The sequence below is a fragment of the Macaca nemestrina genome, chromosome 3 (genome assembly GCF_043159975.1).
Source record: "Macaca nemestrina isolate mMacNem1 chromosome 3, mMacNem.hap1, whole genome shotgun sequence".
NCBI classification, from domain to species: Eukaryota; Metazoa; Chordata; class Mammalia; order Primates; family Cercopithecidae; genus Macaca; species Macaca nemestrina.
In genome coordinates this window covers 67,156,020-67,615,635 of record NC_092127.1, presented here as the reverse complement: position 1 = coordinate 67,615,635, position 459,616 = coordinate 67,156,020, and the positions used below count along the sequence as shown (strand labels likewise).

At 36.5% G+C, this 459,616-nt stretch overlaps 3 protein-coding genes and 2 long non-coding RNA genes across 16 annotated transcripts; 4 read left to right on the top strand and 1 right to left on the bottom strand.

Annotated features, from left to right (window-relative positions):
• Nucleotides 1-9,749: 9,749 nt before the first annotated feature.
• Nucleotides 9,750-90,753, top strand: LOC139362331 (uncharacterized). Its single transcript, XR_011621004.1, has 3 exons — nucleotides 9,750-13,526; nucleotides 82,032-82,157; nucleotides 82,840-90,753. It is a non-coding gene; the product is annotated as an uncharacterized lncRNA (long non-coding RNA).
• A 5,120-nt stretch (nucleotides 90,754-95,873) lies between these two features.
• LOC105486143 (signal peptidase complex subunit 2-like) lies at nucleotides 95,874-97,279 on the top strand. Its single transcript, XM_011748847.3, is given in 2 exon segments — nucleotides 95,874-96,298; nucleotides 96,301-97,279. Coding segments are annotated over 2 exon segments (678 nt in total). The 5' UTR covers nucleotides 95,874-95,898; the 3' UTR covers nucleotides 96,579-97,279.
• A 52,267-nt stretch (nucleotides 97,280-149,546) lies between these two features.
• Nucleotides 149,547-361,304, top strand: BLTP1 (bridge-like lipid transfer protein family member 1). 9 transcript variants are annotated; one of them, XM_011748835.3, is made up of 88 exons: nucleotides 149,547-149,785; nucleotides 151,228-151,314; nucleotides 166,889-167,010; nucleotides 169,629-169,745; nucleotides 171,166-171,244; nucleotides 172,424-172,488; nucleotides 182,511-182,697; nucleotides 183,896-183,977; nucleotides 184,369-184,562; nucleotides 186,454-186,533; nucleotides 188,685-188,835; nucleotides 192,711-192,867; nucleotides 193,272-193,350; nucleotides 195,430-195,521; nucleotides 197,094-197,211; nucleotides 205,513-205,668; nucleotides 205,940-206,037; nucleotides 207,547-207,725; nucleotides 208,211-208,317; nucleotides 209,271-209,479; nucleotides 218,898-219,125; nucleotides 219,884-220,021; nucleotides 224,077-224,253; nucleotides 226,266-226,394; nucleotides 228,921-229,040; nucleotides 229,745-230,025; nucleotides 234,708-234,958; nucleotides 237,524-237,782; nucleotides 238,936-239,773; nucleotides 242,726-242,796; nucleotides 243,570-243,743; nucleotides 244,721-244,841; nucleotides 245,850-245,996; nucleotides 246,382-246,509; nucleotides 246,857-247,056; nucleotides 249,505-249,702; nucleotides 250,379-250,590; nucleotides 254,181-254,332; nucleotides 254,790-254,940; nucleotides 255,111-255,263; nucleotides 257,253-257,493; nucleotides 258,703-258,845; nucleotides 263,424-263,643; nucleotides 264,050-264,208; nucleotides 264,853-265,028; nucleotides 267,073-267,248; nucleotides 270,977-271,683; nucleotides 272,119-272,364; nucleotides 274,338-274,431; nucleotides 275,971-276,021; nucleotides 280,076-280,282; nucleotides 281,816-282,054; nucleotides 286,780-287,024; nucleotides 289,254-289,359; nucleotides 301,367-301,464; nucleotides 304,840-305,025; nucleotides 305,908-306,076; nucleotides 307,977-308,188; nucleotides 309,288-309,486; nucleotides 313,616-313,675; nucleotides 315,588-315,814; nucleotides 316,470-316,670; nucleotides 316,854-316,984; nucleotides 318,254-318,377; nucleotides 324,515-324,624; nucleotides 325,316-325,406; nucleotides 325,942-326,004; nucleotides 328,156-328,409; nucleotides 331,355-331,570; nucleotides 332,717-332,897; nucleotides 333,425-333,626; nucleotides 335,168-335,329; nucleotides 335,858-335,997; nucleotides 338,305-338,506; nucleotides 342,467-342,667; nucleotides 343,744-343,923; nucleotides 345,996-346,133; nucleotides 346,886-347,143; nucleotides 347,920-348,070; nucleotides 348,500-348,657; nucleotides 348,830-349,022; nucleotides 349,237-349,454; nucleotides 351,853-352,104; nucleotides 352,724-352,927; nucleotides 354,652-354,846; nucleotides 355,476-355,610; nucleotides 358,238-358,403; nucleotides 360,581-361,304. In XM_011748835.3, exons 3-88 carry the CDS (start codon nucleotides 166,914-166,916, stop codon nucleotides 360,795-360,797), a joined length of 15,279 nt encoding a protein of 5,092 aa, XP_011747137.2. In that variant the 5' UTR covers nucleotides 149,547-149,785; nucleotides 151,228-151,314; nucleotides 166,889-166,913; the 3' UTR covers nucleotides 360,798-361,304. The 9 variants fall into 9 exon arrangements, with proteins under 9 accessions (XP_011747137.2, XP_011747136.2, XP_011747140.2 ...); XM_011748834.3 differs by having other exon boundaries at nucleotides 224,074-224,253; XM_011748838.3 differs by having other exon boundaries at nucleotides 224,053-224,253; nucleotides 333,425-333,521.
• Nucleotides 349,292-386,636, bottom strand: LOC105486141 (uncharacterized). Its single transcript, XR_011620998.1, has 4 exons — nucleotides 386,527-386,636; nucleotides 385,130-385,251; nucleotides 355,463-355,591; nucleotides 349,292-349,429 (listed from the first exon to the last, which is right to left on the bottom strand). It is a non-coding gene; the product is annotated as an uncharacterized lncRNA (long non-coding RNA).
• LOC105486142 (adenosine deaminase domain containing 1) lies at nucleotides 386,539-437,747 on the top strand. Of its 4 annotated transcripts, none has more exons than XM_011748843.3 (12): nucleotides 386,539-386,713; nucleotides 387,332-387,511; nucleotides 388,253-388,441; nucleotides 391,061-391,228; nucleotides 401,602-401,670; nucleotides 404,313-404,438; nucleotides 415,910-416,033; nucleotides 419,250-419,387; nucleotides 420,562-420,791; nucleotides 423,405-423,642; nucleotides 428,888-429,017; nucleotides 437,558-437,747. In XM_011748843.3, the coding sequence occupies exons 1-12, from the start codon at nucleotides 386,572-386,574 to the stop codon at nucleotides 437,669-437,671; spliced, it is 1,848 nt and encodes a 615-aa protein (XP_011747145.2). In that variant the 5' UTR covers nucleotides 386,539-386,571; the 3' UTR covers nucleotides 437,672-437,747. The 4 variants fall into 4 exon arrangements, with proteins under 4 accessions (XP_011747145.2, XP_011747144.2, XP_011747147.1 ...); XM_011748842.2 differs by having other exon boundaries at nucleotides 386,540-386,713; nucleotides 419,217-419,387; XM_011748845.3 differs by lacking the exon at nucleotides 386,539-386,713 and adding an exon at nucleotides 386,754-386,952 and having other exon boundaries at nucleotides 419,217-419,387.
• Nucleotides 437,748-459,616: the final 21,869 nt, after the last annotated feature.

Below are 459,616 nucleotides of genomic sequence, written 5' to 3'. Positions count from 1 at the left end.
AAAATCCTCTAGTCACCAGATACTGAACATTCTGACTTACTGGCAAAATTCCAAATAGGAGTTCTGGTGAAATGGAAAGCATACTTCCAATTTCTAACTGCACCTTGTTTTTTGAGATAGAGTCTCACTCTGTCACCCAGGCTGGAGTGCAGTGGCACGATCTCGGCTCACTGCAACCTCCACCTCCTGGGTTCAAGCGATTCTCCTGCTTCAGCCTCCTGAGTAGCTGTGATTACAGGCGCGCGCAACGAGGCCCGGCTAATTTTTTAATGTATTTTTAGTAGAGATGGGGTTTCACCATGTTGGCCAGGCTGATCTCGAACTCCTGACTTAAGGTGATCCACCCGCCTTGGCCTCCCAAAATGTTGAGATTACAGGCATGAGTCACCATGCCTCGCCTGCTTTTTATTTAATATTGTTTTAGGGAGCCACCTTTTTAAGAACCAGATCTTCAATCTGTCTGAATTTGAGATCACCTCATTTTCATTGGCACAAGGACAAAGACATTTGTTTCTTTTCCCAAAATAACGAGACATCCTTTATTTGAAATAGAGGTAACTAGAAAACATTGCAGTAATTTATAGATACCATGTAATTGTAAGACACCATGTTATTCCAAAGGCTGAAGAAAAATTAGCTATTTAAGAAGTAGTTTATCTGAATCAAAATTATGGCATTGCTTTGCAAGGAGTTTTCTTGCATCTTATACAAACCAAACTCCTTTTTAAGTTATCACCTGATGAATTGCGTGACGTTAGTCAGTGCTGATGGGAAGCCACGGGATGGGAGTGAAGACCTTGACCAAATGAAGAGATATCTTAAAAAAAAAAAAACCCAGTTCACTCAATATCATCTTTTTATATCTTATTAAGCAAGCAGCACCCATCATCACAATATACAATAATAATATGTTACTAAGAGAAAAAAACGTATCTGAAACTAAAATGGACTGTGGACAGTTTTTCCTTAGAAGGAAGGGGTGTCATAATTCATTTCAGTGGGGAAATAAATCTTTATACTGCTCCTTTCTTCTCACAGAGATTATAAAGGAGAGGAGAGAAGAGTGAGACCTGGAGCAGGGGCCTGCCATTCACAGTCTTCCATCATTCAAGAGGGAGGTTGATACTGAGCTGGGAGACAGAAGTTAGAGCAGCAGTGTTCTCTCTAACCCCATCAATGGTAGGAAGAATCGTAGTTATTGTTGTTTTAGATGTTGTGGCAATAAAGGAGGGAGGCAAAGCAAGAGCTAAGCAACTTGGTGGGAAGTGAGAGCTGGTGAAATAGCCAAGGGTCTCCAGAAGAAGAAAGTTAAGCATTATATTTCAAGTTGTCTGCCCTAGAAATCTGTGATGCAACCTTTTTGCCATTCCTCTGAATTATTAGTAAAAATTTGCTATACATTGTAATGCATTGTGTAATTTTTTTGAGGATCAGGATATGGTTGGAATTCAAGGCAAGCAGCTTGAGTTCCACATAGAAGGTAGTCTGAATCAGAGAAATAGAGATAAGACATTGGTGAGCAAGAGTTCCGTAGAGCAGGAACAGAGTCACAAACATAGCCAAAATTGACACAGAAATTCTGGGCAGGAAATAGGATGGGGGCTTCAGTTGATATCTGGGTTGCCAGCATATATTGAAAGGTTTACTGTGTAGCAGGCTCTGGACTAGGAGTTTACATGTACTCTCTTGTTCCTTCCTCTCAACAATTCCATGTGGTTGTATTACTTTTCCTCCTTGACATGAAGAAATTGAGGCATAGAGATATTAAATAACTTGCCAATGATCATAAATGCTGGCGCTATTATAAATGGAGCACAGAGATCTGCATGACACAAAAGCCCATGTCTGTAAGTGTTAGTTTATACATACTCCCTTTCCAGGACCCTTATGGGCTTTGCAGTACCGGTTGACACTCTTTGATCCATACTCCTTTTCCTTGGTATAAATAATTAAGTGCTGACTTTAAATGCTGCCCCAAATTTGCAGTTATGTTCAGTTTTAAAAGAAATCTCTACTATTAATAATAGTTATTGATTATCTAGTTAGTATATATGAAAGAAAAAAGAGGTATAATACCCAATTCCTAACCTTATGAAATTTATAATTCAGTTGGGTAGATATGGTAAGTATTAACATAGAAATAAAAAGCCTTGTGGACATTCCAAGCCAAAAACCAAAAGGCTCAGCTAATGTTGGGTAATGTAAAGTTTGGAGTGAGAAAGATACTATGGGATTCCTAGGTCAGTTTCTCAGAAGCTGTGTGGGTTTGAGCAAGTGACTTGACCTCTCAGTCACAACTGCCTCACTGGCAGTATGAGACGGGGAGACCCCCTGCCTTACCCATCATAGCATTGCTGTGAGTCTTAAGTGAGGTGACAAATGGAAAAACGGCTTTGTAAACTGGAAAGACTTATATGAATTCCAGTTATTTATTCTAGAATTCTCCTATAAACATGACTGTGTTCCAGATATTTGTTAATGGCCCATCCTACATCAATCGGCAAATGCCAGAAGGTAAGACTATAATGAGTACATCTGAACAAAGCATCTGTTGCTCTGAAGCACTACTTTCACCTATCGCTTATCTGCTCATGTTAAGAGAATGATTAGCAGGAGAGCAGGCAGCGATTGTAGTGAAGAGTATTGGTGCTGACAAGGCCAAAAAAAAAAAAAAAAACAGTCAACCAAAAACCCTATCCTCTTCCACGCACTATCCCCTCATCTGTTGGTTATGGAAACAGTTTTATACCCTGTTTCTCAAGTACACCTTTTTCTTCTCTGTATCAGCACTGCCTGACTTCAGGCCCTGGTTTCCTCTTGACTGGGCATTGCAACAGCCTATCAACCCATTTCCCATGCCACCACCAAGGGTTTCTTTCTAAAATGCAAATGTAATCATGTTGCTCTCCAACTTAAAAATCCCCAGACTATCTTTCCAATGCCTGAATAAAGTTTAAACTCACCAAAACCTTTCATAATCAACTTTTTCTCTCTAAGGTGATTGTCCAGTGATACCTTATAGGCCAGCTTGACTCTGTCTTGCAGCAGTTAAATAAGCTATGATCAACTACACTGCCACACTTTTGGACTTGCCCTTCCCTTCCTTGTTCTACTGATGATTTTTCTTCCATCCCTCAAGACTCAGCCCTGGATCAACCTCCTCTTCACAGCCTTCTTCCCCATCTGCTCCCATCCCACACCTAGAAGTAGAGTTAGGGGTTCTCTTTGATTCATTAACACATGAGGAATGCTCCTCTTACAGTATCTTCCACAGGTAGTATCATTATTTATTTTTCTGTCTAGTACACTAGACTATAAAATCTCGAGGATGGTGACTTCCTTGAATTTGAATCTCTGGCACCTAGTATACAATAGCTCCTTAATAAATGTTGAAAGAGTAGATGTATTAACACTGACTTAAAAGTTCCCCATATTAGTTTTCAAAATGACTACATTAGCAATATATTATAGAAGCACAGCTTGCTTGTAATTTTCTGTCTTATGTACTCAGCATGGAAATTTTTTCAATCAGAATAACTGAAGTTGTAATCACTTAAAAGAGGTATCACTAGCTAAATGGATTCTCGTGCTTAGAAAAATGTAAGAGAGTGCAGTGAAGAACAGAAAAATTCCGCCAAGATATTTCTTTATCCTCATTTTCAGGTCAAATTCCTTTCTCTTGGAACTGGCAGTCAAGTTGTGACTTTATTAATTATGGCATTACTGGCTGTGGCTATCAGCATATCGACACTGTCAAAAATAAATAACTGTGAAAACCAGTAGGAATAAATGGAGCATGAAAAATGGAATGTTTCAGTATGAGAAACTCTCTAAAGGAAGAATTCCAGTGTCCAGAGACCATTATCTGGTCAAAATAGTTGCCTGACTATGGGTATAAGCCAAAAACATTTCATTTATAGTGGGTAGGGTAGAGAGGTCAGTGTGGGACATAGCTATTTTAGCTGCTTTTTTTCTGTGTAATGGCAAATATCCCAGGGTTCTATAGAAAAAAAATTGAAGTGCATTAATCAGAGACTCACTCTCTGGGAAACCTCAATTTACTCTAGACTAAGTGATAACACAGAGGGGTCATTACATCAAAATTAGTCTGACTTTCTGTATCAGTGGCATTTTTTAAAAAAGGAAATTGGTAGGCTTTCCCCTTTTCTCCTATTTTTTTTTTTTTAGAGGCTTCCTTAAGTAGTATATCTCCTTAAAATCCATGAGTAAAATTTTGCTTTCTTGTAAAGGCTGGGATTATTGCTCCTTCTAAAAGGACAGAGGAGACCTGCAGATGAAAGGTCAGGACAGCATGATGTCTTTTCCTTTTCATTGACTCTTTGAGTTCCCTAGCTTGTGCCCTCATCATCCTATGACTGGATCATTGCAACTGTCTCAGGCACCTCCCATCAGCTCAGCCTGCCTTTTGCTCCAGTCTTTGCTGGGTCACCCAGCTCTGCACAGGTTAACCTTGCAGCACCTGGCACATGGTGCTCCAACCGTGAGCCTCACACTTGCGGCCTCAGAGTGTGTATGCAAGGGGGCAGGGTAACAAAATGCTCCCCTTTTCCATCCCTGAGGTGGATCTGAGGCTCTTTCTACATGACCTACAGATAGAGCCATCGGCATCAAGCCCCAGTTACCAACTGGATAGTACACCATTGTATTTCCTGTCCTCCCCTCTTGTTTCATGCTCTACCAAGTTCTCCACTCTTTTCATTGAGACCACTTCTTCAAATGAACCACCTGCATGCAAACCTTGTCTCAGAGCTCTGCCTTTGGGGACACCCAAGGTAAGCCAGCCTCCAAACTGGTCTGTAACAGACACACATTTTTCATTACTAAATGCAATGGGTAGAAGTATTTTTTTTTATTTGTAATAATAAAGCTCAAAGTTTCACTCCTATTTTGTAATGGGGGGGTGGAAGGAAATAATTATTTAGTTCATTCAAGTAACTCAGATTATTTTGGCTAAGAGTCTCTTATGATAGTCCATTCCTTCAGTATTTAAGCTTCACTATTCTGGATTCTCTCTCTCCCCTTCTCCTACACTTCTCTCCCAAGGCCATGTAAATTCTCAGATACGTAATATCATTCTGACATCTTTCTCTCCCTTCAGTGTTACTTGCTTTCTTGTTCCCTAGGGCAATAATCCAGACTCTCCTCGTCTAGTAATAATAAGAGGTTGTAGGGGAAAAATATTTAAAAAGACAAATATGGTTAAAAATAATACAAAGACATTATTATTATTCCTCTTCAAGTCTCTCCCCTTTTTCCAATCAGTCTTCTACTATTATTGACTAGTACCAGCGTTACCATGTCAGTTATCTACTAAGGAATTGACAATGGCTTCTAATAACCTATGACAGCTAGCCTGCTCCGAACTCCTCTGCTTCCAGTTGTACTTAAAGGCAGTGTCAATATCCTTTGAAGTGAAGGAGGTACTTGGGGTACAAAATTTACGGTAATGTTAGGAGGGAAAAATGGGAACTGGGGAGGTGACCAGCAATTGCCATTAAAGTTTGCCTCTTCTTACTGTCCCTCATATGATCCCCTGCAACAAAAACAACACTTGGTTCAGCAATGTAAGTTTGCTCTCAGGCACACAGATAAAATATATTTCTCAGGTTCCTTGCTGTTAGGTTGGGGCTGGCTGACTGCATTCTGGACAGTGGACAGCAGAAGCAATTTACACCATTGTTGGGGCTGTCCCGTAAGAACCTCCCATGCACAATCCTCCGTTCACTCATTTTCTTCTGTGGTAAACTTGGAAGTCATATGCAGAAGATGACCATGTTAAAGGATGAAATGAACCTCGGGCCCTGAATAATTGGGTAGACCTGGATGGAGATGAACTCCTTATTCTCTCCTGATGCTCACCCCCACCATATCGAATTGGGATGTGAATAGCTCTATTAATTATGACATTATTGTCTGTTGCTATTAGCATATCAATAATGTCAAAAATGTGTAACTGAAGACCAGAAGGAGTAAAAAGAGCATGGGAAATGGAATGTTTCCATATGAGAAACTCTCTAAAGAAAGAATTCCAGTGCCTTTAAATTATTATTTAAAGTTGTAAAGATTTATTGTGTTAAGCTATTGAGATTTGGAGATTATTTGTTTTAGCAGCTAGTATTATTTACTCTTATATACCCCTCAGTATTGTGCATGGAAGTCCCTCTTGCCCCAAATGGATATTCTCGTCCCTTACTTTTTTTTTCTAATCAAAATCCTACCAACTTTCAAAGACCCAGCTAAAGTCCTATCTGACCCACAAACTTTTCAATGATCTCTACAGCTCACGGTGACACCTCTCTTCTCCCAACTCCTATAGTACTTGTTGTATATCCTAATCAGACCTTAAGTGTGTACTGCTTTGGTTTGCTATTTCATATTTTAAAATGTATATGTGTCTACTTGTCCACTAGATTATAAATTCCCAACTGGAAAAGACTATTATTGATATTATTATTAAACCCCCAAAGCAATTATCACCCATCTGTGTAGATGGCACACCAGGAATGAAAAGTCAGAAGTCACAGAAGGCTTCTAAATGTCCTATAAATATCATAGTATGATTTTAGCATCAGCTAAATATAAGAATTCAAACAGTAATGCCAGCTCACAGGTACAACAATAAATTCTCTGAGGATAAAATTAGTGTCTATATATAAATAAGTAGTTCAGAAATACATTCAGTTTGCTTTTTTCCTCAAGGGCTAATTAATGTTAGCATTTACTCTTCCTCTCTTCTAAATGAATATTAAACAATATCCCAAATTGTGAAAGGCAGGATTAGAATGTGAGATCTTTTTGAAATTCCCCACACCACTGATTTTCTCTCACCTATATTTAACTCCTCATTTGGAATGGAAGTCAGCAGGTTTAGCACAATGTTTGCAGGACTTTAGGAGTCTACTTTTTTGATAATAACAACAATAAAAATAATAATAATACATAATTCTTTACATTCCTGAATCTCCTCTTTCTGACCCTAAGTGTTACAAACTAATATCCACCTATTTATTTTCTTTCTCTAATCCTGATAAAAGGACAAGTTGCCAATGTTTATCATTTAGGGAATCTCTAGATAACTATGATTTATTTGGCAATTAAGCAAAAGAGTTTGGGAAGAACTGTTTTAAATTAAAGATGAGAAAAGGTCTTGAAAAAAGTTCACATTCTAATATTTTTATATAAATTGGTGTTTGAAGATGCTGGAAATCATTTTAAATTGAAAAAAAAGTTGACTGTAAATTTTGATGCAGTTGCAATGTGCTGGCTTGAATAGTGCAGATATCATTGAACTCTTCTATTCATTCAGGAAGGCTTAGTGCTAGCAATTTGCTTTTCTGTCCAGTCAATGCACTTTCGTTTTGAGCTGGAGAAAATACCTCTGTAATTGTAGAGTTCATGCCCTCTAGTCTTTAGTTTCTTCTCCATTGAAGCTACTTGTATAGAGATCAGTCTCTGCTGGTTTTAACAGTGGTTCTAACAATCACAGAGCATTCAGTCTCATCCTTTTCAAGTTCCAAGAACAACATATTAATAATAAAGAGTAAATTTTCTAGTCTTTCAGGACTAACTTGAAATGATAAAGCAACATGGAACAAATATCCGAAAAGCAAAGAAACATTTTATGGACAGTCTATTATTCTTGCATTTTTATTTTACACAGCCATAATTTAACCTCTGGTTGACAGCAAGGAAGACCAAGAACTACAATTTAAATACACTGGTGCATATATTTTCCCCTACAAACTCTAATGTGAGAATTGCCTTTCAATATGTGCTTGAAGTTTATAAAAAATAGCCACCATTAAGGACTTTCAGCTGAGGTTTTCAAATTGTGTTTCTCAAAGTCTGAGGTTCTACGTGGTGGGACCTCAGGGCTGCCAAAAGTAGCCTGAATGTGGGGTCTTTTCTCCCCTTCCAACCCAGAAGTTTTGCTTTTTATCTGTTTACATTTGGATTTCTATATAAAATTTAGAATTACAAAATGGATTCTGTTAAAAAAAATAAAAAATCCTTGTATGATATAATCTATCTATGGAGATGTTTATTTTCCTCTAATCGATGCAACTCATTTTTCTGTATTAAAATAACAAAAATGTCATGCCGTGGGAACTGTGCAGAGGACATTTGCTGTTTTGTTGGCTGCCTGGGGTTTATTCCATTTCCTAGCAGTACCCTAATTTCCTTTTGGGGAACTACCTCTCTCTCACTGTGTGTGATGCCGGTGGGTGGTAGATCTGGGGACCGCCCTTCAAAGGAGCTGAAGTGACTTGCTCTGTCCTCTCAAAGCCCCAGGCCAACAAAGGTGTGAGTTACTAACCTGTACTCTGTCAGTCAGATGCCCTCTCTTGGGTCTCTGAATCTGGAGTGAGTGACACAACAAAAGGAACACCGGGGTTTAGAGATTTTATCAGTGGTACCCTGCCCTGTCAGGAGACCATGCTAAAGTTCCTCCTTTCCCATCTTCCAGAGCTGCATTGGTGCCTGCCCATTTTCAAGTCTGAATCTCAAGCCTTTCAGCAATTAAGTGAATCCCTACTAATCCTTCCACCTGCACATGCTTTTTTGCACTGTGTATCTTCATTTTTCTTGCCTTGCTCTTCCTTTCTCCTCGTGGACCAGACTGCAGACTACCTTATGGCAGCCTCCCACAAGAGTTTAGCTACTCGCTGCCCACTGTCCCTTGGGATGCATACTTTTCTTCTTCTAAGAGCGTTGGTGACTCTCTATCCCTTTCTACTTCAGTATCTGCACTCACTTCTCCCTGTTTTGGTTCTGCTCTCCTGTGTCAGTGCTGATATCCAATGCATTCCTGCCTTCCTGCACAGCAAGTTACTCCAGTGACAGTATGAAACATGCAGGCTTCACTTGTCTGGAGAGTCAGGAACTCCTGCCAGAAAGATGCAGGCAGAGAAGGTTAGGAACAATAAGAATATCGGGAATGTAGTGTGTCAAGACACAGACTGAGAAACAAGCAAGTATGAGAGAATGGGCAGGAAGGGGCACAAAATTAGAAACACAGAAATTTAGGACAGGGTGCCACTATAATGAGAAAATTATTCTGAGGTAAAGTCTGGTTTGTACAGGGGCTTTTTCACAGCAGCAGCTGCTCTGGTGAGGGTGCATCCAAATAAAACAATGTGGACTTTTACCCAAATTCTACGTGGTCTTCACAAGACATGCCACTATCTTATTAACACAACAGTGACAATAAGACTTACTTGATATATTTTGTAATAATAATAGTAGCTGTCATTTATGGAGTGCTTACTGCATGTCAGGCTCTTTGGCAAAGTGCTTTGAATATAAGGGGAACTGAGTTTGAGGGAGGTTAAACAACTCATTCAAGATCACTCACCAAGTAAATGGTAAAGTTGAGATTTGAACTTAGGTCTTCCAAGTCAGAGCACAAGTTCTTAATCATTCAGCATTTTGCCCCTAAATGATATTCAACTGGACTGTGCTCTGGAATATACAGACAACCATGTCTTCCCATCCCAACCTTCTTACCTAGTTCAAAAAACTGGTGCTGAATAAACAAGTACAAAGGAGGCTGTTAACTCTCACCTGGTGTAAGAATGGGCATAGTGGTCATTGTCCACAACTGTACGGCCTTCTTTCGGGAAATGCTCCTTCCCCTAGTCTACCCATAAGCAAATACAAGTTGCCCTTCACTTACAGAGCACACTCACCGGCCTGCTCTGATTGGCCCAGGTGGTGATAGTAAACCGTGTCCCACTTACAGCTGATTGGAACAGGTTCCGGCCCAGCTGGGATGAACACAAGGAAGGCCAATCAGAGGGAGCCTCCCCTGTGATGGTTAAACTGTGATCAGAGGCTAGTCTCAGTCTCCCTCTGGTGGTGAAACTTGGAGGTATTCGGCATAATAGCGGCTGGTGGTCATATTTCCATGAGGAGATGCGTCTGAAAATATACAGCTGACCTATAGACAGAAACTGAGAGGTCGAGAGATGGAAACCAGAAGGAGAGATTAGGAGAAAGTGAGAGCAATAAGTTTTGAGACCTGGTATGAATTTCTTCTCAAGTCCCAGCTCCACAGTTGCCTTCGCATCATCTTAACCAATCCAAGTTGGGTTTAGTCACTTCCAACCAAAATAGTTCTGACCAAGACCATGAATTTTTAAAAACTCGCATTAACACATTAGGTCTATGCTTACCCTGAGAGAAAGGAGAAAATACTTTGTCTTCTACCTGCACACGGCATGCGTTTCACCTCTAAACTTAGACTGTGCAGCCCTAGAAGGGAGGGTAGTGGTGAGAATTGACAGCAGGGAAACCAATTTTAGGAATAATTTCTTGATAGCAGTCCTGTTTTCTTGTCTCCTTTGCCAACTTTCAATACTTATTTTGGAGGAGTCTTCCCGAACCATTAGGTAGCAAGAAATAAATTTGTTATGGTACCACATATTCCTTCAGAATAGTTGATAATAAAGTTTTTATCCTGAAGAACTCAGGAGCACATAGATAGAGGTTTTTTTCCACCCTGGACATGAACTCAACTGAGTTTAACTTAATTCATTAAACTATTCTAGAATAATTCAATAATTACTATGATGTTAAATATTAATTTATAGAACAGATCAACTAGGAGATAATTCTTCACCTTACACCCCCACCCACCCCCTCAAAAAAAAAACCATCATGGAATTGCTACAAGTATTTGGTTTCAGAGTGTAAGATACTGTCCTGACAATTTATAAAACCTCCCCTTATGGAGAAGCCAAAGGTCATAGTGAGTCCGCATATATTTAATTAACACACAACTTCTTCAGACACAATGTTTATTATATGAAGCCAGGCTACTAAGGACAGGTGGGCAGTCTGCTCACTGTTCAATGACACCTTGATTGGGGCACAAATGGGAGCTGAAATCCAGCCCTCACTTCACATCCTAAGCCACGCACCCACGAGCCTGCCTCCACCCACACATGGACACCATCTAGGTCAGTGGTGGCCCTACCATAAGTAAAGCAGACCTGCCTGCTACCTAAAACTCTTTAGAAGGAAAAGGCTTTCTTCTGAAACGCAAAATAGAAAAACAACAGAAGTAACCTTTTCCCTAGAAAAATTAAACACATAAGTGCCTAATAAGTACTTACTGAACTAAATGAATACACTATAGAATAAGTAGGGTAATAATTTTCTTGATAATCTGCCTGAAGGAAAATGTTAGCAAATGCTCCTATTTCTATGCATGGCTTATTTCTTCCTGATCATTGCTTTTTGTCCACTCCACCCAACAGCATTAGAATCGATGACACCTTTATTGTATCTTTTCTGTTTTTAAATAAGGACACCAGAAGATCAAGAAACTTCTTTTAATTTTTAAAAAGTTTCTTATTTACTACCAGCTTCCCTCCCCCATCTCTATCCTCACAGTGCCCTGAACTGCCTCATAGCACCCAAGAGTGGTGGGGAAACAGCTCCAGTGAGTCAAACAGAATTACATCCCCATCACTGGGGTTTCAGTTTACCAACATTGACAATGAATTCCTTTCCATGGTTCACCACAGTTTGCTTTTTTATACCACAGAAAGGTTCTGGACACGCATATGCTGCTTTCTATAAATATCAGCTACACATTCCAGCTTTCGAAGGAGCACATTCTGCTAAACATAGACTGTGGAGACAAGTAATCCCTGTTTTTCTTGCTGTATATCATGGCTGCTAATTCAGGCTAAGTTTTCCTTATTCCATCTCAGTTTGGCCTTGGTTATTTTGGGCCTTTGCATAAAGGTCACTGTATTGCTTCTAGTGTCTCGTAGTTAATGCCCCGACTAGCAGTATCTGCAGTCACAGGCTTCTGGAGCCACAGCTGCAATTCCCATTAACTAGAAGAACCACAGTGTTGCTAAATAGCCTCACAGAAATTCTAGTCCCAAAACAAGAGGTTTGGGAGTCTGTTGGTAATCGCAAGAGCCATAAGCCATTCGAAAGTTCAGATCTAGATATTACTGACCTACAACTTCCCCAGATGGTGCAGGAAGACTGACAATTTGGCATGAATAGCTACAGCTAGGGCAAGAGCTCTGTGGAATATGTGATTAATACCAAAGGCTTAAAGCGTGATTGTTCAGTCCTCCCAGGCAATGCCAACCTATGGGATAACCTGGGTATTATGGGTTCATAATACCTACGGTCCAGATGTGACTTGATCACATCTTCTCTTGCTTTCTGCTTGTTCGTTTTTGTTTTAACTTTTTTTTTTCAAACTTCAATACAAATTTGGTCTTATATGCAATTTTAATGTCAGAGTATGCCATTCACCACAAGAAATAGAAGTCTGTTAGAGCTACTTGTTACTGGCTCTTTCATTTTGAATAAATTATTTCTTTATGACCTTTGTCTCTTCCTGTTTATAACCTGCCATTAAGCTGTAAAATGCCCACAGGCCCATCAGTCACACCAGATCTCCACTGGAGTATTTGTCATCTGTGCAGTGCTTTTCAGTTTACAAAATATAACATCACATCCTTTCCGTCATAGATTCCCAGAAAAACCTTGTGAGGTAGAACTTGTTATTTTCATTTTAGAACTGAGGAAAATGAAACCAAACCGATTCCGTGACAGGTCCACAGAGGAGATCCAGAACTCAAATTATAGGCTAGTGTTCTTTCCATTTTAACCAGAGTATCTTTTGCCTTTAGAACTGTTGCAACTAGATGTGGTGGAGGGGGCACTGGATCTGAGCTCCAAGATTTCCTGTAAGTCATTCCTTACCAGCTAGGGGAAGTAGCAGTGGTTGCTTATTGGCTCTGAGCCTCAGTTTACTTTTCTGTAAAATAAAATCCTTTTTAGCTCTCATGCTGTATGATCCAGTGATAAGCAAACAGGGCCATCAGGAGTTTTTTTCCTCCAAGTGTGATGTACACATTTAGCAGCAGAGGAAAACAGAAAAGCTGAATATTTTTTTCTTTTTCTCTCTCCTCCTTTATCTTCATTTCTTTCTTTTACCATTCCCTTAGTCTGCTGCCTTTCAGTAATTATTTATACCATTCAAGTCCTTATTTTGTCAGCTGCTAAATGAAGAAAATAGTGCTGTTCTCACACAATTTTATGGAGGTTTACAACTTCTGTCTCCATCAAGTAAGTCTTAAAACAGCAGGTCCAGGTAGCACACCAAAATCTATGGAAACTTATATTGAATTGGTTTTTGGATTTGTTTTTGTTTTTAGCTTTGATGTTATGTTCTTCTTACAGCATTTTGTTGACATCTTTGTTTGTATCAAGAATGGAGAGGCCAAGATTTTTTTTTTTTTTTAATTTTTAAACCTCAATTCTAACCTTGTCATGCATGTGAAACTGGTACTTGCTGAAAACACAAATAGAGAAAAAGACTTTCCTGGGGGATTCTACAACAGATGGGCAACAGATCTACTCATGCAGTTAGATCAGAAGCACCCGAAATGTTTTCCGTGGACCAATAGCATCAGCATCAACTGAAAATATGTTAGAGATGAAAATTCTCCAGCCCCTCTGAAGACCTGGTGAGTCAGAAACTCTCAAACTGGAGACCCTAAATCTGTGTTTGAATAAGCCCTCCAGATGCTTTCGCTACGCTCTAACGTTTAATAACTACTTAGTTAGATTATTGTCTTATTATGGTATTTTTTCAGTTTTAGCTACTCAGCATGGCTCTGGAAGGGAAACCACTGAGAATATCTGTTATTGGAATGGAAGAAACTTTACATGGGGCCAGTAAGGCACAGCTGTAACTACAGAATAACAATTAGCTCTGTTGTAACACTCCATTACCTTTTCAATTTTCTTATTGCTACCTTGGACATATATTATTAATGTCCTTCATATATTTTAAAGATATATTAAACCTTAATTATAAATTAGCATCAATACATAATATGAAATGAATAAACATAAATCATAAGATACTTGTGATAAAAAACTTTTTTTTGTTTTTTGAGACAGAGTCTTGCTCTCGCTCAGGCTGGAGTGCAGTGGAGTGGCATGATCTCGGCTCACTACAACCTCTGCCTTCCAGGTTCAAGCGATCCTCCCACCTCAGCCTTCCAAGTGGCTAGTATTACAGGCGTGTGCCAACACGCCTGGCTGATTTTTGTGTTTTTAGTAGAGACGGGGTTTCACCATGTTGGCCAGGCTGGTCTTGAATTTCTGAGCTCAAGTGATCTGCACAAGTGATCTGCACACCTCGGCCTCCCTAAGTACTGGGATTACAGGTATGAGCCACCGCACTGGCCTACAGGCGATGTTTGAACCCTAGTTCAGTTCCACTGGGACTGGTCATTTTTCTGTAATGACCCCATTTGACTGTTCCTACACGGTAAATTCAATTTTGTCTCTTAGTTTTTGAGTAATCCTGGCCTTACAGGATCTGTCCTGCTAAATATTTCTTTCACACTGCCAATTCCTTATTCGATAAAATTTTGTAAGAGGCTAAGCTTGTTTACCCTGAGGAAAAAGTACCCTCCCTGAGGCATTGGATCTAGTTTGTGAAATCAGTTAGTAGCAGTACATTTCTGGAAAAGACAGTTTCTGTTTTGATTAGCACTTTAATTTTCAAGGTTAATACTCATAAGCTTTCCAAATGTAGAGGACCAGCTTTTACTCATTACAAACATATATTCATCTTTGGATAGCAAGACTTTGGGTTATGCTACCTAATAGCTGTGTGATTTTGAGCAAATTACTTAACCTCCAAGAGCCTTGGTTTCCTCATCTGCCACATAGGGGCATTGCTTCTGCCATGGACTCAGGGTCAGAATTCAGAATCTGGGGGGAAATTCCATTTGTTTTAAATGCAACTCAGCTTTTCCTTACACCCAGGTTTTTCAGCCTGTGAGAGGAGATGCAAAGGTTTTCCCTTCCCATTTGTAATGGGAAGACAATGGCACTTTGATGTTTATATTGTAGACTTTGGTGTGACTCCTAAACTTTAACATTTACTAGCCATATGACTTTGGGTAATTTACTTGACCTCTTCAAGGTTTACCTTTATATCTACGAAATGGTATAATAATATTACCTATGTTGTAGGGTTGAAGAGATAAATGTGCAAAATGCTTAGTCCGGCACATAATACTATTATTGCAATTATTTTACTACTTCTCTCACTGGACCAGAATAATCATTTATTTATTTTTTTACCATAATGCAACAAATTATAAGTCACAATTTCCTTCACTCTTTTTTCTTTATTAAATTCAGTGCAAAGCCATATCTAGCTATTGCCTGTATTGTTTGAAGCACACTTTTTGGCCATGAAGATGGGTTTTCTCAATTGATTATTGGTTCTGAGTTCTGAATGTAGATGTTTCATTTATGGGCAAATGACCAAAGGCTTTTTCTTATGGCCTGTAGCTTGTAGCCAAGCCTATGGAGACAATTTGGTAACTTTTCCCAGAACAGAAATTATGGGCCATGGTCCAGCCAACCACAAAATTCTTTCACCTTACATTGCTGTACATCGAAACATAAATTCCCCTCCCCTCTATTTTTTGTGGAAATAAAAGCAAACAAGAATGGTTTCTAAACAAAGGAATTTTAAAGAGGGGCTCTGCTGAATGCAGAAATTCTCTCTTGTTGCAGTCTGTCTCTGGAAACAGCACACATATCTCGCTTAAGAACAATAGGCAATACCTGTGATGTTTGAATCCCATCAATTACCACTAAAAGAAAAAAACCTTTACATGTCAGTATCAGAGGGTCTTAGTTCCTTTGTAGAAGATTTTCCTGAGGGCCTCTCATTATAATTCTCACAAGCTTGTTCTGAAAATCGTAATGTACATATACATACGAATGTAAAATTTAGGAAGTGCTAGTTTCTTTCTTTATATAATTAAGAGTACTCAAATAAGACAATTGAAGAGGGCTTGTGAAAGGACTATTTACAAAAGCATAAGCTGGATAAAGGAGGAGGTACAGGGAATGAAGAATTACCCTGGTGCTAGCAATAGCAGGACCCATCACCATCCCTGGGACTAAGAGGCAGGAGGAGGGGGCAGTTAAAGGGCCTGGAGAGAGAGCTGGCCTTTGGTAGAAAAATGCAGCAGCTGCCTGCATAGTCGGGCTCTTTCATCCTCTCTGATCTATGGTACCTCCTACAGCTACTTCCTGGCCCACTGATTCCATCTATAAAGGTCAGTGGATTCATTTCTTAGGCTGCTGTACCACAAACTGGGTGACTCAAAACAACAGAAATGTGTTGTCTCACAATTCTGGAGGATGGAAGTTCAAAATCAAGGTGTCATTAAGGCCACTGCCCCTCTTAAAACTGTAGCATAATCCTTCCCCACCTCTTCCTAGATTCTAATGGTTTGCTGGAAATCTTCGGCATTCTTTGCCTTGTAGAAGCATCACTTCAAGCTTTCATCTTGCCATGCTGTTTACTCTCCCCTGTCTCTGTCTTCACATGGCTGTCCTCTTATGAGGACACCAGTCATGCTGGATTCGGGGCCCACCCTACTCCAGTACACCTTCATCTTAACTAGTTACATCTGCAATGACTCTATTTCCAAATAAGGTCACATTCTGAGGTCCTGGAGATTAGGGACTTGAACATATCTTTTTTGAAGAAACACAACTGAGCCCATAGCAGTCATCCTCCAGAGCACAGGCAGATGGAGAAGGGTGAAAAATAGTGGATGGAGAGGAACAGGCAGAGGAGAATTAGTGTACTCTCTTTTCATCATGTCCTCCTTGGTTCACACTCCACAGTGTCCCAAACTTTGACATCTCTTCTTAAGCTTCATTTCATTTTTTATTAAAGTATAAGGTGTATACAGAAGTATACAAACAGTAAGTGTATAGCTCGAGGAATTTCTCGAAACTCAACATACCCATGTAAACAGCATCTGGATCAAGACACAGTATTAACACTACAGAAGCCCCCTCCTACTCCCTTCCAGTCTTTATCCCTCCATCCCCAAAAGAACAACCATCACTGCGGCTTCTAACACCATAGATACATGTTGCCTGCTTTTCAACTTCACATAAGAGGAATTTTACATCTGCACTCCTTTGTGTCTGTCTTTTCACGCAACATTATGTTTCTATGAGTCATCTATGCTGTTGTGTGTAGCTGTAGGTCATTCATTCTCATTCCATTGTGTGCATATACCACAATTTATTTACCTTTCTACTGTTACAGGTTCTTGGATAGATTCCAGTTGGGGGATCTGATGAAGTATGTTGCTGTAAACATGCTTGTACATATCTTTTGGTGAAAAGTTTTTATGTTTATGACTTTTTGACAAACGTTCTCTAGGAAGTCCTGCTCATTCCCTAGTCAGAATTATGTGTCCTCCTTGTTGTTCTCAAAATGAGCACTTACTGGAGCGTCAAGCATGAGTTATCGACATCTGTCTCCTCCCTACCCGCTAACACCTCTGTGAGTCTGTGAGCTTTCTGGGGGGAAAGATTCTGCTTTATATCTCTTCACATCTTAGCATGTGCCTGCTACATAGTAGGTCCCTAATCAGTTTGTTAAGTGAATGAATGGATGAATAAATGAATAAATGGGTAGCGTACAGACAACATGAATCAGGATTGGAGGATGGAATAGGGTCTGATGACAGTCGACTCACCTTCAAGAGTCTGGCGCACTGGCATCTTGTGATGTTATCTCCTGGCTTCCACCTGCCTTCCTTCAGAGTCCTCTCACTTTAGGATTAGGTGTCTCTGCAGATCACATTTTCTTTTCAGTGCATTATCACTAACATGAATTCTTCTGACCAGGGCCTTTGTGTATATTGAGAATTCTTCCCTATTCTCTAATATTTTACATATTTTTTCCTTTATTTCTCCCTTTGATATTTAGACATGACTCAAGTTTTCTTTACCATGAAATACTGTTTTATTTTCTGAATCTATGATTTACATCTTTTGCTCCCATTCTGTCTGCTCTCCAAATCTGCAGCTCTTTCAAAATTCTCTATGAATGCCAAGGCCTCCACATTCTCCTGGGACTCTAGGTTTCCAACCTTGGAGTTCATCTTAGTCACTGCTTCTGTGACCTGTTCTTATCTTTCCTTCTTACTTAATCTGCTGCCTCACCTCATTCATACTTCCCCTTCCCCTTTAACGTCTTTCTTACTAATTCCAGAGTTACTACATCAGTCAATGTCCTACTCACCTCTCACTTATGTTCATAATAGCCTCTTAGCTGGTCTTCCTATCTCCTTTATTTCAATTTGTCCTTCACATACAGAATAATTTTCATCACTCACTCATGAAATGAGAGACTTCCAATTGCCAACCAGATCCACCTCAATTCTCTCCAATCTTATGACTCCTTACTTAGTGTCATAACTATACCTGCCTTTGTAGAACCAGTTCCCCACATTTTTCCAGCTGTCATCATCATGTCTTTGGTCATTGCTCATTTAACAAGAGCTCTGAACTTCTGGTATGAAACAGAAATGAATTCTAAACTGGCTTTCCAATGACAAGGTAGAGAAAATATCAAAACACAAGGCAGAAAGGGTGTTTCGATAACATTTTCCCTTTTGAAAGCATTTGTTATTTTCATAGCATTATTATCCTTAATTTACAAAAATTCTAAAATTTGGAATTCAGCTGGTCAAGCTGATATTTTGCAGCCTTAACAAGTATGTCCTAACACTGCAGCCTGTGCTTCACACAAGCATATTCCCACAGTTAGATAACAAGCTAAGTTTTAATAACATCAATCATTTATAAATTATATGGGCTAAAGTGTGACTAATAGCTTCATTACTAAGTGAAGAAGTATATTGGAAATTAAGTCATTTAATAGTGCCCAAAGTAGGTAATCATTTGGTAGTAAACTCAAGGCTAGTTTAACTGCTACGTATAATAAGATATTTATATTTTTGTAAAATGACTTCAATATTAAGAATCAAAGGTTAGAACTCAGTGGTCTTCTCTTTTGTCATGAACACATTTTAATTTTTATAGCAGAAACAAGAGACTATTTTTATTATACTATTTATGGTAGCCAATTATCTCTTTGTAAAAAGAGATTTCATATAACCTATTTTAGGGAAAAGAGTTAAGAATCTATTTTGGTTTTCAGTGTCCAGATATTTTGCTCCTTCATTTTATATCATAGTTATATATTATAATCAGAGTGGGGTTTTTGTGCATGGTTTGATTTGGACGAAGTTACTGTAATTCAGAGAGGATATTAATCTCTGCCAGTCACCAGTGTGAATATAGCTCAAGATTGCTCAATTCTTATACTGTTTCCAGGAATAGATGAGAATAGAGCCTAGTGGGGGCAGGGCTGGCTGAGCCATCCTGGGGGAAGTAGCTTTATTTCATGAATACTAGAAGAAAAATTTGGTATATGCACATTTGCGATTACTTGGTTTTGTAGCCAAACATTACTCTCTTTTTATGGTTTCTTCTCAATGAAGCCAAACATGCTCCAGTGTTTATTGGTGGTGTCAGTTTGATCCCTGACTTTATCAAAATGTCATTCCAATACTCTTCATTGTGGTTTTAGTCTCAGCTAGGTAAATTCTTCCTGAATTTGCTGTTGTCTGTCTTAAGAGAGGCCACATTTGAGTTGGAGCATAGTGATGATAGAGGCATAGGTACCTGCTGAGCCAGCTTTGGGGAAAGGGAACTTGGCTTTCTGAGTATTACATTTATTTTTCACAGAATTTTGACTCAACTGAAATTTCTACGTGTGAATGTGTAACAAGTTGAAATTTTAGGTGAAGAATTGAAGTATTCTTCTATACTACTGTATAAAATTATACCTCATTATAAAGAAAATCTGCTGTAGTGTAACTAGTTCATTGCCTTATTAAGAGAGATAATGGTTCACAGTATTTTTGTAAGTAATATATTACCATATAAACAATGATAATTATTATAACCTTAACAAGTAGGAACCCTATGGCTGAAGCAGTAAGATGAAAGTTCTTTTTTTTTTTTTTTTTTTTTTTAAGACAGGGTTTCACTCTGTCACCCAGGCTGGTGTGTAGTGGTATGATCTCAGCTCACCGGAGCCTCGACTTCCTGAGTTCAAGTGATCCTTCCACCTCAAGCCCCCAAGCAGCTGGGACTACAGGCATGTGCCACCATGCCTGGCTAATTTTTGTATTTTTTGTAGAGACAGGGTTTTTCCATGTTGCCCAGGCTGGTGTTGAACTCCTGAACTCAAGCAATCTGCCCACCTTGGCCTCTCGAAGTGCTGGGATTACAGGTGTGAGCCACTGCCCCTGGCCCCCCAAAGTTCTTATAGGGCATCATAGGTAAGTAAGCACATGAAAGACCCAGCAGTGTACAACAATGTTCCTAGATGAAAGACACAACATAATATCTATAAACAGAATCCTGGGCCTTCTTGGTTATTTATAAACACTGTATGGAATTCTTGTTGAAGACACTTCTCCTTTGCTTGAGTCTAAATTCCTCAAGGGCTTGTCCCTTTATTAGTGGTTGACATCACAGATAATGTGTTCTAATGTGTGTTCTTTCTATTGAGGGCACTATTATAGCCAAAATGTTTCAAAAATGTCAATGTATATTTATATTTTATAGAAGTTGTTCAGTGTAAGCATGGAAATATTCACAGCCTGCAGCCCTCATAGATCAATGCACCAAAGATCATTTTGTCTTTTGAAAGTTAAAATTCAATTTACTGAATTGCCAATTTACCAAAGTTTAGTGATTTAGCAAAAATGGTTTTAATATTTGAACAGGAATTTTAGTTACTGATGATAAAACATACAAAATTAATGCTGATATGCCATTTGAAGAATTTGCCAAAAAAAAAAACCCTGAAAATGTTTCAAGTTTGAATAAATAAAAAACATCACCCAAGAAGTAGTCAAAACAATCCTAGCACATATGGAATGCTAAAGGTTTGGTTTCCAACAAGGGGCAATGGTAATGTGTAGACTTGGTGGCAATTTGTTAAAAGACTTGCTATGAAAATCTTACTAAAGCATTAGGAGTGCCAAAAGGGAACTCAGAGAACGCTCTGTAAATGGGCCATGTGATTAGTGTGAACAGAGAAATAAATCAGCTAGAACAGGATAGGAGAAACCACACCAACTCCAACATTGGCTACCAGTGGTTAAAAATGAGTTGAAGGTTGATGTGCTACCTGAGAAACTGGAAACATATCTTTAAAATGCTGTGTAATTGGGAAAATGTAAATGGCATTAAATGAAATTTCTAGTTACCTTGTTAATTTTCCCAATTTGAAGAGTTTTGCTCTGTGTCGTAAACTATACAGTTGTTTTTGTTTTGTTTTCCTGAATATTCCTGCAGAGTTAGTGTAACCCAATCACAAAGACATTTCATCGTTTGGCATCTATGTTGTGAGCGGCCATACTCAGTGAATAATGGAACTGATATTTGCATTCCAATGTGGGTACTCCTCGCAGTGGTGGCTGTCCCAGAACCTCATTGTCCAATTCTGGCTTCTTGGTGCTGTCAATAAATTACCAAAGGCCCAGATGATTTGATGATATCAGCTACCAGAATTGCCAATGCCACTTTTCTTAGTTTTTATTAGTAACATTTATTATTGCTATATAATATTGTTGGTAGAAGTTTCTCATGTGTTAGGCCAACAATGGTGGAAACTCACTGGTAGCAATCTAGAAGCCCAATACACTTACCCTAGAAATAGTTCAGGGCAGATTGGGCTTCCCCTAGTATGATATGATTGTCCTAGAAAGCAGTGAAAGTTTACTCCAATCTAAGCAACTGGGACAAACGCCAAGACTAGAAGCATGGATGGCAGCCTGAGGACATAGGGCTACAAACATTTTCAGATGGAGGGTAGTGAGAAGTGGTGAGTGGTTTTAAGTTTTTGTTTTCACACTGGTGTCCCAGAATCTAAGTTTCTTTGATACACTGAATTATGACTATGGAGTTATTTTCATTTTTTATACCCAGAATCTTATAAAGAAAAATTCCTCTCTTCTGCCAGTTTGTTTCATCAAGGATTATGACATTACAGCAATGAATGAGGTTCACTATATGCGAGGCATTTATGTTGAATTCCTTATGTGGTTGCATATTTGTCATGCCAGAAAATTTTCAGTATCAAATATATGTGCTCCCAATGCCACATAGTGGAATGTCAAGCTATTTAGGAAAGGTTATCTAGATTTTTGATAAATTCCATTATATTTTTTCACTTAATATGTGTAGTAGAGCGTGAGTGGTTTTTGCTTACGACTGCTCTTACAACTTTGCCTTCTGGAACCACATGTGTCTGTTGATGTCAAGTGGAGTGTATCTAAACTCTCCTGTACCTCTTTTCCATCCTATACTTGTTTCTAAGGATGGTCAAATTTTGAGTCAGGTAAAAGCTGAAGACTTGTATGTCTCCCCTTTCCTTCACACCCACCAGTGTTTTCATTACAAGTTCTGGGTAGTCAGTATGGTCAGAGACTGTTTGGGGAATAGAAAGATAAGATCAAAGTGCCAGCATGATTATACATACCACATGAATGTGGAATTATATAGAACATTATGATTTCATTAATGCATTCTGGAATTCAGTCACATCTATGCAAATATCTCACCAGAAGAAAAGCAGAGTAAAGGCAATCAACTTGCTTTCCCATTTTGTGTGTCAAATGCTTTCAAAATCCTCACTTTGAAAAGAAAAGGCTTTGCAGAGGTGAATTCTTTCTCACTGTTTCAATGACAGGTAAGGAAAATGTGCCCCACCAACCACCTCACCTAGTGTGGCCCCCAGGTGCTTCAGCAGCCTGTAGGCCACCCATTACTTTCTAACCCAGTCTTTGTGAAGAAGCAAACAGCTCACTTCAGGCTTTCCTAAGATTGTATTTCTGTACTGGTCTCTTGACTCTTCAAAAATCACAGTCCTTAGCGCTGTCAGGAACCATGCCAAATGGATTGCCAAAAAGTTTTTTAAATAATAGCATCTCATATGAAAATTATTATGTTACACTGATAATTTCTCTTTTGAAATTTTTTAAATGTTTTTGGATTCTTATTCCAATATCCCAGGTAGTATTAGTTAATATGCAAAGAGTAACCCTAATTGAACATCAATAATTGCCAAAATTAATCATTTCTCTAAAGGTGCTAAGGCTATTAAAACCATGACTGTAAAACTGTCCTGTTTCCAAATGTGTCAGTATTCTTATTTTTCGTATCCACAGATGACAAAATATGCAGAATTAAGGTTGATACTTAGCGCAGGGTCTGGCATACAGTAGGGCATCCAGTGAACATTTATTGAAATAAACGTTGCTTGGGTGCTGTTGACCGGTCAGGCTTATTTCGCAAATCTCCCTCACTGGGAGTTTTCTCTAGGGAGCCCTCGTCATTCTCAGAGCTATTATTTTGGTTTCCCTTGCCTTTCATCTGTCATATAAGTCTGAACACAAACCATAGAGAGCATTTGGTGTTTTCTTCCTGTTCAGTGTTTTTTCTTCCGTCCCTGTGTGAATCAATGGTTCAAAAAGATGGATATTGCCTGCTTCTTCTGTGTCAGCCCAAGCAAGAAAACTCGCTACAGATGTACCAGTGGGATAGTGACAACATTCAGTTACTATTAATAATAACTGGTAAGGCAAGTTTAAGGCCTGCTAAGGATTTGATTCATGAAGAGTCAGGAGACCAGTAAAGAAACATGATCCTAGTAAAGCCTAATGTGAGCTATTGGCTGTCTTCACAAAGGCTGGGACAGATAATGATGGGTGGCCTACAGGCTGGTGAAGCACCCCAGGGGCCACATAGGTGAGGTGATTGGAGGGACACATTTTCCTTATCTGTCATTAACACAATGAGAAAGAAGTCACTTCTGCAAAGCCTTTTCTTTTCAAAGTGAGGACTTTGAAACCCCTTGAAAATGGAAAAGTGAGTTGATTGCCTTTACTTCCTCCCCTAGGATTTAGAATTTATTAAAGTCCACTGGAAAGGAACAGAGAGCAGGAGATTGTACTTGATAGAATGTCTTCAGAGTTCTGAAAGTGGCCCAAATGGTCTGAATGTTGGGAATTCTGGCAAGACAGAGGAAGGAAGTTGAAGCTGTTTCACTTACTAACGTAGCAAAACCAAAGAAAATAGTTATATCACAAAGCAGAAAGCACCCTCTACTCCCTACGTCCTCCAATATGGTTAATGGAAAATGAAGTCCATGAATACTTTTCTTTAAAAAAAATCTCTGGATACAAGATATGATCATGATCTATTCTCTATTTTTATTTTGCTAGTATAAATGAGATAAAACCTTTTTTAAAATTTAAAAATGGACAAATTGATTGAACACTAGAATGGTTTACTGAAAAAAGAAGGCAAACAGGAGAAAAATTCACTTATGTTTGGTCTCCTAAAGGACTCCTAAGGCACAACAGCCTCTCTGCAGATATATTCCAGATCTGCGAGAATCTCTGTCCTTGCATAAGAATTGTAAGGAGTACTGATCGAGGTCTGCAAATACAAGATTTGCAGAGCATCAGTCTCTCCAATGAGCTTTACTGTCCAATTAGAGGAATGAGAAAATGATGACATAAAAAGACCGGGACTCTGGAGAAACTTGTACATGATAGTTATTGATAGCATCACGCTCCATTCCACTCTGATAGACCTTGTAGTCCTTGCTATGGAACCTTTGCTGACCCAGAAGTTCATGCCTCCCTCCTTTCTCAAGTAACTGAATAGCATCAAGCTAGGCCTCCAAATGGGACCTGCTAGATGATGCAGAGTGTGCAAAGACAGTGCAACTGAGAAATACACTGAGCAGGCAGCTTGTGTCATAGAGCTTGGCATTGCCAGGGTATGCATAAGACCAGAGAGACTATCATTTACCAGGATGTATCTTTCTGGGCTGCAAGTACTTCATATTTTGATGCTTATGAAATTACCTCACAGGGAGAGGGAAAGCAATTATCTATCAGAGTAATTTCAAAAAACAGCATTTTAAAATTCAGGATAACAAAAACACAGGGTAAAGTGGATTCCATTAATGAATCACTATGGTAGGAAGAGAAATCAACGTTCTCTTTTAAAGTGCTTAGAAAGTATTAAAGAAATGCCTACTATATGCCCAACACTTTGGAAACTGAGGAAATCACACAAGACCTGGTTCTATCACTAATGGAGATTGTAGGATTTACATTTAAGACTTATCTATAAAAGCATTTTAAGTATACATAATAGCTGTTTATGAGTGAGTATGTTTATATGCAGTGGTATGCTGGTAAATCAGTTCTCCTACAAAAACAAAAACCAAACTGACCTTGATTTGTAGTGTTTGCCAATTTCTGTGGTTTAACTACTTCCACCATGATTGAATGCAGAGTTGAGAAAAGATATGCAGGGTTGATGCTCACAAGCCAGTACAAGGCAGCTTCAGTACAGAGGTTATAGCTGTACTAGATGTCTGGGGAAGGGAGGCCAGCCAGTCAGACTACTATTAGGAAAGCTTTAATGGGGGAAGGCAGGATTTAAGAAGGGGAAGATCATTGTGTGGTGAACTCTGAAAAAATAAGGCTGCTTGGTTTATTCTCCACTCCCACCCCTCTACATCCTAATACAGCCTGTGAATATAGTAGATACTCAGTAAAGAAGTTTGTTGGAAACTATGCATTGAAGAAACACACCTCAAAATAATAAAAGCCATGTATGACAAACCCACAGCCAATATCATACTGAATGGGGAAACATTGAAAGCATTTTCCCTAAGAACAGGAACAAGAGGAGGATGTCTACTCTCATCACTCCTGTTCAACATGCTAGTGGAAGTACTGGCCAGAGCAATCAGGCAAGAGAAAGAAATAAGGGGTATACAAATTGGAAAAGAGGAAGTTATATTATCTCTGTATGCAGATGACATGATTGTATACCTAGAAAACCCAACAACTCCTCCAGAAGACTCCTACACTTCACACTGAAGTCAGAGGTGACTTCAGTAAAATTTCAGTATACAAAATCAATGTACAAAATCAGTTGCATTTGTATATACCAATAACATTCAAGCTAAGAACAAAATCAAGAACTTCATTTCATTTACAATTGCCATAAAAATTAAAATACCTAGGAATATATTTAATCAAGGAGGTGAAAGATCTCTACAAAGAGAACTGCAAAACATGGCTGAAAGAAATTGTAGACAATAGAAACAAATGGAAAAACATCCCATACTCATGGACTGGAAGAATCAATGTCATTAAAATGACCATACTCCCCAAAATAATCTACAGATTCAATGCAATTTCTAATTCCTAGTTCAAATTACTGGTGTCATTCTTCATAGAATTAGAAAGAACATTCCAAAAGTTCATATGGAACCAAAAAATGGACTGAATAGCCAAAACACTCCTAAGTAAAAGCAAATACTGAGGTGTCACAGTCACATTGTCTGACTTCAAATTATACTACAACACTATATTAACTAAAACAACGTGTTACTAATACATAAATATACACATAGATCAATGGAACAGAATAGAGAATCAAGAAATAAAGCCACATAACTACAACCAACTGATTTTTTAAAAGGTCAACAGAAATAAACAATGAAGAAATGACACTCTATTCAATAAATGATGCTGGGAAAACTGACTAGACACATGCAACAGAATAAAACTAGAATCTATCTCTCACCATATACAAAAATTAATTCAAGATATAAGACCTGAAACTATAAAAATCCTAGAAGAAAACCTAGGAAAACCTCTTCTGGACATCAGCCTATGCAAAGAGTTTATAATGAAGACCCCAAAAGCAATCGCAACAAAAGCAAAAATAGAAAAATGAGCCTTAATTAAACTAAAAAGCTTCCATACAGCAAAATAAATAATCAACAGAATAAACAACCTATAGAATGTGATAAAATATTTGCAAATTATGCCTCTGACAAAGGACTAACATCCAGAATCTACAAGAAACTCAAATAACTCAAGAAGAAAAAAACAAACAACCTTATTAAAAACTGGGCAAAGGATATGAACAGAAATTTCTCAAAAGAAGGTACACAAGTGGCTAAAAAACACATGAAAAAATCCTCAACATCACTAATCATTACAGAAATGCAAATTAAAACCACAATGACATATCATTTTACACCAATTAGAATGGCTATTACTAAAAAGTCAGAAAACAACAGATGTCGGTATGCATGTGGAGAAAAGGGAATGCTTATACACTGTTGATAGGAGTGAAAATTAGTTCAACCTCCATGGAAAACAGTATGGCGATATATCAGATAACTAAAAATAGAACTATCATTCAGTTCAGCAATCCTACTCCTGGGTATTTACCCAAAGGGAAAGAAATCATTGCATAAAAAAGATACCAGCACTCGGGGCAGGGCGCGGTGGCTCATGCCTGTAATCCTAGCACTTTGGGAGGCTGAGGCGGGCGGATCACAAAGTCAGGAGATTGAGACTCATCCTGGCTAACACGGTGAAACCCCGTCCCCACTAAAAATACAAAATAATTAGCCGGCCGTGGTGGCGGGCCCATGTAGTTCCAGCTACTTTGGAGGCTGAGGCAGGAGAATGGCGCGAACTCGGGAGGCGGAGCTTGCAGTGAGCCGAGATTGCGCCACTGCACTCCAGCCTGGGCGACAGAGGGAGACTCCATCTCAAAAAAAAAAAAAAAGAAGATACCAATACTCATGTTTATCGCAGCACTATTCACAATAGCAAAGTAATGGAACCAACCTAAGTGTCCACCAATGGTTGATTGGATAAAGAAAATGTCATATATATACACACACCATAGAATATTATGCAGCCATAAAAAAGAATGAAATCATGTCCTTTGTAACAACATCCTTGGAGCTTGAGGCCATTATCCTGAATGAATTAACTTAGAATCAGAAAATCACATATTGCATGTTCTCCTTATAAGTGGGAGCTAAACAATGGGTACACATGGACATAAACATGGAAACAACAGACACTAGGGACTCTAAAAGTGGGAAGGATGAAAGGAGGGTCAGGGTTGAAAAATTAACTATTGGGTACAGTGTTCAATATTTGGGTGATGGGTACCCTAGAAGTCTAATCCCCACCATTATGCAATATACCCATGTAACAAACAAGCACATGCATCCTCTGAATCTAAAATTTTTTACAAAGCCAACCAAACAAAAAAATTCAAAAATCCAGCTTACAAAAAGAGATAAATCAAAGCATGGTTGTGACCACTGTGTCTATTAAAAGAAAGAACTGACCAGAACATTAGGATAAATTCAATTAACAAGTTCTCCTGGTGCTTTTTATATCACTTGACTTATTAAAAGTGGATCTATCCACATACACAAAAGAATAACAAAAATAACGGTTAGGCTGAAAAGAATGGAAAGGTTTTTCTAAACAACACTTTTTTCTTTGAGTTAAGTCCCTTTGGTGCCTAGTTTGTTGAGTGTTTTTTTTTTTTTTTTTAAATCATAAAGGGATGCTAGATTTTATAGAAGGCTTTTTCTGCATCTATGGAAATGATCATATGGTTTCTGTTTTTAATTCTGTTTATGTGATATATCACATTTATTGACTTGCATATGTTAAATCATCCCTGCATTTTTTGGATAAAACTTCAAAATAGGCCGGGCGCGGTCACTCATGCCTGTAATCCCAGCACTTTGGGAGGCCGAGGTGGGCGGATCACGAGGTCGAGATCGAGACCATCCTGGCTAACACGGTGAAACCCCGTCTCTACCAAACATACAAAAAATTAGCCTGGTGTGGTGGCGGGCGCCTGTAGTCCCAGCTACCTGGGAGGCTGAGGCAGGAGAATGGCGTGAACCCGGGAGGCAGAGCTTGCAGTGAGCCGAGATTGCACCACTGCACTCCAGCCTGGGTGACAGAGCAAGACTCTGTCTCAAAAAACAAACAAACAAACAAACAAACAAAAAACCTTCAAAATAATAAAAGGCATAAATGACAAACCCAGTCAACATCATACTGAATGGGGAACAGTTGAAAGCATTTCCCCTGAAAACTGGAACAAGACAAGGATGTCAGCTTTCACCACTTCTATTCAACATAGTACTGGAAGTCCTAGCCAGAGCAGTCAGTCAAGAGAAAGAAATAAAGGGCATCCAAATTGGAAAAAAAAGAAGTTAAACTATCAGTGTTCACTGATGATATGATTGTATACCTGGAAAACCCTAAAGCCTCCTGCAGAAGACTCCTAGATTTGATAAGCAAACTCAGAAAAGTCTCAGGTTACAAAATCACTGTGCACAAATCAGTAGCACTGCTATACACCAACACGAACCAAGCTGAGAATCAAAATACTCAATCCCTTTCACAACAGCTACAAAAATAACAAAACACTTACGAATATACTTAACCAAGGAGGTGAAAGATCTCTACAAAGAGAACTACAAAACACTGCTGAAAGAAATCATAGATGACACAAACATGGAAACATATCCCATGCTCATGGATTGAAATAATCAATACAATGAAAATGACCATATTGCCTGAAGTAATCTACAGATTCAATGCAATTCCTATCAAACTACCAGCATAATTTTTCACAGAATTAGAAAAAAAAATCCTAAAATTAATAGGGAACTAAAAAAGAGCCCTAATAGTCAAAGCAATCCTAAGCAAAAAGAACAAATCTGGAGGCATTCCTTTACCAGACTTCAAATTATACTACAAGGCTATAGTTACTAAAACAGCATGGTACAGGTATAAAAGTAGATACATAGGCCAATGGAACAGAATAGAGCACCCAGAAATAAAGCCAAATACAACAAACTGATCTTTCACAAAGCATACTAAAACATAAATTGGGGAAAGGACAACCTATTTAATAAATGGAGCTAGGAAAAGTGGCTAGCTACATGTAGAAGAATGAAACTAGATCCTTATCTCTCACCTTATACAAAAGTCAACTTGAGATACATCAAAGACTTAAATCTAAGACCTGAAACCATAAAGATTCTAGGAAAACCTACAATTAGATAGAATTTCCTAGATTTTAGATAATCTAGGAAAAATTTTTCTAGACATTGGTCTAGGCAAAGAATTCATGACTAGGAACCCAAAAGCAAATGCAACTAAAACAAAGATAGATAAATGGGACTTAATTAAACTAAAAGGCTTTTGCACAGCAAAAGAAATAATCAAAGTAAAAGGAGAAAATATCTGTATGAGAAAATATCTGTAAACTATGTATCTGACAAAGGATTTATGTCCAGCATCTACAAGGAACTCAAACAAATCAGCAAGAAAAAAACAAAGAATCCCATCAAAAAATAGGCAATGACATGAATAGATATTTCTCAAAAGAAGATAGATGTAGGCCGGGTGCAGTAGCATTTTGGGAGGCTGAGGTGGGTGGATCGCTGAGCCCAGGAGTTTGAAGCTAGCCTGAGCAACATGGCAAAACCCCATTTCTACAAAAACTGTAAAAATTAGTCAGGTGTGGTGGTGCACACCTGTAGTCCCAGGTACTCAGGAGGCTAAGGTGAGAAGATTGCTTGAGCTCGGGAGATGGAGGTTGCAGTAAGCCATGATGGTGCCACTGCACTCCAGCCTGGGTGACAGAGTGAGATTCTCTCTCAATAAATAAATAAATAAATAAGATGCATACATACTAATAATCCCATCAAAAATGGGCAAATGACATGAACAAACATTTCTCAAAAGAAGATCGATGCATACATATGGTTATGGTTATGTATTTAAGTTTCTACTTTCTTCTGTACATTGGAAATGTCATAAAAATTATTTAAAATTTTTAAAAGCTGTGAGGAAAAGGGAATTATGCAAACAAAGGTGCAGAAGTAGAAATAAATGCAATCTGATGGCTTTGATCTGACTTGATCTCACCAAAGTGTGTCAGGGAACAGCAAATGGCCAAGAAACATATGAAAAAATGTGCAACATCACTAATCCTCAGGGAATGCAAATTGAAACCACAATTAGATGCCACCTTAGTACTGCAAGAATGGCCATAATTAAAAAGTCAGAAAACAATAGATGTTGGCATGGATGTGGTAAAAATGGAATGCTTATACATTACTGGTAGGAATGTAAATTAGTACAACCTCTATGGAAGCAGTATGGAGATTCCTTAAAAAACTAAAAGCAGATCCATAGTTCAATCCAGCAATCTCACTACTGGGTATCCACCCAAAGGAAAAGAAGTCATTATTAGAGCACAATTCACAATTGCAAAGATATGGAACCAACCTAAGTGCCCACTGATCAATTAGTGAGTAAAGAAAATGTGGTACATACACATGATGGAAAACTACTTGGCTATAAAAAAGAATGAAATATTGTCTTTTGCAGCAACTTGGATGAAGCTGGAGGTCATTATGCTAAGTGAAGTAACTCAGGAATGGAAAACCAAATACTGCATGTTCTCACTTATAAGTGGGAGTTCAGTTATGGGAATACAAATGCATACAAAGTGATATAATAGACTGTGGAGACTCAGAAGGTGGAGGTTAGGCAGGGAGGTGAGGGTTAAAAAAATACATGTCGTGTACAACATACACTACGTGGGTGATGGGTGCACTAAAATCTCAGACTTCACCACTATGCAAGTCATCCTTGTAACCAAAAGGTATTGAAATAAAAATATATATTTTAAGAAAAAAATATGCAAAATAAAATAAATATGATTCTTATGAAAAAATTAAATAAAGACATTAATATTCTTCTGTTAAAAAATAACAAAACTTAAAAAAAAAAAACAGGCCAGGTGCAGTGGGTCATGCCTGTAATCCCAGCCCTTTGGGAGGCCAAGGCAGGTGGATCACCTGAGGTCAGGAGTTTGACACCAGCCTGGTCAACATGGCGAAACCCTATCTCTACTAAAACTACAAAAATTAGCCGTGCATGGTGGCTCATGCCTGTAGTCCCAGCTACTTGGGAGGCTGAGACACGCGAACTGCTTGAACCCGGGAGGTGGAGGTTGCAGTGAGCTGACATTGCACCATTGCACTCCAGCCTGGGTGACAGAGTGAGACTCTGTCTCAGAAAAAAACAAAAAACAAATAACAAAAGCAAAAACAAAGGTGGAGAGATCAAAGTATAGTCATTGGTCACTTAATAGGGACACATTCCGATAAATACGTTGTTAGGCAATTGCATCATTGTGCAAACGTCTTAGAGTGGACTAATACAAACCGAGATGATACAGCCTACTACACACCCAGGCTATATGGGATAGCTTATTGCTCCTAGGGTACAAACCTAAACAGCAACTGTAAGGAATTGCCTACTAAATACTGTAGGCAATTATAACACAATGGTATGTGTGTGTCTAAACATATCTAAACATTGAAAAAGTAACGGAAAGATATGATGTTATAGTCTTACAGGACTACCATCATATATGTGGTCTGTCATTGATCAAATCTTCATTATGTGACACATCACTGTGTGACCAAATGTTAATGTCTATTAAAGTTGGTGGTAGATGCATACATACAGTTATTATGTATTTTATTTTCTGCTTTCTTCTGTACATTGGAAATATGTCATAATAAAAATTATTTGAGTTTTTTAAGAACTGAGAAGAAAAGGGAATTATGCGAACAAAGGTGCAGAAGTAGAAATGAATGCAATCTGGTAGCTTTGATCTGATTTGATTTCATCAAAGTGAGTGTGGCAGTGAACAGCAAAAAATGAGGTTGAGTGCAAGGATGTAGATGAATGGGAATCACATGTCAGTTAACTGCTGCCTTTCAAACTTCTTAAGTGGTGCCAAAGAACTTAATCAATTCTTCCTCCTTAGAATTTTGAATTTCTGTATTTGTGGAGAAAAATTGTTCACATCCATTAAGTTAGAATTAGGTGGGGGAGAGAAACATTTAATCTTATTTCATAGGGAAATAGCCTAAATAAAAACATTTGCTATTGTGAAAAAAAACAATGGTATTAAGTAGTGTTTATTAATGCAGAATGCTTCTATATTCAATACACTCCAGTTATCCAGTCCCCATTCCCTCCCCTAAAGGTATACATATTGTGAAGCAGCCTAAAATAGTGTCTAGTTGGACAAATGTATAGAATGGCAGAGGGTCCCCTGGATTTTATAGTTCATGTAAATTTACACTGTGTTGAAAGTCTATTGTTGATAAAAGGAAACAGGACAAAATGTTATTATCACAGCAAGCTGGCATTCAAGACACTGGAAAGGATATAGAGAAAGGCATTCTCCACTTTGCTATGTACATTTCTCATTACTGTATTAGCATCTTATAATCACAAATAACACCTTAGAAAATAACCCAGAGCACAAAAGCTCTCAAAAACATTCACTGTGTCATCAATGCACTCTACGTAATGCATTCAGCACCCCACAGGCATGCCATTAAATCACAGTAATAGGAAAACAACAACAAATTCTTGCCTGAAACACAGGATTTTTGCAACTGAGGACTGGGATTACTTTATTCTTTCAAGCCTTTTTTGTATAAAGCTTGGATAGATTAGCTGTATTAGAACCTATGTTAAAATAGAAGCTACAGTGATGGCTGTCTATTAAGCAAATGGGGTCACAAACCTATCCTCAAAAAGTTTTCAAAAGGGGGGATTTATTTAATAAGTGTACCCAATATCACACAATTGTTTTGCATCTGGTACACATTTTACTATGTTTAATAGTGATTTGGGAAACACTTTATCATTCCCCTGAATTTTCCTTATAGACACCTAAGTCAGAGGTGAAACTTGTAAACACTCTCTCTCACTATATCTTCATATACAGTCATTTCCCCAACCATTAAGTGTTCTGAGTTTACCTTTATGAAATTTTCAGAATATCTTAAGGAATAAAACTTCTGCCAGTTATCATGGAATTTCTCCATTCAGATAATCTTCCTCCTGCCCAAAATTAAATAATAAAAATTTTAAAAGGAGAATCTTTTCTTATTCTATGCTACTTTGCTTACCAAGTTCTGATGTTTTCCAGCCACCATTTATTTTCCTTCTTCCTTGTATTTGTAACCGTCAGAGTTGCATGTGAATGAGTCCCTAATAAGTTTCTGCCAGCTAATGTGTTTAGTTCCTTTCTTTTCATTACGTGATTTAAACCTGACATCCATTATACTATTCTTGTGTTTTTTGCTAAACTTTTCCCTTTGTCTTCAACTTTCTGGAACTTGTTTTTAGCACTATGATAGAAAAATAATAGAATATGTTTTTAGAAACAACTTTGGGCTGCATGTTTAAATGTAGCTTTCAGATATATAGATTTAAGTGCAGTATTCCAGACGTGGTCTACTAAGTCATATTACATTACATGAGTGTTTTCCTGATAAAATGGATGTTGTCCACTCAGGGGAGCAGGTTACTCAGATCTTCCTTAGTATATCTCCTTCAATCTCAGGCTCTCTTCAATCTGTTCTATGACTGTGTATCCTTATTTTAAATAAGTCCTTGACCATATAATCTACATATTCAATGCTTGACTTTTGCTTATGCTTTTTTAGTATTTATGCCTATTATCTTAATATTTATTAGGTTTCTTTTTTATTTTTTAATTTATTAGGTTTGTAAACCCTCCTGTGTAGAAAGAAAAAGTAAACCTTTTTTTTTTCTCATGAACTTTTTTTTTTATTATACTTTAAGTTCCGGGATACATGTGCAGAACGTGCAGGTTTGTTACACAGGTATAAACGGGCCATGGTGGTTTGCTGCACCCATCAACCCATTATCTACATTCAGTATTTCTCCTAATGCTATCCCTCCCCCAACCCCCAACCCCTGACAGGCCCTGGCGTGTGATGTTCCCTTCCCTATGTCCACGTGTTCTCATTGTTCAACTCCCACTTATGAGTGAGAACATGCAATGTTTGCTTTTCTGTTCCTGTGTTAGTTTGCTGAGTGATGGTTTCCAGCTTCATCCATGTCCCTGCAAAGGACATGAACTCATCCTTCTTTATGGCTGTAGAGTATTCCATGTTGTATATGTGCCACATTTTCTTTATCCAGTCTATCATTGATGGGCATTTGGGTTGGTTCCAAGTCTTTGCTATTGTGAATAGTGCTGCAATAAACATATATGTGCATGTGTCTTTATAATAGAATCATGTATAATCCTTTGGGTATATACCCAGTAATGGGATTGCTGGGTCAAATGGTGTTTCTAGTTCTAGATCCTTGAGGAATCACCACACTGTCTTCCACAATGGTTGAACTAATTCACAGTCCCACCAACAGTGTAAAAGTGTTCCTGTTTGTCCATATCCTCTCCAGCATCTGTTGTTTCATGACTTTTTAATGATCACCATTCTAACTGGTGTGAGATGGTATCTCATTGTGGATTTGATTTGCTTTACACTAATGACCAGTGATGATGAGCTTTTTTTCATGTTTGTTGGCCACATAAATATCTTCTTTCAAGAAGTGTCTGTTCATATCCTTTGCCCACTTTTTTTTTTTTTTTTTTTTTTTTTTTTGAGACGGAGTCTCACGCTGTTGCCCAGGCTGGAGTGCAGTGGCGCGATCTCCGCTCACTGCAAGCTCCGCCTCCCGGGTTCCCGCCATTCTCCTGCCTCAGCCTCCTGAGTAGCTGGGACTACAGGCGCCCGCTACCGCGCCCGGCTAATTTTTTTTGTATTTTTTTTTTAGTAGAGACGGGGTTTCACTGTGGTCTCGATCTCCTGACCTTGTGATCCGCCCGCCTCGGCCTCCCAAAGTGCTGGGATTACAGGCTTGAGCCACCGCGCCCGGCCATTTGCCCACTTTTTGATGGGGTTGTTTGCTTTTATCCTGTAAATTTGTTTAAGTTCCTATAGATTCTGGATATTAGCCCTTTGTCAGATGGATAGATTGCAAAAATTTTCTCCCATTCTGTAGGTTGCCTGTTCACTCTGCTGATAGTTTCTTTTGCTGTACAGAAGCTCTTTAATTAGATCCTGTTTGTCAATTTTGGCATTTGTTGCCATTGTTTTTGGTGTCTGAAGCCTTTGCCCATGCCTATGTCCTGAATGGTATTGCCTAAGTTTTCTTCTAGGGTTTTTATGGTTTTAGGTCTTACATTTAAGTCTTCAATCCATCTTGAGTTAATTTTTGTATAAGGTCTAAGGAAAAGGTCCAGTTTCAGTTTTCTGCATATGGCTAGTCTGTTTTCCCAATACCATTTATTAAATAGGGAATCCTTTCTCCATTGCTTGTTTTTGTCAGGTTTGTCAAAGATCAGATGGTTGTAGATGTGTAGTGTTATTTCTGAGGCATCTGTTCTGTTCCATTGGTCTGTATATCTGTTTTAGTACCAGTACCATGTTCTTTTGGTTACTGTAGCCTTGTAGTATAATTTGAAGTCAGGTAGTGTGATGCCTCCAGCTTTGTTCTTTTTGCTTAGGATTGTCTTGGCTATGCAGGCCCTTTTTTGATTCCATATGAAATTTAAACTAGTTTTTTCTAATTTTGTGAAGAAAGTCAGTGGTAGCTTGATCAGGATAGTATTGAATCTATAAATTACTTTGGGGCAGTATGGCCATTTTCATGATATTGATTCTTGCTATCCATGAGCATGGAATGTTTTTCCATTTGTTTGTGTCCTCTCTTATTTCCTTGAGCAGTGGTTTGTAGTTCTCCTTGAAGAGGTCCTTCACATCCCTTTTAAGTTGTATTCCTAGGTATTTTATTATCTTGGTAGTAGTTGTGAACGGGAGTTCACTCCTGATTTGGCGCTCTGTTTATCTATTATTGGTGTAAAGGAATGCTTGTGATTTTTGCACATTGCTTTTGTATTCTGAGACTTTTCTGAAGTTGCTTATCAGCTTAAGGAGGTTTTGGGCTGAGACGACTGGGTTTTCTAAATATACAGTCATGTCATCTGCAAACAGAGACAATTTGACTTCCTCTCTTCCTATTTGAATACCCTTTATTTCTTTCTCTTGCCTGATTGCCTTGGCAAAAACTTCCAATACTATGTTGAATAGGAGTGGTGAGAGAGGGCATTTTTTTGTGTGCTGATTTTCAAAGGCAATGCTTCCAGCTTTTGCCCATTCAGTATGATATTGGCTGTGGGTTTGTCATAAGTAGCTCTTATTATTTTGAGATATGTTCCATCAATACCTAGTTTATTGAGAGTGTTTAGCATGAAGGGCCGTTGAATTTTGTCTAAGGCCTTTTCTGCATCTATTGAGATAATCATGTGGTTTCTGTCATTGGTTCTGTTTATGTGATGGATTACATTTATTGATTTGCATATTTTGAACCAGCCTTGCATTCCAGGGATGAAGGCAACTTGATCGTGGTGGATAAGCTTTTTGATGCACTGCTGGATTCAGCTTGCCAGTATTTTATTGAGGATTTTGCATCGATGTTCATCAGGGATATTTCCTGAAATTTTCTTTTGTTGTGTCTTTGCCAAGTTTTGGTATCAGGATGATGCCGGCCTCAAAAAATGAGTTAGGGAGGACTCCCTCTTTTTCTGTTGTTTGGAATATTTTCAGAAGGAATGGTACCAGCAACTCTTTGTACCTCTGGTAGAATTTGACTGAATCTCTCTGATCCTGGGCTTTCTATTGTATTTCTGTGGAGTTGGTGGTGATCTCCCCTTTATCATTTTTTACTGTGTTTATTTGATTCTTCTCTTTTTTCTTCATTAGCCTGACTAGCAGTCTATCTATTTTGTTAATCTTTTCAAAAACACAGCTCTTGGATTCACTGATTTTTTTAAAGGATTTTTTTGTGTCTCTATCTCCTTCAGTTCTGTTCTCATCTTAGTTATTTCTTGTCTTCTGCTAGCTTTTGAATTTGTTTGCTCTTGCTCCTCTAGTTCTTTTAATTGCGATGGTAGGGTGTCGATTTTAGATCTTTCATGTTTTCTTCTGTGGGGATTTAGTGCTACAAATTTCCGTCTAAACACTGCTTTAGCTGTGTCCCAGAGATTCTGGTACATTGTGTCTTTGTTCTCATTGGTTTCAAAGAACTTATTTATTTCTGCCTTCATTTTGTTATTTACCCAGTAGTCATTCAGGAGCAGGTTGTTCAGTTTCTATGTAGTTGTGTGGTTTTCAGTGAATTTCTTAATCCTGAGTTCTAATTTGATTGCACTGTGGTCTGAGAAAATGTTTGTTATGATTTCTGTTCTTTTCCATTTGTGAGGAGTGTTTTACTTCCAGTTATGTGGCTAATTTTAGAATAAGTGCAATGTGGTGCTAAGAAGAATGTATATTCTGTTGATTTGGGGTGGAGAGTTCCGTAGATGATGCCTATTAGGTCCGCTTGGTCCAGAACTGAGTTCAAGTCCTTAATATCCTTATTGATTTTCTGTCTCATTGATCTGTCTAATATTGACTGTGGGGTGTTAAAGTCTCCCACTATTATTGCATGGGAGTCTATGTCTCTTTGTAGGTCTCTAAGAAGTTGCTTTATAAATCTGGGTGCTCCTATATTGGGTGCACATATATTTAGGATAGTTAGCTTTTCTAGTTGCATTTATCCCTTTACCATTATTTAATGCCCTTCTTTGTCTTTTTTGATCTTTGCTGGTTTAAAGTCTGTTTTATCAGAGACTAGGATTGCAACCCCTGCTTCTGTTTTGCTTTCCATTTGCTTAGTAAATATTCCTCCATCCCTTTGTTTTGAGCCTATGTGTGTCTTTGCACATGAGATGGGTCTTCTGAATACAGCACAGCAATGGGTCTTGACTCTTTATCCAATTTGCAGTGTGTCTTTTAATTGGGGCATTTAGCTCATTTACATTTAAGGTTAATATTGTTATGTGTGAATTTGATTCTGTCATTATGATGCTAGCTGGTTATTTTGCCCATTAGTTGATACAGTTTCTTCATAGTGTCACTGGTTGTTATATTTTAGTGTGTTTTAGCAGTGGCTGGTACCAGTTTTTCCTTTCCATATTTAGTGCTTCCTTCAGGAGCTCTTGTAAGGCAGGCCTAGTGCTGACAAAATCTGTCAGCATTTGCTTGTCTGTAAAGGATTTTATTTATCCTTCGCTTATGAAGCTTAGTTTGGCTGGATATGAAATTCGGGGTTGAAAATTCTTTTCTTTAAGAATGTTGAATATTGGCCTCCACTCTCTTCTGGCTGGTAGAGTTTCTGCAGAGAGACTGCTGTTAGTCTGGGCTTCCTTTGTGGGTAACTCGATCTTTCTCTCTGGCTGTCCTTATCATCTTTTCCTTCATTTCAACCTTGGTGAATCTGACGATTATGTGTCTTGGGGTTGCTTTTCTTGAGGAGTATCTTTGTGGTGTTCTCTGTATTTCCTGAATTTGAATGTTGGCCTGTCTTGCTAGGTTGGGAAAGTTCTCCTGGATAATATCTTGAAGGGTGTTTTCCAGCTTGGTTCCATTCTCCCTATCGCTTTTAGGTACACCAATCAAATGTAGGTTTGGTCTTTTCACACAGTCCCACATTTCTTGGCAGCTTTGTTTGTTCCTTTTCATTCTTTTTTTCTCTAATCTTGTCTTCATGCTTTATTTCATGAAGTTGATCTTCAATCTCTGATATGCTTTATTCTGCTTGATCAATATAGCTATTGATGCTTGTGTATGCTTCATGAAGTTCTTGTGCTGTGTTTTTCAGCTCTGTCAGGTCATTTATATTTTTCTCTAAACTGGTTATTCTAGTTAGCAATTTGTCTAACCTTTTTTCAAGGTTCTTAGCTTCCTTGCATCTAGATAGAACATGCTCCTTTAGCTCGGAGGAGTTTGTTATTACCCACCTTCTGAAGCTTACTTCTGTCAATTTGTCAAACTCATTCTCCGTCCACTTTTTTCCCCTTGCTGGTGAGGAGTTGTGATCCTTTGGAGGGCAAGAAGCATTCTGATTTTTGGAATTTTCAGCCTTTTTGTGCTGGTTTTTCCTCATCTTTGTGGATTTATCTACCTTTAGTCTTTGATGCTGGTGACCTTCAGATGGGGTTTTTGTGTGAATGTCCTTTTTGTTGATGTTGATGTTATTCATTTCTGTTTGCTAGTTTTCCTTCTAAAAGCCCCAACCTTTTCTTTACAGCTCTATATTTGTTAAGATTTAGTGAGATGTTTAATTAATCTTGACCTTTCCTTAGATTTAGATTTTGATGCATTCTTTGAGATTTGTATAGGAGATAATCCAGAAATTACATGCATTTAAGTGAAAATAACATACCTAAATTAAGATGTAGATGTTGGGATTTCATCCTAGGACAATGTTTTCCATGTCTTTGTATCTTTGTTTCTCGATATATCCATCTTTCAGTAAAAGGCAAAAGATTTATGTGATTTGAAGAGAAACTAGAGTATGATATATCCATCTTTCAAACAAAGGTGTGCTACCTGAGTTTTGAGATTTCTAGATGCTTTCGATTTCAGGCTCCTTAGACATCTGACATATTTATCACTCAGTTTTTAAAGATATGTTTTCTCTAAATGGTGCTGAAATAAATGTATTTTTACTTAAGGTAGGTGGTAATCATTCATTAATCCACCTAATTATTGAATTAATGAACCACATTGGAAATTCTAGAAGAAGTTTGAGATGGTACATATTTGGAATCAAAAGTCATGTTAGGATATTAAGGAATCAAAAGTCACTTTAAAATTGCCATACAAAGTGGTATTTTAATGATAAAATTCAATTTTTGTTCTTATATTAAAGTAGTATGACATACATTATGAAAATTACAGAGGAAATCACTTGGAAAAGCCAATTAAGAAACTTCCATTACAGTTAGTGTCATTACAAGAATCTTATTCAGATCCACATTCTTAATAACCTTCACAAGTATTTGCCTGTGTTCCCTGATTTGTATTTCTAACCCAGAACTGTCCTTTAGGCCCCAGGCTATATATATATTTGATAGCATCATTTAGATGTCTCAAAGAAACCTCACATTCTACACATTCTAAGCTGAACTCAAGGGAATCCTCCCAGAACTGGTCCTCTTCCAGTGTTCTCCATCTCAGTGGACAGCACCACCATGTAATCAGTTGTGCAGGCCAGAGCTAGGAGTTGTTCCTGGCATTGTCTCACTTCTCCCCATAGCCATCTCACGCATTACTCAATTCTGTTGATTTGTATTTCCTAAATAACTTCTGAATCTGTCTACTTCTCTCCATCTCATTGTCATCCACTAAAGTCAAAACCACCATTATGTCTTCTCATTCATAGGGTGGCTAACTCTCCAGGTTTCCCCAGAACTACAGGATTCCCAGAATGTGGGACTTTTCAGTATTAAATTGGGATAGTCCCTGCCAAACCAAGATGAGTTAGTCACCTTAAGTTGTGATCCCCCTGCTTCCAATTTTGCCTCCCTCCAATTCCTTTCCACACTGAAGCCAAAGTGATTTATTCAAAATGAAAATATGAAACATGAGATATCACTTCAAACCTGTTAGAATGTCTAAAATTAAAAAGACTGGCCAGACCAAGTCGGAGTGAGGACTGGAGGAACTGAGACTGTCACACACTGATTACAGAAACACAGAATGCACTTTGGAATAAAAAAACCACTTTGAAGACTTGTTTGGCAGTTTCTTTCAAAGGTAAAGTACACTTACCATTCAGTTTATGTTTATGCAAGAAAACATATATCCACAAAAACAAATGTTCATAGTAGCTTTATTCAAACATAAAGCTTTATTCATGATACCCAAAAAGTGGTAACAATACAAATGTCCATCAATAGGTTATTGGATAAGCAAATTGAGATATATCCAAAAAATGGAATACTACCCAGTAAAATAAGCATGACTGATGCATGTGACAACATGTATGAATCTCGAAAACATGCTGAATGAAAGGAGCCAGATATAAGAGTACATACTGCAATACTCCATTTACGTGAAATTGTAGAATAAAGAAAAATAATATATGCAGTGACAAGAAGCAGCTCAGTGGCTTCCTGAGGCTGGGGAGGTATCACTGGGACTGAAAAAAGGCATGAGAACACTTTCTGGGATAATAGAGATTAATAGAGATATTTATATCTTGATTTTCATGGTGGTTATGAGCACAAAGTTCATTAAACTGTATACTTAAAATAAATACATTTTATTGCATGTAAATACTTTGACTTTTAAAATGTAAAATAAATAATATTTTAAAACCCAAAGAACAAAACCCCACAAATTTGACCATATCACTCTCCAGTTTAAAATACTTAAAAGGCTTCCTATTGCTTTTAGAATAAACTCGTGTTTATTCCATGTTAACGTGTGGCCCTGCCTCTTTCTCTAAACCTATTGCATACCACTTTCCCCACACTTTTTGTGATCCAAATCCAAACCCACAGGCTTTTTTTTTTTTCTCCTTCATTGCCTCTCCTGCCTGAGGGCCTGTACACTCTTCTCCTTCTGCCTGGAATGTTCCTCTCACCTGGTTCTTCACAGTGAGTTAATACTTCCTGATCCCTCAGATAGAATCAAAACTGCCACTTCCTCAGGAAAGCTTTCATTGACCTTCCAGTTAGCATCAGGTCTGCCTATGACATCTCCTATGCAGCAGAAGTGCCTTTGTAGCACTTTATGCAATTTGTAGCTATATATATTTGTGGGATATTTTGACTATCTACCTTCCCATTAGATGTTAAGCACCCTGAGGTTAAGGCTATGTCTGTTTTGCTCACTGTTGTGACCTCAGCACTTTACACAATGCTGGGCTTAGAATAAGATTCAAATATTTGCCATTTGAATGAATGCTCAGTAACAAGTAATAACCTTGCTCCTACATTACTATGGTATGGTATCCCAATCAATATATCTGTACCATCTTCTTATTTAAATTTAAATTTATTTGTGAGGAATTCCAATTTTTAAACACCTTACATCTATGCAAACCTGTCATTAACATTTTTTTTCCACCAAAACCAAGCAAGTCATTTAGCTATATAATTTTTCTATAGGTCTCAAGAACATTAAAAATTTATAAAAGTCAGCATAGAATTCACAAAATCGCATTATTGTTATATTATTAATCATTTATAGAACTGGATTTGTTAAATAAAACCTCTATTTCTACTATAATAGACTAAGGTTTGTCTTTGCCAATATAATCTCATATGGGGCTTATTTGATAAGAATTTAAATACATTCTTAAAAATACATAGCACACTCTTTTAGTAAAAAGAAATATCGGAGTCATGATATGACTACCCCAACAGAATCATTATGCCCTGTTAGGAAATCATCTGATAAAAGATTTTAATATCACCAAACCTAGGTAACCTTTTGAACACATTACAGTTAATAGTTTTAAAACATTTCCTAGTGGTTCTTTCTTTATGTTTTACTGTTAGTTATTCTCAGAAAAGCGAAACACTTTTCTTTAAAGATTTTTAAACTACCAGAATAATGAAAAGTAAGATATTGCGAACTAATAATAAAAAGATGTCATTTCAAATCTTTAGGATCTGTAAATGACCTAGCTACTTAGTCTATAAAACAGAATGAAAATCACTGCCTCTGTTATGTATAATGATGGCTGACAATAATATCTTGTCAAAATACTTGATACTGCACAAACCAATTCATCCTGTGTTGGTAAAGGTGAAACCAGTCTTTGTTGAATTAATGTTGGCCATTAAGTTACTCATGATTAGGAGCATTTCCTTTCAGGAAAAATGTTGCTACTGCAGATGAACAAAAATGTCTCCTTTTTCTCAGGAAAAGCAACAATAGTAAAAATAACAAGAAATAACCTATTTTCATTTTTCATCTTAGCTGCCAGAAAACTAGAGCAAAATTCAAGTCCCCAGTTTTCAGTTCTTTTCAGGTACCAAGGTGCATTTGTTCTTATGGGTCACTTTTATTCTCTTATACCCAGTGTTGAAATCTATTTTCAATTCTTAGAGACAATGAATTTCTGTAAAAGATTTAATTCTCTATTGACTTAGCAAAAAAAAATAATAAACAGCAAAGTTAGTATACTTTTGAATATTTGCAAATCATCAGTGAACTGATCTCTTAAGATCATCTGGAGGGTAGGGGCTGCCTTCCTTGCTTTTGCACTTGTACGCACAAGGTCAACCAAGTACATTGCTTGACTTCTGGAGGGGCTCAATCATTATTAACCAAAATGAGTGAACTTGCACAAAACAATTTCTGAGGTGATTTTATAATCCCTCTCTCTTCCAGTTGGAGCCAAAAATAAGCCACCATCTGTACTATATTCATGCTTTCTGATTTACCTAGCAGGTTCTGATGGGAGATAAATTTTTAAAATGAGAAGGCAAATTACTTCAACAGGAGAAAAACAAAAATAATTTTTAGAACTTCAAATTGAATTTAAGATTAGCCACTATACCATAATTGAGTTTGAAATCAGGGCCCGAAAAAGACCTGTTGTAGTGAATGGAAATACGTTATGCATTTTGAAAACTAGACTACATTATCCCTTACTTGCTGAACTTCAAAATCAAGCAGCCACATTAGAGTGACAATATTTCTCTGATTTTTATTCAGTGAACTATTTGAAGTGCTTTTAATAAAACTTGTAGAAATCACACAAGTATCAGAATACAGCATGTTCATATGGTTGGTCTTGAAATTCGGCAACTTGGGCCCATATTAATGTAGATTCTATTTTCACTGGTAGGACTTACAACTGTTTTTCCTTGCAATTGTCAATAATTGCCTACTTTTACTAATTTTTTGTCTTATAATTAATTGTTTAGTTTTAATGTGACTTTAAGGAATCATTGAAAAATATTCTTAACTCATCAACTAGCCATAGATTCCCACTAACTTCCAACCCCATTTTTCATTCTGACCTGAGAACCAAGCCTTTTGTCCGAATACACACAAAGTATAAAATCATTTCCATCAGATCTGGAAAATCTTTTAACCTCGATACTTAATACAATTCACTCCTAGGAATTAGCCATCACAGTCAGGGATGAGTTAACAGAGAGCGAGAACCTGTTCTCCCATTTTTCAAACATTTCTGGGGAAAGATGAATTTTCATATTCCAAATTTATATGACAGTGAATCAGGATGATCTCTCTCTCTCTCTCTCTCTCTCTCCCCCCCACCCCACCTTTCTCTGGGTGTTAATTATTCATTGAAAAGCTTTTAAAAGACACAGTTCAATATTTTTTTTACTGACTCACTGTTAATAAAATTTCAGGTAGTAATTACAGTCCTTGATTTCGTATGATAGCACTACTTTATTTCTAAATCATTTCAAAGTGATATAATCAATTTTCTGAAAGTGTGAAAAATGCACTATTTCTTGTACATTAAGGTACTATCACTGCCAACCATCAGCAGGACTTGCTTAGTCATTAGTCCTGTACTTCTGCCAAATTGATGTTGAGCCATCTACTTTCTCACCTCAACATCTGCCTAAGTTTAATCAGGGATAGTACACAGAATTATAAAGAAAGCAGGAATATTTGGTCCAGAATCCAAAGCTAAAATATGTCCTTTACTGTCCTGGCTTTCCCATGTATTTAATTGTACATCTGAGAGAAACTGTATAGAAACAGCCGAGTTTGATCACAGGGGAGTCCTCACATATAGCAAGTCTAAAATTTCATTAAGTGTTGTTTGGGATGCTATTAATGTTATTACTGTAATACAAACATCAAAGGAAATCAGATCACACACTCAGGGAAATCATTCCCTGCTGGAAATCCTGTTAGCTGACTTCAATTACGCTGTGCTTTTCCTCATTCAGAAGGCTGTGTCAGCCTCATTATCTGATCTCTACATTGCCTGCTTAATGAAAGCACACACATTTGAAACTCATCAAATTAAATAAAACAAAATTTGAATCTTGTGCTTGTTTGGGTTCAGATCACAGTAATACCAAAATTATTCTGATTGCTAGAAGGGTGTCTATGGACAGTAGTTAAGGAGATAAGTAGGATTGAATCAGAATTAGAATGAGAGCCTTTCTGAAGGGAAGGAAGGCTTATGGGAAACCAAAGCAGATGTTTCTTTCAGGATTAGCAGCAATTTTGTAAAGTACAATTAAAGATTTGTTAACTTCCCTCTATCCTATTCCCTGAAAGGAAAACACAAGCATACAATATATGTATCCTTCTTTTGTCTTCACTTTTATTATGAAAAATGTTAAACATATAGAAAAGAAGAGAGACTAGCATAATAAATACATACATATCACCTTTAAAAAATAATTGTTGGTCAAGTGTAGTGACTCACACCTATAATCCCAACACTTTGGGAGGCCAAGGTGGGAGGATTGCTTGAGCCCAGGAGTTCAAGACCAGCCTGAGCACCATGGCAAGACTGTGTCTCTATGAAAGTTAAAAATTAGCTAGATGTGGTGGCATATACCTGAGCTACTTGTGAGGCTGAAGTGGAAGGATCACTTGAACCTGGGAGGTTGAGGCTGCAGCGAAACATGTTCGCCCCGCTGTACTGCAGTCTGGGCAACATAGTGAGACCCTGTCTCGTAAAAAATTATTATTGTGGCATATTCGTTTCATAAATCTAAAGTATTTTAAAACATTATGGAAACCATGATATTTTACCCCTAAATATTTCAAAATGCATCCCTGAAAAACCAGGATATTTTACTAAAACCCACAATTTTATTATCATACCTTATGAAAGTAACAAGTATTCCTTATTAGCATTTAATTTTTAGATAATATTTAACATTCCTCTACTGTCCTAAAGAAGCCCTTTATAGTTGGTTTATTTGAACCAGGAAATGCATTTACTCTTAAATATCACAAGTCTGACTTTAAGTTAAATGTATTCTTGGGTGTATTAATCCGTTTTCACACAGCTGTAAAGAGCTACTTGAGACTGGGTAATTTATGAAGAAAAGATGTTTAACTCACAGTTCTGCAGGCTGTACAGGAGGCATGGCTGGGGGGCCTCAGGAAACTTACAATCATGGCAGACCGTGAAGGGGAAGCAAGCATGTCTCACAGGGAGAGAGTGAAGGGGGAAGTGCCACACACTTTTAAACCATCAGATCTCATGAGAACTCACTCACTATCACGAGAATTAAAAGGGGAAAATCTGCCCCCGTAATCCAATCACAGCCCACCAGGTCCCTCCCCAACATTAGGGATTACAATTCAACATGAGATTTAGGTGGAGAAACAGAGTCAAACCATATCAGTGGATATCTTGATAAATTTTAACTATGCATGTATGACTTTCAATCGTACATAAAATGTGGCCAAAGAAAGTAATTCACCTCCAATTTTTCAGGCATTGAGTGAACTGTATCCAACATTTCCTAGCATTTAGTTCAAACTGTTTTTGCTCTCTTTGTTTTAATTTCTACAAAACTATTATAAGAAGCCAAAGAGGGGTGGAAATGTTTTCCGCTGCTAAACAAGTAGAGAAACTTTCTCACTATCTCAAAAGTGATGACACATGTGTAGAAACAAAAGTCAAGGGTAAAACACCTTGAATATTCTGTATCACTCTGATATATTTTAGTCCAAAACATTGATTATGAAAATAACTTGATTCACTCAATATATCTTGCGTAGGTCCTAGTACTTTCATTGGCAGCTATAGAAAGGAGCTGTTGAGAACATTCAGCCTCTGTGAGAACTTGTTGAAGAGGCCCAGCTGCTAGCTGGTACCTCAGATCTGTGGGACACATGTGTCTCCACCTTGCCAGCCAGGATTGGTTGGGGAGAAACTGAATGTGTCACCCAACAGGCTCTTCCTAGTGGCCTCACAACATGAGAATGTGGATAGCTTATTTGGGAGAGGAATCCAGAACACATTTTGCCCTCCACTTCACTGCAGCATGCCAGTCACTGTATGGAACACTGGATCAAGGCAAGGCTGGGAACATGCTGTGCAAGTGAAAGTTTATCATCCCCAGTAACTAATTCTTCATCATTGACCCACCAATTGTGTCAATAGTTTTGGATCCTCCAACGACATATGTAACCAAAGTTTGCAAATGACACTAACATGACTATCCAAATTGTGGATTTAGCTAGTGAGATCTGTTATCTACTTGTGATAATGCACTAACAGTACTGGCTATAATTCAGAAAACAAAGAATTTCCTGTTAATTTGTGCAAAATAAGTATTTCCTCAAGAAAAGTCATTTAAGTTTTAAAGTGCTCTTAAATAAGAAAAGCCTGCTGTGTTATTGTCCTGTGAGATGGCAGAGCAATGATTTCCAAGCATGAGTTCCTGATATTTTCTTAAGATGCCCCCCTCCAGCACCACCAAAATGAGAAAAATAAGAGCAATATTGTGAGTTGCTTTTCTGTTTTGTTTTGTATCATTATGTTTTGTTTTGTTTTGTTTTGTTTTGAGACATCTCACTCTGTCGCCCAGGCTGGAGTGCAGTGGTGTGATCTTGGCTCACTACAACCTCTGTCTCCCGGGTTTAAGCAATTCTCATGCCCCAGCCTCCCCAGCAGCTGGGACTATAGGTGCATGCCACCATGCCTGGCTAATATTTTGTATTTTAATAGAGATGAGGTTTCACCATGTTGCCCAGCCTGGTCTTGAACTCCTGAGCTCAGGCAATCTGCCCACCTTGGCCTCTCAAAGTGCTAGGATTACAGGCATGAGCTACCGTGCCCAGCTTGTGAGTTTAAGTTAAATTTATTAAATTTAAATAACTAATCTCTGGTCTGAGATTATCTTTTTTGTGTGTGTGTGTCTTTTTTAATGTTAACATTTTTCTTCTTTTATGAGATGATGATAGTTGATAATAGCATGTTAGTGGCCTTGATGAAATTTAAAGTTCAAAACCCTATATAATTTTCATATTTAAAAAGTATAAGTTTGTGTTTTTGTTATTTATTGTTGTATGACAAACAACCTCAAATATTAGAGTCCTTGAACAATAATCATTTATTTGTTCATGATTTTGCAATTTGGGGTAGGACCTGATGGTGTCTCTGTTCCATATGGCAGCCGAGTGGCTCACCTGGGGCTGAAACACCCACTCCTAAGACTCCAATGATTAGTGCTGGCTGTCAACTGGGATCGCAGTGGGCTGTGAGACTGCCACTCTTATAGACAGATTGGTTAATGTGAATGTGTGACAGATTTCAAGCCAAGGAGATATAAGGGAAAACAGTGAAGTGTGGAAAAATCTTTTAGGAAGTTTATTCACTCTAAAAGTGATACACAGGAAAATTATCTTTTAGTTGATATTATTCTGCTGGATGTTGCCACATCTGCAGAGGATGCCTGCAACTAGGACAGCCATCATAAAACCATGATGGAAATAGACCGAAACTAAAGCCAGCACACTGAGGCTGGCAGCACATAAAGATAGAAGGAACCTGAGTCTCTTATGTTATGAGTTGAATTAACCATCCTCAGAGCCACCCTACTTATGAAGCAACTATGTGAAATAATGTTCTTTACTCTTTCAATCTGTAGAGTCACGGTTATGTTTTCTTTCCTTTTACTTACAGCCAAAAACATCACCTTAACTAATTCATGTCTTGTTGCTTAAGTAAACATTTGCATAAAGAACGAATTAAGAAACTAAAGGAAACAAACAAGTGTCTAGAATGAGGATAACTTTGCAATACTGAGTAACAGAGCAAACTAACGCATGAGAAGTTCATTCCAAAGAAGGTATTATTTTTTTGAAAAAGATAGTCCCTGTCAACCACACCAAATAGTGTTGGATCATATTCCTTTTCAGGTTCTTTCAATCTTTCTGTATGGTCTAGAAAAAATTCTCGGTCTAATGCTAGACTGTCTTTAACCTCTAATATTTTCTAGCCTAAATTTTTAGCAAAAAGAGAACAACGCTCAAGCTCAAATCCCCAAGTAGAAATCGTATTTAACTAGAAATTAGTGATACCATTTTGCTTTAGTTGAACTTAATTACTTTTATAGTTAATCTATTAATGGCAAATTATATTGTTTTTCTGTTTATGGTAATAATATAAAGTAATTGTTTTTAAAGTAAGAAGTATTTAATTTAAATATAAGTGTTGGCTGGGGGCATTGACTCATGCCTGTAATCCCAGAACTTTGGCAGGCTGAGGTGGGTATATCACCTGAGGTCAGGAGTTCAAGACCACTCTGACTAGGAGAGTGAAACCCATCTCTAATAAAAATACAAAATTAATTAGCCAGGTATGGTGTTCCATGCCTGTAATCCCAGCTACTTGGGAAGCTGAGGCAAGAGAATCGCTTGAACCCAGGAGGTGGAGGTTGCATTGAGCCAAGATCGCACCATTGCACTCCAACCTGGGCAACAAGAGCGAAACGCCATCTCAAAAAATAAAAATAAAAATGAAAATAAATGTTCAGTAAATATTAGTGCAGCTTGGGCATAGATACGACAAAAATTATGAAGTGTCCCAGGGATGTCTGAAGTTTGGAGACTACCAGCCTAGGGTGTTTGATAAACTACTGGAGTAGAGAGGGTGCAAAAGTACTACATACAGCATGGCCATCTGGCTGGAACATTACTTTCCAATGAGACTATTTGCAAGGATCTCTTTTATATTTCATCTCAGATGAATTTTCCAAGATGAATTAGCTCTGAATATGGCATTCCCACCATCTACACTGCACTTTCACTGCTGCATCCTTATCTTGGCCTTAATGGATCAATATCTCGGGTTTTGATGCCTCCATGAAAGAATTAAAGTGTATTGCTCTTACTTGAATCTTCTTTTTGTTATTATTGCCACCTTCCCTTGCCTGTACTTCCATTCTCCACTCAGTTCAAACATGTATTAATTTCAGATCTTTATTAATTCTGATTTCTTTGAAGGAAATGTGTCTCTCTACTCCAACTCTGCTTGTCAAAATCCTGTCCGTCTTTCAAGGACCAGCTCAGAAGCCACTCTGTGGAGCTTTCTCACATCTCACTGCAGTAGGAATGAGTCTCTTCTCCCATAGATGCCTTCCAAAGCTCTGATGAAAACATGTTTCACAACCTGCCTGTGAATTGAGTAGATAAGGAACTCCTGGAGAATGAGGAATTTATTTCAATTATCTTTATATTATTACCAGAAGCCTAAAAGTTGTTAAATTGCATTGATCTAGAATTAAATCATAGTTTTAAGTTAGTTTGGAATGATTTGGTGATAATTTTTATTTTAAAATGTCCTTATGTCATTTTTGCAATAGTTTATATCCATTTTTCTTTATGCTTTGTTTTCTCAAAAAATGGCTCTCCAGTAATGAAAGGGATTTTGAGTCAGTATATCACAACAAAAGGATATTATTTTAACTATCCAAGAGCAATTTTATTTCATTTTGGAAGACATCCAGAAAATGTTGAGTTATCTTCTTTAGATACCCATTTCAAATTTTTACATCTTGTATTTACAGGAAGTTTTTCCTCATATTGAACCTAGATCATTCAAAGCTTCAGTTTAACTTGTTTCTTATTATTCTAGTCTCATAGTCACCATAAGAAACATCTGGTCACCATCCACTTAATCTGTTCCTATCACAATAAAAATCCAGCATATCTAAATGTCCTATGAAAAGCACACACGATTTTACTTTTTAGACAAAAGTCAGTAGATACTTAGTATCAAGAGGGTAAGATATTGATTACGTTTTTGTTTTTAGTATGAGCATGTATCTCTTCTTTGAACAGAGAGATCCTAAGATTATCACCGAGAAGGCAGTTTTTATCAGAGAAGTTCAGAGAGACAATCTTGTATAATGTATTCGAGGATGGAAATGGATTAAAGTTAGTTTGTAGAAAAATAATGTCAAATTAATGAATTCAAAAGAAAGTTCACAGGTCACCAATATGATATGTGAAAAAACAGATGATTAGAGAGAAACTGCACAAAGTTTACATTCTTGCAATCCTTGAAGTACCCAAGTGCCCAGTTGGAATCTGGCCAAAAGAAAAGAGGTTTCCACTAAAGCTTAACAGGGCATGCATCATTTCTGGGCACCCTGCCAGTAAGACTGACTCCCCACAGTGATGACATTATAATGAGACAAAGTACATGCAAATAAAGTAAATTCTATTTAGAAGTGGAGCCATACATAGTCTGCTATGGAGAATGACTTGGGAAGATTGGGAAGGAGATAAAGAATGAAGTCAGTAGAGAAGGAATAGTGAGTTGTATACAAGACAGTTAAATTACGATGCACTCTCCAGAGAACTTGGGGAAAGTGTTTACCTGTGATTGCTCCCAATGACTGGTTGAAACCACTGTGGATAGATAATAAAGGATACAATTGCCTATTTGTATTCTCCTTTTTAGCCATTGACATGGCTGACTAGAATAAACTTCTAACAGAAAAGTGGGGAAGCTCAGCCTCCTGGTGACCACTATAATTTTATTTGGGTTTAATGTAATTGAAACAGCTTAAAGCTTAGATGACTTTACCTGTCCAAGAAAGTTGTAGCCTTTCAGAGAAAGGGCAGAAGGAGCAGAAATGAGAATCAAAATATATCAGAAATTTAAAAGTGTACTGATAAAAAGAAATAAGAAAGTGATATATCATTTGTTGCTTATTAAAGTTATAGAGTTGAACAGACTTCGAAAAATCCACTGAATTGATTTTTCTAACTTGCTTCAGATTTACCTAAACATTTTAGGTAAACAATTACATGCTTATATTTGATATCCTAAAATATTTATTGAGAGCCTCTTATTAAAACAGTTACCAGATATAAAGCTCTTAGAACAATGCCTGGCACATAAAAGGACCCAGATAAGATTAGACATTAGTCTTACTAGCTCTCACTAAATGTAAAGTGTTGAGCTAAATACTGTGTGATATAGCCAGAGGACAAAGACATAGGCCTAAGCTCTCAGAGATTTAAATCTAAGGGCTCCATGGAAGGCAATTCTGTAACTTCTCTGATCATACAGTCTCCTATAGGAGTCCCCAAAACGTCGAGCTTGACATCTATCCATTTTCTCCCTGTCATCCTCCACTCAGTTCAGAGGTTTCCCCAAGAGAGAGGAGATCATGGGGCACAACCATTCCCATCCTCCTCTTCAACAATATGTTCAACCCATCCTTCTTGCAACACACACGCGCGCGCGCGCACACACACACACACACACGCACAAACACAGTCCTCCACAAAATTGTTAATCATGAGACTTTGGAACGATAAAAATATTTTTGTCTTGTATAGTGTTTAGTTTTTTGTACAATATTGAATGATGTAAATATAACCGTTAGGGAGAAATATTTAAATGTGTTAGGCCATGCCTCAAAGACAGACTGATTTTCACATATATTTTTAATTCTCAAGGGATAGCATGGAATCGCATTCCTCATTAGATCATAATTTTTCCAGAATGGCTGAGTTAATAATCTGAGAAGCAATTTCCAGTCATCTGCCTTGATATAAAATGTTAAAAATCTTAAGGTCTCTTGGCTAAAGGATTTAGGAATACAGTTTGGAAGCCTATTTAATACAAATACATCTTTTTAAATGTATAGCACACCCAGACAGAAATATATTTTGTTAGCCACAATCTTGACTAATACAGGAGGCAGCCATCCAGAGTACTGATTGATGGCAGTATCGGAAGGGGTTCTTTAACTCAGGCCTATGTGGGGATAACAAAATGGCTAATGAGAATGAATGAATTCAGACTCTGGGATGTGAACCAGATGCATTTTACCATATAGTTAATTTGGATTCAAATGTTTACGACTATGAATGCCATACAGTAGGGTTCTATAGGTTGGTTTCCTCTGAAAGCAGAGCCTGAGACAAGAACTCTGGCCAGGTGGTTTATTTGGGAGATGATCAGGAGTAAGGAGCAAGAGAATGAGATGGGAAAAGGGAAAAAGCCCTATCTGTGGCATGTTACAGAGATCACTGCTATGAGCAGTAAGATACTTGATTCCACTGGGAAATCTGCGTAATGTCTTCCAGAACTGTCCACCTGAAAACAGGGGACTGGAACATTTATTCATGAGCTGTGTCATCTATTGTTTGAGGGTTAACTCCAAGGTCATTAATGCCCCCACTCTCTGGGGCTTATGCTTGCATAAGCATAAAGGAAGCCACCTCCTACAGACAAGATCTGGTGTAAAGATCTTGTCTTTACAACATCTGCCCACTTGAGAATGAGTTGTCCACTGCTGCAGCTCAACATCAGAGGCAGGCCGAGGGCACCAAGAAGGTCAGCTGCAGGGGTCCTGCCAGCCATTGGTGCACCTCCTTACTAAGCAATGCATGATGGTGACGGTGGAGCCTCGCTCCGCTGCATCTGGTGTGTGCTCCTTTTTTTTTTTTTTTTTTTTGGACAGCCCACAGTATTTCAGGCCTCTGATCTCAACCTCTGCTTATGCCCTTGCACAAAATGAAGCCTTTGGGCCTCTTCTGACTTCCTGTTAACTGATGTCCACAAAAGTCTTTAGTTTCTTTCAAAATGCTCTGTGAAATTTTAATTTTGTACATCAGTAATGGCTAAATAATGCACAGGACTCCATATCTAGCTCTCTCATCTGAGAATATCCTTTGACAGTGTGTCAGCTGCATTTCTTTTAATGCTGCAAACAGCACAGTCCATGCCCTGGACTATGCAGGTGTATAGGGGTGTGCGGGTGTATAGGGGTGGAGTTTTTAATCCCTTTTGGCAAGAAAGTTCACTTTCTTGTGGGATCCAAGCTGAGATGGCTTTTCCTCTCTTGAAAGCACCAGAACAATGGTTATGTCCTAATAAGATGCAGTGCAAGGGTGTTACTATTTAACTATTTCATGCCTATCATGGTGTGAGCTACAGTTGCATAAAAGCTAATGTGAACAATTTCCAGTAGCAAAGACTTCTGTGAATCGCATATGATTTATATTAATACCATCATTAGCCTCTCAAGTTATCTTGGAATAAGGCCCAGAACTTTGCTTTTTAGATAATGTCAAGTCCAGTGGCTCTCAGCAGATAGCAGTTTTGTTCTCCTCTCTGAGGGGCATTTGACAATGTCTGCAGACATTTTTATTGTCATGACTTTGCAGGGAGGCTACTGGCATCTAGTGAACAGAGACCAGGGATGCTGCTAAACATTCTACCATGCACAGGACCATCTCTCTCACCCCTCAAAAAAGAATTATCAGATCTAAAATGTCAGTATTGCCCATGTTGAGAAACTCTGGTCTAGAAACATTGACGTTTTACTTCTATTGACTTTTTTGGAAGATTGACACAGACCTTCTTTGTGACTTTTTGAAATCATTGCACCTTTCCTGGCTTTTTTGTGTGTTTGTTTTTTCATTTTTTGGTGTTTGTTTCTTTTGAGACAGGGTCTTGTCCTGTCACCCAGTCTGGAGTGCAGTGGTGCAATCATGGCTCACTGCAGCATCTACTTCCTGAGCTTAAGCAGTCCTCCCACCTCAGCCTCCCAAGTAACTAGGACCACAGGTGTGTGCCACCATGCTTGGCTAATTTTTTATATTTTTTGTAGAGATGGGGTCTCACTATGTTGCCCAGGCTGGTCTCAAACTCCTGGGCTCAAGCAATCCTTTCTCCTCGGCCTCCCAAAGTGTTGGAATTATAGACATGAGCCACCACACCTGGCCTGTTTTTTTCTTTGTTGGGGAGAACATTGTACCAGAAAATCTCTAAGGTCTCTTCCAACTCCGACATTTTGTGATTCTACGATTGTGCTCCTTCCATTACTACATTATTCTCCTTAAGTTTTTGGCATCATAAGGCTAATCTGTTATTGGAAAAGTTAAATGTAAATAAGAATTGATTCTTTAACATGTACCCTCAGAAGTAGAAAATTAATTATTGAGTTGCTGTTGAGAGAGCAGGATTACTGATTTAACTCTGCTGCATGATGAATTTTAATATATATATAAAAGATTAAAGTCACAGCACATTTAAGACGAGTAAGAGACAATTTTTTCTTTCCTGAACCTCATTACCCTTTGGCTATGAGTATCAGTGAGCTCTGTGGGTAGTCCCAAGACCGATTCAGAAGGTGCCAGCATGGAGCAGAAACAGGGTTGGGAGAGCGTTGCTTTTGGAGTCTCGGGACCAGTGTCCTGATTGTCTATGTGCATGTATAGTGGTATAATTAGTGAGGGATCCTGGAAACATTGAACAGATCCTTTTCCTTCTACTTCAAGAAATGCATGTTTCTCAAAAAGAAAAAGAAACCTGTCTCAGAAAGTGCCATTACATTATTGTAACTATCTAGCAATATAAATACAGAGATTATTTCCTTCCGTTAGGCAATACTGAAGTTGAAAAGATTACCTAGGAAGGTGTCCTTGTAGTTATTATTGCTAAGATCTAGAATATAGAAGACATAGAAACAAGCATCTCTAAGACTGTGAGTCCAAAATAAGGAATAATTAAGAAATACGGCAAACGGCAAGTTGCAATTGTATATTCTGGGATTGCTTCTTTTAACAGCCAAATGCTTCATCATTGCACTTACCACGATGTTTGGAAACAAACAAACAAAAACACTATGCTCTGAAGTGCCTTTCCATTCTCCAAGTCACCATTTTGCCAGCTCCTATTAAGGCTCTTGGAAATGATGAATGCTCTCACGTTATTCCTGGTTTCAATGTTGACTCTTCTCAAGAGTCCTAGCAATGCACCAGTACATAAGAAAATACCGCTCTGGGATTGACTCTGTCTCTGGAGGGGCTTTTTCACCAGTGCTGCACCCCTCCCCAATTCATTTTGGTTTCAAAAGGCCCATGGATAAATGTTAAATGCCCAACGCTGCAGTGTCACAAAATTCTGTGAAATTCTAAGATTCAAAAAACTTTCGACAGAGCCTAATGCCAGCCAAAACTATGAAAATAGACTTTAACAAGGTTAAAGGTAACATCCTGCATTTGGGAGTAAAATGAAAAACCTGACTACACACAGAATAGAGATCAATTTTCATCGCAATTCACATGAAAAAGCCCTGAAGATGTTAGTGGACTTAAATCTTAGTGTGACCAAGAAATATAATATTGATTAAAATCTATGCATTAGGCCACATAAATAGAAAAACAGCACCCAGCTGAATGGACATCATCGTCCTCCTGGTCAAATTCACATCCTGTTCAAGAATTCTCATTTTAAGAGGGAGACTGAACAATGGCAAAAGGTCTTAATATAATGTAAAAAGAAGAACTATCAAGAAACTGAGGATGTTTATCCTATAAAGTAGGTGACCACAGAGAGATGTGACAACTATCCCCAACAGTAGGCCCTTCCAGGTTGACTTGTGGGAGGGGAGGAATCAATCCAGTTTTGCTCCAGGAACAGAACAAAGGTCATTTGAGGCTATACGGAAGTAGAAGACTTTTGTCTTAAATGTAGTTTTCTAACAATTAAAAATTTCCGGGTATGTAATTAACTACTTCCTGTAGTGGAAATTTCCTGTCATTATAACAGAATAAGCAGGGAATGTTTAGCCACAAGTTAGGATAATAAACACAGGGCATCTATAGACTAGGTAGTTCTAAAGTCCATTCCAACCCAGAGAAATGCAATTATTATTAATACTTATTTGTATTTATGACTGCCCGACTTAGAGAGTTAGTAAGAGGAGAGGTTAGCACAGACTCTGGAGACAGATTATGTAGGCGCAACTTCCACAAGCCTTCTGCCATCTTAATGATTGGGTGACCTTGAGCAAAGTTACTTTACCTCTCTGCACTTCAGTTGCAGAAACTGAGTAACTTTGTTCAAGGTGGATACTCAACCTATGCATCTCAGGTGGTCTGAAGATTGATTTAGTTAATCAATATGGAGCCCAAAGAGCAACGCTGGGCACATAGTAATGCTAATGCTACATAAGACTAATTATTAGAACGTGTGACTATAGTCTCAAAGACAAGGAGGTAATTTGTTCAACCACTTTTTTTTTCTTTTTTTGTGAAGACAGAGTCTCACTCTGTCCCCCAGACTATACTGCAATGGCGTGATCTTGGCTCACTGCAACCTCTGCCTGCCAGGTTCAAGCGATTCTCCTGCCTCAGTCTCCAGAGTAGCTGGGATTACAGCCGCCCACCACCACGCCTCGGTAATTTTTGTACTTTTAGTAGAGACAGAGTTTTGCCATGTTGGCCAGGCTGGTCTTAAACTCCTAACCTCAGATGATCCGCCCGCATTGGCCTCTCAAAGTGTTGGGATTACAGGCGTGAGCCACCGTGCCTGGCTTGTTCAACTACTTTTTTTTTTTTTTTTTTAATATGTTAAGTTCTAGGGTACGTGTGCACAATGTGCAGGTTTGTTACATATGTATACATGTGCCATGTTGGTGTGCTGCACCCGTTAACTCGTCATTTACATTAGGTATATCTCCTAATGCTATCCCTCCCCTCTTCCCCCACCCCATGACAGGCCCTGGTGTGGGATGTTCCCCTTCCTGTGTCCAAGTGATCTCATTGTTCAATTCCCACCTATGAGTGAGAACATGTGGTGTTTGGTTTTTTTGTCCCTGCAATAGTTTGCTGAAAATGATGGTTTCCAGCTTCATCCATGTCCCTACAAAGGATATGAACTCATCCTTTTTTATCACTGCATAGTATTCCATGGTGTATATGTGCCACATTTTCTTAATCCAGTCTATCATCGATGGACATTTGGGTTGGTTCCAAGTCTTTGCTATTGTGAATAGTGCTGCAATAAACATACGTGTGCATGTGTCTTTACAGCAGCATGATTTAAAATCCTTTGGGTACATACCCAGTAATGGGATGGCTGAGTCAAATGGTATTTCTAGCTCTAGATCCTTGAGGAATTGCCACACTGTCTTCCACAATGGTTTGTTCAACCACTTCTATGAGGAGTACGGCTCACCCATTTTCAGACTGACTTTAGAACCTCAACCTGCATCGTCATCTGTTTTTCAGGGGATGACGAAATTCAATTTTCTCTGAGCCAAATTATGAAACGTGCAGCAAACGTTTTCTTGTCCAACTAAGTTAAACACAAACTTACTGCCTTCTTGACAATGAAATTCTTGAGGGATAAGAGAGTTACTTGAAGTCATGCATGCTTTTCTTTTTTAAAATTTTTATTTAAAAATCTTTTTAAGAGATGAGGGTCTCACTGTGTTGCCCAGGCTGGAGTGCAGTGGCTATTCACAGCTGTGATAATAACTCACTACAGTCTCAAACTCCTGGCCTCAAGATATCCTCCTGCCTCAGCCTCCCAAGTAGCTGAGATTACAGGCCTGTGCCACCACACTTGGCTCATGCATTGAGACCTGGTCCTGATGACCATGTCTCAGGACCATTGAGCAGTGTCCACCAGTTCTGTCTGTTGTGAAGGCTAGCCCTGTTTAGAATACATGATCCTCGAATTTGTATATCTAGATGTTCTTTCAAAAATGGCTAAAATTTATAAAACAGCACAGGCTAAGGATAAAGCCCTCGTTTTGCTGTTAGTTGATTAAAAGTGATTGAGATTATAAAATAGTAATGGACTTAAAATGGCTAATGATAATGATCTGTTCAGCAAACTGTGAACCAATTCTTGTAAGAGCCAGTTAAGGCATATGTTCAACTTTTAGGGACCCTACCAACATTTCCTATTCACTTAAGTCTTCTTTCTCTTTCTTGGATCAGCTGTTCTCCTGGTACAGATTTTCTTATGAATTATTCTACTCCATTATTTAAACTAAATCAGTAATATTTAAAAACTGTGTATGTCCCACAATATCAACTTCCTCTGTCCTGAGATATCAAAGCACAGAAACTTTTAGGCAACTCTCTGTCATCTCGCCAGATGAGGTGGCACTACTGACACTTTCTTTGAACCTTGTTAGGAAATGCCCCCGTGTACATGATGAATGAATAGGAGATGCTGAATCAAGAGGCTGCTAAAGACCAAGCTGCCAAAAGTGTCAGCACTTGCCAGCAGCTAGCACTAAATATAGTAAGGGTGGAGGAGGTGGAGGTGAATGGGATCCTGCAAAAGCTTTCTAAGCTATTTGTGAACAAACAAGTCAGTGTTATCTCCTTAATTTCTTTGAAATCTTTGTGAGTTAAAAGTATTCCTGAAACAAAAACAAACAAACAAACAAAAAGCCGGTATCTATAACCTGGCACCAATATTTTGTCACTGTTCATCACTTGTAATTTCAGGATAATTTTGGTAAAAGAAGAATACATATTAAATCAGGACAAAAGTAAAGATAAGTCCAGTGGTGTGCTGGTAAATGTTTAACAATCAGCTCTCTGAAAAAAAAAAAAAAAAAAAATTTTCTTGAGAAGCCCCAATTTTTAGCACTTGCTGATTTCTGTGATAGGTACTCCCACCATGGCTGACTTCAGGCCACCGCTATGACCTTACTGAACATGCCGGTGGAAAGAGAACCGCACAGTCTGCTCTGGTGAGCAAGTCAGTGACTCACCCTCTCATTGGTGCTAATAACAGTACTTACTCTAATGACCATAACAGGCTTAGTACAATACATAAGGAAGTGATTGGTAGTAGTAGGAGAACCAATATGTGACTATATCATCTTATACTGTGAATCATTCTCAATGTGAGATTAGTTTACAAAATTCATCTTGAAAATGTGGACAATTCTAGGCTCTGCTGTCCCCTCATTCTTTTCTTCCTCTGTTCTAGAGTCCTTTCTTGGAAATATTCCCCCAAACAATCTACCCTACTCTAACTCTGAGCCTTTCTCTGACATAATCAAGTCAAAAACTTTCCAAAGTATAAATTTTAAAATTCCAAAAATGCATGTATCGGAAGTTTTTGTGCTACTTGTACTGTTGTATCGTTGTATTTACATTGCAGTCATAATAGCAATAATGTATCTCTGTGACTGTTTTTCATGTATCTTCTCCCAGTTTATGGTATTGCCCTAAATTACTCATTGTTATATTTAAAAATGAAGCACTTTTACTTAGGCATGCACCTCTTCAAGAAAACTCAATGCAGAAAATCAAAATTAAACAAAGTTGGCAGTGATTATTTTCTTCACAAAATGTATTCAACAAATAAAACTGGTTCTTAAATATCTAGCTTATTAATTTAAAACTATTGAGCACTGTTATGTGTCAGACACTATTCTTGTGCTAGAAAAAGTGTAGAATGAGGAAAAAAGGTTTTTGCCTTTTTTTTGTATATGGAACAAACTGTCTAACCTTTATGTATATTTAAAATAGAACTCATTTAAAGGAAAATTTTTTTCAAGAACATATTTATTGGAAAAAAAATCAAGGCATAAATAGTGGGTATAAACCACAGGCCACAAATTCAGTTGTGTGAGATTTATATTTTGCTTCGATTTTTCAGCTTTACCTCTAATTCCACTTGGATAGCAGCACTTTATCCTTGTCAATTCATTGCTCCCCACCCCTCCCCAAACATCTCAGCATTGTGCCTCAGAGTGGGAGCTTTCAGAATGCCCGGGCATGGGAGAAATGCAATCTAGTCCATGCAGTCACTACTGAGATGCTTTCTTTGTATCTGAATGGCCCTTTCGGAACCACCAGAAGCCAGACCATGATAGATCAGGTTGAGGATGTAGAAATATTTCTACCACTGTCTTGTCACATGAGGCACAGATATTTCTGTAAAGCTGCCTGTGGCCCTTCTACCTAAAAGCCCATGCACTCTTTTCCTATCTTGGCCTTTCTACTTCTACCCTGGGACTCTGCCCAAAAGGAGAAGGAAAAATATTGTATATGTATTTTTTCTTTTGGGCCAGGTTTCTCTTCTGTGGTACTTTTCTTCCTCCTCTTCATCTGCCAAACACACACACATTTATACACTTGGCAATGAAAATAGGATCTACCTGAAATGAAGAGAATATCTTGAAAGGGAAAAATTCAACTAATATTACAAAACTGTTTCATATATATTGTCTATACATGTATAAGGCCTATGATCAAATTTTTGTGAAGCAAAATGTTTCTATGACCTCAAAAATTGAGTGTATAGCCTGAAACATAAAAAGAAATGTGTAAGAAATAAACATCTCTGTAACTCTTCTTCACTTCTCCTCTATTTTAAAATAATATTCAGCAAATTTTATCATGAAGAACTACAAACATTCCTGAATAACTAGGATAAAGAACATCTCAAAAAAAGCAAGAGATCAAAATGAAAAATACCCTCTTCCCAAATATGAATCTGAAAAAAAAATCAGAAAGCAAAGTTAAAAAATGTAAATAGTAAAAACAAAACACAAAAACAAAACAAACCAAAACAACAACCCAGAAGACAAAACTCTTTCAAAATGCCCCTCTCTGTGAGTGGGAGTTATTGGTGCCACCTCTTCCCATGGGCTGCCACCAGTGATTTTTTTTTTTCATGCAACTGCAGGGTCTATGTAAGGCCTTTATGTGATTCTAAATATATTCAAAACCCAGAAGTAAAGCCTTTCTAAAAATGGTTTCAATCCCAGAAAAAAAGTTACAGCAGATTCTTTTTAAGCTATCCAGTCGTATTGCTATAATAGACTGTGATCCTGACCAATGCTAGGCTGAGGACCGCAAGACTTCTCCCGGGTCACTGGTAGCTCTCAGAGGCCTCTCAAGTGCTGTGTGTAAAATCAGAATCTGATCTACTTTATCTTGGACTCTGAGGTCTCAGTCACTGCCTTTTATATTCCTCCAAGTTCACCCTGTCAGCATCAATCCACTCCAATCCAGCAAAATGCAACTAACTGCACATTCTGTCCAGAGCCACATTTAATAAGTGAAGAATGAACAAAGCAGTATTACTATAGCTGCACTAGGAGAATGTTATGAAATAGGAAGGCCAAAGGGGGAACAATCCCCCCATGAAATGGTAAGTGTTGTGGTGCACAGACTCAGGGGTTTCCTGAGACTAAGCGAACCCTGACCACCACAGATGCCAGGCATCCGACTGGACATTTTAGCTTTTTGTTCAGTGAAATGAAAAATTTGGGATGAGAGATAAATATACATTTGTAATCACTAAGAAATTCCTAATGATTTTAAAGGTCTGTTCCTTGCAATTTTGACCTCTTGGTAAATGGAAGCTGGGACAAAATGGCTCCTTTAAAATGGACTGAAGCTTCCTCCTCCAGTTCCCCAGGATTAGAGCAGAATCTGTGTCTGATGTGTCTCCAGGACAGACCCCTTCGTTTTAGGAGGTAGCCCTTGGGTCTGGGATTGATCCTGCTGATGTGAGTCCAGTGATCCTCCAGCTTGACCTGGGGTCATCCTGACAGGACACTCCATGCGCAATACCTCACAGCGGGCTCCAGGTATCTGTTTAATCACATGAAATGCTGTGGAGGGGAGGTGAGGCATGTGTCCACAGAAAGGTTTTCAGTTGCTTTCCCTCTGTTGGCACCTATGTGACTAATCCCCTCACTGGTAGGTAGGTACTTCTGGAGGGACTTTGGCATCTCTAACCAAAACCTGAGGCACACACAGAATTAACATCAACATTTATATCATGTCTCACTAAAAATAATTTAACATACTTTTACTTCATTTTGCTCCCTCTCCCTTCCATCCATTATATTGATCTCATCTGAAGAGTCTGCCCTCCATATCTGCAGGTTCCACACTCGAAGATTCAATCAATCATCGATCCAAAATATTTGAAAAAATAAGAATAAAATAACACAACAATAGAAATAATACAAATAAAAATACAGTATAACAATGATTTACATACCATTTACATTGAATTAGGTATTATAAATAAAATAGGGATGATTTAAAGTATACAGGAGGATGGTGTAGGTTATATGCTAATACAGTACTACACTATTTTATATCAGAGATTTGAGCATCTGTGGATTTTGGTATTTGTGGGGGTTTCTGGAACCAGTCCCACTGGGGGCACTGAGGGATGACTACATGTCATTCCAGATAATTAATTTTCCAAATCCCCACTTATTTGCACTTCACAATAGACATCTACTAATGTGTTTGCTCACATTGCTTCTTACATTCCAACATTCTTCCTTCTCTTCTTGTTTTTCTTTTTCCTGGAGAACATATACCAGTAATTCTCTCAGGAAGGTTCTGTGGATGATACATTTTCTGAGTCATTACATGTCTGAAAATGTCATTATTCCCACTTTGTTTGGGTATGGCATTCTGTGGTCAATGTCATTTTCCTTCAGAACTACTTAAAAATATTTTTATTTATGTGCTATTTTGTATATATTTTTCTTTTGTACATATATGTGCATATATATACCTACAAAAGGCAGTATGTGTGATATTGAATTTGGAGTAAAATGTAAAATAATGAAAACTATAAATAATAAATACTAAATTACTAATAAAGCAATACTCGTAAAGCAAGATCCAACTTAAAAAACTGAAATATAACCAATAATACTGAAACGGTTCATATGTTCCTGCCCAGGCCTCACCCCTGATCTCTTTCTCTTCCCACTGTCACTACTCCCAAAAATAGTCTGGGAATTTGTGTTTACTGTTCCCTTGCATTTTCCCCACAGTGTTATCGTAGATGTATACATCTCTAAACATCATATTTAATTTTATTTGTTTTTGGACTTTATAAAAATGGGGCCATGCCATAAATAGTTTTCTGTACTTACTGTTTTATTTTACCTTATGCCATTTTAAAATCCTATAGCAATGTATAAAATTTCCACTATTCCACATTTCCTCCAACCTTGGTATTATCAGACTACTTAATTTCTCTCAGTCTATGAGATTGAAAATACATCTTAGGGTATAAATTCTCATTTTGGTTTGATGGCATTTACTTACTATATTTTTTGGCATCTATGTTAATAAATGTAACTGGCCTATATTTTTTCCTTTTTCATGCTGTCCTTGTCTGGTTTTTGTATCAAGATCATACTAGTTTTATAAAATATTTCCTTGTCATCTTCCATCTAATGTTGCTGATGAGAAATCTATCCGTCTTCTAGTCTGTCTTTCAGATTTCCTCCCTGGAGGTTGTTGGGATTTTCTCTTATTTCTTGATGCTCTAAAGTTTTGTTATAGTGTATCTAGATATAAAGATTTTGTTCTTGGTTGTGGTGTTTTGTGTCATTTTGGGCACTCAGTGGGTTCCTTTAACCAGGGAACAAAAGTCTTCTTTCATTCTAAAATTTTTCTTCTACTGTTTCTGTGACTATTGCCTCCCTCCTTCTGGAATTCCAACTATACCAAAGTTGGTACGTTTGGAGATTGACCAGAATATAGGAGGCACCCTTTCCCTGTATAAAAAATTATATTGGAAATTGTTCTTAACATTTTTGTTTTTCTTCAGATTTAACATCTTTTTATCCCTTTGCTGCACTCTAGGATGTTTTCTGGTCTTGATCTTAAGCTCATTCATTTGTCCTCCAGCTTTGTTTATTCTGCTATTCAAGCCACCTATTATTATTTTGTATTCTAATAATCAGGCTTTTAAAAATATGTGATGTCTAATTAATTATTTTTATAAATGTGATCTAGTCTCAGGTCTTTCTGGCAATTTCAAACCCATGGAACAAAAAGTTGGATTAAAGAAAACTAAAATAATGCAATAAGAGGCAAGAAATTGGATGGGGGAGAAGGAGTAAAAGAACCAGCTAGAAACTGCGATAAGTAGAAAGCAAACAGGATAAAATTGGAGGAATGATCCTCAATGTAATTGGTAAATGTACAATCTAAATGTAACCAGCTTATGAAAAGAAAGAGATTCTAAGACTGTGTAAGTCCAGCCACAAGCTATTTACAGGAGATATATTTGTTAAAAATAGTTCAAAAAGTTTTAAAATCAAAGTATAAAATAGATACCACAAGCTGTGGAAATATAAAATTATAATTACCATTTATTGCTATTTTATCCTTGATTAAAATTAAGCTGACACCAGAGGCCACAAGTCTCAAATGGCAATTTAGTGAAGAACCTTGAAAATAAGGGAGACTATTAATATAGATGCTTTGAAAATGAATGCAAAGTGATGAACTAGCCATTACCTCCTATAATATGAATAAATGCAAAACCCAAAAATATTTACAAAACATCTAACTTAAGGACACTAAGAAAATAAACATTAGTCAAGGTAAGTTGAAGATTCTTTCTTGTCAGGTTTATGCTCAATTGTATATCATGCCAACATAAATTGAGTTTCTGAGTCTATTTAAAACAAAGGGAAATGAGCTTTCTGACAATGTTGAACAGTATAATTATCCCAAAGATGGTTGACCTGTGACCTTGACCTTGAGACCACGAGACCTAATATAGTTTGCTATAGGAACAGATTTTTTAGAATGTTGTCATAGAAAACCATGCTCACTCATCATGATACTGTAAATTTTGGTTTAGAAATAAATTTTAGTCACCAATCCTGTGATAAATAATCTGCTAGTATCTCATTATTAGGACTAACCCAACCATTATGCCTATTATGATAAAGATTGTACTGATTTACTTAGGACTGAGAATATAGATTAAGGCAGTCCTTTTTTTTCTTGCTAGTAAATAAGTAACTGTGCTTTAAACAAGTAAAAGCGTATGTTTATAAGTAAATAAGTGAAGCAAGTTAACTTTAAAAATATTTTAGTATTTAAAAAATTATTAATAAATAATACATACATAAGGTTCCACTTTTATTAGTTTTATATAATGATGCACCAAGGTTTGTCTTGGGCCTCAGAATTTAGCTAACGTATGTGTTTCAGTTTTCACATGGCCTTCAGTATTGTGGAGACTGAGAAATCAAATACCTACTTCAATGTCATGTATTATTTTCCCCTAGAGAAGTTTCTGAAATTGTGCACAAAGCAAAGCTGAAATAAAATAGAAATTCACAGGCAATTTATTGTCTTAAAAGCCAATTTTGTTGTTCTAATGCTACATTTTAAGTCCAATGTTTAACAATACATGTTTTCTCAAGTGAGTGTTTTAAGAATACAAAATACAACTGAAGATAATAACCTGAAGTCTGTATATAGATTCCGTGGGATCATGTTATTTAAAGTGCACCAAATCTTCAAATCCAGGAGTTAAGTCTCTCTCTCTTTTTTTTTTTTTTACTCTTAGAGAAGACAACAAAATTAATAGTACACTGGCAACAGCACTAACAGCGGGAACTTACACTGCCAGACCTGGTTAAAAAAAAGCCTCTTGTTCCTATACTAACTTTGGTCGGAAGAATAAAACTATTTGGTATTTAACATGTCCAGTATATGTTCCCAGAACAGCTGACAGTGTTAAAAAAAAAGAGAGAGAGAGAGAGACTTATTATTGAATTATTGTCTCTGGATTATAATGTCATACTTTTAAAATATGACATACATTTTAATAATAAAATTGTAATTATAACTAAATAATATAGATATTATTTATATATAAATTATATATAATTATAATGTATACATAAACTAAACACATGTATGTTTACATATGTTTTCTTGAATCCCAGAGGATTCCTTTATGATGTCGATTGTTTGCTTCAGCCTTCAGCTTAGCTATCTATTAATTTTTAACATTCAGCCATCAGCATCGGGACAAAATATGTAGTTAAGTACAAACTTTGTTTTTGTGTACCTTCTAGTATTTTTTAATGTAAATACAAGCAAATTCTAGTATATAGTCTTATTTTTTTCTCTTTCTAACATAAAAGATAACATACGCACTCTTCTGTACTTTAATATACCAAGTTTAAAATACAATCCGGAATCTCAATTTTCCATGACAAACACAAATACTGACTAAAGTAGCTGCAGAATATTCCTATCACATATAGTAGAATTCAATGTAAACAAGCCTTAGAAGGCACAAAAATTTTCATACTGGTAAAATAAATAGTTAACCACAAAAATAAAATGGCCACAAACTTTTATGCCTCTCTAACAACATGGCTTCAAAATATGTTAAGTAAAAATTGACAAAGCTACAAGGAATAATAGACAAATCCGCAGTTCTACTAAGAGGCTTTAACATAAGTCTCTCAGAAAAGAACATATGATGTAAACAAAATATAAATAAGAATATAGAGAATTTGGATGACCTGCTTTCAAGCATGCTCTAGCAGTAAGCATGGAGAAAACACTGTACCCAACAAAGGACACACATTCTTTCCAAACATACTTGAAGCATTTTTCAAAATTGCCCATGTATTAACAAAGGAAATCTCAAGAAATCCCAAAGATTTATACTATATAGGCCACATTTACTGAGCACAATGCGATACATTTAGAAATTGGTGACAAAACTTAATCCAGAAAGTTAGAAAATCTACATCTGTAAATTCAAAAAATAAAAACACTTCTAAACAAGTATTAGCTGAAAAAAGTAATCCAAATAAAAAGTTCAAATGATTCAGGAGAGAAGTAACCCCAAAGTTCTAAATACCAAAAAAAATTTTTAAATAAATGAAGTAGGTGCAGCAAACCACCATGGCACGCATATAGCTATGTAACAAACTTAGGCGCTATGCACTTGTATCCTGGAACTTAAAGTAAAATAAAAAATAAAAATAAAATAAAATAAATGAACTAACCTTTTGATTCCAGAAGATAATACTGTTGACCCTTGGACAATACAAATTTGAAGTGCGTGAGTCCACTTACATAGATTTTTTTCTGCCTCTGCCAGTCCTGAGACAACAAAACCAACCCCTCTTCTTTCTCCTTCTCAGCCTAATCAATGTGAAGATGATGAGGATGAAGACCTTTATGATGATCCACTTCAACTTAATGAATAGTAAACATATTTAACTTCCTTATGTTTTTTTGTTTGTTTTTTTGTTTGTTTTTGTTTTGTTTTGTTTTGTTTTTTGAGACGGAGTCTGGCTCTGTTGCCCAGGCTAGAGTGCAGTGGCGCGATCTCGGCTCACTGCAAGCTCCGGATTCACGCCATTCTCCTGTTTCAGCCTCCCTAGCAGCTGGGACTACAGGCACCCGCGACCACACCCAGCTAGTTTTTTGTCATTTTAGTAGAGACGGGGTTTCACCGTGTTAGCCAGGATCGTCTCGATCTCCTGACCTCGTGATCCACCCGCCTAGGCCTCCCAACGTGCTGGGATTACAGGCGTGAGCCACTGCGCCCGGCCTATGATTTTCTTAATAATATTTTATTTTCTCTATTTCTTTATCTTAAGAATAGAGTATATAATACATATATAGCATATAAAATATGTGTTATTCAACTATTCATATTATAAATAAGGCTTCCTGTCAACAGTAGACCATTAGTAACTAAGTTTTTGGGAAGTCAAAAGTTACACAAAGATTTTCGACTGAACAGGGGATGGGTGCCCCAACCCTCCCATTGTTCAGGAGTAAACTGTATATGCCAAAAGTAGAAGAAATTAATGAAAGAAAATTGAAAGTTAATCAGTAAACTAAAAGGGAAAAGTAACATCAAGAACAAAAAATGCAAAGTGACTAGGGAGACAGGGAAATTTTACATTGTAAGAGAAAAATAGATTCACCTTTATACCAATACATTTGAAAGCCTAAATAGAAAATGACAATTTTGTAGGAAAATACGAATTTTTAAAATTAGCTCAAGAAGATATGGATAACCTGAGTAATAGAAATTGAAATTATAGCCTCCCTCCCCACCACCCTCCCAATGGCACCGTGCCTGGGCAATTTTATAGGTCATTTCTACCAAACCTCTATGGAACAGATAGTTCTTTCTTTTACAACTGTTTTAGAGCATAGATAAATTTGGGAAGCCATATAATTTATTTTATGGGATATAATCCTGATAAAAACAACTATCAAAGAAATAATAAGCAATATCATATACGGATATACATGTAAAAATATTAATTGAATTCTGTAAAGTATTAAAAATGGGATTAGTGCCTCTTAAAACAGGGCAAGTAAAATTTGTCCCAAGAATACAAATCAGGCTTGGTGGTTGAGAAGAGATGAACAATGGGACTCTGTCAGAAAAGATTAAAGGAGAATTCATGTAAACTTCTCAAGAGAAGCCCAAAAAAGTTTTTATTAAATTTGACACCCATTTATGAAATAAACTCTTATAAAACTAGGAAACACCTTTAACTTGATAAAGGCTAGCTGCCAAAACCAAGAGTAAACACCATATTTAATTCTGAAACTAGGCTAAGATTAGAGTCAAGCAAGCAAGGCACTCGCCTCAGATGCAGAATTTAAGTGGGGGCACCACAAACCTAGGTAATCAAGATAAATAATATTGTAATGCAATATTTTAAAAAATCAATGTTAATCACAAGATCCATGAAGACTTTTGAAGTATCAAAATTTTAAACGAAAACTCATGCCATGTGGAGCCCTATGGGAGCCATATACATAATCTTGACTGGTTTTATTTTTAATGGTTACTTTTTTCCAGAACATTTAAAGTAGTTGAAAAACTATTGAAAATGAAACATAGGTATATTTAAAATCACATGATTTTAAGTTTAAACTTTTATTTATATCCCAATCAGAATTTATTATGCTTTTACTTTCCTGGCTTTAAATGAACTCCAACTCATCAGTAGTATTTTCAAACTCTTTCTTGGCTTCTCAATTGAGAACATAGCCACGTTTGACAGTTTCTCCTGACCGAGTGACTGTATTAAATAACACTAATAGGTCAAAAAAAAAAAAATAGGATACAGAATTTCTAAATTAATAGAAGGAAAAAAATATCCAGGGAAAAATGGAATCATTATAATAAAGTCAGAAAAGGTAGAATAAAAGGAAAATACCAAAAAAATCAAATAAGATAACAAGAATCAAATCAAACATATTGATTACATAGTAAATGTAAAATGATAGATTTCTCAATTAACAAAGATTATCATATAGAGTGAAAAAGACATTCTGTATATACTGTTTGCAAGAGATATGCTTATAACTAAAAGACCCTGAAACATTGTCAATTAAATAACAAGGAATATTAGATAAATGAATACAAAAAAAGGAGCAGGATGGTAATATTAATATAAAAAAGTAGAGTTCAAAGAAAAATGCATTAAATGGGACAAAAGTATAAAGTCTAAATGAAAACTATAGAGGCAGCGAAACAAAGTAATAGCAGTGAAACATAAGCAAAAACATTTTCGAAAGAACAAAATAAAATTTTATGTAAATCATAATTAAAGTGGGAGACTTTCACACATTCTTCTACAGTTTGATCAAATAAACCAAAAAATTTTTAAATGTATAATTATTAAATAATGCCATTAAGAAGCTTGATTTGATTAATATATTTAAACTCTACAGAGAATATTCTACTCAAATGTCCATCAGACATGTACAATAAACAGCCACAAAGAAAAGTTAAATAAATTCTCAGACCAACAGGCCACATTCTCCTATAGAGATATAATAAAATGAGAAATTTACAATAAAAAATGCACACAGGACTGGAAATTTACCAATATTGTACTCTCCGAAATGACTCCTGGATTAGAGAAAAGAAATCAAAATTAAAATCCTAAGCTAGTATCCATACATGTGCGTACTATGTGCCAAGCACTCTTTTGGCTGCTAGAAATACAATAGTGAATAAATTGAGTTGCCGGGTTGGGGCGGGGTTCATATACTCACAAACAATGAACAAATAAACCAATAAGTGTTTGCACGTGAAATCTCACAACAATCTTATGAGGTATTTTATTAGCTCAGTATGATAGATAAGGAAATTGAAACAAGAAGAGGTTGAGTAATTAGCCCAAGATCACCTATCTAGTAAGTGAGAAGGCTGGGATTCAAATCCAGCAGCCTGGCTTAAGTCCACACTACAGTGTACAGCCTCTTACAGGAAGCCTATGCTAACAAATATAAAATGTAGATTTTTTTTTCAAAAAATACGACTACTGAAACCAGTTAAAGAAAAGGTAGAAAATCCAAACAGACCAATAAACATGGAAGAAATTGAAAAGTTAATCAAAGACATAATGTCTGTAAAAGCTCCAGGGTTAAATGGCTAATTAGTAATTAGCCAGGTAACTCTTATGTTATTTTAAATATTTCCGATCCTTGATATTAATAGCTTCATATTAAAGCTCTTATGAAGCTAGCATGACCTTAACACCAAACTTGACAGAGGTAACACACACATATACACACACACACACACGCACACACACACACACACACACAAAATTTTGGCTCATTCTCATCTAAAAATAGAAATAACAGCTAAACTGTACATAGTGCTAAGTGCCAGGCTATTTTTACATAGTGCCAGGCTGTTCTTACATAGTGCCAGGCTATTCTGACCAGCTTACATGCGTTAACTCATTTATTCTTCATAACAATGCTGTTTGCATCTTATAAAAGAGAAACACACAGAAGGTTATGAGACTTGCCCAATATTACACTGCAAGTTAGTGGTAGGCAGTTAATGGCAAAGCTGGAATATCAACCCAGGCTGGAGACTTGGTTCAGAATTAGGAAATGTACTAATTCTACTCATTATGTAAACAAAATAAAGGAGAATAACTGTATTATCATATCCATAAAAGCTGAAAAGGTCCTTGATAAAGTTCAGTTTCCAATTAACAAACAAACTCCTGGTGAATTAGAAACTTTCTTAATACATTAGAGCAGTGGTCCCCAATCTTTTTGGCACCAGGAACCCGTTTTGTGGAAGACAATTTTTCCACGGACCAGTGGGGTGGTTTCAGAATGATTGAAACGCATTATGTTTATTGTGCACTTTATTTCTATTATTATTACATTGTAATATAGAACTCACAATAATGTAGAATTAGTGGGAACCCTGAGCTTGTTTTCCTGCAACTAGATGGTCCCATCTAGGGGTGATAGGAAACAGTGCCAGATCATCAGGCATTAGATTCTCACAAGGAGCACATAACCTAGGTCTTGCAGGTGCAGTTCACCATAGGGTTCGTGCTCCTATGAGAATCTAATGCCCCCACTGTCCTGACAGAAGGCGGGACTCAGGAGGTAATGTGTGCAATGGGGAGCTGCTATAAATACAGATGAAGCTTTGCTTCCTTGCCTCCTACTGTGTGGCCTGGTTCCTAACAGGCCACACAGACCATTGGGGACCCCTGTGCTAGAGAATACAACATAAAACAAAAGTAACAGTAAAACACCAGATGCCTTTTCACTAAAATAGTTACATTAATAATCAATATTTTAAAATATATAAAATGGCAAGCTATACATTTATTGAGGGATAAAAAGGACTTGACATATTTATAGACAAAGGAATACCTGTATTTGTAATCAATTACACATAGTCCCAATCTATGTTTTAAAAATAAATAGAATCCGGAGTTATTAATCTCTTTATTTAGTGGGACCATAGTTTGGATGGTAATATATATAACTCCTACTTCTTTGTGGATGTTTCTGATATTTCTGAGGACTTTTGTCTATTCAGGTAAAGGAAGCAACAATAGAAAAGCAATCTTCCAAATTAAAGTTTTTAGGATTTTGTGATTCATTCCTCATACTAATCAACCCACAACTTCCCCTACCCTCTCCCTCCGTCTGAGCTCCTAATTCAGTCATCAGTGGTTGATGAGCTGATTAGGGTTTCCAGACTTAGCAAGTAAAAATAAAGAATGAATACTCAATTAAAAAATTTGAAACAGTAATAGCTTTTATTAAGCATTTATTAAGACTTTATAATAACCAGGTACTTTGATGAGTACTCTGCAGACATTATTTCACATTGAATTCTAGCAACACCTATGAGGTAGATATTACTGTTACTATCTCCATTTTACACAGGAGAGAAAAATGGAATCTCAGAGGTTGAATCATTTGCCAAAGACCACAGCTAATAATGGTAGGGCCCAACTTCAATCCCACAATCCTGTCTTAAATCTTCTGCTCCGGAGCCTACCAGCTGTGCAGATTCCGAGGGATGGGAAAGGTGCAGCACCTAGAGCAGCACCTGACACACTGCAGATGCTCAGTGGTGGGATATCCTCTTCTGTTGTGCAATCCAAAGGTGTGATCGGCTGCACCTGCCACCTTCACTGTCTCTCGATGAGCAGCACATCTGCCCTCAGGCACCCTGCTTGCCCCATCCCCACTTCAAACGCCAGGAACATCACGTTTGCTAAAGAGGCTGCTCCCTTAGAGCAGAAAGGCAGTATGCTAGAGGGTGGGCTGACAAACTGGGTCCCTGCCACACTGCCACACTAGCTTTTACATTTTTTTTTTTTCTAAACAGAGTCTCACTCTGTTGCCCAGGCTGGAGTGCAGTGGTGCAATCTAGGCTCCCAGGCTCCCAGGTTCAAGCTATTCTTGCAACATCCGCCTCCCAGGCTCCCAGGCTCCCAGGCTCCCAGGCTCAAGTGATTCTTGTGTCTCATTATCCCGAGTAGCTGGGATTACAAGCGCTCGCCACTATGCCCGGCTAATTTACTTTTATATTTAAAAAATTAAAATTGAAATTGTATATATATAAGATGTATGGTGTGGTGTTTTGATACACATATACATAGCAAACTGCTCAGTGCAGTTAAACTAATACACTCAACTTTTTACTTAGTTACCTTGTTTTTTGTTTGGTAAGAACACTTAAGATCTACGTGTTAGCAAATTTTAAGTATACGTGCAGTATTATTAACTAGAGCCCTCATGCTGTACGTTAGATCTCTGGTACTAATCCATCCTGCATAACTGAAACTTTGTTCCCTGTGATCGACATCTCTCTCTGCTTCCCTAAATTTGTATTTCAGATATGCAGTGAATAATTTTTTTAGAACATGCAATATTTAGGACATACTTATACTAAAAATGTATTAATTAACAGGAATTCCAATTAAACTGGGCAACCTGAATTATTTTACCTGGTAGCCCTAAGGCTGATGCCAGGTTTTAAATTTTGCACTGTGTCTCTCTCAAGGCGTGGCTAGCCACTAGACTGAAGACTTTTCAGTACAAAGTTGTCCTGTCTTGTGTAAGTTTCAGCTGTAAGTTCCGTTTACAGTGAATCTGAGATATCTGCTTTTTAGCAGACTTATATATGGATATAAGTTCTTACATATGAATAGTGTATAATTAAACTTTATTTGATTCCTATCTACCAGCCAAAAAAAATACAAATCTGTAAATGTTTAGCTAGAACAAGTAGACAAATGGGTGTTTTCTAGAGGCATTCCTTACTAAAAAAGAATTGCAGCGGAAGCATTTATGTATACCAAAAACAGGGCCCCAAAGAGCAAGACATGCTGTTTTTCATGATACCCATTGAAAATAAAATTAGAAAATGTACCCTCAGGTAGTACAAAGTGTTTATGTCCTAATCATCAAATTTTAAAGGTTTGAGTTTCCTAGGGCTCATATTTAGAAATTTTAATAACACTGATTTGAAAATAAGTGCTTTTTTAGTACATGAACTAGTTTTGCAAATATATACTGTGAGATTTGAGTGAAACATGAGTTTTCACTATATTAAAACCTAAATAACATTATTTACTAGCAGTATGATTTTTAAATATGTATCACACACATTTTTTATTTTGAAATGTTTTAAACTCATAGAAAAGTTGAAAGAAAAAACTCATATACTCGTCCTCCAGGTTCACAAAGTATCATCATCTTGACACATGCACACATACGAACACACACTGCCCTTTTGCCAAATCACTTTATTGTAGACCACAGACATCAGATATTTCATCTCTAGGTACCACAGTATGCATCTCCCAAGAACAAGAACATTCTTATAACCAATCACAATACTATTATTGCACCTAAGAAAATTAACATGAATTCAATGATGTCATTCAACATATGAATCATACTTGAATTTCTCTAATTATCTAAAAAAATGTCCATTATAGCCCCCTAATCCCAGCCCCACCCAATATCAACCAAGAATCATGCATTAAATTTGGCCCTTTTTTGAGGAGTGTCTCATTATGCTCCCTCAATCCAGAACTGTTCTCCACCTTCCTTTTTTTCACAACATTGGATTGATTGAAGAGTCCAGGCCAGTTGTCTTGGGAGATGGTACCACATTCTGGATTTTTCTGATTCTTTCTTTATGAAAATTTTCCATCATGAGCAGCACCACGGCAATGTCTTACATCTCCCACAATATCACATCAGGAGGCACAGAATGCTATGACGTCATGCTGTTCCACTACTGGCACTTCTCATTATAGAGACATACTTTCCCTTTGGTAATTACTAAGTAATTTGTGGAGTGATCATTTGAGGTCAGGTAAACATTCTGTGCTTCAATACATCCTCACCTCATGGCTTAACCATTCATTAATAATTTATGCCTGTATCTGTTACTACATTGCATGTTACAAAATGGGGATTTTCCAATCTTACCATTTCTTTGTACATTTATTACCTGTCATTATACTATAAAGAAGAGTCTTCTTTCTCTGTCCTCCCTCTCTCTTCTGATATCACCGTAAGTTTGTGATTCATTTTTAAAAATTCAATGTGTTATAATTCATTACCATCATTTTTCTTTTTGATGCTGAAATTGTCCCAAATTTGGTCAGCGGGTAGCACTTCATGCTGGCTCCTGGGACCTTTTGACACGCCTCATTAATCTTTCAGTACATCGTTGTTCATGGCACAAGATGTTCCAAGCTCACTTTGTACTTGTACTTTCCTTGCCTTAGACCTAGAATCTTCCATTTCTCCAAGGATTCCTGGTTCCTTTTAATGGGAAATAATTTTTGGATATTAAGATTTGGATTCCAGATACAATTCCTACACAGTGTAATGTCTTCTCTCTCTCTTTCTGTCTGTCTCTCTCTCTCTCCCTCATATATATGTATCTTAAAATCATGAGTTAATATGAATAGGCACAATTGAAATCCAACACTATAGGATTCTTTCTCATCATCTCCTTCTCTTCAGTGAAGTGAAATCAACTGAGATTTCCAATAACTTTAAAATATTTACTCACCAATTTTATCTTAATAAACAAAAAATAGTCCCAGAATTACAACAGCAATACTACCAGCAGTGGCAAATCTAGTAAGTAAAACTGTAAAATTACCTGCAACATCCTTATATTTTATACCAAAGTATACAGTCTACAGAGTGTGCTTAAAAGCCACTTGAATTAATTCTTTTCTGTGTGGATAGGTTATTAATTTCACATACTGCTAAAATCATTTATTTCTATTTAAATTCCATTTTAGTGCTTGATTTGTCATACTTTTTATTTACTTTTATTTTTTGTATATTATATTTATATATAACATTGAAATATTTCACAAGTCGAAACTATATAAAAGGGTATACTCAGTGAAGTCTCATTCAAACCCCTCTACTTTTTTCCCACCATAGATAAGATTATGTGTCTATCTGTTGATATATATCCTCATCTATCTTTGTCTATCTATCGAAATATATGCTAGTTTACCTTCTTTCTTGCACAAAAGGTAGCATAATAGATACATATTCTTTTGTGTCTTGTGTTTTTTCACTTAACAATATATTCCAGATATGACACCATATCAATTCACAGGGATCTGTAGATCTGTTGTTTATTCAACCACTCAATCCTTTAGGTAAGGGCACTTAGGTTGTTACAATATTTTGCCATTACAAATAGTGCCATAATAAATAAACTTGTGCATATATTGTTTTGAATTTTTGGAGCTGTATATCAAGGGTAAATTCTTAGGCTTGGAACGTCTGAATAATAAAGCAAACACCTATACAGTTTTGTTAGATATTGCCAAATTCTCCTTCACAGGGGCTATAACATTTTGCATTCCCACCAGCAGTGGATGAAAATTTCTTTTTCCTTAGCATCTGATCAATGAAGCACGTGGTCAAGTTGCCAAGCTTATAGATAAGAAATGATAAATTTTAAAATATTTTAAATTTAGAAGTGTAATCACGGGCAAGTTACTGAATCTGTCTGAGCCTTAGCTTTCCAATTAAGATAAAAATGCCCATCTTAATTGTTCAGATGACCAAATCTGAAACATATAGATTTATGGATATATAAAGATCGATGACTTGACACATAATAAATATTCAATATGTGGTATTTTAGAATTAATATTATTATATATTTAGTAGGTAATAAATTTCTATTGTATTTTAATAAATAAGCCTTGCTAACATGGAAAGCTATCATACCTATAATTGTAGAGAGTAACAATCAGAGACCTTAAAGACCATTAAAGGCAAAATGTTTTTATCTCATATTCCATTTCTAATTATTTGGTAATAACTTCCAGGGTGCTATGTTAATAATGATTCGAATGACAAATCTTTGATTAGCAGTTAGAGATTGACAAGTTATACCTACTACAGGCATGAATATGAATTTTACATACATATTTCCTATCAGTGATTTGGTTCAATCCATTGTTTTTATAGTTAAGGAACTGAGGGCAAATAGATTGTAATATTCTCTAAATGATACAGCAAATTAATATCAAAGTCAAGGTTATAAATTAAAATTTCTAACAGTGTCATGTTTTTTCTATTATACCATAGCACATACAATCTTTCTTTAACACACTCTCTCATAGCACACTTTCTAACCTGGTCACTCGTTTACTTGCATACACACACACACACACACACACACACACACACACACACAGATGTACTCTTGCTTTTTCTCTTGGTTAATTGTAACACAATTTAGCCCTCTCTTTCTGGAGGAAACACTACCCTAATAATGCATATGGATTTTACATCTGTAAAATTTATCCACAATATGAATTAAGGTAGGGATTTATTTATGGTATTTAAGTTGCAAAAGATGACATTTGCACAGGGGAGATTCTTTTATGCAGAGCATGATCACTTGCCAATTAAGTTCCTTTTCATGGAAGAATGGTAAGCATCAAAGAAATGGAAAGGATCTTCAAATTTAGGTCTGGCTGATTTAATGTGAATGAAAAGCTGAAGGGTAAACACCTTTTCAAGTGGATAAAAAAATTGATCATTACAGGCATCATATCATTGATTCGGATGTTCATTTTTACTTTTCCAAAGTGTGAGATAGGCAGAAGCAATAAGCCATCATTGATGGTGTGAGAGCCATTTGGTGGGGAATTAAAGGGTTACTTGAAGAACAGTCTGGTTGCAGAGGCAGAAAGTGAAAAACAAAATGACAAGCATTCCTACAAAGCAATACATCAAGTACAAATTAATACACAGTTACACCTTGTCAAGCCACCACTTATCTAACCATCTCAACTCTGAAACACAGCCTTAAATCCTGAATATGCAAAACAGCTTCTGAACAATACAATAACTTGTATAAAAATACAAGTTAAAAAATATATGCAATTTACCAGAAACATGTAATTTAATACCAATATTGAATATTCTAAGGACTTTGGCTTTTATTCTTTAGAAAGAAAAGAAGGCATTGCAGGGTTTTGAGCAGAGGAGTAGCATGAACTAACTCCTTTTGGCCGGGATCATTTTCTCCACCATGTTGTGAACAGACTGGTCAGGGAGCTGGGGGGCAACGGTAGAAGCAGGGAGACCAGTTGGGAGGTTATTGCAACAATCCAGGCGGGAGATGACAGAGGACTGTCCTGAATGCAAAGAGTATAGTCTGTAAAAACTGGTCAGATTCTAGGTATATGTTAGCGGTAGATCCAACAGGATTCACTCTTGGAATAGATTTGGTGATTGAGAGATACAGAGGAGAGAAGTATGACTCCACATATTTTGCTGGGCAATGATAAGTATGGTATTGCTGATAAACGAAATGGGAAAGACTGTGGGAGGAGCAGTTCGGACAGTTTGAGCATCAAGAAAAAAATATATTCAATAGACTTGGCAAGTAGGTGACATATCATTACAGAAAATTTACCTTTAAAAATAGGTGACTAATGATTAACAATTAAGAAATAAACTTAAGCCTTTAAAATTTTCTCTCCTGTAGAATAGATTATTCCTTCAAAAAACCCTGAAAAATGAGGCATTATACTTCCATTACTAAGGATTTAGGGGACACAAAGTACAGGAAAAATGAGATTTAATTGGGCTAATTTGGAGAAAGTCTTCAGAAGTAAGGTTTAATTAGGTTAAGTTTAAGGTTTAATCCAGAAGAAAGATTTCCCAGAAGACAGACAGAAAGATCAGGCACCTGTAGGATCTTGTCAGGAATATTAGAGATGGAGTGGCTCTCCTACTTGGAGAATTCAATAAGCCGCCAGCTAGAATCCAAGTCTATTGATTTAGAGACATGGGAGAGAAAATTGATCTGTGAGAAGCTCTGAGAGAAAGAAGAGGTTGAGTCAAGGAGTCACAAAGCAAGAAAAAGAATAAATGGTTAGGCACTGGAAGTTTTGAGGCCCTACTAACTTGATGGGCAAGTGTTCATTTCGTCTCCAGAGGGATTGGCCAAATTGTGCCAACGGCACCTTTACACCCCAATTAAAATTCTCTGATTTTAAATGAGACTTCCTCTTTAAGCCTGGGAAGGGGTTATTATTCAGAAGGTATTAACCAACTGTTCATCACCTCCAATAAGTACCGGATGTGAGGAAAAAAGATAGGTTAATTCTAACAGAATTTATTACTTGTTATTAAATCCCAGAATGAGGTCCTGAGAACAATCTGCCACCAGATTAATCTTAAGTACCACTTTGATTGTGTCATTGGCCTTTGCCAAACCCCCATGGCTTTTTGTTGCTACCAACTCACGTCTCACTTGCTCAGATTTCTGTGGTCTGGCCCCACTGTGTCTGGGCAGACTCATCACCCACCCTCCCTGTCCCCATGCCTAAAGTCACATGATAACCCATAAATCCATTAACCCCTTAATCCATGAATGGATTAACCCATTTATGCATGTAGAGCTCCCATGAACTAATCATCTCTTAAAGGTCGCACCTTTCGATACTGCCACACTGGGTATTAAGTTTCAGTATGAGTTTCAGAGGAGACAAACATTTAAACCATAGCACCTAGTAATGCCTAGATAACCCCAGGCAAAGTTTGGCAAAGGTCAATGTCACAATCAAAGGGGTACATAAGATTAATCTGGTGGCAGATTGCCAAAGTGTCAATTTATTTTACTATTTATCTAGCACTTACATCCTGCCTTGTGGCTTCATTATGTGTGCACATTCATTGATCATCTCTGGTATGCTTAACATATCCCTCACAGTATCTTAGTACAGCTTAGTGAGCTATAAACAAGGGAATAGGTATTCCATTGATCCTTTTAGAAAATAAGACAAAATGGTTTCCTATCAGTCTTGGGTAACATAAAGTTCTGATTAAGAAGCAGGCAAAAGATTAAGAATGCGCAAATTTCCAGTTTGATATGCATATTCACTCTTCTTGTTGGGTATCCAACAAGACCGGTATTATGCTGTGATATGTGCTGGTTAATTCCAGATACTGACTGATGAAGTGTATTTTTGTTTATAGTACAGAAAATCAGCAACAATTTAAGAAAACTGGAAGCACAAAAGCGTGTTATTTTAGGCTATACATTTTTAATATATCCAACAAGTGAGAATCATACGTATTTGTACATTAGCTAAAATTAGGAATTGAGAGTAAGGAGGACAAAAGGAGACAGTTGGGAAGGGATGAAGAGAGAGGCAAAAGCAATATGAAGCTTCCTGAAAGATCGAAGAATAAACGATTTAGTGCCGATGATGAACTGAATTGGAAGTTTACTCCTTTAAAAACCATGATTTAAAGTATGAATATGTTCCTCAAACTTTTGATTAAATTTTGAGAAAGTACTCTTATTTCACTCCGGGAAGTAAAAACAAACAAAAACAAAAACAAACAAAAAACATGAAAGAAAGATGGAGACCTTTGTAGTGAGGGCAAGGAAGCCGTATTTCATTGGTGAATAGTGGCAAAACATGGAGACAGAATTTCAAATCTGTCCTGTAGGTAAAGTGATTGGATTTATTGATTGTGCCAATATATGCCTAATTCTGCGTGGCAGTACGTATATTAAATTAAATTCCATTGGCCTGCAGCTGAGGATCCCTGCACCAAAACACGTCCAATCCCTGGAACATTTTGCATTTCCCCAGTGTTAGATGTTTTATAGATCTCTGTGTTCCTGTGGTCATTTACGTTTATGTTTCATTTACGATAATTCCCTCAGGATGGATGGTCACTCGGTAAAATCATCATTTTGGAAAAAACACTGATATTAATAACCTGATTTGATGTAGGGGAAAATAATGCCATCATAACATAAATCAGCATTCCTTTCATCTCAAGTTTTGAATTCCTAACTCTATGTATGGCTCAGACCTTAGATTTTAAAAGGAAAAAATAAAAAAAGAGGAGAAAGCACTCACATATGACAGTTGTTCTAAAAACTGTGAATTTCCAGCATTTCTCTCTTGAAACTAGTCCAAAATAGTCTCATAACTTTTAGGAAGCTCTAAATCCCTAATTAAGTAAAAAGTTCCTTTTACCTTCTTTTTATTTCCAGAAAGAAAAGTCTCGATTGCTCAGACTTCTGTGGTCTGGCCCCACTGTGTCTGGGCAGACTCATCGCCCACTCTTCCTGTTCTCGTCCCTAAAGATCCAGTCAATCTGGCTGCCCACCAGTCTTCAGGTATTTCTTCCAGAAAAAGAAGAAGGCAGAGAATGTTTTTAGTTTAATAAACTTTATTCTTGTTGGTGGAAGAGGGAGGGGAAATAAAAGCCACCTACTCAACTCCTCTCAATAAATTAAATAACACATAGCCAATTCCCAGGCCCTAAGCAAACTTTGGGCACTTGAGCCAGTCCCGCTGTTTCTTTATGGCCCAGTCTGCTTCCCCTTCACAGAAGGGAATTTTTCCTACTGCTGCCAGGTTATGTCATGACCATGGGCCACGTCCCCTCTGTGGAGAGGGTCCCAGGCACTGAGAGGATGTTAGGGGCAGCCACAGTGGCCAGGGAAAGGAAGAAGGGGATGCTCTTTCTCAAAGATTGGGGCAGAGAGGACAGTCCTGGAGGAGCGCTGTGACTGATTGTTCCTCCCTCCTCAGCTTCCCCCAGCTGTGGGTACAGGAAGAGCAGGAGAGAAATGGATCCTTCCTTCAGGGAGTATCAAGAGCCCAAAGGGACCCCTAGAGCTAACGAGGCCACTGAGAAAAATTCCTTAAATTAACTAATTGACAAAATGCCATGTTTTGTGGAAAAACAGTAACATCAGTTATGGAATGAGGAAAGAACCTAAAATATTCTATTGCAAATAACCAAATCTACCTTCTTTAGGTTGTTTTCTGTTTTGTTTTGTTTTGCTTTTGTAGAGACGGGGTTTTGCCATGTTGCCCAGGCTGGTCTAGAACTCCTGACTCAAGTTATCCACTCCACCTGCCTCAGCCTCCCAAAGTGCTAGAATTCCTGGTGCGAGCTACCACACCCAGCCTAGGTTGTTATGAGGATTTTTTTTTTTTTTTTTTTTTTTTGTCCTTGTGAGATATCATGTGTGTGTATGTGTGTGTTTAAATTGATTTTTTGAGTTTTTGTTGGTGGTGGTGTTTAATCTGCAGCCTGGATGTGTTTCCTTGTTATCTGATGGGATAATGATAGAAATGTTAGACGACTATGATATAGATACTGGACCATAAATGTTATGCTAATCTCATAAGAGTAGTTACATGTGAGTAACATGCACAACTAAGTACACACAGTGCTCGTATTAGATTTTACATGAATTAAAATGGGTTAGTGTCAGATCTCCCCATCAGAATTAACTTGTCCCTCAAGTAAATTCCTGTGACACTGAGTGTCTGATATGGTTTGGCTCTATGTCCCCACCCAAATCTCATGTGCAACTGTAATCCCCACGTGTTGAAAGTGGGGCCTGGTGGGAGGTGACTGGATCATGGGGGTGGTTTCTAATGGTTTGGCACCATTCCCCTAGTGCTGTCTTGTTGACAGAGTTCTCACAAGATCTGGTTGTTTAAAAGTGTGTGGCACTTCCTCCTTCACTGTGTCTCTCTCCTGCTCCACCATTGTGAAGATGTGCATGCTTCCCCTTCACCTTCCGCCATGATTGTAAGTTCCCTGAGGCCTCCCAGTCATGCTTCCTGTTAAGCCTGAGAAAACGTGAGTAAATTAAACCTCTTTTCTTTATAAGTTACCCAGTCTCAGGTAGTTCTTTATAGCAGTGTGAGAATGGACTAATATAGTGCCCATCCAGTTTATATTACAGATTGCCTCATTTTCCAGTAATTTGTAAAGGCAGGGGAAATGTGGGAAGCCCCACTGGTAAGTAAACCAACTCAACAGCTACTCAACCCAGAAACGCTAAGCTGGGTTGGGAGTTTGATGCAACCTAGGTCAATGTTTTCCTCATGAAAAAAGGAAGAAGAAGAAATGATAAATACAAATTTTCACTCAGCCACAGCAGCTGACAGGGGTCATGCCTACTAAGAGGTGCCAGTAAAATTACCTTTGTAAAGGGGAAAGAAGAAAGAGGAGGGAGGGCAATGCTTAGAGGAAAGTTCGGCAAAGATTTTAAGAGAAAAGGGATGGGGATCAATGAGAAGAGGGCCTAGAGAAAGGTGTTATTTTCATGCATGTTTAAGGGGCATGCATTAACTAGGTCAATGCAAGTCAAATTAGATATGTATTCATTAACGTTAATTCTATAAATAAGATAAAGTGATCAAAGAATGCAAGAAAAATTCTGGCCAATGATGACTACTTTGTAATTTAGATAATTTTACTTTTATATGATTCAAGACTACCCCTTAGACAAATAGTTATAGTTTCAGAAGAACCAAATTGGAATGTTCTGTGTTCCACCCATTTAAAAGCCTGATATTTGTGGTTCTGGCTCAGCTCAGCCCTTAATTCGTAAGCTTGAATATTTGGTTCCCTCAGTGGAGTGTGTCACTTTTACCTATTGATCCTAACTTTGAAGCTGGAATACCAGAGCCTGGGGATCTGCCTGGGATGGATCAGGGCTTTCAATCTTCTAAATTATTATGACTGGGCCCTACTGACTTAGTCTACTTAGGGAGATTCCTATAGGTGCCTTGTTACTGATATTTGCTCTCTCCACCTACATTTTAATGAATAGAGTGAACACCTTCTGCTGAGTAAGAACAGTCCTTCTCACAGTAAAACCTAATTCTACTTCTCCTAATGAAAGTTTAATGTATATTCCATTACATCATGTGACCTAGCAGGGACAGAAAAATTAAGAGTAGCAGGACGAGATAGAACGTGAAACACTGCAATATGGAAATCAAGGAGTCAAGCTGCAGCTAGGGACTCAGATCCAACTCCAAATGGCAGGAAATTCAGCCAAGTGATGGTGCACTGTATCCAGAGAGAATAGTTCTGGCAGGCAGTGGTTATCATCAGAAAAAAAGAAGAAATAGGAAGAGGAGAGTAGGGCAATCATTTGTGTCATATCATTTCATTTCTTGCAAAAGAAAAAAGATCTAGTGCAAATACAGCAAAATATGAAGATCTGTTAAATCTGGGTAGTGGGTGCATATACATATGGAATAAACTGGTGGTCCTCAAGATGTGGGCCCCAGATCAGCAGCATCAGCATCACCTGGAAACTTGTTAGAAATGCAAATCTCAGGCCTCACTCCAGACCTACTGAATCAGAAGTTCTGGGGATAAAACCCAACAACTTGTGTTTTAACAAGCCCTCCAGGTGATTATGATACACACTAAAATTCAAGAACCACTGTAATAGAGTATTCTTTGTACTTTTCTATATGTTTGTTTAGAAAAAAATTCACAGTAGTGATGGGAGAGTCCTGACAAGGGGAGTTGGTGGAGGGCAGCTATGAAGAGGGGTTCAATTGGTCTGGCCATCGGTAGTTTCAGAAATAGGACCTTGGTGCCCTCCAGAGTGAGAGATGGGGTGGGCAAGGGCTGGGTTAGAGCAAATCAGTGGAAGGCATGACTGTTGTCTAAAAGGAATGGTGCTGGAAAGGATAACCACGACAAAGTCTCAAGTACAGGATATTAAGGCAAGGACCTTGTTAGCAAAGGACGTGCTGGTGTTACCAAGCAGGGTCTCGCTTCAGCACCGGACTAACAGCATAGCAAGGCTGACTTGGTGCTGAAATGCTTGGGCCGCAGAGCTCCCTTTCTTTTCTCACTCTTTCACTTCCTACTCATGGAACTCCCTTCCTTCTCTTTCTCCCTCCTTCCCTTCCCACCCAGGGTAAACCAAAGGCAAAACTGTAGGTGGGGGTAAAGGGGCTTTGCAGCAATTGGAGGGTCAGACTAGCCGAGAGTAAGACAAGCTAATGCCTTTAGACAACACTTCTTCCTATAACAAAGGTGTCCCTATACTTGTCTATTTCAGACCTGAGCAACAAGAAGACAGCTAATATTTAACATAATTTCAACTGTACAAAACATAGTATATGGTTTTAAATGCACAGAATCAGTTTTCCAACAATCATAACCATGAATTATGTTTCACGAAACCTCCAAGTCTTCAGATTTGGCCTGAATTAACCCAGATGTTTTTCTCATATTTTGAGTTTCTCTTATGTTGCTATTCTCTGATGTACACCCTCTTACATCCCCGAAAGTTCTTAAAGCTCCTGGAGGTTTAATGTGCTGACCTAGAGCTCCCTGCCAAGACATTAGTACTAATGGCCCAGGCTGAAGAGGTTGTTGTATTAAGACATCAATGCCTGATGCTTGAGTCACATTTACCTTGCTCAAGGATCCCTTATTATTTTGCCTCAACAGTGGATGCTGAGAAGGAAAAAAAAATGCAGAAATGCAGAAAGCCAGAACTCTAACTTTTTAACATTGCTTTTGAATTGGGTACAAATGGTACATCATAAACAACACACTATTTCAACACACTGAAGTTTATAGAAACTAGTTGAATTAAGTGTTTTATGTCCTCAAAGAGTTACTTAGCACACCCTGGAAATGTTTATATTGCAATTCTGTCATTTACAAAAATGTAGGAAAAACACCAAATCACCTCACAGGGATGTCTAAAATCTCTAAGTTCTACTAAAAGGCAAACTAATATCATTATACTGTGCTTAAATGATAATCGAGGTACTCATTTCAGTTTCTTTCCTCCAATGCAGCAGTAAAATTTCCCAGGAAGCATGCCATGTGGAATTAGAGGATCTAGGGAAAGTGAAAACATTCCAAAATGAAAATTCCAATTTTGTAATAATAAAAATTATTCTGGACACATACATAATGATAGTAGGTGTGGTAAGCAGAATTAATGCTCCTGGGAAGATGGCCACATCCAGATCCTCAGAACCTATGAATATGTTAGGTCACCCGAAGAGAGGCATGAAGGTTGTTAATAGTGAGACTTTAAAATGGGGAGAGTATCGTAGATTACCCAGGTAGGTCCAATGTAATCACAAGGGTTCTTAAAGGGGAAGTTGTGGGAGGGCAGAAGAGTGAGAGCCAGTAAGATGGCAGCAGGAAAACTCAGCCTGAGGCTGCTGGCTTTGAAGGTGGGAAAGGGCCATGAGCCAAGGATAGTGGGTAGCCTTTAAAAGCCAGAAAAGGTAAGGAAATGGATTTACCCCTAGAACCTGCGGAAGGAATGCAGTCTTGCCAACACCTTGGTTTTCAACCAAATGAGACACATTTTAGACTTCCAACCTTCAGAACTGTAAGATAATAAATTTGTGTTGTCTTAAGTCACTAAGTTTGTGGTAATTCATTATAGGCAATAGAAAACTAATAGAGTTGGTTTCTGTGAGACAGAGTAGAAAAGTCAGAATCTCTGCTTTCTAAGACCTACTTTGGAAACTCATGTATTTTGAACACTGCTAAGAGGGAGGGGGCACAGGCAGGTTTCCTGAAGTCATGCAGGGCAGGTTCTTCTCTCAATTTCTCTGGTCGTGAATCTTCCCCTATAAGAGAGAATTCTGGAGGAGAGTAGAGATAGGTTATGGGGGTAAAATCTGAACCCTGATTTCTTAATTTATAAATGAGACATTTCGGTCACATCATTTCAAGAGAAAAACCAGTTCTATCTCTGAAGTGCCAGGTGGTATAATAAGAACTATATTTGGTCTTTGTCCCTGGTTCCTGGCACAGAGTCCCTAAAACCTTTAGAAGTTCCTGAGTGATAGGAGTGTCTTTTGTTATTCATAATGCGTTCCTTTGGATCACATGTGAATTTATGCTAATGAGATGACTTAGGGTGAGGCCTCTAGTTACCCTCAACATGAAAATGGTCACCAGAAAGACCAAACAATTAGAGAGCTGGAATTTTCAGCCCTATCCACCAACCTCCAAGAAGAGCACTGGAGATCAAGCTCTATAAAAACTCTTGAACAAGGGGGTTTGATGAGTTTCCACGTTGGTGAACACATCAAGGTGCTGGGAGGATGGCATGCCTGGGGAGGGCAGGGAAGCTCCATGTCCCTTCCCCATACCTTATACCATGTACCTGTTCATCTGGCTGTGTTCATTTGTATCCATTGTCATATCATTTATGACTGGTAAATATAAAGAAAGTGTCTCCCTGAGTTCTGTGAGCTGTTATATCAAGTTATTGAACAGGCAGGGTTGTGGGAACCCAAAATTCATAGCCAAGTCAGTCAGGAGTGTAGGTAACCTAGGGATGCACTGCTTGTAATTGTCATCTGAAGCGGCAAGAAGTCTGTGGGAGGGAGCCCTGAATAACCTGTGGGGTCTGTACAAACTTGGGGTAGTCAGTGTCCAAATTAAGTTAAATTCTAGGACAGCCAGTTGGTGTCCAAAGAGAAATGGAGAATTTCTCAGTGTGGAAAACCTACACATTTGGTGGGTGTCAGAAGTGTGAGTAGAAAAACAAAGTTTTCCTTTTATACCTTAATTCTATCAATGAGATATGGTTATCCACAGCATGTGTAGACTCAATTACATTAATCACTTCAGGTTTTTAAAAGTTTCAAAAATGTAAATCTGTGTGTTGGTTAAAGAGTGAGGATTTTGGATATTCTACACCATTTCATTGTTTGAAAGGCCTATATTTTCCACATGAGAAAACACCTGAACTCGATTCATAAGTCCTCAAACATGGGGCTAAATTACAACCAAGAGGAATTTAGGTGGTCAGTATATGGGTGTTTACTATAAAATCAGGAAATTTGTATAATAAAACATTGAAAAAAGTATAACCAAGGAAGTTACTGTAGTCTGCCTGGTTTTCTGAATATGAAGTGACTGGAAGAACAATAACTGCTAAGGTAGAAAAGGAGAAGCTAAGATTGTATGTCAAGGTGAAGCTCAACAGGATGGGACAGTGTGATGTGTGCAAGAGTGGGATATCTTCCTACGGTGGAGCACTAGTCTCTAGCTGCCCCTCATGTGATTCTGCTTCTGAAGAATCCACAATGTTCTAGCTACTGTACTTATTGAAGAATGAATGAATAAATGAGTGAGTGGATTTATACGCCAGCTTTTGACTGCTTGTATTTATTTATTCCACTCTCTACACAACCCAGCAGGGAAGTGGGAAAATACAGTGGCTGCCAATGCCGGATACATACTTGATTTGCATTACTCCATCCATGTTTGTCCTATCATATAGAGAAGAGAAAGTTGTCTTTATGGAAAAACTGAAAAGGTTGCTCTGACAAACATTCTCATACTAATGAGACGAAGTAGAAAGAATTCCTTCAGCATCTAACAACTAAAATCCATTAACATTCCTAAGGAATAATAAAGATTTTTAAAAGTCAACCTGATAAAAGTGAGTTTCTGACTTAGACTCAGTTGTAACAATGTGAAATATTGACTCAAATGACCTGCACATGTCATCCTTGCATTTTTCTCTCTCTTCTCTCATTAACTCATTTTCCACTTAATTTTCTATTTGTGCAATTACCCAAGTTCTGATATCAACTCATGAGTCATGAGTTTCTCCCAGTGGTCTTATGTTTGAATGAATTGGGATTGGCTATCTAAAATACATCGACTAATTCTCTAAACCATGAATAAGTTAATCTTGCAATGTATATTCCCCCACCATCTAAAACTAATATTACAGCAGAGATCGGCCTGATGGAGTATTAGAAATAACAATGAGAGAAGAATACAGAGAACTGGTTTCCAGATAATAACTACTAACGTGTTTTTTCCCAAAGTACTAAGAAATTTTAAGTAATAGGTGAAATATTTCTTAAGTAGAATAAGTTATTCATGGAATGTGCCTAACAACATATAGTATTTAAAAGTACCTATTAGATTAGCGTAAGATCACTTAATTGTCTTGCCAAAATAAAAGCCTTGGTAAGAATTCATCCTTTCTTTTATTTTCCTGTCCTGAAAGTTTTGGCCAAGTTGAGTGAAATAATATATTTCCTACTTTCCATTTCCCATGATGCTGGAATATTACCCAGGAAATAAACATGATTGAGTCTGTTTGTTTCCTAAAGCCATGAGAAAAATGTGGACTGCTTGGAAAGTTTCACCCAAGGGAAAAGGCTCATGCTGAGATCACTGATGTTGCAAACGTGTTTGGTTACTTTTCTCAGGAGTCCACTTCTGATCACTGGATTAGGAAGCCTGCAGCCCATAGAGAAACAGCCTCTTGTCCAAGGTCAACAGAGTTGGGAAAAAGGACTAAGCTTAATGGATTTTCTCAGTGTCCAAGGATGTTGACAGTAGCAGAAATATTGCACCCAGCCTTCTACCTGTGTCAGCTCCTTTGCGAGGCATGAATTTGATTTTGAAGTATAATTTACTTGATGCCTTCAACCTAATAAAAAATTCACATTAAATATCTTTCTCCTACTCCCCAAGCTGCCTTTGTTTACAGTTGTGGCCTCAGCTCTCATAGAGTTAATTCTTTGTTTAGCTTGCTTGCAGTCAGTCAAATTTATAAATAAAGTGGCAGGCCATAAAGGATTTTTTTGGACAACCGCCATCATGAGAATAGGGAGTAGTAGGCAGAGCCAGAAAATAATGGCGGAGAGAAACAGGAGGAGGAGAAAGGAAAGGGGAGACTCAGTGACAAAGGTGTCACGAGGAGCACAAGCGCATGAAAAACCCAAGATGGGTTAGGGGAATCAACAAGCGAAACAGTCAGGATATGGATCTTTTGCAAGGCGCAGCAGAAGAGACAGGGTATTGAGTTTGATTATTTTCTAAAAATAGCTCCCATGGCCAAAAGGTCAGGAAACTGGCTGAGAAGTTAACTGGCTGAGAAGGCAGAACCTATAGAGGATAGTGAAAAATTCAAATGAGATGTGTGCATTATATCTTAGTATAGATGCTATAAACTTTGAATTAAAAAACTAGTGATGATAGAGTTAAAATGAATACTTACAATTCTCTCTTGAAAAAGAAAGCTCTAGAATCTTCTTCCTTTTTTGAGAAAGCTGTGCTAGCTCCTTCGTTAGTTTCCTTGCTCCTCATGACACTGCTGTCTGAGTTTAGCTTTGCTTATTTGGAGCTTTTCACCTAGCTAGGACTGCATTTGCTCTCTGGGGTCTAGGATCTTTCTTTTTTAAAAATTTTTGGGGAACATGAGATCTTGCTATGTTGCCCAGGCCAAAGTGCAGTGGCTATTCACTGACAAGATCCCACTGCTGATCAGCATGGGAGTTTTGACCCACTATTTCTGACCTGGGCCAGTCCACTCCTCCTTAGGCAAACTGGTAGTCCTGGGAGGTCACCATATTGATGCTGAACTTAGTATGGACATCCCATCGGCATAGTGTACTACAGCCCAGAATGCCTGGGTTCAGACGGTCCTCTCTCTCAGCCTCCTGAATAGCTGGAACTACAGGTGTGTGCCACCATACCCAGCAAGGCTCTTTCTATTGGACATTTCACACTTCATGTCATATCTCCCTGTCTTCTTGATCAGGTACTCTCTGCCTGCTACAGGCGTTTTCACCATAAAAAATTTCAAAGAACAAAGGCAAAATCATGGCAAGTCGTGTTCTCTTAGCAGCTCATAATGTTGCAATAGCCCTAGAACTCAATTTAAAGGTCATTATTATTCCTAAGAGCCATTTGTTTTCCCATAGGTGCCCTTTCTGCCCCTCCCCTTCAGCTATTAAAAAGCCCCTAAGTCTATAGGCCTCCTTGAGTTACACTTTTCTGTGAATTCCTGCATGTATTGAAATCAAATTTTGTCTCTTCTCTTGATAACCTGTCAGTTTAACTCACATGCCCCCAGACACGAAACCCATGAGGGTAAAGTTTCTCCTCTTTAACACAAGGCATTCAGTATGAGCTTTTTGGATGTCCTACCACCACACAGCCTCAATATAGCTGTGTGTCTGTTCATCCACTGCTCATCCTACACTGGTCCTGGCCCTCCTCCTTACCACTTCTCATGGGACTCCCTGTCTGCTTGTCACCCTCTTTTTAGGAAATATTTAAGATTTAGTCCTGGATTCTCTTTATTTTTCCTTCATGGATTAGCAAATTCTAACAGTGGCAATAGTTAACATCTCACTGAACACTTAAACTTACCATACCAGACAGTGTTCCTAGTACCTTCCATAGAGCTTAAATAACTTGCTAGAGTATGAAACCTCCAGAGGGTGAAGGGCAAGTTTTCCCTTTGTCCTATAGTAGAAATTAATAAAGTCTGAAAATAAATGTGTGCAAATAATCCAGAAAATACTACACAAGAAAAGCACATTAGAAACTGAGGTCAAAGCAGCTCTGAGACCCAGCTGGTCTCTTCCATGCTTCTTTCTCCCCTGGCTTCTCTGCTTCTCTCCATGCATCAGTCGCCTCATCCCACTGCCCTCCAACAGCTTGTTCTGTTTGCTTATTCATAGTTTGAGCCTATATCATGCCAGGACCACCTCTACATGACCTCCCAGGTTCAGGGGTCACCACCACCTGGAATAGTGTTTCCTTCCCACAATTTGAAAGTCCCTGAAAAGCAAGCTGACTCACCTGTTCATCATTTCTCAACCAGCTTTTAGGAGAAAACCTATATTTGTTCTTACGTTGCTTTGAAATAGTTTGCTATGTGTCCCTCTGAGGTGGAAAAGTACAGGAGTGAACATTTCCAGCTTTTTACTATCCTTTAAATGTCCATTGTCGTGGGAGGTCTAATGTCTTATCTCATTGGTGAAATTATAAAGGACCTGGCTTCCTTGGGCTATCTGATTAATAAGAGGGTGCTGTGCCCCACAAACTACCAGCACTCTGACTCTTTCATTCCCTTTCTTTCTCCTTCCCCCTCATACAACTGCCTTTTCTTCTCTTTTCTTTTCCCTCCCCCATCATTCTCTTTTTCCCTCCCTATTTTCCTCTCACTCTCTCCCCCTCTTTCTTCCTCCCTCTCTTCTCCTTCTTCCCCTAAGGAGCACTTAGGGAGGTAGACTCTCCTTGTATATCCAGTCTCATGGACTAGGCACACCAACACACCTAGCTAGAGCTCCACTTTCTGGTTCCACTTTTCTGCCTACACCTGAGTCTATTAGGTCTACCCTTTCTTAGGATCTGATAATCTGGAAGGCTTCATTTTGGTTTCAGACCCAAGTTCTCTAATCCAGCTTTCCCAGGAAGCCTGTACTTTGAGAATTGCTGAATCTATACAATAAAACTTGATCTCCATGGTATTTATTCTTAATTTGTTAGAATACAGAGCAGAGAAAGAGTATGATATTTCTCCCTTTGGAATCCAACACAGACCACAGACTAGCTTATAGTTGGGATGGCCAGGAGTCAGGTATAGCCAGGAGTCTGGGTCATGTTGTCTTATTGCTGGGTAACTCCACTTCCTGGTTTGCCAGGGACAACCCCAGTTTATAGCTCAACACCCTACATCCTTATTATTATAGCCTTCTTTCTCTTAAAATAGTGTGCTAGTAAGGTCAATAAGTCATGCAGTCACACTATCTTTTGCTCCCCTAACAAGAGCTGTTCATCAGTCAAGTTCTTTCAGAGGGGAGCATATATGCAGCTATCACTGTAAAATATGTCATGTACAAGCTATAGATTTCTCAATTTGGCATTTAAGACCCTTCACAATCCTTTTCCTGATTACAGTTTTCCATGCTTCTTACCCTTCAGCTAGACTAACGTGCCTGGTATTTTTTATGATTACAAAATATAAAAATTGTGGCATACTCATACAATACTATATTATTCAGCAATATAAAAAACTACTAGTATATACAACATCATAGATTTATTTATATATTTAGATTGCACTTATATGAAGTTCCCCAACTGGTAAGTCTATTCCTTGGTGATCAAAATCAGAACAGCGTTTGTGTGTGTGGGATATAGATTGACTGGATGGGGGCACAATAACACCTTTGGGGAAAAGGGCAGTAATTAGTATCCTGATTTGGTTGATTTTATTTGGGTGTATATGTTTCTCTACACCCAATGAATTGCACATTCAAGATATGTGCATTTCACTCTATGTAACTTTTATCTAAATTTTAAAATAGGGGAAAAGTTGGGCATTTTAAAAAGACAAAATATTTTCTTTTAAAACTTAAATCACGTGATTACTTTCAGTCAAAAATACATCAAGTCTTAAATGAACGTTTTCTCTTTCTGCCACACTGTCAAACTGAGAAAGTATGATTTTTTTTAAAAAAATTTTTGTTTCCATAGGTTATTGGGGAACAGGTGGTGTCTGGTTACATGAGTAAGTCCTTTAGTGGTGATTTGCGAGATTTTGGTGCACGCATCACCCAAGCAGTGAATACTGCACCCAATTTGTAGTCTTTTATCCCTCGCCCCCTTCCCACCCCTTCACCCTGAGTTCCCAAAGTCCATTGTGTCATTCTTATGCCTTTGCATTCTCATAACTTAGCTCCCACTTTTCAGTGAGAACATACAATGTTTGTTTTTCCATTCCTGGGTTACTTGCTGCTTTCACACTATACCAGCATAGTTGAGTAGTTGCAACAGAGATTCTATGTCCTTTAAAGCTGAAAGTGTTTATCAACTGGCCCTTTACAGAAAAAGTTTACTGACCCCTGCTCTAAGAGACTGGCTTGTCCAAAATTATACAGCTTGTAGGACAAGGTTCTGCAACTTGAATCCAGATCCACTGATTATCTCAATGAACAGGCTTACTATATACATACATATGTGTGTGTGTATATATATATATATACACACACACACATATATCAGCAATGTTTTAATGCTTTTGAATCATTTTGGGGACAGCCAAGGTTCTTAACTTCAACTTCAGTCGTAAAAAGCTTTAATTATGGAGGCACGGTAAATGCAAAATCCACAGATGCAGCCTCTTGAGTGCAGCTGACATGAGTACCTCCTTCTCACAACGAATCAAACAGATCCACTCTTTTGTCTCAAGCTACACTCAAGCTGAAGTGTATCACCTGCAGGATACTTATCTCTCCCAACAGTGCCATGATGAGACGTATTCTCAGCCTGACCCCAGCCATAATACTTGTGAAGAGTATTATACCCCTTGGTGCTCTTGTGACTAAGGAAAATCAATATAATATATGATCAGATGAAGAAAAGAAGTATCACCCTCACATTACACCTTATTAGTGGCTTCTCAAGAAATTTTGTTAACATCTACTGACAATATCTGCTCTGCATACTGTATACACAAGGAATGCATTTGAAGCTCAAATATTTACCTCTTTTACTTCAAAACAGCTTTGTCAGATGGCAAGCTTACAATAACTTGGTAGATAGCCATCTGTTCTCAATAGGAAGTAAGTTGCTCAAAGGATTTGAATAGGAGCAAGATGGCCAATTTGGGCAGTTTCCCAATTATTACTGTGTTGGTTCGTGGTACCTATAATTTTTCTTTTTCTATATAAATTCCCAGAAAATTAATCACATCCATATCTAAAATTAAATATACACACATATTTCAAAATCCAGCTAATTTTTGAAACACTCTAAGTTTTGGAATAAGGCCCATTCTCCCTTTCCTGGGTGAGGGCTGATAGCCTAGAATTGAACAAACGGTTTCTTAAATGTCAGAAAATATATGCATTTCACTCTATGTAATTTCTTTCCCAAATATTACATGGAATTCTAAGACCAGTGATCTATTAGGCCTTCGTGTGCTAATAGCGCATGTTGATTACAGTTATTAATGAACTTGCCAAGAAAGAAGGCAAAACACGTATATACTACAATAAGAAAATCTCTATGAGATACAGTTGTAAGGCAGTTTACTTCATCATTATCATCGTTATTGTTAATAAAAGCGTATTGGTCTTCCACTGGTTGAGGATTGAGAAATAAAAAAATAAAAAATAAAAGCCAATAGGAATTATACTGGGCTTGACTCTCTACTGAGCTGTCAGGGAAACCTCTAGCAATATGATAATCTAGAGTAGAGAGAATGGGTATGGCATAAAATACTTTACCTGCCTTAGTTAAAATGTGCATCAGGGGGAGACGCAGAGGCGCACAACATGGCAGCGGCAGCTACACAGGGCGGGAGAAGAGGTGGTCTCGGAGGCAATAGTGGGGCTGGCGGTGGTTCCAACTGCGGGACAGGCAGTGGCCGTAGCGGCTTGTTGGATAAGTGGAAGATAGATGATAAGCCTGTAAAAATTGACAAGTGGGATGGATCAGCTGTGAAAACCTCTTTGGATGATTCTGCCAAAAAGGTACTTCTGGAAAAATACAAATACGTGGAGAATTTTGGTCTAATTGATGGTCGCCTCACCATCTGTACAATCTCCTGTTTCTTTGCCATAGTGGCTTTGATTTGGGATTATATGCACCCCTTTCCAGAGTCGAAACCCGTTTTGGCTTTGTGCGTCATATCCTATTTTGTGATGATGGGGATTCTGACCATTTATACCTCATATAAGAGAAGAGCATCTTTCTCGTGGCCCACAGGAAAGATCCTACAGGAATGGATCCTGATGATATTTGGCAGCTGTCCTCCAGCCTTAAAAGGTTTGATGACAAATACACCTTGAAGCTGACCTTCATCAGTGGGAGAACAAAGCAGCAGCGGGAAGCCGAGTTCACCAAGTCCATTGCTAAGTTTTTTGACCACAGTGGGACACTGGTCATGGATGCATATGAGCCTGAAATATCCAGGCTCCATGACAGTCTCGCCATAGAAAGAAAAATAAAATAGCCAATTCTAAAAGTAGCCCTCTTTCTGCTGGATCTTGCTGAATTACTGGCTTGGGGGGTGGGGGAGATAAAAAGAACTTAAAATGGGTAAAGTAAGAAATGTTTAAAAGTCCCTGTTTTGTCCTGAAATTTTAGTCTATTCTGGATAAATAGGATTTTCTGACACAGATATGAGAAGTTGTAGCTCTGATGTCTAGCTGTAGTCTCCTTGATCTGCTGATTACATTATTTTAATTTGCTTTTCTGGGAAAGTAGTTTTGCTAAAAGCTGTACAGATGTTTTCTTTTGTACCTAGCATACTTTATATAGTATAGCTTTGGGCCATGTAGCATTTTAAGACTGAATTTTAAAAAATTATTAATCTGTTGCTGACTCTGTTAATTCCTATTTCAATATGTGTTTCCTTGAAGAATTCAGGATACAACGTCTTGTGTATGACAGCTTTCCTTCACACACTATTTTTGTGGGTGTGTATATATCTGATTTGGGGAGAATTTTAAAAAAACATAGCTTTTTAATTTGTTTGAAACAGACTTTCTCCCTGTTACATTTTGTGCTTTTAACCAGTTAAAGAAGCCAATGGCATTTTAGTTTTATATTGTGTTTTCCACTAGTATATCCCTGTTGATTTGTTTGTGCCTTTTATTAACTGCCATTTTCTAAAATTTTTTTCAATAAAAGGAAGGAAGATGTGAAAAAAAATAAAAAAATAAATAAAATGTGCATCAGGTCATGGAACCCTCCTAATGCTATACAAAACAGTTTGCAATGTATCCTTCCACTGCAGGTTTTGTTTCTTAAGTTTTATTTTGACATGCAGAAAAGTTGCAAAAATTTTTACCCTTCACCCAGATACCCAAAGTTAATATTTTATATTTGCTTTATCATTGTTGTATAATATAGAGATAGATGGATGGATAGACGTAATGATGATTTTGCATCACTTGAGAGTAAGTTGAACACACAATGCTCCTTTATCACTAAATACTTCAGTGTGCATTTCCTGAAACTGAGGACATTCTCTTATATAATCACAATACAGTTATCAAAATCAGGAAATTAACTTTGATACAATTAAATCAGGAGACTAACTTTGATCTACAGATCTCTTTCAGATTTTGCTAATTGTCTCACAAATATCCTTTATAGAAAAAGCAAAACATTCTGTTCCAAGATTTCATCTAGGAGCAAAAATTGCATTTAGTTTTCTTCTTTCTTTAGTCTCCTTTAATCTAGACTCTCCAGTCTGATGACCTTGATGCTTTTGAAGAATCCAGACCATTTATTTTAAAGAATATCTCTCAATGTGTAGGTTCTGATATTTCTTCATGGTTAGATTCACAGTACATGTTTTGGGCAGGAACACAGAGAGATGTTTGGCTCTTTCTCAGTGCATCATATCAGAGGTACATGATATCTATCTGTCCAATCACAGGTGATATTAACCTTGTACCTTGGTTAAGGTAGTCTCTGCTGGGTTTCTTCATTGTAAGTTATCTATATTTCTCCTTTGTCATTAAAAAATATCTTGTGTGAGGTTACATTGAGACTATGTAATATCCTCTTTCTCATCAAACTTGCAGCCACTAATTGTATCATCCACTGGTGGTTCTTGCATGAAATAATTATTACTATGAAGTATTACTATGGAGGTTACCAAATGTGATTTTTAAAATGTAAATGTTTTTTCTACACTGATTACTATATGGAGGGGCTTTGTCCTTCTTGCCCATTTATTTGTGTTCATTTATGTCAGAATTGATTCACTAATTCTTATTTGATTCAATACATTTTAAACTAGTACTATCCTTGTTTATTTTGATGCACAAATGGTTCCAGTTTTGACTAGTGGAAGCCCTGCTGCAAATCTCTGAGGTGGGCGGTAAGGTAACCTGAACTGTATCTTATGGTGATATTGCTGGCAGCACTGTAAAGGGTGCTTTAGAAACACAAGAGATAAGAGGTGGAGGAAACCATTGGCAACGAGGATAGCACTAGGTACAGAAAGGACAAAATGGATTTTAGTGATCTGGGGAAGCAGAATCAATAGGATTTGGAATCTGCATGTAGACGTAAAGGAGAAAGGGTTTTTGGCCTGAGTACGTGGGAGTTAGTGATGCCACAGGTAAAAGCAGAGGAAAAAGAAGCAGAGGCAAGGGTGCAAAGGAAGACAAAGAGTTTTGTTTTAGGCTTGTGAGTTAAAGTCTCCAAGTATACATCCATATGGAAATGCCCAGCACAAGTAGAGGCCTGGAACTCAGAAAAGAAATACAGTAGTTCTCCCTTTATCCACAGGGGAGATGTTCAACGATCCACTAGTGGATGCCTGAAATTCTGTATATACTATGTTCTTTTTATCTGATAACCAAGCTGACGATGAAGTGACTAGCAGGTAGGTAGTGTACTGAGTGTAGATATGCTGGACAAATGGATGATTCACATCTGGAAAAGAATGGAGCTAGATGGTGTGAGGTTTCATCATGCTACTCAAAAGAGTGCACAATTTATAACTTACGAATTGTTTATTTCTGGAATTTTTCATTCAATATTTTTGGACCATGGTTGACCATGGATGAGTGAAACTGTGCAAATTGAAACCCCGGATAAGGGGAGACTACTTTAATGGTAAAGAAGTAGGTTGATTTAGGAATTGTCAAAAACTGAAGCTTTGGAAGTAGATGAGCTCACTTAGCAGAAGTGTGAGGCCAAAATAGAAGAAAAGAGGACCTTCATTCTATTCCAATTTGACTCCAGTTACTACTCCTTCCCTTTCAAAATTGTCTTTTATCTGGATTTTGATAATATATCAAAAAGGTGTTTTTGATATTCTTACTTTCTGTAGTGTCTTCCCCTTACTCCACCACTGACATTTTAATTGTAGGCATTCCCTAAGACTAACCCTCTTTTCTCGTATTTTTCCTTCACGATCCTGTTAAATGAGCTCATTTACTTCCAAAACCTTAGTCTTGGGCAATTCCCAAATTTGCTTCTCTACTATTACAATAGTCCCCCCTTATCTGTGGTTTCACTTTGCAGTTTCAGTCACCCATGGTCAACAACAGTCCAAAAATATTAAATAGAAAATTCCAGAAATGAAAGATCAGATGAGGCCATGAACTTGACAATTAGGAAGCCAGTGTTATCTTTGAGAGAACTATCTTCATAGAACAGTGTGAACAGAAACCAATATATAGGTTAGTATAGTGAGGTGAGGAAGTGAAAATAGTGAATATGATCCACACTTTGGGAAAGTTTGGCAGTGTGAGGAAGATAGAGCATGCCTTTGGATGAGGCAGGAGCAAGAGGATTTTTCTTTGATTGGAGGATCTAACCATTGCTTTATGCTAAGGGATGGCCAAACTGTATCAGCCTGTGAAAGATACAAGATAAAAAAGTAGGAGTCACAGGCAGTATGGTGATGTGGATCTGACCCCTGTGAAGGAGAAAGGCAGTCACTGGCTGGAAGCAGCCTGTGGGAAGCACAGAGTGAGCCTGGGGCTTGATCCAAAGGGAAGCAGGACAATTTTGCTCTGCAGCAGAGGATTTGAGTGTCACATTTCCATGACTGTACAGTGGGCATGTAATAAATATATATTTTACAAGAAATAGATATGTCTTTCTGGAAGACAGAAAATTACCTGAAAGAGTGTCCAATGGAAGCTCCAAAGATGGGCCAAGCTGAAAACCTTAGCCTGGGAGGACATGTTAATGTCTAATCAGTTGTGACATAGGGCTAAAAATTGGACCATCCAAGTGCATAGATGAACTCAGGGGGTTGTGGAAGGTTTGACACGCTGGATCAAAGTGGAGAAGTATAATCTAGACAACATCTGGTACACTGACTTGTAGAGGCTCTGAGGACCTTACTTAGCCGAATTTAAATAGGCAGGCAGGGAGTTGGAAAGGAAGCAAGCAAAAGTGCCTGAACAGTTGTACTCATTAAACAGGGGTAAGAGTGCTGCTACACTGCGATGAAGAAATTGGGTTTCTGTAAAGGTCTTTGCTGTTTCCCTGGAAAGTTTAACATTTAAAAAATCTGTCATTTGCAAAGGCATTTCTAGGGTTTCCAACTGCTGAAATTAGGGTTAGGTGAGTAAGGCAGGGTTGTCAGAATGAAGGGTTGGATCCTGTCTTTAAGGTTTTGATACTTTGTGCATCATAGATTTTGCAACACTTTTTTTTTTTAGTATTGCATAAAAATGTTTATCTAGATTACTGAGGTTTTGGCACCCCCTTAAATATTACACCTAAGGTGAATACCTCACCCATGTGCCAACCGTGTTTCAATTTTGTAATAATTTTTTCTGTTTTTAATGCTGGACCATCTATCTCATGTGACGGCAAAGGGCATTAAAAAGAGATAACACCACGGGAGGTGCAAGCATTTGGGGGAAGAAACAAGGATCGATCTCTCTCTCTCTGTCTCTCTCTCTCTCTCTCTCTCTCTCTCTCTCAATAGACTTTGCTTTTTAGAGCAGTTTTAGGTTCACAGCAAAATTGGGAGGAAGGTACAGAGATTTTCCATATACCCACTGCTTTTATACATGCATGGACTCCCCCATTGTCAACATCCTCCACCAGAGTAGTACCTTTGTTACAGGTGATGAACCTATTGTCAAAACATTATCCCCCAAACACCACGGTTTACATTAGGGTTCACTGTTGGTGTTGTACATTCTATGGGTTTGAACAGATATATAATGACATGTATTTGCCATTATGGCTTCGTGCAGAGTAGTTTCACTGCCCTAAAAATCCTCTGTGCTGTACATCATTTAAAAAATTCTTCCTCATTTTGTAATGTTTCCTGATCAAATTTTGGATCATTTTGTGCTCTACTTTAATAAGAGAAGTCATTTCCTGAGAGATGAATGAAAAGATTGACTAGAACATTCAGGGCCTAGCTGGGGTTGGATAAATTTTATCTTTAATAGTACCAGATAACATAATTATAGAAACATTGTCAGAAAGCTAAGGATTAGCAAAGGCTATGTAGAAGAAGCGGGGAGGAGGCAACCTAGGATGTTGGTCATAGCCTCCATCCATCACTCCTCCTTTCATTCTTCCAGAAAGCCCTTGCTAATCCTTAACTTACGGTTAACCTAAACTAAATTATTTTATTATTTATATGCTCCTGAACAATTATGGCCAAGATGCAAACTACTGTGTAGAACATTGCCTGGAATGTACTAGACACTCCGTAAGTATTTGTTGCATAAATGAAAATATGTTCACTGAGATTTCATGAGACATCAAAGGTCATTTTGGAGGACAAACAAGAAAACAAAGGAATGAAAATCTTTTTATTTTTTTTGTGAATATTCCAACTAAAGAAAGCATCAGGTCGTTTTCATTAATGTATCACCTCTATTACGTATCTTTGTTACCTCCACATGTCCTGTTGCTGTTATTACTGTTAGTATCTATTATAGATAACAAATGTCTCTACTTTGAAAGTTGCTAATTGAAAATATAAGAAAATAAAGTTCGATGAATAAAATAATTAAATAAGTGACACTTGCTTAAGCTATTCCTATAAAGATAATTTCCTCTTGGGTGGCTTCAGTGTAGACAGAAATAAAAATCAAACCTTGTTAATTTCCAGGTTTTCAGAATTACAAGGTTGCCTAAATGAGAACATTAATAAAGGTAAGACTGTTAAAAAGACACTACTCCCATTTTAATACAAAAGACACAAAGAGTTCAGTGGCAGACTGCAGCCTCCTAGGTCAGAACAATCTCAGCTCCGGTGATGTATCATCATCTTCCAAGATAGGAGCAAGGAGGCAGAGCCAGAAGACTTCCAATTTAAACTAATGGGTTATGTCATTTTGGAATAAGGTCAGTTGTTTTTCTAACTCAGTGTTGGACTTCATGAAGCATTGCTTTGAATTCAGTTGTTCTGTTGTACAATTTGTATGTACCCAACTTTTGAGCAGCAAACAAGCAGAACCCATGGAACTGCTATCGGTATGGCCTTGAGCACACTTTGTACAGGGTCACGTTCAAAGAAACGCTCTCCTACCAGTGCCTCCTCTGATCACTCCCCAGATGTTAAATTTCTGTTTTCAACAAGTGGGTACAAAACTCATTCAAAACTCATTTGTCAGCTTGAGTAAATATGATTAAAAAGAAAAAACCAGAAACTCTTCATTTGGGAAATATCTAATCTTCATTTAGAAAATTCTGTTTCCAAGTTTTTTAAGCAGACAGTTACAATATTTTTTAGTGAGGGTAACAGTTACATCATTTTTGGTTGTAAAAATAATATAACAGTGGCACATTTCTTTATATCTGTTATCAAAATCCTTTGTCTTTCAAAAAGGAGATTTTTTTTCTCATTCATTTTTTCAAACATCATCCTTGCTTTAATGGCATAGATGAATCTTTTAAAAGATTTTGAAAAATAAATGCTTGTCAGGTACAATTAGACATAATAGCTTTAATCTCTTCAAGTGACCCAAAAGCCTTGTAGTGCAAGTAAAAGATTTGTCTCTGCCATATCCTTTCATTTACCTGTGCTTGGTGTATGATTTCTATCTTTGATCTGAGATATCTTAGCAGGAATATTTTTGAGGTCACTTGTTTATTTTCTGAAAACTAGTTTTGTTAAAGCTAGATGATACAATCTACAAAGCCATTCATTGGGACACATGTAAACTGAACTTTGCCTGTGCTAAAAGCAAGCAAGTATGTGAGACTGTCATGTTAACCACTCCCAACGAATCCTACCCTCTCTTCAGGATATATCCTGTGCCAGAACTAATGTGACCATCTGACAGGCAGATGACATTAGAGTACCAGAGTCAATTTTCCTATTAAATAGTGGTATATCTTATTTTTTTCACCCTCCCCCTGGGGATCTAGTTTCATCTTGGAGTCATTTGTGGATCCGTTCCCTGTGAGGCCAAGGAAATTCCAAATATGAGTCACTGCAGAAACATTTAGGTCCTTCTAATTCTTCAACATGAAGAATTATCAAGACAAATAAGCCTTTGTCTTTCTAATACAAATACGCTCTCATAGTATAACTTTGTTTATTACTTTGCTAATGGAACTGCTACGTCTTCATTCTGTCTTGCTGTGAGTACTCTGCCTGTGTAGGAATGAGTGGTAGGAAAAAATAAGGACTCATTTTTTTCTGTGATTCCGTTGGATGTCAGGTCCCACTTAGTCTGTGGCATGCATGGAACCAAACTCAGCCTGGAAGGTCCCCTGCAACACTGGCATTCCATTAATCTGGTCCTTGGTGAAAGCCACCTATATTGACTGGCAGTGCCATTCCTGGGTGATGTGCACATTTTCCAAGTCCTCGCTTGCCCCCATGTGAACATGTCCCACTCTATATTGGTGAAACACAACGATAGCTTCAAAAGATGCGACTGAAAAAGGATATTCATGAGAATTAGAAACAAATCACTGCAGGGAGCTAACAACATAGAAATGCTTCAAACTGTGAGGAATTGCAGCAACAGTTCCTGTTGTGATGTACACAATGGACACAGCATGTGGGAAGCTATAAAAAAACACTGGAAGAAAAAGTGTGTCTATGAAAAACAACTTAAAAGAAAAAAAAACCTACAGAGAGCTCAAATTCCTCATGTGCAGAGTTTAACTACCACAGAAAAGTCTCTGGGGCCAAGAGGGTAAATCTCTAGGCTAAGTTTAGAGTTTGAATCCCAAAGTCTTTACCAGGCCTCATCTATCTCGTGGTGCCTACAACTGCCCTCTCAGTGCAACCAAAGGTCCTCCTGCTTCTATCAGCCCCCAGGAGCTATGTTTACAAGCAAGATGAACAAAGTTACCATGCCCATTCCAAAAATCACTTAATTACATAAAACTATATGAGGAAGATTACTCCAGATTCAGTCCTCAATCTACAACAAAGTGTTATTTCTAAATGAGTGTTTTAACACAGCTCAAAGTAGCTTGTGACTTGTTATGCATATATGTGATTAATAAATCAAATTAAATCATCACCATATTATTTTTAAATATAAACCTATCCTAGCATCTCATGGCAAAATTACTCTGAATTGAACAAAGAGTAAAACTAAAAGTGTAAGCCCCTAAAATCATCATGCAATATTATGTATGACAAAATAAATTATTTTAACATAAGGATGGTATTCTCTTGAAAAATAAAAATAAAAGAATTTTTAGAAAATCTTACTTAACAGATAGAGAGCTATATCTGATGGTGACCCAGAAATCCTCTTCGATATTGAAAGAATAGCTTTTCCTTATTGGGTAACTAATGGGAACTTTATTATACTCAACCTCTTTTTATAATCATTATCTCTAGATTGTAAAGTCCAAAGGGCAATGACTGCACATTTTGTTCAGTGATTTAAAGACCTTTCCCAGCTGGTATAGTATTAAATAAGCAAGGAAATTTTGTATCACTTAGGATACTGTCAGCTGGAATTAACAGAAATACACATCTCAAGCATTTGAGATATGTATTATTTTACATGACAAGTAGTCTAGAGTTAGGGGAAGTTATCAAGTGGCTCAGTCACATTGTCAAAGACCCAAGTTCTTTCCATCTTTCCATTATCCTACCCTGAGAATGTCAACTTTCGCTTAGAGGCCAGCTCCCCTCATGATTGTGACATGGCCTTCAGTTCCCGGCATCACAGGCAGAAATGTCAAAGTTTGATGGATAAAGTGGCCATCTCTTCTCATGTATCTCTTTCAAAAAAAAAGAAACATTTTCCAGGAGCTCCCTACATTCTTTTCTTTAGGAACTGGGTCACATGACTACTATTAAACCATCACCGGTAAGACAAATATAACCCAATGATTAACACAGAATAATAAAAATTTAATTCTGAGACTCATGAGGGAAAGATGGACAATGATATCAGGTAAGAATAAGTTTGGTTGTATGTAACCGAGATCCAAAATAATTGAGGCTTAAATAAGAAAGAATATTACCTACATGAAAATATAAGTTATAGGCCGGGCATGGTGGCTCACACCTGTAATCCCAGCACTTCAGGAGGCTGAGGCAGGTGGATCACTTGAGGTCAGTAGTTCAAGACCAGCCTGGCCAACATGGTGAAACCCTGTCTCTACTAAGAATCAGCTGGGTGTGGTGACACGTGCCTATAATCCCAGCTACTCAGGAGGCTGAGGCGGGAGAATCCCTTAAACCTGAGAGGCAGAGGTTGCAGTGAGCTCAGATCATGCCACTGCACTCCAGCCTGGGTGACAGAGCAAGACTCTGTCTTTCTGTTTCAAAAAAAAAAAAAAAAAGAAAAGAAAAGAAAGAAAGAAAATGTAAGTTATCTATCACCACCCAATGCCTTAACATAATAAAACTAAATTTAACTTATGAAACTGAGGGTCAACCAAGTGGTTCTTCTGACCTTGGCTGGATTTCCTCTGTGCATCGCCATCAGTGGCTGAGACAGTCACAGGTTAGACCTATCGGTGGTGGATGGGTTTCCTCATATGTCAACTGAGAGAAGTAGGCTGACTCCACTCTATTCCACTTTGTCTCTAAACCTGAAGTAGACTAGTTTATTCCTACGGCAGAGGCAAGTGTCCAGGAGAACAGCCAGAAATATGCAAAGCTTTCTATTATGACATAACAAATCTCCCCAAAACGTACGGTCTAAAACAACAACTGCTTACTTAGCATGTAAGTTTGCAAGTTGATAACTTATGTTGGTCTCTTCTGGGCTCCTCTATCTGTTTTTGTGTAGCTATGTTATGACAAGGTAGCTGTGCAATCAGGCCTGGCTGGCTGTCAGCTGGGACTCCTCTGCTCTCATTCACATGGTCTCCTGTTCACCAGCAAGCTAGCCAGAGCTTGTGCTAATGGTGGGAGCAGGAGTCCAAGAGAGAAAGTAGAAGCATGCAGGGGTGCTTGAGATAAAGGCGTGAAACTGGCACATGGTCACTTCTGCTGCATCCTCTTGGCCAGATGCAAGGTGTGAGGAAACAGACTTCACATCCTGATGAGCATAGCAGCAAAGTCAAGTTGCAGGGATCATGGATTCAGGGAGGGAAATAGCTGGGGTCATTTTTGCAAACCCATCTACCACAGCAGTAGCTCTGCTCCTCTCAGCTCACCACTCTGCTATGTTGAGGTCCAACATATCTTGAACCTTTTGATCCAAGATAGCAGCCACTGCATCCACAACCCAGGCTGCAGATTGAGAAAAGGAATAAAGAAAAGGGATGAATGGCATACCAGCTGCCTTTTAAAGAACATTCTTAAAGGCTACAAAGTCACTCTTTAGTTTACATCCCATTGGCCAGAACTTAGTCACATGGCCACACATGGGAGTGTGGGAAAAGCAGTCTTCATTCTGAGTGTCCAAAGTTGTTGAAAAGAAAATCCTATTCATACGAAGGAAGAGGATAAGCATTATTGTAGGAAATCTATCAATCTGCCACAACACCCAAAGTATGTCAAGCAAGGAAGGGGAAGGGGGTTAGATATAGGTAGCCTCTGTCTCTGACACACTTTCCCATAAATGTTTTCAATTTATAAAAACAAAACCCCTTGAATAAGATGTTTTTCTTTTTAACAAACTACCAACATGATTAGAAAAGAAAATCCACATTAATTTTATGACTGCCATTTTTCTTTCTCTATAGAGGTGAAAACTGCTCTGAGCTAAACTAGGAACGATAAAGAATCCCTTTCCACTCTGCTGCCAGCTCAGCTTGCACCTGGATGAATGATGAATCTCCCAAACACCACCTGTAGCCACCCTGGAGAAGCATGTTGTTACATTACTTCTAAGCCAGGATGATACAATTTGTCAAGAATCACTTTGAGAATTTGTTCCTGCACTCTCTTATTCATCTAGATTATTGACCCACATAGTCTTTGTGGGATAGAGAGAAGCTCTGAAATTAGAGGATGTACTTGTCACAATTTTCCATTGCATCAGCAATCAACTTCGGTTACACAGTAAAGGAATTTCCTGAAAGGGATAAGACATGTTCAGAGAATTGGTGAGAAGCCTGGAGAACAAGGACCGGGCAGGACTCAAAGGTGATAAGGCAAAGCTGAAATCAGCCTCAGTTATGTCTGCTTAGGAGTTGGCCTCTGGGCTAGTGCCTCTGGACACTCCACCAGAGCACTGGCTTCTAGACTTCACAGCAACCACCTGAAAACTCTGTGACTCACCCTGCTCCTCCAACTCAGTTGTTTAAGATCAAGAGTGCCAGGCAGAAGCATCTGATTGGCCACTTTGAGGTCAGATGCCATGCTCTGGTTGCCAGGGCAATGAAGAGAGAAATTTCTCTCCCTCCTTCAGTTTTTATAAAAAGAATTTAAGCTGGTTCTTCCCACCTGCCTTTAGATTTTCCACAAATAAGAATGATGTTTGGAAGCCAGTCAGCCCAAACAATACCCACTACAGAGGCTACAGGTTGGTGCTAGAGAGGGAAGGATAGCTTCACTCAGCTGTGCAGAACATTGGGATGATGGAGTGGAGACACAATGAGCTAACATGGGGAAAATGAAATTAATTTTATGTGTATTTGAATATATGCTGATTATCAGAATTCCATGGCGAGGGAGATATGTGAATCAGCTCAAATGATTTAAATACTTTGTCTTTCAATATTGGAAACAAACATTCAGTTAAATGAATAGTGCAAATACAATAACATATTCTCATGGAATCTTTACATCTTTACATTTGGACATCATAGGAATGTTAAAGTGGGGTGGGAAAGAAGTGAAATTGAGGGCCACTCACCAATAGAAAAGGTGAAGTAGTAGATTAAAATGAAAATTTTCAGACATGCAAGATCTCAAAATATGTTCATTTTTATACCATTTATAGGGAACTGCTAGGGCATGTATGACACTCAAACAAGGAAATAAACCAATAAATAGAAAGACATGAGAACCAAGTATTAAAGTGCCCAGTGTAAACAGCACTGAAGAACTCCTAGGATGAGGGAAAGAAGACCCCGGGTCACAGCTCTGCAACAGGCCTAGCCAGCTACCAGCTCCTAGTGAGGAGAAGGATAGAGGACTGCAGGACTGAGGGCTCCAAAGAGTGGGGGAAATAGATACACATGGATAAATGTATACAGATATTTGAGGGATACACTGGTAATAGATACATACAATACAAAGCAAGTAGAAAGTGAGTTAATTATTAACTCCAGGGGAGATATAAAATTATATGAGAAAGGAAATATAATCATAATCTACTAGATAGCTCAGCTCTAAACAATTCACAGGGATGATAATACCAACATTGAGTATGGTTCTAATAAGAAAATATGATAAAAACCAGATGTCTTGGACTTGCTTTGAATTAGCATGAGATGGTGGGGAAAGTGGGTGGGGTGTGGATAGGGCAGGATTAACCATAGGTTAATGGTTATCGGGGCTGGGTGATAAGTATATGAGGGTTCATTATATAATATCCTTCTGTGAGTATACTCAAAATTCCCCATAATAAAATGGGGAATTTAAAAATTCTCAATTTTATTTTACTTGATTTCTGCATCATGGCTGGGGTCCCTGCATTTAAAAATTTTAAATATAGCCATATTGGAAGATACAGGAAGAAAAGGAGCAGGAGTATGAGTGAGATAGAGTTAATCTTCATTTTTCACAGTAGGAAATCCACAGATAGTGTCTGAAACTAAAAATTCAGGTAGTAGCTCAGTACACATGTGACTTAGATATATGAATATAAAAACCAGATGGTTTTTATAAAATAAAACCAGAAAGATGAAAGAGATAAAATCAGGTATTCTGGGGAGAAGGAACAAAAATGAGGAGAGTGAGCCTGCTGTTTTCCATTGTTGACCCCATAGAACAACTTGGCTTTTAAAGCAATGTGTCTGCACATCTTTAAAAATAAAAATTAAATCATTAACATTCAAATAAAATAACTTCTTAAATGAAAGAAAAAGAAATGTGTAGTGGCTGGGAGCAATGATTCACACCCGTAACCCCAGCACTTTGGGAAGCCGAGGTGGGTGGATCACTTGAGCCCAGGAGTTCAAGATCAGCTCAGGCAACATGGCAAAACCCATATTTTTTTCTATAAAAATTACAAAAATTAGCAGGGCATGGCGGTGCATATCTATAGTAACAGATACTCGGGAGGCTGAGATGGGAGGATCACTTGAGCCTGGGAGGTCGAGGCTGCAGTGAGCCATACTTGTGCCATTGCATTCAGGCCTGAGAAAGAGACTGAGACCCTGTCTCAGGAGAAAAAAAAAAAACAAAAAAGAAGAAGAAGAAGAAATAAATAAAGCAAAGAAACTAGTCTAAAAAAAGATTCACCTTGCTGTGTACCAGCTCTCTAGGCTGAATAGCCAGAGCACCTGGAGGGAGCAGAGGGCAAGATTGAAATCAGGCCTGAGCTAGAACCAACCCACAGGGGAGTTTCCCAACTGCTACCCAAAGCATACATTAAAGTTAACAACAGGATGATTAGGTAATCACAAATATGCTCCTGGAATGCCAATTACACAAAATCACAAACTGTCTAGCTACTCATAAGCTGAATTTCTAGCTATGAGATGAGCACCGCTAAACACCCCCGAGGGCCCTCTCAGTAATTTTCTCCTGCCTAAAAGAAGGAAGTTGACACTGAAGCTGCCATTCTTGTAACACATCTTTGGGCTCTAGTCTATCCTTTTCCTTGTGGCCTCTGCAGATATTTTAGCTTGAGGTGTTATCAAATATACTTAATAGCTGATATAGCACATGCCTTGATCAATTAGAAGGGACCCCAACCACGATGCAGAAATAGAGTCTCTAGGCTGCCTGCCAGACCAGGCATTAATCCTTTAGTTGCCAGACTGTAGGGAGATTCTGAGGGTCCCATGGGCCATGGCAATGTTAGGGGGTATACATGAGGCTTGGGACATTAGTTCCTTACCAACTCTTACCAACATATTTCAATATTTTTAGCAAATCTTATCTATAGTAGTACAAATCAGCTGAATACTAACCCTATTTCAGGATTCCCATCATTTGGCAGCTGGGCTGGGATGGGAATGATTATATGTTGTGCAGGTCTGAAGTTTGGATCTGCTTGAGAACAGCATCAAGAACTTTAGCACTGTTACTGGATGTAGCCTTGGGAGAAAGGGATAATGAACTCTGTTTATCAGCCTATCATTGATGTTTACTAGGTAGCTGAGTGGCACAATATCTCTTTAGTTTTTACTAGTTTGACATTTTCCTCCATCCTACTATCTGCTTAATGCTTACTTTTCATCTAATGCCCATTATCCAGCTGTCTTAGTTTGTTCACTGCTATATCCCCATTGCTTAGAATGGTGCCAGGCACATAGAGGCACTCAGTAGTGCCAGGCATTTAGACACCATCAATGAATGAATTGATGGCTTCTAGAAAAGAGGAAAGGCACCATGCACAGAGAAAAGATGTGAAAGAAGATCTGAAAGACATCACTGGAACTCTGATAACATCCTGAGAGAGGGCAATTCACGTATGGAAACTGTGCTAGAGGATAGCACCAGAGGGTCCCATTCTCTTCTCAAATGGCAAGACTGTGCAAGTCAAAGAGAATCTTAGACAGCCAAGTGTGTTAAGAAAAGGGCAGTGGGTGTTTAATGCTCTTACATTCTTCTCAGTTCTATCTGCCAACAGGTCAGTTCACTTTAACAGGAAAAGGAAATTGCTTTGCTCTTAGGTAAGCTTGACCGCCTTATCCTAACCCCTAACAGCTTCCTCAAAACCTGTCCAATTTGAATGAGAGTCTCTCCCTTACAACCTAAACATGCATTTCTCTTACTCTGCCCTCTTCAAATGCACTTGTCCTTGGATTTAAAACTTGTTGAGTCATGTATTGGTTTAATGCTTTTAGTCTGCTCTACATCCACATCCAAATATCTTGGATTCTAAATTCTAGGAAAGCAGGGAATGAGTCTACGTAACTGTCACATTAAATACACATGCAGTGAGACCAGTCCTTTGGTTTGCATGGGAGCTGGGTGAGGCCTGCGACTGCCGGCTTTCCCCCACTTCCCTGACCACCTGTGTGACTCAGCAGAGGCATTCATAATCCTCCTAAGTACACAACTCCAATGAACTGGGAATCTCACCCCCCTCCCCAACAGCAGCCACATAAAGACCCTCCCAAGGAGGGTCTGAGCTCAGACATGCCTAGTCCCACCCCCACCTGATGGTCCTCCCTTATCCACCCTGGTAGCAGAGGACAAAGGGCATTTAATCTTGGGAGTTCTAGGGCCCCACCCACCACCAGTCCCTCTCCACACTACTACAGCTGATGCTTTCTGGAAAGCATAAAAATAGACCATTACCAAAGCTAAGAACCCTCATGGAGTCCATTGCCTTCTTCGTCACCTCCACTGGAACAGGTGCTGGGATCCAGCTGAGAGACCCATAGACAGTTCATATCACAGGACTCTGCAGACAACCCCCAGTACCAGCCTGGAGCCAGGTAGACTCACTGGGTGGCTAGGCCTGGAAGAGAGAAAACAAGCACTGAAGCTCGGCTCACAGGAAGCCACATCCACAGCAAAAGGGGGAGAGTACTACATCAAGGGAACACCCTGTGGGACAAAAAAATCTGAACAACAGCCTTCAGCCCTAGACTTCCCTCTGACAGAGCCTACCCAAATGAAAAGGAACCAGAAAACCAACCCTGGTAATATGACAAAACAAGGCTCTTCAACACCCCTCAAAAAATCACACTAGTTTACAGCAATGGATCCAAACCCAAAGTGTCGGTCCCTGATTTACCTGAAAAAGAATTCAGGAGGTTAGTTATTAAGCTAATTAGGGAGGGACCAGAGAAAGGTGAAGCCCAATGCAAGGAAACCCAAAAAATGATACAAGAAGTGAATGGAGAGATATTCAAGGAAATAGATAGCTTAAGGAAAAAACAACAAAAAATTCAGGAAACTTTGGCCACACTTTTAGAAATGTGAAGTGCTCTGGAAAGTCTCAGAAATAACTGAACAAGTACGAGAAAGAAATTCAGAGCTCAAAGACAAGGTCTTCGAGTTAACCCAATCCAACAAAGACAAAGAAAGAAGAATAAGAAAATATGAACAAAGCCTCCAAGAAGTCTGGGATTATGTTAAATAACCAAACCTAAAAATAATTGCTGTTCCTGAGGAAGAAGACAATTCTAAAAGCTTGGAAAACATATTTGGGGGAAAAAATCAAAGAAAACTTCCTTCGCCTTGCTAGAGACCTAGGCATGCAAATACAAGAAACACAAAGAACACCTGGGAAATTCATTGCAAAAAGATCTTCACCTAGGCACATCGTCACCAGGTTATCCAAAGTTAAAATGAGGGAAAGAATCTTAAGAGCTGTGAGACAGAAGCACCAGGTAACCTATAAAGGAAAATCTATCAGATTAACAGCAGATTTCTCAGCAGAAATCCTACAAGCTCTAAGGGATTGGGGCCCTATCTTCAGCCCCCTCAAACAAAACAGTTATCAGTCACCATAGGACCTCCGCAGAGGCCAGAACTGGCACGGGGTTTTGCCATTTTCCAGGGCACAAAAAAATGCCCAAGTAGGAGATTCACTGCTTCATTATTTGACCAAAATTTTAAAATACAGACCCGAATGATAAGAAGCCATTTATTCCAGGATTGGAAAGCAGAGGTTTTAGGCTGAAAAAACAGGCGCGAATTTGGAGGGCGTGATGGTCAGTTTGACATGTCAACTTGGCTAGGTTGTATTACTCAGTTATTTAATCAAACACTAATATAGGTGTTGCTGTATTTTGATTTTTTAAATAAATGTATGTGATTAACATCTATAATCAGTTGACTTTCATTAAAGAGATTACTTTCTATAATGTGAGTGAGCCTCATTCAGTCAGTTTAAAGTCCTTAAGAGCAAAAACGGGTTTCCCAGAGAAGATATGCTGCCTCATGGCCGCAGCATATCTTGTTTCCAGCTTGCCAGCCTGCCCTATTGCTTTTGAATTTGTCAGCTCCACAATTGCACAAACTAATTCCTTAAAATAAATCTCTCTCTCTCTCCCATCTTTCTCTCTCTCTGTTGATCAATCAACAGAGAGAGATATACAGAAAGATATCTATATAGAAATATACCTGGATATCTAGATACATATCTAGAAATAGATATACAGAAATATAAAGATTCCTATATTTATTTATTTATTTATTTATGATGTGCTAATATAAATACATAACTTTTATATTCATTTAAATATATAAATATAAAGGCCCTTATATAAATATAAAATTTATACAAATTTATGTTTATATAGAGACCTCTAGACAGAGAGTGAGAAAGAGCTCTTTCAGCACTATTTTGATATCTCATTTCCTTTTCTTTCTTTCTTTTAAAGACACGATCTTGCTCTATCACCCAGGCTGGGGTGTAGTAGTACAATCATAGCCCACTATAACTTCAAACTGCTGGGCTCAAGCAATCCTTCCATCTCAGCCCCTCTAGTAGCTGAAACTACAGGCGTGAACCACTGCACCCAGCTCAGCATCTCATTTCAAATCTCATTGAGGCATCTGCCTGCAATAGTTGCTACAAAATATGTATCATATGAATTCTGTTTCTCTGGAGAACTGTAACTGATGCCGAGTGCTTGAGGAACAGAAAGAAGGCCAGAATTACTGGAGCACAATGGAAGCAGAGTGAGGAAGGGTAGACTGGTGGAAGAGTGATGTGCAATGAAGACAAAGAGGTAGGGAATGGCCAGGTTATCTTAGGCCTTGTAATTCCACAAAACAAGAATCTGCAGATCAGATGATAAGTAACAGGTTAAGTGAAGAAAAATATCAAACTTTTACAGATCTGAAAATTAGATTAGGTTTCTTACCTATCAGATTAACAAATATTCCAAAGATTGACACCCACTTTGTTGGTGAGGCTATATGAAAACAAGCACTCTTAAAAAAATCTCTGGTGGGAGGATAAAAGGGCATAATCCTTATGGAGGGGAATTTGGCAATATCTAACAAAACTACATATGCATTTATCAGTTGATCAAGCATTCCCAATTCAAGGAATTTACATTGAAGATGTGGAAATATGAAAAACACAAAAGATTATTCTTTGCAGCATTGTTTGTACTAGCACAATATTGGAAGTGACCTAAATGTCCATCCATAGGCAATTGGTTAATGAACTATGCATACTGCAGAGCTCCATGCAGCTGTTGGAAAAAAAAAAAAAATCCTTATATGGAATGTCATCTAGGATATTTGTTAAGTAAAAAGCAAGAGGCAAATGAATATAAAGAGAATGCTAACTTCAACATAAGAAGGAAAGATAGAGAGAGAGTGTGTGTGTTTATTCTTGCAAAAACAAAAATTCAGACCAAGAAAAAATAAAAAAGGCAGGAACTAAGAAAATGGTTTCCTATGGAGTGGAAGGGAAGGGGATAGAAATGAGACTTCCTTGAGGATAACTTTTTACATGATTTTGACTTTAGACTACATAAATATTTCAAGTAATCTAAAAAATAAAACAATGTGGTAGGTACAGAAATGTACCCCCTGGATTCTCTTCAAGGAAGCACCAGCTACCCAGATGTGGGGAGTGCAGAGAGCAGACAATCTCCAGCTGTCAGCAATTTCACGGTGGCCTGGGCTGCAGAACTGTCTTATGCAAAGTCACACCCTTCCTGGAGACAACCACATCCTATGACTAAGAGAAGCAGAGGCATAAGGCCCAATGCAGGACAACTCTGCTGGACAATATTCCAGAGTTCTCCACCAGGTCAGCCAAAGCTTTGTATTGCCTACATTGCAGTTGTCATGTCTCTTTTCCTAAATCCTGTATTCTCTGTCTTCTCTTCACAGGTGTTGATCTTTAATCTTGCACCCCAAGCTCTGTTTCAGCATCTGCTTCTGAATAGTCTGCAACATTTGCAGCCAAGAGCAGGATTTCCAACCACCTGGCTAGCAATGAGGACCTCTTCACTGATGGTTAGGGAGAAGACACGCAGTCCCTGACACAGATGGTGGTCCAATTATTCAATGGTTATGAGTTTGTTGGAAAGGTTCACCAGTGAAAGGATATGTGCTAGAGAGTGCTTTATATCTCCTGTCTGAGAAATATGGAGGAAATAGTAGCTCTAAGGATAACAATATTGGGTGGCTATTGTCAAGTGCCATTGATGTCTTAAAGAAAGATAGTGAATAGCTGAGGGCCTGTAACAGACAATTTAGAAGGTCTCTGGTAGTCAGAAGTGCTCTTTGTTTACATACAAATTAGCTTATCTCCTATAGCCAGAAGGACAGAGAAAGTCAAGGATAAAGTTCAAGGCTTAATAGTCTGAGCAATGAATTTTAAAGAAAGTTAGTGTTCACTAATGACAGGTCTGTTATACCAAGGTTAGAGTACTGATGGGGAAATCCAGGCAACTGACTCTGGGATGGAAACATCTGGACCTATATATTAAGAGTGCAAAAGTAATTGTGGTTTACTTTTGCATCAACCTAATATATATATAGAGAGATAGATACATAGAGAGGAAGGTCTCTGCAACACCATGGCAAGTAAACATGGTGATTTCTCCAGTCTTTCCCTAAAGAGACGTATGGCCATTTATTTGGGTAACTATGCACTAGGGAAAGGAAATATCCAGACATTTAAAGGACTAGTGAACCTAGTGTCTAGGCTGACATTGATATCTAGAGTGCTGAAGCATCATTATGGTTCCCTGTTAGAGTGGAAATATGTTAAGGCCAAGTAATAGAGTCCTGGTGAGCACCATGCTTACACTGGGATCTTTGAGTCCATATTCATACCCATTTGCCATTTCCCCAGTCTTGGAATTAGAATTGATATACTTGGTAGTTAGTATAAGCCTCACATTGGCTTCTTAGCCTGTGGAGTAAGACTGGAGAAGGCCAAAGAGAAGCCTCAACAACTACCACACCTTGCCAAGATAATAGATACAAATCACAGTGTTGCTTCCCAAGAGCAGCAGAAATTAGTGTTGCCCTTAAGAATCTGAAGGATACAGCAGTGGTGGTTCCATCTATTTAATTCACTAGTCTGACCCCCGCAGGAACTGGATAAATCCTTGAGAACAACTAAACTACCATAAGCTTAACCAGCTAGTACCCCTGATCACAACCACCATGCCAGACATGGTATCTTTCCTAGAGAAGATAAATATGATGCCATATTGTATGGCATGTAACCACTGATTTAGTGAATATATATATATTTTTTTTCTGTCCCAATCAAGATTACCTGGAACAGTTTTGCCCCAAGATCTCTGTTGGCTTTCCCATTCTCTGTCATTAAATACCCCCTGGTATTTAATGAACCATCTGGACATTCTATAGAACACCACTTAATCCACTACATTAATGGCATTATGTTGACATGCTACATAAGCAAGAATTGGCCGGCATGCTGGAGGTCTTAGTAAGACACGTGTGTTTGGAAGGGTGGAAGATAAACCCTGCAGTTTCAGGGACCTATCACATCTATAAAACATTTAAAGTTTCAGTGATCAGAATTATGTTGGGACATTTCCTTAAAAGTAAAAGACAAGTTATTGTCTCTGGTACCTTCTTCCACAAAACAGGAAGTATATGATCTGGTAGGCTTTGGGTCCTAGAGGCAACACATTCCATATCTAGTGGTGCTTCTCTGGCTCATATACTGAGTGATGAATGGTTGCCAGCTTTGAACACACCCCAGAGTAAGAAAGGACTCTGCAGGTAAGCAGCTCTGCCACTGGGGTCACATGAACCGCAGACCCAGTGGGGTGGGGTTATCAGTGGTGAGAAAGGATGCTGTGTCGAGCTTGTAGAAACTCTCCAGAAGAAAATCACAAAGCATGACTCCCGAGGTTCCGGAGCAAGGCCATGCCATCTATGGCAGAAAATTATGTACCTGGCATGTCACTTGGGCCCTATAAAAATGGAAAGCTTGACCATGGGAAACCAAGTGATCACACACCTGAAATTGCCTCTCGTGAGTAGCAAACAGGCAAATGCACAAATTCATAAGATTGGGCATGCCAGCAGCAATCCCTCACAAGATGGAAGTGGAACATCAGGATCGGGCATGACCAGAACCAGAGGACACAAAGTGAGCTGCATGGTAACCCAGACTCCCATGGCACCCACCCTGGTTGCACCAGTGCCCCTCTCTCAGATGAAGGAGGTGGAAAAAGGCTGATCTTGGTTTCCGGATGGGTCAGCTCCATGTGTGGAAGCTGAGATAAAGGGCAGCTGCACTACAGTCTCATTTAGAGATGGCTTCAGCAGGGAGGAGGGAAAATTAGCTTAATGGGCAGAGGCCTTAATGACAAGGAGGTCTGGGATAGAGGCATGTGGGTGGACATATGGAAGTACACAAAAGGTGTGAAGATTTTTGTATCACAACTTCGTGTCCACCAGAGAGCATCCACTATGGAAGACAACCAAGCAGACAAAATTACTCGGCAGTAGATGTCCGCCAGCTTTTTTCGTTGTCTATTTAAGTACTGGTACAATAGGCACAAGTATCAGCATGAAGTCATGATTCGAAAATATGCTTATTTCCTATCTCTAGTCCTTGAAGTGACCTAGAAGCAATTATACTCTAGTAGCAAAGAGCACACCTAGTTACCAAATCTTGATTTTTAAAATACTAATCTCGATGAAAAGGAAGAAGGCTCTTTGGACAAATGGTTGATTCTAGGTCTGTATTTTCTAGAACAGAGAAAGTACAGGGCGAACCTGTAACATATTTTTATACCAAAAAAGCAAGAAAGTGCTCAAAAGGTCACAAGAGCCAGCTTGAAGGAGTTCCTGCCAACCAAACTTGGGACGATTTAAGCAACACAATAAGTAATGTTAATAAATAATATCACATTCATTAAAAAGATTATAAGTCCATAGCATTCTTTTGTTAAAAATAGGGGGAAGGGGAGAAAGGGAAAATGTTTATCTACAAAAGAATACCAGCTAATGCATGCAGTAGACATGATATATAGGAAAATTACCATTTTGTAACCACCAGTTGATATAGGTGAGAATCATTAATAGATGCTAAAACCAATGAGTAAAAAGTTATTGGGGAACATGCAACAGGATATTTGCACAGTTTCGAAATGTCATTCCACAAATTAATTATTCATTACAAACAAGAAAAAAGATGTGCTTTTACAATGGAGAGATCTGGTGGACAACATCATAGCTATGTGATCAAATTTTGCCTCATCAGCAATGGAGTAGACAATATTAGTTCTCTTTCGTTGTGATGCACTGAGAAGGACACAACCTTGCCTGGCCTATGCTCTTGCCAGAATGTTTAATTTGAATCTACCAGGAGAAAACAATAAGATAAATCCAGATTATGGGACAGCTTACAATAAAATAAACTTTCCAAAATTTCAAATGAAGGCAAAATAAAAAGTGAGGGAATTATAGATTAAAGAAGACTAAAGAGTTATGATAGCCAAATGTAATACATGATCCTTGATTGCATACTGGATCAAAAACAAAAGCAAAAAGCAAAGCAAAATAAATTATAGAAAGTACATTCGTGGACAATTGAAGAAAATTGAGTATTGGACAGTATATTTGATAAAACTATTGTTAGCATTAAATTTGGGTGATATAATAATGATATTGTGGTCATGGAGCAGAATCTACTTATCTTTAGGAGATCCTGAAGTATGAAGGAGATACTTACTGAAGGGATGAAGTGTCCTGAGAGATAAAAGGAATGTGGCAAAATAACAAAGGGTAAATGACACTGAAGGATAAATGAGTTTCAGTGTTTACTATTTGTTCAGCTTTTCTGTGAACTTTATTTGAAGTTTTTCAAAATGAAGTGTTGAGGGCACAAGGATTTTCAAAATAATGTGCTGTATTCAAACACATTGCAATATTAGGTTGGTACAAAAGTAATTGCTGTTCTTGCCCCACTACTTTTAATGGCAAGAGCTACAATTACTTTCACACTGACCTAATATGATTTTGGGCTGTTAATATACAAAATAAAACATTTTAAATGGGGAACAGCCATACACAGTATAGACAAGGCTGGAAAAAAATGACTGACATGGAGGAAAAGCTTACAACAATCCCAGTAAATGCAGGGGAGAAAAACAAAGAAATAGACAGCAAGAAGCTACATTTGTGGTTCAATATTTCTGCAGCTGGAAGGAAAGTGGTGTGCAGAAAATTTTATTTTATTTTATTTATTTTTTTTTGAGACAGGGTCTTGCTCTTTCACCCAAGCTGGAGTGCAGTGGTGCAATCACAACTAACTGCAGCTTTGACCTCCCAGGCTCAAGCAATCCTGCCACTTCAGCCTCTCCAGTAGCTGGGACTACAAGTTTGCACCACCACACTGACTAAATTTTTGTATTCTTTATGGAGATGGGGTTTTGACATGTTGCCAAGACTGGACTTGAATTCCTGGCCTCAAGTCGTCCTCTAGCCTAAGATTCCCAAGTAGGTGGGACCACAGGCATGCACCACGGTGCCAGCAATTTTTAAAAACGTTTTATAGATACGGGGTCTCACTATGTTGTTCAGACTTGTCTCAAACTCCTGAGCTCAAGCAATCCTCCCATCTGGGCCTTTCAAAGTGCTGGAATTATAGGCATGAGCCACTGTGCCTGGTCTGGAAATGATTTTAACAGGATTTTCCCTAAAACCATTTTCCCAGGGAGAGTGGGAAGTTTATGGCAAGAGAGTGAGGATGATGGAAGGTAAAGGGGAGAAAAAGATAGAATAAGAAGGTTTTAGGTCATTATCTGTCAACATCCTCTGTTCTTCCTACTGGCTTGTGTGACTTCAGGATACACACACTCAAACATATAATAAACCCTTTGTACATGCCTCAAAAAAGGGGCAGATTCTGAGGTCACCTTGGGAACTCAGTTGTCTCTTGGCTTTTCTTTTTCTTTTTCTTTTCTTTCCTTTTATTTTCTTTTCTCTCTCTCTTTCTCTCTTTCTTTCTGTCTTTTGGTCTTTCTTTTTATTTATTTATTAATTTTTTAAAATTTATTTTATTTTTTTATTATACTTTAAGTTCTAGGGTACATGTGCACAACGTGCAGGTTTGTTACATAGGTATACTTGTGCCATATTGGTGTGCTTCCAAGTCTTTGCTATTGTGAATAGAGCTGCAATAAACATACGTGTGCATGTGTCTTTATAGCAGCATGATTTATAATCCTTTGGGTATATACCCAGTAATGGGATGCCTAGGTCATATGGTATGTCTAGTTCTAGATCCTTGAGGAATCGCCATACTGTTTTCCACAATGGTTGAACCAGTTTACAATCCCACCAACAGTGTAAAAGTGTTCCTATTTCTCCACATCCTCTCCAGCACCTGTTGTTTCCTGACCTTTTAATGATTGCCATTCTAACTGGTGTGAGATGGTATCTCATTGTGGTTTTGATTTGCATTTCTCTGATGGCCAGTGATGATGAATGTTTTTTCATGTATCTTTTGGCTGTATGCATGTCTTCTTTTAAGAAACGTCTGTTCATATCCTTTGCCCACTTTTTGATGGGGTTATCTGTTTTTTTCTCATAAATTTGTTTGAGTTCTTTGTAGGTTCTGGATATTAGCCCTTTGTCAGATGAGTAGATTGCAAAAATTTTCTCCCATTCTGTAGGTTGCCTGTTCACTCTGATGGTAGTTTCTTTTGCTGTGCAGAAGCCCTTTAGTTTAATTAGATCCCATTTGTCAATTTTGGCTTTTGTTGCTGTTGCTTTTGGTGTTTTAGACATGAAGTCCTTGCCCATGCCTATGTCCTGAATGGTATTACCTAGGTTTTCTTCTAGGGTTTTTATGGTTTTAGGTCTAACATTTAAGTCTCTAATCCATCTTGAATTAATTTTAGTATATGGAGTAAGGAAAGGATCCAGTTTCAGCTTTCTACTTATTGCTAGCCAATTTTCCCAGCACCATTTATTAAATAGGGAATCCTTTCCCCATTTCTTGTTTTTCTCAGGTTTGTCAAAGATCAGATGGCTGTAGATGTGTGATATTATTTCTGAGGGCTCTGTTCTGTTCCATTGGTCTATATCTCTGTTTAGGTACCAGTACCATGCTGCTTTGGTTACTGTAGCCTTGTAGTATAGTTTGAAGTCAGGTAGTGTGATGCCTCCAGCTTTGTTCTTTTGGCTTAGGACGGTCTTGGCAATGCGGGCTCTTTTTTGGTTCCATATGAACTTTAAAGCAGTTTTTTCCAATTCTGTGAAGAAAGTCATTGGTAGCTTGATGGGAATGACATTGACTCTATAAATTACCTTGGGCAGTATGGCCATTTTCACAACATTGATTCTTCCTATCCATGAGCATGGTATGTTCTTCCATTTGTTTGTGTCCTCTTTGATTTCACTGAGCAGTGGTTTGTAGTTCTCTTTGAAGAGGTCCTTTACATCCCTTGTAAGTTGGATTCCTAGGTATTTTATTCTCTTTGAAGCAATTGTGAATGGAATTTCATTCATGATTTGGCTCTCTGTTTGTCTGTTACTGGTGTATAGGAATGCTTGTGATTTTTGCACATTAATTTTGTATCCTGAGACTTTGCTGAAGTTGCTTATCAGCTTAAGGAGATTTTGGGCTGAGATGATGGGGTTTTCTAAATATACAATCATGTCATCTGCAAAGAGGGACCATTTGACTTCTTCTTTTCCTAACTGAATACCCTTGATTTCTTTCTCTTGCCTGATTGCCCTAGCCAGAACTTCCAACACTATGTTGAATAGCAGTGGTGAGAGAGGGCATCCCTGTCTTGTGCCAGTTTTCAAAGGGAATGCTTCCAGTTTTTGCCCATTCAGTATGATATTGGCTGTGGGTTTGTCATAAATAGCTCTTATTATCTTGAGATACGTTCCATCAATACTGAATTTATTGAGAGTTTTTAGCATGAAGGGCTGTTGAATTTTGTCAAAGGCCTTTTCTGCATCTCTTGAGATAATCATGTTGTTTTTGTCTTTGGTTCTGTTTATATGCTGGATTACGTTTATTGATTTGCGTATGTTGAACCAGCCTTGCATCCCAGGGATGAAGCCCACTTGATCATGGTGGATAAGCTTTTTGATGTGCTGCTGGATCCAGTTTGCCAGTATTTTATTGAGGATTTTTGCATTGATGTTCATCAGGGATATTGGTCTAAAATTCTCTTTTTTTGTTGTCTCTGCCAGGCTTTGGTATCAGGATGATGTTGGCCTCATAAAATGAGTTAGGGAGGATTCCCTCTTTTTCTATTGATTGGAATAGTTTCAGAAGGAATGATACCACTCCTCCTTGTACCTCCAGTAGAATTCGACTGTGAATCCATCTGGTCCTGGACTTCTTTTAGTTGGTAGTGTATTAATTATTGCCTCAATTTTAGAGCCTGCTATTGGTCTATTCAGGGATTCAACTTCTTCCTGATTTAGTCTTGGGAGAGTGTAAGTGTCCAGGAAATTATCCATTTCTTCTAGATTTTCTAGTTTATTTGTGTAGAGGTGTTTATAATATTCTCTGATGGTAGTTTGTATTTCTGTGGGGTCGGTGGTGATATCCCCTTTATCATTTTTTATTGTGTCTATTTGATTCTTCTCTGTTTTCTTCTTTATTAGTCTTGCTAGCAGTCTATCAATTTTGTTAATTTTTTCAAAAAACCAACTCCTGAATTCATTGATTTTTTGGAGGGTTTTTTGTGTCTCTATCTCTTTCAGTTCTGCTCTGATCTTAGTTATTTCTTCCTTCTGCTAGCTTTTGAATGTGTTTGCCCTTGCTCCTCTAGTTCTTTTAATTGTGATGTTAGAGTGTCAATTTTAGATCTTTCCTGCTTTCTCTTGTGGGCATTTAGTGCTATGAATTTTCCTCTACACACTGCTTTAAATGTGTCCTAGAGATTCTGGTATGTTGTACCTTTGTTCTCATTGGTTTCAAAGAACTTCTTTATTTCTGCCTTCATTTCGTTATGTACCCAGTAGTCATTCAGGAGCAGGTTGTTCAGTTCCATCTAGTTGAGTGGTTTTGATTGAGTTTCTTAGTCCTGAGTTCTAGTGATTGCACTATGGTCTGAGAGACAGTTTGTTATAATTTCTGTTCTTGTACATTTGCTGAGGAGTGCTTTACTTCCAATTATGTGGTCAATTTTGGAATAAGTGTGATGTGGTGCTGAGAAGAATGTGTATTCTGTTGATTTGGGGTGGAGAGTTCTGTAGATGTCTATTAGGTCCACTTGGTGCAGAGTTCAGTTCAATTCCTGGTTATCCTTGTTAACTTTCTGTCTCATTGATCTGTCTAATGTTGACAGTGGGGTGTTGAAGTCTCCCATTATTATTGTATGGGAGTCTAAGTGTCTTTGTAAGTCTCTAAGGACTTGATTTATGAATCTGGGTGCTCCTGTATTGGGTGCATACATATTTAGGACAGTTAGCTCTTCCTGTTGAATTGATCCCTTCACCATTATGTAATGGCCTTCTTTGTCTCTTTTGATCTTTGATGGTTTAAAATCTGTTTTATCAGAGACTAGGATTGGAACCACTGCTTTTTTTTGTTCTCCATTTGCTTGATAGATCTTCCTCCATCCCTTTATTTTGAGCCTATGTGTGTCTCTGCGTGCGAGATGGGTCTCCTGAATACAGCAAACTGATGGGTCTTAACTCTTTAACCAATTTGCCAGTCTGTGTCTTTTAATTGGACCATTTAGTCCATTTACATTTAAGGTTAATGTTGTTATGTGTGAACTTGATCCTGTCATTGTGATATTAGCTGGTTATTTTGCTCGTTAGTTGATGCAGTTTCTTCCTAGCATTGATGGTCTTTACATTTTGACATGTTTTTGCAATGGCTGGTACCTGTTGTTCCTTTCCATGTTTAGTGCTTCCTTCAGGATCTCTTGTAGGGCAGGCCTGGTGGTGACAACATCTCTAAGCATTTGCTTGTCTGTAAAGGATTTTATTTCTCCTTCACTTATGAAACTTAGTTTGGCTGGATATGAAATTCTGGTTTGAAAATTCTTTTCTTTAAGAATGTTGAATATTGGCCCCCCCTCTCTTCTGGCTTGGAGAGTTTTTGCTGAGAGATCTGCTGTTAGTCTGATGGGCTTCCCTTTGTGTGTAACCCGCCCTTTCTCTGTGGATGCCCTTAACATTTTTTCTTTCATTTCAACTTTGGTGAATCTGACAATTATGTGTCTTGGAGATGCTCTTCTCAAGGAGTATCTTTGTAGCGTTCTCTGTATTTCCTGAATGTGAATGTTGGCCTGCCTTACTAGGTTGGGGAAGTTCTCCTGGATGATATCCTGCAGAGTGTTTTCCAACTTGGTTCCATTTTCCCCCTCACATTCTGGCACATCAGTCAGACGTAGATTTGGTCTTTCCACATAATCCCATATTTCTTGGACGCTTTGTTCATTTCTTTTTCCTTTTTTTCTCGAGACTCTCTTCTCGCTTCATTTCATTCATTTGATCTTCAATCATTGATACTCTTTCTTCCAGTTGATTGAGTCGGTTACTGAAGCTTGTGCATTTGTCACGTATTTCTTGCGTCATGGTTTTTATCTCTGTCAATTCGTTTATGGCCGTCTCTGCATTGATTATTCTAGTTATCCATTCTTCCATTCTTTTTTCAAGATTTTTAGTTTCTTTGCACTGGGTTCGTAGTTCCTCCTTTAGCTCTGAGAAGTTTGATCAACTGAAGCCTTTTCCTCTCAACTGGTCATTCTCCATCCAGCTTTGATCCGTTTCTGGTGATGAGCTGCGTTCCTTTGGAGGGGGAGATACCCTCTGATTTTTTGAATTTCCAGATTTTCTGCCCTGCTTTTTCCCCATCTTTTTGGTTTTATCTGCCTTTGGTCTTTGATGCTGGTGACGTACTGATGGGGTTTTGGTGTGGGTGTCCTTTCTGTTTGTTAGTTTTCCTTCTAACAGTCAGGACCCTCAGCTGTAGGTCTGTTGGAGATTGCTTGAGGTCCACTCCAGACCCTGTTTGCCTGGGTATCAGCAGCAGAGGCTGCAGAAGATAGAATATTGCTGAACAGCGAGTGCTGTTGTCTGATTCTTGCTCTGGAAGCTTCGTCTCAGGTTTGTACCCCGCCATGTGAGGTGTGGGATGTTGGTCTGCCCCTTGGGGGGGATGTCTCCCAGTTAGGCTACTCAGGGGTCAGGGACCCACTTGAGCAGGCAGTCTGTCCATTCTCAGATCTCAACCTCTGTGCTGGGAGATCCACTGCTCTCTTCAAAGCTGTCAGACAGCTGTCAGACTCCACCCAGAGGTGGAGTCTACAGAGACAGGCAGGCCTCCTTGAGCTGCGGTGGGCTCCACCCAGTTTGAACTTCCTAGAGGCTTTACTTACCTACTTAAGCCTCAGCAATGGTGGGCACCCCTCCCCCATCCTTGCTGCTGCCTTGCAGTTAGATCTCAGACTGCTGTGCTAGCAATGAGGGAGGCTCCATTGGCGTGAGACCCTCCGGGCCAGGTATGGGATATAATCTCCTGGTGTGCTGTTTGCTAAGACCCTTGGTAAAGCACAATATTAGGGTGGGAGTTACCCGATTTTCCAGGTGTTGTGTGTCTCAGTTTCCCTTGGCTAGGAAAAGGGATTCCCTTCCCCCTTGTGTTTCCCAGGTGAGGTGATGCCTTGTCCTGCTTCAGCTCTTGCTGGTCAGACTGCCCCTGCTGACCAGCACCAATTGTCCAGCACTCCCCAGTGAGATGAACCCGGTACCTCAGTTGAAAATGCAGAAATCACCCGTCTTCTGTGTCGCTCACGCTGGGAGCTGGAGGCTGGAGCTGTTCCTATTCGGCCATCTTGCTCCCCCCCAAAAACATACTTTCTTTTTTTTTTTGTACATAACTCATAGTTCCATCTGTAGAGCCACCAGAAGATCTAGGATCAACTTTTCTTAAAGTTGTATAGCAAGGTCCTTCTTTTATGAGCCCTGAAAAGAAACTGAAACGTGACGTGAATTGGACATTGGAAATAAATTATTGAAAACCTAGCATTTCCTAAGCAGTTATAGCTATGGGATTAAGTGCTGAAAACACCTAGAGCTTTCCCAGACGGGAAAGACAATATGATACGTTCACCATCTAATTCACTTTCCCCCTGTTTCTACATTTCTTCATCATCAATGTTTCTCTCTGAACAAGTCAAGGTGGCGTCAACAACACAAATGTCTGTCTTTGGCTGCTTTGGGAGCAGTCATGTACATCACTATTGGGGCTTTCCATCTGAGGAGATTCACTCTTTTTAAGGAAAATGAAAAACTCTTTACAGTCCAGCAACTATCTCATTCGTTTTCTATGCTTTTCCTTGGGTGAAATATTGTTACATATTTTCACATTGACTCTGGTAATTCCAATTATATTCCTTTAATGTTGTTATCCATAATAGTTTTCTCTACCACTGCAGAGAAAAAGAGATTTATCATCAAGTCTTCAAGATATACAGGGCAAATACCAATAGCTCAGCGTTCCTTGTCCTTGATGAATTTCATCCCAAGTTTTAGCTGGACCTTGAGATGGTTTCTCTAATATTTCCATTTGTACCTGGGATGAGAATTGATGCTGTACTTCCCTTCACTGAAATGAGAGAATATATTGATAGGTCATTTATATTTTCATAGTTACTTTATTATTTTCATTTTTATTTTTAATTGATAATAATTGTACATATATACGGGGTACATGTGACATCTTGATACATAGATATAATATGTAAAGATCAAATAAGCGTATTTAGGATATCCATCACCTCAAACATTAATCATTTTTTTGTGTTGGGAACATTTCAAATATTTTCTTCTAGTTATTTTGAAATATACAATAAATTATTGTTCACTACACTTACTCTACTGTATGTATGTTTGTACCCATTAACCAACTTCTCTTCCTCCCCACCCCCCACCCTCTCCACCTCCCTCCACCCTCCCCACCTCCCTCCACCCTCCCCAGTTTCTAGTAACCATCATTCGACTCTCTATCTCCATGAGATCAATTTTTTCAGGACAGGTTTTTTTATGTGCTGTTTGCAGGTTTGTAACATCACATCCTCTTCCTGTTTTTCTCTTTCCATTTTAACATTCTTTGCACTTCCTCACCTTTAACTTCTCCATCACTTCGTTTTCAGTGAGAGACAAGACAGCTTTGTGAGACACATTTTTCCAAAGCGTTTACTATGGTAGGCTTTGCAATCATTCTAGATGTTTGAAATGCTAGTGAAGGTATCAGTATAAGAGTAATAAAACCCTATGTTGTCTTCAAAGATAAGCCACAATTGGGCAGTAATAGATTTTGAAAACAAGGTTTCCTCCAGTTGTTCTCAGGATCCAAAAAAATATCATGATTGTTGTCTCACATTTATGTATATTAATTAATGTTTTAGCAAAACACTTTGTTGCTGTCTAGAGATGTCTGACTTTTTAAAAATGTATTTTTATTCCATTCAGAAAAAACATACAAAATGCTACTCAGAATGGCACAAAATATAAAAGTTATGAATTGTTTATTTCTGGAATTTTCCATTTAATATTTTCAGACTGGTCGACCACAAGTAACTGAAATTGCAGAAGCCAAAACCGTGCATAAGAAAGGACTACTATTTTCTCTTACCATATCAATTATTATTTTAAAATGTTTTAGTGGTTACCCTAACGTTTCCATTAGAGGTCTTAAAAACATCATGAAAAATGAGTAGTTTTAAAAAGCCTTGCATGGATTTAAAAAATTGTTTGCATTGAGATAAGCTTGTTAAAACATTTCTAAACAGGATCTATCTTGAGGCACAAAGATGGGTAAAACATCAGTTTGAAAAGAGCCCCCATCAAAACAATACAAATTTGTTAAAATTGAAGCAAAAAAACCCATCAAATTTAAGCTTGGGTGGAAAAATGGTGAAATCATTGATGCTTTACAAAAAGTTTATGGGGATAATGCTCCAAAGCAATCAACAGTTTACAGATGGATAACTCATTTTAAGAAGGGATGAGACAATGTTGAAGAGAAGCCCATAGCAGCAGGGCAACCACATCAATTTGCAAGGGAAAAATTCATCTTGTTTGTGGCCTAATTGAAGAGGACTAATGATTAACACTACCCTATAACAGTGGTTCAGTTTACACAAGTTTAACTTTTTCTGACTAAAAAGTTAAAGTTGAGCAAACCGTATACTCAACTGGTGCCAAAACCATTGATCCCAGATGAACTGCAGACAAGAGCAGAGCTTTGGATGGAAATTTTAAACAAGTGCTGTTGAAGTCCTGAAGCATTTCTTCAATGAATCATAACAGAAAATGAGACGTGGCTTACCAGTACAATTTTGAAGACAAAGCAGTGGCTATGTGGAGGAGGAGTGGTCAAAGCAAAGCAAAAGTAGGCCAGTCAAGAGCAAAGATTATGGTAACAGTTTTTTGAGGATGCTCAAGGCATTTTGCTTGTTGACTTTCTGGAAGGCCAAAAAGTAATAATATATGCTTATTATAAGAAAGTTTTGAGAACATTAGCCAAAACTTTAGCAGAAAAATGCCCAGGAAAACTTCACCAGAGAATTCTCTACCACAACAATGCTTCTTATTATTCTCATAGTCAAACAAGGGCAATTTTGTGAGTGTTTTGATGGGAAATCGTTAGGCATTCACTTTGCCATCTTAATTTGGCTCCTTCTGACTTCTTTTTGTTTCCTGATCTCAAAAAAACCTTTAAAGAGCACCCATTTTTCTTTATTACTAAAGTTTTTACATTATTAAATGTAAAAAGACTGCATTGACTTGGTTAAATTCCCAGGACCCTCAGTTCTTTAGGGATGGACTAAATGGCTGGTATATTGCTTACAAAAGTGTCAAACTTGATGGAGCTTACGTTAAGAAATAAAGTTTTTATTTTTATTTTTATCTATTAATTTCATTTTTCCATGAACTTTGTCTCCTCATATAATTTAAACTATTCTAAATCTACCTTTAAATAATGCTATACCACTTTACACATAGTACAGATACCTTATTACAATATTTTTAATTATTCTGTCTCATCCTTTATGACAATGTTAACCTAAAAGGAAAAAACTGAGGTAAAATTAATATAAATAGGGAGTTTATTTGGACCAAATTTTAGGACTGCAACCTGGGAGCATAGATTCAAGTTGCCCTGAATATACGCTCCAGTTAGTGGTAATTACAAGTGGTTTCTAAAGAAAAAGAAGAGGCAATTCTGAGCTACTTACCAAGAATTTTACATTAAAATAACATAAGCGATTGATTGATTGATTGATCGGCTATATGTTGCTCTTTTGTATTACAAATTCCAGAAATTTCCAGAAGCTAATGGGAAAAGCAGCTCATCAAGAACAAAATGACTATAAACAATTGCCTTCAGGCATAGGTGTGTGAGGTTAGGTAACTGAAGTCCCATTAGTCTCTCTGGGCCTGATAAAGTTTGCACACCTAGCATAACTAAGACTGCTCTGAGCTATTTTTCTTTTCTCAACATTACTGACATTCTTTTCGTTTATCTTATGCTGTAATCACCCAGTACAACTATTACCATCGTTGCTTTAAACAAAGTTATTCTTTAGATCAATTAAGAATAAGAAAAACACCATGACAAACACAAGCTTAATTCCCTCAAAAGAAAAATATAATTTATTTTACCTTATTTTTTCTCTAATGCTCTTTGTTTCTTTAGGTAAATCCAAGTTTCTGACTGATATAGTTTTGCTTTTTAAATAATTTCTTTTACTATTTCTTTTAGGGTATGTCTGCTGGTAATGAATTCTCACGTTTTGTTTGAGAAAAAATATATATATTTACTTTTGAACTTTAATTTCTTTTGGATATAGAATTCTACATTTATGAGATTTTTCTTTTAATGATTTAAGTATTTCATTCCACTCTTTTCTTGTTTGCATGATTTCTGATGGGAAGCCTATTGTTATTCTTATCCTGTTACCTCTAAAAGCAACGTGGGTTTTTTCCTCGGGCATTTTTCAAGATTTTCTCCTTGTCTTTGATTTTCTGTAACTTGAGTATCACAAACCTAAATGTAGTTTTTTCGGTATTTTTCCTGCTTGGTGTTCTCTGAACTTACTGGACCTGTGGTTTGGTGTCTGTTATTGATTTTGAAAGATTCTCAGCCATTATAAATGCTGAGAGCTACCAGCCTCCTTTTAACTGTTCTCCACTAAGATAACATCCTTAAGCATGGATGTTAGTCCCTTCAGGCAGACCTGCAAAGTTCTTTGTCTTTATGGTCCGCCTTACCCGCTGGGCAGAACTCCTGCAGCACTGCACTAAAGCTCTAGGCTTCCTCCCCTCTCTACTTCTAGTGACCACCCACTGCAGGGGAGACGGAACAGGTCTGGTGTTCTCAGCTTGTTCTTACTAGTGCAGAATCTTCTGCCTACTAGCCAGTCAGGGTGGAGGTAAATTGGAGCCCTAGTATCTTCAGCCTGCCATACCGGGGGTAGGGTTTTCGTCCTTGAGAGGAGGCTGTTTGGGAAGAGAGACCTTGTCTGTTATTCCTGCCTGAAATAGAGCTTCCATAACACAGGGCTTCGTGGGGGTAGGAGAAACATCAGCTACCTGCCCATCGCTGGTCACCATAGCCTTAAACTAGGAGTAGGGGAAGTGTGAGGTAGATGGGGTAGTAGGAAAGGGGAGAGGAATCCCATTCTTTTTGGTACAGATACCTGAAGTAGAGCTTCCATCATGTGGAGCTGATGGGGTCCATAATGGAGTAGTCTGTGCTTAAATGTCCCAGCCTTTCACTTTTCTTATCCAATATTTAGTAAATTCTCTTGAATAAAAGTTTTTTCTTTTACTGTATGTCCTTAGTACAATTCCAGAGATGGGAATTATTAATTTTTTATCACTTTCATTAGTTAAATTGTTGTTTTGCTGGGGAGAGGTCCTGCTGAGCTCCTTAACTCATCACTCTAAAAGTCCTTCCCCAAACATTTTTAACAGGTGCAGGACTTTGGTATGGTGAATTGAAAAGTGGAAGAAACACAGTAAATAATTAGTCTTCACCATCTGCCAGGAGCCAGAGAAAAATGCTTTCCCATTTCTTCCCCAGATAGGTCTGGAGACACATTTCTTACAATGTGCAGTCAAGGAACCAGTCATACATAGAGGCAGCCAACTTCTGCAAGTGCTCTGCTTCTTTCCTGGCTTTTCTTCTCCTTGATTTCCTGGTCAAGCACTTGCCCTTAAGCCTATGCCTTAGGTTCTGTTTTCTGGGGAACTCAAAATAAACCATATGCCGTGCCTTTAATTATACTCCTTGCTTTATAAATAACTTATAATTTTGACTATCATATTGGATTATAAGTAGTGAAAATGAGCATGAAATTTATTATTGGGTTTATAGCTTATTGTGAAAATGAAAAATATTATATTTGATTTTAATATTGATTGTCTTACTGTTAGTATGCTTTCTTACAGTTTGCTTTTCAGTGATATTATTCATCAGAATGCATATTAGCACTTTCATTTGAATCGAAAATTAGCATTAAGCCTTTCTTTTAACAGAAAGTAAATCTGTTTTGGCTAACTGATAACTACAAAGCCTGACTTTGCTAATTAGTTTTAATGTAGACATTTTCCATAAATAAGTTTATTCTGCAGCTCTACAGTTTGTCAAAAACATTTAAAACTTTTCTTGTTGGGGGTGGGGACAGGGTCTCATTAATTAAAGTCACCTAGACTGGAGTGCAGTCTGCTGCAACCTCTGTCTCCTGGGCTCAAGCAATCCTCCTGCCTTAGTCTCCCAAGTAGCTGGGACTACAGGTGCACAGCCACTATCCCCGGATAATATTTTGTAGTTTTTTGTAGAGACGGGGTTTCACCATGTTGACCAGGCTAACATTTTAATCAAACATATAATATGAAAAAAAAATGCTGAAATTAGCAATACAGTTGTTTCTTGAACAATACAGGTTTGTGGGCGTTTTCTGTTTGGGCTTTTTTTGTGCTATTAATTTTATTTATTTCTGCAATCATTGTACCCAGTCAACAATGCCAAGCAATTGCATTTTTTAAAAAACCTCAGAACGGTTTCAACATTCTTGTCTTTCTCATCAGTCTCAATATGCTTCCTATTTTGATACGTATGCAATGAGTGCACATTTCTTTTTAAACAAAATTCCAATGAGTCCAGCAAACAAATACATTACTATTTTAAAAATACATTGGTTAGTCTGGGCACAGTGGCTCATGCCGGTAATCCCAGCAGTTTGGGAGGCCAAGGCGGGCGGCTCACGAGGTCAGGAGATGGAGACCATCCTGGCTAACACGGTGAAACCCCGTCTCTACTAAAAATACAAAAAAAACCAACCAAACAAACAAAAAAAACCCCAAAAAACTAGCCGGGCGTGGTGGCGGGCGCCTGTAGTCCCAGCTACTCGGGAGGCTGAGGCAGGAGAATGGCGTGAACCCGGGAGGCGGAGCTTGCAGTGAGCCGAGATCACACCACTGCACTCCAGCCTGGGCAACAAAGCTATACTCCGTCTCAAAAAAAAAAAACAAAAAAAACAAAAAAAACTTTGGTTGGGAAAGTAATAATACAATGATCATGAGTTGCTGGCTTATGAAATGTTTACTTTCTCAGAAATATGGACCACTCACCTGTACTTCCCCCCCACACTTTAACTAGTTCTCAAAGACTGCTTATTATGAAATTTGATATGAAATAAGCTGAGAGCTTTTAATCCAGTTTTGCAAGTTTAGAAAATCTAGTATAAAGAAGACCTGGTAGCTTGAATGACACAAGTTTGAATGGTGTGGGTTCACTTATGTGAGAATTTTCTTCTGCCTCTTCCATTCCCTTGTCTTCAAGTCCAGTAGGCTGGGGGGGAGGAGGAAGAAGAGCAAGACAAACTCCTCTTCTTCCACCCCTTCCTCACCCTACTGGACTTGAAGATAATGAGGATAAAGACCTTTATAATGATCCACTTCCACTTAATGAATAGTAAATATATTTTTTCTCCCTTATGATTTTCTTAATAACATTTTCTTTCCCCTAGATTACTTTATTGTAAAAATATAGTATATAATACATATAACATAAAAATATATGTTAATTGACTGTTTATGTTATCAGTAAGGCTTCTAGTCAACAGTTAGGCTATGAGTAGGTAAGTTTTGGGGGAGTCAAAAGTTATACATGGATTTTCGACTGTATGCAGTCGGCACCCCTAACCCCTGTGTTGTTCAAGGGCCAGCTGTATTTCAAGTTTCCCAACTCTTTTTAAGTACGATGGGTTAAACAAGGTACTTCTAAGTGAAAAGAATAATAAATATAATTACTAGGCTGGCACGATGGCTCACACCTGCAATCCTAGCACTTTGGGAGGCTGAGGTGGGCAATTGCTTGATTTTAGGAGTTTGAGACCAGGCTGGGCAACATAGCAAAACCCCATTCTCTACAAAAATACAAAAAATGACTGGGCATGGTCTCATGCACCTGTAGGTAGTCCTAGCTACTGAGGAAGCTGAGGCAGGAGAATCATCTGAGCCTGGGGTTTGAAGCTGCAGTGAGCTGTGATCATGTCACTGCACTCCAGTCTGGGTGACAGAGTGAGACCCTGTCTCAAAAAAAGAAAAAACAAAAGACAAACAAAAACAAAAATACCCCACAAACAAACAAAACTCCCCAAAATCAAAAGCTTAATTATTATCATTTGTGAAGTTTTAGTAATTCATTTTCAATTAAATGACTAATAACTAGGCAATCATCATTTGCAACCAAAAATTCTGATTGATTTCTTTTCTTTCTTTTTTTTTTGAGACAGTCTCACTTTGTTGCCCAGGCTGGAATGCAGTGGCACAATCTTGGCTCACTTCAGCCTCTGTCTCCTGGGTTCAAGCGACTGTCCTGCCTCAGCCTCCTGAATAGCTGGGATTACAGGCATGCGCCACCAAACCTAACTTTTATATATATACATATATATATATACACACACACATATATATATATATATTTTTTTTTTAGTAGAGACAGAGTTTGACCATGTTGGCCGGATTGGTCTTGAACTCCTGACCTCAAGCGATCCATGCACCTTGGCCTCCCAAAGTGCTGGGATTACAGGCATGAGCCACTGCGCCTGGCCTGGTTGTGACTGGTTTCTAATTCTTAGTGTTACAGGGGCCTAATAAAAAAATGTTTGATAATGAGACATAATATTTTTGGCATGTAACTCTGAAAGGGTTTAGATAATTAAGTAATATAATATTAGGTCCTATGCCAGACCTTGAATCAGAATCTGTATTTTAAAAGGATCTCTAGGTGATCTGTATGCACATCAAAGTGTAAGGAGCACTGGTGTACATGATCTCAAATGAATAATTTAGACAATGCAGTGATAGTCAAGGTGTTTAGTTTTGCTTAGAAAAAGTCGCCATTTGCTAGATTTGAGGCTTAAAATTAAAAAGTGATATGTAGCTAGTACAAAGCCTCAAAAACACCCAAGTTCTTTGCCTACCTTCTCCTCAACCTTATCTACCTGTCCCAGTTCCTTCTGTGCTCTGGCCAAATAGATCTGTCAATTCCTTGTGCATGACAAGTTTTGCTTCCTCGGGGCTTCTACATGTGCTGTTCCTGGAATGCTACTTCCCTCCCTCTTCACACAACCAAATTATTCTAATATTTCTCTCTCTTTTAAAAAAGATATATTTCAGCTTTTATTTTAGGTTTGGGGGTGCATATGCAGGTTTTTTACGTGAGTATATTGCGTGATGCTGAGGTTTGGGGTATGAATGACCCTGTCACCCAGGTCGTAAGCATAATACCTAATAGTAGTTTTTCAGCCTTTGCCCCTTCTCTTTCCCTCTCCAGCCTCTAGTAATGCCCAGTGTCTATTGTAACCATCTTCGTTTCCATTGGTACTCAATGTTTAGCTCCTACCTACAAGTGAGAACATACAGCATTTAGTTTTCTGTTGCTGCATTAATTTGCTTAGGATAATGGCCTCCAGCTGTATCCATGTTGCTTTACAGGATATAATTTCATTCTTTATTGTGGCTGCATAGTATTCCATGGTGTATATGTGCCACATTTTCTTTATGTAATCCACCATTGAAGAGCTCCTGGGTAGATTCCATGTCATTGCTATTGTGAATAGTGCTGTGCTGAATATATGTGTGTGTATCTTCTTGGTGGAATGCTTTCTTTTCCTCTGGGTATACATCCAGTAATGAGATTGTTAGGCAAATGGTAATTCTGTTTTAAATTCTTAGAAATCTCCAACTGCTTTCCATAGTGGATGAACTAATTTACATTCCCACCAACAGTGAAGTAGGGTCTCCTTTTCTCCACATCCTTGCCAGTATTCATTATTGCCTGGATTTTTAATAAAAGGCATTTTAACTGGAGTGGATATCTCATTGTAGTTTTGATTTGCATTTCTTTGATGATCAATGATGTTGAGCACCTTTTCATATACCTGCTTGCCATTTGATATGGTTTGGCTGTGTCCGCCCCCAAATCTCATCTTCAATTGTAACTCCCCAAATTCCCACAGTTGTGGGAGGAAACTGGTGGGAAGTGATTGAATTATGGGGGCAGGTCTCTCCTGCATGGTTCTTGTGATAGTGAGTCTCACAATATCTGATGGTTTTAAAAATGGAAGTTTCCCTGCACAGCTCTCTTTTGCCCACTGACATTCATGTAAGATGTGACTTGCTCCTCCTTGTCTTCCATCATGATTGTGAGGTCTTCTCAGCCAGGAGGAACTGTAAATTCATTAAGTCCTTTTTTCTGTATAAATTACCCAGTCTTGGGTATATCTTTATTAGCAGCATGAAAATGAACTAATACACCATTTGTATGTCTTCTTTTGAGAAATGTTTACTCAGATCTTTTCCCCAATTTTTAATTGGATTATTAGATGTTTTTTCCTATAGATTTGTTTGAGCTCCTTATATATTCTGGTTATTAATCCCTTGTCAGATGGGTAGTTTGCAAATATTTTCTCCCATTCTGTGGGTTGTTGCTTCACTTTGTTGATAGTTTCCTTTGCTGTGCAGGAGTTTTTTAATTTGATGTGGTTCCATTTGTCGATTTTTGCTTTGGTTGCCTAGGCTTGTGGGGTATTACTTAAGAAATCTTTGCCCAGACCAGTGTCCTGTAGAGTTTCCCCAATGTTTTCTTTTACTAGTTTCATAGTTTAAAGTTGTAGATTTAAGTCTTTAATCCATTTTGACTTGATTGTATATGGCGAGAGATAAGGGTCCAGTTTCATTGTTCTATATATGAATGTGAATATGAATATTTCCCAGCACCATTTATTGAAAAGACTGTTCTTTCTCCAATGTATGTTCTTGGCACCTTTGTCAAAAATGAGCTCACTGTAGACTTATGGATTTGTTTCTAGGTTCTCAATTATGTTCCATTGGTCTATGTGTCTGTTTTTATGCCAGTACCATGCTGTTTTTGTTACTATAGCTCTGTAGTATGCTTAAAATCAGGTAGTGTGATTCTATCAGGTTTTTTTTTTTTTTTTTTTTTTCTTTCCAGAATGGCTTGGCTATTCTGGGTTTTTTCTGTTTTCATATAAATTTTAGGATTTTTTTTTAATTTCTGTGAAGACTGTCATTGGTATTTTGATAGGGATTGCATTGAATCTGTAGATTGCATTGGGCAGTATAGACATTTTAACCATATTGATTCTTCTCATCCATGAACATGGAGTATCTTTTCATTTTTAAATGTCTTCCATTACATGCAACAATGTTTTATAGTTTTCATTGCAGAGATCCTTCACTTCTTTGATTAAAGTTTATTCCTAGGTATCTTATTTTATTTGTAGCTATTGTAAACGGGACCATTTTCTTGATTTCTTTTTTCAGATTGTTCACTTTTGGCATATAGAAATGCTACTGATTTTTGTATGTTAATTTTGTATCCTATGTCTTTACAGAATTTATGAGTTCTAAAAGTTGTTTTTGTGGAGTCTTCAGTTTTTTCCAAATAAAATATTATATCATTTGCAAACAAGGATAATTTTACTTCTTCCTTTCCAATTTGGATGTACGTTATTTCTTTCTTTTGTCTGACTGCTCTAGTTAGAATATCAAGTAATGTATGTTGTATAACAGTGGTGTAAGTGTGCATCCTTGTCTTGTTCCAGGTCTTAGATGAAAGGTTTTCAGTTTTTCACCATTCAGTATAATACTAGCTGTGGGTTTGTTGTATATGGCTTTTATTATGTTGAGGTATGTTCCTTCTATACCTAGTTTTTGAGGGTTTTTATCATGAAGGGATATTGAACTTTATCAAATGCTTTTTTAGCATCACTTGAAATGATCACATCGTTTTTGTCTTTCACTGTGTTGGTATGATGTATCACATTGATTAGTTTGTGTGTGTTGCAACATCCTTGCATTCCTGGGGTAAAAGCCACATGGTCAATGTGTTGCTAAATTTGATTTGCTAGCATTTTCTTGAGGATTTTCTTATGAATATTCATCAGGGCTATGGGCCTTTAGTTTTCTTTATTTGACATATCTTTGTTTGGTTTTGTTATAGTAGTAGCCCAGTAGAATGAGTTTGGAAGTACTTTCTCCTCCTCCATTTTTCAGAATAGTTTGAGTAGGATTGGTATTAGTTTTGTTTTTGTTTTTGTTGTTGTTGTTGTTGTTGAGATGGAATCTTGCTTTGTCCTCCAGGCTAAAGTGCAGTGTTTCGATCTTGGCTCACTGCAACCTCTGCCTCCTGGGTTCAAGGAATTCTCTGCCTCAGCCTCCCAAGTAGCTGGGATTATAGGCGCCTGCCACTACGCCCTGCTAATTTATTTTGTATTTTTAGTAAAGATGGGGTTTTACTATCTTGGCCAGGCTGGTCTTGAACTCCTGACCTTGTGATTCACCTGTCTTGGCCTCCCAAAGTTTTGGGATTACAGGCTTGAGCCACCACATCTGGCTGGTATTAGTTCTTTTTTTTAGTGTTTGGTAAAACTCAGTAGGGAAGCCATTGGCTCCTGGGCCTTTCTTTACTGGGAGACTATTATGGTTTAAATCTCATTACCTGTTATTGATCTGTTCAGGTTTTGGATTTTGTCATGGTCCAATTTTGGTAGGTTGTATTTGTCTAGGAATTTATCCATTTCTCCTAGTTTTCCAATTTACTGGCATGTAGTTGTTCATAGTAGTGTCTAATGATCATTTAAATTTCTGTGGTATCATTGTAATATCACCTTTTTCATCTCTGATTTTATTTATTTAAGTTTTAGCTCTTTTTTTCTTAGTCTGGCTAAAAGTTTGTGAATTTTGTTTATCTTTTCAAAAAAACAGCTTTTAATTTCACTGATTTTTATTTTTATTTTTTTATTTTTCAGACAGTGTCTTGCTCTGTCGCCCAGGCTGGAGTGCAGTGGCGGGATCTCGGCTCACTGCAACCTCCGTCTCCTGGTTTCAAGCTGTTCTCTGCCTCAACCTCCTGAGTAGCTGAGATTACAGGCATCTGCCACCATGCCTGGCTAAATTATTTTTTTGTATTTTTAGTAGAGATGAGGTTTCACCATCTTGGCCAGGCTGGTCTTGAACCTCGTGATCCACCCACCTTGGCCCCCCAGAATGCTGGGATTACAGGCGTGAGCCACTGCACCCGGCCTTCACTGATCTTTTTATTTTTTCTCATTTCAATTTTCTTTATCTCTGTTTGGATCTTTGTTATTTCTTTCCTTCTACTAATTTTGGGTTTAGTTTGCTCTTGTTTGTCTAGTTCTTTAAGATGAACTCTCAGGTTATTTATTTCAAGTTTTTCTGTTTTTTTTATGTAGGCATTTATTACTATAAACTTTCCTCTTAGTATGGCTTTCTTCATATCCCAAAGGTTGTGTTATGTTGTGTTTTCCCTTTCATTTGTTTCAAAACGTTTTGAATTTCCTTCTTTATTTCTTTATTGACCCACTGGTCATTCAGGAGCATAGTGCTTAAACTCCTATGTTTTTGTATAGTTTCCAATGTTTCTCTTGTTATTGATTTCTAGTTTTATTCCATTGTGGTCAAAGAAGATACTTGATATGATTTCAATTTTTAAAATGTTTTAAGACTTGTTTAGTGGCCTAACATGTGAGCTATCCTTGAGAAGGATCCATGTGCTGAGAAGAATATGTATTCTGTAGCCATCGGCTGAAATGTTCTATAAATACCTGTTAGATTCATTTAGTTGAGAGCGCACATTATGTCTGATGTTTCTTTGTTGATTTTCTGTCTGGAAGACCTGTCCAGTGCTGAAAATGGGCTGTTGAAGTCTCCAGCTATTATTGCACTGGGGTCTTTCTCTTTAGCTTTGAAAGTATTTGCTTTATATATCTAGGTGCTCCAGTGTTGGGTGCATATGTATTTAGTTGTTATGTTCTCTTGCTGAATTGACTCCTTTGTCATTTATAATGACCTTATCTCTGACACGAAATCTATTTTATCTGACATAAGTATAGATCATTTCAGTTGTTTTTTTGGTTTCCATTTGCATGAAATATCTCTTTGCATCCCTTTATTTTCAGTCTATGTGTGCCTTTATTAATGAAGTGTGTTTCTCGCAGGAAATAGATCATTGGATGTTGTTTTTTAAAAATCCATCCAGCCACCCTATGTCTTTTGGCTGGACAGTTTAGTTAATTTACATTCAGTATTATTATTGATAAGTCAGGACTCACTCCTGCCATTTTAAACAATTGGTTTCCTGGTGGTTTTGTCGTCTTCCTTCCTGTCTTATTTTTTGTGAAGGTGATTTTTTCTTGTTGTATGTTTTAATTTCTTCCTTTTTATTTTTTACGTATCTGCTGTAGGTTTTTTGATTCGAGGTTACAATGAGGCTTGAAAATGACATCTTATAACCCATTATTTGAAACTGATGGCAAGTTAGCCCTGATTGCAAAAACAGACTAACAAAGAAGCAAAGAAAAAACTAATACTAATTCTACAATTTTAGTTCATCCCTCCTGCTTTTTAACTTTTTGTTGTTACTATTTATATCTTATTATACTATCTATGTCTCGAAAAGTGTTTAAAGTTACTATTTTTACTAAGTTCTTTTAGCCTTTCTTTTAGTATACAAGTAGTTTACACATCACTATTACAGTGTAATAATATGTTTATCTGTGTACTTACTATTACCAGTGAGTTTTGTACCTTAAGATGATTTCTTATTGCTTGTTAATGTCCATTTCTTTCAGACTGAAGAACTCTGTTTAGCATTTCTTGTAGGACAGGTCTGGTGTTCATTAATCCCCTCAGTTTTCGCTTGTCTGGGAAAGTCTTTATTTCTCCTTCATGTTTGAAAGATATTTTTGCTGGATACGCTATTCCAGGATAAAATATTTTTTTTCCTTTAGTACTTTAAATACATCATGCCACTCTCTTCTTGCCTGTATGGTTCCACTGAGATGTCTGCTGCCAGATGTATTGGAGCTTCTTTTATGTAATTGTTGCCTTTTCTCCTTCTGCTTTTAGGGTTCTTTCTTTTTCCTTGACCTTTAGAAGTTTGATTATTAAATGCCTCGAGATAGTCTTAGTTGGGTTAAGTCTGCTTAGTGTTTTACAACCTTCTTTAATTTGAATATTGGTATCTTTCTCTAGGTTTGGTAAGTTTTCTGTTATAATGCCTTTGAATAAACTTTCTACCTCCTCCTTGAGGCCAATAACTCTTGTATTTGCCCGTTTGAGGCAATTTTCTAATATCTTAAAGTCATGCTTCATTCTTTATTTATTTATTTTTTTGTCTTCTCTGACTGTGTTTTTACAAATAGCCTGTTTCATGCCCACTAATTCTTTCTTCTGCTTGATTAATTTGGCTATTAAGAGATGCTGAGGCATTCTTCACTATGTCAGTTGAATTTTTCAGTTCCAGAATTTCTGCTTGATTCTTTTTCATTATTTCAATCTTTTTGTTAAATTTATCTGATAGGAGTCTGAATTCCTTCTCTGTGTTATCTTGAATTTCTTTGAGTTTCCTCGAAATAGTTATTTTGAATTCTCTGTCTGAAAGGTCACATATCTCTTTTTCTCCTGGATTGGTGCCTTATCTAATTTGGTGAAGTCATGTTTTCCAGGATGGTCTTGAGGCTTGTGCATGTTAATTGCTGTCTGGGCATTGAAGACTTAGGTATTTACTGTAGTTTTTGCAGTCTGGGCTTGTTTGTTTACATCCTTCTTGGGAAGCATTCCAGGTATTTTAAAGGACTTGGGTGTTGTCATCTAAGTTTTTGGTCACTACAGCTGTATGTGTATCAGGGGCCACACCAAGCCCACTATTGCTATGACTCTTGCAGACTCATAGAGGTACCACCTTAGATAAGATCTCAGAAGATTCTCTGGATTTCCAGACAGAAACTCTTGTTCTCCTCCGTCACTTCTCCCACTTACCGCCAAAAATGGAGTCTCTCTGTGCGTGTTGAGATACTTGGGATTAGGAGAGAGGTGATACAGGTACTCCTGTGACCACTATACTAGAACAGTGCAGGGTCAGACCTGAAGCCCGCATAGCACTGGGTGTTACTCAAGGCCAACGGCAAACACTGCCTGGCTACTGCCAATGTTCACTCAAGCTTCAAAAGCTCTTCAGTCAGCAGTTAGCCAACGTAGCCATGCTTGTGTTCTTCCCTTCAGGGCAGCAAGCTCCCCTCTGGTCCAGGGAAAGTTCCGAAATGTCCTATTGAGCCAGGCTCTAGAGTCAGGAACCTTAGGAAGCTACTTGGTGCTCTATTCTACTGCAGGTGAGCTGGCACTCAAGACACAAGACAAAGCCCTTCCCACTTTTTTCTCCCTTTCCTTATCCAGAAGAAGACTCTTCTCATGGCTACCACTACCCCAGGCCCATGACAAGTACTACCTGGCTACCTCTGATATTGACTAAAGGCCCAAGAACTCTTCAGTCAGTTTATGGTGAATGCTGCCATGGGTCTCTCCCTTCAGGGCAGCAGGCTCCCTTCCGGTCCAGGGCAGGTCCAGAAGTGCTGCTCAGGAGCCAAAGCCTGGAACTGGGGACTACAGGAGGCTGCCTGGGGCTCTACCCCACTGTGGCCAACCTGGTACCTGAACTACAAAACAAAGTTCCCTTTATTCTTCCCCCTTCTTTCCTCAAGGAGGTGTCTCTCCCCATGTCCACCACAGCTGGGAATGTACTGGGTCACACTAAAGCCAGCATGTCTCTGAGTCTCACCCAAGACCCTCAGTGAGTACTATCTTATTTTTACTGATGTTTATTCAAGACCGAAGAACTCTTTAGCCAGCAGGTGATGAATCCTGCCAGGACTGGGTCCTTCCTTCAAGACAGCAGGTTTCCTTCTGGCTCAGGGTGTATCTATTATGCCACCAGGGGCCTACAGCCTAGCATGGGGACTTCAAGACTGCCTGTGCCATATTCTACTGTGGCTGAACTGGTATCCAAGTTGCAAGACAAAGTCCTCTTTACTTTCTCCTGTCCTTTCCTCAAGTGGAAGGAAAGAAAATCTCCTGGAGCTGCAAGCTGCACTGCCTGGGATTGGGGAAGGTTGACACAAGCACTCTCTTGGCCTCCTCAGTTGTTGTCTCAGTAGGATGCATGTCCAAGTCCACTGGCTCAGAGTGTAGCACAGCACCAGGACTTGCCCAGTAATTGCTGTCCCTCTGGCCTAGACTGCCTATTAAGTTTATTTAGGACTCCAGAGCACTTTAGCCAGTGGTGGAGAGGCTTGCTGGAACTCAGATTCTGGCCGCTGGGATGGACAATTCAACTCTGGCTAGGGCTGGTCTAAATGCTCAGCTGGACATCAGCTGATTTCTGCCCTGTGTTGCTTTCCACTGTGATAGGGTAGCACTGAATTCCAAAGTGAAGTCCCACAATCACTGTGCTCTCTTTTCCCAAGATCCTCTTTCCAGGAGATGGGGGAGGGGTAGTTTCATCAATTCAAGACTGTCTTTTCTACCATCTTCAGTGTTCTTTCCTTAATACGATGTTAAAATCAGATACTGTGATCACTCACCTGATGTTTGTTTTTTATGAAGGTGCTTTCTTGTGTGAACAGTTCTGGTGTTCCTGAGTGGGGAACGATCACTGGAGGATTTTATTCAGCCTTCTTACCTCACTCCTCTTCCACTCAATGTGTACTAACAGTAGCAGTTGTTATAATGATTATTTCACTCAGCAAATACGAATATGCAGTGTTAGTCAAAAATGTAATGTCCTTTAAATATAACAGATGTTGAATTATTGCACCATATTTTAAGTTGAGAGGTATAGGCAGTAACTGCAAGCACTAGATAATGGCAACTTTACTTTTTTTTTTTTTTTTTTTTGAGACAGAGTCTCACTCTGTTGCCCATGCTGAAGTGCAGTGGTGCGATCTCAGCTTACTACAAGCTCTGCCTCCCAGGTTCACGGCATTCTCCTGCCTCAGCCTCCCGAGTACCTGGGACTACAGATGCCTGCCACCATGCCCGGCTAATTTTTTTTTTTGTATTTTTTTTTTTGGTAGAGATGGGGTTTCACCATGTTGGCCAGGATGGTCTTGATCTCCTGACCTCGTGATCTGCCTGCCTTTTCCTCCCAAAGTGCTGGGATTACAGGTATGAGCCACCACGCCCGACTGATAACTTTACTTTTAAAGTATGGTTCATTTAATGGAAATTCAAATAAAGTATGTGGTAGTTCACATTCAAATGCAAGGTGGGAACTTTATTGGTTTTTAAACATTCTTTAACAAGTTTATTTTAATATAATGTTAAATTATTTGAAGCTAATTGTTTCTTCCTTCCTTTATTTAATAACCATTTATTGAATGTTTACCTTATGCAAGACTCATTGCCAGGCCTAAATACAAAGATCTGTAAGACATAATTCCTTCCTCAGATAATTTACAGTCTAGTATGAAAAAAAGGTATTTTGAAACAGAAAAATTGGAAATCATTGTGATACACACTTTATTGATAACATAATGGTAGTGCATAGTTGGCACTAGCTGTGATTCTGGAGGTAGAGTGCATGACTAAGGCCTACAGTGAGCAATCTTATCTCAGTTCTCACTACCACTGCAATTGGATTGAGAATAAGCATGAGACTCAAAAGCAGTCAATGAATCAAAAGTCAGTGTGACGAGATCCTTGATCTTTCTTGCTGGATCAAAAAAACAAAAAACAAAAAACAAAAAAAACCCCAAAACACCCAGGAAGAGTATAAGACTGGAGTTCTGCCAGCATCTTGCTGCCACCGAAGCATGAGATTGAAGCCAGCATAGCAACCGGCTTTGCTGACAGTCCTTCTTTCAAGAGGAGATTATGACACATAGTGAGATAGGAAGGATGTGACTGCACAGAGAAAGGACGATGTGAAGACACAAGAAGAAGATGGATATCTGCAAACCAAGGAGACAGGCCTCAGGAGAAACTGAACCTCCTGACACCTTGTTCTTGGACTTTCAGCTCCCAGAACTATGAGAAAATAAATTTCTGTTGTTTAAGCCATCTGATCTGTGGTGTTTTGTTATGACAACCCTAGTAAACTAAAAGAAGTGTCAATTCATATTAGGTGTAGAGAAAGAAAGTATACATTGAAGGGAGAGCCAAAGAAAAAGATAGTTAATGTCATCAAACTATGTTATTTTACTTTAGAATCAGTAATATATGCACACATTACAAAATGTCATATATTTTAATAAATAGCTACTATTTTTATTTACTGCATGTTTGAAACACATTTTCTTTTACTCTAGTATAGAACATTTTCATGGTGAAAATATCAATGTAAATAGAAAGCAGCTGAATCATGGCTAAGTTGGTGGCTACTTTTGTATTTTGAAAGCAATCTATTTTATCTCTAAATAATCCTTTTATTGTGTCTGAAATTATGCAGTTAGAAATTTATTACATTTGATCTCTTTAACTTGAAGATTTTTATCTTCATTGATTCATTTTTAGGGCTTTATATAAAAGTGAAATTTAGGCTGGGCATGGTGGCTAACGCCTGTAATCTCAGCACTTTGGGAGGCTGAGACAGGCGGATCACCTCAGGTCAGGAGTTCAAGACCAGCCTGGCCAACATGGTGAAACCCCGTCTCTACTAAAAATACAAAAAAAAATTAGCTGGGTGTGGTGGCAGTCACCTGCAATCCAAGCTACTAGGGGGGCTGAGGCAGGAGAATTGCTTGAACCCGGGAGACGGAAGTTGCAGTGAGCCGAGATCATGCCATTGCACTCCAGCCTAGGGGACAAGAGCGAGACTTCGTCTCAAAAAAAAAAAAAAAAAAGTGAAATTTATAGGGGCAGAAAGAGGTATGTATGGAGGATAACTTCAGGGAGGCCATGAGAGCCTTATTTAATTTGACTCAGAAGCTGACCTTTGTGTGTAAACCTCTGAAAGGAAAATAAGAGGACCAAGGGAGAAAAGAGAGAGCTCAAATAGATAAACTTCACCTTTTCACCTTGGGCCCACCTTAAAAATATAGTGTTCTATGGGGAAAGGATTCCCCATTCAATAAATGGTGCTGGGAGAATTATGCAGAAGATTGAAACTGGTCCCTTTCCTTATGCCATATACAAAAATTAACTCAAGATGGACTAAAGACTTAAATGTAAAACCCGAAACTATACAAATCCTGGAAGACAACCAAAGCAATACCATTCAGGAAACAGGTACAGGCAAAGATTTCATGAAGAAGATGCCAAAAGCAATTGCAATGAAAGCAAAAGTTGACAATTGGGAGCTAATTAAACTAACGAGCTTGTGCAGAGCAAATGAAACTATCAACAGAGTAAATAGACAACCTACAGAATGGGAGAAAATTTTTGTAAACTATGCATCTGACAAATGTCTAATATCCAGCCTTTATAAAGAACTTAAATTTATAAGAAAAGAGCAACCCCATTAGAAAGTGGGCAAAGGACATGAACAGACACTTCTCAAAAGAAGAAATACATGCAACCAACAATGATATGAGAAAGCTCAACGTCACTGATCACTAGAGAAATGCAAATCAAAACCACAAATGCAAATCAAAATCACATCACTCAAAATGGCTATTACTAAAAAGTAAAAAAAAAAAATAACAGGTGCTGGTGAGGTTGCAGAGAAAAAGGAACATTTATACATTGTTGGTGGGAGTGTAAATTAGTCCAACTATTGTGGAAGACAGTGTGGCAATTCCTCAAAGACCTAGAGACAGAAATACCATTTGACCGAGCAATCCCATTACTGGGTATATAACCAAAGGAATATAAATCATTCTATTATAAAGACACATGCATATGTATCTTCATTTACAGCATTATTCACAATAGCAAAGACATGGAATCTACCTAAACACCTATTAATGATAGACTGGATAAAGAAAACGTGGTACATATATACCACGTAATACTATACAACCATAAAAAGAATGAGATCATGTCCTTTGCAGGGACATGGATAGAGCTGGAGGCCATTATCCTTAGCAAACTAACGCAGGAACAGAAAATCAAACACCGCATGTTCTCACTTATAAGTGGGAACTAAATGAAGAGAACACATGGACAAACAGAAGGGAAAAACACACACTGGAAGCTATGGGAGGGTGAAGGTGGATGAGGGAGAGGATCAAGAAAACTAACTAATAGGTACTAGGCTTAATACCTGGGTGATAAAATGATCTATACAACAAACCCCCATGACACCACAAGTTTACCTACGTAACAAGCCTGTACATACACCCTTGAACTTAAATAGAAGTTTAAAAAATAGAGCTTTTCAGTGGCCAAAATTTCCTATGTTGTTTTCCTTTTTAAAAAATCACTAGACCACACAAACAAACCTGTACAAAATTGTTTATAGTAGCTTTATTTGTAATAGCCTCAAACTGAAAACAACAAAATATTCCCCAATGGGTGAATGATTAGACTGTGGAACATCCATATATTGGAATACTACTCAGCAATCAAAAGATCACACTTATTGATATAGATGACAATTTGGATAGAGTTCAAGGGAATTATGTAGAGTGAAAAAACCCTGTCCCTAAAGGTTACACACTGTACTGTTTCATTTATATAACATCCTCAAAATGATAAAATTACAAAGATGGAAGACAGATTAGTGGTTGCCAAGAGTTAGAGTTGTTATATGGGGAGGGAGGCAGGTGCATCTATAAAGGGGTAGTAAGAGGGAGATCTTTGTGGTGAGGTCTGTATTGTTTATAGTGATAGTTACATGGAATTACACACGATAAAATGAAACAGAGCTATATACAGACAATGTACCAATGTCAGATTCCTGGTTTTCTTACTGTACTATAATTACCACAAGATGTTACCATGGGGGAAATTGGGTGAAGGGTACATGAGACCACTCTGTATTATCTTTGCAACTTCCTGTGAATCTATAATTATTTCAAATAGAAAGTAAGATATAAAAAATCATTTGAGGGCTTTCATCATTAGAGAAATTCTTACTGGATTCAATGGAGGCAGTTTCTTTGGGATCCTTACTTTAATGACATGCTAGAGAAAAATGAAAAGTAGGTGAGAGACTGGAGAAGGCAGTAAGCCTTGCCGTGCAAATTTAGTGAGCCATATGAAATGTCAGAGAGCATATTGATTTTCACAAGACTAAAGGCCTTTAGAATAGAGGCTTCTAAAATAAATAATTCATTTATACAATGTCACCTAATGCATAGCTGTAGTTACAGGGTGACTCTTGATCATAGGGATGGAAAGGAAGTAGAGATTCCCACAGTCCCCTCACATGGTTACAGAAAGGCCATAGTGAACTTCCTTCTCTCCTCTCCCCTCAGCTACAGTGCAACTTAGTTTCAGTTTAGTTTTTGATCTGGGGAACTTGAACCATCTCTAGGTAATTTCTAGTCCAGAGAACTTGTACTTGCACAATGTCCTTCTTGGGCAAAGTCCGAAGTTTGGCTGTAGCAAATTTGAATCCTTGTGGGGGTTCCCTTATTAGAGAACAAAGATTAAGAATGACTAGAAATCTTCCAGATGTTGAAAAAGACAATTGAAATTAATTTCTTCGTAGAGGGGCAGAAATAAACTCTAAAGAGTTAATTTACATAAGGCCAGTGTCCAGGTAGCAGGAGGAAGTAACTAACACAGTGCACGCTTTTCTTCTTTTGGTTTTCATCCAGTCCTTCCATAAACCACTTCTGTCTGGGCCTCTATTTCCTTATATGCAATAACAGCTAATTGTGGTATCTCCTGTGTTTTCTGGCATTATCTTAAATTTGGTTTCATATCTGTTCCTTTTGAAGTGAGAGTGGAACTGCCACGTGGAAATACTAAGGTTGTAGTAAGTACCTCAGCAACGGAAGGAAGTCAGAACTAGAGATTTAGACATTTAGAACTTGAGTGGCAGTATACAGTAATACTTTGGAGCCACATTTCTTGGGTCCAAACCCTGGTTCTCTAGCAAGTTATTTAACCTGCGTCTTAGTTTTTCATTTTGTGAAATGGAGATAAATGGGGATGAGAATAGTCTTACAGGATTTTGGGAGGATTAGTCAATAAGCCCTGCTGAACACTGTTTACTATTGCTAGTATACTAGTGTTTTCCACTTTTCTCTCCCTGATAGTTTGTACATAACAGGTGCGCAGATAAATATCGGCGACATGCCTCTAATTCCAAGAAATCGTTTGCCTTGGTTGACCCGCTAAATAATATTAAGAGCCTTTCTCTTTAAGAGAGCAGCAAATTACTTTTCATTAATATCATCAACATAATATTAGTCTTAGTTGAGAGATTCAGCGTGGCAGCATTTCACACAATCGAGCTTCCTTATTGATCATGTCATAAAAGCATTTCTATTTCGTAAGGACTCAGTTCACGTCATACACCCATCTGATGCTCCTTTTTCGTTAGTCTCCTTCTCCTAAGTGGGCTTATCTGTCTCCTGGTATCAGGAAGGCACTAACTTTTCCTTTGGATTGTTAGGGTAGCAAAGTGACTTTCAAATTCAGCGTTCTGGCTCCGTCTGCAGCCTGGGGAGGAGGAAATGGGGCGGGACGCCTTCGGATTCCTGGGCAGGGCTTGAGTGGCGTACCTCGAGGCGCCGGCGACGCTGGCGTGTGACGTTACTGCCTGACGCAGGCGCAGTGCCGCCCGGCCTCGGTTGGGTCCCCTCCCCTCCTCCTCCGCCCCCTTGGGTGTCGGTGGCTGCGGCCAGGGTCTGGACCGGGGCGGCGGGCCCGGGCGGCGGGGCTAGAGGGTGTGGGCACCGGCAGAGCTTCGTAGGCTGCATCCGGCTCGGTGCTGCTGCCGCCGCCGCCCCTGCTGCCGCCCAAGGCCCTCGGCGTTCCGGGCAGAGAGGCCAGAGGGATTTGGGGCTGCAGTGGCACACGCCCAGGTGAGGGGATGGGCCGGGCCAGGCGGGGTTGAGGTCGTCAGCCCGTTTTTCCAGTGTCTCTGGAACTCGATCAACCTGGTTGGAGTCCGAGAGCTTTGGCTTCGTCGTGGCTGCCTGCTGCGGCGGCCACTCTGTCATATTCCTTTGCCATCATTACCTGCAGGGCTGGCACCTATAGACCGGGGGTTGGAGGTCAGTGAGAAAGTCTGGAAGGGCCATGACAGTCGGATGGCTGGGGACTTTGATTCAGGAGCGGTTCCTGCGGGTGATGGTAAGGTGCTCCACTTGCTGGTGTGTGGACTCGGCGGGAAGGACCAGGACCGTGCACCCGCAGGCTCGGACTTCAGCCTTGCCAGCTGCACTGGGTTGTGGTAGACCCCATGCTGCTTAATATAGGGTCGGTTGACCGAGGGTGGGCAAACCTTGGAACAACCCCCGCTTTCTTCTCCAGGATTGATGTGTTTTGTATTCTGAATTGGTGCTTGCTGCACTGCACTCTGGAAGAGTACGTTTCAGCAGAATTTCCTGTTGGTCAAAGGAAGGTGAAGAAAAGTTGATTTTCCTTCCGGAGAGTATTTGTTGTTGTCATTTTTTTACCTTCCTCTTGGCCTTAGTGTTGACGTTTGTTAAAGGTAAAAGTTCATGTAAATTTCCTCTTTAAGGAAATCATGGACTTTATAACAGTCTAAGCGCCTGTAAGTTTCAACCAGTTTAGTGGTTGCTGCTTTCACCCTGTGCATAGCAATGAACTTGTTTTATTCCAAGTTAAATATACAAAGTATAAAAATAGATGAATACCCAGAATACTTTGTTTTGTAACTCTTGAGTGGTACATATAATTATGTGCATATATTATCACATTTAATCATAACAATCCTATAATGTAAAGTCTACTATTCCCATTTTCTAGATGAAAGAACAGAATAGACCTACAAAGTAACATGTTCAAAGTCAGAGCTGTGTCTGAAACCAGGTAATCTGACTCGTTTGCAGTCCCTTAGTCAGTATGCCATACCAACTCCCAAGCACCCTGTGATTTTGCAGGATTTTCATTTGATAAAAAGTATGCCAGGAAGGACATTATGGCACTGTTTCTGCCAGCAAGGACCCAACAGTTTGAGAGAAACTTTTTCAATGTCACATTTTGAGTATGTTTTAAACATAGGATTTGATCTCTAGGACCTTGGATTACCAAACTCATGCTCTTAAGTACAGTGGTTTTGGGACCTTTGGAAGGCTTTAATTTGGAAGTTGTAGTCTTATTTTATACTTAGGCGTATTTCTTGTTTGGAAACTTTAAACAAGGAAACGTAATATTGGACTAAAAGAGTTTCCTCCTGTTTGTGCATGATTAAGTAACCAAATCATATAATCCGAAATAGTTATGCTGCCCATAAAGCCAGAATACCTTGTATAATTGGTTAAAATGCCATTCTTTCCAGGTTTAAGATGAAACGCTGCAGAAAGGCCTTCTGAAGAAAAGGAGAAGGAAAAACAGAACGTTGCAAACTCTGGAAATAAAAACGTGGGTAAGTATTTTTGGCTAAGTTTTAAAAAGGTCAAATTTTCAGTTAAAGCTCAGAGAAAAATCTTCTGACTTTCTTTTTTTTTTTTTTTTTTTTTTGAGACGGAGTCTCGCTCTCTCTTTCGCCCAGGCTGGAGTGCAGTGGCGCCATCTCGGCTCACTGCAAGCTCCGCCTGCCGGGTTCACGCCATTCTTCTGCCTCAGCCTCCCAAGTAGCTAGGTCTTCTGACTTTCTTTTTCAGTTGTGGTTTAATCTGCCTATATTGCTGGGGAATGGGGGTGGGGTGGTGGTGATATGTAATGTAATCTGTTAATCATTTTACTTGACTTTTGAGCTATTGATACCTGATTGACAATTAACTCATGTGCTTAACCTGTGCATTGGCAGGAGAAAGCAAGGAAATCCTTTGCTTAACAGGTGTCAAAATTCTGTTCTCTCTTTTGCCTGCTCTTTAATCTGCCTATGTTTGTAAAGTGTTTTTAATAAGAAATTGAGAAAATGAAGAAAAGTAGTTGACTTTTGGTTTGTTTTTCATAGAATATTGTGTATGGCTGAACTCAAGTTTTTTTTTATGAGTTCTACAGAGAATAATAGAAGACATGATCAAAGATGATTAAGAAGCATTGTAATTCATTTCATAACTAGCTATTGAGTATCATATGTCAGACATCCAGGCTTCCGGTAATAGAGTAATGGTCTTCATGGCCCTGGAGAGCACTACAGTAGTGCATTTTCTCTTAGAAGGTAACATTTTTGTGAACTGATATATTTTCTTTATTTGATAAGCAAGTATGTTTTTGGTTTATGTAGAAGACTAGGAAGTGAGCATTACTCATATAGTAAGTGTATTTATAATAAAAAATTTCGTATTATTTTAGTTGGTAAAGCAGGATTCTGTATGAGTGCTGCCTTAATGTACAGTGGGAAACTAGGGGTTTTTTTTTGTTTTTTTGTTTTTTGTTTTTTTTTTGAGACACAATTTCACTCTGCCTCCCAGGCTGGAGTGCGGTGGTGCAATCTCTTCTCACTGCAACCTGTGCCTCCTGGGTTCAAGTAATTCTCATGCCTCAAGCTCCTGAGTAGCTGGGATTACAGGCATATGCCACAACGCCTGGCCAATTTTTGTATTTTTAGTAGAGACCGGGTTACACCATATTGGCCAGGCTTGTCTCGAATTCTGATCTCAAGTGATCCACCCGCCTCGGCTTCCCTAAGTGGTGGGATTACAGGTGTAAGCCACTGTGCCTGGTGAAACTAGGATTTTTGTAGACTTTATTTTAGCATACTGTATTTCATGTTAAAGATAGTGACAGAATTTTAAATTTTTATGGGAACTTAGCAAAATTAATATTTTAATTTGAGAAAAATTTGAGGAGCTTATATAGAAGATACATGGTCAGATAGGGAACTGTTTAGGTGATGAATTGGAGGGAGGTGAGCTTTGAAAACTGGTGACCAGTTAGAGGCTATTATAATTATCCAGGTGGGAAATGAGAACTACAGTGCAAATTGGAATTAAGAAATGGAGATGGATTTAATAGATGTAAAGGAGGTAGATGGATAGGATTTAGTGGGCTTGAGGGAAAATGAAGTCAGGGTAATTTCTAGCCACCATCATCTTTATGCATATATTAATGTTTAATAAATACTTTTGGGATGCTTAGAATGAATTCTCTGGTTTGGGAAGCTGAGTAGATTCTGGGGCCCTTTACTGAGGTAGGACGTATAGGAAGAGCAGTAGATTGGGGAACATGATTGGAGATGAGTTCAGTTTGATCCATTAAATCTGAGGCATCTGTGACTTCTAAGAAATGTCATTAGGCAGTTGTATATATGGATCTGAGTTAAGCAGAATACCCAGCTTGAGATGTAAATTTTGGAGTCAAAATTTAAAGTTAGTTAAAAGCAATGGCAATGGATGAAATCACTCATGGGAAAATGTAGAGTGAAAATAGAAGAGAAATGAGGATGGAGAACAACAGCATTTAAGGGTGAGGCTGAAGAAAAATACGCCTCAAAGGAGTGGGCAGGGAAGTAAGATTGGGCAAGAGAGTCACAAAAGTCAGTGGAAGAACCAAGTTTAGAGAAAAGGAATGAATATTAGACATCTATAGACATCAAATAAGGTGAGGACAACTAAAGTATCCATTGGACATATCACTTAAGAAATTGTTGATGACCCGAGCAAGAGCAGTTTTACAAGTAAAGCTAATTCACACTGGGTAAGGGATATGGATGTTGAAATAGCTAATGTCATTTACTATTTCAGAAAGTTTAGTTGTAAATGGAGTAGAGGAGATAGCTAAAGCTATGAGTTTGAGAGAAGGTTTGTTTTTTAAGATATAAGGGATATAAGCACATGTTTATTTGCTGAAGATAAAGAGTCATCAGAAAGAAAATTGGAAGATAGAGGAATGAGGCAAAATAATTGGTGAAGCAGAGTCCCTGAACGAACTGGAAAGGATGTAATACAAGGGTTCAGGTCAAGGGTACTTTAGATAGACTTCTTACTGAGACAGGAAGGAAGGGAAGGAAGGAGGTGATGATTATGTATACAGATAAATTTGTAGGAGGCAGGGTAAAGGGTTACTCTACAAAGTTTATGCAGGAGACTCTGACTTATGGTAGAAAGAGGAAAGAGTTCACTCTTGTTATTGGTAGCCTTCTTGGTGTGGCATTGCTGACTCCTGATCTTTTAGTAGGGAGGAGGAGGAGAGTGAAGTGGTTTAGCTTAAGATGACATATATGAATCATCAGGTTAGAGATACCTTGAAGATCTCTTGCAAAATTACCCTTCTCATACTTTGTATTAGTATCTATGGCTAAATAACAAATTGTCCCAGAACTTAGGGGTTTAAACTGATAAACATTTATTATCTCAATTTCTGTGGATCAAAAATTTGGGAATTAACTAAACTGGGTGCTTCTGGCTCAGGGTCTTTGAGGAGGATGCAGCAAAGATGTAGGCTGGGACTTTAGTTATCCAGGGTAGTGGTCCTCAACCTTTTTGGCACTAGGGACCAGTTTCATAGAAGACAACTTTTCCATGCACCCGATGGGTGGGGTTGATGGGGGGATGGTTTCAGGATGAAGCTGTTCCACCTCAGATCATCAGGCATTAGATTCTCTTAAGGAGTGCACAACCTAAATCCCTCACAGGTGCAGTTCACAGCTGGGTTTGCGCCCCTATGAGAATAATGCCACCCGCTGATCTGACAGGAGGTAGAGCTCAGGTGGTAATCCTCACTCACCTCCGGCTGTGTGGTCTAGTTGCTACCAGGCCACAGCAGTCTGTGGCTTGAGGGTTGGGGACCCCTGATCTAGGGGCTCAACTGGGGCTGGAGGGTTTAATTCCATGATGGCTCACTAGTTTAGCTGCTGGATGGAGACCAACAGCCTTTTTTGTCATAGTCACATAAAAGTTCAATTTCAATTATAGTGATTTTCTTGGTTCACAGGAATTGGCTATTATGTGGATCCATTTGGCTCTCTCCCTAGCAACATTCTAATTGAAAAAATATTTTCTTTGAACTTGATATGATGAGAGTGTTGGTAAACACATGTGACCATTTTCCCCGTCCCTGTCTCCCAAGTCCCTGTTTTTTTGGGTGGGTAGTTTGAGTATATATCAGGTGAGGGTTCCTGACCCAAGTGGCTTAAGACTGGAAGATATAAGAAGAGCCTAAATGCTACATAGGAAAAAAGAAATAGTTTTATTTCAAAAAATCCTTTAGAATTTTTCTTTGTTGATGCTAGGATTTTAGTGTTATTTTGTGTTTTAGAATATTTTAAATAAACATGGAAGTGAGAAATTGAATTGTTGATTAAAAGAAACTTACAGAATATGTTTGTCAGCCAATATGAAAAAAGCATAAATGAAGCCCTATAACTAATTAATTTATGGTATGGGGACTACCCCTTTCATTCATGGTAATTTCTATTGATCTCTTTGTATCGCTCACCGTATTAAGGAGTATGTTGAAGGTAGTAATTACCACTAAAGTATTACTATTAAAAGTAGATAATATTTAAAAGTCATGATTTCTTCTAGATTTAGAGAGATTGTAGTTAGCTGTCTCTACCCTCTTAGTTGATACGTTTTCTACAGCTTTTTTTTTTTTTTTTTTTGAGACGGAGTCTTGCTCTGTAGCCCAGGCTGGAGTGCAGTGGCCAGATCTCAGCTCACTGCAAGCTCCGCCTCCCGGGTTTACGCCATTCTCCTGCCTCAGCCTCCCGAGTAGCTGGGACTACAGGCGCCCGCCACCTCGCCCGGCTAGTTTTTTGTATTTTTAGTAGAGACGGGGTTTCACCGTGTTAGCCAGGATGGTCTCGATCTCCTGACCTCGTGATCCGCCCGTCTCGGCCTCCCAAAGTGCTGGGATTACAGGCTTGAGCCACCGCGCCCGGCCTTTCTACAGCTTTTTAAGTTTTTGAGGCCGGGCACAGTGGCTCACGCCTGTAATCCCAGCACTTTGGGAGGCTGAGGCGGGTGGATTACAGGGTCAAGAGATCGAGACCATCCTGGCTAACACGGTGAAACCCTGTCTCTACTAAAAATATGAAAACAAAATTAGCCAGGTGTGGTGGTGGGCACCTGTAGTCCCAGCTACTCGGGAGGCTGAGGCAGGAGAATGGCGTGAACCCGGGAGGAGGGGCTTGCAGTGAGCCGAGATTGTGCCACTGTACTCCAGACTAGGTGACACAGCGAGACTGTTTCAAAAAAAAAGTTTTTGAAAAAAATTTTTTGATAAGTATTTAGGTGAACTAGCATAAATTTCTGACTATGGAGGTGAGGTTTGGTAAAATACAGCATTTTTAGTTGGACGATATGACTTCTTAGATGTTCAGAGTTCTTCCATATATAAACATGAAGAATCATTTTTGTAGCATAGATTATGATATTAAAAATTATGTTTGTTTCGTTATAGTGTTTGGATCATCAGTCGCCATACCTGAATATTTCTTTTGCCTGGTATTTGATTTTCTTCTAAGAATCATGCTAACTAGTACTTGTGGAACTATGTTATTAATATTGGTACTTTCTTGATTGTTATTTGTGGCAACTAATTTCTTTTGGTTATAAATATAAATCCTGTTATTAAATGTTTTTCGGCTGGGCACAGTGGCTCATGCCTGTAATCCCAGCACTTTGGGAGGCTGAGGCAGGTGGATCACCAGGTCAGGAGATCAAGACCATCCTGGCTAACACAGTGAAACCCTGTCTCTACTAAAAATACAAAAAATTAGCCGGACATGGTGGTGGGTGCCTGTGGTCCCAGCTACTCAGGAGGCTGAGGCGGGAGAATTGCTTGGACCCGGGAGGCGGAGGTTGCAGTGAGCCAGATCGTGCCACTGCACTCCAGCCTAGGCGACAGAGAGAGACTCTGTCGCAAAAAAAAAAAAAAAAAAAAAAAATTATTTTTTACTTCTTGTAAGGAATGAAATGCATTTTAATGTTTACTGCCATGCACTTTATTGTTTTTTAGCTTTCACTTTTTTGTTGAATTAATTTTTTTCTTTAAGAATATTAATAAAAGTAGCTTAGCTACTACTGCTATAATGTTTTTTGTCAAGTGCTGTGCAATGAATTTTATGTTTGCTTTATGTTTTTAATACCTTCAGCATCTCTTCAAGGAAGAGATGACCATCCTACTATTTGGAAACAGGCTCAAAGAGATTCGGTAGCTTGCTCACAGCTAACAAAAGTATAAAAGGGATGAAGCCAGCTTTCCATTTCAAACCTGGTTTTAAAGCCTACTCTATTTCTAAGATACCAGACAATTTCTATCATTTCTGATTGAATGTTATTTTACCACATAATTCTATTGGGCTTCAGAACTAGTTAACAGGTGAAATTGTGTTGTGTATAGAATCCTGGGACTGAAAAGGACCTGGAGTGACCCTTCCTAGGTAGTAAGGATTATACCTAATCTATTTTACCTAAGAGAATAATTGTTTATTTTGTCTGCATTTGAATAAACAGAATAGGACATTATATAATTTTGATTTATGTGCACAGAGATGCTGACCCTGGCCAGAATTGTTAAGGAGGCTAAGTGTGCATTTGTTGCCCATCTCGTTTTGAAGATTTTCCCCATCTTTAGGAATCTTAGGCTTTTGGGATATTCATACGTCCTGCTTCTGAATGAGAAAAGCACTCTAATGAATCAATTTACACTAATGCCACATGGTAATCATGATGGTAGATATTATTGAAATCCCATTAAGATATCTTTGCATTCGTAAAAGTATTGGTTAGCATTCTATTTAACTAAATGGATGGTGTAATTTTAGGCCTTGTTGTATCATGATGGGAGCAATTTTTAAGCAGAGAGGGCCCTACAAATCACTGTACATGTAATGGGTAATGCCAACCTTTTTATACATTCCAATACTATCTTAAATGTATAAAGTTTACATAATTATTTTAAGTGAGATATTCAATTGCCGTAGACACATATTTTGTATACTTTATCTGTGTAGCATCATAGAGTTGGAAGGAACTTGACAAAGTCATTAGTTCCAGGCCATCTACCTGAGGCTTGGTTAGTGCTTTGATCATTTTTGTCACTCTAGAAATAGTTTACATGAATTAAACACTCCTTGAAACTTTAGTTTGAATAAAAATGTTGTATGATCTGGCTTGTATTTTACTTTTGTTTTGGGATCTCCTTAGGCCATGGGAAAGATAAACAATCTATTCAGGCAGATCTTTTGTTTTGGTATTTACTGAGCTATTTGGATCAATGACTTGGTGTTTTAATTGTTAAGAAGGAGATAAATGTCTTTAAACTTGGTAACCCTACACAAATTATCTGAAGATGATTTGTTACATATGTGCAGAAACCAAACAGTTAAAAGTTTTCAAGTTAAGCGTTTGCTCTGCAACGTTTAATATTGATCAGTAAATGTAGAAAGCAGTATAGAAATGTGATTGTACAGAGTACATAATTCACAGAATTTCTTGTATACGGTAATGGTGCTGTGTGCTAACAGGTACTTAATCTTGGTGATGAAGAGAGTGTATGTTGGTGGAGTTCAAAGGAGAGCTCTAAAGTTGGTTTATTTTACAACCCTTAAAAAACTATGATTAAATCCAGAAGACTTTAATATAATGGTCTGAAGATTTGTGAATAGCTTAGGTCCAAAGATTGTGATTTCATTGTTGCATGAGGGATTTGGGTATGATTAAAATTTTTCTTTTCATTTTTGTTGTATTTGGAATTGGGTTGTTAAAATATTGAATATTCTGTTTCTTTACTTTTTTTTGGCAGGCCGGTTGTAGGGGGTGGGCAAGAAATACTGTATTGAGATCTCTTCTTAGCTCTAGCAAATGAGAACCAGTTTTTCTTTTTTCTTTTCTTTTTTTTTGAGACAGGGTCTTGCTGTGTCACCCAGGCTGTCATGCAGTGGTGCAATCATAGCTCACTGTAGCCTTGACCTTCCAGGCTTAAGTGTCCTTCCCATCTCAGCCTCTCCAGTAGGTGGAACTACAGGTGCTTGCCACCACACCCAGCTAGTTTTTATATTTTTTTGTAGAGACAGGGTTTCGCCATGTTACCCAGGCTGGTCTCCTGGGCTCAAGTGATCCACCCATTTCAGCCTCCCAAAGTGCTGGGATTACACGTGTAAGCCACAACACCCAACCAGTGAACCAAATTTTCTTGAGGGTATAAAAGATCATTTAGGAGTGTCTTTGGCCCTGAATACATTGGAAATACTTGCCTGTCTTTGACAATAGCTCATAATGATGTATTTTTTATAACGATGCATTTATTTCATTCATTTATGAAGCAAATATTTATTGAAAGACTGCTCAATGCCAGGAACTTTGTTGAGTATTGGATACCCAAATGAGTAGGGCAAGCTCATCCTTAAGGAGCAGCTATTAGTGGGGGAGATACATTTCTAAACTGATAATTACAATACAGTGTGATAAGTACTAAGAGACAGGTAGTCATTCAGGCAGCATTTATTTAGAATTTTCTATATCGTTAGACATTCTACTAAAGATTATGAATATTCTAAATCTTACACTTAATACTCAGAATTTCTGAGTTGTGTGGTAGACTTTTTAAGCCCAATAAATATTTATTGAATGGATAAGCAAAAACATATAAAAAAAGGTTATATTACACTTCCTGTGTTGCTCCAAATAATTAAAATCAAATATACTTTGCCATGACAGTGCCAGGGTAAGCTGTGGCTCTTCACAGCTAGGTCTTCTCAAGTGGTAAGTAATGTTGTATGGACATATTCAAGCTTAAGCCTGATAAAGGAAACCTTATTTCACACAGTTCTGTTCAACTTATGGGATATTTGTTTTAGAGGAGCCATGAAGCCGTGGAAGGGGATTAACCAGTGCACTGAGCTTTCTTGAGGATCTGTGGGCAGGTTCACAGATGGGAATTGGGCAAATTGTAATCAACCAGTTCTTTCCAACTCTCCTTCTTTGAGTTAATCAACTCTTGCTGAGATGGGGTGGAATTGGGGGATTTGGGTCAAGCTGTGGTGACGAAAGTTCTCGCATCCTTAATTCCTTTCAGCTGTCACCCTACGGTCATCCTTCTGCTAGCTGTTATTCCACAAATTAAATGTTAAGAAAAATAGAAGGGGAAAAGCGACAGTAGAAGGTAATGGGGTTATAACAACAACAACAACAAAAAACTGGGAGTAATAAGAAGAAAAAGGACGAAATAAAAATGTTTTTAAATAAATATGAACTTGACTCATACTTTAAAAATATGTGGAAGCAATCAGAGTCTGTCATTTTTTCTCTACAGAATCTCTTTGCATTTGGGTTCATTCTTTCATCTGTTCTTCCTGTTCTGATAAGAGAAATGTTCCTCTTTTTGTCAAAAGCTAGTTCCTGCACATATGTATGCTCTGGATTGAGATTTTAAAAATCTTATATATTAACTATTGTGTGCTTTCAATCATTGGGTTTCATGGTTTCTTCTAAAGCACACAGTCATGTTTCTTGTAAAGAAAATTGTCCTTAGATTTGATAGGCCTAGTTATAAATAATAAAAACACAGTGCCTTGTTTTGGGTTTCCCCAGAAACAAACCTGGGATAAAGATTCAAGGGAATATAGTTTATTGGGAAATGATCATAGGAAACACTGGTAGGAGTGGGGAAGGAAGAAAAGAAAGGGATAGAAGTGGATAAAGGGCATTATTCTGGCAGTTACCACTGTGGGCACCTGGAGCTCACGTTGGGGATTCTCAGACATCAAATAAACTACCCTTGGAGTTGTCCCAAACCAAGAGCAAGGACAATTTGAGTGTTACATCCACCAACTTCCTAGCCATAATTGACGTTAACCCTCTGGCATTTCTAGTTTGTCCCTGGAGTGCAAGCTGAATGTGTCCTTGCAGTCAGAAAGCAGCCCTCAGCAGGGTGTCACAGGTGTTCAGAATGAGCAGGTTTCCTGTGTAGAGGTGAGTGCCAGCAGTATATGGGCAAGACACCAATAGCATTGGCCGCCAATAGCAAACATTTGTACAATTCAGTATCTATGATGTACCAGAAATTCTAAATGCTTTACATATATCAACTTACCAATTTTCACACCGTAACTCTATGAGATAGGTACTGTTGGTGTCCTCACTTTACACATGAGGAAACAGAGTACAGAAAGGTTAGGTATTTTGCCCACAATCACACAGCTATAATTTCAGAACTGACATTTGAACCCAGGTGAAGCATGGCATAGAGTCTATGCTTTTAATCCATATAGTGATCTGCTTCTGGAACAATACAGTCTGAAGCAGCATCTTTTGATTCTACTGTTGTTCCATAATAACTGCCTTCTCTTTCTCACTTTCTCTCATCTCTTTTGTTTTATTTAGTGTTCTGTATCCACTTCCTTATTTGTAGCTGTCTCCTCCCCTCCCTGCAATTCTAGAACATTGTAGGCATTCCTCTTTTCATTTTACACTCAAGGCTATCATATCAAATAATTCTTGCTAAGGTATTAACTGATATTTCTGAGTTTACGTGAAGGCCTCTGAGTTTGATATTGCTTAGTGAGTATCTGCATTTTAATTACAGAATACAAATATTTAAGAACCATAGAAAGATGTGATTATAGAGTTACAGATGACTAGATTAGAATTTTGGGATTGGGAGACACCTATACCTTGGCCACGGTTTAAGGAGAGGCCAAGAAATGTATGCTTAGGCAAAAAAAAGCTGTTTTCCCAACTACAGCATCCTGTCCTCCAACCATCACTTTGTCTTTTTCTTTTTAAATTATGGAAATATTACATGCCAGTTGTAAAACAAACAATATGTGAGTGCCCAAAATAAAGTGAAAGTCTGGTTTTGCTGCTGCTTCTCCTTCCCCCAGAATCTCTTTCCACTGATTAGATTAGATTCAAGCTATATGCATCTTTGGCAGGAATATCACAGAAGTGAGACTGTGTTCTTCTATTAAGAGGCTCACAGTTTTGACTTATCCTATTGCTGCTGGTATTTACATTGATCACTTAACTTGCCTTTCTCCAAGTTCCTCTTTTCCCCTTTGTCATTAATAAGTATTTTTTTTGGGGGTGGGGGAAGAGTTATTTTGATGTGACTATATTGTTAGCCATCAACATTTGATTATATTGCTATGGACTCAGATACCTGTTTTTTTTTGTTTGTTTTTGAGACGAAGTCTCGCTTTGTCACCCAGGCTGGAGTGCAGTGGCGCGATCTCGGCTCACTGCAAGCTCTGCTTCCCGGGTTCACGCCATTCTCCTGCCTCAGCCTCCAGAGTAGCTGGGACTACAGGCTCCTGCCACCATGCCCGGCTAATTTTTTGTATTTTTAGTAGAGACAGGGTTTCACCATGTTAGCCAGGATGGTCTCGATCTCCTGACCTCATGATCTGCCCACCTTGGCCTCCCAGAGTGCTGGGATTACAGGCGTGAGCCACCGCGCCCTGCCTCAGATACCTGTTTTATTAAATGGGTAGTAATCCATTACTATCATTTATTTTTATGTTAGTCTGTCCCAGGTTTTTCCAGTGGGAGCCTCTTTAAGCTGGCTTCTGTGTCCTTTTGACATGTTCGTATCATTCTTTGGATACTTCTTTCCTTTCTGGAAAACAAGGCTTATCTTTACTTTCTGTCCCTTAGTTGTGGAGTCAGCCACTTTTGCAAGGGACCCTGTTTCCTCTTAGTAGAAAATGGCTTTTTCGAAACAAAGTTTTCTGCTCCTTTTTATTGAGGTGGTGTTGCTCTCAGGACCTGTTAGTGAACACATGCATGCACATATACAGTACAGTACATAAATACATTTACAGCTATATTTATTTCTGTATCCATTTATGTTGAAAGCCATAGCTCCAGTTCTTATCTACCATTTTAGGTTTTATTCTAATTTTCTTCCTTTATATATCTCCAACAGTGAGACATTGTAATAATGGTTCCCATTATCCTTAATATATTTATTTACTTCATCTCCCAGGTGTGTCCTCCTTATCCTATTTCTGGTCCAACATACTTTTCAGCTTGTTCTCCTGCATGGAAACCCTACTTAGCTATTTTGGATCTGTGACCTTTCTTTTGGGCTCTGACACCCTATGCCTGGCAGCCTTCCTGAGTAGATGCTTTTTTCCCTCTGCTCAGGCTCTCACTCCTCTCAGCCTCTGAAACCTTAAGCTGGGTGCTTCTCCTGTGCCGCCTCCTGCCCCTGCTGGCCATGGATGTTCTTCTCCTTCCACTCAGGCTCCAGCATCCTATGCCTGACTTCTTCCCTACAAGTGTATGCTCCTCATCTCACTCTGTTTTTGACACCCTTAGGTGCTGCCACTACTCCACAAGCCTGTCCATCATGCCATTGGATACTTAATTTATTCATATCAGGCTCTGACATCCTGCTCTAGGCCGCTGAGACTCCTGTCTCTCTCTTCCCCATGTGCAGATGCATGCTTTACTCTGCTTCACCTTGCAACTTTTAGATTGAACTGTCACGAAGGGTAGAGGAAGAGGAAACAACCAATTTGTATTTTGTTCCACCATTTGCTCCATGAAGATTTTGCAATAGATTACCATATCCATCTCCAGTCTCTCACTATTAAGGAATTGGCGATACACTACTTCGTGTGGCTGAACATATAACAACATTTTCGTTTGGATTCTGTGTCTAGTGTTGCCTTACTTTCTTTATACCGGAATATCTACTTCTTACTTTAGGGGCCTTATTCAATCTTAGCCTTTATTTCTATACTTGCTCAAAATATGTTCTTTTAAATATTTAGCCTTTATGTGTTGATTTATCTTAAAGGCTTTGCATTAATCTAATATTCAGGAAATATTGATTGAAACTTGTTTGATACTGTGGGGTTTCTGTCTTTACAGCCTAAACAACCTCTTTCCACATTCTTTATGACTGTGGTTTGTTACAGTGGTGGGTCATGATTATTTTAGATGAGGTCTTTTTGGTGGATAGATCATTTCCCCTTGGATTTGAATAGAAACAGATTTCCTTTTTATATGGAGACCTGAATGCTGGGACATATCTCTCATGGAACTTTCCCTTAGAGTCTTTTCCTCCTTAGTGATGTGCTGGCTAGCAATCTGTAGAATGGTAAAAATAAGTATGAAATAGATACATATGTTGTTTTTTGATATGTAAACCATTATGTGATATGTGAATATTTGGTTTTAGATTTTTTAAGATAGTTTTTGTTTCAAAGTATTTGCTTCCTTTTAAAAGTTAAAAAAAAAAAAAAAAAAAAAAAAGAGGGAAGAAAGAGAAAGCTCATGTTGTAAAGTTAGCCCCCAAATTTTAAGGTTCTGATTGACAGGGATTTTTCAAAGCTTTGAAAAATACAAGAACATTTTTTATGCAGTTTCTACATTGTAGGAAAAAAAGGATTATTGTAAACTGAAAACATTTTCTTCTAGCTCTTTTGCCTTTAGGTTTTCATATCACTATTAATAATAAACCTTCTGTTATTAAGTTCTTTATTACTTTCTTAAGAGATGTTTAATTTGCCTTTGTAAATTATATGATTTAATCAATGTAGAAATATGATTCATAATGTGTTGTAGATTGTGTCTGGCAATGTCGTCTCATCCAATTCTTATTTATTTATTTATTTCAGAAGGGGTCTCCCTCTCTCAACTGGGCTGGAGTGCAGTAGCATGATCATAACTCACTGTAACCTTGAACTCCTAGGCTCAAGCAATCCTCTTGCCCCAGTGCCCTGAGTAGCTGGGACTACAGGTGCACACCACCATGCATGGCTAGTTTTTTATTTTTATTTTTTTGGCAGAGATGGGGTCTCACTCTGTTACCCAGGCTGGATTCCAACTTCTGGCCTCAAGAGTTCTTCCCACCTTTGCCTCCCAAAGCACTGGGATTATAGGTTCCTGGCCTCATCCAATTTTTTTTTTTTTTTTTTTGAGACGGAGTCTCGCTCTGTCACCCAGGCTGGAGTGCAGTGGCCAGATCTCAGCTCACTGCAAGCTCCGCCTCCCGGGTTCCCGCCATTCTCCTGCCTCAGCCTCCCGAGTAGCTGGGACCACAGGCGCCGCCACCTCGCCCGGCTAATTTTTTGTGTTTTTAGTAGAGACGGGGTTTCGCCGTGTTAGCCAGGATGGTCTCAATCTCCTGACCTAGTGATCCGCCCGTCTCGGCCTCCCAAAGTGCTGGGATTACAGGCTTGAGCCACCGCGCCCGGCCCAATTTTTTTTTTTTTGAGACAGAGTCTCGCTCTGTCGCCCAGGCTGGAGTGCAGTGGCCGATCTCAGCTCACTGCAAGCTCCGCCTCCCGGGTTTACGCCATTCTCCTGCCTCAGCCTCCGGAGTAGCTGGGACTACAGGCGCCCGCCACCTCGCCCGGCTAGTTTTTTGTATTTTTTAGTAGAGACGGGGTTTCACCGTGTTAGCCACGATGGTCTCGATCTCCTGACCTCGTGATCCACCCGTCTCGGCCTCCCAAAGTGCTGGGATTACAGGCTTGAGCCACCGCACCCGGCGCATAGCTATTTTTTAAAAGCATTAAATGAAATACTACATACAAAGCACTTAGTTCCTGGTACATAGTAAGTGTTTAGTTAAATTTTCTTCCGTTTCCTCAGTTGTAAAATGGGAATACCCATAATATCTATCTCAGGGGTTCTTGTGAGAATTAAATGAGTTACTATATGTAACGTACATATAGTAAGCACTCAGCAAATGTTCATAACATTTACAGGCTTGAGCCACCGCGCCCGATCCCTCATCCAATTTTTAAACTTGTTTTGTGATGTCCAAAGATAAGAGTTGTGGTGAATAAACAGAAAACGGTTTAGAAAGTTAAGTCAGATGTACAAAATTTCAATTAGAAAGTTATCCTTCCATATTCTTTACTGCAGAAAAAATTTGCTATTTTTGTAGTTATCTGTAAAAATCTCCTCTGCTGTTTAGTCTTAGAGTAGTATTAACTGTGTAGGTCTCTTTGTGATTAAGTCTAGCTTTTTTGCTCTTTCTGATTTATTATGAGATAATTTTGTTATCAGTAGGTTGGGTTAGTCATATGTTACTACGGTATTATGAAGGAATATTTTCTTGTTTCTTGGATCATAAAATATGAACTTTTTCCTTTTTATTGTTGGTACATCTCAATATTCATATTCATTCTACTACTGTGTGTGCATATATACAATACACCCATATCTATATACATATGTATATGCACACGTATGTTTATGCATACAAATGTTTGTCAGAAGTTGGGTCACAGTTCTACAGTGAATTTTTCTTTATCTTAAGCATCTGATAGCAGGAGGTCTTTTTACTGTTCTGACTACCTAGAGTGAATCTGAACTAGGAAGCTTGTTTCCCCATGGAATAATGGGGAATACATAGAGGTGATGGAGGGTAAGAGGGATTTATCTGACTTAATATACAAATTTGACAATAATAAGTGGTGGCTTTGGGACAAGTCTGGATGAATTTGTTTAATGTAGATGGCTAGTACTTCTGATTGTTGAGATGCTTTTGATTAAAGAATAATCACGCCGGGTGCGGTGGCTCACGCCTGTAATCCTAGCACTTTGGGAGGCTGAGGTGGGTGGATCACCTAAGGTCAGGAGTTCAAGACCAGCCTGACCAACATGGAGAAACCCCGTCTCTACTAAAAATACAAAATTAGCCGGGCGTGGTGACGCATGCCTGTAATCCCCCCAGCTACTCAGGAGGCTGAGGCAGGAGAATTGCTTGAACCTGGGAGGCAGAGGTTGCAGTGAGCCGAGATGGCGCTATTGTGCTCCAGCCTGGGTGACAGAGCAAAACTCCGTCTCAAAAAAAAGAATAATCACATTCCTCTTATTTTGAGCCAGAGTATAGTAATTGAACCTTAGTCAGTGCTTACATTTAGAATGATGAAATCAGGACATTACAGATATGATCCATTCTCTTACATTTTAGTAGAAATGTGGGCATTTTTGTTGTATTTTTGTATTCTCATCATTGAAAGAAACAGAAAGGTGATTTAATCAACTTTATTAAATTCACCCTTTTTTCCCCTTCATGATTTCTGTTGCAATTTTATAAACCTCTGATTGTAAATTTAACCTTTGACCTCTTTTGGCCTTTAGATGTTGTTCTGGAAAAACTTTAGTAATGGATCAAAGGAAGAATGAGAGTATTGTCCCTAGTATCACTCAGTTAGAAGATTTTCTTACAGAACACAATTCCAATGTTGTTTGGCTCCTTGTTGGTGAGTGGAATATTTTTCTTCTACTTTATTGTGTTTTAAGTATGGATTAACAGCTGCCAGATTTTAAACAGTGGTTGACTGAAGTTGGAACACTAACACTACCATTTATTTATTTTTAGGAAGGAAGATTGTTATTTATATTTCTTGAACATTTGTTCTGGAAACTGGTCTGAAATGCTCTACTTTTTCTTAGGCTGCCTTCTCATCTGACTTAGGGGAAGTGGAAAAAGAAGAAAAACATTGCACTTAGCTTATCTTTCCGGTTTCAGGTCACCTTCCCTACTTCTCGACTCAACACGCACACAAACACTTTTCTTTTGTTACAGAAATAATAAATCCTCAAATATAATTTTACTGTAAAAATAATTCTATTTTTATAGTAAAAGAATTATATGCTAATCTTTTAATCTCTTTCCTCACTCCTTATGTACTTTTCAGTGAGATCTGCTATTAATTTTTTTTGTATAATCTAGAAGTTTTCTAGGTATATACAAATAACTCTAAATAGCAGAGAGAGAAAGGAAATATGACTGACTGAATGAATGAATATGAATGAATGAGAGGGACAAATACAAAAATAATACCAGGGAAGGGTGAAATTATTGTAGACTGTGTCTGCTCTGGAAGTTTTCATGGGAGAATGGTATTTGACTTTAATTTTGGCATAAGAATTGGAAACAGAGGAAATTAGAAAGGGTAAGAGAGGAAAGGAAGGGTAATGATAATTTGTTGAACATCTTCTGTGTGCTAGATACCAGGTTGTACATATGTTGTTTCACTTAATGCTCAGAGTAGCTTTATAAAGGTAGGTTTTTGTTCTTTTCCTTTTAATTCCCTGTTGGGGAATTGAGGCCCTTAAAGATTAAGTAATTTATAAGGGTTACACAGGTGTTTTTTTTTATTTTATTTTTAATTTTTTTTATTTTTTATTTTTTCCTGAAGGGCTGCTTATGCTTCTTTCATGACACCCAAGGGTGTGGGTAGGAATATGTATGAATAGAGGTGAAGTGTCTGTTCCCTTTCCTGTCACCTCGAATTTTTCAGACTTTTTTCTGTTCTAAACACTTCCTTTCTTTGAGAAAAGAACAACAATAGTAACAAGCAGAAAAACATTGCGCAATTGTTTAATCCCTCTGTTTTACTATGAGGGTAGGGGGGCATGATATAATGAAAAGACTACAATTCATTGGAAACAACTAGTTGAAAAGAACCTCAGTGAATAGATCTGAGTGAAAGAAAAAGGAAGTTTATATAATATCACTTTGTTTCTTACTGCCAGCGAGCAGGGAATAATCAACTTTGCATCAGGAGTTTGCAACAAAAAAATGTTGATCCAAGTGATGCTTGAAGTGGTAGAAAGATTAGGAAGACTGTTTTTTAAATGCAGGCCATCTGCTTTACCTCAATTCTGACTATTGTTCTTATTGCATTTTTTTCATTTAATAAACAGTTATTTATTGGAAAAAAAAAAGAGAAGACTATAATTCCTGGCTTGTTTAATACTAAAAGCATATTTTCTCAGCAAATGCCTGTTGCCATTCTGAAGGGCTCATATAACAACCTACAGTTGACACAATGATTTATAGTAAAAATTTATACAAAATGACTTTAAACTTCAGATATAATGGCATATCATCAAAATAACTTTTCAAAATATTTTTTCTAGAATTTTTTTTTTTTTAAATGGTAAATCATAGCACTTACTACATCAAAGCTATTACCATCAGTCTAAGCTGCCCTGGGAATTGTATTTTATGTTGATTCTCAGTGATTGCTTTATCTATAATACATAATTGTTTAAAAGTTAAGGACTTAATATGATGTTACTAAAGGGTTATACAGGTTAAGTTGCTTTATATAACTTTCTCATAATTTAGAAGTAATACTTTTGAAAAGGATAAGTAAGAGCAAATTTATTATCAAAACAATGTTTTCCTGTGTTTTGCCTTTTGTATATTCATGAACTAGATTTTTTGAGAATATGAATTTTACAAGTAACTATATACTTTCATTGAAAAAAATAAATTTAGAATATCATTTAGTATAGCATATTCAATGGCATTCATCATAACTTACTGTCTTACTCATTACAGCAAAATATCTAGTTACAGGTGGCCTATTTAATATGGCTTTATACTAAATTCCAATGTCTTTTACTTAAAGCACACCTTTAAAAAGCAGAAGGTTTTTTTAAAGCAGAGATTTTAAAAATCATTACTTTTCTTCCTTTACAAGTAGCTATAGCTTGTTTCAGGAAATAACTTGGGAATGAACTTGTGTATGAGATGAGTTTTTGGCCCAATAAAGGTGAATTTGTTTCAGAATATTCAGAAACATGAATTTTCTTCTCCCAGAACATCTTTACATAATGTTTAATAACTAAAACAGTACGAAGAAGTGATAAAGTAAACAGAAAGGAAAGCAGGCATACTTGAAACATTGCTTTAATGGATCCGATTGGAATTTATGCTTTTCTGGATAATGAATGATGAAGAGGAAGAAAGCTGGATAAAGTATAATCAACCTGTGGTTTTAAAATTCCAAGTATTAAATTGTAAGAGGACACATTACCATGTAGAAGTAAATCCTATTATTTCTGATTTTTTTCCTCCCAACAGCTACCATTTTGTCCTGTGGATGGATTATTTACCTCACGTATTATAATTCCCGGAATGTTGGTCTTATTTTAACACTAGTTCTTAACAGATTATACAAGCATGGCTATATCCATATTGGTAAGTTTGAGTTAACACTGACTTTTTTTCTTCCTTATAATCTTGAGATGTTGTCTTACCATTTTCTGTTGCTATAACTGAATACCTGAGACTAGGTCATTTATAAAGAGAAGCAATTTATTTCTTATAGTTCTGGAGGCTGGGAAGTCCAAAGTTGAGGGGCTGTCTCTGATGAGGACCTTCTTGCCAGTGGGGACTCTGCAGAGTCTTGAGGTGGCACAGAGTGTTACATGGTGAGGGGACTGAGCTTGCTTGCTCAGGTCTCTTTTTCCTCTTGTAAAGCCACTGATGCCCCAACATCATGGCCTCCTTTAATCCTGAGTACTTCCCAAAGCTCTCATGTCTCAAATACTGTAGTCAGATTTCCCACCCGTCTAACACGTCATTGAGAATTAAGTTTCAACATGACTTTTAGAGTGAACAAACATTCAAACCATAGCAGATGTGTATTATAAATTTATATTTCATGAACAGATAGTAGCATTAGAAGTTTACCTTTGTTTCATGATTGTTAAAATAATCTAACTGGAATTTCTCTCACACAGCACTCCGTGACTTCATGATAATATCCACTTGGTTGTGTCCTTTACTCCATTATTTATTACTTCTTCAAGTGTTTCTATAGTAACTTTTTGACTTTTTTTTTTAACTTATAAAAGATGCTCATTAAAAGAATTTGAAAAACTTGGATATGTATAAAATATGGAAATAGAAATTTCTTGAGAGTCCACCGTTAAAAGAAAGTTTTTAATGTTCAATGTAGTTTTGGTTGTTTTTAAAGTAACCCATACTTTAAAAATATGTAAGTTGGAATCATCTTGTGTGTTTCATTTTATGGCCTGCTTTATTAATTCAATTTTTGACTACTTAAAAGTAGGAAATTTACAGGTAGATAGGAGGAGGGTGTATTAGGAAGCTGTGTGCTTTGAAAGCCCGAAACCAATGGGAGAAAGGGGTGGGGAGAGATGACTGGAGAGAACCATGCTAACCTGCCTTACTGAGTACCTCTTAGCCGACATAAAACTTCTTTCAAACATAAATTGTCTTCCATTAATTTGAGGCAATGGCTGGTTCCTGCAGTCACTCAAGTTACTAAAGAAAAATGGTGAATTAGTCACTACTTTGGGTTTATTTAATGGCTGTGCATAATTAAGGGAATTGTCCATGTGAGGCAGTGACTTAAACTAATATCCTCTTCTGATTATTTAGTAGCTTACTTCATAGTGATGATATGTATGGCACTTTTTGTTTTATTGGGGAAAGAATGATGGAAAATCAGTAAGGCTGTAAGGGTATCAGGAAGGAAATGAGAAGAGATGCTTATTGAATAAATTGAGTGCTAATGTTATTTTAAACTTTAAGGCCCCTAATGTCTGTTAAAACAGTTGCATTAACTGCTGTTTTTTCTTTCCTGTGATAGGTTCCTTCTCTTTCTCTGTTCTTTCTGGAAAAGTCATGGTTCGTGAAATCTATTACATTACAGAAGACATGTCTATTAGGTAACAAAATTAAAACATTAAAAAGGACCCATGTTAAACATACTTTAAAAATATTGTTAAAATGTTTTATGATATTTTATTTAATGTGACTTGCTTCTTCAAATAAAACTAAATCAAATTTTTTTTCCAGTAAATCATACTTGGTAAATTGATGTTTTAAAATATTTTGTCAGTGGATTAATTTAGCAGAATATAAAAATAGCAGTTTATAGAAATGAATACTTTCATTTCTAGATGAGAAAGTGAACCTTCAAATTGCCTGATCATTTTATATCATAGAGTTCATAGTAGTCATTTGTTATATACAGCAAGGTTTAGAGATATTGGTAGCTGTCATCCATTAGCTCCTTATTAGAGATAATACGTTTGTAGAATTGTTTCGCATTTGTTAGAAACTATTTTTATTTGAAGAAGGAAACACAAATATGAATATAATAAGGATATGATTGAAATGTTCCTTCTTCTTTAAGTCTTGAAAGAAAAGCCTACTCTGTTTTTGTGATTTTCTTAAAATTTGTGACTTAGGTAGAGTTCAAAAGTTTTGAATTAATTGAGAGGTGCTAGAGTTTGGTGATGCTCACACCTCACTTAGAACTATAGGAGACTTCTATGCTAGTCTACAATTATTTCCAAATCAAAAGTGAAAAATGAAAAGCTAAGAGACTGTAAGTCCATCCCTTTGGGGCATGATAGGTTATTTTTGAGAAATGAAGGAACATCCTTAAAAGTTTCCCTTTTGTGTGCTAACATCCCTCTTTCAAGATTTGGCTTATTGTTATATAATTCTTTTCCCTCTCTCTTGTAGACCTAGGTATCTAATTTTTTATTTAAAAAAATATCATTTGAAAAGGAAAACATTTCTGTTAGCACTTCATTTTCCTGTGACCATTAGAAGAATATTATATTTCAAAACATGTTGTATATGATAAATATATACAATTTTTATTTGTCAAAAATCTTTAGCTATGCAAAGTCTTTTCCTTTTTTAACTAGAAGATCATGAAACATACTTTATAAGTCTTTGTTCATGAAAAGATGTGTGTTTACGTATGCCAATGTTCTTTAGAGGATTTCCTGTATTTCCTTATTCATTATCAATTGCCTGCCTTTTGGAATAACTAAGAAATGAATTAAGTACATTATTACTTAAATTCTAATTTTGTAATTTCCCTTTCTTAGAATTCAAGATGGATTTATCATTTTTCGGTGGTGGAAAATGTATAACCCAAAACAGAAGCAACATGGTGAGTTTTCCTTTTTTTGTGTGTTTAAAATGTTCAATCATATAATCAGGATTTTATGAAAACTAATTAAAATTAGATATGACCAGTTAGGAAAGTTTCATTTTTAGGCTGGGTGTGGTGGCTCATATCTGTAATCCCAGCACTTTGGGAGGCTGAGGCGGGTGGATCACCTGAGGTCAGGAGTTCGAGACCAGCCTGGCCAACATGATGAAACCCCGTCTCTACTAAAAATATAAAAAATTAGCTGGGTGTGGTGGCGTGCACCTGTAATCCCAGCTATTCAGGAGGCTGAGACAGGAGAATTGCTTGAACCCAGGAGGCGGATGTTGCAGTGAGCCAAGATCATGCCACTGCACTCCAACCTGGGCAACAAGAGCGAAACTCGTCTCCAAAAAAAAAAAAAAAAAAAAGAAAAAAGTTTAATTTTTAAAAATGAGTAAATGAGTGAAGAGAATTATTATTAACTTTTAGTAGCATTAGCTGTGATTTAAATGAGAGGTATATACTCTTCAGTAAGGTGTCACATTTTACCAAAATTAATAATTTGAATTATTTGCAAAAATATATATAAAATACAAAATACTCCAAACAAAGGTAAATTTTAAAACAACAAATTAAAAGTACACTACCACTCATATTTTAAAAATAAACCAAGGAGAATGAATCAGCAACATTCACTTTCACTTCAGAGTATCTTTCACATAGTAATACTTTTATGAGTAATTTACTTGTTAAACAATTTTTCAGGTAAATACTTCTACTCCAGTGTAGGATTTTTCTCTTATTACTTCTTAGGATAATTGAGAAAAAAATGATAAAGGCCTAATCCTTCAAAAAACAAATATTTAGAAGATGTAATTTTCCTAATATTTTACCATAGTTCTTTGGCCCATGTTCCCTCCTATTTCCTCAGATTTATCACATGACTAACAGCTAAAATAATCCCTAAACTGTTATATCAAGCACTTCATCACCTTTACTTGCTGTAGTTTAAATCCTGAAATAAACGGACTAGGAAACACACTGGTATTTTAATGTGTATGAAGTATTCCGGCACTTGATAGTAACAAACCCAGTTTTAAACACATTAAACTCTATCATTTGCTAGTGGGAAACCTTTCCTCAGTAATCATCCTTGATCTCTCCTCAGGCCGCTAGGGTCAAATATCTAGCAGCTTACTCAGTATCTCTAATTTTATGTGTGACAGGTTTCTTACTCTTGAAATATCCAACCAAACACCTGATCTTCCCACCCAAACCTACCCCACAGTATTTTCCATCTTATCAACAGCAACTCTATCTTTTCTACTGCTCAGGCCAAAAATTTTGACTGCTGTCTTTTGTGTCCCAGAGGTCATCATCAAATCCTGTCAGCTTTCCTTTCATCCTACATCCAGAATCCAACTACTCCCCACACTGGCCCAAGCCACCATCATCATCTACCTGTTTTATCACATAATCTCCTAACTAGTCTTCCTGCTTCGGTGCACTTGTTCCTCAACCTGCTGTTAAGACACTGGCCAGATCTTTTAAAAATGTAAGATCATTTTATTTCTCTCTCTTCCCAAATTTTCCCGTGGCTTCCCATCTCACTCAGAACAACACCGAGGTCTTGTAAGTGACCTGTAGAATCCTACATACTTCCTCTACATAGCCCATAAAATCCTGTGTTCCTATAAATATTCTATAAAATTCCTTCTACCTCCTGACCATCTTATCTTCCACCCCACTCCAAATAAACTGGCCTGTTGGTGTTGGTGATGAAACTGCAGCAGAGCTACCATGAAATGTTGGCCTCTGGATATTCACAGTATTCATTCCCTTATTTGCTTGGTGGTTCTGTTTATCTATCAATGAAGCTTTTCCTGAGTACTTTTGTAAAGCAGCGCCCTCCCCCACAAACTAGCACTCTCTGTTCCACTAACCTTGCTTTTATTTTCTTCAATGCTGTATTTTCCTCGTGTACTCCTTGATGCTATATATATATATTTATTTGCTTATTAATGGAGTCTACCTGACTTGAATGAAGCAAGCTCTGTAAGGGGTGGGACTTGTTTTATTCTCTATTGTATACTTGGTGTCTAGAAAAATGCTTAGTACGTGGAAGAACTCATTTGTATAAAAGAGTAACAGAGAATCTTTCTACCAGTCATACTTCTAAGTAAAACAAAACATTGAGAAACATACCTTATAGAATGCTTGAAAACCTAACATGTGGAGGCATAATAAATCTAAAATAGCATATGTTTCTAATCCCAGATAGACCCATACAAGTAGAAAGTAATTCTTATGAGATTCTTCAAGGTTATAAACAACCCAATCAGAATTTACCAGGAAACTCTTTTAAATTATTTGTTTTCAAATTTACATAAGCAATAGTTTACTAATATACCTGAATACAAATGTCCTGATTAATAGGCATATGCTTTAAAGGCTAGTTGATGAGCTGCAGAAGCAGCAGTGGGGGAGATTAAGAGCCTGGACCTGCCCCTAATTGGATCAGCAGTGATGAATAAACAAATGGTGACTGTATGAAAATAAAAACAAGATTACTCTCAAATCCATCTCTAACTTGCTGGGCATGTACAACAGATTCTGTCCTTTCAATATAACAGCTATGATATGGTATGCCTTCATTAATTGGAGACACCAAGGCATAAAGAGGAAGGTATTAATTTCTGAATGTATGTTGACAACACTGATAAACACTAAATACTGAATACTAAAATATTGTAAGATCCCCCTCAACATTCCTTATCCTATTTTTCAGCTTTTATTCTCCCATTATTATCTCATTATTATTTTATTATTTATTTTCACCTCTGCAACCAGAATGTATCCTTCGGCATTAGTGAAGAATTTTTCCTATGTTCACTGCCCTATCTCTGGTGCCTAAAACAGTGACTAGTACATAGAAGATGTTGAATAAACAATTGTTAAATTATTAAATAAAAATAATAAATAGGTTTAAAAATTTTAAGTAAGATTGAACAAAATGCCTAAATCACTCTTTTCCTTCCAAAAATCACCTTAGAAAAGTATTGAACAAATAGCAAGTCTGTAATCATTTAAAAAGCACCTTCTGAGGCAAGGCATGTTGGCTCATGCCTGTAATCCCAGTGCTTTGGGAGGCTGAAGTGGGAGGATCGCTTGAACCAGGAGTTTGATACCAGCTTATACAATATAGCAAGACCATGTCTCTACGAAAATTTTTAAAAATGAGCTGGGTGTGGTGGTATATGCCAGTAGGCTTAGCTACCTGGCCTGAGATGGGAACATGCCTCAGGCTAAGTTACAGTAAGCTATGATCACACCACTGCACTCCAACCTGGGTGGCAGAGGAAGACCTTTTCTCTAAAAAATAAATAAATAAATAAATAAAAGTGCCACTTAGTCTTATATTTTAAAAGAGAAACATTTAGCTCAGTTCACATCCCACCTTTGTTTGTTATCTTGTTTCAATTTAGTTCTCCTGCATTAATAATATTCCAGCCAAAGACCTGTATGATTAAACAGTAAATCAGATCTCCAAGCTTGGGTTGATCTCCATGCTTACATGGTCTGTATTTTCTTCATGGCTTCTGTCCAGGATCTTTTTTGTTAATATTCCTAGCCTTCTGCCATCCTTAGGAGTATTTTATGTGGCAACTCCTTTCATCCTCTGTACCTGCACCGCAGTATTACACACTTAGATACAAAGAGACAGGTTGCCTAAAAGCATACCCATAGAACAGAAACACGGGGAAAAGGACACATATAGAGGCATATATGTGTACACAGAAAAGGCATGCACATATAGGTACACTTATGTACAGATAAACATTTTCAAAGATGAGTACATACATGCATACACACTCACACAGCCATACATGCATGCGCACAAGTGCTAGTACACTGACTGTATTCCCTTCACAGAGATAAATGCGCACACAGTGGCTACATGCAAGGTATCCTCCCTGCCCCCCACATACAGACTGAGTACCATTCCACATCGACGGAGGCATATCCCCAACAGGGAGCATGTCGCCTCACAAACAAGTATCCCTCCAAAAGACAGGCACTTCTTCCAAAAGCATCCATCTCTCATATACACGTGCACGTAGACACACACACACACACACACACACACACACACACACACACACACAGCTTCTTTAAAAAAAAGTAATACATTGAGAATGGCTGCGTTAGATTCTTCAGGAACTGGACAAAGGAGGTAAATAAATAGTAGAAAGGATATAGGATGTGATCCCTGTAACATCATTTACTAATATTGTGACTTAAGGCAAGAATTTTAGCCACTCTGAGCCTCATTTTTTTTTAACTGTAAAATGAGGACACCTCTACTTACCTCTAGAATTGCTGTACAAAATACATACTAGTTTTTTTCTCTTTGAAGGTCAAATTCTTCCTAGTCGTGTAAATTATATATGTTTTCAAGTTACTCTTTTAAGATAATCTTTCATTTCAGAATGTGATATAATGTTCAGAATAATAATAAAGGCCCAGCTCAGCTCTATTGCACTCTTGCTGTGTTCCAGGTACTGTTCTAGGCACTCTATGCACATAATTTTATTTAATCCTCACAACAACCCTAGCGATTGGAGCCCAGGATTATACAACCAGCAAGAAGTAGATTGGAACCCAGATACTAAACTCTTCACAAAATAAAAGTAAAAGTAAATGCATGTTGTAGAACTGCTTAAGTCTTCTGAACAAACAGCTGATTGAGACTCCTTGTTTTCCAAAGAGAAATTAGAAAGAAGATACGTATTTAATTATGTAATTGGGACACATGCTATTTGTAGTAAAAAAGGCAAGGTGCAGAAGTGCTGCCAAGGCCTTATAATTCTTAGAATCAATACAAAGACAAAACAGTCTACTGACCTTTTAAAAACTGCTCAGGGTTTCCTATCTATGTAATTTATTTAACAAACAAGGTTTAGATGTAACCAGTTTTAAATTACACTAATCGATTATAGTAGGCTAAAACCTCTAAGTAATAAAATAACAGAAAGGGACATGCTTGACATAAGAATTTGTTGTGGTTAAGAAGAAAGCATGACTATTTATTCAGATCCATACTCATTTAAACATTATATCATTGCCTATTAAGAAGCAACTGGTTTTACAGTTTATTTTCCAAAAGACAGTCTTTATCCAAAAAAAAAAAAGAGTTTTGATGGATATAATTGGTCTTTAGCTGACAATCATATATATAGCAGATCACTAATTTTATAACCTAGGGAATATTTACAAACATCCTGTGGTAAACAAACTAGATGTGTTCTTTTTTTTTTTTAAAGAGCTGTACTGGACAACTGATAGATCTAAATGTGCTCCTAGCATAGAATTTGGGCACTTGAACACTCCTCCTTTTTCCTAATAGAGAAATTCAAAAACAGTAATAAAAATCTTGGTCCTACCTACAGACAGACTTTGGTCCATATCCTTGGAAGGCTGAATGCACATCTGTCTATTCAGGCATATGCCCCAGTTAGGCTTCTAATTTTTCCACCAAGAAACATCAACTTCCATCTTGGTTAACTGTCAAAGCATATGGATCTGCCCTTAATTGGCAAGAAATACTGACTATAAGGTCTTGTTAGTGGACATAATCTGTTTTAATATTATATATAATGATTGTGTAATCTACTAATCTTGTTAGACTTTATCAAAAGCTTAGTTTGCAGCCTACTCATTCCTCTATCTACTATAGTCTAAATTCTGTCCCTGAGTAATGTTAGACCAATAATGTACTTAAACTAAATTATTTATTCCTGCATTACTATTTGACATTATGTCTTTACTTTTGAAGGGTATGACAGTGAGCATGTTGTTAAGAATGTCATCCTTCATACTAGAGAATTTCCTTTAAAAAAGCACAGGGAAGAAAACTTAATTGACTCTTCACCAATGTTGTGCTCTGCTTGATGAGAATTAAATGCCATACTGTAGGTAAACATTTGAGCAAATTATTAGTAATTGCAAAAGTAATAATTGATAACATCTACCAACCTCTAACATCACTGTAAAATAGAGGTGTGGAATCTTTTTTTCTATTGAAAATCATTGGCACACAAAAAATTTTAAAAAGAACACTCAAGCCAAAAACAATTTAAATATTCTTAAATGTTAAGAAGAATACAGAATATCCAAAAATTATGATATTTCTGCTCTAGATTATGGGCAATTACAGACAGCATACAGAGAGACAGCAATATGCTAATATCTAAAGAGTGACAAAAAGAATTCAAGACTTTGACAGAAATTATGGGGGAAAGTCAGTCAAGGGAAGGCCAGTATTTAAGCTATTTCTATTAACCTGAGGTGTATGAATCTGAAGTAGTGACTACATTTTGCTATGTCCTTTCAAAGAAGCTGAGTTTATGGCACTCCCCTGCCCTCTCCTGAGTTTATTGACTGTGCCTGCCAGGTGTTCAGCGTCCTCCATACGCAGTTTCCAAATCATCCCCTATTACCCCGTTACCTTAAATTTACCACCAAATTGAATTTCTAAACACACCCATTTTCTAACCTCAGTGCCATTAGTCTAATCAGTTATTCCATCTGAGTTCGCGTCCCCTCCACATCTGTCTGACATAATCCTACTCACTCATCATCATGCATGCTCCTTGAGGAATAAGGCATTCACAAGAGCCCTCCATCTACCATTCTGCTTCCTGACAAACGGGCAGAACTCTGTTGTCAAACCATGACCCTGTTGGGCCCATACCAAATGGTCTATATCAAAGTTAGAAGTTCTCAGTATTTTTCCTCCATTCATATTCACTGCTTCCTTTCTTCTTTAATTGTAATTGTTCATATGCATCTGCTCCACCAAATCGATTCAAGTAGCACTCATTTCCCTCTTTCTTTTTTTAAATCCCCCTCCCATCTTAACACAATAATTAATAAAGTGAATGCCATATAAATACCTGTTAAAGATTTTTATCAAAAACACCTCTTTCATGAAAGACACTTGGGTCAGTTATTCTTGACTTCATACTTGTATTCTGGTGAGGAGCAAGTCATTTTAAGGAGATGTAATATTTCATGATCAAATGAAGTAACTACTTTTCTCAAAAAGAAAAAAAGCTGGGTTGGGTACAGTAGCTCACACTGGTAATCCCAGCACTTTGGAAGGCCTAGGTGGGAGGATTGCTCGAGCCCAGAAGTTTGAGACTAACCTGGGTAGCATAGTGAAACCCTGTTTCTACAAAAAATACAAAAATTAGCCAGACATGGTGACACGTGCCTGTGGTCCCAGGTACTTGGGAGGCTGAGGTGGGAGGATCGCTTGAGCCATGGAGGTTGAGGCTGCAGTGAGCCATGATTGCATCACTGCACACCATGCTGGGGGACAGAGCGAGACCCTGTCTAGAATCAGAGAACTTCTAAAATCAGAAAATTCTAAAGTGGTCAGTGTCATTAGGCTTAGCTTTAAACTGTCAGTTGCCTCTGGATACTGCAGGTGTCTTCATCCTTTCCACAAGCTGCATTCAATATTTATGGTAAGAATTTCCAAGGACTTCTTTGGGCCCCAGTTGACAAGGCTGTTTTATAATACAAGGAGCACTGGACTGGAAGTTAGCAGACCTAGGTTTTTGCTCTGACTCTACAAGTTACAATCACAGGAATTTCTCTTTTTTAATCAGCAAAATGAGAGGTTTTGAAAGTATTAGTTATTTCCAAGTCGATGAGGGGTTTTGAGATAAATTGTTTCCAAGTTTTGTTCTTTGGAACAAAATTCTAGGGTTAATAGCTTGGGATATTAGTTCAAATAGACCGCTTTCTCTACTTTCCAACCTCACTGTCCCCCTACAGCTTTATTTATTCACACAAATATTATAAACACTGAAAATAATTGAGAATAAAATATATAGTGCAAATATACAAAGAGATACATTTTTCTTTCAAAATCATAAACCAGCTATATAAACAAAAAAATTTTTGTTTCAGCTCCACTGTAATCTTGTTAGAAATATGGCTTATGTTAACTAAATATGTTTTTAAAAAAGAAAAATTTAGACAAAAGAGCAAATCATCTAACAAATAGACTGCAAGATTAATAGAAGTGTGACATGCAGGGGAAAATATGCACCTAAAGTAAATCTCTCTAAGGAATAAACTAGACAGACTTTACAAATGAAATCAAAGGCAGAAATATTGGGCCTGCTGAAAGTAAAGTGAATGTGTCAAAGCCAAGACTGAAAAGAATGTGGCTCTTAGGAATAATTTTAGTCATCTCTGTAGTATAAGTAAGATATCTTCACTTAAATGCCACCTAAAATTATTCTTTAGATAGTTGATAGCAGTTGCTAAGAAAAAAAGTTTGTAGGGCCAGGCGTGGTGGCTCACGCCTGTAATCCCAGCACTTTGGGAGGGTGAGGCGGGCAGATCACCTGATGTCAGGAGCTGGAGACCAGCCTGGACAACATGGTGAAACCCTGTCTCTACTGAAAATACAAAAATTAGCCAGGCATGATGGTAGGTGTCTGTAATCCCAGCTCCTTGGGAGGCTGAGGTGGGAGAATTGCTGGAACTTGGGAGTCGGAGGTTGCAGTGAGCGGAGATTGTGCTATTGTACTCCAGCCTGGGCAACAGAGGGAGACTGTGTCTCAAAAAAAAAAAAAAAAAAAAAAATTCGTAACAGTTGCTAAGAAAAAAGGAAAAATGCTGGTTTAACAACTGGTACTATACAATCACAGTCTAGAGACTCATTAACATACTGCCTTTCTAAACCACACACGAGAAACTGCAAAATGCCCATTTCAAACTCTCTCAGAATACCTTATTGTATGACAAAACTTAGCCTTTGTTCAAACTTATCTAATGAACAACTGCTCTAGCTGTTGGAATACTTTTTCCAGACACGAAATCTTCCCCTAATATTCTGATTTCGTTGTTTCTACAGACTCCAAATACTAGCCCATTTACGCCAGTCTCATCAGGGAGGAGTACATCATATAGTATAGAAGTGGGGAAAGGCTATGTGGGGCAAGGGAATGATAGCAAAATGATAGAAGACTAAATACTAGTGAAGTAATAGTGAAATCTAAAGTAATTTTGGCTGGCTCAAACTTGTAAGTTTAAACCTATTTTCCTGTAGGAATAAAGTTATAAATGACAGTAGATTACTAGGTGAAAAGAAAGGATTTTTCAACCAAGTGATGATAAAATTAGAGTTTTGTAAACTTCATAGTTTTAAAAAACATCTGTTATAAAGTGGAAAACAATTAAATATCCATAAATGTTTGAATTTGTTTAATAGAGATAAAAATGGATAAAGGTTATAAAAAAGAGGTACCAGAAAAAAAAGGTAGTTCTTTCATTTGGTAACAAAAGAAAGCATTGATTGTGGTACCTTTCTTCTGTGGCACTCTTTGGTTGACATGTGATGCATTGTTTTAGATTATTTCCTGAGTAGAAACAAGTGCCTCATCCATCACTTTAAATGGATTCCTTAATTACTATTGCTATTTCTACTTAATGTAATTATGTCTTTTATTTAAGAGAAGATTGAAGTTCACAGTTCATAAAACCTATGTTTTAGTGTTATGTGTGTTTAAAGAAATAAGTATTTATGAAAAATTGTAGTTTCTGTGATGCAAAAGTTCAAATACCAATATGATACTTAAATAAAGCATCATACTTTAAATATTTTACTGCATGTATTTTGGTATAAAATTATGGCTATATTAGGATAAAAGTGTACTTTTACTCTTTAAATGATACTTTACTATTCTTAGCATAACAATCTTTAATTTTTTTCAGTATGTAACTGGAATCTAGAAATTAAAGTTGTTTTTAGAATGCTAAATTAAAATATAACAGAAACATCAACTTTTTTCTTTTTTTGTCCAGTGTTTTGTATTTATTTTATTAGTATGCCTCTCTGTATCGTAGAATTCTATTTTAAAATAAATTAAATTACTTTAGCTGTGTAAAAATGTTTGCATAAAAACTTTGAAGTTCTTGAAAAGTTGACTAAAAAATTTTTTTGTAATTGGTGTCTTTAGATCCAAAGGCAGAAACCAGGTTATACATCACAGTCAATGACTTTGAATTTCATGTCTATAATCGTTCGGATCTTTATGGACGCCTTCAAGAGTTGTTCGGTTTGGAGCCAACAATAATTCCACCCAAGAAAGAAGATGATAAAACACGGGAAAATGGAAGGACAAGAACCCAATCGAAAATTGAAAGGTTCAGTGTCATACTTGAATTTTATTAATCTCTAGCATTAAACATTTGTCTTTATTGGAATATCATTGAGGCTGTGCACCTAGACAGAGCCCAATGTTGTTTTGCAAATTAAAACTTTTAGTAACATAAATAATTATATAATTATTTGAGAAATTGTGATAATATAGAATATTTAATCTAAAAAAGTCCTGTTCTATTCCCCTGTGCACGAATCCTACTTTTCTCTATATTAATAACTACCGTTATGAATTTAGTTTTTATCCTTTTGAATGTATGTACATAAATGTATACATACATATTTAAGGTGCATGTACAAATACATGATTTTGTTCTGTGTGTTTCTAAACATATATGTTTAGAATATGTGCCTCATATAGTGTGTATTGTTCTGTAATTTGCTTTTTATGCAGCAGTTTGTCTGTAAGCTTGTTCCATATCTGTATATGTAGGTCTGCTTTTAAAAATACATATCTGTGTATGTAGGTCTACCTACAAAATTATTCTAGAACAGGATCAGCAAACTTAGACCTATAGCACAAGTCTAGCCTACTGCCTGTTTTGTATATAGAGTTTTATTGGGACATAGCCATGCATATTTATTTATATATTATCTATCTATTTAGTGAATTGCTGTGAAATTTTCATTTCTTAAAATTTGTATAATTCGTATAGGGCCAGTTTTCTTACTCTTGGCTTATCATTTTCATTTCATTAAGGGAGAATTAATTTGGCACAAGGCATTTGGGCAAGGGAAGGAAGAGGAGTAACTGGATCGTTTTCAGAAGTGCTTAAAACAGTAGACAAACATCAAAGTAACTTGTACCTTAATCATTTATGTTTTAGTGACAACTTTGGCTGTCTTAAAAAATGTCGTTTGGTAACATAATGGGCAAAATGGTAGATGTAATGATAGCATATCATCCCTTATTGTTTTGTCATTAAAGCTTGTTATTCTAAAAACATAGTTTTATTATTATAGCTTATCCATCTAAAGTTGATATGATCGAGTGCTCCAGTAGACAGCTTTAGGACTATTAGTATTCCTTCAGATGATCATTGTTCTGTTTACTGAAGTAGTCATTAGATATATTTGGAAAAGTAAACTGATATTGTGAGGTATGGTATTGTGAGGAAGCGAACTATGTCTTTGGGTATTTAAGTTTTTCTTATTCATGTCAGTTGTATTTTTTCTTGTTAGAGTTAAAGTAAAAACAGAATCCCAGGACCCCACATCTTCATGGAGATCACTTATTCCAGTCATAAAGGTCAATGTGAGCACAGTAAGTAAATTCTGCTACAATTACTGTTTCATGGGGTAATAACGTACAACTTTTAATTTTTGCAAATATGATTTTAATGTAAGAAAATTAAATTTTGTGGAGTTTCTTTTAGTTCTCATTTCTGTAAAGTATAAGTGAAATAATTATTTTAACCTTGATACTGTTTTCTGACAAATTTGTGTTTAAATTTCTTTAAGTACTTAAATATTCTTTTAAGTACTGGTTTAAATTGACCAGTGGAATAATTTAAATAGCACATGGTCCTAAAGTGGAATCATTAAGCTGTTGTTTGAAAATGTTTGTTATTAGTTTAGCTAAAGAAAGAAATATGGCCAGAATAGCATGATGTAATATCTCTTATTGGTTTTTTTTTTTGTTTTTTTTTTTTAAGGGACGTTTGGCCTTTGGAAATCACTACCAGCCACAAACTCTGTGCATCAACTTTGATGATGCTTTCTTAACTTATACTACAAAACCACCTTCAAGTCATCTTGACCAATTCATGCATATTGTGAAAGGAAAGCTTGAAAATGTTCGAGTCATGCTTGTTCCTAGTCCAAGATATGTTGGTCTTCAAAATGATGAGTAAGAAAATCTTATAAAAATAATAAAAAACTTCTTATAGCTAATACAGATACAGCTAGAAACTTGAACATCCTTTTAATTTTTTTGCTACAAGTTGTACAAAAATTAGGTACATTTCTCTATTAAAGCAGTTAACAGCGTAGTCCTTCTTTATGGGATAAATGGATATACTATCCAGTGATAAACTCTAATTTTAAATATTTTTCTGCATGATTATAACTATAATTTTTTTATCCGTTTTTCTTTCTAATTGTATTTTGGAAACTTGTTTTGTGCAATTAGCTCCTGTTTGTATGTTAGGAGAGACACATTACAGGTAGGTTTTTGTTTCTAGAAGATATGACTAAAGAGTAAATTGAACAGATTCATTACAGTGGAATACCATTTTGAGTTAGTGAAAGTTGAAAATTGAATTGAAATTACTCTGGAAAATTTGGTGAAGTTAAGATGGTATAGTTTTGCGACCCACTTGACATTTCTTTAAGTTCCAAACTGTCAGTTTTCCATCTAGCTTTCCAGATTTTTTTTTCCTTCAGTGAAGTAGTTGCTTGTATTTATAAGACTCATTATAGGAATGATGTACACTGGACTCACTCAGTGTGGTGGAATGCTGAGTGAGAGAATGATGGGCTCTTGTGGTTTTTGTGTGTAAAGGATACTCTGTGGTTGAATTTATGTAATTTAAGTGTTCATATGGAGAGTTTTTAGTACAGTGTCTCAGCTTTTATCTTTGTGTGTAGGCACTTTATGAGGTTATATGTGAAACATGATTATTCCTTTTTAGTTCTAACTCTTGACTGGCCTGGTATTCGATTTTCCAGGATTTGGCTAGAATGATAGAAAGAGGGTTTTTCCTTTTTGAGTGTCATAGTGACTGGGTCTACCTGGCCTCCCTCTTCAAGATCATGGACTTGGTTAAGAATCTTCTGGAATGTGGACTGTGCACACAAATGTGTATGAGTGCACAGGATTTTTTTGAAAAATTATAGAGAGTAAGATGAAAAAGTGTCGTTATTAATAATTTGTATAAAAAATTTTTAAATTATATTTTTCACTTGTTAAAACTAAGTGTGGAGATTACATGATGATATTAAACATTAACCTTTGTGATTTAATACATATTTAGAAAAAAATTGCTGAGTTTTTGCATTTAATGTTATCTAATGATTGAGAAGTTAATTTTGATATGCAAGAAGATATGTGATGTATGTATGACAAAAAGAAAAGTTGTTTAATCAAAGCAAACAGAGATTAATGGTTTCTGGGAAATTATTGATGGTAGAAAAACATTCATTCCAGAGTTAGAGTTCACAGTGTTCGCTCTAGATTTATTTCAAGTTGATTAAATATTCATGGAAACAGGTAATATGAAGATAAAAATGACAACTTTTGTCTTATTTGATGTTCTTGAATGATTATAGTTTAATGTACAGCTAGATAAAATGGTACTTATTATTTAGCTATTAATATAAAATGGTCAAATTTTAATTTTGTTGTAAATGCAGAATATGATCATTTTATTCCAGTGATCATTCCATTGTATTTAAACTTTGTTTTAAATCGATTTCTCTCATTCAAAACTGAAAATGAAAAATATAAAACCAAAGTTTTTCTTTTTAAAACTAAATTTTTTTTCTTCTTGAACTAATTTACTGATAAATTTTTAGTATCATTTTATTATTGAGTCTAATAAAGAATAGAACTATGGAACAATTTCTTAGGGTGATTGTTCATGGGAAAGATGTTTTTCTTTCTTTTCAGGATGCTACTTGTTATATACTTTTTAGTTTTTTTCTTTTTCTTTTCACCTATTGCCAGCATTAACTAGGATACTGACCATTTTATATTCCGGAGATTTGTTTAGTTTGCTTTCCCCTCCAACTTCTTATAGACCACCGAGATTAATGGGAGAAGGTTTTGTGGTGATGCAGTCAAATGATGTTGACATCTACTACTACATGGATGAGCCAGGTATTGTTGTTGTTGTTGCTGTTTTTTTAAAGTGACCGAGTCTCACTCTGTCACACAGGCTGGAATGCAGTGGCGTAATCATAGTCCATTTTACCCTTGACCTTCCAGGCTCAAGCAATCCTCCTACCTCAGCCTCCTGAGTTGCTAAGATGACAGGAATAATGCCACTGTGCTTGACTAATTTTTAAAGTTTTTATAGAGATGGTATTTTGCTCTGTTGCCCAGGCTGATCTCAAATTCCTGACCTCAAGTGATCCTCCTGCCTCATTCTCCCAAAGTGCTGGGATTGTAGGCACGAGCCCATGGTGCCTGGCCTGTTTTTTTTTAAAGTATGTTTCATAGCTACAATTATGTTTGTTCTATGAAATGCTGATATCTAGTAATATTTTAAATCTTCTTGCTTAGGCAACAGGAAATGGTAAATGTAGATATGAGTGAAAATATCTGAAAAATATCTGTGTCATTTCTCAAAACTTGAACATTAGTTTAGTATTGTAGATTAAAAGAGAACATTATTTTTTTCAAATTCAGATTTCATAGATAAACCTCAAAAATTGAGAATGCAGATGATCATGAGTGAAAACCTTTAAAGAATGTAGCAATAGTTAAGGTAGTTCATCTTAGCTTAGAAGCTTAGTATATTAGATTCGAGACTTAAAGTTTGAGGATTGAAATCCATCTAGTTAAAATTCTTGACGGGTGGCTTCCATTTTATAAAAGTATCTAAACATTGGATTTTAAGCTCTTTTTTCATACTTCTGCTCTTTTTATACCTTTCAGAGTATAAAAGTATTTAAGGTCAAAGTATTTTGAAAGTAAAACTAAGATGTTATTTGCCCTTTCACCATTTTGACATTTGTGCTAATGGTGCAGAGCAATGGTGGGTAAAATTGTTGTTGCTTTAACACTAAGCAAGGAAGTGGTTCCTAATTATACTAGTAGTCATTGTGTTTTTCAACTGCCACACATTTGTGGTAAAACGAAATGTCAATATCGCATAAAAATTTCCTTGATAAAGCAGTAGAAATTATTTATTTTGTCAAATGTTGACCTTTGAGTAAAGTGTTTTTAATATTTGGTGTGAGAAAATGGGAAGTACACATAAAGTGCTTGTGCTGCATACCAAAATATTCTGGTGTCTTGAGGAAAAGCACTTGTATGATTAAGTCGCAAGCTGCACTAATTGCGTTTTTTTCATGGAGTGCCAGTTTTATTTGAAAGAGTAGTTAGAGACAAACTGTAATTTGAGCTTTCTTGTGAAAAACTTTGGAAAATTTGAGTCTGCTGTTATGAGCTTGACAGCATCCCAATAGTTAACAGCTTTTATGATGAGACCACCAATGATATAGCAAGGGTGATGTTTTTAAATGTTTAATAATGGAATTGGTCAACATTTGGAAAAAATCTACATTGCTCAGTGAACCTGTATTTCCCAAATGACCAGTGCATGATGTTATAAAAGTCATGCATAGATAAATGTATTCGAAGTGCAAGATAGACCAGTAGATTTTAACATAACAGGGTATGAAAAGTTTAGTGATATGGCTTCAGATTCCACATTGCAATTAACCTTTAAGAAATTTCCATTTGTTGAATTTTGGGGTACCATCAAAGAAGAGTATTAAAAATTGCCTGAAAAAGCTATTAAAATACTCCTCCCTTTTCTATCTACATATCTTTATGAGGCTAGATCTTTTCCAAATCCTTCAGTAACAGATTGAATGCCGAAACAGCTATGATAATCCACCTGTTTCTATTAAGCTAGACATTAGAGACTTGCCAAAAAAAAAAACCCCTCTAATACTTCTCACTAAATTATTTGGTTTTAGAAAATATAGTTATTCTTCATTAAAAATGAGATTAAAATTTCATTTAATTTTTATATTTATATTACATGTTATATTTAATTACATTAAATATGTCAACATGAGTTTATTTTTAAAATATTTTTAAAAATTGCTGACTTTTAATTTTGAACATAGTAGTTCTTGATAGACATAATACAATATGAGAACAACCTCTTTTAGGTTCTCAATAAATTTTGAGTGTAAAGGTTTCCTGAGACCAAAAATGTTGGAACTGCTGATGTAAGGAAACTTTTTAATGGCCATTTTAAATAACTGCCTTTATATTGTATGTTCTGGAATACAGGACTTGTTCCAGAAGAAACAGAAGAAAATATTGAAGGAGAAATGAGCAGTGAAGATTGCAAACTACAAGACTTGCCTCCATGTTGGGGACTGGATATAGTTTGTGGTAAAGGAACAGATTTTAATTATGGACCATGGGCCGATAGGCAGAGGTACTTGAGTATATTATATTTCTAATAAGTCTTTTAGATATATTGAGATGCATATAATTTGAAATAAAATCTAGCTTAAAATTTTTATAAACTGTTTTATTACAGCAGAAGAAGATATCACTAAACATTTTGATCCAAATAATAACTTGCTTGTGGCTTTTCCACAAGCAAGTTCATTCCAAAAGTGGAGCTGATTGATTGGAAAGATGGTGAATGAAGAGTGTATTTGTTGGTTCATTTGTTTTTTCTTTTGGATTTAATCCACAATGATTTCTTTATTGATCCCCTACTATATGCCACATATTGTTGGGACTATGGGAATTCAGAAATAAAAGACATATGTCTTCCAGTTTTAGTGGGGAAGAAAGAACCAAAAGACTCATATTAGGTGCTATAATAAAGGTAAGTAAAGGGTCTTGATGAAGAACTTAGAAAAGTACTCTACTAGTTCGCTAGGGCTGCCTTAATAAAGCATCACAGATAATGTGGCTTAAGCAACAGAAATGTATTTTCTCACAATTCTAGAGTCTAAGAAGTCCTCCAACAAGATGGTGGCATGGTTGGTTCCTTCTGAGGGCTGTGAGGGAAGGATGTGTTCCAGGCCTGTCTCCTTGGCTTGTAGATTGCTGTTGTTTTCCAGTGTCTTCATGTGGTCTTTCCCTTGTGTACCTCTGTGTCCAGATCATACTGTCCAGTCATATTGGATTAGGACAGCATACCCTAATGACCTCATTTTAACTAAATTACCATTATGAAGACCCCATCTCCAAATATAGTCACATTCTGAGGTACTGGGGGTTAGGACTTCAGCATATGAATTTTGGGGGTTAGGACTTCAACAAATGAATTTTTAGGTTACTTGGTATTCCTAGTATATAGTATATAATTTATATTAAAGATTAGGGGAGAGAAGAATTGGGGAAGGCTTTTGGTTGAGGTAACATGTAAATTAAGTTTTGAAAGATAATTGAGAGTTAGCCAGGGAAAGAAGAGGAGGGTGAATCATTGAGGCAAAGGAAGCGTTTTATAAATGCATGAAGATAGTGGAGAATTGTCCTGTAGTTATGGTCTATAGTGGTTAAGAAGTATGGATTTTATAATGTCATTTTATTTTAAAGTAGTTTTAATTTTTAATATATTGTGAACATTTTTCTACTTCTTGAAGAATTTTAAACAAAGAAGGGAATATTTACCATTAAGTATGAGGGAGCATCTAAGTTTTTATGTACAAAATTAGACATTCCTTAAAATTAGTTTAGTTTTTCTATTCATGAACTAGTGTTTTTGTATAGAGAAATACAAGCCAAGTCATTCACTTGAGCAGATATTGCAGGACCATTGATAATTAGTGAACGAGTACTGATACTAACTTGATGTATTGACTTTTTAAATGCTTTTTAAAAAAGTGCTATCTAGCTAGCATTATTAGAATTATTATATGTTTTGTCAAGTAGTATATTCTATTAATCTTGGTATCTGTAGTATGTAGGAATATCTGCCTCATTAAGTAGCTAACAATTATATGGTAAATGAATAAGCTCGTTATTTGAAAATTCTTGCATTATGCTAAAACAATACTTCATTAAATTCTGCATTAGGTCATTTGTTAAACTTGAAAGTAAATAGAGCATAAAATTTCAGGTTAGAAAGAAAATGCTTTTCACATTATTGAATTTAAATTTTCCTCTAATGGTAAAATTTTTCCTGTAAGTCATGTTATATTTGACATGCAGGAGTTGAAAATGAGAGATTTTACGTTTCATTAAGTAATAGAGCTACATCTGTTTATATTCAGAAATCTCAAGAAAAGTTTATTTTGTTTGGTTGGCGGAGCAGTTATATATTGTTTGAGAAGAAAAAATGAAAATAATGCTTTAACATAGGGCCATGAAGTAGTTTTGCATTTTTTAGCACTTAAATAAAGTGTGATTCTTCTTAAACTGTGTTTAATTTCATTGTGTATTTTTCATAAGTTTTAGGGTATATTTACACAAAAACCCAAACTAAAGTGCAATCGAGAAATGACACTGAAGATAGAAATTTGCTTTAACCACTCCTTTCAGTAGATTTTTCCACTACCGGGAGAGAAGAGCAATGCATTTCTAATCTGGACTTTAAAAAACCACTCAGGTTTATTTAAAAAGAAAAAAAAATGTATTTTTCACATGTATTTAATTCACTAATGTGAGCAATATTTGTCTCCTCAATTACATGTTCAAAAGGTATTATGCAACCGTTTCCTCTTCTCCTTCTCTGTATTTGAGTTTCTGCACAAATATGAACTGTAATCAGCGATGAATAGTAAGGTCAGTTTTCTTAGTAGCCATCTATTAACATAAGACATACAGGAAGAAACCTCAGCTGTTTTGCTATTAGATAATTCTCTCAGTATTGTAAGGAGTTATTGACTTTTAAAATAGCATGGTTTTAGCCTAGAGATTTTATAATCATAAGATGATTTTAGTTTCTAGATTTTGATGTCAGTTCTACTATCTTTACATGATTGTCTGAATATTTAAGATATTACTCAGTTTTTACTTCATGTTTTCTTTTTATGAATTTTCATGACAGAGTTGAAATACAAACTCTTTTAAAATGAAACTTAATCTTCAGATGATGATTATAATAATACAAACCTTCCTAACATTGTCTGGCCTTTTTTTTTTTTTTTTTTTTTTTTTTTTTTAATTGCTTTCACTTAAAGTGCTTTCATTAGTATTTTCTGACTTGATCCTTATAACCCAGTGAGATTCATAGGACAGATGTAATGAACTCATTTTACTTGTGTGAAAATGGAGATGCAGAGAAGTTCAGTGATTTGGGTAAGATAGTGAAGCTAAAGCATGAAGTGCTGAGGTTCAAACCAGCCCTTCAGGTCTACTGCCTTTCTCATTATGTCCTGCTATCTACCCACTTTGTAGTCAATGATCGTCTGATGGATTCTCTATCCTTAATATTCTTAACTTTCTATATTTATGTATCTTACTCAAAACATTTGCAGAACTTTATTTTTCTTTCATATATTTTAACGATAGCAAGTTATAGTCTATGAGACTTATTGTACAGATTTTGTCTGGTTCATCTAATATTTCCCAGTCTTATTTATTCTAGGTAGCATTTTCTGTCACTGCTGACTCATCCCTTCCTGTTTTAAAGCCATAGACTGGCACCTTCTTTGAATGTATGAGTAACATTACACAATACTAATGTTAGCTCATGTAGAAGACTCTGAATTGAAAATTTCTTGAGCTCTTTCGTCTTTGTCAAATGATAAGGGGAGGCAAAAACATTAGCACTTTAGCCTCCAAATACCTATTTACCTTTTAGAAATCTGTTGCTCTTTAGCCTTTTAATTATATAATATTGATTTAAAGTGATTATGAAATTAATAGAAATAGCCACGTCTTCCATGTGCCATGCACTGCTAAGTCTTTTCCATGTATCTTACCATTTAAACCTCCGAACCTTTCTATGAGACAAGATATATTACCTCCTATGTTATAGAAGAGGAAGCAGCTCAAATTTTCTGGGGAAGATTGAGTAACTTGTCCAGGTTGGAATAATGATTTTAATTAAGCTATCCTCTGTCAGTTCTTTGTTTGCCATTTGGGCAATTTATATACTTGTAGAGAGTCTTTAATTTGTTACAGTACACTTGAATAGTGCAAATTTTCTCATATCTCATTTGATAATCATGTATCTATTGAGTAATCAAAGCTCATTGATCTCTGGAAGTGTTAAATATTGCAGAAGACAGTCTAATTGTTAAATGTGATAGCAATGATAATAAAAAATTAGAATATTGATTTTGGTCCTTTATCAGAGGTAATTTTGTTTGAATAACATGTCATTATTCTTTCTACCTCCTTGTGTAGAGATTGTTTATGGAAGTTTTTCTTTCCACCTGATTATCAAGTCTTGAAAGTTTCTGAAATTGCACAGCCTGGGAGACCAAGACAGATCCTTGCTTTTGAATTACGAATGAATATTATTGCAGATGCTACAATTGATTTGCTGTTTACCAAAAATAGGGTAATTATTATAATACTATAGTAGAAAATAGTATTTAAAATTTTAACATTATTTTTCAGAGTTTTTTCCTGGTGACTAGTCCCATACTTGGATTAGCTTATATGAGCTGTTTTCCCTTCAAATAATTGTATGTATTTTACTTTCATCATAATTTTATTAAATGTCAAATAATGGGAAGAAATTAATAGTAATAAACTTTCATGCTATATTCTGGCTCATTTTCTCCTTTGTATCTGGCTAAATTGTTTAGTGTATTTTTGGTAAAAATTTGAACTTTTGTTCTTAGGAACTTTTAATACTTGTTTAACATATCAATAATTTCTTCTGTGGTAATAACTGAAAAGTAAAGATGGGAGAATAATTCTAACTAATGTTTTATATGAATTAATTTTTTCTTTTGGTAGGAAACAAATGCTGTACATGTAAATGTAGGAGCTGGCTCATATTTAGAAATTAATATTCCAATGACAGTTGAAGAAAATGGTAAGCTGCAACTGTTACTTTTCTTTTTTAAATAGAGAAATAATTACAAATAATAAAGTTTGTTAATCATTTTAGACTAACATTAATAAGGTTTTCTCAGTTTTTTATTACATTTTGATGTGCCTATAGTCATTCAAGGGAAATATTATGTAATTGAGCATTTAGAGAGAAGGGAAACATTTTCTAATCAAGTTCAGTCTTATAACTATATGCTTTTATTATAACCTATACATTTCTTTTGTAGGACTGAGCATAATTTACTTAATGCATAGTTTTCCAGTTAGACTGTTGCACTATGAGAGCAGGTGCTGTTTTTTTCCTTTAGTGTATTCTCAGGGCTGAACCCTGTACCTGACATTTGGGCAGTAATTGATTGGATGACTACAAGGCTTGGTTTAGGTTATATTATTAGTAGATTTTGTCAGGGAGTAAGCTGGGTACTTCGAGTGGCATAACTTTAATAAATCAGAACATTTCACGTTAAAAATATTAAAAGAGTGGCCTCACAACTTTAGTTTCATCTGAGTTTAGATGATCTAAGTTCATCATGCACTTGAAGTATGGGCACTGACACAGTTAATAACATGAATAAGTACTTTTTGTTAAATTTATCAAATTGTTATAACTTCATTTTGCCTTCTTATTTCCATTTTCTTATTACATTTGTAATTGAGAGCAGTTAAGATGAAATTCTACTTTATTTTCTTTCTTGAGAGTAAAGAGTAGCAACTTACCCACATTTAAAATCAATCATTAGTGTTTCTTTTTCTAAGTATAATTCATTTTTGTGTCATTCTTAGCTCTTGTTTCTTGGTTCTGTCACTTGTTTTCCTGTTGTAAGAGGAAAGCAGGCGGAGGGTTGACTACGTTCATTAGTTTATGTAAAGTGGTAGCATTCAGGCCTGCCTGCTTAGATAATCAATTGAAAAAGTGACTGTGAATGGCACAGTGTATATTTTTCCCATAACTTTGAGGCTATTTTAGTGAATAACTAACCCTTATCTAGTATTAAAAAAGCAATCTTACTAAGGTTTGAAGGAGATGCTTGAGATTCTGTAGGAGTGCTAATTCAGAGTGTGCAGTTGGAAAGAAGCATCTTTTAGAAAAGCCTTACTTACAGGTGTATGATGGGGTGTAAAGGCAGTTGAGAGTTGTACACAATTGATAATGTGCTTCTACCTTTTCACAACTGATGATACACATAGGAAATTGTATTTTTACTGTTTTGTGCAGTATTATACAAAATACTGGTACACTGGAGTAAAGGAATCACCTGAGGACTGAGGAGTCAATATCTTGAGCATATCTATTATAAATCTGTGGCAAGTACCACAGCATACTTGTTGTGGAAGTCGAGTTAAGGGTCTAAGGAAAGCCCAGTCAGGTTTTGGATATAGAGGTTATGTGGCTTTTAAGACGACTGGCAAAGGGAAAATGGACTTAGGTGTGTCAGGCAAGAACAATATATAACAAATAAATTTAAAACTTTTTAGAGATTCAGGTATTAAAAAAAGAAAGAAAAAAAGCACAGAGCAGAATGCAGGATGCATGTGGAATTAGCTGTATAATAGTGACCACAGAAGTTGTGTTCATAGGAAGAAATTTCTTTAAGAAAGGAAATATACTCTAAACCATTCAGCTTTTGTTGAGAATGGGCTATATTGCTGAGAAACTGTCATTACATGAGGGGAATAGCTGTTATTTAGTAACTGTCATTATATAAGGAGTAGTTGAAAATGATGAAAATATGTACCCTTGAGTCAATGGAAGAAAAAAGGAGCTGTGTTCTGTAACTGAAAACTGCTGTTTAAAGAATAGACTTGTAGTTTTGCAAACTACAAAGGAAAGCAAAATCAGAATAGATATATGAAGTTGGAACTTTGTTCCTTTAGAGCAGCCCATATGAGAAGGATCACCTATTAAGTTAGCAAGCTCCCTGTCACTGAGGTGTGTTTAGTGACTAACTACCATTTTTCAAGGATTCCTTCTTTGGGTGGTGGTAGGAGTTGGTTCCAGTCCAAAGATGTTTCATTTTGTAATTGTTTTCCTGGTTCTTAATCTTTATGTTTTTATTGTTAGGTTACACTCCTGCTATTAAAGGACAACTCTTACATGTGGATGCCACTACCAGCATGCAATATCGGACCCTTTTAGAAGCAGAAATGTTAGCAGTGAGTCTGTAGTACATGATGATATGCATACTTATATGAAAAACAATTGATTTTAATTTTCTTGTGTAAAGTTTAATTAACCAAGAAATCATCAGATGGTCCATCTTCTAGTTCAAGAACAGCTAGATGCTCTTGACTCTGTCCTAGGGAAGAGGAGTGGATTAGTGCTATGGACTCCTGTTGACATCTCTTTGTTGCTCTGCTTCTAGTATGAGGGAGGTGAATAAAAGGCAACGATATATATGTTTTTGGCCTGAAAAATATGCGAAGTTGTTAGAATATTGTTTTTAAAGTACATTATGTGGCTGGACTAAATCTATTCTAAGTTCTAAGTAAGATAATTCTTTAATATATGTTTTCTAGCCCCACTAGATTTCTTTTTCAGGGCTTAAATAATGTAATTTACTGTGCCTGTTACTTGATAAAAGGTAAAAGGAAGAAAATCTTGTTGATACCCTGGATTGTTTCATATCAGAAAGAGAAACAATATGTAAATGCCCATGATTAAAATTGCTGATTGGGGACTCATTAATCAAGCAGATTTTTATTATTATTACTATCAGGGACAACAACACCAACAAAAGCCACTATGTAAAATGGTTAATATTCAGAGATTCTTTCATATAAGATGGTGCCATAAGGTTCTTAATTACTTGTCTTAAACATTTTACATATGACATATGTAAATTATGAGAAAAATTCTGCAATTAACAGGAATATGTAAAATACCATAAATGTATCTTAAACTGGTATATTCAGTATTTTAATGAATTCTTCATCTATTGCTGATAAATAGTGCTGTGTGACAATGCTTTCCTAGGTAGGCAGCTTTTGCCTTTGCAGAAATGCCAAACTGGGCAGGGTGCAGTGACTCATACCTGTAATCCCAGCACTTTGGGAGGCTGAGGCAGGTGGATCACTTGAGTACAGGAGTTGGAGACCAGCCTGGCCAATATGGCGAAACCCTGCCTCTACTAAAAATACAAAAATTAGCCAGGTGTGATGGCATGCATGCCTGTAATTCCAGCTACTTGGGAGGCTGAGGCACAAGAATTGCTTGAACCCAGGAGGTGGAGGTTGCAGTGAGGCGAGATTGTGCCACTGCACTTCAGCTTGGGCAATAGAGTGAGACTCTGTCTCAAAAAAAAAAAAAAAAAAAAAAAAAAAAGAAATGCCAAGCTGCAGAAATACTGATATTACTTCCTCTGACAGTAAGCATCGCACTCTATTTTCCTTCACACTGAACCTGTCACTTAACAGATGAGGCTTAAGAAGACATTAGGAATGTCGGTTGTTACCCTATTGGTTTATCTGGAGTGCAGTATCAACACTGTGGCCTGATTTGTTGTTTTGAAAGTTTTTTGACCACATCTTGGCTTAATATTTCAAGGAGCTAGATGTAGCCATGGATATTGGCCACAGCAATATTAAAGTCTCAAAGGGACCTTCTGTTCAGCTCAGTAGGAAAATAAGTTTTAGTTACTCACTAGTGTGTGTGACTTCATTTCTAATGCTGTTTACACAGTGTCACATCTTAAGCTCTAATACTTTTACCTAACATTTGTTTTGCAGTTCCACATCAATGCCAGCTACCCCCGAATATGGAACATGCCGCAGACATGGCAGTGTGAATTAGAGGTTTATAAAGCCACTTACCACTTCATCTTTGCACAGAAAAACTTCTTTACAGGTAATTTTCTAATAGATGTAAATACAGTGAGATTTATCACAGTGAACTTGCTTACATTTGATAAGTTTTACTTTTAAATTACATAGGGAATGATGACATGATTCATATTTTCTTACTTTAACGTTTCCTTTTGGGCTGAAAATACCAAAGAGAGAATTTAAATACAGACATTTTGCATTCTTTTCTAACCTAAACAAGGAAAATATAAACCCCAAATTGAGCTTAGAAGGAAATGAAAGAACTTAATTTAGGCTGGGGCTTTGTATCAGTCTAGTTAGGGGGTAGGATGGGGATGATGAATCAATTTCTCTGTCTTCCCAAATTAGGCATCAGCATGGCTTCATTATTTTGTTTTAATAATTATAATACACAACAGTATACGCAAATAGCTAAATGTTATTTTTATACTTGGAGCCCTTATTTAATCTTTTCTGTTGGCATGGATAATTGAGTTGGTGCTATCACTAGTTGGAAGAAACATTCCTTCATTTCTTGCAGAATATTTTGATAGCTGTGCATATTTTGTGACTATGAGAACACATAGTGTTGGTCTATGAATAGCATAAATATTACTGCATTAAAATAAGGGGCATTTATTGAGTCTTCTTCTAAAAAGTTTAGCCCCATAGAGTTAGTCTGATTTGCCAGGGTCAGTGGCTATTCCACAGAAACCTAATCTTTGCTTGACTGCTTGCTACATTTATCCATCCATCCATCCATCCATCCATCCATCCATCCATCCATCCATCCATTTGTGCAACAGTCGTTTTATACAAGCATCTAGTCGATGCTGGGTACTATTAGATATTTGGAGGTGTACTGGTGTTTAAGGTATACATAGGTAGTCCTCTCCTGACAATACTACTGTATAATGTTGTGTAAATGACTTCACTGTTTAAGCTTCAGATTCCTTGTTTGTGAAATAAGGATAACAATTTCTACCCTAATTTTGCTATTACTAAAGTTTTGACCTTTTAAAATGCCTCTTTCTGCAATATGTTCAATCATAAGTCTTTTATATTTCTTTTCTGGTTTGACTGGGAGCCTTGGGGACTAGATAGACTGATTCTGCTTTCCTGGAGTTACATACTTCTCCAAGGCTTGAACCAGTGTCCCATTAGTAGGAATTTTGACAGAGTCCCTGGCAAGTTAAGCTTTTGCTAGTGAAGCAGAGCATTGGATGAGCACTTCTCAGTTCAAATTTATGAAAAAAATTGCAGCTAAAACCTATGGTGTGTATTATGTGTCTGACTTTGTCCTAAGCAGTTTGCACATATTAAATTATTGAATCCTCACAATAACTCTCAGGGATCAATATTATTATTTTCCGTACTTTATAGATGAGGAAAATGAGTTATAGAGAGGTAAAACATTATGTCCAGGGTCACACTTGGTTGAGCTCAAATTCTAACTCAAGTAGTCTGGCTCAAGAATCTGTTATATTACTTATCTCTTTGACTAGCTTTTTCCTTCTCACTTAAGATTTGTATTTTTTAACTTTACTAATCTTTTAAAATAGATACCTATCATCAAGTATTTACTCCTTCACCTTACTTTTCTTCCAGACATTTCCCATCTTTAGACTCTTGCAGTGCTAAGAATAGCTGCAGTAGAAGTATAAATTCTTCATGATTTAAAAATATTATTTTGTAGTAGCACTTTCATTTACACTATTGTATTAGTTACACTGAAACAGCTAAGTACATATTTCCTAAATTGGAACTGATTTTCCTTAAATTATTTTCTTTCTCTAACTCTAATTTTTATGCTTTCTCTATTGAAATTCACTCTTTTGGTTATTTATTTTTTTATAAAGTTTATTTGGAGAAATTTTTAAAAACATAGATACAAAAGTAAACATAATCACCATTTTACAGATTTAACAACTGTTAACAGTTGATCATATTACTTCTATTGTTTTTAAAAGATATAGCATAACAAATAACTGTAGAGTCCTTTTTAAACTTATTCTCTAAAAAGGATGAGTACCAGAGAATAATATTAGTTTAGTATTAGAGTGAACCTACTTGGTCATAGTGTTTGGATTGCTTTCCCTATTGTTGGAATTCTATAGAAAAGAAATTATCTGTCTGATGTGAGGGAATGCCTAATATTCCTCAACAGCCACTTATTAGTACCACTTATTCTCATACCACTTATTAGTAAGATGAAATTGTTCTTAAGAGATTTCAATGTGGGACAAAGATAGCTTTATGATAAATATAATATAGAACCTCAGAAATGAAAGCTATAAAACAAAAGCAGAAACTGAAGCCTCTTCTGGGAATAATGAAAATAACTTAGATTTACTCTGATAAGGAGGAGAAGAAAATAATATATTGGCATTGCAAAGCTCTAATACCAGTTGATTGATGTTTTATAGGGTGTTTGCCTGACAACTTAATGATAAAATGAGTTGTTGGTGGGTTTTTTTCAGAGTAACGTTTAGCTTGCCGTAACTTTTTAATTCATTGCACAAATGAGTAAGGCAGTCATCAGGAAAGTGCTTCCTTTATCTAATCAGATTATTTGATAAGACCATCTGGTAATGAGAAACAGATTTTGATTTAATAACAATGCATATTATAAAGTTGTTGAGGCTCCTAATAAAAATAGTTTGCCACCATAATTTTTAATATTTATCAGTAAAGATGTTACAGAAACTGGTAGGTAAACTATATTAAAAAATGATACGCTGAAATTTTAAATTAGTTATTAAAGAAAAAAACTAACAAGATTTGTTAGAAATAGACTAATAGCTGTAACGTTTCACATGAGTTATTAAAGAAGAAAATAAGATTTGTTAAAATAGAATTTGGCTAATAACTTTATAAAATTATACTAGTTTCTTGAAATAAGTAGTAAACTGAATTTGTTTAGTTCAATTTTTGTTTATTTCACTAGCAATCGTATCTCAATCTTTCGACTAATAGAAGTATAAAGTAGATAAAATGCAACCAATATACATTGTAAGTCTCATACATGAATAATGATTCAAAACAAACATTAAATATCATCTCTGCCCTCACTTATGGGCATTTCTTGTTTTGTATTATTTGTCTCAAGTACATTGGTATGTGTACTAGACATAGACAAATGAAACAATACCAGACATTATGTATATTGAGTGCAAGTGTGAAATGCAAGTGTGAAATGTGAAGCTGACAAATGCATGTAAGACCTGAATACAGAGGAAACCACTGTCATCTGAAGGTAATCGGAGAAAGTAAGGAAAGACATTAAGGTCTGAAATGGTGTTTTTAAATGAATTCAGTAGTATTAACTAAGATCTGGTAGTATTTTGCCATTTACAAAGCATGTTCACTTGTATTATCTTCACATAGCTCTAAAATAGGATAGCTGTTATCCCTGAGTTAACAATGAAGAACTTGAGGCATAGAAATGTTGAATGACTTGGTCAAACTTACGAGGCTAGGAAGTAGAAGACATTTAAGAACAATTTTCAGACTGAAGACCCTTTGCCTTCTCTATAGTATTATGCTGGCAATAAAGATGGTTAGTTTTTCCTTAGCAGAGAGGATATGAAAGATAGTATTTAGTTTGACCAAAAACGCTGAACTGTGAATGTTATGAGTGAGAAAGGTGAGAAAATCAGCTTGATGAATGATGAATATATATTGTAGAGTTGGTTATATCCAGAGATGATTTTTGGGCAACTCCCAAGTGTTAGATGCTGTGCTAAAGACTAAAGTTAGAAAGTAGGAATAGAGTCAGCCTAGTTTGGTAGGGTGGCACTTAGAAGTAAAAGATTTGAGGTAAGCATAAAGTATGTAAACTGTGATGAATCACTGTGATTGTTAAATAAAAATATGTTTAAAGTAAATTTGATAAGTTGAATTTTCTGTTCTCTATTAATGGAACAGGTTAATAGCCATATGCCTTTTATTGTTGGTATAGTAAAACTCTGTATCTCATTAATATTAATTTGTAATTGTCATTTGACATTAAGTGTATTATTCTGCCATTTTAGTAAGACAAGAGTTTCTAATACATTTGTGCTACCTTCTGTATGTGGTAGCTAAAATTTAAATGGGTTCATATCATATTATATAAGATAAATTTACTCTGAGTTCATTATTGAATCTTTTTTCTGTTTAAATATCACCTTTAAAATACAAAGAAAACTACTTTAAATATTTCACAGTTTTACCTATAATTTTCCTTAGGATATCTTTAATAATAAATGCTACCATTTGTGGAGTGCTTACCCTGTGCCAGTTACTTTGTTAAAACTTCACATAAATCATCTGAATTCTCATCATAAGTCTGTGAGGTTGTTCTGATTTTATAGAGGAGAAAACTGACAATATTTAAGTCACTTTTTTCAAGATTACATAGCTGATAAAATGATAAAGCCAGAATTTAAACCCAAGACTATCTAGTGTCAAAGACTGTGCTATAATAATACTATTTCCAATTGTTTCCCTCTCTCTCTCTCTCTCTCTCTCTCTCTCTCTCTCTCTGTGTGTGTCACACACACGCACACACACGCGTTCTAATTTTATATACATGGCACTGTGTTGTGTATTGTGAGTACACAAAGATGAGTTTGACACCTCTAGGAGGAGCCTTTTATTGAAAGACATTGCTGGGAGTGTACAATGCATGTAAAACATTCTGGAGGCCAGAAGATAAAGTTGTGCAAACTGGTATGGTAGATGGTAGATCAGTGCTAATGTCTTTAAAGAGCCTTTATTTATTGGGATTAAAAAAAAATTACAGTACCAAAGGGTAAACAGACTAAATATATGAACACAATTTTAATGAGGCCAGCATCATCTTGATACCAAAGCCTGGCAAAGATACAACAAAAAAAGAGAATTTTAGACCAATATCCCTGATGAACATCGATGCAAAAATCCTCAATAAAATACTGGCAAACCGAATCCACAGCACATCAAAAAGCTTATCCACCACGAGCAAGTCGGCTTCATCCCTGGGATGCAAGACTGGTTCAACATATGCAAATCAATAAATGTAATCCAGCATATAAACAGAACCAAAGACAAAAAACACATGATTATCTCAATATTTGCAGAAAAGGCCTTTGACAAAATTAACAGCGCTTCATGATAAAAACTGTCAATAAATTAGGTATTGATGGGACACATCTCAAAATAGTAAGAGCTATTTATGACAAACCCACAGCCAATATCATACTGAATGGGCAAAAACTGGAAGCATTCCCTTTGAAAATTGGCACAAGACAGGGATGCCCTCTCTCACCACTCCTGTTTAACATAGTGTTGGAAGTTCTGGCTAGGGCATTCAGGCAGGAGAAAGAAATAAAGGGTATTTAATTAGGAAAAGAGGAAGTCAAACTGTCCGTGTTTGCAGATGACATGATTGTATATTTAGAAAACCGCATCATCTCAACCCAAAGTCTCCTTAAGCTGATAAGCAACTTCCGCAGTCTCAGGATACAAAAATCAATGTGCAAAAATCACAAGCATTCCTATACACCAGTAACAGGCAAACAGAGAGCCAAATCATGAGTGAACTCCCATTCACAATTGCTTCAAAGAGAATAAAATACCTAGGAATCCAACTTACAAGGGATGTGAAGGAGCTCTTCAAGGAGAACTACAAACCACTACTCAATGAAATAAAAGAGGACACAAACAAATGGAAGAACATTCCATGTTCATGGATAGGAAGAATCAATATAGTGAAAATGGCCATACTGCCCAAGGTAATTTATAGATTCATTGCCATCCCCATCAAGCTACCAATGACTTTCTTCACAGAATTGGAAGAAAACTACTTGAAAGTTCATATGGAACCAAAAAAGAGCCTGCATTGCCAAGGCAATCCTAAGCCAAAAGAACAAAGCTGGAGGCATCACACTACCTGACTTCAAACTGTACTACAAGGCTACAGTAACCAAAACAGCATGGTACTGGTACCAAAACAGAGATATAGACCACTGGAACAGAACAGAGCCCTCAGAAGTAATACCACACATCTACAACCATCTGATCTTTGACAAACCTGACAAAAACAAGAAATGGGGAAACGATTCCCTGTTTAGTAAATGGTGCTGGGAAAACTAGCTAGCCATATGTAGAAAGCTGAAACTGAATCCCTTCCTTACATCTTTTACAAAAATTAATTCAAGATGGATTAAAGACTTAAATATTAGACCTAAAACCATAAAAACCCTAGAAGAAAACCTAGGCAATAGCATTCGGGACATAGGCATGGGCAAGGACTTCATGTCTAAAACACCAAAAGCAATGGCAACAAAAACCAAAATTGACAAATGGGATCTAATTAAACTAAAGATCTTCTGCACATCAAAAGAAACTACTATCAGAGTGAACAGGCAACCTGCAGAATGGGAGAAAAATTTTGTAATCTACCCATCTGACAAAGGGCTGATATCCAGAATCTACAAAGAACTTAAATACATTTACAAGTAAGAAACAACCCCATCAAAAAGTGGGCGAAGGATATGAACAAACAGTTCTCTAAAGAAGACATTTATGCACCCAACAGACACAAGAAAAAATGCTCATCATCCCTGACCATCAGAGAAATGCAAATCAAAACCACAATGAGATACCATCTCACACCAGTTAGAATGGCAATCACTAAAAGTTAGGAAACAACAGGTGCTGGAGAGGATGTGGAGAAACAGGAACACTTTTACACTGTTAGTGGAACTGTAAACTAGTTCAACCATTGTGGAAGACAGTGTGGTGATTCCTCAAGGATCTAGAACTAGAAATACCATTTGACCTAGCCATTCCATTACTGGGTATATACCCAAAGGATTGTAAGTCATGCTGCTATAAAGACACATGCACACGTGTGTTTATTGTGGCACTTTTCACGATATCAAAGACTTGGAACCAACCCAAATGCCCATCAATGATAGACTGGATAAAGAAAATGTGGCACATATACACCATGGAATACTGTGCAGCCATAAAAAAGGATGAGTTCATGTCCTTTGTAGGGACATTGGTGAAGTTGGAAACCATCATTCTCAGCAAACTATCACAAGGACAGAAAACCAAACCCCGCATGTTCTCGCTCATAGGTGGGAACTGAACAATGAGAACACTTGGCCACAGGAAGGGGAACATCACACACTGGGGCCTGTGGTGGGGTGGGGCCAAGGGGGAGGGATATCATTAGGAGATGTATCTAATGTAAATGACGAGTTAATGGGTGCAGCACACCAACGTGGCACGTGTATACATATGTAACAAGCCTCCACGTTGTGCACATGTACCCTAGAACTTAAAGTATAATAATAATAATAATAATAAAAGCAGTTTAAACATACAGTGAAATGGCAATGAACAAATATGAATATAATTCTAAGAAAGTCAAGTCTATGTTTCCTTCACCCATTGTAGTCCTAGAGTCTAGAACAGAGCCTGACACACAGGAGACACTCAGTAGATATTTGTTTAATGAATAAAACAACATGAAAAAATGTTCAGCCATGCTTGTAGTTAAGAAGCTCAGTGAAAGCAAGATACCATTTTTCAGTTATTAAATGTCAAGTAAAACAAAACAAAAAACAGATAGATGATAGAAAGAGATAGAATGCAGGAGAAAGTTCAGTGAAATAGGTAGTCAAGCATACATTTCCGGTAGGAATGTAAATGGACTCACTTCTCTTCTAATGCAATTTATAGTAGTCTCGAAAAATATTCTTAAATTTTGACCCAGCAATTCCACTTCTAGAATCTTTACTGACAAGCAATCCTGAATATGTAAAATATTTTTTACAAAAATATATAGTACATGGTAATATATATAACACAAAAATTTGGAAAGAGTATAAATATCCAACTATAAAAAATGGTTAAGTAGGTCCTGACAAATCTTATTAATGAGCTATTATGCAAAATTTATGTAAACCTGTGAAATAACACAGAATAATATTTGAGTTCAGTGAAAGAAGCAACACATAAAAAATGTTCTTATAGGATAGTGTCAGTCTGTGTAGAAAAATAACTGGAAGAAAATGTATCCACAATGTTGGCTATTTGGGTAGTGGAATATCAGGTGATTTTTTTTTTTAAATTTTCTGAAATTCCTTAAAAATAGATATATTAATATATAAAATTTCTTTTATTTGGAACTATGACTGGTAAGTAAACATCTGTTCACTGTCAAATTATTTAAATACATCCTAATCACCTTTTAAATATTTCAATCAAAAGAAAAATTCATTTTTGACTGGTGTTAGAAAATCTGTGTTTTTCTTTTCTGAGTTTCAACTAAATTTACAATTTCTATTCACTACCCCAATAATTTTAGATTTAATTCAAGACTGGTCTAGTGATAGTCCTCCAGACATTTTTTCATTTGTTCCATATACGTGGAATTTTAAGATCATGTTTCATCAGTTTGAAATGATTTGGGCCGCTAATCAACACAATTGGATCGACTGTTCCACTAAACAACAGGAAAATGGTAAGACATTTAAAAAATTAGGTTAAGTATTTCTCTCATTAAGGAAAATACCAACTAAGAAAATTAGTATTGATTTGATAGTTTTAACAGATACTAGAAGTTGTTTCTCCCCATTATCTTTGTGAGACTCTCAGAGGACTGTTTCAGAGTTTGTATTGAACTAAAACTTAATTTTGTTTAGTTGTGCATTTTAGACAGTTTTATAATTGAAATTTTATGGACATTAACAGTAAATTTACTTTTCTTATTTTTCTTTTTTTTTTTTTTGTAGTGTATCTGGCAGCCTGTGGAGAAACACTAAACATTGATTTTTCTTTGCCTTTTACGGACTTTGTTCCAGCTACGTGTAATACCAAGTTCTCTTTAAGAGTATGTATAGTTGAATGCATTATTATTCCACAAGGTGTATTAGTTAGTTTGATTTCCCAAAGCTTATCTTTACTCCCTCTACCCAGTCCATTGCCACTTCAAGGTATTTTAGCTTTCCTCCAATGTCTACTACCTTTAGTGTCAGAGTTCCTGCTGTTTTCTTTTTGTAGTTAACTGCACCTAAGAAATTGGGCAATTAAAAATATCTTAAGTTGACTATTTTCTTAGAGTTCATTTCTGATATCTGTGGCTAATCTATATGTTAGCCTTTCTAGCTCTAATGTTTACTAATTCATATGAACTAATTTTATACTTCCCTTTATTTGATTCTTAATTGTAAACACAAATTCAAGGAGTAACCACAGTACCTTTCTTCCTTTTATCTGGATGCCTGTACTTCTAAGCTCAAAATTTTATGGAACATATAATTTTTTGGTATGGGCAACCAGTAGTACTTGTAGTATTAATAGTGGTTATACTGGTAAAATTAGCAACATAATAGAAACAGCTAACATCTGTTAAACATTTTCTGTGTACTACATAGACACTATTCCATGTGCTTTATGTAGTAACTCATTTAATTCTCAGAACAACCCCCTTGAGATTATTATTACCTGCATTTATACATTAGGAAAGTGAAGAACAGAGCTTTTGTAACTCATCATATACCTAGTGAGGTATTGGGCAATATAGCTTAGGGCTCCATTCTTTTAACCACTCTACCTTGCTGCCTGTTAAGAAACTAGTCATCAAGATGAACAAAGAATAGAAGACCTATAAGGAAAAAAGTAAAGCCAAGTGAAGATCCATTGATTTGCCAGTTCTGAATTATTGAAAGCCAGTTGAGGAAACAAGACTTACTAGAATCAAATGAGATAATACTATTTTAAAAATTAATAAAAATATAGAACATAGTACACCTGAGCTTATAAAAGTTTTTTTTAAAAGCTAAACTTCATAAAAAAAAAATCTCTGATTACCCATGGAAGACATTCTTTTCACTGTTTGGAAACTATACTGTTTCTTTCCCTGATTATTTTATTGTTTTTCAATACAAATTTAGTTTTAGTCAATGTAAAATCTTATTCCTTATTTACCTGACTGTTGAATGTAAAATCTGCCATTTCAAATTTGTTTATCTCACTTGTGTAATCCCAGCACTTTGGGACCCTGAGGCAAGATGGTTGCTTGAGGCCAGGAGTTTGAGACTAGCCTTGGCAACACAGCAAGACCCTGTCTCTACAAAAAATAAAAAAATAAAAAAATAGCACATTCCTCTCGTCTTAGCTACTTGGGAGGATCACTTGAGTGCAGGAGTTCAAGGCTTCACTCCAGCCTCAGTGACAGAGTGAGACCATTAAAACAAAAAATAATAATACAATAAAATAAAAATAAAATTTATTTTCTTTCAAACTTATTTTGAAAATTGTTGTAGACAGTTTTGCCTATATTAACCAACATATTTATGCACTAATGTTATTACTTTGGCTTATTATAATTATTTTTTAGGGAGAAGATGTTGATCTTCATTTGTTTCTACCAGATTGCCACCCTAGTAAATATTCTTTATTTATGCTGGTAAGAAATTGCCACCCAAATAAGATGATTCATGATACTGGTATTCCTGCTGAGTGTCAAAGTGGTCAGAAAACAGTTAAACCAAAATGGCGCAACGTTACTCAGGAAAAGTGAGTACATAAAATTAGTGACACAGGCCAGGCACAGTGGCTCACACCTGTAATCCCAGCACTTTGGGAGGCCGAGGTGGGTGGATCACCTGAGGTCAGGAGTTCAAGACCAACCTGGCCAACATGGTGAAACCTTGTCTCTACTAAATATACAAAAATTAGCTTGGCATCATGGTGTGTGCCTGTAGTTCTAGCTACCTGGGAGGCTGAGGTAGGGGAATCGCTTGAACCCGGGAGGCGGAGGTTGCATTGAGCTAAGATTGTACCACTGCCCTCCAGCTTGGGCAACAGAAAGAGACCCCATCTCAAAAAATAAATTAATTAGTAAAACAAAATAAAATTAGTGACAAGTATTTTCTGCTTATATGTGGAGAAATTCTTCTTCTTTCAAAAAATAATAATAAAATTTGATTATCTGCAACTGATATCTGTACAATTAAAGGAATAAGTATCTGACTAGAAACTATCTGTTTTACTCTTCAAAGGGCTGGTTGGGTTGAATGCTGGACTGTCCCAAGTGTCATGCTTACAATTGATTATACATGGCATCCAATTTATCCACAAAAAGCAGATGAACAGCTAAAACAATCATGTAAGTGTTTTTATATAATTTGTGCTTTTATACAGCTGCTATTATGATTGGTAGTCATGAAAAATAAAAAGCAAATAAATTGAAACACATCTATTCTTGTGACTTAGTATAAATATAATCTTTTAAATATTTTAGATTAATTATATCTACTTTTTGAGCATTTACTATGTATCAAATAGTGAGCCAAGCAATTTTCTGGCTTCTATTATCTCATTTAATCCTTGTAACAACTCTGTGAGACAGATATTACCATTATTTTTATCTTAAAGTTGAGGAAATATGCTCAGAGAAGGTAAGTAATATTCTCAAAGTCTGCCAAGCTAGAAGCAGTAGAGCCTGAATGTGAAACAAGGTTTGTGTGAATCTGCATATTTAAGTGCATGATTTTGTGTAACGTTAGTTTCTTTAATGCATTTTGACAGTTCTCATATAGTTTATAGTTTCCTGAAGGTAATTTGCCTTATTACCTGGGTCCAAAAAAGAATTAGAGCCAAATGATGATGTTTTCTTTGTATTTTTCCAGTGAGTTAAGTTTCAAAGGATAGTTTTCATAATTGTTTCATAGTGTCTTGATAATTTCACACTGTATTTAAATAGCTATTTATATGAAAAAATTTTGTAGTTTAGTGCCCAAGAATAGTTAAGGTCTCGATGTGACCCAAATTTATATTGCAGGGACTCAATAAGAATGTCGTTTATGTTAACAGCAAGTTTTCATTGATTTTCTGCAGGCTGATTTATGTATTTCTCTCATATTTCAATATTTATTCTTTACTTTCTTAATTATTGCTCTTTTAGGTCTGTTTTCATTATATGTACATAATGTAAGGATTAGTTGATGTCATGTTTGCAAAGTAAAAGTTTTTAGTGAATATTTCCTTGAAGATCTTCCAAGAGGTCTTTTGTCCCCCACTCCCCAAACATTAATCTTTTTTTCCCTTAATTTACTACAGTATCAGAAATGGAAGAGACAATGCTATCCGTATTAAGACCATCCCAGAAGGCATCAGACAGAGTTGTTTCTTCTCCCTCTACTTCTTCACGCCCACCTATTGATCCCTCAGAACTTCCACCTGATAAACTTCATGTAGAAATGGAACTTTCTCCAGATTCTCAAATAACTCTCTATGGACCTCTACTAAATGCCTTTTTGTGTATAAAGGTACGATTCTTAAAAACAACTTACATACTTTTAAATATAGACAAAGCAGTTAAAATTTAATTGAAAATTGAGACCATTTGAAATAGCCAGTTGGATTATTTAAAGTGTTGAGGATATACCAGATATGTTGACTGGACTTAGGGTGCTAGATTCAATTACAAAATTATTTATTAAAAATAGTACTCCTCAGTTCAGCATTCTTTTGTGCATTTTCTATGTTCTAGGAATGGTGCTAGTTGCTATAGATAAAGATGACATAGCATCTGTTCTCAGGGGTGTAAGCTAGAGGGATAGCTAGGATAGACAAATATATGGACAAATTTTAACACATTGTAAGTCATGTAGCAATAGAAGTACTACATATATCTGAGAATAATTGGTAATGGAAAACACTACTTCAAGTGAGTCCATTAAAAATAAGTGACAACGTTTTATGATAAATAATGAATAAATATTTGTTTGGTGCTTTATTTGAAAAACTGAAGCAAATATATGAAAATGCTTGTTTCAGAGTATATCAAACTTAGGTTCTAAATAAATGTGCACTAATTTTTAGAACAAAGAACAAATCGTGTTGACTCATTTTGGTATATTTTTTTCCACTGAAATTGTGTGATTGCACAGTATGACAGCACTTTAAAGTTGATCTCTGTAGAATGATTATGAAGAGAGGCTATTTTTGGATAAATATTTGAGGAGTTCATCAGTTTTCTGGAGATCACTCTTATTTTGATATTCAAATCATATGTTTTAAATGCCCCCAACAAATTATCAACAATTCTTGTTGATTTAATCTTTATGGTAACTACTATAATCCTTCCTGATCCTCACTTACCACCTTTACCTGTGATTAGAGGAGTTATCCACATCACTTTCAACAACTTAAGAAATTTTGCTTTTTTTTTTTTTTTTTTTTGAGGCGGAGTCTCGCTCTGTCGCCCAGGCTGGAGGGCAGTGATGCAATCTCGGCTCACCAAAAGCTCTGCTTCCCGGGTTCACGCCATTCTCCTGCCTCAGCCTCCTGAGTAGCTGGGACTACAGGCGCCCGCCACTGCGCCTGGCTAATTTTTTGTATTTTTAGTAGAGACGGAGTTTCACCAGGGTCTCGATCTCCTGACCTTATGATCCGCCCGCCTCGGCCTCCCAAAGTGCTGTGATTACCACCGCGCCCGGCTGAAATTTTGCATTTTTAAAGGATCTGGCAGATTCACTTTGAATATTCAATACCTAGCTGACAAGGAATCCTGTAATGTACAGCGATAAGAGTAATTAATTCTGGAGAGAGGGACTAGGATGTTCAGGGTTGGTCAGGAAAGTACGATGAAGGTTCGTTAGTAAAGGCTGTCTGCAGGAAGTGCTGGCTGAACTGGGTTTTGAAGGCATATAGCATCTCAATATTTAAGTTATTATATTGTCTTTACTAAAAACTACCATAAATCATCAGATGATGTAACTTAATATAAAAGATGCAAGGGAAAATGTGGTTAATATTTGTAGATACCTAAAGTTTCTGCTGATTACATACACACCTTTCTTCCTTCTTGTGACCATCATTTGACCTAAAATGTATGTCAGATATTTCTCCCAATATCTTACTTTCTTAGGATTGCATGTGAATAACTATAAAGGATTTGAAAGATAATTTTCAAGCTATAGTCTTCCTGAAGAGGCTGCATTATATTTTACTTAAATATAAGTAATGATTTAATTAGTAGGTGAAGGTAGTCATAGTGATACAATATCAGTTTTTGAATACTACTAGAGTGGTATTAACTTTCGTTTTTGCATTACTATGTACACATGGAACCTCAATTTGTTTTTATTAAAAAAACTGATAGTAATAAAAAAATAAGAGGACTCTTAACAAAACAGAATAGTGAAATAAATATATGCTTTCATTTTAGCTTGTTTATAGGTTCTACTCCACAGATGTAGCCATTGCTGATAGATATTGTTTTCATACAGAATTTTGTGCATTAAAGGCTTTATAACAACTTTTTAGTAATTTCTAAAGTTTGTCTTGCCCTAAATATTGTGTTAGTATTTACATTTATCTAATTAGCTTAGAACTTGTATAAAATGTCTATTAAAGCAAATTGTAAAATTTTAAATTTTGACATGTTTACTAAATATATATCAAAGATGGCCGGGTGCAGTGGCTCAAGCCTGTAATCCCAGCACTTTGGGAGGCCGAGGCAGGCGGATCACGAGGTCAGGAGATCGAGACCATCCTGGCTAACACGGTGAAACCCCGTCTCTACTAAAAAATACAAAAAAACTAGCCAGGCGAGGTGGCAGGCATCTGTAGTCCCAGCTATTCGGGAGGCTGAGGCAGGAGAATGGCATAAACCTGGGAGGCGGAGCTTGCAGTGAGCACTGCACTGCAGCCTGGGGGACAGAGCGAGACTCCGTCTCAAAAAAAACATAAAAATAAAAAAATAAAAAAATATCAAAGATATGACAGGCAAAAAATTTGTTTAGCCCAATTAACTCTGTGCTTCCTTTTATAAGGAATTTATGCAATTCTTTAAGTTTCTGGTTTTGTTTTTGTTTTTTAAGAGACAGGGTCTTGCTTTGTCACTCAGGCTGGAGTGCAGTGGCACAATCATAGCTGTTTGTAATCTGGAACCCCAGGGCTCAAGTGATCCTCCCGCCTCAGCCTCTTGTAGCTAGGTCTACAGGCAAGCACTACCACACCCATCTAACTTTTAAAAAATTATTTTTTGGAGAGACTGGGTCCTGCCATGTTGCCCAGGCTTGTCTCAAACTCCTTCCTGGCCTCAAGCGATCCTCCAGCCTTGGCCTCCCAAAGTGCTGGGATTATAGGTGTGAACCACCATGCCTGGTCTGTTTGTTTAACTATATAACGTGTATTTTACTTGGTATCGGTATTAGTACTTTGAAACTTTTTGGAAGTTGAAAAATATATATATTATTTTTATAACATATTCAAATTGATATATGAAATGTTCTTGTTCATGTATTTTCATGTATACATGAAAAAGAAAATGGAAATTTAAGGGAATGTAAAAATTCATGTAACCGAGATTGTCTTTTTTTAGTTATCAAAATTAAACATCAAGAAATTATAAAGAATAAACTAGGAAAAAAAAAATCACTATGTTTGTTTGACTGTATATGAAAGACTGCTTTCCAAAATCCACAGAAGAAACTAGGCCTGGCATTATCATTATAAATAATTCTAAGAAGACTATGTCTACTGAATATGCATTAAAATTTATGAGGACATGTATGGAAATGGGAGGTCTTCTGCAGATGTAGACAATATAGTAATTGTGAGTGTCAGCCCAAAATTACTTCAGTCATATTAAAACGTTGTCATTTCTTCTGTTGTGGATATAAAGTTGGATAACCATACTACTTATATTACTTTCCTGATTTGACTTCTCTTAGTCTTATTTCATTTTTTTGTTAATGAAGGAAAATAAATCTTTTTATAATGATAACATGTCAGTGGTAGCAAATAACTGCATGAAAGGGTATATATGGCATATATGTTTTTCTTATTAAAAATAATTTTAGGCCAGGCACAGTGGCTCACGCCTGTAATCCCAGCACCTTGGGAGTCTGAGGTGGGCGGATCACGAGGTCAGGAGATTGAGACCATCCTGGCTAACAAGGTGAAACCTGTCTCTACTAAAAATACAAAAAATTAGCCGGGCGTGGTGGCGGACGCCTGTAGGCCCCAGCTACTTGGGAGGCTGAGGCAGGAGAATGGTGTGAACCTGGGAGGTGGAGCTTACAGTGAGCTGAGATCGCGCCACTGCACTCCAGCCTGGGGATAGAGCAAGACTCCGCCTCAAAAAAAAAAAAAATAATAATAATAATTTTAATAATCTTGAACAGAAACCTATTAATTTTTCTTTTTTTAAAAAAGGGTAATTTTGGAAACAGTACTTGTGGACTTTTCCTACTGTTTCTCCGATTTTATTAGCTGCCATCTTTTCACCTATTGTTGTTATTTTTTTCTGTTTTGAGAAATGAGCATCATTGGATAAGTATACATTTTTAACTAGGAAAAACATTGCAGTCTCTTACTTGAAGTAGGTGATAAGATACTCATATATCAAAACACCATTATGAAAAGAAAATTTTGGAGAATTCTTAAGTAAATTGAAATGTAGTTTATCATTCTTAAATTCAAACATGATGCAAATTTGACAAAAGAACACATTTTCTTGGTTCTATAAGCCAGTGGATTTTTTCTAGGGTTGTTTGGAATTTATTTTAAAGATAGTTTAATTTTGCATGCCATCTATTATAAAATGAAATTGAAAGTTTTATTTGTATTTGTAAATATTTGTGTACATTTATTAATCTTAAAGTACCATAAAAGTTTGCCATAATGTATCACCACCTACCTTACACTTTGATCAACCTTTTTGGTAACTTTTTTTTTCAGTAAATTCTTTTTTTTTTTTTTTTTGAGACAGGGTCTGACTTTGTCACCCAGGTAGTGGCATGGTCACGGTTCACGGCAGCCTCGACTTCCTGGGCTCAGGTGATTCTCTCAGCCTTCCAAGTAGCTGGGACCACATGCATGCGCCACCATACCTGGATAATTTTTGTATTTTTTTGTGGAGACAGGGTTTCACCATGTTGCCCAGGCTGGTCTCGAACTCCTGGGTTCAAGTGATCTGCCCATCTGCACCTCCTAAAGTGCTGGGATTACAGGTGTGAGCCACTGCGCCTGGCCTTTCAGTTAATTCTTAAGAAATCAACAGGCTGGGCGCGGTGGCTCACGCCTGTAATCCCAGCACTTTGGGAGGCCGAGACGGGTGGATCACGAGGTCAGGAGATCGAGACCATCCTGGCTAGCACAGTGAAACCCCGTCTCTACTAAAAAATACAAAAAAATTAGCCGGGCGAGGTGGCGGGCGCCTGTAGTCCCAGCTACTCGGGAGGCTGAGGCAGGAGAATGGCGTGAACCTGGGAGGCGGAGCTTGCAGTGAGCTGAGATCCGGCCACTGTACTCCAGCCTGGGCGACAGAGCGAGACTCCGTCTCAAAAAAAAAAAAAAAAAAAAAAAAAAAGAAATCAACTAATAGATTTGGAATTCATAAATTAAGAAAAACCCTTAAGTCACACACCCAGCATTAGACATTTAACATTAGACAAAGTTCTTAAGGGAGTTATAATTTTAAAAGTACATTTTGTTGACGATATTCAGTAACGACAAATGTATTAACTCTTGAAAGAATCCTAGTATTTTATAACTCCTTTAGAGCAAAGTCATTGACACATTTAACAAAAATTAGCAAATGTTCTCTGCTATGTTGGGCATTCAGTGTTCCCTAAGGAATTTGATATGAATTATTTCCATTTCAAAAGCAATGGAGATTGCTTTAGTAGCAAATTGAACATTAGACCCAAGGGAATCTTTTTTCTTTTTACTGTAATAATCTACAGAAATCTAAATTTTTTTCAAGATTTACAATTGTGAGAGATTACAAGGGAATTTTTTAAAAATAAGAGATCTGTTGGCTAGAATCATTAAAAATGAGTTAAAATGAGTGCTGGTACCTATTTTGTTTTGTTGGTACATGTTAGTATTCTGAAACCTAATAGTAGTTGAGTCCTTAGATCAGCTGTTTAGGGAGAAGGTGGGGCAGAGGTGTTTTTCTGGGGGCCATTTACACGTGGAAGTATCAAAGGAGTTTTTCCACTTTACACTTGACTCTGGACTCTGCCTACTGCAAACTTTCTGAACAGTCATCAGGACTGGGGTGGAATGTATATTTCATAAAGGCTTCTGGAGGGGAGAACTACTGCTCTGAACATCTTTAAGTTTTGTTTGTTTACTTTATTTCAATTGTTTTGGGGAACAGGTAGTTTTTGGTTACATGGATAAATTCTTTAGTGGTGATTTCTGAGATTTTGGTGCATCCATCACCTGAGCAGTGTACACTATACTCAATGTGTAGTCTTTTATCCCTCACCCCACCACCCGCCACATCCTTCCTCTCGAGTCTCCAAAATCTGTTACATCATTCTTATGCCTTTGCATCCTCACAGCTTAGCCCCCACTTATGAGTGCAAACATATGATATTTGGTTTTCTATTCATGAGTTACTTCATTTAGAATAATGGTCTCCAATTCCATCCAGGTTGCTGTGAATGCCATTCTTTCATTCCTTTTTATGACTGAGGAGTATTCCATGGTATATATGTGTATATGTATGTTTGTGTATATATATACACATACCACATTTTCTTTATCCACTCGTTGGTTGCTGGGCATTAAGGTTGGTTCCATGTTTTTGAATTGTGAATTGTGCTTCTATGAACATGAGTGTGCAAGTGTCTTTTTCATATAATGACTTCTTTTCTTTTTGGTAAATAGCCAGTAGTGGGATTGCTGGATCGAATGGTAGTTCTACATTTAGTGCGAATCTCCATACTGTTTTCCATAGTGTTTGTACTATGTCACATTCCCACCAGCAGTGTAAAAGTGTCCCCTTTTCACCACATCCACACCAACATCTATTATTTTTGATTTTTAAATTATGGCCAGTCCTGCAGGATAAGGTGGTATCACGTTGTGGTTTTGATTGCATTTCCCTGATCATTAGTGGTGTTGAACATTTTTCATGTGTTTATTGGCCATTTGTGTATCTTCTTTTGAGAAATATCTGTTCATGTCCTTTGCCCACTTTTAGATGGGATTATTTTTTTCCTTGCTGATTTGAGTTCCCTGTAGATTCTGTATATTAGTCCTTGGTCAGATGCATAGTTTGTGAAGATTTTCTCCCACTCTGTGGGTTGTCTGTTTATTCTGCTGATTATTTCTTTTGCTGTGCAGAACCTTTTTAGTTTAATTAGGTCCCATTTGTTTATTTTTGTTTTCGTTGCATTTGCTTTTGGGTTCTTGGTGAAGAATTCTTTGCCTAAGCCAATGTCTAGAAGAGCCTTTCTGATGTTATCGTAGAATTTTTATGGTTTCAGGTCTTAGATTTAAGTCTTTGATCTATCTTGAGTTGATATTTCTATAAGGTGAGAGATGAGGATACAGTTTCATTCTTCCATGTGTGGCTTGCCAATTATCCCAGCACAATTTGTTGAATAGGTTTTTGTTTCTTATTTTGTTTATGTGATGTATCACATTTATTGATTTGTGTATAAACCATCCCTGCATCCCTGCTATGAAACCCACTTTTCTCACTTTATGTTTTTGTATGCTTTGTTGATGATCAGTTGGCTGCAAGTATTTGGCTCTATTTTGGCTTTATTTTGGCTTCTCTATTCTGTTCCATTGGTCTGCGTGCCTGTTTTTATAACAGTACCTTGCTGTTTTGGTAACTGTAGCCTTCTAGTATATAGTTTAAAGTCAGGTAATGTGATGCCTCCAGATTTGTTCTTTTTGCTTAGTCTTGCTTTGGCTATGCAGGCTCTTTTTTGATTCCATATGAATTTTAGGATTGTTTTTTCTAGTGGTATGAAGAATTGCAGTAGTATTTTAATAGAAATTGCCATGAATTCATAGATTGCTTTTGGCAGTGTGGTCATTTTCACAATATTGATTCTACACAATTTGTTGAATAGGTTTTTGTTGTTAATTTTGTTTATGTGATATATCACATTTGTTGACTCATGCCTACATCCATGGTGTGAAACCCACTTGATCATGGTGAATTATCTTTTTGATATGCTCTTAGATTCAGTTAGCTAGTATTTTGTTGAGGATTTTTGCATCTTTGTTCATCAGTGATATTGATCTTTAGTTTCCTTTTTTTAATGTCTTTTTCTGGTTTTGGTATTAGGGTGATATTGTCTTCATAGAACGATTTAGGGAGGATTCCCTCTTTATCTTTTGGAATAGTTTTGGTAGGATTGGTACCAATTCTTTTTTAAATGTCTGATAGAATTCAGCTGTGAGTCCATCTGGTGGTTCTGGCCTTTTTTTTGTTGTTGGCAATTTTTAAAAATCCCTTTTTCTCTCTCTCACTGTTTGTTATTGGTCTGTTCAGAGTTTCTGTTTCTTCCTGGTTTAATCTAGGAGGGTTTTATATTTCCAGGAATTTATCCATCTCCTCTAGATTTTCCAGTTTGTTCACGTAAAGGTATTCTTAGTAGCCTTGAATGATCTTTCGTGCTTCTGTGGTATCAGTTGTAATATCTCCATTTTTGTTTCTAATTGAGCTTATTTGGATCTTCTCTCTTCTCTTCTTGGTTAATCTCACGAATAGTCTATCAATTTTTTTTATCTTGTGAAAGAACCAGCTTTTTGTTTTATCTCTTCAAGTTTTTAATGTTGATCGAACTTAATTAGACATTTATGTTATTTTTAAAAATTTAATGTTGGAATTTAAAGTATAACCCAGTGTTTTCTGTTATATTTGTGCATAAATTTGTCCGTGCTTCAGAATTGTATTATAAAGACAATTATTAAGATTTCAGGCAGGTTTCAAGTGGCATCTGTATTTAGGAGGTGGACGGCAATAGGGAATAGAGGAAAAAGCACTGGTTTTGTGAGCTGGTAGGTTTGGGATTTCAATATTAATCCCCCTACCAATTAACTGTATGACTTTAAGCCCTTTGACATTATTTCCTATGAAATGATATTATTTACTGATGTCCATAACTCTAGTCAGAAAATAACTTTGTCAATAGTCAAAGTGCAGAATTTACCAAATTCCTGTCTTGGTTCTAATATTTAACAGATATGCTAACAATGTTAACAGGAATATTTAACAACTTTTGTTTACTACTGACAGATCAAAAGGGCAAAATTTAAATTTAGAATCAATGGGAAAAATAATTTAAATTCCAGCTAAATTTATATTTTCATGCAAAAGAAAACAATAGTTGAAACACTTCTGCATAAAAAACCAGGATGAACTATGTGAAAGGAATTTTTGATAATGTTGGTAACACATGCCTTTATCTCATCAATAACCAAGATTGGATATTTTTATTAAAGCTGTTGAAACATGCCCGATAAATAATTCCAACAGGAATATGTGAATTGTACTAGTTACCTAATCGAATTTAGCCAGACTGATTTTTAGTGAATTGCTTCCCCCAAAGGATGTCCTCGGGTATTGCCTGAGAACTCTGAGGAGCAGTGATTGAAAACTGTTTAACCATGCAAACCTTCAAAGGTCTCTGAGGACCTAAATTACAAGGTTTTGCTGTAATTGGGGCAATGTCATGAAGCTTTACTATAAAATAGGCTTCTGTAACTTTTTGTATTTTTTGCTACTGAATATTTATTTGCCAAGTGGCTATGTGTAAGCCTTAACATGTTTTCTTTTGTATTTTAAGACAATAGGGCTGATGCCTTTTTATTAAATATAATAGGTCAAGGAAATACATAATTTACAAATTTAGGCTCATAGGTGAAAATATATTTACATACTTCTTCTGACAGCAATTTGCGTTTTCTTAATATTTATAGGAAAACTACTTTGGGGAAGATGACATGTATATGGATTTTGAAGAGGTTATCTCAAGTCCTGTTTTGTCACTGTCAACATCATCCAGCTCTGGGTGGACTGCTGTTGGAATGGAAAATGACAAAAAGGAAAATGAAGGTTCAGCCAAGTCAATTCATCCACTTGCCTTGCGTCCTTGGGATATTACTGTACTTGTTAATTTGTACAAAGTTCATGGGCGTCTTCCTGTTGTAAGTGTTTACACATCAAAGTAGTCTGGAATATATTATGACATCCACCTGTGTATAGATGTAAAGCATGCAACACACACTTAGAAAAAGAAAATCAGATTCAGAAACTTCTAAATTTATTATTTTACTGTTATAAAACTCATGTATTTTCTTCATAATATGATTACTTGATCATTGGTAATTTTATTTTCTATTTTTCTTCTAATTTAACTTTAGCTCCTTCTTTGCTGTTCTGTGTAACGTCAGGACATTGTGTCATACGTTGAGTTGTTGGGTTTATAATTAACCTGATGGGTATTCAAGGACTTTACGTTTTCTTAGCTTTTATCTCTAGACCCCAGACCAGTTTGGGGCCTTATGGTAGATCTGTTACAAAATGAAGTTTCTGGCTTGACCCTGGGGTTGAATTATGTAGTTTGGATCTAGCACACTGGGTCGCTCTAAGGACAACCCGTGGACCTATTCTTACTGACATGGAATGATATTAAATTGCCCCAAGAACCCTGGGACTTTGGAGCAGGGCCAGATGAGGTGTGTGTCTGTGTTGCAGTGGGGTTGGGGGGCGGGTGGCCCTCTATTGCTTAGTGCAGCTAATGATCCTACTGAGGTACAGAATAGTTATTTTTGTCAGTAATCATAGTTTCTCTGTTTTGAAAAGCAAATTCTCTTAATCATGAGAGATGTAATTTTTATTTTTCTGTACTTCCTTACTTTTTGCCTTTTCTGCATTTCGACTATGCCATTTCATTTGACTGTAGCATGGAACTACTGATGGTCCTGAATGCCCTACAGCTTTCTTGGAAAGACTATGTTTTGAAATGAAAAAAGGATTTAGGGAGACCATGCTGCAACTTATCCTGTCACCCCTGAATGTGTTTGTCAGTGATAACTATCAGGTAAGGTGAAAATGAAATATGATGGAAACACAGAGATTTACTATTAACATTTATTGGGTTAAAACAATGTATTAGCTTCTGTGCATGGACTTTGTAGCTCTTTAAGTGAGAGACTTTTAAGTTAACTGTATTAAGAAGTTTTGTAAGTATGTTTTTGTGTATGAGAGTTGTTTCAAGAACCTCAATTTTCTTTTGCTGGTCCCTATTTCTGTGATTCCAATTATATTTTATACCTTTTGCTATTATAATAGAAATGGAAATAAATACTTTCTCAAATATTTATGGAAGGGAAAGATTAACTATATAAAATGTTGGTAGGTTCTGTTGAGTATCACAGCACAAATGTTAATATTTATTTTATATTTTAAATAATATTTTAAGTATTTAAATAATATTTTAAAACGTGTGTATCTACACGGTCAATGACTTATTCATCTAACATAAGATACTTCGTTAATTCCTTCAAGATACCTCTGGGCTCTTTTAAAAGAGAACCAGTGAAATTCATCAAGTGAGAATTTGAGAATTTATTACATTTCTGGGTAGATTATAATTTTATTATTATTTTTTAAAAAGCCAAATGGCTTTCCGTGGCGCCTACCGCCGCTTTATATGCCCCATCTTACTTTTAATCAAGTTGTGTGATTTAGAAATGTAAATGGAACGTAATATAAGAGAAAGTAAAATTATAAATGGGAAGATGAATCTGATACCCAGAAATCATCAGTGAATGATCATTTATTATGATTATATGTAGTAACTGATCATTTTATTTAAAATAGCATATCTCCTTTTCATTCTTTTGCCATCACTGACTATATTTTTCTTCATGGAATTTTAATTTAATTTTTCATACATATATTTGACATATATGAGATCATATTAGCTAAAACTTAATATGTGCTAGACATTGTTTTTGTTTTGCCACAGAATGAGTGTTTCCAGTTTTAAACTTTTATTTTGAAGTAATTATAGATTCACAGGAAGTTGCAAAGATCAGAGAGATCCTGTGTGTACTCTTTACCCAGTTTTTTTCCATGATAAAATTATTTTACATAATTATAGTATCAAAACAAGGAAACTGACGTTGATACACTGTGTGTGCATAGTTCTAGGTTATCTTATCATGTGTAGATTCATGTAACCACCACCAAAATGAAGATACAGAACTATTCTCTCATCACAAAGATCTCACATAACACTATTTTAACTTGCCATATTAACCTTAAAAAAAACCTCTTGTCCTCCTCCCTATAATTAGTGGGTCACTAGAATCGGTTGTTTTTTATTCTGGGAGGCAGGTGTGTGGAGAGGAAGCCCACCTCCCTTTTTCAGTCTATTAAGGAAATTAATAAAGGGAAAAGGGAAAGTCTTCTATGGATGAGTTCTGAGAATCGTAGATGACTATCCCTGGTTTTTTATGAGTACCTGGTAACACTTCAACTTTTAATCACTGTACTTTTAAAAGACTTTTCCAGACGTAGAAAACATTTTATTGAGCTGATTATGAATGTTCACATTAATTCTTATTATAGAGGTATGGCAAACTTGTAGAGAGACTGAATTATAAAGTATGACTTATTTGGGGATTAGAGAAGGAGTTCATGGAGTAGAGATATCAAGGTGGAAGTAGACGCACTAGTGATAATTCATTTCCTAGATGGTTGACAACTTACCCCAAAGACAAAGATACCATATATATCCTCTTAGAATTTGCTTGTCTACTTACCTTGTTTACGTTCTATAGTGTTGACACAACTATTCCTAAGAATTTTTTTCTTCATCTGTCATTACACTATCTAATGTTCTTTCACAGTGAGAGGGTTCACACTTTGTCTACTTCCAAGGCTCAAATCTGGGTTGCCCACTTGTAGTTTATCCTGGGTAGCAACAGTCTTAAGGCTTCAAGATGAAGGATCGAAGGTGACTGGTGGACTACTGTGTCCCATTATGAAACTATGCACTTTTAACTTTGTGGTCATCTTATGTATTAGTTTCATAGGGCTGCCATAACAAAGTATCCTACACTAGGTGACATAAAAGAACAGAAATGTATTCTCTCACAGTTCTGGAGGTTCAAAGTCCTCTTGGCAGGGTCACATTCTGTCTGAGCTGTAGGGAAAGACCCTTCCTTGCCTCTTCTTAGGCTTTGGTGAGTTGCCAGTAATCCCTGGTATTCCTCGGCTTGTAGATGAATCACTCAAATTTCTGCCTCCATCTCGACTGGCTGCCACTCTCTCTCTGTGCCTGTGTGTCCCACTTTTTCTCCTCTTACAGGGATACCAGTATATTGGATTAGGGCCCACCCTCAGTGTAAACTTAGCATAACCTAATTATATCTGCAAAAATCCTGTTTTCAAAAAAGATCATATTCATAGGTTTCAGGGCTTCAGACTTGAACATATATTTTTGAGGGACGACATTCAACCCACACATGATGCAAACTGCAATAAAATTTAGAATATAATGTTTATTGGTGTATCATGTAGGCTGTACCTTAGGAAAGCCCAAGATCCACATGTAATTTTGAGATTAAAAAATTTCATACAAGTTTTATACTGAGAATTATTGAGTCTCAGTGTCAGAAGATAACTTTCTTGACCACCTTCCCCAGTTCTCTCAGTAAAAAAGGTAAGGAAATTAATGCCTGGAGAAGTCAGGTGATTTTATATAAAGTCACATAGCTTGGATGAAAATTAAATGAAAAATTGGATCAGAAGAGCTTCTAGAGTGATTATTGTAGTCATGATTTGAATTTTTTTTAAAAAAGCTTCTTATGAATTAGAGTTAGCCCTTATCCTTAAAAAAAATTTTTTTAAGACTGTTTCCCAACATATATTGAAAGCAAGGAACACTAACCCTGTGAGGTAGCCTAGACATACATGAAGAGGACTACCATAATAAAACTAGGTTGGGAAATAATCTGTGAACTGCCTCAGTGTATCTTGGTATATTGAAGACTCTGTGAACACTTCCTGTGAAGAAATCTGTGTAGTCAGCAGCATCTACTTTTTGTGGTCACTGTTAGGTGCAGTGATACTTGGTGCATAAGACAGAAATGGTCATTAATGAACCTGGGGGAGAACGTAAATATTGTGAACATTAAAATTAAGATAAATAATTTCAAGAGTAAAAAGTGCCACAAGGTGAGGTAGGCAGTGCTCTGGTAGCATTTAATGGTCTGGAGGCAAGAACAGGATCAGATTCATATGTTTAGAAGATCTCTGTGACTACTGATAGAGTATGGAGCAGAGAGATGTAAAAAGTTAATACCTTGAAAAGGTCCTGGCAAGAGGTGATGCTGTGTGGACCAGGATGAGAGCACTGAAGATGAAAAAAAGTCAATGCATTTGTGAGAGACTGGGAGGTAGATTTAAGAAATTGGTGACTGATCAGTAGGGCATTTCCAGACTTATTTGATTCTTTATTCTTAATGTGTGGAACTAGTGTTCCATGAAATAATCTGTTTTATGACATATCCTTTATTTCTCTGAATATGTTAGAAATTTTCTCTTTGAAATACATGCGGCTTTTTAGTAGTGAGTATGAAATTATTCTCTGTAAGATAAAACTATCCTTGTATTTACATAGTCCTCAGAATCTGTATGGAAGTTTACTTTTCACCACCATTCTTCATTGTTTGGTCTTAACAGTCCATGTTCTTCAATGTTATCTTCCTTTTAAAAAATATTTTAATCTCACGATTCTTGGATTTCCTACAAAAGATTGGTCTCTTGTATTCCCTGTCAGAGTACTACTGTAGTTTCTTGTTATTCATAAAGGCAGTTGCCAATCAGAGATCTGTCTACTTTTTAGGACTCAGCTATCTTGCTTTTTATAATAGTTGGGCTCTCATAGATATTGTTCATTAAAGATGCTTAACTCAGACTACCTCTGTGGGTACAAGGTTGTGTTAGGAGCTTGTGGATTCTGAAGCCTTATAGATGGCATGATTTTATTGTTCATCTCTGCAGGGGGTGTCGGGGGAAACAACTGGAATTTATAATATGATTTTCTTATACGTTTTACAGTCTCATCATTATTGTTTTCAGCAGCGACCCCCTGTGGATGAAGTACTCAGGGAAGGTCACATCAATTTGTCAGGTCTCCAGCTGAGAGCACACGCTATGTTCTCAGCAGAAGGTCTTCCTTTGGGAAGTGATTCCTTAGAATACGCGTGGTTAATTGATGTGCAGGCTGGAAGTCTTACAGCTAAGGTCACAGCACCACAGGTATGGTTTTCAGAGTACTACCTCCTGACTTATTTTCTTTTTCCTTTCTTTATCCACCTTCTCAAGAATAACTTGTATGCCTGTTTGAATGTTCATTGCATTTCCACTGATGGCATTCTGATGGGAGTCATTCTTGCCATTCAGAATTTTAGTTATAGGTGAGTCAGAGACAAGTTTCACTTTTCTGAGCCACATATAATTTGTTGGGTGTAATGTATATAGTTCTATGTAATGTTTCCAAGAATTTGAGACTTTCTTTGGGAAAAACTCAGGATGAGTACTGTTCTAGAAGTCAATTTAATATATTATTAAAATTATGTTACTTGGCCCTCCATTGTTGGAAAAAATCTTATTTTTCTACTATATGGAGTAATTTTTTAAGAACTTTGTTTTCTTACATATTTCTTAAGTAGGATTTGAAAGTAGCTCTTATGATGCTAAGGATTAGGTAATAAGGTTCTTTGATCGTCATGTCCCAAAGCAAGGTTACATCATTTGTAGCTGCTGTTAGTGATGTTTATAATAGTTTCAAAAAATAAAAGTGAATTTACTGGTAAGTAAATCTGGTCTAGAATTCTAGGTGTGATCCTTTTGGATAAATTCTCTCCCACCACCCCTTTCACTTAATCCTTAGAAGGCACAAAAGCCTTAATAATTATTTGTTTCTAATTGGCCACTGAAGTTTAGTTGAATTGCCATATTATTTTAACATTTCACCTGAGTCATATATTTATTATAATATGAATGTTCATCTTGATATTTCAAAAGACGAATTTGATAGGAATGTTACATACTCAATTTTGATAAAAAGTTATAGAATGGGTATAAAACATATAATTTAGAGGTATGTAGTAGCAACAAGAAAGTGATGAAGAACCTAGATGCCCTGTATACCTGGAAGAAATCGTCAGAGGGTAGCAAAAATTAATATTCTAGAAATGGTGGGAAAATGAATGGAATTGAAAAGGGATATTTTGGAGTTGTACGTCATCTCAATATAATATTAGAATGTATAATGATATTTATAAAAATATGTGAAAAGAAATGCATAATGGAATGTATAAAAATGGATGAAAAGCAATAGTCATTGCTCACTGGCCTTGTAACTGTCCTCTCCTTATTATCTCCCATTTCGCATCCCTAAATATACAAGTGAAAACTGAAGCATATTCCAAAGCAGCTTGTTCCCTAAGAAGGGAATAAAGCCGTGCTGGTACAATTCCTTTGTTCTAAGGACTGCTAGAATCTTACATGTTTATAAATTGCGTTTATAAGGTGAAACATTTCTCTTTCTTTTGCATAAAATCTCAGCATCACTGTTTGCTGCACAGTTCATGAATCTGTAGGCACTTTTATGTTTATTCTATTCTCTGTGTTTTAAAAGTAAAATTTATATTTTCCAAGTGTTTAAATTATGTACTTATTTGGGGGAATAATGCCATGTATATCTATCTCTCAATGTTTTTAACAGCTCTAATCAATTATAAAATAAAGTTTTTTTTTTTTTTAAACTGAAGATTTGAAGAATTATATGCTTACTTAAGCTTCTATTTACATAAACAAAAGTGCTTTAATCTTCAAAATACCTGGTTTTTAAAAATTGTAGCTCAATGTGATATTTAGATACTTTCTCACATAAAAGTTTGGTTTATGATTAGAGAATTTTAGGTGCTTTTCTATGTAGGCATTTCAGTTAGCTATGTAACAGGAAAGATATATAACCTTGAATAAAAGGATTTGCTTTAAAAGTTGCTGAAGTGAAATTTTTCAGTTGAAATGAGTTTTCATTTTGGCAATGCATTTTGTCATTCATAAAGGAAAAGTAACATAAGCATATAAATGATATTAAAGGTAGCAAAAATCATTGGCTAACAAGTTGCTTATTTAGCAGAAGTTTTAAGATAGTGTTTGGGTTCTTCCAAGCCATGTTAACATTCTTCAGAAGCTTTTAAACTCTGAACACTTATTTAGAATGCTAACAGTGTTGTCAACTTGTCACTGATTATCTGTAGCTGGCATGCCTCTTGGAGTGGGGACAGACATTTGTTTTTCATGTGGTATGTCGGGAGTATGAACTGGAAAGACCAAAATCAGTAATAATATGTCAGCATGGAATTGATCGTCGGTTCTGTGAGTCCAAGGTATGTTAACAAATATGTTAGCAATATTATAAATGTTTATGAACTTTTAAAAATGGAATATTGAGATATCAGCTTCAAGTCAAATACATGTAGCCTTGAAGCAAACTGCAGTTTTTTCAGTTAATAAAATTATTTTTAAAATTCTTGGCCATTTTAACTATCTAAAATATGAGATGATTATTAAAACATACAAATTAAAAAATAAACAGAATTATAAAAATTATATTTTGCTTACATTTTTGCTGTTAACATTCATGTCATATTGCATTATTGGGATGTGGCTATATATTTATGTAGAAGATTTAGAAATTGAAACAAGGAGAAGGTTGAATTCTTCACGTGACATGGTTTGCAGACCACTCTGGACATGCCACTTCTCCCATAATGTAATAGCAAGGTTGGTCATTTGCCAAGTTTCCTGACACCACATGTTATGCTCTTTTCACAACATTGTGCCACCTTCATTAAGGGTCATTACAATATCTTCACAAGGATTGCAAAAAGTAGATAGTAATCCCTAAAACCGCGTGCAGTGGCAATGAAATGCATAGTAGTATTGTGCAATAAATACTCTCTCTTATGAATTTGGGGAGGGAGGCATTTTCTCCCCCTGATTTTGGAAGCGTGGTTATTTCAGAAAATCTGGAAAGCATGGCTGTTTCAAAAAAGAAAAATAACTTACCCTGGTTCCACAACACAGTGGTTAACAGCTTAGCTTTTCTTTCTAGTTCTTTCCCATATGTGTCTTTCTTTTTTTGTTCTTCTGCTATACAAATTATATTTGTTTGGTGTTATATTACTGTGAATTGAAAGTAGTTCATCCTACTTTTCCGTCCAAAAAAATCTGTAATGCATGCTTATATATTGACATTGAAGGAAACAGCTATATTTGGTGATTAAATTTATTTTTTTTCTTACTATAAACACATTGCCAGGCTCCACAGAATTGGTTCCTTAGTCATAGGTCAGGCAGGCAGTTTTTTATGGATAATACAAATATACCTTTAGGTGCCTCCCCCTCCTTTTTCTTTTCTTTCTTTCTTTTTTTTTTTTTTAACTTAAAGTGTTTACGTTGCATTAAATTTTTTTTTTTTTTTTGAGACAGAGTCTTGCTCTGCCGCCCAGGCTGGAGTGCAGTGGTGCCATCTCGGCTCACTGCAAGCTCCGCCTCCTGGGTTCACGCCATTCTCCTGCCTCAGCCTCCCAAGTAGCCGGGACTACAGGCACCTACCACCACACTTGGCTAATTTTGTATATTTTTAGTAGAGATGGGGTTTCACCCTGTTAGCCAGGATAGTCTCGATCTCCTGACTTCGTGATCTGCCCCTCTCGACCTCCCACAGTGCTGGGATTACAGGCGTGAGCCACCGCGCCCGGCCCTAAAATGTTTAAAAATAAGTTTAATTGAGGCATCATTTACATACAGTAAATTCATCCTTTTAAAGTTGTACAGTTTGTCCCAGCACTAACTGTACCCCGTCTCTACTAAAAAATACAAAAAACTAGCCGGGCGACGTGGCGGGCGCCTGTAGTCCCAGCTGCTCGGGAGGCTGAGGCAGGAGAATGGCGGGAACCCGGGAGGCGGAGCTTGCAGTGAGCTGAGATCCGGCCACTGCACTCCAGCCTGGGAGGCAGAGCGAGACTCCGTCTCAACAATAAATAAATAAATAAAGTTATACAGTTTGAGCTTTGACAAATGCTGTATATACCTGTGTAACTATTATCACCAGTGAAGATATAGAACATTTCTATCACCTTAGAAAATTCCTTTGTGTGTCTTTGCAGTCAGCCCCTACCTCAGGCAACTACTGATCTCGATTCTGCCACTTTAGTTTGTTTAGGTCTATTTTTGTCCAGAGGAAATATATCCTTATAGAGTATTGACTACACTGTAAGATACCTGTTTCTAGTTCTGGCTCTGCCACTAATGAGCATTTTCATGCTGTTGGGCCAATAATTTACTCAGGGCTGCCATCTCCTCAAGAAGTTTATTGATATAGGTGATACATACATTTTCTTCTAACCTAAACATCATAAAAATCTGTGTTTTAGGTGTAAAATAAAATTAATGTGGATTATCTTAGATACCATAATATTTATAGCGAATATATTTGTGTATGTGTGTGTGTGAAAATACATCTGTGTGTATGGAGTACCTGTAAGAAAACCTTACAACTCTAAACTCATACAATTCTTGTAAACCTGTGACACTGTTTACTTATCACTTTACTCTGCTTATCCTCTCTGAGTTTCAGTAAGAAGTTGTATATGTATTGTCCGTTAGACTTGCTACTTGCCTCTTCTGAATGAAAATGGTGCATGCTTACTTATTGTTTTCTAATGTATAGTTTTCTAATTTATAACACTTTAACTGCTGATTTCATTTATTGTAAAATAATGAAATTAGATTTTTAAAAAATACATCAATAACTAGATTTTTTTGTGTTTACTTAAAGAAGACGACTTAACTGTCAAAATAATAAGTTGATGGTGATGATTAAGATGTACAATCCTTTTTTATTTTAGTTGAGTTGTATTCCTGGGCCTTGTCCAACTTCAGATGATTTGAAATATACTATGACTCGTTTAGCAGTAGATGGAGCCGATATTTATATTGTTGAGCATGGTTGTGCTACAAATATAAAGGTAAGTGTTTTGCTCGGCCAGTGTAGTGCTTTTTCCTTTTTACTAAACCAAACCTCTATTTCTTGAACTAAAACACACACTTATAGTTTGTCGTCTCACAGACTGCCACATAATTTTAGGAGAAAGCGTTCTAATTTTTACTCCTCCATGTTCTCTTCCAGTATTTTTTTTTTTTTTAAGGCATACTTTCACCAGTTATTTACTCTTAACTGAGTTATTATAACATTGTTTTATGGCAGGGATATAAAGTAGTAGGTTGCTTTTATATCGGGGATGTAAACTGGTAGTGCTTTTAAATGATGTGATTTTTGAATGTCTTTAGGATTCATACATTTATATTTTCTGCCTGGCTCCTGAAAACATTTGTTTCCCACTCTTTTATGGATTGTAGTTTAAAATCAAGCCTTGTTAAGTTTCTATGATTTCATCATTTACTTCTTTTGTTCGCCTGTGGACTTCTGCTTTTTTCCTTTTATCCTCTTTTTAAAAAATTGCCTATTTTTGTTTTTATTTTGTTTAACTTTTTCTGTTCCCTTCCTGTCCCTTTCCCATTTTTTTTCCTTTTTTATTTCTTTTTCCTGTATTTTCTCCTTCCATTTATGTTTTACTCTATTTGAAATGATCACCTATTCAGTAGTTTTGGCTAAGCTACTTAAAAATACAGAAATTACACTTTTGTTTCGTTTTCTTCATTCAATTTTTAGATGGGTGCAATTCGAGTTGCAAACTGTAATCTCCACAATCAATCAGTTGGGGAAGGAATCAGTGCTGCAATTCAGGATTTTCAAGTGAGACAGTACATTGAGCAATTAAATAATTGTAGAATTGGACTTCAGCCTGCAGTGCTACGGAGGGCCTATTGGCTTGAAGCTGGGTCAGCCAATTTAGGACTTATTACTGTTGATATTGCTTTGGCTGCTGACCATCATTCTAAACATGAGGCACAAAGACATTTCTTAGAAACTCATGATGCCAGAACTAAGAGGTAAGTGAAAATTTTAAGAATGGCAGTAGTCTCCTGTTCAGATGAAAATAACTAGATAATTATAGAGGAAATTCTACTGAGAGAATGGACTAAGAATATTTTAAATAAAGACCTAATATAATTGTGCTGCTGCACCTCAATGAATATATAAGGACCTAATATCTAAGTAAATATATATCTTGTCTCTGGTGATGGTATAGTTGTTGGAAGTAACATTATTTTCTGATGTGTTTCTAAGTCTATACCATGTATGCCAACAGTGAAACAAGTTTAAGTTACGGTCCCCAAATAACATTTTGTAAAGCACTACATTTTCTCTCTTACCACAGCTCTCCACTTTCAAGTCATCATTAATTCCTAGAAATCACAGTACTACTACCGTCTACTGTATAAAACTCCTTTTATGGGCCTTCAGAACTGCAAGGAAGATTAAGAGTACTCAGGCCTATTTCCTTGGTCCTTAGGAAATTATTATATATGATTTTAAAAGTTGCCAGCGCCTCTTACTGAATCACTTCCATTTAAAATGACAGTATGACTTTTTCCATCCCCATCTTCCCCATTGTATATTTAATATATGCTAATTCTAAAAATATAGGAAACTATTAAGAAACAAAAGAAAATAATGATCATAACCCTACCACATGAAATTTTATCTCCAGGATTTTGCTGTATTTTTTTAATGCTTGAAATCATCCTGTATATACAGTTTAAAATTCTGCATGTTTGTATTAAACTTATATCCCAAGCATCTGGCCACATGATTAAACATTTTATAAAGATCCTTTTAAAAAAATGATAATACATTACCAAAAAGACACAACATGTTTTATTTAGCCATTGCCCTTATATTAAATATTTAGATTGTTTCTAAATTTTCCATTACAAATGATAGAGGAACATTTTTGCACATAAAATATTTTCCCATGCTTTCTGGCTGTTTCCTTTAGATAATTTCCTGGAAGGGAGGATGAATGAGTTGAAAATTAAGACTTTTCATATGCATTCCCAAATTACTTGCCAGAAATTATTTCAGTTTATATCCCCAATGGCTTTTTAGCTAGTCCCTGTCACCCTGCACCATTACTACCTTTTGAGCATTTTCTGATAAGTGAAAGATGGCATCTCTTTATTTTGCATTTATACATTTCTGAAATTAATACTTTAAAAACCACATTTGTTAGCTGTTTCGATTTCTTCACTTGTGAATTGAATGTTTATATTCTGTGTACATTTATTTACTGGGGTCTTGGTGGTTTTCAATTTTTAAGAGCTCTTTATAGATGATCACCCTTTTTGTGATCTCTGTTGCTAGCATTTTACAGTTTATCTTTTAATTTTGTTTTTATTTTCATATATGACTTTAATTTTATACATTCAGATATATCAGTTACTAATTTGAGAAAGCCATTCTTTTCCTAGTAATCAATAGCATCTGTTATTATTTTTTTCTTTTCCTTTTTCTGGTTAACATATAAAACTCGAATCCCTCTGGATTTTATATGGGGTACATGTGTATATTATTTTAGGTAAGGAGATAAATCACTTTTTCTGCAAATACCTATTCAAATACAGAGGGAAAAATTTACACCTAATACATATTCATTTCTCTGTTTCACAAAATGTTTATTGTCATCTGTTAACTTTCCCAGAAGAACTTGAGAACCATTTTTCTGGTTAAAAAAAAATCTGTTGAGATTTTTATTGATATTAATCTTTTAAATTAATTGAGGAAGATTTGACATATATCTGAGTATGAAAGCTCATATATGAAGAATATTGTGTAAAATAAATTGGATTTCTTTGTTATTTATTGCTCAGGAAGCCACTTAGTGTGAAACAAATGCCTGTTTTTGATTAGGTTAGGTGGTAGAGCAAGGTGGTAATGGAACTGAGGAGGTTGCTTCAGGTGACTCAAGTTGCTCCAAGTAGCTCATTTAGGTTGGTTACAGTGCTGTAGTTTGTCAAAAATTGTGAAGATCTGGGGTTTTTATCTTTCTTACAAGGTAACAAGTTAGCTGTTACAATTTCATGGATGCTGGCAAAATACACCAAACTTCTGATCAGAGACTATATTACAGCAAAAGTGGTAGCCAGTCACGTGTTGGTGGGTTGGTTCCCTGTACCCACCAAGTAGAGTTGTCAGATAAAATACAGGATGCTCAGTTAAATTTCACTTTAAGGTAAACAACAAAACACATTTTAGTGTAAGTTTGCCCCACATATTGCATAGAACAAACTTATTTTTGTTTGTATTTTATTCGCTAAATCTAGCAACTCTGTCCCTGAGTCCTAGAGGGGATAACGTAGTCCCAGCTACTCGGGAGGCTGAGGCGGGAGAATCTCTGGAACCCAGGAGACAGGGGTTGCAGTGAGCCAAGATTGCACCACTGTGCTCCAGCTTGGGAGACAGAGCAAGATTCAGTCTCGGGAGGAAAAAAAAAAAAGGCCCATCATGATGAATATGTGCATAAAGTAGATTACGTTGAAGAAGAGGAACAGTGAACTTGGGGAGTCTTACTATTTTTATAATAAGTGGAAGCAAGCCTACTCTTTCCAGAGAGAAGGATTACCTCAACCCTCAAGGCTGTGAAATATGCTGGACAGAGTTTGCATTCATGGCATCCCCAGCAGGAACATACAGGGATTCCTAGGATTCATGACGATTTGCTCTCCCCACATGGTAACTCATTGACTTTCAGCTTTGGCTGCCTTTGTGCATGTTGGATTCCCAGGAGTTTTAGAGAAAAGTATATTCATTTCTGATATTACTGGAAAAGCTACTGGATACATAGACAATTAGTTCCGTTAGATTAATGTTTTTTAAAAATATGGCTCCCAAACCACTAGCATCAACATCTCCTTGGAACTTATTACAAATATACATAATCAGGCCTTCCCAGACCTCAATCAGAAACTCTGGAGGTGAAGCCCAGCCACTCTATAGTTCAACAAGCCATTCAGTTGATTCTAATACAAGCTAACGTTTGACAACTAGTGCATTGGATTATGCAAAGATAGGAAAGGAGAGCTAATGTTTATTGTGTAACTTCTGTAGTCCAGATTTTGCATCAGGTGCTTTACATGTGTTACGCTATTTTATCCTCACAATGATCTTATTAGATGTATCATACCATCATTTTGCAGATGAGGAAACAGGCTTAGAGATGTTGACTTGTCTGAAGTTCTAGGGTTAGTAAGTGGCACAGCTAGAATTTCAAGTCAGGTTTAGAGGACCCAAAGTCATGCATTCTACCAAGCTTTTGCTGTGGAAATGAAGTAAAAAACTGTCTATTATGTGTATAAGTTCTTTTATTTTGATGGTGTTTTAAGATATCTTTGCTGCTTGACTTAATACTTTAAAATACAGAAGTGATTTGAAATGAGTAACATCTGACCAAAGTAACCTTAAGCTGTCCCTCATCTTAAGGCCTACTCATACATTTTTCCTTCTGTCTTCTCTAGATAGATGTTCCACTTCTAAGTTGTTTCATCTCATCTTTAATGTCTCAAATGTTACTTTTTAAAAGATTCTCCCTATTTTCTTTGTTACAACATCGTGTATACCTCATAGCACTTGATACAATTTATTATTTGCTGTTATTTCCTTGTTTATTGTTTATCTTTGCCTCTGTATTGTAAACTTCATATGGATAAGACCATCTCAGTGTTGCTTAGCATGACACTAGGCACTTAATAGATATGTTCAAGAAATATAAGTTAATGAATGTAAAATGAAGGTGATGATACCTATTCTGTCTCCCTGTGGGGGTCTTGAGAATCCAAGGAGACAATACATGTAAAAATGCTTAGAAAAATAGACTGTAAACGTGAGAGGATTTTATTAAAGTAAAAAAAAGGAATAAAGATATATCTCACAGATTTCTATTACATAATTTTTTTTTTTTTTTTGAGACGAGTCTTGCTCTGTCACCCAGGCTGGAGTGCAGTGGCGCCATCTCGGCTCACTGCATGCTCCGCTTCCCGGGTTCTCGCCATTCTCCTGCCTCAGCCCAATTTTTTAAGAAAGGAGGGGAGTTAATAAATACTGACAGATCTGTGAGTCACTTATACAGAACCCGAAGTTTACATACATTTTTAATACTTTATTTGGAGTCCTTATTAGAAAGGAGTAGACCTGGATATTATTTTTCTCTAAAATATGGAGTAGTTCATTATTTTAATTTTATTGAGAAATAATGTCTTCATTGCTCCATATTTATAATTTTTTAGTGTTTTAAATTTGCATTGTGAAATAGGCTCTGAGATGCTAAAGGTAATGAGCTATCAAGCATAATCTATACTAATGGTTTTTTTGGATTAATGTCTTAAAATTTTAGTTTTTTTGAGAATGTTTACTACATTGTAAAACTGGACTTAAATGTCTGATTTTTATATTTGCTGTTTTTTAATGCTTTGGGCTTTTTAATGTATGCCATATCCCTATTATTATTGATTCTGGTAATTTCCATCTCACTTGCTGTGGTAAGACTATATGTTTTTAGAAAGGCAAATGATTAAAAAACACACACACACACACACAGTAGTAATAAACCTTTGTGTTTACTTTGTCATTTAAAAATATTTACAATTAACTTTAATTATCTATCAAAAAGTTTTTCATTTCTTAATGATTTGTTTTTTATGTTGTTGTTTTTTGTTTTCTTTTGGGTTCTGTTTAGGTTGTGGTTTTTGTGGCCAGATGATATCCTGAAGAATAAGAGGTGTAGAAACAAATGTGGTTGTCTTGGTGGCTGCAGATTCTTTGGTGGCACGGTAACTGGCCTAGATTTCTTCAAAGTTGAAGAGTTGACACCTTCCAGTAGCTCTGCATTTTCAAGCACAAGTGCAGAGTCTGATATGTATTATGGACAATCTCTGCTACAGCCTGGAGAATGGATAATTACTAAAGAAATTCCCAAAATTATAGATGGTAATAAAATGTTTTGTCACTTGTGCTAGTTGTTTATTTTCTTCATCACTATGCCATTCTGAGAGAAATTCAGTGTTAACTCTGTTCAACTCAATTTATTTTGTGTAATGTTATGAGTAGGGTTTAGTATAATCCACCTTTGTTTTGCACATGACTTAACTAAAGCCAGATAAAAGTAGTGATTGTTTCAGAGTTACACAGGGCAGAAGTAGGTCTGCTATTCAGATCTTCTGTTGTTGACGTGGGTGACTTTCCTCATGGAGTTTATTCTAAATATTTCCTTACATATTGTTATTTTCCTGTAACACAGCATCCAGATAAATACTTAGGAATAGCTGTGCTTCAAGGTAACAGTTGTTTTACCAGCTTGCTTTTATACGAAAACTTTTGAATAGTAATATTTATACTATTGGCCCCCATGTTACCAATTATTTTTGCAAAATAGTTTCCTTATCAGTAAAATTAAACATGTCAAGAAAAGAACTCTGGTCTTAGAATCTTTAGCATAACTCTGCAAATACATCAGTTTGGTATGAGCAGTGAAGAGTGACTTTAAGTGTATTATATTTAGATTTACCTAGAGTCTTTTCTCCAGAGACTTCAGAAACAGATTTTCCTCTGGAGTTTTTTAGTTGTGTATTCCTGTGATTCAGTGCAATATTTACTGCTTAAGTTGCCATGCTGTGAAGATGTTAAAAGCAGAAAAGTCTTGATACTTCATGAATATTTAGCCATTTCCCCTTAATTAATTTAAAAATATTAATTTACCTCTGCCTTTTATCAGTAGACAAAAAAAGATAGGAAAGAGTTTACCTTTAAGAGTTTATCAGATTGCTTTCCCATGTATAGAAGCTCTTAGAGGAAACAAACAGGTGGACTACATATGCTAAATTCCTGTTTAAATGATTTTTTACTGAGTAGTATATGTGTGAACAAGTTATTTTAAGGTACTTTGGTAGGTTTGCTAGCATGAGAGCAGATTATCTTATAAAATCAGCAAACACCAAAACTTCCTGGCACTTAAGTGATAAGATAGATTGTAATAATTTAGCTGTCTTATATAACTTTTTTATGTTTGAATAATGTTCATTTTTAAAGGTTTACACTGGCATTTTCTCATTTAATCCCTAAGCTACCATGTAAAGTGGATATTATCCTTGTTTCGTAGTAAGGAAACTGAGGCCTGTCACTGAGACTGAGTTGCATGAAGTGATACAGCCAGGTATGGCCGAGAGAAAACTAGAATCAGGGCCTTTGAAGCCACCTTGTTGTTCTCTCTACTGTGCTATAACTGGCGTTAATTATAAAGATTGCTTGATTTTCAAAGATTAACCATCACAAACTCAAGAAAGAATATTTGCAGGGAATTTATACATGATGTGAAAGGAGGAAAATAGTAAATTCTCTTCCTAACATTGAAAAAAGTAAAATTCTTATAATGTATAATAGGAAGCGTCTGTATCTCTTGGTGATTCTCAGTGAACACTGTGTTCCTGTATCACTTAGAAGTGAATCAAGACCATTTTTTCTTTTGACTTTCATTGCTCTGTTTTACATTTGTGGTACTAGAAGTAAATATTATATTTTAGGTTTACAACTCTTACCCCTTGAATGCCACTAGAACTGCATTCTGTTCACAGAGATGTTTTCTCCATTAGTGGGTTTACTTTTTTTGGCTAAAACTGGGATGGTAGGAGGAGAGGGGAGGTTGAGCAAGATTTATTTTTTTGGATCTAGGCAGCTATAGAATTCTCTTTTTATTTCCCCCAGCCCCTCAATTTATGTAACACATCACAGAGCTCTTTATGAAACTCTGAAACAGTGGTGCTTCACTCTGATCCTAAAGTCGTTATTTATTCACAAAATCATGTATTGAGTGCCTTCTGTGTATGAGGCATTGTTCTAGGCACTGGAGGTACATCAGTGAATGAAAAATGATACAGTCCCTGTCAACATTGAACTTTTAGAGCAAAAGGGGGGAAATGCTTAAAATAAGTAAATCCAAGTAGAAGATATGTGGTGTTCTTTGTACTGTTCTTGAAAGTTTTGTGTAAGTTTGAAATTTTTCCAATAAAAGACTTAAAAAGAAAAATTCACTGTTTATGGGCCTGGGAGCTATACTTATGTAGATATATTTCTAAAATGTTTAACAAATTGCTATATGAAATTAGTCACTCGTTATTTTTACATGCCTGTAATCCCAGCACTTTGGGAGCCTGAGGAGGGCAGATCACGAGGTCAAGAGATCAAGACCATCCTGGCCAACATGGTGAAACCCTTTCTCTACTAAAAATTCAAAAATTAGCTGGGTGTGGTGGTACACACCTGTAGTCCCAGCTACTCAGGAGGCTGAGGCAGGAGAATCTCTTGAACTCGGGAGGCAGAGGTTGCAGTGAGCCAAGATTGTGCCACTGCACTCCATCCTGGTGACAGAGTGAGACTCCATCTCAAAAAAAGAAAAAAAAAAGAAAAGATTGTACTTAAAAATGGAATAGATTGCCATGGTTTTTTATAAACTGCTTTTGAGTTTTGTGTGTTCACTTAACCCACCTTTTGTTTGTTTAGGTAATGTGAATGCCATGAAGAGGAAAGAATGGGAAAATAAATCAGTGGGAATAGAAGTAGAGAGAAAAACTCAGCACCTTAGTCTTCAAGTACCATTACGATCTCATAGTTCATCCTCTTCCTCAGAAGAGAACAGTAGTTCTAGTGCTGCACAACCTTTGTTGGCTGGTGAAAAGGAAAGTCCCTCATCTGTTGCTGATGACCATTTGGTTCAAAAAGAGTTCATGCATGGGACAAAAAGGGATGATGGCCAAGCAAGGTCAGTATTCACTTAGATTTAGAAGCCTGATCATAAATAGGATTATAATTGTTTAAAATTCTGGCAAGAAAAACTTCTTCCCTCTCCATTCCCCCACTTTAGAAAATTGTTTCCTGTATATCTGAACATATTTTGAAATGTCAATTTGCTGTTGTCTGATTATAAAAGTCATTCATTCCAGATATGAGGAAAGTACAAGAAAGTATAATGAAAGTGGAAGTTTCTTGTCATCCCACCACTCAGAGTGAATCACTGTTAACATTCAGATATTATCCTTCTAGTCTAATGGATACTTTTTGTTCCTCCTCTTGGCACCTTAATAGTTGGCCCCTCCCTTCTTGAATCACAGTTTCTTCTTGGTTTGATAGCACATTTCAGAATTTCCTCCCACTTCCTTGGCTATTCCTTCTCAGTCTCCATTGTCCTGTCCTCCATTTCTTCCTCCTTTATTTTTTCTCTTTCTTTTATAGCCTGCCCTTTGTTGAACATTCTCTCCTTTTTCTCCACTTATTCTATATTATTTCCCTAGGGAGTCTCAATAACTGTTTGGTTTCAATTATGTTCTCTAACATCTTTTAAATGTAAAACTCCAGCCAAAACCTTTGTTCCTAAGGCCTAGCTACCTTCTTGATATATCTACCTGGATATGTCATGGAGACTTCAAACTCAACATATTAAAAATGGCCTTATTCCTATCATTCTTAACTTGTTCTGCTTTAGAAAATGGCACTACTACATCAGTTACTAAAGTCAGAAATACTGGGGTTATGTATAACTTCTTCCTCCAGTTTCCTTTAATCAAAGGCCCCTTGTATATTTTGTTGGACAAGTTTTTAAAGGATGTGAAAGAAAAAAAAAACTTTATAAATGCATTAGTGTCCATGGATTATGGTTTAGATTACATTCTGGGGTTTCTTTCAGTTTTTATTGTGTTTTAAGCTACCTCAAAAATTTTTGGAACTAATGAGGGGTATGAACACATACTGTACTGTTTTGCTACTTTGGGTATTTTATTATAAAATTGTAGATTTTCTTTTATTTGTAAAGTACATGATTAAAATTACCAAAAGGATTTTTATTGATATTTCTTTTTATGCTGAGAGTAAATTTTATGATGTATAGAAAATGGTAATAGCTTTTCCTTCTATTTTAGTATCCCTACAGAAATTTCAGGAAACAGCCCTGTGTCTCCTAATACTCAGGATAAGTCAGTAGGTCAGTCTCCTCTTAGATCTCCCTTGAAACGACAAGCTTCTGTCTGTTCCACCCGTCTTGGAAGTACTAAGAGTCTTACTGCTGCTTTCTATGGGGACAAGCAACCTGTAACAGTTGGAGTCCAGTTTAGTAGTGATGTCTCTCGAAGTGATGAGAATGTACTAGACTCACCAAAGCAGAGGAGAAGTTTTGGTTCATTCCCATATACACCATCTGCAGACTCTAATTCATTTCATCAGTATCGATCAATGGATTCCAGCATGTCAATGGCTGATAGTGAAGCCTACTTTTCTGCTGCTGAGGAATTTGAGCCCATTAGCAGTGATGAAGGCCCTGGAACTTACCCAGGTAGAAAAAAGAAGAAAAAGCAAACCCAGCAGATTGACTACAGTAGGGGTTCCATATATCACAGTGTAGAAGGACCACTGACTGGACACGGAGAAAGCCTTCAGGATTCCCGAACTCTACCATTCAAAACTCATCCTTCTCAGGCTTCATTTGTTTCTGCGTTAGGTGGAGAAGATGATGTTATAGAGCATCTATATATTGTAGAAGGTGAGAAAACAGTGGAGAGTGAACAGATTACTCCACAACAACCTGTGATGAATTGTTATCAGACTTACCTTACTCAGTTCCAGGTAATTAATTGGTCAGTTAAGCACCCATCCAACAAAAGAACCTCTAAATCCTCATTGCATCGTCCACTTGATCTGGATACACCAACCAGTGAAGAAAGTTCATCATCATTTGAACAGCTTTCTGTTCCAACTTTTAAGGTATAAACCAAATCATTAGTTTCCATCGATATATTTATTTAGAAAAATAGATTTTTAAGAAATTATTTCATAATTACTCTCATTCTTTTTAGCTACCTTTCTGAGAGATAGACTTTCTGAAGCCATGGCTTTATGTATGATAGGTCACAGAGTTATTGATGAATATTAGAAATTTAAGTAAATTAAATTGAGAAATGGTTTATAGTTGATTGTCACTGCATTAATCTAATCAACACATATTCTTGTCTGCATTATACTCTAAGATTAGGATAGGCTGGATGTGGTGGCTCATGCCTGTAATCCCAGTACTTTGGGAGGCTGAGGCAGGCGGATCATGAGGTCAGGAGATCGAGACCATCCTGGCTAACATGGTGAAACCCCGTCTCTACTGAAAATACAAAATATTAGCCGGGCATGGTGGCGGGCACCTGTAGTTCCAGCTACTCGGGAGGCTGAGGCAGGAGAATGGCCTGAACCTGGGAGGCGGAGCTTGCAGTGAGCCGAGATCGTGCTACTGCATTCTAGTCTGGGTGGCAGAGCGACACTCCATCTCGGGGGGGAAAAAAAAAGATTTGGATCAGCTCTTTCTGAATTCATATTTTCTGTGTCTTAAAAATAAAATTTTGAAGTTTTTAATGATGTTCTTTTTATTAATTCATCAACTCCTTCCATGCAAAGCCTTCAATGTCCACTTACTTGACATTTGAGTTCTTATAATTCAGTATGAATATGGTTGTTGGGCATTTGTGTAATGTATTCTGAAAATGCATTACAGAATTTTTTAGGTAAGCTAAAAATACCTCAAAATAAATTTAGTGGTTATAGCCAATATGAATACTATACTTATTTGAAGTGTCTAAATACTTATTTAATTATTCATAATTCAGATATTTATTATACAGTATTCTGAACAAGGCATTTGATGTAGAGTGGTGAGGGAAATGGATATGGAGCTTATGGTTTAGAGGTGGAAGACTGACAATTAATAGATAGATAGATCAGTATATAATTACAAATTGAGAAGAGTCTATGATGATAACCAAAGGATACCGGGATAGAGAATAACAAGGGGTGGGGACACCTAGATTGTATTGAGATGAAAGGTCCATCTGAGGAGATAATATTTAGACTGAAATTTGAAGGATGATGAGGAATTGAAGATAGGAGGACCTAGGGGCACTGCATTCCAGGCAGAGGCAACCACCTTCCTAAAGCCCTGAAGAGGGAAAAGAGGTCAGCATGCCTGAGAGATAGTGAGTGGGGAGACTTGCTCATAATGAGGTTAGAGACCTAAACAAAGGTCAGATCATTCAGAGCTTATAGACCATGGCATCAGGAGTTTGAATTTTATTTTAGTTTCATTTATTAACTCTAAAGAGTTTTAAGGAAATATGATATGATCTCATGTACTTTGAACACTAAGTAGAATTGAATTGTCATTAAGCAAGAGAGGAATTGGGGTGATCACTTAGGAGATGTCACAGTAGTCTGTGCAAGAAATGACCAGGGCTTGGATGTAAACTGTATTAGTAAAGATGGGACATGAAACATGGAGTTGAATATTCTCATAGATTATGTAGGCATTTAAATAATACTTATTGAAGGAAGAAGAAACATTAGTGACAGTTGCAAAATTTTGTTTTTAAGGTTGTACTATTTTCTTATCTTGCCCAAAACCAGTTGCCCATGCTAAGATTTCAAAATGTCCTTTTTACTCCATGTGGAAATATGTTGATATATGAATTTTCCAGTGTAAAACTGAATGGCCTTTGTGCAGAATAGTACTTGGGAGGATAGAATTATTTCAGTATTTTAAATAAATCTTTCTAGTTTGATTAGGCAGTCAAATCTCTAGAGAAGACAGGTCAAGGAATTAATATTTTTAGAAAGCTTCAAAAAAAGAACATCAGCCGTTATCAGAAAGACAAAAAAATGACATGTATTGGCGAGGATGCAGAGAAAAGGGAACAATTGTGCACTGTTGGTGGAAATGTAAATTAGTGCAGTCATTATGAAAAACAGTATGGGGATTCCTCAAACAGTTAAAAATAGAATTCCATATGATCCAGCAATCCCACTACTGGATAATATCCATAGGCAATTAATTCAGTTTATTAAAGAGATGTCTGTACTCCCATGTTAATTACAGGACTATTCATAATAGCTAATATATGGAATCAACCTAAATGTTCATCAATGAATGGACAGATAAAGAAAATGTAGTATATACTCACAATGAAATACTATTCTGCCATGAAGAAGGAAATCCTGTCATTTGTGACAATAGGATGAATCTGGAGGGCATTATGTTAAGTGAATTAAGTAAGGCACTAAAAGACAAATACCTCATGATTTCACTCATGTGGAATCTAAGCAAGCTCTTACAGATGTAGAGAGTAGAATGGTGGTTACCAGAGGCTTGGGTAGTTAGGGGGGAAAAAAAAGTGACCTGGGAGGTAAGAAAGTTATTTTTTGCCATTAAGTCTAAATAATTGACTAGCATTTATAAAGGTTCAATTTGGTTAGTCAGGTTCATTTATTTATTTTCCATGTTATCATTTATGGATATAAAATATAAGAATAGTTTTTCCTATAGTTTAATGTTTCTGTGACTCTCTTTCCCACTTAAAAGTTGGTTGTGCTAGGAGAAGACTAAAATTAACTTGAGAAAAAACTCAATTTGAAAAGAAACTCTGGAGGAAAGACATTTGAAACACTTGCTTTTAAGTTTCAGTTATAGTCTTTTACCCTCACAACCCTGTTCTGCCATTTATTTGAATCAACAAAGTGAAACTGCCAATTGAATATATTCTTTGATTTGCTCAGTTTGTCAAACGTTTATATCAAATATCTCAAAATCATATTATGTAATTCAGATATTTACATATATCAGTTGATATAAAATTAGAGAAATGTATTAAAAAATCTAGACTATAGTATTTTATATTCTAGGTTATCAAGCAGGGGCTCACAGCTAATTCTTTGCTAGACAGAGGCATGCAACTTTCAGGATCAACTTCAAAGTAAGTAAAAATAACATGCTTTTAAAGTGTATTCCTTGATTATGAGATGGGTAGAGTTTATTCTGAATAATAATCATTCTTTATTTGAGTATGAACTTTATATTAAGAATAAATTACCAAAATAATTCAGCTCTTTTGCCTGTTATGGCTTTGGCTACATTTATAAGTAGTCAGTAGCATTTCTATTAAACATGCTATAACTTGGCATATCAAAATTGGTGACTAATAAGAATTCAGTATCATATTTTTCATAATTTGCAAAAGGTACATCAGGTAAATATATTAAAATTTTTTTCTCATTCGATGTATTAGCCATCTTTGATCAATTAGCATTTTAGTACTTCTTTTGACCTTTGAAAAGTCTTTGGGACATAAAATGTCAAGTCCAGGCCAGGCACGGTGGCTCACACCTGTAATCCCAGCACTTTGACAGGCCATGGCTGGCAGATCACTTGAGGTCAGGAATTCGAGACCAGCCTGGCCAACATGGTGAAACCCCATCTCTACTAAAAATACAAAAAAAAATTAGGCATGGTGGCTCATGCCTGTGATCCCAGCTACTTGGGAGGAGGAGGTTGCAGTGAGCCGAGATCACACCAATGCACTCCAGCCTAGGTGACAGAGTGAGACTCTATCTCAAAAACAAAAACAAAAAAAAGTCCAATTCCATAAAATTTATGGTTGTAATGAATGCATGTGTTCACTCATTAAGGAAGCTCTAACTTCTAATTCATGGTCTTTTTAATGTATGATTTGCTTGTTAAATTGTGTAGTACGCCATATACTCCTTTGGAAAAAAAACTCGCTGATAACACAGATGATGAAACATTAACAGAAGAGTGGACCCTGGATCAACCAGTGTCCCAGACCAGGACAACAGCCATAGTTGAAGTAAAAGGAACTGTTGATATTGTTTTGACTCCCCTGGTGGCTGAAGCTTTAGACAGGTATTGATTTTGTCTAGAAATACAACTATTGCTTTATACAATGATTACTCTGTGATATAAGTATATGTGATACGATATGTTCATATAGAAGATTGTTGATAGTTATAAGTATATGTGATATATGTTCATATAGAAGATTATTGATAGCTATTTTGATTGAATAAAAATGAAAATATGCTTAAAGAGGTCTGTGTTTCAGTTATCATTTGCTACTTTCTCAGCCTAAATAATTACAGTTGTCCCTCCATATCTGTCGGGTATTGGTTCCAGAACTGCTGTGGATACCAAAATCCACAGATGCTCAAGTCTTGCCATTTGGTCTTGTGGAACCTGCGGATTAAAAAAGCCAACCTTCTGTATTGGTGGGTTCTGCATCCCATGAATACTGTATTTTGAATACTGTATTTTCAGTCTGAGCTTGGTTAAATGTGTGGATTTGGAACCCACAGATGTGAAGAGCTGACTATATATTCAAATTTATTATTATATTGCCATAATATAACAATATTACATATTATATAAAACTGACATGAATAAAAATGAGAATAGAACATAATGGAAGTGGTGTAGAAGCAGTTGGAAAGAGAAAAGGGGTTCAGTGGAGATGAGCTTTCATGAAAATCTTCCTTTTCCTGCAAAAGCCCATAATTTTTCTTTGATAACTTATACTATTAAGATTCTTATGATATGTCATATAAATGAAGAACACAGGAAATATTCTTCAGAAGTTTGTTAAAGAAAAGATCATTGCCCAATGTGGACCACTTCTTCTTGGGGTGAGGGTGGTGATGGTGGGGATAACCTCGGAAATGTTTCCCTTGTATAATTTCTAAATATGTGGCTTAGACATTCTCATTTCAATGTTGAGCGATTGTTGTACATATTCAGATGGTGCTATGTTTCATGATATGTTTACATAAACTAAGTTGTAGGATTAGTGACATTTAAATATTTCATTTACTGTTTTTTCCCCTCAGATATATTGAAGCAATGGTTCATTGTGCTAGTACCCGACATCCAGCTGCAATTGTAGATGATCTTCATGCTAAAGTCCTCAGGGAAGCTGTCCAAAATAGCAAGACTACCTTCTCAGAAAATGTAAGAACTTGTAAATTCAGTGGGCATAGCAAACTGAATATTTATCATGGTTACAGAATATTCAAACTGGAAAAATTTTCTTCACAAGTTAAATCAGAATATTTGGACATGTTCTAAAAGCGTTTATATGTCATTGGCTCCATAAAAGATAGGACATATAACTGTACTGTAGATTGACTAGTAGTAAAAATATTTATTTAAAAAATATATTAAATAGCTTTATTTGTTTTATTTCAGAAGCAGCTTAGTTCCAAGCCTTTTCTAAAGAGCTTTGGCCCTAAGTGAATGAATATTCTTTAGGACTGACACCTTGCTTTTCTAAGACAGCTGGTTATGTTTTGATTTTCCTCTATGATTAGATGACTTGTATCTTAGTATTACTTTTGAGATTTTCCTCATTCACTTCAGTGAATCAAGTCACTACTCTCATTGTGTGATATTCTACTTACATTGTGGTTCTAGCCACGAAACCAGTTGCTTAGCAGTCATATCCCAGTGCTCTTCCAGAGCTTCTCCATTTGATTTTCAAATTTATCTGGATTATACTTGGAGTAGGGACCAGAAGAGAGATGAAAGTGAGACTGATTATTTTAGTTAACTATTTATTTAATATATATTGGCATTTCATGTGATAGAGTAGATGAGTGAAAAAAAGAAATTTGAAAATATTCCTAGCCAAAAAGGGGCCAATTATCAGAAACCAAGTTTGTTTTCAAGCCAGTAGAGTTTAGTGATCTTAAAAAATGCCTATAATTACTGTATCATTTTTTCTGTCTGCTTCTCTATAGGCTGACTTCAATTTAATATGTATTACTTTTCTCAACCCTGATGCTACCAGTCTATTTCCTAGCTTATCGAAGGTTTGGATTTTAAGGTGGGATGTAAAACTAGAATGCAGCTGGCACATAGATGGGCATAGAGGGGCAGCGTGAATAAGTGAGTTGCTGTTGTGGATGACGTGGAAGTTATGAAAAGCTTGTGAAATAATTTCACTTATGATCTTTTTAGTTATCTTCCAAACAAGACGTTAGAGGAACAAAAACTGAGCACCCTACAATAGGAACGACTAACCAAGGACAAGCACAGACAAATGTTATAACGAAGCAAGATAATGTAACAATTAAAGGGCTTCAGACTAATGTTAGCATACCAAAGGTAACAATTTAATATTTAAAAATTTTTTCCTGAAAGAGGAGAGCATTTTGATGGTATTTGTTCTTTTCAGTTACCAACGTGAATCATGGTAGAACAGTGTGTAATATTAAAAGATATATGTTTTATTCCTGTGATCTACTGTAGATTTAATGTAATATAAATAGTTTACTTAAGCAGAATATTAGGTAATAGTAGAATGTTTCACATTCATGCAGTGAAAATGTAATTATGATTATTTTATGAGAATCTGTATTCATAAGCTTCGTCTTCACTGTCAGATACATAGATATGCCATTCTTAACAGTAGTTTTTCATTTTTGTGCATATTTTATGTTTAAGTGATAACTTTTCACTTGTCAGCTCTGAAATTTTGTGTGTGTGTTAGGTAAACTTATGTTTGTTACAAGCCTCAGTGGAAGAATCTCCAACTACAGCTCCTAGTAGGAGTGTGACTCATGTTTCCCTAGTGGCATTGTGTTTTGACAGAATTGCTACACAAGTTCGTATGAATAGGTAAGAAAGACTTTATTAATCTGAGCCATGATTATCTTGCTGGATGTCAAAGCAAGCCTTGATCGTCTTTTATTTTTAATACATTTCTAAGAAGGTAATGTTAAAACTCAAAACTGGTTTTGGAATTTCAAATCTTAATTTATAAATTAGTAACATATTTCTTTAAAAGTTTTTTACTGTTTCTATTCATAGTATCTTTCAGTAAACATTGGGGAAGAATTTTTTACTACTATTGGTGTATAATAGTAGAGTATTTTTTTTTTTTAAGTCAACCTTGTAGGTAAAATGTTTTCTCTGAACTGTGTTATTTAAATGTTGAACATTTTACTCTCTTTTTTTTCATAAAGAGGTGTGGTTGAAGAGACTTCAAACAATGCAGAAACTGGTAGAACATCAAATTTTGATAGGTATGTTCAGGCCACAAAGATGCAGCCTCAGTCATCTGGATCTCTCAGATCAAATGCTGGAGCAGAAAAAGGCAAAGAAATTGCAGCCAAGTTAAACATTCATCGAGTTCATGGGCAACTTAGGGGTCTTGATACAACAGGTAGGATTCTACAACCAATATGTTTTTTCTTGGCATATATAAATCTAAGATGATTTTTGCAAAGGGGAACATGGTTTTTTTCCTTTGACTATTGATACAATTTGAATATTCTATAAGAAAGAGAAAGGTATTTCTCCCTGTACTGAACATGTGGTATTTAGCTACTTGTCACTCACATTCTGTACAGAATAGAAAGTAAACTTTGGTAAGAAAGTTAAGTGTTATGGTCCCAAATTAGGAGCTGCTTCTATTTCCCATGTGTTTTTTCCATGCTATTTACTTGCTCATTATAGAACAGAAAGGACAGGCCAGGCGCGGTGCTCATGCCTGTAATCCCAGCACTTTGGGAGGCCGAGATGGGCGGATCACGAGGTCAGGAGATCGAGACCATCCTGGATAACACGGTGAAACCCCGTCTCTGCTAAAAACACACACAAAAAAATTAGCCGGGTGCAGTGGCGGACGCCAGTAGTCCCAGCTACACGGGAAGTTGAGGCAGGAGAATGGCGTGAACCTGGGAGGCAGAGCTTGCAATGAGCCGAGATTCACCACTGCACTCCAGCCTGGGCGACTGAGCGAGACTCCGTCTCAAAAAAAAAAAAAAAAAAAAAAGAAAAGAACAGAAAGGACGTGATCTTTATAGTCTGTCTTATTTTTTAAATCATTCTGTTTGTAAAACAGTGTTAAAAAATTAATTATAATATTAATCAAAACCAGAGAGCCTGTAAAATGTAGCAGCAATAAGGTGACACACATTTCTCTTAAAGTCCCTAGTGAGGTAAAAAGAAAGTAGAGCTGTTATACGTCATTTTAATATTTTTGATTCTTATTTAGCACATTTTCTTATTTAGAAACTTAAATGATTTCAGAATGTCAGATTCAATTCAGAAAAAGTTAGATTTATTAATCATATTTGAGATGATTGCTCTGCTGAAATCTTTATGTGGGACTGGTGACCAATCCTGAATAATGAATAAACAAATGAATTCCTTGAATTTGCTTACTGTATTTTATAGGTTCTGAAGTTTCCACGATCCTGTCTGCATTCTGAGTCTGTGTACATGTTTTGATTTTCTCAAGGCTTATTTTTTTCATCCCAGGTATGAGGCTCAAAGCCTTTGACCTGAGGTTTTCAAGGGACTTTTCATGACTGCCTAAGATCTGTCGTCCTAAAACTGGTGAAAAATGTGGTGGCTTGAGTGAAGACACTTTTATCAGCTCTGTAGTTTGCACGGGTAACCAGTTTGCATTGGGTATTACACAGACCATAAGCAGAACCTTATATAATTTTGAAAGGCATTATCATGCAGAAAAAACTCTCATTGAAGACAAAACTCCCAACGAAATTCCAAGTTGGACATTTCTGTAAAAATGTGGCAAAAATGTAGATGTCTTTGTTTATATGTACATTAGTTATTTGCCAAAGGATACTTAATAACCTCATGATATTTGTTACCCTTATAGGGAGGGGAACTTGGAGTGTGGTTGTGGTGTTAGAGGCTTTTCATTGTGTACTTTTTCATAATTTTTTGAACTTTGATACATCTGGATATGTATGGGATTAAAGACAAATACAAAAAAAATTAAATAATGAGAAAACTATAAGAAAATGTAGGTGAATATTCTCTGAATAACACCTTTTAATTATAAATGCAAAGAATGTCATTTCCATATGATGGAATATTATATAGCTATTAAAATTATATATTTGAAAAAATTTTAATGACCTGAGGAAATTATTTACTGTTGCATGAAAAATGGGAACCAAAGCTGGGTTTGCAAAGTGATCTCTAAAGGGCTAGAAGGCAGTGTACTTCAAATATAAACAAGTTATCCTTGAATGGTAAATTTACATGTGTTTTAAATATTTTTTTTTAATTCATTAGCGATAATCAGAGAGAGAAATGAAAAAAGTAAGATAAAGTAAAACTTCTCCCAGGCACTTGGGATGTTAATTTCCACGGTGTATCTGTAAGCCATGGAACCATGACAAGGTCTATGATAAATTGTAGTTATATAAAATATGTTAGTATAAAACAGTCTTTTAGTAAAAGCTATAATTTGCCTAGAAAATAATGTTTTTCCTAACGCTTGGTAATTAATTGAAATTTTTTTTATTTTGTGAGATGATGAAAGTATTTAAAACTACTGTGAATATGAATTATTTAGGATATTTTTAACTTTATATTTTTTAGAGTATCCTGTAATCATTCAGAAACAGATTCATACTATCTTTGAGCAACTTGTTAATCATAAATTCTTCTTTTCTTCCTCTTAGGCAGCATTATTCTAAAAGTTAGCTCATTTGTTTATTTTTTCTATCTTTTTGGCAGAGCACTGAGACATCTTTTAAAGACAACCTGTGTGCCAGATGTCCAATTTTTTTTTTTTTTTTTAGTGTAAGCTTACATCTTTAAAAATGGTCATTTTGCTCTCTTTTGATAATAGACATTGGGACCTGTGCAATCACTGCTATTCCTTTTGAGAAGTCCAAAGTTTTATTTACTCTTGAAGAGTTGGATGAATTTACTTTTGTGGATGAAACCGATCAGCAAGCTGTTCCAGATATAACTCGAATAGGTCCCAGCCAAGAAAAATGGGGATGGATAATGTTTGAATGTGGAATTGAAAATTTAACCATAAAAGGCAAGTATTTTTTGTTGAATTCTGCTTAAGTTGGGGACAAATTTGCCCTATATTGCAGAAATGTTTTGAACAATCATGGCTTTCAGTAACCTGAATCAACATAATAAAGCAGAAAGTGTGGTATCTGGGATTATTTACCAGGGGTGAGTGCCTCATACCAATTGCTGAAGTGGAGCTTTTCCTCCATTATGTGATTTTAAAACTAGGTAGAGCTTGAAAAAAAAATATGTTTTTCAGAACGAATTCCCAAATAAAATGTAAAGCCACCCAATTTTTTGAAGCTTTGCATCTTGGAAAACTGGATCTTTGATCAGTAGAATTATGCCATATAGGATATAAAAACTGTAAATTCTTTATTCAGTGAAAAATATCTACTTAGAATTATATATGCTTTCTTATATATTATTGAGTAATATCTCAAAAAGGAAGGTTGATATGTGTATAACACTTTTTTTAGGTTTAGTAATATATAAAATAGTAACTACTGTAATAATAGTAGTTGTATATGCCTACAATTACTTACCTGATAATTCAATGATACATTACTTTTATAGATAAGGGCAAAGACTTGGTGAGAAAAAAATAGTCTTTATGAAATTGTATACAGATATTGTAGAGTACAGCATTAAGATACTTTTCCACCATTTATAATAAATACTTTTTTTTATTTTTATAGGAGGAAGACAGTCTGGTGCTGTTTTATATAACAGTTTTGGAATTATGGGTAAAGCTAGTGACACAGAAAGGGGTGGAGTGCTGACATCCAATAATTCTTCTGATTCTCCAACCGGAAGTGGTTATAATACTGATGTCTCTGATGATAATCTTCCATGTGACCGGACAAGCCCTTCCTCAGACTTAAATGGAAATTCTGTTTCAGATGAACAGGTCAGTGACTTTCTAACAACAATAGTAATGGTGCTTTAGAAAAATAACAAAGAAAACTACATATGCAATTCAAAATTAGTTTCTGGAGTGTATTTGCCTGTGTTTCCCTATTTTGGATTTATGATATCTACTTAAATGTTAGTCAAAGTATGTTGCTGAATATACTACTGGAATATAATTTCTGAAGTATATCATAGATATATTTATATCCATCATAGTCCTAGCATTATGCTTTGCTCATATTAGATACTTAATAAATATTTGTTGAATTAATAGATTAATAAAATTCAAGAGAAGCCCACCTATAGGTTTTAGAGGATTTTAACAGAAGTCATTTTGTTATTGGTAGTATTTTATGTGAGTTCTAAATATTTTTGTCGGTGTCTGCTTATTTCAGTTAAGAGTTCTGATCAGTATCTTATATTCAACTCACTTTTTATTTTTATTGTGGTAGAATTACATGGGTGGTGATGAGTACAGTAACAGCAACAACAAAAATATTCCAAATTTTGTGTTGAAGAAATGTTGTGCCACTAACTGGTGACCTGGGGCAAGTTCCTTACCTTTTCCTAAGTTTCTTTACCTGTAATAGGAGTATGGTCATGATACTGACCTTGCAGTGTTGTGAAGATTGAAGCAGACAATACATATGAAGGGCTTAGCTCAGTATCTAGTACATAATAACGTAGTAACTGTTATTCTAAAACATATGTACATATATTTCTGGTCACTTTGAAAATTAGGCCAATTGGAGAGGAAAAAGTTCCAAAGAAACCACCTTTTAATTAAGTCTAGTATGGGTATCTAGTAATCATGGGTATACTCACCTTTACCCCCCAGATTCCCAGGGATTTATTTTTAAAACATTTGTTTTTATTTAATGTGTAGTTTAATGAGTTTAATCACTGTTTTATTTTGGGGTCTTTGGAAATGTTTGAGGGATGTATTATCACTTTAATTAAGGAAATTTAAAAATACAATAGCTACTCATTGGACAGAAGAGCTGTGACGAGCCTAGCTCTTCTTTTCTTCTCCTTCACCTACTAAAATACTTGACAGAAATTCAAGCATCTTTCTTGATCTCTCAGATCCTACTCTCCTTGCTGAAAGTCCTTGAATTTGCTAACATTATTTTCTTTGGGTTCTCTGACTTTATTGGTCCATTTCCTTATGGAATTTTTTCTTCTTAAATGTAGTGGTCTCCTCAGGTTCTGTTGTTGGCTCTTCCTTTCTTCTTGCTATTTGTCTGTTCCCTGACGAATTTCATTTTCTAGGTCAGTTCCGTAATTTAATGACACTTCTCTTTCCCAATGGCCACACCTTTAGCACCAGCTCTTTACTTGAGCTCCAGAATTGTGTTTAGTGGCCTTTTAGATGTCATCATTTAGTGTTTAGCAGAGTCATGATGCCTCCATTCCAGACCCTAGTTCCTGGACAACATTTCTAGACACACTCTAGGCCAGAAGGGAACCCACTGCATTGAAGGAAAGGACCCAGTCCTGGCAGGATCAATCACCTGCTGACTGAAGAGCCTTTGAGCCCTGAATAGCCAGCAGTAGTACCCAGGTAGTACATCATGGGCCTTGGGTGACACTCTGCGATGTGCTGGTTTAGGTGTGACCTAGCACATTCCTAGCTGTGGTGGCTATAGTGAGAGGTTCTTTCTGCTTGAGAAAAGTGGAGGGAAAAGTAAAGGGAACTTTGTCTTGCGCCTTTGATGCCAGCGTGGCCGCAATATGCAGAGTACTAAGCAGGCTCTTGGGGTCCCTGATTTCAGGACATGGCTCCTGGATGGCATTTCTGGACCTGTCCTGGGTCAGCAGGGAGCCCACTGTCCTGAAGGGTGAGTTTCAGGCCTGACAGCATTCACCACATGCTGACTGAACAGCCCTTGGGCCTTAAGTGAACATCAGTGGTAGTTTGACAGTACTACCCCTGGGCCTGTGATGGTGGTGGCCATGGGGTAAGGATTCTCTGCCTGTGGAAAGGGGAGAGAAGAGTGGGAAGGTCTGTGTCTCATGATATAAGTGCCAGCTTAGGCATGGTAGAATAGAACACCAAGTAGATTTATAAGGTTTTTGTCTCCAGTTGTTGGCTCCTGGATAGTATCTCTAGACCTGCCCAGAGCCTGGGGAACTCACCACCCTGAATGGAAATATACAAGCCTGGTTGGCTTCACCACCTACTGATTGTAGAGCTCTAGGTCTGTGAGCAAATATAGGCAGAAGTCAGGTAGTGGTTACAGCAGGCCCTGGGTGAGACAAAGTGCTATGCTGGTTCAGGTCTAACCCCACACAGTTCCAGTGGTGGTAGCCACAGGGGTGCTTGTGTCACTGCTTTCCCAGCCCCAGGAAGCTCAGCACACAGAGAGAGAGACTCTCTTTGGGAGAAAGTAAGGGAAAATAATAAAAGCCTCTGTCTGGTAATCCAGAGAATCTTCTGGATCTTATCCAACACCACCAAGGTAGTATCTCTGTAAGTTGCAAGAATGATACAGGGCTTGGGGTACCCCCTAATGCAGATATGACTCTGCTGGCCAAAAACTTGTAACACCCACGTCCCTTTGAATACCTGAAAAGCCTTCCCAAGAAGGAAGGATGGGTACAAACAAGCCCAGACTGTGAAGACTACAATAAACACCTAACTCTTCAATGCCCAGACATTGATGAATATCCACAAGCATCAAAAACAGCCAGCAAACTACGACCTCACCAAATGAATTAAATAAGGTACCAGGGACTAATCCCGGAGAAATTTCAAGACAGAGAATTCAAAATAACTGTATTGAGGAAACTCAGAGAAATTCAAGGTAACACAGAGAAGGGATTCAGAATCCTATTAGATAAATTTGACAAATAATTAAAAATAATCCAGCAGAAATTCTGGAGCTGAAAAATCCAAGTGACATAGTGAAGAATGCATCAGAGTCTCTTACTAGCAAAATTGTTCAAGCAGAAGAAAGAATTAATGAGCTTGAAGACAGACTGTTTGAAAACACACAGAGGAGACAAAAGAAAAAGGAATGGAAAGGAACAAAGCATGCCTACAAGATATAGAAAATAGCCTCAAAAGGGCAAATCTAAGAGTTACTGGCCTTAAAGAGAAGGTAGAGAAAGAGATGTAGAAAGTTTATTTAAAGGGATAACAACAGAGAACTTCCCAAACCTTGAGAAAGATATCAATATTCAAGTACAAGAAGGTAGAGAATACCAAGCAGATTTAAACCAATTAAGACTACCTCAGGATATTTAATCATTAAACCCCCAAAGGTCAAGCATAAAGAAAGGATCCTAAAAGCAGCAAGAGAAAAGAAACAAATAACGATGGAGCTCTGATATAACTGGAAGCAGATTTTTCAGTGGAATCTTTACAGGTCAGGAGAGAGTTGCAAGACATATTTAAGTGCTGAAGGAAAAACACTTTTCAAAGGATAGTATATCTGGCAAAAATATCCTTCAAACGTAAAGGAGAAGTAAACACTTTCCCAGACTTGATTTGATGAAAAGGTTTTGCACTGAAAACATTAGCCTGTGTGTTAGTGGTTTTAAGGGCTGTATGTTAATAAGTTTTTTGCATTCTGTTTTATATAGGATGAAGGAGTCGAATCTGATGATTTGAAAAAAGATCTACCTCTGATGCCTCCTCCTCCAGATTCATGTAGCATGAAGTTGACCATTAAAGAAATTTGGTTTAGTTTTGCAGCTCCCACCAATGTGAGATCTCACACACATGCATTTTCTAGGTAAAGAGTTTTTAAAATATAGTATTATCCCTTGATGTTTCTTTATTTTAAATAGTATACAATTCTGTTTCATATTTTTTAAAATTACTTTTCTGGTATATATAGTATTAAGGTTGCAACTTTTTTTTATCATTCTTACTTCATATGTTTTGTAGACATTAGTCTCACCTTGTTTGACCCAATTTCTTTCATAGTACTTTAGTTTTATTTTTATATGTTCCTCTCCCTTAGACTTTTGTTTACTCTTTTTATCTCTGACAGGCTTTTTTTTTCTTTCTTTTCTATTGTCCAACTTTTTTACATTTCTTAGTTTTGCTTTCATAATTTATCAGTGCTCAAAAAGAAAATAAAGTAATTTTGCCTGAGTAAAACAACCACTAAGTACAGTAGGTATGGGGGATTGTTTGAAATACATATTTTGACACTTGTTTTTATAATTTTTTATTTATGTTAAAAGGCAGCTGAACCTTTTAAGCACTGCAACGCCAGCTGTTGGTGCATGGCTTGTTCCCATTGACCAACTCAAGTCATCCTTAAACAAATTGGAAACTGAGGGAACCTTGAGAATTTGTGCTGTTATGGGATGCATAATGACAGAAGCATTAGAGGTATGTCTTTAAATAAGGTATTATACAAACTTTAGTATTGAAAATGACCCCTTATTGTTAATCATTGTTGGAAAATATCAGACTTACAAGTTCTTAATTACTGAATATCTTTTATTTGTAGGCTCTTTCATACCTATCACTCTAAATCTATTGTTTTTTCTTGATTTTAGAATAAAAGTGTACATTTTCCCCTAAGAAGTAAATACAACAGACTTACGAAAGTTGCTCGCTTTCTCCAAGAAAATCCTTCATGTTTACTATGTAATATACTACACCACTACCTGCACCAGGCAAATTACTCCATCATTGATGATGCTACAATGGTAAGTTACTGAAACTACATTAGTTTTAAAGAATTCTCTATTGTGTTGGTGGACCACTGATACACAGGGTTTGAGATGCATGTGAGAATGGTTAGAAATACAGGTCTATTGGCTAGGCATGGTGGCTCACACCTATAATCCCAGCACTTTGGGAGGCTGAGGCGGGTGCATCATCTGAGACCAAGAGTTCGCGATCGAGCTGGCCAACATGGCAAAACTCTGTCTCTACTAAAAATACAAAAAATTAGCTGGGTATGGTGGCTGGCACCTGTAATCCCAGCTACTCGGGAGACTGAGGCAGGAGAACTGGTTGAACCTGGTAGGCAGAGGCTGCAGCGAACCAAGATCACTCCTTTTCACTCCAGCGTGAGCAACAAGAGCAAAAAAAAAAAGAAAAAAAAAAAGAAATACGGGTTTATAGACAAAGAGTGTGCTCAGATTCATGATTTGGGAGTTGCTAGCATAAAGGTGTTAGTAGAAGCTGTAGACATGGATGAGATTTCCAGGAATGCTATGTTGAATAAGAAACTGCTCAAGGATGGAATCCTGAAGAATGCCAAAATTAAAGGGGGTGTAGGTCGTTGGATAGGGATACATGGAGTGATGGGAAGGGAAAGAAAGAGGTAGGAGAACCAGGAAAGATTGATGTCTTGGAAGCTAAAGGTATAAAGAGTTTTTAAGCAAGAGAATAATCACCAGAGCCAAATTTCACATACAGTTTGATGAAACAGAGACTAATTGATGATTGAGGGGAGAATATATAATTGCACAAAATAAATACAATCCATCTCTGCCTTTAGAAAAGCAGATAACACATGATGATTAGAGTTTTACAACTTCTAGGATCTCTCTTCTCTTCTTCAAGCTGCTGGCTAATAGGGGACACACAAGAATCTTTAGTCAAATTAGGGACCAATGTATCAGTATTATTAATGGCCAGTCAAGCCATTCATCAGACAAGTCAAGAATCTCTAGTAAGTGTTGGATTTGAAAAAGACACTTAGACCTAAGGCTGGTGTAGTGCTTTTTACTCCCTTCCTGTGAATTGAAGACTGGGAAATCTACAGTGTAAGCCTAACTTGCCTGTGTAGTTATAGGTAGGGAAGCTTGAACAGGGCAGGCGTTTCCCATGGATGGATGCTCTGCCAGATGTGTTTTCCATGTAAGAGGAAGAGGCACAACATGGCCCTCATGTGAGGCTAGGAATGAAAGGACAGGCTAGTGGACTTGGTATTCCTCAGAAAGTAAGCGGGGTGATTCCTGCCCTCTAGTAAATGGTGCTCTTCAATCAAATTAACCATTTCTCCTAAAATGAGGAATGGTAGGAAGCAGGATGAAGAAGAGTTAGGTATTTTTCTCTTTAGGCTAAGGCAAGGTAATTAGACTAAGGTAACAGGAAAAGAGCCAAAAGTTTCTTTCTTATAATCATCACCATGTGGAATAAAATGTATTTTAAAGTATATAATTATTACTGATGATACAGTTAACTTTCAAGGCAGTTACAAATTCATCTATGTCTAGCATACTACAGAAGTTACAGTAATTTATTTTTTTAAATGTTAAAACAATGGTAGTTACCTAATCTTTGAAGGAAATAATTTTACTTCCTCTTTGCTTACTGAATGTTCCAGGTAGCTCAAAGTACATTTTGATTCTTCACTTGGGCAAAATAAGTAAAGTAGATTGAATGCTTCTTGAAGAAAATTCCAATTTTGCATCCCACATCTAGTATCATATTGACCTGTGCTGTTGTGTTGTTTTATGACACAAAGATGAAATGTTGTGTCTAGAGATTAGATTCTGTAGTCTACATATAATTGAAATCCTGACTCTCTTGGGTAACTTTGAACAAATTACTTAACATCTAAGTTTTAGTTTCTTTATCTGTAAATGGGGATTATGATATTTGAATAAATACATGCAAAACACTTAAATGGTAACTGATATTATTACATTAGATTACTTCTAACCACATCATTGTTGTTACAGAGTGATGGACTTCCTGCTTTGGTAACTTTGAAGAAAGGTTTAGTTGCACTGGCAAGGCAGTGGATGAAGTTTATTGTGGTGACACCAGCCTTTAAAGGAGTTAGCTTACATAGACCAGCTCAGCCTCTGAAACCTCAAGTAGCTATGGACCATGAACATGAAGATGGACTTGGATTGGACAATGGGGGTGGTCTTCAAAGTGATACCAGTGCTGATGGAGCAGAATTTGAGTTTGATGCAGGTAGTTTTGTAAGCCTCTATTGAGTACTTTCTTACACTTCACAATTAGGGTGTTTTCTTAACACAATTGCTGTATGTTTTTTGCTTAGATATTATGCATCTTTTATTAATAAGTTAATATACCTCTTTAAAAATATCAAGACTCTTTGTTTTTCCTCACAGTTATTAATAAATTACTAATATAAGCAATTTTAGATATTACATACTTGTTAACATGGTACTTGTGATAATTTTAATAATTCATGTCCCAAATTGGAAAATGGTCGTGGTTTAGGTATACAAGTATGATTTTTATTAGCCAAATATGTGATAATGATTAGGAATTTTCATACTGACCTGATTTTATAAGCTCAGTTTTGTGAAATACAGTAGACTTCTCCTGATCTATCCAGGACAAAGATATCTTAATGTAAGTAGAACGTTTTGAATGAAACACATAAACCTCTATTTAAAATTTGTATTTGTCTATCATCTTCCCTATGCCACAGTATTTTAAAGGGGCCTTTGTCTTTTTACCTGATGCCTGCTTGATCCTGAATTTATGTAACCTTGGGGGCCTGCACTCAACCTACAATTTTGTCAACAAAATGGCTGTGTCAGAACAAAAGTGGATATGCATTTATGAAATGTACTTGCATACCTTAATGCTTTGTGAAAGGTTAATTTTTATTATCATGACCTATCATATTTAGTGGAAATGCATGTTGTGATGTTTTGGAAAAAATATTGAAAGAGTAGTCTTAAAATTAGAGATTTTAGAACATTGATATATAAAACTTTACCAAGCTTAGTTTTAAAAATAACTTGATATTTAACAAATAAATGAGTTATGAGGAATAGGGTAGATTTTGTTTATTACTTATTTAAAAAAATTTCAAATCTACACAAAAGTTTGAAAACCAGTACACTGAATATCCCTTCCAATTATCTGCAAATCCCTCTTTTAATCTATGAGCAGTCTGTGCTTTCTTGAGCTTAGTTGAATTGGCTTTTGGTCTGAGTATCGTTTGTATGGAATATGTGAAGGTCTGAATGAAAGCCATTTGTTCTTTCTTGAAACTGAGTGAGAGGATTGGGGTAGGGGAGAAAATAAATAGTTGTCAAGGAATATGAAAGTTGAGTGTCATTATATAACTAGAAATATTGGGGTTGATGTTTCAAGAAAATGTGTGATAATCTATTGCGCACTTATTCTTTTGAACTGTTTCAGCCACAGTCAGTGAACACACAATGCTATTAGAAGGAACAGCTAACCGACCTCCACCTGGTAGCTCCGGACCCGTAACTGGAGCTGAGATAATGAGGAAACTTTCTAAAACTCATACCCATAGTGACTCTGCATTAAAAATAAAGGTATATTATTGCTCTTTTTGGTTAGAGTTATTTAGACTTACAGAGAAAACCTAAAATTTTATCTCAAATTTAAATGTTAGGTGTCCAACCTAACATTCAGATAGCATTTTTGTGTTGAAATTAACTTGATTTGTTATTTCAGTTTAAATATTTCTTTGAAAATTATATCATCAGTAACTGCTGTTGATTAAGGATCACTATAACTACCAAGCCTTAGAGCTGTCTTCAGTTTATTGAATACTGTATTCAATAAAATCCCAAATAGAAAATGTTGATAATCTTATAATTACCTGTTTTAATGAGAAGCCTTTTCGGCAGTGTGTGATCAGTAGGTGATTTGGGTTAGACTATTTTATGATTTTATTTTTTTTGGTTTTATGAACACTTAATGGATGCTTGATAAGAGACATATATAGCAAAGTGGTTACAGTACCACCTTGGAAGCCAGACTGCCTTGGTTTGAAACCTGCCCCTGCCACTTAGTTGCTCTGTGACTGAACGGGTTTTAACTGTATGTTTTAATTGTATTGCAGTTTCCTTGGTGTAAGATGGAGATTATAATAGTAACCTTCTGAAGAGGGTTGTTCTGAGAAATAACTGAGTTAATTCATGAAAAATGCCTAGAGCAATATCTGACCCTTAATAAATTATTTGTTGTTAGTGGTTCTTTATTTTTTGCTAGTTATTTGTTGTTGATGGTTCTTTATTTTTTTGCTAGTTCACTGTTGTGAGCACTGAAAAAGTTAAAATTTTAACTTTCTGGCCAGGTGCGGTGGTTCACGCCTGTAATTCTAGCACTTTGGGGGGCCAAGGCGGGTGGATCACAAGGTCAGGAGTTCAAGACCAGTCTGGCCAAGATGGTGAAACCCCATTTCTACTAAAAATACAAAAATTAGCTGGGTGTGGTGGCAGGCGCCTGTAATCCCATCTACTTGGGAGGCTGAGGCAGAGAATTGCTTTAACCCAGGAGTCGGAGGTTGCAGTGAGGGGACATCCTGCCTGTGTACTCCAGCCTGGGCAACAGAACGAGACTCCATCTCAAAAAAAAAAAATTTTTTTTAACTTTCTTTGAAAGTCTGTGTATAGACTCACATTGATGCCCAGAATCCATAAAAATGATAATTTTGACAATATTAAATAAAAATTTCTACAGAGAAAAAAGTAATATACTGTCATGTATCACTTAATGACAGGGATGCATTCTGAGAAATGGGTCATTAGGCAATTTGTCGTTGTGCAAATATCATAGACTATACTTATACAAACCTAGATGATGGTACAGCCTACTACACACCTAGACTATATGGGATAGCCTTTGCTCCTAGGCTACAAACCTGTACAGCATATTACTATCCTGAAGCCAGTGGGCAATTGTAATACAATGGTGTTTGTTTATTTCAACACAGAAAAGATACAGTGAAAATATAATATAATCTTATGGGTTCACTGTTGTATACGTTGCCTATAGTTCACTTAACTGTAATTATGTGGCACATGACTGTATTGTAAACAGAACAGTAAAACACATGACAAAAGGCTAATTTTCTAAAATATAAAGATCTCATTCTTATCACTAAGAAAAAAGCCAATATCAAATAGAAAAAATGGTTAAATGATATAAACAGGTTGTTCACAGAAAAATACATACACACGTACAAAAATGTTTTCTTATAATTAAAGAAATGTAAATTAAAATGAGATTTCCATTCTCACTAGATTGAAAGACTAAAACTTTTGAATAGTGTACATTGTTGGTGAAGATGTGAGAAAACAGATACTCTAATATGGCATTGATGGGAGTCAAATTGGTGCAACCTCTTTGAATAACAATGTGGCAATATGTGTCAAAATTTAGAAGGTGATGCTCTTTTATCTAGTAGTTCCATATTTAGGAATTCATTCTAGAGAAAGTCACAGATGCTCAAAGACATGATGAGTCTGAGAACATTCTTTGCAGCACTATTTATAAAAGGAAAATCGTGGAAACAACACAAATTACTAATCATTAGAGGACTAATAAACTAGTGTACAATGATATAGATGCATACTAGGAAATCTTTTAGATGAAGTATATCTGTAAGTGGATATGGAATGATCACCGAAGTACACTGATAAAGTATAGGATGATATCTATTTGTGTGTTTAAAAAAGGATAAATATGTACATACTTATAGAGGCCTAAATGATTTATGTAAAGATAGATAAGAAACAAGAGAGCCTCTGGGAAAGGGATCCAGTATACTGGAACACAGGACTTACTTTGTATTGAATAGTCTCTTGGGCTTTCAAAGTTTTTATTCTGTGTAAGTATGGCTCTTTTGGTTAAAACATTCAATGATAGTTTGATATACTTTAAAAAGAAGACTTAACTATTGAGCTTATTGTTTCCACAGTATAGTTAGAAGCTTGGGACACTTTAATCTGTCTTAGCTTTTTTTCCTGATGGACACTTTAATCTGTCTTAGCTTTTTTCCTGAATCATATTTAGGTGTTTTCCTGTTAAAGGTGTTCATTTTCAGAATTTTTTTGAACATTCTTTTGCTATGGATTATTAAAGTCCTCTAAAAATGTGAAATTCCAAATGCTTAGTTTCAGATCTTTGCTTTTCAAGATCTTTTTGCCTTTGTAGTCTTTTTTTGTACTGTATTTTAAATTGATCTGCCATTCTAATCATAGATGTGACAGAAGATAGAAATTGAAAAATTCCATAATTTTTATTTTTTTCCATTAATTGTGGAAAGTCTTTTTGGCATTTAGAGCTCTCCAGAGAATTAAATCTTTTTTTTTTTTTTTTTTTTTTTTTGAGACGGAGTCTCGCTCTGTCGCCCAGGCTGGAGTGCAGTGGCCGGATCTCGGCTCACTGCAAGCTCCGCCTCCCGGGTTCACGCCATTCTCCTGCCTCAGCCTCCCCAGTAGCTGGGACTACAGGCGCCCGCCACCTCGCCCGGCTAGTTTTTTGTATTTTTTAGTAGAGACGGGGTTTCACCGTGTCAGCCAGGATGGTCTCGATCTCCTGACCTCGTGATCCGCCCGCCTCGGCCTCCCAAAGTGCTGGGATTATAGGCTTGAGCCACCGCACCCGGCCGAGAATTAAATCTTAACAAACATTGATTATTAGAGTACTTGGAAGGATAATTTAGTGTTAAGAATTTGAAGGTAGAAGTTAGGTAGATGGGTTAAAAATCTGGCTTTTTCCTTAGTAAGTATGTAAGTGACTTTTCTTCATCCTTTAGGACAGAAATAATATCTTACCTTAGAGAACTTAAGGATTAAATAAGATAATACATGAAACATGCTTATCAAGTGTTTCATATGTTTTAAGTGTTCTTTTATTTCCTGTGTCAACACCCTTTCTCCACCTTTCCTCATCTAAGTGAGGATGACTGGGAAGGCATAGAAAAGGGAATAAACTTTTCTGCTTTCCAGAGGAGGTTAAGACTTTTAAGGGCTTCACAGCACTGGTGTCCATTGCGTCAACATTTCTTGCTGTTAGCAAAAAGCCTCTAGTTTCCTTCCAGGTAGATGTCTATCCTGACTCCTGTAAAAAACTGCAGGGCACCAGGCGCGGTGGCTCAAGCCTGTAATCCCAGCACTTTGGGAGGCCGAGACGGGCGGATCACGAAGTCAGGAGATCGAGACCATCCTGGCTAACACGGTGAAACGCTGTCTCTACTAAAAAAAATACAAAAAAAACTAGCCGGGCGAGGTGGCGGGCGCCTGTAGTCCCAGCTACTTGGGAGGCTGAGGCAGGAGAATGGCGTAAACCTGGGAGGCGGAGCTTGCAGTGAGCTGAGATCCGGCCACTGCACTCCAGCCCAGGCGACACAGCGAGACTCCGTCTCAAAAAAAAAAAAAAAAAAAAAAAACAAACTGCAGGGAAGGTTGCTGAAGGTAGACAACTTTTCTGTCTTTAGTTTCTTTGAGTACCTAGACTTTACTTTTGATGGTATCAGTCACATAAAGATCCTGTTACAGATCCTTTGTGTGTGTGTGTGTGTGTGTGTGTAGTAGGTTTTTCTAGGGAATATTTTGTGTAAGGGATATTGTGTCTAGGTATCAGTTTGCTGGTTCAGTAAATAAGCAGTGATATAAATATTTCAGGCTACTGTTTTTCTTTGCTACCCATGTGAATGTTCCTTGGCACTTCCACAAACACCCTATGTATAACTTTCTGAAGTTTCAATATACTGTTTCCTGCTCCTTAGGTATGAATAGTGCTTCATTTCCACCATCTGTTTGATATACTGTGCTATGTGGTTTTATGTCTTGTCACCAGACTCCCTCATCAGATTAAGAAGGGAATTAATGATCCATGGTTAAAATAAGTGGACGTGCTTCGTTATAATATTGATAATAAAAGTAGCCTTTTGTCTTGTACTATATAGTTACAGAACATTTTTACCTACATTTAAGGACATATGTAAAAAGCATTCACCACAATCCTAGTAGACATGACCAGTTTTGGTATTAATGTGCAAAATAGCTAGCAGTTATAGCAACAGTAATAGTAATAGTGGTTGTAGTTATCAGCAGTCATTTTTATATACGTAAGAAATAACCCTGTTACACTTTCTGTAGGGCATTCACCCATATCATTCTCTGAGCTATACCAGTGGAGACACTGCCACTGATTCTCCAGTGCATGTTGGACGTGCTGGGATGCCAGTAAAGGAGAGTCCAAGGAAGGAGAGCCTACTCAGCTACCTGACTGGAAGCTTCCCAAGCCTGCACAACCTCCTGGAAGGGACTCCTCAGAGAAGCAGTGCTGCTGTGAAAAGCAGCTCCCTAACAAGAACAGGTACATGCTCTAGATTTGATAATTACACTTTTATATTTATGGGGGAATTGAAATGAAACAGGACTTTAGTTAGATATATACTTTGGTAGTACAACTAATCTCTCATATCTTATCTTTGAGAAAAAATTTTAGGAATCCATTGTTCTGTAACTTTTCGGAGTCTTCATGCCCTTAGTTTGCATTTTTAAATTGCAGCACTGACTAATGTCAATGTAGGCGTTTGGTGTGGGGTGCTGTCTCGACCAGCAACACAGAATTTCCCCCATTATGATATAAATAAGCTATTTATTAATGCATTAATATCCAAATACCAACATTATGCAGTGAGAATTTAAAACCATCTGCAAGCATACATTTTAACTTGGTTCTTCAAACATAGTTCCATAAATTACAATTTTTTTTTCAGGAAATACAGTGGCCACTGATATGTTATCTGAACATCCCTTGCTATCTGAGCCATCATCTGTGAGTTTCTATAATTGGATGTCAAATGCTGTGGGTAATCGTGGAAGTGTAGTACAAGAATCTCCTGTTACAAAATCAGGACACAATAGTCTTCCCACAGGTATTGCGTTATCACATTATTTTGCTTAACTGTCTAAGGGGAATGTATACCAAAATCTTATTTATCAGAAGATGGGTTAAAAATCTCAAACAAGTACTGTTTGGTTGAAATTGGTCCATTTATATTTATAAATAACTTTGATAACATTGTAATTGAGAGAGTAGTAAGCAGTCACTCAGTGTTCTTGTTGAAAGGCAAGTATGTCAAATATGAGATTGTATATAAAGAGTTTAAAGCTTCCTTTTAATGTGACTGGTTTAAGTGTAAATGAGAAAATGCAAAGTGTAATTACATTACATACTTGACATTACAGAAGATAGCTTTAGTTTATCTAGATCCCTTTGAGACATTACAACTATCATTCTAAACTTTTAGTTACTTAACAAATATTTAATTAAATCTAAAAGAGTATGTATATGTAAGGATAGATAAGGATGATGTGTTCTGAAGAGTTAATTTCATTTTTCACTAATAAATCATGTCTGTAAAATAACCTAAAGGTATGCATTTTTTTTTTTCTTTTCAATTTAAACAGTCTTAAAATGGTACTGCTCTACAGGCTTCAAAAGTTTACCCTGCTGTATACTTTTATGTTTCTATTTTCCAATAATTTACATTTTATTCTTAAAAATTTATTCCATTAGGTGTTGCACCCAATCTTCCTACAATACCCTCAGCCTCAGATTTCAACACTGTCTTGTCTAGTGACCAAAATACTTTGGATGGGACACATTCTCAGCATAGCACCAGTCAGGATGATGTGGCAGGTGTAGAAGAAGCAAACCAAGGGTTTCCTGCTGTTCAGCTTGCGGATGCACAGGTGAGCCAGCCTGTTTTTTCCTAATTATAATAATATCTCCTTAGGCATCACTTAGCAACTGGAACCATCCAGTAGTATGCACCTTGGAATTCTAGTGAGGATATTCCGTACCTATCTTCCTACAGCCTTCATGCAAAACGGGAGGAGCCTTTAAAAAGTACATGGCTTAATTATAAATGCAAATTAAGTATATGTAATCATTAAATAGAAGAGTCTCATATAGTAACTTTTTTGTTATTTGTAACAAATTGGCTAGGCAACATGAATAGATAATCATACCCTTTGGTTTTTAGTGCTATCTTAAGACTTTATTGAGCGAGCAGTGGGGAAGCATTGATGATTTTAGAGCAGAGGAATAAAGTAACTAAAACTATAGATATAGAAATATTATGTGAGTAGCAAATGTATTAAATTGATTGAAATAGAGAAACTAGTGTTGAAAAGATGAATTATTGAAATAGTTCACCCAGTGGTAATGAGACTCTAGGCTTAGATGTTTATGGCTTTGAAAAGGTAAATGAGGATATGGTGAAGGTCTTATTTAATTGATTAAATATGGAGAATAAAGAGTGAAATCCTTTAAAACATACTCTTTGGTTTCAGCGGCCAGCAGGCAAGTGTGAGAGTGGGACGTGGGTCAGAGGAGGCATCATTTTTTCAGGATAAAGGTGTCTTGAGCATATTTACATACAGCTGTCCCTCAGTATCCAAGGGATTGGTTTCTAGACCAACCCCCTACCCACCCTCTGATCCACCACCCAGGATACCAAAGTCTGTGGTATGCCCAAGTCCCTTATACAGAATGGCAGATATTTGCATACAACATACATACATCCTTCCATATGCTTTAAGTCTTCTTTAGATTACTTATAATACCTAATGCAATGTAAATACTACGTCAATAATTGTTATACTGTATTGGGTTTTTATTTGTATTTTTTAATTGTTACATTGTTATATTTTATTGGTTTTTACTCCCTAATATTTTCAATCTGTGGTTGGTTGAATTCTTGGATGGAGAACCCTTGGATATGGAGGGCCAACTGTACTTGAGAAATTAGGAAGCTCATGATAAAAAACAAAGGAAAGAAGGGTTAGCAGATGGAGCAAAATTAGTAGAAAAATGAGAAGTATTGGAATTTAGAGTCAATTAAAGAGAGAGCTATCTTCCCAAGCACACACAACAAAATGAGGTGACCTAGGACAATCGGAAATATAGGCTTGGCTCTCATTGTGTAAATGGCACTTGTCCATTTAGATAGGGTTTTTTTTAAGCTTCAGGAAAAGATCACTAAGGTAGAATGTGTAGTGAAAGAGGAGGCTGAGAAAAGCACTGGATAGCACCTTTATTTTAGGATGTAGGAGGGGGAAAAGGAACCATGTGGCAGAGGATGAGTAGTCAGAGTGATTTTAGTGCTGTAGCATTGAACACATGTAGTTCTTTCCGTTCAGGTTAGTGCTTAGTGTCTGAAATCCAGTTAACTAGAGATTTAACCAGAATAATGTATTTCCATAAGCATATGTGATACTTAAAATGTAAAGGAAGTTCTCTGAAGATAAATGTTAAATGACTATTAAAACCAGGTGCTTCCATTTAAAAATAGGTCAGATATTCATAACATTTATAATGTTTTTATATTAACACAGGAAGTTGAAAACTTTGTGAACCTTATGTTTTTTTTTTTTTTTTTTTTGTAAATGGAAACACAATAGAAATTCATACCTGTTTTAAAAGCAAGAGGTAGAATGATTTACCTAATTCATAATTTTATTTTCCTTGTACTTTCAGACACTCAGGTAGGATCAAGGAATCTGTGTCCTTATTTATTATTAATTTGAAGATGAGTGGCCTATAATAGGTACTAAAAATATTAAATTTTAAGTAAAGTTAGAGTCAATTATACGAGACCATTTTTTGCTTCACACTATGATACTAATATGTACTGAGGTAGGGTAAGAAAAAAAGCTGCATTTTTCTATATGTCATTTCTATAGTAAATGATAAGCTATAATTTGAGCTAATATGAATGTTAATGTCTTTTAGGTTGTTTTCAAGCCTCTTCTGAGTCATACAGGGATCCAGTCACAGGATACAATGCCACTCTGCTACCGAATGTACTTTGGAGAACACCTTTCATTTTCAGGGACTTTGGATTGCCTCAGAGCAGATATTGTGGATTCTGACACAGCCAAAGAGAGAAAAGGCAAAAGAGCAAGAAGGTATCTTTTGCATTTTTGTGTATAATTTTGTGCAAGAATTATAATACGTTTGTTTTTTAACATTACTTTCTTGTAATCCAAATGAGAAAGTAATTTTAATGTGTTTATGAGAAGATAATTACCTTTTAGTAAAAGTAGTGGCCACATTTTCTTATTAATAACTAGTTGTATTTATCAACAGATTATGAGGCCTATTTTTAGGCATATTTTTGAACCATGTTAGCACGTAGATGAGGGTCATATATATTGATATATGCACTTACCCTTTATTTACTTGGCTCTTGTAATAGTGGAATTTTTATGATCTTGAGGGTTCTGAGTTGACTCATGTCAGGTAGTATTTTTGTATTAGAAACAGGGCGGAAGTCACATTGAGAGTCTAGTCATCAGAAACAAATAGAAATGTAGCATAGTGAAAGTTAAGAACCGTCTTTTGCTGTTATTTTATATTATCATGGATGGTTCTTCAGTTTCTTTAGTGTTTACATAGGAAATAATATACCACTCACAGGATTTGAGTAATATTTTGGGTACTTGGAATTTTACTTTGAGGTGGGCCTTAAAACGAATAGAAATAGTAGAATATGGAGATAAATGGCATTCATGACAAGAGGTTTCTGTAGTATTGTTTCTTTCATCCTTCTTGTGTTTTTGCAAGGTGGTAAATTAAAGTACTTATGTCTGATATATAGCTAAGTAAAATATATTTTTCATTTGAAATATTTCTATTTAAATTTTAAATAATTTAACAAAAGTTCTTGCTTTTCACAATAGTCTTGTACCATAACAATGACTGTACAAGCTGAAACTGCAAAGCAATTTTAATAATCAGTGGAAAAAATTACTTTTGTGGCCTTGACAGTATTTGTCAGAACATTAAAAATGTTCTTACTGTTTATTATAAATGTATAGGAAAATGAAAAATAAAAGTAAAACTAATATTTAGTACATTGGAATTTAAAATGTTAGAAACACTGACAATTAAGCTATTTTATTTATTTGTAAAAACTTATCAAAGGGTAGTTTGAACGGTCCTGTCCTTCTTATGATATAACATATAATACAGAACAAGCAGCTTTTGTGTGCCTTGGCAAAATGTCGAACTCCTTTGTATGTATGGATCAGTTTTCAACATTTTATGCTTTACACTTTCAATGTCATGAAATAATCTTTGATTCTCTTTACTATGAAGTTTTTTGTCAGCATCACTTCCTCTGGGATATCTTCATCCTTTCTGTCATGGCCACTTTCCTCTTTATGTCAATAATTTTGCCTCCACTGAGTTTTTCTGGGTATCAATACTTCCATGGTCAGCTGTTTCTTCCATAACACCATTCAATTGATTTTCCCTACCAGTATCTTCATTTTTAGTTTCTTTGCTGCATCTTCATTTTTGTTGTCCAGTTCCCTCATTTGATTATTCATTTTTGTAAAATGTTATGGGGATTTATACAGAGAGAGAGACAAGGAGGCAACACAAGTAACTACATGCTATGCTTTGTGTGCATGAACTGAACAACAGGTATGCTTCAACTAATCACTATCACTGACACATTTTGAAGTGATGTGATTAGTTTAGTCAGTGATCACAATGCACATCTGTTGTTTTGTACTGACTTGTGGGCTGAAGAGCTAGCCATAAGTTTGTACTTTATGCAGTTTTCACAGTAAGTGTTAGTTACAAATTTGTATCACATTATTGGGAGACTTGTTATTTAAGTAAAGCACAGTAACTGAAATTTTAAAATATTGGAACCATCAAATCCACACCCCAAACATTAACACCTACACATACTATCTATTTAGGGTTAAAATATCTGAGCTAAACTTGTATTTCTATTTGCAAGAGCCAGCTTTCATACAAGTATGTCCATTTATATATAAATATGTTTATATATAGATATACATACAGTATATAAGTTTCATATATATAACTAGGTTATATATAATTCGATTATATATGGTTTATATGTAATAGGTTGTATATAGAGACATAGATTATATAAATAAAATTATAGCTATAGCCTATGTATTGGCCTAGTAAATCCCATATAATACTGCCACAGACTAGATCTTCATTTGAGCACACAAGTCTTTTGAGTCAGAGCTTCTTTGAGTGATTCTGTGAACTTCATTGCCTTTGGTCTAGCTGAACTTGACATTCCTTTTAATTTTTCTGCTACCATGCCAGCTCCAGTCTTACAATTAACTTATGATTAATTTTTATTTCTCAGATCTCCTGTAATTCCATCTTAAGCTCTTATTTATTTGGAGACCTTCGCCACAATATACTTTTCCCAGCCATTACTTTCAGTATTGTCTGGGTTTTTTGTTTGTTTTCGTAGCAGATTTTTCATTCTGCTAACTGTTGCATATTAGTTTGGGGTTACAGTTTCTTGTATGAATATGTATAACTCTTCTACTACTTTGTAAAGCCAGGGCAGTTATTAAATATTTAGCATAGAATCTGGCATGTAGTAAGTCCTCATTAAGTAGTAGTTTCTTTGTCTCTTTGCTGTCTCTAGTAAAAGTAGCTGCACGTAAGTAGCTGGACTTATGTTTTACAATTTTAATTGTAACTTTGGCTCTGCAGTGCCCATGTCAGGCTTTTACTTGTCAGGCAAATTATTATTATAGCCATTTTCTTTTTCTCTTTTATTTGAATCTCCCCTCTTTAAGATTTTCTTACTACTCTTAAATGTTTTAGATTCTTGTTTTTGCAATTGTGGATTATTTTCATCTCTTTTTAGTCTTCTCTCTTCTATCTGTTCTAATTCTCAAAATCAAGTTTTTCCTTCTCTGACCATATGCTTAGTTGGCATTGATTGTACACCTCCTGTAAGTTTGTGCATTTATATGAATTATACTACAATGAGGCATTTTTCTTATTAATTAATACTAATATTCATTAAGGAATTACTGCTCTGTAGTTATAATCTTTAAGTTAAATGCAGAATATCAAAGCAGCATCTGATTTTTTTCTTTTTGTTACAGAAAAAACTCCCATGTCTGCACATTCATAGTGTGCATGGAAAAAGAGGGAAAAAATACCTTTTTACAGTTTTGTTTCCGGATTTATTGTTATTATTGGTAGTTGGTTTATAGAAATTTGAGACATTTTTGACTTTCTATATTAAAATTTACTATAATAGTCTTACATGAAAATCTTTAGATGAGCAGGAGGATTTGCCAATATAATTTTTATATCAGATTTTAAGGTTTTGTGTGTGTGTATTTCTAATTTTTGTTTCAATTGCTTTTCCTCTCTGCTTTCAACTTAGCATGAGGGTTTCCTATCTAATATCAAATAAAATTATGTTACATATGAATAATTTAGATACATGATTATAGAAGGTGAGGGGATGGTTAAGTGAGGTATCCTAATTGATCTATAATTAATTCTAAATTCCAATACTCTATGGCAGTACCATCAAATGACAACAAAAGTTGTTTTATAACTTCAGAGAAATCATTTCTTGACATAAGAAGACTGATTTTGACTTGTTAGTTTTAGAATAAGATTAAGTAGTAGAAAGACTTAAGGCCTACCTTCGAACTCATAAAAAGCCTGGCCTAGTGAAAAAGCATATTTTACTGGTTTGCTTGCTTAAAATTATTTAAGACTCATATTTTACCTTGGATATGATTTTGCTTATAAATTAATAAAGATGTATGTTTCTGGAAAAATGGAAGAAACACCTTGTCCTTTTTTTATTTCACATTTTTAGGCAAGGCCATGTGAATCTTCCTCCACTTGAGTTCAAACCGGCATTAATGTTGGGAACCTTTAGCATCAGTGCTGTTGTAATGGAAAAGTCTGTGTGCACCCCTCAGAACTCTACCAGTGCCCTTTCTTTTCATGATCTCAGCAAGCGGTATTATAACACCTTTCACTGCAACTTTACTATTTCCTGTCAGTCAATAAGCCAGCATGTAGATATGGCTTTGGTTCGTCTTATTCATCAGTTTAGCACAATGATAGATGACATCAAAGCAACACAGACTGATATTAAACTTAGCAGATATACAGCCGGATCTGCTTCCCCAACACCTACCTTCAAAACCAGAAAACATCGGGACTTTCGTTCATCTGACTTTAGCCGCAGTTCTAGAGGAAGTCTTAATGGTGGCAATAGAGTAAATAATGCAAAGAACAAACGGACCAACAATGAGAATAACAAAAAGGAATCTCGAAACAAGAATTCATTAGGAAGATCTGAAAGAAGAACATCAAAAGTGTCTAGGAAAGGTTCAAAAGATGTGGTGGATCACATGACTATTCATATGGATGACTCTGATTCAATTACAGTGTCAGAACAAAGTGAGCCTTCAGCTGAGTGCTGGCAGAATATGTATAAATTGCTTAACTTCTATTCACTTATCTCTGATCCAACAGGAATATTGGAAAAGTCTTCAGAAACATTTGGACCAGCAGGTAACAGACATTTTTATGTTTTAAAAATTTCTGTTTAGAATAACAATAATACCAAAGAAGCATAAGACTTTTCATCATGTTTTCTTAATGTAGTAAGTGGATAATTGAAATGGAGAGAAATTGTCTGTCAACAGGCAATAAAATAGTAATGGAATTCAGATATCCTGCCACCATATTTCCCATCCTTTTAAACTCTTACATGGTATGTTCTTAAAGGGATTTAGACAGACCTGATTTAAAATATCTGGCTCTATTACTCACTTTCAGTAGGAACTTGGAAAAATGTTCAAGAAATTTTTAATCATTTTGTTGGGGAATAAGAGAAAGAGGACTGGTTGGGAGTGTGAAGGAAAGAAAGGAAAGACAATGTTTGGAATGTTCTTCCATTTTTCAGTCTTCCTATCTAAAATTGTATATTTTAATTTACTTATAAAGGAGTTCGGAGCCCTACAGAGCCAACATGTAAAGTTGTGTTTGAGAATGAACAAGACAACAGCAGTTTGACTAAGACGCAGAGGAAACGTAGCTTGGTAACTTCTGAACCTCAGCATGTTACTCTAATAGTGTTTGGGATTGGCATGGTGAACCGCACACACCTAGAGGCAGATATTGGTGGACTAACAATGGAATCAGAACTGAAGAGGATCCATGGCAGTTTTACTCTTAAGGAAAAAATGAAAGGTATGAATGATTTTTCTAATAAAGTACTATGTATACATAATAATTAGTACTACTTTTCTGAAGGAAACCACTGCCATGTCTCCAAAATTCCTACTTGGCAATTTTTTTTTTTTTTTCCCAGAAAAATTGGACTTCCCAAATTCTGAGATACCAAGAACTTTTTTGTAATTGAGTATCAGTGAATTGAGGCAGCTTTGATGTCTAAATATTTTAGCACATAAATATTGAGCCAATATACCTATACTCAGTGACATTTATTCTTTATCTTTTAATATCAACTACTAAGATGTCTCTAAAGGCAGAAAATTTTACCAAAATAATGAAATTTATGAAAAATTTGCTTTTGTTACTACCATAGAAATCTTATAATCTAATACTAAGTACCTCTATAAAAAGAAATCCCTTTAGTTGATACAACATTTCATAGATTAGTGAAAACATACCATTTATCTTCAGAATGATTACACAAGGTGTGATATTTTATCAAATCCAGGAGCCCATCAGTTTTAAGATGCACTATTATTTTATGTATCACAAAGAAAATACCATTACCAGATATGGTCAGATGCCATTGATTATAAACTGCATCCCACTTTCAGAGATGCTAAAATAAAAAAGCAAATGTTTCTTAGACTTGGTGGATACAGCAATACAGTTGCAGGGATTCTTTTGGCAGCAATGGTTATATAAAACCAGTGTGGTTTTTCTGGTTGTGAAAATAACCTGACAGATTATATTACATGAGAAAAGGAAGTTATCAATCACCATGTGTTTTTATTGTTAACTTTATGATTGAGAAACTTGTAAGGTCGAATCAAAACTTACTTTGAACCTACTTTTTGTTACCTATCCTTTTTTCACCTGTTTTGTTTTGTACCTTGAACATTTATTATTTACTCAAAAACTAATTTTAAATTTGAGGATTATGTACTTGGGGTTGACATGGTGAACCATACACACCGTTCTCTGAAAAAATTAGATGGACTGACTGTAAAGAAAATTCTCTGCAGAAATTAGATGGACTGACTGCAAATTGCTGAGAGAAATACAAACACACCAGCCTTCCTTGGAAATATCACAAAGGATATAAACAATACACAAACATTCAGATGTCTAAGTTGATTAAAAAAAAAAAAAAAATTGTCGGTTTTTTCATCTGTTTAGCCAAAGTTAAGAATGGCCATACTCATTTTTGGTGAGAATTAGAGAAACGGACATTTTTATTCACTTTTAAATTGATATAAATAGGTTTAACCTTCCTGAAGTTTAATTGAATAGCTTTTATCAGTAACCAATTTATCTTTTGACTCAGCAATTAGAGGCCTGCAAACCTAGGTAGAAGACATGATCACAATTGTGTGAAAAGTTATCTGTACAAAGAAGCAGCCAAGTGTCTGGCATTAAAGAATTGGTTATTTTTATAAACAAACATATGCCAGTTTACAATTTACCCATTAAAATTATACTGCAGAATTTATTAATACGAACAATAATGCTAAGTGAAAAAAGTAGGCAAAATTGTTTATGTGATTTCATTTTTTAAGTAATTAATATATTTAAACCCTCCATTAAAATCACAGGAATTATATGGACCAACAGTGCTGGTTTATGTGGTTTCTTTCTCCTATTTTAAAAAATTTTCCAACTTTTCTGCAGTAAGTATTATTTCTGAGATTTAAAATGCCATTAGGCTATGTCATGTCAGTAGCCTAATGCAGGAATAGCATATCAAAGTGTATACTGTGCATTATTGCAATTTTGACATTTAATATGTATGTATGTATTAAATGTAGACAAATAAAAAACTAAGGAAATTTTTTAAAAAGTAGCTCTGAAATGGTTGAACCAAATTTACCATAACTTTAAAATTATCTTTTGCTACTGAATATATTATGAATAAAATGTAATTTTAATATGAAATTCAGGTATCTTATATCTAGAATTCAAATAAATATTTTTTTCTCATATTTAAGATGTTTTACATCAAAAGATGACTGAGACTTGTGCTACTGCTCATATTGGTGGGGTTAATATTGTGCTGCTTGAAGGGATTACACCAAATATACAGTAAGTATGTCCGTTTTTATTTTCTTACACTTATAGTTTTAGACAAAACTTGAAATTCTTTGGATAAACATGCTGAATTTTGAGGTTTGTATATACAGTCTCAGTTCCCAGATACTAAGAATTCTGACTGTCATTGAGAATATCACCAAATAAAATATTTTAGAGAAATACTTTTTGTCTTCCTAAAATTGGTAGTATATACCTTCATTCCTAACTTCCATTCAGCAGAGCAGTTTCATGTTAACTATAAAACAGCCTTTGAAAATTTAGGTCAGATTTTCAGAATTTGCTGTTTCTTAACATTATGGCTAGCTAATGTTGTGCTACTGTTGTCCTGTAACATATCCAACATGCCTAATAGAGGATTTGGTTCAGCGTTTTAAAAATTAAGTATTAGTCCTAGATTGACTAAGAAGTATGATATGTTACAGCTCTAATAATATTTTAAAAATCTGAATAATGTGCTAGCTACCTTGGGGAATATATCCTGAAATGGATGTTTATTAATAGGCCATAGCTTTCTCCAGTGAGTTTTGGCCAAACTCAGCAACCTCAGACAGGGCCCATTCTCAAGACTTCCTGGAGACTGTCTCAGGTTTGGTTTGGATCTATAAGTGTAGAACCAAAGACTATATATTTCATAATAGCTGCCTACTATCCAGATCACAGTTCCTTAGAAGTCTTTTCAAGAAAGGCAGGAAATTCTGGTGGTTGTGAGAGATGAGATCTTTTTTTGTTCATTCAATATAGGAGAAGGGCTTATTATTATGTATTAATTACAATATTATTAAGTGCCTACCGTGGGCCAGGAGCCTCACCTATATTATTTTATTTAATCCTCACTGCAATTTTGGGAACTGGGGTGGTTTTATCCACCTTTACAGAACAATAGATTGAGGTTCAGAAAGATCAACATAGTGCCTAAAATACTTAATATAGTCAGTAAGAAGAGATGCCTGAATCTATGCTCTTTCCACCTTATGATCCTTCTACTGAAAGTCATAGACCATGGATTCCATGATTCTTTCATTTACTCTAAATTTGAATTACCATGGGTACGTTACCTTCAGAAAGTAAACTAAATTTCTTTAGGTGTCCCATGAGTTTTATTTACTCTATCCTCCTGGATCTTTTCTCTTCATTATTTATTATCTCTAAAGAGAAGGACTTCCAATAGTCTTTAACCTTGTAAAACATAATGTTTATAAAACAGATTTTTGATAAAATATTATATTGCTGATATTTCTTGCTCTTTTTTCCCCCAAGTGAAGATCCCTTAACTGTTTTATTTGAAAAATAAAAGTTATTTATTAGTTACTGCCAAGCTTGTAGTGTATTCTTTGGTATTTCATTTTCAGTTGCAATGAAAAGGACATGGAATAGAAAAAAATAGTTCAAATGGTACTTTAATGGAACATTTTTAGAGTGGGAAATTAGAAAAGCTTTCCAGATGATTGGTCATATTGTAACTAATTTGTGCATGAATGTTTATTTGCCTCCTTTTTGTTTTCCTGCTTTCTCTTGACTCTTCATCTGTAGACTGGAGGATTTTCCTACATCTCCTACAAGTACAGCCAAACAAGAGTTTCTGTATGTCATATTATTCTTTTTCATGGCTTTGTGATTACTGTAGTATTGAATAGTTTTTAAAATATTTAAATTATTTTCATGGCTGTGAATTATTTAGTTATTGTTTTGTAGCTATAATATAGACCCTTTTATATAATAGATTAAAGCTTACTGGTAATCAAAGAAAACACAGGTAAGGGCTGCTTTTTTGGTAATTCATACCTTGTCTGTTGTTGACAAGTTGTAACACTGTAGTTGTGTGTTGCTTGTGCCTTTTCAGATATGTTACTGTTAAAATTTCTATGATCAAAGTACTTAATTTCTGATATGATAATGGAAGCTTAAAAAATTCACTTTGCAAGAAAGAGTTTTCACTAATTGTAGAAAGAATTATTAAAACACTAATAATAAAACATCTGTACATCTCAACCTTATAATTCTGTATTTAAGATGGAGAGAGTTGACTGCTCTGTTAATAGATTTTAATGGCCTTTACTATATGTAAACGTGTGTTTAATTTCATTCAATAGATGAATGCTATTCGCATCTAGAGAGCCATTTGCATGTCAGCACCATCTGGGTGTGTTCTGGCTTATGTTGAAACTGAACTTGAAATACTGGTGTTAAACAATGGTTTTAATTATTATACTGTTAGAAATGATTCAAAATTCAGTAAGTAGTCAGCATTCCAGAGCCTACCTTCATGCTGACTAGGCCAATTTCATAAACTACCGCCTCCACCCTCTGATCGTCTCCAAGAAATAGTGTGTTGTGGAAGAAAAAAGTATACTTCTCTAGTAATTGGTTTTGAATTTTATATAATACCTAGATTTTACTGTTTATAAATAATCAAGACCTCTGATAAAGCTACTGTTAGGCTTTTCAAGGTTTATCCTAATAAAAGTTAAATGTGATGAACTGGTTCTTCATATCCTTGAGACTATAAATAATTGGCAAATTTTCTACAGCCCAGCAGAGATTAATGTATGTAAACTGGCCTGTAATTAATATGAAATAATGTACTTTGTGTATTTTGCCAAATTTACTGATTGTCAAGAATCATTTGCCCATTTGAAGGATCACATTTATATTAGAAGTTATTGGAGCCGAGCTGGGAGGATTGCTTGAGGCCAGGAGTTTGAGACCAGCCTGAGCAACACCCTGTCTCTACAAAAAATTTTTTTTTTTTTTTTTTTTTTTTTTGAGACGGAGTCTTGCTCTGTAGCCCGGGCTGGAGTGCAGTGGCCGGATCTCAGCTCACTGCAAGCTCCGCCTCCCGGGTTTACGCCATTCTCCTGCCTCAGCCTCCGGAGTAGCTGGGACTACAGGCGCCCGCCACCTCGCCCGGCTAGTTTTTTGTATTTTTAGTAGAGACGGGGTTTCACGGTGTTAGCCAGGATGGTCTCGATCTCCTGACCTCGTGATCCGCCCGTCTCGGCCTCCCAAAGTGCTGGGATTACAGGCTTGAGCCACCGCACCCGGCCCAAAAAATTTAAAAACAAATTAGCTGGGCATGGTGGCACGTCTCTGTAGTCCCAGCCACTTGGGAGACTGAGGCGGGAGGATCACTCGAGCCCAAGAGGTCCAGGCTGTGGTGAGCTATGATGGTGTCACTGCACTCCAGCCTGGGCAACAATGAGACCCCATCTTTAAAAAACAAATATGTATGTGAGGGTGTGTGTATGTGTCAAAGACGACTTCTTTATGGCTTCTACATAAATGTCCTATCATATCCTATCTGTGGAATTCCACCGTTGTAGTGGTAGAAGTCATTATTTTGCTTTACTTCTTTCTGCTCTTTCATTTCACAAATATTTGGCAAGTGTCTGTTATCTTCTAGGAACTGTTCTAGGCATTGGAAAGAACAAAAGAAATCAAGAAAGATAATATCTTAGCTTTATGTCTGTACTAGTAATTAAAGGATACCAATTCTTAACGAAAAGTAATAGCCTTGCTCATTATGAATCAAACTTTTATCGTTTGTTTACCACTCATTGAAAATGAAAAGCAGAAAATACAAGTTACACTTCCTCCTTCCTATCATTTCTTGTAACATAGTGGATGACTGTTATTCTAATTTCTTTGACTCCCTAATTAGATTTTAAGAAGTATAGTGAATATTGTTTTTCTTTTCATATTCAGTGTCTGTATAATGGTTGTACAGATCTCTAAAATAAGGTGGAGAACAAAAGAGTTCTGAATGGGGGTAAAATAAAAAGTGGAATGTTGTGTGTCTGTGTATGTAATATATCTTGTTCATGTTTTTACTTACATGTGAGCATATACTTATTTTCTTCTATAGATTCTTCCTATTAAAGAAATTAAACACTATTCAGTGCAAATAGTATAAAATATATTAATATTTTTAGATAACATTGTGTCTTCAATGTATAATTTAAATACATGAAAATTTTTAAGTCGTTTTAGTTCATTCAGTTATGAGGGGGCTTCACAAACTGTGGAAAATGGAATTAAAACATATAAACTTTATTTCCCAACATAAGCTCCATTAAGTTCAAGACACTTTTCTAATCAATGATACCAGCCATTTATTCCATCGCTAATGAACAGAGGGTCCCATGACAGTGCAATCTTTTTTACGTTAACTGAAGAGAAATGGGTACTCTTTAAATTTTTTTTTTTTTGAAATTAGGAAACAAAAAGTCAGAAGGAGCCAAATTAAGATGTAAAATGGATGCCTACTGACTTCCCATCAAAACTCTTAACAGAATTGCTCTTGTTTGACAAGAGGAATGAGCGAGAGCATTGTTGTGGTGGAGGACTGGTAAAGCTTTCCCGAGCATTTTTCTAGTAAAGCTATGGCTACCTTTCTCAAAACACTCTTATAATAAGCAGATGTTATCATTCTTTGGCCCTCCAGAAAGTCAACAAGCAAAATGCTTTGAGCATCCCAAAAAACTCTTGCCATGACCTTTGCTTTTGACTGGTCCACTTTTATCTGCCACCCATGCTGGAGTGCAGTGGTGCAATCTCAGCTCACTGCAATCTCGGTCTCCTGGGTTCAAGCAGTCCTCCCACCTCAGCCTCCCAAGTAGCAGGGACTAAAGGTACGTGCAACTACATCCAGCTAATTTTTGTATTTTTTCTAGAGATGGGGTTTTGGCATGTTGCCCAGGCTGATCTCAAACTCCTGAGCTCAAGGGATCTGCTCACCTCACTTTCTCAAAGTGTTGGGATTACAGGTGTGAGCCACCATGCCCAGCCATGACTGGTCCACTTTTGATTTGACTGGACCATTTCCACTTCTTTGTAGCCATTGCTTTGATTGTACTTTATTTTTAGTATTGTACTGGTAAAGCCATGTTTAATCTCCCATTACAGTTCTTTGAAGAAATGCTTCAGGATCTGGATCTCACTTGTTTAAAATTTCCATTGAAAGCTCTGCCTTTGTTGGGAGTTGATTTGGGAGCAATGGTTTTGGCACCCATTGAGTGGAAAAGTTTGCTCAACTTTGAGTTGTTAGTCAGAATTGTGTAAGCTGAATCAGTTGAAGTTGTCTATGGTGTTGGCTGTTGTTTGTGCTGTTAATTGTTGGTCCTCTTCAATTAGGCACAAAGAAGATAAAATTTTTCCTAGCAAATTGATACTCGGTTTGCCACTGTGGGCTTCATCAACATTGTCTTGTCCCTTCTTGAGTTATCCATTCGTAAACTGCTAGTTGCTTTGGGAGATTATCCCCAAAGGCTTTTTGTAAAGCATCAATGATTTCGCTATAATTCCGCCCAAACTTCACCATAAACTTGATGCTTGTTCTTGCTTCAATTTTAGCAGAATTCATACTGTTTTGATAGGGGCTCTGTCAAACTGATGTCTTATCCTTCTTGGTACATTAAAGAAGATCCTGTTCACATGTTTTAACAAGTGAATATGAGTTTATTTTGGTGCAAAATGATTCTGAAATCTACATGTAGTTTTTTTATAATACACATTTTCCATGAACTTTTTGAAGACCTCTCAAATTTATAGGTATTTTTCTTGCTCTCAATATTTTTTCAAAATTTCTCTTTACTTGGCTGTTGGCTGTATTTTAATGGTCCTCTTTCTCTGTTGATAGAACTGTAGTGAAATGTAGTATTGCCAAGTCCCAAGCCCTCTACAGTGCCCAGAGAGGGCTGAAGACAAACAATGCTGCTGTGTTCAAAGTAGGAGCTATCAGCATCAACATTCCTCAGCACCCTGCCACCTTACATAGCATGATGGTTCGAAGTTCTCACCAACTATCTAAACAAATCTCAGACCTAATCAGACAACCTTCTACAGCGTAAGTTATTTTATTTGTTCACATTCTGTGATTCCATATACTACCTCAGGATATTCTTTGCTTCATTAACAAAAGTTTGGAGGGAGATGATGAGTTACTTCTAAGTATCAACCATCATGGACAGTGGAGCAAGAGGAGAGTAGCCAATCGTGATCATGTGAAAATGACATTTGATAGCATTAAAGTACAGTGTCATCACTGCAATTGTCAGTGTTCCATATTGCATAAACAAAGCTTAAGAGATCCTAGAGATTTGTGAGTATTATAAGAGGTACTAATAAAAAGCAACTTGATGAACTCCAGGACCATATCAATTCTTGTTTACTTTGAATTCACTGGAAATTTATGACTGCACAGGTTTAAGAACGTATAGTAGTGATCATTTATGTCCCAAGGCAGCATCTGACCATGCCACATAAATATTTTAAAGGGCAGTAAATTTGAGCATTAACCTTTATTCCCTATGTCTATATCCTTTGTTCATGCATCTTCACTGCTGAGCCTTATTCATGGTCTCCATAAACTGTAACTAATAAAAATACGTGGTGGCAGGCATCTGTAATCCCAACTACTTGGGAGGCTGAGGCAGAATAATCGCTTGAACCCGGGAGGCGGAGGTTGCAGTGAGCCAAGATTGCACCATTGCATTCCAGCCTGGGCAACGAGCGAAATTCCATCTTAAAAAAAAAAAAAAAATACATGTAAAAGGTTACAAAGTTGTCTTACGTTTTATTTCCCACATCCTATAAAGTGGGAAAACATTAGTGTGTCTTTTGAAGGTGTCTCAAAGCTGATTTTTCCAGTTGTTCTATCTAAATCTTTAATTCTGCTATAATGTTTAATCATGGCTGAAGTTGACTAAGTAGTAAAAATTTAAATGTTTTTCCTCTGAACAGAAATATGGAATTCAGAATGTATAAATTTTAGTTTTAAAATGCTCCAAGAAACTTTTCCTTATTATATTATCCGTAGAGTATAGTAGTTGAAAAATCAGACCCTGGAGTCAGACTGATTGGGTTTAAATCCTAGTTTCAGCACTCTAGCTATGCTTCCTCATTTGCAACTTGGAGACAGTGGTACCTACTTAAAGTGAGATAAATGAGACAAAGCACACAGTGCACTAAGAAGAGTACCTGGCACTCAAATTGTTATTATTATTGTTGGAGTTCGTGTTGTCATTCTTAACAGTGGTAGTAGTAGTGGCAATAATATCAATAGTAGTGTGTAATGGTTAAGTCATAGAATTTGGAATCAGACAAATCTGAGTTTAAATCCCAGTTTTGCAATACCGTTAAGAATCACCTTGGCAGTATAACATTCTAGGAGTTTTACATTGTTATTACTTCTTGTCTACTTTTCCATATCATCATTGTTCAACATCTGTTCTAGAAAGTCTGAATATGATCTGATATTGGAAAGAAAACATCTATTCACAGTATATATTTGCTATTTTTCACTGAGAAATCCCATGATTTTCCGCAATAAAATGGTAGCTCCTGTGTTTATTTTTTAATTATTTTTTTTGCTTTCTAGCCCACAGCCTGTAAAAGAAGATATTGCAACCCCACTACCTTCTGAAAAAACCCCAACAAGCGTTAATCAAACTCCTGTTGAAACAAATGAATTTCCTCAGCTACCAGAAGGCTTAGAAAAGAAGCCTATTGTTCTTAAATTCAGTGCCATGTTAGATGGTATTGCCATTGGAGCAGCACTTTTACCGTCTCTGAAAGCAGAATACAAGATGGGAAGAATGAGAAGTCATGGAATGACAGGTAATATTGAATTCTGAATTCACGCTCTTAAAATTTATGATTTCTTTGAGAAATTAGTAATATTTTGATAAAAAGGTAAATTTGGTTTTATAGATATTATAAGTAATTTTGATTATAACATTTAAAGTTCATTAATGATGTTCTCTAGTCAAGTAAAAATACCAATCCCCCATCCCCCACCCCAATACCTTGAATGGCCAGAGTGAACTCTTTTGAACTCCATAAAATTATTCAACTATGGAGGCCATTTCTCCAATTTAAACTTAAGTTGAATAAATCAACCCATTTCTACATCTATTAAGTTTTCAATAGACTGAATAAGTTGTTTTATTTTCACATTGGGTTCGTTTAGCTCAAATCAGAAGTCATTTATTTCTTCAAAACAGCTAATTCTATATGGTTTTGTGACCCTTATATTAATATATCCTATCTCAAAATTCCTTGCTTTTAACATTTATGAAATTTATCATATATACAAAAGCATGTAAATTATACATATACACATTTTAAAGAATAAGTACTGTGAACTCACCAACCCACAATACAACCTAGGAATTGGCACATTACCAATACTTTGAAGCCTTCTTTGGCTGGGCGTGGTGGCTCACACCTGTAATCACAGCACTTTGGGAGGCTGAGGCGGGTGGATCACCTGAGGTCAAGACTTCAAGACCAGCTTGGAAAACATAGCAAAACCCCATCTCTGTTAAAAATACAAAAATTAGCTGGGCATGCATGGTGGCAGGAACCTGTAATCCCAGCTACTCAGGAAGCTGTGGCAGGAGAGTCGCTTGAATCTGCGAGGCAGAGGTTGCAGTGAGCTGACAGTGTGCCACTACACTCCAGCCTCAGCAACAGAGTGAGACTTCATCTCAAAAAAAAAAAGGCAGTCTTCATTTCTCATGGAATTACTACTAGCATGAATTTTGTCTTACCCATTCTTTTGCTTGCCCATATAGTTTTACCATGTATGTATATACTCATAAATGATTTAAAGTTTGCTTTTAGCTGTTTTGAACTTTGTTTATATGGAATCTCACATTTTTTAACTAGGAATTTTTTTATTTGACTAAGCGCTCCTTACATGTTTATATATATAAAATGCCAGTTGATGGTTCTTTTTTTTTGCTTACTTTACCATTGAGTCATTTGTATTTTTCTTGATTCACAATAATTCTTCATAAATTCTATATATTAACTCTTTGATATTATATGTTTATATGTTGTCACCTAGTTGGAGGCTTATCATTTAACTTTTTCTTTTAATCAGCAGACATTCTTCATTTTAATGTAATTGAATTTACCATTATTTTTCCTATATGTTGTGTATTTTTATGTCCTGAAGAAATGCTTCTCTTCCTAGGATAATAAAGATATTCTGATACATTTTTTTCTTGAATGTTCTGAGTTTTGCTATTCATATTTGAGTTTTTAATCTATCTTAATCAATTATTATTGTTCTTACATTTGGCATGGGGTAGTATATAACCAGTATCATTGTATATAACCAATGATCTCAGCATCACTTATTTATTCTTTTTTTTAAGTGATATATAATCCAAAAATTAGTCACATATTAAGTGTTATTTTTAACGTGGGAGTCTGAGTTTTCTATTCTGCTTCATTGATCTCTTTGCACCAGTATCATATTGCTGCCTGACTTTTTCAGGAATTGTCGTGGCTATTTTTGGTCCTTTGCTCTTTCATATACGTTTTTTATTTTTATTTTTGTTTTTTTGAGACAGGGTCTCACTTTGTTGCCCAGGCTGGAGGGCAGTGGCATGATCACAGCTCTCTGCAGCCTTGACCTCCTCAAGTGATCCTCCAGTCTCAGCCCTGTGAGTAGCCAGGACTATAGGCATGCACCACCACATCTGACTAATTTTAAAACTTTTTGTGGAGATGGTGGGATTTCACTGTGTTGCCTAGGCTGGTGTCAAACTCCTGGCCTCAAGCGATCCGCCTGCCTTGGTCTTCCAAAGTGCTAGTATTACAGGCATCAGTCACCATGCCTGGCCTCATAAACATTTTAGAATCAGTTTGTTAAGTTCCCTGAAAAAGCCTGTTTAGATTTCTGTAAGAACTTAATTGAATCTATAGATTTATTTGGGGAGAAATGACAACTAAACAATATTTAACCTCCCTTTTCCTAAGTCTTACTTCTCTGTTGTTTAAGTCTTCTTTAATGTTTTTGTGTAAAGTTTAAAATTTTTCTACTTAAAGAGTTTTGTGCATCTTTTACAAGATGTATTTATTTATTTAGATATCTAGGTATCTTGTGGTGTTGTAGCTATTACGAATGTTATCTTTTGTAAAGTGGCATTTTTCTAAACTGTTGGTAGTCTGTACAAGTGTGCTTGATGCTTTTATGTTAATCTGATACTCAGTAACCACATTAAACCATTATTATCAATAAGTTGTAGATTCTTAGGAGTTTTATCTATAGACAGTCATACTGTTTAAACAGCAAATAATGATACTTTTGTTTCTTTCCAACTTTTAGTTCTTTTTCTTGCCTTATTGTGCTTGCCTTGTTCCATTTTCTTAAAGGAATCAACATTACATGAATAAGTCTGATGTCTGCTGTAGGTTTCTGCTGTCAGGTTAAGAAAATGTACTTATTTTCCCACTGTGCTAATAATTTCTATGAAGAATTATTGGTAAATGTAATCAGATACTTTGTTCTGTTATCTAATGAAATGAAAACATATTTTCTCCTTTATTCTGTTAACATAATTTAAAAGTATATACATATATATGAATATACGCAGATATGTACATATTTATATAAGTATGTGTATACAGTAGTCCCTGCTTATTCATGTGTTTTGTCTCTTCACGTTTCAGTTACCTATGGTCAACTGTAGTCCGAAAATATTACATACAATAAGCTATTTTGAGAGACCCCCATATTTACAAAGATATTTACAGAACTGTTGTTACAGTACAGTTGTTCTATTTTGTTGTTGTTGTTAATCTCTTGTTGTGCCTGATTTATAAATTAAACTTTATCATAGGAATGTATGTATAGGAAAAGACATATATATAGGGTTTGATACTATCTATGGTTTCAGGCATCCACTGGGGATCTTAGAACACATCTATCCCAAATAAAAGGAGATTACTGTATATGTACGCCCATCTCTAGCATTTTGGCTTTCTTTATTAAGAGTAATTTTGCTGAACATTTAGACCTTTCTGTTACCAGCAAGAGAAGCATTTTAAAGTAAATTTCCATATTTGGCAGAGTCAGAAGTCTTAGGCCTTCAGATATTAGAGTCCAGGGCTGACAATAAGTTATACACATTTGGTCATTTATTCAGGGCACCCATGAAATACAAGGGTCCACAGAAAGAGCAAGTCAAAAGTCAGATAGGCAGTTTAGGGTCCTAGAGTAAACACATTGTTAAATATCCAGAGAGGTAAGAACCCAAAATTCTTATTGAAATTAAAGGAAAGAGATAAAAGCAGTAAAAGAATGACTATACTAGTAATAAGGGATGACTCAGTAACTGAGGCCTAGGATTATTTCAATCTTGGTGTTTTTATTTGGCGGTGTGCTAGCAATGGTAGTGGTGGTAGCAACAGTTGTAGACAGTCCCCACCCCTTGCAGCTTGTAAATGATAGTCAAGGAGTCTCCTGGTTGGAGTAGTAAGAGGAGATCAGGGCAATCATGACTCATCTGGTCATTCACAGATGCCCCAATTGGTGAGTGAGCATGTTTCTGTTTTTAGCTAACTCATTCCAGGTGCAAGCACTATAGTTAATGAATGTAGTGAATGTGACATATAGGAGATGACCCTTGATTAGTATTTTGAAAAAAAGAGAATTATTTCTGGCTCAGTTGAGGAGCAGTAGGGATATGTAATAAATTATATACGTAGGCTAAATAGGCAATTTGATGATGTTTGAGTGGAGAGAACTGGTAATGTACAGAAGAATATCAGTAGATTCTGTTGGTTTGAAAGGAGCATGTATATGTACATTACATGTGTAAAGGGCAACAACAGATCTTGATTTTAATAAGGCTTCTCCTCATGCCCTCATAAACAGTTGGAGAAATATGGACTGAATAATAGTAAAGCTGGTATATTTATATTTGTTTGAACAGTTATGTGCCAGATTATTTATTTAAGTGTTTAAGGTCAACAGTAAACTAAAATTCATAATATACCCCTATTTGATATATGGTCCCATGAATAATTATTAAGGTCAAAGAGACATATGTTTGTATAACTTTATACTTTATGAATGTTTCAGTGAGTACAGTTTAATTGATTTGGCAATTTTAGCCATTTCCACACTGAATCAGGATCAGTAGACACATTGTTAACTACCTACTATTCTCTGTGAATAAAGCACTGTGTGGACTGGGGAATTTTTTTTTAACTTGATTAATTTTCTTGTTACAATTCTTTAATAATAAGGGCATTTTATTTCTGTTCTACCTTCTATGAAATAAAGAACGTGGGTGTTTTCCTAGTGCCTAACACACTGCCAGTCTTAATAAATAATACTTACTGGCTTAATAATACTTGCTGATAGACTTGCATATTTAAAGATAGGGAACATTTTATAAGCAACTTTAAAATATGCTTTCATATATTTCAAGATAGGTTTGGGAATATCCATGCATTTTTCTTAGATACCCTTTTTGGAAAAAATGAGGAATGAATGAGTGAATGAACACTAACACGAACAATAACTTTTCTCATTTCTTACAGGTGCACAGACAAGATTTACATTTGAGCTGCCAAATCACAGATTGCGTTTTACTTCAAAAGTTTCTGCCACAGATATGTCAACCATTCCTCCTTCTGCCAGTCTTAACCTTCCTCCTGTTACCATGTCAGGGAAATATATAATGGAAGAACATGATAGTTATTCGGATCAGGTGTGGAGTATAGATGAACTGCCTTCTAAACAAGGTTACTATTTACAGGGAAATTATCTACGTTGTGTGGCAGAAGTAAGTTTACTTTAAAATTTTCTTACTCTTTGTAATTTAGGAGGCTTCAAGATTTATATGTACCAAAATATGTAGTAATCCAAGCTTTTAAGGTAAAGTCTTAAAATCATTTGTTTTCACAGAAGAATTCTATACTGAATCAAGTGTGTGTGTGGGTGTATGTGTGTTTTGTGTCTGTTAGTCTGACTACCCTGTAGTTTTATTTAAACATGCTTTTAAAAATATGTATTAGTTATATATTCCATCTCTGCAATATTTTCGTAGTTCAAATGATTATTAAAAGCAAATCGCAGCTAACTTTCATTATGTGCTTTACACGCATTGACTTCTGCAGTGCTTAAGTAAATCCTATGAGGTAGAAATATTTGTTCTCATTTTGTAGGTGAGCAAACTAAACCTTAGCAAGTTAACATAATTCATACAGGTATACATAATTATTAAGATAATCTAAAGGTCATATTGAAAGATAAATTAGACTTACAGATTAATTTCTTTACTAAGGTTAAGTTGAAAGTAGCATATCTAATTCTATCATAATTTTTTCACTTTATATTTGTATAGCTGTCAAAAGTTTAAAAAGCATTTGGACACATTTTTCATTTGATTTGTGGTAAGCAGGTCGTCTGTTATTTTCCTAATTTGATATAAACTTGAAGCGGAGAAGTAAACACCTTTCCTTAAGTCTCCTAGCTATCAATTGAGAGAGACAGGAGCCACGCCTCAGTGGTCTGCCTCCAGGCACCCTGTGATGTGTCTCAGCTCACTTTGTCAGTTTGTCAAAAACAGTTGCAACTTTATGAAAAAGCAGTGTGCTATTTGTTTTATAAATTTTGTTCTCCAGAACCTGCAGCATCTATAAGAAGGCTCTTTGGGTTCTCTGATAGAAATATTATAACTACGGGGGACATATTTAAGTCTGATTTACCTTCTTAGGCCCTGCTTGCCCTGGAACCTCTGTAAGAGTTGGGATTTCTGTATGTGAAAAACAAGTGTACAAAAAAGTAGTGTTTGGATTCTAACAGAGATTTACTTAAAATATTTTAAGGTGTATCTCACTTGTGCTTTCTACTCTGAAAACGAAAAGCCCCAAGCTCCAGTTTAGACATCCTGCTATCAATGTTCCATTTAAAAGAACATACACGAATACAGTGTGCTGTATAATTCCTTGCTAATACTAGATATTAGAAAGGTATAAGTTTGTAACGAGGCAGAACACAGTCCCGAATTTAGTAAACAATGTATTTAATTTCAACCATTTCAAAGAATCTAAAATTGCATCCCTCTTAGAGTTGCCTATTTTACTATGGCCTGAAATAAACACACCTGAAAATAGTTTCTGGCAAATTGGTTTATTAACTAATTAGTTTATTAACTAATTTGCCAGAAATTTAATACTTTGTACTAATTATAGGACACAATTATATTAAACCTTAGTTGGGTATCTCTGATGATTTGCTAATTCACTCAGATGTAAGCCTGAGACCCAGAATTTTGTTGGTTTTTATTCATAGCCGTATCCTTAGCACCTAACATGGTACATAGAGTAGACGGTCATTAAATATATATTTGATTAAATAAATTGTTTTTGGCTGGATGTAGTGGCTCACACTTGTAATCTCAGCACTTTGGGATAAAGCGGGCGGATAGCTTGAGGCCAGATGTTGAGAACAACCTGGCCAACATGGTGAAATCCTGTCATGGTGGTGGGTGCCCGTAGTCCCAGCTACTCAGGAGGCTGAGGCAGGAGAATCACTTGAACCCGGGAGGTAGAGGTTACAGTGAGCCGAGATTGTGCCACTGCGCTCCAGCCTGGGTGACAGAGCAAGACTTTGTCTCTAAATAAATAAATAAATCTATTTTTACTTAACTCGTCTGTGATTCTAAGACACAAAAGTGGCCATTAAAATTATCATTAAAAGTAAATTTTACTCTAGGAGAAAATTTAATTTCAAAATTAGCAAGTTAAATATATAACTTTGATTTGCCCCCCAGACTTCTCATACCTTATTAACTACTATTATTAAAAAACAAAAACCATTTTGGGAATGGACTATAGTAGTGTTTGGCCAGTAACATATTAGGAACTCTAAATATTTTTAACTTTTCTTCAATATATTGATTTCAAACCATAGATAATTATCTCTTTTTCCTCACTTTAGGGTGATTTATGTAAGAAAAAAGTAAAGCTAATGTAATCAGCATTAATCTAATATGATTTTTTTCTGACAGGTTGGTTCCTTTGAACATAATCTTACAACTGATCTTCTAAACCACTTGGTATTTGTACAGAAAGTGTTCATGAAGGAAGTTAATGAAGTAATACAAAAAGTGTCTGGTAAGATGATCTAGTACCTTACAGTATAGGTGAAGGTTTTTATTCTTTTTGACTGTGTGATGTCCCATATGTCTGTGGTATAAGTATTGATCCAGCATTTGGATATAATTGTCAAATAACTCCTAAGAACTGTCCATTCCTCTTATGGCTTTTCCACCTACAATGTTTGCTTATCATTTTTGTCATGTATAATACACATTTAGGATTCATAAACTTCAGAAAGCTCATTTATGTTTCACCCTCAAGAAAGAAAAGCTTACAGTATGTCTATTAACCAAATTAATCATACTCATTTGGAAACAACATTTAGATAACTGCTAAGATTTCCACCTTTTATCTATACCAGATGATGGCTATATGCTGGCAGCATGGTAAATTGTCTGTAGAAACCCTCATTACATTTTTGCTGTTCCTCAAGAATAGTTTACAGTTCAGCTTAGTCAGTGCTCTACATTTTTCACAAGCTAAAGTATTAGGGAATTAGGGTGAAAAGTTGACTCTGTATAACAATTCTTAATGCTGAGTATTTTCAGTGTGAATGTTATCATGTTAAAAGAATATTTAAGCCACATCCATAAATTGGCATCAAAAGGAGTTTCCTTTATGCTTATGGATTAATTCATTCATTTAACAAATTTATGAAGTATCCAGGTATTCAATTACAATTTTGATGAGTTCTGTGAATGACAAGAACAGGGTGCTATGAGTCTGTGTCATAGGAGAAACTAATCTAGTCTAAAGGATCAGAAAAGGCTTCTCAGAAGAATTCATATCCCAAAACTTAAGAATGAAGCCTAGTTTGGCAAGAAAGAAGAGGTAGAGAGGATGCAGGCAGAGCATACGTACCAGTATTTGATAAGGGTCTGAAGGAGGACAGTGCTCCTTGGATGAAGGAACTAAATTATGTAGCAGCTGTGTGAACAACCGGTTTCCTTGGTTCTCCTGGGTTGGTTCTAGTTGCATCTGAGGTCAGGAAGCTATTTAATGATCATATTGTAGAAACCCTGCAGAGCTGTGGAATTTTACAAGTTAGGTCTTAAAAGATCAGATCATTGGTACCATGGAGTTTTTCTGGAAATGGTTGACTAGAAATCATTAAGGAAGAAATAAGTATATAGTAAAATTCCTTTCTGCCACTGAAGAAGCCTTAACTTGGGAAACATACACAAGTTTTGTTTGGTGTGTCCCATTTACCTGGTTAAAATCACATTATGACATTTTTTATGATAGGAAAGTTGTTAAGAATATATCAAGCTGGCAAACTTATGAGTTCTAAAGAATATTTTCAAGATGATTTTATTACTGAAAAAATATAGGCCAGGCGCAGTGGCTCATGCCTGTAATCCCAGCACTTTGAGAGGCCGAGATGGGTGGATCATTAGGTCAGGAGATCAAGACCATCCTGGCTAACACGGTGAAACCCTGTCTCTATTAAAAATACAAAAAAATTAGCCAGGCGTGGTGGTAGGCACCTGTAGTCCCAGCTGCTCAGGAGGCTGAGGCAGGAGAATGGCATGAACCTGGGAGGCAGAGCTTGCGGTGAGCTGAGATGGTGCCACTGCGCTCCAGCCTGGGCAACAGAGCAAGACTCCGTCTCACAAAAAAAGAAAAAAAAAAAATATATATATATATATGTAGAGAGAGAGAGAGAGAGACAGTAGAGACAGTATCGGACTGTCAGGGTAAGCCTCTCTTAAGGTAGTTTTGATTAAAGAGAAAGGCTTTTCTTAACCTTTAGATTATAGTCAGGAGATTAAAGTATATCCCAAGGTCTGTGAAGAATAAGATGGACAAAGAGGACTGGAAATTAATATTCCTAACCATGAAGACTTGCTGTTTACTATGAGAGAATCAGATGATAGTGCCAAGATCAGATGATAATGCCAAAAGAGTGGCTAGATCTGCTCCTTGAACCATTTCTTTCTGACTTTAGCGACAGCCATGAACCTTGAGAAAATAGCTAAAGTGTAAATTATGTATGATTTAGCTGGCCACAGGGCCTGATGGAGCGTAGGCATTCAGTTATTCTGTCAAGGCCAAAGAACATAACAGGATATTGAGAGCGAATACTTTGAACCTTTGTAGCTCGAATTTCTCAGTACTCTGTATTGCTGCTTCCCTCTCCCATAATCTTCAGTTATTTTCCTTATTTTTTTCTTATATTCTTCTTCATGATTTTCCATCATGTTACATTTAGTGTTAGGACATCTTCTATTATGTAGGAAGACTAATGTTCGTAACAATCATCAAGTTTGTTAGGGAAATACTTTTTAAAAAAATTGATTACCTTATTTGTCCACGAAGGACTTTCAGGAATGCTTGGGTTTCAGAAAGATGTAAATAAGCATTGATCAGGTAAACAGAAGAGACTATTTTTGAGTATGTATGGCCGTCTTAGAAGCATATAAGGAGGTTACCATCTTAGAATTGGGCCAGGTATATATTTATTGATAAAGACATAAAGTACTATGGAATTAATGCAAATAATATAATAGCATCTCTTATGGTTCCATAAACTAAAATTATTGTGCAGTATGTTTTGTGAATGGTGGAGCTTTTGCTTTAAAATTTTAAAGTTTTCTTTCTGAAACTAGATAAAAGGTATTCAAGGTAGTGATAGACAAACACAAAACAAATAGGCCTTTAAGATGTGCTCATGCATCAAACAGTTTTTTTTTTTTTGAAATGGAGTCTCGCTTTGTCGCCAGGCTGGAGTGCAATGGCGCGATCTCAGCTCCCTGCAACCTCTGCCTCCCGGGTTCAAGCGATTTTCCTGCCTCAGCCTCCCAAGTAGCTGGGACTATAGGCACACACCACCACACCCAGCTAATTTTTGTATTTTTAGTAGAGACGAGGTTTCACCATGTTGGCCAGGATGGTCTCGATCTCTTGACCTCATGATCTGCCTGCCTTGGCCTTCCAAAGTGCTGGGATTACAGGTGTGAGCCACTGAGCCCAGCCCATCAAACAGTTTTATCTTCAGAGATGGATTATCAAATGAACAGACACTAAGCTGTTTTTTGTTGTTGTTGTTGTTGTTTTTTGTAAAACAACTTGACTATAAGAAAAATTAGACAGATGTGAATCTTTACAAAACTCTAGACATTTAGAGTATTAGTATTACAATATTCAAAGTGAAAGTGTGCTAAGCAATGTAAAAATCTAAGATTATTTCAGATATGTTAAAGCATGTATTTGTTTAGCAAAATGATTTAAGAGAATATGAAAAAGTGAGAAGCTTACATTTAGACTGTCAGAAAAAAATAGTGTGTTAAGGAAGTATACTGTTAGGTAATGTAACATGAAGATTTCACTCTACTTAGGTAAGTGAAAATTGAAAAAGAGTCTGCTTTTAACCAAGTGAAAAGGATAATTAAAAAGCATGAATATTAAGAAAATGGAAATTGATGAGATATTTGTCTGTTTATGAGAATAAATAGAGAAACAATAAGCCTATCCAACCAACTTGTATATAAATCTACAGGTCCAAATGAGACACACTGTAGTTATGTAAAAGAACTAATGGAGGACCTCTTGGTACCTCTGAGAAGGTACTTCAGTAAATCATGGGTATCAGGAGAGGTGCCCAAACACAGGAAAATTGTGTTACCTAACTTGAAGAAGGGTAGGAAAGAAGCCTCAAGGAACCAATACCCCAAAGGCTAATCCAAAAAAAAACAAACAACAAAAAAAAAACCTGATTTTTTTACTTAGTGTAGTCTCCCTTAGGAAATAAACTCCTTAATAACACTTCTTAAACATAGTTTTTGTTAAGTCATGCTAATACTTTTCAGAAAAATATGAGGCTAGCTATAATTTCAAAATAGCTTAAGCAAGTTAATAGCTTACTCAAGTATACTGGATATGATGCACTTAAACTTATATATTTATGCCATACTATGAAATAAAACTTGATTGACACAAAAGTAGGAGGGTGGGCCAAGATGGCCGATTAGAAGCAGCTGTGGTCCAGGACTCTCACACAGAGCAATGAAAATGGTGAGTGAATTCAGCACTTTTAACTGACGTATTCAGTTTCTTGCATTGGGAGGGACTAGGCAGACAGCTCCACCATGGAGGGTGAGGTAAAGCAGGGTGAGGTGATGGCTCACCCAGGAGCAGCAAAAAGCCAGGGAGCCCCCACCCCCAGGCAAAGGAGGCTATATGTGATTGTGTGACCTCGCCCGGGGAAACCAGGCTTCTCCCACAGATCTTTGCAGCCAGTGGATTAGGAGATTCCCCTCGTGAGTCCTGCCACCAGGGCCTTGGGTCTGAAGCACAGAGCTATGTGGAGTCTTGGTGAAGCAGCACTAGGGCACACACAGAGACACAGGAGTTTTGCATACTCCCAGCAAGGCAGGAAATCCATCCATGCATTCCCCTAGGAAGGAGGCTGAATCCAGGGAGCCAAGCAGTGCCATTTTACAGACCCCACTCCCAAGGCAACTCACAAATTAAGAACTACTGGCTTGGAATTCCACCCGGCCAGCAGCAGACGGCTGGAGACTGCCTGAGACAGACTGAGTTCCCAGGCGGAGGGAGAGCCGCCATCTCTGCAGTTCAAGTCAGCAGTTCTAGCCTGCCTGCTCCAGGGAGTCCGGGCAGTCTAGACTGGGAGGAGTTCCCCACAAGACAGCACAGCTGCTATGCCAGATTGTGGCCAGACTATTTCTTAGAGTGGGACTCCACTATGCCAGATTGTAGGGTCAGACTGTTTCTTTAAGTGGGACTCCAGTCCATCCCTCCTCACTGGGCAGGGCCTCCCTGCCAGAATTTCAGCAACTCCAACCAGGGTTATACATACAGAACTCACAGAACTCTGATCTCTCCCTGGGGGGCGGGGCAGCTGCTGTCTCTGCAGTTCAGCTGACTTAGCCTTTTCAGCCTGCTGGCTCTGGAGAGTCCTGGTGGTCTGGATGAGGGGGGTTTCCCCTACGGCAGCACACCTGCTCTGCCAAGGGGCAGCCCGACTGCTTCTTTAAGTGTGTCCTTGATCCCGTTCTGCCCAGCTGGATGAGACCTCCCAACAGGGGTCTCCAGACACCTCCTGTAGGAGTGTTCAGTCCAGCATTAGGTCAGTACCTGGGGCAGAGGCCCCAGAGAAAGGAGCAGGCTGTCATCTTTGCTGTTTCACAGGCTTCGCTGATACCTGGTGCAGGAGGAACCTGGTGCAGGAGGAACTCAGAACACTAGAGTCTGGAGGGGACCCCCGGCAAACTGTAGCAGCCCTACAGAAGAGTGGCCCCACTGTTAAAAGAAAAATAAACAGAAAACAACAACATAAACCAAAAAGCCCCACAACAACCCCATTCAGAGGTCAGCAACCTCAAAGATTGAAGGTAGATATGCCCACAAAGATGAGAAAAAAAATCAATCCAAAAATGCTGAAAACTCAAAAAGCCAAAGTGCCTGTTTTCTCCCAGATGACTGCAACACCTCTCCAGCAAGGGCACAGGACTGTGCTAAGGCTGAGATGGCTGAAATGACAGAAGTAGGCTTCAGAAAGTGGGTAATAATAAACTTAGCTGAGCTAAAGGAACATGTTCTAACCCAGTGGAAAGAAGCTAAGAATCGTGACAAAACATACAGGAGCTGATAACCAAAATAGTCAGTTTAAAGAGGAAGATAACTGACCTCCTGGAGCTGAAAAACACAACAGGAGAACTTCACAATGCAGTCACAAGTATCAACAGCACAACAGACCAAGTGGAGGAAAGAATCTCAGAGCTTGAAGACTGTCTTTCTGAAATAAGACAGGCAGACAAGAATAGAGAAAAAAGAAAAGGAACAAACAAAATTCTGAGAACTATGGGATTATATAAGAAGACCAAACCTATGACTGATTGGGATACCTGAAAGAGATGGGGAGAATGGAACCAAGTTGGAAAACATACTGCAGTATATCACCCAGGGGGACTTCCCCAAATGAGCAAGACAGGCCAACATTCGAATTCAGGAAATGCAGAGAACCCCAGTAAGACACTCCATGAGAAGATCAACCCAAGACACATAATCATCAGATTATCGAAGGCTGAAATGAAAGAAAAAAACTTAAGGGCAGCCAGCGAGAAAGGCCAGGTCACTTACAATGGAAAACCCATTAGCCTAATAGCAGACCTCTCAGCGGAAACCCTACAAGCCAGAAAACATTTGGGGCCAATATTCAACATCCTTAAAGAAAAACATTTCCAACCTAGAATTTCATGTCCAGCCAGAGGTACAAAGAAGAGTTTGTACCATTTCTATTGAAACTGTTCCAAAAAAATGAAAAGGAGGGACTCCTCCCAAACTCATTTTATAAGGCCACTATCGTCCTCATACCTAAAACTGACATAGATACAACAAAAAAAGAAAACTTCAGGCCAATATCCCTGTTGAACTTTCATGCAAAAATCGTCAACAAAATACTGGCAAACCAAATCCAGAAGCATACAAAAAGCTTATCCACCACAGTCAAGTGGGCTTCATCGCCAGGATGCAAGGTTGGTTCAAATCAATAAATGTGATTCATCACAGAAACGGAACTAAAGACAAAAACCACATGATTATCTCAATAGATGCAGAAAAGGCCTTTGATAAAACTCAACATCCCTTCATGTTAAAAACTCTCAATAAACTAGGTATTGAAGATACATACCTCAAAATAATAAGATATATATGACAAATGCACAGCTAATATCATACTGAATGGGCAAAAGCTGGAAGCATCCCCCTTGAAAACCAGCACAAGACAAGGATGCCCTCTCTCTTACCACTCCTATTCAACATAATATTGGAAGTTCTGGCCAGGGCAGTCTGGCAAGATAAAGTATATACAAATAGGAAGAGAAGAAGTCAAATTATCTTTGTTTGCAGATGATATGATCCTATATTTGGAAAACTCCATCGTCTCAGCCCAAAAGCTTCTTAAGCTTATAAGCAACTTCAGCAAAGTTGTGCAATGTGCAAAAATTGCTAGCATTCCTATACACGAACAACAGGCAAGAAGAGAGCCAAATCATGAATGAACTCCCATTCACAGTCACTTCAAAGAGAATAAAATACCTAGGAATACAGCTAACAGTGGAAGTGATGGACTTCTTTAAGGAGAACTAAAAAGCACTGCTCAAGGAAATCAGAGAGGACACAAACAAATGGAAAAACATTTCATGCATATGGATAGGAAGAGTCAATATTGTGAAAATGGTCATACTGCCCAAAGTAATTTATAGATTCAATGTTATTCCCATAAAACTACCACTGACATTCTTTACAACATTAGAAAAATCGATTTTCAAATTCACGTGGAACCAAAAAGAGCCCAAATAGCCAAGACAGTCCTAAGCAAAAAGAAAAAAGCTGGAGGCATTACACTGCCTGACTTCAAACTATACTACAAGGCTACAGTAACTAACACAGCATTGTACTGTTATAGAAACAGACACATAGACCAATGAAACAGAATAGAGAACTCAGAAATAAGACCACACACCTACAACCATCTGATCTTTGACAAACCTGACAAAAAACAATGGGGAAAGGATTCCCTATTTAATAAATGGTGCTGAGAAAATTGGTTTGCCATATGCAGAAAATTTAAACTGGACCCCTTCTTTACACCTTTTAAAATTAACACTTTTGAGTTAATTTTATAAAAATTAACTCAAGATGGATTAAAGACTTAAATGTAAAACCCAAAACTATAAAAACCCTAGAAGAAAATCTAGACAATACCATTCAGGACATAGGCACCAGCAAAGATTTCATGATGAAAACTCCAAAAGCAATTGCAACAAAAGCAAAAATGGATAAATATGATCTAATTAAACTAAAGAGCTTCTTCTGCACAGCAAAAGAAACTACCATCAGAGTAAACAGACAGAATGGGGAAAAGTTTTTGAAATCTATCCATCTGGCAGAGATGTAATGTCCAGAGTCTACAAGGAATTTAAATTTACAAGAAAAAAAAAAACTCATTAAAAAGTGGGCAAAGGACATGAACAGACACTTCTCAAAAGAAGACATTTATGTGGCCAACAAACATGAAAAAAGCTCAGCATCACTGATCATCAGAGAAACGCAAATCAAAACCACAATTAGATACTATCTCACAACAGTCAGGATGGCTATTATTAAAAAGTCAAGAAACGAGAGATACTGGCGAAGTTGCAGAGAAAAAGGAATGCTTTCATATTGTTGGTAGGAGCATAAATGAGTTCATCCATTGTAGAAGACAGTGTTGTGGCAATTCCTCAAAAATCTAGAAGCAAAAATACCGTTTGACCCAGCAATCCCATTACTGGGTATATACCCAAAGGAACATAAATCATTCTATTGTAAAGATACATGCATGCGTATGTTCATTGCAGCACTATTCACAATAGCAAAGACATGGAATCAACCAAGTGCCCATCAATGATAGACTGGATAAAGAAAGTGTGATACATATACACCATGGAATGCTGTGCTGCCACAAAAAGGAATGAGATCATGTCCTTTGCAGGGACATGGATGGAGCTGGAAGCTGTTATCCCCAGCATACAAATGCAGGAATAAAAAAGCAAACACTGCATTTTCTCACTTATCTGTGGGAGCTGAATAGTGAGAACACATGAACACAGGGAGGGAAACAACACACACTGGGACCTATCGGCGGGGACAGCAGGAGGGAGGGCATCAGGAAGAATAGCTAATGGATGCTGGGCTTAATACCTAGGTGATGGGTTGACATGTGCAGCAAACCACCATGGCAGACATTTACCTATGTAACAAACATGCACATCCTACAGAACTTAAAAGGTTGAAGAAAAAAGACAAGAGTAACCAGTATTAGATACATAGATAGATCATAATAGTAGATTGATATTTTCTTCAGATTTGTTTTGATTCTTATTACTTAGAGAAAATATTTTTTATTATTTAATTGAACAAATAGATAAGACAGCTAACTTTCAAAATTAGAAGCACGTAGTTTTTATTTGCTCACCTATTGTGTTGTGTTTGTTGTATCTCATGAGGATTCCTAAATAACCTGAACCATGGTCTTGCCTATAGAGCCAAGAGAAACTAAGAACTCTCCTAGCTTAATCTCACCCATCCTGTTAGAAAGTGTCAGGATATACATAGAGTCATAAACAATTTTTAGTGGCAGTATTCTAACAAATCCTCAAAATGTAGACATTATTTCATGTAATATTTTCCTCTGTATAACATAACTCATTCTGTATTTCAGAGTAGAAATTGCAACTGTATCTTGGAAAACATAAAAGAAGATCCTATAATCCATTCCATAGTTACTTATTCAGAACTTTAAAATCATATGACCCCAAACTAGGTGATGAGCAAATTACAAGGATATGTGGGTAAAAATTATCAGACTTATTGAATTTATACTTCTGTTTAGAACATTAGGTATTTGAATATATAATAATAAAAACATTTCAATGAACTTTTGATGAATGAAGAAGTTAAGTAGTACAAATAGAGGATGTATTGAAGCATAGAAATGATTTGACCTGATGCTTGATTAAGTTCTACTTTTTGATGATTGAGTGCCTTCCAAAAGAGAGGGACAGCTTGATGAAAGAAAATAGCAAGAAACTGGGACTGAAAGACACATTTATTTACTGAGAATGAGACAAGAATTGTGGGAGTATGAGGAAAATTATGAAGACTCGCAGTAATTGTTGTGAGGAGTATGTTGGAGAAATGACAGAAGATGAAGAGTTGGATCACCAAGCAACATAGGTGCTTAATCATTGCATTCAGGAAAACACTGAGGGTTAGCTAAGGTACTGCTTGCTAGGATCCGCATATATATGGCCCTTCGCCTTAAGAATTCTTTAATTAGGGAAATTGCTGTCTAGATAAATTAATATAACAGAAACGTGTATTTTTTGGCAAACATCATGGAGGAAGGAAGGACCAAATGCTGATAAGCGTGTATCAGAAAGAGTTTGAATAAACAAAATGTGATAAAGAACTTAGAATAGCACTTGGCACTTAGTAAGCACTCAAATATTAGGTATTAGAATTGATACATATATGCACTCAGTAAGCAAATATTAGGTATTAGAATTTACGCATATCTACCTAGGAGTAAAAAATGAATAAAAACAGAATGTAAGTGAGGGGATAAAGTCATTTAAGGAAAGTGAGCTCAAGGAACAGGGATGTGTAAGAGGACTGTGGTTTAGAATTCAAATGATAAAAGCAGAGAGAGTAGTAGTTTAATGTTTTGGAAATAGCATTGAAAAGTAAGCTAAACACCATCTACTACTGGATCAAAGGAATGAATGAATTTGAGATTTCAAAATAATAATGGCAACAAAAAGCCATATGCAAATGAAGTTAGAGAATCAGGGAAATGAAAAGCATAATGTAAGACAGCAGAAGCTTTCCTGGTAGTAGATGGAAGATAGAGACAACAGGGATGGGAAGAGGCACTTGATAGCTGGGTTGGGAGGTGGGTAATATTATATACACACAATACACGCATACATATATGTAGGGTCATCAGTGATGAGGCTTAGGTAAGGGATGATTGTAGATTTGAGTTAGGAGGCAGAGAGAAGTACTTAATTATAAGTTGGAGAAAAGAAAATGTAATCTGTGTGCTATATATTTTAGAGAAGGATAGCTCAGGGAGGAAAGGTACAAGCCTACAGGTAGGCACTAAGTGTACAAAGACACATATAGTTTATTCTTCCAAAATACAAATACATGGTTTTTTGTTTTGTTTTGTTTTTGAGCCAGTCTCTGTTGTCCAGGCTGGAATGTAGTGGCGCCATCTCAGCTCACTGCAACCTCCGCCTCCTGGGTTCGAGTGATTCTCCTGCCACAGCCTCTTGAGTAGCTGGGATTACAGGTGCCCACCACCACACCCAGCTAATTTTTTGTATTTTTAGTAGAGATGGGGTTTCTCCATGTTGGCCAGGTTAGTCCTGAACTCCTGACCTCAGGTCATTCACCCATCTTAGCCTCCCAAAGTGCTGGGATTAAGGCATGAGCCATTGTGCCTGGCCCAAATATATGTTAATTAATATGTTCTGGTATAACTGATCCACAAATCCTTAATACTTTACTTCCCATCTCTTCATTCATATCATTCTTTCATTCTCTTTCTGGTGTATTTATTCATCTTTATGTACAAAGGTCTTTTTTGAGGGGCCAAATTATGTCCTTGTCTACCTTTTCTCGGTCTTGTCTTGGATGTACCTTCTGTTGACTGCTGCCTCTATTTTCTTCCTATTTTCTGTTCTAGTAGAAAACTAAAAAATATTTTTATCATAGTATTAATTGAATAGATTCTGACCTCTAAATTTCAAAAGCCCAAAAAAGATTAATTTCTCTTTCAAAAGAAACAAAATCTGCTTTTTATCTATTTGGTTCTTAGTTATTTTGATAATATTTGTGGTCCCTAATAGGGGAAAAAAAAATTCCATCCCACCTATACAGACTCCCTGGGATGATGATAAACTCAACATGTGTACAAAAAGATTAATCATTTTAAGACAGAATATTTGAAAGATAGGCAGGCAGAATGTTTTCAAATCAGTGGAAAGAGAAGTGGAAACAGAAGTAAGATATTAAGATATTAGAACATTATTTTGTGTATGCCATATTGCCCAGGCAAAAAAAAAATAAAAATAAAATTAAAATGCTCTCTTGATAGTAACTTTATCACCAGGGCCCCTGCAACAGAATTCACATTATTAGTTGAAGAAATTAGTCCAGTTTACTTTTTTCCCTCAAATGTGTTTTCTGAGATGTATAAACATATGTTTTGGTTCAATAATACATACAATGTTTTAATTGAATATAAAATGTTATTAATAAATGTCTACATATGCAGAATTATCCCTATCTTTCATATATCTGCCTCAGTTAAATGTCACTTAGGTAAAGATTTCTCTATCAGTGGTCAGGAAAAAGAAAATATTTTGTGACGATTTTTTTTTAAATGCACAAAATAGTTATTTTTTTCCTTAAAAAAAAAAAAATTGTCCCAAACCCTTCTTTCCTTTAGGTGGGGAGCAGCCTATTCCTCTCTGGAATGAACATGATGGAACAGCAGATGGAGATAAGCCTAAAATCCTCCTCTATTCCCTAAACTTGCAGTTCAAGGTAACATAAATAATAATGATACTTTTATAAAAACTTTTCTAATCCATTAATATATGCTTGTTATAGAAAATTTCTATCTTACATAAATTACCAAACAGAAAATAAAAATGATCTATAACTACATCCACTCAGAGAAAAAGCTTTAACAGTATTATTTTAATATTCTTTAGGCCTTTTTTCCTGTTAGTATTTTTATATATGCATATATTTATACATTGGATACCTTTCCATATTAGTATATTTAGATTAGTTGTATCTTCTTGAACATCTGTATTATATATTGTACAGTTGTAACAATTTATTCAACCACTCCCTTCTGATGAACATTTTGTTTTTCTTCAAGTACTGCTGTTATAATTTACTCTGCAAGAAATATTTTATTCACTTTTCCACTTAACTATATTACTTTTAGAAGGCTGAGGCAGGAGGATTGCTTGAGCCCAGGAGTTCGAGACCAGCCCTGGCAACATAGAGACTTTGTCTCTACAAAAAATTTGAAAAAAACAAAAAAATTAGCCAGGTGGGTGGCATACACCTGTAGTCTCAGTTACTTTGGAGGCTAAGGCAGGAGGATTGCTTCAGTCTGGAAGTTCAAGGCTACAGTGAGCTCTGGTTGTGCCACTGCACTCCAGCCTGGGCAACACAGTGAGACCTGTCTTAAAAAACAAAACAAAACAAAGACTATATTATTTTAATAGAAAACTTAATATTTCCAATGTTTAAGATACTGGTGTTCATAAAAGTTATTTAATTGCATTTAATGTATTCAATCCATTGTACACTAAATTTTAAATACAAAATATCAAAATGAAACATAATGGGTTAAAAATTGCGACTAACATGAGAAATTAATGTTGCCAGTTTTATCAGTTCATTAGACATATCCTATACAGGCATACCTTGTTTTATTGCACTTCACTTTATTGTATTTCACAGGTTGAGGTTTTTTTTACGAATTGAAGGTGCCATTTTTCCAATAGCATATATTCGCTTTCTGTGTGTCATATTTTTCTAATTCTCGCAATATTTCAAACTTTTTCATTAGTATTATATGTCTGTTATAATGATCTGTGATCAGAAATCTGTGATGTTGCTATGGTAATTGTTTAGGGGGCGCCAGGAACTGCACCAATGTAGGATAGCATACTGAATCGTTAAATGTCGTTGCACATCTCTCACTTTCAATCAAAAGCTAGAAATGATTAAGCTTGGTGAGGAAGGTATGTCAAAAGCCAAGACAGGTTGAAAGCTAGGTCTCTTGCAACAGTTAGCCAAGTTGTGAATGCAAAGGTGAAGTTCTTAAACAAAATTAAAAGTGCTACTCCAATGAACACAAGAATGAAAAGAAAGCCAAACAGCCTCATTGCAGATACGGAGGAAGTTTGAATGGTGTGGATAGACCAGCCACAATGTTCCCCTAAGTTAAAGCCTAATCCAGAGCAACGCCCTAATTTTCTTCAATTCTGTGAAGGCTGGGAGAGGTGAGGAAGCTGCAAAGGAAAACTTGGAAGCTAGCAGAGATTGGTTCATAATGTTTAAGGAAAGAAGCTGTCTTCGTAACATAAAAGTGCAAACTGAGGATCAAGCTAGAATAATTGATGAAGGTGGTTACACAAAACGACGGATTTTTCCATGTAGCCTTCTATGGGAAACAGATGCTAGCTAGGACTTTCATAGCTAGAGAGAAATCAATGCCTGGCTTCAAAGGATAGGCTGACTCTTGTTAGGGTCAAGTGCAGCTGGTGACTTCAAGTGGAAGCCAGTGCTCATTTACCATTCTGATAATCCTAGGGCCCTTAAGAATTATGCTAAATCTCTGCCTATGCTCTATCAGTGGGACAACAAAGTCTTAATGACAGCACATCTTTTTACAACATGGTTCACTGAATATTTTAAGTCCACTATGGGTCTACTGCTCAGAACAAAGAGTCCTTTTAAAATATTACTGCCCACTGACAATGCACCTGGTCACCTAAGAGCTCTGGTGAAAATTTACAAGGAAATTAACATTTTTATGCCTAACACATTTCTTCTGCAGCTCATGAATTGAGTAATTTCAACTTTCAAGTGTATGATTTAAGAAATACATTTTGTAAGGCTACAGCTGTCATAGATAGTAATTCCTCAGATGGATCTGGGCAAAGTAAATTGAAAACCTTCTGGAAGGGAGAACATTTTGATTCATGAGAGGAGGTCAAAATATCAACATTACTAGGACTTTGGAACAAGTTGGTTCCAACTGTCATGGATGACTTTGAGGGACTCAAGACTTCAGTGGAGGAAGTAAATGCAGCTAGGGTGGAAATAGCAAGAAAACTAGAATTAAACATGGAGCCTGAAGATGGGACTGAATTACTGCAATCTCATGATAAAACTTGAGTGGGTTAAGAGTTACTTCTTATGGATGAGCAAAGAAATTATATCTTCAGATAGAATTTACTCCTGGTGAAGATGCTGTAAACACTGTTGAAATGACAGAGGATTTAGAATGTTCCATAAACTTAGTTGATGAAGCAGGGGCAGGGTTTGGAAAGGACTGACTGTAACTTTGAAAGAGGTTCTGCTGTGGGGAAAATGCTATCAAACAGCATCACGTGCTACAGAGAAGTCTTTCATGAAAGGAAGAGTCAATCAATGACACAAACCTCATTGTTATTTTATTTTAAGAAACTGCCACAGTCACCCCAGCCTTCAACAACCATTACCATAATCAGTCAGCCATCAACATCAAGGCAAGACCCTCCACTAGCAAAAAGATTACAACCCACTAAAAGCTCAGATGATTGTTGGCATTTTTTAGCAATAAAGTTTTGTTTTGTTTTTGAGACGGAGTCTCACTCTGTCTCCAGGCTGGAGTGCAGTTGCGTGATCTCGGCTCACTGCAACCTCCTACTCCCTGGTTCAAGCTATTCCCCTGCCTCTGCCAACTGAGTAGCTGGGATTACAGGCATGTACCACCATGCCCAACTAATTTTGTATTTTTAGTAGAGACAGCGTTTCACCACGTTGGCCAAGCTGGTCTCAAACTCCTGACCTCAAGTGATCCACCTGCCTCAGCCTCCCAAAGTGGTGGGATTACAGGCGTAAGCCACCATGCCCAGCCAAAGTATTTTTTAAATTAAGGTATATACAATGTTTTTTAGACATAATGGTATTACACATTTAATGGACTATAGTATAACTTTTTATATGCACTGGGAAACAAAAAAATTTGTGTGACCCACTTCATTGCAATGGTCTAGAACCAAACCCACATTATCTCCATGGTTTAAAACATGACTATTTTATTTATCATATACTGAAAGACTACATTTGAGTAGGTATATGTTGTTGATTTAAGATTCATTTTTTCCCTCCTAACATATAATCTGCTAGGGTATTCAAGTAACGGCCACTACTCCATCGATGAGAGCTGTAAGATTTGAAACTGGATTGATTGAACTGGAACTTTCTAACCGACTTCAAACCAAAGCTTCACCAGGAAGTAGCAGCTATCTGAAACTATTTGGCAAATGCCAGGTGGATTTAAATCTGGCATTAGGACAAATTGTCAAACATCAGGTGAGTACAGAATATGTTGATGTTTGAACTATGGCTTTTAAATTTTGCACATCAATTTTAACTACTTTAACTGATGTATTATTATATTTACAAAAATATTTAGTTTAAGTTCCTAAAGTTTCTGATTATAAATTCAATGAAACTCATTTACCTTGGCCTTTTGTTGAATATTGTAAGTGCATGTTGTGATGATTTAGTGCAGATACGCTCACATAAAAATCCAGTATCTTCATAAGCATTTGCTTGTATCTTTTTTTATTTTAGTCAGTTCTTAAAATGTTAAGCATACACCTTTCCTGTAGAATATTAGCAAGTTCTGCATATAGTAATGTTAAATAAAGTTAAAAAACGCAGTTAGATTCTCTGTTGTATAAAAATGAATGTTCACAGCTTATTGGAGATTTTTTTTGTTTTTATTTTGCCAAAAATTATTATGTAGATTTTAGTCTTTTTTCCTCTTTGAAGAACCAAATAGAAAAATGCCAGTCACAGTTTCAAAACTGAGTTGCTGCATTAAAGATGTGAGGGAAAAATGAACAAAAACTTCTTGTCATCTCTACTAAAAGTAATTTTTTCAAATGGAAACATTTTTAGAGGTTCTAATTATTTAAAAATTTTTAATACATTGCCATTTAGAATATGGACCTCATCCTAACTTTTATATAAAGTTTATCTATGACTTCATATTTACCTCTTGCATGGCTATTTTATATATTAATTTCAAGTGTTTATGGTACTGAGTATAAGGAATATACATTAACAGCTGAAATTGAGAAAAATGTAATACAGTTTTTTTGGTGAATAATTCCATTAACAGTGTTTAGTTTTATATTAAAACTTTTCCCATTATTTTATTTTATTGAGCTTTAAATTTTATTTTAGGTTTATGAGGAAGCTGGTTCTGATTTTCATCAGGTTGCCTATTTTAAAACCAGAATTGGATTAAGAAATGCCCTCCGAGAAGAAATCAGTGGTTCTTCAGATAGGGAAGCTGTGCTTATTACTTTGAATAGACCAATTGTTTATGCACAGCCTGTGGCCTTTGATAGAGGTAAGATAAAGTCAATGACTACTATCCTCCAGGATCTAGGAATGTTTTGTTAATGCTAGATAAAAATCTTGTAGTTTACTGGTGTAAATGCTTGACAGCGAAATGGTTCCTAAACCTGAAATGTGCGTATCCAAAAAAACAAAACAAAACAAAACAAAATTCTTGCTTTTTCCCTTCAGTTTTAAAAGTTCTTTTACATTTTAAAGTTATTTTGCCCTCTGCATGGATACATAGGAGTGTCTGATTCAGATTATAGAATTGTAATGCTGAATTTTTTTGTTTTGATAATTAATGCACCCATTTGTGTTTTGGCACTGTGTTTATTTTTATATTCTATAAACATTTATCATATACTGTCTAGAAGTGGATTACAAAAATAACAGCATCCCTGCCCTCAAGGACCTGTCAGTCCAGTGGAAAAGAAAACCAAGTAGACTACACAGTGGAGTTAGAGATGTGTTCTTGGTTCTGAGGAATTCTCTACCTTTGCCTACACTTCTTAGAGGAGAAACTAATTCTTGATTTGACTTTTAATTAGGTGTTCACCAGGGAGATAAGGAAATGAAATTTACTTTTATATCCCAGGGCCTAGAATAGTCCCTGGCATACAATCAGAACCAAATAAACATTGAATGAGAGAGAATATGAATGAATGTGTTTAAACACATAAGTCTAAGAAAATATAGCAGGTTCATAGAAGAAAATAATGGGAAAGAAGGCTGAACAGGTAGAAAAGGTCTAATTAATGTGAATTGGGCAAATATATTTGAACTGTATTTTAGAAGTAATGAGGAGCCGTTTAAGAAGCCATTTAAGATCTCCATCAGTGATGGACATAGGCTAGTAACAGAATCTCGTTAGAAAATTGCCGTTTTGGAGATTAGAGATAACATTTTATTTTGCTGAATCCCAAATATATGTTTTTCAGTTCTCATTTTACTGACCTCTCATCAGCTTTTATCAGCTCCTTAAAGTATTTTGTACTTTCGGTGTCCTTGACACAAAACAGGTTGAGTACTGGTTCTCCAAAATAATTGGGACAGGAAGTGTTTCAGATTTTGGATTTTTTCAGATTTGGTATATTTATGTATACATAATATCTTGGGGCTGGGACCCAAGTTTAAACATGAAATCCATTTACGTTTCATATACACCTTAAACACATAGCCTGAAGATAATTTTATAAAGTATTTTAAATAATTTTGTGCATGAAACAAAGTTTTGACGGCATTTTGGCTGCAGTCTCACATGAGTTCAGATGTGGAATTTTCCACTTGTGGCATCATATCAACATTCAGAAAGTTTTGGGATTTTGGATTTCAGATTAGGGATGCTCAACCTGCATTTGCTTTTCCTCCTATTTCTCTGGCTTCTCCATCTTTATGTCCTTTTTAGAGGCTCCTCCATCTATACACTGCCGTGAAATGAAGGTTTGCCTTAAGGTTTGTTTCTGTTTAACAAACTCAGACATCTTTGACTTTTCTCTAAATCAGATCCTTTTAATGGTATGTTCCTAGCATTATGTACTTTAAAGAATTTTAAAAGAAGTACAGCTCTACAGATGAAGTTAAGTACCATATCTGTTTTCATTTGTTATTCCATCCCAGTACCTAACATATAATAGGCATTTCACAAATAAGTTAGAGTGAATGAACAGACCTGGATTTTCTTCTTCCTTGTGCCATTATGTGGTTGCCGGCTTTCTGTTTTATTTTTTCATTTGTTATTTAAACAATGATGACTATATGTCCTCTTAGATCTTTCCTAATTCTAATGCTACAGTTTTCTGGGTGTAATTTTTATTAAGCAACAGGATTTTGCAGCTTTTGAGCTTTACTTAACATATAGATTTACAGTGTTGATTTTAATTTTCTTTCTGCCGTGCCTTAATTATCAAAAGCTGTGCTGTTTTGGCTGAATTATAAGGCTGCCTATGACAACTGGAATGAACAACGAATGGCTTTACATAAGGATATTCATATGGCTACAAAGGAAGTAGTAGATATGCTACCTGGTATCCAGCAAACATCAGCCCAGGCCTTTGGGACTCTTTTCCTCCAGCTCACTGTCAATGATCTGGGAATTTGCCTACCTATCACAAATACTGCGCAGGTACAAAAAGTCAAGTCATATTCCAGGATTAAGAGCCAGGCATTTCTACATAACCATTTGTAACTATTTAGAGTATAACAATACATTTTTCAGTATAACGGTTTATAACTGTTTAGTAGGTAGCAAGTAAGACTGAATTCCTTCAACCATTATTCATCTCAATGTATTAAATCTGAATCTCATGGGACTTTTCTCTGCAGCACTCTTATATGCTTCAGAATAGTGATAAGATTGATACTCACCAGATAACTCTTAATTTTTACCTTCATAAATAGAAGCTTAGTTTCAGAGTCATTTTATTGTTTTCTTTTTTAGCAAGGAAGTCATTGGTATGGACTGGTTTATAAGATGGAAATTAAAGGACATTTAAGAATACTGTTTAATAAACTTACCTGCAATAGAGTAGGGAATTCCAAAATGCTTTTATACTATAATATTTAATGGTAATGAAACTTCAAAGCAGTGTCTACGTAAAGCAGGAATTTTCTCTTTGCAACTTAGGACCAATTCTCAGGAATATGTAACTGCATGCACATGTGTGTATGAGAGAGAGAAAGGGCTATGAACATCTGTCAGGCCAAGAAGTAACAGTTATTAGCAGTAGAATACAGAGATCTGTATTTTACTGTTATAATTTACCTTAATAACTTGTAACCAGTTGTTGAATTAATTTATCTTTTAGGATTTTGTTTGGTAAGAGAGTTTTAAGAAAAACTTTGGGTTGCGGATGGGCGGCATTGGTATGTTTGTGTTTCAGGAACTGAAATGTAGTTTTTTAATAGCATGATGGGCTGGGCCTGGGAAGGCCATAAACACCACAGGTGGGTGGCATAGTGAGAGCCTCTCCCCACAACTAAAAGAGAGGCTTGAGATAGAAATATAGATAGCCCTTTGTATGTTAAGTAAGAAAAAAAATGCACATGGCAAGTACATTTCACTTGAGCAATTTAATTTTTAAAAGGCATCTTTCTAAGCTGCTCTTTATGAACATATCTAGTCTTGACCCTTTCTAGATTTCTATTCCTATGACTCCTGTGAGGATTTCTAAGTTTAAAAAATTGTCACCTTTTTCTTATTTCTTCTTTAATGTATTTTGCAGTCTAATCATACTGGAGACCTTGACACTGGTTCTGCTTTGGTATTAACCATTGAAAGTACTCTCATCACTGCGTGCTCTTCAGAGTCTCTGGTTAGCAAAGGGCATTTCAAAAACTTTTGTATCCGTTTTGCTGATGGATTTGAGACATCATGGGATGACTGGAAACCAGAAATTCGTGGGGATTTAGTGATGAATGCCTGTGAGTGTCTTTTATTTTTACATACAGTTTAGAACTTAAAAAATAAACCATTAAGTCTCCATTTGTAAAATTAAAAGATGTTTAGATATAGCAATGTTTTTAGACTTCGAGAAGAAAAGCTATTTCTAGTTATAGGTAACAAACCGTATTCGTGAAAAACTACATCATTGAGTAGTTTTGGGAAGTAAACCAACCAGGCATTCTTTTTGGTAGTATAACATTTGAATGTTTACACAGCCCCTGACTTTTCCTGTAATTGATCCATGTTTGACCAGATAAAGCATTTTTGTCCTATCAGAATCTTGAAAGAAAATGATAAATGTATCAATATTCAACTCAACATAAAACACAGAACAGGTTGTAAATAGCCAGGACCAGGAACTCCAGCCTTAATTAATATTGACGTGAATAAACCCACATGTTCAAATTCGTAGGCGTGCAGAGTGTAATGTGAATTCCTGCAATTCCGTAATATTCAAGGTTGGGTATAACTAACACTGTGTTTATAGGCCATATTGAAGATATGGTATTTATTTGTATGTATTTTTATATTTATTACAGTAGAGCTGGTAAAGCATCATTAATGTTAATAATAAAGAAAAATTATAAATAAGGAGTTAAAACGTTGTGAAATAAAATTCCTCAATCTTGTAAACTAAATTGCTTTCCTTTTAGAAAGCGGTAGCCCATTGTTTATGTAATTTTTTCCTCTCTCCACTAGAGGGAAATCTTTCTAGTTCCCATTTTCTTTGAGGAATGGGAAAACCTTCTATTATTTTTACAAAAATTGAAGTTTTAGCATTCAAAATGAATGAAAAATTCTTGGTTTTGATGTGTAGGGAAGGAAAAATATCTTTTCCTATTACCCTTTTAGGCTTTTTGCTGGGGCTTGTGTAGTAAAAGACCAATTAATGAGAGAAAAGCATATAGGTTTATTTAGTATGAGGTTTTTTTGTGACATGGAGCCTTCATAAGGAAACGAAGATCCAAATAAATGGTTAGACCTGAGTATTTTTATGCTACGTTTGATGAAGAGTAGAGAGTTGTAGAGCAATGTGAGAAAATAAAAAGGGGTGCGAGTTAAGGGTAGTAAACTGGGGGAAACTAACCAAGGCCTATTTGTTAGGAGTGCTCTCAGTGTCCCTCCGCTTTGGAGATGAGGATGCTCCTTTCCTCTGGGCACAGGAAGGGCATCTCTCACATGTAGGTCATACGACCTGCTTCAGAGGAAAGTCAAAGTCCTTCCTGCATCTGCTGCTTCTCAAATTGCTTCAGTTTAAAATACCTTCCATAGGAAAAGGTACCAATTTGGAAGGCAGTGTGTACTGAACCCCATCAAATGCTTTGCGTTTGGATAATTATAGGTAAAATACCAGGACTTATTTGAAATACTTCAGGTTACTGAGAAACTTGATATGGAAATACTCATGCCTATTATCCAAAAGACCAATATTAGCCTACAACAGAAATCTTTATAGATTTATTATTTTACACAATAGTTATACATTTTTTAATCACTAAAACATATCTTTTGTTTTTTTAATAAAAGACAAAAATAAATTTAAACAGTGATTTTTATTACAGTGACAGCTTTACCATCATTGTATTTATTAAAATATGTAGAATATATTTGGAAAAAAAGGAAGTAAACCGTTTCCTTAACAGTTTATCTTAAAGGGCAAATGCATAAGAAATATAAAATGAGAAGTATGCTCAGACTCAGAATCAGAAATATACATTAAAAAATGAACAAATAATTTAGCACCTCAGTATATATTCTGTTAATACAGAACACTAACATGCTGGTAATCATGATAATCAGAATTATTTTTGGGTTTTAGAGGGGACTAAATGACATGCTTCTGTAACATGCTTATTGTTTGGGTTTCTTGGGAAGGGGTTAGAAGGAGGTAAGCAGAGTAGTTATGTAATTGACATATTGATAAAAATTCCAAATGATAAAATGGACAAATGAGTTTACTAGTTTATAGTTTTTATTGGTAATTAGTATACCTCAATATTTTTGGACAAAGGTGATGTGTATAGGGCAGAGAAATAAGGAATGGTAGGATTATGCCTTTGAGTTTTTTTTAACAGATCATTTTTAAAACATACTCTAGAAAAAAAGGTGACCCAGTAAAATTTCTTCTCTAGGTGATAATGTTTGTTGAGAAATGCATTAAAAATTATCAAGGACAATCTATAGGAAGAGTTCAAAGAATGATTTAAGTAGATAGTAAATATTAGGTGAATATCATCAATGTGTATTTAGACAAAATAAACCATCAGAAGTTTAGATGTCTGCAAGCTGTCTGTTAAAACCTGGGTAGCATTTGGTCATCAGGGCAGAAAAATTACCATCCTGTATTCATCCTAATGGTTGCTCCAAATCATCATTCTGTCTGTGATACAGAAAGCACAGGTATTATGGGGAAGAGACTAGTTGATTTCTTAGTCCTCATTTTCAGGATTCAGATCTACTTCTAAAAATCATAATATTCCTTATTCATTCATCATGGCTCTATATTCTATGAGTTTATATATTCACTTTTTAAGCTTAATTTTTTTGTTGCTTTTTAGAGACAGAATCTTGCTGTGTTACCTAGGCTGGAGTGCAGTGGTGCCATCATAGCTCACTGCAGCCTTGAACTACTGAGCTCAGGCAATCCTCCCGCCTCAGCCCCCCAAGTAGCTGGGACCACAGGCACATGCCACCATACCTGGCCAATTTTTAAATTTCCTGTATAGATGGAGTCTCACTATGTTGCCCAGGCTGGTCTTGAACTCCTAGCCTCAAGTGATCTTGTGGTCTTGACCTCCCAAAGCACTGGGATTACAGGCGTGAGCCACCACACCTAGCCCTTAAGCTTAATTTTTAAAAATTCTCTACTACTTCCTGGGATAGGAAATCCTAAAAGTTTTCTTCTCCCTTTTTATTTACTAATTCTTCCTTTCACTTGGCCTCAGTTATATTGTTCAGATTTCAAAGGGTTTTCTTTTCATTCTAGCATTCCTAGATTTGAAAGGGTAATGTAGGTCTTGTTCAGATTTGTAACCATGACTACAAAGGTGAATTGGGTGATACTCCAAAACCAAATCTAGTTATTTCTTAATTAGAATTTGTATGTGAGACACAGGTACTATACAGTTCAAAGGTATAATTTAGATGTTAAAGTTATTGGCAGTCTTTAAATAAACATAACTTAATAACAGGTAGATCCTCTCTCACAAACTAAGTTGTAATATTTCTAAGTTGGAAGGATTTTTCCCTTTTGAATTTTTTCAAAGACAGAAATGTAATGCCAAATTACCTAGAAAATGAATAGTAAGCTCAAATTTAAGTAACATTTGAATACCAATTTAGGATTCAGAGTGAGTTACAAAAGGACATTAAAGATATATGTACTCTCAAGTTTAAATTGATATTTAGGTTCTTCTAAGGATAACTGAGGAAGGTCTTAATTCTATGTTTATAGTTTACTTTGTTTAAAAGTTGTTTCCACTTTTACTGTGTAAAACTGTTGAATTTAATTAACATCTTTTTTGAAGCTGAAGTTACCAGATTAAAGCTAGGTGGTAGTAAATGTTTCAGAGTTACATTCTGGAGATAGGTGCATGATCTTGAGATTGACATCATGACCTTCAGCCATTTTTTTCCTTATAAAATGTTCCATGTCAAAAGAGAAGGAAAGACTGATGAATCATGTGTCTGACTTAATATGGTAGCTCTTAGTTACCAAAATTCTATTTTAAGTCATTTGCATTCTCAAAGTGCCATTCATTTATGACAACAAATTGTCATAGCATCCTGGATATTACTGGATAAGCCATCTAGAGTGTCAGAGTTGGCCAGGTGTTGTCACTCAAATAAGGAAATCACATGCAGAAAGTAAAGCTAAAACTGCAGTTAAATTATTTAAATCACAGAATAAAATATTGTGAAATATGGAATCAATCTTATGAGTCATTAAGATAGCCCTTTCATGCCAAAGATTAAGAACTAAAATCTAGGAAGGATAGTAATCCTCTTTGTATTTAGATAATAATCTTGTGTGAAAAATTAAGAGTACAATATATAATCACAAATGTATTTTCATTGAAAACTATTTTTGGGGTGATTTTTCTACAGGTGTAGTTCCAGATGGCACCTATGAAGTATGTTCAAGAACTACAGGACAAGCAGCAGCTGGTAGGTTCACATTCAGCATTATTTTGTGTTAGACAGAATTCTGCCTTTATTTTAATGGCAAGAGAATTATGTGTTAGATAGAATTCTGCCTTTATTTTAATGGCAAGAGAATCTTTTGGCCAAGCTAATTCTGGTGTTCACTAATTTAAAAAAAAAACTGTTTTGTATTAGAACATTTGTATTTAACAATTATTAATCAGACACTGTGTTTTTATATATATAAAATATATATTATATATGATTTTTAATATATTTTATATATTGTATATTTATTTTTATATAAATATAAAATATATAATACATAACATATATATTTATATATTTTATACATATATACAGTAGACATATATATATACTACAAGATGTTTTGGAAAAGATTAAAATGAATAAGATATACTTTCTATCCTCCATACTTTTAAATTCTTACAATATAGTTAAGGCACATGCAGCAAAATTACATTGAAATATGTGATATGTACAATAAAACATAAAATTCCCATTGCTATTGAAATGTATAAAAGGAAGAGATATTTTCAAATATGGGAGAGTACTGGGATCAGAAAAAACTTGATGGAGAGACAAACATTTAAACAAGCACTCAAAGGACGAGATAAATCTTTCTTAAACAAAAACTGGGAGATGTGGGCCAGAGAAAATTCAGGCAGAGAGAATAATATAACATGAATCATGATGTTAAAGCACAGCATTCAGGTTTGCCCAATTTAGCTAGAATAGAGTTATATTAAAGAAAAGATGGAAAAATGTTAAATGCCAAGGAGTTTGATTTAGTGGGCTAGCCATTGAATGTTTCTGAACAAGAAGGCAAATGGCGACACTATCAAAGGAACACTTTCAAAGATTAGAGGGCAAAAAAACCTAGGAAACCAGTTAGGAGGTAACTATGAAAGTGGTAATGTGTCTTGACTAAGATGATAGCACAATGTAAATTTTTATTATTTTGCTTGTTTAAAATTGGACAGGGTGAGCTACAGAGATACTTATTTAAGGGCTCTTAAAATGTTGAGAGAGGTAGAAATTGATTAAGGTTAGTAGATTGCCAGTCTCTCCTTACTGTTCTCTGTTTTCCTTCCCAAGCCTAGCCTTAGCGCTCATCTTAAGTTACCTTAGAAAGCACCAAGGCCTAGAGTCTGACAGAGAACTGGAAAAGTTAGAGAATTTTCAACTGAGGTCACAAATAAATATTTGTCAGGACTTTTGTTGTAAGTGACAACAACCCACTTAGACTAGATTAACCAAAAGGGGATACTTATTAAAAGGTTATTTTCAGACTACAGTTCAACTTAGGCATGGTTATTTCAGGGAAGAGAAGGAACCAGGTCAATTCAGGAGCCCTTAGGAACTACTAGAACCAAGATCCAAACTGTCACCAAGACTCTTTGTAGCTCTTGTCTTTGCTTCTTTGTTCCACTCTTGGCTACTTTTTTCTTCTTCTTCTTCTAACTTATAACCTCTTTCTTACACATGGCAAGAATCATTGTGGAGTCTTGTTTCTCCACCCTCAGTCATTAGAGAAGGACCAACCTTTCCTCAAGTCCAGGCAAAATATCTTATTTTTCCAACTTTGACCTTCACCTGGACAATTACATAATTAATTCTATCTAATGAGCTAAGGTCATGGCAGTTCCTACTATAGCTATAGGATGGTGGATCAGCTTGGGGTCAGGGAGTGACCCTGTAGTTCATAGGGAAAAAAAAATAGGTGCTATACAGAGAAAACAGTAGATGCACCCTGTACACATAGAGAAATCAATCCTGTAGTCTGATGTTTCTGACAAGTTTAGCAGTGAAAGACATTAGTTATTGTATGTGGCCATCATCCATTTGCTTTGTAAAGTTACTTCAATTTCTATACTCAGGACTTACCAAAAATGCAACTTCTTTATTTAAACAGAAAGCAGTAGTGCTGGAACCTGGACACTCAATGTATTGTGGAAAATGTGTGGGATCGATGTTCACATGGATCCTAACATTGGCAAAAGGCTTAATGCTCTGGGCAATACTCTTACAACACTGACAGGAGAGGAAGACATAGATGACATTGCTGACTTAAATTCAGTGAACATAGCTGACCTGTCAGATGAAGACGAAGTTGATACTATGTCTCCCACTATCCATACTGTAAGTAAACTCACTGTTAGAATTTTTCAGGATTGGCTTTTACCCTGAGACAGGGATATTTTTTGTTGAGTGTTATTTAGTATATTATAGTTGCTATTTGTGGAGGAAGAGAAGGGAGTGGTGGTTCACTGTGTCTACATTTCATAATATTGTCTTTTAATCGAGTTCTGTACTACATGTTGACTGTCATCCAACTTGTACTTTAACCTATAGGTAACATAATATTAAAAGTGAAGTGAGTAGGGAGTGGGGCAGGGTGGGGAATGGGAATAAATTGCTAACAGGTATGAGGTTTCTGACTGATGAAAATATTCCCAACTAAGATTTTAATGATGGTTGTACAACTTTGTGAATATACTAAATGGGTGAATTTTATGGTACGTGAGTTATATCTCAATAAAGATGTTCAAGATGAATTTCAAAGCAAAGTGCATACACAAAATGAAATGATACATTTTAAAAATAGTATTTTCATCTATACTATACATTCTGTAGTTTCAAGTTATTTCGTGGCAAAAAGCAACTTATTCTTTGATTTCATTCTGGTATTGATTTTTCAAAATTATTTTCAATATCTTTTAACTTTTGTACCATGAAATAGTTTTGTTCTTGGGAAGAAATTTTTTTAAATTTAATATTACTGTTTATTACTTAGAGTTCAGATGGAAGTTCAGTAAATGGAGATGGCCACAAACTCACCTTTGGGCAGCGACTTGTAAATCACCTACTAGGCCTGACACCCCCAAATCAGCGCCATTCTGTTCCTGCAGAGTATCTGTGTGACCCAGAGATGTGGGGCTCCCCTCAGTCTAGCCAGTCCCATTTGAAAGCATGCAGAGCACACTCATGGGGAAACGTAGGTGGCAACTAAATAGATTCCTTATGAAATTGAAGGGATTTAAATCAATGGAGAATTCCAATCTTAATATAGATGGCTTTGATTCTTGCATGCTTTGATTTAAGGTGTTAATTTTGTGATAGTATAGATTTGCTTTGTAACTTGAGGGTGGTATTGACAGATACACTTTTGACTTTTCAGGAAGCCATAGATTATCGAAGACAGGCAGCATCTGCTAGCCAGCCAGGAGAACTTAGAGGAAGAAAAATTATGAAGCGTATAGTGGATATCAGAGAACTGAATGAACAGGCCAAAGTAATAGATGATCTGAAGTATGTATAATGATTTTTAATTTGACATAATGTTCCCTAATTTTAGAATCATAAGATGTTAAAAGTGGAAGAAATTGTATTTGGTCTAATACAAACTCTTTAGTTTATCTGTGATATCACCAGGGTCCAGAGTTGTTTAATAATTTGGCCAAGATCATACACTCATTAGTAATAAAGTTAGGCATGAGGCTGGGTGTGGTGGCTGATGCCTGTAATCCCAGCACTTTGGGAGGCCGAGGCAGGTGGGTCACCTGAGGTGAGGAGTTCAAGACCAGCCTGGGTGACATGGTGAAACCCATCTCTACTGAAAATACAAAAATTAGCTGGCTGTGGTGGTGCATGCCTGTAATCCCAGCTACTTGGGAGGCTGAGGCAGGAGAATCACTTGAGCCCGGGAGGAAGAGGTTGCAGTGAGCCGAGATTGCACCATTGCACTCCAGCCTGGGTGACAGAGCGAGACTCCATCTCCAAAAAAAAAAAAGGCATGAAATCCTAGTGTTCTAGTGTTTTTCACAACTTATTTCTGAGTGCTTTATGACTGACTTTATATCACATATATGTATCTTTACATGTGTATTTACTCTTATATGTATCTTCACAGGCATATATAAATAAATGCATTAATCTTTATCTGTTGCCTGCTGGATATTACTCTGTAACACTTCTTCTATTGCAGTAAATATTCTTCTTGCTAAACTTTGCAGTTTTATTTTCCCAAAAGGTAATGGTCATGCCTCATCTTTTCTAATCTGCATACACTTGTACTGGTGCTTTTTTTTTTTAAACCATCAAGGACCTTACACAAATATATGCATTTTGTACAGCAAAAGGTATTGTCCGAAACTTGTCTGTAAGTTATCATGCAGTGATTCACATTTTCCTGTTGACTTACATTACAACGTGAGTTTTGTTCTCAGGGGAAAAAATGACTTGAAGCAAAATATACCCTTCCTCCAAAATCTTACCCGAGGCTTATATTATATGTAGAATGTTACATTCAGACATTTTTTTGCAGAGCGAGTCTATGGTTTTCATGAGATTGCCAGAGAGACTCTTGATGCAGCAATGGATAAGACACATTTCCTCAAACATTGCAGAGAACTTAACAGTTCGCCAAATATGAGTGTTAAACTTATTGAGGGTTTTGGCTTGTCTGTACATAATCATCTTTGGTATTCCGACAAGTGAAAGAATTAAAAAGGAGCAAGTAAAAATCAATCTTACTTTGTTATTTCTTTACAATAATTGCCATATTTGTTTTGCATCCAGAAAATTAGGTGCAAGTGAAGGAACCATAAACCAGGAAATTCAACGTTACCAACAGTTAGAATCTGTGGCTGTGAATGACATTAGAAGAGATGTTCGTAAAAAATTACGGAGGTCCAGTATGCGGGTGAGTTCTCTTTTTTCTTTCAATGCTGATGACAAAACCACTTGATTTTTTTCCTATCATATCTACTGTGTACCAGGTACCATCTAAAGCACTTTACATTTAATAACCCATTAAATCCTAACAACAACCTTAGGAGGTAGCTTGTGTTATTTTCCTGTTTTAAAGATGAAACTGAGACACAGGTCAAGTAATTTGACCAAAGTTACACAGCCAGTAATCCTGGGGAAGACAAGAGTCAAACCTAGGTTGTAGGACTCTATAGTCTGTGCCCTTAGACACTGTGTTTTGTCTGTCTTTCATTAAATCACTCTTCTTTTTAGTCTCTAATGTGAACTCTGCAAAAAATGTGAAAACTTTTACGATGTCTGTTCTTCACCTATCCCATTCTTCCAGGTCAGAGTTTACCTGTCAGCTACTGGCATTGTAATGCACTTTATAATCTTTATTTTTTGCAGGTTTAGTTGGTCCCATTAAAGTTGAATCTAGTAGTAGAAAGCTTTTTTTAAAAAAAACCATTTTGCCCTTTTGTTGCTTCATTTTTAAAATTAAAGATAACTTGTTAAGAGTTATCGATTCACAAGTGTACCCACCTGGGCCTGGTGCTTTTTGTTGTGTAAAGTTATTAATCCAGTCCTTTAATAAATGCAGGCCTATTTGGATTGTCTCTTTCCTCTCTCCATTTTAGAAAATTGTATGTTTCAAGGAATCGGTCTATTTCATCTAGGTGATCAAATCTGTGGGCATAGATTTGTTCTCTGTATTCCTGTATTCTTTAAATAACCATAGGGTCTGTGTTGTATACCCTCCTTTATTGCTGATGTCAGTAATTTGTGTCTTTCTTTTTTTCTTAATTGTCCTGCTAGAGGCTTATCAATTTTATTGATCTTTTCAAAGAACCAGCTTTGGTTTTGTTGATTTTTCTCTATTGATTTCCGTTTTATTTCTGCTCTAATTTTTATTATCACTTTTCTTCTGCTTAATTCAGATTTAATTTGCCCTTTTTTTCTAGTTTTCTAAGGTAGAAGCTTAGATAATTAATTTTTGATCTTTTCTGATATATGCATTCTGTTCTATAAATTGTCCTCTAAGCACTGCTTTTGCTGCATCCCACTAATTTTGATGTGTGTTTTCATTTTCTTTTATGTTTTAAAATTTCTCTTCAGATTTTTTCTTCAACTCATATTCAGGTATCTTTCTGTCGTTGATTTCTGGTTAAATTCCACTGTGGTCTAAGAGCAGACATTTTATGATTTATAATTTTGTTTTGTTTTGTTTTGTTTTTTTGAGACAGAGTCTCGCTCTGTTGCCCAGACTGGAGTGCAGTGGTGCAGTATCAGTGTACTGCAACCTCTGCCTCCTGGGTTCAAGCAGTTCTTTCCCTCAGCCTCCCAAGTAGCTGGGATCACAGGCCCCTGCCACCATGCCTGGTTAATTTTTGTATTTTTAGTAGAGACGAGGTTTCATCATCTTGGCCAGACTGGTCTTGAACGCCTTACCTCGTGATCCACCTGCCTTGGCCTTCCAAAATGCTGGGATTACAGGCATGAGCCACTGTGCCCGGCCATGATTTATAATTTTAAAAAATGTGTAAAGGTATGCTTTTTGGTCCAGAATGTGGTCTCTCTCGGTGAAAGTCCCATGTGAGCTTGAGAAGAATGTGTATTCTGATGTTGTTAGATGAAGTTGTCTGTAGGTATTGATTATATCTAATTTGACTGATGATGTTGTTGAGTTCAACTATGTCCTTATTAATTTTTTTGTGTGCTGGATATGTCCATTTCTGATAAAGGGTTATTGAAGTCTCAAACTGTAATAGTGGATTCATCTGTTTCTCCTTGCATTTCTCTTAGTTTAGGCCTCACATAGTTTGACACTCAGTTGTTTTGTTTTTAAGAAATAGGGTTTCACTCTGTTGCACAGGCTGGAGTGCAGTGGTGCAATCATAGCTCACTACGACCTCAAATTCCTGGGCTCAAGCAATCCTCCTGCCTCAGCCTTTCAAGTAGCTGGGACCACAGCACATGACATCATGCCTGGCAGGATTTTAAAACATTTTTTGTAGAGACAGGGTCTTGCTATGTTGCCCAGGCTGGTCTCAAACTCCTGGCCTCAGGCAATCCTCCTGCTTTCGACTCTCAAAGTGCTAGGATTACAGGTGTGAGCCACCATGCTCAGCCCACTCTGTTGTTAGGCATGTACACGTTAGGGATTGTTATTTGTTCTTGAAGACTAAACCCCTTTATCATTTCATAATGCTTTTCTTTTTCTTTATACCTGATAATTTTTTTTGCTTTGAAATCTGCTCTGTCTGAAATTAATATAGCTATCCCTGCTTTCTTTTAATTAGTGATAGCATGGTATATTTTTCTCAGTCCATATACTTTTAATCTATGTGTCTTTAAATACATATGCTTAAATATGTTTATACAAGTGGGTTTCTTGTAGCAACACAAACACATTGTCAGATCTTATTTTTTAATCCACTCTGACAGTCTCTGTCTTTTAAGATCATTTTATGCCACTGACATTTAAAGTGATTAATGATAGCTTTGAATTAATATCTACTGTATTTGTTACTATTTTCTGCTTTTTGCCTTTTCTTTTTGTTCCTGTCTTTGTCTTCTGGTTGTTCTGCCTTTTGTGATTTTAATTGAGGCATTTATATAATCCCATTTTCTCTTTTTTCTTAGCATATCAGTTACACTTCTTCTTCTTTTTTTTTTTTTTTTTTTTTTTAGTGGTTGCCCTAGAGACTGCAGTCTACAGATGCTTCTTAGCTTATAATTGGGTTACATCCCATCATAAGTTGAAAAGTCAAAATGATTTATGGTATCTTCAACTTATGACAGGTTTATCCAGCTTTAACTCCATCATAAGTTGAGGACTGTACTGAATGTTACCTCTTTTGTGCCATCATAAAGTCAAAAATTCGTAAGTCAAACCATTATGAGTTAAGGACCATCTGTACACGTATAATTAATCCAAGTCTACTTTCAATTAACACTATAGCACTTTATGGGCAGTGTGAGTACCTTAAAACACAAAATAATCATAATCCCTCCATCCTGTCTCTTGTATCATTACTGTCATTCATTTCTCTTACATTTAATATATATAAGCATATACATAAATGTGTGTACACATATATACACACACATATATACACATGCACACACATTTGTATACACACGTGCACATATACATGCGATATATATAGTCAAATACACTATTGGTATTAAATGTGTGCACGTGTGTGTGTGTGTATATATACACACACGTGTGATATATATAGTCAAATACATTATTGGTATTATTTTGAACAAACTGATCTGTTAGGTCAATTATGAATAAGATACAGGTTTTACCTTCATTTCTCCTTTAATGCTTTTACTTTTATTAAGAGATCTGTATCATTTTCCTTCTCTTTATAAAACTTCTTTTAACGTTTGCAAGGCAGGTCTGCTGGCAACAAATTCCCTCAATTTTTTGTGTCTGAGAAAGTCTTCACTTTTGAAGAATAATTTTGCAAGGTATATGATTCTAGGTTGTTGGGTTTTTTTTTTTTTTTCCCTCTCAAGACTTTAAATATTTTACTCTGCAGCCTTCTACGTGGCATAGTTTCTGAGGAAAAACTCAGGCTTTTTTCATTATCTTTTTTTTTTTTTTTTTTTTTTGTAGTTTGATAATGATATAACTACATGTAATTTTTTTTTTTTTTTTTTTTTTTTTTTTTCCCGGCATTTATCCTGCTTGGTGTTCTTTGAGCTTCCTGTATCTGAGGTTTGGCATCTGACATTAATTTGAGAAAACTCTCAGTCATTATTGGTTCAGATATTTCTTCTGTTCCTTTCTCTTTTTCTTTTTCTGGTATTCCATTACATATACTTTATACATTTTGTAGTTGTCCCACAGTCCTTGGATATACTGTTATTTTTTTTTTTTTCAGTCTCTGTTCTGCTTTTCACTTTTTGCAGTTCCTATTGATATATCCTCAAGTTCAAATATTCTTTCCTCAGCCGTGTCCAATCTACTAATAAGTTCATCAAAATAATTCATTTCTATCACAGTGTTTTTGATTGCTAGCATTTCTTTCTGGTTCTTAGAATTATCATCTTTCAACTTACAGTGAAAAATGGTCTTGCATGCTGTTCACTTTATCTGTTAGAGCCCTTAGCATAGTAATCATAGTTGGTTTAAATTTCTACTCTGATAATTCCAACATCCCTTCTATGAGGTTCTGATGCTTGTTCTGTCTCTTTAGATTGTGTTTTTTGCTGTTTGATATCCCTTGTAATTTTTTCTTGATAGCCAGACATGATTTACCAAGGAAAAAGAGCTGCTCTAAAGAATCTTTAGTGAGGTAATGTTAAGGTGTCAGGGTAAGAGAAGCATTTTATCATCTTTTAATGAGCCTATGCCTCTGGACTGTGAACTTCACATTTGTCAGTTTTTTCCTCCCAACTTAGGTGGACCAGTATGGATAGAACTGACTGTATTGGTATTGTATTTCCCTTCCCCAGGTCAGTTATGCTCTGATAATATTCCCACTGGTTAGGCTCTGGTTAGCTAATTTCTCCTAAGGGCACTTTTTCTTATTCAGAAAAAGAAAGTACTCTTGGTGTTTTTTCAAAATGGTTCCTTTTCCTTTCCCCCAGTTGGAAGCCTTAAGGGACTTTTCTCCTGAGGGGATTTTTTTCCTCTGACATTTACTGTGGGAACCTGGTGGAACTACTGAAAGGTGATCTCACAATATTCGGGGGCACCGGTGACTGGGTCTCCCTAGAGTTTTTAACTCTCAGACTTGTCTGCACTGAACCTTCCAGCAATTCTTTAATTACAGTTCAGGTTTTCCTACCCCAGTGTTTGTTCCTGCAGCAGTTTTTACTTGTGCATCTCTGTACTAGTAAGCTGTTAACTCACTGTATTTACTGGTCTCTTTCTCCATTGTGAGGGGCAGAAGTTGTTCTTCCTCGTCCCCTTTCTCACAGCTCCAAGAACAGCTGTTGATTCTTAAGTTTGTTCAGCTTTTTACTTGTTCTTAGGATGGAATGGTGACTTCCAAACTCCTTACATGTGAAACTGAAAACAAAGTCTAAAAACCACTTAAAAAGAAACAAAGATTAATGGGTTTTAAAAATTTTAAAACTAACAGAGAACTCTTTTTTTTTTAACCAGGATGAGATTTTTGGGTGGTACCCCAACACATGAAAAACGTATTAAATCAGAGCTGCGGTTGTCAGAGGAAAGGGGAAAGTTTGTTTCAGGGTTCCAGGAGCTATTGGCTTGACCTGCCATTCCTTGATCACTTCTAAACTCCCAGAGAATATAGTTTGAATACTGCTCTCCAATTTATTTGTCACTAGTCTCTGATAGTAATAATGGATAGTGAGATCTGTAACATATAATTTTATATTTAAAATTTTTGCTGTCTACACAACAGTCATACAATATAATTAAAATATTGCTTGTGTCCTGTTACAGGTCATATTTGGTAATTGTTAAAAATAAAACTAGATAGAATTACGGAAGTTGTTAAAACATCTGCATTCTTAACACATCTCATTCCACATATTCCCCTCAATTCCCATTACCCATCGTAGACTCCAAACTTCCACTGTATTAGAATCTTTTAACTATCTAGCATCATCACTAGTTTCTAGAAGAGGGACTTAGAGACAGGGAAAGTGTTAAGTCATTAACACTCTTACTTTCCTTTGTTGTAATGAAGAGTCCTACAAAAGGGATGCTCTTGGAGAAAAGTGATCTTTTTTCCCCACTGCCCCGAACCTAGCTTTCTCCCCAAACCTTTCTCAGTTTCTTTCTCCATTCTTACTTTTAAAATCATTTCCTTTCTTCTCACCATGTTTCTGTACCCTCGTCCCTGCCCCCAAACTTGGTCTTTTCTTCTTTTCTCTCAGGTCAGCTGGTGGCTCATGTTTTCATTGCGCCTCCTAATTGGTGTTAGAACCAAAGAATAGCTGATTCCTCCTCTATTTTGACTTACATTAAGTGACATTAAAGTCCCCTGGGGAAAACAAGCTAACTTATTTAATAGTAGAATATTTTCTTTTATTTGAAGTCAAATATTACAACAATAAATAATCACCTATAGTCACTTTTCTCTCCCATTTCGTTAGGCTGCTTCCCTAAAGGATAAGTGGGGTTTGAGTTACAAACCAAGTTATAGCCGATCAAAAACCATTTCTGCTTCTGGAAGACCACCTCTTAAGCGAATGGAAAGGGCAAGGTAATATATATTTCAGCCATTGAAACAAGCAATAAAATTGTTGACTCTTTTACCAAGGTCAGCTACTTTTTTATGTTCTTATAAAATTAAGATAATAAAAATTAATTTTATTAGTAAAATGCAATAATAGTGGATACTATCAAACTCAGAATTTTATTTAAGGAATCTCTCATCACATTTATAACCACAATGTGGGGTGTGCTTTTTAGTAATGAAATACGCTATTTAGACAAGTTTCTTTTTTATTTACATAAAACTGTAGTTTAGAAGGATAGACAAGTTTTCTGTGTAAACTTATAGATTATCCAAAGAAATTAAAAGGTGCATACTAGTAGCTACTGCTCTAAATTTGTCAGTTTAGAAAAAGTATAGTCACGCAGACATTTAGCATATGAAAAAATGGAAATTTTACATTTTATTGAAGTGAAATACAGTTTTAATAGTAAATCAGCACTATAAAAAGTAAGAAGTATAAATTCTTTTTATATGATTTAGTTTTAGAAAAATCTTGAATTAACCAAAACATTGAGTCTTTTTTATGGGATGCTAAAGGTTAAGAGAAAGTTCAATCCTTTGATTAGGTAAATACTTACAAATAAAATGTTATTGCCATTAATCAGACCTTTATAAAGTCCAGGAATATTTTTTTAATGAGAATATTAGTGTTTTATAACTTTGTTTTTACTTGCAGTTCTCGAGTAGGAGAAACTGAAGAGCTCCCAGAAATCCGTGTGGATGCAGCATCTCCTGGACCTAGAGTAACTTTTAATATCCAGGATACAGTAAGAGATATATAATTTGTTAGAAATGCACATTGCTAAGTAGTTTTTACAAATTATAAAATTATGGTATTACACTATTTCAAAATACTGATTTCTGACTACAATCAAAGTATGGATTGTGATGATTGAACTGTCTGCGTATTACCAAGTAGTGGGCACTGCCCTCATAACATTATCTGAGAGCCATGAAGCAGGTGTTAGTAGTTTACGTTTTACAATAAAGGCTCCACAACTGCTTTCTCTTAAGTAGAAAGGTTTTTGTTGAATAAATTTTCTTTCCAGTGAGAATCCATATTAAACTACATCTTACACAAATGTAAATGTGGAATATTGATACTCATTTATGTATTTTATTTATAGATAGATAGCAGAAATTAGAGGGAAGATCAGCTTCAAAGTTGTATTCTAATTTCATAGCATATTAAACATTATATTAAATGTTTATTTTGTTTTTTGTATATTTACTTTTAAGTCATTATTTTTCATGAGTTTTTTTGTTTTTGTTTTTTTTACTTTTCTTATTATTTTAATTAAGTCGAAAAACACAGTATGGGGAAGTACACCACAATCCAGCTGTCCTGGGGAAGGGTATTTTCAGGTACTTACTAAGAACAATATAAATTTTGCTTTAAAACTAATCAACCACACTGAAAATCTGCTTTCAAAATATCTTCCTCTCATTTCAAACTAAACTTAGACCTCAGAAATATTTTACATAATGGTTTAAGACTGTTTGAATTTTTTTTCATCATGTACATCTCATAACCTCTTGCATGCATTTGTCTTAGTTTTCACTTCTGTGTAGTTTAATACTATTAAAAACTAAAAGACTAAATCAGCTAATCAAATCAACCGAATCATAAATAAAAAACTACAATCTGTTATTTCCTAATCCCTAAGTGAAGCAGTTTTTCCTCATATTCAACTACAAAATGAATTTTTTCATAAACAAAGATCAGTTAATTAGTTCAAACAATTAAATTTAATTCATAACAAACATTAATAATTGAGCATTCTTTTGAGTCACTGGTGTAAAAGAACATTTATAAAACTATCCATTTTTTAAATTATTCTTTTGTTCAAAACAATGTAGAAGAATGAATATCTAGATCTTTTTTGTCAAGGTACATTTAAAAATTAGCACTTACCAAAATATATTTTGTTTCCCTTTTGTCACTCTCTTCAAGCTTGAGTCTCAACATGTATCTCATAGTTATACTGAATTTAGTCAAACTGGATTTTTTTAAGAACTGTTTAATTGTAATAGAGTGAGCTTGACAAATATGTTCTTTTTTTATGAAGAAAACTTGGAAAGAAATAATTTACATGAATAGAATGGATTCTGCTAACCAGGTGATTCTCAAAGGGATTAATATTTGAAATGATTCAATTCAAGTCCCATTTTTAATTAGCCATGTACTGCTTGTAAAAAAAGTATATAAAAAATCATAAATTAATAGCTATGAGATTAAATATTAGATTTTTCTAATCATAAATTAGAAAATAGATAATTAAGGAATGGTTAACTATAAAATAAATATGAAACAAAGAAATATTTATTTACTGTCTCTTACCAAAGTTTTAAAAATTGGCTATTCTAACAATCTGATTTGTTAACTCAATAACATGTATACTATATAAAATGAAGAACACGTGGATTTGAAATTGTCAATGTAGGACTTAACTGTTTATCAAATAGCAGCATCCAGTAGTTTTAATAATAAATTGCACATAAATTAGTTTGCACATTAAACTTTATAAAGGCTTATTATTGCTCAAGTAACTCTGTGACTCTGTGAAGTTGGGCATCAAAATTAGGTCATGGGGGTGTTTTGTTTTTGTTTTGTTTTGTTTGACCTATTTAAATGGTCTCCTGGTGAAATCCTGAGTTAGTGACATGGTGTTTATACAAACTATAGTCATCTCTCAATATCTGTGGGGGATTGGTTCTAGGACCCCCATGCATACCAATATCCACAAATACTCGAGTCCCTTTTATAAAATGGTGCAGTATTTGCACATAACCTACGTACATCCTCCCATAAACATTAAATCATCTCTAGATTACTTATAATGCATAGTACACATTAAATGCTATTATAAATAGTTGTTAAATATTTTGTGTATTATTTTATATTGTACTATTATTTTTATTTTTCCTCCAATATTTTCCATCTACACTGGATTGAATCTATAGGTGTTTACAGAGAGCCAACTGTATTTACCTTAAAATACAGCATTCTTCAGTTTGAATGATAGATGTTTTATTACTCGGCTATTTGCACATTTTTCTTTAACTCATGTGGGGCTCATTTTTAAAAGATGTATCCACAAAAAGCATCTACTAGCATGATGAGAAAATAATAAACTTTGTACTGACACTGCATGCTCTTCTATCACTAATTGCTCTTGCCATTCTGATTTACAGTTAATCATGTTTCTTTTGCTTCCACGTTTAACTTCTGCTGTAAAGAATTACAATGTTTACTTATTGATACAGTAATATATGTTTATATAAAGTAAAATCTCATTCTGATTTTTAGTATGTTAGTAGTGTAACTTTCTGTGGTTGGCCCTTTTGCTTCCTTCCTTGGTGTACTATTTCATATGTTCATGAATCTGACCTTTCTTTCATTTCAGAGTGAAGAAATTCAACTCTGAGATGATTTTTAAATGTTTAAATTTATATATTTTTTCTTTTTTTAACTGAAGTATGAATCTGATTCATGTTTTTTGTTTTTACAATCAGTTTCCAGAGGAGACAGAACTGGACCTTTTGTCAGTAACCATTGAAGGTCCATCCCATTACTCATCAAATAGTGAAGGATCATGTTCCGTGTTCAGTTCTCCCAAAACTCCAGGAGGCTTTTCACCAGGCATTCCTTTCCAAACTGAAGAGGGCCGACGGGATGACAGTTTGTCTTCTACCAGTGAAGATTCCGAGAAGGATGAAAAAGATGAAGACCATGAGAGGGAAAGGTTTTATATTTACAGGAAACCCTCGTGAGTAACCTTGTTTTCAGATCCTAATGTAGTATTTCAGAATCTAGAAATGACCACAAAATGTTACATATAACTCAACTTTTACAAAAAATAATTTTTAATGTGCCACACTTGAGAGAGACTTATTAAAAAAAATTTAATAAAATTTATCACATGGTTTATTGTGATGTAGCTCCATATAGCATTATTTTTTAAATTTACGTGTTTTTCAAGTCATCTAAGTTTAATCATCTAAAATAAAATGGAAATAAAGATGTGGTTATGAGTAAATTAAAGGAGAGGGCTATATTCCTGTGGCATTAAAGTAACAGATTGCAGCAAGGACATACGTAATAGTGAAGGCTAGTTAAGAAAAGTAGTAAAGGGAAGTGGTTAGCAATAGATGAAAGACTTAAGAAAATTCTTAGAAGAAAGAAATAAGATGAAATGGTGTTAATGACATAAATGACATATGTGAAACTTTGTTCTGAATATGCCCTCAAGAGGAGCTGCAAGGATCTTTGGAACTGATCTATTTAAACTACCCTCAAGTGAGGTTGTGACAGTAATAGTAAGAGTTTCTAATAATGGTAATAAATAATGAGAAATTGCCTTAGCACAAGAGTATAACCGAAAGTTGATCTATAAGAAACTGTCTCTATCTTCAGTCTTCTGTATTTTGAGCTTTAGGGATTCTTTCCTCCCTTTCCTAGACTGAAGTCACTGACTCTTAAATCCCATACATCAGCATATTTGGTTTTATTCCTTCATTTTTCTGGAGTACATTCTCAAATAACTTTCTATGAAAAGTTATTATTGCAGATCTTCATTTTCTTCATGTCTAAAATAGCTTTACTGCTTTTGTGTTTATCATTGCTTTGGGAAAAGAATTCTAGTCTAATATTTATTTCTTCTCCTAAGTAAGAAAAACTGCTGTTATCTTACAGCATCCATATTCAGCATATGCTGGTTATCTTTTTCAATTCTGTCAATGTGACCTAAGATTTTTTTGATATTTTAGATCTGTTTTCTTCCAGGAAATTTTTAGAATCTTGTCATTATATTTAATTTCATGGTGGTCCAGGTTTGAGTCTTTTCTAACAATTTTTCTAGGTATTTTGGTATTTCTTAAAACATAATATAAATTTTGTCATAGGAAATATTACTTTATAGTTGTGTGGATAAATTCTTCCCTTTTTTTTTGTTTTGTCTTAACAGTAATCGGACATTTGCCTTCCTGAACAGATGATCTATATCTCCTTACTTTTTATGTTTTACATTGCCTTTTTGAAAACTATTTTGTCAGTTTTATTGAGATATAATTTATATTAGTGTAACCATATTTTCCAGATATACAATTGGATAAGTTCTTTAAATATTTTATTTTATTTTGGTAAGATCACTTAGCATGAGATCTACCCTCTTAACACCTTTTTAAGTGTGCAATACAATATCGTTATCTTTAGGCACAATCTCTAGAACTTACTAATCTTGCATAACTGAAACTTTATACATGATTGATTAGCAACTGCCAACCTCCCCGCGACCCCCAACCCCTGACAACCACCATTCTATTCTCTACTTCTATGAGTTGGGCAATTTTAGATACCTCATATAAGTGGACTCCTGCAGTATTTGTCCTTCTGTATCTGGCTTATTTCATGTAGCATAATGTCCTCAAGTTCATACCTGTTGTCACATAGTGCAGCATTTCCTTCTTTTTTTTTAAGGCTGATAATATTCCATTGTATGTATGCATCACATTTTTAAATTCATTTGTTTGTCAATGGACATTTTAGGTTGTTTCTACATCTTGGCTATTGTGAAAAATGCTGCAGTGAACATGGGAGTGCTAGTATCTCTTTGAGATCCCGATTTCAATTATTTTGGATAAATACCCAGAAGTGGGATCTCTGGATCATGTTGTAGTTCTACTGTAATCTGTTGAGGAATCTCCATACTATTTTCCCTAGCAGCTGCACTATTTTGCATTCCTACCAAAATGTCCAAGGATTGTTTTCTCCATGTCCTTGCCAACACTTTTTTGTTTTTATTTAAATAATAGTCATCTTAACAGGTATGAAGTCATAATCTCATTGTGGTTTTGATTTGCATTTCCTTGATGACAGTAATATTAAGCATCTTTTCATATACCCGTTGGCTGATTCTTTGCAGAAATGTCTACTTAAGTTCTTAGCCAGCTTTTAAAATTGGATTTTTTTGCTTTCTGAATGCTAGGATTTTCTTACATACTTTGGGAATTACCCCCTTGTCAGATATATGGTTACAAATATTTTCCCCCATTCCATGCTTTTCACCTACTGATTGTTTCCATTGCTTTTCAGAAGCTCTTTTAGTTTGATGTTGTCCCATTTGTCTGTTTTTACTTTTGTTGTCTGTGCTTTTGGTGTCAGGAAATCATTGTCAAGACCAATGTTATGAAGCCTTTTCCCTATATTTTCTTCTAAGAGTTTAACAGTTTCAGGTGTTATGTTAAGTCTTTAATCCATTTTGAGTTGATATTTTTGTATGGTATAACATAAGGGTTCAATTTCATTTTTTTGATGTAGATATCCAGTTTTTCCAGCACCATTTGTTAAAGAGCATATGGCATTACTTTTCTTTCCTTGTTCTGTCTTTAATAAAATCTGGAAAGTAACATTTAAATGTTATAATTTGAGAAAATGAAATATTTTCCAACATACACAGTATAGTTTATATACTGATATTCAGACTCCTTAAAAGTGGTGATTATGTCTGTGTCCTCATCACCTAGCACATAGCCTGGCATATAATAGTTATTCAGTACATAACAGCTGAGTAAAATGGCTCCATTAAACTCACTCAAGTTAATTTATAAAATAGTAAAATTTATTTACAGACTATTGCTCACATAACATGTTTAATAGTTCGTTAAAAAGACTCTTATTTTACTACAATGTAATGATCAGTTGTTCTTTCTGTAGACACACATCTCGTAAAAAAGCAACAGGCTTTGCTGCTGTTCATCAGCTATTTACAGAACGCTGGCCAACAACACCAGTCAATAGAAGTCTTAGTGGCACAGCTACAGAGAGAAATATTGACTTTGAACTTGATATACGGGTTGAAATTGATAGTGGGAAATGTGTACTCCACCCAACCACCCTTCTACAAGAACATGATGATATAAGTTTGAGAAGGTAAGAAATTGATTTAAAAAGATACATGTAACTTTATTAGAAATACTATTCATATATCACTGAATTATAACAAACTTCTCCATCCCAAAGTGCAGATTTGAAGTGTAAATGTAATTATAGTTATAATGGTCAAGTGGTTATTTCTTATACAATTTCTTATAAACAAGTGCATAATATTTTCTGGCAACTAGAAATGGATGTCTGATTTAGAGTCTGGCAAATTTTTTCATTAAAATAGTTATATCTTTGGAATTCTTTTAACATACATGAATTTCTCAGTGTCTGTCCCTGTATTATACATATTTCAGTTTTAAAGAACAACACAGTGCTCAGAAGTATCTTGGTTATTGAGAGTTTTGATGAGTTCATAAAGAAATAAGAAAGACTGGGAGACAGTTACACAGACCTCAGTAGACTGAAATTGTGTTCAGGATATAACTGCAGCTTTATTATTTGTTTACATCACTAACTAAATGATGATATAAACAGGATTAACATATTTTTTCTTTAAATTTTTTCTTTTCTAATCTAAAAATGAACTGTAAAAAAAAAAAATAGTTATAATTGAGTGGATGGGTGGACATGTAGATAAAAAGAATGCTGACCATTATTGAAACTGGGTAGTGGGAACATGGAGGATCATTAATAATACTATTCTGATTACTTTTTATATGTTCAAAAATTTCCATAATAAAATATTTAATTGAGGCTTTTATAAAATAAGAGAAAATAAAAAGGTACTATAAACAGTTAAAATCTCTTACAAATGTAGTAGTGATGATAAAAAGAATGACTATTAGTTTATTTTTTATTGAACCATAACCCATAATAAATTGCTAATATTTAGCTGTATTTTTACCTTTATAAAGGGCAGTTTCATTTGGTTCAACCTAGTATGTTCAAATGAAAGTCACGACCTTAGGAAAGAATAAAGGTAACTGCCCTGTATAGTTATGGAATATACAACATTTACATCATTCATGCAAGGCATTAACCAGTCTCACTAGAGATACTGATGAACTTTAGTTTTTTTCAACTTCCTAAATAAAGGATTATATTCTATTTACTGTAAAAATAAAAGTTAGCTTTTAAACAAAAAAAGAGATAAATGTGTCATTTTTTAGAATAACATTTTTCTGTTCACAGGAGTTATGATAGAAGTTCCAGGAGCTTAGATCAAGATTCACCTTCAAAAAAGAAGAAGTTTCAAACTAATTATGCTTCTACCACCCATTTAATGACGGGCAAGAAAGTGCCATCATCTCTACAGACAAAGCCTAGTGACTTAGAAACAACAGTATTTTACATTCCTGGAGTTGATGTAAAGGTAAAAACCTAATTGCCTAGGGTAAGGGATTAGACTATTGGTAGCAATGTTTATTTTCTATCATATATGTTCATCTTTTTCTCATTATATTAAAATGAGACTTAGTAACTTTTTTGTCTAATATGGCCATATTCTGGACAGAAGAACATCAAAACTGCAGGTTCCCACTAATTTATATAGCATTTTCCATGGACGTTTGATGGAAAGAAGTTCAGTTTTTTAATAAATTGATATTCATAACAAACTTGCTAAACCTCACCTAGTACAACTTCATTAAATAATTTTTTATATTCTAGAATTACAGAATCATAGACTATTCAATTTGAAAGGACATTAAAGATTATCTGAAATGACCTTTTTATTTTAAAAAATGAATAAAAGCAAAGAAACTTGCCAGGATCACAAAGCTAACTTTTAAAAGTTAAAAGTCTTCTGACTTCCAGTGTTCTTTTCTACATTTTTCTATATTTCTTGATTTTCCTCATCTTCATAATTTTAATTTTAAAAGTTTATTTATTTCAATACAGTTGCATTACAATTCCAAGACGCTAAAGACTGAATCACCTAATGCCTCCAGGGGATCTTCCTTGCCAAGAACATTCTCCAAAGAGTCCAAGCTGTATGGTATGAAAGATAGTGCAACATCTCCTCCTTCTCCTCCTTTACCTTGCACTGTCCAGAGCAAGACTAACACCTTACTTCCTCCCCAGCCCCCACCTATTCCCGCAGGTATTTAAGGAGTATATAGTCTATTTTTTGTCATTTTTAAAATTTTTAGTTATTACCTACTTGCTCTTTTGAGACTTTCCAATGCACATGTTTAAGAAAAAAGGACATACACTTGTCAATAGTGACTATACAGACTTCATATATGGAAGTGTGGGCCAACCATTTTCACCTGTTTTTGAAATTGACATTACTTTAGCATATCTGTTATGAAATAAACAATATACCAAATAGTTTACTTACTTAAATTTTTAGGTCTGTACATATAAAAATAGTAGTTTTATATAGCTCAAATTTGGGAGCTTATGATCAGATGGAAATATCAAACGTGACAGTACATTGGGCTTAAACATTTATTACTTCTCTGTTGTATAACATATTACCCAGAATTTATGACTTATAACCTCAACCACAGGTTCTGTTGATCAGAAATGTAGGCACAGTTTGGCTCAGTGGATCTAACTCATGGACTTTTACAAGATTGTAGTCATGACATTGGCTAGGGCTAGAGTCATCTGAATACCTGATTGGGGCTGAAAAATCTGCCTCCATCATGTCTCAATCATGTGACTGGCTAATTGGTACTTCAGTTCCTCTCATGTGGGCTTCTCTAATGGGCTTCTTGAGTGTTCTCCAAAAGAGACCTGTGTGATGAGTAAAACCTTGTGATAGAAGATCAGTATGGAAGTAAACTACACAAGGGTATGAATACCAGGAGGCAAGGATCATTGAACGTCATCTTGGAATCTGGCTACCATAGCACATGAATGATACCGTACATACATGGCAGGATTTCCAAAAAATATCAGACTAGACAAGAATTATTTGAAAAAGTTTCATTTGGGAGACAAAACCTGATATATAAACCTTTTAAAATGGTAATTATGCTGAGAATGCCTAATACCACTTTTCAGTTAACAAGGCACATCTGCGTTCATTAAGTGCATGGCAGATATTAACGCCTTTTATAAATGAGGAAAGTTAAGGCTCATAAAAGTTGGATGTCTTTCCTAGATTTGAACAACTAATAAATGTTAAGAGTTGGAAACCTTAGCCAAAGCTAGCTAAGTCTTAGATGTTTTACTCATTCTCCTGAAGCAGATATATTTAGTTAGGTAAAAGGAAAGAGAAATGGCATCCCATATAGGGAAGCATTATAAATATGTACAAGCTAAGCCTAGGAAAGCCTGAGAACAGTGACATTTTTCTTCACTTGCCACTAAATATTGTTAAAGTTCTCTATATCTTCTTAAATGGACAAAATGACTAATGCTAATGAGAGACTAAGCAAAATATAAAGCTGAAAAACTGGACCAAAACTTGTGATGTAGAGCAAGTAGGGATAACCACCTTATTATATGTCATTAATTGCCTCTGTATTCTAACATTAATATATCATTCCTATCAACCTGCTACTTTTATTATTTTCTTGTAAGGCCTTAAATGTGAGGTACTTCACCTGATTAAACTTTAATATAATTCAAATTTCTGTTTAATTGGAACTTTTTATAAAATCCATTAAATGGAATTTCTAAATGTTCTAGCCAAAGGAAAAGGAAGTGGAGGAGTAAAAACAGCCAAGTTATATGCCTGGGTAGCACTTCAGTCATTGCCAGAAGAAATGGTTATCAGTCCCTGCCTATTAGACTTTCTGGAAAAAGCTCTGGAAACTATCCCAATTACACCAATTGAAAGGAATTATACAGGTAAGCATCCTTCTTATATACCTCCCCATCACATATATTTTGGGATCTTATTATATAGAAGGTTTTCTTAATGCTATTATACATTATTACATAATATATGCAATTATAAATATTAAAGAATTATAAACTGTAAAAGAACTTGAGAGATCATCTAATTGTCATTTACAAATGAAGAAACTAAGTCCTGGTAAGGTTACAGAACTTTCCCATGGCCCCAGCTAGTTAATGACAAAATTTAACATTTAGGTTCTACATCCTTAGTGTGTCCCTTGGACTGGAATCTCTTTGAGGGCAAGGATATAATCACTAGTTTCTTTGTACAGTGTTTGGTATAGCAGCAGGAAAATTTGAGTTTGGGGGAATGAGCAAGAGGTGTGAAAAGGGAAAAATGTATAGAATGAAGGGCTACAGAAGCAAATGTTTCTGGGTGTTCATACCTCTCATCTCACTTGTATAAACAATAAGGATCTTTTAATAAATAGTTTGCCTTTGATCTAATAATAAAACTTAACCAGATATTTTAAACAGCTGTCAGCTCACAAGATGAAGATATGGGACATTTTGAAATACCAGATCCTATGGAAGAATCAACAACATCACTAGTGTCATCTTCAACATCTGCTTACTCTTCCTTCCCTGTAGATGTTGTGGTTTATGTACGAGTTCAGGTGACATACTTCATTTCTTTCTTTTTGTTTTAAAGAGGAATGTTTTTCTTAAGTTTATTTGAACACTTCAACATTGTTACTGTTTAAAAGTTTTCTTAACCTCAGGTTCATGAACGTTTAGTATGTTTATGATGGCTTGGAGGCTGCTTGAGTATCTGTGAAGTATGTGTGAAATGTTATGTATATACGGATGCTCAAGTTATGATGCTGTTAAGTTCTGATTAACCCATCACAAACTGAATAGCATAAGTCAGTAATACATTTAATACACTTACCTTACTGAACATCATAGCTTAAACTAGCTTACCTTAAATGTGCTCAGAACACATTACTCTTCAGGTGGGTAAAGTCGTCTAACACAAAGCCTTTTTTATAATACAGTCTTGAATATCTCATGTAATTTATTGAATGTTTACTGAAAATGAAATGCAGAATGGTTGTGTGGGTCCTCAAAATACAGGTTCTACTGAATGTGTATCACTTTTGCCCATCATAAAGTAGAAAAATCCTAAATTGGAGATCATCTATATTCACTTTTCTACCAAGAAGTTTCATAGATCTTTGGGTTTTCAAAAATTAAAACTCATACTTCTGTGGCAAAAATAAAAATATTTAAGTTAAAACCCTTTTTTAAGCATTTTATGCCTTTATTTTGGCACCTTAATTTCTTGCCATTATAGTTCTTTTGGGGCAGATACAAAGTGTAATTGAGATGTAAAGTCACAATAGTACTTTTGTTAAAAATTTTGCTAAGCGTTACCTAGTTTTTATTTAGTATTTTATTCTAAAATGCTGTCCTACCAATAGGCCTTTGAGAGTATATATTAGCATATATACTATACCAAAAATATTAGTATATATTATATATATTAGCATATATACTATACCAAATATAGTATATATTTAATTAAATCTGTTTATCAAGGAGGATTTAAAACTACTTGTATCAAAACTTCAGGGTTTAGTTGATCCTCAATTAAAATCTAATAATCAGTCTTAAGAGTAAAGGAAACACTAATGGTCATCTGTTCCAACTATCTTCTATAACGTTAATGTGGCCAAAGAGCTTCAGTCTTACATTGTAGAATTTTTAGCTAGCTTTTTTAAAGGCCTGATGAAAACAGAATGAATGGGGGCTTGAGGGTTATAAAACCTTTGGGCTGGGTGCAGTGGCTCACACCTGTAATCACAGCACTTTGGGAGGCTGAGGTGGGTAGATCACTTGAGCCCAGGAGTTGGAGACCAGCCTGGGCAACATATGGAGACCCCATCTCTACCAGGAAAAAAAAAAAAAAAAAAAAAAAAATTAGCCAGGTGTGATGGTGTGCATCTGTGGTCCTAGCTACTTGGGAGGCTGAGATGGGAAAATTGCTTGAGACTGGTAGGTTCAAAGGCTGCCATGAGCCATAATTGTACCACTGCAGTCCAGCCTGGGCAACAGAGTGAGACCCTGTCTCTAAAAAAACAAAAACCAACCTTTGTTATTATGAACAAGTTTAATATGAGCATAAATATTTTTAAGGTTCTGAACTATAACCAACCTTTGTTATTATGAACAAGTTTAATATGAGCATAAATATTTTTAAGGTTCTGAACTATAACCAACTTTTGTTATTATGAACAAGTTTAATATGAGCATAAATATTTTTAAGGTTCTGAACTATCTAAATATCTAAATACAGTCCCTCCATATACTTAGGAGATTGGCTCTAACACTACCCCTGCCCCCCACTATGTATACCAAAATCCACACATACTCAAGTCCCGCAGTCAGCCCTGAGGAATTACTAAAAAAGAAAAGAGACAGCCCTCTGTATATGCGGGTTTTTCATCCCAAATACTGTATTTTCAATCCATGTTTGGCTGAAAAAAATCCATATGTTAATTGGACCAGTACAGTTCAAACCTGTGGTGTTCAAGGGTCAACCGTCTTATTGTTCTGAGATGGCTCCTCAAATATTTAGGTGTTTTAAAATGATAGCATTTTGTTTATACATTTTGATTTTTATATCATGCTTCTGTTTAAAAAAGCTAGGACAATAAACACAAAATCTTAAGTATCAAATAAGTAAACATGATCAATATATGTAGACAGAAATGGAAATTAAATGTAACTTTTGAAATCCAAGGTGAAATTTCTTAACTTCCCTGTAGATGTTGTGGTTTATGTATGAGTTCAGGTGATATACTTCATTTCTTTCTGTTAAAAAAAAAGTTTCTTAAGTATTGAACATTTCAATATTATTTCCATTTAAAACTTTTCATTTATCGAGTTCCTAGAAAGCTTTTTCTTTCTGTTATTTTTAGCCCTCACAGATAAAATTTAGCTGTTTACCAGTATCAAGAGTAGAATGCATGTTAAAGCTGCCATCCCTGGATTTGGTGTTTTCTTCAAACCGAGGAGAACTGGAGACTTTAGGGACTACATATCCTGCAGAGACTTTATCCCCTGGAGGTAATGCTACTCAGAGTGGAACAAAGACTTCTGCTAGCAAAACTGGAATACCAGGTATAGATAATGTTCTTTTATTCCTCTAGTATAAAACCAAATACTATTTTTAAATGAATATTTTAATAGTAATTAATACATATTTTTAAATATGCTTGGAAAAGGGGAAATCTGAGGATTATTTATAGAAAGAAATCTATAGTAGACCAATGTTTTGAGTATATTTCATGTGTTACTTGAACTTGAGTACCCTTTGGTTTCTATTTTTAGCTGAATGGCAATTAGATAGTATTTTGAATTTGGTTTGAATGTACATACTACAAGTGCTATGACATAACTACTATATAATAATTCACACGTTCAAGTACTTTTGAATATCTTTTATCTTAAGCTATACTTGACATTCAGGAGTAATCAGTATTATAAATGGAAAATAAGAAACATAGTGTTACCTTACAGGGATTTTTTTTATCACACTGAGTGAAAACTGTATCAAGTAGCAGTAGCATATGTATTTTTAAAGGGCAAATTTGGTTATCTAACTCAAATATGTGTTTCATAAAGGTTTTGTTTTTAAAATATAATTGATTTCCTGAGATGATAGGCATTCCTCACTATGTTAAACTGGGTGCCATTTCTGCCCTAAAAATGAAACAGAGATCACACATGCAAATGGTAAAGATTTTATTGAATACCTCTGAAAAAAAGAGACTAGACTGAATGAAAACTGATAAGACTGGAATATAGTTAAAATAGTGGTTCTTAACCAGGAGCTATCTTGTTGGCAATATTAGGAGACAATTTTGATAGTCATAACTGAGGGTTTACAGCTGGCAGCTAGAAGGGATGCCAGAGATGTTACTAAACATTCTATAGTATATATGACAACCCCCTCCACTCCCAAAGAATTATCTGGTTAAAAATATCAATAATGGCAAGGCTGAGAAGGCTTGCATTAAGACTGAAAAAAATAAAATCCCAAATTCCATTTTTGAGAGGCATGAAGACTGTGGAGGGCGAATTACCTTTCTGATTTGTAAGGAAATACAGCTTAGGTTTTGAGTCCTACTTGAGAGTCATCTTAGATTCAAATCTTTATTCTAATAATCGCATCGAGCATCAGTTGGAAAAATTATTACAAACTGGCTTGTGAGAAAGCATCCCAAAATTCCTCTTTGAAAAATTGAAATTATATCTTGAACACAGTATTTACTTGTACTAGTGGGGAAATTGTTATAGGAAATCATTTCTTTTGCTGTGTGAATCTTTGAAAGTTTTCACAAAATTGGAAAACAAAAAGGTTGATATCTTAGAAATAAAGATTTTGCTAATGTGGTCACCCATTATCTAGTACTTAGCTCCAAAATATTGCTGTTGGAGTTGTGTTGTCAACAAAATATTGTAAGTGGTAGTGTTGGTCTTTGAAAAACATTTTCTGATTATAAAATTTACACTCACTATTCATTATAGAAAATGAAAAGTACTAAAGATGAAATGAAAATGAGAATATCCCTTTATCCTAGATAACCAGTGTTATCTCTGATAACACTACAACATTTCTATAGTGATACAATCTTTTTCCAAGGCAACAATTGAAATATGGCCTCTTCTATGTAACTTTTTAAAATTTAAAATATCATAGGTATTTTCCTAAATTATTAAATATTCATCTCTAAAAGTAATGGCTATAAGATATTCCATCAGTTTGATCATATACTTGAGATTCCATGGACTATTTTGCTTTCAAAATAATACTAAAGTCAACATCTTTATATGTAAATATTTTTAAACAAAGATATATTCTTAGGAGAAATTCTTAAAAGTGGAATTTCTAGGTTAGGAAGTATGAACATTTTGAAAGTGTTTGATACATTTGCTTTCTGGTAAGACTGTAACATTTCTACACTCTCACCACAGTGTGTATGGACACCAGTTCATTGTATTCTTTCCAACACTGCTTTAAATTTAATTTTAATCATTGTCAATGTGATGGATTAAAATTGGATTTTATTAATCTGTACTCTATTACTTCATTAGCTATTTCTTGGGAGTGGTAAATATATGCCCATGCCCATTTCTCTTTTGGAATGTCAATCTTTTTCTTAATGACAAACTGTCCTAATGTCATAAATTATTAGCACTTAAATTATTATAGCAGTATATATGCACCATGCTAGGAATAGGTAGTGAAAGGAATATGAAATGAGAAACTTTTTATGCCCAAATTTTATGATTCCTTAGAAAACAACAGAAATGAATAGCACCCCTCATTTTATCATTATAAAATATTCAAGGAATGATGATGAGAATATATAGGTTGTGACAATATCCATTCTTTCAAAGGATCTTTGTGGTCTGGGTCAGTGCTAGGGCGTAGTAATAGTGAACTTAGCTAATAGACGTGGTTCATACTTACTAATGTGGAACCTAAACTGAATTTGGAGAAACAAATAATAGCCCAGCAGACAAGCTTATTTTAAATGGAAACGTGAGGTGAGTATGAGTTAGCCAAGCAGAGAATTGGGGGAACGGACACTCCTGGGAGAGAATACAAAATCCACAAAGAAGAAACAGTTTGGCAACTCTGAATAACAAAAAGGAAAAAAAAAAGCCATTGTTAAATGTGGAGACTGGCATAAGAAGGGTTTAGAGAGATAGGAAAGAGTCAACTCATGTGGGAAAGCCACTGAAAGGTTAAGCAAGGGAGTGGATATGATTCACATACATACTTTTAGAATACCAGTCCAGCTGCAGTGCGGCAGTTGATTGGAGTAGGAGGCAAGGAGAACTGTTTCTGTAGTCCAGGCAGAGTTAATAATTGCTTAAGCTACAATGGCAGCAGTGAGATGGAAGGAAATGGACAGACTTTATATGCCTGAGATACAGAAATGATGATAAACTGCATGACAGACAGTCAGCAGTAGGAAAGATGACAGATAACTCCCAGGTTTTGGTTGAGCTATTTTCTTTTTATTTATTTATTTATTTTTTTTGAGATGGAGTCTCGCTCTGTTGCCCAGGCTTGAGTGTAGTGGTGCCATCTCGACTCACTGAAGCCTCCACCTCCTGGGTTCAAAGAATTCTCCTGCCTCAGCCTCCTGAGTAGCTGGGATTACAGGCGCATGCCACCACGCCCGGCTAGTTTTTGTATTTTTAGTAGAGATGGAGTTTCACCATATTGGTCAGGCTAGTCTCAAGTTCCTGATCTCATAATCTGCCTGCTTCAGCCTCCCAAAGTGCTGGGATTACAGGCATTAGCCACTGCGCCCAGCCTGGTTGAGCTATTTTCATGAAGTATTCATTTACTGGAGATGGGGCCCACTGGAAGAAAAGCAAATTCAAGGAAAAAGATCAAGAGTACAGTTCGGTTTAAATGCCTGTGAGCCATTCTAATAGGAGGTCAAGTAGGCAGTTGTAATATATAAATCCAAAGGAGGTGTGGTCTGGACATACATTTTGGAATCACCAGCAAAATCATTTAATAATCTATTCAAATGGTCTTTTTTTAATGTTTTTGGAATTTACCTGTCCATCCCTAGTAAATGTTACCAACAAGGACACTTGGCTCTCCACACGAGATCTTTTTACTTTCTGCATTTGCATACCTTGCCCTGTTTCCACTGCATCTACTGAAATGTGGACTCCAAGTATATGATACAGATTTTTTACAGTATGTTCTCCTCCCCTTTTGCTTAAGCCCCAGCTATTTTGGGCCTCTTCCATTGCCTGCTTCTAGGAGTCAAGGAGAAAATAGGAAACCATGCAGTAGGCCAAACATATATATAAAAATAATTGTTTTAAGGATGAACAGAGTATTCAACCCTGGTGTAAATTAATTGGAAAATACATCTAAGTCTTTATTTCAGTTTTAAGGATTTAAATCTATTGATCTGTTAAATCTATTGATATGTTTGAGTGTCTCCATTTTACTCTGAAGTCATGTTTGGTTCTTAAGAACATATTATTGACTGGCATTTTTTTCTTGTGGCTTATATTTTCAATTTCCTGTGCTCACTGTAGGTTCATCAGGACTAGGCAGCCCTCTTGGCCGAAGTCGACATAGTAGTAGTCAGTCAGACCTGACCAGTTCCAGCAGTAGTTCATCTGGCTTGAGCTTCACTGCATGCATGTCTGACTTTTCCCTTTATGTATTTCATCCATATGGAGCAGGGAAACAAAAAACTGCTGTTTCTGGCCTTACACCTGGATCAGGAGGATTAGGTATACTTTGCATGTTCATGTCTTTTTCAGATTTACAGCATGTTTTCAAACTTCTAAGCTTTATTTTCATAAATCATAAGGTACATACCCAAGATCATTTTTATATTTTTCCTCTTTGATAATACCTATCTCATATTTACATAATAAGTATACATATACAATAAGTAATTCAGGTGAATTAATTATACAAGAATTTTAAAATTCAGAATATTTTCTTTTTTTTTTTTTTTTTTTTTTTTTGAGACGGAGTCTCACGCTGTTGCCCAGGCTGGAGTGCAAGTGGTGCGATCTCGGCTCACTGCAAGCTCCGCCTCCCGGGTTCCCGCCATTCTCCTGCCTCAGCCTCCTGAGTAGCTGGGACTACAGGCGCCCGCCACCGCGCCCGGCTAATTTTTTTTTGTATTTTTAGTAGAGACGGGGTTTCACTGTGGTCTCGATCTCCTGACCTTGTGATCCGCCCGCCTCGGCCTCCCAAAGTTCTGGGATTACAGGCTTGAGCCACCGCGCCCGGCCAAAATTCAGAATATTTTCTAAGTGATATACACAGCACAGTAATCTCTGGATATCAGAGATTACTTATGTCACTGAAATGTTTAAATGTCTTAGCAAATCACTGTCCATTTACATAACAAATTGTATAGAAAGTAAAATTTTAAAGTGCATGGGTCACATTTGTTAATTTAAAAAGAGACTATAATTTAAGTCAGCCATTTAGTGAAATCAAATTTCATTGTCACTTTGAAGTGCAGATGAACCACTGCAAATGCATAAAAGCTTATTAGTAACTAACTCTTGACTTGTATTTAAATAAATGATGAAAACATATATTCCATGTCAATTCTAGTTGCTATTATTGGAGAAGGGCTGTAAAAATCACCAATTATGTTTATGGATTTGAACCTCTTAAATTGTTGTTAGGAAAGCTAATGCTCATTAGATCACTCTGCTTAAATTTTTACTTCAAGTGATTTTAATTCATGGCATATTACAGTGTATTAGATAATTTTCACTTAACTAGACAACTGTGTGTACATATGTATACATAGATGTGGGGGTTGTGTTTGTTTGTTTTAAAGGGAATGTGGATGAGGAGCCCACTTCAGTCACTGGTCGAAAAGATTCACTCAGTATAAACCTTGAGTTTGTAAAAGTGAGTTTATCACGGATCAGGCGTTCAGGAGGTGCCTCATTTTTTGAAAGTCAGTCTGTAAACAAGTCTACAAGCAAAATGGACACTACATTAATAAATATATCTGGTACTCAATTTTATAGTTTTTAAATTAAAATATTGTTTTCCAAAATTAAATAATGGCCTCTGTTTTAGTAGTGTTTAAATATTAAGTCACTTAATGTTAAGCTTTCAGTGATAAGTTGATATAAAGGAGAGGAATGCCCAGCCTATGGTACTGTCTCAATCCAAGTAATCAGTGTTAGGAATATAATTTCTAGATAAATAGACATATCACCCAAGGGCCAAATATGCCCAGTTACATCAGTAAAAGTTGCTTCTTTTCTTCAGTTTTTATCCACCATGAATTGGTACAGTTTCTTTTTGTTTTTCTAATTATAAATGCTTAAAACACTAAAATGGGATGAGTGATGTTTAAAAATGTTTACTTGATGTCAGAAGACCTTGAATTGTGTGCATATATATTGCTGGTTTTATAAACAGCTATATAACTATGGGCAAATCATTCATTTCCTTTACATTGTGATTTGAGTATTTAAAAATTAAATGCAAACAGACATTCTGAAGAATCCAGAATACTGAGTAAAAGCTCTCATAATTATGAATCAAATAAATACAGTATGTTCACTTAACCCAATATTCTGCAAATATATATTAAGCCTGTGTTTTAGGGTAAACTTTCACCTGAGATTGCTAGGTGATTGAGGGGAACAGGCATGAATAAGACAAGGTCTTATGTGTAGACAAATGAATGAGTCCAGGATAATGAATGCTATAATGGAGCTTTATATAAAGAGGAGGAAACAATAAATTCTGTCTTGTATGAGAAATCAGAAAAGGCTTCACATAGGAAATGTTATTTGGCTCACATTTTGAAAAATGAGTAGAAATATTCTTGGAGGTAGCAACATGGTATTCAATGGCACAGAAGCATCAAAATGTATGCTTCTGGATCATATACTTTGATTTGCTGTGGCTAAAGCATAGGGTATTAGTGAACATTTAATTGATTGTACAAAGTAGATGGAGCCAGAAAGAGAGAGGCTAGAGGCAAAGCTGATAAAATAGGACCTGATTGTGTAAGGACTCATATCATATGCCAAGCTAAAGAATTGGGTTCTGATTATTTCGGCATAAGCAGAATTGTTGTGTTAAAAGCCATTAGAGAAGCCATTACAGGTTAAGAAATGGGGTGATGCTTCAGAATGGTGTTTTAGAAAGAGAGGTGATGGTAGCCTGAAAGATAGGAAAGAAAAGATGCTTGAGGAGGCTGCTGAAATAGACCATGCAATAGCAGATGAGAGCATGAACTGTGGCAGTAAAAAAAAGGAGAAAAGGGAATGAGGAGTGGGTTGAAGAGAGAGAGAAGAGAATCCATAAGCTTGAGTACAAATTGTATTAGGGGCAATAAAGGAGACAAGAATGCCTCAAACTTTTAGCTTAGATGACTGAAGGAGCAGTGAAGCCATTAATTTAGAAAATAAAGAAGGAAATGTCTATAGGACATTTAGGTGGAAGGTTCTGGTAGACAATTGACTTAGGGGCTATGGCTATGTAGGTATGGGCTCAGACAAAAACAGAAGTTTTAGCTGTGGGAGTCATTGGCATGTAAACCCTATAGAAACTATGGTAGAAGAATAGAAGAGCACATACAGCAGGAGTAGAAGAATGCTCCAGAGCAGAACTCTGGAAGAAGGCCATCAAAATGTTTTTTGTCTAAAGTCACTGCTATTAGTCTGATAAGAAAATAGTAGTCCCTGCCACACAGCTATTTGGTTTACAATTCCTTTTGAGAAAATTTGTGTATCAGCTCATCCTGATTATTCATTTTCCATAATAGAAAAGACTGTTGTATTAAAATTGAAAGCTGGCTATCAGACTGATCTTTAGAACTTCTCTGAGGAGTTCATGATAAAGTGATAATAGAATTCCAATTTGCCATCACCTCAAAAAAGGGAAATGGTACTAACAATATGAGAATGTGCTGTTTTTGTAAGTTGTGGAAGAACACGTCACTTACTAATCATAATATGTAACTTAAGTATAATTCAGGTTTATAATAACCCTGTCTTATACCTAGCATGTGAAAACATTAAAGGTTTTAGAAATCTGTACTAACAAATGTTATTTATGTATCAGCTGTTTGTGATATAGGGTCTGCCTCGTTTAAATATGATATGCGCCGACTCAGTGAAATTCTGGCATTTCCAAGAGCATGGTATAGAAGAAGTATTGCAAGACGTCTATTCCTTGGAGACCAAACTATAAATTTGCCAAGTAAGCTTGTTATGTAATTTTAATTTTGGTTACAGTAGCAGCAAGACCTACAATTGATAACACAAACGTGATCTTACTTGGTAGGGTGTATCATGTGACGCATTCAGTCATTCAAGAAATGTCCATTGGGCCCCTCTAGTATGCCAACCACAAGTGATATATTAGCACTGAGGATATATCAGAGGACCAAACAGACAAAAAGTCTTGTCTTCTTTGAGATTACGTTCTAGCTGACTTTTTATTCTATAACTCTCCTAACAAATTAGTAAATTTGTAAATTAGTAAATTTGTTAGTACATTTATTCTATAATGATTACTTTGTAATCCTTTTAAATATCCAAGTTAATCATGGTTAATTAAGCATGGGAAACAGAAGATGCTGGGGACATGTTACTATCTTGCCTGCATTTGTCTGCTGGATTTAGATATTGTTGTAGGTAATGAAATCAAGAGATTCTTGGAAATGAAAAGTAGAGTCAGTTACATACTGAGGTAAATATGAGAAACCCTAAGTCTGAGTGTATTCCCTCACCTGTAAACTGGGACCAGAGCTCCTGTTTTGCTCTTTTCATGGAGTTTAAACAAAATACTGGAATGTTCTTTGCAACATGTAAATTGCTGCACAGCTGCTAAATAGAGAACTAGAAGGAATATGTAATGTGATTAGAAATGATGGATGGGTGAAATTATTTTATAACATAGGGATTTTACCCTGTTACTTTGGATTTTTTGTTTTGTTTGTTTTCTACTAGCATCTGGCCCAGGGACACCAGATTCCATTGAAGGTGTAAGCCAGCACCTTTCCCCTGAATCATCAAGAAAAGCTTACTGCAAGACCTGGGAGCAGCCAAGTCAGTCAGCCTCCTTCACCCACATGCCTCAGTCACCTAATGTGTTCAATGAGCATATGACAAACAGTACCATGTCACCAGGGACAGTAGGACAGAGCCTAAAATCCCCAGCTTCCATAAGATCAAGAAGTGTATCTGATTCTTCAGTTCCTCGAAGAGGTAACACTGCTCTTTTTGTTATCAGTAGCCCTACAGTGTTCTCAGGATAAATTCTTAGTTACTCTCAGATTTCAGCCCTAACTATAGGAAAATATACTCTTGAGGTTTTTATGACATGTCAAAAAAAAAATCCCCAAACACAGTAAAAACAACAAAACAAACATTTCAAAGTATTGCCATCAAGACAGCTAGATGGCCAGTAGGTTTGCAAATGGATAAGGGGAGAGTAATTAGCATATTGTTTGTGTGCTCCATATGGGTTTGGCCTTGGGCTTGTACTTGTGCCTGACTGTATAAAAATGAATGATGTAGTTCTTGTCAAAAGATTAAAATATAATGAGCAAATGCAGGATTCAAGATACATACTAAGTCCATAAGAACACAAAACAGGCACCCCAACCGGCGTCTGCATTTCAGAGTGGTTTCTGCCTTTGAGTCCTGTATTTGGCACCTTATGATTTTCTTCTTTGTTAAACAAAATCCTAGGGTGATGCATGATCTGTGCTGCTATATCCCATGCACACCAAAATTTCCTCATATAAAATGGGGGCCATACATAATTTTATGAGCTTTCAAGAGGTAAAGCTGCCAGCACTTATAAACATTTAGTAAATGGTAACTATTATTTTAGAGGCAATATAACTATTAAACATTAGATTCTAATACAAGAATATTATATTTTTACTTTATGGATTATAGTGATAAAAATAGTTTTTGCTTTGTGACTAGCTTGGCATTTATGTGAATGAACATGTATTTGATTTTTCTATTTTTAGATTCACTTTCAAAAACATCAACTCCTTTTAACAAATCAAACAAAGCAGCAAGCCAACAAGGGACCCCATGGGAAACACTTGTCGTGTTTGCTATCAACTTGAAGCAATTAAACGTTCAAATGAATATGAGTAATGTAATGGGAAATACAACGTAAGCTATTCAGATACAAAGGAAATGTATTTAATCATTTTTGTAATTTTTCTTCTATTGTAGTAAAGATATTCAGAACCTTTTTTGAATGCTAAATATTTGAAAAAGATAGTAAACGATATAAAATGTTTTATCCTGAAAACGGCTTAATTCTAAGGATACTGCAATATAAAACAGCATGAAATATATGTTCTATAAAAAGGGAATCAATTATAAAGAGAACAGGGTAATTTTCTAGCGAGGAGTAAAGCTTCATTATCAATGTTAATATTCAGATATTTACCACATAGTTTTTATAAAAAGTATGTTGTTTCATTGTCAAACTTGACCTATTGAATAAACTGATTTAACTGCTTTTTAATTTAAATCCTGTTTTAATTCATGACACTGGAAACTATATATCTAATAACCTTTTTTTTCATTTTTTAGTTGGACAACTAGTGGTTTGAAGAGCCAGGGCCGTCTGTCAGTAGGAAGTAATCGTGATCGAGAGATTAGCATGTCTGTTGGTCTGGGAAGATCACAATTAGATTCTAAAGGAGGAGTAGTTGGAGGGACCATAGATGTCAATGCTTTGGAGATGGTTGGTATGTTGGAATTTTACAACTGATCTAACATAGCCTTAAGTTAGTTAGATAGATAGATAGATAGATAGATAGATAGATAGATAGATAGATAGATATCAAAACGCTTTTGGAAATTGACTCTCATGAGTTTTTCCTGTGGACATGTCTGTGAAAATTATTGTTTCTATTTTAGCTCATATTTCTGAACATCCAAATCAGCAACCCAGTCACAAAATTCAGATTACTATGGGTTCTACTGAAGCTCGTGTTGATTACATGGGCTCAAGTATCCTCATGGGCATCTTCAGTAATGCTGATCTTAAGCTTCAGGATGAATGGAAAGTAAACTTGTATAATACATTGGATTCAAGCATAACTGATAAAAGGTATTTATTAAGGATTGCTTTTTGGACAATTTACATGACTGTTCTCAACATATTATCTATCATCTGGTGAGAAAACAGCAATTTTTCTTATAAAACTCTTATTTATTATGCAATTAATACAAATTAAAAAGCTGGGTGGGGCAAGAAAATGTTTCCTGTACTTTTTGAGCATCTTCTGTAAGACATATGACAAAGATTCTGTTTTATGCTCTAGTGAGATTTTCGTCCATGGAGATTTGAAGTGGGATATTTTCCAAGTAATGATATCAAGATCAACCACACCAGATCTGATAAAAATAGGAATGAAACTCCAGGAATTTTTCACACAACAATTTGATACCAGCAAACGAGCTCTGTCTACCTGGGGACCAGTTCCTTATCTTCCGCCAAAGACAATGACTAGCAACCTAGAAAAGAGTTCACAAGAACAATGTAAGAATTAGAATTAAGCTTTTATATATGCTTTATCTTTCACTAACTATGGTACATTCTTAATTTAAAATAATAATCTGTATGCCCTACTTAGAAAATAGCCCACAGGCTCTTTATCCCACTCAGTTAGCAAAGGGCCAGATTTTCTACCTGCCAATGGAATTAGAGGCCATTATTTAGGAAGACATCATTTGTTATCTCTTCCCTTTGCTGCAGTGCATCTGCATCCATACTCACTCCACACTCTTGAATACTGTTTATGACAATATCATGTTTTAGTTTAGAATGTCTATGGAGTCAGAATATCTCAATTTGGATTTACTAGGTGAGTGGTATTAAGCAGATCATTATTTTCACTTAGTAATTCAATGGGCAAATATTTATTAAGCTACAACCATGTGCTTAGGCACTATTCTAGGCACAGGAGATCTAGTGATGGACAGCATAGATTCTAATGGGAGAGAAAGACCCTAACAAATTTACTAACTAAATATGTAAGATAATTTCAGTTAGAGAGAAGTGCTAATAAGCAAAAGAACAAAACAGGGGAAGAATATAGAGAATGATTAAATGTGAGGACAGCTATTTTAGAAAGTGTGATCATTTAGGCCTTTTCTGAAGCCATTGCAAGAGTCCAGGCAAGAAATGATGGCTTTCACTAGGATGACAGAGGTGTAAGTGGTGAGAAGCAGTCAGAATGAGGATAGCTTTTTAGTAACTTTATTATCACAGAAGTAATATGTGTACATTGAAAAGAAACTAGAATACACAAGAGAAGCAAAAAATAAAACAATCATGTTCCACTCTGACATCACTGTGAACACCTTAGAGGTATTTTTTCTATGTATCTCTATATATGTGTACATTTTAAGAAAATATCAAAATTCATACCATTTTGTATGTCAACAATCTCCAACTTTCCATTTTGCTAATTATCTCCTTTAGCTTTCAAAACACATTGATTTCCATGATTGATCTAAAAATGTCCTCTATAATGGTTTTGTCCAAACCAGTTTATTCAATCCAAGATCACAGGTTAAATGTGGTTATGTTCCTTTGCCTTCTTTTAATTTAGCACAGTTCATTTTTTATATGAATTGACTTGTTGAGGAGATGTAGCCAACTGTCCTAAAGAATGCCCTACCTTCTAAATCTTTTTCAGTTACTTCCTGTGTTGTCATTTATGTTTTTCCTCTAGTCCATGTATTTCCTTTACACTAGAATTTATATTAGGCATATAAAAATTGAGGGATGTTCTGCAAAATGCCTGGATTCTTCAAAAAAACTCCTCGTCACAAAAAAACAAACATAAAGGCTTAGGAATTGTTCAAAGGAAAACATAATAGCTGAATGCAATTCATGATCTTTGGTTGGATTATGGGTGAGAGGTATGGAAAACAGCCAAAAGGAACGTTATTGGAAAAAATGGAAAATATACCTTGTATGTTTGATTAGTGCTTCTCAAACTTTAACATGCATCTGAAACCCCTGGAGATGTTACTGAAATATAGATTTTGATATAGTAGGCACAGGTGGACTTAAGAGTTGGCATTTCTCACAAACTCCCAGGTGATGCTGATTCTGCTGGCCCTCTGACCTTGCTTTGAGTAGCAAAGGAATATGAGTTTAAAAGCAGTACTTAAAATAAGGGGGTATGCATTTGATTTCTAGGTCTTCCAGTTACTGGTTCACTTAACTTCTTTGTTCTTCTGCTTCTTCACTTGAAATCAGTCAAGATGAAATATCTAGTTTACAGAGTTATAATAAGAAATTACATAAAATTTCATGCAAGTACTTTGTGACACATTAATCATTACAGACATATTAGGTTTTGTGTTTTTTTTTCTTTCCTGTTTTTTTTTTTTTTTTTTGAGACAGGTTCTCACTCTGTCACCCAGGCTGGAGTGCAGTGGCATGATCTCAGCTCACTGCAACCTCGATCTCCTGGGTTCAAGCAATTCTCCTGCCTCAGCCTCCCAAGTAGCTGGGACTACAGGCGTGCACCACTGCACCCAGCTAATTTTGGTATTTTTAGTAGAGACAGGGTTTCACCATGTTGGTCAGGCTGGTCTCGAACTCCTGAGCTCAAGTGAACCACCCGCTACGGTTTCCAAAAGTGCTGGGATTACAGGCGTGAGCCACTGCACCCAGCCTCAGATATATTAGTTTAAATTATTTTTAGCAAGTTACTGCTTTCCTTAGCTATATCCATCCTCATGCAGCGTCTTTTCCTAGAATGTCTCTTTATTAGCTATTTGCTTAATGTTAAACAGGCACTGGACACTGTTTTCATCCCTTACCTGAGACTGTAGAAAGTAGCCACTTGCTGCCTCACTCTACCCTATTCAAGGGTACTCATTAGGCACTTCAGGTTATGTGTTTTGTGGTTTTCTTGCAGTGCTTGATGCAGCACATCATCGACACTGGCCTGGAGTATTGAAGGTGGTATCAGGATGCCACATATCCTTATTTCAGATTCCATTACCAGAAGATGGAATGCAATTTGGAGGATCAATGAGCTTACATGGAAATCATATGACACTGGCATGTTTTCATGGTCCAAATTTCCGTTCAAAATCTTGGGCCCTTTTTCATTTAGAAGAACCAAATATTGCTTTTTGGACTGAAGCTCAGAAAATCTGGGAAGATGGTAAACTGACGCATTTCTAGCTTTTACTTTCTCCTATCTTGTTATGACTATAAATGACAATTATATTTCTGAAGTCCATCTCTGATTGTTCTCATGTATCTGACATGTTAAGGAGTTCACTGCCAGTGAGTCAATATTTATAATGTCTGGAACATGTTAATTTCTGAACTTGCCATCTTACTCCATGTTTCTTAGGCAATTAAAGTTTCTGCTGCTGTGGCTAAACATAGTCATGGTAATAGTTACTGTAATCTTATAAAAACATGAAGTGAAGGCAACATCGTGGTAGTGTGGAAATTATTTGCCAGTCAAGACTGTCTTATAAAATATATAGGCAAGGCTGTGCTTTTATCATTTCCTTTGAGCTTTACTTTTCCACTTGGTGGTTTCTACATTATGAGGGAAAAAAATGTTTGATGCTCTTCATCTAACTAGGGACAAATCCAGTTACCACTAATAGAAGAATTATTTGTGAATTATTTGGTTTTAATCCTCATTTATTCTTCATTTTTATAGCATTCCTATATATGAAACTGAATTTATAGCTCTGAGGCCACAGTTATCATCTTGAATCTAAATATGGTTTATTACTTTAAAAAGTATTTTTATTTTGTTCTAGGCTCCAGTGATCATTCTACATATATTGTACAAACACTAGATTTTCATCTGGGTCATAATACTATGGTTACCAAACCATGTGGTGCTTTGGAAAGTCCTATGGCAACAATAACCAAGATAACAAGGCGTCGCCATGAAAATCCACCCCATGGAGTAGCAAGTGTGAAAGAATGGTTCAATTATGTTACAGCCACAAGGAATGAAGGTTAAAATTTTGAGTCTTTAGAGAGATTTATTTTGTTTTTTCCATTTTGGCTTCTGTTGACTGTGTTTAGAATTTAAATGGAGACAGTGTTTTCATTTCCTTAAACAATTTTCATTTTAATCTTGCTGGCTGACACAAGTAATAATTATTTAATACCACCCTGGTAATGCGGCATCTCATGGACTCAAATTATTTTAGATGTAATTGAAAACATTCTAAATAAAATTGGCTTTGAAATTAAGTTTATTACATTGAGAAATATTTTAGAAAATATTTAGGAAATGATTCTGGAAAAATATTTTCCTAGTAATGCTAAAAAATGGAGGTTTGGGGAGGTTGTTAAACAACTAAATAGTGGAATACCACAAACTTAAAGTTCAGATAGCTAGAACAGAATGAAACCAAATATTATGATTCTATCAAGTTGTAAGTTTAAAAGAAAGTGCTTTTGATAGTTGTTGTTGGTTTTTTTTTTTTTTTTTCTTTTTTTTTTTTTTTTTTCATTTGATTAGATACAACAGTCTTGTGATAGTGTGGTCATGATAACTTATTTTGTGGTGCTTTTGGGATTTGGGTTTATAGTATTGCTTTTACCAATTATCTCTGTGTATTGGAAGGCTGACTAGAGTGAGAGGTGATGAGACTTTTCAGTGTGTTACATAAAAATGACCTTTTTTCTTTTTATTTGAGACGGAGTCTTGCTCTGTTGCCCAGGCTGGATCTTGGCTCACTGCAACCTCCATCTCCCAGGTTCAAGCGATTCTCCTGCCTCAGCCTCCTGAGTAGCTGGGATTACAGGTGTGTGCCACCCCACCTGGCTAATTTTTGTAGTTTTAGTAGAGACAGGGTTTCACCATGTTGGTCAGGCTGGTCTCAAACTCCTGACCTCGTGATACACCCGCCTCGGCCTCCCAAAGTGCTGGGATTACAGGCATGAGCCACCATGCCCAGCTAAAAATGACCTTTTTTCAAAACGGAAAAGATGATGATTAGGCCCCATGAGAACAGTTACCATGGAATAGGCCATCTCACAGATTGAATAGAGACTGTTAAAAATGTTCCTAGAACAAAGGAGAATAAGAAAGTGAATCAGAAGATTATGCCTGTATTGACTATTTTACCTTCCAAACAGGGATTTGGGGGAAGGGGGATCTTTATGGCTGGAGTGTTCTAAAGCATCTATTAGCATAATGAACTGCTGTCTGAAGAAAAATAATTATAATTCTAAGATCTATAAAAGATCTTTATAAAACTAAGATCTATAGTTTAATCATAGCACATATGTTGGGGAAAATCAGTACTTCTACCTGATTTCAAGACCAGGATCCTATTTAATCTCAAATTCTGTAAGAGTGAAGTGTTCAATCTATGGAGCCTTTTGGGATTAGTGAAATTCCAACTTCAGACATGAATTCAGTTAAGAATAATACTCATTTTAAAATCTCAGAAACCAAAGCTAGAATGTATTCGGTTTATACAAATCTCATTATAAAGCTTTGGTCTTGACAACCGTGAGATACTGATATTGATATACTACATATATCTATATACATATATATGTGTGTATAGATACATATATATCTATGTATATATCTGTATACGTATATATGTAGTGTATCTATATCTCTATATATAATGTAATTCTTTCCAACTTTTGAAATAATAGTTCTGTATATTATAGTGGCCTATGATTTTAATTTGACTCTCTATCATTATGCATGTAGAGCTAAATCTACTTCGTAATGTTGATGCTAACAACACTGAGAATAGCACTACTGTGAAGAATTCTAGTTTGTTGAGTGGATTCAGAGGAGGTTCTAGCTACAACCATGAAACAGAGACTATCTTTGCATTACCAAGGATGCAGCTTGACTTTAAATCCATTCATGTTCAAGAACCACAGGAGCCTTCATTACAGGGTATGTAGAAAAACAATTGAAAGTTAATAAGAAAATTCCAAAGGCACTTCAAACTACTGCTTTCTTCCCATGGATTTTTTAAAATATTAATATCTAATGAAATTGATTTTCTAGGCAAAGCTGATTTATTTTCTTATCAGCTATATGACCTCTGGAAAATTACTTAATGAACTTATACCTCTCTCAGTAAAATGAAGAATAATTGGACTTCATTTATAGGACTATTATGAGGAATAAATGGCATATATAGGTTGAGCACCCCAATCCAAAAATCTGAAATGCCCTAAAATCCAAAATATTTTGAACACTGACATGACACTCACAGGAAATGCTCATTGGAGGATTTCAGATTTTTGGATTGGAATTCTAAAACCAGTAAGTATAATGCAAATATTCCAGAATCCAAAATTTGAAAGGCATCTGATCCCAAGCATAATTGGATAAGGGATACTCAATCTGTACTAGGAAAGTACTTAACAAACTATCATCATCCTATGAATCACATACAGATATTACTCATTTCTTTACAGTTGCATTTCATGTGGATGCATTTATGCAGACCTATGTAAATCCTTATTAATGGGAAGAAGATGACTCATTTTATTAAATCTCTTACCATATTATTGCAGATGCCAACCTGAAGCCAAAAGTAGAATGTAGTGTGGTGACAGAGTTCACTGACCACATTTGTGTGACTATGGATGCTGAGCTCATCATGTTTCTTCATGATTTAGTGTCAGCTTATCTTAAAGAAAAAGAAAAAGGTGGGTGGAATACTCTTTCTTTCAGGCTGCAGGAATGGCAGCTGTCAGTGCCATTTACATGAATTGTTATGGTCTAATGAGAAAATGAGTGGAATATATCTCCTTCTGTGAGTTGAAGATATCAGTAAATAGCGTTAGTAACACTATCACAGACTTTCTGAGTACTTGCTATATATACAGCGCCAATGGTGTTTTATACTTTACAAAGTGTTTCTGTATACATTATCTTATGTACATTTTCAGTTAGACCTTATAGGAGATTCTTGAAAAATAGGAAAATGTGAGGAAATACTGCAAATCAAAGTGAAATGACTAAAGAAACAACTACATAATAAAGAAGTATGAGTTATTTACCTAATTGTGAAAACTAAATTAAGCTGATAAATGTTTGGAATGCAGAAAACCTTTTCTTTTTAATACATAAATTATTTAAATCTCAGTGGTGGTATTTGGGTTCATGAGCTTGCTAATACTGGTTTACACACTGGTAACTTAATGTTTACCCATGAAGAAATGTATGGTGACTGGGGGCAGTGGCTCATGTCTGTAATACCAGCACTTTGAGATGCCGAGGAGGATGGATTGCTTGAGCCCAGGGCTTTGAGACCAGCCTAGGCAACAAAGTGAGACCCCATTTCTACAAAAAACACAAAAATTAGCCAGGTGTGGTGGCATACACCTGTAGTCCCCAGCTACTTGGGAGGCTGTGAGGTGGGAGGACCAATTGATCCTGGGAGTTCAAGGCTACAGTGAGCTGTGAGCCATAATCGTACCACCACACTCCAGCCTGAGTGACAGAGTAAGATCCTGTCTCAAAAAAAAAAAAAGTATGGCAACCGTAATATATGGAATTAGCTAATATATTATAGTACTCTGTAACTGTTGAAAAGAATGAGGTAGTTTGAAATGTAATGATTTGGAATGCTTACAAAATATATAGTCATTTATTCATTCAATAAATATTTATTGCACCGTTATAAATATACAATGGTAAAATCACAGATGTGCTTCCTGATAAATAGCTTGGAATAAATGTAATTTGTTCAAGTCACACTATAATACTGTTTCATTTTCTTCATGAGGAAAAAATATAGAATTTGTCCTGAAGATATTTTAAAAATAAAAATTATCAAACGACCATGTTGAAAGAGTACAAAGGTAGCATAGCATACATTGAAATGCTGTTGTATTAATATTCAATTGAGATGTGCCCAAAATTCAGTGAGAGAGTAAAATCAATAATGATGGCTGGTAGAAATCCATATGACCTCAGTAGAAACTTCAAGTAAAATGACAGAAACTGTATAATAGGCAATCTTATATATAAGTAGATAAAATCTTCACATACAGCCCCAACAGATACCAGTCACTGGTAATCCTTTCGTTTTTGTGCCTTAATATTTAAACTTAATGTAGAAAAAAATAGATTCAAGATAAACCTGTGAAGTTCAGAATTATTTTCTAGTCTACCTATATTTGAAAACCTGACAAATTTGTTTCTCTTGGGTATGATGTGAAACATTTGTCATTTTATGAAATAGTGTGTTGATCTTGGTCTGCCACAAACGATGTGTATTTCTAAAAAACAACAAAAAGACTGTTTTAATATAAACTGTTATAAAACATTTCAATGGGAAAAGGGGGTGGATTTTACAATAACAAAATATATCTGTGAGGATTTCAATTATAAATAAAGTTATTACAAACAACAAGCAATTCGTTTTGGCCAAATACTCAAAACATACCTGAGAAAATTCTTAACAGCATGTCAGACTATACCAGAATCAACATATTTAGAGAACATCAAAATAAACTGCAGCACTGTAACCAGCACCAGTAATAAAGACCCAGCAACTGAGCAGGCCTCAACTGAACAGGGCATCTGTGTTCTTATGTAGTGGGTTACTACAGCTTCATTTTGAGGCTTATTCCCAATCAAGTTATAACCAGAGCTACATAACATGTATTACCTAATCAATCAATTATTTTACATCCAGTTTGTGTACTGAAACTAATGCCCTAAGAGGAAAGCTGTATTCATTAAATAAGATCATATGAAAGTATTAATGGCAAAAACTGCAATTACTTTTGCACCACTCTAATACCTATGTCTCAGATTCCACTTTATATTTAATTATTATAGCCAATTAAAAGACTTGTCTTAAGGTGAAAAGCTTGCTTACATAAAAACCTCTTTAGTACCACTGTTCAAATATATATACATCTAGCCATTAACATGCAAAAACCATTAATTACACAGCTTAAATTAATGCATGGTATGGTGTATGAATTCTATCTCAAAGCTGTTAAGAAAAAAAAAACAAAAAACAAAACTGCCTACAGCCATTCTTTAGGAAACCTGCAGCTATCAATTTCAGTGCCATAGGCTTGCTATCAAGCCAATGATCTCAGCATTTTTTATCATTAATGTTGACACTGTTTATCTCCAAGAAATATCAATAATCGGTACTTATGGCTTATTTTAAACTATTTTTTTTAAAGAAATGCAATTAAATGAGGCTTTGGCCAGGTCACAGATAAAATGAGAAATGAAACCAATTCTGATGTTCTAATTCCTATGGTGATTTAAGATAAATGTATAATACTAATCTAAATTTTCCTTATAGCCATCTTTCCACCTCGGATTTTATCTACTCGACCAGGACAGAAAAGTCCAATTATTATACATGATGACAATTCCTCTGATAAAGATAGAGAAGATAGCATCACTTACACTACTGTGGACTGGAGAGATTTTATGTGCAATACATGGCATCTAGAACCTACTCTTAGGTAAGTAATGAGTATATACATTTTACCCATATGCTAAGGGATTACTACGAGAAAAGTTATGAATAATGTAAGTTACATATGATTATCGAAAAATGTATTCAGAAGTTAGTCTCCTGTAATGTCTATAGCTTCTGTGTGCTGTCTTTGCTGCTGCTTTCTGCTTTTGTGTTTCTAGGTAAGGTGAATGAAGTACAAACGCTGAGAATAGCTCAGCACTGATGAGTTGTCCAGTGGGTGACATTCTGTCAGTCACTAAAATATGAGAATAATTATCCTTCCACTCTTGCCATTAGTTTTTCACCTTCTCACCAAGATGTTATTTTCAGGGTTTGAGGTAGCTACTGTAAACTGTTTTGTTACTTAGTACGACAAGATGCAGTAGAAGTCATATTTAATTGTTAAGGAACTATTTTAATTTCTCGCTGGATATATGTTATAACACTGTAATAAAACCTGTAGGGTCACAGTGCCCCTCTGTTTGCATACTAAGCATTATAAAACCATGCCTAAAATCTCAAATTTAACACTATCAGATTAAGGTTCCCTTATTGAGTCATGGTCACCTTCCTGTTTTTTTTTCCTTTCATCTCATCTGCTTTGCTGTAACTGTCTGAATCCTGAAATAACAGTATTAAAAAAAATCCATTACATCCCAGCACAACATTCCGCAAAATGATATAGATTTTATTTAGATAAGGTTTTTATTCAGACATATTTATGTCACAAAATAATTCCAAAATAAAATCTCCATTATGCAGTGAGGACTCTTGTATAGGCAGAAAGTAGTGACTTTGTGTGTTAATAAATAATTGGTATACAGTAAAATTGGTTGTAACTAAATAAGCAAAACACTTTGGTACTAATAGTGCATATACCCATGAGAAATATTAACTGTTAAAATACTGCAGAGGTCCTAATGCAGAAAACTGTTTGTAAAATCTGTTTTGTATTTGCAAATCTAAATAATAATATATTTAAATTGAATACAAAATGAATTGTTTCAAGTGAGCATAAAAATAGTTACTATATTCCTTTTTTTAGCAAACTATCAAGAGTAACTAGTTAAGTAATGTGGTGTAGTGGTAGCATGGTTTAAGAGCTCTGGCTGTAGTCCCAGCTCTTTTGCATAGTAGCTGACTGAGCTAGGCCAAAAGACCGGACCCCTCTGTTCTCTCTGCCTCAGTTGACTCACGAAAAATTGGGAAAATAATATTACCCACCTTGTAGGATCATTACACTGGTTAAATGAGTTAATTAACGCAAAATGCTTATAACTATTTGAGTTTGAGGAGATAAATGCCTGATCATCCCCAACCCCCACCCTGAGTTCAGAACCAGTTGAAATAGTGGGAGAGATTAATATGGATAAAGCTGATAACAAAAAATGTGGTTTAGATACATGGCAACAATAGCTTTCTACAAAGTTCGGGTTTGGTCCTACCTGCAGGGCATCAATGCAGAACTTCAGGGAAGGGCGGGATAGGGAGTTGCAGGAGTGGTACAATCAGCAGTTCCATGTATGTACTCAGCCACAGACAACACAGAATATACTCTAGGGCTAATCTGTTTAGCGGCTTGCTCCTGAAAAATCTGTGGCATGAAGGAACAGACTAAAATGAAGGGCTCCCAACAGGGAGGAGGGTACTGAACTGTTACTTCCTCTGTTAACTCTGCCTATTGGATAAATCATCCATACAGGGGCAGAAGGTGGCCAGGAGTGTTTCAGTAATAGCTGTTTCTCCACGTATAAGGAAATAGCAAGAATAGGGAAAAAATGGTTCTCCCTTCAAATATGTTTAGCACATAGCATTCAGTAAATTTTAGCCTTTTTTTCCCATTATGCCACATGCTTATGAAATCTACTAAAATTAACCAGATGTCTTTTTATATGTTTAAGATAACTGTATAACAGGCCTAAAGTAAATTATTCAGGATGAAATATAGTAAACACTACTGCTGTGTTTCGGTTGTCAAAGATAATCATAGATATATTATTTTTTGAATGCTATTATTATGGTGAATCCAGGAATTATGGGCTCAATTATACAAATGTACCTACTGAAAATATTTTGTCTTGAGTATATTACAGAGGCTTAGTGATGTTCTTTTCCTACCATTAGAACCGTGCTCTAGGGCATTATTATACTCCTTAATAATAACTGTAATTTTTATTTTAGGTTAATTTCTTGGACTGGAAGAAAGATTGATCCAGTAGGTGTTGATTATATTCTTCAAAAATTGGGCTTTCATCATGCTAGGACTACTATTCCTAAATGGCTTCAAAGAGGAGTCATGGATCCACTGGACAAGGTTCTGTCAGTTCTTATCAAAAAGCTCGGTACTGCACTACAGGATGAAAAGGAAAAGAAAGGCAAAGACAAAGAAGAACACTAAAAAGTAATTTGATCTTTGAACAAATTATGATTGTGTCTGTTAAGTTTTATTACACTGGAGTGTTTTTTTAGTATAATAATTTTAAATATAACTTTAAAAAATTCTAAATTTGTGGCTATTATAATTAAAAGTTTGTAAGTTAACCAGTTTATTCTAGTCTCATCATTCTGTGTACAGTAAAGTATTGCATGATAATGTAAATTTTGTGAAAAACTAGTATTAAAATATATAAATCTTGTTATGGTTTATAATTATATAATGTGCAATACAATTCCTGCATCTTTAAAATGTTTGCAGAATAACTGTGAATTTTTTTGTAACTGGCCATAACTTTTAGAAAAAAATCTTGTTGCTAATGTGATTTTGGGGAGGTCATTAATTGCTTTTTCTTTTTTTAATGTAGACTTGTATAAATACCTGTCTGTATATAGCTTGAGTAATTGTGATATGATTGTATACCACTAAAATATTGTTAACTATTGTAATAAAGTCACAATAATGGTTTAAGTCTGTAGTCGTTTTTGAATCTTTTTCTCCTTTTTATAATTAATAGATGCCCATCCTGTGTCACAGCTGATCAGATGCTTTCATAGAAGATAATTTATACCTATATTAGAATCGGGCCATAGGTTCTACCTCTGTGGATTCAATCAACTGTAGATCGAAAATATTCAGGAAAAAAAAAATTCCACCCAAATTCCAAAAAGCAAAACTTGTATTTACGAAGTACTACATTAAGTCCACATGAATGATGTGTAGGCATTGTATTAGGTATTGCAAATAATCTACAGATGATTTAAAGAGTATCCAGGAGAATGTACATAGGTTATATTCAAATACTACACAATTTTATATGAGGAACTTCAGCATCTACAGATGTTCTGGAACCAATCCCCCATGAACACGGAAAGATGACTATGTTTATAAAAAATCAGCTCAGGAAAGATGCAATTAGGGACAGGCACACAAGAGGTATATTAATAATACCTAAGAGAAATATTAGGTATTGTTCTTCCTTAAGCTAATGGTAAATTCACAGCAAGTAATTTTTGTTATACTATATTCCTTACATGTTTGTATTTTTTGTGTGTATGAAGTTATATATAATGTATGTTATATATTACATATATATGTATTATGTACACACGTTAAGTATAAAAAAATTAAAATAGCAATATCTAAAATAATATTCAAAGGTAGCTATAATTACCTCAGGCTCGAAATCTAGCGAAGTCAGTATGGCCAGTTTAAAGATTGGGTAAACAGTAGAATTGAAGAGCTAAAGTTACAAAACACCTAAAGCAAGAGCTTTCATTTAGGTAGGTAACACAGTTTTATCTCTAACAGATTAAACAACCAAAAGCTCCAGAAGAGCTGAGGTACTTAGCCAAGGGTACAGATCTAGTAAATGTTAGTAGGGGAATTAAGACTTGCTGTCTAATGTCACACAGCAACTTAGTCACACAACCAAAACCCTAGTGTTAACAGTCCTAATTTTGTATTCTTTCTGCTAGGCCATTGTAGCTGTCATCTGTCTGATCTCTGAATCCCACCCCCATATCTCTTAATTGGTGCCTATAAAATAACAAGTATAAACTTACCCTATTTCTGGCACTAACTGTGATAATGTTATAAAAAGCAAAAGGACAAATTAAATCTGTAACTACTTAAAATCTCTATGACTCTGTTGGACAAAGCTATGAGAAAACTAGCACATCTGTGCACTACTGATGAGAAACTAAATTGGTACAACTCCCATGAAGGACAATTAAGTAACAGCTATCAAAATAACAGGCATATAATTTTTACTGGACATACATACAGTACTTCTGTGTGTGAAATAATTATACAAGCATATATATTTGCAGTATTCTGCAATAGTGCAGTATTGTGGGAGTATGTTGCAGTAATGTTGCAGTATTCTTTGTAATAAATGGTTGGAAACAATTCAAATGTTCATCAGTGTAAGACAGGTTAATTAAAAGTGACATCCATTCAGTAGCATAGTATGCAACCATGAAAAAGGGAAAAAAGGATGATCTTTAAGATTTATTCCCATGATCTTTAAGATTTATTCCCAAATAAAAAAGCGTGGTCAGCCACTTAGATTACAATGTTTCCAAGTGATCTATTATACTTATTTGTTGAGTATCACGTACCTTGTTCTATTCCAGTACATCACATGGTGCATCCAGATAACTTGTAAAATTTCAATAACATGTAAAAAAAATGTATATAAAGGATTTTGCTTTCCTATCTGTAAACGTACTTTTAGGCTTACCAGAGATCTGTTATTGGCAAACTGTCTATAGTGAAGAACCCTTTTTTAAAAAAAGTTGAACATGATATAAATCAATCTTGTAAAATATAGTGACAATTATTCAAAATGAAAAAAATTAAAATACACAAAATAAAGCTCAAATTTTTAATTATTAGGTTTGATTTATTAGATTCAAATATTCCATCAATTGCTATAAGAATTTCTAGGGGATTTCTGGCAACGTGGCCCAATAGAAACAGCTCCAGTCTGTGGCTCCCAGCGAGACTGAGGCAGAAGAGGGTGATTTCTGCATTTCCAACTGAGGTACCTGGTTCATCTCATTGGGACTGGTTGGACAGTGGGTGCAGCCCACAGAGGGCGAGCTGAAGCAGGGCGGAGCGTTGCCTCATCCAGGAAGCACAAGGGGTGAGGGGATTTCCCATTCCTAGCCGAGGGAAGCCGTGAGTGACCATACTTGGAGGTAAGCTACACTCCTGCCCAAATACTGCACTTTGCCCACAGTCTTTGCAACTGGCAGACCAGGAAATTCCCTCTGGTGCCTGGCTCAGTGAGTCCCATGCCCACTGAGGCCAACAAGCTAAGATCCATTGGCTTGAAATTCTCACTGCTAGCATAGTAGTCTGAGATCGACCTGAGATGCTAGAGCTTGGTTGGGGGAGGGGCGTCCACTATTGCTGAGGCTTGAGTAGGCAGTTTTATGCTCACAGTGTAAACAAAGCCTCCAGGAAGTTTGAACTGGGTGGAGCTAACCACAGTTCAGCAAGGCCCACTGCCTCTCTAGATTCCACCTCTGTGGGCAGGGCATCTCTGAACAAAAGGCAGCAGCCCCAGTCAGGGACTTATAGATAAATCACCCATCTTCCTGGGACAGAGCACTCAAGGGAAGTGTACGTTATATTCAGTTGTGGGCACAGCTTCAACAGATTTAAACGACCCTGCCTGACAGCTCTGAAGAGAGTAGTGGTTCTCCCAGCACAATGTTTGAGCTCTGATAACGGACAGACTGCCTCCTCGAGTGGGTCCCTGACCCCCATGTAGCCTGACTGGGAGACACCTCTCAGTCGGGGCTGACAGACACCTCATACAGGAGAGTTCTGGCTGGCATCTGGCGAGTGCCCCTCTGGGACGAACGTTCCAGAGGAAGGAACAGGCAGCAATATTTGCTGTTCTGCAGCCTCTGCTGGTGATACACAAGCAAACAGGATCTGGGTGGACCTCCAACAGACCTGCAGCTGAGAGGCCTGTTAGAAGGAAAACAAACAAAAATGACATCCACACCAAAACCCCATCCACAGGTCAACAACATCAAAGACAAAAGGTAGATAAAATCACAAAGATGGGGAGAAACCAGCACAGAAAGGCTGAAAATTCCAAAAACCAGAATGCCTCTTCTCCTCCAAAGGATCACAACTCCTTGCCAGCAAGGGAACAAAACTGGAGAGGGAATGAATTTGACAAGTTGACAGAAGTAGGCTTCAGAAGGTGGGTTAATAACAAACTCCTCCGAGCTAAAGGAGTGTGTTCTAACCCAATGCAAGGAAGCTAAGAACCTTGAAAAAAGTTAGATGAATTGCTAACTAGAATAACCAGTGTAGAGAAAACATAAACAACCTGATGGAGCTGAAAAACACAGCATGAGAACTTCGTGAAGCACACAGACGCTTCAATAGCTGAATGGGTCAAGCGGAAGAAAGAGTATCAATGACTGAAGATCAAATTAATGAAATAAACGGAGAAGACAAGATTAGAGAAAAAAGAGTGAAAAGAAATGAACAAAGCCTGCAAGAAATATGGGACTATGTGAAAAGACCAAATCTACGTTTGATTGGTATACCTGAAAGTGATGGGGAGAATGGAACCAAGTTGGAAAACACTCTGCAGGATATTATCCAGGAGAACTTCCCTAACCTAACAGGGCAGGCCAACATTCAGTTTCAGGAAATACAGAGAACACCACAAAGATACTCCTCAAGAAGAGCAACCCCAAGACACATAATCATCAGATTCATCAAGGTTGAAATGAAGGAAAAAATGTTAAGGGCAGCCAGAGAGAAAGATCAGGTTACCCACAAAGGGAAGTCCATCAGACTAACAGTGGATTTCTCAGCAGAAACCCTACAAGCCAGAAGAGAGTGGGGGCCAATATTCAAGAAAGAAAAGAATTTACAACCCAGAATTTCATATCCAGCCAAACTAAGCTTTATAAGTGAGGGAGAAATAAAATCCTTTACAGACAAGCAAATGCTGAGAAATTTTGTCACCAACAGGCCTGCCTTACAAGTGTTCCTGAAGGAAGCACGAAACATGGAAAGGAACAACCAGTACCAGCCACTGCAAAAACATGCCAAATTATAAAGGCCATCAACACTATAAAGAAACTGCATCAACTAACGGGCAAACTAACCAGCTAGCATCATAATGACAGGATCAAATTCACACATAACAATATTAACTTTAAATGTAAATGGGCTAAAGGTACCAATTAAAAGACACAGACTGGCAAATTGGATAAAGAGTCAAGACCCACTGATGTGCTGTATTCAGGAGACCCATCTCATGTGCAAAGACACACATAGGCTCAAAATAAAGGGATGGAGAAACATCTACCAAGCAAATGGAAAACAAAAAAAAAAGCAGGGGTTGCAATCCTAGTCTCTGATAAAACAGACTTTAAACCAACAAAGATCAAAAAAGACAAAGAAAGGCACTACATAATGGTAAAGGGATCAATGCAACAAGAAGAGCTAACTATCCAAAATATATATGCACCCAATACAGGAGGAGCACCCAGATTCATAAAGCAAGTTCTTAGAGACCTCCAAAGAGACTTAGATTCCCACACAATAATGGTGGGAGACTTTAACACACCACTGTCAATATTAGACAGATCAATGAGACAGAAGATTAACAAGGATATCCAGAACTTGAATTCAGCTCTGGACCAAGCCGACCTAATAGACATCTATAGAACTCTCCACCCCAAATCAACAGAATATACATTCTTCTCAGCACCACATCATAATTATTCTAAAACTGACCACATAATTGGAAGTAAAACATTCCTCAGCAGATGTAAAAAAGCAGAAATCACAATAAACTGTCTCTCAGACCACAGTGCAATCAAATTAGAACTCAGGATTAAGAAGCCCACTCAGAGGGGGCAGAGCAAGATGGCCGAATAGGAACAGCTCCAGTCTCCAACTCCCAGCGCGAGCGACACAGAAGACCGGTGATTTCTGCATTTACAACTGAGGTACTGGGTTCATCTCACTAGGGAGTGCCGGACAATCGGTGCTGGTCAGCTGCTGCAGCCCGACCAGCGAGAGCTGAAGCAGGGCGAGGCATCGCCTCACCTGGGAAGCGCAAGGGGAAAGGGAATCCCTTTTCCTAGCCAGGGGAACTGAGACACACAACACCTGGAAAATTGGGTAACTCCCACCCCAATACTGCGCTTTAAGCAAACAGGCACACCAGGAGATTATATCCCACACCTGGCCGGGAGGGTCCCACGCCCACGAAGCCTCCCTCATTGCTAGCACAGCAGTCTGTGATCTACCGGCAAGGCAGCAGCGAGGCTGGGGGAGGGGCGCCCACCATTGCTGAGGCTTAAGTAGGTAAACAAGGCCGCTGGGAAGCTCGAACTGGGTGGAGCTCACAGCAGCTCAAGGAAACCTGCCTGTCTCTGTAGACTCCACCTCTGGGGACAGGGCACAGTAAACAACAAAAGCAGCAGAAACCTCTGCAGACGCAAACGACTCTGTCTGACAGCTTTGAAGAGTGCAGTGGATCTCCCAACACGGAGGTTGAGATCTGAGAAGGGACAGACTGCCTGCTCAAGTGGGTCCCTGACCCCTGAGTAGCCTAACTGGGAGACATCCCCCACTAGGGGCAGTCTAACACCCCACACCTCACAGGGTGGAGTACACCCCTGAGAGGAAGCCTCCAAAGCAAGAATCAGACAGGTACACTTGCTGTTCAGCAATATTCTATCTTCTGCAGCCTCTGCTGCTGACACCCAGGCAAACAGGGTCTGGAGTGGACCTCAAGCAATCTCCAACAGACCTACAGCTGAGGGTCCTGACTGTTAGAAGGAAAACTATCAAACAGGAAGGACACCTATACCAAAACCTCATCAGTACGTCACCATCATCATCAAAGACCAGCGGCAGATAAAACCACAAAGATGGGGAAAAAGCAGGGCAGAAAAGCTGGAAATTCAAAAAATAAGAGCACATCTCCCCCGGCAAAGGAGCGCAGCTCATTGCCAGCAACGGATCAAAGCTTGACGGAGAATGACTTTGACGAGATGAGAGAAGAAGGCTTCAGTCCATCAAATTTCTCAGAGCTAAAGGAGGAATTACGTACCCAGCGCAAAGAAACTAAAAATCTTGAAAAAAAAGTGGAAGAATTGATGGCTAGAGTAATTAATGCAGAGAAGGTCATAAACGAAATAAAAGAGATGAAAACCATGACACGAGAAATACGTGACAAATGCACAAGCTTCAGTAACCGACTCGATCAACTGGAAGAAAGAGTATCAGCGATTGAGGATCAAATGAACGAAATGAAGCAAGAAGAGAAACCAAAAGAAGAAAGAAGAAAAAGAAATGAACAAAGCCTGCAAGAAGTATGGGATTATGTAAAAAGACCAAATCTACGTCTGATTGGGGTGCCTGAAAGTGAGGGGGAAAATGGAGCCAAGTTGGAAAACACTCTTCAGGACACCATCCAGGAGAACTTCCCCAACCTAGTAGGGCAGGCCAACATTCAAATCCAGGAAAGACAGAGAACACCACAAAGATACTCCTTGAGAAGAGCAACTCCAAGACACATAATTGCCAGATTCACCAAAGTTGAAATGAAGGAAAAAACCTTAAGGGCAGCCAGAGAGAAAGGTCGGGTTACCCACAAAGGGAAGCCCATCAGACTAACAGCAGATCTCTCGGCAGAAACTCTCCAAGCCAGAAGAGAGTGGGGGCCAATATTCAACATTCTTAAAGAAAAGAATTTTAAACCCAGAATTTCATATCCAGCCAAACTAAGTTTCATAAGTGAAGGAGAAATAAAATCCTTTACAGATAAGCAAATGCTTAGAGATTTTGTCACCACTAGGCCTGCCTTACAAGAGACCCTGAAGGAAGCACTAAACATGGAAAGGAACAACCGGTACCAGCCATTGCAAAAACATGCCAAAATGTAAAGACCATTTAGGCTAGGAAGAAACTGCATCAACTAACGAGCAAAATAACCAGTTAATATCATAATGGCAGGATCAAGTTCACACATAACAATATTAACCTTAAATGTAAATGGACTAAATACTCCAATTAAAAGACACAGATTGGCAAACTGGATAAAGAGTCCAGACCCATCAGTCTGCTGTATTCAGGAGACCCATCTCACACGCAGAGACATACATAGGCTCAACATAAAGGGATGGAGGAAGATTTACCAAGCAAATGGAGAACAAAAAAAAGCAGGGGTTGCAATACTAGTCTCTGATAAAAGACTTTAAACCATCAAAGATCAAAAGAGACAAAGAAGACCATTACATAATGGTAAAAGGATCAATTCAACAGGAAGAGCTAACTATCCTAAATATATATGCACCCAATACAGGAGCACCCAGATTCATAAAGCAAGTCCTTAGAGACTTACAAAGAGACTTAGACTCCCATACAATAATAATGGGAGACTTCAACATTCCACTGTCAACATTAGACAGATCAACAAGACAGAAAGTTAACAAGGATATCCAGGAATTGAACTCATCTCCGCAGCAAGCAGACCTAATAGACATCTATAGAACTCTCCACCCCAAATCAACAGAATATACATTCTTCTCAGCACCACATCACACTTATTCCAAAATTGACCACATAATTGGAAGTAAAGCACTCCTCAGCAAATGTACAAGAACAGAAATTATAACAAACTGTCTCTCAGACCACAGTGCAATCAAACTAGAACTCGGGACTAAGAAACTCAATCAAAACCACTCAACTACATGGAAACTGAACAACCTGCTCCTGAATGACTACTGGGTACATAACGAAATGAAGGCAGAAATAAAGATGTTCTTTGAAACCAATAAGAACAAAGATACAACATACCAGAATCTCTGGGACACATTTAAAGCAGTGTGTAGAGGGAAATTTATAGCACTAAATGCCCACAAGAGAAAGCAGGAAAGATCTAAAATTGACACTCTAACATCACAATTAAAAGAACTAGAGAAGCAAGAGCAAACAAATTCAAAAGCTAGCAGAAGACAAGAAATAACTAAGATCAGAGCAGAACTGAAGGAGATAGAGACATAAAAAGCCCTTCAAAAAATCATTGAATCCAGGAGCTGGTTTTTTGAAAAGATCAACAAAATAGATAGATCACTAGCCAGACTAATAAAGAAGAAAAGAGAGAAGAATCAAATAGATGCAATAAAAAAAAAATGATAAAGGGGATATCACCACTGATCCCACAGAAATACAAACTACCATTAGAAAATACTATAAACACCTCTATGCAAATAAACTAGAAAATCTAGAAGAAACGGATAAATTCCTGGACACATACACCCTCCCAAGATTAAACCAGGAAGAATTTGAATCTCTGAATAGACCAATAACAGGTTCTGAAATTGAGGCAATAATTAATAGCCTATCAACAAGTCCAGGACCAGAAGGATTCACAGCCAACTTCTACCAGAAGTAAAAACAGGAGTTGGTACCATTCTTTCTGAAACTATTCCAATGAATAGAAAAAAGAAGGAATCCTCCCTAACTCATTTTTTGAGGCCAGCATCATCCTGATAGCAAAACCAGGAAGAGACAAAACAAAAAAGGAAAATTTTAGGCCAATATCCCTGATGAACATCGCTGTGAAAATACTCAATAAAATACTGGCAAACCAAATACAGCAGCACATCAAAAAGCTTATGCACCATGATCAAGTCAACTTCATCCTGGGATGCAACGCTGGTTCAACATATGCAAATCAATAAATGTAATCCATCGCATACACAGAACCAATGACAAAAATCACATGATTATCTCAATATATGCAGAAAAAGTCTTTGACAAAATTCAACAGCTCTTCATGCTAAAAAAAAAAAACCTCTCAATAAACTAGGTATTGATGGAACATATCTCAAAATAATAAGAGCTATTTATGACAAACCCACAGTCAATATCATACTGAATGGGCAAAAACTGGAAGCATTCCCTTTAAAAACTGGCACAAGACAAGATGCCCTCTCTCACCACTCCTGTTCAACACAGTATTGGAAGTTCTGGCCAGGGAAATCAGGCAAGTGAAATAAATATTAGGAAAAAAGGAAGTCAAATTGTCTCTATTTGCAGATGACATGATTGTATATTTAGAAAACCCCATCGTCTCAGCCCAAAATCTCCTTAAGCTGATAAGCAACTTCAGCAAAGTCTCAGGATACAAAATCAATGTGCAAATATCACAAGCATTCGTATACACCAATAACAGACAAGCAGAGAGCCAAATCATAAGTGAACTCCCATTCACAATTGCTACAAAGTAAACAAAATACCTAGGAATCCAACTTATAAAGGATGTGAAGGACATCTTCAAGCAGAACCACAAACCACTGCTCAAGGAAATAAAATGAGGACACAAACAAATGGAAGAACATTCCATACTCTTGGATAGGAAGAATCAATACTGTGAAAATGGCCATACCGCCCAAAGTAATTTAGAGGTTCAATGTTATCCCCACCAAGCTACCACTGACTTTCTTCACAGAATTGGAAAATACTACTTCAAATTTCATACAGAACCAAAAAAGAGCCCGCATAGCCAAGACAATCCTAAGCAAAAGGAACAAAGCTGTAGGCATCACGTTACCTGACTTCAAACTATACTACAAGGTTACAGTAACCAAAACAGCATGGTACTGGTACCAAAACTGATATATAGAACAAAGGAACAGAACAGAGGCCTCAGAAATAACACCATACATCTACAGCCATCTGATCTTTGACAAACCTGACAAAAACAAGAAATGGGGAAAGGATTCCCTACTTAAAAAATGGTGCTGGGAAAACTGGCTAGCCATATGCAGACAGCTGAAGCTGGACCCCTTCCTTACACCTTATACAAAATTAACTCAAGATGGATTAAAGACTTAAATGTAAAACCCAAAACCATAAAAACCCTAGATGAAAACCTAGGCAATACCATTCAGGACATAAGCATGAACAAAGACTTCATGACTAAAACACCAAAAGCAGTGGCAACAAAAGCCAAAATGGACAAATTGGATCTAATTAAACTAAAGAGCTTCTGTACAGCAAAAGAAACTATCAGCAGAGTGAACAGGCAACATACAGAATGGGAGAAAATTCTTGCAATCTATCCATCTGACAAAGGGCTAACATCCAGAATCTAAAAATAACTTAAACAAATTTACAAGAAAAAAACCCCATCAAAAAGTGGGCAAAGGATATGAATAGGCACTTCTCAAAAGAAGACATTTATGCCGCCAACAAACTTATGAAAAAATGCTCAACCTCACTGGTCATTAGAGAAATGTAAATCAAAACCACAATGAGATACCATCTTATGCCAGTTAGAATGGTGATAATTAAAAAGACAGGAAACAACAGATGCTGGAAAGCATGTGGAGAAATAGGACTGTTTTTACACTGTCGGTGGGAGTGAAATTAGTTCAACCATTGTGGAAGACAGTGTGGTGACTCCTCAAAGAACTAGAACTAGAAATACCATTTGACCCAGCAATCCCATTACTGGGTATATACCCAAAGGATTATAAATCATTCTACTATAAAGATACATGCACACGTATATTTACTGTGGCACTGTTCACAATAGCAAAGTCTTGGAACCAACCTAAATGCCCATCAATGACAGACTGGATAAAGAAAATGTGGCACATATACACCATGGAATACTATGCAGCCATAAAAAAGGATGAGTTCATGTCCTTTGCAGGGATATGGATGAAACTGGAAACCACAATTTTCAGCAAAGTAACACAAGAAGAGACAACCAAACACTAAGTGTTCTAACTCATAAGTAGGAGTTGAAGAATGAGAACACATGGACATGGGGAGGGGAACATCACACAACGGGGCCTGTCGGGAGTGGGGGTGTTGGGGGAGGGACAGCATTAGGAGAAATACCTAAAGTAAAATAAAAATAAAGAATTTCTAAACACGTACTCTCAATTTCTGTAGTTGTCACAGAACAGTAACAATTTATGGGGTATCCTCAGTCCATGCACTATACTTTAAGTAGAATTGCTTTGGCATGTTCTCCATTTTCACTACAGAGTGATATCTTTTAAATTTTAATAGGAAACCTGATTATCTGTGTAGACTGGCAAATTTCTATGCCAATTAATAGTGCCATACACAAAATGCTTGTGTATTCTGCACACAGAGCTAGATACCCACACACCTTTCTGTGTCACTAGCACATATTCTAAAATCAGTCAAGGCAGACCTCTATTTTTTTCTCATTTGGGACCTCAGGCATAGAGTATATTTAGCCAAAATTGTCTGATAGATGGCTACATGAGCACTAAGCTGATACTCAGTACGTTCTGGTTTTGTGAGTTCTGTCTGCTTCACATGTTTAGGTCAAAGAGTCATGCAACTCAAAGTCAGAAAAGGTTTGCACTCAAATTCAAACAACTTGTTCAGTCAATGATACATAATAAACCCTTAGGAAAACGCTCATAGAACTATCAGATGTTGGGAAGCATTTCTGGAGTAAAGTACTGTTAAAGAACCTAAAAGAGAAAATGCTTCCAGTTGTAACAGCAAATAGACCTGCGTTGTTAGGTGTATACCTAGTGGTCTACATGAGGAGAGTGGTGTTAAGTGGTAATAACAACAAAGTTGGGCTCTCAGAATGAATACAGCTTGACTGGTCAGATTACCAAGTCATGCACCAAGTGAAACGGTACAGGATAGACAAAAGTTGCTAAATCAATCCTCCCTGATAAGCACCTTCACCCCCCTTCCCCCGCACCCCCCCCCCACCACCCATCTCATGTTTCCATTTAGAGGGATTTCCACCAAAATAACATTGTAATTTTTCTCCTAATCCCTTACTCACTTTCCCCAAAAGTGACTTAATCTAGTTATCTGGGACAAGAAAATGAGCTCCGCCTCTTCCACTTCTTACCTTTTGAAACAAGCCTCCTTAAGAGGAGGATGCCTGCAAGGAGGATACAACTCTGATTTCCTTTCTTGTAATGGTGTAAGGAGCAACAGGATTTCTCTAGCTTGCAATGAAAATTATCTATTTAGAAAGCATCAGCAATCCCATTTGGCTACACATCTGAGCCATATCTTCCAATTTAGAATCTTTAAGCAATAAAGCTGTTTTTGTTTGTTTGTTTGTTTGTTTTGCATCCATTATCTCTGATAACCTTAGTCTCTCAGTTAGTTTCAACCTATGGAGAAGAAGCAGGTGCTATTTATTGACCCCTTAAGCATCAAATATGACTCTTTACTAATACTGGTTCCTGTTAATAGTTTTATTCTTTGTTTAACAGAATGAAAACTTACCTACCTTACAGTGAAAGAAAGCTGATGCCCATGGGTTTTACTAGTTTTATCATTATCCAGATGCAGCTGGACTTACAGAATGAGTAATAGCCTACTGAAGATTCAGCAGTTCCACAAACTGGGAAACATATAGCTCAGATCTTGCTCTATAGGATGTAGATGTTCTAAACTAGTGATCAATATCTCATATCATTTTCCCCATAAACAGAAAAGATGGGTCCAGTAACTGTGGGTCGAAAAAAAATAATACCTCTCACTATTATACCTAATTAACTCCTTCAAAATGTATGCTTTCTGTCCAATTATGGAACACAACAAACATTACATTAAATCAGAATCCAAGGTTGCCACCTAGTAATTCGAGTTTACAGGTGTCAACTAATTAAACTGTTAAAAAGGTGGCTACAGTGACAGGTTTAATCATCGGAGGAGATGATTTAATCATCGGAGGAGGGTTAGTGCTGTAAGACATAGGCATGCAGGTCTGTGGATGCCTCAAAGGTGATCCCTGAAGAAATCTCTTTGTGTTCCTAAATTAGTGGCTGAGTATGTATGGCAATCATATGCATGTCCAGTAATGTTCAGAGCTCTCAAAAACAAAGAGAGTATGCTGGAAGATAATCTCCACGGGTTCATCACATTTCTGTCTTGCAAGTGACACACCATCTGCTCTTTGTTCAGAAATTTTTTTGAGGCTATTTGCATAGTGAACAATCTTAGAAAACAGAGATAGTATCTCCTCCCAGAGCAAAGGAAGATTTCCCTACATCCTTGGAAGATACAGTGTCTCTCTCTGTATTGTAAAAGATTAGGGTTCCCTAAGTACACAGTTCTCCTGTAATGCAATCCACTGTGTGTGTGGCATTCATCTGGAATCACACGTTTTCTCCACGTAATTTGGTAACAATGGGAACCATACAAACATGTGGATGGGTTTCACTAGTTGTATCATTACCCAGATACAGCTGGACTTACAGAAAGGTGTAATAGCCTACTGAAGATTCAGTGGTTCCCCAAACTGGGAAATATATAGCTCAGATATATGCCCTACTACATCCTGTATATAGCTCAGATCCTGTAGTAGGATGTAGTAGGGCAGGATCTGAGCTATATCTTGGACTATAGATTCTTTGTCTCTGACACAGGAGTCTCATGTCTTCTGCCAGCAATCATGAAACTAAGGCAAACTTTAAAGCTTTTAAATAGAGTAAAATCTCAAACCTTCACAATTATTGATAGATTATTTCACTAGATAAGATGCTTTAATCATCTGAGACACTGAGGGCAAACTAGTATGAAACGGGTAATGCAGGAAGTAAATCATAAATTCTAACCTCAGAAATGAGTGTTCTACCATCTATTCAAATTTTCTTCAACTTCAGTCATAAAAGTTTTATTTGTTAAATTCTGTGACAAACATTTAGCAATTACCTTTAAAAGTTAAGCAGTACTTATTCATATGTGCAATAAAATACTAAGCATTTACTGAGTAACAGGTACTGCTACACTGTTTATAACTATCAGTATATTCCTCCCAGTGATGTTCTGAAGCGGATAATATTGTGCTCATTCTGCAGATGAAGAAATTGAGGCTAAGAGAGCCAGGCAATTTGAGCAACTTTAATTTTTTTCAATCCTTTGGCAGTAGCCTTCTCAGTCAGGCATTCCTTAAGTATCCTATCTAAAATGTAAGCCCTCTTCCCTAAATATTATATATACCCCTGCTCTGCTTTATCATTTCTTTTTTAGCGCTTTTCACTAACATACTACATAATTTTACTTATGTTTTGCATTGTCTGTATCTCACTAGGTTGTAAGTTCCATGAAGGAAAGGATTTTTTTTCCATTTTGTTCACTGTTGTATCCCTAGTGTCTAGAACATTGGCACATGGTAGATAATGCATTTGTGGATAAATTAGTGAATGAATAAATGAATAAATAGCTAAGCCTGAATTAAAACACTACACTAATTCTAAAAATCCAATTACTTAACTACTATCTAACATTGCCTCTCAAATATATTTCTATCTGTGCCCACTTCTTTCTCAGATATAATTATTTTTAATAAATGTGATATAGCATATAAACAGAATTAAGGACAAAAAACATATGGTCATCTCAATGATGCAGAAAAAGCATTTGATAAAATTCAGCATCCTTCATGCTAAACAAACTAGGCACTGAAGGAAAATACCTTGAAATAATACAGGATATAATATGAAAAATCCATAGTCAACATCATGCTGAATGGAGAAAAGTTGAAAGCATTCCCCCTAAGAACTGGAGTAAGATAAAGACGCCCATTCTCCCCACTCCTATTTAACATAGTACTTGAAGTCCTAGCCAGAGTAATCAGGCAAGAGAAAGAAAGAAAGGGCATCCATACTGGAAAACTGGAAGTCAAATAATCCCTGTTCACTGATGATACGATTTTATATCTAGAAAATACTAAAGATTCCACCAAAAATTCTCTTAGATTTGATGAATTAATTCAGTAAAGATCCAGGATACAAAACCAATGTACAAATATCAGTAGCATTTTTATACACCAATAATTATCACATTATACCAATAATTATCAGGGACCAAATCAAGAAAGCATTCCTATTTACAATAGCTAAGAAAACAATAAAATGCTCAAGAATATATTTAACCAAGGAGGTGAAAGGCCTCTACAAGGAAAACCACAAAACACTGTTGAAAGAAATTGTAGACGACCCAAACAAATGGAAAAACATCTCATGCTCACGGATCGGAAGTATTAATATCACAATGACCAATTGCCCAAAGCAATCTACAGATTCAACACAATCCCTAACAAAATACCAAAGTCATTCTTAACAGAATCAGAAAAAAACAAAAATCCTAAATTCATACGGAACCAAAAAGGCCCAAAGAGCCAAAACAATCTTAAGCAAAAAGAACAAAGTTGGAGATATAGCATTGCCTGACTTCAAATTATACTACAAGGCTATAGTAACCAAAACAGCATGATGCTGGCATAAAAACATATACACAGATCAATGGAACAGAATACAGAACCTAGAAATAAAGCCACGTATATATGAACAACTGATCTCTGACAAAGTTGAAAAGAATATATACTGTGAAAAGATATACTGTTTTCAGTAAATGGTTCTGGGAAAACTGGATTGTCATATGCATAGGAATGAAGTTGGAGCCCTATCTCTCACCATACACAAACTCATAAAGACTTAAAATGTAAGACCTCAAACTATAAAAATAATGCTAGAAGAAAAGCTAGGGGAAACTCTTCAGAACATTGGTCTAGGTGAAGAATTCATAACTAAGACCACAAAAGCCAAGACAATAAGAATAAAAATGGGACATAACTAGGCTGAGCATGGTGGCTCATGCCCGTAATTCCAATACTTTGGGAGGCCAAAGTGGAAGGATCGCTTGAGCTCAGGAGTTTGAGACCAGCCTGGGCAACGTGGTGAAACCCCATCTCTACAAAAACATACAAAAATTAGCCAGGTATGATTGTGTGTGCCTATCGGCCCAGCTACTCAAGAGGCTGAGGTGGGAGGATTGCTTAAACCCAGGAGGTAGAGGTTGCAGTGAGCCAAGATTGCATCACTGTACTCCAGCCTGGGTGACAGAGTGAGACCCTGTCTCAAAAAAAAAAAAAAAAAAAAGACGTAAAAAATCTTCTGTACAGCCAAAAGAAATAACCAACAGAGTGAACAACCTGCAGAACGGAAGAAAATATCTGCAAACTATCCATCTGACAGGAGACTAATAGCCATAATTTACAAGGAACTCAATTCAACAACAACAAAAAGCCTACAAATAACCCCGTTAAAAAAACAGGCAAAAGACATGAATAGACATTAAAAAAAAAAAAAAAACAAACTATAAAATGGCCAATGAGCATATGAAAAAAATGCTCAATATCACTAATCATCAGAGAAATGCAAATTAAAACCACAATGAGGCTGGGTACCGTGGCTCATCCAGCCGAGGAGGGCGGATTACCTGAGGTCAGGAGTCCGAGACCATCCTTGCCAACACGGTGAAACCTCATCTCTACTAAGAATACAAAAAATTAGCTGGGTGTGATGGCACACACCTATAATCCCAGCTACTCAGGAAGCTGAGGCACAAGAATCACTTGAACTGGGAGGTGGATGTTGTGGTGAGCCAAGATCATGCCACTGGACTCCAGAGTAAGACTCTGTCTCAAAAACAAACAAACAAACAAACAACAACAACAAAAACACCACACAGTGAGATACCATCTTTACACCAGTTACAATGGCTCTTTATTAAAAAGACAGTAACAAATGTTGGCAAGGATTCAGAGAAGAGAACACCGTTTCACTGCTAGTGGGAATGTAAATTAGTACAAGCTCTATGGAAAACAGTGTGGAAATTTCTCAAAGAACTAAAAATAGAACTATCATTCGATCCAGGAATCCTACTACTGGGTAGTAGAGGATTTCTTTTCTTCTTTCCAAAGGAAAAGAAATTATTATGCCAAAAAGGTATCACATCACTATTCACATTAGCAAAGATATGGAATCAACCTAAGCACCCAACAATGGATGATTGGATAAAGAAAATGTGGTATATATACACAATGGAACACTACTCAGCCATAAAAATGAATGGAATTCTATTCTGCAGCAATATGGATGGAATTGGAGGCCATTATTTTAAGTGAAACAACTCAGAAACACGAAGACAAATACTGCATCTTCTCACTTATAAGCAGGAGCTAAATAATGTATACACATGGACATAGAGTGTGGAATGGATAGACAATGGAGACTCGAGGGTAGGGGACTGGGGAGAATGATATTTCCCAATTGCTTAAAGGATACAATGTACGTTATTTGGGTGATGGATACACTGAAAGCCCTAACTACATCACTGTGCAATATATCCATGTAACAATATTACACTTGTCTTCTAAGAGTAAAATGGGGAACATTTACTGGATGGTTAAGAGGGGCAAGAGTGGGAAGCAGGAAGACCTGTTTGTAAGCTATCACAGAAATCCCAGGAAAAGGTAACAGCTGTTTCGACTAGGATGGCAGCAGTGGAAGTAGTAAGAAGTGTTTTCATTCCGGCAATGTTGTGGAGACAGCCAACAGAACTAACATATAACGGGAGTTGGGGGAAAGAAAAGAGTCAAGGATAATTCTTGGGCATGGTCAGATAACTTATATTAATTAGATTAGAAATTAGGAAGCCCATCCATTCCTCAAGCCAAAGCAGCCCCAAACCGAGGTGTATGTATTGCTTAGCAGAGTAAAGCTGCACTTCATCCCCACTCACTCCCTTGGCTTGGTGTTCTTGTTCACAACCTTATACTTTGGCCTTGCTTCTGAGGTTCTAGCTTTAGCAACTGAGTTAATGAGCAACTGAGTATCATGTACTGAGATGAACAATTCACTATTATGCCCAATTGCGCACTTCCTTGCCAAATCTTAAGAGTCACATCATATAAAGATGAGAGTAATATAGTTCAGCAGTTGCCAAAACATCCTGCAACTCATTGGACCATTTGATGCCAAGTTAAATTTATAACAATATTCAGAAATATGTGAAAGGAAGTATCTAAAATCTGGTATGTTTTCATGTATCCAACAGACAATCAATCATTTGTTAATAGATAATATATGGTATCAAATCTGAGACAGTTTACTAAAACCAATGCAGAAACAACATTCAGTGTGGTCTTGAAATATGAAACATATTTAAATTACACTGAAACATCTTAAACACTAAACTACTAAACATGTCATTTTACAACATAACTCATTAGGAATTGTTATGCAAATTATGTGGATTATCTGCCCCATAGCCTAAATTGGGTAAACCTCAACCAAAATTATCAGGCTATGACTGTATGAAAATTTTAATATTTTAAAAATAAGAACCAAAACATCATACATATCTCTCCAGTCTTCACATGCTAAACTTAACACGTTGTGGCTGAAACAAAATGGAATAGGCCAATACGTATTTAATAAACCTGACAGGGCTCAGCCAGAATGTATGAGGTGATAAACATTTTGGCCCAATCAAAGGGCTGGCCATTTTCTAAGCATGTTATTTATTCTTTATTTTACTGTAAGCTCCAAGATCAGGGCTGTGTTTTAACCTGCCTTGTGATATGGTTTGACTCTGTGTCCCCACCCAAATCTCATATTGAATTATAATCCCCAATGTCAGGGGAGAGTCCTGGTGGAAGGTCACTGGATCATGGGGGCAGATTTCTCCCTTGCTGTTCTTGTAATAATGAGTGAGTTTTCACGAGATGTGGGTTTTTTTTCAAGTGTGTAGCACTTCCCCCTTCTCTGTCTCTCCTGACACCACGTAAAGACAGACGTGCTTGCTTCCCCTTCAACATTACCCCATGAGTGTAAGTTGCTTTGGCTAGAGTAAGGAAAAGAGAGTTTAGAGGAGAGAGCAGAGGGATGGGAGCAAATAGTGAAACAGGAAACCAGTTAGGAGGCTCCTGAGTAATAAACTCAAGAGAAGATAGTTGTTTACATTAGAGTTGTAACACTTAGGGTAGTAAGGTCAGATTTTAATATTATAAAGTATAATATCAAAGATTATGAAAGATTTTTCTAAAGGAGTTTCTCTCTAACACCAAAGATTCATTCTTATTCCTACGCCAAACAACATTTTATAATGCACTTAATTTTATTATCATATATTGACTTTTCTGTTGTATTTCTTTTTTTTTTATTTTCGAGACAGCATCTTGCTCTGTTGCCCAGGCTGGAGTACAGCGGCATGATCTCGGCTCACTACAACCTCCACCTCCCGGGTTCAAGCAATTCTTCTGCCTCAGCCTCCTGAGTGGCGGGGATTACAGAAGCATGATACCATGCCCGGCTAATTTTTGTATTTTTAGTAGAGATGGGGTTTCACCATACTGGCCAGGCTGATCTTGAACTCCTGACCTCAAGTGATCCACCTGCCTCGGCCTCCCAAAGTACTAGGATTACAAGTGTGAGCCACTGCACCTGGCCTTCTGTCATATTCTTGATGTGATTTGCATTATTAGTGTCATCAATGTTATGGGTTACTTAATTACAGCTACCATATGTGTATATCTCTAGCACCTAGCAAAGCAGCATGGGCAATAATCCCTACTTAAAATGTTTGGTGATGTTGAACATGTTTTATCTTCTACAAATCTTTTAGGAGTTCCCTTGTACCATAAGGGCTTATCTCCAAAGGCTCATCACCATTCTACACATTTGCTTTGATGAAAGAGTTTGGTTTTGATGGTAGACTTGAATTTGAATACCTGCTCCAATATATGCTGAGCAAGACTTTGAAAATAAATAGTTAAAATATACTTCACAAAGCAGATGTATAGTTTCCATAAAGTAATAGCTAAAAAAAAAAAAAAAAAAAAAAATGGTAGTTCCCTTTCCTCATCCTATCTTGCAGCAGTGCCAGAATTAGGGTGAAGAGATTTGGGTGTTATATCATTCTTTGTAAATGTGTCCATTGAGAATATTGTAGGGATTTGAGATCCAACATCATTCATTTAAAAACCTATGGACAAAAGACTTAAAGTTTCAGCTTGGAATTAGGACAAGTGCAGGGTTAAATGATATCTTCATTTGAAATTTTGACTTATTGTTAATCAAACTTTTGGCAATAATTTTGACTTTTTAAAATACTGCAATAAAGTATTTGTCTAAATTACTAAGTTTTTTGATGCACCGTTCAAGTTTGAGCATGAGGTGAATGTCTCAGTCCTCCACCCCAGTAAGTGACTCTGACTTAAAGGGTGATGCCAGCAGGAATGCATTCCTATAGAACAAACAGCCCAGTGGATGAAATAGGGTCAGAAAAAGTGAGTAATGTCCTCCCTTTCTCCCAATCTAATTAAAAACTGGTCTTCAAACATGTCCCTCATTTTCTAATTTTGAAAAACTATTCATAACATTTTACATATTTTAAAGTTAACGTATTTTTTCCAGCATAAGTTTAATTAGTTGCAAAAGATGTAATTTCTGGCATACTGGAAGTATTGACACTTAAGTACATCTTGATTTATCTTCATTTTAATGTATCCAGTTGAATCTAAGTATCCTAGAGATGTGAAGCCCACCATCACTCATTTAAAGACACACGAACAACTTGAAAAGGTAGAGACAGTAAAAGCACTGTACTCACCCTTAGAACAATTTTAAAAGCTGGACAAACTGTAACATTTTTTCTTGAACCCATCAGTAAACAAGGGTCATAGTACAAAAAACTAACTTGAAATCTGGAGAGAGATAGGCATAGGAACACCTGGGCCAGATGTTCAGCTGTTGCCCTTCCGTCTGCAGATTAAGGTTTTTATTCCTTGGAAGACATAAAGGACATGGGTGCTCACAGGGTAGACAAAGATGAATCCAGAGAAAACTTTCTCCCATGGCACTGGCTGAACAGGGAAGAACACCTAGCAATGAAATTCTGCCCAGACCCTTGTGAGAAAGCAAAAATGATAGAATCACTTTGGAAAAGTTTGGAAGTTTATAAAGTTAAACATACACTTATCATATGACCCAGCAATCCCATTTCTAGGTATTTGCCCAAATGAATTGAAAATTTATGTACACAAATGTTTATAGCAGTTGTATTCATAATTGCCTCAAAACCGGAAACAACCAAGATATCTTTCAACGGATGAACATATAAACAGTGGTACAATGGAATATTATTCTGCAATAAAAAGGAAGAAGCTATTGATTCATCCAACAACGTGGATGAATCTTAAATGTGTTTTTCTAAGTGAAAGAAGCCAGATTCAAAATGTTACATATTTTATTATGCAATTTATATGGCATTACGGAAAAGGAAAAACTACAGAAACAGAAAACAGATCAATGGTTACCAGGAGTTAGGAGAGAGAAGAAGGGTCAACTACAAAGTGAACACACAAGGGAAATTTGGGGGTGATGAAACTGTTCTGTACACAGTACTGTAGTGGTGGATACATGACCGTGTATTTGTCAAAACCCATAGAACTGTAAACAAATAACCAACCTGAGTAACTCTGGGAAACTGTTTTGATTAGATAATGTAAGATTAAAGAAAAAAATGAAAGAAATAGCCTGGTCAATAAAGTTAAAGAAATAAAAATGAAATAAATAAATGCTAAACTCTTCTTGGTGGCAAATTTGTTTCTCACAAATGTAAAAGTTAACCAATATGCATCTACTATACACTGAAAAATAAAATACATTTTAGATATTGCCAGATTTCTCATTATCAGAGAAAGAAATCACAAATAAAGGGAAGCAGGAATGACTGCCCGGGTGTCAGATTACAGTCAAAGGTATAAGTATAAATTTGTTTTTATATATAAATATAGATATGTCTGTATACAGGAGTTAGTACATATAAATATATTTCCTAGCTTTGTCTGTCCTCTGTACAGGCATAGAAGCAATGACACCCCAGCAGCAATAAGCACTCCTAATGCTCAGAGCTTAGTTTCTAAATACCATTCTTCTGTAAAAGTAACCACAGCTTTTTGTTAAGATATAGAGCAGGAAAAACACTTTAAAAAAAAAAAAAAAAAAAAAAAAAAGGTGAGGACATGTCAAGAGGACACAAGAGCCAACCTGAAAGAGTTCCCAATGACCAAAGCTGGAATAATTTGAACAACAAAATCAATAATGGTAGTGCCAATCCCAGTGGCTCATGCCTGTAATCTCAGCACTTTGGGGGGCCCAGACGTGTGGACTGCTTGAGTCCAGGAGTTTGTGACCAGCCTGGGTGATATGGAGAAGGCCTGTCTCTAAAAAAAAAAAAAAAAAAAAAAAAAAAAATTAGCTGGGTGTGGTTACACATGCCTGTAGTCCCAGCTACTCAGGAGGCTGAGGTGAAAGGATCACCTGAGCCCAAGAGATGGAGGCTGCAGTAAGCCACGATCACACTACTGCACTCCAGCCTGGGTGACAAAGCAAGACGTCTCAAAAAAAAAAAAAAAAAAAATTAAAACGAAATTTAAAAAAATACGTAGTATTGGATTATATTCAAATGACAGAATAAATACCTATGCCTCCATACTGATATAATCAAATAAATGAATAAATATAAAGGAAAGGGGCAAGGCTTTCTTACATAATTCCAAATAATAAATGTAGAAAGAATGAGGGATATTAAAAAGAATCATTAGAACACCGTAGTAATAACTGCTTTGGGTAAGACTACAAAGATGAATGCTAAAATTAGTGGGTGAAACTCTAGGGTGAAACAGTGCATATACATAACCTTAAAATATTACCACCCCCAAATATTTATTAATATGTGGTTTGAATATATGTCCACAAATTCTGTGATACTCTTCTCTCTAAGAGGTGAACCTTCTAACAAACAGAGACTAGAAAAGGAAAAACAGAAATTGTGCAGTGGAGAAAACTGGCAGACACAACCTTAACCAAGTCAGCAAAGTTAACATCACCAGTTATACTCATTATGTTACTCCCTAATATGCCCTGAGAAGTGAACTTCATCTATGTAGTATTCTTCCCAAATACCATAACTCTGTAGTCATGAGAAAACACCTGACAGACCCAAATTGAGGGCGATTCTAGAAAACACCTGACCAGCACTCTTCAAAATTATCTAGGTCATGAAAAATAAAGAAGGGCTGAAAATCTATCACAGACCATGGGATACTTAGGAGATATGACCAATAAATGCAATATGACAACCTGAATCTTGGAACAGAAAATGGACATTGGTTGAAAAACTGGTGAAATCCAAATAAAGTGTTGTATAGTCAGTAGTGTTGTACTAATGTTAATTTATTAGTTTCCATCAATGTGCCACAGTTACATGAGACAAAGTAGCAAACATCTGCCTCTGGCCAGCCAGAGTCCACACTTGCTGTGACGAAGCCATGTTTGCTCACTCTGCTTGTGAGCATAACTTCACAACCCCCTGACTCAGAGACTGAGTACAGCCAGAAGGAATGCCCTGGAGATCATAAGCAGGATAGTGAACAGGTTCCCACGTCTCTTGCCTCAATCACTGCATTTCTAGAAAAGAAGTTCAAAGATCCTAGCCTTTGTCTTAATGTCTGACAGGAATAATTATTATGACTCTGTAATCTATAACGAATGTACTCCTCTCCCACCCAAACTTTGATGAGATGTTGCTCTACTGTAACGTCTGAGTACATGCTGAACATCCACATCACCTGAAATATAAGCTATGGGCTGAAACACTGCTTTGGTGCAGTGAAACAGAAACCCTCTGAAAGACTCTCCTGGGTTGCAATCCTAAGACTCTGAATGAAACTAACTTTAATTCTTTAAAAGCCTGATTTCTTTGTTTTTAGTTGACAGTTATATAAGATAATATTAGGGGGAAGTGGATAGAAGGAATGGAAAGATTGTACTATCTTTACAATTCCTTTGTAAATCTAAAATTACTTCAAAATAAAACATAATTTATATATTTTCATATGCAGTAGGGAAATTCTGTACCTCATTCCTTTCACTCCTTGAGCTTTTATTTCCATTCCATGCCTCCTCTCAAATTTGATCCTATGTACTTAGAAGTTGTATTATCATCCTTTTACTTCTTGACATTTGAATTTTTTAATTTCCTGTAACCAGAAGTCACTAAATGTTAATTTTAAAGTTCCAGATTATCATTGGGATCATTAATGGGCACTTGATCGAAGCAACATAATCAACACACATTTTAATAACCAGTAAAGAAAAATACTTTTATTGAAAATGCACTGCTTGGCCGGGCGCGGTGGCTGAAGCCTGTAATCCCAGCACTTTGGGAGGCCGAGCTGGGCGGATCACGAGGTCAGGAGAGCGAGACCATCCTGGCTAACATGGTGAAACCCCGTCTCTACTAAAAAATACAAAAAACTAGCCGGGCGAGGTAGCGGGCGCCTGTAGTACCAACTACTCGGGAGGCTGAGGCAGGAGAATGGCGTAAACCCGGGAGGTGGAGCTTGCGTGAGCTGAGATCCGGCCACTGCACTCCAGCCCGGGCAACAGAGCGAGGCTCCGTCTCAAAAAAAAAGAAAAAGAAAAAGAAAATGCACTGCTTAACGAGGGGGATGGGACTATTTTTTCCAATAAGCCCAACTACTTCCGGTGCATATTACGTCTACTTGTTCTTTTTTCCTTTTTTTTTTCTTTTTTAAAGAGATGGCAGTCTTATTAATGTTGCCCAGGCTGGACTTGAACTCCTGGGCTCAATTGGTCCTTCTGCCTCAGCCTCTCCAGTATCTGGGACCACCGGTGCCCACTACCATGCCTGGCTTCCTTCTTTTTTAAAAATAGAGATTTACATTTGACTTAATTACTGAGAAAACTTATCCCTATAAAAAGGCAGATGGGCACTGAAATTTTGTTATAACAAAGTTACTAAATTCTTTGGATTACTTTTTGTTTACAAAATCTGTTGAGTGACTTAGTATTCTTATTTTCCACGAACGACCACCTAACACCTCGAGTAGGGCCTCCTTCAACCTTTAGGAGAGCAAAGAATTGAAAACATCCACACTGCATTTGTCATCCGGATAGCAGAGCCATTTACTCTCAAAGACCCCATCTGTTTTCATGATTGTTCGCTCACTGGCCAAGCTTCAGGACGTGTGAGGTAGTTTTTCTGTAAACAGGAAGGCCACCGTGGAGGTCAAGCTTCCCCATGGGCACCTTCTCAGATTGCAATTGGGGATGAAATGAGGGGTTTTCTTGAAACCCTCACGCAGGTACCCCTTGGGCAGCCTTCAACCGCTCGGGGGAAGGAGGCCCCAGGCACAGACAACTGCAGTATAAACAATCATCCCTACAGTGCTCTGTCAGGGCTACTGCGGGGCACGGGATGGTAGGGAGGAGGCCGAACTGCGCGATTTTACCTGGCTTCTCCAGAAGGGGAAGGCGGCCAGTTGGACCTGGTCCTTATGTTCGGAGAACAGAGTCGACGTCACGCAAGCCTCGAACGCGTGCGAAGGTCGGCGTCTCTTCCCTGGGTGACGCAGGACGCGGAGGGCGCCGGCAAGACGCTGGCGCAAGCGCGGCCCAGGAGCGCCGGCCTCCGAGACGGTTAGTGATTGGACGAAGCAGGGCGCGGGGGCGCAGGCCCGGGTCCTGCAGGGGCACCGCGAGGGCTCTTTTGAAAGATGCGGCCCTGACCCTGTGGACCTCGCGCGGAGCGGCCTGAAGCGAGAAGTTGAGGCTGGGAGGTGGGAGCAACGGCGGCCGCAGCCGCCTGCGAGCCCCCGGCCTGAGGCGCAGCAGCAGCTTCCCGTCTGCCCACATAGAGGGCAGGAAGGACAACTTTGGTGGGTAGAGGTTGGTCTAGGACTAAGGAGGCCACCGACGAGCTGATTTTTTTTTTTCTTCTCTTCTTTTTTCCTGAGCTTGCTGATATCTTCCCTAACTCCCGAGTAGTTTTAAGGTATTTTACACGGACCTCTCTATATTCCTTCTTTCCTCCTTTGTAGCAGAGGTTTAGGGAAGGGATTCAGGAGAGAAGAGGTCCGTGTCTATGAAAACTCAAAAAGCAGTCCTGAGATCAGTTCAAGAGGGATTTGACTCTAGTCATCCGAATATGTGCCAAGGCCATTGATGGAAATAACGGGGGGGTGTGGTTTGAAGAAAACATTTTCAGTTTATATAGTGTTTTGTCTTGTTCTCTGTCAATTTTATCGTGACCTCTAGGTGAGAAAATGGCTAGCAACAATCATTGGTTTCAGAGTTCGCAGGTCCCCAGCTTTGCCCAGATGCTGAAAAAGAACCTGCCAGTTCAACCAGCGACACAGACGATAACTACACCCACAGGATGTTCCTCCGAAAGTTACAGCCTGTCCAAGATGGCATCCAAGGTTACGCAAGTAACGGGTACGACTTTTTTCATTTGTAACAATGAATCAGTTCTTTAAGATTCTGGGATGGCCAGTAAGTTCTGTCGAGCCTCTGGTTTAAAGGTTTCCTGGTTGTATAGACATTTACCCATGGCCGTGTTCCACCTGGAGCTGGCATCTGACTCAACACTTGGAGGAGGCCTGTAGAGCTCTTTACCTGTGCCGCTCGTTTAACCATCTGTTACCACCTTGACTGTTCACCCCCCTTCAAGTGTGGCTTGCCTTTCTGAGGTGAGGCGTAAGGGAAGACACTGGACTTACACTGTTCTGTATTCCACATAGCACTTACTGTAGTATTAGGTATAAAGCAGGGGCAAACAATACTTTAAAATTCGATTGAATCCAGTGAGAAAAATAGTGGATGGGAGCCAGAAGCCACGTTTTAGTCCCAGATCTGTGTCTTTCTGTATTCTAGGCCTTAGTGACATTATCTGTAAAAATGGCTTGGTTTCTGAAGGACCCTGACGTCAGTAAAATTCCATGACCCTTGATACCACTTAACAATACATGTCGATGTTACTTTTTTGCAAAATAGTCTTAGTACTCGATAGATGCAATAATATGTGGTGCTTGTCATGTGTGCCAAAACTGTTTAATAGAAACTTAAGAAAAACGTATGACGAAGTGTATCTGGGATAACCTTCCATTTCAGGGAGGATTTAGTGCTTTTGCTCATTTTTTTAAAAACCAAATTGACAAGTATAACATTTGTTTTTAGGTAATTTTCCGGAACCATTGCTTTCCAAAAATCTTTCATCTATTTCAAATCCTGTGCTTCCTCCAAAAAAAATACCTAAGGAATTTATAATGAAATACAAACGTGGAGAGATAAATCCTGTGTCAGCCTTGCACCAGTTTGCACAAATGCAGCGAGTTCAGCTTGACCTTAAGGAAACTGTGACAACAGGCAAGTGTAAAATTGTATTTGTCTTAAAAACCAAAACCAAAAGTATAGCACAATAATGGTGCTAAATTTAGTTCTTTCATCTAATATTGGGGTTAGGTAACTGATTGTATGTTTTCACAAGAATACTTAAATGTTTGTGTTCACACGTCTTTAGCCATTGCTGCCTCTACAAATAACTCACATATACCAAAGTTTTATAATCATTGAATTGTAATTTTTTTATGTGTGGCTAGCTGAATGGAAATTAGTCTCATGGACTATTTTGGGGTGTAATTACTTCTTGTATCATAGACATGCTTTTGTAAAGATGTTAAATATTTGGACTATGATTATTTAATGAGAAGGATTCTGTGAGGATGATGCCTAAGAAAAGTTAAGGTCAAATTTGCCTTCTGAAACTCAAGCATTCGATTACATGATTAGTACTTTGTCTGCAGACTAGTCTGTTACAGTTTTCTCAATTCTCCATTAAACTCCCCAATCAGAATAATCTGTAACCATGCTGTGTTTGTGAAAGGCTACAGGAGTACAGATGAGGAAAATGTAGAAAGTAGTTTCTGATCTCTTCACATTATAGCCAATGATTAGGAAGATTTTAGGAAAGTGGAGGAATAAGTGCTCTTAAGAGGCCTTGACAGCTTAAAATTTTAAATTTTAAAAACTCTGTGTATACGTATGTGTATGTGTTTGTACACACACACGAGTAGTTAGATTTTTTCTTTAATTTTCCTGGTGCTAACTTGCCAGTATGGATGTCAAAGCTAACATCTTTGCTAAATAATTTTAACATGTCAAGATTTTAGTAAAGATAGTCACAGCGACATCAAGTTTCAGTCTGTTGTTTTGGATGAAATACCCATAAACTAACAGGTGACAGAAATAATATCTTAACATAGATGGTGGTGGTAATGTAGGAGGTGGACTTAATTTCCATGTAACTAGTTAGCTTTCCTCCAGTAATCTCAGACTGCTCTTGGAAAATGTAAGCTATTGGTCATTGTAAGAAAAAATAAATGATCAGGATAAATCTTCACTGCTCTGAGAAAAAACTACTAAAAAACATGACCTGTTGGTTAATGGTGTACATTTTATGCTCAAAGTATAGTTCAATAATCCAGTGGGTTTGGTAGTGAAACCACAGTGTCAGAATTTTTAAATAGCTCTACATGTGATTTAAATTTACACTAAAGTTTGAGAACCCGAGTTATAAACAGGCTAAAGCTTAAAGGCCCCACATTCTGACACAGGAGACTTACTAATAAATTTTAGGCGAAATATCTTTTTTTCTTTAGATAGAGGCTCTCACTCTGTTGTCCAGGCTGGAGTGCAATGGTGATCCTCCCACCCCAGCCTCCCAAATAGCTAAGACTGCTGCAGGTATCCACCACCAGGCCTGGCTAATTTTCAAAATGTTCTGTAGAGAAGATGTCTCACTACATTGCCTAGGCTGACCTCGAACTCCTGGCATCAAGAGATCCTCCAACCTCAGCCTCCCAAAGTGATGGGATTATGGGTGTGAGCCAGTGCACCCAGCCAAGATGTGTGATATACATAAGAATCATCTGGGCCACTTGTTAATTATACAAAATGCTCTCTGATTTAGTAAACCTGGATTGGAACCCAGGTGATCAGGAAGGAAGGAACTTGGGAAACTGAAGTCTGAGATGTTATAGGGAAAGCAGTTTACCCAGAAGCAGTCAGGAGTTGCTTGTAAAACATTGATGTGCATATTAAAGAGTTAATGTAACATACTTGTGAGTATGTGAGGAAATAAGATAGTGGGGTTTATGTGTGGCAGCATTGTATGTAGCCATCCGTAACCAAAGAATGGACAGTCAGATTCCTAAAGGCCTGCTAAAGTCTAAATACTAACAAGCAAAACTTCAAACAGAAGAACCTTTGACCTGTAAATACACGAGACAAGACAATACCATTTCATTTTTCATCCAAATATAAAAGCTAGGTAAAGAAATTGTGATGACTGGACATTCTGTTTAATTCTTTAGTTTATCATTATGTTTTGGTTTTCTCTTCCTCTCTCTCTCCCTCTCCCCGTCTCCCCTCCCACTCCCCAACCTCTACAGCTGTAATGGGTTGAGTTGCTTCTCATAATGCCCTGATAGGTACATAGGGTTTCTTCAAAGGGATCTCTTATATTCTGGAGCTTGAAAGTGTATTAGGGCAATCCAAGGGGTAGGAGAATTTCAGCTTTCTTTGTATTAAAGTTTTAAAGACATTTGTATTTAAGTTTTAAAGACGTGAGATGTTACCTGAAATCTCCACATTTTATCTCTCATTGGCCGTTTGACAGGTAGTGGAGTGTTTACCATTGCCAGGAATTATACTAGACACTCCACATGTGATCAGTACTCTATTACTGGCCCTATTACTCATACTGAATCTGGAGCCAGCCTAGCTGCTTGAATCCTCAGAGTTAGTTCAGACACTCATTAGGCTTTAGCTTTAACCCCTATTGGTCCTACAAAAAGACTTGTAAAGTTGGTGTTTAGAAGGTAGTTTTTGAGAATTTTTGTACTGGAATGTTTTCCCATGTAGAGACATTGTTTGCAAGAATACAGTAAAAATTATTGTAGCATTCATTCTGAGTTCTTTTTCAAGGTAATGTTATGGGACCGTATTTTGCCTTTTGTGCTGTGGTGGATGGTATTCAGTACAAGACTGGACTGGGACAGAATAAAAAGGAGTCTAGATCCAATGCAGCAAAATTAGCTCTTGATGAGCTTCTACAACTGGATGAACCTGAACCACGAATTTTGGAAACATCAGGTAAATACTCTTGATTATAAAGTATTTATAAAAGGTATAATTTTTCAAAAGGAATCACCTGAAAGATTTATGTTAATGAGAGTTACTTGGCAACTACAAGACAGACGTTGCAGGATTTGAATAATTTATTTCAGTTGCTGTCCACTGATGTATTTAATAGTAGTTAAAATGCTCTTGCATATTTCAGCACTGGCAGGTATAATCATGTTGCTAAACTGTCTGGTAACTTGTCAGATTGTTAATGGGTTTGAGTCCTAAAATATAGTTTTCTTGGTAATTTGTTAGATTCTTATTATGAATGTAATATTGTACATTTAATACTTAGAGGTTTTAAATGCAGCGTTTGTGAAGTGTGTGTGAAATTCAGTAAATGGTAGAATTACTTGAGAACATAGCAAATAGGTTAAGTGTGTAAACTCCAGAATTAGATTGCTTAGGTTGGAATATTGACCCTATGCTGGCAAGTTGTTTGCCCTCTAAATCTGTTTCATTTGGAGAGGGGGGACAGTGATAGTTGCTACCTTCTATGGTTGTCACTAGGATTAAACAATGCATGCAAAGTCCTTAACCAGTGCATACTGAAGAATACACAATCAAATTACAAAATATTTAAAATACTTTGTTGAACTCAAGTTAAAACATACCTATAGAATTTCCTAAGCATCCAATTGAATTATCAGAAAATATATTGATGATTAGTTTTTCATACCTTTTCCTTAATAGCTTTCAAAATGTTTATGTACGACTAGCAAATGTTTGGCTCAGTGGTCTGCAAACTTTAGTTTCTAAACATTTATTTTTTTCCTCCGTAAAAATTAAGGTAGCATTTAACCATGTCTGCTGCCACTACTTTGAAAATTAAGGCAGCTTTTACCTATCTCTGCTGTCGGCACTTCTGTATTCATTATTGTTTTCTCCAAAAAGTGCCAATAGTGCCTTAATTGCAACGAAAAGTTCTTTAACAATATATTCTATCTTGGGCTAGAGCCTGAAAAAATAATAAGGTCATCTTTTTCCCTATAGTGAGCTACAGTTTCTGTTACAGGAAGTCAGGGACCCCGAACGGAGGGACTGGCTGAAGCCATGGTGGAAGAACATAAATTGTGAAGATTTCATGGACATTTATTAGTTCCCCAAATTAATAGTTTTATAATTTCTTACGCCTGTCTTTACTGCAGTCTCTGAACATAAATTGTTAAGATTTCATGGACACTTATCACTTCCCCAATCAATACTCTCGTGATTTCCTATGCCTGTCTTTAATCTCTTAATCCCGTCATCTTTGTAAACTGAGGATGAATGTCGCCTCAGGACCCTGTGATAATTCCGTTAACTGCACAAATTGTTTGTGTAGCATGTGTATTTGAACAGTATGAAATCTGGGCACCTTAAGAACAGGATAACAGCAATTTTCAGGGAACGAGGGAGATAACCTTAAAGTCTGGCTGCCTGTGGGCTAGGCGGAACAGAGCCATATTTCTCTTCTTTCAAAAGCAAATAGGAGAAATATTGCTGAATTCTTTTTCTCAGCAAGGAACATCCCTGAGAAAGAGAATGCATTCCCAAGGGAAGGTCTCTAAAATGCCTGCTTTAGGAACGTCTGTGTTTTACGATTGTAGATAAGGGATGAAATAAGCCCCAGTCTCATGTAGTGCTCCCAGGCTTATCAGGACGAGGAAATTCCTGCCTAATACATTTTGGTCAGAGCGGTTGTCTGCTCTCAAGCCCTGTCTCCTAATAAGATGTTATCAATGATAATGTGTGCCCAAAGCTTTATTAGCAATTTTAATGTTGCCCTAGTCCTGTGATCTCGCCCTGCCTCCATTTGCCTTGTGATATTTTATTACCTTGTGAAGCATGTGATCTCTGTGACCACACCCTATTCGTACACTCCCTCCCCTTTTGAAAATCACTAATAAAACCTTGCTGGTTTTGTGCCTTGGGGGACATCACAGAACCTGCCGATATGTGATGTCTTCCCCCGGGGCACCCAGCTTTAAAATTTCTCCTTTTGTACTCTTTCCCTTTATTTCTGAGACCAGCCAACACTTAGGGAAATAGAAAAGAACTTACGTGAAATAACGTTGAATTATCGGGGGCTGGTTTTCCCCCCGATAAGTTTCTTCTTTAATTTGTCTACTCTATACAACTGAGTTTAAAACATCTATTTGTCTTATGAAAGGATGTAGATGATAAGAGTTCAGTATTCATTTCTTTGCTTTTCTCTATTGACAGTTTTTCTGGTCTTCTCCTTATTCACAACATAAAACTTTTTAAACTTTAGTTTTTTTCAAAATTTTGAGCTCATCACTGTTTTAAAATTATTTTTCATGTATGTCTTCATTAATATTTTGCACATGGTTTTTTTATGTAGTGTTTTTTGTTTTGTTTTGTTTGAGACAGAGTCTCACTCTGTCACCCAGGCTGGAGTGCAGTGGTGCCATCTCTGCTCACTGCAACCTCCGCCTCCCAGATTCAAGTGATTCTCATGCCTCATCCTCCCTAGTAGCTGGGATTATAGGTGCCTGCCACCACACCCAGCTAATTTTTGTATTTTTAGTAGAGACAGGTTTCACCATGTTGGCCAGGCTGGTTTGAACTCCTAATGATCCTCCCACCTCAGCCTCCCAAAGTGCTAGGATTATAGGCATGAGCCACTGTGCCTGACCTGATGTAGTTTTTTTTTTTTTTTTTGAATTAAAAAAGGATACATGGGCAGAACATACCAGTTTGTTGTACATAGATATACATGTGCCATGGTGGTTTGCTTTACCTATTAACCCATCCTCTGTTCCCTCCCCTAACTCTCACCCCCTAAAAGGCTCTGGTGTGTGTTGTTCCCCTCTCTCTGTCCATGTGTTCTCAATGTTTAACTCCCACTTATGAGTGAGAACTACAGTATTTGGTTTTCTGTTCCTGTGTTAGTTTGCTGAGGTTGATGGCTTCTGGCTTCATCCATGTCCCTGCAGAGGACATGATCTCATTCCTTTTTATGGCCACATAGTATTCTATGTACCACATTTTCTTTATCCAGTCTATCGTTGATGGCCATTTGGGTTGGTTCCATGTCTTTGCTATTGTAAATAGTGCTGCACTAAACATACATGTGCATGTGTCTTTATAGTAGAATGATTTATATTCCTTTGGGTATATACCCAGTAATGGTATTGCTGGGTCAAATGGTATTTCTGGTTCTGATCCTTGAAGAATCACCATACTGTCCTCCACAGTGGTTAAACTAATTTACATTCCCACCAACAATATAAAAGCATTCCTGTTTCTTCACAGCCTCACCAGCATCTATTGTTTCCTGACTTTTTAGTAGTAGCCATTCTGACTGGCATGAGTTGGTATCTCATTGTGGTTTTGATTTGCATTTTTCTGATGATCAGTGATGTTGATCTTGCTTTTTTTCATATGTTTTTTGGCCACTTAAATTCTTCTTTTGAGAAGTGTCTGTTCATATCTGTTGCCCACCTTTTGATGGGATTGTTTTTTCTTGTAAATATGTTTAAGTTCCTTGTAAATTCTGGATATTAGACCTTTGTCAGATGTGTAGATTGCAAAAATTTTCTCCCGATTTGTAGGTTGCCTGTTTACTCTGGTCATAGTTTCTTTTGCTGTGCAGTTGCTCTTCCATTTGATTAGATCACATTTGTCAATTTTGGCTTTTGTTGCAATTGATTTTGGCATTTTTATCATGAAGTCTTTGCCCATGCCTGTGTCCTGAATGGTATTGCCTAGGTTTTCTTCTAGGGTTTTTATGGTTCTGGGCTTTACATTTAAGTCTTTAATCCATCTTGAGTTAATTTTTGTATAAGGTGTAAGGAAGGGGTAGAGTTTCAGTTTTCTGCGTATGACCAGCCAGTTTTCCCAGCACCATTTACTGAATAGGAGATCCATTCCCCTTTGCTTGTTTTTGTCCAGTTTGTCGTAGATCAGATGGTTGTAGATGTGTGGAGTTATTTCTGAGGTATCTGTTCTGCTCCAATGGTCTATATATCCATTTTAGTACCAGTACCATGCTGTTTTGGTTACTGTAGCCTTGTAGTATAGTTTGAAGTCAGGTAGCATGGTGCCTCCAGCTTTATTCTTTTTGCTTAGGATTGTCTTGGCTATATGGGGTCTTCTTTGATTTCATATGAAATTTGAAATAGTTTTCTAATTCTGTGAAGAATGTCAGTGGTAGTTTAGGAAAGTAGCATTGAATCTATAAATTACTTTGGGCAGTATGACCATTTTCACAATATTGATTCTTCTACCCATGAGGATGGAATGTTTTTCCATTTGTTTGTGTCCCTTCTTATTTCCCTGAGGAGTGGTTTGTAGTTCTTCTTGAAGAGGTCCTTCACATTCCTTGTTAGCTGTATTCCTAGGTATTTTATTCTCTTTGTAGTGATTGTGAATGGGAGTTTATTCATGCTTTGGCTTTCTGCTTGCTTACTGTTGGTGTAAAGGAATGCTTGTGATTTTTGCACATTGATTTTGTATCCTGAGACTTTGCTGAAGTTACTTCTCAGTTCAGGAAGTTTTGGAGCTAAAAAGATGGGGTTTTCTAAATACAAAATCATGTCTACAAACAGAGACAACTTGACTTCCTCTCTTCCTATTTGAATACCTTTTCTTTCTTTCTCTTCCCTGATTGCCCTGGCCAGAACTTCCAAAACTATGTTGAATAGGAGTAGTGAGAGAAGGCATCCTTGTCTTGTGCCAGTTTTCAAAGGGAATGTTTCCAGCTTTTGCCCATTCAATATATTGGCTTTGGTTTGTAATAAATAGCTCTTATTATTTTGAGCCATGTTCCATCAATACCTTGTATATTGAGAGTTTTTAACATGAACGGATGTTGAATTTTATCAAAGGCCTTTTCTGCATTTATTAAGATAGTCATGTGGTTTTTGTCTTTGGTTCTGTTTATATGATGGATTACATTTATTGATTTGATGTTGAACCAGCCTTGCATTCCAGGGATGAAGCCGACTTGATTGTGGTGAATAAGTTTTTTGATGTGCTGCTGGATTTGATTTGCCAGTATTTTATTGCAGATTTTTCCATTGATGTTCATTAGGTGTATTGGCCTAAAGTTTTTCTTTTTTGTTGTGTCTCTTCCTGGGTTTAGTATCAGGATGATGCTGCTTCATAAAATGAGTTAGGGAGGAGTCCTTCCTTTTCCATTGTTTGGAATAGTTTCAGAAGGAATGGTGCCAGCTCCTCTTTGTATTTCTGGTAGAATTCAGCTGTGAATCCATCTGGTCCTCAACTTTTTTTTGGTTGGTAGGCTATTAATTACTGCCTCAATTTCAGAACTTGTTAGTGGTCTATTCAGGGATTTGACTTCTTCCTCGTTTAGTCTTAGGAGGGTGTATGCATCCAGGAATTTATCCATTTCTTCCAGATTTTCTAGTTTATTTTTGTAGAGGTGTTTGTAGCATTCTCTGATGATAGTTTGTATTTCTGTGGGGTCAGTGGTGATATCCTCTTTATCATTTTTTATTGTATCTGTTTGATTCTTCTCCCTTCTTCTTTATTAGTCTAGCTAGCAGTCTATTTTGTTAATTTGTTTAAAAAAAAAAAAAAAAAAACCAGTTCCTGTATTCGATTTTTTTGGATGGCTTCTCATGTCTCTGTCTCCTTCAGTTCTGCTCTGATCTTAGTTATTTCTTTAGTTTTTGGATTAGTTTACTCTTGCCTCTCAAGCTCTTTTAATTGATGTTTGGGTATCAATATCAGATCTTTCTAGCTTTCTGATGTGGGCATTTAGTGCTATAAATTTCCCTCTTAACACTACTTTAGCTGTGTCCCAGAGATTCTGGTACATTGTCTCTTTGTTCTCATTGGTTTCAAAGAACTTCTTGATTTCTGCCTTAATTTTATTATTTACCCAGGAATCATTCTGAAACAGGTTGTTCAATTTCCAATAAATCATGTGGTCTTGAGTGAGTTTCTTAACCCTGAGTTCTAATTTTATTGCACTGTGGTCTGACAGTCTGTTTGTTAGGATTTCAGTTCTTTTGCATTTGCTGAGGAGTGTTTTACTTCCAATTACGTGGTTGATTTTAGAATTAAGTGCCATGTGGCACTGAGAAGAATGTATATTCTGTTGATTTGGGGTGGAGAATTCTGTAGATATCTCCCAGGTCCACTTGATCCAGAGCTGAGTTCAAATCCTCAATATGCTTGTTAATTTTCTGTCTCATTGATCTAATACTGACAGTATGGTGTTCACGTCTCCCACTATTATTGTGTGGGACTCTAAGTCTCTTTGTAGGTTTCTAAGAATTTGTTTTATGAATCTGGGTGCTCCTATATTGGGTGCATATATATTTAGAATAGCTCTTCTTGTTGAATTGTTCCCTTTACCATTATGTAATGCCCTCCTTTGTCTTTTTTGATCTTTGTTGGTTTAAAGTCTGTTTTGTCAGAGACTAGGATTGCAACCTCTGCTTTTTTCGCTTTCCATTTACTTGGTAGATTTTTCCTCCATCCCTTTATTTTGAGCCTGTTTGTGTCTTTACACATAAGATGGATCTCCTGAATACAGCACACCAATGGGTCTTGACTCCTTACCCAGTTTGCCAGTCTGTGTGCTTTAATTGGGGCATTTAGCCCATTTACATTTAAGGTTAGTGTTGTTACATGTGAATTTGATCCTGTCATCATGATGCTATTTGGCTATTTTGCACACTACTTGATGGACTAGTTTATTCATAGTGTCATTGGTCTTTATATTTTGGTGTGTTTTTGCAGTGGCTGGTTCCAGTTTTTCATTTCCGTATTTAGTGCTTCTTTCAGGAGTTCTTGCAGGGCACATCTGGTGGTAATGAAATCCCTCAGCATTTGCTTCTCTGGAAAGGATTTTATTTCTTCTTCACTGATGAAGCTTAGTTTGGCTGGATATGAAATTCTGGGTTGATAATTCTTTTCTTGAAGAATGTTGAACATTGGCCCCCAATCTCTTCTGGCTTGTAGAGTTTCTGCTGAGAGGTCCACTGTTAGTCTGATGAGTTTCCCTTTGTAGGTGACCTGTCTTTTCTCTCTGGCTGCCCTTAACAGGTTTTCCTTCATTTCAGCCTTGGAGAATCTGATGATTATGTGTCTTGGGGTTGATCTTCTTGTGGAGTATCTTAATGGTGTTCTCTGTATTTCCTGAATTTGCATGTTGTCCTGTCTTGCTAGGTTGTGGAAGTTCTCCTGGATACCATCCTGAAGTGTGTTTTCCAGCTTGTTTCCATTCTCCCTGTCTCCTTCTGGTACTCCAATCAATCACAGGTTCGGTCTTTTTATGAAGTCCCATATTTATTAGAGTCTTTGTTCATTCCTTTTCATTTTTTTTTTTTTTGGTCTATTCTTGTTTGCATGTCTTATTTCAGTGAGGTGGTCTTCAAATTCTGATACCCTTTTTTCTGCTTGGTCGATTCAGCTGTTGATACTTGTATATGCTTCACAAAGTTCTCAGGCTGTGTTTTTCAGCTCTATCAGGTAGTTTATCTGAACTGGTTATTCTAGTTAGCAATTCCTCTATCCTTTTATAAAGGTTCTTAGCTTGCTTCTTTGCATTGGGTTAGAACATGCTCCTTTTAGCTCAGCATAGTTTTTTATTACCCATCTTCTGAATGATACTTCTGTCAGTTTGTCCATCTGATCCTCCATTCAGTTATGTGCCCTTGATGGAGAGACATTGTGATCATTTGTAGGAAAAGAGGCACTCTGGCCTTTTGGATTTTCAGTGTTTTTTCATTGATTCTTTATCATCTTCATGAGATTGTCTAGTTTCAGTCTTTGAGCCTGCTGACCCTTGGATAGGGTTTTTGGGGAGCTTTTTTGTTCTTGTTGATGCTGTTGTTGCTTTCTGCTTGTTTTTCTTTCAGTAGTCAGGTCCCTCTTCTATAAGGCTGCTGCAGTTTGCTGGGGGTTCACTTCAGGCCCTATTCATCTGATTCTCTCCCGTGCCTGGAGATGTCACTCAGGGAGGCTGGAGAACAGCAAAGATGGGTGCCTGCTCCTCCCTCTGGGGCCTCTGACTTTGAGTGGCACCAACCTGATGCCGGTAGGATCACTCCTGTATAATGTGCGTGACAACCCCTATTTGAATGTCTCACCCAGTTGAGTGGCACGGGGAGCAGGACTTGCTTAACAGAGCACTTTGTCCTTTGTTGGAGAGGGTGTGCTTCGCTGGGGAGGAACCCACTTCTCTGTGCTGCCCGGATTCCTCAGAACTACCAGGAGGAGAGGCTAAGTCTGCTGGTCCACAGAGATTGCCGCCACCCTTCCCACTTAGGGGCTCAGGCCCAGGGAGATCCAAATTCTGTCCGTGAGCCTCTAGCTGCAGTTATTGGAGATCCTGCAGGGAAACCCCCCCCACCCAATGAGGAAGGATGGGTCAGATTTAGGCCTGAAGACGTCCTCCGGCCACAGACTGCCACAGCCAGTATGTTGGGCTGTGGGGACAAGTCTTGGTACTTGTTTCTTTTGTTTGTTTGTTTTTTGTTTTGAGACAGTCTCTCTGTCACTCATACTGGAGGGCAATGGCACAGTCTCAGCTCACTGCAGCCTCCGTCTTCCAGGTTCAAGTGATTCTCGTACTTCAGCTTCCTGAGTAGCTGGGATTACAGATGCACGCCACCATGCCCAGCTAATCTTTGTATTTTGAGTAAAGATGGGGTTTCGCCATGTTGCCTAGGCTGGTCTCAAACTCTCGGCCTTAAGTGATCTGCCCAACTAAGCCTCCCAAAGTGCTGGGATTACAAGCGTGAGCCAACGTGCCTGGCCTTGTACTTGGTGTTTTAAAACGCAAAACATCTTGTACAGTCTTTCTTTCTTTGTTGAAATTATTTATGCCTAATAAACAGGATTTAGTATCTTTAATTTTCATTCCATGGAATTAAATCTATCTTTCTCTGAGTTTTAAAGTTCTGCTTATCTAAAATCCAGAATGTCAACAACTCTATTACTGCTGGGTTTATAACCAAAAGAAAATAAATTTTTCTATCAAAAAGACACGTGCACTCTTATGTTCATCTCTACACTATTCACAACAACAAAGACATTGAATCAACCCAGGTGCCCATCAGTGGTAGATTGGATAAAGAAAGTGTGGTATATATACAACTGTGGACTACTATGCAGCCATTAAAAAAAATAAAGTCATGTCCTTTGCAGCAACATGGATGGAGCTGGAGGCCATAATCCTAAGCAAATGAACGCAGGAACAGAAAACTAAATACCTCAAGTTCTCACTTGTTAATGTTAGGAGCTATGCATTAAGCATATATAGCCATAAGTATTGGAACAGTAGACACTGTGGACTACTAAAGCGTGGGGGGAGGTGGGGGTAAAAGAAAAACTACCTTTGGATACTATGCTTACAATCAGGGTGATGGAATCCATATTCCAAACCTCAGCATCATGCAGTATTCCCAGTTAACAAACTTACACATGTACCTCTTCTATCTAAAAAGTTGAAAATTTTTGAAAACAAAAAATATTTATGCTTTATAAATAATGTTACTGTATGGTATGGGGGATATAGTGCTCTAAATAAATAAAACTGGAATTTCTTATCAGATTAAAAAAAAAAAAAAGTCCAGAGTGTATGTATCTAAACCATACTTAGTATTTTTTTCTTTTACTGGTATGAGCTCTAAGGTGACATTGTCATCTTTGTTCATTTCTGTCTTCCTCAAAATTAATTCCAGCGAAGCAGTTCTGTTTGCTTTCTTTGTCTTTATGAAGGATTCTTAAGAGAAACTGACTATTTTAATTGATACCTTGGCTTCTGGAGCTTCTTCCTTAAGTTTTCCTGATTATTACTATCATTATTATTATTATTATTATTTTGTCCTCAGGTTTAGTGGTTTTTAAACTTTTTTCTGTACTCCCTAACTTTGGAGACTAAATTGAAAAGCAGTTGTAAAGAGTAGGACTAAAAGCATTGAAAACTGTGAATGTAGCATTCCCTTAGAAAAATGTCCTGGTAAAATAGTGTTATTTATAAAATGATATACTTTACTCATTAATTTTTAATAGAACATTAATTTAAAATGTTTTTCAGAGTATTGTAAATAGAAAGTTGTTTACATGTATCTAAACTAGGACTTCATTTTAGCAGCTTTTCAGGATGTTTCATCTATTACAAAGCAAGCAATATTGTAGTATGAGATTAGGAAACTCAGAAATTTGTTTGCATAAACAATTTCAAAATAGGAAAGACATTTATCAGGGCTGAGCTAATGAGTATTTGATGGCCCAGAGTTGGCAAAAATACAGAAAAAAATAATTTTTGGATTGCTGTTTTATTACAGAACAAAAAAGAAATACCAGCTCTTTGGAATGTTGAAGTTTCATGTTTCCTTATGTTTTTGTTTTGTTTACAGGTCCTCCTCCTTTCCCTGCAGAACCTGTTGTTTTACCTGAACCAGCATATGTTTCAAAAGTACATTATGGTAGGAAAGTTTTTTGTGATGTTCTTCTTTAGAAGAGTAGCCCAATTAAAAATAGTAACAACATAATTAAAATAAGCATAGGTGTGAAAATGTACATTAACACTTTATCATCCAAACCTTTCACACTTGTACAGAAAGGAGAATTTTTTTCTATACTATGCTAAAAATGAAAGAAATAAGGAATGGAGAGGAAAGGCTGAAGAAAAGGTTTTTGGTTTTCTTTTTTCCTATAAGGAGATGTTTTATCAATTTCATACATCTTTTTTAGAATTCTTTGTTTTGGTGGGCTTGTCATAAATGAAAACCAATAGCTTTCTGGTACTTGGAGGTCTTTTGAAATATTCATTTCAAATAATTTGTTTATTTAGTTTTAATGGCCATTATTTGTCACTCAAGCCTGAGAAAGCTGCAGCTTCAATTGTAGTTACTAGTTGTGTGACATAGTGTGGCCTAGTTGTGTGACCTGTTACTTCTCTGTGTACCTTTTTTACTCATCTGTAAAATAGTTATTACAGTAATTATCTCATAGGGTTATTATGAGGATTAAATGAATTCATAAATGTAAAATTCTTACATCAGTGCCTAGCACACCATAGATGCTCACTAAATAGTAACTAATATTATTTTATTATAACAATCACATTTCACATTGTATGGTAGTTATTATATACTTTGCCTGTTAGATTATGAATATCCTGAAAGCTAAACAATTATTCTTAATTTTTACATTTACTACCTAGTGAGCACACTTCAGACTTTAACGAGTATTTGTAAGAGGAAAAAGAAAAGGAACCTTTATTTTCTATTTTCCTCACCTGCAGGCTAGGATTTGAAAAGTTCTATGCCTATTCAGCATTCACTGTCTTTCTAAGACAGAGTAAAAGGCCTTGCACATTTATGTGCTTGCTTGAAAGAAAAGGACCAGACCAGGGAAAATAGGCCCTTTCAAAAGACAAAATCCACCAATAGTTAGATGTAGTGTCTGGCCTAACAGTTGTAAGAATTGATGAAGTGAGGGCAATGAGGGATCAGTCCTACAGCAGTCATCTTCTAATATGGGAAGAGGCTCTTGTCTTTCCTTTCAACTTCTGTGGACATTTTTAGTGAATAAGAGGATAGAATCCTAAGTCAAGGATGGCAAATAATATAGATTGCTATTACTTCAGGAAAACAGTGATAATCTGTGAGAAAGAATATGTAGTTTTTAAAAATACCAGGTTTGGTAGGCTCACGTCAGGAGACATATTTGTCAGAAAAGGGAAAGCAAATTCTTTAAATTTATGGGTAAAAACAAGTTTTGAATGTTATAACTTTTGAAGAAGAACGATTTGAGACCCACAAACTATTGGGCCAGTTACAGAGGTAGTCAGTATTTCCCAGCCTGTCTGGTTTGCTATATGTATATACATTTGTGTGTGTGTGTGTGTGTGTGTATTTATTTGTTTATTTGAGATGGAGTTTTGCTCTTGTCACCCAGGCTGGAGTGCGGTGGCACAATCTCAGCTCACTGCAACCTCTGCCTCCCAGTTTCAAGCAATTCTCCTGCCTCAGGCTCCCAAGTAGCTGGAATTACAGACACCCACCACCAAACCCTGTCTCTACCACTATTTTTAGTAGAGACAGGGTTTCACCATGTGGACGAGACTGGTCCTGACCTGTCCCCTGACCTCAAGCGATCTGCCTGCCTCAGCCTCCCAAAGTACTGGGATTACAGGCGTAAGCCACCACGTCCAGCCTACTTTGCTAACTGGACCATATCTTCATTAAAAATAATGAGGCCAGGCACGGTGGCTCATGCCTATAATCCCAGCACTTTGTGAGGCCAAGGTGAGTGGATCATGAGGTTGGGAGTTCAAGACCAGCCTGGCCAATATGGTGAAACCCTGTCTCTACTAAAAATACAAAAATTAGCCAGGCGTGGTGGTGCATGCCTGTAGACCCAACTACTCGGGAGGCTGAGGCGGAAGAATCGCTTGAACCCGGGAGTCGGAGGTTGCAGTGAGCCAAAATTACGCTATTGCACTCCAGTCTGGGTGACAGAGCGAGACTCCATCTAAAAAAAAGAAAAATCCATAGATAACTTTTAATGTATATTCTTGGTTATAAACTGTTCTATGGTAATCCTAGGTTACTTAGAACTACCTTCCTCCTCTTTCAAAATTTCTAGCTTTTTTAGTGAGAACATGGAACTGTATTAAGAATCTAAATGCTTAGTGGTTTGTAGTGGTTCTCAATGGGACAAATAATAAGAGAATGTATTTTGGTTGTCACAATGATTAGGGCATTCAGTGGGGTGCTGGTCATCTTGCAAAGTGTGTGGCACATACCTGTACAACAAAGAATTGTCTTGTGTCCAGTATGACTTTTAAATATATCATCAGACAAACTCTACAGATATAAATCAGTAGTCTGCTAGTATATAATACTGACATATCTTTTTATAAGTTATCCAAAAAGCTCAATAACTCATATTCTTTTAGAATTGAAAACTTTGAAATCCCAGTCATGACCTAAATTATAAATTTGCTTACAGATATCTATAAATTATTAAATAATTTGATTGTAAGGTTATGATAAGAATAATAAGACAGCTCTGGGAGGAGGACAATGTTCTTGAAATTTATGTTTTGATTTTTTTCTAGAAGGGAGACATATTCAGTATGCAAAGATTTCACAGATCGTTAAAGAAACATTTAATCAACTAATTTCTAATCATTCAGAATACCTGAAATATAGCAGTTCATTGGCTGCTTTTATAATTGAAAGAGGTAAGTCCAAATATTTGGGAAAAAGTAATATTGTAATAATCTAATAGTAATATTTTAGTTAACTATCTTTGCCCTTGTACACAATGGTGTTGCATTGATCTGAAGTGACTTTTTCTGGTAAGTGTGGGTCATTAAACACAAAGCTTCTCCAGAGTAGAAATAAAGCACACTGACCAGGACCCAACAGAGAACTGCAAAATGGTAAAAGTCCTAACATTTTAAACCTTAGCCCTGCTGGCACCACTACCCTCCTGAAATCTAGTCCTCAGTAACATTAAGAATAGCATCTTTTCTTCTTTTTCAAGTAAGAAAAGATTGATATATGGAATCTTATTCTTGTGGACATGTAAAGTTGTGATTCTAACTATGTTTTTATCTTTTGTTAACCCTTTAATGTTCTGAGTTCATCATTAATTGAAACCATTTGAGTCTTACATTCATCTCTGAATTAGATATTATAAATTACATAGAAACAATTTGAGATTTGATTCCTATTCTTAAGGAGTTGTTATGATCTAAGTAGGCACAGTAGATAAATATACTAGTTGAAAGTCTAAGATGATAAAAGTTAAAACTTGTTTTCCATAATGCAAAAAGTGTGTAAGAATTCTTAGAAAAGAAATGATAGAGTTTAAAATCTTTTGGAATAGGCATGACTTAAGCTGTAACTTTAAGGGTTGATAAAATTTGGATAAATAGAAGAAAGGAAGACATTTTTGCATAGAGAAAGGAATGAGGGAAGCAGCAGTGAGAAAACTGCAGGACAATGAGGTAAATTTATTGCTAGTACAGATTAGTCTATGTACAGGAGTAATACAAAATGCAATTAGATTGATAAAATAGTGCCAGATTATGGAGTGGTTTAAAAACAGGTCAAAAGTTAAATTTAACAAGATCAATTAAAGCTGTAATTTCAAACAGTGATAGACTGTGGGCTGTAATTGTTGGGAGCATTAATCAGACTCAGTTCCACTATTTAAATTACTTTGGGCAAATTATATACTTAACATCTCTATGCTTTAATTTTTTCTTATTTCTTAAAAGTAGAGATAATAGAAACAATAACAATCCAACTTCATGGAGTTGTTAGGATTAAATATAATAATGTCACTACAGTATTTAGCATAGTACTTGGCATTTAGTAAAAGTCTAATTTCATTTGTAATGGTTAAGATAAATGAGTATTTAAACAATAATTGACAAATAATTTTTTTAAAGATTTCTGGGGTTAAACCTGAATTATAGAATCACAATTTATGTGGTTGTGATGGAGTGCCTACATTAGAGTTGAGATGGACATAAATGGGAAGGGAAAAATACAGTTTTAAAAAAAATTGATAAGGTAAAAGTGGACGATAAATGATAGATGAAGTGACATGAATAAAAATACCAACATTTAAAGTTGACATAGGATAATCATATTTCCTCATCCATAGGGAATCTAGAAGCTAGTGTGAAGCTGATTGGAGAAGAGCATGGATAAGAATAATAAATGTAGTTTTAGATAATATGAGTATGAATATAAGCAGGGAAAGCCTGAGTGAAATCAGATGAACATTCCTGGAGTCACTCACACAATCAGTACATATTTAAGATGTATTATTAGAAACTGCCTCATCAGTTTTAAAAAATTTCAGTAGTTTTGGGGGAATGGGTGGCGTTTGGTTACAGAGATAAGTTCTTTAGTGGCGATTTCTGAGATTTTGATGCACCCATGACCCAAGCAGTCTATGCTGTACCCAATGTTATCCCTCATCCCCTCTACTACCCTTCCCCCGGGGCCCCAGAGTCCTTTATATCATTCTTATGCCTTCATGTCTTCCTGGCTTAGCTCCCACTTGTAAGTGAGAACATACAATGTTTGATTTTTCCATTCCTCATTACTTCCCTTGGAATAATGGTCTCCAACTCTGTCCAGGCTGAGTACTATTCCAGGGTGTGTGTGTGTGTGTGTGTGTGTGTGTGTGTATGCCACAATTTCTTTATTCACTCATTATTGATGGGCATTTGGGCTGGTTCCATATTTTTGCAATTGCAAATTGTGCTGCTATAAACATGTGTATGCAGGTGTTTTTTTCATATAATGACCTTTTTTCTTCTGGGTAGATACCCAGTAGTGGGATTGCTGGATTAAATGATAATTCTACCTTTAGTTCTTTAAGGAATCTCTTTACTGTTTTCCATAGAAATTGTACTAGTTTACATTCCTACCAACATTGTAAAAGTATTCCTTTTATACCACATGCACCTCAACATCCGTTATTATTTTAATTTTTAAATTATAGCCAGTCTTGCAGGAGTAAGGTGGCATTGCATTGTGGTTTTGATTTGCATTTCCTAAATAATTAGTGATGTTGAGCCCTTTTTCATATAATTTTTGGCCATTTTATATCTTCTTTTGAGAATTGTCTATTCGTGTCCTTAGCCCATTTTTTTTGATGGGATTATTTGTTTTTTTCTTGCTGATTTGAGTTCCTTGTAGACTCTGGATATTAGTCCTTTGTCAGATGCATAGTTTGCAAAGATTTTCTCCCACTCTGTGTGTTGTCTGATTACTCTGCTGATTATTTCTTTTGCTGTGCAGAAGTGTTTTAGTTTAAGCCTCATCTATTTATCTTTGTTTTTGTTGCATTTACTTTTGGGTTCTTGGTCATGAACTCTTTGCCTAAGCCAAAATGTAGAAGAGTTTTTCCAATGTTATGTTCTAGAATTTTTATGGCTTAATGTCTTAGATTTAAGTCTTTGATCCATCTTGAGTTGATTTTTGTGTGAGGTGAGAGATGAGGGACCCAGTTTTATTGTTCTACATATGGCTTGCCAATTATCCCAGAGTCATTTGTTGAATAGGGTGTCCTCTCCCCACTTTATGTATTTGTTTGCTGTATCAAAGTTCAGTTGTCTGTAAGTATTTTGTTGTATTTCTGGGTTCTCTATTCTGTTCCATTATTCTGAGTGCCTAGTTGTATATCAATACCAATACCATGTTGTTTTGGTAACTGTAGCTTTGTGGTATATAGTTTGAAGTTTGGTAATGTGATGCCTCCAGATTTGTTATTTTTGATTAGTCTTACTTAGGCTATGCAGGTTGTTTTTTGGTTCTATGTGAATTTTAGGATTTTTTCTAGTTCTGTGAAGAACAATCATGGTATTTCGATGGGAATTGCTTTGAATCTGTAGATTGCTTCTGGCAGTATGGTGATTTTCACAATATTGATTCTACCCATCCTTCAGCATGGGATGTGTTTCCATTTGTTTCTGTCATCTGATTTCTTTCAGCAGTGTATTGTGGTTTCCCTTGAGATCTTTCACCTCCTTGGTTAGGTATATTCCTATTTTTTTTTTTTTTTTTTAGCTGTTGTAAAGGGGGTTTAGTTCTTGATTTGATTCTCAGCTTGGTCACTGTTGGTGCATAGCAGAGATACTGATTTTTGTACATTGATTTTGTATCCTGAAACTTTATTGAATTCATTTATCAGCTCTGGGAGGTTTTTGGATGAGTCTTTAGGGTTTTCTAGGTATATGATCATATCATCAGTGAACAGTGACAGTTTGACTTCCTCTTTACTGATTTGGATGTTCTTTATTTCTGTCTCTTGTCAGGTCGCTCTGGCTAGGACTTCCAGTACTATGTTGAATAGAAATGATGAGAGCGGGCATCCTTGTCTTGTTCCAGTTCTTTCTCGGGGGAATACTTTGAACATTTCCCTGTTCAGTAATGCTGACTGTGTGTTAGTCATAGATGACTTTTATTACTTTAAGTTATGTCCCTCCTATGCCAATTTTACTGAGGGTTTTAATCTTAAAGGGATGCTGGATTTTGTCAAATGCTTTTTCTGTATCTATTGAGATGATCACATAATTTTTGTTTTTAATTCTGTTTATGTGGTGTATCACATTTATTGACTTGCATATGTTAAACCATCCCTACATCCCTGGTATGAAACCCACTTGATTATGGTGTATAATCTTTTTATGCTCTTGGATTCAGTTAGCTAGTATTTTTGTTGAGGATTTTTGCTTCTATGTTCATCAGGGATATTGGTCTTTAGTTTTTCTTTTATTTAATGTCTTTTGCTGGTTTTGGTATTAGGGTGATACTGGCTTCATAGAATGTTTTAGGGAGCATTCCCTCTTTCTCCGTTTTTGGAATAGTTTCAGTAAGATTGGTAGCAATTCTTCTTTGAATGTCTGATAGAATTCAGCTGTGAATCTGTCCAGTTGTGAACTTTTTTGTTGGCATTTTTTAAATTATGGTTTCACTCTTACTGCTTTTTATTGGTTTGTTCAGAGTTTCTATTTCTTCCTGGCTTAATCTAGGAGGGTGTCTGTTTTCAGGAATTTATCCATCTCTTCCAGGTTTTCTAGTTTGTGCACGTGAAGGTGTTCATAGTAACGTTGAATGATCTTTTGTATTTTGGTGTCATCACCTATAATATCTCCTGTCTCGTTTCTGATTGAGCTTATTTGGATCTTCTCTCTTCTTTTCTTGGTTAATCTCACTACTGGTCTATCAATTTTGTGTCTCTTTTCAAAGAACCAGCTTTTCGTTTCATTTATCTTTTGTTTTTGGTGTTTTTTGTTTCAGTTTTATCTGTTTCTGCCCTGATCTTTATTATATCTTTTCTTCTGCTGGGTTTGGGTTTGTTCTTGTTTTTCTAGTTCCTTGAGGTGTCACTTTAGATTAGTCTGTTTGTGCCCTTTCAGACTTTTTTATAGGCATTTAATGCTGTGAACTTCCCTCTTAGCACCACTTTTGCTGTATCCCAGAGGTTTTGATTGATTGTGTCACAATTATTGTTTAGTTCAAATAATTTTTTAATTTCCATGTTGATTTCATTGTTGATACAAAGATCATTCAAGAGCAGATTATTTAATTTCCATATATTTGTATAGTTTTGAGGGTTTGTTTTGGAGTTAATTTCCAAATTTATTCCACTGTAGTCTGAGAGAGTACTTGATATAATTTCAGTTTTCTTAAATTTACTGAGACTTGTGACCTCTCATATGGTCTATCTGGTAGAATATTCCATGTGCTAATGAATAGAATGTATATTCTGCAGTTGTTGGGTAGAATGTTCTGTAAATATCTGCTAAGTTCATTTGTTGTAGGGTATAGTTTAAGTTCATTGTTTCTTTGTTGACTTTCTGTCTTGATGTCCAGTGTAGTGTTGTTAGTGGAGTATTAAAGTTCCCCACTATTATTGTGTTGCCATCTATCTTTTTTCTTAAGTAGTAGTAATTATTTTATAAATTTGTGAGCTCCAATATTAAGTGCATATATATTTAGGATTATGATGTTTTCCTGTTGGACTAATCCTTTTATCATCATATGATGTCCCTCTATGTCTTTTTTAACTGCTACTGCTTTAAAGTTTGTTTTGTCTGGTATAAGAATAGCTACTCCTGCTTGCTTTTGGTTTCCATTTCGTGGAGTGTCTTTTTCCACCCCTTTACCTTATGTGAGTCCTTATGTGTTAGGTGAGCCTCTTGAAGACAGCAGAAACTTGGTTGGTAAGTTCTTATCCATTCTGCAATTCTGTATCTTTTAAGTAGAGCATTTAGGCAATTTACATACAATATTAGTCTTGAGATATGGGGTACTGTTCTATTAATCATGCTAGTTGTTGCCTGAATACTTTGGGTGGTTTTTTTTTAATTGTGTTATGGTTTTATAGTCCCTGTGAAATTTATGCTTTTAGTAGGTTCTATTTTGGTGTATTTTGATAATTTTGTTTCAAGATCCATAATTCCTTTTAGCATTTATTTAATACTGGCTTTGTAGTGGTGAATTCTCTTAGCATTTGTTTGTCTGAAAAAGACTTTATCTTTCCTTCATTCATGAAACTCAGTTTTGCTGGATACAATATTCTTGGCTGATAATTATTGTTTACAGAGTCTAAAGATAAGACCCCAATCCCTTCTGACTTGTAGGGTTTCTGCTGAGAAGTCTGTTAATCTGATAGATTTTCCTTTATAGGTTACCTGATGCTTTTTTCTCATAGCTCTTAAGATTCTTTGCTTCATCTTGACTTTAGATAGCCTGATGACTTTGTGCCTGGGTGATGATCTTTTTGTGATGAATTTCCCAGGTGTTCTTTGAGCTGCTTATATTTAGATGTCTACATCTCTAGCAAGGCCAGTGAAGTTTTCCTCAATTTTTCCCTCAAATACGTTTTCCAAACTTTTAGATTTCTCTTCTTCGTCAAGAACACCATAGTTATTACGTTTGGTCATTTAACATAATCCCAAATTTCTTGGAGGCTTTGTTCATTTTTTTAAGTTCTGTTTTCTTTGTCTTTGTCAGATTGGGCTAATTCAAAAGCCTTGTCTTTGAGCTCTGAAGTTATTTCTTCTACTTGTTCTAGTCTTGCTAAAACTTTCCAGTGCATTTTGTATTTCTCTAAGTGTGTCTTTTCCAGAAGTTGTGATTTTATTTTCGTTATAATAGCTTTTTCTCTGGAGACTTTTTCATCCGTACCCTATATATATATTTTTAATTTCTTTAAGTTGGTTTTCACATTTTTCTGGCACCTCTTTGAGGAGCTTAATAATCAAGCTTCTGAATTCTTTATCTGGCAGTTCAGTGATTTATTCTTGGTTTGGATGCATTGCTGGAGAGCTAATGTGATCTTTTGGGGATGTTATAGAATCTTGTTTTATCATATTACCAGATTTACTTCTCTGGTTCCTTCTCATTTGGGGAGACTGTTTCAGTGGAAATATCTGGAACTCAAGGCCTGCTCTTCACATTCTTTTTTTCCATTGGGTGAGCCCTTAATGTGGTGCTCTTCCCTTCCCCTAAGGATGAGTCTTCCTGAGAACCAGACTGCAGTGATTGTTATTGCCCTTCTGGGTGCAGCCACCCAGCCGGGTTATCAGGCTCCGGACTGGTACTGGAGAATGTCTGCAAAGAGTCCTGTGATGTGATCCATCTTCAGATCTCCCAGCCATGAATACCAGAACGTGCTCTAGTGGAGGTGGCATGGTAGTGAAGTGGACTCTGTGGGAATCCTTGGTTATAGTTTTGTTTAGTGTGCTGGTTTTCTCAAATGCTGGCTATGCTAGCAGTGAAGTTGTCACATGGACAGACTCAGGACCTCTGGTTAGCCAGCACATTGCAGGAGGTGAAATTAGCTGTTGTTTTCTCCTTCTTTGGAGCAGGGTGGTTCTGTTATGAGTTGCTGTAATGACTTGAGTTGGTTGGCCTCCAGCCAGGAGGTGGCACTTTCAAGGGAGCACCAGCTGTCATCAGAGAACGGGGGGATATAAGCTTGCCCTACCTTAGCCAGGATAAGTATTCAGGTTTCTCTGGCAACTGATGGGGCTGTAGAGCTCCCAAGAGTGCCTTTTGTCTTCGGCTACCAGGGCAGGTAGAGAAAAACCATCAGGTAGGAGCAGGGTTAGGCGGGTCTGAGCTCAGACTCCCCTTGTGCTGTGGCCACTGTGGGAGATGGCAGGATGGTTCTCAGGCCAATGGAGTTATGTTTTAGGGGGATTATGGCTGCCTCTACTGTGTCATACATGTCACCAGGGTAGTTGGGGAAAGCTAACAGTGACAGGCCTCACCCAGCCCCCACACAGCCAACAAGGCCAGTCTCACTCCTGCAGTGTCCCACCAACAGAGCTCAGTTTATATTCAGGCAGCAGCAGGCAGGGCTGAGATCTGGCCCGAGGCTATAATCCTCCCCACTGAGAAAGCAAGCAGGGCTTTCAGGCCTGCAGCCTGTCACAGGGTGTGGCTTCTGCACTCCTATCTGCACTTCCCATTCGCCCCCATGGATTTTGCTCAGGAAAATTTGCACTCAGTCAAAATTATTACAAACTTCAGCTAGAAGCTTCCTTTAACCTGTGGCCCCTTCCCAGTCCCACTGGCTGCCTTATCCAAGGACCCCTATGAGATAAAGCCAGGGATGACTTCAATGGGCTGGGGACTGGGATCTCCTACAGGGCTCTTCGTGCTGTTTGTCTTCTATTTTGCTTGGCTCCCTAAATTTATTTCATCTCTAGGTAAAGTTAAATCCTTCACCTGTGATCTGGATTTTTATGTTCCCCAATGTGTGTTCAGAGGTAGACTTCCCCACCTCACACTTTGGGAACTCACAGTTTTTCAGCTGTCTCACAGTTTGCAATGGCAAGCTACTTCTTTCAAAGGGTCTGTGAATTCCTTTGGTTTTCCTGATGTGTTCCTGCAGTGGTTCTTGGAGCAAAAGTTCATGATGTGAGTCTCCACACACTATTCCGTTCGTCCAAGTGGAAGCTGCATGTTAGTCCTGTGTCCTATCTGCCATTTTCCCCCATCAAAAATCACCTTATTATTTTTAATTGGGTCTATAAGAAGGTATCAAATCTAAATGTCCTTCCCTCCACTGCCACCAAATCTATATACTTTCCTGCACTTGTATCCATCTTCTCTACTGTGACAGTAGAGGAAGCATCACCACTCCTATAGGCTAATTCTTCTACTTGAATTCTGATTCCATTCCTTCTCACATCTTGATAAATTCCTTCTTTTGGTTAACTCTTCTTTTACTGGCAATAACAAACTTGAGTATCGCCCTGAAGCATTGCAAGTTGAGTTACAGAGCTGAGAAAGAAGCTGAGTTATTTGCTACATTATTACCCTTTACAACTCAGAGCTTGTATCACCATTCTGGAACTTATACTGACACTATATAATTCTCTTTAAGGGAAGGTTTACAGACCTGGTTATTGAGTCAGATTCAGCATTCATAGCGTGACATCCCTATCCTAGGAATGAAAGTAGAGTCTGTGCCCAGGTGTCCCTGAATAATATATCTTTACTTTCATCTCTTCAGTATTCTGGAAAGCCTGGCTTCCCAAATTTCCATCCTAAAAATAAAACAAACCCTCCTTTAAACCCATGACACCTTTCTACTTAATCCAGTCATTATTTATTTGACTTTGTAGCCAGACTTCATCAAGAAGCTTCTGACAGCCACTGTGTCTACTTTTTGCTTCAACTTAGTTTTTTCTTTTTCTCCACTACTTCTTGGAAATTAGCCTTGCCAAGGTACCCACTGCCTGCATGTTGCACAATCCAGTGGATTTTGTTACCTATTCACTTGACTTTCCAGAAACATGTAACACCGTTTACCACTCTTTGTTTTTTCTACCACAATACCCTCCTGGTCTACCTGGTCTCCACCCTACCACCCACAATATTGACAATAAATTTCAAATATACAATGCATTACTATTAACTGTAGTCTCCATGCTCTACATTAGGTCTCCAGAAGTTATTAGTTTTATAACTCCACGTTTGTACCCTTTGATCAATGTCTCTCCATTTCCCCTTCTTTCTAACCACTAGTAACCACCGTTCTCCTTTGTTTTTATGAGTTCAACCTTTTTAGATTCCACATATGAGTGAGATTATGCAGTGTTTTGTCTTTCTGTGTCTGGCTTACTTCACTTAACATAATGTCTTCCAGATTCATTCATATTGTTGAAAATGGCAGAATTTTCTTCTTTTTGGGGGGGGCTGAAAAACATTCTATTATATATATGTCATAGTTTCTTTATCTGTTCCTTTATTGAGACATTTAGGTTGTTTCTGTATCTTGGCTGTTGTGAATAATGCTACAGTGAACATGGGAGTGTAGATACCTCTTCAGATCTTAATTTCACTTCCTTTGGATATATACACAGAAGTGGGGTTGCTGGATTATATGGCAAGTTGTATTTTTATTTTGTTGAGGAATCTCCATAGTTTTCCACAATGCCTATAAAAATGTACATTTCTGCCAACTACGTATAAGGGTTTTTATCTACATCCTCGTGAAAACTTACATTTTGACTTTTTTATAATAGACCTCCTAACGGGTGAGAATATCGCATTGTGATTTTGACTTGCACTTCTCTGGTGATTAGTAATGTTGAGCACCTTTTCATATACCTCTTTGTATGTCTTCTGTCAAAGAAAATGTCTGTTCAGGTTCTGTTCCCATTTTTAAATCAAGTGACTTGCTTTTTACTATTGAGTTGTGGGAGTTATATATATACTTTGGCTATTAACCCCTTATTGGAGATATGCTTTGCAAATATTTTCTTCTGATCCGTAAGTTGTCTTTTTATTTTGTCAATTATTTTGTTTGCTTTGTAGGAAGGAAATGTAATCCAGGTTGGTTTTTACTTCAGTAGCTTCCCCATAGCTCTTTGGTAAAAATCCATAAACTTCTCAGCATAGTGTACTATATAACACCTCTTTCTCCAACTTCATCTTACACCATTCCCTTCACCCTACTTATTAGATTAGCTATACTTCTCTCTTTGCCCAGGAGAGAAATAGTCTTCTGTCTTTGCCCAGGGTGGTGTGCATGTGTTACTTCTTTTGACTAGAATACCCTTTGTCTCGCTGGTGCTGAAGCTTAAATTTCAGCTCGTTAGGGAAGAATTCTGCAACTAGTCTGCATAAAATAAGCTTTTCTCTCATTATCTTCACATAAGCCTCATAATTGTTTCCCTCAAAGCACTTATCACACTTTGGGGTTTGTTTAGTATTTTTTCTGTCTCTTCTGCTGTAAGCCTAATGGAGGTATGTCTTGCTCAACATTTTATTCCTAACATCTACTTTAGTGCCCGGTACTTGGTAACACCTCAGCAATTGTTGCTGAATTATTAGGTTGGTGCCAAAAAAAAAAAAAGAACTGCAATTACTTTTGCACCAGCCTAATAGTAAAAATCCATTAGGTAGTTGTGAATGTAGAATTGAACTTTGTTTGAAAAACGAAAACTCAAGATTTTCTGAAGTAAGAGAAAGAATGAGGAGGATATTCAAAGGGGAATATGGGGGGAAAAGGAGTGATCTAGTCACTGGGCAATGGAAAGGCCTAATTAGAATGTGAGAGGAAAAAAGACTGCCAATTTGAATTGTGTATTTTTGGAGCATAGAATTTCCAGAAGATTTCAAGCAGGGCACAGCAAAATGTGAATGGAACAAAGCTACTGGAAAAAGCATAGGGTTTTTTTTTGTTTGTTTGTTTTTAAGAAAGCAGCTTCAGTAGAACAAAGAAAGAAACTAATTTGTTTTATAGGGTTTGAGTGGATTAAGAAAAATTAGAGGCATTAAATATAGATAAATTAGAGGCATTAAATACAGATAATTTAAGACAGAAGCAGAATGGCAAATGAAGTGTCTTAGTAGATCAAATACATGTAGATGTGGAAGAGATAGAAAGCCATATTTGAAAGCCAAGGACATTTGGTAATTCTGTTGATAGTGGTAAAAGTTTAGATGAAGTATTATAAAACATCTACCTTTTTCATTGAGATACTACTTTTTAATTTTGCTTCTTAGAAGACTCTAAGACTCTTATTTTAAATTGTGGAATTATTTTTTCATCTTTTCAGTTAATATATTCTACTAAATTAAAAATGGTGAGATAGAGGTAAGAGTTGAACATAGAGAAGAGAGAGGTTAAATTAACCTACTGTCTGCCTTTTTCTTTCAGCTGGACAGCATGAGGTTGTAGCTATAGGCACAGGTGAATATAATTACAGCCAGGACATTAAGCCAAATGGAAGAGTATTGCATGACACTCATGCTGTTGTTACAGCAAGAAGGTCTCTTCTTAGGTAAGATAATACATGTATTAATGTTATTAAATATGAATGCCCTCAGCCCAAAGTAACTTCATATAAATGCCTTCATTTACAAATGGAATTTTATTGATCATAGAGCCAAGGATGTCACATATTCTTATCTAAGTCATCAGAATAATTCCATGTCATCTTTGGAACATTTATCATAGTAACTCCAATGTCTACCCTGTGGATTTTAGTGGCTTCTATTATTAAGACCTGAACTCAGTTTTTGTTGTTTTGTTTTGTTTTGAAATGGAGTTTTGCTTTTGTTGCCCAGGCTGGAGTGCAGTGGCACAGTCTCTGCTTACTGCAATCTCTGGCTCCCAGGTCCAAGCTATTCTACTGTCTCAACTTCCCAAGTAGCTGGGATCACAGGCATGTGCCAACATGCCTGGCTAATTTTTTGTGTTTTAATAGAGACAGAGTTTCACCAGGTTGGTCAGGCTGGTCTCAAACTCATGATCTCAGGTGACCACCTGCCTTGGCCTCCCGAAGTACTGGGATTACAGGCGTGAGCCACCACACCTGGCCAAACTCAGTTTTAAGAATCCTATAGTCAGCTAGGCACAGTAGCTCTCACCTGTAATGCCAACACGTTGGGAAGCTAAGGTGGGAGGATTGCTGGAGTACAGATGTTCGAGACCAGCCTGGGTAACATTGTGGGACCTAGTCTCTACAAAAGTAAAATTAGCCAGGTATGGTGGCACGCAACTGTAGTCCCAGCTACTTTGGAGGATGAGGTGGGAGGATTGCTTAAGCCCAGAAGATCGAGGTTGCAGTGAGCCAAGACTGCTCCACTGTACTCCAGCATGGGCAATAGACTAACACCTTGTCCCAAAAAAAAAAAAAAAAAAAAAAATCCTACAATATATTTTTTTGAAAGATAAAAATAACACTTTTTTATGACTAAAGTTACTGAAAAGTATAGCTTTTGATCCACACTCAGTAGGTTTGGTCTTATTTCACCCCTGAATAGCCATACTTATCCAAGGACAGCACCAGAAACCAACAGGTTTTCATTCATGAGGATTATGCAAAGTTTACTATAAAGCAGAGTATAGATAAGGGATTCTTGAGGCTGGTGTATCTTGAAGAGAGAGAGAGAAAAGGGCTTAGGTGAGCATGCCTAGTTTCTTTTTCCAGACTCAGTCACTCTGTTCTTTACAAGAGGAATGAATAGCAAGTGGGAAAGAAAGGAATTTGCAAGTCACTTCATATGAAAACATATAACATGGGAAATGAGTGCTATTTCTCATAATATCCACCAGCTTTTGGTTATTTTTTGTTTTTAATTCCTCTTTATTCCTACTAAATTAGGAATTCTTTTTTAAATTTTATAATTTCTTATTTTTAATTTTTGTGGGTATATAGTGTATATGTTTATAGTGTGCATAAGCTATTTTGATACAGTGCACAATAATCACTTTCGGGTAAATGGAGTATGTGTCAACTCAAGCATTTGTCTTGTGTTACAAAGATTTCAATTATACTCGTTTAGTTATTTTAAAATGTACAATTATTGACTATTGTCATCCTGTTGTGCCATGAAATACTAGATCTTATTCATTTTAGTTCTTTAAACCATTAAAATGACTTTTTATTTAACTTATGGATGTTTTGGGCGTTTTTTTTGTTTTTTGTTTGTTTCTTTGTTTTTGAGATGGAGTCTCGCACTGTTGCCCAGGCTGGAGTGCAGTGGTGCTATCTCCACTTACTGCAACCTCTGCCTCCCAGGTTCAAGCAATTCTCCTGCCTCAGCCTCTCAAGTAGCTGGGATTACAGGCACCTGCCACCATGCCCAGCTATTTTTTTGTATTTTTAGTAGAGACGGGGTTTCACTATGTTGGCCAGGCTGGTCTTGATCCACCCCCCTCAGCCTCCCAAAATGCTGGGATTATAGGGGTGAGCCACTGCACCCAGCCTCTTATGGATGTGTTCAAAGACACTCAAGTGAGAACAGGATAGCAAATTCTCATTCACCTTCAACAGTTATTAGCATTCTGCTGTCCTTGTTAAATCTCTGCATTCTCACTCTTTGTGTTGGTGTTTTCTTCAGTAGAGTATTTTAAAATAAATTTAGATACGTGTACCTGAAAAAATATAAATTTGTATCTCTAGTAATGAGGAATCCTATAATCCTAAAAGTTATTCAGCAAGACTATGAGGGTAATGCATCTCATTGCCCTCCACCCCCCGTCAGTGCTTATGGAATTATTTGACCTCTTTAAAAGCTACCTCTTTTGTGTTATTCCTACTTATTCCTGTGCTTGGCATTTTTACATACTGTTGCTTAATTTTTACTGTATATTTTTGATGATGGGATTCAAGGGAGTATATCTTAAAGTCATGGTTTATTAAATAAGCAAAATAGTATTTGTCCTTGATTTGATTAGTTGTAGTCTTTCAGGAGATCTGCTTCCCTGTTTTAAAAAAAAAATTTTGAATTTTAAAATTTTTGATTATTGTGAATATATAATAGTTGTGCATATTTATAAGGTAAATGTGATATTTTGATACAACCGTTAAATGTGTAATGATCAAGTCAGGGTAATTGGGATATCCCTCTCCTCAATCATTTTTCATTTCTTTGTGTTTGGAGCATTCCAGTTCCACTCATTTAGTTATTTTGAAATACAATAAATTATCGGTAACTATATCTGCTTCATTTCTTAATACAACTTATGGTGTTCATTGTATTGTTCCTATGCTCTTGTATTTTTTCTTTAAAACTATTAAGGAGCAGGGACCACAGTTTTTGTCATTTTTGTAGTAATTTGTTTGGGTAGGGAAGGGGAAATAGAAGTAAGGCCAAAAGTTGGCACTTCATCTGGGAGACTGGGAGCAGAACTGTCTGAGGAAGAAGGGAGGAATCAGTAGAGAAATGAGTCTTTTGCAGAAGATGATAGTTGGAAGACTCTAATGTGAAACAGAAGTGGAGTAGTCGAGAAAGAATGGTGTTTTAGGTTAGGTTACAGGGCAGACTGGGCTCCAGTTAAGAACTTTCCAGAACCTTAATTTTCCATTAAATAAAGCTAAGATTAATTTAGGAGTTCTTACCTGTGTCAAAACTTTTGACACGCAGGACATTGCTTGTGACACATATGGACACGATGCTCATTGAGATCCATCTTTTATAAAATTTATTACTTGACAAAATTATAACATTTATTTTAGGTACTTTTACAGACAACTTCTGCTCTTCTACAGCAAAAATCCTGCTATGATGGAAAAATCAATATTTTGTACAGAACCAACTTCTAATCTACTCACTCTTAAGCAGAATATCAACATTTGCCTTTACATGAACCAGTTGCCTAAAGGATCAGCCCAGATTAAGTCACAGTTGTAAGTATTACAGAAGTTGTTTTTAAAAGCAAGTAGGATGGCCATGCCACACATCTGACTTTCTACAGCAAATAGAACATGTAAATTCTAATTACCCATATTTTCTCTTCAGCTTTGAGTTGTTATTTGTGGCCTGCAGGAGACCCCAAATCCTTTTCCCCTCAATCTAATCTATTACTTCTACAGGTTGAGCTTCCCAAATCCAAAAGTCTGAGATTCAAAATGCTCCAAAATCAGAAACTTTTTGAGCACTGACATAACGCTCAAAGGAAATTCTCACTGGAGCATTTCATATTTCAGATTTTTGGATTTCTGTTCAACTGGTATGTGTAAAGCAAATATTCCAGTGTGAAGAAACCAAAATCTGAAACACTTCTAGTTCCAAGCATTTTAGATAAGCAACACTCAACCTGTACCTAAAAGTTGCATATACTTCACCACTTTTTTTGCTATGCTAGTAAAAAAAACTTCTGCTCCTTTCTACTTTGAAGACCTCATAAACTTTAGGAAGTGTGGATTTGTGCACTACTCACATACAAATACGAGAGTTAAGAAAAACTTTAACCTGTGGCCAAAATATTATTGCTTTGATGAATGAATATCAGGTAGCATAACATTTAAACAGTACAAACAAGAACAAAGAAGACGGTAAAAGTCACCTTAAGTCTGACCATCTAATGGTAAGTAACCATAGGTAATATTTTTAAAAATATCCCTCTAGTAACACCTTTGAAAATGAGGTCAGGGTTCTCTAGAAAGAAACTTAAAGAAAAATAATTTTGCATTTTTAATGAAGATGACAAAAATAGTTTTCCTTTTTTTCATTCTTTCATTTTGTAGTTTTAAAAAAATTTCATACAGAGGAAGGAACTAATTCACAAACTATGATAGGGATAAAAATTAGTGTTTCTTTGAATTTTAAGGGACATGAAATGGTAATAATATGAAAAATATCTCTATTGGAGGCTCTAAATGTGGTTCATTTCTGTTTTATATTACTATTGTGGAATGAAGGCACTCCATTCCTGCCTTGCTTTCTTGCATCTGTTTCTGTTACTGGAATTAAATGTACACTGGGAAGTTAAACATGTTAGAGAACAGTTCTTAGGTACAGGTAGATTTTGTTCTGTCACCTTTGTTTTTTAAAGGAAGACACTTTCTTTTCTTTCTCTAGACGTCTTAATCCACATTCTATATCTGCATTTGAAGCCAATGAAGAACTCTGTCTCCACGTGGCTGTTGAAGGCAAAATTTATCTGACTGTTTACTGTCCTAAAGATGGTGTTAATAGAATAAGCAGTATGTCCTCAAGTGACAAATTGACCAGATGGGAAGTGCTTGGTGTACAGGGAGCATTGCTGAGTCATTTTATACAGCCAGTTTACATCAGCAGTATACTAGTTGGTGAGTGAGATTTCATAACCTCCTGGGCCTCTTGCTCACTAAGCAAATCCTCTGTACTTATCAGTATAAAATTAGTTTTTGCATATATGAAACTTTAAGGTCAAAACACATATCTGCTGTTTTGTAGAGCTATTGGTTTCATGATAAATTATCAGGGAGAATGAATGAATCCCAAAGGTGGGAGGCAGAGATTGTGGGATAAAGATACCGTTTAAGTTGTAGTGACCATCCAGCTGGATAAGGAAATTCCAGAAAGAGCTCCTTCTGGTGCTTTGGGAAAGATCAGTGACACAGGGAGATGAGGGAAAGATCAGAGAAAAACCTTGGCTGTGAAGCTTATTTCTGAGGCCTTTCAATTTTCGAAGCACTCAGCATGCTGAAGTTTCATATTTTGAGGAGTTTTCTGTACCCCAACATTATTTTAAAGCGTTATTTTACTTTTCAAAAAGTTTGCAGAAACAAATTTTATGCTGTGGATATTCTGTAGATACTCATTTTGTCATTTTATGGTGGTGGAATTTTTAAATTTAAAACATGGGATCTAGGCTTGCATTAAAAGGGCATTTACTATATTTAAATAGAAAATTATCCAGAGTAATCTGGAAAAAAATTCTCTTTCTTGACTATTAAAAAATAGCTAGATTTGTATTCATTCTCAAGCTTTTTACAATATATCTTGCAAATTTGGTAACCCCTATTACAATGAATTTTTCTGCCTAAGTACTTCAAAAATGTTTGTCCAGAAGTTATTTCCATCTAGAGGTCCTTTTCATGTACTAATTTGATTTGTATAATTGAAGTGTAGAGAATCCTTCCTAGTGAAGAAATCCATTTTAAATACAGTTTGTGGACTTTTAAGAAGCAGCTGATAACCTTAGGGAATCTCTTATTCAGTCCTTTCCTTTTTTCTTTTCTTTTTCCGATCACATTCACAATGTTAATAAAATACTTGCCTAAAGTCTGTCAGTTTGCTTAGTGGTAGAGCCTGAATTCCACCCCAGTTTTCATAACTTTTCATGCTGCTGCTTTTGATAGATTTTGGAGATATATATATATATATGTATCTATCTATCTATCTATATATATGTATCTATATATATATCTATATATATATATATGAATTATTGTCAGGTCAGGTCTTCTATAGTGTTTGATTAGATTTAACCTTTGACTTTAACCTTGGAGTTTCATGTTATTTCAGATCCTTTTGAATGAATCAAATCAAAATTTTTCAATTATATTGCATACTTTTAGAGATTTATTTTCTAGGAACAAGATTGAGCCTCAAGATATATTAAAATCATACCTCAGATATAGTAAATTATTAGTGCACACATATATGAAGGGAAAAGTAAAATTTAAAATATTTGTAAACTTTTTTTCTATTATATTAGGTTTTATACTTCCCATTAAAGCATCTAGGTAAACAATTTGATGTTTAAAGCATTTCATGAGGAGTTTGACTTACAGGTTTTTTTTTTTTCTTCCTTTTTCCAAATGTCTTTTTTTTTTTTTTTTTTGGTATGTCACTGTCATTATTTCATTGCAGAGCGTAATAAATACATTAGGCTTTTTAAAAATCCTTATTATCTACTGTTCATTGTAGATACATTAAATATTCCTCACACCTTATATTTTCCAACTTTTATTCTGTGCCCAAGTATATTTTTTATTTGATTAGTTTTCTTTTGTCACTCTTCATTTGTCTTGATCATTTGTCACTCTTGATAAACACTTAAGGAAGTGTTTAGAAAAAGGATGCCAAAAGCAGTACGTGTCCTTTTTACATCATTTTCTAGTGCCCAGATAGTCATAATGCAGCCCTAGTAACCATCTCAACAATTTTAATGATAAGGACACAAAACTTCATTTGTGAAATATGTCCAGTGGTTTACAAAGATTCTGTTGCAAGAACTTCTGACCTTCTGAGAAAGAAAGAGATATGCTTTAGAATAACTGTTTTTAAAATAAGAATGACTGCTTCCTAACTTCCGTTTTAAGTTTGATGCAGCTTACTGTTTTTTAGTAGTAACATTGCATCTTTTTGAGATTTCTCCTTCAATAATTATTATGACTGAGAATTCAAAGCTTTTGGTATTGGCACAATTTTAACCAGAAATGGTCATTCTTTAAATTATTTTGTGTTGTGAAATTGAAGCATTGTGGTATTGGAGAAGTTAAAATTTGTGGCCCTTAGATGTTTGAAAATGACTCCCTTTCACCAATTGTTTCTCATCCAGATTTGTCAACTGCACTTGCAAGAAATCAGGATATAATGCAGTCGACAAATCTGGACGTACCAGATTTCTTTCTGAGTCAGTACAAAAGTACCAGTTTCTGAGCAGCTGTGGCTCTTTGCTAATGCTCCGTAGAGGGACTTTTCATTATTTTCTGTATCAGAGTCTTTTTTAAAATGGAAAATCTGTTATTACCTTGTTCTGGTTCTAGTTAAGAATATGGAGTAGATGCTAAGAGAATAGAACTAGGAAAGGGAAGGTTGAAAGATAAGGATAGAGAAATGGGCTTTGGATGATTTCCAATCATTTCATTTATTTTTAAATTTTGGAATGGTCTTTTAATATTGAACTTGAGTGTTTTCTTTTTGCTTTCTAGGTGATGGGAATTGCAGTGATACCAGAGGCTTAGAAATCGCTATAAAGCAACGTGTTGATGATGCACTCACTTCAAAACTTCCAATGTTTTACTTAGTCAACAGACCTCATATTAGTTTAGTACCCTCTGCATATCCACTTCAGATGAACTTGGAATACAAATTTCTGAGTCTGAATTGGGCACAAGGAGATGTTTCTTTGGAGATTGTGGATGGCCTGAGTGGGAAGATCACTGAAAGGTTAAAATTACTAATTTCTTTAAACCATATATTACTTAAGCAAAAGAAGACATTTATTGCAGTTTTTATTCTAACTCTTTTGGATACCATTTATTGAAGTCTGAACAATAATTATTATCATTAGTCGAGTGTGACTATGTTGCAGGTGTTGTACTAATTTTAAAAATTTTAATATTTTAATATTTTTTTTCTGATGAGAAGACAGACGTGGAGAAGTTATATAGCTTACTGAAATACATACTAAATGGCAGAGTCACCATTCCAACCCAAGGAATCTGGCACCATAACCTATGTTTCTCCAACTGTAATTTAATACCTTTAGTATTAGAATCATGTAAATTTTTTAGAAATTCAATTTCTTCTACTGAATCTGACTTTGAATATGGGGCTCAGGAATTATATTTTTTATATACTCTTCCAAATATTACTTAGGTACTCTTACGTGTAAGAACTATGGTGCTGTGTTATACTGTCTTCTTATAATAACCCTGTAGGTTGAGTGATTTTATTTATTTATTTATTTATTTATTTATTTATTCTTTACAGTTTCTGAGACACAAGCTAGGTTAAATATCTTGCCTAAGGTTACCCAAGTAGTTAATGACACAGCTTGGATTCTGACCGAGACATTTTATTTTCAAAGCCCTTGTTCTTAACTATGATGCTCTGTGCCTTCTAGACATTTCTTCATAATGTCTCTGCCATTGATTATTCAGTAAAACTCTTCTTTTAGTGTGAACATACATTTGTAATGAGGCAGTGAATAATGTTAAAAACTTAAATGCTTAAAATTGCTTTCTTTGTGAAGGACAAATTTAAATGAAGACCACATACAAATGTTTCTTAGCAGTCAAGAAGGCTCATACTTGTAATCCTAGCAGTTTGGGAGGCTGAGGCAGGAGCATGGCTTGAAACCAAGAGTTCAAGACCAATCTGGGAAACATAGTGAGACACTCAGTCTTTTATATAAAAAATAAAAAGTATTAACCAGGAGTGGGAGTGCATACCTGGAGTTCCAGCTACTTAGGAGGCTGAGACAGGAGGATCACTTGAACCTAGGAGTTTGAGGCTGCAGTGAGCTATGACTACATCACTGCACTCCAGCCTGGGCAATAGAGCGAGACCCTATCCCAAAAAGGAAAAAGAAAAAAAGAAAAAAAAAACAGACAAACCCATAAACATTTCTTAGTAGGAACTCAGTTAAGCATAATACTGATGTTTTAACTAGGATGAATTACACTTTTATCAAATGACTTAGGCCAGCATAAACAAGTGCTTTACTATTAATAACAGACTCAACTAAACATACAAACAGGTCTTCTATGAAAGACATTAAAAAATTACTTACTGAAAACATAAAATAATGGCATAACAAAGATGAAACTGTGTAAAATGAGCTTAACATTTTTTACGGCCAAATACTTGCCAAGTAATTACAAATGAAAAGAAAGCAGAGGCCGGGTGCAGTGGCTCACGCCTATAACCCCAAGACTTTGGGAGGCCAAGGCGGGCAGATCACCTGAGGTCAGGAGTTTGAGACCAGCCTGACCAATATGGCAAAACTCCATCTCTACTAAAAATACAAAAGATTAGCTGGGCATGGTGGCAGGTGCCTGTAATCCCAGCTATTTGGGAGGCTGAGACAGGGAGAATCACTTGAAACCAGGAGGCAGAGGTTTCAGTGAGCTGAGATCGCACCATTGCACTCCAGCCTGAGCAACAAAGCGAGACTCCATCTTAAAAAAAAAAAAAAAAAAAAAAAAAAAAAACCTTAGCAATATAAACAGTATAATTCATACGGAGGACAGAAGAATGTTTAGCCGAAAGTGACATAGCCACATTCACAAAGCAGAAATTATAGAAGACGGGGAAAGGAAACGTAGAAACACACTACTAGTAGAGACAACAATTCACCTCTTTCAGTTCATGGTGGATCAGGTGGACAAAACAGTAAACAAGTAAACAAGAATATAGCCATTTTAAATAACAGTAAGGTAGATTTCATTACTTTAAACTCTGCATCTTAAAAATAGAAAATGTACCTAGTCCTCAAGAAACTATAGAGCACTAACAAAAAGCTGTGTGTTAAACCACAAAGAAAATAACAAATTCCAAAAAGTAGAAGCAATGTAGACATATTCTCTGATTATGATGAGATAAAACTGTGAATAACAAACTCGGAATACTAGGAACTGCTTTTACTGGAAAAATTCTGACTCCTAGCTCAAAGGGGAAAGATAAACTGAGATTGCAGAATATTTAGAAAATAGGGATATTGAAAATATTACACATCAGAATTTGTAGGTTATACAGTTTAAACAAAGCTGAATAGAAAAGTCAGAGCCTTAAATGCATTTAACAATAAATGATAGAAATAATTTAGAAATATAAAGAAAAGAGCTTTAAAAAAACAGAAAAAGGCAAAATTACTTATAAAAAGCTGATAAGAAAAATCACCAATCTCATATAAAAACAAGAGGATCATAAGCTATTTTGGGTAACCACACAAATATATTTTAAAACCTGAATGAAATGGGCAAATTTCTAGGAAAACATTACTTGTAAAACTTATATATAGAAGGAGGAAAAATATAAATGTTATTTTCATGAGAAAGTTACCAAGAAGGCACCTTAACTGTTCCTCAAAGTACCATTCTGAGGTAGTTCAGAGGTTTTTTTCCTAAACCTTTAAAAAGCAGATAATTCCAGTGCTATCCAAAAAGATGGAAAGCATCCAAATACTTTTATGAAACAAGTATATGATTGATACTTAAATCTGATTTTTTAAAATTGCTAATCAAAGCCACAATGAGATACTGTCTCACACCAATCAGAATGGCTATTAAAAAGTCAAAAAACAGATGCTGGTGAGGTTGTGGAGACAAAGGAACACATATACACTGTTGGTGGAAGTGTACATTAGTTCAACTGTTGTGGAAAACAGTGTGGCAATTCCTCAGAGACCTAAGGATGGAAATACCATTTGACCTAGCAATCCCATTACTGGGTATATACCCAAAGGAATATAAATCATTCTGGTATAAAGACACATGCATGCGTATGCTCATTGCAGCGCTATTCACAGTAGCCAAGACATGGAATAATTCCAAATGTCCATCAATGATAGACTGGATATAGAAAATGTGGTACATATACATCATGGAATACTATGCAGACATAAAAGAGAATGAGATAATGTCCTCTGCGGGGCCATGGATGGAGCTGGAGGCCACTGTCCTTAGCAAACAAACACAGGAACAGAATACCAAATCCCGCGTGTTCTATTATAAGTAGGAGCTAGACAAGAACACATGGACACATAGAGGGGAACAACGCACACTGAGGCTTTTCAGATGGTGGAGAGTGGGAGGAGGGAGACGGTCAGGAAAAATAACTAATGCATACTAGGCTTAATATCTGGGTGATGAAATAGACTGTACAACAAACCCCTATGACACACATTTATCTATATAAAAAAACCTGCACATGTACCCCTGAACTTAAAAGTTTACAAAAAAAAATTGCTGCTCCTCCTCTCCACCACACAAAATTACAGACCAAACTCATTTATATCCAAGAAAAACTGCTATATAAAAGATCAGGGAGCAGAATTTAGCAGCACATTGCAATAATATATTTTATACAGTAACACCAATTGGCATTTTTTCTAGGAATTCAAAGATAGTAACATAATAGAAATAACACTAGACTAGAAACTCTTATTAATATGTTATATTAATTAATCTAGGGAAAATACCAGATGTTAATCTCTATAAATTCTAAGAAAGTGTATAAATAATTTAGCTCTTGAACTATTCTAGATGAAGATATTCAATAAAAAGGAATAGCTAGGTAGTGTCTTTTTACAGGATAAAGTATATCTTTATTAGTCCAAAAATATTATCATGATTGATAAAATGTCAGAGGCATTCCCACTAACATTCAGAGTAAGGCATTATTTACTGTTACTGCTGTTACTCAACATTTTGCTGGAGGCATTAATACATTTGGACAAGGGAAATGAGAGAGAAAATATTGGAAAGAAGGAGTTATGTAACAATTATCACTCTTTGAAGATGGTATTTTTATCCAAAAATCAAGAAATTATCAAAACCACTGCAACAAAAGTATCATGGTGGGAAATTAATATGTAGAAATCAAATAGATTTTGTACACATGAGTGTATGTTAGCTGTTGCTATGTATAAACCACCTCAAAACTTAGTTGTTTAAAACAACTATTTATTATTACTACTTGGAAGTTCTTGAGTCAGCCGAATGGTTTTTCTGGATTTTCTTGGGCTCTCCCACACATCTGGGGTCAACTGTTGGTCAACTAAAGGTCAGGTGAGCTGATCTTACCTTGTGTTCACTTACCCTCTAATAGGCTAGTCCTAGCAGGGTCACATGGGAGAGGCAGCAGTGCCAAGAAAATAAGAACCAAGGCATCTCCAGGCCTAGCTTCAGAATTATCACACTATCTATTCTGTTTGCTAAAACAAATCACAAGACTAGTAAAATTCAAGGGAAGCAAAAATCAGCCATGGCTATTGATGTGAGGATCTGAAAAGTCACATTGCAAATAACTGGAAACTAGGAGGAATGAAGGATTTTGACTGTTTTTGTTATCTATCCTAAGAACAACTAATGAGAAGATACAATGAAGGGGAAAAGTTACAGTAGCAAAAAGGTTCATGATCTGTGGACCCACTTTCATTAGAAACCCAAATTACACATCTACATGCACATAATATACACACACACGAAGGGTTGTGAAATAGGTTATGTGTATATGTTACGCTTTTATTGAGCCAAAACTTCTTGCAGTGAAATACAAAATAGATTGTACGATTTCATTAATTTTGGTATATTCATATACCTGTGTAACCATCATTTTAGTCAAAATGCAGAAAGTATTTCGATGCCCACTTCCAGTCAATCCCTTATAGAACCACTGTTTAATCTGTATCATCATAGATTAATTTTGTTTCATACAATAGAAATGTTCCAAGGTCTATCTTCTGCATTAATTTTTGATGCAATACTAAATAATTTAAAACATAATGTAAGAAATTTACTTCAGAAAGTAAATATTAAGAATGCCTCTTATGTAAAAAACAGTTCACTATGTATATTGCAAATAATCAAGAAATATTTTGTAGATACATGTTGATTTTAATCCGTACAATTGCCGACATAAATTACTGAAAAAGAAATAAAAAAAAATTTTATTTCTCTCTGCTTAGTTCCCCATTTAAAAGTGGTATGTCAATGGCAAGTCGGCTTTGTAAGGCTGCAATGTTAAGTCGGTTTAACCTGCTTGCCAAAGAAGCTAAAAAAGAATTACTTGAAGCTGGTACATATCATGCAGCCAAGGTAAGTCCTTAAAGGAATAAAGTTATCATAGGAATAAAATTTAAGACATTAATGTGGTCATTTTAAAATGAATCTCCTTAACAAAAGTTTATTAAATACTTCCTGAATATAAGATATTACCATGTAACGGTAAAACTGGTTTTTAAATGAACATGTCAGAAATTAGATATGTAAATAAGTATTGCCATTTAAAGTAGCCATTTTAGTATGGTATATACTTATTCTGACAGTGTAAGTTACATAGCACTCAAAACCTGCTATGTCATACCAGAGAAACAAAATGTTAAAATTTATTCTGCATTTGGTATTAATTGTATTAACTGTAGAATGTTAAGTATTCTAAAATAATACATTTTTAAGATATATGAATTTTTCTATTTTAAAGTTGTGAAAAAACTTTTAATTTCAGCATCTGATTTGAATCTGATTTAGTAGGCAATGTACACAGCCTTTTTCTCTCTTCCAAAATATTTTTTACATAAACATAATGTAAGTTTAAGTCAAAAATTTGAAAAAGGTTTTAAAATACAGAAAAAAATATTATTGATACTTGTAATCCCACTTACTATTCGAAGTTAATACTCAGTCTTTTAATGTGAGCATGTTATTTCAGTTCCTTCTCATATATACGTATTTGTATATGTGTCTGTTTAAAAATAAGACCATATTGGGTATGGTATGTTTTAATCTACTTTTTCTTTCTATGTGATAATGACATGAACATCTCTCTCTTTTTTTTTTTTTTTTTGATATGGAGTCTCACTCTGTTGTCCAGGCTAGAGTACAATGGCACAATCTTGGCTCACTGCAACCTCTGCCTCCCAGGTTCAAGCAATTTTCCCGCCTCAGCCTCCTGAGTAGCTGAGATTACAGGTGCACACCACCATGCCAGGCTAATTTTTGTACTTTCAGTAGAGACGGGGTTTTGCCATGTTGGCCAGGCTGGTCTCGAACTCCTCACCTCAGGTGATCCGCCTGCCTCGGCCTCCCAGAGTTCTGGGATTACAGGCTTGAGCCACCATGCCTGGCCAACATGAACATAATTCCAGGTTACCATTATTAAATATTAAATGTAAATTGCTTTGCTATCCTAATGCCAATAATGAGATAGCATTATATGAAAGTCATTTAATTTTACCAACCTAATGCTCAACCTGTATAGTCACAGCCTGTAAGGCAGTTACATTAATTACAGGTGTGTGTATATATAATCACACATTTTTAAGTATAAAAGCTTATCTAGACTGTTTCTGGTTTTGTGGCATAAAAAAGTTGTAAATTGTTATAAAAACAAGTAGAAAACCAGACAAAATTGTGAAACACAACCTTTCACAACTCTGGACATTGACAGAAGACAGAAAAAACATTCAAAGGTGTGTATTCCTCACAAACTGTTATTATTAGCCGACATGGTGGCCCACAGCTCTAGTCCTAGCTACTTGGGAGGCTGAGGTAGGAGGATCACTTGAGCCCAAGAGTTCAAGGCTGCTGTGAGCTATAATCACACCACTGCACTTCAGCCTGGGGGACAAAGCAAGACCCTATCTCTCTTAAAAAAAAAAAAAGAAAAAAAAAAAAGAAAAAAGAAAAACTGCTATTTTTTTTTTTAGCAAGAATTACAGGAGTATGTGGCCTTCTTGCCCAGGGCTCTTGTCATTCATTTTCTCATTCTTTTCTCATTCTCATTTTCTTCCTTTCTGCTGGTTTGAATGGCAAGAACTGTAATTTTTTGACCCAGTGAGGCTGCCACCAAAAGCAGCAGCTTTGCTTTCAGAGGAGGTATACTTGATTTGGGACAGGGGAATGAAAGTTTGCAGTTTTGTTGGCTTAAATGCCAAACTTGGTAGGAAATAAATGGGGAAAACTGGTAACTTTGCTGGCCCAAGGTTGCCATCCTGGTTGGAGGCAAGTGGTAGGCTAACTAGCAAGTTAACAAGGAGATCTGGAAAATGAGAGAGCCCTGAAAGGGCTGAGGTAGATTCTTCATATTTCCCTGGCTGACTGAAAAACTATGCTCATGTGCAGGGAATACCCAAGAGAGCCCATCAAAGAGTACAAGCCAAGGGATACTTGATAGCTGACTGTAACATTCAGTACATTCCCTTCCACATACAAGTTGATCAGAAGATGGCAGAAGTTTTACAAAGGCTTAATGCATTGATTTCTTATTAGCAACAGTGGAGGCCAACCCAAAATAGCCAAAAAAAAAAAAAAAAATTGAAAAAGTTGAAAAATATAGTTCTTAATTTCTTTTTTTTTTTTTTTTTTTTTTTTTGAGACGGAGTCTCGCTCTGTCGCCCAGGCTGGAGTACAGTGGCCGGATCTCAGCTCACTGCAAGCTCCGCCTCCCGGGTTTATGCCATTCTCCTGCCTCAGCCTCCCGAGTAGCTAGGACTACAGGCGCCTGCCACCTTGCCCGGCTAGTTTTTTGTATTTTTTAGTAGAGACGGGGTTTCACCGTGTTAGCCAGGATGGTCTTGATTCCTGACCTCGTGATCCGCCCGTCTCGGCCTCCCAAAGTGCTGGGATTACAGGCTTGAGCCACCGCACCCGGCCCATAGTTCTTAATTTCAAAACTTTCTATGAAACTACAGTAATCAAGACAGTGTGGTACTGGCATATAGACAATGAAATATAAGTGAGAGCCCAGATACAATAAGATATTATGTCAAGTGAAAGAATGCGTAGGCCCCATATCTTGTGGTTTGATTTATATTAAATGTCTATTATAGACAAATTCATAGAGACAGAAATTAGTGGTTTTCAGGCGCTAGAGGAGGAAGAATCAGGAGTGACTGCTAATAGATACAAAGTTCTTTCTGGGTTGATGGAGAAGTTCTAAAATTAATGGTGATGGCTGCACAAATTAGTGAATACATTGAAAGCTGAATTGTACACTTTAAAAGGGTAAATTTTTTGACTTGTGAATTATATCTTAACAAAGCTGTTATAAAAGAAACAGTGGAGGCCCAAAGGGCAGTATAATGGCAGGTTCAGGGTGCTGAAGGAAAACTCCTGATAACCAAGAATTCTGTATCCAGGAAAATAATCCTTCAGAAATAAAAGCAAAATAAGAGCATTCACAGGTTAAACTAATGTTAAGAAAATGTGTTGTTAGCAGTACTTTCCTAAATGGAATTCCAAAGAAAGTCCTTGAGACTTGGAAAAAATTGTACCAGATGATAGCAAATCCACAGGAAGGAATAGTAAATACTGAAAATGATAATTGTGTGGATAAACATGAGACCTATGAGTATGTATATGTGCATGTCTATATATTTGCTCTTATTTTCTTTTTAAAAAGTTGTTTAAAACAACACTGTGTTGTTGAGTTTATAACATAGATGCAATATATATGACAATATAACAAAGAATTTGGTAAGAAATGGCTCTATATTGAAATAAAGTTGCTGTTTTACCATAAGCCAGTATGAATCTGAAATCAAATATATAAGGTAAAGAGGTATATTGTAATTCCTAATGTAACCATGAAGAAAATAAATGAAAAATTATTGATAAAATACCAACAGAAGGATTAAAATAGTTCAGTAAAACATTTTTCTTAAACTATAGGACAGTAAGGTAAAAGCAGAGAAATTGTAAAAAGACATAAGATGTGAGAAATAAATAGTAAAATGGCAGATATAAATTCACCATATCAATAATTACAATAAAGTAGACTAATTGCTCCAGTCAAATGACAGATTGTCATACTGGGTTTAAAAAAAGCCTGATTCAAATATATGCTGTCTGCAACAGACAGATTTTAAATTCAGTCTCAAATAAATTGCAAGTTATAAGGATGAAAGAAGACGTATCATATAAATAATAAGACAGCTGGAATATTTATATTAATATTAAATATACATGAAGAGGAGAAATATTGCTGGAGACAAAGAGCAACATCTTACAGTGGTAAAAAGGTCAATACATTACAAAGATATGTGTACGTTGGTGTAACGACAAAGCCCTAAAATATACAAGCAAAATCTGACAGAGTTGTGAAGTAAAATAGACAATTCAGCAACTGTAGTTGGTTTTAATTCTCCTTTGTCAGTAATTGGTAGAACAACTCCACAGAAAATCGGTAAAAATATAGGATAAACACTACCAACTAATCAAAACTCACTGACCTGTAGAAAACACTGTATACAATAGTAGAATATATGTTCTTTCCAAGCCCACATGCAGCATTCTTCAGCGTAGGGTCATAAAGCAAGTCTCAGTAATCTTAAAAGGATTAAAATCATGCCAAGTATGTTCTAACCACTATGGAATTAAATTAGAAATCAAGAACAGAATGAAATATGAGAAACTGCTATATATTTGGAAGTTAACTTGCCTCCGAATAACTCATGGTTCAAGGAAAAAATTGTTAGGAAAACTAAGAAATATCTTGAACTAAGTGAAAGTGAAGTGTTATATATTAAAATTTATGGAATACAGGTGGCCATTTGTAGCCATAAGTTATGCATCCTCAGATTCAGCCAACTATGGATCGAAAATATTGGGGGTAGGGAGGAAGGAAAAGTTTAAAAAAAATACAAAAATAAAAATAATACAAATAAAATACAGTATAACAACTATTTACATTGAATTTATATTGTATTAGATATTATAAATAATCTAGGCATGATTTAATGAATATGAGAGAACGTCCCTAGGTTATATGCAAATACCATGCCATTTTATATAAGGGACTTGAGCATCTGCAGATTTTGATATTTCTAGAGGGTCCTGGAACCAATTCCCCATGGACACCAAGGAATGACTATATAAATAAGTACTTAGACATGTATAGCTTTAAATGCTTATATTAGAAAATAATCTTAAAATCAGTTATTTGAGCTTCCAGCTCAAGAAGCCAGAATAAGAAGAGCAAATCAGAACCAAAGTAAGTAGAAGGAAGGAAATAATAAAATGTGATGAATCAGAATAGAAATCAGTGAAATTGAAAATAGAAAAAAATAGGAAAAAATCTAAATCTGGTTCATTAAAAAATTAAACTTGGTAATCCTTTAGCTAGATTAACCAAGAAAAAATAACAGGTAACAGAAATTATCAAAATTTGGAATTTAAAAAAAATGGTCATCACTGCAGACCTTAAGAAGCTTAAAATTATTATAAGGGATTATGAACAACTGTTTGTCAACAAACAAGTTAGATGAAATGGACATATTCCTAGAAAGACACAACTCATAAAAACTGACTGAAAAATAGAATATCCAAATAAAACTTAAGAGATCGAATTACCAATTAAATTATTTTCCTGAAGAAAATCTCAGACACGTGTATGACTTCACTGGTGAATTCTGTCAAACATATAAGCAAACTATAATACAAATCCTACAAAAGCTCTTTCAGAAAATGGAGGAGAAAATGCTTCTCTACTCATTTTACAAGTCCAGTGTTACCCTGATACCAAAAGTGGGCCAGAAAACATTACAAGAAATGAAAACTACAAACCAGTCTCTCTCATGAAAATAAATGTGAAAATCCTTAGCAAGATATTGACAAACCAAATCCAGCAACATACAAAAAGGATTATACTCCACAACCAAGAAGGTTTATACCAGTAATGCAAGGTTGATTTGAGATCAGAAAATTACTTTATGTAACACACCATATGAATAAATTCAAGTTTAAAATTTGTATAATCTCAAAAGACATACAAAATGCATTTGACAAAGTCCAGCACCCATTCACAATAAAAACACTGAACAAACAAGGAATAGAAGTGAACTTCCTCACGTTCATAAAGGGCATCAATGAAGAGCCTACCATTGACATTCTGCTTAATAGTTAAAAGACTGAATAACTCCTTTCCCTACTTAAGTTTGGGGAAGAAGGCGAGAATGTGTGCTCTCAGCACATATTCAGCACTGTTCTGTAGGTCCTAGCCAATGCAGCAAGGCAAGAAAAAGAGGTAAAAAGGTACCTATACTGTAAAGGATGAAGAAATTTTTTTTTTCCTAAATTGTATCTTGTAGGTAAAATATTGTTTGGCAACTACCAAAAACAAACAACTGGATCATATGTGACTTTAGCAAGGTCACAAGATATAAGAGCAATGTAGAAAAATAAATTGTTTCTATACAAGGAATGAATGCTCAAAAAATTGAGAAAGCAGCTTCATCCACAGTAGCACCAAATGTGTACTTTTGTGTGTGTGTGTGTTCGTGTGTAAACACAGAGGAATAAATTTAAAAGAAATGCAAGACCTGTACACTGGAAATGATGAAACATGGATGAGAGAAATTGAAGGAGACCTAAGTAAATGGAGAGATGTACCATCATAATGCACTGGAAAACAGTATTGTTAGGATGTCACTTCTCTCCAAATTAATTTATAGCTTCAAAGCAAAATTAAAGTTCCAGCAGGCTTTTGTGTAGAAATTAACAAGCTGATTGTGAAATTGATATGGAAATCCAAAGGCCTTTTTTTTATTTTTTTGAGGCAGAGTCTTGCTCTGTCACCCAGGCTGGAGTGTGACAGCATGATCTTGGCTCACTGCAACCTCCGCCTTCCGGGTTCAAGTGATTTTCCTGCCTCCCGAGTAGCTGGCATTACAGGTGCCCGCCACCACGCCAAGCTAATTTTTTGTATTTTTAGTAGAGATGGGGTTTCACCATGTTGGCCAGGCTGGTCTCGAACTTCTGACCCCAAGTACTCTACCCACCAAAGTGCTGGGATTACAGGCATGAGCCACCGTGCCCAGTGCAATCCAAAGGACATTTAAGAGCCAAAAGAATTTTGAAAAAGAACCAAGTTAGAAAACTTACAATAAGGCTATAGTAATTAAGACAATGTATTGATATAATAGACATATAGATCAGTGGAGCAGAAATAAACCTATACACATATGATCAATTGTTTTTGTACAAAAGTGCCAATTCTATGGGAGAATCATTTTTCAACAAATAATGCTAAAATGGTGGGATATATGTGGGTAAAACAAAAAATTAACTTAGATCTTTATGTCAATCATACACAAAAATTAACTCAAAGTGGACTTTAGATCTAACTCTTAAGAGCTAAAACTATAAAACTTTCAAATAAAATATGAGAAAATATTTACATTATTAAATATAAATTAGAAAATATTTACATTGTTAGGGAAAGATTTCTTAGATATGATACCAAAAGAAGAACCCATAAAAGAAGAAAATTGATCATTTGACTCCAAAATAGAATACTTGCTTTTCAAAATTCATCGTTAAGAAAATGAAAATACAAACTACAGACTATGAGAAAATGCCACTTTGGAAAACGGTTTGGCATTTTCTTAAGATGGTAAATGTGTAATCAGCAATTCCACTGGTATTTACGTGCATGTTTATAACAGCATTATTCAGAAAAGCCAAAAACTGGAAGCAATTCAAATGTTAATCAGCTGGTGCATACATAAACAAAATGTGTTATATCCCTGCAATGAAATATTATACCCCTACAATGGAATATTGGTCAGCAATAAAAAAGAACAAGCTACTGATACATGAAACAAACTAAATGAACTGGAAAACTTTATGCTAACTGAAAGAAGCCTGACACAACAGGATCCTTATTGTGTTAATTTATATGAATTTTTTAGAAAAAGTAAAACTCTAGAGACAGCAAGTAGATTCGTGTTTGTCTGGGTTTAGGGCTGGTCCTGGCACCAGGACTGCAGGTGAGTACAGTGGAACTTTTTAGAGTTGAGAGATTTGTTTCACAACTGGACTCTGCTGATATTTACATACCTCTATGAATTCATTAAAAAACACCAAACAATATACTTAACAATGAATTAATTTCATGGTATGTAAATTATATCTCAGTAAAACCAGCTTGTTAAAAATTTATTTATGTTTTCATTTATAAAAAATGAAAATTCGCCAAAATATTAATGGTGGCTATCTACCACCATTAGTTTTATCTACCACCATGGAGTTTTGTGATTACTGATAATTTTTGTTTCTTTCTTTATATTTTGTCTGTTTTTCAAATTTTCTTCAATGAGATTGATTAATCTTTTAATTTAAAATGTTAAAAAAAAAAAAAAAAGAAGAAGAAGAAAAACTGGCCAGGTGTGATGGCTCATGCCTATACTACCAGAGGTTTGGGAGGCCAAGGTGGAGGACCACTTGAGGCCCGGAGTTCAAGACCAACCTGGGCAACATGCAAGACCCTGTCTCTACAAAAGATAAAAAAAAAAAAAAAATAGTGGGGCATGGTGGTGCATGCCTGTAGTCCTAGCTACTCAGGAGGCTGAGGCTGGAAGATGGCTTGAGCCCAGGAATTCGGTGATCATGCCACCATATTCCAGCCTGTATGACAGAGTCAGACCTTGGCTCTGAGAGAAAAAAAAAAAAAAAAGAATAATTGCTTTTTAGGAGTGTTGGGAAGGAAATTTTTTAGCTTCAAAAATATTAAAATATAGGAATTAAAAAAGACTTTCATTAACTTTTTAAAATTTCAAGCTAAAGAAGCAGTATTGGGGCTACTTTTCAGAAGTTAAATGCTGCCTGTTTTCTATAATTCATTTTTTTTTCTTCTCTAGTGTATGTCTGCCTCCTATCAAGAAGCTAAATGTAAGTTGAAATCCTACTTACAACAACATGGCTATGGATCCTGGATTGTGAAATCTCCCTGCATAGAGCAATTTAACATGTGAAATAGGCAATCCATTGTCACATTAAAAATCTTGTATTGTTTGGTATGTTTTGACTAGTAAAAATGTTTTTAAAATATTGGTGGTTTTCAACTTTCAGAATCAGAGTCTTAGCAATAGCAATGTGCAGTGATTGCTGAAAATTTCTAAATATTCCTGCCAAATTACATTGAAACATTAGAGTTTTTTACTTTTTCATTTTCTTGGAAAAGGACTTACCTATTTGAATATGTAGCCATTTTGTATTTATTTTGACAGATATTGTAAAGCCATTTTACTTTTTGTAGTTTAATAGAGATGTCCTTTTCTTTTAAGTTTTTGCTTTAAAGCTGTCCATATGGCTACCATATTCAATGTTGTATCCTGGCATCTCACTCAGTTTTTTAAAAATTAAATATTAGAAGTTGAGAATAAAAATAATGATTCATACTCATTGATGAATTCAACAGACATTTGACTGCCTAATATTTGCCAGTCACCATGCTAGGTGTTACTAAAGAAACAATACCTAAAACATCAGCTCTCATGTTAAAGGAGTTCATGAATGCAAACTGCACATATAAATGTAGAAAAATATTAACCATGTTAAGGAATAGTTTGATAAAGTAGTTATTCTATTAATAGAGGATTGTCATATGTACATTAAATATGATTGCCCATTTTCAGCTGTTCTACAAGATCTATCTGTACCAAATGTGATTTAATTATTTATAATTTAGATTAACAGGGATTTCTAATTTATAAGTCAGTAAAAGACTGTTTAGCATTTTACCTGTATGTCTTTATACAGTGATTAGAAAGAAAAAAAAGGGGAAGTTTACTTACTTTTGAGTTAGGAGAAGTATCTTTAGTGAAATTGTTTGTCCCGTACTTTAGCTTCTACATCTTATTCTTTGATTTGCAATCACAGATATATTAAACATGATTGGTTCTCAGAGTTTGTCCCCCTTACCTTAGATCTTTACTAAACTTATCAATCTCACACCTACCCCACATGAACTGTTATAATCACAAATGAGGTGTATATAAATTGTTTTGGGTTTTTGTCTGTTCTAAAAGTATGGTAGAATTTAGTTGATGAACAGTGAAGTCATGCTGGAAAGACATCTTTCAGTAATCTAAACTCTACTGATACTAGGTTGAATCATGTGAAGTTGCCTTTTTGGTGGATTAAAAGGGATCAAAATATGGGCAGTTTCATGTGGATTAAAATAAACACAATATTAACAAATTCCATTTCAGTTAGTTACATAGTATTTATTGCTTATTTCTGCAACTGCTATTTCCCTGTTCAATATTTTTATTTTCTTTGCAGGGCTGTTTCTTTTCATTGCAAATGTTCAGCCTTCTATTATTTCACTTCTCCTTGATAGTAAACTTGCCTTTGAAAATACAAGATCTTTCACCTTCTCTTGGCTCTTCCATTCATAACTATTTTGCTTTTAGCTGGCACTTAAAAATGTGGGAAAGCACCAAGTACTTTTATTTGTGTCTGAAAGTTCTGCCTCATTATTAAAAGGCCCAGAATTAGGCACTGCCATGAGGATCAGTAAAAAACAATTTATTTCCTCACGAAATTTGCAGTTTTAAGGGGAAGATAAAAATGCCCAACTGTTTTACAGACAAAATCTACTAAGTACCACTCATTTATTCAACATGTAGTTGCCGCCTCTGTATACTATGTACATTCAATTATATGTGGTGTTTTGGTTTCAAGAAAAATATTTTGTCTAGGTAAGGGATATCAAGAGAGACTTCATAAAGGATAAAGGAGATGGCATGGAGTAGAAGGCAGTCATTTAGTAGAAAGGTCAGGAAATGGACGTGAAGCCCAACATTTGCTTTTATGGCTGAGATTACTGTGAATCATTTAATCTCTCTTCAGTTCTTTATCTTTGCAAGGATGAAGTTTAGACTAATGATTTTCATTCTTTGTTCAGGGATAAAGGTGTTGTGGGAAGGGCTCCAGGCTGCCCTTCATCAAAAACAGCTGTGCTTTTCATCTCTCACATGTTATGTATTGAAGTTCTGCAAGATAGTTTGCTTGAAGAAAACCAGACTTCTAAATTCAGACTTCTAAACTTCCACTTTTAAAATTGTTCAAAAACCACTAAATTGCTTGTATCTAAGTTTAAGCCCCCTTTTAGCTCTAAGGTGATCTGAGGCAAGCATTGAAGGATGAGTAAAATTTGGTAAGCTGAAATGGGAGAGAAAATGCATTATATCTGGAAATAATAAAGATTAGAGAGGAATTGTATTCGAGATTAGAGAAGAGAAGACTGGAAATTTAGGAGGCCATGATAACAGCCTACATAAGAGATAATGATGACCCAAACCAGGATTGTTACCATTTATAAAGAAGATAAATTCAAGTAACGATGGGATGCTAGGCAATGAAAACAGAATATATGAAATAAAGGAGATGGACAAGACAAAGGTGACTCCATGACTTTGAGCTGTGTGACTGGAGGTACCATTACTACTACAAGTAGAGAAGTCAAGAATGGAATATGATTTGGCTGAAAAGATTTGAAGTTTTGACATTTTAAAGATGGTAATAAGATGGCTAATTGGAGATACATAACAATAAGAAATATGGTAACGGAGACCTTAAGTTTTGGACCTTTGGTAAAAGATTGGGAATCAGTCGTTTGCAAAGATTATGCAGATAGTTAATGGAGATTATTGAAGTTGTGAGAAGAGATGTTTGCCTCTTCAGGGAGAATACAAAGAGGATTAGGGCTAGAACCTCAAGGAACACTCATATATTGGATTCAGAAAAATAAGGAAACATGGAGTTCTTTGACAGGTAAGTGGAGAGTAAGGATAGCACAAAGAGAAATTTCAAGAATAAAATCAGCATTCTTAAGTGCTGCAGAGGGGTCAAGGAGAATGAGAACTACAAAAAAAAACTTTGGATTTGGCAACCATGAGTTCACTGGTGTCTAAAACAGCAGTTCCCAAACCTGGCTGCTCGGGAGAAGCAACCAGATAGTCTGAGCAAATCTAGGGAAAGGTCGCAAATCTGCATTTTGACAAGTTATTACAGGTGGTTTGATACAGGTGATACAGGTGATACTTAGTCCACAATTTGAAAAATACCACCCTACAGAATAATAATAAAAAGACGTATTAGAATTGAGATTGGCCATCATTGAGGAATGAAAGATGAGAAGTTGTAGGCAGTGTCTGCATTCTATTTTTTCTAGCAGTTTGGTGACAAGAATAATATGGTTAGGATGTTTTAAATGTTTAAAGATTATGGAGATTTCGGCCAGGCGCGGTGGCTCACGCCTGTAATCCCAGCACTTTGGGAGGCCGAGGTGGGCAGATCACCTGAGGTCAGGAGTTCAAGACGAGCCTGGCTAACATGGTGAAACCCCGTTTCTACTAAAAATGCCAAAAATTAGCCAGGCTGGTGGCACGCGCCTGTAATCCCAGCTACTCGGGAGGCTGAGGCAGGAGAATCGCTTGAACCTGGGAGGCAGAGGTTGCAGTGAGCCGAGATTACATCATTGCACTACAGCTTGGTCAACAAGAGCGAAACTCAGTCTAAAAAAAAAAAAGAAAAAAGATTACGGAGATTTCGTGTACATGCATGATTTTATAGTGGAGCCACCTAATGTGATTTTTACAACTTGTTTTGGGTCATAGTAGATGTTAGCCAGGTCGGAGAATTGACCCAGCTGTAATTGGGTCAGTGGGGTTATAGAGAATATAGTGTAATATGAATATATTACTGAAATGGCTGAAGCTAAAATGAGGGAAATAAGAGTAAAGAGAAGAATTGAGTGGAAGTAAAGCAGTTTCACTGAGTAATGGGTAGATTATGTTCAGAGTATTTTCAGTGAGAGTTCATAGAAATTTAACCCTGGCCTACATTTTGTCATACTCTCCTCCACCTTATCCCCTGTTGAACTCAAATTATTAGCAGAAATAGTACAATAGTTAAAATAGAAATGAATGATGGCTTATGAATGGAGATTGATAGTGGGTTTTTTAGCTTTTGATAGGTGTGTATGGGCCCTGAGACAGCTAGAGCCCTGGACAGTTAACTCTGGCCTCAGGCAGCCTGTTATTTACTCTACACTGTGCAATGCCATTTTCTTATCTGTGCTATGGCATACGTAAGTATGGTTAGAAAGTATTGCTCTAAACTTTTAAATGAAAAAAATGATGATCTTAATCATGTAATGAGGTAGTGCCTATAAAAGATAGAACAGGCATTTAGTTATATCTGTTTTACAATGTTTTAAGCAGAAGGTATTTTTAGATATATACATGCAGTCATCCCCCAGTATACCAGCGGTATTGTTTGATTCCAGCACACACTCCCACTTCTGCATATAGCAGAATTCACACAGTCTCAAATCCTGCAGTCAGCCCTGTGGAACCCACGTAAGTTGGCTCTCTCTATAGGTAGGTTTTGTATCTCCAAAATACTGTGTTTTTCATTCGTATTTGGTTGGAAAAATGTGTTAAGTGGACCAGCTTAGTTCAAACCCATGTTGTTCAAGGGTCGACTGTATTTTATTTTGCACATGAGGTGAAGTGATATGACAGAATTATTCCAAGGGGCATGAGATGGAACTTGTAAAAAATAACGAGTATAATATGCACATGAGATAGGTATAAATACTTTGAAAATATTAATGATCCCCATCAATCAACCTTAATGTGACCATCTTCAAGCTTTAAAACAATAGTGAAAGAACACTGTGACTTCCAAATGCAACTTTGTCTTTGACAATGAGCTGAAATTGATGGTTCCTAGATAAAGGTAATTGTTCTTTGATGTGAGAAAGAAGAAAGAATATTGTTAAGTAAAACAGGAAGCATGCAAATTTCCTTTTCAGAACCTTTTGATCCTCATAGCATCCTATAAATTAAGTTAAAGTAAAACTATTCTGTTACTTTTTGTATTACAATAGATGTCAGAAATATTTAGTTTTATTTAGCTTAACAGTTACACTGTTCAGGAGCATCCTGGTTACCAAAACATTATTAGTTCCTGTAAATAATATACATGTTTCTGGTGTTAAAATTTCTGCTGAGCCTGAGTTGCCTTTCTCTATGGTATTCTAAGTCTGGATTACTTTCTGTTTTCATGGAAACTGTAATTTTCATTTGTTATATGATGGTAGAAGTGAAAAGATGTACTACTCATAGGTTGGTGTTGGCATTTAAAATTTTTAAATGAATGATTTCCTGAGAATGAAGTTTTAATTTTTCTACATGCGTTAATATACTTGTCAGAGTCTTGCTTTGCACGTTGACTGTAATGTAAAGGGAATTCATTATTGTAGAAACATTCTAATATGTAACTTGTTTGGACAGATGACTTTATAAATTTTTAAGCTATATCTTTGGGTACTTGTTCAAAATGTTAATGCTTTGTAACTTTTTTTCATCAACTGTTTGTCGAATTGTTTCATTAGTAGAAAGATATTTTAGAGTACAGTTTGATAGTACTTCAAGTCAGACTTTGAATATTTTAGCCCTGAAGCTGTCAAAGTTTACTAGAATTTGAGAACTGAAAAAATTTCATGGCATCTGCAGTGTTCTGCACAATAGGAAATTCCATTATTATTATTTATTTTTTGGACTCTACACAAGCAGTCTATTTACTACTTCCTACTTCTTTAACAATACTATATTCTTCAACCAATTTAGATAATTCTGTGTTTCTTGAATATATCATGGATTTCCTCTGTATTCTCTTTACTTATGTTCTCCCCTTAGCTTAGCAAGACCAAACATTTCCACTTCATCTTTATCCAATTTCTCTCCTTTCTAGGGCAGCTGAAATAGAATTTCTTCATGAAATTGTCTTTGAAGTCTCCTGCTCTTAAATCTCTCTTTTGCCTCTGAACTCTCATATACTATGTCACGCTATGCTATATTCTCTTATCACATTCATTTTTACATGTCTTAGCACTGTTAACAAAATTGTAAATTTGTTTACTTATTTATTGCCTCCCAGGCAATGACTTTCCTATAAAAATTAGTTAACATTTACATATTGAAAACTTTATAAATTTTTATTTTCCTCAAGAGTGAAAGTACAAGCCAGGTGTGGTGGCTCATGCCTGTAATCCTAGCGTTTTGACAGGTCAAGATGGAAGAATCCCTTGAGCTCAAGAGTTCGAGACTAACTGAGGCAACATGGTGTGACCACATCTCTACCAAAAAATATTTTTTAATTACCTGCACGTGGTGGTGCATGCTTGTAGTCTCAGCTACTCAGTTGGCTGAGGGGAGAGGATCACTTGAGCCCAGGAGGTCAAGGCTGCAGTGGACCACGATCTGGCCACTGTACTCCAGCCTGGGTGACAAAGTGAGACCCTGTCTCAAAACAAAAACAAAACCAGCTATTTTTCATATCTAGAAACATCTAAATTTACTGCTACAGAAATGCAGAGCATTTCTGGGTTCTTTAGATATATTCTCTTACAAACGAGTTGTCTTCTTTGATCATTTACTGCTAAATTTTTAATGAGTGCTCATCCTGTATAACTGTGCACTAAGATGAATTGTATATTTCTTCCTTTTTTTTAATTTTTTTTTTTTTATTTTTTGAGACAGAGTCTCACTCTGTCACCCACACTGGAGTGTAATGGCACGATCTTGGCTCACTGCAACCTCTGCCTCCTGGGTTCAAGTAATTCTCCCTGCCTCAGCCTCCCGAGTAGCTGGGATTATAGGTGCCCATCATCACGCCTAATTTTTGTGTTTTTAGTAGAGATGGGGTTTCGCCATGTTGGCTAGACTGATCTTGAACTCGTGACCTCAGGGGATCCACCCACCTCGGCCTCCCAAAGTGCTGGGATTACAGGCATGAGCCACTGCATGCAGCCGACTTGTATTTTGCAAAATCAAAAACTTCCTGGAATATTAAGAATGTATATGATACCAATTTTAATGTGTGCTTTTTTTAAGTAAAGGAATTATTTTTATCTCAGAAGTTTTATTCTGAAATAGAGGCTCATAAGAAGTTGCAGAGAGGTCCTATGTACCCACCACTCAGCTTCCTTCAAAGGTGCTACATAATTATATTATCAAAACCAATAAATTGACATAACACAGTATTACTCACAAGACCACAGACCCTACTCAGGTTTCACCAGTTTTTCCATTCATTCGTTTTTTATGTGTATAGTTTTATGAAATATTTTCCTATATGTAGATTTGAAAAATTACCACCACAAAGTACAGAATTGTTTCATCAGCACAAACTAACTCTGTCATGCTGCTCCTTTATAGTCAAATTCTGTCCCCTAACCCACTGATCTGTTCTCTCAATATATTTTTGTTGCTGAGATTCCATATTATATAAATTAAATCATATAACCTTTGGAAATTGGCTTTGACTCAGTATAATAATCTGGAGCTCATTCCAAGTTGTATGTACCATAGTTGCCCCTTTTCATTACTGAATAGTATTCTGTTATATACATTACTGCAGTTTGTTTCTCCTTTCACCCATGTAGGGACATTTGAGTTGTTTTCAGTTTATTATAAATACAGCTACATTGAACATTCATGCATTTTATATTGTGGTAAAATATGCGTGACATAAAATTTACTATTTTAACCATTTTTGTGTACAATTCTGTACTATTAAGTAAATTCACAATGTTCTACTGCACTGCATTCTCCATTTCCAGAAGTTTTTCATCATCCCAAAAAGAAACTTTGTACCCATTGAAGTAACTCCCCATTCCTTATTTCCCCAGGCCCCTTGGACGTTCCAGTCTATTGAATGTTTTATAGATTTGCTTGTTCTACATAACTCGCTTAAGTGGAATCATATAATATTTGTCCTTTTGTGTGTCTGGCTTATTTTACCTAGCATGATGTTTTCAAGGTTCATCCATGTTTGTAGCATATGTCAGAACTTTCATCCTCTTTTAAAGCTGAATAATATTTTATTGTATCTATACACTGCAATTTTGTTGTTTAAAAGTTCATCTGTTGGACATTTGGTTTGTTTCTACCCCTTGGTTATTGGCAGTCTTGCTGCTATGAACATGAGTGTGCAAGTATCTCTTTAAGTCTCTCATTTCTTTTGGCCATATACCTAGGAGTAGAATTGCTGAATCATATGGTTTTAATTCTGTTTAACTTTTTGAGGAACTGCCAAACTGATATCCACAATGGCTGCACCATATTGTATTCCTACAAGCGATGCACAAGGATTCTAATTTTCTACATCCTCACCAACACTTACTATTTTTCGTTTTTTGACATAATGTTCAAGAACTTTTGAAAGTATGGCCAATTGACATAGCGGCATTTATTGAAAACACCATCATTTTTCCACTGGATTGGAGTTGTACATCTGATATAACCTTATATATGTAGGTATTTTTTCCAGTGCCAAGTCTTTATACCAATACCACACTGTCTTAAGTACTATATAGCTTATAACATCTTGATATTTGGTAATATGAGTGTTCCAGTTTGTTTTTCAAGTATGTCTTTGCTATTTTAGAGTCTTCGTATTGTCATAAAAATGTAAGATTCACTTTGTTGGTTTCATGGTCTCCCCTTTGCCACTCACACCCATATAAAAACCTGAAATTTTGAATGAGATTGCATTCACTCTGTAGATCAGGGAGGATTAAGAAAAGTGAGAATTACAAATCAGAAACATAACCGTTTATTTAGGTCTTAATTTCAGTAATGTTTTGTAGAGGCATATATTTCATTATATTCTCAGTTATTTGATTTTTTTGTGCTATTACAAATGGCACTGTTTTTAAGTATGTTTGATGATGACATATAAAAATAAATGGACTTTTATGTATATTAACTTTGATAACTGTTAATCTTAACTAAATTCACTCATTCTAATAATTTGTAATTACAGATTCTTTTGGATATCCTGTTAATACAATAACGTCATCTATGACTAGTGATAATTATTTTACTTCTTACTTTCCAATCTCTTACTTTTTTTCTTATTACAGTCAATAAAACCTACACTACACCATTGAATAGAAATGGTGATGGACCTTCTTATCTTAATCTTACTCCCAAACTGGGGGAAAATGTTCCATATTTTATCATTATATTAGTTATGGTATTTGGTTTCATTTTTTGTAGATACCTTTTGTCAGATTAAGAAAATTCTGTTTTTCTCGGTGCCACTAATTATCATTTTCTCCTCTTATCTTTTTTTTTTTTTTTTTTTGAGATAGAGTCTCACTCTGTCACCCAGGCTGGAGTGCAGTGGTGCAATCTCGGCTCACTGCAACCTCCGCCTCCCAGGTTCAAGCGATTCTCCTGCCTCAGCCTCCGGAGCAACTGGGACTACAGGCGTGCCACCACACACAGCTAATTTTTGTATTTTTAGTAGAGACAGGGTGTCAACATTTTGGCCAGGCTGGTCTCAAACTCCTGACCTCATGATCGACCTGCCTCGGCCTCCCAGTAATTTTTATTTTCTTAAGTGAATTTTATGCACTAATTGAGTTGATTCATGTAGGTTATATCATTGTTTTGTTGTTAATATAGAGAGTTACATTTTTTAAAAACATTTAATCCATCTTGCATTCCTGGATAGATTCCACTTTGGTCATATATGTTACTTTTTACAGATAGCAAATTTTTAATTTACTAATATTTTAATAGTAAAAGTTTTGCATTCTGTTTATGAGAGATGTTGGCCTATATAGTTGTTCTTTCTTGTAATGTTAGTTTGGTGTCAAGGTTATGCTGACCTAAAAGAATGATTTTTGAAGCATCCACTCTTTTTCTGTCCTTTGAAATTGTGTAAGATTGCTAGTAGTCAGTCTTTATTTCTTCAATGTCTAAACTCCTATTATGCCCATATAGTCAATTTTTCATTTCATGTAATTTTCACTGCTAGAATTTCTGTTCTGGCACAGTGGTTAATTTTTATAGATTTTTTTTTTATAGTTTTAGTTTTTATGGTTTCCCTTTTTCTGTTGGATTCAGTATTTGTCCCCTCATTGTGTTCAGATTTTGCTTTAAATCTTGAACATGTTTGTAATAATTAATTCCTTCATCTTTGTCGTATTTTTATTTTTATTTTTTATTATACTTTAAGTTCTGGGGTACATGTGCAAAACGTGCAGGTTTCTTACATAGGTATGCATGCGCCATGGTGGTTTGCTGCACCCATCAACCCATTATCTATATTGAGTATTTCTCCTAATGCTCTCCCTCCCCTAGTCCCCCACACCCCAACAGTCCCTGGTGCATGATGTTCCCCTCCCTGTGTCTATGTGTTCTCATTCTTCAACTCCCACTTATGAGTGAGAACATGTGGTGTTTGGTTTTCTGTTCTTGTGTTAGTTTGCTGAGAATGATGGTTTCTAGCTTCATCCATGTCCCTGCAAAGGACATAAACTCATCTTTTTTATGGCTACATAGTATTCCATGGTGTATATTTGCTACATTTTCTTTATCTAGTCTATCATTGATGGGCATTTAGGTTGGTTCCAAGTCTTTGCTATTGTGGACAGTGCTGCAATAAACATACATGTGCATGTGTCTTTATAGTATAATGATTTATAATCCTTTGGGTATATACCCAGTAATGGGATTGCTGGGTCAGATGGTATTTCTGATACTAGATCATTGAGGAATTGCCACACTATCTTCCACAAAGGTTGAACTAATTTACACTCCTACCAACAGTGTAAAAGCTTTCCTATTTCTCCACATCCTCTTCAGCATCTGTTGTTTCCTGACTTTTTAATAATCACCATTCTAACTGTCGTGAGATGATATCTCATTGTGGTTTTGATTTATATTTCTCTAATAATCATTAGATTACATTTCTCTAATGACATTGATGATGAGCTTTTTTTCAGATGTTTGTTGGCTGCATAAATGTCTTCTTTTGAGAAGTGTCTGTTCATATCCTTCGCCCACTTTTTGGTGGGGTTGTTTGGTTTTTTCTTGTATATTTGTTTAAGTTCTTTGTAGATTCTGGATATTAGCCCTTTGTCAGATGGATAGATTGCAAAAATTTTCTCCCATTCTGTAGATTGCCTATTCACTCTGCTGATAGTTTCTGCTATGCAGAAGCTCTTTAGTTTAATTTGATCCCATTTGTCTATTTTGGCTTTTGTTGCCATTGCTTTCGGTGTTTTAGTCATGAAGTCTTTGCCCATGCCTATGTCCTGAATGGTATTGCCTAGATTTTCTTCTAGGGTTTTTATGGTTTTAGGTCTTAAGTCTCTAATCCATCTTAAGTTCATGTTTTTATAAGGTGTAAGGAAGGGGTCCAGTTTCAGCTTTCTGCATATGGCTAGCCAGTTTTCCCAACACCATTTATTAAATAGGGAATGTTTTCCCCATTGCTTTTGTCAGGTTTGTCAAAGATCAGATGGCTGTAGATGTGTGGTGTTATTTCTGAAGCCTCTGTTCTGTTACATTGATCTATATATCTGTTTTGGTACCAGTACCATGCTGTTTTGGTTACTGTAGCCTTGTAGTATAGTTTAAAGTCAGGTAGTGTGATGCCTCCAGCTTTGTTGTTTTTGCTTAGGATTGTCTTGGCTATGTGGCCTCTTTTTTTGTTCCATATGAAATTTAAAGTAGTTTTTTCTAATTATGTGAAGAAAGTCAATGGTAGCTTGATGAGGATAGCATTGAATCTCTAAATTACTTTGAGCAGTATGACCATTTTCACGATACTGATTCTTCCTATCCATGAGCATGGAATGTTTGTGGATTTTTAAATTCTTTTTATTATACTTTAGGTTCTGGGATACATGTACAGAATGTGCAAGTTTGTTACATAGGTATACGTGTGCCAACAGTTTGCTGCACCCATCAACCCATCATCTACATTAGGTATTTCTCCTAATGCTATCCCTCCCCTAGCCCCCCATCCCCCAACAGACCCTGCTGTGTGGTGTTCCCCTCCCTGAGTCCATGTGTTCTCATTGTTCAACTTGCACTTATGAGTGAGAACAGAGCATGAAATGTTTTTCCATTTGTTTGTGTCCTCTCTTGTTTCCTTGAGCAGTGGTTTGTAGTTCTCCTTGAAGAGGTCCTTCACATCCCTTGTAAGTTGGATTCCTAGGTATTTTATTCTCTTTGTAGCAATTGTGAATGTGAGTTCACTCATGATTTGGCTGTTTGTCTATTATTGGTGTATAGGAATGCTTGTGATTTTTGCATATTGATTTTTGTAACCTGAGACTTTGCTGAAGTTGCTTGTCAGGGTAAGAAGATTTTGGGCTGAGAAAATGGGGTTTTCTAAATATACAATCATGTCATCTGCAAACAGAGACAATTTGACTTCCTCTCTTCCTATTTGAATAACCTTTATTTCTTTCTCTTGTCTGATTATCCTGTCCAGAACCTCCAGTACTATGTTGAATTAGAGTGATGAGGGAGGGCATCCTTGTCTTGTGCTGGTTTTTAGAGGGAATTTTGGCTTGTTCCGTATGATATTGGCTGTGGGTTTGTCATAAATAGCGTATTTTGAGACATGGTCCATCAATACCTAGTTTATTGAGAGGTTTTAGCATGAAGGGGTGTTGAATTTTGTCAAAGGCCTTTTCTGCATCTTTTGAGATAATCATGTGGTTTTTGTCATTGGTTCTGTTTATGTGATGGATTATGTTTATTGCTTTGCTTATGTTGAACCAGTCTTGCATCCTAGGGATGAAGCCGACTTGATCATGGTGGATAAGCTTTTTGATGTGCTGCTGGATTTGGTTTGCCAGTATTTTATTGAGGTTTTTCGCATCAATGTTCATCAGGGCTATTGACCTGAAATTTTCTCTTTTTGTGGTGTCTCTGCCAGATTTTGGTATCAGGATGATACTGGCTTTATAAAATGAGTGAGGGCAAGTATACATATGTAATAAACCTGCACGTTATGCACATGTACCCTAGAACTTAAAGTATAATAATAAAAAAAATAAAAATAAAATAAAATAAAATGAGTGAGGGAGGATTTTCTCTTTTTCTGTTGTTTGGAATAGTTTCAGAAGGAATGGTACCAGCTTCTCTTTGTACCTCTGGTAGAGTTTGGCTGTGAATCCATCTGGTCCTAGACTTTATTTTGTTGGTAGGATATTAATTACTGCCTAAATTTCAGAACTTGTTATTGGTCTATTCAGGGATTCGACTTCTTCTGGTTTAGACTTGGGAGGGTGTATGTGTCCAGGAATTTATCCGTATCCTCTCGATTTTCTAGTTTATTTGCATAGAGGTATTTATAGTATTCTCTGATGGCAGTTTGTATTTCTGTGGGATCAATGGTGATACTCCGTTTATCATTTTTTATTGTGTCTATTTAATTCTTCTCTCTTTTCTTCTCTATTAGTCTGGCTAGTGGTCTATCTATTTTGTTGATCTTTTCAAAAAACAAGCTCCTGGATTCATTGATTTTTTTTGAAGGGCTTTTTGTGTCTCCATCTCCTTCATTTCTGCTCTGATCTTAGTTATTTCTTGTCTTCTGCTAGCTTTTGAATTTTTTTGCTCATGCTTCTATAGCTCTTTTAATTGTAACGTTAAGGTGTCGATTTTAGATGTTTCCTGCCTTCTGTTATGGGTATTTAGTGCTATAAATTTTCCTCTATACACTGCTTTAAATGTGTCCCAGAGATTCTGGTATGTTGTGTTTTTTTTCTCATTGGTTTCAAAGAAGATACTTATTTCTGCTTTAATTTTGTTATTTACCCAGTAGTCCTTCAGGAGCAGGTTGTTCAGTTTCCATGTAGTTGTGAGGTTTTGAGTGAGTTTCTTAATCCTGAGTTCTAATTTGATTGCACTGTGGTCTGAGAGACTGTTTGTTATGCTTTCCATTCTTTCGCATTTGCTCAGGAGTGTTTTTCTTCCAATTACGTGGTCAGTTTTAGAATAACTGCAATGTGGTCCTGAGAAGAACGTGTATTCTGTTGATTTGTGGTGGAGAGTTCTATAGATGTCTATTAGGTCCACTTGGTCCACAGCTGAGTTTAAGCCCGGAATATCCTTGTTAATTTTCTGTCTTGTTGATCTGTCTAATATTGACAGTGGGGTGTTAAAATCTCCCACTATTTTTGTATGGGAGTCTAAGTCTCTTTGTAGGTCTCTGAGAACTTGCTTTATGAATCTGGATGCTCTTGTATTGGGCGCATATATATTTAGAATAGTTAGCTCTTCTTGTTGCATTGATCCCTTTACCATTATGTAATGTCATTCATTGTCTCTTTTGATCCTTGTTGGTTTAAAGTCTGTTTTATCAGAGACTAGGATTGTAACCCCTGGTGTTTTTTTTTGTTTTTTTGTTTTTTTGTTTTTGCTTTTTTTTTTTTTTTTTTTTTGCTTTCCATTTGCTTGCTAAATATTCCTCCATCCCTTTATTTTAAGCCTATGTGTGTCTTTGCACGTGAGATTGGTCTCTTGAACACAGCACACCAGTGGGTCTTGACTCTTTATCCAATTTGCCAGTCTGTCTTTTAACTGGTGCATTTAGCCCATTTACATTTAAGGTTAATATTGTTACGTATGAATTTGGTTCTGTCATTTTGATGCTAGCTGGTTATTTTACCTGTTAGTTGATGCAGTTTCTTCATAGTGTCGATGATGGTCTTTACAATTTGATATGTTTTTGCAGTGGCTGGTACCTGTTATTCCTTTCTATGTTTAGTGCTTCCTTCAGGAGCTTTTTTAAGGCAGGCCTGGTGGGGACAAAATCTCTCAGCATTTGCTTGTCTGTAAAGGATTTTATTTGTCTTTCACTTCTGAAGCTTAGTTTGGCTTGATACGAAATTCTGGGTTGAAAATTCTTTTCTTTAAGAATGTTGAATCTTGGCCCGCACTGTCTTCTGGCTTGTAGGGTTTCTGCCAAGAGAACTGCTATTAGTCTCATGGGCTTCCCTTTGTAAGTAACCCAATCTCTTTTTTTTTTTTTTTTTAAGTTCTAGGGTACATGTGCACAACATGCAGGTTTGTTACATATGTATACATGTGCCATGTTGGTGTGCTGCACCCATTAACTCGTCATTTACATTAGATATATCTCCTAATGCTATCCCTCCCCCATGTCCCCTCCCCACAATAGGACCCAGTGTGTGATGTTCCCCTTCCTGTGTCCAAGTGATCTCATTGCTCAGTTCCCACCTATGAGTGAGAAGATGCAGTATTTGGTTTTCTGTTCTTGTGATAGTTTGCTGAGAATAATGGTTTCCAGCTACATCCATATCCCTACAAAGGACATGAACTCATCCTTTTTTATGGCTGCATAGTATTTTATGGTGTATATGTGCCACATTTTCTTCAGTCTGTCAATGATGGGCATTTGGGTTGATTCCACGTCTTTGCTATTGCAAATAGTGCCACAATAAACATATGTGTGCATGTGTCTTTATAGCAGCATGACTTATAATCCTTTGCGTATATCCCTAGTAATGGGATGGCTGGGTCGAATGGTATTTCTAGTTCTAGATCCTTGAGGAATCGCCACACTGTTTTCCACAATGGTTGAAGTAGTTTACAGTCCCACCAACAGTGTAAAAGTGTTCCTATTTCTCTACATCCTCTCCAGCACCTGTTGTTTCCTGATTTTTTAATGATTGCCATTCCAACTGGTGTGAGATGGTGTCTCATGGTGGTTTTGATTTGCATTTCTCTGATGGCAAGTGATGATGAGCATTTTTTCATGTGTCTGTTGGCTGTATGAATGTCTTCTTTTGAGAACTGTCTGTTCATATCCTTTGCCCACTTTTTGATGGGGTTGTTTGTTTTTTTCTTGTAAATTTGATTGAGTTCTTTATAGGTTCTGGATATTAGCCCTTTGTCAGATGAGTAGATTGCAAAAATTTTCTCCCATTCTGTAGGTTGCCTGTTCACTCTGATGGTAGTTTCTTTTGCATAGCAAAAGATTAGCTCTTTAGTTTAATTAGATCCCATTTGTCAATTTTGGCTTTTGTTGCCATTGCTTTTGGTGTTTTAGACATGAAGTCCTTGACCATGCCTATGTCCTGAATGGTATTCCCTAGGTTTTCTTCTAGGGTTTTTATGGTTTTAGGTCTAACATTTAAGTCTCTAATCCATCTTGAATTAATTTTCGTATAAGGAGTAAGGAAAGGGTCCAGTTTCAGCTTTCTACTTATGGCTAGCCAATTTTCCCAGTACCATTTATTAAATAGGGAATCCTTTCCCCATTTCTTGTTTTTGTCAGGTTTGTCAAAGATCAGATGGCTGTAGATGTGTGGTATTATTTCTGAGGGCTCTGTTCTGTTCCATTGGTCTATATCTCTGTTTTGGTACCAGTACCATGCTGTTTTGGTTACTGTAGCCTTGTAGTATAGTTTGAAGTCAGGTAGCACGATGCCTCCAGCTTTGTTCTTTTGGCTTAAGATTGTCTTGGCAATGCGGGGTCTTTTTGGTTCCATATGAACTTTAAAGCAGTTTTTTCCAATTCTGTGAAGAAAGTCATTGGTAGCTTAATGGGGATGGCATTGAATCTATAAATTACCTTGGGCAGTATGGCCATTTTCACGATATTGATTCTTCCTATCCATGAGCATGATATGTTCTTCCATTTGTTTGTGTCCTCTTTTATTTCACTGAGCAGTGGTTTGTAGTTCTCCTTGAAGAGGTCCTTTACATCCCTTGTAAGTTAGATTCCTAGGTATTTTATTCTCTTTGAAGCTATTGTGAATGGGAGTTCTTCTATGATTTGGCTCTCTGTCTGTTACTGGTGTGTATGAGAATGCTTGTGATTTTTGCACATTGATTTTGTATCCTGAGACTTTGCTGAAGTTGCTTATCAGCTTAAGGAGATTTTGGGCTGAGACAATGGGGTTTTCTAAATATACAATCATGTCATCTGCAAACAGGGACAATTTGACTACTTCTTTTCCTAACTGAATACCCTTGATTTCTTTCTCTTGCCTGATTGTCCTAGCCAGAACTTCCAACACTATGTTGAATAGGAGTGGTGAGAGAGGGCATCCCTGTCTTGTGCCAATTTTCAAAGGGAATGCTTCCAGTTTTTGCCCATTCAGTATGATATTGGCTGTGGGTTTGTCATAAATAGCTCTTATTATTTTGAGATACATTGCATCAATACTGAATTTATAGAGAGTTTTTAGCATGAAGGGCTGTTGAATTTTGTCTAAGGCCTTTTCTGCATCTTTTGAGATAATCATGTGGTTTTTGTCTTTGGTTCTGTTTATATGCTGGATTACGTTTATTGATTTGCGTATTGAACCAACCTTGCATCCCAGGGATGAAGCCCACTTGATGATGGTGGATAAGCTTTTTGATGTGCTGCTGGATTGGGTTTGCCAGTATTTTATTAAGGATTTTTGCATCAATGTTCATCAGGGATATTGGTCTAAAATTCTCTTTTTTTGTTGTATCTCTGTCAGGCTTTGGTATCAGGATGATGTTGGCCTCGTAAAATGAATTAGGGAGGATTCCTTCTTTTTCTATTGATTCAAATATTTTCAGAAGGAATGGTACCAACTCCTCCTTGTACCTCTGGTAGAATTCGGCTGTGAATCTGTCTGGTCCTGGACTTTTTTTGGTTGGTAGGCTATTAATTATTGCCTCAATTTCAGAGCCTGCTATTGGTCTATTCAGGGATTCAACTTCTTCCTGGTTTAGTCTTGGGAAAGTGTAAGTGTCCAGGAAATTATCCATTTCTCCTAGGTTTTCTAGTTTATTTGCATAGAGGTGTTTATAGTATTCTCTGATGGTAGTTTGTATTTCTGTGGGGTCGGCGGTGATATCCCCTATATCATTTTTTATTGCATCTATTTGATTCTTCTCTCTTTTCTTCTTTATTAGTCTTGCTAGTGGTCTGTCAATTTTGTTGATCTTTTCAAAAAACCAACTCCTGGATTCATTGATTTTTTTGGAGGGTGTTTTGTGTCTCTATCTCCTTCAGTTCTGCTCTTAGTTATTTCTTGCCTTCTGCTAGCTTTTGAATGTGTTTGCTCTTGCTTCTCTAGTTCTTTTAATTGTGTTGCTAGGGTGTCAATTTTAGATCTTTCCATCTTTCTCTTGTGGGCATTTAGTGCTATAAATTTCCCTCTACACACTGCTTTAAATGTGTCCCAGAGATTCTGGTATGTTGTATCTTTGTTCTCATTGGTTTCAAAGAACATCTTTATTTCTGCCTTCATTTTGTTATGTACCCAGTAGTCATTCAGGAGCAGGTTGTTCAGTTTCCATGTAGTTGAGCGGTTTTGATTGAGTTTCTTAGTCCTGAGTTCTAATTTGATTGCACTGTGGTCTGAGAGACAGTTTGTTATAATTTCTGTTCTTTTACATTTGCTGAGGAGTACTTTACTTCCAACTATGTGGTCAATTTTGGAATAAGTGCGATATGGTGCTGAGAAGAATGTATATTCTCTTGATTTGGGGTGGAGAGTTCTGTAGATGTCTATTAGGTCCACTTGGTGCAGAATTGAGTTCAATTCCTGGATATCCTTGTTAACCTTCTGTCTCGTTGATCTGTCTAATGTTGACAGTGGGGTGTTAAAGTCTCCCATTGTTATTGTATGGGAGTCTAAGTCTCTTTGTAAGTCTCTAAGGACTTGCTTTATGAATCTGGGTGCTCCTATATTGGGTGCATATATATTTAGGATAGTTAGCTCTTCCTGATGAATTGATCCCTTTACCATTATGTAATGGCCTTCTTTGTCTCTTTTTATCTTTGATGTTTTATCAGAGACTAGGATTGCAACCCCTGCTTTTTTTTTTTTGTTTTCCATTTGCTTGGCAGATCTTCCTCCATCCCTTTATTTTGAGCCTATGTGTGTCTCTGCATGTGAGATGGGTCTCCTGAATACAGCAAACTGATGGGTCTGGACTCTTTATCCAATTTGCCTGTCTGTGTCTTTTAATTGGAGCATTTAGTCCATTTTCATTTAAGGTTAATATTGTTATGTGTGAACTTGAGCCTGTCATTATGATATTAGCTGGTTATTTTGCTCGCTAGTTGATGCACTTTCTTCCTAGCATCGATGGACTTTACATTTTGACATGTTTTTGCAATGACTGGTACTGGTTGTTCCTTTCCATGTTTAGTGCTTCCTTCAGGATCTCTTGTAGGGCAGGCCTGGCGGTGACAACATCTCTAAGCATTTGCTTGTCTATAAAGGATTTTATTTCTCCTTCACTTATGAAACTTAGTTTAGCTGGATATGAAATTCTGGGTTGAAAATTCTTTTTTAAAGAATGTTGAATATTGGCCCCCACTCTCTTCTGGCTTGTAGAGTTTCTGCCGAGAGATCTGCTGTTAGTCTGATGGGCTTCCCTTTGTGTGTAACCTGACCTTTCTCTCTGGCTGCCCTTAACATTTTTTCCTTCATTTCAACTTTGGTGAATCTGACAATTATGTGTCTTGGAGTTGCTCTTTTTGAGGAGTATCTTTGTGGCGTTCTCTGTATTTCCTGAATTTGAATGTTGGCCTGCCTTACTAGGTTGGGGAAGTTCTCCTGGATGATATTGTGCAGAGTGTTTTCCAACTTGGTTTCATTTTCCCCCTCACTTTCAGGCACCCCAATCAGACATCGATTTGGTCTTTTCACACAATCCCAAATTTCTTTGAGGCTTTGTTCATTTCTTTTTCCTCTTTTTTCTCTACACTTCTCTTCTCACTTCATTTCATTCATTTGCTCTTCAATTGCTGATACTCTTTCTTCTATCTTTCTCTCTGGCTGCCCTTAACATTTTTTCCTTCATTTCAACCTTGATGAATCTGATGATTATGTGTCTTGGGGTTGCTCTTCTCGAGGAGTATCTTTGTGGTGGTCGCTGTATTTCCTGAATTTGAATGTTGGCCTGCCTTACTAGGTTGGGGAAGTTCTCCTAGATAATATCCTGAAGAGTGTTTTCTAACTTGGTTCCATTTTGCCTGTTGCTTTCAGGTACACCAATAAAACGTAGGTTTGATCTTTTCATGTAGTCCCATATTTCTTGGAGGCTTTGTTCATCCTTTTTTTTCCCTCCAATCTGTCTTCACACCTTATTTCATTAAGTTGATCTTAATCTCTGATATCCTTTCTTCCACTCAGTTGATTCAGCTATTAATACTTGTGTGTGCTTCACAAAGTTCTCATGCTGTGTTTTCCCGCTCCATCAGGTCATATGTTCTTCTCTAAACTGGTTATTCTAGTTAGAAATTCCTCTAACCATATTTCAAGGTTCTTAGCTTCCTTGCATTGGGTTGGAATATGCTCCTTTAGCTTGGAGGAGTTTATTACCCACCTTCTGAAGCCTACTTCTGTCAATTTGTCAAACTCATTCTCCATCCAGTTTTGTTCCCTTGCTGGCAAGGAATTGTGATTTTCTGGAGAAGAGACGTTCTGATTTTTGGAATTGTCAGCCTTTCTGCGCTGGTTTCTCCCCATCTTCGTGGATTTATCTACCTTTGGTCTTTGATGTTGGTGACTTTCAGATGGGGTTTTTGAGTGGACATCCTTTTTGTTCATGTTGATGCTATCCTTTTCTGTTTGTTAGTTCTCCTTCTAACAGGCCCCTCTGCTGCAGGTCCGCTGGAGTTTGCTGGAGGTCCACTCCAGACCCTGTTTGCCTGGGTATCACCAGCGGAGACTGCAGAACAGCAAAGATTCCTGCCTTTTCCTTCCTCTGTAAGCTTTGTCCCATAAGGGCACCCACCAGATTATATTCCCTTTTCCTTTTTGTTTTAGTCCTTTGTCCTTTTATTTAAAATATGTTTTTTGTAAACAGTGTGTAATTGGGTTTGATTTTTATTTTATCTTACAATATTTTTTAATTGGAGTTTATAGTTCATTTGTATTTAATGACAATGACATAGAGTTTGGTTTAAGTCTGCCTTCTTGCTATTTGTTTTCTGTTTGTCTCATTGTGGATATTTTTCTTTTTTTACCTTTATTCCTCTCTTCATTCTTTCTTGCCTTATTTTTAGGATTATTAGTATTATAATACATTTTCTTCTTTATTGCTTTTCATTTATACAGGTTCAACATCCTTAATCCAAAAATTCAAAATCCAAAATGCTCCAAAATCCAAAACATTTTGAGCCCTGACATGATGCTCAAAGATCATGCCCAAAGAAAATACTCATCTGAGCATTTTGGATTTCAGTTTGGGAATGCTTAAGTAGTAAATATAATGCAAGTATTCAAAAATCCAAAATAATCCAAAATTTAAAACACCTCTGGTCCCAAGATTTCAGATAAGGGATACTCAACATGTATTATTTTAGGAGTTACCTTAGATTATAACATGAAGCTTTGACTTATTGCCGTCTTTCTTAAATTCATTAGTTTAACACTTCCCCAGTAATGCAAGGATCCTGCAACATTTTAATGCCATTTATCATCTTTTACCCTTATTTATTTTGTCAGATATTTTACTTGTGCATATGTTAAAATGCCCCAAGACCTATTGTCTCCTTAACTAGTAACTTTCTGTCTACACTGTATGGTACTCTTTGTTTCATTTTTACACTCCTGTGCTTCATTTGGATTTTTTTCTTCAGCTTAAAATTATTTAATTATTTCTGTAGTACTTCTTATGGTTCCAGTCTGCTTTTGCTCAGTTTTCTCAGCTTTTGTTGCCTGAAGTGTCTTTTTTACCTTGTCTAAGGAATTATGATGCAGAATTCTAGTTTGCCAAGTTTTTTTTTTTTTAAGTATGTCATTCCATTGTTTTCCCAACTTTCATAGATTTTGCTGAAATATTTGCTGACACATATATTGTTGCTTTGTGAAGGCAGTGCCTTTTTTCAGTTAGCTGCCTTTTTTCTTTACTTTTCAGCAGTTTAATTGTGATTTGCCTATGTATGGATTTGAGGGTTGTCTGTGAATGTGCTTTGCTATTGCTGTTTTTTATTTATTCTGCTTGGGTTTTACCGACCTTTAATATGTAGGTAGATGTCTTTTCATTTGGTTACGAAAATTACCAGCCGTTACATCTTTCACCATTCCTTCTTTCCTCTCCTCTTGTTTTTTCTTTTTTTAATGACTC

What these genes read in the sequence shown, in the direction of transcription:
- BLTP1 (XM_011748833.3), top strand. Translation starts at nt 166,914, where the DNA reads ATGGATCAAAGGAAGAATGAGAGTATTGTCCCTAGTATCACTCAGTTA. An exon ending in GCATGGCTATATCCATATTG is followed by an intron (nt 169,746 to 171,165) that starts GTAAGTTTGAGT and finishes TTCCTGTGATAG; the next exon opens with GTTCCTTCTCTTTCTCTGTT. An exon ending in GTCGGTTCTGTGAGTCCAAG is followed by an intron (nt 226,395 to 228,920) that starts GTATGTTAACAA and finishes TTTTTATTTTAG; the next exon opens with TTGAGTTGTATTCCTGGGCC.
- LOC105486142 (XM_011748842.2), top strand. Translation starts at nt 386,572, where the DNA reads ATGTTCGGAGAACAGAGTCGACGTCACGCAAGCCTCGAACGCGTGCGA. An exon ending in TGTTTCAAAAGTACATTATG is followed by an intron (nt 401,671 to 404,312) that starts GTAGGAAAGTTT and finishes ATTTTTTTCTAG; the next exon opens with AAGGGAGACATATTCAGTAT. An exon ending in TGCTTTTATAATTGAAAGAG is followed by an intron (nt 404,439 to 415,909) that starts GTAAGTCCAAAT and finishes TTTTTCTTTCAG; the next exon opens with CTGGACAGCATGAGGTTGTA.